The following is a 566642-nucleotide window of genomic DNA, read 5'->3' on the forward strand; positions in this document are numbered from 1 at the left end:
GGCGTGGTGGTGCGTGCCTGTAATCCCAGCTACTCGGGAAGCTGAGGCAGAAGAATCGCTTGAACTCGGGAGACGGTGGGTGCAGTGAGTCGAGGTCGTGCCACTGCACTCCAGCCTGGGAGAAAGACTCGCCTTAGCAGCTTCTCTCTCTTTTCTTTTGCATTTTTAATCTTAGACTTTTGGAGATGTTGAAATGGTCCCTGAAACACTGCAAACACCGGGATGGGGGATGGATCCCAAAGTATGGCAGCTACTCTTGAGTGCCTATTCCCCTCCTGTCCCTCCGCTACTGCTGCCTAAGTGGTCTTCGTAAAACACAAGTTTGCACTTGTCAGAACCACTCCTTAAGATCTCTCATGGCTTGCCCTCGCCTCCAAATAAAGATACTAACCACCGAGCTGGACACGGTGTCTCACGCCTGTAATAGCAGCAGCGCCTGAGGAGGCCAAGGCAGACGTTTCACTTGAAGCCAGGAGTTTGAATGTATATATGTATATTCGAACTTAATATATTATATATATAATATTAAGTTCAAATATATATATATGCCAGGCACGGTGGCTCATGCCTGTAATCCCAACACTTTGGGAGGCCAAGGTGGGCGGATCACCTGAGGTCAGGAGTTCAAGACCAGCCTGGCCAACTGGCGAAACCCTATCTCTACTACAATACTGAAAATACAAAAATTAGTCGGGCATAGTGACAGGAGTCTGTAATCCCAGCTACGTGGGAGGCTGAGGTTGGAGAATCGCTTGAACCCAGGAGGCGGAGGTTGCAGTGGCCAGAGAGTGCATCATTGCACTCCAGCCTGGGTGACGAGTGAAACTCCGTTTCAAAATAAATAAATAAATATGCATAGATATATAATATATAATATATATTATATAATATATATATGGAGAGAGAGAAGGTCTTGCTATGTTGTCCAGGCTGGATTAGAACTCTTGGGCGCAAATGATTCTCCTGCCTCAGCCTCCAAAGTAGCTGGGATTACAGGTGTCAGCTACTGTGCCCAGACTATTTTTACATCTTTATTTTTATTTTATTTATTTATTTTTTTGAGACTGAATCTCACTTTCTTGCCCAGTTTGAAGTGCAGTGGCGTGATCTTGGCTCACTGCAACCTCCGCCTTCAAGTGATTCTCCTCCCTCAGCCACCTGAGTAGCTGGGATCACAGGCACATGCAACCATGCCTGCCTAATTTTTGTATGTTTAGTAGAGACAGGATCTCGCTCTATTAGCCAGGATGGTCTCGAACTTCTTTCGTTTTTTTTTTTTTTTTTTTTTTGGAGACAGAGTCTTACTCTGTCACCCAGGATGGAGTGCAATGGCGTGGTCTTGGCTCACTGCAACCTCCACTTCCTGAGTTCAAGTGATTCTCCTGCCTCAGCCTCCCCAGTAGCTGGGACTATGGGCACGTGCCACTACACCTGGCTAATTTTTGTATTTGTTTTTGTTTTTGTTTTTTTTTGAGGCAGAGTCTCGCTTTGTCGCCCAGGCTGGAGTGCAGTGGCCACATCTCAGCTCACTGCAAGCTCCGCCTCCCGGGTTCCCGCCATTCTCCTGCCTCAGCCTCCCGAGTAGCTGGGACTACAGGCGCCTGCCACCTCGCCCAGCTAGTTTTTTGTATTTTTTTTAGTAGAGACGGGGTTTCACCGTGTTAGCCAGGATGGTCTCGATCTCCTGACCTCGTGATCCGCCCATCTCGGCCTCCCAAAGTGCTGGAATTACAGGCTTGAGCCACCGCGCCCGGCCAATTTTTGTATTTTTTTTTTTTTTTTTTTTTTTTTTTTTTTGAGACGGAGTCTCGCTGTGTCTCCCAGGCTGGAGTGCAGTGGCATGATCTCGGCTCACTGCAAGCTCCGCCTCCCGGGTTCACGCCATTCTCCTGTCTCAGCCTCCCAAGTAGCTGAGACTACAGGCGCGGGCCACCACGCCCGGCTAGTTTTTTGTATTTTTAGTAGAGACGGGGTTTCACCATGTTAGCCAGGATAGTCTCGATCTCCTGACCTCGTGATCCACCCGCCTCGGCCTCCCAAAGTGCTGGGATTACAGGCTTGAGCCACCGTGCCCGGCCCAATTTTTGTATTTTTATTAGAGACGAGGTTTCACTGTGTTGCCCAGGCTGGTCTCGAACTCCTGACCTCGTGACCCACCCGCCTCAGCCTCCTAAAGTGCTGGGATTTCAGGCGTGCACCACCGTGAAACCCTATCTCTACTAAAAATACAAAAATTAGCTGGGTGTGGTGACACTCGCCTGTAGTCCCAGCTACTAGGGAGGCTGAGGCAGGAGAATCGCTTGAATCAAGGAAGCAGAGGTTGCAGTGAGCCAAGATTGCACCATTGCACTCCAGCCTGGGCGACAGAGTGAGACTCCTTCTCAAAAAACAAACAGCCGGGCGCGGTGGCTCAAGCCTGTAATCCCAGCACTTTGGGAGGCCGAGGCGGGCGGATCACAAGGTCAGGAGATCGAGACCACAGTGAAACCCCGTCTCTACTAAAAATACAAAAAATTAGCCGGGCGCGGTGGCGGGCGCCTGTAGTCCTAGCTACTCAGGAGGCTGAGGCAGGAGAATGGCGTGAACCCAGGAGGCGGAGCTTGCAGTGAGCCGAGATCGCGCCACTGCACTCCAGCCTGGGCAACAGCGTGAGACTCTGTCTCAAAAAAAAAAAAAAAAAAAAAAAAAAAAAAAAAAAACAACAACAACAACAACAAAAAGAAGTAAAGAAGTAGGAGGACACATCCTTATTTAGCAAATTGCCTCATTTCCCTGTGATGCTCCAGTGGGTACGAGGGTGAGTATAATGAAATAGATGGTACATCTGTCAACTCCAAAACTTAAAGAAACATTCTTTTAAAGAACTGGCTATCTCAAAGTGTTAATAAGATTCTTGGCAAGATTAAATCAACACTGAAATAAAAATGAGCAAGATCAAAATTATACATTTAAAGAATTTATTTTGAAAGAAAAGCTATACACATATAATATAAACTGTTTATTCTTGTATATGCAAAATCTGAATGAGAAGTACATTCTTGATGTGTGTTTGTCAGCTATTTTTGCAATATTGCTGCATAACAAATCACCCAAATTCAGTAGAGAACAATAGTGAGCATTTATTCTCATGCTCATGGATCTGCAAGTTGACTGAGGTGGGCTGATCTAGACTTGGCTCAGTCTAGTGGCTCTGCTTCAGCTGCAGGTCAACTGGGCATGGCTGTATTTTAGGTCCAGGTCTGCTTAAAAGGTCTCATCCTCCTTGCACCAACTGCTTCCCAGAGCAGGAGATCCAAGCCAAATCACACAAGCACATTTAAGGCCACTCCTCTCTTCACATCCTTATATGATCCATTGACCAAAGCAAGACACATGGCCAAGCTCCACATGAACAAGGAGAGAAAATATTCTACCCGTGGTGGAAGAATTGTAGACCTACATGTCAAATGAGAAGGATATAATACAGCAAGAGCATAGGCCGGGCGCGGTGGCTCATGCCTGTAATCCTAGCACTTTGGGAGGCCGAGGCAGGCGGATCACCAGGTCAAGAGATCAAAACCATCCTGGCTAACACGGAGAAAACCCATCTCTACTAAAAATACAAAAATTAGTGGTGGGCGCCTGTAGTCTCAGCTACTTGGGAGGCTGAGGCAGGAGAATTGCTTGAACCCAGGAGGCGGAGCTTGCAGTGAGCCAAGATCGCGCTACTGCCCTTCCAGCCTGGGCGACAGAGAGAGACTCCATCTCAAAAACAAACGAAACACAGCAAGAGCATGAAGAATTGGGATAAATGAACAATAATTCAATCTACCACAAAGTATAAAGAACATAAAATAGGAATATAAGAAGAAATATTATTCTTATAAGAATGTAAGAGGCCGGGCACGGTGGCTCATGCCTGTAATCCCAGCACTTTGGGATGCCGAGGCGGGTGGACCACCTGAGGTTGAGAGTGCGAGACCAGCCTGACCAACATGGAGAAACCCCGTCTCTACTAAAAATACAAAATTAGCCAGGCATGGTGGCGCATGCCTATAATCCCAGCTACTAGGGAGGCTGAGGCAGGAGAATCACTTGAACCTGGGAGGCGGAGGTTGCGGTGAGCCAAGATCGTGCCATTGCACTCCAGGGCTGAGCAACAGAGTGAAACTCCATCTCAAAAAAAAAAAAGTAAGAAAGAGGCTGGGTGCAGTGGCTTCTGCCTGTCATCCCAGCACTCTGGGAGGCCCAGTTGGGCAGATCACTTGAGGTCAGGAGTTGAGACCAACCTGGGCAACATGGTGAAACCCTCTCTCCACCAAAAAATACAAAAATTAGCACAGGATTTCTTGGAATTTCTTTCAGAGACTTCATGCTGCAAATCACATTGCAAGGTGGCGCACGCCTATAGTCCTTAGCTATTCAGGAGGCCGAGGCAGGAGAATGACTTGAATCTGGGAGGTGGAGATTGCAGTGAGCGGAGACAGCACTACTGCATTCCAGCCTGGGCAATGGAGTGAGTCTGTCTCAAGAAAACAAAACATAAAAAAGAATGTAAGAATGATAGAAGTAGCCAAAAAACTTCATCTACCTAAGATGTAATCTTATGAACAGCATGAGACCTAAGAAATCTGTTGCAAAGGTCGGGCCTTGTGGCTCGTGCCTGTAATCCCAGCACGTTGGGAGGCCAAGGCGGGTGGATCACCTGATGTCAGGAGTTCAAGACCAGCCTGACCAACAAGGTGGAAACCCTGTCTCTACTAAAAATACAAAAAATTAGCCTGGTATGCTGGTAGGCGCCTGTAGTCCCAGCTACTCTGGAGGCTGAGACAGGAGAATTGCTTAAACCCGGGAGGCAGAGGTTGCAGTGAGCTAAGATCACACCACTGCACTCCGGACTGGGTGACAGAGCAGGACTCCGTCTCAAAAAAAAAAAAAGAAAAAGAAAAAAGAAAAAAAGAAATCTGTTGCAAAATCTGCTTTGCAAAACAAGTTATCTTGGCTGGGTGTGGTGGCTTACACCTATAATCTCAGCACTTTGGGAGGCTGAAACAGGCAGATCACTTGAGCCTAGAAGTTGGAGACCAGCCTGGACAACATGGCAAAACCCTGTCTCTACAAAAAATGCAAACAAATTAGCCAGGTGTGGTGGTCCATGCCTGTAGTCTCAGCTACTTGGGAAACTGAGGTGAGAAGATTTCTGGAGCCCAGGAGGTCCAGGCTGCAATGAGCCATGAGTGTGCCACTGCACTCCAGCCTGGGGACAGAGCAAGACCCTGTCTCAAAACAACAACAGCAACAAAAATAATCTGTCTCTAGCAGCATCAGACACACAGAAATTAAAATCTTGCAGAATTTCTTGGAATTTCTCTTAGAGACTTCATGCTGCAAATCACTCAGATGATTAAAGCTCCAGATCACTTTCTTCTTTTTTTTTTTTTTTTTTTTCTTTTGAGATGGAGTCTTGCTCTGTTGCCCAAGCTAGAGTGCAGTGGTGCCATCTTGGCTCACTTCAACCTCCGCCTCCTGGGTTCAAGCGACTCTCCCACCTCAGCCTCCCGAGTAGCTGGGACTACACACACGAACCACCACAGCTGGCTAATTTTTGTATGTTTAGTAGAGATAAGGTTTTGCCATGTTGGCCAGTCTGGTCTCAAACTCCTGACCTCAGGTGATCTACCCACCTCGGCCTCCTATAGTATTGGGATTACAGGTATGAGCCACTGAGCCCCGCAGGGCCAAGATCACTTTCCTGCAACAAATTGTTACAAAACTTTTGTGAGCTGAATGGAGTTATATGACTTTAGCATTCCACAACCTCTCCCCCATAGCTCTGTATTCAGATACCAGCTGCAGAATTCCGTCATTCCACTTCAGTACTCACATTGTCCCAGTACTTTTTGGAAGGCACAGGAGTCATAAAAACTCAGCCTGGAAAACTATGGACACCTTAGGTGAAATGGAGCAACCTGGGAGTCAGGTTGCAGTATCCAGTCCAGCCATTTCACTTGCTGACCCTGTGACCTTCAGAAAGTCATGTGACCTCTCCTTATCTTTAAAATGAAAAACTTGAGGCCAGGCGCGGTAGCTCAGTCTCTACTAAAAATACAAAAATTAGCCAGGTGTGGTGGCGTGCGCCTGTAATCCCAGCTATTCAGGAGGCTGAGGCACAAGAATCATTGAGCCTAAGAGGTGGAGGTTTCAGTGAGCCAAAGTCACACCACTGCACTCCAGCCTGGGCAACAAAGTAAGACTCTGTCTCAAAAACAAAAACAAACAAAAACAGAAATAAATAATACAGAGAGATCCTGGTGTACCCTTTTCCCAATTTTCCCGCAATGGCAACATCTTGCAAAACTATACAATATCATAACCACAATATTGACATCCATATAGTCAAGATACAGTACATTTCTATCACCAGGATCTACAAGGATGCCTTAGTCCTTTTATAGCTGCACACATTTCCCTCCCACTCCTACCCTTTCTTTAATCTCTGGCAACCACTGATCTGTTCTCCATTTCTCAATTCTGCTTGCCATGTAACATAACACATTCACAGGTTCTGAGGATTAGAATGTGGACATCACTGAGGATGGGGGTGTAGAGTGGTATTATTTAGCCTATCACAAGGTCGCACTGCAGACATCCCTTCCTCCAGGAGCCTTCTATACAAATCACTGCCACCAACCCAAATTAATTAAGCCACGCTACTTTTTTTTTTTTTTTTTTTTTTGAGATGGAATCTTGCTCTGTCGCCCAGGCTGGAGTGCAGTGGCACAGTCTCCACTCACTGCAAGCTCCACCTCCCGGGTTCATGCCATTCTCCAACCTCAGCTTCCTGTGTAGCTGGGACTACAGGAGTCCGCCACTGCGCCTGGCTAATTTTCGTATTTTTGGTAGAGATGGGGTTTCACCGTGTTAGCCAGGATGGTCTCCATCTCCTGACCTCGTGATCTGCCCATCTCGGCCTCCCAAAGTGCTGGGATTACAGGCATGAGTCACCGCGCCCAGCCCACGCTACTTTTTTTGAGACGGAAACTCAGTCTGTCAGCAGGCTGGAGTGCAGTGGTGCAATCTTGGCTCACTGCAACCTTTGCCTCCTGAGTTCAAGCAATTCTCCTGCCTCAGCATCCCAAGTAACTGGGACTACAGGGGTGCACCACCATGCCCAGCTAATTTTTGTATTTTTAGTAAAGACGGGTTTTCACCATGTTGTCCAGGATGTTCTATATCTCTTGAGTTTGTGATCCACCCGCCTCAGCCTCCCAAAGTGCCGGGATTACAGGCGTGAGCCACTGCCCCTGGCCAAGCCACAGTACTTTTAAGTGTACTTTCTAATACCTACCATTAACCATAAACCACATGTAAAGTTAATTATGTGACAGTTTCAATGTAAAATTTTGAGAAATAGGGGGTTTTTTTGTTTGTTTTGTTTTGAGTTTTTGTTTGTTTGTTTTGAGACGGAGTTTCGCTCTTGTTGCCCAGGCTGGAGTGCAATGGCGCGATCTCGGCTCATTGCAACCTCCACCTCCCAGGTTCAAGCGATTCTTCTGCCTCAGCCTCCCAGGTAGTTGGAATTACAGGTGTGTGCCATCACGCCCAGCTAATTTTTGTATTTTTAGTAGAAACATGGTTTCACCATGTTGGTCAGGCTGGTCTCGAGCTCCTGACCTTGTGATCTGCCCGCCTGGGCCTCCCAAAGTGCTGGGATTACAGGCGTGAGCCACCATACCCCGCCGTTGTTTTGTTTTGTTTGTTTGTTTGAAACAGGGTCTTACTTCTTCACCTAAGCTGAAGTGCAGTGGCACCATCTCATCTCACTGCAACCTCTGCTTCACAGACTCAAGTGATTCTCTAGCCTCAGCCTCCCAAGTAGCTGGGACTACAGGTGTGAGCCACTAATTCCCAACTAATTTTTGTAGTGTGTAGAGATGAGGTTTTGCCACTTTGCCCAGGCTGGTCTTGAACTCCTGGGCTCAAAGCAATCTGCCTGCATAGGCCTGCCAAAGTGCTAGGACTACAGGTGTGAACCGCCTCACCTGGCTGAGAATTTGTTTTTGTTTTTGTTTTTGAGGTGGAGTCTCGCTCTGTCGCCTGGGCTAAAGTGCAGTGGTGCAATCTCAGCTCACTGCAACCTCCACCTACTGAGTTCAAGTGATTCTCCTGCCTCAGCCTCCACATAGCTGGGATTACAGGTACATGCCACCACTCCTGGCTATTTTTTGTATTTTTAGTAGAGACAGGTTTTCACCATGTTGGCCAGGCTGGTCTTAAACTCTTGACCTCAAGTGATCCACCCATCTTGGCCTCCCAAAGTGCTGGGATTACAGGAGTGAGCCACTGCACCCAGCCAGCTTTTTTGTTTTTGTTTTTGTTTTGAGACAGGGTCTTGCTCTGCTGCTCAGACTAGAGTGCTAGTGGTATGATCGTAGCTCACTGCAGCCTCAAATTCCTGGGCTCAAGTGATCTTCCTGCCTCAGCCTCTCCATGTAGCTAGGACTCCATGTGCGTGCCACCACGCATAGCAATAATTGGCTTTTTTATAACAACACAGTACCTTACAGTTTTCTATAACAATTATCCCGATGTAGCAAACATCATGCAATAGAACAAACGAGATTTTCTTGTTGGGGGACGGGGTGTGGAGCTTGAATTCTAAAAATGCAGATTTCAAAGAAGCACTCCTCCCTGATGTCTGTAGTCACCAGAATATAAGCTTCCTAAAGGCATGGATGCCCACACTCATACCTAGAGCAGACTCCCATAAATACACACTTATTAAATCATTGAATAAATAAATGAATGGATGGATTAAGCAAATGCTTCTGACTAGAGGTGTCAGGGCATGGGCAAGGTTGAGAGGCAGCAGCCCTAAAATTAAAAAGTGATGATGACAAATCTAGCAGCTTCCACTTATCAAGCACTTCCTGTGTGCTGCACACGAATAATGGTGCAAACCCTCATTATAATGCTATCAACTGGGTGTATCACCCAGGCTGGAGGGCAGTGGCATGATCATGGTTCACTGCAGCCTCGACTTCCTGAGCTCAGGTGATCCTCCCACCTCAGCCTCCCAAGTAACTAGGGACTATAGGTATGCACCACCATGCTGGACTAATTTTTCATTTGTTGTAGAAATGGGCTTTCACCATTTTCTCAAACTCCTGGGCTCAAGTGATCCTCCTAAAGTGCTGGGATTACTAGCTTGAGACAGAACAAGGTAAACTGGTTTCCACAGTGGCTGCACCATTTTACATTCTCATCAGCAATATACAAGGATTCCAATTTTTTCCACATGCTCTCCAATGCTTGTCATCTTCCTTTATTTTTTTTGGAGATGGAGTCTTGCTCTGTTTCCCAGGCTAGAGTGCAGTGGTACCATCTCGGCTTACTGCAACCTCCACCTTCTGGCTTCAAGCGATTCTCCTGCTTCAGCCACCTGAGTAACTGGTATTACAGGTACCCGCCACTATGCCTGGCTAATTTTTTTTTTTTGAGATGAAGTCTCACTCTGTCACCCGGGCTGGAGTGCAGTGATATGATCTTGGCTCACTACAACCTCCGCCTCCCACGTTCAAGTGATTCTTTGGCCTCAGCCTCCCAAGTAGCTGGGAGTACAGGAGTGCACCACCACACCCAGCTAATTTTTGTATTTTTAGTAGAGACAGGGTTTCACCATATTGGCCAGGCTGGTCTTGAACTCCTGACCTCGTGATCCGCCCGCCTCGGCCTCTCAAAATACTGGGATTACAGGTATGAGCCACCAAGCCCAGCCCAACCGGTTAATTTTTGTATTTTTAGTAGAGACAGGGTTTCACCATGTTGGCCAGGCTTCTCTTGAACTCCTTACCTCAGGTGATCCACCTGCCTTGACCCTCCAAAGTGTTAGGATTACAGGCGTGAGCCACTGTGCCCAGACTAAAATCAACCATTTTAAAGCGGACAATTCAGTGACATTTAGTACATTCACAATGTGGTGTAATATTCATCTCTGTCTAGTTCAGGACAAATTTTATCATCTCAAAATAAAACCCTGTTGTGCCTATCAAGCAGTTACCAATGTTTCCCAGTTTTAACAGATTAAGAAATGGACTAAGACAATATGAAAAGTGCTGGCTGGGAGCCATGGCTCACACTTGTAATCCCAACTTGTTGGGAGGTCGAGGTGGGAGGATTACTTGAGCCTAAGAGTTGGAGACCAGCCTGGGTAACATAGTGAGGCCCTCATCTCTACAAAAAATACAAAAATAAGCTGAGTGTGGTGGTGTGCACCTGTAGTCCCAGCTACTCGGGAGGCTGAGGTGGGAGGATTGCTTGAGCCAGGGAGGTCCAGGTTGCAGTGAGCCATGATTGTGCCACTGCACTGTAGCTTGGGTGTCAGAGCAATACCCTGTCTCAAAAGAAGAAAGAAAGAAAGAAAGAAAGAGAGAAAGAGAGAGAAGGAAAGAGAAAGAAAGAGAGAAAGAGAAAGAAAGAAGGAAAAGGAAGGAAAGGAAGAAAAGGAAGGAAAGAGAGAAAGAAAAAAGTGCTAAGGGCCCACAACAAAATTTTTAATTTTAAAATTAATTTTAATTTTAAATTTAAAATTTAAAAATGAGGCCGGGCGCGGTGGCTCAAGCCTGTAATCCCAGCACTTTGGGAGGCCGAGACGGGCGGATCACGAGGCCAGGAGATCGAGAGACGATCCCGGCTAACACGGTGAAACCCCGTCTCTACTAAAAAATACAAAAAAACTAGCCGGGCGAGGTGGCGGGCGCCTGTAGTCCCAGCTACTCGGGAGGCTGAGGCAGGAGAACGGCGTAAACCCGGGAGGCGGAGCTTGCAGTGAGCTGAGATCCGGCCACTGCACTCCAGCCTGGGTGACAGAGCAAGACTCCGTCTCAAAAAAAAAAAAAAAAAAATTTAAAAATGAGGCTGGGTGCGGTGGCTCATGCCTGTAATCCCAACACTTCCAGAGGCCGAGGCGGGAGGATCGTTTGAGCCCCAGAATTTGGGATGAGTCTGGCCAACATGGTGAAACCCCGTTTCTCTAAACAAAAATACAAAATTTAGCCAGGCATGGTGGCAAGCGCTTGTAATCGAAGGCGCTCAAGAGGCTGAGGCAAGAGAATCGCTTGAACCCGGAAGGCGGAGATTGCAGTGGGCCGATATCGCGGGCCACTGCACTCTAGCCTAGGCCACAGAGTAAAACTCTGTCTCAAAGGGAAAAAAAGAAAAGAATATAATAATTATGAATTCAGGTTGGATTTATAAATATAAATGTGTTAATATAAAGACAATAGTCTTTATACCAACACAGTTGTAAAATATAATTTTTAATTTTTAATGGAGAAAGGGGTCAGTCCACTGAGGCAAAAGTGCTTAGGGCTCACGAAAGCCTGGAAGCTCCGCCACCACCATCCACACTGCAAAAATCCTTTGAAAACAAAGTTGAGGCAAGCTGGTTCTTAAATTCTAGGCTAATTCTGCCCCCTAGCGGCTACAGAGAAATCTCAGAAATTAATGCCCCCTAGTTGTTGAGTAATTCGCACCTACCAGGTGCCTTGAACTTAGTTAGGCTGCATTTTTTTATCCTTGCAATTCCATGAGGTAAGTGATATCCACATGTATAGATAAGCTGCCGAAGATCCGAGTGCTTAAGTTGGTGGGTCTTACGGAAGTGAATGCTGTTTCTTACTGAAGGAGGCACAGAGAGTGCAAACCTTTGTGGGCAGGAAGCCTGCTCTAAAGTTTGAGACTGTCAGGCCCGGCGCGGTGGCTCACGCCTGTAATCCTGGCACTTTGGGAGGCCGACGCGGGCAGACCACTTGAGGTCAGCAGTTCGAGACCAGTCTGGCTAACATGATGAAAACCCGTTTCTACTAAAAATTCAAAAATTAGCTGGGTGTGTGGCACGCCTAAAATTCAAAAATTAGCTGGGTGTGTGGCACGCCTGTAGTCCCTGCTACTCAGAAGCCTGAGGCAGGAGAATCGCTTGAACCCGGGATGCAGAGGCTGCAGTGACCCGAGATTGCATCACTGCACTCCAACCTGGGCAACGGAGTGAGGATTCATCTTAAAAAATAAAGCTGGAGACTTTTATTCTAAAAGCATTTCAGTGAGCCATCCATTTATTTATTTCCCTATAAGCTTGGAAATATAGGTTCTTCCCTATCTATCTACATGACGGTAATGAGCACATATCCTGATCAGATAATACATGATTTGCAAACATTTTCTCTCATTCTGTGGGTTGTGTTTCCTCTCTCTCTCTCTCTCTCTCTCTCTCTCTCTCTCTCTCTCTCTCTCTCTCCCTCCCTCTTTCTTCAAGACAGAGTTTCTGGCCGGGCTCAGTGGCTCATGCCTGTAATCCCAGCACTTTGGGAGGCCGAGGCGGGCGGATCACGAGGTCAGAAGATCAAGACCATCCTGGCTAACAGGGTGAAACCCAGTATTTACTAAAAATACAAAAAGTTAGCCGGGCGTCGTGGTGGGCGCCTAGAGTCCCAGTTACTGGGGAGGCGGAGCTTGCAGTGAGCCGAGATGGCGCCACTGCACTCCAGCCTGGGTGACACAGACTGTCTCAAAAAAAAAAAAAAAAAAAAAAAGACAAGAGTTTCACTCTTGTTGCCCAGGCTGGAATGCAATGGTACAATCTCGGCTTACTACAACCTCCGCCTCCCATGTTCAAGCGATTCTCCTGCCTCAGCCTCCTGACTAGATGGGATTACAGGCTTGCACCACCGCACCCGGCTAATTTTTGTATTTTTAGTAGAGACAGGGTTTCACCACGTTGGCCAGGCTGGTCTCCAACTCCCAACCTCAGGTGATCTGCCTGCCTTGGCCTCCCAAAGTGCTGGGGTTACAGGCGTAAGCCACGGCACCTGGTGTCTTTTCACTCTCTTGATAGTGTTCTTTGATGCACAAAAGTTTTAATTTTGACGTTTATCTTTGTTTTTGTTGTTATTGCCTGTGCTTTTAATGTCATATACAGGAAATCATTGCCAAATCCAACGTCATGAAGATTTCCCCTATATTTTCTTCTAAGAGTGTTATAGTTTTAGCTCTTCAGTTTACGTCTCTGATCCATTTTGAATGAATTTTTGTATGTGGTGTTAGACTCCACTTTACTTTTTGCATGTGGATATTCAGTTTTCCCAATGCACTTCATTTTGAAATAATTTCCCTGCATTCCCTGCTGGTTTACTACTCTCAATTAGATAGTAAAACCAATTAAACCAATTTTTTTTTTTTTTTGAGATGGAGTCTCACTCTGTCTCCCAGGCTGGAGTGCGATGGCACGATCTCAGCTTACTGCAACCTCCGCCTCCCAGGTTCAAGCAATTCTCGTGCCTCAGCCTCTGGAGTAGCTGGGATTACAGGCAGGCGGCACCACGCCCGGCTAATTTTTGTATTTTTAGTAGAGATGGGGTTTCACCATGTTGGCCAGGCTGGTCTTGAACTCCTGACCTCAGGTGATCTGCCTGCCTTGGCCTCCCAAAGTGCTGGGATTACAGGGTGAGCCACCGTGCCCAGCCTCTTAAAAAAAAAAAAAAAAGAGATGGGGTCTCACTATGTTGTCCAGGCTGGTCTCAAACTCTTGGCTCAAGCTATTCTCCCACCTCAGCCTCCCGATGAGTGGGGAATACAGGCATGAGCCACTGTGCCCCGCCAAAACCAATTCTATACAATTTTTTTTTTTCTTTTCGGACTTTGAAAACCATAATAAAGGGAGGTATCTTCCCCCAAATACCAAACCTGGTGCCTTCTAAGCTCTCTGTAGGAGCTGAGTATGCCCTAGTTGAACTTAAGCCAACTACACAGAAATAACTGCAGGCACCAGGGAGCATATTCCTCCTCCTGTCAAATGCCTGGTGAAGGCAACTGTGATTATCAGCTTAGCAGAGGAAAAAGTAGCGCTGTATTCCTGCAGTTGTTGGACCCAAATTCTGCCAGATTCTAGGCAAAGGGCTTAAAAGGCAGAATGTTTAGGCCCGGCGCGTTGGCTCACTCTTGCAATCCCAGCATTTTGGGAGGCCGAGGCAGGAGGATCACGAGGTCAGGAGATTGAGACCATCCTTGCTAATACAGTGAAACCCCGTTTCTACGAAAAATTAAAAAAAAAAAAATTAGCCAGGTGTGGTGACGGGCGCCTGTAGTCCCAGCTACTCGGGAGGGTGAGGCAGGAGAATGGCGTGAACCTGGGGGGCGGAGCTTGCAGTGAGCTGAGATTGCACCACTGCACTCCAGCCTGGGCGACAGAGCAAGACTCCGTCTCAGGAAAAAAAAAAAAAAAAAAAAATAGGAAGAATGTTTAGGACATGGTTTTTGGAGTCAGAGACGTATGTTCCAATTCTGGCTTCACTATTTTATAGTCTTTGAGCATGTGCCCTTTATGTACCCTTGAAGATGTCGCTTAACCTTTCTGAGCCTCAGGTACCTCATCTTTAAAATGGGGATAATGTTTCGGTCCTAGCCACGAGTCTCTGGTCAGTGCTCAGTAAAAAGTAGCAGACACGATTGAAAACTCGTTTTCCTCTTACAATTGAAGATAGGAACCTTTTTAAGAGCAAGCACCAGGCACCGAATTTAACGACTGGTTGCATTTCTGGGTGATCCAAGACCGTTTGTCCCCGGTCTCCCTGGCAGCACAGCGGTAGGAGTTAAGAATGATGTTACACCATGCATGCAAAGTGCTCACAACACACTCTGGCACTCAGAAAACGAGAGCTGAGTCATGGATGCCCAGTTTCCCCATCTGTAAAATGAGCAAGTTCGATCACTTGAAACGACATTCTTGGACCTTGGATGACTCAGATTTTCCAGGTACATACGGAAAAGCACGCCAGAGGGAAGGAGGAGGAGTGGCAGTGCTGCGACCAAGCCCAGGTTTAGCGAAACCGACAGCTCCACCACCCGCACTAGTTACCCCAGCTCCGGAGATGCCAAGCGGATGGGGTGGGTAGTAGACACAGGGCGGAGCTTAGTCGGCTCCGCCCCCAGCCCGCGCTTTTCTCATTGGCCCAGTGAACTCGAGACTCGTGACGCCTTAGGCGTGCGCCCAGCGTGTGAAGGGGGCTTGGCTCGCTGAGCGGGAGGAGAGAAGATGGCGACATCCGTGGTGCACCGGTTTCTGCGATTACTGCACGGGGTCGCGCCGTGGCGGAGCAGGTATAGCAGCGCGGAGAGACTGCCTTGGGGCGTGGGGCAATCTGGACCAAGCTGGGGTCTGGAGAGAGATGTTTCTCTGTCGCGGGCTCGCTCTGAGGCGAGCTTGGGTGGAGACGGAGCTACCTTCACCTCGAGCTTAGAAGCAGGTGCGACTGCTCCTGTCTAGGGCGGTCCGGATTTAGTTAAGGTGTGGCCTAGAAAGTCTCGCTTTGCCCTTTCCAGCTAGGTGGAAGTTCACGAGGGACAAAACCAGATGAAATAGGCTTCCTGCCCGTCACTCGACTCGAGGCAGGGCTTTCAGATGTTCAGATGCCATTTTCTCATGTGTTCGTTTTTGTAGAAGGAGGGATGTCTTGTGGGAAGGGCACTAGATTGAGTGTCAGGCTACTTTCATTTCTGGATCTTAGTCTTTGAAGCTCGAGGGTTGGATTAAGTAATCTCAAAACAGTCTGTTATGGGGCTAGAGTCTTGGTTACCCTTGTGACCCCCAGCTGTTAGGTTCTTAGAAATTGAAGAGACTTGAGGGGGTCTTCTTAGTCCAGCTGTCTCTCTTTGGAGTTAATGAGATTGGGGCTCCGAGAGAGGGAGGGATTTGCTCGAGTTCACCTAGCCAGTTTGTAGCAGAGCCAGGAATCAAGGTACCTCTCTCTCACGCGACGATCTTTCTCTCAGGCTGCCCACTGTGGGGACAGTTGTTATACAGAAAATAGAGCATTTGGACTGTCAGAAAATGGGTTAAAATGTTGGTATCTGTGACTCAGAGTCGGCTGCCTGGTGTCATTTCAAAGAGCTAAGATTTGAGAGATGCGTCATACTTGTGTGTTTCCTACAGGGTTCATTTTGTCAGCGTTGATCAGAGGATAACTTATTGTAGTTTTGGGAGGAGAAGGACACCGGATTTGGACTGAGGGGGGAACAGTAACCGTCATTGGTCTTGTTATGAAAGTGTGACATTTTCATCATTAACTGTACAGAAATGATTATCTCTTAGGAGAGGGCTCTGCATTATGGTGGTAACTGTTAGAATTTGGGCAGAAGGCTTTGTTTTCAATGTTATTAGCAGGCGCGCTGTTTATGAGTCAACCCTGAATTCATTTAAAGTGTGTCATAGGCCAGGTGCGGTGGCTCACGCCTGTGATCCCAGCACTTTGGGAGGCCAGGGTGGGTGGAGCACTTGAGGTAGGAGTTCGAGACCAGCCTGGCCAACGTGGTGAAACCCCGTCTCTACTAAAAAAATACAACAATCAGCTGGGCGTGGTGGCAGGCACCTGTAATCCCAGCTACTTGGGAGGCTGAGGCAGGAGAATTGCTTGAACCTGGGAGGCAGAGGTTGCAATGAGCCAAGATTGCGCCACCCCACTCCTGCCTGGGCGGCACAGTGAGACTTTGTCTCAAAAAAATTAAAAATAAAGTGTGTCATGAATTGGAAGGACTAAAATATGACATCTTAAAAAAGTTTTTGTTGTTGTTTATTTGTTTTGGGAATCAGAGCCTCACTCTGTTGCCCAAGAGGAAGTGCAGTGGTGTGATGATGGCTCACTGCAGCCTCCACCTCCTCAGCTCAAGCAGTTCTCCCACCTCAGCCTCCTGAGTAGCTAGGACCACAGGTGCACGCCACCACGCCCAGCTGTTTTTTTTTTGTTTTTTTTGAGGGGGGTAGACACAGGGTTTTACCATGTTGCCCAGGCTGGTCTCGAACTCCTGGGCTCAAGTGATCTATCCACTTTTTTTTTTTTTTTTGAGATGGAGTCTCGCTGTCGCCCAGGCTGGAGTGCAGTGGTGTGATCTCGGCTCACCTCAACCTCTGCCTCCTAGGTTCAAGCGATTCTCCTGCCTCAACCTGCCAAGTAGCTGGGACTACAGCCGCGCACCACCATGCCCAGCTAAGTTTTGTATTTTTAGTGGAGATGGGGTTTCACCATGTTTCCCAGGGTGGTCTCCATCTCCTGACCTCGTGATCTGCCTGCCTCGGCCTCCCAAAGTGCTGGGTTTACAGGCGTGAGCCACCGCACCCAGCCATCCACCCACTTTCACCTACGAAAGTGCTGGCATTACAGAGGTGAGCTATCGCACCCCATCTACAATAATTTTTTTAAATGATGAGAGGAAGCTGTACCTCAGTCACCATCATTTTAAAAAGGGGGAGAAAAAAGCTATATATACACATATATATACACACATATATACGTATATATATACACACACGTATATATACGCACACATATATATACACACATATATATATATTTTTTTCCGTGAGGTGGAGTCTCGCACTGTTGCCCAGGCTGAAGTGCAGTGGTGCGATCTTGGCTCACTGCAAGCTCCGCCTCCCGGGTGCACGCCATTCTCCTGCCTCAGCCTCCCGAGTAGCTGGGACTACAGGCGCCCGCCACCACGCCCAGCTAATTTTTTGTATTTTTAGTAGAGACGGGGTTTCACCATTTTAGCCAGGATGGTCTCGATCTCCTGACCTTGTGATTCATCTGCCTCGGCCTCCCAAAGAGCTGGGATTACAGGCATGAGCCACCGTGCCCGGCCAAAAAAGCTGTATTTTAGTACCAGTGTAGATAGATAAGATTAGACTTAGATGCAGAGGGTGAGAGGGATGAAGATTTGGGTACAATAAGAAGTCTTAATTTTCAAAGGTATTCTGTATCAAGATAGAAATGATATTGATACACAAACCAAAAAGATAACATTTCCGTAGGTTTTTAGTAAACCAGTGTCTATTTGTGAGACATGTAAATGAAAACCTTATATTTCAGGTAAGTTTTTCAATAACTGGGTGATGTGTGACAGGTGATAGATAACATCTTGGGTGATAATTTAGGGCCATGTTTCCCAAACTCATTTGATAAAAGAATGGGCTGAATGGGCTGGGATGCTTGTTAGAAATAGAGATTCCTGGCCAGGCACGGTGGCTCACGCCTGTCATCCCAGCACTTTGGGAGGCTGAGGCGGGCGGGTCATGAGGTCAGCAGATCGAGACTATCCTGGCTAACATGGTGAAACCCCATCTCTACTAAAAATATAAAAAATTAGCCGGGCATTTTGGCGGGCGCCTGTAGTCCCAGCTACTTGGGAAGTAGAGCTTGCAGTGAGCCGAGATCGCGCCACTGCACTCCAGCCTGGGCGACAGAGCGAGACTCCGTCTCAAAAAAAAAAAAAAAAAAAGGAAAAAGAAATAGAGATTCCTTGGAAGTCTCTCTGAGCCTGCTGTGACTTGGGAGGCTAGCTGATTTAAAAAAATAAAAATAAAAGCCGGGCGCGGTGGCGCATGCCTGTAATCCCGGCACTTTGGGAGGCCAAGGTGGGTGGATCACGAGGTCAGGAGATAGAGACCAGCCTGGCCAACATGGTGAAACCCCGTCTCTACTGAAAATGCAAAAATTAGCTGGGTGTGGTGGCTTGTGTCTGTAGTCCCAACTACTCAGGAGGCTGAGGCAGGAGAATCTCTTGAACCTGGGAGACGGAAGTTGCAGTGAGCCGAGATTGCGCCACTGGACTCCAGCCTGGGCGACAGAGCGAGACTCTGTCTCAAAAAAAAAAAAAAAAGAAAGAAAGATTCCAGACATGCCCCCATCCTGCTGCCAATTTCAGATTCAGTAGATACAAGTTGGGGCCCTGGCAACTGTAGTTTTTACAGGTGATTCTTAGGTTCAGGCAAATATGGACAATAGTACCTAGGAAGTAGTTTTTCGTGCATGACTTCCGTTCAGAAATATTTATGACATCCTTACCACTGCAAGCCACAGTGTCAAGGGACCATGGAGAAGGGAGAAAAAAGAAGGGGAGGAGGAGAGAATGAAGAATTTAAAAACATTTGAAATAGGCCTTGTCTTCAAGGAACTTTATTATATACTTGTAATACAAGGTGGAATATGGGATAATGCCTTCAAGAGGTCTGTCAGTTCTGTTTTAGGAGAACTTTCACAGCTTTAGAAAACAAGGGAGACATAAGGACTATAGGCAAAATGTTACTACTAGCAGTGATGTTAAAAATGTCTTAGGCCTGGGCGTGGTGTCTCACGCCTGTAATCTCAGCACTTTGGGAGGCTAAGGCAGGTGGATTGCAGGAGCTCAGGAGTTCAAGACCAGCCTGGGCAACATGCCAAAACCCTATCTGTACAAAAAATACAAAAATTAGCTGGTCATGGTGGTGCATACCTGTAGTCCCAGCTACTTGGGAGGCTGAGGTAGGAGGACTGCTTCAGCCCAGGGGGTTGAGGCTGCTGTGAACCAAGATCATGCCAGTGCACTCCAGCCTGGGCAACAGAGTGAGACCCTGTCTTAAAAAAATAAAAAGAAAAAGAAAAAAGTAGTGCAATTGGCCAGGTGTGGTGACTTATGTCTGTAATCTTAACACTTTGGGAGGCTGAGGCGGGAGAATTGCTTGAGCCCAAGAGTTCAAGACCAACGTGAGTAACATAGTGAGACCTCCTCTCTACAAAAAGTAGCTGGGTGCATGTCTGTGGTCCCAGCTACTTGGGAAGCTACGGTGGGAGGTTCACTTGTGCCCAGGAGGTTGAGGCAGCAGTGAGCTGTGATTTCACCACTGCATTCCAGCCTGGGTGACAGAGTGAGACCCTGTCTCAAAAAAAAAAAAAAAAACTTATAACCAGGACACTATGGAGACAGATTAGTGAGAGTGAATGCTGGTCATAGATGATTGATATGGCCATCCCAGTGTATGTCAGCTGAATATCAACTCTTAATAGTAATAACAATGTAATTAGGTGCTAGGCCCTGGGCTCAGGTTTTGCATGATTGTCTTCTAATGAGGTGAGTTTTGTTTTTGCAGGTGGAGAAACTGAGGCTTAAGGTTAGTTAAGAAATTTCCTAAGGTCACACAGCTGCTAAGAAGTGGTAGCGCTGAGATTTGAGTTGCACAGGCAGACTGTAGTGCTTAATTGTGGGCTTTAATTCCCTGCTTGCGGGATGTGATGCAGAATGCATGTAGAAGAGACATCTGCTTTAACCCATCCATTCGTCTTTCTGGGCATACTCTCACTGTTGAGATTGAAGGCCAGTGAGAACACAGATAAACCCCTGTGTTCATCGAGGTATACCTACAGTAAACAAATAACTGAATACATACAGAATCCATTCATTTTGGGTAATGAGAAATGCTATGAAGAAAAAGCAAGATAATTAAGAAGCTAGTGTTCAACAGAAAGACAGACTTTGCATGTTCTCACTTATTTGTGGGAGCTGTAAATTAAAACAGTTGAACTCATGGAGATAGTAGAAGGATAGTTACCAGAAGTTGGAAAGGGTAGTGGGGGGGTGGGGGGATGGGAGGAAATGGGGATGGTTAATGGGTATCAAAAAAATAAAATGGGCCAGGCGCAGTAGCTTACGCCTGTAATCCCAGCACTTTGGAGGCTCAGGCGGGTGGATCACCTGAGGTTAGGAGTTCAAGACTAGCTTGGCCAACAAACCCTGTCACTACTGAAAATACAAAAAATTAGCCAGGCATGGTGGTGTGCTCCTGTAATCCCAGCTACTCAGGAGGCTGAGGTAGGAGAATTGCTTGAACCCGGGAGTCAGAGGTTGCAGTGAGCTGAGATTGCGCCATTGCACTCCAGCCTGGGCAACAGAGCAAGACTCCATCTCAAAAAAATAAAATAAAATGAGTAAGACCTAGTATTTGCTAGCACAACAGGGTTGTGATCAAGATCAGCCTGGCCAAGAGGGTGAAACCCCGTCTCTACTAAAAATACAAAAAATTAGCCAGGCATGGTGGTGGGCGCCTGTAATCCCAGCTACTCGGGAGGCTGAGGCAGAGAAATGCTTGAACCTGGGAGGCAGAGGTTGCACTGAGCCGAGATCACTGCACTCCAGCCTGGGCGACAGAGCAAAACGCCGTCTCAAAAAACAAAACAAAACACTAAAAGAGTGTAACTGGATTATTTGTAACACAGAGCTTGAAAGCTTGAGGGGATAGATATCCCATTTACCTAGTGTGATTATTCCACATTGCATGCCTGTATCAAACTAGCTCATGTAACACGTAAATATATATACCTACTACATACCCAGAAAAATTAAAAAAAAAAAAATTCAGAAGTTAGTGCTCAAGAGGGCCAAGTCTTGGGCATACAGTGCTCAGGAAAAACTGCACTGAGGAGTAACATTTGAGCAGAGAACTAAATGATGAGAGAGTGAGCCACATAGGAGAGGGGTGTACCCAGCAGAGCAAACAGCAAATGGAGGAGTGTGGAAAGGGGCACACATGTGGTGTGGACAAGGAGCGGCAAGAGGAGTGAGTGAGGAGGAAGAGAGGGAAAGTAGCTAGAGATCTGAGAGGTTGAAAAGATGTGGGATTTTGTCTTTCTGTTTTATTTATTTTTTTTCGAGACAGAGTCTTGCTCTGTCACCCAAGCTGGAGTGCAGTGCGCAATCTCGGCTCACTGCAACCTCCGTCTCCCAGGTTCAAGCAATTCTCCTGCCTCAGCCTCCTGAGTAACTAGGATTATAGGCGCCGACCACCACACCTGGCTAATTTTTGTATTTTTAGTAGAGATGGAGTTTCACCATGCTGGCCAGGCTGGTCTCGGACTCCTGACCTTGTGATCCACCCACCTTGGCCTCCCAAAGTGCTGGGAGTTCTCACAGGCATCAGCCACCATGCCCGGCCTTTATTTTTTGCTTTTTTCAGACAAAGTCTCTCTCTGTCATGCCAAGGCTGGAGTTCAGTGGTGTGATCTTGGCTCATTGCAACTTCCACATCACGGGTTCAAGCAGTTCTCTTGCCTCAGTCTCCCAAGTAGCTGGGATTACAGGCCACCACCATCACACCCGTCTAATTTTTTGTATTTTTAGTAGAGATGGGGTTTCACCATATTGGCAGGCTAATTTTTTTGTATTTTTAGTAGAGACGGGGTTTCACTTATTGCCCAGGCTGGTCTCAAACTCCCGACCTCAGGTGATCCACCTGCCTCAGCCTCCCAAAGTGCTGAGATTACAGGCGTGAGCCACCAATCCTGGCCAGTGGTAAAGTTTTCATGCCTTGCCAGTGGATTGAATTTGGATGATGAGAAAGAAAGGACTGAAAAATGAGTCCTGGGCTGGGTGCGGTGGCTCATGCCTGTAATCCCAGCACTTTGGGAGGCCGAGACGGGCGAATCATGAGTCAGGAGATCGAGACCATCCTGGCTAACACGGTGAAACCCCGTCTCTACTAAAAAATACAGAAAACTGGCCGGGCGAAGTGACAGGCGCCTGTAGTCCCAGCTACTCGGGAGACTGAGGCAGGAGAATGGCATGAATCCGGGAGGCGGAGCTTGTAGTGAGTTGAGATCCAGCCACTGCACTCCAGCCTGGGCGACAGAGCGAGACTCCGTCTCAAAAAAAAAAAAAAAAAAAAAAAAAAAGGTTGTACCTGAGGGCTGGATGAACAGTGGTACCTTGTTTTGACCTGGTATGTTAATTATAGTAATGCTGGTACTGTAACAGATAAACACTAGCATTCTCAGTGGCTTAACGCAGTAGAAGTTTATTTCTCACTTTTGTAAAGCCCTATTGGGTGCTCCTGATTGGCAGGGCAGCTGTTCTCCAAGCAATGTTCAGGGACCCAGTCTCCTGCCATCTTTTTTTTTTTTTTGGAGACGGAGTCTTGCTCTGTCACCCAGGGCTGGAGTGCAGTGGCATGATCTCGGCTCACTGCAGCCTCTGCCTCCCAGGTTGAAGCAATTCTCCTGCGTCAGCCTCCTGAGTAGCTGGGATTACAGGTGCACACCACCACACCCATCTAATTTTTTGTGTTTTAGTAGCTACTGGGTTTTACCATATTGCCCAGGCTGGTCTCGAACTCCTGAGCTCAGGCAATCCCCCCACCTCAGCCTCCCAAAGCACTAGGATTACAGGTGTGAGCCACCGTGCCTGGCCTTCCTGCCATCTTTAATACTTCCACAGTTGGCATGTTTGTCTGCATCAAGCTGGCTGGAGGAGGTAAGCTTGGAGGTGAATGCCTGGGAAGCCTGAATGATCCTCAGATTTCATTGGTTCACACTCAGTCTCATGGCCACACCTTGCTGCATGGGAGGCTGGGAAATGTAGTCTAACAGGTGTCCAGAAGAGGAAGTGCATTTGGTAAATATCTGGCTAGTCTCTGCTATCGATAGAGAACTCTGGGGCAGGAGCAGATTGAAGGTGAGTTAGAGAGGGTCAGGAATCCTGTTTTCTACAGACTCAGTTTAAGAGGACTCAAAGTGGGGCCACTGGGTAGCTGGCCCCTGGAGGAGCAATGAAGGAGTCATCAGTGGATGGTTCTTTAAAGCCATGGGACTGGATAAGCATCTCTGGGGAGAGTGCATAGGTAGAGAAGAGATCTGAACCCTGGGCATGGCAAGAATCCACAGTTAGGAAGCAAAGGAGAATTCACAAATAGAGACTGAGAAGAAACAGGAGGAAAAAATCACGGTCCCAAAAGCCCAGTAAAGAGTTTTTCAAGGAGAGAAAGATCAACTGTGTCATGCTGCTGAGACGTCAAGTAAGATGAGACCTCAGATGTGTGTGTGTGTTGGTGTTGGCAACAGGAGGGTTGTTGGTGACCTTGATGAGGTGGTGTGATAGGAACAAAACTTTATTGAGTGGGACTAAGAGGCTGAGAGGTGAGGAAGTGGTGACAGTGAATAGAGAGCTCTTTTTAGGCTTGGAATGAAGAAGAGCAGAAAAGTAGGGGGACCAAAGAATGATAACATGGTAGACAGTGTTTGTGTAGGACTGAAGAAATGACAGCATTCATCTGAAAATCGGGAAGATCCCATAATAAAATTCTCCTGCCTCAGCCTCCTGAGTATCTGGTACTACAGCGTGTGTGCCACCACACCTAATTTTTGTATTTTTAGTAGAAATGGGGTTTCACCACGTTGACCAGGCTGGTCTTGAACTCCTGACCTCAAGTAATCCACCCGCCTTGGCCTTCCAAAGTGCTGGGATTACAGGCATGAGCCACCATGCCTGGCTAGCTGTTTTTAAGTCAAGGAAATTTTATGTGCAAAAAGGAAAGCACCTAAATCTGACGTACCAAACTGATATAATGAATTTCCCAATATTTGTTCCAGCAACTGGGGCTACAGCAGTGGACAAAAAGCTGAGCTCTTTGTTCTTGGGCAGGGTTCCTGAGGGGGAAGGTGGATATGCAAAACAAACCACCTGAGTGCCCTGTGTCCAGTTACGGTGGATATATAAATGATCATCTTCCATTCCTATTTTCTCCTGTCAGACAAAGCCTTGTTAACCAGTCTGCAAACATTCTTTCAGTTAGGGGTTTTTCAGTATTCTGGAAAACACAATGTGGCAGTGTACAGAACACAACAATTCATGCTTTAGTCAGTTTTTGCACTTCCTGTTAAAATTCTGTTTAGAAAGCAGGATTTTAGGCTTTTTGCTGTGGTAGTGAGAGTATCCAGTCTAAGAAATGAACATTGTTCAGAACTGAAAGAACTTTCATATACTGAAATACACCCTTCATTGTGTTAATAGCTGTGTATCTGGCTGGCCTTGGGGGTGGCGCTCGTCATGGTAAGATGCTTTTTCTCCGTACAAACCTTGTTTGCCTATAGGAGGATGGGATTCATCATGTTAGCTACAATAGCGCTATGCTGCAAGGGTGTGGTTTTTGATTTTTTTAAGGCAGGGTCCTACTCTGTCACCCAGGCTTGACTACAGTGGCGTGATTTCGGCTCACTGTAACCTCTGCCTCCTGGGTTCAGGCGATCCTCCCACTTCAGCTTTTTGGTTCGGTAGGACTACAGGCACACACCATCATGCCCGGCTAATTTTTGTATTTTTTGTACAGATGGGGTTTCACCAGGCTGGTCTTGAACTCCTGGGCTCAAGCAATCCTCCCGCCTCAGCCTCCCACAGTGCCAGGATTATAGTTGTGAACTGCAATGCCCAGCCTGGCAAGGTGGGTGTTTGTTTTGTTTTGTTTTTTGAGACGGAGTCTCGCTCTGTTGCCTAGACTGGAGTGCAGTGGCATGATCTCAGCTCACTGCAACCTCCACTTCCCAGGTTGAAGTGATTCTCTTGCCTCAGCTTCCCGAGTAGCTGGTACTACAGTGTGTGTGCCACCATGCCCGGCTAAGTTTTGTATTTTTAGTAGAGACAGGGTTTCACCATGTTGGCCAGGCTGGTCTTGAACTCCTGACCTCAAGTGATCCACCCACCTCGGCCTCCCAAAATGCTGGGATTACAGGCATGAGCCATCGTGCTCAGCCAGGTGTTTGTAAGGCAAGGAAATTTTATGCGAAAAAAGGAAAATACCTAAATCTGATAACGTTTGTAGGATATCTATATAAGACATAACTTGGGCTAAGTGCTGTGGCTCACGCCTGTAATCCCAGCACTTTGGAGGGCCGAGGCAGGTGGATCACTTGAGGTCAGGAGTTTGAGGCCAGCCTGGCCAACGTGGTGAAACCGTGTCTCTACTAAAAATACAAAAAGTAGTCAGGTGTGGTGGCGTGTGCCTGTAATTCCAGGTACTCAGGAGGCTGAGGCATGAGAATCGCTTGAACCCGGGAGGTGGAGGTTGCAGTGAGCCAAGATCCGCTCCAGCCTGCGTAACAGAGTGAGACTCTGTCACACACACACACACAAAAGACATAACTAAATATCCACGGAAGTAAATGTTATAGTATGAAAGTAATAAATGCAATTCTATTTTTCACAAAAATACTAATTTAGACTTTTTTTTTTTTTTTTTTTTTTTTTGAGACGGAGTCTCGCTCTGTCACCCAGGCTGGAGTGCAGTGGCCGGATCTCAGCTCACTGCAAGCTCCGCCTCCCGGGTTCACGCCATTCTCCTGCCTCAGCCTCCCGAGTAGCTGGGACTACAGGCGCCTGCCACCTCGCCCGGCTAAGTTTTTTGTATTTTTAGTAGAGACGGGGTTTCACTGTGTTAGCCAGGATGGTCTCGATCTCCTGACCTCGTGATCCACCCGTCTCGGCCTCCCAAAGTGCTGGGATTACAGGCTTGAGCCACTGCGCCCGGCCTAATTTAGACATTTATAATAGAGTGAATTATTCTATCATAAAGGGTTCCAAGGAAAAAAATGTTTATTGACTTGGATACAGTTTTTTTACTTTAGATTTCAGGTCAGTATTTGGGGAAACTGAAGTGATATCTAAACTGAAAGTGAGATATTTCCTCTTTGATTAAAGGGAAACTCAACCAAAAACTCATTAATGCTTTGCTTGCCGGCATAGTCATTTATTGCCACTGGGAATATGTCTGATTTCTCCAGGCAAAGATGAAACAAAGAAGAGAAACTAACTGAACCAGAATAGTATTTTCTTTTTTTTTTTTTTTTTGAGATGCAGTTTTGCTCTTGTTGCCCCGGCTGGAGTGCGATGGCACGATCTCAGCTCATCTCAACCTCCGTCTCCCAGGTTCAAGTGATTCTCCTGCCTCAGCCTCCCAAGTAGCTGGAATTACAGGCATGTGCCACAATACCCAGCTAATTTTGTATTTTTAGTAGAGGTGGGGTTTCTCCATGTTGGTCAGGCTGGTCTCAAACTCCCAACCTCAGGTGATCTGCCCACCTCAGCCTCCCAAAAAAAACCCAAAAAATCTTTTTATTGGGAAATAGTTTCAGGCTTACAGAAAGTTATAGAAATAGTACATAGAATTCCCAAATACCTTTTACCCAGATTCCTCAAATGTCAGCCCTATTTGCTTTCTCATTTTCCATCTCTATATGTGTATGTGTGTGATACATATACATTTTTTTCCTGAGACACTTGAGAGCAATTTGCCAACTTGATGACCTTTTGCTTTTAAGTCCTTTTCTAGGCCGGGTGCGGTGGCTTATACTTGTAATCCCAGCACTTTGGGAGGCCGGGCGGGTGGATCACATGAGATCAGGAGTTGGAGACCAGCCTGGCCAACATGGTGAAAACTCATCTCTACTAAAAATACGAAAATTAGCCGGGCGTGGTGGCACATGCCTGTAGTACCAGCTACTAGGGAGGCTGAGGCAGGAGAATCTCTTGAGCCTGGGAGGTGGAGGTTGAAGTGAGCTGAGATTGTGCCACTGCACTCCAGCCTGGGTGACAGATCAAGACTCCATCTCAAGAATGAATGAATGAATAAATAAATATTTCAGTCCTTTCCCTACAGGACATTTTCTTACCTACAGTACAGTTGTCAAAACCAAGACATTTACATTGATACAATATTGTTATTGAATATTTAAATTTTGCCGATTAATCCACTAATTTTAATTTTAAGAATAATATTTAATGGTTCATTTTGCTTGGTTATAGCCTCCATCACCGTGAGATCACTGCCCTGAGCCAATCTCTACAGCCCTTGTGGAAGCTGCCTTTTAGAGCCTTTCGCACAGGTAAGGAGCAATTAGAGATGGTGGTGGCCCTCTCTGTGCCTCAGTTTCGTCGTCTGTAAATTGGGATCAACATAGGGTTGTTGGTACAGTTAAATGAATTAGTGTGCGGAAAGTACCTGGCACGCAGTTAATCACTGAAGCATTAGCTTTGCTTTGCTTTTTTTTTTTGAGACAGAGTCTTGCTCTGTCACCCAGGCTGGAATGCAATGGTGCAATCTCAGCTTACTAAACCTCCACCTCATAGGTTTAAGTAATTCTCCTTCTCCAAGTAGCTGGGACACAGACGTGCACCACCACGCCTGGCTAATTTTTATTATTAATTGTTGTTACTGTTTTTATATTTCAAAGACTGCATGCATACCGGCTAATTTTTGTATTTTTAGTAGAGATGGGGTTTTGCGATGGTGCCCAGGCTGGTCTCAAACTCCTGGCCTCAAGTGATCTGCCTACCTTGGCCTCCCAAAACGTTGGCATTACAGGCATGAGCCACCATGCCCGGCCTCATTATGTTTTTTTGATTATAGCCATTCCGATGGGTGTCAGGGGGTCTCATTGTGGTTTTGATTTGCATTTCCCTGATTACTAATAATGCTGTATTAGTTTGCTAGGGCTATGGTAACAAAGTAACACAAACTGAGTTGCTTGAACAGCAGACATTTGTCTTATTATTCGAGGGGCTAAATGTCTGAGATCAAGGTGTCAAGGGTGCTTCCTTTGGAGGGCTGTGAGGGAGAATCTGTTCCATGCCTCTTGCCTAGCTTCCAATGGTTTGCTGGCAATCTCTGGCATTCCTTACATATAGAAGCATCACTCTAGTCTCCTCCTTCAGTTTCACATGGTATTCTCCCTGTGTGTATGTCTGTTTCTAGATTTTCCCTTTTTATAGGGATGCCCATCATATTGGATTTGGACCCACTTGGCCACCTTATTTTATTTTATTTTATTTTATTTTATTTATTTATTTATTGAGAGGGAGTCTTGCTCTGTCATCCAGGCTGGAGTGCAGTGGCATGATCTCGGCTCACTGCAAGCTCTGCCTCCCAGGTTCACGTCATTCTCCTGCCTCAGCCTCCCGAGTAGCTGGGAGTACAGGCGACCGCCACCACGCCTGGCTAATTTGTTGTATTTTTAGTGGAGACGGGATTTCACCGTGTTAGCCAGGATGGTCGCGATCTCCTGACCTTGTGATCCTCCCGCCTTGGCCTCCCAGAGTGCTGGGATTACATGCGTGAGCCACTGCGCCCAGCCTGCAACCTCATTTTAATTTGATAACCTCTGTAAAGACCTTCTCTCCAACCAACTAAGGGCACCGTCTAAGGTACTCAGGGTTAGAACTTCAACATAAGAGTTTTGGGGGAGTTTTCAGCAATTTAACGCATAACACATATTTAACCTGTCTTTTCTTGTGCTTATTGGCCAATGTATGTTTTCTTTGGACAAAGGTGTATTCAAATCCTTTGTACATTTCAGTTGATTGATTGAGAGAGTCTCACTCTGTTGCCCAGGCTGGAGTGCAGTGGCGTGATCATAGCTCACTGTAACCTTGAACTCCTGGGTTCAAGCAATCCTCCCACCTCAGCCTCCCTAGTAGCTGGGACTGTAGGTGCAAGCCGCTGTGCCTGGCTATTTGTCTTTTTTATTGTTGACCTGTAAGAATTTATGAGATTTTGCATTTGAGAGAGAATACCAGTGCCTGCTCAAAATTGGGCCTGTGTTATAAAAGCAAGATCAAAGAGTCCTGGGTGAGAAATGGTGTTTGGCTTCAAGTTCTGGACCTGTTGGTGACCACCTGGGCAACCTTGATTAATTTCTTGACCTCTTTGTGATTCAGTGTTTTCATCTTATTAATACATTTTGTGACTGCGGTGGCAGTTGAGGCCATTGTAATTCTATAGGAAAGATGCCTGTCCTGTACTGACTGACAGAATTTGGAGACAGGAGGGTCTGAGTAGTGACCCAAGGTTTCACCTGCCTGCTAGATACCTTGAGGATCCAGTCACCTCTACTGAGGGCTTCTGAGGTGCACTGACTTTTCCTGACCCTCCCATTGGTGCTGGGTTTGCATGACTCTACCCTATTCCTGTCTCCGAGGCTCAAAATTGTCCTGTTTTTTATTACAGATGCCAGAAAAGTCCACACTGCTCCTGCCCGAACCACGTTCCTGCTGCGTCCCCTGCCCATTCTGTTGGCGACAGGTGGCGGGTATGCAGGGTACCGGCAGTATGAGAAGTACAGGGAGCGAGAGCTGGAAAAGCTGGGATTGGAGATTCCACCCAAACTTGCTGGTCACTGGGAGGTAGGAATGAGGCGGAACTGCCTTGGGTTCTTGTCCAGCAAACTGTCTGTCACTTTTCCAGTTGTTCCAAAGTTGAAATGTTTGAACAAGTCAAATATGTTTTCTTGGAGCTCACGTCTCCGGTCGGTTTTGGCCAGATACAGGACTTATAACTTCGGTGTCATGTCAAGCTTGTCTTATGTCCCCAGACCTAACCCTGGTCTCCCCAAGGGTTCTAAGTAGAAATTTCATGCTGTTGAAGTCTCAGAGCATACATCTTGAATTGGTGCTGACATCCTGGCTGTTCTGCTATTCTTTCCTTGTTAGTTGGAAGAGGGCTGAAACTATTGAGCTTTTGTGATGTGGATTAGTTCTCACCAGGAACCAGACAGAAATAATCAAATTCCTTTGTCATTATTGCTCAGAATGCTTCCTTCCATCATAGTCACACGATAGGGGCAGCCTGCATTGTTGTTGAATGCACAATACATAACGAAACATCTTGTTCCTCTGTGCTTCCTGTGTCCCAGGACGATTCCTGACTCACAGGAGACATTCAGTAAATTGTGAAATTGAATATAAAGGTGTAAGTTTAAAAATTGCCTTTTTTTATAGCCATAATTTAACAAATAAAAAATCTGAAATATCAAAGGACCAGTAATAGGCCTCAATACCCTGGGCAAAAGAAGGGGTGACAGTTGAGGCTTTGTAATATCTGGAATGCAATGGTGATCCACTCCATTTGGCTAATCCAGATAAGCTGAGTTCATTCTAATAGGACATACGGTGACCACAGCATTAGGATGCTGAAGGCAAGTCTCAACCATGCTCTGCAGTAGCTACGTGAAATGGGACATGTCACTTTCTGTCTGGTCTCGTGTCTTTAACAGTAAAACAGCAGGTTGGGTTGGAACATGACTCTGAGAATTCCATCCAACTCTAACACAATTTAGGAGTATTTGCTGCCATTGGCATTACATGCTACATTATAGATTTCCTTCCAAAATCCTTTTTTGGACTTTGATTTTGACCATTTTCTTCCAATAGAATCTAGTATATGGACTTCACTTGATTTCTAACAATCCTGTAAAACCGTGACTTAGTCAACTGACCATACAGATCCAGCTGTGGGAGTTACCCTAAGAGATATGTCTGCCCTTGCCCCCTATGTCCATGTGCCTACCCTTTGGCCTGTTCATATGCCTTGGGCTTTGTAATAACCTACCTTAAACAAACAAAAAAGTTTTCTGGTACTATATCACAAATTCCATTTGGTAAAGGATAATTATGTAGTAGGGGAGTCACACTTTCAAAGTATGCTGCACTCTGTTCCCTATGGCATTGCTGGTTTCCCCTGTAAACATCATTCTCCATTAGATTAGTAGGTTAGTAAAGTACTTGTAAAGTGTAGGTAGCACATGACTGTGACTGCATGACCCCCCTCAAGTGTTAAACCCACGCTGACATCTTTCTGACCTTGGGAATTTGTGAGGCTGACTCACCCTATAGTGAACTTGCATACTTTCAAGAAATTCCCACATACTTCAAAGGTTTCCCAAGAGAATAAAAATTTGGAAGAAGGCCGGGCGTGGTGGCTCAAGCCTGTAATCCCAGCACTTTGGGAGGCCGAGACGGGCGGATCACGAGGTCAGGAGATTGAGACCATCCTGGCTAACCCGGTGAAACCCCGCCTCTACTAAAAAAAATACAAAAAAAAACTAGCCAGGCGAGGTGGCGGGCGCCTGTAGTCCCAGCTATTCGGGAGGCTGAGGCAGGAGAATGGCGTAAACCTGGGAGGCGGAGCTTGCAGTGAGCTGAGATCCGGCCACTGCACTCCAGCCTGGGCGATAGAGCGAGACTCCATCTCAAAAAAAAAAAAAAAAAAAATTGGAAGAAACCTGCCACTTTCAAAATCGTAGAAGACCAGTGCCAGTAGTTTTTTAGTATCTGCTGTTTATGTAATTGGGGTTATTGCCATACATAGTTTCAGACCAGAAGATGGTTCTAAAGAGGACAGGGGTGATTAACTCATAAGTCCCAGGGCCTGGAAAGTGACAGGACACTGGAGTGGAGTGGCTTAATGCAGTGTGAGGTCTCAAAGCACCTGTTGGTAAATAACTGGGCTTAAGTTAGATACTCTTCCAGATTGAATACAATGGTCACAGAACTCCTCCTGGATGTTCTTTTTCTTTGGTTGTAGTTATGAGGTCTTGCACTGTTGCCCAGGCTGGTCTCAAACTCCTGGGCTCAAGCGACCCTCCTGCCTCAGCCTCCCGAAGTGCTGGGATTACAGGTGTGAGCCACTGCACTGGCCACTCCTGGATTTCCAAGTGGGACTCCAACACTTCATTTTATAAAGGGGAAGTGGTCTGGACTTGGAGTTGACATTGGAGTTTGAGTATCCCTTATCCGAAATGCTTGGGACTGAAAGTGTTTTGGATTTTTTTTTTCAGTGTTTGTAGATATAGATTGAGATAACTTGGGGATGTGACCCAAGTCTGAACACAAAATTTATTTTATTTTATTTTAGTTACTTATTTATTTTTTTGAGATGGAGTCTCGCTCTGTTGCCCAGGCTGGAATGCAGTGGCGCGATCTCGGCTCACTGCAACCTCCACCTCCCTGGTTCAAGCGATTCTCCCACCTCAGCCTCGCTAGTAGATGGGATTACAGGCACCTGCCATCATGCCCGGCTAATTTTTATATTTTTGTAGAGACAGGGTTTCACCATGTTGACCAGGCTGGTCTCGAACTCCTCACCTCAGGTGATCTGCCCACCTCAGCCTCCCAAAGTGTGTGGATTACAGGTGTGAGCCACTGCGCCAGGCCAGTTTATTTATTTGAGGCAGAGTCTTGCTCTGTCACCTAGGGCTGGAGTACAGTGGCACGATCATAGCTCACTGCATCCCTGACCTCCTAGGCTCAAGCCATCCCCCCACCTCAGCCTTCCTGAGTAGCTGGGAATATAAGCCTGTGCCACCATGCCTGGCTAATTTGTTTGAATTTTTGTGGAGACAGGGGTCTCATTTATGTTTTAGATATACTTTCTACACATAGCCTGAGAGTAACTTTATACAACACTTTTTTTGTGCGTGAAACAAAGTTTTTTGTTTTGTTTTGTTTTTTTGAGACAGAGTCTCACTCTCACCCAGGCTGGAGTGCGGTGGCATGATCTCGGCTCACTGCAACCTCCACCCCTGGGTTCAAGCAATTCTCCTGCCTCAGCCTCCTGAGTAGCTGGGATTACAGGTGCCTGCTACTGTGCCCAGCTAATTTTTGTATTTTTAGTAGAGACAGGGTTTCACCCTCTTGGCCAGGCTGGTCTTGAACTCATGACCTCGTGATCCACCCGCCTTGGTCTCCCAAAGTGCTAGGATTACAGGCGTGAGCCACCATGCCTGGCCAAAACAAAGTTTTGACTGTGACCTGTCACATGACATCAGATGTGGAATTTTTCACTTGTTGGTGTCATGTTGGCACTCAAAAAGTCTCTGATTTTGGAGCATTTTGGATGTTCAGATTAGGGATACTCAACTGTATAAGTTTTCAGGAATGGCAGCAGGTTGAGAAGGAGAGTCTTGAATGGCTGTCTGGGGCCAGGTCCTAATCCCATCTCTGGTTTCACCTAATCACTGTCATCACAAATGAAAAATGTGAGATCTTCCAAATGTAACTGATACCAGAATTGTCGGGGAGCTTTAAAAATCATGAATTTGATGCCAGGCGCAGTGACTCACACCTGTAATCTCAGCACTTTGGGAGGCCGAGGCAGGCGGATCATGAGGTCAGGAGATTGAGACCATCCTGGCTAACAAGGTGAAACCCCGTCTCTACTAAAAATACAAAAATTAGCCGGGCTGGTGCCGGGTGCCTGTAGCCCTAGCTACTGGGGAGGCTGAGGCAGGAGAATGGTGTGAACCCGCGAGGTGGAGTTGCAGTGAGCCAAGATCACGCCGCTGCACTCTAGCCTGGGTGACAGAGCGAGACTCCGTTTCAAAAAAAAAAAGAATTACGAATTTGAATTCCTTAACTCCTGGAAATCTAGAAAGTTTGGGCTAGGCTCAAGATCTGTATTTCAGGAGCTCTGTAGGTGATTCTGATGATAAGCCAGCTTGAAGAACCAAAGGCAGATGAGCCCTACCTAATGTTCCCATCGGGGCTACAGTTTTTTTGTTTGTTTGTTTGTGTTTTTTGAGACGGAGACTCGCCCTGTCACCCAGGCTGGAGTGCAGCAGAGCAATCTCGGCTCACTGCAACCTCCACCTCTTGGGTTCAAGCGATTCTCCTGCCTCAACCTCCCCAATAGCTGGGATTACAGGCGCCCACCACCAGGCCTGGCTAATTTTTTGCATCTTTTTTTTTTTTTTTTTTTTTTTTTTGAGACGGAGTCTCACGCTGTTGCCCAGGCTGGAGTGCAGTGGCGCGATCTCGGCTCACTGCAAGCTCCGCCTCCCGGGTTCCCGCCATTCTCCTGCCTCAGCCTCCTGAGTAGCTGGGACTACAGGCGCCCGCCACCGCGCCTGGCCAATTTTTTGTATTTTTAGTAGAGACGGGGTTTCACTGTGGTCTCGATCTCCTGACCTTGTGATCCGCCCGCCTCGGCCTCCCAAAGTGCTGGGATTACAGGCTTGAGCCACCACGCCCGGCCTTTGCATCTTTAATAGAGATGAGGTTTCACCGTGTTGGCCAGGCTGGTCTCAAACTCCTGACCTCAAGTGATCTGCCCACCTCGGCCTCCCAAAGTGCTGGGATTACAGGCGTGAGCCACTGTGCCCAGCCAGTTTTAGTTTTTTTTTTCTTTTTCCAGAGACAGGGTCTTACTGTGCTGCTCAGGCTGGAGAGTAGTGGTGTGATGATATCTTGCTACAGCCTTGAACTCCTGGGTTCACATGTTTCTTTCACCTTAGCCTTCCCAGTAGTGGATATAGGTGTGTGCCACTTCGCCAGGGTAGTTTTAATTTAAGTCTTTTTTTTTTTTTTTTTTTTTGAGACGGAGTCTCACGCTGTTGCCCAGGCTAGAGTGCAGTGGCGCGATCTCGGCTCACTGCAAGCTCCGCCTCCCGGGTTCCCGCCATTCTCCTGCCTCAGCCTCCTGAGTAGCTGGGACTACAGGCGCCCGCCACCGCGCCCGGCTAATTTTTTGTATTTTTAGTAGAGACGGGGTTTCACTGTGGTCTCGATCTCCTGACCTTGTGATCCACCCGCCTCGGCCTCCCAAAGTGCTGGGATTACAGGCTTGAGCCACCGCGCCCGGCCTAATTTAAGTCTTTTATCGATTTTTGAATTAATTTTTATTTACAGTATAAGAGAAGAATCCAATGTCCTTCTTTTGCATGTGGGCATCCAGTTTTCCCAGCATCATTTGTTAAAAAGACTATCCTTTCCCTATTGAATGGTCTTGATATGCTTGTGGAAATCAGTCTTATTCCCTGTTAAATGACAGAGATGATACAGTAAACACTATGACAGAATGTTGGAAAACAGAGGACATCATGATTCCCATGCCTTCTCGCCATGTGACTGTGATTGCTTCATCATGAGCTTTATTTTTTATGCATTCACTTCTTGTCTTTGTCTCTAATTTTTTTTTTTTTTTTTGAGACGGAATTTCACTCTTGTTGCCCAGGATGGAGTTGCAGTGGTGCCATCTCGGCTCACCGCAACTTCCGCCTCCTGGGTTCAAGCAATTCTCCTGCCTCGGCCTCCCGAGTAGCTGGGATTACAGGCGTGTGCCACCACACCCGGCTAATGTAGTATTTTTAGTAGAGATGGGAATTCTCCATATTGGTCAGGCTGGTCTCTAACTCCCAGCCTCAGGTGATCTGCCGCCTCAGCTTCCCAAAGTGCTGGGATTACAAGTGTGAGCCACTGCACCCGGCTTTTTTTTTTTTTTTTTTTTTTTTTTTTTGGAGACTGAGTCTCACTCTGTCTCCCAGGCCAGACTGCATGATCTCGGCTCACTGCAACCTCCGCCTCCCAGGTTCAAGTGATTCCCCTGCCTCAGCCTCCCAAGTAGCTGGGACTACAGGTGCGCACCACCACGCCCAGCTAATTTTTGTATTTTTAGTAGAGATGGGGTTCCACCGTGTTGGCCAGGATGGTCTCAATCTCCTGACTTTGTGACCCACCCATCTTGGGCCCCCAAAGTGCTAGGATTACACGCGTGAGCTCCCATGCCTGTCCTTTTTTCTCTATTTTTAAATGGATTCAGCTGTTTTTTTTTTTTTCTTTTTTGAGACAGGTTCTTGCTGTGTTGCCCAGGCTGGAGTGCAGTGGTGCAGTCACAGCTCACTGTAGCCTTAACCTTCCGGGTTTAAGCATTCCTCCCACCTCAGCCTCCCAAGTAGCTGGGACCACAGGCATGCACCTCCACCACACTCAGCTAATTTTTTATTTTTTGTAGAGATGGGATCTCACTATGTTGCCTAGGCTGGTCTCAAGCTATCCTCCCACTTTGGCCTCCCAAAGTGCTGGGATTCCAGGTGTGAGCCACCCTGGAGCCACACTCTTGGCTCTTCCTCAGTGGTGACAGGCGCCCAGGTCCCGAAGTCTCTGGTTGCCACTGAGGCTTTACCACATCAGTTGATTCTGGTATACTGGTGGTCTTTGCCACCATGAATAATGTTGCAGAGCACACCTTTGCACATAAGGCCTTTTCCTCATGATGAATGCCTAGGTGTAGGATTGCTGCCTGAAAGGGTATGGATACCTTTATGATTTGTGGCATGCATTTGACTTCTAAAACAATCAGAGTATTTACCCCTTATCCAAGGTTTCATGTTCCTGCAGTGTGAAAATATTAAATGTAAAATTCCAGAAATAATTCCTACTTTTTTTTTTTTTTTTTTTTTTGAGACAGCGTCTCACTCTGTCGCCCAGGCTGGAGTGCAGTGGCGCGATCTCGGCTCACTGCAACCTCCACCTCCCGGGTTCAAGCAATTCTCCTGCCTCAGCCTCCCCAGTGGCTGGGATTACAGGCTTGTGGCACCATGCCTGGCTACTTTTTTTTTTTGTATTTTTAGTTGAGATGGGGTTTCACCATGTTGGCCAGGCTGTTCTTGAACTCTTGACCTCAGGTGATCCGCCCACCTCAGCCTCCCAAAGCTGGGATAACAGGCGTGAGCCACCATGCCCGGCCTCAATTCCTAAGTTTTAAATGTCTCCCTGTTCTGAGTAGCATAATGAACTCTCACTCTCTCCCACCTAGGATATGAATCCTCCCTCTGTCCATTGTGACCTCAGTGTCTATGCGCCTGCCCATAAGTCACTTAGTAGCCATCTCAGTTATCAGATCAGCTGTTGTGGTATTCCGGTGCTTGTGTTCAGGTCACCCTTATTTGGCGTGATGCTGGCCCCAAAGTGCATAATAGTGATTCTGGCAATTTGGATTGCCGAAGAGAAAGCGGTAAAGTGCTTTCTTTAAGTGAAAAGGTGAAAGTTCTGGACTTCAAAAGGAAAGAAAAAAAATCATATGCTGATTTTGATAAGATCTATGGTAAGACTGAGTCTTTTATCCATTAATTGAGCATGATGTCGAGGCGGGTGGATCACCTGAGGTCAGGAGTTCAAGACCAGACTGACCAACATGGTGGAACCCCTTTTCTAGTAACTACAAAAAATTAGTCAGGAGTGGTGACACATGCCTGTAATCCCAGCTACTCAGGAGGCCGAGGCAGGAGAATCGTTTGAACCCGGCAGGCAGAGGTTGCAGTGAGCCGAGATCGCGCCACTGCACTCCAGCCTGGGCGACAGAGTGAGATTGTGCCATTGCACTCCAGCCTGGGCCGCAAGAGTGAAAGTCCGTCTCAAAAGAATAAAAAAAAAAAAAGGTCGGGCTTGGTGGCTCACACCTGTAATCCCAGCACTTTGGGAGGCCGAGGCGGGTGGATCACCTGAGGTAAGGAGTTTAAGACCAGCCTGGCCCACATGGTGAAACCCCGTCTCTACTAAAAATGCAAAAATTAGCCGGGCGTGGTGGCAGGCACCTGTAATCCCAGCTACTCGGGAGGCTGAGGTGGGAGAATTGCTTGAACCTGGGGGGCAGAGGTTGCAGTGAGCCGAGATCACGCCATTGCACTCCAGCCTGGGAGACAGAGTGAGACTCCGTCTCAAAAGAAAAACAAAAAAAACACCAAACTGAAACAAAAAGGATGTTTTTATGTTAAGTTTTTATTCCACAGAATGATGTTGCTAGAAAGGGTAGCTTGAGGCCCGGAGTGGTGGCTCATGCCTGTAATCCCAGCACTTTGGGAGGCTGAGGTGGGCGGATCACTTGAGCTCACCAGTTTGAGACCAGCCCGGGCAACGTGGTGAAACCTCGTCTCTGCTAAAAATACAAAAATTAGCCGGTGTGGTGGCATGGGCCTGTGTTGCTGGCTCCTTGGGAGGCTGAGGTGGGAGGATTGCTTGAGCCAGGAGGTAGAAGTTGCAGTGAGCTGAGATTGTGCCTCTGCACTCCAGCCTGGGTGACAGAGCAAGACCCTGTCTCCAAAAAAAAAAAAAAAAAAAAAAAGTAGCTTGAGATCATGCTCTGGAAAGCTGCTTGCTGAGCTGCTCAGGTTGAAGATCCAGAGTGTTCCTTTTAGTTCCATTTAGCCCCGTCGCGTGGAGTGAGCACAGCTCGAATAATGCTTTTTGGCTTCCAGAATGCTATTCCCTTGAGTCCCTGATTCAACCTGTGGCCCACCAGTGGGCAGAGGTGATTTTCTGTGGGGCACCGAGGGCACTCTTGAAGGCAGGAGCTCAGGGACTGCTGAGAAGTAGAAGAGCTGCTTCTCTGAGTTTCTTTTCAGGAACTCATGATGTCCTGGGAACGCTCTTGGCTCATGGCCAGAGTGTTCACTTGGGCTCCACAGGTGTGGCTTGTGGCTTTGGCTGTTGACATAGGGCCGTGGTGAGTGAGCAGACAGAGGGTGGATGGCTACCAGGTATAGATCCATAGTTTATGGATCCGTAGTTTATACTGCTGCAGTGGTCATGTGTCCTGCCTTTGTGTGGCAGTTGTGATTTCAGATATGCTGCCTATTTGTCCCCAAAAGTCATAAAAAAATCATTCAGCAATCATGGCATATTGCCCATTGCCTCTTTTCCTGAGATTGACAAATACTGTTTTAGATGATACCTCAAATGTTTGGTTACAAAACATCTAACTGAAAATATACAATTTCAGCTAGGCATGGTGGCTCATGCCTGTGATCCCAACACTCTGGGAGACTGAGGTGGGAGGATTGTGTGAGCCCAGGAGTTCAGGACCAGCCTGGCGAGGCAAGATTCTGTCTCTACAAAAAAATACATTAAAAAATTAGGGCCAGGCGCGGTGGCTCAAGCCTGTAATCCTAGCACTTTGGGAGGCCGAGACGGGCGGATCACGAGGTCAGGAGATCGAGACCATCCTGGCTAACACGGTGAAACCCCGTCTCTATTAACAAATACAGAAAACTAGCCGGGCGAGGTGGTGGGCGCCTGTAGTCCCAGCTAGTCGGGAGGCTGAGGCCGGAGAATGGCGTGAACCCGGGAGGCGGAGCTTGCAGTGAGCTGAGATCCGGCCACTGCACTCCAGCCTGGGTGACAGAGCGAGACTCCGTCTCAAAAAAAAAAAAAAAAAAAAAAAAAAAAATTAGGCAGGGGGCCAGGAGCAGTGGCTCATGCCTATAATCCCAGCACTTTGGGAGGCCAAGGTGGGCAGATAACCTGAGGTCAGGAGTTGGAGACCAGCTGGCCAACATGGTGAAACCCTGTCTCTACTAAAAATGCAAAAAAATTAGCTGGGTGTGGTAGCGGGTGCCTGTAATCCCAGCTAATTGGGAGGTTGAGACAGGAGAATCGCTTGAACCTAGCAGGTGGAGGTTGCAGTGAGCCGAGACTGCGCCATTGCACATTGCACTCCAGCCTGGGCAATGAAACTCTGTCTCAAAAAAAAAAAAAAAAAAAAAAAAGGAAAAGGAAAAGGAAAAGAAAAATTAGCCAGGGTTGGTGGTATGTGCCTGTGGTCTCCGCTACCTGAGAGGCTGAGACAGGAGAATCGCTTGAACCTGGGAGGTGGAGGTTGCAGTGAGCTGAGATCATGCCACTGCACTTCAGCCTAGTGACAGCGAGACTCTGTCTCGAAAAAAAAAAAAAAGACAGGTACTCACTCTGTCGACCAGTCTGGAGTGCAGTGGTGTGAGCAGGGCTCACCACGGCCTCGAACTCCCAGGCTCAGGTGATCTCACGTGATCCTCCCACCTCCGCCAAGACTGCACCATTGCACTCCAGCCTGGTCTGTCTCAAAAAACAAATAAGGGAAAAGAAAAGAAAAACCAGCCAGGGGTGGTGGTGTGTGCCTATGGTCCCAGCTGCCTGAGAGGCTGAGGCAGGAAGATCTCTTGAGCCCAGGAATTTGAGACCAGCCTGGGCAACATAGCAAAACCATGCCTCTACAAAGAAAAAACCATTAGCTAGTAGCTGAGACAGAACTGGTTTTTTTGGCCGAGGCTAGGGAAGGATGGAGGCAGATCTCTGAGGGGAGGGAGTGGCCTGCGGGCGTCCTTACTGCCCGTTTTGCCTCTCTTGGGGTAGCTGTGTCATTTCCTCTCCGCCGGTCTTCTTGGCCAACAAGCGTTTCTCATCTTCCCTTTTCTCCCCACTTCCCCGCTTCATCCCCCTTCATCCCCCTTCATCCCCTCTTCCCTGCCCCTCCACAGACCCGGGGCATTTGGTGGACACTTCTGCTTGCAGTTAGTCAGGGCAAGTGGAGGTGAGTTTCCCATGGGGCGGGGGCTTGACAGCAGGGGTGGCCATCCAGACTCTCCAGAAGGGACGTGGGGCTGCTGTTGTGACCGGATCTGCCCCACATCTTTGGGCCTGCGCTGTGCCCAGTCACAGTGTCCTGAGTTCCTTTGTGTTACCTCTGCCCTATAGATCTAGGTCTTGGGGGAGGGCTGGTTTCTTCCTGGGGCCACCACCACCTGGCAGCAGCCCCACAGCCAAGGGCAGGCACAGCCAAAATACATCTGCCTGGGTGGCCACAGAGCAGGGCCAAGCTCTCCTGTCCCAACCGTTTGGAGGACAGAGGGCCTGGCCCGAGGGGAGGCACTTGCTCAGCCTGCAGCTCCTGTGCCAAAGGCAGGGCAGCCTCTGGCTCTGTCTGGGGCCAAGCCTTATTTCTGGAAGCACATGGATCCTCCTTCCTTGCCACTCGGTCTAAATGTTTAGGTTACAAATATTCTGAGTGAGAAATTTCAGTCAGAGTTTGTAATGTGTAGGACGTGACGTTAGGAAGTGAAGAGCTTTCCTCTTCACTGATTCAAGATGACCAGTGCTGGGTGAGGGGAGCGGGATACTTGCTTCTTCAGAAGAATGGATCTAAAAGTTGACCTCTTCCCCAGACCGAGTCAGCATGGGAAGAGAATTGTGCTTTCACAAAAGCAGAGATGCTTTTCTGTAGCTTTCACTGTTTCTTCTCTGCTCCGGAAAATGGAGGACGAAGGAGTTCTCAGGTCCTCAGTCACTGGAATCAAGTGACATGCACGTCCAGTGAGAGTGCCTGAATGGGGCCCTCAGGTCTGAACAGAACAGCCCTGTGGCTCCCTCGAGCTGGTGCAGGAGGAAGTACAGAGGAGGGTCCGGTTCAGAGTGGTGTGAGACCAGGGTTAGATGACTGTTGCCAGTTTAGGGCTAATGAGAGATTTTTAATGGTAAATATGTAATCTCTCTTTTTTTTTTTAAACTTTTTCTTTTTTGAGACAGGGTCTTGCTCTGTTGCCCAGAGTGGAGTGCAGTGGTGTGATCATGGCTCACTGCAGCCTTGACCTCCCACGTCAGCCTCTTGAGTAGCTGGGATTACTGGCATGCACCACCATGCCCGTCTAATTGTGTGTGTGTGTGTGTGTGTGTGTGTGTGTGTGTCTATATATATATATATATATATATATATTTTTTTTTTTTTTTTTTAATAAGAGTTTTGCCATGTTGCCCAGGCAGGTCAAAACCTCCTGGGCTCAAGTGATATGCCTGCCTTGGCCTCCCAAAGTGTTGAAATTATAGGCATGAGCTACTGCACCCGACAAATATGTAATCTTTTTTTAAAAAGGGAAAAGGTTGGGCGTGGTGGCTCATGCCTGTAATCCCAGCACTTTGGGAGGCTGAGGTGGGCAGATCACGAGGTCAGGAGTTCAAGACCAGCCTGGCCAATATGGTGAAACCCCATCTCTACTAAAAATACAAAAATTAGCTGGGCGTGGTGGCGGGCGCCTGTAATCCCAGCTACTTTGGAGATTGAGGCAGGAGAATTGCTTGAATCCGTAAGGTGGTTTTGTTGTTTTGAGGCATGGCCCTAGGGGCTTGTGGCAAGGGCTGAGGTGTTTGGGGAGCAGCAGTGCAGGAAAGGCCTTACTCAGGAGCAGCCGGGCTTGCAGGGATGCCCACTCCTGCCTGAGTGCTGCTTCCTTGTTTCTAGCCTCTATTTAGAATTAAAAAAAAAAAAAGTATAGTACAGTATTCCAATTCATCAAAAGGAATAAAGACAGATCAGCCTGTCTGATCTGTCACCATTCGGCCTAAGCATAAGGCAGGACCCTGTGAAGTGGCCTGTGTCCTCCTTCTCTCCCTGTCCCCTGCCTGGAGCCCCATGGGCCTGTGCTCAGCACGCATCCCGGCGCCATGGTGTACCTGGTGGTGAGCAGTATCGGACATGTTCTCCATGTTGGTAAGCCACATACATGCTGTAGCTTTATTAGTCTCATCTATAAATAGGGCCATTCACGCCCTCAAAAAGTTGTTAAATGAGAATGATGTGTAGGTAAATACCTGGCCCCATGCTGGCAGGGAGTGGAGCTTTAGTAAGTACTATTTTACTTCTTGCCTAATAGGTGTGAGTGTGGAAATGGGCAAATAGTCAAATTGGCAGGGAAGCAGAGCCTCCCGCCTGCTCCGGTGCTACCTGAACTCCCGTAGTGTTCTTATGCCACTGGAACTGGCTGGCAGGGGCCAGCTCTGACCTCAGAGAATTATAGGCTCATTCTAGGGCAGGAGGATATCACAGAGGGTGGAAGTGTGGCTCACACAGCCATGTCCCCATGGCTTTGAGCGGTCAATGTGTGGAATAGTGGAGGGACCATGTCTCAAGAAGATGTGGAACTCAGTAGGACATGGTGGCTGATGCCCGTAATCCCAGCACTTTGGGAGGCCAAGGTGGGTGGATCACCTGAGGTCAGGAGTTTGAGATGAGCTTCGCCAACATGGTGAAACCCCGTCTCTACTAAAAATACAAAAATTAGCTCGGTGTGGTGGCAGGCGCCTGTAGTCCCAGCTACCTGGGTGGCTGAGGCAGGAGGATCGCTGGAACCCGGGAGGCAGAGGTTGTGGTGAGCCAAGATCATGCCACTGCACTCCAGCCTTGGGGTTAGAGTGAGATTCTGTCTCAAAAAAAAAAAAAAAAAAAAAAAAAAAAAAAAAAAAAATGGAACTTAAACACAAGGCTAAACTTCTGGGTTGGAAGGAATCCAGGGATTGCCAACTCAAGACACCTGTGGCCCTGCGTGAAGCTGTCTGCCAGACGACTCTACCTAAAACCACTGTTTTTTTTTTGTTTTTTTAGGCAGAGTTTCGCTCTTGTTGCCCAGGCTGGAGTGCAGTGGCGCGATCTCAGCTCACTGCAACCTCCACCTCCCAGGTTCAAGCGATTCTCCAGCCTTAGCCTCCCGAGTAGCTGGGATTATAGGCGCATGCCACCACACCCAGCTAATTTTGTATTTTTAGTAGAAATGGTTTCACCATGTTGACCAGGCCGGTCTTGAACTCCTCACCTCAGGTGATCCGCCCACCTTAGCTTCTCAAAGTGCTGGGATTACAGGTGTGAGCCACCATGCCCGGCCTGAAAGCACTTTTTCTTTTTCTTTTTTTGTTTTTTGAGATGGAGTCTTGCTCTGTCACCCAGGCTGGAATGCAGTGGTGCGATCTCAGCTCACTGCAACCTCTGCCTCCTGGGTTCAAGTGATCTCCCACCTCAGCCTCCCGAGTAGCTGGGATTACGGGCACATACCACCACACCTGGCTAATTTTTATATTTTTGTGTTTTTACAAAACTACTGGGCCTCCCAAAGTGCTGGGATTACAGACATTAAGTCACCACATCTGGCCTAAAGCACTTTTCCTTTATTCCACCTCAGTCTGCCCTTCCTCAGTGCCTGGGCAGGACCCTTAGGGAGCTGCTGGTGGGGCTCTGAATGGGTCAGGGGTATCCGGGACATCTCACAGGCTAGTGGGACTGCCAAAAACGATTCTCATCTTAAAGGTGAGTGGGGAGTTGGGCAGGGCTAGGAGAATCTGGTGTGTAGAGAAATAGCCTGAAGGCACTTTGTGCTTGCCCGGCCTCTCTGCCGAGATGTCTAGGAGGCTGATGCCTGCCTGTGGTTTCTTGTACTAGCCGTTAAGACACCAGCCATCTTCCTTGAGGGGCCTCTGCCAGCCCCTAGGGAATGAGAATTGGCCAAGAGCCAGGAAATAAGAATTAGCTGAGGACACCTGCCACCCCTGTTCCGCAGCTACCTTCTGTTCCCTGGCACAGGGCATCCCTCTAGAAGTAGTGCATGAAATTCACACAGCTGAGACCTGGCAGAGAATACAGGTGGGTTGACTGAGGCAGGGAGGCCTCCATCTGCAGGTGGCCTGAGAGCCTGTAGAGCCTCACAGTGGCACTAGGTGGCACTCCCACCCAAGGGAGTCCTAACAGAGTGGGAGGCATGGAAATAAAGGACTCCATGGCCTGAAAGAAATATAATACAAGGCAGGAAAGTAAATTTCCAGGCATTTTTTTTTTTCCCCTAATGGAAATTCACTTGTAAATGATTGTTCAAAATCCAGAGGCATTTCCCCACTGAAAATACATGTGGTGGAGGTCTGGTTGGAAGGTGGGGGAGTGCTAATCTCGGCAGACTTGTGGGCTGGTTTATGGGGTTGTTTTGTTTGTTTGTTTTTTGAGACGGAGTCTTGCTCTGTCGCCCAGGCTGGAGTGCAGTGGCACGATCTCAGCTCACTGCAACCTCCATCTTCTGGGTTCACGCCATTCTCCTGCCTCAGCCTCCTGAGTAGCTGGGACTACAGGCGCCCGCCACCACGCGCGGCTAATTTTTTGTATTTTTAGTAGAGACGGGGTTTCACCGTGTTAGCCAGGATGGTCTCGATCTTCTGACCTCGTGATCCGCCCGCCTCGGCCTGCCAAAGTGCTGTGATTACAGGCATGAGCCACCGCCCCCGGCAGTTTATGGGTTTTTAAACACCCATCTGCCTTAGAGGCTTAGAATGGTTAAAAAGCAATGCGGGTGGATGCAGTGCAGCCGAGCTGGCCATTCCACAGGGAAGGGTGTGAGAGTCCCAGAGATCTCTCAGCACATGGGAGGTAGAATGTGTGCAGAAGCTGGGCTTTCCTCTGCAGACCTTTCTCCCCTGGTCTAACTGGGGCCTGGTTTTGTTCCGTCCCCAGGGACCCGTGTGGGCTGGTCTGTAAGTACTAGAGGCTTTGAGGAGGCCAGGATGGTCTTCAGGGTCTTTCCAGTTCTGGAAGTTGGTGGTGCCAGGATTCTGCGTCAGCATCTTTCTGTGCTTTAATTGCATTTTATCCCATGTCATGTGTTTCCTTGGAGTTCTGAGGTAAGAAGGGGTCTGAAGTTTCTTTGGGGCTCTGAGAATGCTGGGATCAGTTACAGTAAGTTTTCAATCTTGATGATAGGTTCTTGGGATCTTCACCTTTAAGCAAAACATAGAATGAAACCAGTTTTACTATAGGCTAATTGATGGAAGCAAGAGTTAAGTTCCTGTGAATGTTTCTGACCACAAAAACATCACTGAACTTTTAAAGACCCCAAACATTTCTAATATTAACCATTGAAATGTGAGCTATACATGCATTTATGAACAATTAATAAAAAGTTAGATAATTATTTACCTAATTACTCCAGTTCAGGGTTGCAGGTGGTCCCCTATCCGGGAAGCTCAGGGCATAGGGCGGAAACCAGTCCTGGACGGGACACCTTCCCATGGCAGGGTGCACCCACACCCACACTCACTCAGACTGGGACCATTTAGACACACCAGTGAGCCTAAGTGCACAGCTTTGGGATGTGGAGGAATCTAGGGTACTCAGAGAACACCCATGCAGACATGGGGAGAACATGCACACTCCTCACAGACAGTAGCCCTGGCTGGAATAGATTTTTTCTCATCAGTGTTATGATGACACTATTTGAGGACCTCCCGTAGTGATGTCTGGACAGGAGAATATTAGGAGCGGCTGTGTGTAAGGTATCTGCACCCTGTACCACATTCTGAGGCCCTTAGGAATGTACTGTGCCTTGCTCACCCCCGCCTCCCTGTTCCCATGGGTGCATTGTAGGTGTGGAAGAACATGGAAATCCATGGAGGAGGACCCTATCTGTCTTCTTCCCCCTGCTGCATCCCAGGGCTGTGGCTTGTCATGTAGCACTTGCTTGGGCTGGATCCAGGTAAGGACGACAGGTATATGGGGCTGTGACTGCACGCCCTTATGTCCTGTTCCAGGCGTGGCCCACCGCCCCATTTCTCCACAAGCCCTACAGACCCTCTTCTCCTGTTCCAAACCTTAATTCTTTCTTTCTTTTTGGTTTAAAAAAAGAAAGAGGTCTCACTATGTTGTCCAGGCTGGTCTCAAACTCCTGAGCTTAAGTGATCTTCCCACCCTTGGCCTCCCAAACTGCTAGGATTACAGTCATGAGCCACCATGCCTGGCCCCAAACCTTAGTTGTTTCAGAAACAAAGATGTCAGTGATAAGAAGCAGCTGGAATTGTATCCTGTTCAGTGGCTCAGAATGAGACTGAGACTTCCAAGGCCATCTCACCGTTGAATAGGGGATGGGTGTGCTCAGTTGCTCCCACAGATGTGAATGAGGCTACTTAATGCCACACTCTTTCTTTGATTGAGTGGTGATCCCTCTCAGACCTTTCTCCTCCCCTAAAAGAATTAAGCTGATTGGTCCGATCCCATGTGGGCTGAGTGCTTGTTGGGTGTCTGGCACCATGTGGGTATGGGGTGGGCTGCCAACCCGCAGACCTAGGGTCTTCCGATCTAGTGGGGTGGGAAGACAGCATGCATCATCCCATGGGCTGTGGATCCTAGTAGTGAAGCAGGGAGGCCTGTGTGCTCTAGGCTGGGGCGGTCGGACTTTGTTTATGGCTGCCCCTGTTCACTGGTCTACATGAGTTTTGGAGTCAGGGCATTCTCTATGTCAGGGATGTGCAGTGCCTGGAGGGCAGAAGGTCGGGGTGAAGCCTTGTAGCTTCAAGATGGGGTGTGGGAAGGATCAGGGATTTCGCCTTCTCTGGAGCTTCCAGGGCTAGCAGGGGTGCTTTCTGTTCAGTCCAGTGAAGAAGCCAGTCCTCAATGAGGTCAGCAGCGGGTGGGATTCTGAGTCTGCCTAGTGTTGGGTGGGAGTGGTGAGGGGAGGCAGCTGCTTTGGGAGGCCAGCCACAGGCTGCAGACAGGCGGCTCACAGACCAGCGAACAGACTGAGGACAGACAGGAGGCATCCCTTGGGAGCAGCCGGGCCCACCTTGCTAGTTGAGTGGGGTCCTCCCGTGACAATGACCAGGCAGAGCTGGTGCCTGCTGCCCTTCCTCTTCTCCCTGGTCTTGGCCCCTCCTCTTAAAGAGGCCCTCGGGTTGGGCTGGCGACCCAGCAGGACTGGGGCTCAGAGGCAGCGGCGGCTTTAAGGGTGGCTGGGGTCGGTCTCCTGCCCCCGCCCCTGGTAGTCTGAGTGGCTGGAGCCCGAGCCCCGCCCACTCGCCCCAAGGCTTCGCGGCTCCGGGAGCGCCTCTGGGGAGTCGGAGCCCGGAAGCTGGAGCCACCTGCGGGTGAGTGAGCGGAGCCGGCGCCCCGGTCCGGCCGGGAGCCACAGGTGACTTCTTAGGGAGGCGCCCTGCCCCGCCCTCTCAGAGAGCCAGTGCCAGGTGGGGATGCCCTTCTAGCGCCTTCGGTCGCAGGTGGGCTCTCCCAGCTGCGACGACGCGGCCCGGCCTGAGGAGCCCTGCGGACAGGGTCGAGCGAGTCGTGGGCTTTTTTCCGTTCCCACGTGGGCATAGCCCGGGCCCGGGCTGCGTGAGCTCACTTCCTCCACGTCCATCTCCTGCCGAGCGCGGGTACGGGAAGTGAAGGGCGTACGGGAAGTGAGGCGGCTGCGGAAAGTGAGGGGGTATGGGTGGGGGAGGGCGCCGGCAGTGAGGCGGCTGTGGGAAGTGAGGGGGTGCCGGCTGGCATTGGCTGGGCCCGGGCTGGGGCGCCTCTGGCTCTGAGAGCTCCCGTCTCCTCCTCCGCGCTGCCTGAGGGACTGGGGGCAGGGTCCTGGGGAAGAGGGCAGCGCCGGAGGGCCAGGGAGCGGGTGGCAGGCTTGCTGCCTCTGCCCAGAGCCGGTTCCCCTCAGCGCCCAGGGTTGTCTGAGAGGAGGTTCCCTGTTTTTGGGCGGCTAGGACAGACCCCTGCGAGTCCTGCGTGCCATATTCCCAGAGCCTCCTGAGCTGCCTGCCACTGACTGGCTGAAAGGCGCCTCTGGGCCCTTCTCTTTGCTCCCTGGTCCATGTCGCCCAGGGAGTACCATTTTCCCCGTCCCCTAGTTGGAAAGTTTGCCTACTTCTAGCTCAGGAACACAGGGAAGGCAGGGTTGTCGCCCCACTGGACGCATGCCGCTGCCTGGTGGCCCGGCCTCAGCAGAGCTGGGGAGAAAGTCAGCCCCCCTCCTCGCTCCCCGCCTCCCGGGGGGTGTACGGCCCGCAGTCAGGCCACTGGACACAGGATTTGGGGCCCTGGAGGTTTCTGCTGAGGCTTCAAGAGGCGTGGTCCTGGCGCTCCAGGCGCTTCCCATCAGATAGCAGGAGCCAGTTCTCAGGGTTCCTGGCTGAACACACAAGCTGCAAGGCTCCATATCCTCCGGCAGAGCTGACTGGGGGCTGCAGGCGACAGTGCCATATCCCTCATTGCCTGCTCCGCCTTGCTAAGGCTTGAACCAGAATCCAACAGGAGCAGCACTGTAAGTGTATACACGCATACCCCTACACACATCCCCGGACCTACACACACACATATCCTCGCGCACACAACCCCTACCGGCACACACCCCCTCACCTACACACACCCCGTACACACACACCCCGTACACGCACACACCCCCTCACACACACCCCTACAGGCACACACCCCACACCCTCGCGCCTACACACACACACCCCTATATGCACACACCCTCATACCTACACACATGGCTCCTACATGCACACACCTTGCACCCGTGCACACCCCCTCCATGCACGTAACCTCACACGCACACACCACCTATACGCATAACATACCCTCACACCTAACACACCCCCTACACACACCCTCACACCTACACACCCCACACACCCTCGCACCTTCACACCTATACACGCACCCCTCCATGCACATACCCTTGCACCTACACACGTATCATACATGCACACATACTTGTACCTACACGCACCTCCCCTGCATGCACAACATGCTTGCAGGCCCCAACCCAACCTGTAGTAACTGCTGCCTGGCCTGGGTGCATTCATCCACTTCAGTTGGAATGTTCCATTCCACTGGTGGGGGGGCAGGTATTGTGGTCTTTACCCTGGTTGGTGAGGGATGGGTGGGGACATTGTCCTACTGCTCTGGTATGGATCCCCAGAACAGCATGTCCTGACAAAGGGGCTCCCCACCCCCCATAGGGTCCTATCAGCCATTGCTTCCTACTCACAAGGCCAGTCACTGCCCGCAAGTTTGGGTTCCTGTGTTAGAACTGCCACCTAAGCCCCTCTTATTTCATCTTTCCTGTGGTAGAAACCCCTGCCTCCACCGGTGTGAGGTTGAGTTTTTGGAGAGGTGAGGTGTTGGAAGCCAGGTCTGAGGCTGCGTCACGCTCCTGGGTGGAAGTGGGGTTTCTGAGCAGTTATTCTGGGCCATGGTTGCAGCTGTGCTCTGAGCCTCAAGGGAGTGGGTAGCAGGAATTTACTTTCCCATTTTCCAGATGTACAAACCAAGACTTAGAGAGTACCTGTGACTTGCCAAGGCCTTTCCCTGCTCTCAGGGCAGGGGTAGAGGAAGGCAGCCAGAATTGCAGTGACCGGGTTGTCACCAGCCACAAGACCCTCTGAGTTCTCATGTTGCAGGTGACTGGCCCTTAGGCTATGTAATGACATTAAAGTCCTATTGGTCACAACCCTAAACTCATCTCCACAGAATGTCTTTGAGGCTTAGAAGGGAGGGAAGGTGTCAGCGCTTCCTCCATTCTGGGTACCCTTCTTGCAAGTTCCTCATCCAGAGCCTGAGGCTCCCACCTCATGTCACCCTCAAGACAGCCAGAAAGGATGAAATCTTTGGCTTGGGGTTCCAGGGCTGTCATAGGCAGAGGGCAAGCTGGGCTCTGAAATGGGGAGGCCAGAAACACTGCTGGCCAAGGAATTGGCTTTACCCTTGGGAAGCAAGGCGGCAGCGACCTCTAAGTGCCCCTTCCCTCTATCCTGCAGCTCTGAGAGGGACTGGCAGTGCTCAGCCTGTGTCCTGTGGCAAAGCTGGATTCATTTTCCTTCCTGGCGATCTTTTGGGGCCCACAGGTGGTAATTTGGAGGCACTGACACCCTGGTCTTGGTGCCTGTTTTAGAAGAGGCAGAACAGTGACGTCAAGGATCTGAATGAGCAAGGACCCCATGCCCTCACTGGGCTCACCAGCAGGTGCAGTGCCGCAGCCTGGCCTCTCAGGATCGTTCTTAGTCTCTCCAGGGCCCACCTTTCCCTGATGGGCATCTGACTTGGCCCCTGGCCTCATATGCCTCGATTCCTTAGTAGGGCCCCTCTGAGACTGGAGGCCAGACCCAGCCCCTCACAGCACCATGGAGGAATGAAATGCCAAGGCTCACAGGGGAACCTGCTTTGAGAACCCAAGGTTTTTGGCCAAACTGGGTTCATCTGGGTTCATCTTTCTGATACATTCAGGGCTGTGGTGGTCACTGTCCCACATGGTAGATTAGGGAGGAAAACTGGCAGGAGGCTGGGGTTCCCCAAGGCCCCTCCTCTCTGCCTCCCCTCAAGGCCATGCTTGCCTCCCTGTGAATCCTGGCTGTGAGCTCAGCTCCAAGCCTGCACTCTATCCACCAGGGAAAGAGCTTCCCCTTTGGAACCAGGCACCAGGCTCACCCCTGACTGCTGTTACCCCTCTGTTTCCCTGGCAGCTGGCAGGAGGCCAGCATGGAGCCTGCTGGGCCAGGGAGGGTGGGGTGTGTGCTCAGTATGTTGGCGGAGTGATTGGAGTGACACAGCCCTGGAGGCCTGGACCCTGGGGCTGAAGCCGGGGTGTCTGTGGGTCTGGGCCTTGCGATGGGATGGGCCTCTTGTGCCTGTGCCAATTTCCTGGTGCCGGCATCTTCTCGAGGGAGGATGCTGGTGTGTATCTGTTTGCTGGTGGGTAGGTGCCCTCCTGCCTGACCCACCTGCAGTGAGCTGTCCCCATCGCTCATTTAGGAGAGGGGCCTGGGCCAGCCCCAGCCACTACCTGGATCAGTGGAGAAATCCATGCTTGTGTCCAGAGCTTAGTCACCTTATTGTCCTGGCTCCAAGAGGCCACTGAATCCCATACCCGGGGCTTCAGTGACTCTAGCAGGCAGGTGCCCGGGTGGAATCTTCTCCTCTGTGGCTGAGGAGGGTTTGCCAGGGCGTCAGGTGTTCGACCGCGTGCGACCACAGTGATGTCTGAGTTCGGCCTCACAGCAGGCTGGCCATGTCTGGCCTATTCTTTGCTTTAGGCGGCAGCTCTTGGGGCCACATTTCATCATCTAAGGATGGTGACAGGTGCCTGCCCCCTTCCTGGGCAGTGGTTGGGGGTGAAGGACGGGACGGGTGGGCCCCCTGTCAGCCCATATCCTGGAGGGCCTTGATTGCCTGGGCTGAGATAGCAGCAGCTTTGGCATGTTTGCTCTTCCTTCCGCTATCTGTGCAGGCCAACGTGGAGAGGCTTTGTAGGGGCCGGGCCTGTCCTCCCCCGTGGCCAAAATGCTTTTCTGAAGCAAAGATGGAAAAAGGGGAGTGGAACTGGTTTGGGCTGCAGTCCTGGCTTGTTCCCAGCCCCAGGCTGGGTTTCCCCACATGCACAGCTTCTGAGAAAGGTCTGGAGCAGGGAGCTGGGTATTTTGTGTGTGTGTTGCGGGGCGGGGGTCAAGGCCAGGAGGGGTGAGGAGAGAGCCACAGCAGGTAAGATGCCAGGTTCTCACCAGGGCGCCTCTCGTGGCTTCCCGCTCATCTCATTCCTCAGATGCTACTTTGTAACCTGAATTGAAAATGGGTCAGGTCCTGGCAAGGGAAGGGCCACATCGCAGACCGGCTGACGCAGTGCTGGGCCTGGGCCTGGGCCTGGGCCTGGAGCATGGGGCTCAAGTTCCCACCTTGTGTGTTTGGAACTGAGTGGTGCCTGAAAACCCTGGCAGCAGTGGCTGGTCCCCTCCCTGTCATGGCTTACTGGACCCAGCAGCCTGAGGGCCTTGCCCCCTGCTGCCTCCCCAGGCCAGCTAAGGAAGAGGATGAGCAGTGCAGGCTGGCTTAGCCCCGGGTAGCAGGGACAGGGCAGGTGGCCAGGACTGGGGACAGTGGGCTTCAGTGCAGGGGCTTTTGCACTGGGCTGCAAGCCCTGAGCACGTGACCTGAGCAGGTGTGTGACTAGTGCCTGTCTGTCTGCAATAGCCCTGACCCTCTAATCTGCATCCTGTGAGCCACCAAGACTGAACCAAGCCCAGGAAGCGGCGCCACCAACCGGCCTCGCAGAGGCAGAGGCCCTGGAGCAGTGACAGCACAGGAGATCCGCTGGCTCAGGGGAAGGGGAGGAAAGAGGAAAACAAAGGGAGTGATCGAGTGAGCCTCGCCCCGCCCTCCCTGTGCCGGCCCATGATGTGTCAGTCAGAGGCGCGGCGAGGACCAGAGCTCCGTGCAGCGAAATGGTGAGATGCTGCCCACCGCGCCCTAACCCCACGGTTCCCCGCCACAACCTCCGGAAGGTCAGAGTTCACATCCAGCGGCCTCGCAGTAGAGGTGGCGGCAAGGGGACTGGTGGTCAGCCCCCGAGGCTGGAGGGGCCCGGCCTGGGGGGCCTGAGCACCCTGAGTCGGAGAGCCCGCTTCAGGTATCTTTGGTTCCAACCACGAGGAGGGCCCAGCAGGGGGAGGCTGCCAGCGGGCCTCAGACCTCAGGCCTGTGATATTCCCTACCCTGGTGCTCCCAGGCCCCCTCCTCCCAGCCCAGACCCTTGCCTCTGCACCCCACCTGGGAGAGAGGCTTCCCCATCCCCCTTCCTGCCCGCGTGAGGGGTGCAGCTCTTCCCGATTGGTCCCTGCTCTTCTGCAGTGAGTGGGGCAGGTGGCAAAGCCAGAGGGGAGCAGTGATTTGTCTTTGCTTGGCCCCTGCCACCTTCCTGGACCTTTTAAAAATACACCGGGGTGGGATGGGAGAGAAAGCAGGCACCCGGGAGCTGCGGAGATGCGGCCGCCTCTGAGCTTGAGCCTGAGCGGGGTTCGCTGCTGGTTTGCCTTTCCTGCTCTGCTGCTTCTATCAGCTGAGATGCCGCTTTGTTCCTTGGTTTGCTCGGCGACTGGGAGAGAGCACAGTCCCAGATGGCAGCTGTAGATTAGCCAAATCAGTTACTTTGCAGATGAGGAAACTGAGGCCTGGGGACGTTCTGAGTGGATGGCAGTGTGGTCTCCTGCTGGCTACCCTGGGTCTCAGGAGCATTTGCTAGGCCTAGGCACGGACAGGGTGGGGTGGGCCTTGTTTCTGCTCAGGAGGCCAGGGTTGTGGTGGAAAGGCTCGTCCAGCCTCTGCTCTGGCTCTGGTGAAGCTGAGCCCCTGCTGAGTGCCCTGCATTTGTGCTGGGAGGGTGGGGAGAGGCGGGATCACATTTGCAAAAAGGGGGGGGGGGCTTGGGTCGTGTGTGTGTGTGTGTGTGTGTGTGTGTGTGTGTGTGTGTGTGTCCACCTTTGCTGAAAGGAGGGGCTTGGGGGTGTGTGTGTGTGCGCGCGCAGGTGCGCGTGCAGCCCCAGCAGAGCAGACAGGTGCTTGAGAGCTTGTGGTGGGGAGGTTTTGTTCACAAACCTGTGGATGGGTTTTCAGAACCTGGCCTGTTACAGAAAGACCATGCAGATGGATGGCACCGTAGCTATGTGGTGCTGGTAGGTGGGGTGTAAATGCTCCCTTTGAGAGTTTGTCTGGCCTTGGCCCCGTAATTTAGCAGATGAGGAAAGGGGGGCCTGGAACCATGAAAAGAATATCCCAGATCCTGCAAAGGATGGTAGCAGAAGACTGAGCAAATGGTTACCCAGCTGGCTGGGTCATAGCTCCTCAGTGCTATGCGCTGCCATGCCAGTGCCTGTGTGGCAGAGCTGGCCCCTGGGGCTCGCTCTCCTGGGCCATGGAGGCTGAGGAATGTGAGGCAGGCCCTGCACCCTGCTCTCCCCTCCCTGGGCCCAGGTACTTGGGTCTGGAGGCCCTTGCTGGGAGCTGCTGCGGCTGAGAGGTGCCCCGCAGCTGGGCCTGACTCTCCTCTTGCGGCTGCCCCCACATTCCCAGTCCTCCCCAGCTGGCTGGCGGGTGGCAGAGCCTGGGAAATGAGTCTGCTAGCCAGAGGCAGCCAAACCCCTGACTCAGAATGGGGTTGGGACAAGGGGGCACAGCCAGTGTTTGCTGGGCTCCATCACCCCATGGCAAGGTAGCTTGCCAACAAGGGTGGGTAGACAGGAGGAATCCTGCCCTGGGTGTAGGTAGCAGTCTCCTGGGTCCCGCCTAGAGCCTGGCCACTGACCTGGCTGTGCATGGACCTGTGCCCTGCAGGTTGCACTTCCCCCAGCTGGCCCTGAGGCGGAGGCTGGGGCAGCTGAGCTGCATGTCCAGACCCGCCCTGAAACTGCGCTCCTGGCCCTTGACCGTCCTCTACTACCTCCTGCCCTTCGGCGCCCTCAGACCGCTCAGCCGGGTGGGATGGAGGCCCGTAAGCAGGGTAAGTGTGCACAGGGCCCTGTGGCCCGGACCTGCCCTCCGGGCAGGCCCGAGGTTGGGGTGAGGAGAGACTGAGGTGGCGGTGAGCTGTCAGAAGCAGAGGGTCATCTTCAGTGGGTCAGGGTTGGAAGGTTCATTGGTGGGCAAGGCCAGGGCAGCTTTTGAAAAGGCCACTACCTGGGCCGCGGAAGTGACTGTGAGGGCATGCCGTGCCCTGCCTGCTCCCCTAGCCTGCCTCGTTTCTGCCGTTTGGGGCTCCGGTTCTGGAAGGAACCCAGCCTGGGGATTCAGAAAATGGCGTCTGTCTCTGACTTTTCTGTGTTCAGGCAGAAAACAGCTTAGCGGTGATTCTGAGCGGAAGCCAAATTAATTCTGGGATGCCAAAGGGTGGTTCAGGAAGGATGGATCCTGTTTGGGTTCCTTAGGGTGAGGACACCTTTAAGGAGCCCAGAGGCCTGCCCCAGGAATGGTCAAGGGAACTGGCTTGGCCCCTCCCGGCCCCTAGAGGGCTCACTCTTGCCCTTGGCTTCCCAGGCAGGTTGACCCCAAGGAGGAAACCCTGTTCCTGGGCCTTTGTCAGGTTGGTGTCATCAGAGCTCAGGGGCACTGAGGTACCCTGGACATTAGCCCAGGCTCCCACCTGTGCCTGGGAAGGGCCTGGGCTCCCATAGCCCTTCTGTGTGACTGGGAATCAGCTGGGAGGGATAAGAGCAGCTCTCTGGGAGCTGCTAATTCCTTACCTTGCAGAGGTGTTGAAAGTTGGAATGAAACCACTTTTACACCTTGGGGCGTTGGTGTCTTGGTTGTGTTTAGAGAAGCAGCAGCCACCAATTAGAGGCAGTTTCTACAGTGGCAGCAGCACTAACAGGCTGCCACTTCCTGGGTACCTGGCCCTGCTGGAGGGCTCTGGGACCAACCAGTGGGACCCAGTGCCTGTCCTCAGGCCATCGTCTGTCTTCAGGTGCTCCAGGCTTCCCTGAAGGAAGAGAGAACAGAGGGGCCTGAGGGGACGATCTCCCTTTGCCTCCTGGGAGGAACCCCAGGTGCAGACAGCTTTATGGCCTGACTCAGTCACAGTAGAATGTTGAACACAAGTCCTGCTGTGGGGCCGAGGTGGGGCTCAGGGCTTCTCAGACTGCTGCGTCCAGGCCCTCAGTGCGCTGGCTGGACCTGTGGGGGCTGCGGACCCTGTGTCTGCAGCTCAGGCCCAGGTGACAGCGACATCGCAGACCTGCATCTGAAAATCCCTGATGTTGGTGCTCAGGGTGTCCTCCTCACTTCCTGTTAAGACAGAGGGACACATTTTGGGCTGTAGACTTGTTCCACGTACTTGGGAGCCTCCTCCTTTCTCTGGTGGTCTGGGATATGGGCAGTGACCAAGGGCAAGATGCCAACCACCTCTCCACATACTGTGATACTGGGGTCACCGTGGCTAGGGTCACACACTGTGGTTAGGGTCAGATCCGTTTCCGACCCCCACTTTAAGAAGTAAGACTGCTGGCCATCTCCCGTTCTGGGACTGGGGCAGTTGCTATTAGACTTTCGCATGAAATGGCGAAAACCACTGGAGTTGTACGTAAATCCAGCACTGTGTGTGGCAGGAGTTGGCAGGTGCAATCTGGTTCCCAGTGAGAAACAGCCACATCACAAAAGCAGCGTGGGGCACCTGGGCCCTGGTGTCCTCCGTGGGGTGCAGATTCTCTCCTGAAGTGAGATGTGGGCTCATGACAGTACTTGGGCTCTCTGGAGCTGGGGCAGTGTGGTCAACTCAGCCCCTTGCCCTGTGGCCTGCAGGTGGCTTTGTACAAGTCAGTGCCGACACGCTTGCTGTCACGGGCCTGGGGTCGCCTCAACCAGGTGGAGCTGCCACACTGGCTGCGCAGGCCTGTCTATAGCCTGTACATCTGGACCTTCGGGGTGAACATGAAGGAGGCCGCCGTGGAGGACCTGCATCACTACCGCAACCTCAGCGAGTTCTTCCGGCGCAAGCTGAAGCCGCAGGCCCGGCCCGTCTGCGGCCTGCACAGTGTGGTGAGGCCCGATCCTTTCCTCCTGGGGGAAACAGGACTTTTTCCTGCCTCCACAGCTGGGACTCCACTTGCCCAGCACAGCCCCCTGGTCTCCAGCATATCTGGAAGCAGCAGGATGACAAGGGGAGGTGGGGGCTGTCTTCTGGGGGGAGGAGACCCTGCTCTCCCTGGCAGCAAGCCTCTTCTGTCCTTCCAGATCAGCCCATCGGATGGAAAGATCCTCAACTTTGGGCAGGTGAAGAACTGCGAGGTGGAGCAGGTAAAGGGGGTCACCTACTCCCTGGAGTCGTTCCTGGGCCCACGCACCTACACAGAGGACCTGCCCTTCCCGCCAGGTGGGTCACTGCACAGGCGGGGCCAGGCAGCCCTGCTGTTGTGTGGCTGGACCAGGAGGGAGGGGAATGCTGGGGAAGGAGCTGAGGCTGGCATGTGGGGCCTCCCTGAGAATCCATGTGCAGACCGCACTCGGGCTCCGTGCTGGGTGCTCACTGTGTTGGTGGCCCCCATGTCTGCTCCTACCCCACAGCCGCCTCGTGTGACTCCTTCAAGAACCAGCTGGTCACCCGGGAAGGGAATGAGCTCTATCACTGTGTCATCTACCTGGCCCCCGGGGACTACCACTGCTTCCACTCCCCCACGGACTGGACTGTGTCCCACCGGCGCCACTTCCCAGGTCAGCCTGGGGCCAGCGTGTGGGGGGAGCTGCCTCTGTGGGCTTCACATAGAGGCTCTCAGCTTCTTGGTGTCAGGGGACCAGGCTCCAGGTCAGGGCACCAGGCTCCAGGTCAGGGCCATCGAGGCCAGGAGCTGACTGCTTTATGCAGGCTGGTTGTGGGCCGGGGACCATGGGGCCCACTCGGCTCAGCATTTGGAAATGACATCAGGGCAACAGGCCATGAGTCCCTTTGGGTCTTGGCTGCCCTGGAGTGGACACACTGGGCTCTGGACAGGGAGTAGCAGCGTTCCCTGCCTCTGCAGGCTCCCTGATGTCAGTGAACCCTGGCATGGCTCGCTGGATCAAAGAGCTCTTCTGCCACAACGAGCGGGTAGTCCTGACGGGGGACTGGAAACATGGTTTCTTCTCACTGACGGCTGTGGGGGCCACCAACGTGGGCTCCATTCGCATCTACTTTGACCGGGTAAGCAGAGTGTAGGCCCTGCCAAAGCCCAAGGGCTGGACCTCTTGGGTCTACCTGCCTTGTCTGCTGTGCGGCGGATGGGTTGGGACTGAATTCTAGGGCGGCCAAATGTCTGGTCAGGCGTGGCTCTGCTTAACAGCTGTCCTGAGAATGGGCCGCTCCACCTGCCAGCCAGCTGAGGCTTCCCTCCCTTCTTGCACCATTGGCTGGAAGAGATAGAGGGAATTAACCTCCTTGCCTGGCACCTGGTTTCTGCTAGGAACCATGGTCAAAGGTGAGAGTGAGGAGGGAACAGAAAGGGAGCGTTGAGCTCGGGGTGGCTTATGTTGGTTACAGCATGTGAGGGGGTCAGCACTCGCAGGCCTGCTGCCCACCCTGTCCCAAGGGGCTGCCTTTTTGGGTGTCAGTTTGTGATCAGCGGCCTTGGCTCCCACAGGTGCCACTCTCCCAGCACCATGCATGGAAACCACTGGGTCCGATTGTTCCGTCTTTCCTGGGCCTAGTTCACAGCAGGCGTCAATGCCGTGTGTGAGATCTGGCTAGACTGGGCCCACCAGGCCCTGAGATGCCATCCCCACCTCCCTTTTGGAGCTGGGTTGGGTGGTGTTGGGGACAAGCAACAGAGGGAGTGGGTGGGACTCCAAACACATGTGGGGTGACACTGTGCACTTGGTGGCCCCGCTGACTCCCAGCCTATCACCACAGGACCTGCACACAAACAGCCCGAGGCACAGCAAGGGCTCCTACAACGACTTCAGCTTCGTGACGCACACCAATAGAGAGGGCGTCCCCATGCGCAAGGGCGAGCACCTGGGCGAGTTCAACCTGGGCTCCACCATTGTTCTCATCTTTGAGGCCCCCAAGGACTTCAATTTCCAGCTGAAAACAGGACAGAAAATCCGCTTTGGGGAGGCCCTGGGCTCGCTCTAGAGCCTCTTTCCTGATTATGGCTGCTAAGGGATCTTTTCCAGAGTGAGGGTCTTTTAGAGAGGGAGGCCCATGAGGCCATCCAGGTGAGGGCCTGCCTCAGAGTGGGTGAGAGTCTGACCAGGTAGGACTTGAATGACTCGGCTCCCACCTGTTCCGGAGGTGCAGACAAGAGGTGGTGAGAGCCCCTGTCATGCCCTCAACCTATCCTGTTCCTTCTCCCTACAAATAAAAAGTGCAGGCTGGAATGATCTGTCACATTTGGATCTTTTTAAACACTGTATAGACGGGAGATCCTGCATTCCCGACTGAACCTTCAGTTGGTCTCGATTGTCATTTTTTCTTGCTGCTCCTCCCCATCACCTGGGCTGTTTTCTGTTGGCCCCTTTTGTTTTTTGGCCTTAACCCTCCTGCTGCACAGGGTGAGGTGCCTCCTTGGCACAGACTGTGGATGCCTCCTCCCCCAGCAGAGCCACACAGCCTTCATGACAACTGCTTTCTGTTCCCAAATTCACCTCATCCTGCTCTTTAGAAAAAGCAGTCTTTGTGCTTGTGGCTGAATGCATCACCCTGGACTCTGCCAGTGTCTTCTGAGGACACTGATTAATGATACAGACCTCTGTAGGACCTGATGAGTGACCTTCTGGAGCTGGTCAGGTCCTCGTTGCAGCAGGCAAGACTAATCACTGAACCTGCCTCATGGCACCAGAATGAACAGGGCAGGCAGGTGGTAGGCCCAGCTGGGGACAGGGGAGAGTTCCTGTCCTCCCCATATCCCTACATGAAATGTGGGAAAGTTGCTGCTGTTGATTCAGGGTCTGTCTGGGAGGCAGAGGGCCCTTGGTGGATAGTCGGTCAGTGCCTGGAAAACCTGTCCCAGTTATCAGGGATGCGTGCCTGGGGAGCCCCCGATGGCGGGGACAGGGCCAGAGTTCATGTTGACCCTGGGGACGCTGTGAATTTCTCCTGCAGGAGAGCCATCATTGAACTTTTTCAACTGTATCAGTAGCACAGTATTTTTGTATGAGAAGTGGGAGACTTCTGAACAGTAATTCATTTAATGGCAAAACATTTTGAAATAAAAAAATAAAACTTAATAACTTTGTGTTCTGTTCCTGGAGGTGGCCTGAGGCCTCCCCGACAGCCCAGCACCTGCATCCCTGGGGCAAACACGCTAGTGCAGGGCCTGCCGCAGGGCCTGGATGCGAGCAATGCAGGTGCCAATGGGCTGGCGCTGAGCCTGGAGCTCCTCTGCCAGCTGCTGGATCTGCAGTTCCACCTGGGGCCAGAGAGGGACAGCCAGGGCTGAGGGAACACAGCCCGGGGCGTCCCTACGGACACCTGGGGATGGCCTCGGGCCTCACCTCTTGCAGCTCTTTCTGCACCTGCTGCTCTACTTCCTGGTCCTCAGGTCCGGGCTCCTCTCTGCTCAGCTCCAGCCACCTGCGCAGGCTGCTCGCTTGCCGCTGACAGGACCTGAGGGGTGGAGATACCTGCTGCCTGCCAGGCTGGGTCCTTGGCAGAGCCCCATCCGGCTCAGAGAGCGGCACCTCAGCTAATTCTGATGCGGGCATCGGGTGCAGAGAGAAAGACGGTCTGGTAGGGCCCCTGACCTGAGCTGCAGGCCCCTGCTTGGGAGCCGAACACTTCTTTTTCCTCTCCCAGTCTCCTCCGCCCTCCCTAGCAGACAGCAACTCAGGTGGGCCTGGGCGAAAACACACTTCTTGTCTCTCTTCCCCTGTGCAGAGGCAAGGGTGAGGCGCCAGAGTCTGTTGCTGTCAAAGCTCTGAAGCTGCTGCATGATGATGGTCCCCAGACCACTGAGTGTAGTGGGTCTCGGGCCTGTCTCCTCTGCACTTTTTTTTTTTTCTGTGAGATGGAGTGTCACTCTGTCGCCCAGGCTGGAGTGCAATGGCGTGATCTCGGCTCACTGCAACCTCCGCCTCCCAGGTTGAAGCAATTCTTCTGCCTCAGCCTCCCAAGTAGCTGGGACTACATGCGTGCACCACCATGCCCAGCTAATTTTTGTATTTTAGTAGAGACAGGGTTTCTCCATATTGGCCAGGCTGGTCTTGAACTCCTGACCCCGTGATCCGCCCGCCTCAGCCTCTCAGAATGCTGGGAACAGGCGTGAACCACCACACCCAGCCCTTCTCTGCACCTTTAATATCAGTGTTATAATTAGTCACTGGGGACAGCATGGCCTCATCCAGTTTTTAGAGTTTTGCTCAACTTTATCATCCCCCCATAGGAAGCAGAGCCTCTGTCCATAGGTGAGGCTGACTGGGGCCTTCCTAAGCAGCACCAAGCCAGGTCAAGAGTCATGATGGAGATGGGGCCTTTCTGGACAGCACACACTGAGGGCTCCCCACATCCCTCCGTAGCTAGACCAAGACCACCCACAGGACCCTGGCAGCTGGCTCAGGGGAAATGGAACTGCCCGCCCACTTTTCCAAGCAACACCTGCTCCTGTAGCCAGGGCCGCAGGGCATTTCGCAGGGCTCACCAGAGGTTCTGCTTGGTGGTCTGGTAGTGCAGTAGTTGCTGCTGGATCCCCTCAAGTTCAGCCTCAAGGTCCAGGCTGCCTATGGCGACAGAAGTAAGCTTGTTTCAGACCATTTTCCCCTCTGGGACCAGGGTAAATAGCAAGTCCCAGGTCCGGGAGTGGCCTGAGTGCTTTCTGCCCTGACAGGCCCCAGGTACACACCTGTAGTTGAAAGCCCAGGCCCAGCCCTGGTGGCTGAGAAGTCCCCAGGAAGGAGTCGATGGGGGTCAGGGACACTGGCCAGGGATGGGGGGACCTGGGGCTTATCCCTAGGAGTAGCCGGCTGTGCTGACGCCTGCAAAGGAAAGAAGGGTGGATGATCAGCAGGGAAGCCAGGAGGAAGCCGGGGAGGGGGACACCAAGTCCTTGTCACTGCCTGCCCTGCAGGGGTGGGGGAAGACCAGGCCCCCAGCTGCAGGAGCTGGGCTTCCCAAGCACTGGCCGTGCTAGCTCATCCAGTGTCGAGCCTGCCCCTGCACACAGGACCTGGTATTGTAGGAGAAAGTCCCACAAGCCACCAGGGAGCACCACGTGTCACCACAGTCGGCCTCGCACTTCCACCACCTGAGCAGCTGTTCCTAGCCTTACCCAACTCCACCCCGCCTTGCTCTGAGCTCATGACCTTGCTGAGCTTCGACGTCAGTGAGAAGTGGTGAGTGAGAGTCCAGCGCTCTACAGCCTCCTCCATGCCCTCCTCTCCTGGTGAGAGTGGATTTGTCCCTTCCATCACCCGACGGGTCAAAACCCTTCCAACCCCACACACCATTCCAGCCAGGGTAAGTGGCCCCACAAGGCCTAACTCACCACAGGAACTGGTTCCTTCCTGCCCCTTCATCCCCATTCAGGAACCAGCTGCTTTGGTGGCCTGAGAGCAGCTGTCACTCCATTACTGAGCTCTCACACCCCCTGGCCATCCCTGCCCAGGCTCCCCACTTGGAGGCTCATCCCCTCTCTCCTTCCCCTGTACTACTCCTAGAGGCCGCAGCGGCTCTGGGGTTACCTTCGGCCTGTGCCGAGGATTCTTCTCAATCTCTGGCCCTGACCTCTTCCTTGAAGGTCAGACTCAATGTTTGCTTTCTCTCAAGTTTGACATCAAGAACCTGGTTCAAAACACTCTTGACGCTTCAGCCCAAACCAGTCCCCACCCCCAGTTCCTTCTTCCAGTCTAAGAACTCTGTTCCCCAAGTTATTCAAGCCAGCAGCCCAAATCAGCCTGGATTCCTTCTTCCCCCTCACTCCGCAAATCCCTCAGAGCATATCCTGCCTCGTTGGCCGCCAAGAGAGTATCCGTCCCCTCTATGGCAACCGCTGAGCCCAGGCCACCAGTATTGCTTGTCTGGACCACAAGGTCATGGTGACCACAGCCTGCACAGAAACCTGCCATGGTGCTCCCTGCCAAAACCCTTCCCCGATTTCCTCCTCTTCTCAAATCCCAGGCTGCTTCTCACCGTGGCTGCAGGACCCTACGTGATCTGCAGCCACGTCACTGGCCTGCAGGCAGGGGCTTTTCTTTGCTTGTCTCTGACTAGAACATACGCTTCAGGATGGCAGGGCCCTTGGCTGGCTGTTCACTGCTGTGGCCCTTGGACCTGGTGTGTAGTGGCTACCTATGCTTGTCAAATGGATGAGTGGCCTCCCTGTGCCAAGGTTTTCCAGAAATGATGAGTACAGCTATGGTATGAGAAGGAGCACCAGAAGCCAGACCAAAGAGAGAGCCCCAGCGCCCAGGCCTGGTGGTGGAGGACGTACCCTGGCTGGTGCAGCTGCCCCGCAGGGCACGAAGGAGGAAGGAGGCAGCAGCAGCAGCTCCGGGCCTGTGCTTGCCGTCCGGATCTGCTTTGGGCCAGGGGTGCTTGACAGGGCCCCAGGCCCAGGGCTGTGTGGGACTTGTGCTGTCGGGGCCTCTGCCAGGAAGGGCCGCGTCAGGGAGGGGCCTGCTGGCTGAGCCATACCTAGGCCATGTTCCTTGGGCTTCTCAGGCCTGAGCACAGGGAAGGCAAGAGCCTGGTCAGGCCACAGGACCCTCCTCTGGGACCAAGGAACAAGAAGGAAAGGGCCACCCACCCCAGGCCTGCCAAAACACAGGCCCCAGATGGAGGCGCCAGCTGCCTTTGGGGCCCCCTGACCACCTACCCCTGCCTGCCCATGGTGCCACACCCCAGGGACCTCTGGCTCTGCGCAGGCTCCAGCAGGAAGTGTGGGCGTCGCGGCTGCTTCCTCGCTGAGTGGGCAGTGTTGCTGGGAAGAAACATGGGGTCTGTTCCCCTGGGCTGACCAGGGGCTGCAGGGGGGTCTGAGATCTCTGTGGGATGGGGGTCGCTAGTCAGACCCCTCCAATTTTATAGGGAGACCGAAGGTCAGAGAAGGCGAGGCCAAGGTCAGCAAGTAAGCTGGGGTGGCCTGGGCCACAGAGCTCCCAGCAGTTCTGACAAAAGGTACCTGGCGCCGGGGGACTGCTTCACCCACATTGTCTCTTTTGACCTGCAGAGCAACCCTGGTAATGCAGGTGTACAGGTCGCCAGGGCCCATGTCACAGGGGAGCAGCCTCTGAGATGTTCAGGCTCCCATCAAGGTCAGTCAGTGAGGGGCAGAGCAGCGACCGGGACCCAGGCCCCATGCACCCACCTGACAACTCCCCCAGGGCCCAAGGCTCTCGGGTAGTGCTGGCTGCTGTGGGAGCCACCAGCTTCATCAGCATAGGGCAGGGCAGGTTAGGGGTTGAGGAGACCACAGTCGGGGCGGGCAGAGGGATGGGTGCCAGCCCACACAAGAAAGAGGGGCTTCTGACAAAAAACCAGTGTCTTGGCTGTGAGGGAGCAGAAGAGAGGCCAGCAGGCACGGGCAGGGCTGAGCTTGTTCCCTTGTCAGCTATGGGTGTGACTCCGGAAGACTGTCAGCAGCACGGGCGAGAGGGGAGGAAGGGGTTGCAGAGGAAGGGACACCTATTTCCTGAACTTTGGCAGGCAAAGGAGAGAGGGTCTGGAAATCCCACGCCACTCTCTCTTGCCGGGGGAGGGATGGGGTCTGGCCGGAGAAGAGGCGATTCCCAGCAGCTCAGCTATGACAAGGCCGAGGCCAGCCCGTCCTGTCCCCCGTCAGGGCCCAGTTTTCCTCCCTGCTACGCCATCCAACCTTTTGCCCAGGGTGGAAGCGAGGAGGATGAGGTGAGGACGGGCTACTCACAGTTCCTGGGCGTGGGGCTCCTCAGCAGCCAGGCAGCCCAGAGCTCCCTGAAGCAGAGGAGCCTGTGGCCTCTTGGTCCCCACGGTGGCATCCCCAGCCCCAGCGGCAATGCAGTTGAGAAGGGGATCCTCAAACGTCACCTTCCTGCTGGGTGCGACGGCTGCCAGGGGCTGAGGCTTCCCGCCCCGGCCCAGCACTTTCTGTTTCCAGAGCGTGGCACAGCGGCGGACGGCACGATGGAGACTGTGAGCCGCCTGCGACACAGCCTCTGGTCAGCTCATGCCACACCCTGCCTGCTCCCCAGAGGAAGGGGCCCTGGGCCTACCTGGACCTGCTGCTGGGCCTGCAGCTGCTGCCGGGAGGCCTTCATGCTGGCTGCAAAGCGCAGGAGCCGTGTGGCACCCTCCTGGAGGAGCTGCCCCTGGTAGGCCTGGAGCGCGCGCTGCAGCCGCGCCTTCTTCCTCCTCCTTTCCAGTACAAAGGCCAGCCACGTGGCCCACACCTCCAGGGAGGGCGGGAGGTGAGGCCCAGATCTCCCTGTTTAGGGGTCCCCCACAGACCAGGTGCCCTCCCTCCAAGGCAGGGATAAGGCCTGAGGGAGAGGCAGGGATGGTAGGATGCAGAAACACAATTACCTTTGCCTGCAGCGAAAAGGCCCAGAACCACAGGGCCCGCACTGTCGCCTGCTGCTCCTGCCTCCTGGCTGCCAGCTAGGGCCAGAAAGACCAGATCATTTCCCTGCTGCCCCTTCAGGGAGGCTGTGCTGATCAAGGGGCCCTGCCTGGATCGTCCCTCTGGGCTCCCTCTCTAGTTGAGGCTCCCACTTCCTCCACTAGGAAGGGCCAGCCCTGTGCCTGGCCATGAGGTGCTCAGTAGACGCTCCATCTGTGGCCTGAGGAAGGACCTTTAGGAAAGAAGGTGGCAAAGGGCTCCTGCAGGGGGATGTGTGGAGACACTGGCCTGGGGTCTGGGGAACGGTGAGAACACAACAGGACGGGAAGAGGGAGCTGGGGACGTGTGGGTGCTGCTCTGCGTGATCCCTCTTGGCTTTTTAGCAAGATCCCAGCAAGTCTTAAAACATATTTCATTTTAATTTTTAAAAAATTATGTTGATTTATTTTGAGATGGGATCTCACTCTTATCTAGGCTGGAGTGCAGTGGCATGATCACAGCTCACTGCAACCTTGACCTCCTGGGCTCAAGCGATCCTCCCACATCAGCCTCCCGAGTAGCTTGGACCACAGGTGTGCACTAACTACACCCAGCTAATTTTTCTGTTTTGTTTTTGTAGAGATGGGGTCTCACTATGTTGCCCAGGCTGGTCTTGAACTCCTAGGCTCAAGTAATCCTCCTGCCTCAGCCTCCCAAAATCCTGGGATTATAGGTGTAAGCCATCATGCCTGGCCCACTGATGTATTTTTTTTTTTTTTTTTTTGAGGTAGAGTCTCGCTCTGTCGTCCAGGCTGGAGTACAGCGGTGTGATCTTGGCTCACTGCAAGATCTGCCTCCCAGGTTCACGCCATTCTCCTGCCTCGGCCTCCCGAGTAGGCGCCTGCCACCATGGCTGGCTAATTTTTTTGTATTTTTAGTAGAAACAGGGTTTCACCGTGTTAGCCAGGATGGTCTCGATCTCCTGACCTTGTGATCCGCCCGCCTCGGCCTCCCAAAGTGCTGGGATTACAGGCGTGAGCCACCGCGCCCAGCCTCCACTGATGTATTTTTTAATACAACACTGTAGAAAGAGAAACCAGGCCTTGAAGTAACTGGTCTTACGCAGGCTACAGATGGAACAAAGCTGATGTGCTTGGAAATGACAGGAAGGTGGTAAAGGAGGTGGCCCTGGGGAGGGCAATAGTAAAAATACTGAACTAGAGGTGTAAGCCGAAGGTCACTCATTGCCCAGGCCTCACACGCCAGAGGACAGAGAAGGAAGTATGGAGGGCACATCTCCCGGGTTCCCACCTGTTGTCTCCACTGGCGGAAGCAGGTCCGGTTGAGTCTCTGTGCCAGCAGTTGGGTACTCTGCCTGTGCAGGAGCTAGGGGAGAGCAAGTGCACAGAGTGGGGTCCTGACCTAGCCTAGACAGCCTGCGGGGGGTCCTGATCTAACCCAGTCTCTGCCCAGCTGAATGTCCTCCCATTGCTAGGAGTCCTGGATGGTGCCAGGGGTCTCCTGCATAGGCAGGGAGAGGCAGGGGGGAGGCAGGGGGCACCTAGAGGACTCACTCCGTAGGTCCGCCAGCACTGATAAGCCGCGGGTCAGCAGGAACCGGGTTTTTAGGCTGAGCTGTCTTCTCTGGGAGACACTGGATTCTGGGGCTGGCTACCCGCTAGGCTCCACCAAATGCCCAGAAAGGCTCCCGCAGCCTTGTCCTACAGGACCCCAAACCACCCACCACTCACACTGGCTGCATGGAGTGCTGTCAGCAGAGACCCTTCCTGAGATACGGTCTCCTGGCCTGGACACCCCTTGCCAAGCAGGTGGAACTTGGAGAGTTGCCACTGTCGGCCTCACCCTCTTCCTGACACATTCCAGATGGTGCATCTTCCACCGGGCCAGCCCCTCCAGCAGCAGCTGTCGGCGGTGGTGTTGGACTGCCCTCTCCAGCTGCAGTCTCTGCTGGGCTGACCTCCGGCTGCAGTCCCGCCAGCGCTGAAACCAGGTCCGCAGACAGCCTAGATCCAAGTCAGAGTTTGCTGTTTTGTGGGATTTCCACCAGTGACTACATAATGGTGAAGGTGCAGAGAGGAGAGATGGCTGTGCGGGGATAGAGTCCAGGTGTCCAGCCCACACGGTGCAACTACCACGTGTGGACCATGGCCCCTCTCTAGGGACAGCTCTGGCCACCTTTGCCAACAGTGAACCCCCCAGGGACTGGAACCAGATCTGTTTACCACTGTGCTCCCCAAGGGCCCTCCCAGAGCCACAAGCCTGTCCACAGCCTCCACAGGGGTGCCGGGGCCCCCGTAAGAGTCACGTGCAAAATGTGCTAGGCGCGCGGAGGAAGAGCCTCAGTCTGAGGGAGGAGGAGCCCCCACTTGAGCTGCAGCAGCTGGAGGAGAGGGCAGCCTGTTTGGCCAGGGTGGAAACCAAGGCCCAGTCAGAGCAGTCAGAGCAGCCCGAGCCGTGGCTGGGGAGGAGTGCGCTGGTCGCCAGGCCACGTCTTCTGGCCCCCGGGGTTCTGCAGGCACGAGCCACATGCTGCCTTTTGTTTTTGTGTCACAAGATTCTCCCTTGAGTGAATCTTTCTTGGGCCCTGAGAGAACTTTCTTTTTGAGACAACAGAACAGGGTTGAGAGCAGGGCACAGATGCCAAGATGAGGAGCCCTCCAGGCCCACCGGCGCAGACAGAGAAGGCGGCAGATCACAAGCGGGAGGCACCCATGTTAGTGCTGCATGCTGACGTCTGGGCTCTGTTCTAAGTGTCTCTCTCTCTACCTGTCATCTCGGTTGATCTCCACAACAACCCCAAGAGGTAGGCACTATTATCCCCATTTTACAGATGAAGACACTGAGACTCAGAGAGGGGCCCTGCTGGAGGCCACACGCAGAGCCAGGTTATGACCGCCAGCCTGCGCTTCTTCAGCACCCTGCATAATGGGTCTTGTGACATCCTCCCCCCAGTCCCTCCTCCAGCCCCACCCTTGGCCTGCCAAGGTGTGCCTGAGACACTGAGGCCTTAATATAAGCCAGGCAATTGTTCCTCAGGTGTTTACTGTGTACCTACTACATGTATACTCTCTTGCTGCCCAGTCTCCCAAATGTCTCACACCATCTGTAATGGACGTGGCAATCCAAACCTGCCACTGCCTCCTTCTAAGGAAAGTCCTTCAGAGAGCAGCGGCTTCGGGCAAAACTCAAACCCGTAGCCTGTAACTTCCCACCACGGCCAGGAGTGGGCACCTGACCCTTAAGGCAGCCGACCCAAACTGGCCAGAAGCCTCTGGAGCTTGAAGCTGCACGGTCAGGTGCCCAAAGGGTCAGGCGCAGAAGCTCCAGAGCCCAAGGACTGGCTTAAGCCCTCAGCTTCTTTCTTAGTGAACTAGAAACACGGTGCTGGTTTCTGAGCTGAGTTCCAGGACCCAGCAGCACATTCGTGGTGCAGTAATGCAGCCGTGTGGGATGGCTGAGCCCGGGGTTTTGCCGCTAGGACTTGTTGAAACATGCTCATTAACACATGCTACAGTCAGAACCAAACCAAAGCTGGTGCAGTTTTGTCCTGGAGCAAACTCTTGTAAACCAACTCAACAACTTGGTCAATTTCTTTATGGGCCAATTTAAACAATTTCTAATTGTTTTCACTTTTGTATTTTCATTTATTCTAAAAATGAGCTGTCCCCTTCAGCGTGTCAGATTCTCCTGCTATGGGACCGCTGGCTGTGTTAGGAGACAGCTCCCCACGGCTCTGCCGTGTGTCTGTGCAACTTGCAAGCAGGGGCATGGACTCCTGTTCTAGACTCTTTCCAAAGATTTTTTAAAAGAGACTGGGTCTTGGCCAGGCATGGTGGCTCATGTCTGTAATCCCAGCACTTTGGGAGTCTGAGATGGATGGATCACGAGGTCACGAGATCGAGACCATCCCAGCTAACACGATGAAACCCCGTCTCTACTAAGAATACAAAAAATTAGCCCAGTGTGGTGGCACACGCCTGTAGTCCCAGCTACTCAGGAGGCTGAGGCAGGAGAATTGCTTGAACCCCAAGAGGTGGAGGTTGCAGTGAGCCAAGATCGTGCCACTGCACTCCAGCCTGGGCGACAGAGTGAGACTGTCTCAAAAAAAGAGAGAGACTGCGTCTCATTCTGTCACCCAAGCTGGAGTGCAGTGGTGTGATCATAGTTCAGTGCAGCCTCCAGCTCCTGGGCTCAAGTGATCCTCCCATCTCAGGCTCCCGAGTAGCTAGGACTACAGGTGTGTACCACTGTGCCCTGCAATCTTTCCAAAAATGTATATACAGCAGGCAGTGGGACTTCCTGAGATCGAATGAGAATGTCTCTGGCCCCTAAACATTCAAGGGCCCAGCTACACAAGGAAGCAGGACGCTAACACAGTGGAGGCTGACCTGACAAGCGGCAAGGACCTTCCTGTCAAAACAACCCCTGCAACCACCCCAAACTCCTCCATTCCAGCTTCTTTTATTTCTCTGTAGATCTCAAGCGCCAGCCTTTCATTTTAACATAAACTGGTTGGCAATCAGTTGGTAATACATTTCTAAGATATACTGGACTGAACAGTACCCACTCCACACCTGCTGTATTCGTGCCCTTCCTGGAACCTCACAATGTGACTTCATCTGGCACTAGGCTGGCTGCGGATGTAATTGGCAAGGATGGCGTCACACTCAAGTAGGCTGGGTCCTTCATCTGATATGACCAGAGTCCTTCTAAGGGACCCAGACACAGGAAGGGAGAGGCATGTCAAGATGGGGCAAAGACTGGAGCAATGGGTCTGCACGTCCAGGAGAGCCATGACAAGCAAGAAAGAAGCTGGGAGAGGCAAGGAAGGACTAGAGCCTGCAGGGGAGCACGGCCCTGCCACACCTTGATCTCTAACTGCCAGCCTCCAGAACTGAGAGAGTAATTTTGTGTTGTTTGAAGACTCCCAGTCTGTGGTACTTTGTCATGGCAACCACTGGCAACTGGCATGTATGAGGAGGAGACAGACTTATGGGGGCCACAGGGACCTCCACAACAGTGGTGTCATCACATTCCTCAACACGACTTGCTTCTGGGGGCCCCACTTACCCCTGTCCAGCACCTTCCGGGCCTCCCAGATGGCAGAGTCCTCCTGCTGTCGGTAATATATCTGCACTGACACAGCTTCCCGCCACTGGACCAGGACCTATGGGCAGGCAAGGAGCACAGCAAGTCACTACGCCTCCTGGCTTCTGGGGCCACCCCAGGTCTGTGATGGTGGCTCCTGGAGAGGCAAGGCCAAGCTGTTGCCATTTGCTTCTCACACACGCTCCAGGAAGTAACTGCCATGCATGCAGACCGCTGAGCAATAGGACGGGGCCCCAGCCCCTCACAGGAAGCCCAGCATCTCGGCTGCTGGGACTCTTCTACCAGGATTTTCATATCATACCCTGCCATCAAGTAGTGAAGTCATTACATACATGGGTCTTCATTCTATTTTATTTATTTATATAATTTCTTTTTGAGACATAGTCTCACTCTGTCACCTGGGCTGGAGTGCAGTGACGTGATCTTGGTTCACTGCAACCTCCGCCTCCCAGGTTCTAGCGATTCTCCTGCCTCAGCCTTGCCTCAGCCTTCCGAGTAGCTGGGATTACAGGCATGCGCCACCACGCGCGGCTAATTTCTGTATTTTTAGTAGAGACAGGGTTTCTCCATGTTGGCCAGGTTGGTCTCAAACTCCTGACCCCAAGTAATCCACTCGACTCAGTCTCCTCAAGTGCTGGGATTACAGGCGTGTAATTACAGGCGCCCGGCCTCTATTACTGTTTAGTAAATGGAACACACATACATTGTATACATTCTTCTGTATGAGTGATGCCTATAAAATCACAATCACAAAACACTTGCCTTGGGGATGCCTGGTGCCTGCTCCGCAAGCGTCATGAACTCCATTCCCACCAAAAAGGCCTCCTCTTCAAGCTCTGGAGCCAAGCAAAGACTCCTGTGATCCTCTTCCGGGGGAAGGGAGGCACAGGCTAGCTCCGGAGTTTTTCTTCTTCTTTTTTTTTTTTTGAGACAATCTTGCTCTGTTGTCCAGGCTGGAGTGCAGTGGTGCAATCTTGGCTCACTGCACCTCCTGGATTCAAAGTGCCTGTAATCCCAGCGCTTTGGGAGGCTGAGGCAGGTGGATCACCTGAGGTCAGCAGTTCAAGACCAGCCTAGCCAACATGGTGAAACCCCACCTCTATTAAAAACACAAAAATTAGGCGGGCATGGTGGCACACGCCTGTAGTCCCAGCTACTCGGGAGGCTGAGGCAGGAGAAATCTCTTGAACCTGGGGGATTGGAGGTTGCAGTGAGCTGAGATGACACCACTGCACTCTAGCCTGGGTGACAGAGTGAGACTCTGTCTCAAAAGAAAAAAAAAAAGAAAAGAAAATCCTGGTTCTGATAAGAACTAGTTCACTTATGATGTGTTATGTTTCTATTTTAATGCATATTAGTTTGTAATTCAGTAAAAAACTAAACATGTGCCCACATGGGTGTTTGTGTGTGTGCTGGAGGAAAGTTACCCATTTCTAGGTTCCTTATTCAGTTCAAATCTCTGGCACCACCCCCTACATCCCACGCCCTCACCAGAACACAGTCCCCAACTCTCCTGGGTGACCAGCTTGCCTCCTTATACCTCACCTTGAAACATATGGTCCTTCTGTAATGAGCACTTGCTTGAAAGGTTTTTTTGGCTTCATCCACTCGGGCCATGGTGTTCTCTTTCCAGCGACGCAATGCCCCTCTGCAGGTGCATGGGTGCGGGGAGGGCAGATGACACCAGGATGGAGAGAGAAGGGAGGCTTCTGTGAATCATTCCTACTTCTTCCCCTACTCCCGAGTCAGGGACTCTACACCTGAGAATGTCTGTTTCACCAACACCCATGTTTACGTGCACGTCTATGTCCAACAAATGGCTACTGAGCAGCTGCTCTGGACTGGGCACCAAGAATGCATGAGGGACCCAGCACTGCTGGAGACCCAACTCCAGGTGCTACGAGAATAACAGGGCATAACCAGACAGTGGCAACACAGGTGACTCACACTGTGATGAGAGCAGTGTGGGGAGACGGAACCCGGAAGGCTGCCTGTGCCGCAGCCTGCTGCTGAGTTAGCTCAGGGAGTTCTCGCTTATTCCGCCCTGTCTCAAGAGCGGGATGGGCGCTCTATGGGACCCCGTATGAGGGATGGAGGCATTTATTTTATTTACTTTTTAGAGGCAGGGTCTCACTCCATCGCCCAGACTGGAGTGCAGTGGCATGATCACGGCTCACTGCGGCCTTGACCTTCAGGGCTCAAGTGACCCTCCCACCTAAGCCTCCCAAGTCACTGAACCACAGGCATACATGACCATGCCTAGCTAATCTTTTTACATTCAGTAGAGACAAGGTCTCGCTGTGTTGCCCAGGCTGGTCTGGAACTCCTGGTCTCAAACAGCCTCCTAAAGTGCCGGGATTACAGGCATGAGCCACTGTGCCCAGCTAAGGATGGAGGCGTTGAAAGTCCATGAGACCCACTGCCCACAGGCCACCAGGAATATCATGTGCTGAACAAATACAAAGGCAGGAAATGAAAGAAGGGCATGTGGGAGGACTGCTGGGAAGGAGGGAGGTTAGAGTTTGGCTTAGAAAGAGTGGTAGAAGCTGCAGAAGCGCCCTCCACAGGGGTGAGCGGTGCAGATGGTCTGACAGGGCCCAGAGGTGACTCTGGAGAGTCAGTGACAGGCCTGCAGAGCAAGCTGGAAGGGCACTGCCTGGAAACTGACAGGAAAGGGAGCCGCTGCAGCCTCTGGAGTGGAAGAGACGACGAGGTGCCTTGCAAAGCTGCATCTTGCAGTGTGAAGTAGGGAGGAAACAAGTGGCCTTTAAGGCATGCAGGTGACAGGTGCTTTCCAAGGTCCCGCCCCGCACACAGCAGGGGCTTAAGACAAATGAAGGCGAACCCGTGAGTGAAGTGGAAAAGCCAAGACCATATTTTGTGGCGAGTGCCACCCTAGTATTAGCTACTAGGAACCTGGGATCATCCCCCACCTGGCCCTCGGCAGGACTCCCTAAAAGGCTGGGGTTTGGAGTGCGTTCCTCGTTCCCCAGTCAGAGCCTGGGAGGCGCCCGGGAGACTCACCGCAGCAGCTGCCTGTTGTGCTGGCTCTCCCTGGCTGCCACCTCCTGGAGGATGCTCCGTACCCTGCCCTGGTAAGTCTGTAGGGGACAAGGAAGACTGAGGCTGCCCTTGGGCCCACACTTCTCCCTGTTTAGGCAGGTCTCGGAGGTGCATCTACCACAAGGCTGCCATGCCCAGAGCACTCAAAAACGGCAGGGAGAGGCCTACAGCCCCTGGTCCCAGGGCCAGCAGACCCTCCCAGACGACAGGGAGAAAGTGTCTCACAGGCCCTCACCTGCTAAGTCAAACCATGGGCCTCCAGGGCCAGGAGCTGCTCTCACTACAAGGCTGGTACCCTCCGACAGCACCTGGTTCCACTTGGCCAAGCAAGAATCAAAGAACCCTGTGGCCTAAGGCCCGCTGTCTGGGGCACTTGCTTGGTTTGAGGTGTGTCACATTACTCTGTTCTGGGAGGGACAGGAAGAACAAAGAAGGGAAACAAAGTCTCCAGAAACCTCCCCGGGCCCCACAGCACGGAGATGAGGAGGGAAGCAGCAGCTCCTACCACCCACGCCTGCAGCGCCCTGAGCCGCGCTCTCTGCTGCTGGTGCCGATCTGCTCGCGTCAGCTTCCGCCGCTCCGCCCCCCGCACGGCCAGGCACTGCAGACAGAGGAGACAGTGGCCACCGTGGGCTGGGGTCTGAGGTGGGGGTGGCTTCCTGCTTTGCCTCCATTTTATACGTCATCTGTGTGAGTGTAAATGACTTCACCTCTCTGGCCCCATCGATAAATATGCGCTTCGTAGGGGTTCTGTGATGACTGGATGAGGCAAGTGCTTGATTTGCAGTAAATGCTCAATTGTGAGTTTAAACGTTTTTTACACTCACTAGGACTCCTGTAAATGGTTAGATCAGGCATTTTAGATGCAGTAAGTTCAAATAAGAACAGCCTAGTATCTGAAAGAACACAAAATTTTCAGCCAATCATCTCATAAAACTGAGTTAACACTTTATGTGCTGCCTACTCTCTTCCTTCGGCTCAGAGGCAGGTGGTGTGGTCCATACGTCGCCTGAGTCCCGCTGACACACAGCCCACCTGTCCAAAAGTCATACACGGGTGGCACTCGCCACAAAGCCTTACCTCCCTCCACTGGCTCCAGGCCCGGCGCAGGAGCTGGGCCACGTGGAATTCTGCTGCCCGCACCCTGCCCGTCCTCCTGTGGGGAGATGGCAGAGCTCAGTACTGCAGCCCCCACCCAGCAAGGGCACCCTCTACGGGCTCCCCCTCACAGTCCATGGCCCTACCTGGTTAAGTTTTGGGGGGAGCAGAGACCCTCTCTGAAGAGCTGCCAAAGAACTTGCACTCTCAGAAGAAAGCACCTATGATCACATGTTGGCCTACTTCCCAGGGCTTCAAGTGCCACTGAAGCTCACATGTGCAGGTGTGAAGCCCCCGACCGAGAAAGTGGTTAAACATGGTCAGAGTTTGACAGGGAGTGAGATCCTCAGAACACACAGTGGATACTGAAAGGCCCCAAAGCAGGACAGCCTCTGCAGCGGACACATGGGCTACCTACCCTCCTCTCTCTAACTACATGGTGTGGTTAAAAACTGCCACAGCCCACCCACTGGCCACAGCTGCTGGTCCCTATCCCTTATCTGCAGCAGTCAGCTGTCACAGCATGGGCCCATCAGTGTATTCCCTGCTATGGCCACTTTTGTTTGTTTGAGGCAGAGTCTCGCTCTGTTGCCCAGGCTGGAGTGTAGCGGTGCCATCTCGGTTCACTGCCACCTTCGTCTGCTGGGTTCATGCAATTTTCATGCTTCACTCTCCTGAGTAACTGGGATTCCAGGCTTGTGCCACCACGCCTGGCTAATTTTTGTATTTTTAGTAGAGATGGGGTTTTGCCATGTTGGCCAGGCTGGTCTTGAACTCATTAGCTCAAGTGATCCACCTGCCTCGGCCTCCTAACCTGGCTATGGTCACTTCGAATGGGCCCCAAGTGTAAGCAGGATGTGGCCAATGAGCAGGACCTCCCCAATCCACTGAGAACTTCTATGCCCAGCCAAATTCCTGAGGCTGTGAGTTCCATGAGGTACCCCAAGGTCCTGCTGTTACAATCCTTTTTTTTTTTTTTGAGACGGAGTTTCACTCTTGTTGCCCAGGCTAGAGTACAATGGTGCGATCTTGGCTCATCATAACCTCCACCTCCCAGGTTCAAGCGATTCTCCTACCTCAGCTTCCCGAGTAGCTGGGACTACAGGCATGGAGCACCACGCCTGGCTAATTTTGTATTTTTAGTAGAGACAGGGTTTTTCCACGTTGGTCAGGCGGGTCTTGAACTCCTGACCTCTGGTGATCTGCCCACCTCAGCCTCCTGAAGTGCTGGGATTACAGGCGTGAGCCACTGTGCCCGGCCAACCTAGTTTTAGTTTAACTAGTCTAACTAGTTTTAGTTAGACTCTTTTAGGTTGAACTTCCAGAACTTACAACCAGAGTCTGGGGTAAAGCAATCCTCCAGACAGGCACTTGGAGCTGACGGTGCTGCTAGTACAATCAAAGCTGGCCTGGGACAGAAAGGCTTTTAAGGCAGAACTGGCCACTCACTCTGCTCGGAGCCCTTGGGCACTTTCCCTCCAGAGGCAGAAAGCTTTCTTGAGCCGCCCATGGCGGTGGTGAGCACAGGCCACTGTTTGCCACTCCTGCTCCTGGTGACGTGCTGCTGCCTGCTGGTGCCACGTGAACCAAGACCTATGCAGAAGCTGTCGCTCTGCGTGGAGGATGGCCTGAGGCAGGACAGAAAGGAGAGAACAGAATAAGTAGGAGAGAGGCACAGAAGCCAGGAAAGAATTTACAGGCCACAAATAATGACTAAGGCAAAAGGAATGGACGTCAGAATGTGGTACAGCCCAGAAGCTGTCTGTAGGCTCCACTGAGAAAGGACAGATGCCCCAGAGCCTGCCCTGCCTCAAGAGTCACAGGCAGGAGCCCTCCAGTGAGGTCCGAGCAACTTCCTGAGGAGGGGAGGCCATGAGTGCAATGGCTTGAATCAGATCCTGCCCATCCACACATCTCCTCAGGGGCAGCCACTTACCATTCTCTCTGCCAGGCGGTTTTCTTGATGCTGAAACGTCTTCTGCCTCCAGATAGAAAATACTTGCTTCTCTAATGTCTCCCTAAAAAACAAGGAAGAATGTAAAGCACTTAACAAAACCAAAAATTAACCCAAACAGAACTAGAAGTTCCAAATAATTGGATTTTTCCTTTTATACCATGCTATGGTATAAGAGGTGAGTTAAGTGGCTGGGCACAGTGGCCCATGTCTGTAATCCTAATACTTTGGGAGGCCAAGGCAGGAGGATCGCTGGAGGCCAAGACCAGCCTGGGCAACATAGCAAGACTCCATCTCTACAAAAAAATTTAAAAATTGCTGGGTGTGATAGTGTGTGCCTGTAGTCCCAACTACCTGGGAGGCTGAGGTGGGAGGATCGCCTGAGCCCAAGAGTTTGAGGCTGTGGTGAACTATGATCATGCCACTCCACTCCAGCCTGGGCAACAGAGTGAGACCCTGTCTCTGAAAAAAAGAAGAGAGGTGAATAAGCTTAGATGAGGGAGAAAGCAACACAAAGAGAAAGGGAAGGAAAGCAGATAGCCAAAAAACCACAAACTTTTAAAAAGGCCAACATTTTCCAAGTTATTTCTGGTATCAGCTAAGCCTTCACCCCGTACGAAAAAGAGTCCGACCCTGAGACCCAGGTGTTCATTAATTCTATACTGACTTAACAACACTGATAAAGGATTGTTCGTGGAGCCCTTTCCAGTGCACACTGGCCAATCCTTCGGGGACCTGTTGAAAAACAAGGGGCAGACCCCTAAGGCTGACTGAGCAAGTCTGAGGGGGATCCCAGGAAATTGTATTTTAAATAAGCGTTCCAGGTGAATTAGGAAAGTAGAAATGTTTGGGAACAGCCAGGCGCGGTAGCTCAAGCCTCTAATCCCGGCACTTTGGGAGGCCGAGACAGGCGGATCACGAGGTCAGGAGATCGAGACCATCCTGGCTAACACGGTGAAACCCCATCTCTACTAAAATATACAAAAAACTAGCCAGGCGAGGTGGCGGGCGCCTGTAGTCCCAGCTACTCGGGAGGCTGAGGCAGGAGAATGGCGTAAACCTGGGAGGCGGAGCTTGCAGTGAGCTAAGATCCGGCCACTGCACTCCAGCCTGGGCGACAGAGCGAGACTCTGTCTCAAAAAAAAAAAAAAAAAAAAAAAAAAAGAAAGAAAGAAAGGTTTGGGAACCACTGTTTTGTCATCTCTGCCTAGGCCTACCAGATCACCATTAACAACATCAAATCCTGCAACAGCAGTGCTGGGACAACTGATCAACAGCCACTAGGGGCGCCATGCTGGTGGAGCCATCGGATCCGTGTTCAGCACTGCGGGATCTCGCTCCCCTGATATTTAACACACAAGACACATCACTTAAAGCAAAGATTCCACTTCCAGGCAGAACACAGTCACTGGTCTTGGACCTACCCTCTGGCCATATATGACAAAACTAGGCAAAACATACGTGGCAATTGTCTTCAGGCGCTGGACAGTAAGTGTAGATTTTGATGCTGAAAAGACAGGACACAGGCGAGGTGAGCCCCGAGGCCACCCAGACTTTCTGCCTGGGGGCACCTTCTAAACAGTGAGAGGAAGGGAGGCTAAGCAGAGCCTCCCTCAGCCTCAGTGAGCTGAGGAGGCAAAGACTGGAGTTAATGACTGCCAGAGGGGCTGGAATGTGGGGGCAGGGTACTAGAAAGGAGACAGCTGAACAGAGGGAAGTACCCAAAATTCTACTGAGGTTGTCCCAGGTCCTCAGATGAGGGCCACACACGCAGACTCCTGGAGGCCTAGCAGAGAGTGACTGTGCAGGGCCAAGAGGAGAACGGAGACAGGAGAAGCTGGACAGGGTTGTAGGATGGAGCTCTGGCCCAGCCAGACTTGAGAGACCAGACACAGAAGCTGAGATCGTTCGACCCCAGTTGACCTTAGTATAAAAACACTAAAAGATCATCTTTAGGCTGAAGGGAAATGATACAGATGAACATTCAAATGTACAGGAAGACACAAGGAACACTGGAAAGGGAAAATATATGGGTAAATGTAAAAGGCTGCATTTTTTCCTTCTCGATTTATAAAAAGACTACTGATTATTTAAAGCAAAAATAGTAACATTGTAGGCTGTGTGCATGGTGGCTCATGCCTGTAATCCTAACACTTCAGGAGGCTGAGGCAGGAGGACTGCTTGAACTCAGGAGTTCAAAACCAGCCTGGGCAACATAGTGAGACCTCGTCTCTACAATCAATCATTAGACATAAAATATATGACAAAAAGTGCCACTGGTTGGGGGTGGTGGCTCACTTCTGTAATCCCAGCACTTTGAAAGGCTGAGACCATCCTGGCTAATACGGTGAAACCCTGCGTCTACTAAAAATACAAAAAATTAGCCGGGCATGGTGGCTCATGTCTGTAATCCCAGCACCCTGGGAGGCCAAAGAGGGTGGATTACCTGAGGTCAGGAGTTCAACACTAGCCTGGCCAACATGGTGAAACCCCGTCTCTACTAAAAATTAGCCAGGCGTGGTGGCGGGCGCCTGTAGTCCCAGCTACTCAAGAGGCTGGGGCACAAGAACCGCTTGAACCTGGGAGGCAGAGGTTGCAGCGAGCTGAGATCGCGCCATTGCACTCCAGCCTGGGCAACAAGAACGATACTCCATCTGAACACAAAACAAAACAAAACAGAAAAAAACATGCAAAACCAACAGATGATGACTGAAATCAGAACACTGGTTACCTATGCAGGGTAGAGACTGACTGGAGGGATGTGAAAGAACTTTCTGGGGTAACACAAATGTTCTATATCTTGACTGGAGTATTGATTATATAGGTGTATAAATTATGGAAACTCGGCCAGGCATGGTGGCTCATGCCTGTAATCCCATCTCTTTCGGAGGCCAAGGCGGGCGGATCACGAGGTCAGGAGATTGAGACCATCCTGGCTAACACGGTGAAACTCCGTCTCTACTAAAAAAAAAAAAAATACAAAAAATTAGCCCAGGCGTGGTGGTGGGCGCCTATAGTCCCAGCTACTCGGGAGGCTGAGGCTGGAGAATGGCGTGAACCCGGAAGGTGGAGCTTGCAGTGAGCCGAGATCACACCGCTGTACTCCAGCCTGGGTGACAGAGCGAGACTCTGCCTCAAAAAAAAAAAAAAAAAAAAATACATCAGTGGGCCAGGCATGATAGCTCACGCCTATATTCCCAGGATTTTGGGAGGCTGAGGCAGGAGGATTACGCACCACTGCACTCCAGCCTGGGCGACAGAGTGAGAAACTAAAAATAAAAAAATAAAAAAATTATGAAAACTCATCAAATTTTATTTAAAATCTGTGCTTTTCACTGTATATACATTTTATCTCAAAATAAAAGACAAACCAGTTTTGTCTCATTCTCAGTACCTTTCACTGGAGGATTATAAGTTTTATATAGCTTTAAAATATATAGTTTTTAAATTTACATATAAATTTTATAAATAAAAATTATTTTTAGCCATAAGTCATGAGATTCCATCATAAAATCTGCCTATGTTCCGAAAACATTAAAAAATACCCTAAGAATATCAAAGATACATATTTATTTGGAACTTTAATTTGCTAAACTCCAAACCAATCCTCTGAACACGTACTTACCATGAGAGTCACAAATTAAACCAACTCCAGGGGCCAGGGGGATAGTTCATATTTTTGTGCCAGGCCCTTGGCTTGTATTTTACGTGTATTATCCCATTTCATTTTCATGACAACCATATGAGATAGAGACTATGGCCACATCATCTCAATGTTACGTTCGAGGACACTGAAGCTCAGAGACAGACTGGCTTGTCCAGGGTCACAGAGCTGGCAAGTAACAAAGCACAGGTCGGAACTCAGGCTTGCCCAGCTTCTAAGCCAGACTCCCAGTCACTCTGCTCATGAACAAGGAAAACAGGAATCTGAAAAACCAAGTTTCGTAAAAAGGTCCAACCAAGCCAAAACAGGTAAAAATCCAGATCCGGCCTACCCCATTCTGCAAGCCTCCTGGCTATACCCTGTCTCCACGTCACCCTCCACCCTTTTTCTCCAGAGTGATAGCTCTAAAACCACCCAAAACTGCTCCCTAGCAAACATCCCTTAAAAGCTCCTCTTGGCTATTTTGAAGGTACTTTTAATTTTTGGTTCTCACAGCATACAAAATACAAAAAAAGAAGAGAACCAAGCATGGCTACTTGTTAGTAAAAAAAACAAAGGGGTACTGTGTGTGTGTGTTTTAAGTACTGAAGCCATTTTTTTTTTTGAGATGGAATCTTGCTCTGTTGCCCAGGCTGGAGTGCCGTGGTGCGATCTTGGTTCACTGCAACCTCCATCTCCTAGGTTCAAGCGAGTCTCCTGCCTCAGCCTCCCGAGTAGCTGGGATGTGTGCCACCAAGTCTGGCCAATTTTTGTATTTTTAGTAGAGATGGGGTTTTGCCATGTTGGTCAGACTGGTCTCGAACTTCTAACCTCAGGTGATTTGCCTGCCTCAGCTTCCCAAACTACTGGGATTACAGGTGTGAGCCACCACGTCCAGCCTGAAGCCATTTTTTGAAGGAATCTTATACCAGCCCACAATATAGGACCTAGGTAAAGGCAAAGTTGCTCTGTCTGCAGAAGCTGGAAGAGACAAGAGTTGCCTTTCATCAGCCTCTATTCCCCGTGGCCACCACCTAAAACCATCTCCCTGGACTTCATGCTAAGGAACCCAGAGTTTTGGCTAATCTCAAACTAGCATTCAAAACCCTCCAGATGGATAGAGACAGACAGACAGACAGACAGACAAATTTATTTATTTATTTATTTCGAGATGAAGTCTCATTCTGTCATCCAAGGCTGGAGTGCAGTGGTGCCATCTCAACTCACTGTAACCTCTGCCTCCTGTGTCAAAGCAATTCTCGAGCCTCAGCCTCCAGAGTAGCTGGGATTACAAGCATGCGCCACCACGCCCTGCTAATTTTTATATTTTTAGTAGAGACAGGGTTTCACCATGTTGGCCAGGCTGGTCTGAAACTCCTGACCTCCAATGATCCACCCACCTCGGCCTCCCAAAGCGCTGCGATTACAGGCATAAGCCACCGCACCTGGCCTGAAATTCTCCAGATTTAAGATGACTGCAACGTCTCCCAATGCATGCCCCTCCATCTCACCCCTCTGTCCTAAGATAAAGTACACTGAACTTAAGGTAATTTCCAAAACTGTCACTTTACTAGTTCCATGCATCTGCTCAAATATCTGTTGGATAGCTATCTGTAGGGTCAGCCCAATCCCTTCAGTCTGGGCCTCCCCATCTTGCCCACTCCAGCCACCATCCTCACCCTCTCACTCACAGGAAGCCTCTCCCAGACACTGCCATGCTCAGCCTCCCTCGGCACTAGCTCTGAGCGCTGGAGGAACTTGTGGCTGACATGACTGGGGACGCATGTATCTATTCTCTTGAACTGGTTCTCAGTTGTTTCTTGTATGTCAATCTTACCTCCTCACAAAAATTTCACCCTTCTACAAAGTCATCAAAAAGCTCTTCCTCTTGATCAAGAAGAAAGCACCTGGACTTTGGAACTGGAGATTTGAATTTAAACCCTGGCTGCGCCACTTACTAGCTGTGCTACCACTTATCATTTTGAACATGCTCTCTCAGGATGGCTGTGAAAAGGAAATTATTAATGAAGATAATGATGCCATGGGCAGAATGAGTTTATGTATTTGTTTTCTGTCTTCCATCACACAATGCCCAACACAGTGGCAGACATACAGTTAGTAATAATTTCTTCATTACAGACCGGACGTGGTGGCTCATGCCAGTAATCCCAGCACTTTGGGAGGCCAAGGTGGGCGGATCACAAGGTCAGGAGTTCGAGACCAGCCTGGCCAACATGGTGAAACCCCGTTTCTACTAAAGATACAAAAAATTAGCTGGGCATGGTGGCACACACCTGTAATCACAGCTACTTGGGAGGCTGAGGCAGGAGAATTGGTTGAACCCAGGATGTGAAATTTGCCGTGAGTTGAGATCATGCCATTGCACACCAGCCTGGGTGAAAGGACGAGACTCCATCTCAAAAATAAATAAACAAATAAATAATAATTTCTTCATTATGTCCCACCACATACTAAGAACCTGCTGTGGGCAAGTTTGCCCCTTGTGGGAACTAAAAGGATGTAGCTCTGCTCCTTGAGCTTTCTAATTTTTTTTTTTTTTTTAGACGTTTTCTTGCCTGGGCTAGAATTTTTTTTTTTTTTTGAGACGTTTTCTTACCTGGGCTAGAGTGCAATGGCGCAATCTCGACTCACTGCAACCTCTGCCTTCCGGGTTCAAGCAATTCTCCTGCCTCAGCCTCCTAAGTAGCTGAGATTACAGGCATTTGCCACCACTCCGGGCTAATTTTTCTATCTTTAGTAGAGATGGGGTTTCACCATGTTGGCCAGGCTGGTCTTGAACTCCTGACCTTGTGATTGGCCTGCCCTGGCCTTCTGAAGTGCTGGGATTACAGGCGTGAGCCAACGCGCCCGGCCCAACCTTTGTAGTTTTGTTGATGACTATAATTTCAAGACTTCAAAAAGCCAGGTCTAGCAGAACAGGAATGAAGTGTTTCGGGGAAATGACACTCAAGAATGTCTGCCAAGGTGATGCAAGGTCCTACCATGCTCTGATCCAGAAAGCTAATGGGCTGCTTTAATGGAGCTCTCAGTGGCTTATGATGAAACAGGCTGTTTTGAAAGCCCTTGCAATAAAGATGGACAAAAGATTTCCCAGGGGAAATACTGTCTTGTCTTTTCCTGCTAGATGAAATCAATGAGCCCACATTATTGAAAATCCAGGAAGTACTCGGGCCTGGGGTGGTCCGGGAAGCCGAAAAGCACAGCAAATGGGCTGCGTGATTGGCAGAGTTAGATTTGAGACACCTGCCCCAGTGCAGACAGGAGCTGAGCGCTGTACCTGTGGAAACGTGTTGCTCTTGCATTGAGGACATTGTCCTGCTGGCGCCATCGCCAGAGTCTCTTCCATGTGTGGAAGGCAGCAGGCAGGGCTCTCTGCTGGAAATGACCATCCGCTCTGGCCTGTAGCCGCTGAAGCAAAACAAAGAATGACCACTGCACTTAACTTTTTTTTTTTTTTTAAGTATGACCTTTCAGGGTCACACTCTTGTGGGAGGACTGCTTCCTATATAATAAAAATGAGAAAAAGATGAAAATTATTATCTTTGCCAATATGCTAGAAGAAAAATGAAAGAGGTGAAAAAATTTTCACTTAAACATTGGTTAAGCATTTTTACAAATACATACACACACACACACACACACTCTCTCTCTCTCTCTCTCTCTTCCCCATGACTTAGGTGTTCATACCCATTACCTGTTTCACTGTCTGTTAGCATTCGACTCACTGATATGTATGGGGTTTTCAAACCTAAACAATTTATTAGTCCTTTGTCATGTGTTATAAATCTAAATATTTCCCCACTCCATAATATTTATCTTTTCATTTTGTTTATAGTGTTTGTCATACATATTTATGTAATTATAAAAGTCTACTATTTTACTGATACATCAGTAGGTAAGACAGACAATGGACGTAAGAATATACTGTATATGCCTCCATGATCCAAAACTTTGGGGGAAAAAGCATATATGCATGTGTAGAGGTTTTTTTGTTTTTTTGTTTTTTTTTTTTGAGACAGTCTCACTCTGTTGCCAGGCTGGAGTGCAGTGGCACAATCTCAGCTCACTGCAACCTCTGCCTCCCGGGTTCAAGTGATTCTCCTGCCTCAGCCTCCCAAGTACCTGGGACTACAAGGCACGTGCCACCACACCCAGCTATTTTTTGTACTTTTTAGTAGAGACGGGGTTTCAACATGTTGGCCAGGATGGTCCTGATATCTTGACCTCACGATCCGCCTGCCTTGGCCTCCCAAAGTGCTGGGATTACAGGTGTGAGCCACCGTACCCGGCCAACATGTGTAGAGGTTTTAAAAACATGGCTGCAAATTCTTTGATCTTCCTTCACTGAGAAGTGATCTCTGTTCCCTCCCCTTGCATCTGGCTGGGATAGTGACTGCTCTGACCAATAGGGCATGGTAAAAGTGACAGTATGTGAGTTCTGAGGCTATATAAAGAGCCACAGAGCTTCTGACTTGTTCCTGGAACACTCATTTTGAAGCCCTGATGGCTGACTACCCCAAGGCCGCCATGCTGCAAGAAAGCCCAAGCCTCACAAAGAGGTCATATACAGGTTCTTTGGCTAACATTCCCAATTGAGCCCAGTCTTTGAGTCATTCTAGTCCAGGATCTAGACGTGTGAAGAAACTTCTAGATGATTCTAACCCCTTGCTGTTAGAATCTTTTCAGCTGAGGCTGATTTTGGAGCAGAAACCAACCATTCCCATAGTGTTCTGTCTCAATCTTTGAGAATCCATAAAGCATAATAGAATGGTTGTTGTCTTATACCACTGAATTTGGGGTGATTTTTTACACAGCAATAGATAACTGGATCAGTATGCATATGTATATGTATGTGAATAGATGGGTACATACACTCCTACCCCCACAGAGGAATACCAGGTTTACCCATTAAATGTCATGAATGGTTTCATTTTTTCTTCTTTATGTCTTTTTATACTTCCTAAATTTTCTATAATACCTACACATTGCTTTTCTTTTCTTTTTTTTTTTTATGGGCATTTTCAAATGTAAGCAAAAGTAGAAGCCGACAGTATAATGAATACCTATGCCCCATCACCCAGCTTCAACAGTTAGCAAACAATTCGCCATTCTGCAGAGCACCATCCTTTGGTATTCGTGGGGGACTGGTTACAGGGTCCCTCTCAGATACCAAAATCCATGGATACTCAAGTCTCTTACATAAAATGGTAGAGCAGGCCAGGTGCAGTGGCTCACGTCTGTACTCCCAGCACTTTGGGAGACCGAGGCAGGCAGAGCTCAGGAGTTTGAGACCAGCCTGGGTAACATGGCGACACCCCACCTCTACAAAAAAATAAAAAAATTAGCTGGGCATAGTGGCTTGCACCTGTAGTCCCAGCTACTTGGGAGGCTGAGGCAGGAGAATCGCTTGAACCTGGGGAGAGTGAAGCTGCAGTGGGCCAAGATCATGCCACTGTACTCCAGCCTGGGTGACAAAGTGAGACCTGTCTCAAAAACAAAACAAAACAAAAAACTAACAACAACAACAACAACAAATTGATGTGGCATCTGCATATAACCTAGGCGATCCTCCTGTATATATCTCGATTACTCATAATACCTAACACGATGTAAATGCTATGTAAACAGTTGTTATATTCTATTGTTTATATATTGTTTAGGGACTACTGACAAGAAAAAAAGGTCTGTATATGTTGAGTACAGACACAACCATTCTTTTTTTCTCTGCATATTTTTTTCCATGGTTGGTTGAATCCATGGATGTGGAACCCACAGATACAGAGGGCTGACTCTATGTCACTTTTTAAAAAGGAAGAAACCCACAAAAAATAATATTTTTATCTTGTCTAAGAATAGAAAGAACTGACGTGCTCCTGGGATACCTATACCGAGAGGTGATATTCAAATTGTCAGCTGAAGGTTTAGGAATGACGAAGCAGTGCTCTTTCTATTTTTCAGACCTGCTACACCTTTAAAAGCAGGCCATGCTAGATCAGTGTGAGAGATGAAAATGCTGACCCCAGACTGGCTGCCAGTGTTGGGCCCCTGTGTCAAGGGGAGTGCTCGTTTTCCAGGAAGGAAATAAAAGAGACCCTCAGCTTTCCACCTTGAATAAATACAACCTTTCGGCCGGGCGCGGTGGCTCACGCCTGTAATCCCAGCACTTTGGGAGGCCGAGGCAGGCGGATCACGAGGTCAGGAGATCGAGACCATCCTGGCTAACACGGTGAAACCCCGTCTCTACTAAAAATGCAAAAAATTAGCCGGGCGAGGCGGCGGGCGCCTGTAGTCCCAGCTACTGGGGAGGCTGAGGCAGGAGAATGGCGTGAACCCGGGAGGCGGAGCTTGCAGTGAGCCGAGATCGCGCCATTGCACTCCAGCCTGGGCGACTAAGCGAGACTCTGTCTCAAAAAAAAAAAAAATAAAAATAAATAAATAAATAAATAAATAAATAAATACAACCTTTCAACTCTGACACTCAGTCTTTTTCTGAAAGGCTTTCCTACATTCTGGTGAACTTGCATTACTTGAACTTTTCAAAGCCAGTAACATAATCCAAAGGCATGTCAAAGAATGCAGTGACTCTTGCATTTCCTAAGTGTGGAAGGCAAGAGTGACGCAAAAAGAGGCCATGCCCTATAGCATCCAAGCTCTACCAATTGATACCATCCTTGGAAAAAAGCTCTGAAGAAATCAACGGCGGTTCATTTGTTGGTCTGTGCATTCATTCATCCAAATATTAGCACATACCCCATGCCAAGCACGGTGTCGGGCTAAGGAGGAAAAAGGGACAGGCTGTACTCTAAAGGACTTCACTGCCTGTGAGGAAAGAGAAGCCAGTGAACAACCACAAGATGAATATTCTGATAAAGCCATGCCTCAGGGGTAGGGGTGGAGGTGGACTGGCCTGGGGGAGGAGGTGACATCTGAGCTGGAAAGGAGTGTGAAATTGAGAACTGGAGGTACCAAGAGAAGCAGGAGAGATAAGCAGGAGAGCACAGAGGGCCTTTAGGGAACCACTGGCAGTTTAACTGGTCAGAGTGCAGTTGTGAAGGAACAGAGTGGTAACAGGAAAGGGGAGAGAAACAGACAGGGACCGGCTCCCAAAGGAGCTTGTAGGCCTTGCTAAAAATTTGGATTCTATCCCCAAACTATAGGGAACTAGCTAACAGGTGAATTTAAAGATTCGCCTCTTAGACTCCAGCAGAAGATGGAGGTATGGGTAGGGTGGGCAGCATGAAAATAACAGGGAGGAGTTTGGTTTGTGTCTTCCTCTGTTACACTCCAGAGATGACCAAAAAGGGGGCACTTCTCACAATGGCAGACACCATCAACTGAACCCTTTCCCAGTGAGTGTCAACATGGCCTTGAAATCCTTCTCAGTTCAACATTCCAGAAGGTACTCCCAATTGGCAGAATGGGCTTGTAAGGTCACACTTATTTGTCACCCTGGTGCTAAAGTATGAGCCCTGGGAGAGCAGGAATTTTGTTGACTTTATATCACGGTTGTATCCTCAGTGCTTAGTGCAGTGTCTGAGGCACAACAGTTGCTCAGTAAGTGTTTCTTAAATTGAATGAATCTATCTTTCTCAATCTGCCTTTACTTATTTGTGGTCCTGACCTCACATCCTCCACCTCCGGGGGACATATGTCTCACACTGTTTAGTACTGGGATGCAGCACTTACGCTCTGCACCTCTCCGTGTATCTCTTGCAGGTCCCACTGGGTGATGGGCTGGCTAACTCAGAGGCTAAATGAATTTGAGTAAAGGTGTGAATGGCTGATAAGAGCTCAGTACTTTCAGAGAGAACTTACATTTTCATAGCAGATGAGAAATGGAAGTTATGAAGACTTTCTGATATCAGAGGTGGAAACTGGAAGAAATGTCTTTGAGCTTTTTCAACACCCTGTCTTCCAAAGAAGAACGACAAGACCTCTTGGCATAGGTCTTTTCCAAGAATCTTTCCAAAGCAAATGGGTCCAAGAATGTAAGGCAGGAGAGCAATCTGCTAAAAAGTACTCCATACCTGCTTGTACCGCCTCTTCTGAGTATACTGTAGCCACAATTTGATACACTTGCACAGCAGTGCTATCCTGAAACAAAAGGAAGAACGTCGAGTTTTTAAAACTTTGTTTTAAGGCGGGTAAATCGGGGTACAGTTACTTCCTGTGAGTTAAAGGCACCCCATGGGCTTATTAGTTTCATTCTAGGAGAGAGGGCAGTAAGAACCTGGTATCTAATGTAAAATCTGTCAACCTCTGATTCTGGACTGTGGATTGCCTAAAATGTTGACAACTTTCCTGTAAAACCTAATTAGACCACCAAAAGCACAGTAGCTCTGGAGTTTAGGAAATATGTATGAAGTCCCCTAGATAGCCTGAACTTCCTGGTTTCATGGCCGAAGCCTGGGGGTCCATGACATGTTGCCTCTCACACTAGGTTTTGTAAACCAGGGTTTGGAATAATGTGTCTTGAGAACTCTAAATGAGTCAGTTAATTATTGGAATTCTCACTAACTCATTAAAAAATGCTTCAAAATTGGACCTAAACTATGCAAAAGAAGTTGATTATACTGTGCAGGGAGGGAAAGGGGAGAGCAAAGAAAGGGAGGGCATGTTCGACATTTCTGGCAGCAAGAGAGTTCGTACTTCCCTGCTCTGCGGAGTAAGATCTTACTCTTCCTTGTAGGGAGGGGACCAGGCAACTTTTATTTTTCCCTTTATACTTTCCACCCTATACATTCTGAGTTTTCCTCACAGAAATGTAGTGTTATTTATTTTAACTGAACGACTAGCTCTAAAATATTCACAACATTCCCTGCACACTTTAAGACCGAGTCACAAATGTCCCTGACCCTTCTCTTTAACACTAGTAATGCATGAATTCTAACTTGGGAACATATTGATGCCTGTAGGACCAAGGCAGTGAGCGACCAGGCACATACTCCAAACTATGGTGGCCAAGAACTGATGCACATATGCTTATTCTATCTCCCATCTGATCAGCCAAAATCCCAAATTCAGGAACAAACGGTTTATAGCAGGACCTCCACCCCAGCAGGCCCTTCTGAATCTGCCACACTCATGCATAGAAGGGCAAGCGATTACCCCAGGAAAACAGTAAGTCAGAGGCACAAAGTCCCTGAGAGCCAGGGATGAAGCCAGAGTCCCTACCTGTAGTGGTCCCAGGCAGCATGCAGTAAGGGCAGCTGCTCTCTTTCCTTTTTCTCCTCAATCTGAGACTGCCAGAGGTTCCAGAACCTGTGCAGCAGCTGAAGCATGGTAGGAAGAAAATGGAAATTTACTGAGATGAAAGGTAAAACAGTGAATCCTTACTCCAACAGACTGTGAGCTCCCCCAAAGCAGGAATTACCTCAGTTAGGAGCAGCCAACATACATTGGGCATACAAATTAATGATGGCTGAACTATAGAGCTATTCTGGGCCAACATAAAAGGCAAAAAGATGGTTCTTCCAGTCTATGGAAATCTAGATGAAGAAGCTATTCCTAATCTCACAGAAGACAAGGACATTTCAGAAAGCCATTCTGGAAATTAAAACTGATTTTATTGCATATTCCTACCTATGAAGTAGTCTTGCCTAAATGCTTAATTTCAATCTAAACAAGTCCTTAGATGTAATGATTATAGAAACCACGTAGATTAAAGGAAAATTAAATGATATCAAAAGGAAACAATGAGATAAATCAAGAACATAAAACATTGGGCCGGGTGTGGTGGCTCACACCTGTAATCTCAGCACTTTGGGAGGCCAAGGTAGGCAGATCACCTGAGTTCTCAGGAGTTTGAGACCAGCCTGACCAACATGGAGAAACCCTGTCTCTACTAAAAATACAAAATTAGCCAGGCGTGGTGGCACATGCCTGTAATCCCAGCTACTTGGGAGGCTGAGGCAGGAGAATCACTTAAACCCGGGAGGTGGAGGTTGCGGTAAGCCGAGATCGCACCATTGCACTCCAGCCTGGGCAACAAGAGTGAAACTCCACCTCAAAACACTAACCAAAAAAAAAAAAAAAACAAACAAACACAGAAACAAAAACCCCACAATAATATTCTACAAGGCTAGGCATGGTGGTGTGCACCTGTAGTCCTAGCTCCTCAGGAGGCTGAGGCAGGATATTCTCTTGAGCCCAGGAGGATGAGGCTACAATGACCTATGATCGCACCACTGCACTCTAGCCTGGATGACAGAGCAAGACCCTGTCTCTAAAAAGAATTATTATAATAAAAAATAAATTGTATATACAAAATAACTGGCCTGTCCTTTTTTTTAAAAAAAGGTAGTCATTTAAAAAAGTATACATTATGCTAAGTGAAATAAGCCAGTTGCAAAAGGACAAATACTGTATGATTACACCTATGAGGTCTCTAGAATAATCAAGTTTATAGAGACAGAAAGTAGAATGGTGGTTTCCAGGGGCTGAGGAAAGAGGAAATGGGTTCAGAGTTTCAGTTTTGCAAGATGAAAAAGTTCTAGAGATGAATAGTATGATTGCACAATGAGGATATACATGCCACTGAACTGTACACTTAAAAATGGTTAAGGTGACAAAGTTTAAGTGATCCTGTGATCCCAGCTACTTGGGAGGCTGAGACACGAGAACTGCTTGAACTTGGGAGGCAGAGGTTGCAGTGAGTCGAGATCACACCACTGCAGCTGCACTCCAGCCTGGGCGACAGAGCAAGACCCTGTCTCAAAAATAAATAAATAAATAAATAAAGTGTATTTGGGTTGGGTACAGTGGCTCACACCTGTAATCCCAGCACTTTGAGAGGCTAAGGTGGGCAGATCACTTGAGCCCAGGAGTTTGAGACCAGCCTAGGCAACACAGTGGGACCCCGTCTCTACAAAAAATACCAAAATTAGCTGGGTGTGGTGGCTTACAGCTCTAGTCCCAACTACTTGGGAGGCTGAGGCAGGAGGATCACCTGAGCCTGGGAGGTTGAGGCTGCAGTAAGCCACTGCACTACAGCCTGGGTGACAGAACAACACCCTGCCTCTAAATAAGCAGAGAAAGAAAGTGTGTTTGTATCACTACATCCCCTAGGTCAAGGTCAAAATCCACAGTCCCTGAACTTTGAGTCAACTATCCATTTTCTTAGCAAACGGATAAAAAAAATGGGATCAAACAAGGCAAAAACAAGAGTTTTTCTATCAGTAGGCATGGATTACCAAAGAAAATGCAAACTAAAGAGGCCGAGCACAGTGGCTCACGCCTGTAATCCCAGCACTTTGCGAGGCTGAGGCGGGCGGATCATCTGAAGTCAGGAGTTCGAGACCAGCCTGGCCAATGTGGTGAAACCTCGTCTCTACTACAAATACAAAAATTAGCCAGGTGTAGTGGCGCATGCCTGTAATTCCAGCTACTTGGGAGGCTAAGGCAGGAGAGTCGCTTGAACCTCGGAGGCGGAGGTTGCAGTGAGCTTAGACTGTGCCACTGCACTCCAGCTTGGGCAACAGAGAAAGACTCTGTCAAAAAAAAAAAGAAAAATAAAAAGAAGAGAGAGAGAAAGAAAATGCAAACTAAGGTTTTAGAGTTGATAGTCTGGACAAATCTTGAAGCACAAAAGTCTTTTTACAAAGAGTTCTGGCCGGGCGCGGTGGCTCAAGCCTGTAATCCCAGCACTTTGGGAGGCCGAGACGGGCGGATCACGAGGTCAGGAGATCGAGACCATCCTGGCTAATACGGTGAAACCCCGTCTCTACTAAAAAATACAAAAAACTAGCCGGGCGAGGTGGCGGGCGCCTGTAGTCCCAGCTACTCGGGAGGCTGAGACAGGAGAATGCCGTAAACCAGGGAGTCAGAGCTTGCAGTGAGCTGAGATCTGGCCACTGCACTCCAGCCTGGGCGACAGAGCGAGACTCCGTCTCAAAAAAAAAAAAATAAATAAATATAAATAAATAAATAAATAAATAAATAAATAAATAGAGTTCTGCTTAATTTGGCAAGACTGAAAAAAGAGCAAGAGAGAATGGCCATCAGGAGAGGTCCCTTGATACAGACGACAACCCTTACCGTGACACCATGCTGCCGGTGAGCGAGATTCCTTCTTATTTGCTGGAGATGGGCGTGGGTCACGTTGTCTTTTAGGGCTCTAAAGCAAAAATACTGTGCAAAGAAAGGACACAACTGATTACAAGGACTGGAATCAGTAGAGTCTGTAAACCAAGAGCAGGTGAAGGCAGACCGCGCCTCAAATGACGGGAGAGAAGCGTGGTCACAGCTTCTCACAGCTGTTATTTCCCTGAGTGTGGTTCTCTACTTTGAGATTCACCTGGGAGTCTAACACAAGCCAGTCTGCACAGCAGGCACTTAATAAATATTTGCTGAACCTCCCTGCTGTCCATCTATACTGCACAAGAACAAACACGCCCACACCAGGAGAGAACGCCACAATCCACACGACAATTCTACAGACCAAGGTAAACATCAACTGTTGCCTGTCAGAAAAAGACAGACTTTTTGTCTGTGATGGTTTTGTGTTTTTGTTTTTTTCCCATATGGGCTCAGTGCATACATTTATATGACTATAATTGCAGAGCTGCTAAAACGGAAAAAGGAATCTTTAGTGAAAGGAAGGGCTGGGGTTGGGCCAGGATGGACCTGGATCCAGCTCCATCAATAATGCCTAAAAGGCCAGGTGCAGTGGCTCACACCTGTAATCCCAACACTTTAGGATGCTGAGGCAGGAGGACCGCTTGAGCACAGGAGTTCAAGACCAGCCTGGCCAACAGAGGGAGACTCTGTATAAAAAACTAAAAAATTAGGCCTGGCACCTGTAATCCCAGCACTTTGGGAGGCTGAGGTGGGTGGATCACAAGGCCAGGAGATCGAGACCATCTTGGCTAACACGGTGAAACCCCGTCTCCACTGAAAATACAAAAAACTAGCTGGGCATGGTGGCAGGCACCTGTAGTCCCAGCTACTCGGGAGGCTGACGCAGGAGAATGGCATGAACCCAGGAGAATGGTGTGAACCCCAGAGGCAGAGCTTGCGGTGAGCCGAGATCACGCCACTGTACTCCAGCCTGGGAGACAGAGCGAGACTCCGTCTCAAAAAAAAAAAAAAATCTAAAATATTAGTTGGGCATGGTAGCATGTGCCTGTGGTCCCAGCTACTTGGGAGGCTGAGGTGGAAGGATCACTTGAGTCCAGGAGTTCAAGGCTGCAGCAAGCTACGATTGTAACATGGCACTTCAGCCTGGGTGACAGAGGAGATCCTATCTCTAATAATAATAATAATAATGCCTCCACACTGGGCATGGTGGCACATGCCTATAGTCCCAGCTACTCAGGAGGCTGAGGTGGGAGGATTGCTTGAGCCCAGAAGTTTGAATCCAGCCTGGACAACACAGTGAGACTCCATCCCTAAAAAATAATAATGCCTCACAAATTGACTAAGCAAAGCTTATTTGCCCATATTTCCCCAAGCCTTAGGCTTCAATTTTCTGAGACAGAAGTGAAGATATCAGACTGGATTAGGGTTTTTTGTACTGTGCTTTGTGGAGCCCCACAGGCTCCTGAAAACATTCGAAGACCACCTCGTATAGCAAGGGAAGGGAACAGTAGCAGGTAGAACAGGGACTGACTCCCTGACATGCTTCAACCACAGCACGGCTACTTTGATCTATTTTATAAATGAGGCTTCTGCCACTCAAAAGGGGTTTTTCCCATGTAAAAAAAAAGCTCAGGACTAAATCTCTGAGGTTCCTTTACAGCTCCAAAGCCCTCTGACCCTACACCATTAGCACCTGTAATCCAAAATGAAAACAGGGACACCTACAATGAAAGGAGGGTTTCATGACGAAAACTCACCCATAGCTGACTGCATTTAATGAAGGTGATAGGGGTCAGGGTACCCCAAGAGTGGATGCCCAAGCAAGGCTGCCGAGTGGAGCCATGCCAGGATGCAGGGCTCTTACCAGCTGGCTGTGCCTGTGGTGCTCTTCTGCCATCTCACACCGGGCAGCTTCTTCTGCACACAGCAGCATATCTGCCAGGAAGTGAAGGCCTCCAGTCTCAACAAGGTTCTGGCCCCTAAACAGTGCATTCTCAGCAAGCCACCTGAAGGGTCGTGGCTATCGGGGATAACACACGTGCCAGGTGGGCTGAGGTGCACCTCTGTCTACTCCTGATGACCCAGGGAAGCAGTGGGCAAAGGGAAACCCCGTCAGTTACTGATCAAACATCTGGTCTTGCACTCCTCCCCTTGAATGCCCATGAGATGAGAGGCAAAAATTACCTGAGATAAACTGCTACCAATTTCAGTAAACATTTAGAAATCACCACATCTAAAGCAGAATCTGCTCCTTTTTCTGTAATCACTGTTTTGGCATCACAATCCAGTCAGATGTTTGAGCTAAAAACCTTGGAGTTATTTTCAAACCTTTTCTCCTCCCACTCTCATCTAATCGGTCGCCAAGTCCATCTGCTCTCTTCCTAAATCTCTTGGCTCTCTCCAACCCCTCCTGCTCTTCTGTCCCCACTCCCAACACCCTGCAGTTCATCTGACTCATCCCTTACGCAGACTGGTAAGTGAGCCTCCTCCCATAACTGGTCTCCCACTGGTGCTAGCCTCTCTCCGCTAATCCAGAATTATCCTTTCCAATGCACAAATCTGACTGCATTTCTTTTCCTTCTTTTTTTTTTTTTTTTTTTTTTTAAGAGACTAGGTCTCACTCTGTCACCCAGGCTGGAGGGCAAGGGTGCCATCATAGTTCACTGTAGCCTCAAACTCCTGGGTTCAAGTGATCCCCGTAAAGCACTCGGATTACAGGTGTGAGCCACTGCCCCCAGCCTCTTCTCTTCTTAAAAACCTCTGATGCCAGGTGTGATGGTGTGTGCCTGTAGTTCCACCTACTTGGGAGGCTGAGGAGGGAGGATTGCTTAAGCCCAGGAGTTCAAGACTGTAGTAAGCTACCATTGTGCCTGTGAAAGCCACTGCACTCCAGCCTGGGCAACATGTGACCCTGTCTCTAAATTTTAAAAAGTTAAAAAACCTCTAGAGGTTCCTGCTTCTACCTTCCCACCATCCATACCTCTACAGCTCACTAGATTCTTGAATGCTTTTCCTCACCTCTAAACCTGCATAAATGTCATTCATTTTTGCCTTTTCCAACCTTCTGCAGTCTTCCCCTAAGACATCAACCTTCCCAACTTCTCATCTCCTATGACTTAAATTCTGCACAAACATTACCTCCTTGGCTGAATCTCCACAGTCGCTCTCACAGGACTTGATACAAACCTTTATGACAGCAGTTATCATGCCATATTTAAAGACCCATTTTCATGTTTATTTTCCCCACTAGACAATGAACTACCATTAGTCTGAGCTTCCTCGTATCCAAGAATTTAAGCAGGAGTTTACACAAAGCAAGACTTTGATGAACAAATAAAATGTGTGGATGAACATCCTAGGCAGTCCAGATTCTTATACTTGGGCACACAGTATGGTAGGGGTAGTGATTAAGAATATGGCTGGGTGGCCGGGCGAGGTGGCTCACGCCTGTAATCCCAGCCCTTTGGGAGGCTGAGGCAGGTGGATCACCTGAGGTCATCAGGAGTTTGAGACCAGCCTGGCCAACATCTAGAAACCCTGTCTCTACTAAAAATACAAAAAAAAAATTAGCCAGGCATGGTGGTGCATGCCTGTAATCCCAGCTACTCATGGGGCTGAGGCAGAACTGCTTGAACCCAGGAGGCAGAGGTTGTGGTGAGCCAAGATTGGGCCATTGCACTCCAGCCTGGGCAGCAAGAGCGAAAACTCCATCTTAAAAAAAAAAAGCAAAAAAAAAAAACGCATAGGTACACAGGGCTGGACGTGGTGGCTCATCCCTGTGATCCCACTACTTTAAGAGGCTGAGGCAAGTGGATCACTTTGGGTCAGGAGTTTGAGACCAGCCTGGCCAATATGGAGAAACCCCATGTCTACTAAAAGCACAAAAATTAGCCGGGTGTGGTGGTGGGCATCTGTAATCCCAGCTACTCAGGAGGCTGAGACAGGAGAATCGCTTGAACCCGAGAGGTGGAGGTTGCAGTGAGCTGAGATGGTACCACTGCAATTCAGCCTGGGTGATGGAGCAAGACTCTGTCTCAAAAAAAAAAAAAAAAAAAAAAAAGAGGCTGGGTGCGGTGACTCATGCCTGCATGCCTGTAATCCCAGCACTTTGGGAGGCTGAGGCAGGTGGATCACCTGAGGTCATGAGTTCAAGACCAGTCCGGCCAACATGGCGAAACCCCATCTCTACTAAAAATACAAAAATTAGCCAGGCATGGTGGCACATGCCTGTAATCCCGGCTACTCGTGAGGCTGAGGCAGGAGAATCGCTTGAACCCGGGAGGCAGAGATTGCAATGAGCCAAGATTGTGCCACTGCACTCCAGCCTGGGTGACAGAGCAAGACTCCATCTCCAAAAAAAAAAAAAGAATATGTATACAGGAGTTAAAGGCCCAGGTTTTGAAAATCCTGAATCTGCCAATGACTTGTGACTTTAAAATACACTCAACTCCTCTGAATCTGTTTCCCTGTCTGTAGAATGACAATAGTGGCATCTACTCCACAGCACTGCTATGAGGATGAAGCATAGTGTCTGCTACATAGTAAAAGCGCAATAAATGGAAGCTTATGGTCACGGTGATGGTATCACCAAGAAAAAGCCAGTGGTGGCTATTTCCACCACCTAGTGGGCAGAGAAAAGCACTTATATTATAATACCAAAAAATGTTCATCAGGAAAGTGGGATTACACCTGAGGGAAAAGAAAAAGAATGCAATCAGGGAGGAGAAGAGAGGTGTGCTAGCAAGGTTCTATTTTGAAAGTTGGGTAATAAGATACATAGTTGTTCATTTTATTATTTTTAAACTATAAATATATAAGTACTCTTTTTATACACAATCCCAATTAAACAAAAAATTTTAAGACTGCCAACAGAGAAAAGGCTGTTGTAAATCGTTTGGCAGTTGTTTCCCATGTATCTCATGACTTTCATTTCACGTGCTGCTGAGCTCCTGCTGTCCTGGCTGAGGCAATGGACAGCCTGGGTATCTGAAAGGATACAGTGTTTCCAGTGAGTAAAGGTGCGCCGCAGGGCCATCTTCCTGGCCAGTTTCTCCACCTGGGCATGGTAGGCATACAAGCTCTGCCTCTGCTCCCAGGCCTGCTGCCAGTCACAGAAGTGTATCTGGAGCACGGTGACATGATGGAATCGCTCAGCCATCTCTGCAACAGAGAAATAACTGCTGCTCCCTCAAGGTTAGAGGATGAACTGGAAACATCTTTAAGACAAGCTGAACCCCACTACTGGTGACAGCAGGGGTTCAAGGCTACACACACACACACACACACACACACACACACAATGCTAAAAGTTTTTTGTTTTTTTTTTTTTGAGTTGGAGTATCGCTCTGTCGCCCAGGCTGGAGTGCAGTGGCGCGATCTCAGCTTACTGCAACCTGTGCCTCCTGGGTTCAAGTGATTCTCCTGCCTCAGACTCCCGAGTTGCTGGAATTACAGGCATGCACCACCATCCCTCGCTGATTTTTCTGTATTTTTAGTAGAGACGGGGGGTTTCACCATGTTGGCCAGGCTGGTCTCGAACTCCTGACCTCAAGTGATCTGCCCGCCTCAGCCTCCCACAGTGCTGGGATTACAGACGTGAGCCACCACGCCCGGCCAAAATACATGTTTTTTTAAACCTTGAAAGGTCATTAGAAATCCCTGAGTTATATCTCCTCTCTCCAAGGAAAGAGAAAAGCTCTGTGATTTTAGGGAGGAGGGTGCTATAAAATCAGTTACATCAAAGGGCTGAGGCTTCTGGTTAGATACTGATAAACAGGAATGATAACTGTTGCTTTCAAAAGGACTGTTTTACTTTTGCTTCTAAACAAATGACTCCTGGATAGGACTTAGAGATTTAGTTAATGACATAAAATTCAGCTGCCATGCTGGCATAGGCTTTTTTGAGCTTTCAGCCAACCTGATCCTGGCTGCCAGCTTCATCTCCTTTTAATGCTAGTCAGATAATGGTCTGATGAGCTAGGGCCCGGGAAGGGGATGGGAATCAGACCTGGAATTTGAATGCTGTAACTGGAGGCAGGCGTTAGTCTATAGCTTATCATGCTAAACAGCTTAATGCCTTCACATTCCAGGACTGGGCAACTGGACTGCTGGTCTGGGGTCACTATCCTCCAAAGAACACATTCGAACTCTCCCAAGAGACAGTGTTGGCAGCCTAAGAGATTTCTGCAGCGAGGTTTGGCTGAATGCCAGAGACCCCTAACCCAGTGTCTAGCACAGTGCTTGACTCACTTGGGTATAAACTCAATAAACTTAACTTTAAAAGTGTACCAATGTTCACATTTCTGTGTATTATTACTTCTGAATCTAACTGGGAAACAAAACCATATAAGCAATATCCAAAAAACTTGATATCAAAATCATATGCATTTGCATAATTGGAGACAAACAGAAACTATCCAAATATCTATTAATAGGAGAATGGCTAAGTATATTAAGGTAAGCCATCCTATAAAATATGAATAGTTGTTAAAAAAAATAACATTCATAGCTGGGCACGGTGGCTCATGCCTGTAATCTCAGCACTTTGGGAGGCTGAGGCGGGTGGATCACAAGGTCAGGAGATCGAGATCCTCCTGGATAACATGGTGAAACCCCGTCTCTATTAAAAATACAAAAAGTCAGCAGGGCACCATGCGGGTGCCTGTAGTCCCATCTTCTCCTGCTGAGGCAGGAGAATGGCGTGAACCTGGGAGGCGGAGCTTGCAGTGAGTGGAGATCACGCCACTGCACTCTAGCCTGGGCGACAGACCAAGCCTCCATCTCAAAAAACAAAAGAAAAAAAAAATTGTGACAAATACTTAAGATGCAGGAAAATGTTAATTAACTGTGTGGAAAAAAGCAAGACACAAAGCCATAAGTTATCAACATATTAATCAAAATAATTACAATACTTAGAGCATAATGAAAACCCTATTTAGATAAAAAATATACAGAAGAGGCCGGGTGCAGTGGCTCACGCCTGTAATCCCAGCACTTTGGGAGGCCAAGGCAGGGGGATCACCTGAAGTCAGGAGTTCAAAACCAGCCTGGCCAACTTGGCGAAACCCCATCTTTACTAAAAATACAAAAATTAGCTGGGCGAAGCGGTGGGCATCTGTGATCCCAGCTACTTGGGAGGCTGAGGCAGAAGAATCACTTGAACCCAGGAGGCGGAGGTTGCAGTGAGCTGAGATCGCACCACCGCACTCCAGCCTGAGCAACAAGAGCAAAACTCTGTCTCCAAAAAAACTCTATCTATAGATAGATAGATATAGATACATAAATAAAAGAAAAGGCCAAAGGGAAATAAGTTTGACTCAAGGATGATGTATTTTCCTCCTCAATCTCCTTTTACCAACATTTCTGGAGTAACGTCATTATATTACTTCTTAGTACAGTACCAACGGCAGCAGGAGAGTGGAAATTGTGACCAGATCCTCTGTCTTGAGAGCCTGGAGCTTCTTACTCACCATTCTGCTGTCTCTTCACTCTGCGAACTTGCAGGTATTCAAGCCAGGCCTTCAGAAATCTCTGTTTTTGCCAGTGCCGATGGTGTTTCACCGCGGAGACGACCTTCTGTTTCTCCTTCTGGACATACAGGAGCTGTTCCCGCCACTGTGACCAAGCCTGAAAACCAGAGAAGAGACAATAGTCAAAGGAGAGGCAGGAAAACAGGGTGAAGAGCAGGTGGAAAGGGAAAAGAGAAAGACACACACAGTGGAAAGGCTGAAATCAGAAACAAGGAAGTGGCAATCCCCTAGCGGGATCATAAGCTATGGGACTGTGGAGTAAAAGGGTCTTTAAGAGGGACATTCTGCTTTCAAAAGTAATTTTTTTCTGGATTACAAAAAAAAGAAGAAGAAAATCAGCAAGCAGATGCCAGGTGCAGTGGCTCATGCCTGTAATCCCAGCACTTTGGGAGGCCGAGGCAGGCGGATCACCTGAGGTCAGGAGTTTGAGACCAGCCTGCCCAACATGGCGAAACCCCATCTCTACTAAAAATATAAAAACTTAGCTAGGCGTGATGGTGGGTGCCTGTAATCCCAGCTACTCAGGAGGTTGAGGCAGGAGAATTTCTTGAACGCGGGAGGCGGAGGTTGCGGGGAGCTGAGATCACACCACTGCACTCCGACCTGGGCGACAAGAGTGACCAACTCAAAACAAAAACACAAACAAGCAGACAAGGAGCAGAAACGATCCGAGGGGTGACATAATTCATTCAGATTTGGGACAGGGGAGGGTCTGCCTTTTCTTCCAAAGTCAGAGGACGCTTACTGTAAAGTGGTCCTTTTTCAGGCAGATTAGTTCCAGGGATGCCTATCTATAGAAGCTAAGGGTCTATAAATGTACACCCTTAGATCAGTGATAATGCATGTCCTAATCTGAAGATGACTTAGACAAAGACTTCATATCTTTTCTTCAACCTGTCGCACCTCTCCTCTCCCTCCTCACAACTGAATACCATCGCTCCCATTTCACTAAGAAATAAAAGCAATCAAAAGAAAATTTCCTCAAGGTCCACCATGTTTAACCACCCACCTGCCCACGGGCTCTGTCTTCTCTCTCTCCTGCTACTCTGGATAAACCGTCCATCCTCCCACCAAAGTCAGTCCCCTCCCAACCCTGTCCCGCTCTGGCTACATCGAATCTTCCTAAGTTTACCGCCTTGGCAGCTGCCCTCTTATAAATCACGTTTTCACTCTCTATAGATTTCTGAAATCAGCATACCGATGTGCTATTATTTTCCCCATCCTAAAAAAATGTCTTCAGGATATAACAACTAAAAGCAATGGGTGACCTTTGATTAGACTATGGAAATGAAAATAGCAACCATATACAATTTTAATATGAACTGCATGTTACATATTATCATATCAATATTAAATTTCTTGGAATACAATAATGATATTATGGTTATGTGGGAGACTGCCCTTTTTAGGAGATATAAGCTTTAAGATAAACTTTGTGTCTATAATTTTAGAGCAGGTTGAGGCTGCAGTGAGCAGTGATCACACCACTGCACTCTAGTCTGGGCGACAGAGTGAGACCCTGTCTCAAAAAAATCAAACCAAACCAAACCAAACCAAAAAACCACAATGGGTTAAACTGGGTGAAATACATCCAGTATCCACCTTTTCTATGATTTGGTGTTTGTCAAAAATAAAAAGTTATGGGGGGAAGATTGCCATCACAAAAATACTTTCTGAAAGGAATAAACCAGTGATTCTCAAAGAAAGCAACACCCCTCTCTAGACTCTAGACCACACTGTGCCGTCCAGCTAACACTTTGGTTCTTTCTGTTTCAAGCTCCTCAAAAGAGCTATTTTCTAATCTCTCTGTCTCCCAGGCAGGCCTTCTTGAGCCCACTCCCACGGCTTACTGAATGAAACTGCTCTTATCGAATGCATCGGCCATCTCCACGTTGCTCAATCCAAAGGTCAGATTTCAGTCCTCACCTCCCTTGATCTGCCAGGAGTGTCTGACAAAGCCTCCTCCTTCCTTCACCTGGCTTTTGGGATGTGTCCGGGTCCCTGCTTTGTTTCTATTGCTGACTCCCACCTCTGTGCCCCTCGCAGGCTCAGCCCTGGAACCTCTCCTCTAGTTACACTCACTCCCTTTATTTTTTCGCACACCCTAGTAGATTTTTTTAAAAAAAGAGATGGGGTCTATGTTGTTCAGGCTGGTCTTGAACTCCTGGGTTCAAGCAATCCTCCCGCCTCAGCCTCCCAAAGTGCTGGGATTTACAGGCATGAGCCACCGCACCCCGCCCACTCTAGTAACTTCATATACCATCTGCCTACTGAGAACTCCTGAATTTCCCAAATGTACCTCCTATCCTGGCCCCATCCTCAATATTCCACACATATATCCCAATATCCCACTGCTTCCTTAACATATCTTCTTGTGGATATTCAAAAGGCCTATCAGGCTGAAGATACAGAGGCCAGAATTGGGCTCCTCCTAATCTCTTCCCACAAACCTGCTTCTCCTGCAGTCTTTCCTATTTCAGTAAATGGCACTCCGTTGTTACAATTCCCCAGGCCAAAACTTGGAAGTCATCTTGGACTCTAAAACTTCGTATCTCATCCACACATCTTTTAAAGGTGTCGGTTACATCTTTAAAAGATATCCAGAATCCAACTACCGTCTTCTTATCATCTTTGTGCAAAATCTCACCCGGAATTTCGTAATAGCTTCTCACTTGTTCTCCCTGTTTATATCCTTGATCATCTCTGGTTATTTATTTATCTATTTAGAGACAAGGTCTCACTCTGTCACCCAGACTGCCAGACTGAAGTGCAGTGGCAAGAATACTGCTCACTGCAGCCCTAATCTCCTGGGCTTAAGCAATCTTCCTGCCTCAGCCTCCTGAGCAGCCGGGACCACAGGCATGCACCACCATGCCCAGCTATTTTTTTTTTTTTTTTTGAGACAGGGTCTTATTCCATTGCCCAGGCAAGAGGGCAGTGGCGCAATCATAGCTCACTACAGCCTCAACTTCCCGGACTCAGGTGATCGTCCCACTTAGCCTCCTGAGTAGCTGGGACTACAGACACATGCCACCATACCAGGATAATTTTTTGTATTTTTTGTAGAGACAGGGTTTTACCTTGTTGTCCAGGCTGGTCTCAAACGCTGGGGCTCAAGCTGTCCACCCGCTTTGGCTTCCCAAAGTGCTGGGATTACAGACATCTGCCACCATGCCTGGCTCTGATGTATTCCTAACACGACAGCCAGAGTGGTCCTTTTTGGTTTGCTTTAATTCTTAGGTCACTTAAATCTCTCTGTTTTATATGACAATTTTCCTTCCTGCTTTTTTTTCTCTTTCATGCCATCAATCTACTAGAGAAATCAAGTCATCTATCCTATAAAATGTCCTACATTTTGGATGTGACTGACTGTAATCTCGAGGTGTCTTTAACTTGTTACTCTGACCCCTGTATTTCCTATAAACTGAGAGACTTGCATTAGGCTTGGAGTCATGTTCAATTTTTTAGGCAAGAACAGTTCATGAATGTGGCTGGGTACTTCCACTTACATAGTATCATGAGGCACATCAAGTCTGGCTGCCATAGTTGTAGCAATGCCAAGATTGTCTGGTGGATTCAGACGGCAGGTAGCCAGATTTCTCCTGTATTTTCCCACCATCCTCTCACCTAGTGATGGCTGCCTAGATCTGTGTCCTCATTAGAGGTGGCAAAACAGCAATTTTCTCTTCTAGTACTCCTTCTGCATTTATTAACTGGAATTCTATGAAGAAGCCTTCTCTCTCGTTAACCCTCTGGTTTCTTGGAGTTAACAGTTTATACAGGAAAGGTGGGATAAATGCTTCATTTTTTGCCTTCATTAATTTTTAAAGAACTGAGTTACTCCCCTAACAACCCAAAATCATGACCGACGAGTTCCACTTTCTTTTAAAGTTATTTCAAATGCATGAATTTTATGTACTTGATGTTTTCAATCTACTGGGCTCAAGTGATCCTCCTGCCTCAGCTTCCTGAGTAGCTGGGACTGCAGGCACCACCATGCCTAGCTTATTGTTTTTTGATGCTCAAACTTTTCTATCTTAAGCCCCGGGAACCCTTCCAAATTGGTCCCTGAGTCCTTCTGACACAATTCCATTAGCTTTTGTTAAGTTCCTCAGTCTTCACCACACTATGTCCTAGGTGTATCTTGTCTATTTCCTGCCCCAGACCTATAATCAGCCATTTCTCTAAAAAGCCCTGCTTCCTATTAGTGGGAAATAGTTAAGACCACAACTTGGGCACTGGGGATACTAAATGCTATACTACTGGTCACTGCTTCTAAGTCTTTTCAGTAAATAGAGTTAGAAATGCTTTTTTTTTTTGAGACAGGGTCTCACTCTGTCACCCAGGCTGGAGTGCAGTTGGCACAATCTTGGCTCACTGCAACCTCTGCCTCCTGGATTCGAATGATTCTCGTGCCTCAGCCTCCCGAGTAGCTGGGATTACAGGTGCCCACCACCACCACGCCCAGCTAATTTTTTTATATGTTTAGTAGAGATGGGGTATCACCATGTTGGCCAGGCTGTTCTCAAACTCCTGACCTCGGGTGATCCACCTGCCTCTGCCTCCCAAAGTGCTGGGAGCCACCGTGCCAGGCCAGAAATGTATTTATGGTTATATACACACATATATATACACATACACATATATACACATATATATACATACACATATGCACACATATATATACATATATATACACATACATATATAATTGAGTCCATATTGATATTTACAGTTCCAACTGCAGATTTAATTTCTTTAATTTTTATACTTGTAATCTTTTCTATTGAAGATCTTTATTCCTAACAACACTGCCATAATTATTTGCTTTATCTTACAATGTAACTATACTTTCAATACAACAATTTCAAACCTCCTAGTAACAATAACACTTGTTTAATAAGAATGTGGTTTTAGATTTCTTAGCAGTTCATTATGTCCTTTTAACACATTCCACCAGGGTGAACAGTCAAAATATTGTATTTTAAAGTTACTTGAAGTAATTTTTTCTGTGTAGTCATTGCCACAAACTTGATATGTTTATTTCAGTTTGTTTTGAAAATATATCAATTGTTTTTTTACTTACTCTTGCTTTGTAATTATATAAAATATTTGCATAGTTCTGAAGTTAAAACTATGTAACAAAGTAAATTCACAGAAGTACTCTATTCCTATACTCTTCCCTCCCTCCTCCTATAGGTAACCATTTTTTGGTAAGTTTTTCATTTATTTTTCCATTATTCCTTCTTGAAAATATAAGCAAACACAGACATACACACACACACCACAAACACACAGACACACATTCATATATATCCTTCCCTTTCTTACCCCAAAAGCAGTACACTATGAATCAGAGAATCCTGTTAAGAGGTAGGTACAATCATGTTACGCCTCTGCTCAGAGCCAGCAGCTCTTCACCTTCCCAGGAATAAAAGTCAAAGCCTTTTTTCTCAAGTGCTGCCTGCAAGGCCCTACGTTCTGGCTGTTACCTCATGATCTCATCCTTCCTACTCTCCCTTCTCAAGCTCAGCAATATGAGATATATCAAATTCATAGATGAAATGACTCAATTCTAACCTAATAAGCTGTCAGTACATTGCAATACAAATCCTAATAGGCTGAGCCAGGTGCGGTAGCTCACGCCTGTTAATTCCAGCACTTTGGGAGGCCAAGGCAGGCAGATCACGAGGTCAGGAGATCGAGACCCTCCTGACTAACACGGTGAAACCCCATCTCTACTAAAAATACAAAAAAATAGCCGGGTGAGGTGGCGGGCACCTGTAGTCCCATCTACTCGGGAGGCTGAGGCAAGAGAATGGTGTGAACTTGGGAGGCAGAGCTTGCAGCGAGCCAAGATCGCACCACTGTACTCCAGTGGGTGGGTGACAGAGCGAGACTCTGTCTCAAAAAAAAAAAAAAGAAAAAAAAATCCTAATAGGCTTTGTTATAGAACTTGACAAGTTGATCCTAAAATTAATAAGAAAGAGTACAGAAGAACAATTAAGACAAGTTTAAAAACAAAACAAGAATAAAGGGGATTCTCTCTCAAATATAGAGCCTTAAGAGCTGTATGTTAAGTAGGAATAGTAATAAACAGCTAGCATTTATCAAGCATTTCCATATTCCAAGCATTGCTCTGAGTATATTATTAATAACTGGATCGTCCTACTAAAGCCTCAACAATCTCATGAGGTAGGTACTATTATGATCTACTTACAGATAAGAATTCTGAGGTACAAACAAGGTGAAATAACTCATTCAAAGGCACAAAGCTAATAGGTGATAGAGGCAGAATTCCACTGGACAGTCTGACTCAAGAACCTACACTCTTGCTTACCTGCTTCATCAAATCGTAACTAAAAGAGTATGGTATTTGTATGGTATGGATAGACAAATACATGAATGGAAGAGAGCCGAGAAAGAGATCTGTGAATAATTAAAAGAAACTGGGGCCAGGCATGGTGGCTCATGTTTGTAATCCCAGCACTTTGGGAGGCAAAGACAGGTGGATCAGGAGTTCAAGTCCAGCCTGGCCAACATGGTGAAACCCCATCTCTACTAAAAATACAAAGATTAGCTGGATGTGGTGGCACACACCTGTAGTCCCAGCTACTTGGGAGGCTAAGGCAGGAGAATCGCCTGAACCTGGGAGGCGGAGGTTGCAGTGAGCTGAGATCGCACCACTGCGATGGAGTCTCAAAAAAAAAAAAGGATGCTCTCGGTAGTATTGTTCATAATTATAAAAAGCAGAGGTAGTCAACAGTCCATCAGTAAGCAAATAAACTGTGCCTTGTTTATACAATGGCATAATATACACAGTTAATAAATCTCTGTCTATCTACATAGATAGGGCCAAGCAGGGTGGCTCAGGCCTGTAATCCCAGCACTTTAAGAAGCCAAGGTATGAGAATTGCTTGAGGCTGCAAGTTAAAGAACAGCCTGGGCAATGGAGAAAGACCCTGTCTCTATTTTTAAAAAGGAAGAAAGAAATCACATGGCTAAACCTCAAAAATATACCGTTGCACTAAAAAAACAAGTTGCAAAGTACAGTATGACACCATTCATAAATGTCCCAACTACACAAAGCCATGCTATTTACTTATTTATTTATTTATTTATTTTTGAGACAGGGTCTTACTCTACTGTCCAGGCTGGAGTGCAGTGGCATGATCAATGGCTCACCACAGCCTTGACCTCCCAGGTTCAAGTGATCCTCCAACCTAAGCCCCCAAGTAGCTGGGACAACAGGCATGCACCACCACGTCTAACTAATTTTTTTTTTTTTTTTTGTAGAGATGGGGTCTCATTATGTTGCCTAGTCTGGTCTTGAACTCCTAAACTCAAGTGATCCTCTTATTTTGGCCTCCTGAAGTCCCGGTATTCAGGCGTAGGCCACCGTGGCCTCTCCCACCTCTTTTAAAGTGATGGGGTCTAATTATATTGCCCAGGCTAGCCTCAAACACTTGACCTGAAGTGATCGTCCTGCCACAGCCTCCGGAGTAGACAGGACTACAGGAGGACCATGCATTTATTCTTTAAGGATATGTGCACATATTTTTACAAGAAAAAAGAATACAGGAGAACAATCATACCAGAATCAGGAGTGGCTATCTCTGAGGAGGAAAGGTAGTAGAAGGGAGGGAGGGAGGGTAGAGCTTTGGTAGTGTCCATTCCATTAAATTTTGTTACTTTAAAAAATTCTGGGCTAGGCACGGTGGCTCACCATTGTAATCCCAGCACTTTGGGAGGCTGAGGCAGGCAGATTGCCTGAGCTCAGGAGTTAGCGACCAGCCTGGGCAACACAGTGAAACCCCATCTCTACTAAAATACAAAAAATTAGCCGGGCGTGGCAGCATGCGTCTGTAGTCCCAGCTACTTGGTAGGCTGAGGCAAGAGAATTGCTTGAACCCAGGAGGCAGAGGTTGCAATGAGCCGAGATCGTGCCACTGCACTCCAGTCTGGGTGAGACAGCAAGTGATACTCTGTCTCAAAAAAAAAAAAAAGAGATAATGATGCAGCTTTCTGGCTGCTTAGGTTAAAACCTGGTTCTAACATTCACTATACATATGACCCTGGTTCAAGTTATTTAACCTTCCTGGTTTTCTTAACAATAACATGGGACTTTTACAAAGGTTTGTGAAAATTAGATAATGCACGTAAAGCACTTAGTCCAGCACCTAACACAAGTAGACAACGATAAAAGCTACTTCTTCTTCTTTTTTGTTTTTGAGACAAGATCCCATTCTGTCACTCAGGCTGCAGTTGCTGCTGCTTATTGGTACTGTTATTATTATTGGCTGTGTCTCTTATTTCCTTGCTATTGCCTCAGAAGACTTTACAAGTTCAGAGGTCAGCAAACTTTTTCTTAAAGGGTCAGAAAACAAATAGTTTAGTTTTTGCAGGCCATAAGGTCTCTTTTGCAACTACTCTACACTGCCCTTGTAATCGGAAAGCAGCCACAGATGATACGTAAATGAATGGGTGTAACAGCATCCTAATAAAACTTTATTTACAAACACAGAAAGCAGTCCAAAGTGAGCCAGTTTGCTGATCACTGATCTAGATGACTATATATGCTATTTGCATGTGATTTGCACATATTTGCATGGACTATGCAATTTGTTGTTAGAATAAGAAGATACTATTCCTACATTTGGAAACAGGCGCTAATTTTTTTTTTCCTCTTCCCGGTTCTGTTTCCTATAACTTACTTGGCAGCTCTGTAAGTACCCAGCAGGCATAAAAACATGACAAGAATTCAGAGAATATGTCAAAGGATAAGAAAGTTTTAGTACAGGCTTTAGTCCTTTATGATTGACAAAAAAAGCTAGGGGCTTGCCTAAAAGAACACTCTAAGACCATCAAAACTACAAAGCAGCAGCAGCCAGGTTTTCTCTTCAGTCTTAGTTTCTTTTCTGCCCCAATTATTTTCTGATTTGCTGTAGGAAAACAGTAATGAGGAAATCAGAGTATACTGCTGTTTCTCTAAACATGTTTATAACTAATTTATAAATCCCTCTCCAGCTCCACAATTACCAGAAGCACTCTGGAAGCCACTGATCTAGGCTCATCTAGGACAAGCCTCTGCTTTATTCCTAACAGCAGCCTCCCTCTGGAAGAGCCCAGCCTTCCGGATTACCTCTGCCCCCACCCTGGCTCAGGCCCTGAGCTGCAGGGAAGGCCCAGCACTTCCCTCTGTGGGTGAGACACTTGACAACATGGACAGAGGATGCCAAAACCCACGTTTACTGGACTCACCTGCAGCTGGAGGCTCAGGGCCCTGTGCTTCACAGCAGAGGCATGGAGGGCACGGCTCACACGGACCTGTCCTAGTTGCTGCCTCCACATGCTCCACCACACCCTGTGAAAGAGCAAATCAACGATGGAATCCATCAGAAAAAAACCACTCAGAAAAGAGAGGAGCAGTTAGTGTGGGGCCTCAGACCCTCAGCTCTAGCCCTCTCCTTCATAGCACCATCTCTAGATTCACTGCTGGGGAAAAAAAAACAAAACAATCGAGAAAAAGTCCCAAATCTGCCAATTAATGGTTGGAAACTTACGGTTCCTACGGTCAGATCCTGCTTTAGACACCACAGATATGCTGTTTGGCCTACACAATTTGGTTTGTTAAAAAACATAAGTTATGGCCTGGCACACTGGCTTATGTCTGTAATCCCAGCACTTTGAGAGGCTGAGGCGTGTGGATCACCTGAGGTCAGGAGTTTGAGAGCAGCCTGGCCAACATAGTGAAACCCTGTCTCTATTAAAAATTCAAAATTAGGCAGGGCGCGGTGGCTCACGCCTGTAATCCCAGCACTTTGGGAGGCCACGGCGGGTGGATCACCTGTGATCAGGAGTTCGAGACCAGCCTCAACACGGACAAACCCCGTCTCTACTAAAAATACAAAATTAGCCGGGCGTGGTGGTGCATGCTTGTAATCCCATCTACTCAGGAGGCTGAGGCAGGAGAATTGCTTGAACCTGGGAGGTGGAGGTTGCGGTGAGCCGAGACTGCACCATTGCACTCCAGCCTGGGCAACAAGAGTAAAACTCCATCTCGAAAACAAAAACAAAAACAAAAACAAAATTAGCCGGGTGATAGTGGCATGCTCCTGTGATCCCAGCTACTTGGGAGGCTGAGGCAGAAGAACAGCTTGAACCTGGGAAGCGGAGGTTGCAGTGAGCCAAGATCACGTCACTGCACTCCAGCCTGGGCAACAGTGCGAGAATAAATCTCGGGGGAAAAAAAAAATCACTCAGACTCAAGTAAAATTGCATACTAATTAGGCACTTTGAAATACTTGCTGAATACATTTTAAGTAACGATTTTAATTACTTATTAAAAATATTTTTTTGTGTGTAGAGACAGTGTCTTGGCTTTGTTGCCCAGGCTGGTCTCAAACTCCTGGCCTCAAGCAATCCTCCCACCTTAGCCTCCTGAAGTGTTGGGATTACAGGTCTGAGCTACTGCACTCTGCCTATTTTATTTCTACTTAAATAAATAACTTCTTTATGCCCACTGATGTTCTGGACACTGTTAAACACTTTACAGATATTACTTTATTTTTTCCTGATGACAAACCTGTAAGTATGGTGTAACAATTTCAATGATGAAGAAAATAAGAGCTGAAGAGATGAAATGACCCAATAATACAGGCTGGAAGAGGGATTCAAACCCAAGTAAGTGCAGCTGAAAGCCTCTCCTATTATCCATACTTTGTTCAATACCCAACTCTTTCAGGCAGGAAGTGAGCTCTTAATATACTACCATTCAGGACACCAGTGGATCACTACAGACAAGAGAGTGAAATCTGTCCATTATAATGCAGCTCATTGTTACACATCTGGCTACAAAAGTGGACTAATTCATGTTCTTCCAGTATGTCTACAATGCTGATGGGCTTCAATGCAGAACAGCAGTTAAGAGTATGGGTGGGTGAGCCTTAGTTTTGCCAATTACAACCTGTATATGCTAGGCAAGTTACTCGACCTCTCTGAGCCTTATTGTACAACTTAATCTGTACAATAATGGTACTTACAGTTTATGGTAAGAGTTAGATACTTTACATTACAAAATTATCACATGCACACACAAACTTAACAGAGTTTAGAACATAGTAAGCACTCAATTCGTGTTAATTATGATTATGTGAAACTGATCTTATAAACAAGTTATCAATAAATCTTTATTAGGCATCAACTACATTCAAAACATTGTTTCAAGGTGAGAATGGGGCATGGTGGCTCATGCCTATAATCCCAGCACTTAGGGAGGCTGAGGTGGGCAGATCGCTTAAGCCCATGAATTCAAGACCAGCCTGGGAAACATGATAAAACCTCGCCTCTACAAAAAAATGAAAAAAAAAAAAAATTAGCTGGGCATAGTGGTGCATGCCTGTAGTCCCAGCTGCTCGGGGGGCTGAGGTGGAAGGACTGCTTGAGCCTAGGAGGTGGAAGTTACAGTAAACTGATATTGTGCCACTGCACTGCAACCTGGGTGACAGAGTAAGACCCTATCTCGAAAAATAAATAAATAAATAAAAATAAAACCAAACACAAACCATTGTTTTAAGGTGGGGTCTTATGCTGTTTTCCAGCACCATAAAACTGATGAGGTAAAATGATGGCTGATACTTTGTAGGGCAGTTGAGCAGACTCACCTTAAGATACTCCGTTGCCTAAACTCCAGAGCCGTAGTCTGCATCTGAAGTTTGGTCCTACGAACAACCACGTAGATCAACCAGGACTTCCAGGCCTGTCGCATCTTTTGCTTTGCATCTAGATTCACCAAAGAGATTTTTCAAAAAGCATGGGAAGAGATGGATTACTCTGAGTTATGATAAAAGCTCAAGGGCTCTCCTTTGAATACCTAAATCCCTCCAGCTTCCAAGTGCCCCCTGCTGGAAAAGTTGTGAATCACTGCAAAATTAATTAAGAGTGCAAGAACACACGAAGGCTTTGTGCAAGTAACGACATTTACAAAGCATTTAAAGGAAAATCCATGTACTGAACTGCTCAAAAACTCTCTGGTTTTTTTTTTGGTTTTTTTTTTTTTGAGACGGAGTCTCGCTTTGTCGCCCAGGCTGGAGTGCAGTGGCTGGATCTCAGCTCACTGCAAGCCCCGCCTCCCAGGTTAACGCCATTCTCCTGCCTCAGCCTCCCGAGTAGCTGGGACTACAGGCGCCCGCCACCTCACCCGGCTAGTTTTTTTGTATTTTTTAGTAGAGACGGGGTTTCACCGTGTTAGCCAGGATGGTCTCGATCTCCTGACCTCGTGATCCGCCCGTCTCGGCCTCCCAAAGTGCTGGGATTACAGGCTTGAGCCACCGCGCCCGGCCGTTTTTTTGTATTTTTTAGTAGAGACGGGGTTTCACCGTGTTAGCCAGGATGGTCTCGATCTCCTGACCTCGTGATCCACCCGTCTTGGCCTCCCAAAGTGCTGGGATTACAGGCTTGAGCCACCGCGCCCGGCCAACTCTCTGCTTTAAAAGTGTTTATTTTTATAGATATACTCTGCAATTTTTAGATGAAATGATGTGAATAAACAGGCAGCAAAGAAGTGGAGAGACTGATCTTAACAATAATGGCATGAGTGGATAATCAAAGCTGGGTAACGGATACATGGAGGTTCATTACTCTATTAAATATCTTTCAGGCGGGCGCGGTGGCTTACGCCTGTAATCCCAGCACTTTGGAAGGCCAAAACAGGCGGATCACCTGAGGTCAGGAGTTTCAGACCAGCCTGACCAACGTGGTGAAACACCATCTCTACTAGAAGTACAAAAATTAGCCGCGTGTGGTGGCGTGCACCTGTAGTCCCAGGTACTAGGGAGGGTGAGGCAGGAGAACTGCTCAAACCCGGGAGGGAGAAGTTGCAGTGAGCCAAGATCGCACCACTGCACTCCAGCCTGGGCGACAGAGTGAGACCCCATTTCAAAAAAAAAAAATTTTTCAATTATGTAGATATTTGAAGTTTTCCATAATACAAAGTTAAAAAAGAAGAAATCATGAGATAAAACTTGCTGTTTGACTCCAAGCTCACTCTTTTTAGTAAAGAAAAGATAATTTACTAGATATGGAAGACGCAATGGCCCACAGGTCTCCCTTTGTAGTAAACTGTATTTTCTTTTTTTTTTTTTTTTTTTTTTTTTTTTTTGAGACGGAGTCTTGCTCTGTAGCCCGGGCTGGAGTGCAGTGGCCGGATCTCAGCTCACTGCAAGCTCCGCCTCCCGGGTTTAGGCCATTCTCCTGCCTCAGCCTCCCGAGTAGCTGGGACTACAGGCGCCCGCCACCTCGCCCGGCTAGTTTTTTGTATTTTTAGTAGAGACGGGGTTTCACGGTGTTAGCCAGGATGGTCTCGATCTCCTGACCTCGTGATCCGCCCGTCTCGGCCTCCCAAAGTGCTGGGATTACAGGCTTGAGCCACCGCGCCCGGCCGTAAACTGTATTTTCATTATGAAAGTCACCACTAATGAAGTAAATTTCTCTTCTTTTTAGAAGACAAAGGAGAAAATAAAATTATATAAATCATTTTTAGGACAGCCTCCAAGACGTAGTCAATAGGACTGTAACTATGTATTTCACAGTTGTTGACAAGACAAATCAAAATAACAAGGATAATTTAACATGTATCTTCCTTGGTTTCACCGTGGACCTCAGGAATCAGCACACTTCAGGAATGACGACTCGTGTAGTGCTGTGGTTTAGAGTCTGGGATCCTGAGTAAGACAAGCCAGGCTTACTGGCCCTTTTTCATTTATTACAGACGTAATCTCATACAAGTTCCTCATCTATAAAATGGTGCCTCTCTCAGAGGTATGTTTGGAAAGTGTAAATGAGATCATTTATCTATGAAGAGTATCTAAAATAAACACTAACTGCTCTTTCCAGAGTATGGAATGCAGGAATCTCATTAACTGTCTCTGCCATGATTCTGATGCACACGACAATTTGAGAACCATGCTTCCTTAAGGCCTAAAAGTACTTGCAAACTTTTTATTTAACAGTGCAAGAGTGAATGGACACTCCCTGAGGTCTACGGGAATGGCCTGAAATAACTTGTCAAATGTTAGAAATAATTCTTGCCTCTTGAGTAGCTGGGACTATAGGCATGCACCACCACACCTGGCTAATTTTTGTGTTTTTTTGTAGAGATGAGGTTTTGCCATGTTGCCTGGGCTGGTCTCGAACTCCTGCACTCAAGCAATCCGCCCACCTCGGCCTCCCAAAGTGCTGGGATTATAGGCGTGAGCCACAGCACCTGGACAACTCTTTTTATCTTAAACATACAAGTGACTTTTCCTTCTATTCCATAATATCTAGCTAGATTCACTGTAACTATAAATAATATAAGACAGCAGAAGTTGGGCACAGTGGCTCACGCCTTTGGGAGGCTGAGGCAGGCGAATCACAAGGTCAGGAGTTCGAGACCAGCCTGGCCAACATGGTGAAACCCCGTCTCTCCTGAAAATATAAAAAACTAGCCAGACGTAGCAGCGGGCACCTGTAATCTCAGCTACTCGGGAGGCTGAGGCAGGAGAATACTTTGAACCTGCGATGCGGAGGCTGCAGTGAGCAGAGATCACTCCACTGCACTCCAGCCTAGCCTGGGCAACAGAGCAAGACTCCGTCTCAAAAAAAAAAAAAAAAAAAGGACAGCAGAATGTACATTCTTCAAGTAAATATTAGAACCGTTACAAGGTAGAGTATTTGGGGCCACAGAACAAACCTTAACAAAAATAAAGGAACTGAAATCATACTAAGACTTGTTGTCCGACCATAATGGAATAAACTAGAAATCCTTAACAGAAAGATATTGGGAAACTCCCAAATATTAGAAAACTAAACACGCTTCTAAATAATCTGTGGGGCAAAGAGGAGGTCTCAGGGAAAATGAGAAAACAATTTTTAACTGAATGAAAACAGAAATATAACTTATTAAAATTCGTGTAATGTAGTCATAGTCAGTGTTTAAGAGAACTTTATAGCAGTAAATGTCTCTACTAAAAATACGAAAAAAATTAGCCAGGCGTGGTGGCAGGCACCTGTAATCCCAGCTACTCAGTAGGCTGAGGCTGGAAAATCGCTTGAACCCAGGAGGCAGAGGCTGCAATGAGCCGAGATCATGCTACTCTGCACTCCATCCTGGGTGACAAAGCGAGACTCCATCTGGAAAAAAAAAAAAGAGCAGAAATCAAGAAACTTGAAAACAGAAAAAAGAAAAAACAAATACAAAAACAGAGTATTAATGAATGCAAAGTTGATTATTTGTAAAGATCAATAAAAGTGATAAACCTCTAGCCAGATTAACCAAGAATAAAAGATCAAAGACATAAATCACCAACATCAGGAATGAAAGGGGGTGACAGCTACAGATCCTGAAGACATGAAAATTACAGTTATGAAATACTCAGCTGGGCGTGGTGGCTCACGCCTATAATCCCAGTACTTTGGGAGGCCGAGGTGGGTGGATGACCTGAGGCCAGGAGTTCCAGAGCAGCTTGTCCAGCATGGTGAAACCCCGTCTCTATTAAAAATATAAAAATTAGCCAGGCACGGTGGCAGGCACCTGTAATCCCAGCTGCTTGGGAGGCCGAGGCAGAAGAATCACTTGAACTAGGGAGGCGGAGGTTGCAGTGAGCCGAGATTGTGCCATTGCACTCCAGTCTGGGCAACAACAGTGAAACTCTATCTCAGAAAAAAAAAAAAAAAAGCAACACTCTATGCACATAAATTTGACAACATATTTGAAATAAGCCAATTCCCTGAAAGATATAAACTACCAAAACTCACTCAAGAATGAGCGTGGTGGCTCCTGCCTATAATCCCAGCACTTGGGGAGGCCAAGGTGGCAGGATCACTTGAGGTCAGGTGTTTGAAACCAGCCTGGGCAACAAAGCAAGACCCTGGCATGAAACAAAAATTAAAAAATTATCCAAGTGTGGCGGCACACGCCTGTAGTTCCAGCTAATCAGGAAGTTGAGGTAGGAGGATCACCTGAGCCCAGCAGTTAGATGGAGGCTACAGTAAACTATGATTGTACCACTGCACTCCAGCCTAGGCAACAAAGCAAGATCTCATCTTCAAAAAAAAAAAAAAGCGGCAAAAATAAATAACCTAGGCTCACACCTGTAATCCCAGCACTTTGGGAGGCTGAGGTGGGCGGATCATGAGGTCGGGAGATCGAGACTATCCTGGCTAACATGGTAAAACAGAAACATCAGTTTCTCTACTAAAAAAACAAAAAATTAGCCGGGCACGGTGGTGGACGCCCGTAGTTCCAGCTACTGGAGGCTGAGGCAGGAGAATGGCGTGAACCTGGGAGGCGGAGCTTGCAGTGAGCCAAGATCACACCACTGCACTCCAGCCTAGGCGATAGAGCAAGACTCTGTCTCAAATAATTTAAATAAATAAATAAATAAATAAATAAATAACCTAAATAGTTTTCGAGCTATTAAAAACTGGAATTCAAAGTTTAAAATCCTCCAACAAAGAAAATTCTAGGCCTAGACCACTAGGATTACAGCGGAGAATTTTACTGACCACTCAAGGATGAAATAATACCAACTCTACAAATTTCTTTTAGAAAATACTTCCCATTTTGGGAGGCCAAGGCGGGCAGATCACGAGGTCAGGAGATCAAGACCATCCTGGCTAACAGGGTGAAACTCCATCTCTACTAAAAAATACAAAAAATTAGCTGGGTGTGGTGGTGGGGGCCTATAGTCCCAGCTACTCGAGAGGCTGAGGCAGGAGAACAGCATGAACCCAGGAGGCGGAGCTTGCAGTGAGCCAAGATCACGCCACTACACTCCAGCCTGGGCGACAGAGCGAGACTCCGTCTCAAAAAAAATAAAAAATAGAAAATACTTCCCAACTCATTCTACGAGGCTAGTATTACCTGAACCAAAACCAGACAAAGGTATGACAATAAAAGAACACTAAAGACCAATATCCCTCATGAATACAGAAGCAACCCCACCCCCCTCAACAAAATATTAGCAAATTGAACCCAGCAATATATAAAAAGAGTGGCATTAATCTGTGGAACATGGCTGGGTACAGTGGCTCATGTCTGTAATCCCAGCATTTTGGGAGGCTGAGGCAAGTGGACTGCTTGAGCCCAGGAGTTTGAGACCAGCCTGAGCAACAGTGCAAAACCCCATCTCTACAAAAAAATACAAAAGAAAATTAGCTGGCCTTGGTAGCATGCGGTCCCAGCTTCTTAGGAGGATGAAGTGGGAGGATTGCCTAAACCAGGTAGGTCACGGCTACTCTGAGCTGTGACTGCACCACTGCATCCCAGCCTGGGCAACAGAACAAGACCCTATCTTAAAAAAAATAAATAAATAAAAGTAAGACTGTGAAGCTGATTCAAAATCTGAAGAGCAGCTGGGCATGGTGGCAAGTGCCTGTAGTTCCAGCTATTCAGGAGGCTGAGGCAGGAGGACAGTGTGAGTGCAGGAGTTCAAAATCAACCTGGGCCAAACAGTAAGACACCATCTCAAACAAACAAAAAAAAAAGTTGAAAACTAGTCTATATAATTAACCTTAACAAAAGACTAAAAAAGAAGTCACCTCACAATCATCTCAATAGATACAGGAAAAACAGTTCAAAAATAATTCAACATCTACTAACGATTAAAATGCTCAGAAAACTAGGAATAGAATTTCCTTAACCTGATGAAGGACAGGTATAAAAAAACATACCATGAACATCCTATTTAATGATTAAAAGCTGAATGCTTTTCCCTTAAGACCAAGAACAAAGCAAGGATGTGTCCACTGTTACCACTGCTATTCAATATCATACGGAAGCCCTAGCCAGTAAAATAAAAAAATGAAAAGAGGGCGGGGAGTGGTGGCTCACGCCTGTAATCCCAGTACTTTGGGAGGCCGAGGCGGGTGGATGAGAGGTAAGGAGATTGAGACCATCCTGGCTAACATGGTGAAATTCCGTGTCTACTAAAAATACAAAAAAATAGCTTGGAGGGCGCCTGTAGTCCCAGCTTCAGGAGGCTGAGGCAGGAGAAAGGCGTGAACCTGGGAGGCGGAGCTTGCAATGAGCTGAGATTGTGCCACTGCACTCCAGCCTGGGCGACAGGGCGAGAATCCATCTCAAAAAAAAAAGAAGAAAAAAAGAAAAAGAAAAAAGAAAAGAAGAGGAAGGAATAAAACTGTATCTATTCATAGACAATTTGACTGTCTACATAGAAAACTCCATGGAATTTACAAAAAAGCTGTTAGAAATAATAAATGAGCCAGGCACAGTGGCTCATGCCGTTAATCCCAGCACTTTGGGAGGTCGAGGCAGGCAGATAATGAGGTCAAGAGATCGAGACCAACCTGGCTAACACGGTGAAATCCCGTCTCTACTAAAAATATAAAAAATTAGCAAGGAGTGGTGGCAGGCACTTGTAGTCCCAGCTACTCAGGAGGCTGAGGCAGGAGAATGGCATGAACCTGGGAGGCAGAGCTTGCACTGAGCCAAGATCGCGCCACTGAACTCCAGCCTGGGTGACAGAGTGAGACTCTGTCTCAAAAAAAAAAAAAAAAGAAATAATCAATGAACTTAGCAGGGTTGTAGAATATACAAGATCCATATGTAAAACTACAGAATGTTTAGAAGAAAAGGTAAGAGGAAATCTTTGTGACCTTGGGTTAAGGCAAAGTTCTTAGAGATGACAGCTAAAATATGCTATCAAAAAATATAATCCAGCTGGGCACAGTTGCTCCTGACTATAATCCCAGGGCTTTGGGAAGCTGAAGTGGGAGAACCGCTTGAGGCCAGGAGTTTGAGACCAGCCTGGGCAACAAAGCAAGACCCCCATCTCTACAAAAAATAAAAACCTTAGCCAGGCATGGTGGGGCATTGCCTGTAGTCCCAGTTACTTGGGAGGCTGAGGTCGGAGCCCAGGAGTTCCAGGCTGCAACGAGTTATCATCACACCACTGAACTCCAACCCGGGCAACAGCGGGACTCTCGCAAAAAAAAAAAAAAAAAAAAAAAAAAAAATCCATAAAAACAGAATAGCTTGGACTTCATCAAAATTAAAAACTTTTCCTCTGCAAAAGATACTGTTAAGAGAACAAAAAGACTGGGAGAAAACATAAGCAAATCATGCTTTGACAAAATGCTTGTAACAGAATGCATACTTTACAAAACTAGGCTGGGCTTGGTGGCTCACGCCTGTAGTCCCAGCACTTTGGGAGGCCAAGGCAGGTGGATCCCCTGAGGTCAGGAGTTCCAGACCAGCCTGGCCAACATGGTGAAACTCTGTCTCTACTAAAAAAACACAAAAATTAGCTGGGCATGGCAGCACACCATGTAGTCCCAGCTACTCGGGAGGCTAAGGTGGAAGAATTGCTTAAACCCAGGAGGTCGAGGTTGCAGTGAGCCGAGATTGCACCACTGCACTCCAGCCTGGGCAACAGAGCAAGACTCCGTCAAAAAAAAAAAAAAAAAAAAAAAAAAAACTGTCAAAAAAAACCACACCTAACAAATAAAAAACAAATCTCAACAAGAACACAAACAACCCAATTTAAAAGGACAAAAGATCATGAACAGATACTTCACCAAAAAACAGATATAAATAGCAAATAAGCACAGGAAAAGATACTCAACATCACTAATTATCAGAGAAATGCAAATTAAAACCACAATGAGATATCATCTTACACCAGTCAGAACGACTATTATTAAAAAGTTAGGTTGGGTGTGGTGGCTCATGCCTGTAATCCTAGCACTTTAGGAGGCTGAAGAAGGAGAAACACTGGAGCCCAGAGGTCCAAGACCAGCTTGGGCAACATACAAGATCCTGTCTCTACAAAATATAAAAAGTTAGCCAGGCATGGTAGCACATGCCTATGGTCCCAGCTACTCAGGAGTCTGAGGTGGGAGGATCACTTGAGCCCAGGAAGTCAAGGCTGCAATAAACTATGACCAAGCCACTGCACTCCAGCCTGGGTGACACAGCAAGACACCCCCCATCTTAAAAAAAAAAAAAAAAAAGATGTTGGCATGGACACAGAGAAAGGGAACACTTTAACACACTGGTGGTGGGAATATAAATTAGTTGAGCTTCTATGGAAAACAGTATGGAGATTTCTCAAAGAACTAAAAACAGAACTACCATTCAACCCAGCAATCCCACTAGGGGAATATACTCAAAGGAAGAGAAATTATTATATTAAAAAGACACCTGCACTCGTGCAGCACTATTCTCAACAGCAAAGTCATAGAACCAACCTCAGCATCCATCAACGGATACAGAAAATATACACTACAGCCGGGCGTGGTGGCTCATGCCTGTAATCCCAGTACTTTGGGAGGCCGAGGCAGGCAGATCACTTGAGGTCAGGAGTTTGAGACCAGCCTGGCCAATATAGTGAAATCTTGTCTCTACTAAAAATAAAAAATTAGTCAGGCATGGGGGCACATGCCTGTAGTCCCAGGTACTGGATAGGCTGAGGCAGGAACAGAGCTTGAACCCAGGAGGTGGAGGCAGCAGTGAGCTGAGATCACACCACTGCACTCCAGCCTGGGTGACAGAGTGAGAAAGAAAAAGAGAAAGAGAAAGAAAAAGAGAAAGAGAAAGAAAAAGGGAAAGGGAGAAGGAAGGAAGGAAGGAAGGAGGGAGGGAGGGAGGGAGGGAGGGAAGGAAGGAAGGAGGGAGGGAGGGAGGGAGGGAGGGAAGGAAGGAAGGAAAGAAGGAAAAGAAAGAAAAGAAAGGAAAGAAGGAAAGAAAAGAAGGAAAGAAAGAAGGAAAAGAAAGAAGGAAGGAAGGAGAGAAAGAGAGAGAAGGAAGGAAGGAAGGAAGGAAGGAAGGAAGGAAGGAAGGAAGGAAGGAAGGAAGGAAGGAAGGAAGGAAGGAAAGAAAGAGAAGAGAGGGCCGGGCGCGGTGGCTCAAGCCTGTAATCCCAGCACTTTGGGAGGCCGAGACGGGCGGATCACGAGGTCAGGAGATCGAGACCATCCTGGCTAACACAATGAAACCCCGTCTCCACTAAAAATACAAAAAAATTAGCCAGGCGTGGTGGCGGCGCCTGTAGTCCCAGCTACTCGGGAGGCTGAGGCAGGAGAATGGCGGGAACCCGGGAGGCGGAGCTTGCAGTGAGCCGAGATCACGCCACTGCACTCCAGCCTGGGCGACAGAGCGAGACTCCGCCTCAAAAAAAAAAAAAAAAAAAGAAAGAGAAGAGAGAAGAAAAATATATACCATGGAATACCACCCAGCCATAAAAAAGAATGAAGTCATGCCCTTGGCACCAACATGGATGGAACTAGAGGCCATTATCCTAAGTGAACTCAGAAACAGAAAATCAAATATCACATGTTTTCATTTATAGGCGGGAGCTAAACAGCTGGTACTCATGGACATAATAGTGGAGATAATAAACACTGGGGACTCCAAAAGAGGGTAAGGGAGGGTGGAAGAGGGACAAGGGTTGAAAAATTACCTGTCGTGTACAATGTTCACTATTTGGGTAGTGGATACTCAAATCTCCACCGTTATGCAGTATACCCATGTAACAGTAATTTTTTTTTTTTTTTTTTTTTTTTTTTGAGACGGAGTCTCGCTCTGCCGCCCAGGCTGGAGTACAGTGGCCTGATCTCAGCTCACTGCAAGCTTCCGCCTCCTGGGTTTACGCCATTCTCCTGCCTCAGCCTCCCGAGTAGCTGGGACTACAGGCGCCCGCCACCTCGCCCGGCTAGTTTTTTGTGTTTTTAGTAGAGACGGGGTTTCACCGTGTTAGCCAGGATAGTCTCGATCTCCTGACCTCGTGATCCGCCCGTCTCGGCCTCCCAAAGTGCCGGGATTACAGGCTTGAGCCACCGCGCCCGGCCGTAACAGTAATTTTTAAAAACCCACAATTAAATGCCTGTATACACCCACTAGTATCGCCGAAGAAAAAATTTTAATGACAATACAAAGAGGTCAAGAGGATGTAGATAGAGCAAGTAGAACTCTCATGAATTACTGGTGGGAATGCAAAATGGTACAGCCACAATAAAAAAGTTTGCCAGTTACTTAGAGAGTTAAACTTAAGGCCAGGCATGGTGGCTCACACCTGTACTGCCAGAACTTTGGGAGACTGAGGCAGGTGGATTGCTTTAGTCCAGGAGTTTGAAACCAGCTTGGGCAACATGGCGAAAGCCCATCTCTACCAAAATCCAAAAAATTAGCTGTATGTGGTAGTGTGTACCAAAGTCTTAGAACTGAGTATCAAAAAGAATGAATCTTACTGTATGTAATGAAAAAAACAGGCCGGGCGCGGTGACTCAAGCCTGTAATCCCAGCACTTTGGGAGGCCGAGACGGGCGGATCACGAGGTCAGGAGATCAAGACCATCCTGGCTAACACGGTGAAACCCCGTCTCTATTAAGAAATACAAAAAAAAACTAGCCGGGCGAGGTGGCGGGCGCCTGTAGTCCCAGCTACTCGGGAGGCTGAGGCCGGAGAATGGCGTGAACCCGGGAGGCGGAGCTTGCAGTGAGCTGAGATCCGGCCACTGCACTCCAGCCTGGGTGACAGAGCGAGACTCCGTCTCAAAAAAAAAAAAAAAAAAAAAAAAAAAGAAAAAAACAACCAACCACCAAACAGCATAAGTTACTTACCAGTGAAACAGTGCATTTGGTGCAGTAACTGTGAGGCCTGGGTAGGAGCTTCTCATACTTTGGGAATACAGACAGGGGAAAGACCACTGGGCTAGGGGAGATCAAGGAAAGCTACACATTTAAATGGGCCGGAAGGAAGAACTACAGGGACAAAGATAGAAAGATAAGGAAGTGCACATCCAGTGTGTCAAGGGCAGACGGTGTAGAACAGAAGAGATGAAGACCTTGTGTGACATACCAAGCAGGGTTGACCTTACGTAAAGGAGTGACATGATCTTATCTATGTCTTACCACTCTTGTAGCTATGTGTACAATGAGAAGTAGGAAAAAATAAATGAGGGAGATTAATGAAGAGGTACTTATAACACTCTGGGAAAATGATGAGGATGACTCTCAGGAAGGAGCGATGCAAATATGACTGCAAGCGGTGCCTCAGAGGGCCATCTTAAAAGATTAGGTCAGTGATGACATGAGGCATGAGGAACAGACACCGTTCCTAAGTAAGTCTTCGTAGACAGGAAAAGTCAAAGGAACCGCAGGTGTAAGGGGGGGGGGGGAATTGACAGGTTGTACTGGTGACTTGCTGGGTTTGAGGGACCTTTAGGACATGCTGCTGCTAATGCAGTCTGTATTATCATTTTGAAACCCCACGTCTTTTCCCTTAGACTCTCCACATGTTTCACAGAGAAACCAGACTCTGACCAGAGCTAAAGTGGCCACAGTATCACTAAGGGACAACTTGAGCAAAGCAGATCAACAAAGAGCACTGCAGCTCTGCTCCAGAGTCTCTGGGCAACTTGACACAGCAAGATAGACGGCAGCCCCAGGCGCCATAGGAGAGTCCCAGCCAGCACACTGAACTCGTAGGCCAGGAACAGCCAGTCCATACAAATTCTGATTAAACGAGCTTTAAGCGCTCAAACCATGCCATATGGAGAAAACCACAGGGATCCAATCGTACAGGTGCCCACTCAAGAGATCACACTTTCTGAAAAATATGAAAGAGAATCAAACGAATCTTCCTTGGACCTAGAGTTATTTTTCTCTCTGAGACAATGTGCTTGTCCTTCCTATGACGTTCTGCACAGTAAATGTGAGTATCTTCTTCATACATGGACTTCTTTTTCTCACCATGAACCTCGGCTCTAATGTACTTGTTCCTCATCTCCTGCTGCTGACGCACATAGGTCTTCCAGGTCTGGAACATCAGGTTATACAGGTAATACCTAAGGACCCAAAAAAAGCAAACGGCATTTCTTTAAAATAAAACAACAGGCCGGGCGCGGTGGCTCACACTTATAATCCTAGCACTTTCAGAGGCCGAGGCAAGGAGTTCAAGACCAGCCTGGCCAATATGGTGAAACCCCATCTCTACTAAAAATACAAAAATTAGCCGGGTGTGGTGGCACACGCCTGTAATCCCAGCTACTCCGGAGGCTGAGGCAGGAGAATCACTTGAACCCAGGAGGCAGAGGTTGCAGTGAGCCAAGATCACGCCATTGCACTCAGCCTGAACAACAGAGCAAGACTCTGTCTCAAAAAACAAACAACAGCAAAACAACTCCTAATCCAACACACCAAGTCTGTTCTATACTCAGAAGAAATTAACAGTGACGCTTCTGATTTAAAAAACAAAAAACAAAAAAACCCATATCTGCACCAAAGCTAAAATTTCATTTCCTACAATCACAATGAACTCTATTCTCTTTGAAGAAGAGTCATTCTCCATACCTTAAAGTGTCACTGAGGAAGCAAAGGCTTGACTGCTCCAAGAATAAGCTGACTTTCATCATCCACAAATTCATGATGTTTGGGCCAGGCAGAGTAGCTCACACCTGTAATCTCAGCACTCTGGGAGGCCGAGGCAGGCAGATTACCTGAGGTTGGGAGTTTGAGACCAGCCTGGTCAACATGGTGAAACCCCGTCTTTACTAAAAATATAAAAATTAGCCACACGTAGTGGCATGTGCCTATAGTCTCAGCTACTCAGAGGCTGAGGCAGGAGAATCGCTTGAACCCGGGAGGCGGTGGTTGCAGTGAGCTGAGACTGCTCTACTGCACTCCAGCCTGGGTGACACCAAGACTCTGTCACAAATTAAAAAAAAAAAAAATCCATGATGTTTGGAAAGACAATCTTGTCTCTTTTTTTTAACACAGGGTCTCACTCTGTCACCTAGGCTGGAGTGCAGTAAGGTGAACATGGCTCACTGTAGCCTTGAGGCCTCCCTGGGCTCAGGTACTCCTCCCACCTTGGCCTCCAAGAAGCTGAGACTACAGGAACACACCACCACTCCCGGCTAATTTTTGTATTTTTTTGTAGAGGGGGCTTTTGCCATGTTCCCTAGGCTGGTCTCAAACTCCTGGGCTCAAGTGATCTCTTGCCCCGGCCTCCTAAAGTGCTAGGATTATAGGTGTGAGCTACGATGCCTGGCCGACAGTCACATCTTAATTATCTTAACTATCCACACTATAAAAAACATCACTTCTCGTTTGCACTACAACATGGTCATTGACGCCTTTTCCTTCTTCTTGATACATACGCCATACATTTTAAGACTTTTGTCTCTTCATATTTTCCTAGTTTTAAATATTTTATTAACATTCATTTTAAAAAGTTTTTTCTTTTTTTGAGACAGAGTCTCACTCTGTCGCCCAGGCTGGAGTGCAGTGGCATGATCTCAGCTCACTGTAACCTCCGACTCCTGGGTTCAAGCAATTCTTCTGCCTCAGCCTCTGGAGTGGCTGGGGACTACAGGCACATGCCACCATGCCCAGCTAATTTTTTTTTTTTTTTTTTTGAGACGGAGTCTCGCTCTGTCGCCCAGGCTGGAGTGCAGTGGCCGGATCTCAGCTCACTGCAAGCTCCGCCTCCCGGGTTCACGCCATTCTCCTGCCTCAGCCTCCCGAGTAGCTGGGACTACAGGCGCCCGCCACCTCGCCCGGCTAGTTTTTTGTATTTTTTAGTAGAGACGGAGTTTCACCGGGTTAGCCAGGATGGTCTCGATCTCCTGACCTCATGATCCGCCCGTCTCGGCCTCCCAAAGTGCTGGGATTACAGGCTTGAGCCACCGCGCCCGGCCCCAGCTAATTTTTTTATTTTTTTATTTTTATTTTTTGGAGACAGAGTCTTGCTTTGTTGCCCAGGCTGGAGTCCAGTAGTGCGATCTTGACTTACTGCAGTCTCTGCATGCTGAGTTCAATGAATTTTCCGGTCTCAACCTCCCAAATAGCTGGGACTACAGGTGCATGCCGCCACGCCCAGCTAATGTTTTCTGTATTTTCATTGAGATGGGGTTTCACTGTGTTGCCCAGGCTGGAATTTTTATATATATATATTTTTAATAGAGACGAGGTTTCACCAATGTTAGCCAGGCTGGTCTCGAAATCCTAACCTCAAGTGATCCACCCGCCTCAGCCTCCCAAAGTACTGGGATTACCAGAGTGAGCCACCACACTCGGCCTTCCCCATATATTCACTACTGCAATTCCTAGGCCTTGATTTCATATTCTATCTGCTTACTAAAACAACTCAGTGCGTCTATTTTAATCTGAAATATCCACAAATCAGAACTCTTGTTCCAAAGAACCTAGACAAAGAAATGACTACAATAAGAGTTAATACCATTTTAAATATACAATCTATAAGAAATGACATTCAGGTTTTAAAAAAAGGTCTAAAAATGTATATTTGATATAATAATTCTCAACTGTTACTTTCCCCTTCACTTATCCCTGGGAATGTGAATATCAAGGATTAAGAGTTTTTTCTTTTCTTCTTTGTGTGTGTGTGTGTGTGTGACAGGATCTAGCTCTGTTGGCCAGGCTGGAGTGAGTGGCACAATCTCGGCTCACTGAAATCTCTGCCTCCCGGGCTCAAGCAATCCGCCTGCCTCAGCCTCCCAAGTAGTTGAGACCACAAGCGCACATCCCTACACCCTGTTGGTATTCTGTACTTTTTGGTAGAGATGGGGTTACATCATGTTGCTAAGGCTGGTCTCAAACTCTTGCGCTTAAGTGATCCACCTGCCTCGGCATTCCAAAGTGCTGGGATTACAGGCATGAGTCACTGTGCCTGGCCTCTATTTTCTTAATATTCTATGTTGGGCATATATTTTCTCCCACAATCAATGTAAATTAGAACAACTTATTATTTTTAAAACAGGGTGGTTTCATGCCTGTAATCCCAGCACTTTGGGAGGCCAAGGCGGGAGAATCACCTGAGGTCAGGAGATTGAGATCAGACTGACCAACATGGAGAAACCTCATCTCTACTAAAAATACAAAATTAGCTGGGCATGGTGGCGCATGCCTGTAATCCCAGCTACTAGGGAGGCTGAGGCAGGAGAATCACTTGAACACAGGGGGCGGAGGTTGCAGTGCACCACTGCACTCCAGCCTGGGCAACAAGAGTGAGATTCCATCTCAAAAAAAAAAAAAAAAAAATAGGCCAGGTGCAGTGGCTCACGCCTGTAATCCCAGCATTTTGGGAGGCCAAGGCGGGCACATCACCTGAAGTCAGGAGTTCGAGACCAGCCCAGTCAACATGATGTAACCCTGTCTCTACTAAACCTACAAAAATTAGCTGGGCATGGTGGCACATGCCAGTAATCCCAACTATTCGGGATACTGCGGCAGGAGAATTGCTTGAACCTGGGAGGCGGAGGTTGCAGTGAGCCAAGATCGTGCCACTGCACCCCAGCCTGGGCAACAGAGTGAGACTCTGTCTTAAAACAAACAACAAAAAAAAAACCCAGAATACTTTCAGAATTAGAAATTATATAGAAATGAAAATCACTGGGAAAATCCCATTCAAACTATTAGCATAACCAACACATACTGGTTACCTGAATTAGAGGTGTGGGAGGTGTGTGTGTATGTGTGTCTGTGTGCACGTGCCCAGCATGTGCATGCATGCTTGGGTTTAATTTGGAACTTTGATCTTGCTAACTCTAAAAATGATTTGAAGAAAAACAAAAAGTGATCCAAAGTTTGCTTCTTTTGACCATAAACATGCCAACACATAATCATCTGATAATGTGCATCAGTAAAACTGAAGGGGTATAACACGAAACCTGACCTGTAGTGACAGTCAGCTCGAACACAGAGTTTCCACTCATGATGGAAAACCCACCACTCTTCTTTCCATTCTTCGAAGACCTTCCGTAGTAATCGCTGCTCATAGTAAAATCTAGAGCAATACAAAAAAATCATATATATATATGATGATGTTGGAGCTAACATCTCTTCTCAAATCACAGTTTCATATTGTTGCCTTCTCACAAAAAAGTATGGCCAGGCACAGTGGCTAACACCTGTAATCCCAGCACTTTGGGAGGCCGAGGCGGGCATATCACGAGGTCAGGAAATCAAGATCATCCTAACACGGTGAAACCCCATCTCTACTAAAAACAAACAAACAAACAAACAAACAAAAAATGAAAACACCAGCTGGGCGCAGTGCCTCACGCCTGTAATCCCAGTACTTTGGGAGGCCAAGGCGGGTGGATCACAAGGTCAAGAGATCAAGACCATCCTGGCCAACATGGTGAAACCCCATCTCTACTAAAAATGCAAAAATTACCTGGGCACGGTGGCACGCGCCTGTAGTCCCAGCTACTCAGGAGGCTGAGGCAGGAGAACTGCTTGAACCCGGGAGGCAGAGGTTGCAGTGAGCTGAGACTGTGCCACTGCACTCCAGCCTGGTGACAGAGCAAGACTCCGTCTCAAAGAACAAAAAGTAAACACCAAGATAGATTAAAAATAGAGGCCAGGCATGGTGGCTCATGCCTGTAATCCAAACGCTTTGAGAGGTCAAGGTGGGAGGACTGCTTGAGGCCAGGAGTTCAAGACCAACCTCGGCAACATAGCAAGACTCCATCTAGGGCTGAAGTGGTAGCTCATGGCTGTAATCCCAGCACTTTGGGAGGCTGAGGCAGTTGCATTGCTAGAGTTCAGGACCAGGCTGGGTGACATGGTGAAACCCCGTCTCTACAAAAAATAAAAAATTAGCCAGGCACAGTGGGGGCATGCTCTTGTAGTCCCAGCTACCTGGGAGGCTGAGGTGGGAGGATCACTTGAACCCAGGAGGCAGACGTTCCAGTGAACTGAGATTGCACCACTGCACTCCAGCCTGGGCGAAAGAGTAAGAGCCTGTCTCAAATACAAGAAAAAAAAAAAGGCCAGACACGGTGGCTCACACCTGCAATCCCAGCACTTTGGGAGGCCGAAGTGGGCGGATCACAAAGTCAGGAGTTCGAGACCAGATTGGCCGGCATAGTAAAACCCTATCTCTACTAAAAATACAAAAATTAGCTGGGCATGGTGGTATATGCCTGTAGTCCCAGCTACTCGGGAGGCTGAGGCAGGAGAATCGCTTGAACCTGGGAGGCAGAGGTTGTGGTGAGCCGAGATCGAGTCCCTGCACTCCATCCTGGGCAACAGAGTGAGACTTTGTCTCAAAAAAATAAATAAATAAATAAGATAGAATAAAATAAAATAAAACACTCCATCTCTACCCAAAAAATAAAAATAAAAAAATTTGTGACGATGTCTCACTACATTACCCAAGCTGTTCTCAATCTCTTGGGCTCAAGCGATACTCTCACCTGAGCCTCCCAAAGTGCTGGGATTACACACATGAGCCACTGTACCCAGCTCTGAAATTTTTTTTTTTTTTTTTTTGAGACAGAGTTTTGCTCTTGTTGCCCAGGTTGGAGTGCAATGGTGTGATCTCTGCTCACCGCAACCTCTGCCTCCTGGCTTCAAGCGATTCCTCTGCCTCAGCCTCCTGAGTAGCTGGGATTACAGGCATGCGCCACCACGCCCAGCTAATTTTATTTTTTGTAGAGACGGGGTTTCTCCATGCTGATCAGGCTGGTCTCAAACTCCTGACTTCAGGTGATCCGCCTACCTCAGCTTCCCAAAGTGCTGGGATTACAGGCTTGAGTCACCGCGTCCGGCCCCCCCAGAATTTTTTTAGTTAGCCAAGTATGGAGGCATGTACCTGTGGTCCCAGCTACTCCAGAGGCTTAGATGGGAGGACAGCTTGAGCCCCAGAGGTCAAGGCTGCAGTGAGCCATGAATGTGCCACTGCACTCTGGTCTGGGCAACAGAGCGAAACCCTATCTCTTAAACAATCAAAAAAACTTAAAAAGAGGGAAAATAGACATATTTGGCTTTTTCAGGTCAGAATCTCAGAGCTACTTAAACCAGAAATGAGGTTAAAAATTTTCTAATATTGATTTTACTGATTAAAGATGTTAAAGTAAAATAAAAATCTGACTTTTCTTTGGAGACAGGGTCTCGCTCTGTTGCCCTGGCTGGAATGCAGTGGTACAGTCACGGCTCACTGCAGCCTTAACATCCTAGGCTCAAGTGATCCTTTCACCTCAGCCTCCCAAGTAGCTGCGACTACAGACATGCTCCACTACTACACCTGGTTAATTTTTTATTTTTTGTAGAGGCAGGGTTTCACTATGTTACCCAAGCTAGTCTTGAACTCCTGAGCTCAGGTGATCCTCCTCCCTTGGTCTCCCAAAATTTGACTTTTCAAATACCATAAAGTGAATTGAAAATTACTATTTTTAATTTTTTATTCACCAGAATGAAAAATATTTTTATTACTAAAAAGTAGGAATGTCTTATTTACAAACATATGAAATTAAAGTTATAAAATAAGTAAATGCCTAATAATATTCCTAGTACTTAACAGGAACATACGATATGAATTTAGCTGAAATCTGAAGAGGGGAGTTACAAACAACAGCAAAAGATGAGTAAGAGAAATTCGTCAGGAAAAAGGTAATAAGGAACACAGAAGAGCAGTGACAGATGGTGTTGATTTTTAAAAATTTTTTTTGTAACAGTCTTGCTCTGTCACCCAAGCTGGAGGGCAGTGGCATGATCTCTGCTCACTGTAATCTCCACCTGATGGGTTCAAGTTATTCTCGTGCCTTAGTCTCTCAAGTAGCTGTAACTCCAGGTACATGCCACCCAACCGAGATAATTTTTTGTATTTCAGTAGAGACGGGTTTTCACCATGTTGCCCAGCCTGGTCTCACACTCCTGAGCTCAGACAATCTGCCCACCTTGGCCGCCCAAAGTGCTGGGATTACAAGCATGAGCCACCGCACTGGCCTGTCAATCACTTTGAATTTCTTTTCATGGTTCTGCAGGTTACTAACATGTTGCTCCTCCTAATCCACTCATAGTTTTGTTTTAATTTGAGACAGAGTCTCGCTCTGTTGCCCAGGCTGGAGTGCAGTGGCACGATCTCAGCTCACTGCAAGCTCCGTCTCCCAGGTTCTAACGATTCTCCTGCCTCAGCCTCCTGAGTAGCTGGGACTACAGGTGCATGCCACCACGCCCAGCTAATTTTTGTACTTTTAGTAAAGATGGGGTTTTGCCATAATGGCCAGGCTGGTCTCGAACTCCCGAGCTCGGGTGGACCACTGGCCTCAGCCTCCCAAAGTGCTGGGATTACAGGCGTGAACTACTGCGCTCAATTCCACTCACGGTTTTTTTTTTTTTTTTTTTTTTTTGAGACGGAGTCTTGCTGTGTCACCCAGGCTGGAGTGCAATGGCCAGATCTCGGCTCACTGCAAGCTCCGCCTCCCAGGTTCACGCCATTCTCCTGCCTCAGCCTCCCGAGTAGCTGGGACTACAGGCACCCGCCACCTCGCCCGGCTAGTTTTTTTTTTGTATTTCTTATTAGAGACGGGGTTTCACCGTGTTAGCCAGGATGGTCTCGATCTCCTGACCTCGTGATCCGCCCGTCTCGGCCTCCCAAAGTGCTGGGATTACAGGCTTGAGCCACCGCGCCCGGCCCCACTCACGGTTTTTAAAAACTAGCTTACAAAGACATACATAAGGGAATTCACCTCACTATTGCTTATAATAATAACAAGAGAAGAGTGAAACCCCACAAATACCCATCAAAAGAGGACAGGTTAATAATACAATTCAATCAATGCCATGCGCTCATTTTCTATGAATGAGGCAGACCTACGGGTACTGAAGGGACAGATGCCTCAGAAAGTGATTTGGTGAAAAAATAAAATCACTGCACGGTATGTATAATATAGTATGTTTTTTAAAAAATTAGGTCAGGCGCAGTGGCTCACATCTGTAATCGAAGCTCTTTGGGAGGCCAAGGCGGGCAGATCACTTGAGGTCAGGAGTTTGAGACCAGCCTGGCCAACATGGCAAAACCTACCAAAAATACGAAAATTAGCTGGGCATGGTGGTGCATGCCTGTAGTCCCAGCTACTTGGGAGGCTGAGGCACAAGAATTGCTTCAACCCAGGAGGTGGAGGTTGCAGTAAGCTGAGATCAGGCCACTGCACTCCAGCCTGGCTGACAAAGCAAGACTCTGTCTCAAAGAACGAATGAATAAATAAATAATATAATATATATATATATTTTTTGAGACAGAGCTTCCCTCTTGTCGCCCAGTCTAGAGTGCAATGGCACGATCTCAGTTCACTGCAACCTCCACCTCCCGGGTTCAAGTGATTCTCCTTCCTAAGCCTCCCATGTAGCTGGGCTTACAGGCATACATGACCACGCCCAGCTAATTTTTGTATTTTTAGTAGAGACAGGGTTTCACCACGTTGGCCAGGCTGGGCTTGAACTCCTGACCTCAGGTGATCTGCCTGCCTCAGCCTCCCAAAGTGCTGGGATTACAAACATGTGCCACCGCACCCGGCCTAATTTTATGTATTTACAGCACCCATATGTTGGAATACATCAAATATATACACACACACACACACACACACACTTGTGTACATATAAACAAGCATGTGTGTATGTATACATAAATGATTATATCATACATATTAAAAGCCTGAAAAGACTCCAGAATATCAAACTAATGCCAGTGGTTCTCTCTTGGGGAAGGGGGGATTATAGGAGACTGGCTCCTAAACTGTACATTTCTATAATATTTGAAAGATTGTTGAACAGATTCATTCACAATTCTTTTTTTTTTTTTTTTTTTTTTTTTTTTTTGGAGACAGAGTCTTCTCTGTCACCTAGGCTGGAGTACAGTGGCGTCATCTCGGCTCACTGCAACCTCTGCCTCTAGAGTTTAAGCAATTCTCCTGCCTTAGCCTCCTGAATAACTGGGATAACAGGCACACGCCACCACGCCCAGCTAATTTTTGTATTTTTAGTAGAAACGGGGTTTCACCATGTTGGCCAGGCTGGTCTCGAACTCTTGACCTTGTGATCCGCCTGCCTCGGCCTTCCAAAGTGCTGTGATTACAGGTGTGAGCCACTGTGCCCAGCCTACAATTCTAAAAAACTGTAATAAAAAGGAACCATTTGCACATGGTAAAATGAACATATCCATTTACCTCCTTCCATTCCCCATGCCGCATTAAATAACAGCAAATATATTCAAAAAGGTGTCAGCCTATAAAGACCAAGAGAATAGGAGAAAGGGTGACAGCCAAGAGCTGTCAACAAATTTTAGTCAATTTTAGGCAAGAGAGCTGCAGATGAATCACCAGATAAAGGAGATAATTAAGTGTCTTGTTGTGGGGGAAGAAGGGAGACAAGAAGCACCCACCTGGTGGCACAGGCTCCCCAGTAAGGGGTGGAAATGAGAAGTATCAGGAGACGAGGAGCTGTGGACTGAGATGAAAACACAGGATTGTTTACAAGCCTGTGTGTCAGAAGCGGTTAGACCCCTGGATCCCATTATTCACTCAAGCAGAGACTCAGGTATATCTTTGGAGAAGCGAGCCACAGGAGAACTGGACTCCAGAATACTAGGCAAAGCTTGGGAGATGGTCCTAGACCAAAAGTCTACATACTGAACAATGAGACCTACCATCCCTTTTCCTGCTTGCAGCCAAGCTTATAATTAACACCTTCGGCTGGGCGCAGTGTCATGTTCATAATCCCAGCACTTTGGGAGGCCAAGGTGGGTGGATCACTTGAGGGCAGCCCGAGACCAGCCTGGCCAACATGGCAAGACCTCCATCTCTACTAAAAATACAAAAATTAGCCAGGCATGGTGGTGCATGCCCATGGTCTCAGTTACTTGGGAGGATGAAGCAGGAGACTCACATGAACCTGAGAGGTAGAGGTTGTAGTAAGCTGAGATCATACCACTGTACTCCAGCCTGGGTGACAGAGTAAGATTCTGTTTTAAAAAAAAACAGAAAAAAAAAACCAAACTGTAGGCCGGGCACGGTGGCTCAAGCCTGTAATCCCAGCACTTTGGGAGGCCGAGACGGGCGGATCACGAGGTCAGGAGATCGAGACCATCCTGGCTAACACGGTGAAACCCCGTCTCTACTAAAAATACAAAAAAAAAATAAGCCGGGTGAGGTGGCGGGCGCCTGTAGTCCCAGCTGCTCGGGAGGCTGAGGCAGGAGAATTGCGCGAACCCGGGAGGCGGAGCTTGCAGTGAGCGGAGATCTGGCCACTGCACTCCAGCCTGGGCGACAGTGCCAGACTCCGTCTCAAAAAAAAAAAAAAAAAAAAAAAAAAAAAAACACACCAAACTGTAGGCCGGGCATGGTGGCTCACGCCTGTAATCCCAGCACTTTGGGAGGTTGAAGTGGGTGGATCACAAGGTCAGGAGTTCGATACCAGCCTGGCCAAAAGGGTGAAACCCCATCTCTACTAATAATACAAAAATTAGCCAGGCATGGTGGTGGGCACCTGTAATCCCAGCTACTCAAGAGGCTGAGGCAGGAGAATTGCTTGAACCTCGGAGGCGGAGGTTGCAGTGAGTCAATCGCGCCACTGCACTCCAGCCTGGGTGACAGAGCAAGATTCAGTCTCAGGAAAAAAAAAGTTAAATAAATAAATACAAATTTAAAAATTTTAAAAATTACCACCTTCATCTCCATCCCACCCCATACCAGGAGTTGGAGGGTGTCTCTTTTGTCTGGGGAAAACTGATCAACCTAAGGGGAAAGGTCTTCAGAGACACAGACAGCTAGATTCCCTGGTGAAATCTACCCCAAAGCCTATAGTGAAGCCTTCAAGTTGTAAGTCCTCATGCTTACATATAAAAGCTTCTGGCTGGGTGTGGTGGCTCACACCTGTAATCCCAGCACTTTGGGAGGCCGAGGCAAATCACCTGAAGTCAGGAGTTTAAGACCAGCCTGACCAACGTGGTGAAACCCCATCTCTACTAAAAATTCAAAAAGTAGCCAGGCGTGGTGGTGCATGCTTGTAATCCCAGCTACTCGGGAGGCTGAGGCAGGAGAATCACTTGAATGCAGGAGGCGGAGGTTGCAGTGAGCTGAGATTGCGCCGTTGTACTCTAGCCTAGGCAACAGAGTGAGACCTTGTCTCAAAAAAAAAAAAAAAAAGGCTTCTAAAATTAGCTTTTTAGGGCCCTGCTGTTTTTTTTTTTTTTTTTTTTGAGACAGAGTCTTGCTCTGTCACCCAGGCTGGAGTGCAGTGGCCAGATCTCAGCTCACTGCAAGCTCCTCCTCTCGGGTTCACGCCATTCTCCTGCCTCAGCCTCCCGAGTAGCTGGGACTACAGGCACCCGCCACTTCGCCCGGCTAGTTTTTTTTTTGTATTTTTTAGTAGAGACGGGGTTTCACCGTGTTAGCCAGGATGGTCTCGATCTCCTGACCTCGTGATCCGCCCGTCTCGGCCTCCCAAAGTGCTGGGATTACAGGCTTGAGCCACCACGCCCGGCCATCTGCTGTTAAATATAAACAGACAATATAAGAATCTCTTGACATTTGAGGAAAGGCTCCAAAATGGCACAGTGACCAAAAACGCAAAGAAAAAAGGATCTTAGAAGACACACAGTGTAAGCAGATAAAAATCTTAAAAACAAACCACATTATCCTCAAAAAATTTTGAGCCTCCAGGATACTATTAAAAAGAAAGGAAACATGCAGAGAACAAAAGCAGCTTTTAGAAATTAAAAAGGGAACATGCAGAGAACAAAAACAAGCTCTTGGAAATTAACAATATGACAGCAGAAATGAAAAAAAAATCTATAGGTGACACAAAAAGTTGGTTGGTCTTGTAGGCCACGGTAAGGACTATGGGCTTTTACTTTCAGCAGGAAGCCACTGGAAGTCTGACAGAAAGATGTGACTTGATTTACTCAGACTACCTACTGAGAAGATACTGACTAGGGGCAAGACAGGAAGCAGGAGACCAATGAGGAGTCACTGGAGTCACTTGAGGGAGAGATGCTGATGGCTTGCACCAGGTGGTAGCTACTAGACGTCTCAAAAGTGGCTGGATTCTGAATGCATTTTGAAGGTTGAAGCAATATGATTTTGGCACTTCACATTTTAAATTGGGGTGTGAAAGAATAAGAGGTGTGAAGGATGACTTCACCATTTCTGACCTGAGCACTTGGAAGGATGGAGTTTCCCCTGAGAGGGGGAAGATGACGATTTCAGTTTTGGAGATACTATGGTGTGACACCCAGTGGAGCTGTCACGTATGTAAAAGTCCAGAGTTTCAAGGCAGAGGTCTTGGCTGGGCATACACATCTGAGAATTACTGTGAGATCTGATGAGATTTCGGCTGTGGGGCAGCTAGAGAAGCAGTGCAAAGACTAGGTGTTGGGGTATTTAGATGAGGAAGAAAACAAAGGAGAGTTAGAAGGGGCAGTCAAACGGGTAGGAGAAAAAACAAGAGGATGGTAACTAGAAGCTGGGAGAAGAAAGCGATTCTAGAAGAAGGAAATGATGGACTCTCTAATGCTACCTGGTAGGTCAAGTTAAAGAAAGTTTAGGAATTCATCATTGACTGTAGCAAATTTAGTGACTTTAACAAAAACAGGAGAAATTCATCATGTGAAACACAGGAGAGGCTGCAGCAGTCAGTGACATTTCTGAAGTGAGGGTCTTTGATGTCTAGGTGCTACCCAAGCCATATATGAAGCTGCCTTAATATGTGAGTTGTGCCATTCACAGCTAAGTAGTTGGAAATCAATCTCATGAAGCCCACTAAGACTGAATATCCGCACCCCAATTTTGACCTGCGGGCGCTGCCCCGTGACTCCCACTAAAACCCATTAAGAAGCTGTGTCCTTAAGGACTGAAGAAAAATTATACTCTGGAGAAATTGTACTTAAAAAAAAAAAAATGGATGGCCGGGCGCGGTGGCTCAAGCCTGTAATCCCAGCACTTTGGGAGGCCGAGACGGGCAGATCACGAGGTCAGGAGATCGAGACCATCCTGGCTAACACGGTGAAACCCCGTCTCTACTAAAATACAAAAAAAATTAGCCGGGCGAGGTGGGGGGTGCCTGTACTCCCAGCTACTCGGGAGGCTGAGGCAGGGGAATGGCGTGAACCCGGGACGCGGGGCTTGCAGTGAGCTGAGATCCGGCCACTGCACTCCAGCCTGGGCAACAGAGCCAGACTCCGTCTCAAAAAAAAAAAAAAAAAAAAAAAATGGTTAAGGATGGGTGCAGAGGCTCATGCTGTAATCCCAGCACTTTGGGAGGCTGAGGCAGGTGGATCATCTGAGGTTAGGAGTTCAAGACCAACCTGACCAACATGGTAAAACCCCGTATCTACTAAAAATACAAAAAATAGCCAGGCGTGGTGGCGCATGCCTGTAGTCCCAACTATTTGGGAGGCTGAGACAGGAGAATTGCTTGAACCCAGGAGGCGAAAGTTGCAGTGAGCCAAAATCCCACCATTGCACTCCAGCCTAGGCAACAAGAGCGAAACTCTGTCTCAAAAACAACAACAAAAAACAAAGCTAAAACATTAAGCACATAAAGGCATTATTCTGCAGTTTGTGGCATGGTATTATTCCCGCCCAACACACCTAAAATTGAGAAATAAATAACTCAGTATGGAAAAAGACTAAAAACAAAGATCAGGATGCCCAGTGTTCCCCCAAGTAACAAAGAACCCACTTGATTTTAACAGATTGATATTTGATATTGATATATAGATATTGGAAAATAACTATCCCTTCACAAGTTTCTAAGTCAATGGAAACAGTATCAAAATTCTAATTTCGGTAGCTGCTTAGAAAACAAATATTCTCACTCTATCATTTTCTGTAACTTGCAAAATTGAGGCCTACAGGTGTAACTATCCTCAGATCAAATAATTAGGTAGGGCCTGGGTTACAACCAAAGCTCAGGTCTCCTTAATTCTAGTCCAGTATTCTTTCCTCTACACCCAGCCACCACTGAAGAGCGAAGACGTGAAAAACAGCACAATGCAAATGTTTTAAAGCAGTGTAGCAGTGTCAGCTAGCAGTCACTGGTAACCCAACACCCACGGCCAAGCCCTTTTTCTCATCAGTATCCACTACAGAGGACAGGAAGATTTCTTTCCCAACCTCCTCTGTAGCGAAAGGTGGCCGGTGACAAAACTCTGGCCAATGAGGCAGAAGCAGAATGTGGTGGGGAACTTCCAGGGAAGTTTTCCTTCCTGATAAAGAGATCAAATGGACGCCTCCCTTACCCCCACCTTCCTGCGTAAAGTTAGAACAGTCATCTTGCAACTACGAAGTGTCACCTATGAGGACAAAGGGCCAACGTGCTAAGGATGTTGAACTAGAAAGGTACTAGAAGCCTGAGCCTGAAACTACATGACTGAACAGTTGAAGCAATACCAGTAACTGCCAATCTCCAGATGGCTTGTTTAAAAAAAAGAAAGTAAATCCCCTCATGCCTATAATCCTAATACTTTGAGAGGCTGAGGCAGGGAGGATCGCTTAAGCACAGGAGTTCAAAACCAGTCTGGAAAACATAGTGAGACCCCTGTCTCTAAAAGTAAAAAAATTTAACAATTTTTTTTTAAAAAAGGAAAAAGCAAATCTCAATTTGTTTCAGCCATTGTTAGACTTTCTCTTAAAGTCAGTGTACTTCTAACATACAATCAGCATTTCCCAAGGACTTGGAAAGCATTATTTGAAGTGAGGTTCCCAGTCAAATATGGTTCAAATATCGATAAATAAAATTGCGTAAAAAATGGATTTCAGGGCTGGGCATGGTGGCACACGCCTGTAATCCCAGCATTTTGGAAGGCCATGGCAGGTGGATCACCTGAGGTCAGGAGTTCAAGACCACCCTGGCCAAAATGGTGAAACCCCTTCTCTACTGAAAATACAAAAAATAGTAGGGCATGATGGCGTGTACCTTTAATCCCAGCTAACCAGGAGACTAAGGCAGGAAAATTGCTTGAATCCAGAAAGTGGAGGTTGCAGTGAGCCAAGATTGTGCCACTGCACTCCAGCCTGGGCAACAAGAGCAAAACTCCATCTCAAAAAAAAAAAAGACAAAAAACAAAAACCAAAACAACTAGATTTTAGGAAAATAGTGGAGGTAGCAACACAGTTTTCAATCTTTGGATCCCCAAGTCGCATCTGAGAAACCTAACAATAGGAGAACCCCAAAACAGCCAATGAGTAGTCACTGGAAGGTAGAGACGCCCAATTTGAGATGAGCAGCTGAAACTATAAGTTTTATCCTCTCCAGCACCAGGGCTCACACAAGAACTGAAACAGCTAGAGCAGTCCAGCCCCTAGGGAATCTCAAAACTGACCTGCCAGGGTACCCTTCTAGGACAGGGCTTCATATGGAGGAGAAACAGCCACGGGTAGAAAAAAATTTGAGCAGGGGAGGGTCAAAAGAGACAAGGAAAAAGAAGATCCAGACCAAGTGTGGTAAGGGAACAAAACCAGGATACCCCATAAAAAAAGCCACTATATTTCTGAACCCTAAACAAAAACAACAGAAGCAGTTCTATGAAATTAGTAAAAATTAACTGAACCTTGACTCACTCTAAAAGCTCAGGATAATAAGGCAAGTGTGGTGGCTTGTGCCTACAGTCTCAGCTACTTGGGAGGCTGAGGCAGAAGGATTACTTGAGCCCATGAGTTCAAGGCTGCAGTGAGCTATGATCACACCACTGCAGGGCAATATAGCAAGACCTCGTCTCTAAAGAATATATAAAGACATAAATTTAAATATTAAAATTCAGGAAAACTAATTTCACATAAAAATAAGTAATAAAATTAGCCGGGCATGGTGGTGCACATCTGTAATCCTAGCTACTTGGGAGGCTGAGGCAGGAGAATCGCTTGAATCCAGGAGGCAGAGGTTGCAGTGAGCCGAGATCGCGTCACTGCACCCCAGCCTGGGCGACAGAGTGAGACTCTGTCTCAGCAAAAAGAAAAAAAGAAACAAACAGACAAAAAAAGGCCAGGCGCAGTGGCTCACGCCTGTAATTTGAACCCTTTGGGAAGCTAAGGCAGGCGGATCACAAGGTCAGGATTTCGAGACCAGCCTGACCAACATGGTGAAACGCCGTATCTACTAAAAATACAAAAATTAGCTGGGTGTGGTAGCGCGCATCTGTAATCCCAGCTACAAGGGAGGCTGAGGCAGGAAAATCGCTTGAACCCGGGAGGTAGAGGTTGCAGTGAGCCGAGATCACACCACTGCACTCCAGCGTGAGCAACAGAGCAAGACTCTGTCTGAAAAAAAGAATAAAAATAAAAATAAAAAAGTATTTGAGGCTGGGCGCAGTGGCTCATGCCTGTAATCCTGGCACTTTGGGAGGCTGAGTTGGGCAGATCACCTGAGGTCAGGAGTTTGAGACCAGCCTGGCCAACATGGTCTCTACTAAAAATAAAAAAGTTAGCTGGGTATGGTGGTGCGTGCCTGTAGTCCCAGCTATGTGGGAGGCTGAGGCAGGAGAATCGCTTGAACCCATGAGGCGGAGGTTGCACTGAGCTGAGATCATGCCACTGCACTCCAGCCTGGGCGACAGGGTGAGATGCAATCTCAGGAAAGAAAAAAAAAAAAAAAAGCATTTGAAGTTACATGAGGAAAGAAGATAAGGAGCAGAATAACATGCATATAAACACAAGTATGTCAGAAAGATTTGTCCACAAAAAAGAAAAAAAAAAACCTTGTTCATAATCTCAAAACGAGATAAAAGATTATAAGAAAATAAATTCAAAGCTTCTGAAAACTAAGACAAGCAATGTATCTTCAAAAGAGCAAAAATTAGACTGACAGCTTAAAAATGGAAGCCATAAGACAGTGATGGAATATCTTCCAGGTGCTGGGAAAAAACCAGCAGCCCAGACTCCCATACCCAGTGAAAATATCCTTCAAAGGTGAAGATGGAATAAAATATTTTTAGACAGACAAAATCTGAGAGAATTTCTCACCAGCAGACCTACCTGAAAGAAAATACTCTGGGACCTTCTAATGACAGGAGAAGGAAAATTATCACAGACAGAAACCTGGAGATGTGAGAAGAAAAAGGGCAACAGAAAGGGTAAATATTTGTTGTAATGTTGGGGCAAAAAAAGAAAAATAAATGAAAAAGGAAGGGTAAATAGGGTAAATATGTGAATAAATCTAAATAAATATTGGCTATACACAATGAAAATAATAGGCTGGGCACAGTGGCTCACGCCTGTAATCCCAGCACTTTGCAAGGCTGAAGCGGGTAGATCACCTGAGGTCAGGAATTTGAGACCAGCCTGGCCAACATGATAAAACCTTGTCTCTACAAAAATACAAAAATTAGCCGGGTGTGGTGGCTCGCACCTGTAATCCCAACTACTCAGGAGGCCAAGGCTTGAATCCAGGAGGCGGAGGTTGCAGTGAGCTGAGATTGTGCCACTGCACTGCAGCCTGAGCGACAGAGTGAGACTCCATCTCAAAAAAATAAAATGAGGGTAATAATGCTTTATAGATTTAAAAATATACACAAAGAGAGGGAGATGGGCAGAGCTAAAGTATTCTAAGGACCCTGTCTTATCTAGGAAGGGGGTAAAAAAACAATTAACATTAGATTCTGGTAAGTTACAAATATACATTCATATTTGAATGAAAATACACATTCACATTTGTAACTTATCAGGGCAGTCAGTAAAGGAAGAGTAAAAGAGAATATAATTTCTAAGCTAACAGTGGAGAAGTCAATAAATATGCAATGAATTAAACAAAAATGAGAAAATTCTGACAATAGCAATTTAGATCAATTTTCCCAATGAACAACAAAAAAAGCAGAGCAAAAAAAATTTATTTAATGCACTAAAGAGCTACCAAGGCAGTGAAGGACGACATGTCCAAGATCCAGGAGAAGAAGGTAATATAGAGGTGAACGATGGCTAGCACTTGCAGCTGGGATGGGCTACAGCTGAAAACAAGACGTTAACATGATCAGCTCTGCTGCCCTGCTTGCTTTTGGTCACTTGCTTGTTTTTTTTTTGTTTTTTTTTTTGTTTTTCTTTGAAGCTAAAGGCCACACCACTGAACACTACAACTATTTTTTTTTTTTTTTTTTTTTTTGAGACAGATCCTCTTTCTGTTGCTCAGGCTGGAGTGCAGTGGCACAATCTCGGCTCAATGCAACTTCCGCCTCCTGGGTTCAAGCAATTCTCCTGCTCCAGCCTCCCAAGTAGCTGGGATTACAGGCACCCGCCACCATGCCCGGCTGATTTCTTTGTATTTTTAGTAGAGACAAAGTTTCACCACGTTGGCCAGGTTGGTTTCAAACTCCTGACCTCAAGTAATCCGCCTGCCTTGGCCTCCCAAAGTGCTAGGATTACAGGTGGGAGCCACCATGTCCAGCCTGAACACTTAAACTTAACTTTCACTGGCTACTTTGTAGATAACATTCACAGGTCACCATGGCAATGGTCACTTCAGTTATTTCTCAGGAATCTGGGCTAGCTCCTGCCCAGTTCAAACTGATGGAGACCACCAACCCTTCAACTGGGCCTGTGAAGGAGCCCTAGAGGGTCTTTTGATGCTTGAGGGCCAAAAACTCCACCCTCAGATCATGTTAATGCCTCTATTTTCTGTACATGTGTTCTATGACATGCCATGAACCCTGACTACACTTGTACACAATGAATGTTACTTCATTATCCCCACTGCCAATCCACCTCAATCCACCCCACACCTTAAACCACCCCACTTCCCTAGCCCACAAATATCCCTAAGGCTTATCCTTGGGGAGGCCGGTTTGAGACCTGTTCTCCCACCTCCTCGCTCAGTGGCCTTGCAAGTAAGTTTTTTCTCTTTTGCAAAACCTGTGTCACAGTGATTGATTTACCACGCATGGGCAGAATGGACCTAGACCTGGCCGGTAACATAGCCACATCAGGAGCTTCACTGTAAACATACAAAAAGGAACAGATGGAACAGCAGGAATCCTCATAAAGTATACAAAGAAAAGATTTCAGAAAACACACACAGGCCAGGTTTGCTTGAGAGACATTGAATGAAGGAGTCAGACTCAAAAAATGAAACAGGAAAGATTATAGCAAGGGAAAGAAAAGGGGAAGAGGGGAGCAGGAGGGAACCCAAGACATTTCAGTTTTTAAGTGCTTACACTCTCGAAGGCTGCCAATTCTCCTTTTGAAACATACCTTGCACTGGTCCCTTCTCTCCAGCTCCCCTGCCTTCTGTACGGGGACTCCTGTGACTCTCTGTTGCAGTCCATTCTCAGCACTGCAGCTAAAGCAATTATAACCCAAAACCACAGCAATGGGCAGCATTGGTCTATACAAAATCAGGCTATGACAGAGGGATTTGCTGCTAAAATTTCACTTCCTTTGCTAAAGCCAATTTTTTCCCCCAGGTTCTGCACTTGATCAAGCCAATCTGTCAGTCTGACCAGTGCCCTGAAAGAGCTCAATTACTTCTCTTGGGCAAACACTTTTCCCAAAGAGATCTTATCTATCCTGGTTTACTTAAGTATGGTTCTTTTTTATTCTTATTTTTATTTATTTATTTATTTGAGACAGTCTCACTCTGTTGCCCAGGTTAGAGTGCAATGGCACAATCTCGGCTCACCACAATCTCTGCCTCCGGGGTTCAAGTGGTTCTCCTGCCTCAGCCTCCCAATTAGCTGAGATTACAGGCATATGCCACCACGCTCAGCTAATTATCTTTTTTTTTTTTTTTTTGAGACAGAGTCTTGCTCTGTCACCCAGGCCAGAGTACAGTGGTGCAATTGCGGCTCACTGCAGGCTCCGCCTCCTGGGTTTACGCCATTCTCCTGCCTCAGCCTCCTGAGCAGCTGGAACTACAGGCGCCCACCACCACACCTAATTTCTTTTTGTATTTTTAGTAGAGACGGGGTTTCACTGTGTTAGCCAGGATGGTCTCGATCTCCTGACCTCATGATCTGCCCACCTCAGCCTCCCAAAAGTGCTGGGATTACAGGCGTGAGCCACCGCGCCTGGCCTTTTTTTTTTTTTGAGAGGGCCTTTCGCTCTTGTTGCCGAGGCTGGAGTGCAATGGCGTAATCTTGGCTCACTGCAACCTCTGACTCCTGGGTCCAAGCAGTTCTCCTGCCTCAGCCTCGCGAGTAGCTGGGATTACAGGCATGCGCCACCATGCCTGGCTAATTTTGTATTTTTAGTAGAGACAGGGTTTCTCATGTTGGTCAGGCTGGTCTCGAACTCCTGACCTCAGGTGACTCACCCACCTCGGCCTCCCAAAAGTGCTGGGATTACAGGCGTGAGCCACTGCGCCTGGCCTTTTTTTTTTTTTGAGAGGGCCTTTCGTTCTTGTTGCCGAGGCTGGAGTGCAATGGCGTAATCTTGGCTCACTGCAACCTCTGACTCCTGGGTCCAAGCAGTTCCCCTGCCTCAGCCTCGCGAGTAGCTGGGATTACAGGCATGCGCCACCATGCCTGGCTAATTTTGTATTTTTAGTAGAGACAGGGTTTCTCCATGTTGGTCAGGCTGGTCTCGAACTCCTGACCTCAGGTGACTCGCCCACCTCGGCCTCCCAAAGTGGTGGGATTACAGGCATGAGCCACCTGTGCCTCGCTGCGCAGCTAATTTTTGTAGAGACAGGGTTTCACCAGGTTGGCCAGGCTGGTCTCGAACTCCTAGCCTCAGGTGATTCGCCCGCCTCAGCCTCCCAAGGTGCTGGGTTTACAGGCATGAGCCACCGCGCCCTGCCTGATTCTTTCACTTGGTCACTTGCTTGTGATTTTTTTTTCTTTCTTTCTTTTTCTTTGAAGCTGAAGGCCACAGTAGCTAAAGGCCAGGACATTGAACACTAAAACTTAACCTTCACTGGCTACTTTGTAGATAACATTCACAGCTCACCACTAATAAAGCTGCAGTCAACTAACAGGTATGAAGTTACCACTACAGTACATGGTTATATTAGGGACTGTTTCTGCCTACTGGATTCTGGGGAGGAACAAGGGAGGAATGTAACAGCACAAGCCATAATGAAGTTTATATACAGGCTTAAAATAAAAGAAAACCCTAGAATGAACTCAACAGAATTATGGTGTTCTGAGCTAATACTACCTGGCTTTAGAGGGAAATACTCTTCCAAAAGTCATTCGAATCCATAAACATAAGAACTTTCTGGCAACGCATCTGAAAGAAGGAAAAAAAGGATATACATATTTTAAAATTCCATTTGGCTTACATCATCAGTTTTCTGGAAAGGAAAGGAAGCCTTTAAGGTCTCAGAGGGAGGGACGTTAGTATGAGTCAAAAGGTGGTATCATAGCTAATCTTGCATCAAACAGGGCATAGGATGGGGGAGATTTATAAAGCTAAAATCAAGCAGATTATTTTTTAAAAATATTTTCAATATAAATTGTCAACGAAGAGATAAAAACTTCAGAACTGAGGTACAGGAAGTACATCATAATTCTTTTGTTCATATTATTCTTCCTACCTAAAATGCCTGGCAAATGCCCACTAATCCTGAACCTTCTCCAATGTAAACAGAGTGAGTAGCTGTGTACTCTCAGTACTCTGCTCAAACCCCTCCTGTAATGTGACACCATATCACAGTGATCAGCTCACAGGGTGTCTGTCATTCCCTCTGCACTGTGAGCCCCTGAAAGCAAAAATTGGTGTTTTATAGTACCTTCAGTACCTAGCACAGTGCCTGGTATACACACAAAGGTGGCTTGTCTTTTTTTATTTTGAGACAGCGTTTTGCTCTGTCGCCCAGGTTAGAGTGCAGTGGCGCAATCTCTGCTCACCGCAAGCTCCGCCTACCGGGTTCAAGCCATTCTCCTGCCTCAGCCTCCCGAGTAGCTGGGACTACACGTGCACACCGCCACGCCTGGCTAATTGTTTGTATTTTTAGTAGAGATGGGGCTTCACCATGTTAGCCAGGATGGTCTCGATCTCCTGACCTCGTGATCCACCCGCCTCGGCCTCCCAAAGTGCTGGGATTACAGGCATGAGCCACCGTGCCCGGCTGTATTTTTAGTGGAGATGAGGTCCCGAACTCCTGACCTCAGGTGATCCACCTGCCTCGGCCTCCCAAAGTGCTGGGATTATAGGTGTGAGCCACCGCACCAGGCCTGATAAATTTTTGAATTAAAAAATGCATGTCTTTAATATACCTAATCAAGAGTAGCAGAAGGGTTACAGCTCTTCTAGAATTCACCAGAAAATCCAGGGGGAAAAAAAAAAGAGTAGCAAAAAAGAGTAGTTCCTTCTTTCTTGGACCACGTTTACACGTTTAGACTTTTTCTGGAAGAATCTTGATAGCGTCATATTGCGAGGCACAAGTGGAGAAATGAAAACACTCAATGACAGATTTTATGTCTGCAGATTCCTGAATATCCTTTTCATCTGAACATTCTACTATAAAGAACAGGCATCAAGATCTCCAACTAATTGTGATGGGAGAATAACAATCATTCCCTCATTTTAACCAAGAAGGCAGAACAAGAGAAAAGTATCCGTAGACTGGTGGCCACTCAAAAGCTCACCTGACGCGCAGTTCTCTTAACCGGCCCTGTCGGGTACAAGTATGTGTGCCACGATACTGCACTAGGTGACTGGTACTAGGTAACTCCCTCCGGATCCCAAAGGATGCAGAAGACTTCTTGTTGGACAGTGTCTTTGCAGAATAAGGTTTCTTAACTGCACCATCCCTAAAATACCTTAAATGTGAGGAGGAAGGAGGCAAGGAGAGAATAAAGTTATCTCTGCATGTGATGCAAATACTTTTAACATACAAGCAAAATTAAACAGATAAGCTCATCAAGACTGACAATACCTATGCTTCAAAGATAATAAGCAGCCCAATCTGACAGAAATATTGGCCAGCCACTGGAGGTGGGTACTGCTGGGTCAGCTCTAGGCAGGAAATACAGAGCTGAGGGGTACCCCCTGGAGTCATCAGGCCTAACACAGTTTTCTTTTGTTTGAGACAGGTTCTCACTCTGCTGCCCAGGCTGGAATGCTGTGGCATAACCACAGCTCACTGCAGCCTTGACCTCCCAGGCTCAAGTGATCCTCTCATTTCAGCCTCCCAAGCAACTAGGCAACTAGGACCACAGGTGCTCACCAGTGTGTCCTGATAATTTTTTTTTTTTTTTTAAGAGACAAGGTCTCACTGTGTTGCCCAGGCTGGTCTTGAACTCCCGGGCTCAAGGAATCCTCCCACCACATCCTCCTGAGTAGCTGAGACTACAGGCGTGCACCACCATGGTTGGCTAATTTTTTATTTTTATTATTTTTTTTGAGACAAGGTCTTATTCTGTCGCCCAGGTTGGAGTGCAGTGGCGTGATCTCGGCTCACTCAACCTCCACCTCCCGGGTTCAAGCGATTCTCCTGCCTCAGCCTCCCTAGTAGCTGGGATTACAGGCACCCACCACTACATCCGGCTAAGTTTTGTATTTTTAGTGGAGATGGGATTTCACCATGTTGGCCAGGCTGGTCTTGAACTCCTGACCTCAGGTGATCCACCCACCTCGGCCTCCCAAAGTGGTGGGATTACAGGCTTGAGCCACTGTGCTCGGCCAATTTTTAATTTTTTAGAGACAGGGTCTCACTATATTGCCCAGGCTAGTCTCAAACTCCTGGGCTCAAGTAATCCTCCTGCCTCAGCCACCCAAAGTGGTGGTATTACAGACATGCACCACTGTATCTGGCCTGCTGGCCTGATTTCACTCTTGATCTCTTGCTTCAGAGTATCTGCACTGAGGCTAAAGCACACACACACACACACACACACATACACACATATATATACACATACACACACACACACACACACACACATTTTAATATACTTTTAAAATTTTTTATTTAATTTTTAATATTTAAAATTTTAATATTTTAATATTTAATATTTAATATTTTAATATTTAATATTTTTAAAAAAACAAAAAAATTTTGTTTTCTTGAAATAGAGTCTTGCTATGTTGCCTAGACTGGTCTTGAACTCCTGGGCTTAAGCAATCCTCTCAACTAAGCCTCCCAAAATGCTGAGATTACAGGTGTAAGCTACCACACTCAGACTCCTGGATTTTATTTTTTTAGAACAATTTGAAGTTTACTGCAAAATTGTGAAGAACGAACAGACTGTTCCCACATACCCCTTTTTCTTTACACACACACAGCTGTACATGCTAAAAAGAATATGTTTAAAGAAATGAAAGTCAAGCATGAACATATTTGCAGGGCATGGGGTAACTATAAAAAGTAAGGTAGAAGCATTAATCACAACAGCCAAAAGGTAGAAGCAAGCTAATTTTTTTTTTTTTTAAAGACAGGGTCTTGGCTGGGTACAATGGCTCAAGTCTATAATCCCAGCACTTTGGGAGGCTGAGGCAGGAGGATCATCTGGGGTCAGGAGTTTCAGACCAGCCTGGCCAGCACGGCTAAATGCCATCTCTACTAAAAATACAAAAATCAGCCGGGTGTGGTGGCAGGTGCCTGTAATCCCAGCTACTTGGGAGGCTGAGGCAGGAGAATCGCTTGAACCCGGGAGGTGGAGGTTGCAGTGAGTCATGCCATTGCACTCCAGCCCGGGCGACAGGACAGGACAGGAAAGGACAGGAAAGGACAGGACAGGAAAGAAAGAAAAAAATAAAACTCCCCGATAGTTCCAACATAGGTATTGATGGCCAGGTGCGGTGGCTCACACCTGTAATCACAGCACTTTGAGAGGCCAAGGTGGGTGGATCACCTGAGGTTAGGAATTTGAGACCAGCTTGGACAACATGGTGAAACCCTGTCTCTACTAAAAATACAAAAATTAGCCAGGTGTGGTGGCGCACGCCTGTAGTCCCAGCTACTTGGGAGGCTGAGGCACGAGAATCACTTGAACCCAAGGGGCAGAGGTTGCAGTGAGCTGAGATCTCACCATTGCACACCAGCCTGGGCGACAGAGTGACACTCTGTTTCAACAACAATAAGAACAACAAAACATAGGTATTGATACGGTTTAGCTGTGCCCCCACCCAAATTGCATCTTCAATTGTAGGTCCCGTAAGACCCACGTGTTGTGGGAGGGACTTCACGGAAGGTGATGAGATTATGTGGGTAGTTCCCCCATGCTGTTCTCATGATAGTGAGTGAGTTCCCAAGAGATCTCATGGTTTTATGTGGGGCTTTCCCCCACTTCACTCTGCACTTTCTTTCCTGACGCCATGTGAGAAAGCACATGTTTGCTTCCCCTTCCACCATGATTGCAAGTTTCTTGAGGCCTCTCCAGAAATGCAAAACTGTGAGTCAATTAAACCTCCTTCCTTTATAAATTACTTATCTCAGATATTTCTTCATGGCAGCATGAGAACGATCTAATACAGGTATCTATATTTGAGTATGGTACCATTCACTGCTTTGCTTCTATAAAACTATCTTGTACTACTCCCAAAAAATAAAACTTAACTCTGATTAAGTCTCTAAATCCACTTACCAATTTGCAGAAAAAGACTGAGAACAGAGGACAGAAGAACATGCTAAAATGCACACAGGCCCTATCAAAATACCAGTGACATTATTCACATAAATAGGAAAAATATCTTAAAAATTGTATAGGACCACAGAAGACTCCAACTAGCCAAAGCGATGCTGAGCAAAAAGAACAAAGCTGGAGGCATCACATCACCAGACTTCAAAATAAACCACAAAGCTGTAGTAACCAAAACAGCATGGTACTGGCATAAAGACAGACACACAGGCCAATGGAACAGAACAGAGTATCAAGTATTAAGCTACTTTATCTATCTACCTACCTACCTACCTACCTACCTATCTACCTAAGACACAGTCTCATTCTGTTGCCCCACTGGAGTATAGTGATGCAATCACGGCTCACTGCATCCTCAACCTCCCAGATTCAGGTGATCTTCCTTCCCACCTCAGCCTCCTGAGGAGCTGCAACTACAAGGGCATGCTACCACCTGGCTAATTTTTTGTAGAGATGGGGTTTTGCCACATTGCGCAGGATGGTCTTGAACTCCTAGGCTCAAGTGATCCACCTGTCCTGGAGTCCCAAAGTGCTGAGATTACAGGTGTGAGCCATCACACCCAGTGCCAATTTATTTTTGACAAAGGGTCCAAGAACACTGGGGAAAGGACACCCTCTTTAATAAATGGTGCTGGGAAAAGTGAGTATCTACATACAGAAAAATGAAACCAGACCCCTTACCTCTCACCCTATACAATATCAACTCAAAATGGATCAAAGACCTAAATGTAAGACCCAAAACTAGAAAGCTATGAAAATACTTCAAAAGTCTAGGAAAATATTTTACGAATAAAACATCAAAAGCACAGGCAACAAAACCAAAAATAAACAAACAGGATAATCTCAAGCTTAAAAGCTTCTGCTCAGCAAACAATCTACAAGTAAAAAGACAACCTATAGAATGGGATTACAGGCCGGGCATAGTGGCCCATGCCTGTAATCCCAGCAGTTTGGGAGGCCAAGGCAGTCAGATCACTTGAGATCAGGAGTTCAAGACCAGCCTGACCAACATGGTGAAACCCCATCTCTACTAAAAGTACAAAATTAGCTGGGCATGGTGACATACACCTATAATCCCAGTTACTCAGGAGGCTGAGGCAGGAGAATCGCTTGAACCCGCGAGGTGGTGGTTGCAGTGAGCCAAGACTGTACCACTGCACTCCTGACTGGGTGATAGAGTAAGACTCCATGTCAAAAAAAAAAAAAAAAAAAAAGAATGGGATTACAAATATTACAAAAAATATGTGCAAACTATCTGACAGGGGGTTAATACGCAGAATATACATAGAACTCAAACATCTCAACAGCAAAAAACAAACAAAAAATCCAATTAAAAAAGGGGCAACTTTGGGAAGCTGAGGCGGGCAGATGGCTTCAGTCCAGGAATTTAACATCAGCCTGGGCAACATGGTGAAATCCTGTCTCTACACAAAATTAGCCAAGCATGGTGGTGTGTGCCTGGAGTCCCAGCTACTCTGGAGGCTGCACTGAGAGGATGGCTTGAGCCTGGGAGGCAGCGGTTTCAGTGAGCTGAGATCCCACCACTGTACTCCAGCCTGGGTGACAAAGTGAGATCTGTCTCAAAAAAAAAAGTAGGGGGAGCAAATTCTCTGAATAGACATTTCTCAAAAGAAGACATACAAATGGCTAACAAATATATGAAAAAATGCTCAACATCACTATCAGGAAAATGTAAATGAAAATCACAATGAGGTGTCATCTTACTCGTTAGGTAGGTGGCTATTGTCAAAAAGACAAAAAAAATAAATAAATAGGCCGGGCGCGGTGGCTCAAGCCTGTAATCCCAGCACTTTGGGAGGCCGAGACGGGTGGATCACAAGGTCAGGAGATCGAGACCATCCTGGCTAACCCGGTGAAACCCCGTCTCTACTAAAAAATACAAAAAACTAGCCGGGCGAGGTGGCGGGCGCCTGTAGTCCCAGCTACTCCGGAGGCTGAGGCAGGAGAATGGCGTGAACCCGGGAGGCGGAGCTTGCAGTGAGCTGAAAATCTGGCCACTGCACTCCAGCCTGGGTGACAGAGCGAGACTCCGTCTCAAAAAAAAAAATAAATAAATAAATAAATAAACAAACAAACATGCTGGCAAGGAAGCAGAGAAAAAGGAACACTTTTTTATTTTATTTTTATTTTTATTGAGATGGAATCTCACTGTTGCCCAGGCTGGAGTGCAATGGCGCCATCTCGGCTCACTACAACCTGCTGGGTTCAAGCAATTCTTCTGCCTCAGTCTCCCAAGTAGGTGGGACTACAGGTGCGCACCACCAAGCCCGGCTAATTTTTGTATTAGTAGAGACAGGGTTTCACCATATTGGCCAGGCTAGTCTCGAATTCCTGACCTCGTGATCCGCCCACTTCGGCATCCCAAAGTGCTAGGATTACAGGTGTGAGCCACCGCGCCCAGCTGAAAAGGGAACACTTATATACTGTAGGTGAGAATGTAAACTAGTATAGCCACTATGGAGAACAGTATGGAGGTTCCTCAAAAAACTACAAATAGGACTACTGCATGACCCAGCAAACCCACTACTGGGCATTTATCCAAAGGAAAGAAAATCAGTGCATCAAAGAGACAGCAGCACCCTCATGGTTACTGCAGCACTATTCACAATAGCCAATATATGGAACCAATCTAGGTGTCCAACGAGAGATGAATGGATTAAGCAAATGTGGTATATACACACAAATGGAATACTATTCAGTCATAAAAAAGAGTAAAATATTGTCATTTGCAGCAACATGGATGGAAATGGAGGATATTAAGTGAAATAAGCTAGGAACAGAAAGTTAAACACTTCATGTTCTTACTCGTGCAAAAGCTAAAACTTACAGAAACCAAAGTAGAACAGAGGACGCAAGAGGCTAGGAAGGGTAGAGGAAAAAGAGGGACAGGGAGAGATTTGTTAAAAGACACAAAATTAAAACTAGATAGGAGAAATAAATTCTAGCATTCTATACCCCCATAGGATGACTATTGTTAACAATCATGTATAGTTTCAAGTAGCTAGGAGGATACTAAATGTTCCCAAAACAAAGAAATGATAAATGTTTGAGGTGATGGATATGCTAATTACCCTGATCTGATCACTACACATTATATGTATTGATATATCACTACGTACCTGATAAATATGTACAATTATATTAAACATTCATAAATTTTAAAAAAGAATTTTAAAAAATGCACATAGGAATGCAACTGGTAAAATACAAATTGCAGAAAGTGCTACAAAACAACTGATTCCCAAACAATTGATTTCAAGGAGGAAAAAGATAAAGTAGAAATCCATGAATTAGGCTGGGTGCGGTGGCTCATGCCTGTAATCCCAGCACTTTGGGTGGCTAAGGCGGGTGAATCACGAGGTCAGAGTTTGAGATCAGCCTGGACAACACAGTGAAACCCCATCTCTACTAAAAATACAAAAAAATTAGCTGGGCGTGGTGGTGGGCGCTTTAATCCCAGCTACTCAGGGGGCTGAGGCAGGAAAATTGCTTAAACCCGGGAGGCAGAGGTTGCAGTGAGTTGCAATCTCGCCACTGCACTCCAGCCTAGGCAACAGTGTGAGACTCTGTCTCAAAAAAAAAAAAAAAATCCATGAATTAAAAGCAATTGACTCCACTTATCTTCTCTACACACAGCGAATGGTGGGTCTGCCTCTGCCTTCCTACCTCCTCCCTTCTTTAACTATGGTAACTGGTCAGCTCACCCTGGTTGATCAAACATGGCCTGTGCAGTGTTCCAGAAAACTAAATGCTGTTGATCTGAATCTAGTTGTCTCTGCAGGGGCAGCAAAAGCCCTGCCAGTCTGGTCTTCAAAAATAGTAGTCCTGGTCGGGCACGGTGGCTCACGTCTGTAATCCCAGCACTTTGGGAGGCCGAGGTGGGTGGATCACCTCAGGTCAGGAGTTCGAGACGAACATGGTGAAACCCTGTCTCTACTAAATACAAAAAATTAGCCGGGTGTGGTGGCCTATGCCTGTAATCCCAGCTAATCGGGAGGCTGAGGCAGGAGAATTACTTGAACCCGGGAGGCAGAGAATGCAGTGATCCGAGATCGTGCCACAGCACTCCAGCCTGGGCAACACGAGCAAAACTCCCATCTCAAAAAAAAAAAAAAAAAAAAAAGGCCAGGCGCAGTGGCTCACACCTGTAATCCCAGCACTTTGGGAGGCCCAGGTGGGTAGATCACAAGGTCAAAAGATAAAGACCATCCTGGCCAACATGGTGAAACCCTGTCTCTACTAAAAATACAAAAATTAGCTGGGCATGGTGGCACATGCCTGTAGTCCCAGCTACTCGGGAGGCTGAGGCAGGAGAATTGCTTGAACATGGGAGGCGGAGGTTGCAGTGAGCTGACATCACACCACTGCACTCCAGCCTGGTGACAGAGCGAGACTCCATCTCACTCAAAAGAAAATAATAATAATAGTAATAATAAAGGAATAAAATTCTGATACAGAAACCCTGAAAACACTATGCTAAGTGAAATAAGCCAAACGCAAATGGAAAAATATTGTATGACTCCACTTACATGAGGTACCTAGAACAAGCAAATTCTTAGAAACAAAGTACAATAAAGGTTATAAAGGATTAGGGTAGGAGGAATGAGGAGACACCATTTAAAGAATACAGAATTTCCACATGGGATGATGAAAAGTTTTGGGTATGGATAGTGGTGATGGTTACACATTGTTAGTGTACTTAATGGCACTAAATTGTACACTTAAAAATCGTTAAAATAGGCCAGGTGTGGTGGCTCATGCATGTAATCCTAGCACTTTGGGAGGCTGAGGCAGGTGGATCAGTAGTTCGAGACCAGCCTGGCCAACATGGTGAAACACTGTCTCTACCAAAAATACAAAAATTAGCCGGGCGTAGTGGCACGTGCCTGTAATTCCAGCTACCTGGGAGGTTGAGGTGGGAGAATCGCTTGAACCCCTGAGGCGGAGGTTGCAGTGAGCAGAGAATGTGCCACTGCACTCCAGCCTGGGTGACAGAGTGAGACTTCGTCTCAAAAAAAAAAAAAAAAAAAGGTCAGGTGCGGTGGCTGACATTTGTAATCCTAGCACTTTGGGAGGCCAAGGCAGGTAGATCACTTGATGCCAGAAGTTCAAGACCAGCCTGGCCAACATGGTGAAACCCTGCCTCTACTAAAAATATAAAAAATTAGCCGAGCATGGTGGCACATGCCTGCAGTCCCAGTTACTCGAGAGGCTGAAGCACAAGAAGCACTTGAACCTAGCAGGCGGAGGTTACAGTGAGCCAAGATCACAACCACAGCCCTTCAGCCTGGGCTGTGAGAATCTGTCTCAAAAAAAAAAAAAAAAAAAGATTAAAATAAAATAGTAAGTCTTACGTTATATATATTTTACCACACACAAAAAACATAAACTCTCTGGACAGTTAGAAGCACCGTGCCATGAAGCAGTAGGTGGTAGGATCTCACCGTGTGTCTGACTAGCCCTTTCTCTGCCTTGTTTGAGCTTCGGCAGAATTTGCAAGGGTGGCGGTAAGGCTGAGAAGGACACTGGAAAGGCCAGGACAAAGGTGGCTGTTTCCTGCTCACGGAGAGCCTCCTTACAGTTCCCAGTGGGCCGTATTCATAGACAGACATCTGAAATGCAGGACGACCAGTCATGGATGTGTGGGCGTGACTGCCACTGTGAACAGTGCAGCCATCCTTGGATACCTTACTGCAGAGATACTTGAAGTGGCATCAAAGGCACCAAAAGATTTAAGGGTAAAGCTATTACCCCTCATCATTTGCAACCTGCTATTAGTGAAAAAGAATTGGACTGTCTTAGCAAGGCTACAATTGCTGGTGATGGTGTCATTCCACACATTCGCAAGTCTCTGGGAAGAAAGAACAACAGAAGACTATGTAAAGGATGCCCGGATTTCTTATTATCTCAGGTCTCTAATTAATCTAACAGCTCTCTACTGTTCGCGATTCCAGGGGAATACAGTCATGCCCCATGACACCTGGTTAATTTTTAAAAAAATTTTTTAATAAAGATAAGGTCTCACTGTGTTGCCCAGGCTGGTCTTGAACTCTACTTTTTTTTTTTTTTTTTTTTTAAGACAGGGTCTGGCTCTGTTGCCCGGGCTGGAATGCAGTAGAACAATCCACATGATCCTCCCACCTCAGACTCCTGAGTAGCTGGTACTATAGGCATGCGCCACCACACCTGGCTATTTTTATTTTTCTTTTACTTTATATAGAGATGGGGTCTTATTATGTTGCCCAGGCTGGTCTCGAGCTCCTGGACTCAAGGAATCCTCCCACCTCAACCTCCCAAAGTTCTGGGATTACATAAGCCACCATGCCCAGATGGAAGTAGTGGATTTTGATTGAGATGACTATTTTTTAGATACTGCCTGTATTTTAATTATGATGCAGAAGTTATATCAACAAACATTTGGTTTTGCACACATATTACTTCCACTCTGGTAGGTGAGTTCAACAGAGGTCATATCCCAAACTAAAAAAAAAAACCCTCTATGAATATTATAAAAGCCATCAAATTGCACACTTGAAATGAATGACTTGTATAATATGTGAATTATATCTCAATGAATTTTAAAAAAGCAATATAGAACCACTTTAGGAAATCCAAAAAATGTTGGTAACTATAAAGAAAACAATGAAAGTAGCTTATAGGCCAGGCGCAGTGGCTCACGCCTGTAATCCTAGCACTTTGGGAGGCCGAGGCGGGCAGATCACAAGGTCAGGAGATCGAGACCATCCTGGCTAACACGGTGAAACCCTGTCTTTACTAAAAATATAAAAAAATTAGCCGGGTATGGTGGCGGGCACCTGTAGTCCCAAGCTACTCGGGAGGCTGAGGCAGGAGAATGGCATGAACCCGGGAGGCGGAGCTTGCAGTGAGCTGAGATCACGCCACTGCACTCCAGCCTGGGCGACAGAGCCAGACTCCATCTCAAAAAAAAAAAAAAAGAAAGTAGCTTATAATCCTGCTCAAAAAACCCACAAGCAAAGCTAAACTATATAGTTTTTAAGGATACACAAATGGTAATAAAACCATGAAGAAAAGTGAGAAAGTAATTACCATTCAAGTCAAGTTAGTAGTTTACTCTCTGTGGGGCAGTCAGTGGGCTTGGAAGGAAGCTCAGAAATGACTGCCAAGGTCTTACGTTTTTTTTTGTTTGTTTTTTTTTAAACAGGTGGTGGTTACAAAGGTGTCTGCCATATAATAATTCACTAGGGCACCCACTTGTTTGGTGCTGTTTTCTGTATTTGTGTTATATTTATCAGTAAATAATTTTTGGCCAGGCACGGCAGCTCATGCCTGTAATCCCAGCACTTTGGGAGGCTGAGGCAGGTGGAGTTCAAGACCACCCAGGGCAACATGGTGAAACCCCATCTCTACCAAAAATACAAAAAATAGCCAGTGTCATAACTCAGTCTCAAAATTAATTAAAATTTTAAAATAAAAAAATTTTTGGCAGGCAGTGACTCATGCCTATAATCCCAGCACTATGGGAGGCTAAGGTGGGTGGACTGCTTAAGGCTAGGAGTTGAGAGCAGCTGGGCAACACAGAGAGACCCCATCTCTACAAAAAATTTAAAAATTAGACTGCTCACAGTGGCTCACACCTGTAATCCCAGCACTCTGGAAAGCCAAGGTGGGTGGATCACCTGTAGTCAGGAGTTGGAGGCCAGCTTGGCCAACATGGTGAAACCCTGTCTCTACTAAAAATACAAAAAATTAGCTGAGCGTGGTGGCACATGCCTGTTATCCCAGCTACTCGGGAGGCTGAGGCAAGAGAATTGCTTGAACCCAGGAGGCAGATGTTGCAGTGAGCCGAGATCACTCCACTGCACTCCAGCCTGGGCGGGAGAGCAAGACTGTGTCTCAGAAAGAAAAAAAAAAAAGGGCCGGGTGTGGTGGCTCACGCCTGTAATCCCAGCACTTTGGGAGGCCGAGGCGGGCAGATCACAAGGTCAGGAGATCGAGACCATCCTAACAAGGTGAAACCCCGTCTCTATTAAAAATACAAAAAAATTAGCCGGGCGTGGTGGTGGGCACCTGTAGTCCCAGCTACTCAGAAGGCTGAGGCAGGAGAATGGCGTGAACCCGGGAGGCGGAGCTTGCAGTGAGTCGAGATCGCACCACTGCACTCCAGTCTGGGAGATACAGGGAGACTCCGGCTCAAAAAAAAAAAATTAGCCAGATGTGGTGATGCATGCCTATAGTCCCAGCTACATGGGAGACTGACATGGGAAGATCACTTGTTGAACCCAGGAATTCAAGGCTGCAGTGAGCTGTGATCATGCCACTGCACACCAGCCTGAGTGACAGAGCAAGACTCTGTCTCAAAAAAAAAAAAAAAAAGGCCGGGCGCGGTGGCTCAAGCCTGTAATCCCAGCACTTTGGGAGGCCGAGACGGGCGGATCACGAGGTCAGGAGATCGAGACCATCCTGGCTAACACAATGAAACCCCGTCTCCACTAAAAATACAAAAAAATTAGCCGGGCGTGGTGGCAGCGCCTGTAGTCCCAGCTACTCGGGAGGCTGAGGCAGGAGAATGGCGGGAACCCGGGAGGCGGAGCTTGCAGTGAGCCAAGATCGCGCCACTGCACTCCAGCCTGGGCGACAGAGCGAGACTCCGCCTCAAAAAAAAAAAAAGAATAGAAAAGGAAAAAATGATAGATACATAGTTCACTGGCTTTCAGTCTTAATTCTTTATACATGCATTTAATGGTATACATTAAATGCATTAAACCCATTATACATTCCTCTAACCAAGACTGTAGTTGTATTTCATATATTGATACATAGTATTTTTATGAGCATTACAACGTATCTGTTAACTTCCATTATGATTTTTTCTTTGATCTTCGTGCAAAAGGATACAAAACATATCAGCAAAGGGAAGAGGGGCACGGGGCAAAGTCTGGCAGAAACCAAGTGCAAGCTTCCAAGAATCCTCTCCCAGTGGAATCACAAAGGACACTCTTAATTCCTCCAGCACTGAATTGTGATAACACGTGAGAAGTGTTGCATATCAGGGAAGCTTATTAGAGACTCAGTACCCAAGCTTTTACTGAGGGCTGGTCAGACAGGCACCCTCTGCCTAACACATACCAAAATTCCAGCCTCCTAGAGGGAGTGCTAGTACTCAGCATAAACAACACTGTATGAACACACAACAGTGTAGGTCCAGTTAACTATTCATCAGTTAGGGAATGGTGGGAACCCTTCTGAAATCTTAAGTTTCCAGACACCAGCCAAGGGTCAACCTTGTAAGCAGGGTTTTCTAAGAAAAGCAGCCACAAAGAGAAAACAAACAAAGAAGATCAAAGAGAAAAGCTGGTTCCTTAAAAAGACTAATACAGTTGACCGCCAGTGAAACTGATCAGGAAGAGAGAAAAACCAAATAAATGAGGGTCAACTCTATATTTCTATAAACTAGCAATAAAGAAAAAACAATTACATATATTTATATACTATTTTCAAATGGCATCACAAATACAAAACATAGGAGTAAATCTAATAATTTTATAGGCAAAATGGAGAACTCAGTACAATACAGATGTCAATTTTTCCTACTCTGATCTATAGATTCAAAGTAACCTCAGTTAAAACCCCAAGAGAGGGCTGGGCACAGTGGCTTACACCTGTAATCCCAGTACTTTGGAAGGCCAAGGCGGGTGGATCACCCTGAGAACAGGTGTTCGAGACCAGCCTGACCGACATGGTGAAATGCCATATCTACTAAAAATACAAAAAACAGCCAGGCATGGTGGTGGGTGCCTGTAATCCCAGCTACTCCGGGGGCTGAGGCAGGAGAATGGCCCGAACCTGGGAGGTGGAGGTTGCAGTGCGCCAAGATTGTGCCAGTCCTGCTGGGCGACAGAGCAAGACTGTCAAAAAAAAAAAAAAAAAAAAAAAAAAAAAAAAAAAAAAACCAACAACAATAGAGTTTATTTTGGGGAGGAAGAGGACTTTGCAAGTGGATTCTGAAGCTTTCACAGAATTACAAAAGACCAAGAATAGCTTAGACATTCTTAAAAGTGTTAGATAAGCAGTCTTACTCGGATATCAGGCTTATTGCAAGGCTACATATTCAAGACATCACAATTTTGTAGCAGAAACAAATTGACCAAAGGAACAAGGTACATAGGCAAGAAACAGACTTGGCCTTAATGGACACTTGAGTAATGATAAAAATGGCACTATAGAGCTGTTTTTTCAGTAAACTGTGCTGGGTTAATTACATATCCATGTGAAAAAAAATGAAATAGGATTTCTAACTCACATGATCAACAAAAGTCAATTTCAGGAGGTCTGGATAATAAAATGTAAACAGCAAAAATTAATGAGTTCTTAAAGATGATACAGAATATCTTAGGCCAGGCATGGTGGCCCGCACCTGTAATCCCAGCACTTTGGGAGGCCGAGGCAGGCGAATTGCTTGAGTCTGAGAGTTTGACACCAGCTTGGGCAAAGCAATGAAAACCCATCTCTAGAAAAAATACAAAAATTCGCTGGGTGTGGTGGCACACGCCTGTAGTGCCTCTATTTGGGAGGCTGAGATGGAAGGACTGCTTAAGCCTGGGAGGTTGAGGCCGCAGTGACTCTGATCGTGCCACTGTAATCCAGCCTGTGTGACAGTGCGAGACCCTGTCTCAAAAAAACAAAAAACAAAAACCAGAATATCTTCATGACATCAAGGAAGAAATAGATACCTTAACCCTGACAGAACACATATTAATTATAAAGGAAAAGACACAAATTTTACTAAGTTAAAATTTTTTTTCTTTTTTTTGAGACAGATACTTACTCTGTCACCCAGGCTGGAGTACAGTGGCACCATCTCGGCTCACTGCAACCTCTGCCTCCCGGGTTCAAGTGATTCTCCCGTTTCAGCCTCCCAAGTAGCTGGGATTATATGTGACACCACAACTGGCTGATTTTTTTTATTTTTTTATTTTTTTGAGACGGAGTTTCACTCTTGTTGCCCAGGCTGGAGTGCAATGAAGCGATCTCAGCTCACCACAACCTCCGCCCCCCAGGTTCAAGCCATTCTCCCGCCTCAGCCTCCCGAGTAGCTAGGACTACAGGCACGCACCACCACGTCCAGCTAATTTTGTATTTTTATTAGAGATGGGGTCTCTCCATGTTGGTCAGGCTGGTCTCAAACTACCGACCTCAGGTGATCCGCCTGCCTTGGCCTCCCAAAGTGCTGGGATTACAGGCATGAGTCACTGTGCCCGGTCTGATTTTTAAATTTTTAGTAGAGATAGGGTTTCGCCATGTTGGTCAGGCTGGTCTTGAACTCCTGACCTCAAATGATCCGCCTGCCTCGGCCTCCCAAAGTGCTAAGACTATAGGGGTTGAGCCACTGTGCCTGTTTTTTTTTTTTTCTTTCTGTTTTGGAGAGAGTTTATCTCTGTCGCCCAGGCTGGAGTGCAGGGGTGCCATCTCAGCTCACTCTAACCCCTACCTCACAGGTTCAAGCAATTCTCCTGCCTCAGCCTCCCAAGTAGCTGGGACTACGGGCACACACCACCACACCCCGCTAATTTTTGTATTATTAGTAGAGACGGGGTTTTGCCATGTTGGTCAGTCTTGTCTCTAACTCCTGACCTCAAGTGATCCACCCTCCTCGGCCTCTCAAAATGCTGGAATTCCAGGTGTAAGCCACAGCACCCGGCCTAAAATTTAAAACATCTTAATTCATCAAATGATGAAGTGAGCAGAGGGAGGAGATACTTATCACACATAAAACACACAAACGATTCATATTCAAAAACAGAAAACCTCCTATATATTAGTACAAATACTCAATATACAACTCATTAGAAAAACAGAAATAAGACTTGAATACGTACTTCAAGAAGAGAAAATCTAGATACCCAATAAACACATAAAAAGGTACTAAGCACTTTGGGATGCCGAGGTGGGCGGATCATGAGGTCAGGAGTTCGAGATGAGCCTGGCCAACATGGTGAAACCCCACCTCTACTAACAATACAAATATTAGCTGGACGTGGTGGTGCATGCCTGTAGTCCCAGCTACTTGGGAGGCTGAGGCAGGAGAATTGCTTGAACCAGGGAGGCAGAGGTTGCAGTGAGCCGAGATCATACCACTGTACTCCAGCCTGGGTGACAAGAGTGTCATCTCAAAAAACAAACAAAAAGAATAAATAGAAACCTAATAAAACTCTAACAAGTAAAAAAATTAAATGAGTAATTAAAATTTTTCCTACAAAGAGGCCAGGCTTGGTAGCTCACACTTGTAATCCCAGCATTTTGGGAGGCTGAGGCAGCAAGATTGCTTGAGCCCAGGAGTTAGAAACTGCACTGAGCTGTCATCAAGCCACTGTACTCCAGCCCATGCGACAGAGCAAGATCCCGTCTCTAAAATAAATAAATACTTTTTCCTACAAAAAAAAAAAAAAAAAGCACAGACAGTTTCAGGGATGAATTCTATCAAATATTTTAAAAGAAATAATAGGCTGAGCACTATGGCTCAACACCTGTAATCCCAGCACTTTGGGAGGCAGAGGTGGGCCAATAACCTGAGGTCAGGAGTTCGAGACCAGCTTGGCCAACATGACGGAGAATTGCTTGAACTGCAGTGAGCCAAGACTGTACCACTGCACTCCAGCCTGGGCAACAGAGCAAGACTCCATCTCAAAAATAAATAAATATATATCATAATAATGCTCTACAAACTCTTCCAGAAAAGAGCAACACTTCCAAATTCATTGAGACCAGTATCACCATCATACCAAAGACAAAGATATTACCACAAAGAAAAAAAAGGACCAATAGACCTCATGACTATGGACATAAAAATCCCCCAAAAAATAGTAGCAAACCAAATCCAACAACATATAAAAACCACTCTGATGGTTAATATAAGTGTCAACTTGACTAAATTGAGGGATGCAAAGTATTGTTTCTGGCTGTATCTGGGTGCTGCCAAAAGAGATTAACATTTGAGTCAGTGGACTAGAGAGAAAGACCCACCCACAATGTGGGTAGGTACCATCCAATGGCTGCCAGCACCGCTAGGAAAAGCAGGCGGAAAGTAGGATACGCTGACTTGCTAAGTCTTCTGGTCTGCATCTTTCTCCCATGCTGGATGTTTCCTGCCCTCAAACATCAGACTCCAAGTTCTTTGGCTGTTGGGTTCTTGGACTTACCCCAGTGGTCTACCAGGGGCTCACAAGCCTTTGGCCACAGATTGAAGGCTGCACTGTTGGCTTCCCTGCTTTTGAGGTTTTGGGACTCAGACTGAGCCACTACTGGCTTCCTTGCTCCTCAACTTGCAGACTGCCCATCACGGCACTTCACCTTGTGATTGTGTGAGTCAATTCTCCTTAATAAACTCCCTTTCACATATACATATATCCTACTCGTTCTGTCCCTCTAGAGGACCCTGACTAATACAACTATATGCCATATAAACACTATGACCAAGTGGGATTTATCCCAGGAATGCAAGGCTGGTTTAACATTCAAAAATCAATTTATGTAATGCATCCTATTAACAGAAAAAAGAACAAAAACCACATGATTATCTGAATAAATGTACAAAAACCATGTGACAAAATCCAGTAACATTAATGATAAAACCTATGAAAAGTCACAAGAAAATAGATGACATACTAAAAATAGGATAATTTGAAGATGGTATATTCATAAACTTGTGGGTGTAGAGGAACCACAAGGAACAATGCAGGAACCCGAAGCTAGTAAAAGCTAAGGTGGTACTACCTCCAGGCCCAAAGAGATGAGGGGAGGGAACAATTACCAAAACCCAGAAAGGGACAGTTATACAGAGTCTGCCACAATATAAGGTGCCGAGAGCTTCAGTGGAGAGATAGAGCCAACTGAAGGTAAAAGTCTGAAAGCTACCATGATCAAAAGCAGAAGACATGAGAGCCAGCCAACCTTGATGATATAACTTGAAAGCTCAGGAGAGTAATACTTTTGCTCAGAATCAAATTTTATTGATTGATCTTTCCATGCACTCAGAATGTTTTTTGATTGTAACATAATGTACAAAATGTGTATTCTCTTACAGATGAAAAACTTAAAATATCAATGATAAAAAAAACTTACCCATAGTTACTATCTCACTCATAATTTATAATTTTTTCATACACAAAATGTTTACAGTTTTATATGAACCATAATTCGTTATATTTTTTTCTCAAGTCCCATCACTCACCTGGAATCAACCTTCTTCTCCATCCTCTGCTTAATCACTTTTTGATGGAAATTGTGGCTTGATATACACTTCACAGTGAGCAGATTCTTCTTGAATCAAAGTATTTTATCTTCCCCTTCTAACTACAAAAAAAAAGGGAATAAAAGAGAGAGAAAATTATTCGCAGCTTCTCAGGAGCCACACTTCTGAACAGCTACATGCCAGCTCCTAGTCTCCTACCCTCCTTAATTCAACACTAGATGAATATGGGCTAGGTCTCTGACTGAAAATACTATATTTAAATTACATTTTTTTAAACATTTTTTGAGACAAAGTCTTGCTCTATCACCCAGGCTGGAGTGCAGAGGCACGATCTCTGCTCACTGCAACCGCCACCTCCTGGGCTCAAGCAATTCTCCTGCTTCAACCTCTCAAGTAGCTGGGATTACAGGCACCTGCCACCACACCTGGCTGATTTTTGCATTTTCAGTAGAGACAGGATTCCACCATGTTGGCCAGGCTGGTCTCAAAATTCCTGACCTCAAGTGATCCACCCGCCTTGGCCTCCCAAAGTGCTAAAATTACAGTGGTGAGCCACCACACCCAGCCTCACTGTGGCTTTGATTTGCATTTCTCTAATGATGAGTGATATTGAGCTTTTTTTCATGTTTGTTCACCGTATGTATGTCTTCTTTTGAAAAGTGTCTGTTCATGTCCTTTGCCCACTTCTTAATGGGGTTGTTTTTATCTCATAATGTTGTAAATGCTAGATGATAGATCTTTGTCAGATGGATAGAGTGCAAAAATTTTCTCCCATTCTGTAGGTTGTCTGTTTACTCTGATGATAGTTTCTTTTGCTATGCAGAAGTGCTTTAGTTTAATTAGAAATTAAACTAAATTTGTCAATTTTTTATTCTGTTGCAATTGCTTCTGGCATCTTCGTCATGAAATCTTTGCCTGCGCCTATGTCTTGAATGGTATTGCCTAGGTTTTCTTCTAGGGTTTGTATAGTTTTGGGTTTTAAATTTAAGTCTTTAATCCATCTTGCGTTGGTTTTTGTATATGGCGTAAGGAAGGGATCCAGTTTCTGTATTTGCATATGGCTAACCAGTTCTCCCAGCACCTATTACTAAATAGGGACTCCTTTCCCCATTGCTGGTTTTGGTCAGATCTGTCAAAGATCAGATGGTTGTAGGTGTGCGGTCTTATTTCTGGGTTCTCTATTAGGTTCCATAAGTCTATGTTTCTGTTTTTGCACCAGTACCATTCTCTTTTTGTTACTGTAACCCTGTAGTACAGCTTGAAGTTGGATAGTGTGATGCCTGCAGCTTTATTCTTTTTGCTTAGGATTGTCCTGGCTATTCATGCTTTTTTTGTTCCATATGAATTTTAAAGTAGTTTTTTCTAATTCTGTGAAGAATGTCAATGGTAATTAATGGTAATAGCATTGAATCTGTAAATTGCTTTGGGCAGTGTAGCCATTTTCATGATATTGATTTTTGCTATCCATGAGCATGGAATGTTTTTCCATTTGTTTGTGTCACCTCTGATTTCTTTGAGCAGCGGTTTGTAGCTCTACTTGAAGAGGTCTTTCACTTCCCTTGTTAGCTGTATTCCTAGGTATTTTATTATTTTTGTGGCAACTGTGAATAGGAATTCATTCATATTTGGTTCTCTGCTTGCCTGTTGTTGGTGTATAGGAATGTTTGCAATTTTTGCACATTGATCTGTATCCTGAAGCTTTGCTGAGGCTGGTTATCAGCTTAAGAAGCTTTTGGGCTGAGACGATGGGGTTTTCTAGATAAAGAATCATGTCATCTGCAAAATGTTATTTTCTAATTAACGAAACTGAGAGGAGACGAGCCACACTCAAAAGGTGTGCCTGCTTCTTTCCTTGTGTCTAGATGCTTCAGCACCTTCAACTTCCCTTCACAAAAACACCAGTAGAGGCCAAGATTTCTTGTTTTTCTTCAGATTAATTTTTATGGTTATCAGTGTTACCATGTAGAGTTTTCATTTTCTTTCTTTTGTTTTTTTAAAGACAGAATTTCTGGCCAGGCACAGTGGCTCACGCCTGTAATCCCAGCCCTTTGGGAGGCTGAGGCAGGCAGATCACCTGAAGTCAGGAGTTCAAGACCAGCCTGCCCAACATGGGGAAATCCCGTCTTTATTAAAAATACAAAAGTTAGCCAGGCATGGTGGTGGGCACCTGCAAACCCACCTACTCAGGAGGTTGAGGGAGGAGAATCACTTGAACCCCTGAGGCAGAGGTTGCAGTGAACCAAGATTGCGCCACTGCACTGCAGCTTGGGCGACGGAGCAAGACTGTCTCAGAAAAAAAAAAAAAAAAAAAGACAGGATTTCCCTCTGTCGCCCAGGCTGGAGCGCAGCAGTGCAATCACAGCTCACTGCAGCCTCCACCTCCTCAGGCTCAGGTGAGCCTCCCGCCTCAGCTTCCCAAAGGGTTAGGATTGCAGGCATGAGCCACCATGCCTAGCCTTTTTTCTTTCTCACGCTGTCATCCACGGTCTCATGCTATTATCCAGGCTGAAGTACTGTGGCACCATCACGGCTCACTGCAGCCTCAGCCTCCCATGCTCAAGCAGTCCTCCCACCACAGTCTCCCAAGTAGCTGGGACCACAGGTATGTGCCACCATGCTCAGCTTATTTTTTATTATTTGTAGAGACAGGGCCTTGCTATATTGCCCAGGCTGGTCTCAAACTCCTGAGCTCAACTGATCTATCCACCTTAGCCTCCCAAAGTGCCTTTTTTTGTGTGTAGAGATAGGGTCTCACTCTGTCACTCAGGCTGGAGTGCAGTGGTGTGATCACAGCTGACTGTAATCTCAAACTCCTGGGCTCAAGCAATTCTCCTGTCTCAGTCTCCCATAGCTGGCACTACAGACAGGAACCACTGCACCTTGCCTAGTTTTCATTTTTTCTTTTTCTTTTTTTTTTTTTTTTTGAGACAGTCTCGCTCTGTTGCCCAGGCTGGAATGCAGAGGTGCAATCTAGGCTCACTGCAACCTCTACTTCCTGGGTTCAATCGATTCTCCTGCTTCAGCCTCCCATGTAGCTGGGATTACAGGCACGCACCACCACAGCGGGCTACTTTTTGTATTTTTAGTAGAGATGAGGTTTCACCAGGCTGGTCTTAAAACTCCTGACCTTAAGTGATTTGCCTGCCTCAGCCTCCCAAAGTTCTGGGATTACAGGCATGAGCCACTGCGCCTGAGCCCATTTCTCATTTTCAATTAGTGATCATTTCTATCAAAAATATTCATTAGGAACTGAATAAATTACGACATAGTTTTTTTGTTTTGCTCTGTTTTTTAGTGCCAGGAATAGTAGTGTTGTGGGTTGAATTGTGTTCCCCAAAAAAGATTTGCTGAGATCCTAACCCCTGCTACCTGTGAATGTGACCTTATTTGAAAACAGGGTCTTTGCAGAAGTAATTAAGATGTAAGTTACGATGAGGTCACGTGGGAGTAGGGTGGGCCCTTAATCCAAAATGATCTGTCTTTCTTAAAAGAGAAGACACAAGGGACAGATACCCTGGGCCTTCAGGGAGAGGATAAGACCTTGATTTCAGACTTCTAGCCTCCAAAACTGTGAAAGAATCAACTTCTATTAGTTTTAAGCCACCTGGTTTGCGGTACTTTGTTACAGCAGCCCTAGGAAACTAATACAAGTAGTAAGACAGAAGAGTAAGATTTAAGTAATGGTGGAGGCAAGCTAACAGGGTGAACGTGTCCTATGTTGAGTAATTGTGATGCATTTACCAGATGTTTCATTCTACAAGAATGAAGTCACCCTTATAATCAAGGTCACATATTTCAATGACAATCAGACAAGGAATTAGCCAGTTTATCCATACAAAACGAACAATCCTTACTTACATCAAACCAATGTCCTAGATTTTCTGATACCACACTCCAAGTAACAGAGCTCATCATAAGTGACTATTTCTACAAATAAATCAAATAGAAGGAGTATTCAAATAGTGACTTTTGGTGAAATACTGCTATAATCAATGTGTCTCTGCCTTGGGTTTCTGTCATAATGATTCTGTGGAATGTCCTTGGTGGTCAAGGACCCCCTTTTGTTATACACTCATACCAGCATTCTACCTATTTGTACATGTCTGCCTTCTCCACTAAAATATAAATTCCATGAAAATAGGAATCATATCTGATCTTCTGTCCACTGTATCTCCAGCCTCTAAAACAATGTCTGTAACCTCACAGATAAAATACACACATACTATGGCCGGGCGCGGTGGCTCAAGCCTGTAATCCCAGCACTTTGGGAGGCCAAGACGGGCGGATCACGAGGTCAGGAGATCGAGACCATCCTGGCTAACACGGTGAAACCCCGTCTCTACTAAGAAATACAAAAAACTAGCCGGGCGAGGTGGCAGGCGCCTGTAGTCCCAGCTACTCGGGAGGCTGAGGGTGGAGAATGGCGTGAACCCGGGAGGCGGAGCTTGCAGTGAGCTGAGATCCGGCCACTGCACTCCAGCCTGGGCTACAGAGCGAGACTCCGTCTCAAAAAAAAATAAAATAAAAAAATAAAATAAAATACACACATACTGGAAAAACTAGGACACAGGTTTGCTTTCAATAAGGACATGTATGAATATAAACTTGCTTATAAGTTGGAATATACATAATGATAATCAAATACAAAACACGGCCGAGGACGGTGGCACATGCCTATAATCCCAGAACTTTGAGAGGCTGAGGCAGGTGGATCACCCGAGGTCAGGAGTTTGTGACCAGCCTGACTAACAGGTGAAACCCCATCTCTACTTAAAAAAAAAACAAGCATGGTGGCGAATGCCTGTAATCCAAGCTACTTTGGAGGCTGCAACAAGAACGCTCGTACCTGGGAGGTGGAGGTTGCAGTGAGCCAAGATTACACCACTGTACTCCAGCCTGGGCAACAAGAACAAAACTCCATCTCAAAAAAAAAAAAAAAAAAGTCTAAGAAAAACTAAAATTATTAGGTGTTGACTCCCAGTTAAACATGTAGATTGACCTTCTAAGGTGATAGTAAAGAATACAAAGGAACAAACCATAAGGTTAAAGAGATGAGAGAAGAGATTATAGGACACCAGCGATTTCCACAGTTTTACAAGGAAAATGAAGTGGCCTAACAGGTTTGAGGAAATGAAAAACTTTGATTTGAGGATACCAAAGGAAAGCGGGCCACACAGATTTCCAATCCTGTCAGACAGGGTATTCAGGTCCCTTCTGCTGTCCTGCTTCCAACATTCTGGTAGCTAGATGGTACCTTTCAGGCAGGAGACTGGAAAAGTCTTCTCAGAAAACACTAAAAACTAACAGATCTCCAGATTCTGAAACATGTGCTTTACTCTCCATCAATGAAAAAGCAGACTTGTCCCTAGATTACCCTAAAGTGAAGCCCATGAACTCCGCAGTCCTGCTTAGACACTAGGAGCTTCCAGCTAATTTCTCAGTTACACATTTTTTTTTTTTTTTGAGACGGAGTCTCACTTTCTTGCCCAGGCTGGAGTGCGGTGGCTCAATCACGGCTCACTGTAACCTCTGCATCCTGGGTTCAAGCGATTCTTCTGTCTCAGCCTCCTGAGTACCATCACACTTGGCTAATTTTTTTGTATTTTTGGTAGAGGAGGTTTCACCACGTTGGCCAGACTGGTCTTGAACTCCTGACCTCAAGTGATCTGCCCGCCTCAGCCTCCCAAAGTGCTGTGATTACAGGCATGAACCGCTTCCCCTGGCCAGCTTACAACTTTTCTTCTGCAGCTTCCTCATCTCTCCCAGTCCTCACAGAATTGAAGAGAATTAGGGTCTTGCTCAAAATTAGGTTTTGGTTTAAGAAAACATTGTGGCTAGTTTGATCTTCTATCCAGACTACTAAAAGTTTCTCCATATCAGCAATAAGGCTGTTTAGCTTTCTTATCCCTGGTGTGTTCCCTGGAGTAGCACTTTTAATTTGCTTCAACAACTTTTTCTTTATATTCACAACTCGGCTGTTCGGTACAAGAGGCCTAGCTTTCACGTTATTTCAGCTTTTGATGTACCTCCTTCACTAAGCTTAGTCATTTCGAGCTTTTGATATAAAGTGTGACATGAAACCCTTCCTTTCACTTGAACACTTAGGGTTCACTGTGGGGCTATTAATTGGCCTAATTTCAATATTGTTGCCTCTCAGGCTACAAGGAGGACCAAGAGGGAGGAGAGAAACAGGGAACTGGCAGGTAGGTGGGGCAGTCAGACACAACACTTAAGTTTACTGTTTTATACCAGTGAGGTTCATGGCGACCTAAAACAATTGCAATAATAACATCAAAGATCACTGATCACAGATCACTGTAACGGTATACCTGAAATAAAGTTTGAAATATAGCGATAGTTACCAAAGTGTCAGTGATAGGAAGTGGGCACATGCTGCTGAAAAACTAGTTGTTCGGCGCAGGACTACTTGCTACAAACTTTCAATTTGTAAAAAACACAATACCTATTAAGTTCAATAAAGCAAGGTATGGCTGTACTCAAGTCCCTAGCATCATTCATTCAACAAATATTTACAACACATCTACACAGCACTTAGGAAACCTGAACAGCCTCCCATAAAATAAAAACATGCACCCACCTCCCACGCGGGGAAGGCTTCAAGGTTTGTTTACTGCGTTACCCCCTGCGGGCTCGGTGGGGGAAGGTCGCCCATACACCAGCCCTTCCGCTCTCCTGGGCCACTTAGCCGGGAGAAGGAAACCCCTCATTTGGATCCGCGTACGCTAAGAAGCATTGCGTAGACTCGAGCACCGGCCAGGAGCGCACTAGACGCCTGGGAGGATGCGGTGCCCCCGGGGCGCAGGACAAGAAGCCGAGGAGACGCGGTGGGAGAGGATAGCGGGAGAGGATGGCAGGCTCCAGGCCCCGTCCTGCGCCCTCTTGTCGCACTTCCTCCATTCCCGCACCACAGACCCGCAGGTAGGCAACATCACCTGCACTTTTAGGGGAGGAAGCAGAGGCTCGCACAGATTTCACCGGACTCGGAGGGACCCGACTGAGCTCCCTGCCGGAGAGGCCGAGCCCATAAGAGGGTGGGGACGTTAGGATCGGGCCTCGTACCTGGGGAAGCCGAGCCATCGGGCCTGACGCTGGGAGAAAACCCGGCGGGAGAGGGCTGTCCGGGACCTGCTTCGTAACTCCCGCGCGGCCCACGCCAGCCTCAGCGCTTCGCGCGCCTCTAGACGCCAGTCTCGCGCCGGGCCCGCCCTTGTCTCCACGGCGACGCGGCGCGCACTAGGACCACCCCATTCAGACCCCGGGGCTTGCGCAGCCTCAGTCGGGCGGGTGGCGCACGACCGGTCGCTTTTGCAGCAGCCGCAATGAGAGTCGGTTCCGAGGGGCGTGGGAAATGCACCGTCTGGGCATCCCCACTGAGAGTCTTTGGCTCGCTAGCTTAGCTCTGAGCTCAGGTTGCTACTGCTCCTCTTAGACGAGAGAAGTGAGAGGCATTCCGAGGCGGAACCCCGAGTTAACACCGCCCGGGGTCGAGCACTAAGGATGAGGTTCCAGCTGGGAGGTGGCTGCGAACGAAAGTCTTCCTTCCCTCACTTCCGGGCTCGTGCGTGAGCCTCTTTGGCTTTTCGTTCACGGGGAGTGGAAACCGGAACCCGTGGAGTATGACCCGCCCATGCGTGTACCCGGCAGATTGCTACAACTTGCACTTGGAGGGGAGAAGTCCCATGGCCCCCGAATTAGAAATCCCAGGCTTATCTCTTTTTTTAACCCTTCATTTGAAAATGTAATTAATAAGCACTCCTTTTTGTTAAATTTTTTAATTTGGGCCGATCCTAATAAAAACAGGAGTGGGAGGGGTAAGTGGGACTTTTGAAATACTTTTTTACTGTGCTTTGTAAAACGTTTGAAAGCACGTGAGATTCCTGGTGCAGACACTAAAAGCAGTAGTTAAATACTTGAAAGATTTTACGCTAAAAACATGAGGAAAATTAACTTGTTGGGTGTCTCGGGGTTAGAATCACAGATAATTTGTATTTTTGTCCTATTTTCTACATGCTAATTTTTGCAATTAAAACATTTATTATTTATTTATCTATTTATTTTGAGAAGGAGACACCCTCTGTTGTCCAGGCTGCAGTGCAGTGGCACGATCTGGGCTTACTTCCACCTTCACCTCCCGGGTTCAAGCGTTTCTCCTGCCTCAGCCTCCCAGGCGCACGCCACCACGCCCGGCTAATTTTTTTTTTTTTTTTTTTTTAGAGAGACGGGTTTCACCATGTTGGCCAGGTGAGTCTCGAACTCCTGACCTCAAGTGATCCTCCCGCTTCAGCCTCCCAAAGTGCTGGGATTACAGGCGTGAGCTACCGCACCTGGCCCTGAGGCGGATCACTTGAGGTCAGGAGTTCGAGACCAGCTTGGCCAATATGGTGAAACCCCGTCTCTACTAAAAATAAATTTAAAAAAAAAATTAGCCGGCCGTGGTAGTCCCAGCTACTGGGGAGGCTTAGACAGGAGAATCGCTTGAACTCAGGAGGCAGAGGTTGCAGTGGGCTGCGATCGTGCCATTGTACTCCAGCCTGGGCAACAAGAGCAAAACTCTGTCTCAAAAACAAACGGCCGGGCGCGGTGGCTCAAGCCTGTAATCCCAGCACTTTGGGAGGCCGAGACGGGCGAATCACGAGGTCAGGAGATCGAGACCATCCTGGTTAATACGGTGAAACCCCGTCTCTACTGAAAAGTACAAAAAACTAGCCGGGCGAGGTGGCGGGCGCCTGTAGTCCCAGCTACTTGGGAGGCTGAGGCAGGAGAATGGCGTGAACCCGGGAGGCGGAGCTTGCAGTGAGCTGAGATCTGGCCACTGCACTCCGGCCTGGGCGACAGAGCGAGACTCCGTCTCAAAAAATAAAAACAAAAAAACAAAAACAAGGCCGGGCGCGGTGGCTCAAGCCTGTAATCCCAGCACTTTGGGAGGCCGAGACGGGCGGATCACGAGGTCAGGAGATCGAGACCATCCTGGCTAACACAGTGAAACCCCGTCTCTACTAAAAAAAATACAAAAAACTAGCCGGGCGCGGTGGCGGGCGCCTGTAGTCCCAGCTACTCGGGAGGCTGAGGCAGGAGAATGGCGGGAACCCGGGAGGCGGAGCTTGCAGTGAGCTGAGATCCGGCCACTGCACTCCAGCCTGGGCGGCAGAGCGAGACTCCCTCTCAAAAAAAAAAAAAAAAAAAAAAAAAAACAGTATAACTAACCTATTCACTGTAATTTAGCCTAAGTACTTATATAATTATGTAGATTTATATAAATTACATATTTAGGATAAGTCAATAAGCATTCTTTCTAGATGATTTGAGCTAATTTCCTAATGCTTTCTTCCTGTCATAGGCATTTACCATCCTCAGCTTTCACAAATTTAGGAGGGATGAAAGGCATTTCCATTTTGAGTTACAATGAAAATAATTAGTCTTGTCAGGAAAGATTAGAAGATAACAGTATATAATAATAGCTAGGACAAGGACATCTTAGAGGCTGGGCACGGTGGCTCACACCTGTAATCTGAGCATTTTGGAATGCTGAGCCAGGAGAATTGCCTGAGCCCAGTAGTTCAAGACCAGCCTGCGCAACAGAGTGAGACCCCCCCCCCCACAATCTCTACAAAATATAAAAAATTTGACCAGACGCGGTGGCTCACGCCTGTAATCCCAGGACTTTGAGAGGCCAAGGTGGGTGATCACTTGAGGTCAGGAGTTTGAGACCAGCCTGGCCGACGTGGTGAAACCCCATCTCTACTACTAAAAATACAAAAAGTAGCCAGGCGTGGAGGCACGACCCTGTAATCCCAGCTACTCGGGAGGTTGGGGCACAAGAATCGCTTGAACCTGGCGGGGACGGTTGCAGTGAGCCAAGATCCCGCCACTGCACTCCAGCCTGGGTGACAGAACAAGACTCTGTCTCGAAACAAACAGAAAAACTAAGGGTTACCCTTGGAGCAAGAAAAACTGAATGTAGGAAAAAGCCCATTTAGAGAAGTGCAATCCAGCCTGCTGTGATGAGGCTGCTGAAAGGTCATGGCCTGGCATTAAGCTCTCTCACAGGTGCTCTCATGATTTCTGGGTTTCTAGTATTTTCTTCTTTTCTTTTTCTTTTTTTTTTTTTTTTTTTGAGACAAGAGTTTCACTTTTGTCCCTCAGGCTGGAGTGCAGTGGCACGATCTCGGCTCACTGCAACCTCCACCTCCCGGGTTCAATCGATTCTCCTGTTTCAGCCTCCCAAGTAGCTGGGATTACAGGCATGTGCCACCACGCCCAGCTAATTTTGTATTTTTAGTAGAGACGGGGTTTCGTCATGTTGGCCAGGCTGGTATAGAATTCCTGATCTCAAGTGATCCTCCCACCTCAGCCTCCCAAAGTGCTGGGATTATAGGCATGAGCCACCATGCCCGGTCAGTTTCTAGTATTTTCTTTTTTTTTTTTTTTTTTTTTTTTTGAGACAGAGTCTTGCTCTGTCGCCCAGGCTGGGGTGCAGTGGCCGGATCTCAGTTCACTGCAAGCTCCGCCTCCCGGGTTTAGACCATTCTCCTGCCTCAGCCTCCCGAGTAGCTGGGACTACAGGCGCCCGCCACCTCGCCCGGCTAGTTTTTTGTATTTTTTAGTAGAGACGGGGTTTCACCGTGTTAGCCAGGATGGTCTCGATCCCCTGACCTCGTGATCCGCCCGTCTCGGCCTCCCAAAGTGCTGGGATTACAGGCTTGAGCCACCGTGCCCGGCCTCTAGTATTTTCATTTGCTTCTCTGCTGTTCTTGGACTAATTTCCCTGACTGGCTGAACCTTTGAGACCCCTTATGCCAAACTTTGGGCCAACAATTTGGACCTAAACCAAGATCTACACACACTTAGTAAAGAACTAAAATAATTTCCCTCTCAAAGAGCTTTCCCAAGCTGATATTTGAAAATTGGTTATTAGTTGCAGGAGGGGACATTTAGAATTACAAATTATTGGCCTGGCACGATGGCTCACACCTGTAATCCCAGCACTTTGGGAGGCCGAGGTGGGGGAATCACATGAGGTCAGGAGTTAAGACCAGCCTGGCCAACATGGGGAAACCCCATCTCTACTAAAAATACAAAAGTTAGCTGGGTGTGGTGGCACAGGCCTGTGGTCCCAGCTTCTTGGGAGGCTGAGGCATGAGAATTCCTTGAACTCAGGAGGCGGAGGTTGAGTGAGCCGAGATTGTGCCACTGCACTCTAGCCTGGGGGACAGAGCAAAACTCGGTCTCAAAAAATTACAAATTACAGACCGGGTGCGGTGGCTCACGCCTGTAATCACAGCACTTTGGGAGACCGAGGCAGGCAGATCACGAAGTCAGGAAATCGAGACCATCCTGGCTAACGCGGTGAAACCCTGGCTCTACTAAAAATACGAAATAATTAGCCGGGCGTGGTGGCGGGCACCTGTAGTCCCAGCTACTTGGGAGGCTGAGGCAGGAGAATGGCCTGAGCCCCGGACGCAGAGCTTTCTGTGAGCCAAGATTGTGCCACTGCACTCCAGCCTGGATGACAGAGCGAGACTCCCTCTAAAAAAATAAATAAATAAATAAAAATACAAAGTATCAGGCCGGGCATGGTGGCTCATGCCTGTAATCCCAGCACTTTGGGAGGCTGAGGTAGGTGTATCACGAGGTCAGGAGTTTGAGACCAGCCTGACCAACATGGTGAAACTCTGTCTCTACTAAAATACAAAACTTAGCTGGGCGTGGTGGCACGCGCCTGTAATCCCAGTTACTCAGGAGGCTGAGGTAGGAGAATCTCTTGAACCCGGAAGGCAGAGGTTGCAGTGAGCCGAGATCACGCCATTGCACTCCAGCCTGGACAATGCAGCGAGACTCCTTCTCAAATAAATAAATAAATAAATAAATAAATAATCCTGCCAAGGAGAGTAACATTCAAAAGCTACAATAAAACAAGAATTTGCAAGCATCTAGCTTTTGCCAGGCACAGGTGAAAGAAGTTTATGGAAGCCTCCCTTAGATTATTACCTTTTTTCCTAGGTAACAAGTGAGACTTTGAGAGGTAAGAAATGAGTTGAGGGCCGGGCGCGGTGGCTCAAGCCTGTAATCCCAGCACTTTGGGAGGCCGAGACGGGCGGATCACGAGGTCAGGAGATCGAGACCATCCTGGCTAACACAGTGAAACCCCGTCTCTACTAAAAAATACAAAAAACTAGCCGGGCGAGGTGGCGGGCGCCTGTAGTCCCAGCTACTCGGGAGGCTGAGGCAGGAGAATGGCGTAAACCCGGGAGGCGGAGCTTGCAGTGAGCTGAGATCCGGCCACTGCGCTCCAGCCTGGGCGACAGAGCAAGACTCTGTCTCAAAAAAAAAAAAAAAAAAAACAAGAAATGAGTTGAGGCCAAGGTTCTACAAGACATTAAAGGAGCCTAGTGGAAAAAAAGTAGGTCCTAAGTAGGATAGACCAGAGGGCTCAGGATATTAGTTCCAGCTATCAAATCGTGACAGCTGCAATGCCCTGGGCACTGATTTCATGTATGGCTTGTGGTAGTTTAAAACATGCCTACACATTCCTTGACATTCCTCCCATATAGAGGTGGAGTCTAAGTTCCTTTGCCTTGAATATAGGGTAGCCGTGCTGACTCTAAGGAACAGAATGTGGCACGTGGCAGAACTGATTCCAAGGCTAGGTTAGGAAAGGCAATACAGCAACTATCATCTGGCTTTCTTGTTCATTCTCTGAACACTTGCCCTTAGAATCCAGTCGTCATGTTTCAAGGAAGCTCAGGCCACAGGGAGAGGCCATGTCTAAGTGTTCCAGGGACAGCTCTAGTGGTCCCAGGTCTTAGGTGACAGCCACCATCAACCACCAGACATGTAAGCTTTTAGGGGACCCTAGGCCCCATCCTTTGGGCTGCCCCCACTGGTGCTGAATGGATCAGAAACCAGCTGGCCCAGCGGGAACCAGCCCATTTTGCAGATTTGAGAGCAAAATATAAATAATTCGTTTTAAGTCACTGAATTCTGGGGTGGTTTGTTACACAATAGTAGGTAACCAGAAACCCGTAATTTCTGGATTTCTAGTATTTTCTTTTTCAAGAAAGGTCAGGTCCGGTGGCTCATGCCTGTAATCCTAGTGCTTTTGGAGGCTGAGGCAGGAGGATTGCTTGAGACCAGGAATTTGAGACTAGCCTGAGCAACACAGCAAGATCCCGTCTCTGCAAAAAATCGTTAAAAATTAGCTGGGTGTAGTGGCAGGAGCCTGTAGTTCCGGCTACTTGGGAGGCTGAGGCTGGAGCAGTGAGCTATGATTGTGCTATTGCTTTCCAGTCTGGACGACAGAGCAAGACTCCATTTCCCCCTAAAATAAAATAACCAGAGCAGTGGTTTTAATGTTATCTTTAATTCCCTCTACAAGCCTGAAAAGTAGGTATACTGCGATCCCTTTCTGAAAAATGAGGAAAGGGAGATCCAGGTGGTGAAATGCCTGGCTCAGGTTTCACACTAATTGGCAGGGTCAGGATTTAGCAGCTTCAAAGAAAGCGCCTTCTCCACTACTCCAGGGAGTCTCTAAGACACTAAAGGGGATTAGACCTGTTTCCCACAGCTTTAGGAAGAATTTGGATTCCAAAAACAGCTTGATTTTTAAAATCATAAAAACACCTGCTGTATTATCACCTACAACGTATCTCTGTATAGGCTTAAAAAGGCTCAGCAGCTTTATGGGTTATATAAGGCTTTTTACCCACCTTACTCTGTTTAATCTTAACTGCCCCATGAGCAGGTTATATCATCTTCCCAATTTCACAGGTAAAACTAAGGATAGATGGAAAGACTAACTCTCCATAGCCTGTAGGAGGTGGCAGAGATGAGAATGCAAACTCGGGCCTGACTGGCATGTGTTTCCCTCTGCCTCTTGCCTGCAAAAAAATAGTTGGTAAGAAACACACTTTATTCAGTAATACAAACGAAAAGAAAAAGGTTTTCTGTTGCCAAGATTCACAAGGGAGCCGAGTGAGTGGTCACTCACTGCTTAACACTCTAATTTCACAAGTGAAGAAAGTGAAGTTCCAACAACATAGGCCTCTTGGAAGAAATGTAGACGTCGCTGTCCTTTAACAAGGAAAATTGCGTTCTCCTTCGCGCCTATGTATCCCTTCACACCAACGCTGCGAGTACCACAGGGCAGAAATGGGTGCTTGTGGTATTCCTGCACATAGGACCTCCTCCCCAGGACGGCAGTTACCCGCACTGCTCACATATTTGCATTTCTGTGGCCCCCCTGTCAGCCGACTCTGCAATACGTGGTAAGCGCTTGACATTCGCCGTCTCATTTCCCCAACTCCACTCGCACTTCCCCTTTCCGTGCAGGCTAAGGACAGATTCAGATAACGGGAGGGAAAGAACATTTCAATGAATGTCAGTCGCCTTTATCTCTATCAAAGCCAGTCGTGACAAGTTTGTCTATTAATGCAGCAACCAGTACTGTCGCATAAGCCTCATAGATTTACAGAGAGGCCATTTTAGAAACACGACCGAAACTTAGCGAAGTCAGCTTTGCCCAAGATCACGCCAGTCGCACAACAGCTGAGGTTCGAACCCGCACCGGGAAGGCTCGGAGGACCCCAATCTCCTATCTCAAATTCCCCACTGCCGAAGCCCCACGGTTCTCTGCCGATGCGAACCGTGCAAACACACGGGTGGTCGCGCCACACGCCGCGCTAGCCGCCAGCCCAGGCCCATCTCGCCGCCGCCTCCCCGGGAGAGTGTCGTGCCCCGAGTCTCGGGTCCCAAGTGCCACCCGCTTTGCCCCGCAATGCGCGTGGGAATGCGGTGGCGGCGGCCTCGGGGCTGCCCGCGGCGACCGCCTGCGCGCACGGGAGCGGGCTTCTGCTGTCCCCGCCGCAGCCTCCTCCTCGCCACCACCGCCTCCCCACCGCCCGGCCCGCGCAGGGGCTGGCGTCCGGGGGGCGTGCGGCGATGCTTCTTTTCCGCCCGGCACCGCTGCAGCCACCTCACATCCGGGCGCGCGGCGGGGAAGGCGGCGCCGGGGCCCGGGTGCGTGGAGGGAGTTATTAAGGGGGAGGGGGCCGAAGAGGAGGGGCGGAGGGCCGGGCTGCAGTTACGGCGGCTGAAGAGAGACAGCCCGAGCGGGTCGGGGTGGGGGCGCAAGAGCGAAGGCTGCGGGGAGCGGCGCTGGGACCGGCGCGGGCGACTGGGAGGGGAGCGGCGGCCGAAGCAAAGGGCCGCCGAGCGGCGGAGGCACCGAGTAAGGGCCGGCGGCGGTGGCGGCTGGGTCCGGGGCACCGCGCGCCGGTGCTCGCGGGTGTAGAAGGGGCGCGGGCGCATTGCTCCCGGGGTCGCGTGCGTGAGCGCGGGCGCCGGGGCGCCCGCAGAGGGTGAGCAGGAGCGCGAGGCCCGCAAGGCGGCCGGCGGGTAGCCGGCGGGCTGGCTGGGGGGGGGACCGAGCCGCCGGGCCGGGGAGGACGGCTGCGGGCCTGCGCCAGCTCCAGCTCGAAGCGCCCGGGCCGGGAGATTCGGCCTCCCTGCTCCCTGCGGCCGGCCGCCCCTCAGTGAGTACCGTCCCCGCCCTTCCTCCGAAGGAGGCCGCTGGGCCCGGGCCTGCGTGAGGGGCTGCGGGTTGGGGTCGCGGCCCGGGGAAGCCAAGTTTCGGAGCTGAAGCCGGTGCTCGCTCTTTCCTTGCCATCGGCGCCCCTGACATGGCCACAGGTGCGGCTGGCCGGGCGAGGGGCGCTCGGGCCCCGTCCCCAGTCCCTGATCCCCGGATAACAAGGGGCAGCTGGCGCCGTCCATTGGCAAGTGACAGGCACTTTACAACAGACTTCGCGGGTTCCCAGCCCAACCAGTCTTCTGCCTGCCCCCAGTCCGGGAAACTTCCCCACCAGTCTTGAAAGATCCCCCTGGGTGGCAGCTCCTAATCTTGGTTTCTCTTTGTATTAAAGCTGCTTAAAGGTTATATACCTTGAGTTGGGCACCTTCCGCTTTTTACCATGTTGATGCTTAGGATACTAGGAGAGATAACTGAGTACCAACGATTCTATCTCCGAGTTCTAATTTATAGCATAATTTTGGGGTGGGGACTTATTTTTAACACGAACTGTTTTAAGAGGTTAAAACGTTTCAGCCTCTGAAGAAACAGCCAAGATTTTTGAAAACTTACTGTTCTCGGTGACAATTTTGTGCCGATTTATCTTCCAGGTGCAGAGCATTGTAGACCAAGGAGCCATGGATAGGAGAAGTGTGGGTGAAACAGAAAATGGAGATACTTTCCTTGACCTGAAGAAGCCACCTGCCTCCAAATGCCCCCATCGCTATACAAAAGTAGGGTTTGCCACTAATGAAATAGTGTTTCTTTTAGGTGGGGAAGTTAGTAACATTGTATAACCATTTAATTCCTATTAAGTGGTAATCTCACTCTGACTCACTACATGGACTAAATATTAACTAAATTTAGTAGAGCATTACTTTGAACATTTTTCTGCAAGTGCAGATACCCAGAGTTTAAGCTGGAATTTGCTTTAAGAGGTTTTTAGGTGAAGGGAATGTAGGCTTAGATTTTTTTTAAATTGCAGATCCGTATACTTTGTAAGTTCTGTAACAGCTATGTAATTGGTATGTTATTGATTTACATACTGTACTCTGAGGATTAAAGCTCTAGGATGCGCCACAAAATTAGTGTCCTCTGTATTGATGTTTCCTTAAGAAGCAGATTCCTCATAGGAATGCTGTTGAGTGTGCTTGGTGGGGTAACTGGATTTTTCAATCCTATTTTTTTACTTTCTATTACAAATTGGATATGGACTCAAAAAAGTAAGGCTTCAGTCATTTCCCCTAGCTGAAAACTGGAGATGTTTAAACTGCTTGTCCAGATGACTGCTTTTGGGAGAGAGAGGAAGTCATATTTATTAAGGATCTTGCTTCAGTACATGTCTTGTTGGCTACTGAATGTTTCTGAAGAGGTTGACAGGACTCGAATTGTAAATTCATTTCTCGGTCCCTAAAATGTATCAGACTGGTTCCCATAAAACTTGCTTAACAGTGTTGAAGCAGTTGGGACACTGACGACAAGAACGGTTATATCCTAATTGGGCCCACATCCATATATCCTTAGTATGGACTTTTAAAAATTTTTTTTAATTTTATTTATTTATTTATTTATTTTGCACGCGACAGGGCCTCATTCTCTCGCCCAGGCTGGAGTGCAGTGGTGCGATCATGGCTCACTGCAGCCTGGACCTCCTGGGCTCAAGCCATCCTCCCGTCTCAGTCTCCTGAGTAGCTGGGACCACAGGCGTACACCACTACGCTCGGCTAGTTTTTGTATTTTTTATAGAGATGGGAATTCGCCATGTTGCCCAGGCAAACTCCTGGGCTCAAGCAATCCGCCCACCTTGGCCTCCCAAAGTGTTGGGATTACAGGGGTGAGCCACTGTGCCAGGCCTCAGTCATGGCTCTAACATGGCTAATTGTCCCTGGCTTCCTGGAATACTGACTGGTTAATGCTTTAAAGCCAGCCCTTGTTTATGTACTGGTGCACTACTCTTACCTACTTGATAAAGTATCAAATGCTGTCAGCTTAATATTCATTTTCAGCACTGAAGAAAACTGCTGTAAGAGAAATGTTTTCAGGTGTAAAGCGTTCTTGGTTGATTGCTGTCTTAGGATGGTCTGTTTTGGCATGACAGCATGTGAGCTGATAGAAAACTTTTTCCACATTCAGATTTGGTCTTCCCAAATATGTCTTCCCAAATATATTTCTCTCAAACCTGAGAATGTTTAGAGTAGTGTTTCACAACTTAGATTCATTTCCTGAAATGGTGACAGGTGAATTCTGAATGGAGAAAAGCCATCAAATGAAGTGAAATGGAAATCTTCCAGTACTTATTTTTTTATTTTTGTTTTTATTTTTTGAGACGGAGTTTCGCTCTTTTTGCCCAGGCTGGAGTGCAGTGGCACAATCTCGGATCACCACAACCTCCCCCTCCTGGGTTCAAGCGATTCTCCTACCTCACCCTCCCGAGTAGCTGGGACTACAGGCATGCGCCACCATGCCCAGCTAATTTTTGTAGTTTTAGTAGAGACGGGATCTCGCCATGTTGGCCAGGCTCATCTCAAAATCCTGACCTCAAGTGATTCACCTGCACCAGCCTCCCAAAGTGCTGGGATTACAGGTGTGAGCCACTGTGCCCAGCCCCCTTCCAGTACTTTTTGTTTTGTTTTGTTTTGTTTTTTTTGAGCCGTAGTCTTGCTCTGTCGCCCAGACTGGAGTGTAGTGGCGTGATCTTGGCTCACTGCAACCTCTGCCTCCCTGGTTCAAGTGATTCTCCTGCCTCATCCTCCCAAGTAGCTGGGACTATAGGCGCACGCTGCCACACCCAGCTAATTTTGTTTTTGTATTTTTATTTATTTATTTATTTTTGAGACGGAGTTTCATTCTTGTCGCCCAGGCTGGAGTGCAGTTGTGCTATCTCAGCTTACTGCAACCTCCGCCTCTGGGGTTCAAGTGATTCTGCTGCCTCAGCCTCCCAAGTAGCTGGGATTACAGGCATGCGCCACCACGCCCAGCTAATTTTTGTATTTTTAGTGGAGATGGGTTTTTGCCAGGTTGGCTGGGCTGGTCTTGAACTCCTGATCTCAGGTGATCCAACTGCCTCAGCCCCACAAAATGCTGGAATTACAGGTGTGAGCCAGTGTGCCTGGCCTATTTTTTTTATTTTTTATTTTTAGTAGGGACGGTTTCACTGTGTTTCTGGTGTCAAACTCCTGAGCTCAGGTGATCACCCACCTCGGCCTCCCAAAGTGCTGTGATTATAGGTGTGAGCCACCGAGCCCGGCCCCTTCCAGTACATCATCATTATTATTATTATTATTATTATTTTTTTTTTTTGTATTTTAGTAGAGACGGGGTTTCACCGTGTTAGCCAGGATGGTCTCGATCTCCTGAACTCGTGATCCGCCCGTCTCGGCCTCCCAAAGTGCTGGGATTACAGGCTTGAGCCACCGCGCCCGGCCCTATTATTATTATTACTATTGAGATGAAATTTCGCTCCTGCTGCTCAGGCTGGAGTGCAATGGTGCGATCTCGGCTCACTGCAACCTCCGCCTCGCAGGTTCAAGCGATTCTCCTGCCTCAGCCTCCCGAGTGGCTGGGATTACAGGCATGTACCACCATGCCCGGCTAATTTTGCATTTTTAGTAGAGACAAGGTTTCTCCATGTTGGTCAGTCTGGTCTGGAACTCCTGACCTCAGGTGATCCACCTGCCTCAGCCTCCCATGGTGCTGGGATCATAGGTGTGAGCCACCGCACCCAGCCTTTCCAGTACTTTTTGAACTAAAGTTCTAACCGGTTGTCTACTGGTAGAGTCCAGGCAGAGAGGCTTTTGAATCACTTTCACACACTGATCAGAGGTTAACATGTATATTTCGGCCAGGCGCGGTGGCTCATGCCTGTAATCCTAGCACTTTGGGAGGCCGAGGCGGGCGGATCACAAGGTCAGGAGATCGAGACCACAGTGAAACCCCGTATCTGCTAAAAATACAAAAAATTAGCCAGGCGCAGTAGTGGGCGCCTGTAGTCCCAGCTACTCAGGAGGCTGAGGCAGGAGAATGGCGTGAACTTAGGAGGCGAAGCTTGCAGTGAGCTGAGATCCGGCCACTGCACTCCAGCCTGGGCGACAGCGAGACTCCGTCTCAAAAAAAAAAAAAAAAAAAAGTATATTTCATCTTTGTGTATGTTTCTATCTTTATGCTTAAGTCATTTTTAGGAAGATAATTTCTCTTTCTTAGGGTAGGACTTATGTTTCTTTGCAGTAAAGATTAAGAACCTCAGTATTGTCCATTTTTGACAGTCCAACCTCAGAATTCTGTCATACTTAGATAAATGTGCCTTGAAGAACTGGTTAAAAGCATTTTTTAGCTTAATGACAGTGGAGCTTAGATTTAAGTCTTTTCTACCAAATTAATTGGAGATAGGTTTACTTTCTACTCTTAAGAGGATTTAGTTAATGACAATTTTAGGATAGTGTTTAGGCAGTGTTAGGGTAGTACTTTCATGTTTTTCAACACTCTAGTAATTTTATGCGGGACTTGGGGATAACGAAGTCTTCTCCCTTTAAAGAGAGCTTGAAATGATTATATGTTACTAGCACTATAATAAATATGTTAGTTCCACAACTGGAATAATACTCAAACCATCCTTCTTCCTTTTCTATATACTGAGATCAAACTACTGGAATAAATAGACTAATGATGTTTCTGCCACTTCAAGTTCATGGGCTAGATCTGGAAGCAGTAAAGGGAAACTGTTCTCATTGGTGATTTTGAGGTGGAGTTTCGCTCTTGTTGCCCAGGCTGGAGTGCAATGGCGTGATCTTGGCTCACGGCAACCTCCGTCCCCCAGGTTCAACCTATTCTCTTGCCTCACCCTGCTGAGTAGCTGGGATTACAGGCATGTGCCACCACACCCAGCTAATTTTTGTATTTTTAGTAGAGATAGAGTTTCTCCACGTTGGTCAGGTTGGTCTCGAACTCCCGACCTCAGGTGATCTGCCCACCTTGGCTTCCTGAAGTGCTAGGATTACAGGTGTGAGCTGGCCGGTGACTTTTTTTTTTTAATAGGTGGTGTATTCTGTGGAAACTTGTAGGTGTGTATGTTTACTTACAGGGTCAAAAAAAGACATTGGCCCCTTAACCTTTGATCCTTCTTAGTTTAGTGTTCAGTTGCTTTCTGCGATAATGTTAGTAGTTTGTTGTTCAGAACTCAAAGAGTTTTTGTTTCTCCCCCATGAGTAGAAGAAGTACAGATGTTTTGGTCAGGTGCTTTTCAGGATAATGTACCAGAGTTTCCTTTTGTGCTAAGACATCTTTAGTTCAGCTTGTTTCTCAAATGTTAATATGCCTGGGGAATCATGTTTAGGCCTTGGGGAAGGAATTCTGAGTGGTAAGGAGGGGTGGTCCTGAAGATTCTGCTTTTTAACCCACTCCCAAGTGGTGCACATGTTGCTGGTCCACTGACTATACTTTGTTGTTTTTTTTTTTTTTTTTTTTGAGACGGAGTCTCGCTCTGCCGCCCAGGCTGGAGTGCAGTGGCCGGATCTCAGCTCACTGCAAGCTCCGCCTCCCGGGTTCACGCCGTTCTCCTGCCTCAGCCTCCCGAGTAGCTGGGACTACAGGCGCCCGCCACCGCGCTCGGCTAGTTTTTTGTATTTTTTTTAGTAGAGACGGGGTTTCACCGTGTTAGCCAGGATGGTCTCGATCTCCTGAGCTCGTGATCCGTCTGTCTCGGCCTCCCAAAGTGCTGGGATTACAGGCTTGAGCCACCGCGCCCGGCCCACTGACTATACTTTGAGTATCAAGGCTTTAGTCTTCCTTAGAGAACTTGATAAATGGTGTTGGTGGTGTCAAGTAACTCAGAGGATGCGTAGTTGTTATTTGGGGTTCAGATGATGTTCATTGTGATTCCAAGAATATCTTAGGAACTCAAGTTAGAGTCACATTGGGTGCTTTCAGGCCTACTCCTAAACCTCAGTGTGGGATGGTTATAAGTGGGTTTATCATATGCACCTGTTACCCTGAGGGTCTGGAGCCCCTAAGTTGTAAATGCTGGTCTGTTTTTTAGGCCAGATTCCTAAGACCAAAAGCTATATCTTGGTAGTATCTAAGTATGCATTTTTAAAGTGATTGGATCCTGTTGAAGGACTTTTGGAGGTTATAGAGTGGGGTCTCACCTGAAAGTTGTGGTTTAAAAGTGGTTTAGACAATGGTTCTCAAAGTGTGGTCCCTGAACTAGCATTAGCATCATCTGGTAACTTGTTAGAAATACAAATCTCAGGCCTCTTCCCAGTGGTATTAAAGGAGAAACTTGGGGAGTAGAGCTTAACCTTCTGCATTTAACAAGCTCTTCAGGGGATTCTGACTCTGGTTCAAGTTTGAGAACCATTGGCTTAAGAAATGATCGCCTCCTAGGCCGGGCGCGGTGGCTCAAGCCTGTAATCCCAGCACTTTGGGAGGCCGAGACGGGTGGATCACGAGGTCAGGAGATCGAGACCATCCTGGCTAACACGGTGAAACCCTATCTCTACTAAAAAATACAAAAAAACTAGCCGGGCGAGGTGGCGGTCGCCTGTAGTCCCAACTACTCGGGAGGCTGAGGCAAGAGAATGGCGTAAACCCAGGAGGCGGAGCTTGCAGTGAGCCGAGATTGCGCCACTGCACTCCAGCCTGGGCGACAGAGCGAGACTCCGTCTCAAAAAAAAAAAAAAAGAAATGATCGCCTCCTGACTGAGTGTAGTGGCTCACACTTGTAATCCCAGCAGTTAAGGAGACTGAGATGGGAGGATTGCTTGAGCCCAGGAGTTCAAGACCAGCCTGGGCAGGATGACAAGACCCTGTCACTACAAAAAAAATTTAAAAATTAGCTGGGTATGGTGGCATGTTGCCTCTAGTCTCAGCTACTCAGAGGTGAGGGACAGGGGACTGAGGTGAGAGAATCATTTGAGGCTGCTGTGAGCCATCATCGGGTCATTGCACTACAGCCTGGGCAACAAAGAGAGACCCTGTCTCAAAAAAAAAAAAAAAAATCACCTGGCAGTGCTGCTAATTCAACTTTCTCTTCACCAGAGGCACTTGTTCACCAGTTATTAAGGAATATAATACCTGCTATTCTGTTAGCAATGCCGTCTTCTGCTTGAAATACAAAATAGAAATGTTTTAGGCCATTCCGCTATTCAAATCCATGTGGGTTTTTTTTCTGTTTTTTGTTTTGAGATGGAGTCTTGCTCTGTCGCCAGGCTGGAGTGCAGTGGCCCGATGTCGGCTCATTGCAACCTCTGCCTCCCGGGTTCAAGCAATTCCCCTACCTCAGCCTCCTGAGTAGCCGCAGACTACAGGCGTGCGCCACCACGCCCAGCTAATTTTTTTGCATTTTAGTACACATGGGTTTCACCATGTTGGCCAGGATGGTCTCGATCTCCTGACCTCATGAGCCACCCACCTTGGCCTCCTAAAGTGCTGTCATTACAGGCCTCAGCCACCACGCCCAGCCTCAGATCCATGATTTTTTCTTCAAGTGAACAGACTCTTTTTTTTTTTTTTTTTTTGAGACTGAGTCTCACTCTTGTCACCCAGGCTGGAGTGCAGTGTTGTGATCTTGGCTCACTACAACCTCTGCCTCCCAGGTTCAAGCAATTCTCCTGCCTCAGCCTCCTGAGTAGCTGGGATTACAGGCATGTGCCACGATGGCCAGCTAATTTTTGTATTTTTAGTAGAAACGGGGTTTCACCATATTGGTAAGGTTGATCTCAAACTCCTGACCTCAAGTGATCCACCTGCTGCTGCCTACCAAAGTGCTGGGATTACAGGCGTAAGCTACTGCACCCGGCCAAATAGACTAATCTTTTTTTTTTTTTTTTTTTTTTTTTTTTTTTTTTGAGACAGAGTCTCGCTATGTCGCCCAGGGTGGAGTGCAGTGGCCGGATCTCAGCTCACTGCAAGCTCCGCCTCCCGGGTTTTTACGCCATTCTCCTGCCTCAGCCTCCCGAGTAGCCGGGACTACAGGCGCCCACCACCTCGCCCGGCTAGTTTTTTTTTTTTTGTATTTTTTAGTAGAGACGGGGTTTCACCGTGTTAGCCAGGATGGTCTCGAACTCCTGACCTCGTGATCCGCCCGTCTCGGCCTCCCAAAGTGCTGGGATTACAGGCTTGAGCCACCGCGCCCGGCCTAAATAGACTAATCTTATAGAGGATACATACGTTATGCTGTTCTTCTTTTGCTCCTGTATTTTGCCACTGATTCCTTATTAAATGACTGTCACCTGCCAGTTGGACAGGGAATAAAAGCAGAGACACTCAGAACATTCGCTTGATACTGATGAGTGTTAAACATGCGTGTTAAAGGTAAAAGTGAATGTTGAATTATCTTAGTTTAACTTCATGTGGAATTTTTTTTTTTTTTTTTGGAGACAGGCTCTCACTGTGTTATCCAGGCTGGAGTGCAGTGGTACAGTTAACTCACTGCAGCCTTGAACTCTGCATTCAAGTGATCCTTCCACCTCAGCCTCCTGAGTAGCTAGGACTACAGGTGTGTGTCACCACACATGGCTTGTTTTTTCATTTCTTTGTAGAGATAGGATCTCATTACATTGCCCAGGCTGGTCTCCAACTCCTGACCTCAGCAATCCTCCTGCCTCAGCCTCCTAAAGTGCTGGAATCACAGGTGTGAGCCACTGCATCTGGCCCCATGTGGACTCTTCATAACCTTGACTAGTTACAAAATGGCATTATTGTAGTCATTAGTGTCTCCAGGGATCTGTAAAGGAGGCCACCCTAATTCGTGTGGTAGGCCAATTGGTCATAGCAGTCAGGACAGCCATGTTTGTCTTTCCTTTAAAACAATCAGGAAAATGGACAAGCAGTTGATGTGACTGACTTGAGTAATCCTAGCCTTCTTGGATATAATCAGAAGACTTGAAGCCAATCTGCAGAGAAAAGAGTAACTGTGATTTAAATCCTAGGTTGAAACAGGAATCAGGTGGTCAGTTTTTCCTGTATAAAAATCTTGTTTGATAACTTTAAATGTATCTTTCATAAACTGAGTAGTAACTCTAACAGGTGACATTTCTGTGACAAATTTAGTTACAAACTTCTTAAGCTAATATAAGGATACCTATTTATGTTGGAGAAGGTAAAATTGTGGTATGAAAAGTCATTGGGAGGACAAGGTGGGAGGACGAATTGAGCCCAGGAGTTCACTACCAGACTGGACAACATAGTGAGACCCCATCTCTTTAAAAAAAAAAAAAAAAAAAAGCCAGGGGTGGTGGTGTGCACCTGTGGTCCCAGATACTCAAGAGGCTAAGGTGGGAGGATCACTTGAGCTTGGGAAGTTGAGGCTGCAGTGAGCTATGATTGCATCATTGCACTCCAGCGTGGTCAACAGAGTGAGACTCTGTCTCGAAAAAAAAAATATTCAATCTTAGTGTGTCGGCTGTCCAGAAAACCTATCTAACTGGAAGTTCTTAGAACGGGCTGGCTGGTAAGACCGTAGAGAATAGCTTCTGACTGCTTTTTACTACCTGTTCCTTTTTGGTTGTTGTTGAGACAGAGTCTTGCTCTGTCGCCCAGGATGGAGTGCAGTACCAAGATCTTGACTCACTGCAACCTCCACCTCCCAGGTTCAAGTGATTCTCCTGCCTCAGCCTCCTGAGTAGTTGGGATTACAGGCATGTGCCACCATGCCCAGCTAATTTTTTTTTAATTTTAGTAGAGACAGGATTTCGCCATGTTGGCCAGGCTGGTCTCAAACTCCTGACCTCAAGTGATCTGCCCACCTTGGTCTCCCAAAGTGCTGGGATTACAGATGTGAGCCATTGCACCCGGCCTCTGCCTGTTCCATTTGTTTTAGTTTTATTTTGTTTTGTTTTGAGAGGGAGTTTCATTCTTGTTGCCTGGGCTGGAGTGCAATGGTGCAATCTCGGCTCACTGCAGCCTCCGCCTCCCGAGTTCAAGTGATTCTCCTGCCTCAGCCTCCCCAGTAGCTGGGATTACAGGCGCACGTCTCCATACCCAGCTAATTTTTTGTAATTTTAGTATAGATGGGATTTCTCCATGTTAGGCTGGTCTCAAACTCCTGACCTCAAGTGATCCGCCTGCCTCACCCTCCAAAAGTACTGGGATTACAGGTGTGAGCCACCACGCCCGGCCAGGAATATTTCCCTTTTAATCCCCCTTCCATAAATGTGACTTACATGAAATTCTACATAATGTCAGAATGTCCATCAGAATGCATAGTTGCTTCTGCATAGGATTTCTGCAGAAAGAAATGGATAAGGATTTTAACCATTGTTCTTTTGGGCTTTTGTTGAGATTCATTTGCTTTCCACTTTAATACTGATCACCAAAAATGGGTGTTCATAATAGCAATTCCCCAATAGGTTTTGGGAGGCTTGACCCATTTTCTTTAAGGAAGGCTGCTGCAACTAAGAAAATATGTTTATGCTTCCTTGGGTGTGTGATTTTTGGGCAGTTAGCAGCTTGTTCTTGCCTAGTCAGGATTTAGTAACCTGTGCAAAAAGTGAAGTCTCAGGTATTAACTCTTGTATTCTCCGTATGGTAATCTTAATGAATTCATTCGTGATCAGTAGGTTCCTATGGGTTAACACTTTCCAGGCTAGGGACAGTGGCTCACACTTGTAATCCCAGCACTTTGGGAGGCTGAGGCAAGATGATCACTTGAGCCTAAGAGTTCAGACCAGCCTGGGCAACACAGCAAGACCTCATCTCTACAAAAATTTTTTTTTTTTTTTTTTTTTTTTTTTTGAGACGGAGTCTCGCGCTGTCGCCCAGGCTGGAGTGCAGTGGCCGGGTCTCAGCTCACTGCAAGCTCCACCTCCCGGGTTCACGCCATTCTCCTGCCTCAGCCTCCGGAGTAGCTGGGACTACAGGCGCCCGCCACCTCGCCCGGCTAGTTTTTTGTATTTTTAGTAGAGACGGGGTTTCACCATGTTAGCCAGGATGGTCTCGATCTCCTGACCTTGTGATCCGCCCGTCTCGGCCTCCCAAAGTGCTGGGATTACAGGCTTGAGCCACCGCGCCCGGCCACAAAAATTTTTTAAAATTAACTGGTGGCATGCGCCTGTAGTCTTAGCTGCTTGGGAGGCTGAGGCAAGAAAGATCACTTGAGCCCAGGAGTTTGAGGCTGCAGTGAACTATGTTCGTGCCACTGCACTCCAGCCTGAGAGTGAGACCCTGTCTCAAAAAAGAAAAAAAAAAAAAAAATCTCCAAAAGGATAGATTAAAAAAAAAAAGCTCTCCAAAAGGGTAATACCACATCCTTTCTTGAAATACTCATAAGAAGGGAGCACTTCTAGTTAGAGTAGGCACTTTCCAAGTATTCTGTCTTTAGCCACGGTTGAATGCTTTCTTTGAAAATATCCCAAAGGGGTATTTCCACGAATAATGTTAAGGGCTCTTGATGAGATGGCAAGTTTAAGAACTCTTCTCTTGGCCAGGCATGGTGGCTCACGCCCATAATCCTAACACTTTGGGAGGCCAAGGCAAGCAGATTACCTGAGCTCAGGCAGCCTGGCCAACATGATGAAACCGCATCTCTGCTAAAATACAAGAACAAATTAGCTGGGCACAGTGGCTCATGCCTGTAATCCCACCACTTTGGGAGGCCGAGGTGGGCGAGTCACCTGAGGTCAGGAGTTCGAGACCAGCCTGACCAACATGGAGAAACCCTGTCTCTACTAAAAATACAAAATTAGCCAGGCATGGTGGTGCATGCCTGTAATCCCAGCTACTCGGGAGGCTGAGGCAGGAGAATTGCTTGAACCTGGGAGGCAGAGGTTGCAGTGAGCTGAGATCATGCCACTGCACTCCAGCCTGGGTGACAGTGAGACTCCATCTCCAAAAAAAAAACTTGAGAGACTGGAAGACCTAAAGGGGCGGGGACGAGAGTCATCTGCCTATGTGAAGCACTGGACTAGGCACACAGGACATATTATGTGGACAGTTATAAAGAGAGCAAACTGTGTTTTGTTTTGAGACAGAGTCTTGCTCTGTCACCCAGGCTGGAGTGCAGTGGCTCCATCTCGGCTCACTGCAAGCTCCGCCTCCCGGGTTCCCGCTATTCTCCTGCCTCAGCCTCCGGAGTAGTTGGGACTACAGGCGCCCGCCACCACACCTGGCTGATTTTTTGTATTTTTAGTAGAGACGGGGTTTCACCGTGTTAGCCAGGATGGTCTCGATCTCCTGACCTCCTGATCCGCCCGCCTCGGCCTCCCAAAGTGCTGGGGTTACAGGCGTGAACCACCGCGCCCGGCCCACAGTTTCTTATTTTTAAGCTAATACGGTTTTTCTGTTCCAGGATTCCATCCAGGATACCATATTACATTTAGTTGTTCTCTCTCTTTAGGCTCCTATTTTCCTTTTTTTAAGACTGTTACTTCTGGTAAAGTATTTTTTGATTCCCCATCAATAGGACCAAAATTAGGCTTTTCTGGATGTTTTGTGGTTGTGTTAAAGTGTTAACCTTTCCCAGGTGACTCCTAAATAAATAAGTAAAATCATTATAGAGTTCAGCAAACAACTGTAGTAGTAATTGAGAACACCTATTGGGATCCCTGTTACCTTTGGAGGTAAAGGTTTCAAACAAAACACCACTTAGAAACTTCTGTACATTAAGAATTTACACATTTAAGTGTGAAAGATTGTCTTTGAGTTAATACAAGCACATTAGGGTTCTTAGTTTAGTATCTGCATGGGGTAGTAAGGGAATATGTGATAATCTTTAGTTACTTCTAAGAGTAAAAAATTGCTTTGCAGTGGTTTTTCCTGTAGCATTATGTGTAAGTATTTACTATATTGCAAGGTCCTTCCTGTTTCTACTAGAAAAATTTTAAGTCCTTTTGTCCTTAGGATTTCTGTATTGTAGTAATATCTGATACCTTCATAACTACTATTGCTCCATCCTCCCTGCACCCCTCACCCCAGCCCCAAAGTTTTGCTAACCCTATAGATCTGAAACCATGTTTGCTCTGCAGATGTCTCTGGACTCTCCCATAGTGTTTTTTTGTTTTTTTCTTTTTCTGAGACAGGGTCTCTCTCACCCAGGATGGAGAGCAGTGGTGGATCACTATAGCCTTGAGCTCGTGACCCTCCCACCTCAGCCTCCTGAGTAGCAGGGACCACACTTGATGAATTTTTTTTTTTTTTTTTTTTTTTTTTTTTTTGAGATGGAGTCTTGCTCTGTCACCCAGGCTGGAGTGCAGTGGTGCGATCTCAGCTCACTGCAACCTCAGCCTCCCTAAAAGTAGCTGGGATTACAGGCACCCGCTACCACACCTGGCTAAGTTTTATATTTTTAGTAGAGATGGGGTTTCACCATGTTGGCCAGGCTGGTCTCAAACTCCTGGCCTCCAGTGATCCACCTGCCTCAGCCTTCTATAGTGCTGGGATTACAGGTGTGAGCCACCGTGCCCGGCCCACTCAATGAATTTTAAAATTTGTTTTGTAGAGATGGGGTCTCCTTATATTGCCCAGGCTGATCTTGAACTCCTGGACTCAAGCAGTCCTCCCACTTCAGCCTCCCAAAGTTCTGGGAGTACAGGTGTGAGCCACTGCACCCAGCTAACTCCTGTCTTCACTGGTGATTTATAGGTTGTATGTCAGTTCTTCGACAATTTTTTTCAGAATTTTGAACAGCCTCCAGATATTTCCTTATATTTGGAACTCTATCTCAGTCTTCCAAAGTTTTATTCGTATTTCTATCCACTTAAAAGACAGGTAATTCATAAATAAATCCTAAATTAATGCAAATGCCTGATTGATATCCTGGTCTTAAAACTAAAATATCATCTAGTCCTAAGGCATTTTCTTGTCCTGAAGAAAACATTTAGATGCTTCAGTTTTCTGTAAACACTGAGAGAATTCATGGTATGCTATACCCAGTGATTCTTGTGGGCTGAGTGAGCAAATCTGTCCCTCCATCCTCACCCCAAGATGTGGAATCAGTGATCTGAGAAGCAGTCAGTGCACATTCTCCTATTGCAAGGCCTGGGATGGGAGTGTTGTCAAAGTCATGGCATAGTGGTATGTGCTTTTTTACAAGGCAGTTGCAGCATTTTACTGGTGCTGAAAGTTTCGGAATTGCTTTTTTTTTTTTTTTAACTTTATTATAAAAAATATTTCAAAATATGCCAAAAGGAGGCAGTAATTTGCTGTGTATATGGGTATATATGTGTGTTAGTGTGCATGTGTGTATATATGGGTAGATATGTGTGTTAGTGTGCGTGTGTGTATGGGTAGATATGTGTGTTAGTGTGCATGTGTGTATATATATGTGTGTATACGTAAGTGCATATATTTCCTAGCTCTACTGAAAGGGCCTTCAAGCAAATGAGGATACCCGGTTCCAAGACCTTGGTGTTTTATGCAATTCCCCACTTAAAGAAACTAGGATTTCTCAGAAATAGCTGATTCTAGGGCTGGTACAGGATGAATACAAGATAAGCCAGAACGTATGGCAGTCTTTAAAAAAAAAAAAAGATGGCATGTTGAAAAAGACACATGGGCCAGTTTGAAAAGGCACCCACTGGCAAAATCTGGGACAGTTTGAGCACCACCTAATTCAGGATATTAATGAGTTATAGACCAACAGAAAAACCAGGAGTCGGCCGGGCACCGTGGCTCACACCTGTAATCCCAGCACTCTGGGAGGCCGAGACAGGCAGATCATTTGAGGTTAGGAGTTCCAGAGCAGTCTGGCCAACGTGGTGAATTTCTGTCTCTACTAAAAATACAAAAAACATTAGCCAGGCATGGTGGTGAATGTCTGTAGTCTTAGCTACTCAGGAGGCTGAGGTGGAAGAATTTCTTCAACGCAAGAGGCAAGGGTTGCAGTGAGCCAAGATCACGCCAGTGCACTCTAGCCTGGGCGACAGAGCAAGACTCTGTCTCAAAAAAAAAGAAAAAAAAAAAAACTAGGAGTCTGTGAGTCCATACCAATAATACATAGGTATATAAACGGGAGAAAGAAGGACTTGCCTTTACAGTAGGATGCCAAATGCTGGCTGGTAAATATGGAGAGAGGGGCTAGAGTGGCAAAATGAAGAGTGGTTTGGTCAAGAATCATTAATGGATGCTAACTTAAGGGGAAAACTGGAGACCAAGATATTTGGATGATTTTAAATCATCCAAATTGCATGCTAAATGCAAATGGGAAAGTAGTAACTAAATAGTAGAGAAACTAGGGAAAACTTTGACCAAATGATCAAAATTAGCACCACGGATAAAGGACAGATGAACATCATGGGCATCCAGAAGTGATGGTCTAAGAAGGGCACAACACCTCTTCAGTTAGTAATCTGCCCCATGGATATTTAGTCTCAGTCTAATCATGAGAAAACATCAGACCAACTCAAAATGAATAATGTTCTTTCACAGAAAGGGACTATATTCTCTAGAAATGTCAATATCATAAGAGACAAAAGTTGTAGAAATGTTCTAGATTAAGGGAGACCAAAGAGAGATACAACAATCAAATATCTGATTCTAGACTGGATCCTGTGTTGGAGGGGGAAGATCAATATAAAGGATATTATTGGGTCAGTTTACAAAACTGGAATTGGGAAGGTAGATTAGAAAATATTATTATCGATAACTGTAGTTATTTAAAAAACTGGCAGTTCTTCTCAACTTGAGTCTGCAGAAGTAAGTCCTTATGCCCTGAAGCATCTGTTATATGTGAGGGATTAGCCTCTCTCCTGTGCATCGGATACCGGCTAAGTACATCCTTGAGAGGAGAAAATAGTCACTCAGTCATTTTCTGTAGGGCCAAATTCTCTCATGGAGCTGGATAACAGGCTGTAAAAGAATATCGTCATTCTTAGGAAATAGGCACTGAAGTATTTAGGAATAAGGTATCATGACTTAGGCAATTTACTCTCAAGTTAGTAAAAAAAAAAACCAAACTCGCTCATATGTGGAAGCCAAAAAACTTGACTTCATGGAGGTAGAGAATAGAATGATAGATACCAGAGTCTGGGAAAGGTATGTGGGTGGGATGGCAGAATACAAAGAGGTTGATTATATGGGTACAAACATACAGTTGAAGAAGGAATAAGTTCTAATGTTTGATAGAATAGAGTGGCTATGGTTAACAAGTGTATTGTATATTTCAAAATAGCTAGAAGAGAGGACTTTAAATGTCTCCAAAACATAGGAAGGATAAATACTTGAGGTAATGGACACCCCAGATATCCTGACTAGATCATTAAACAGTTTATACATGTAACAGCATTATCACATGTACCCCATAAATATATACAAAGATCTGTATCAATTTTTTTAAATTCTGCAAAAAAAAAAAAAAGTAAATGATAAATAGGGAGAAATGTTAATAGGTAAATCCAGGTACACAGTATATGGATGTTTTTTGTGTTTTTTTAGTCTTGCAACATTACATTTAAAAAAAACTATTGCCTGCCGGGTCTGGTTGCTCACACTTGTAATCCCAGCACTTTGGGAGGCTGAGGCGGGCAGATCACCTGAGGTCAGGGGTTTGAGACCAGCCTGGCTAACATGGTGAAACCCTGTCGCTACTAAAAACACAAAAATTAGCCGGGCATGGTGGAAGGTGCCTGTAATCCCAGCCACTTGGGAGGCTGAGGCGAGAGAATTGCTTGAACCCAGGAGGCGGAGGTTGCAGTGGGCCAAGATTGTGCCACTGCACTTCATCCTGGGCTACAGAGTGAGACTCCATCTCAAAAAAAAAAAAAAAAAAAAAACATTATCCCCTTGTAAATTGGCATCTAATGCATTGAAAATTGGTAAGATTAGGCAGAGGTTTTATCTAAGACTAAAGTTTCCTTGCCTTGCTGAGCATTCAGTGTTATGGACTATAACAATGTTATTGAATAGGAATTATGAGAGAATGTTTTAGCCAGAAACTGATCACTTTTAAGTTACTAGATTATTCTGCTTGAGCTTGTAAGAACCTTGATGTACTCCAGTCCTTTCTGAAATAAGGCAAGATATAAATAAGAATTGTGTGAAGTGTTTAAGATGGACACTTAGAATTATTCAGAACAGAAAGAAGTTTAAAGTGTGTGGCCTAAGAAATGTAATTCAAAATGACTATTTGATTTCTCTTTTTAGGAAGAACTCTTGGATATAAAAGAACTCCCCCATTCTAAACAGAGGCCTTCGTGCCTTTCTGAAAAATATGACAGGTATGTGTGTCATTCTAGTCCTTAACTACTTCTAGTCAATAACTTTTTGTTATACCAAACTTGGTAAATTAAGAATTGTATTGTTTTGAAGTTTTCTGGTAGAATTATGAAAGAGGATTTTCAAGAGGTAATAAGATGGGTTTCAACGACGTAGGCATGAAACTTAAATTAAAAAATGATCTGGTCAGAGTCACATAGTCAGAAAGCAGAATTTAAGACTTGAACCCAACCGGGTGCGGTGGCTCACGCCTGTAATCCCAGCACTTTGGGAGGCCGAGGCGGGCAAAGCACAAGGTCAGGAGATCAAGACCATCCTGGCTAACACAGTGAAACCCTGTTTCTACTAAAAATACAAAAAATTAGCCTGGCGTGGTGGCAGGCGCCTGTAGTCCCAGCTACTTGGGAGGCTGAGGCAGGAGAATGGCATGAACCTGGGAGGCGGAGCTTACAGTGAGCTGAGATCGCACCACTGCACTCCAGCCTGGGTGACAGTGCGAGACTCCGTCTTAAAAAAAATAAAAAGAACAACCAGGAGTCCTCACCAGGGTCTTCTCTCTTTACCAGTGGTTTTTTGCACTGTACTTTGAGGGTACCTGCCTTAGGTATGCTGCTCAAGGGGGCTCTTAGTTTTTTTTTTTTGCATTCCCACAAAAAACTATTTAGCCATTCACATTAGCTTTATTGCATCTTAGTTTCCTTCAGAAGAAGGTGGCTTTGGTTTGGGAAGACGATAGCTAAAAATGATCTGAAAATCTCCTACAATAATCCTATATTGTACTACTTATGGCCACCTTAGTCATTTCTTTTTTTTTTCTTTTTTTTTTTTTTTTTTTTTTGAGACAGAGTCTCACTCTTTTTGCTCAGGCTGGAGTGCACTGGCGCGACCTGGGCTCACTGCAACCTTCACCTCCCAGGTTCAAGCGATTCTTCTGCCTCAGCCTCCCAAGTAGCTGGGATTAAAGGCACCCGCCACCACGCCCAGCTAATGTTTTTGTATTTATAGCACCTATAGTACTATAGTGCCTATAGTCCCAGCTACTCAGGAGGCCAAAGCAGGAGGTTTGCTTGAGCCCAGGAACTTGAGGCTGCAGTGAATTATGATTGCATCACTACACTCCAGCCTGAGCAACAGAGATCCTATCTCAAAAAAAAAAAAAAAGTCCTATTTAACCAGGAAATTGAACATTAATATGATGCTTTATATGTTAAAAAAAATGTAGGCTAATATAAACCATCTACCTTGATATTTAAGAAATGATGGGCCGGGTGCAGTGGCTCACACCTATAATCCCAGCACTTTGGGCAGCCAAGGCAGGCGGATCACAAGGTCAGGGGTTTGAGACCAGCCTGGCCAACATAACGAAACCCCGTCTCTACTAAAAATACAAAAATGAGCTGGGTGTGGTGGCATGTGCCTGTAGTCCCAGCTACTCGGGAGGCTGAGGCAGGAGAATGGCACGAACCCGGGAGGCAGAGCTTGCAGTGAGCCAAGATCATGCCATTGCACTCCAGCCTGGGCCACAGAGCAAGACACCATCTCAAAGAAAAAAAAAAAAACCTTGATGCCTCAACCACATTCCCTGATGAAGGTGATACTTGAATAATGGCTATTCCAATTAGTTAGGATTTTTCTTTCTTTCTTTTTTTTTTTTTTGAGATAGAGTTTCGCTCTTGTTGCCCAGGCTGGAGTGCAATGGCACAATCTCGGCTCACCACAGCCTCCGCCTTCAGGGTTCAAGCGATTATCCTAAGTAGTTGGGATTACAGGCACCCACCACCACACCTAGCTAATTTTTGTATTTTTAGTAGAGACGGGATTTCACCATTTTGGCCAGGCTGGTCTCGATCTGCTGACCTCAGGTGATCCACCCACCTCGGCCTCCCAAAGTGTTGGGATTAGCAGGCATGAGCCACCGCGTCTGGCCTACAAAATGTATTTTAAAAAATTATCCGGGCATGGTGGCACGTGCCTGTAGTCATAACTACTCAGGAGTCTGAGGTGGGAGGATCACCTGAGCCCCGAAGTTTCAGGCTGCCGTGAGGTATAATCATGCCACTTACTGCATTCCAGCCTGGGTGACAGAACTCTGAGACCCTGTCTGAAAAAAATAAAAACAAAGTTATCCTGGGCAGACAAACAACTTTTATTTCTGAAGCAGAGACTGTGCCTGGTGATAAAAATAAGAAAGAGGAGAGAGCTGCTTCATTCTGTTTCACCTCTCTGAGAACTAAAATTTGTTGGGCTCTTAAATGCTAGATAATCCTCACCACTACCCTAGAAGGTAGGTAGTATATATTTTATTGTGAGGAGTTTGAGACTGAAAAGTTAACTCACTTATTCAAGAAATGTTCATTGGTACCTGCTATGTGATAAATACTGTGCCAGGTTCTATAAAATATTCCATGGCTTCATGGAGCATTGGTCTATGGAAGGACACAATCAAATACTTGTAAAAATTTATCATTGCAAACATCACAGGCTGCAAAGGACAAGTGTGGAGTACATTGCTAGTGTATAGCATGACCTGGTCTAATCTGGTGGTTGGGAAGTTCTTTCTGCAGAAGATGCAGCTCAGTAACTTGTCTGGGATGTTCCCAGTAGTGGTGGCAAACTAGAATTAGGGTCCAGATTTTTGGGCTCCAAAGTTTCTGCTCTGTGCACTGCACTACACACCACCCCCTCGTTACACAGAGAATAACAAAATAAAACCTAAACTACACATTTTAGGTCGTAAGAGCTGTCTGCCCTGCTTATGGAAAAACTAAGACTGTGCATAGAAATTCTGGAAAAATACACATCAAATGATCCAGGTACTACTTCTGGTGAGAGAGTTAAGGGATTTTTTTTTTCTCCTTTGTGTTAATCTTCAGTAAACAACAGTTAATATTTATGGAACATCTTCTTTGTATAGTACAGGCATAGTTATTGTAATCCATGTGCACTCCAAGGTATACGGTCTGAATGTTTCAATTGTGTACAGACCATTAGTTTTCAAGAGACTACTGGTGTTGTGTGATCAACAACAAAGTATTACTGAATTAATAGATGTTTTGGTTTTCGTATTAAAAGAGGTAACAATTCTGCAGGCAGTCATGAAGCTTTATATTGGAAATGGGTTTCCGGCTGGGCGTAGTGGCTCACATCTGTAATTCCAGCACTTTGGGAAGCCAAGGCAGGCAGATTACTTGAGGTTAGGAGTTAGAGACCTGGCCTGGCCAACTGGTGAAACCCTGTCTCTACTAAAAATACAAAAATTAGCAAGACGTGGTAGTGGGCACTTGTAATCCCAGCTACTGGTGAGGCTGAGGCAGAAGAATCACTTGAACCTGGGAGGCAGAGGGTGCAGTGTCATGCCACTGCACTCTATCCTGGGTGACAGAGCGAGACCCTGTCTCAGAGAAATGGGTTTCCATAACTTAATAGCTGAGGAGGTTTAGAAATCAGACGGCCTATATGGTTCATGGGCGCAAGTGCTAACATTTGTATTTTCTGACCTGTAGTGATGGCGTCTGGGACCCTGAGAAGTGGCATGCCTCTCTCTACCCAGCTTCAGGGCGAAGCTCGCCAGTGGAAAGTCTGAAGAAAGAGTTGGATACCGACCGGCCTTCCCTGGTGCGCAGGATAGTAGGTGAGCATACAGTCACTCAGAAGTGGGGTTAGTGATTTTGGGGACATGCTTTTGGCTGCTGGTTTCATTCTTAGCTCTGAGAATTTTATGCTTTGAGGGGAAATGTCATTATCAGGAAACTGATTTATCAGTTGGATTTTTCCTAATCAGCAGGGTAAAGTCATAGTCTACTTTGTCACAGCTATTATATAGCTATCTTCTTATAGAAGACTGTTAGGCCGTGTGCTTCCGAATTAAAAGTGCTAATTATCTTTCATTGGCATGGATAACTGAGTTAGATGTGGTAGGTAGCATAAAGCTGTGCTGGAAATCTCATTATGCTTTCTCTCATACGTGAGACCAGTCCTCGGGTATGAATTAGTTCTGGCAATTCTTTTTTTTTTTTTGAGATGGAGTCTTGCTCTGTCACCCAGGCTGCAACCTCTGCCTCCTGGGTTCAAGCAATTCTCTGCCTCAGCCACCCAAGTAGCTGGGATTACAGGCGCCTGCCACCATGCCCGGCTAATTTTTGTATTTTTAGTAGATGTGTTCACCATCATGGCCAGGCTGGTCTTGAACTCCTAACCTCGTGATCCCCCTGCCTCGGCCTCCCAAAGTGTTGGCATTACAGGCATGAGCCACCGCGCTGAGCCTAGTTCTGGCAATTCTTAATTCATAATGGACTGTGATCTGAATACAAGGCTTTGATATGGTTTGAGACTGAAGTTAAGTCTGATCTTCCAACTTTTCTAGTTTAAAGTTTACCCCTTCAAACTAGAAATGTTGTTTAAGGGTGAAATGAAGACCAGGTAATATAAAAGCAGTCAAGGAACTTGTTGCAAGAAATCTTTTTGAGATGAGAGGACGACCTATCATAAAAACTTGGAACTAAATGAAAAAGATAGCCCAGCTCTAGTTTAAGCTGTAAGACCCTTCTACACAGTCTGTCAGTCCACTCAGCACAGTAATGTCTCTCAAATAATTTATTCTAGCAGAATCATTAAAGATATGCAGAGACTTTATTACAGTGATGAAAACTGAGAAGGAACCTAAATATCCAACAGTAGAAATGGGTCATGTAAACTTCGGTATATCCATATATAGGAATATTACATTGCATTGTCCTGTAAAACCATGTTGCAGATGTGTTTATTGGCAAATAATGTTCATGATGTACTGACTCATAGAAAACTGTCCATATTGTATCCTGTGTTTGGAAAAAACTGAGACTGTGCACAGAAATTCTGTAAAGCATGCAACCGAACATTGTAGGAGCTGTTCGTGATAACAGAATTAAAGCAGATTTTTCTCACTTGGACTAATCTTCAGTTTCCTGGTTTTTCTAGGAAGACATTTTTTGTGTGGTGACTTGTTTGTTCTTCCTACATCAATAAATTTATTGAGATAGAATTTACAGATAGCCTGCACAAAAAGTATACCATTTGATGTCTTGACATGTGTATCCATCTGTGAAACCATTACCAAAATCAACATAAGCATTTTTATCACCCCCAGACGTTCCCTAGTATTCCTATGTGTCCTCCATTTAGCCGCGCACCTGCCCCCAACACTTCCCCCTTCCCAAGCAAGCGCTGTAACTTTTTTTTTTTTGAGAGAGAGAGAGTCTCCCTCTGTCGCCCAGGCTGGAGTACAGTGGCATGATCTCTGCTTACTGCAACCTCTGCCTCCCAGGTTAAAGCGACTGTCTTGGCCGGGCGCGGTGGCTCAAGCCTGTAATCCCAGCACTTTGGGAGGCCGAGACGGGCGGATCACGAGGTCAGGAGATCGAGACCATCCTGGCTAACCCGGTGAAACCCCGTCTCTAGTAAAAAAAAAAAAATACAAAAAAAATAGCCGGGCCAGGTGGCGAGAGTCTGTAGTCCCAGCTACTCGGGAGGCTGAGGCAGGAGAATGGCGTAAACCCGGGAGGCGGAGCTTGCAGTGAGCCGAGATCCGGCCACTGCACTCCAGGCTGGGCGAGAGAGTGAGACTCCGTCTCAAAAAAATAAATAAATAAATAAAAAATAAATAAAGCGACTGTCTTGCCTCAGCCTCCTGAGTAGATGAGATTACACATGCACGTTCCACCACGCCCAGCTAACTCCACCCGCCCCCACCAGGATGGAGTCTTCGTCTGTCACCCAGGCTGGAGTGCAGTGGAGCAATCTCGGCTCACTACAACCTCTGCCTCCCGGGTTCAAGTGATTCTCGAGCCTCAGCCTCCCAAGTAGCTGGAATTATAGGCGTGTGCCACCACGCCCGACTAATTTTTGTATTTTTAGTAGAGACAGGATTTCACCATGTTGGCCAGCCTGGTCTTGAACTCCTGACCTCAAGTGATCCACCCACCTTGGCCTCCCAAAGTGCTGGGATCACAGGCATGAGTCACTGTGCCTGGCCCCAATTTTTGTATTTTTAGTAGAGATAAGGTTTACCTTGTTGGCCAGGCTGGTGTCGAACTCCCAACCTCAGGTGATCCACTTGTCTTGACCTCCCAAAGTGTTGGGATTACAGGCATGAGCCATAGTGCCCAGCCTGATCTGCTTTCTATGTCTTCTTTGTTCCTATAGATTAGTTTCCATTTCCTAGAATTTTATATAAATGTAGTTACTATAGTATGTACTCCTTGTGTAGCTTTTTTCACTAAGAATAATTAAGATTCATCCATGTTGTTGAGTGTCTAGTTTATTTTCATTGCTTAATAGTATTCCATTGTATGGATTTAGCAGTTGGTCTGTTTATCTGTTGATGCACATTTGGGTTGTTTCCAGTTTTTGACTGTTATAACCAAAGCTGCAATGAACATTCATGTACAAGTCTCTGGACATACGCTTGCTTTTCTCTTGGGTAAAAAACTAGGATTAAAATGGTTGGGTTGTATAGTAGATGTATGTTTAACCTTCTGGGAAATTGCCAAACTGTTTTCCAAAGTAGTGGTACCATTTTATGTTTCCACCAGTGGTGTATGAGAGTTCCACTTGCTCCACATCCTCGTCAGCACTTGGAATGGTCAGTCTTTTCAATTTTAGCCATTCTAATAGGTGTGTAGTGGTATCACATGGTTTAATTTGCATTTCCCTAATGACTAATTATGTTGAATATCTTTTCATATGCTTATTTGCCTTCCACATAACCTCTTTGGTGAAGGGTCTGTTCAAACCATTTGTCTATTTTTTAATTGGGTTGCGTTTTTTTTTCTTTTTTTTGAGATGTAGTCTGGCTCTTGGTACCCAGGCTACAGTGCAGTGGCGCAATCTCGGCTCACTACAACCTTCACCTCCTGGGTTTAAGTGATTCTCCTGCCTCAGCCTCCCAAGTAGCTGGGATTACAGGTGCCTGCCACCACGCCTGGCTAATTTTGTATTTTTAGTAGAGATGGGGTTTCACCATGTTGTTCAGGCTAGTCTCGAACTCCTAACCTCAGGTGATCCACCCACCTCAGCCTCCCAAAGTGCTGGGATTATAGGCATGAGCCACTGGGTTGGTTTTTTTTAATTAAGAGGTTTTATGTGTTCTGAATTTAAGTCCTTTATCAGAAAAATGCTTTGAAATATTTTGTCCCAATCTGTGGCTTGTCTTTGCATTCTCTAAACAGTGTCTTTCAAAGAGTAGAAATTTTTAAATTTTGATCAAGCCCAGTCTATCAATGTTTTTTAAATGGATCATGCTTTTGGTGTCATGCCTAAGAAAACTTTGCCTAACCCAGTGCCACAAGGATTTCCTCCTATATTTTGTTCTAGGAATTTTTAGTTTTAGGTTTTACATTTAGATCTGTGATCCATTTTGAATTAGTTTTTGTATATATCTGGTACCAAATATAGATTTTTTTTTTTTTTTTTTTTTTTTGGTGGGGGACAGAGTCTCACTCTGTCGCCCAGGCTAGAGTACAGCAGGGTGACCTCTGCTCACTGTAACCTCTGCCTCTGGGTTCAAGCAATTCTCCTGCCTCAGCCTCCCAAGTAGCCGGGATTATAGGCACCTGCCACGATACCCGGCTAATTTTTGTAGTTTTAGTAGAGATGGGGTTTCACCATCTTGGCCAGGCTGGTCTTGAACTCCTGACCTCGTGATCCCCTGCCTTGATCTCCCAAAGTGCTGGATTATAGGCATGAGCCACCATGCCCAGCCCCAAATATAGATTTAAGTTCATTTCTTTGTCTGTAGATATCTAACCGTTCAACACCATTTCGTTGAAGAGGCACTTTTTAATCAGTTATTTTTTCAAATACACCTACTGTAGTTTATTAGTTGATAAAACATTTGCTAATAATTCTTAGGTAAGGATTTGGTCGAAATAAAGGCACTGCAGAGACTAATCATGGAAAATCATTTATTGTGAAGTACTTCTATTGCCGCAAAGAGAAAGGCCAATGTCTCAGCCTTATTTAAATACATAATGCACATGTTACCCTGAATTTGTTGATAGCTCAATTTTAGTGGTGATGTCTTCCAACCATCCCTTTCCTCCCATTAGTCATGGACATACTATCTAAAAAAGAAGAGAACACCCTTGTTGGTTTGTTTAACTTTCTCTTTCCCACATCCTTCCAGATCCACGAGAGCGTGTGAAAGAAGATGACTTAGATGTTGTTCTCAGCCCTCAGAGACGGAGCTTTGGAGGGGGCTGCCACGTGACAGCTGCTGTTAGCTCCCGGCGCTCAGGAAGTCCATTAGAGAAAGATAATGATGGGCTTCGTCTGCTTGGTGGACGTAGGATTGGCAGTGGGAGGATAATCTCTGCCAGGACCTTTGAGAAGGATCACCGTCTTAGCGATAAGGACCTGCGAGACTTGAGAGAAAGAGACCGAGAGAGGGACTTCAAGGACAAGCGTTTCAGGGTTTGTCTCTTCTTTTTTTTTTTTTTTTTTTCCAATTGAGACAGAGTTTCGCTCTTGTTACCCAGGCTGGAGTGCAATGGTGTGATCTCGGTTCGCCGCTGCCTCAGCCCCCCGAGTAGCTGGGATTACTGGCATGCACCACCACACCCGGCTAATTTTTTATATTTTTAGTAGAGACGGAGTTTCTCCATATTGGTCAGGCTGGTCTCAAACTCCCAAACTTAGGTGATCTGCCTGCCTCGGCCTCCCAAAGTGCTGGGATTATAGGCGTGAGCCACCACACCCCACCTGGGTTTGTCTTCTAGATTCTTCGGTAGTTCATGTGCTTGGGGACTTGGCATTCACTTCATTTATACCAGGTTACTTTGAGAACAGGCATGAACACAGCCTGCTCTTAAACCAGTCAGGGAAGAAGAGCTGGGGATGGTGATGGGCCTCAGGTATACAGCATCATATCTTCCTTTCACTATTGAACTTTACAATGAAGAACTTGACTCTTAAGTAGAAATGCCTTGACTAGAAATTTTTTAATCTTGCTTTATGTGCTTTTCCAGAGAGAGTTTGGAGATAGTAAGCGTGTCTTTGGTGAGCGTAGAAGAAATGATTCTTACACAGAAGAAGAACCAGAGTGGTTCTCTGCTGGACCCACAAGTCAGTCTGAAACCATCGAACTGACTGGCTTCGATGATAAGATACTAGAAGAAGATCACAAAGGGAGAAAAAGAACAAGGCGACGGACAGCCTCTGTGAAGGAAGGTCAGTTCAAACTTTGGGAGGGAAGTTCACTGTTTTAAAATGAGATGTAGGCCAGGCATGGTGGCTCACACCTGTAATCCCGACACTTTGGGAGGCCGAGGCGGGCGGATCACCTGAGGTCAGGAGTTTGAGACTAGCCTGGCCAACATGGCGAAACCCCGTCTCCACTAAAAATACAAAAATTAGCGGGATGTGGTTGCGGGCGCCTGTAGTCCAGCTACTCAGGAGACTGAGGCACAAGAATTGCTTGAAACTGGGAGGTGGAGGTTGCAGTGAGCTATCACGCCACTGCACCCCAGCCTGGGTGACAGAGGAAGACTGTCTCAAAAATAAATAAAATAGAGATGTGATTATCACTGGCTAATTGTACACTTAGGAATGGGCACCAGATGTATAGGAAATGGCAAGTTTTTCATGATGCATCCTGATCTTGAAACTTTCTCCTTGATTCAAGCAATTCTCCCCTGCCTCAGCCTCCCGAGTAGCTGGGATTACGGGTGCCCACCATGACGCCCCGGTAATTTTTTCACTTTTTAGTAGACACGGAGTTTCACCGTGTTGGCCAGGCTGGTCTCGAACTCCTGACCTCAGGTGATCCACCCACCTCAGCATCCCAAAGTGCTGGGATTATAGGCATGAGCCACCATGCCCGGCCCCTGAAACTGCTTCTAAAGTGAGAATTTACTAAGTGTAGATTGTACTATTTCCCTAACTTGTTCTGCCTGCCACACTAAACAGAAAAGTCTCAAGTTATCCTGTAAGAGCACTGTGTACATGAAAGAGTTCCCCAGAAATCATGAGAGGTCTCATTTATTGGGCAGTTATGTCCTAAACACAGTGCTGAGTGTGTTTTGTCCACGTAATTCTTTGTGTCTTAATGACCTTGTATAGTGTAGGTACACTTTGTTGTTGTTGTTGTTGTTTTGTTTGAGACGGAGTCTTGCTCTCTCCCCCAGGCTGGAGTGCAGTGGTGCCATCTCGGCTCACTGCTACCTCCGCCTCACGGGTTCACGCCATTCTCCTGCCTCAGCCTCCTGAGTAGCTGGGACTACAGGTGCCCACCACCGCACCTGGCTAATTTTTTGTATTTTTAGTAGAGACGAGGTTTCACCGAGGTCTTGATCTCCTGACCTTGTGATCCACCCGCCTCAGCCTCCCAAAGTGCTGGGATAACAGGCGTGAGCCACTGCGCCCGACCAGTGTAGGTACCTTTTTTTTTTTTTCTTTTTTTTGTAGGTACTTTTTTATGCCCATTTCATAGATGAGCAAATGGAGGCTCAGAGGGCTTAAGTAACTTAAAGACACTTAAGGTAGTCACCATGGAAATAAGTAGTGAAGTTAAGAGTAGAGCAAGATGCTTCGGGCCATCAGAGCTTACCTTCTTCATCATGGTATTAGGCCTTCCCAGATCAGTTGTTTGTGATTTGCCTTCTCTCAAACTTAGTTTCAGGCCAAGCACGGTGGCTCATGCCTATAATCCCAGCACTTTGCGAGGCCAAGGCGGGTGGATCGTTTGAGGTCAGGAGTTTGAGACCAGTCTGGCCAACATGGTGAAACCCTGTCTCTACTTAAAGTACAAAAATTAGCTGGGTGTGGTGGCACCTGCCTGTACTCCCAGCTACTGGAGAGGCTGAGGCAGGAGAATTGCTTGAATCCAGGAGACAGAGGTTGCAGCGAGATTGCGCCACTGCACTCCAGCCTGGGAGACAGAGTTGAGACTGCCTCCAAAAAAAAAAAAACTTAGTTTCCTCAGCTATAAGATGGGGTCAGATATCTCCCTTGGTAAATTGAAGGAGCCAGAGCTAATGTGTGTGAAGTATCTGCTGCAGAGTGGGAGCCCATTGTTCTGCAGACAGTCATTTTTTAGGGCAGTGACCTGGCTCTGAGGTGGCCAGTCCCAGACTGGTGGTCTTGGGAAGGAGGCAGTGAAGAGCCAGGTGGGGACTAACCTGGGTTAAAGTACTGGGGCTGCTGCTTAGAAAAGGATAATTTTAGACAAAATTTTGACAGCTGGGCCTGTTTCTTTGTAAAGTGAAGAACAATGCCTATCATAACTTAAGGGTTACTTTTAGCATTGAAGAACTCATGTACCTATCAGAACTCAGCCTTCAAGAAGGCACTCAGTAAATTCTAGCTGCTTCAAGCTTTCAGGGTTAGTTGAAAGCCTTTTGGCAGATACTAGGCAACCAAAGGGGAAAGCTTTTTTTTTTTGAGACTGAGTTTGCTCTGTCACCCAGGCTGGAGTGCAGTGGCACGATGTCTGCTCACTGCAAGCTCCGCCTCCCGGGTTCACACCATTCTCCTGCCTTAGCCTCCCAAGTAGCTGGGACTACAGGCGCCCGCCACCACGCCCGGCTTTTTTTGTATTTTTAGTAGAGATGGGGTTTCACCGTGTTAGCCAGGATGGTCTCGATCTCCTGACCTTGTGATCTGCCTGCCTTGGCCTCCCAAAGTGCTGGATTACAAGCATGAGCCACTGCGCCTGTCCTCTTTTTTTTTTTTTTTTTTTTGAGACGGAGTCTCGCTCTGTCACCCAGGCTGGAGTGCAGTGGCCGGATCTCAGCTCATTGCAAGCTCCGCCTCCCGGGTTCACGCCATTCTCCTGCCTCAGCCTCCCGAGTAGCTGGGACTACAGGCGCCCGCCACCTCGCCCGGCTAGCTTTTTGTATTTTTTAGTAGAGATGGGGTTTCACCGTGTTAGCCAGGATGGTCTCAATCTCCTGACCTTGTGATCCGCCCGTCTCAGCCTCCCAAAGTGCTGGGATTACAGGCTTGAGCCACCGCACCCGGCTGCTTTTTTTTTTTTGAGATGGAGTCTCACTCTGTTGCCCAGGCTGGAGTGCAGTAGCCTGATCTCTGCTCACTGCAACCTCCACCTCCCGGGTTCAATTGATTCTCCTGCCTCAGCCTCCTGAGTGGCTGGGATTACAGGTGTGTGCCACCATGCCCAGCTAATTTTTTGTATTTTTAGTAGAGATGGGGTTTCACCGTGTTAGCCAGGATGGTCTTGATCTCCTGACCTCATGATCCGCCTGTCTCAGCCTCCCAAAGTGCTGGGATTACAGGCGTGAGCCACTGCGCCTGGCCTGGGAAAGCTATTTTAATAAATAAGGGAAAAGTCAGTGCCACCTAACATTTTGATGAAGACAAATATAAGCAGAAATAAGCTGATGGCATTTATTTAGAAGGAGAAAGAAATGGAGAATCACAATACTCATCTTCTTTTGTAGTCTTGAAAATGTAGTGCATATTACCATTATTTTTGTGCTATCACACATTCTTCCCTAGGATAATGTAAGAAATTGATAGTTAATTTGGAAGACTTTGCTATTAAGTTGGCTTTGAGATATGTCTTTGTCTCATTCTTAATTAAAGCAGCACCCAATAAAGTACCTCTTTAACGATAAAGATCAGGCTTCTGGTAAGAAAAAATTGTTTTTCTTAAGTGAGGTGAAATCTGAATTTCAACCATTCTTGTATCAAGTGCAGGAGCCAGGAGTGAGATAGATTGAGTGGCACCTCCTTATTTTACAGATGCAGAGAGAGATTGAGACCCGGAGAGAAGGGATGGATTTCATGGCAGAGCCTGGAGTAGAATCCAGGGGTCTTGGTTCATCCTATTAGATAACTACAGAATGTCTCTAGGTTGCCCTTGCTATGTATTTAAAATAAATTAAAACAAATAAAAACATTAAAAACTAAGATGTCAGATGCCTTAAATGTTAGCATCTGGCAGTTTCACTTTATCTCCCCATCCTAAAATCAACTGAACATTATAGCGTATACTTGGCACTATAGAGTAAGACAAAGCTGGTTAGACCAGGTTACCTACCCTCAGAGTTTAGCCTCACAGAGAGTTACTGTTATACAGTGTGATAAGTACTCAGAGATGACACAAGGATTATAGAGAAGGTGGCAATTAATTTTACTGGGTAGGGCAAAACTGGGTAGGCGGGGCAGGCTTCCCGGAGAAGGTCACATTTGAATTTCGCCTTGAAGGATGAGCTACAACAACCAACTGTAGGCAAGTGAAAATTACCCTTATGCCAGGTTTCTCATAAATACTTTAGGTTGCTGAGTCCTGACTGTGGTGGTGCTACAGGTGCATGGGCAAAAGCAGAGCTAAATTAATTTGGTTCCATTTTTAAGCAATAAAAGACTTGCAAAGACTATCCTTAAAAAAAAAAAAAAAAAAAAACCATCACTAGAAAAAGAACTGGGTACAGTGCTGGACACAGTGGCTCACTACTATAATCCTAGCACTTTGGGAGGCCAAGGCAGGAGGATCACTTGAGGTCAGGAGTTCAAGTCCAGGCTGTGCAGTTTACCGAGACTCAGTCTCTACAAAGAATTAAAAAATTAGCCAGACATGGTGGTGTGCACCTGTGGTCCCAGCTACTCTGGAGGCTAAGGCAGGGGGATCACCTGAGCCCAGGAGGTAGAGGCTACAGTGAGCTGTGATCGTGCCACTACTCTCCAGCCTGTGCAACAGAGCAAGACCCCATCTCAAAAAAAAACCCAAAAAACCCTCCACTATAGAAAATACGAAGTTCTGAGGAAGGGAACCATAATCCTCCCCCCATCCTGTTGGTGTTCTGGCTTTATTAAGGCTTTTTTCCTCTTCTGCCTCCCATAGAAGGGAGACTGTTTTATTCTTGCAACTGCAGTACCTGCACAAGAAGTCTGCTTTTAAAGTCATCTGTGGCTCTTCTACATGTATATTGATGGGTGAAACCACAGAGGGACACTGGAGTTTACTTATCAGATGGTTTTTGTCCTGGTTTTGCTTTCAGGTATAGTAGAGTGCAATGGAGGAGTGGCCGAAGAAGATGAAGTGGAGGTCATCCTTGCACAGGAGCCTGCAGCTGATCAGGAAGTGCCAAGGGATGCCATCCTGCCTGAGCAGTCCCCAGGAGAATTTGACTTTAATGAGTTCTTTAACCTTGATAAGGTGCCATGCTTGGCTTCGGTGAGTGTAGCAGCACACTTAAAAGCGTGTGGTTAAATTTGACCTGAGTATTTAAGACATCTTTTTGAAAGTGTTGTTTTGCTAGATGCTTTTGGGGTTTTTGGCTTTTATTCTTACATATTTAAATTTTTGTTGGCTTTGTTTTGAGAGGCCTAATGGATAATAAGAGATTTTTTTTTTTTTTTTTTTTTGAGATGGAGTCTCGCTCTGTCACCCAGGCTGGAGTGCAGTGGCCGGATCTCAGCTCACTGCAAGCTCCACCTCCCGGGTTTACGCCACTCTCCTGCCTCAGCCTCCCGAATAGCTGGGACTACAGGCGCCCGCCACCTTGCCCGGCTAGTTTTTTGTATTTTTAGTAGAGACCAGGTTTCACCGTGTTAGCCAGGATGGTCTTGATCTCCTGACCTCGTGATCCGCCCGTCTCGGCCTCCCAAAGTGCTGGGATTACAGACTTGAGCCACTGCGTCCGGCCATAATAAGAGATTTTTGTGCCAGTTAACTCTCTTTTAAGCCGGTGGTGTTAGACTAAAAATTCCTTTTGTTTTTTTTTTTTTTTTTTTTGAGACTGAATCTCTTTCACCCAGGCTGAAGTGCAATGATGCGATCTCGGCTCATTGCTACCTCCATCTCCCGGGTTCAAGTGATTCTCCTGCCTCAGCCTCCCAAGTAGCTGGGATCACAGATGCGTGCCACCATGCCTGTCTAATTTTTGTATTTCTAATAGAGACAAGGGTCCACTATGTTGGCCAGGCGGGTCTTGAACTCCTGACCTTGTGATCCACCTGCTTTTCAGCCTCCCAAAGTGCTGGCATTACAGGTTTGAGCCACCACGTCCGGCATACAAATTCTTTAGATGTTTACATTGTCTCCTTTTGTTTGTTGTAGACTTACTGCGAAGGTGGCTTTTTATAACTGACAATTGTTGTCAAAGTGATCTGCATTCCTTGGAGGAGGCTGCCTGGTTGATACTTTTTGGATGTGATGGTTCCAAAAACCTTTAATGAAAAGGAACTTGTAATACTTTCAGTATTGCTGTTAAACTCTTGAGGTTCAGTCTTTCTGGACTTTAAAAGTAGTAGTAAGTTCTCCCTGAATCTTTTGCTACCCACCCTTGCTCCTGCCCCATCAGCATTTATGGATTAGTACCTACTCCTTAATCATAACTGCTCCTTATTTGATTATTGTATGAGCGGACAAAGCTGGGCACAACAGAGCAGGCAACATTGGTCTGTCTCCGTTGTCACTGCCTGTTCCCCTACACCCAGAAGATTGCCACCAAGAATAAGTGAGCAGGCACTGTGTAGTACTGATAGGTACAGGGCCACAGATGTGTTCTTAGGCAGTCTTCTTAAATTTTTCTATGATGAGGTGCCAGGCTTTATTTCCATTCCATTGAAGAACAATATTTTAGTATAAAGTACAAATGTCATGACAATGCCAAATTGGTATAAAAGTTTCTTTTCTTTTTTTGGAGATGGAGTCTTGCTCTGTCACCTAGGCTGGAGTACAGTGGTGCAATCTTGGCTCACTGCAACCTCTGCCTCACAGGTTCAAGCAATTCTGCCTCAGCCTCCCAAGGAACTGGGACTACAGGCACACACCACCATGCCCAGCTAATTTTTTGTTTTTCAGTAGAGATGGGGTTTCACCGTGTTGCCCAGGCTGGTCTCAAACTCCTGAGTTCAGGCAATCCGCCTGCCCTGGCCTCCCAAAGTGCTAGGATTACAGGCATGAGCACCACACCCGGCTTTTTGTTTTTTTGTTTTTTTGGAGAAAAGGTCTCTGTCGCCCACACCGCAGTGCGGTGGTGCAATCTCAGCTCACTCTGCTTTCTGAGTTCAAGTGATTCTCCTGTCTCAGCCTCCCAAGTAGCTGGGATTACAGGCGCCACCAACACACCCAGCTAATTTTGGTATTTTTAGTAGAGATGAGGTTTCACCATGTTGGCCAGGCTGGTCTCGAACTCCTGAGCTCAAGTAATCTACCCGTCTTGGCCTACCAGAGTGCTGGGATTACAGGTGTGAGCCACCGTGCCCGACCAGTTTCTAAGCATTTATTCTCATTATTATCTCAATACAGATCAGCATGGTCCACACTTGTCTGTAGCACTGCTCTGAAGCGTATGGAATGTGGCTCCAAAGCAATGTTGGCAACTATTTGTGTGGTTTTGTTCCTAAAGTTCCAGCAGCAATTTTAATTGTAAGTCTCCTAGCCAGTCCTTTGGATCATATCCAGATGCAAGTTTAATTTAGTAGATCTAAAACTGAGTGGCCCTTTCAAATTCTTAATTTCTGAGGGTATAGTATTTTTTTTCTTTTAGTGACTTTTTCTTTTTTCATTCTCTTAGAAGACAGATGGAATTTTTTTTTTTTTTTTTTTTTTTTTTTTTGAGACAGAGTCTCATTCCATCACCCAGGCTGGAGTGCAATGATGTGATCTCGGCTCATTACAAGCTCTGCCTCCTAGGTTAAGGCGATTCTTGTGCCTCAGCCTCCTGAGTAGCTGGGATTACAGACACACACCACCACACCCAGCTAGCTTTTGTATTTTTAGTAGAGACAGGGTTTTACCATGTTGCCCAGACTGGTCTTGAACTCTTGACCTCCAGTGATCTGCCTGCCTCGGCCTCCCAAAGTGCTGAGATTACAGGCATGAGCCACTGCTCCTGGCCTAAACCTAAACTTTTAATAACAGGTAACATGCATATAGTGCTGATTGTTGCAGGCTTTATATACAGTAAGTTATCTGATCTTCACAAATCCCTTATAAATTAGATTACTATTTCCATTTACAGATGAGGAAATAGGCATAGAATTTAGATAACTTGCTCAAAGTCACACAGCCAGTAAATGGTGGAAACTGACTTCTAATTTATACAGTTCCAGTAATGAGTTTCTGCTCTTAACTCCCCCAAATATACTACCTCTGAAGCATATAGGTAGGAATAGCAACTGAGCACTGTTTGTCCTCTGGCCATTATCCTGAACCAAAACATGGTTAATGCTAAGCAGTCAGAACAAAGCCATTAACTCTGTCTCCATGCTTTCTGTGGAGGTGTTGTTAAATTATATATTCTGTAATCCACTAAAAAGCAAAACTGAGGTCAGTAAAAACAGATGCTGTGTGTTATATAACCAACTGAACTCTAATACAAAGTACTCAGAAAATTACAAGTCAATTGGGAAAAATAAGAAAGGCTGTAAAGGATATGAATATCAATTGACAAGTATGTAAGTGCTTAAAACAGTATTGGAGGCCAAGCACGGTGGTTCATGCCTATAATCCGAGCACTTTGGGAGGCCAAAGCAGGAGAATGGCTGAAGCAGGAGAATGGTGTGAACCTGGGAGGCGAAGCTTGCAGTGAGCCAAGATCAAACCATTGCACTCCAGCCTGGGTAACAGAGTGAGACTCCGTCTCAAAAAAAAAACAAAAAGCAAAAAAAGTGTTGTATGCTTAGTAAGCTCTACAAATGTTGGGTGTTAATAAATATAAACAGAACTTTATAACAAAAGTGAGAATACACTATCTTTTATATAACTTAACCAAATTATTAGGCTACAAAGGAAATCGCAAATAACGCATTTGTTCATTTTATTTAGAAATATTTATCAAAGGCTGAGGCAGGATCACTTGAGGCCAGGAGTTTAAGACTAGCTTGTGAGACCCTGCTACAAAAATAAATAAATAAAAATAAGCTGGGAGTGGCGGCGTGCTTCTGCAGTCCTAGCTATTCAGGAGGCTGAGCCCAGGAGTTTGACGCTACAGCAAGCAATGATCACACCACTGTACTCCAGCCTAGGCGACAGAAAAAGACCCTGTCTCAAAACAAATTATTGAGTAGTTCTAACCTCTGGACACTGTTCTAGGAACTAAGGCTATGGTAGTAAACAAAATAAAGTTCTCATCCTCATAGAGCTTACTTACAAGCCGAAGAAACACAAGGATCAGAAATATACACGCACCTACACATGTATTTGTGGACTATATTCACTTAGAAATTGACAAATTAAAAGCCAGGAAAATGTATACAAACTGAACATTTGGAATACTTGCAAATTTAAATAAGTAATTAAAAAAAAATTTTTTTTAATATGGTACTCTTACTACAGTGCATGACACATGATAGATGCCTAACTATATTGAATGAAATCAAATTGGAAATACTGAATGTTTTAGAGTGATTAGCAGGAAGATCAGAAAAGTATGTGCAGAAGAAAATGTATAACCTTAAATGAATTCATTAGAAATCCAAACAAAAAGAAACTAGTGAAACAAATACAAAATGTAAAAATTACTATAAAAATGGAAAGCATTGATCAGTACAACCAAGTAACTGTCAAAAAGCGGCCGGGCGCGGTGGCTCAAGCCTGTAATCCCAGCACTTTGGGAGGCCGAGATGGGCGGATCACGAGGTCAGGAGATCGAGACCATCCTGGCTAACACGGTGAAACCCCGTCTCTACTAAGAAATACAAAAAATAGCCGGGCGAGGTGGCAGCGCCTGTAGTCCCAGCTACTCGGGAGGCTGAGGCAGGAGAATGGCGGGAACCCGGGAGGCGGAGCTTGCAGTGAGCTGAGATCCGGCCACTGCACTCCAGCCCGGGCTACAGAGCGAGACTCTGTCTCAAAAAAAAAAAAAAAAAAAAAAAAACAGTCAAAAAGCAAAAATGTTTCATGGAATCTGTTTGATTAGCAGAATGACATTATGAATCCAAGGATGTGATTTGTCTAAATGACCTAGCTTGAAGGACCAGGCTAATAGCCATACAGGTTACCTTAAAAATTGTATTAAAAATCTACTCTAATAAGGGCAGCTGAAACACAAATTGCAGTTCCCAGGCTCCTCTTCTCAATCAGCTGATGGCTGACAATGATGTGGCAGAGGAGATACCCTGACCAAGAAGGCAGAGATATGTGTCCAGGTCTTTACTTCCTCTAGCAAGGTACCTTGTGAGGGAGGCCCTGCTATAGAATGTCCTATTTTGCTATGTGATAAAAATTACTGACTAGATAAACTTTAGGTTTAACCTTTTCATGTTTAAGATGCTTCAGTTTCTTGAAATTAGTATTTCCGCTAAATATGTGTAAAAGCGACTTGTTTCTGCTTGTTATGCTTTAACTATAATAAAAGTTTTGCTTCTCTAACAGAAGCAAAATTGGTTATTAGACAAAATATGGACGTGACTTTCAACACTTACTTTAATATCTTTAGGGAATGTCCAGATACTTTGTATTAATCTCCTTTGCTTTCTCATGTTATTTCTTTGTATCTTTCTTTTTTTCTTTTGCAGTATGATCATAATGGAGGAAATAAAAGTTAAAATGCAAAGCCATTATTTTTGCTATTTGTAAATTTCAAACTCTTTTCAACACTGAAACATTTTTAATTATGTTTTTTAGTTTTTTTGTGGTTTTTTTTTTGTTTTTTGTTTTTGAGATGAATTCTCACTCTGTCTCCTAGGCTGGAGTACAATGGTGCCATCTTGGCTCACTGCAACCTCCGCCTCCCGGGTTCAAGTGATTCTCCTGCCCCAGCCTCCTGAGTAGCTGGAATTACAGTTGCCCACCACCACACCCAGCTAATTTTTGTATTTTTAGTAGAGACGGGGTTTCACCAGGTTGGCCATGCTGGTCTTGAACTCCTGAGCTCAGGTGATCCACCCACCTCGGCCTCCCAAAGTGCTGGGATTACAGGCGTGAGCCAGCGCACTTGGCTTTTTAAAGTTATTTTTAGAATTCCTGTTTATCACTAAGATACTTATATTTTGGATACACTCCCCCAATTTTTCACAGTGATGTATCATGCTTATCTTATATTTTAATTAATACAAAATTAGTGCACTTAAAAGTCAGCATTATTTAAGGTATGAGCATCTACAGGTGGAATGTGATTGAAATTGTCTAGATAATTCCTCTGAAAATAGAAATTATGGAAACAATAATTAGGGTCTTGAATTAAAATCCCTTCAAAAGAAGTATTTTGTGGCTTAGTTTGGGTATGGATTATGAAAACATTCTTCCAGAGAAGAACAAAGCATAAATCTAAGCTTCCCCTGCTTAACTTTGGAAACTGTGGGTTCCAGATTTCAAGTAAAACAGTCACTAATTCTGTCATCCATGTACCAGTTTTTGAAAAAGCATGTTTTCTGTTTATCAGTGGGATTGAAGTGAAAGTATATGATTTATTTTCAAGGATATGTCTGATTTTTGGATAGATGTTTGCTCTATCTTGTCTTTTCTAAATATTGATATGAATACTGCAAAAAATCAGTTTTGGATATTTGACTGAATTTATGGTATGATGTGAATTGAAAAACTTTTTAAATGCTTAAATTTAGTTTTTAAGAAAGATTGGCACTATTTCGTAATTTTTACCAAAGCAATTTATTGTTCATAGTGTGTTATTTAATTGTCCTTATTAAATGAAAACTATGGAGGTTGGATTTGGAAACAGAAAACACCTGAAAACTCTCAATTGATCTCAAACAAATAGAGATCAGTTGTAATTTCATCTTCCACAGTCATACTTTTTCTAAACTTTGACTTGGAATTATGGTCTTTATGAGCTCTATTTTTTTTAGCCTTTGGCTTCTGAAACTCACAGGATTGAATTTCATAATGTTCATTACAACCTTGAAACCACTAAGTTTGAAGCAATGGTTTTCTTTCATCAGTTCCCCATTCTTGATGTTTAGTTGAAGGTCACTCATCAGCTTGTCAGTGAAATGCTGTGGCATTGACACTGTTCTCTGAGAACATTTGGTAGTACATGGATTTACTCCTGAGGCAAAGAATAGAAAACTGAAGAACTTTTTGTAGCATAGAGGCTTTGCTTTATATTCTTAGAAAGTAGGCTGGGCACGGTGGCTCATGCCTGTAATCCCAGCACTTTGGGAGGCAAAGGTCGGTGGATCATTTGAGGTCAGGAGTTCGAGACAAGCCTGGCCAACATGGTGAAACCCCGTCTCTACTAAAAATAAAATTAAAAATAGCCAGGTGTCTGGTGGCATATGCCTGTAGTCTCAGCTACTCGAGAGCCTGAGGCATGAGAATCACTTGAACCTGGGAGGCAGAGGTTGTAGTGAGCCAAGATTGCACCCCTGCACTTCAGCCTGGGCAACAGAGCAAGACTCTGTCTTAAAAAAAAATAGTAATAAAAAAGGAAAGTAGATAGTTGGTTATACTCAGAAATTACCCAGGAAGGAGGAAGAAAAAGGTGTTCAAATTCCTAGGTTCTGAGAATGTTTATCTTCAGGTCACCAGCATCAAAGGAAATTTCAAAGTAAGTGACCCTTTCATAAGATTTAAACCTTCTTGTCCTTTTTCATCTAGAAACTATTAGTTTTTATTGTCTTTTTCTTCAGATGATAGAAGATGTTTTGGGAGAAGGGTCAGTCTCTGCCAGTCGGTTCAGTAGGTGGTTCTCTAACCCGAGCAGATCAGGAAGCCGATCCAGCAGTCTTGGGTCAACACCACATGAAGAGCTAGAGAGACTTGCAGGTAAAATGGCTTCAGATTCTGCCCTTGAAGGTAAACCTGGGTTTTTCCCCGATACGGTTCATTCGTCTTCATTAGTCAGGAGTCGATTAGGGTCAAAGGGTCTCTGGACAACTGAAAAGCCTTCAATTTGTGTCCTTTTAATATTGTTGAAGGGGCCGGGTGCAGTGGCTCATGCCTGTAATCCCCGCACTTTGGGAGGCCAAGGCGGGCGGATCAGCAGGTTAGGAGTTCGAGACCAGCCTGGCCAACACAGTGAAACCCCGTCTCTACTAAAAATACAAAAATTAGCCGGGCGTGGTGGCAGGCATCTGTAATCCCACCTACTCGGGAGGCTGAGGCAGGAGAATCTCTTGAAACCGGTAGACGGGGGTTGCAGTGAGCCAAGATTGCACCACTGCACTCCAGCCTGAATTAAAGTGAAACTCCATCTCAAAAAAAAAAAGAAAGAAAGAAAAATACAGTTGAAGGCATGTTTCTTTACTGGAACAGATTAATTTTGAGTATGTTTATTTGCAATATCAGGTCTGGAGCAAGCCATCCTCTCTCCTGGACAGAACTCGGGGAATTACTTTGCTCCTATACCATTGGAAGACCATACTGAAAATAAAGTGGATATTTTAGAAATGCTACAGAAAGCCAAAGTGGATTTGAAACCTCTTCTTTCTAGCCTTTCTGCAAATAAAGAAAAACTTAAAGAAAGCTGTAAGTGTTTATAAATTTTTAGATATCTGAAAAAGTCTAGATGTTCAGTCTTCAGGCAGTTGGGTCTAACATACCTCTGTTTCCTAAAAAGTCAAATATATATTGGGTTTTTGTTTAATGTTCTTTTTTAAAAACTCATTTCATCAAAGAATACCACCTCTTTGAGAATCTCACAGTAGGTCATGAGCCCTATGAGAACTTTTCCTTTAAGTTCTTACCTAGGGTCTGGTTATAATAATCCAGTGAATGTTGAAAACAAACTCCAGTGAATGTTTTATTCCTCCAGAGCATAACTTACCATTTCCTCACAAATCTGCCCTAGTCTTCCATATTCTTGCTTAGGCTATAAATCCTCAACATAAAAACTTAGTGATATACTGACCACAGTGCAGGTAGGAATCTTGGCAATGTTGGGCTATCTGGGATTCTTGTCCCAGGTAACAAGTCTCCTAGAAGACTCATATCCTTCTGCAGGATGCACAGCAGGATCTTGTCAAGTTTTAAAGCATAGCACCTCATATTTGTGATCCCCCAGTATCTAGCATCTAAACATTTTAGGTTTAGTTTATGCCATCTCTTAGTACACAATTTGATTTTAAGTGTTACTAGTTTGTCTATTTTTGGTGTCAGTCTTTTCTGACAGTCTTATCTCAATTTTGAAATAAATTATTTTCATCTTATCTATCATACTAGCCAAAGAGAATTCCTACCAGATATCTCTTTGCTTGATTTAACCTGGACATTCTCAACTTCTCAGCACATTCAGGGGTTGTGCTTTCCGTGGAGGAGGTAGAAGCAGGTCTGAAGGGCTTGAAGGTGGACCAGCAAGTGAAGAATTCAACTCCCTTCATGGCAGAACACCTAGAAGAGACCTTGAGTGCTGTAACCAACAATCGACAACTCAAGAAAGACGGAGACATGACTGCGTTCAACAAGCTAGTGAGCACAATGAAGGCAAGTGGGACTTTGCCTTCTCAGCCCAAAGTCAGCGTAAGTATCTGGCACAAACCCACCCTTTTCTCTTTTTTTTTTTTTTTTTTTCTTTTTCTCCTTTTTCCCACCACAATAAATGGATTTTTAAAAAGGTATTCTGAGTAAGTTGGAAATTCTTTAGTAGTCATTTGGTCCTTGATGCTTTTGTGTGTTCCTTAATTATTAATACACTATTCATTACTGGAGAAAGCAGGCTTGTGGTTAATTTATATGTATTGTGGGTAACAGTATAAAGATTAAAAGATTCAGTCTTATGTAATGCCTGTATAACTTTTAAGTCACTGCTAAAATGAGGTAAAAAACCATCTTTTTGGATGACCTCCAGAGAAAATTTTGTTATTCAGCTACTTAAGTTCATATACTTTACCATATTTGTATAGTAAAATCTTTATTCACATCTTCTAATTATTGCCAGATACCAGGGATTACCTGCTTTCTTACAGCCATAGAAATCATTTGTAAAGTATCTAAGATGGGGCTGGGCACAGTGGCTCACGCCTGTAATCCTAGCACTTTGGGAGGCTGAGGCAGGCAGATCACCTGAGGTCAGGAGTCTGAGCTGGCCAACATGGTGAAACCCCATCTCTACTGAAAATAACAAAAATTAGCCAGGCGTCAGGGCAGGCACCTGTAATCCCAGCTACTTGGGAGGCCAAGGCAGGAGAATTGCTTGAACCCGGACAATGGAAGTTGCAGTGAGCCGGGGTTGCGCCACTGCACTTCAGGCTGGGCAACAGAGTGAGACTGTCTCAAAAAAAAAGTAAGATGGGTTTGTCAAGATAATTACATTCTGTTAATTTACTAAGGGAAAAAGCTGTGGCTCCAAATTAAAAACAAAAGTTGTAGGCATGAAGTTAGGTTACAGGGTGACACAACTGCATATCACCTTGTAAATGCAAGTGTTTATAATAATCTGGTCTTTGTCCTAACAATTTTGAGAGGGTAGTTCTCACCCATAGCGTATGTGTTAATATCACTCTCTCTTGATACAAACTAATGGGGAGGCAGGGTAGATATGAATAATAAAATCATAAACATGGACTTATTCTAGTTGCTAAGTTCTAGCAAATTTACCAAATTGAGTTTTCCCTCTTTTTTTTCCTGTTCCCTGCTTGCTTGGGAACTTACCAGTTAGCTAAGATGCAAATAGCAATAGCTGTTTGAATCATTATGCCTTACACTGAAAGAAAGCAAGTGACTTTTAGCATTCCTTATCTGACCAATAGTGCTAGAGATGTCAACATCCTCAGACAGAGGTGCCATTATTCCTTAGTGCCAGGACCGACCTTCTACCCTTGAAAGGAGGCACCTCAGATAGGTAGACTGACTTCTTTGTATCTGACCACACCATACCAGTTGCAGGAGAATGTCCCTGTAAACTGCTTTAGAATTATTTTTATACAAAGAATTATTATATACAAATACTTTCAAATGAAGACCAAACTGAAAGACGGTAGACTATCCTATTTTCCTTTCTTGTTACCTTTGTGTCTTGGTAATTGGGTGCTGGCTGCAATGGTGTGGTTCATATCTTGTAATTAGCCTCTTTCTTTTGGTGTGAGCAACTAAAAATATGGAAGGGGGATTCAGCAGTTTACCTGATGTTTTTCCACATTTTATTGTAGATATGATTCTAGGATTTGATATTAACACAATTTTCTCTTGAGTTGTAAGGGCAATTGGTTTGATGTTGGGGTTTTAGTACTCTGAAGTATATCTGGTTTTAGCTGAGCAAATGATCCTCAAACACCTGCCAAAGGGGGGATAGATGACACATATTCAAGTGGCTAGGCAAAGGCTAAGACAAACTCAGCTAACAGGAAAGAACGCAACAAGGAAAGTAATGGAATAAGAATAGCAGGTGTTATCTCAAAATATTGCTCAATTTGCATGTTGTTAAGTCATGGTTTACTTTTTGAATTCAGCGTCTTTAATTACTACTGCTGTGTATGTTTTGTATACTATTTCTGATCTGCCTCCATCCATTTCGGTTGTCATATTGGTTCATCCAAAAGTAATACATGCTGGTTCAATCTAAATTATATTTTAAATTATAGATTCTATCCTCTAAGTATAATAAGCCATGTGGTATAAAGTTGTCTATTTGTTTTCATTAGATGGAAGTAAATGACTCTTAAAGAGATTACTTATAAAATCATCTGCCTTTAGTCCCAATTCCAAAATCAACAATAAAATACTTGGGTATCCTTGGGCTATTTGTCATGCCTAGACACTGCTTTGGACTTTGACAGCTCCATCTAGGGAAAGGGAAACTACACCAGAGAAAGCACTTCACGCAGAGCTAAATGGGCATAGGGATGTCCTGAAGTGCAGGAGGGAACTCCAGGCTGGATGCACAAAATGTAACCACTGGCCAGACCTGGTGGTGTACACCTATAGTTCCAGCTACTTGGGAGGCCAAGGTGGGAGGGTTGCTTGAACCCAGGAGTTCAAGGCCAGCCTGAGAACACAGCCTGAAGAACATAGACCTGTCTCAAAAAAAAAAAAAAAAAGGCCGGGCGCGGTGGCTCAAGCCTGTAATCCCAGCACTTTGGGAGGCCGAGGCGGGCGGAGCACGAGGTCAGGAGATCAAGACCATCCTGGCGAACACGGTGAAACCCCGTCTCTACTAAAAAATACAAAAAAACTAGCCGGGCGAGGTGGCGGGCGCCTGTAGTCCCAGCTACTCGGGAGGCTGAGGCAGGAGAATGGTGTGAACCCGGGAGGCGGAGCTTGCAGTGAGCCAAGATCCGGCCACCGCACTCCAGCCTGGGCGACAGAGCCAGACTCTGTCTCAAAAGAAAAAAAAAAAAAAAAAAGGTAACCACTACTGCTTTAAGAGTGGAGGATTTGAATTTTGCCCTGTATGTGATACCCATTTTGGAACAGCTCGCTTAAAAAATAATAAAGTTGCTGGGCGCAGTGGCTCATGCCTGTAATCCCAGTACTTTGTGAGGCCAAGGCGGGCAGATCACGACGAGGTCAGGAGATCGAGACCATCCTGGCCAACATGGTGAGACCCCATCTCCACTAAAAAGAAAGAAAAAAAAAAAATTAGCCGGGCGTGGTGGCACGTGCCTATAGTCCCAGCTACTCAGGAGGCTGAGGCAGGAGAATTGCTTGAACCCTGGAGGCAGAGGTTGCAGTGAGCCGAGATCGCGCCATTGCACTCTAGCCTGGGTAACAGGGCAAGACTCTGCCTCAAAAAAAATAAAATAATAAAGCTTAAATTTCCTGAAATATGAAACTCTGAAATATAACAATTTTGGCCAAACCTGCATGTTGTTTACTACGATTTTAAAACCGTATGTGTAGGCTGGGTGTGGTGGGTCACATCTATAATCCCAGCACTTTGGGAGGCCAAGGCCAGAGGATTGCTTGAACCCAGGAGTTCAAGACCAGCCTGGGCAACATGGCAAAACCCCCTCTCTACAAAAAATATAAAAATTAGGTGGGTGTGGTGGCATACACCTGTAGTCCCAGCTACTCAGGAGGCTGAGATGAGATGATCGCTTGTGCCTGAGAGGTCAAGGCTGCAGCAAGCCATGATCGCACCACTGCACTCCAGACTGGGCAACAGAACAAGACCATGTCTCAGAATTATATATATGTGTGTGTGTGTGTGTGTATATATATATGTATGTGTGTGTGTCTCCAATAAATTTTGTTAAAGGTAATGGGTAGCAAGAGTTGTCTCAACTAAGTGTTCCCTGGTTTCACCATTTTTCCCCCTTCTTTTGGTCACAGTGTTAGAAACCGGGAAATGGACTTACGGTTAGCATAGTGAGGATCTCTGAGGGGACTTTGCATGTACATGCGAACAGTCTTTCCATCCCCAGATCTTTTTTGGGACCTATGTGATGAGAGCGGAACAAGTTGGTCTAAGTTTTCTGTGACTTGAGCATCATTCTTCTATTAACTCCCTAGGAGTACTTTATGCTTTCATGTGGTCCCCAATCAATCTGTAAGTTAAGTGAGTTAAGAAAGTTAAAACCAGTTTTCTTTTGACTTTTTTAGCGAAACCTTGAAAGCCATTTGATGTCCCCTGCTGAGATTCCAGGCCAGCCTGTCCCTAAGAACATCCTGCAGGTACTTCACAATCTTATACTGAGGCCTTGGAGTCTTGAACAGTAGTCTTCTGAACCAGTTTTGTTTAGTGGTCCAGCTTTGGGTCTTAGAAAATGATCTATGTTGCCTGGCAATCAGAGATGTGATATTGTTGCCTGACATAGTTTGGTGCTGCTGTTAATCTTAATGGGCAGGGGATGCGGGGTGGCTAAAAATGTTGACAAACTAAGCCTTGACTTCTAGTTTACTTTGTAGTTTCTGTGGAACTTAAAAGTATCTAGCCAGGCATGGTGGCTCACACCTGTAATCTCAGCATTTTGGGAGACTGAGGTGGGGGGATCACCTGAGGTCAGGAGTTTGAGACCAGCCTGGCCAACATGGAGAAACCCTGACTTTACTAAAAATACAAAAATTAGCCTGGTGTGGTGGCACATGGCTGTAATCCCAGCTCCTTGGGAGGCTGAGGCATGAGAATCACTTGGACCCGGTAGGCAGAGGTTGCGGTGAGCCAAGATCACATCACTGCACTCCAGCCTGGGCAATAGAGTGAGACTCTCAAAAAAAAAAAAAAAAAAAGGAATCTCTATTTATAGCACTAAGACAGAGCAAATGTTGCTAGCTGAACATTCAGAGAAATGTGTCGCATGTACACATGCCAAGTCCTTCAATTGAGCATGAGGGAGATCCATCTGTGGCTCTCAAAAGTTAATCCATAATTCACAGCCTCTGAGTAGAAGGAAGAACTAAGTTCACAGGGATTTGGCTTTTCTGCCTTTAGGAACTTCTGGGTCAACCAGTTCAGAGACCTGCTTCTTCCAATCTTCTGAGTGGCCTTATGGGGAGCTTGGAGCCTACAACATCTTTACTGGGCCAAAGAGCACCCTCTCCTCCCTTGTCACAGGTGTTTCAAACTCGAGCAGCCTCAGCTGACTACCTTCGCCCAAGAATACCATCACCAATTGGTAAATATACTTATTTGTCAAAAAGAAATACGAATTTATGGCCAGGCACGGTAGCTCATGCCTGTAATTCCAGCACTCTGGCAGGCCGAGGTGGTGGGCAGATCACCTGAGGTCAGAAGTTTGAGACCAGCCTGGCCAACATGGTGAAACCCCATCTCTACTAAAAATACAAAAACAGCCAGGCATGGTGGTGCATGCCTGTAATCCCAGCTACGCAGGAGGCTGAGACAGGAGAATCGCTTGAATCCGAGAGGTGGAGGTTGCAGTAAGCCAAGATCACACCACTGCAATCCAGCCTGGGCGACAGAGCAAGACTCTGTCTCAAAAAAATAAATATTACACTTTTGGGGGATGCGGGAGCAAAGGTGGAAGATACCTTATCAGCTGCTCTTCTAGGTGAATATGTTCATGTTATAGATTTTTTTTTTTAATTGAAATCTAACTGATCCAACTCTTTAGTCTTATTCCTTATTTTGGGAATTCAATCCAAAAAAAGTTAATTTGGCTTCTTAAATTTTTCTTTGATACAGTAGAAGTCAGTGTAGTGGTTCTCTGTGAAGCTATTGAGTTTTGATAGATAATCCACTGTTAAGTCTTATGGCTAATTAGGAAGGTGACTGAAAGAAAAGTTCCAGAAAGTGTCTTAGCAAAGTTTTTACATGGAATGTCGTAGTGTTGTTCCTGCCATCGTAAGCTACTTTAGGCTGCTGGCCACTCTGGTTTCTGCCAAACAAACCTTGAGAGGCATTTTTTGAAATCTTCTGTCCACAGTCAAACAGATAGAATGAAGAGAGTGTGTACTCTCACAGCAATGGTGTCTGCTTTAATACCAGATGGCTTAGTGATAATAGGACAAATTGCTGGCTAGAAAAGCTCTTCTCTCCCAGAGAGAGGTCTTGGCTTTAAAAGGAGCAAAGCTGATGGCTTAGTTGAGAAGCAATTTAGACAGTGCTCTGGTTGAGGTACACATAGCCCACTGTCAGGGCACAGAGGGAGAGGGACATCTGTCAGCCCAAGAAATCAGTGCTTTCCAAGAGATGGCGTTCAGCAAGAAATGGCATGCATTAATGAAAATGCCTCCCTGATGCACACATACCATCTTGGTACTCACTGAGACTGTAACTTTCCTGACAGGTTTCACACCAGGACCACAGCAGCTACTCGGAGATCCATTCCAAGGCATGCGCAAACCCATGAGCCCCATCACGGCCCAGGTCAGGCTGAGCTCTTTCTCAACTCAATCTCTTGCTTGCCCTTCACCCTATTGGTGCATGGGGAGTGGAGAGCTGAATTGTTGTGATTCTTAAAAATGGTTTTGAGGCCAGGCATGGCGGCTCATGCCTGTAATCCCAGCACTTTGGGAGGCAGAGGCAGGAGGATCACTTGAGCCCAAAAGTAAAAATGAGCCAGGTATAGTGGCATGCATCTGTAGTCCCAGCTACAAGGAGGCTGAGGCAGGAGAATCACTTGAGCCCAAGAGTTTTGAGACTGCAGTGAGCTACTGTACTCCAGCCTGGGTGGCAGAGTGAGACCCTGTCTCTAAAACCAATAAATGGTTTTGATCTATATTTCAAGCTCAGTGAAGGTTAGACAATTTGCTGAATAATTCAAGTAATAAAATTGTTAATCTTGATCACTGCGATGGCAGCACAATTTAGTGAGGTTTGCAGTATCTAACTTTTCTCAGCTTCTGTTTAACTTACCTTTCTAAGAGTGAAGAGAGACCTTTGTAGAAAGTATGGTGTCCTCACTCTTCTCCTGACCCTCCCCTCTCCTTTTCAGCAGATGAGCCAGCTGGAGTTGCAACAGGCAGCTTTAGAAGGGCTGGCCTTGCCACATGACCTTGCTGTACAGGCAGCAAACTTCTACCAGCCTGGTTTTGGCAAACCACAGGTGGACAGAACCAGAGATGGATTCAGAAACAGGTAAATTACTAATCCTGTTCATGTGGAGATTTACAGATAAGTTTTCCTGAAACTAACAAATTACTTATCTGCAGTATAATTCTGTTGCACATACTGTGGTATGTTGTTCAGTATGTGGTAGAAATTCCATCCCAATCCAAATCAATAGAACAAATAGATTAAATAGAGAAAATACGATTAAATTCTGCAAGGCATAGGGTTTTCATTCTATATGGTTTTATTTCCGTTCTTGATTTATAAATGACTTTTTTTCTTTGAGTTTGCTAATTAGCTATATGGAAGGGATGCTGCTTGCCTAATTTACCTCACAAGATTGTTATGAGTAAATATATTTTAAAATCTTAGGATGTTTCTACCAGTTAAACAATTCATTTTTACAAATGCAACTAGCATAGCTCCTTATTCCTTTTCCCACAGATCCAATGTTCTTACCAAACTCCCTTGATGCAGGTTTGCTGCATCGACAGTTTCTTGGCCAGAGCTGATGGGTTTGTTGATGAGACTTGTTAACAAGTAGATTGCGGAGTTCACTCTCCTCCTCTTTTTCAATAGTTGCAACAAACGGTAAAATGAAATTATAAGTTGGGGAGAAAACGGAAAGGGGTGGCAATGTTATTTTAGTGTAAAATAAAACAGACAAAACTATATAAAACAAATGTGTAGCTTACTATAAGGCAAACTTCCTTGTTAACTACTCAGAGGGCCTCCATGTGCCCTGTACCAGTAATACCCGTTTTCCTCCTCAGAACTCTCCACTGTCCAGCCTTTAAAAGTAATCACTACCTTAATTAAAAATAAGTAATTTATCACCAAAATACACATCCCTGAACACTATAGTTTAGTCCACCCTTAAAATACTTGGTACTTAATGTTTTGATGTGATTCTTAAAGTTACTACCACAGTGCCTCAGTGTTGTGCTTCACCTGTTAACCCTTTCAGAAGACACTGAGACCAGGAGATACCCTTACACAAGCACATCCTATTTATAGCACCCTTCAACCAAAACAGAGAGCTCCAGACTGGTCTGCTGAACCCCTCTCACATGCTTTCTCTCTATAGCATAATGCTGTTACCTAGCATTCATTGATGTGATTTGCGACTTTCAGAGTACTTTTAACTTTTTTTTTTTTTTTTTTTTTTTGAGACAGTCTCTTGCTCTATTGCCCAGGATGGAGTGCAGTGATGCAGTCTTGGCTCACTGCAACCTCCTCCTCCTGGGTTCAAGCAGTTCTCATGCCTCAGCCTCCTGAGTAAGTAGGATTACAGGAGTGTGCCACCACGCCCGGCTGGTGTTTTGTATTTTTAGTAGAGATGGGGATTCGCTATGTTGGCCAGACTTGAATTCCTGGCCTCAAGTGATTCACCTGCTTCGGTCCCCAAAGTGCTGGGATTACAGGCATGAGCCACCACACCTGGCCCAGAATTTTATATGATCTTCACATCAACCCTGTGAGGTAGATGAGGGGAGGTACATAACTGCATTTTACAGATACAGAAAACAGCTTTTTACAACATGGCTTACTCAAAACTAGCAAGCATATTTGAGTCAATGTCAGTCTAGCCTTCATGTTTTGGATCAGCGTCAGCCTCTTAGGTCCTCCCTGTGTACAGCTGTGTCCCTCCAACAAACATGCCTTTCCCCTTACCTTGCTTTTTAAAATTGTATTCATCACTGTCTAGCATACTATTTATTTATTTATTTTTTTTTTTTTTTTTTTTTTTTTTTTTTTTTTGAGACGGAGTCTCGCTGTGTCTCCCAGGCTGGAGTGCAGTGGCGTGATCTCGGCTCACTGCAAGCTCCGCCTCCCGGGTTCACGCCATTCTCCCGCCTCAGCCTCCCAAGTAGCTGAGACTACAGGTGCCCGCCACCACGCCCGGCTAGATTTTTGTATTTTTAGTAGAGACGGGGTTTCACCGTGTTAGCCAGGATAGTCTCGATCTCCTGACCTCGTGATCCGCCCGTCTCGGCCTCCCAAAGTGCTGGGATTACAGGCTTGAGCCACCGCGCCCGGCCCTATTTATTTTTTGTCTCCCTGCCTGTAGTAACCCCACTCCATCCTGCAGCCCCAAGAATATAACCTCCATGAGGCCAGAGATTCTTTTTCTTTTTTTTTTTTTTTTTTTTTTTTTTGAGACAGAGTCTCGCTCTGTTGCCCAGGCTGGAGTGCAGTGGCGCGATCTCGGCTCACTGCAAGCTCCGCCTCCCGGGTTCACGCCATTCTCCTGCCTCAGCCTCCCGAGTAGCTGGGACTACAGGCGCCCACAACCGCGCCGGCTAATTTTTTGTATTTTTAGTAGAGACGGGGTTTCACCGTGGTCTCGATCTCCTGACCTTGTGATCCGCCCGCCTCGGCCTCCCAAAGCGCTGGGATTACAGGCGTGAGCCACCGCGCCCGGCCTGAGATTCTTATTCTTTTATTCGCTGCTATATTCCAGGAACCTGGAACAGTGTCTGTAGCAGGTGCTCAAATATGTTTACCAGAAGGAATGACAGGTCATGTGGAACTCCCAGTTTGGGGTTCATTTTTTAGTCACTCAGAATAGTACTGATCTGTCTTCCCGTGTTGTCATATACACAGTCACAGCATGGCGGCAATGGGGGTACTAACTAGAAAGAAGCCATGAATTTAGATTTTCCATCTAGGTCAGTGACTACACTTGGGTCTTGACCTTTGAGGCCTGAGATCAATCTTGTGTAGACCAAGAGTGGTCCTAAAATAGCTGAAACTGTTGATTCTGTATTTGATTTGAATGAGTGTCACATAGAGCATCAGTTCTATGCCAGGCACTGCGCTAATTATTGCTGCTCCCTGCCCAGTGAAGCACAGCCAGCCCTAGAATGAAGGCCCATCCTAGCGCACCTCACTGGTGTAGTCTTCAGTAAACTATACACCAGCTCTGGATAACCCTATAATTCCAAGGCCCTCCCAAGTTCCTGTACCTGTTCCATCTACCTGAACTGTTGTTCTCTATCTTCAGCTTCTTGTTGATCACACCCAGTGGAATGCAGCTTCTTCCCCAGGAAGCATCCCTGCAGTGCCTGTTACTCCTTCTCACCCCTCCATTTTCCCATTGTACTTTGTTGGTGCCTACTATCTACATGCCTTGGTTTGCTCTAGGTGATTGTTTTCCCCACTAGACTGAGAGCTCTTACAAGACTGAGATTGTGTTTCATTTTGCTTTTGCCTTCCCTCAGAACTTAGCATGTACTTTTGCATATGTTAGGCCTAAATGCTTGGGAAATTGAATTGGATAAGGGAAAGGGGATGTTAAAATTCCTAGGCTGGTCTTGAGTATTATATGGTTTTAAGACTTGAAGTTAAGGAGATTGGGGTTCATGCTGATAATTGGTTTGTTCACAGGCAACAGCGAGTGACCAAGTCACCAGCACCAGTGCATCGAGGGAATTCCTCTTCCCCTGCCCCTGCTGCCTCCATCACAAGCATGGTCAGTGACCTTTAGTGACTGTGAAGGACTTAAAGGCTTCTCCTTGTTTGGTTGTGCATGTGTTGTACCACTGTGTGCCCTAAATGTCCTTGAGTTCCTTCCACAGGAATAACTGACCTAGTAGTCTTTCATACCTATTAGGTTTTTCCCCTTTAGGACAGTCTAAGTCTTAGGATTTTAATGAAGCCCCTATATTGGGGAAAATATGTTCCAGCAGAGATGATCAGGGGCCAGGGCACACGAGGTGATATAGTATGTTCAAAGAAATGAACCAGGTGTGGGGAGACAGGAGGACAATAGAGAGAGGAGGTAAAGTGGACAGAGGTGACTGGGTCAGACAGTGGCGAGTCTATTGAAACTTGCAGAGGAGTTCACAAATTCGGATTCACCATTTCAGGTCTCAGTGATACAAACTAAGGCTGGAACAGAAGGGTTTGCTTATATGCAGTGACAAGTCTAGTTTTAAAACTTTATATCATTTATATCATTAAAAAATGTTTCATTCCAGCTGGGTGTGGTGGCTCACACCCGTAATCCCAGGACTTTCAGAGGCCAAGACAGGTAGATTGAGTTTAGGAGTTCAAGACCAGACTGGGCAACCTAGTGACACCGTGTCCTCTACCCCTAATACAAAAAATTAGTCGGGCATGGTGGTGCACATCTGTGGTCCCAGCTATACTCCGGAGGCCGAGGTGGGAGGATCACTTGAGTCCAGGAGGCAGGGGTTGCAGTGAGCCAAGATCATGCCACTGCCCTCCCTAGTGAGTCCCCGTCTCAAAAAAAAAAAAAAAAAGTTTCATTCCCCACAGATCTTTATCATCCAATCAAAGCTGATAGAGAAGGAAAAAAAAGCTTTGCTGTGTGCTTCAGAACCCCACATGGGTCTTTGTACCAGTGACCTTGAAGGCAGCAGGGTTTGGAAGGAATTTTTCTGTTTGTAAGTCATGCCCTGTCTCCTGCCATCAAAGATATGGGGTTGTTTGGTGAGAAAAGACAAATGCAAAATAAAATCACCAAAGTAGAACTAGTGAAGAGATAAGAAATGACTCCAAATGATTAATCCTGATGGCTGAGGAGACTATTGAGATAAATTTGACTTTTCTGGTAGCCAAGTTAAGAAGGGAAGTATTAGGAGTATGGAGTAATTCTGGTTAATCCTGATGGCTGAGGAGACTATTGAGATAGTCTAGTAGCCAAGTGAAGAAGGGAAATATTAGGAGTTTGGAGTAACTTTGGTTCTGACATTGTCTTTGAAATGTCTTTTCACAGAAGGAAGGTCTGCTGCTCCAAGTTATATTTCTGGCCATGTTCTTTCTTGCCAGCCTAATCCCAGGCTGGGAAATGGGTAATGCAGAGGCTGCATAGGCATGTCCCCATTATCACAGGTTGTAAGCAAGGGATAATGTACTTGGGACACTGCCTGTTTGCCCCATTCTGTTTTTCCTCCAGCAGCTACAGAACAGAATACTAGAGTTGGCCTTTGCTACCAATGTGGGGACTCTTTGTTGAGTAGATTGGCCAGTTAATCCTGGCTTAGTATTACAGAAAGGCACTTAGAGAATGTGCTAATGCCAATTGTTTTTCTCTGCAGCTTTCTCCTTCCTTTACCCCTACCTCAGTGATTCGTAAGATGTACGAGAGCAAAGAGAAAAGCAAGGAGGAGCCAATATCTGGAAAAGCAGCTCTTGGTGACAGTAAAGAGGATACTCAGAAGGCCAGTGAAGGTACTGCAGAGCTGTTAAGGGCACTGCTCAAGAAAGTATATAATGGAGAAAACATGGGCCTGAGTGCTGTGCTGTCCAGCCTGATATTCTATACAAAACCCTGGGCAAGACCACTAGCTTCTCTGGACTATGGTTCTGTGTCAGTGAGAAGGTTCTGTGTGACAGTGAGAAGAATTGGGCTAGCTCACAGTTGCTCAGTTGCTTGAAATTCTGACTAATCTAAGAGTGCTACTACTAGATGGGTAGAATGAGTGTTAGTTTAGAATCCTTAGTTAGGCTTCAAAGTTGAATAATTAGTATACTTATTTGGCAAATTAGTATAATTCAGCTAGTTTTACTTCTGAAAGATTATATCCAGCCTGTGGAGACTTAAGTGTCCAACATAGGAAACATGTGAGAGGCTTTTAGGAGTTGCACAGTAGGGATTGTGAAGGACATGGTAACGTGCGGATTCTAAATTAGGGTTTACACAGGTGTTACAGTATAGATCTGAGAGATTTTTGCCTGTGTTTGAGAAGGCTTGGGGTGGGTGGTGGGGAGGAAATCTTGTTGGTACTACTAAGACAGTTTGGTTCTTTGGCCACACTCTAATTGCCATTTAGATTTTGTTGTGATGGATTTGCATAATCTAGGCCATAGCCGTTTGTGCAGAGAAGGGTGCCCAACAATTCATCTTCTGGTCCTGTTTATTAAGCAAATGATGTTTCCTACTGTGTAGTTCTCTAAACTTGTTAAGGGTATCAGATAAGAATTGTGACCTTAAGAAATGAGATTTATTAGACCAGTGGGAGACTACAAGTGTTTGGGAGAAGTTTACCAAAATATTTTTTGTTTGGATCCTCACAGAGAACCTCCTGTCCTCCAGCTCTGTACCCAGTGCTGATCGAGACTCTTCTCCCACTACAAATCCAAAACTGTCAGCGTTACAGAGGTCTTCGTGTTCCACCCCACTGTCCCAGACCAGCCGTTACACCAAAGAACAAGATTATCGACCTAAAGCAACTGGGAGAAAAACACCCACCTTGGCATCCCCAGTTCCTACAACACCTTTTCTCCGCCCTGTCCACCAAGTTCCCCTTGTCCCCCATGTCCCTATGGTTAGGCCTGCTCACCAGCTTCACCCAGGGTTGGTACAGAGGATGCTGGCCCAGGGAGTACATCCACAGCATCTTCCAAGTTTGCTCCAAACTGGTGAGTTTCCAGCCTGACTTGGGTGTCATTTTGTGGGCCTAGAGGACAATTATTGGCATTGATGAAGTGCTATAATGTGGGAGATTTCCATCACTTAGAAAGATATTACTAGAGTCTCCCATCTAACTAGCAGGCAGTGGGTCCAATCCAATCTCCTAGTCCTTTAAAACATTAGGAACCTAGCTTGAGGATTTTCTTTTTTTTTGTAGAGACAGAAGTCTCACTCTTGTCTCCCCGGCTGGAGTGCAGTGGTGCGATCTCAGCTTACCGCAACCTCCGCCTCCCGGGTTCAAGCAATTCTCCTGTCTCAGCCTCCCAAGTAGCTGGGACTATAGGTGCACGCCGCCAAGCCCGTATAATTTATTTTCTATTTTAGTAGAGACAGGGTTTCACCATGTTGTCCAGTCCGGTCTCAAACTCAGAATCCTAAGCTCAGGCAATCTATCCACCTCAGCCTCCCAAAGTGTCAGGATTACAGGCATGAGCCAGAGGAATTTTTTTTTTTTTTTGTCAGAGTCTCGGTCTGTCACCCAGGCTGGAGTGCAGTGGTGCAATCTCCACTCACTGCAACCTCCACCTCCCAAGTTCAAGGTCCCTGCCTCAGCCTTCCGAATAGCTGGAATTACAGGCGCCTGCCACTATACCTGGCTAATTTTTGTATTTTTAGTAGAGACGGGGTTTCATCATGTTGGCCACACTGGTCTTGAACTCCTGACCTTGGTGATCTGCCCGCTTTGGCTTCCCAAAGTGCTGGGATTACAGGCGTGAGCCATTGCGCCTAGGCCTTCATTCTTAACAAAATTCCAGATCAGCAAAACTATACAGTGAAGCTGGAAAACTTCCAGGTAGCATTAAGACTACTCAGCTGCTTGCTTTTTCTGCTGAACAGGTGTGCTTCCTCCTGGGATGGACTTGACTCATTTACAGGGAATATCTGGCCCTATCCTGGGTCAGCCCTTTTACCCTTTACCTGCTGCTAGTCACCCTCTCTTAAACCCTCGTCCTGGAACACCTCTGCATCTGGCAATGGTGCAACAGCAGCTACAGCGCTCAGGTAGGTTCAGGAATTTGACAGGTGAGTTTGGGACAGACTTACGGAGTCTTAAAGCTTTTAGGACTAGTTTTCAGTGGACATGAATTAACATTCATTCTTTAACTTGTTCTAAGTTTGGGACAAGAGTGTAACCAGAGAATAAGATGGAGTAAATTGACCTCTATGCAATTTGGGATTACTGTTCCTGCAGAGTCAGTGGGAAAAGTCAAGTGTGCTCTGGCTTTGTCCTTTGCCTGTTAGGAGAGAGGGCTGATAATCCAACAGGTTCAGCATCCGGCCTGCCCAGGGTATATGCCCCCTCACCAGTTAATGTTGCTGCTTCTGTGATGTGGTTACTTGCCATGAGAAGTAGCAGTCATGTCATCCAGGGTAGGTTTTCAATACTGGTAGCTTCTGAATAGCTCAGCTTTCCATGGTACTGTTTCTGGCATTGTTGGTATTTTGCAAAGGAGTTTCTATCTAAAGAAGCCCTAGAAAAAATCCTCTAGTAAAGATTCTTCTTTGGATAGGGTTTAATGAAGCAGGGTCTAACAAACTTCTTTCCTTCTCATGCTGTGAATGATAACCCTTCTTATCTCCACAGTTCTGCATCCTCCAGGCTCTGGTTCCCAGGCAGCAGCTGTCAGCGTTCAGACAACTCCTCAGAACATGCCCAGCCGGTCGGGCCTGCCCCACATGCACTCCCAGCTGGAGCATCGCCCCAGCCAGAGGAGCAGCTCCCCTGTGGGCCTTGCCAAATGGTTTGGCTCAGATGTGCTACAGCAACCCCTGCCTTCGATGCCTGCCAAAGTTATCAGTGTAGATGAATTGGAATACCGACAGTGAGCAGGGCAGGCAGACTCAACTAAGCCCGGACCTGTGGTGGCACCCTGGGCAGGACCCTGCTTCCTCATCTCGGGTTGGTTTATGGGCTTTTACTTTGGAGCACTCTGTGTGAAGCTATTTGGTGGAACCCATGCACCTGGTGTGGTCCGCATTATGATGGAAGGATCTTAACCAGTCGAGTGGAGTGTACATTGAATACAGGATGCACAATGTTGTCAATCCTGGAAATGGTCTTTCTTTTTTGTAAGATATGTGAATGAAGTGTTGGTGTCCTCACCAAGAGGTGGCACCTAAGGGTTCTGAGGAAATAAATGTATAGACCCTTATGTACAGACCTGTGTATAAACAACTTTTGTATATACATATAGGATAGCTTTTTTGAACTTATACAGCTGTACATAAAAGTAGCTGATATTAGTTAGGCCTGTGTCAACAGTTTGGATTTTTTTCACTTGTACATTTGGGATTTTCTTTTGGTTGATTAAAATTGCATATGCTAAGTGTGTGAATGAAGTAACTGGCATTGTTCTGTTTATTTCCTCTCTGAAACCCTTCCTAATTTTGTTTGTTTGGAGACAGGATCTCACTGTGTGTCGCTCAGGCTGGAGTACAGTGGTGCAATCGTGGCTCACTGCAGCTTCAACCTCCTGGGCTCAAGCGATTCTCTCACCTCAGCCTCCCAAGTAGATGAAACTACAGGCACACACCACTATAACTTTTTTCTTATTTTTTGTAGAGGCAGGGTCTTTCTTACCATGTAGCCCAGGCTAGCCTTCCTAATTTCTAACCAGCCAAGCTATGCTCAGTATGTTCCTTTAGGGAAGTGATCTGAAAAAGTTTAAATTTTTCTTTAAAACCCATAGAAATTGGGCACTGTGGCTCACACCTGTAATCCCAGCACCTTGGGAGGCAGAGGTGGGCGGATCATGAGGTCAAGAGATCGAGACCATCCTGGCCAACATGGTGAAACCCCGTCTCTACTGAAAATGCAAAATTAGCTGGGCATGGTGGTGCACACCTGTAGTCCCAGCTACCCAGAAGCCTGAGACAGAAGAATTGCCTGAACCTGGGAGGCAGAGGTTGCAGTGAGCTGAGATCACGCCACTGCAACCCAGCTTGGTGACACAGTGAGACTCCATCTAAAAAAAAAAAAAAAAGGTAATTGGACTCTCTTGATTTAGGAGAAATCAGCTATGGCCTTTTTCCTTGAGCTTTAAAGACCCCAACGGGTCAGTTTACACTGGACTGACCCTATAGATAGCGTAGCCTTGTGGCTAATACCAGGGTATCTATAGTGTAATTTCCAAGATTAAACTGACCTAGTGAAAACAATTTATTAAGGAATCATCTATTACATATGGTAGTTTCTCAAACTAAATCATGTTTACTGGGGCATCCGGTTTCTCTAAGCTCAGAGTTCTGATTCAACCCACTGAAGTGTAAGAATTTCCCTTAAGACTCATGCATTAATTGACTCCTTGTGTTCTGTATCACGTTCCTCACAATTGTTTTATTATTCACCTTAACTATTAGTACATACACAGCACTGACGGATAAAGATTCTACAGAATACAGTACGGTTGTGAGTCCCCTTTCCTAACTGGAAGTTTTTCAGTCCTGCTATGCGGTTATACTTATTTCCCATGCTACTCAAGTTAATTTACCAGAGTTGTAGATATTTGTCCATTTAGGACCATTTTCGGACTCCATGCTAAAGGGTCAGATAATGAAGTGAAGGTCAAGGTGGTTGGATTTTTGACTACAAGGCTAGTACAGTCTTGAGCAGCCTGAGTCTTGAGTGTTAGGGAATAATGACTATAAGCCTGGAACTGCCCACCCTGCCCTGTACTTGCAGGAATACAAGAATGCAGGTCACCTTTCAACAAAACCTGGCTTTGTGGATTATGTATGAAGTCAGTCTCTTCCTGGTACTTTCCTTTCAACCTCATTAGTAATCCCCTTCCCTCATGCTATTCACTCCATGTAATTCCTCAGCTTCAGAAATAGACCCTATGTTTAGAATTTTTGGCAAATGCTTTCTGGTTTCCACAGGTGGAAGCTGGAAAGCAGTCCCAAGTGTCAATGGCAGAACACCGATGCCTGAATCCAGTTCCACCTTTCCTGTGTATCCTCTTCCACTTACCTTACTTCCCCTTCATGTTGAACCAACGTTAATAGGTGCAAGGTAAGGAGGACTGGTTTGAAGCTGCTAGTAAAGGCTTCCTTTTCAGGCTAGAAGCTAGTAGGACAGAAATGGGTACCATGCAAAGAGCAAAGCCATTAGCTGGTGATTGGCAAAATGGAGGCAGAAGGAAATAAGGGAGTGTTGCTAAGAGTATCAGCAGAAACTAGACATACAGGTTTTAGCAAAAGTATTTTGGCAAACGGACTAGAGGAAGCAGGGGTGAGGGATGAAGGCAAAAGACACATGAATGCAGTCTTCAAGGAGCTAAGACCTTGATGTAGGATGAGGGCAGAGAGAAAGGGATGTCTTTGGAGAAACTTTTGATGTCTTGCAGGCATGAGATGAGTTCAGAAGCAATCAGTGCTGGAAGGATATGCAAAATAAAAGTTAAGAGAAGCTAAGGATATAGAAGGCATCCTGAAAGTAAAACAGCTGAGGGCCACAAAGCATATAATGGAAAATCTGTTAAGATGGGGAGGTCAGGTAGGAGAGGAAAGAACAGTCCCTCCAAAGGGAGGTCAGTGGTAAAAGGAAGTGTGAATGAAGTGAACAGAGAATGCAGCTAGGCCTTCCCCTAGGAGATAGCTACTGAGTGTCTTATAAGCCAGACTATTAAGAGGAAAGGGAAGTGTGAGGTCCATTAGCCTTTTGTTGTGAACTATGAGCATAAACACAAACCAAGAATGACAATAACTTACAGGGCTAAATTCTGGTTCTTCAATAATTCTATTCCCTTTACCAACAATTGATTCAAAAATAGACGTGTGGCTGGGCGCAGTGGCTCACACCTGTAATCCCAGCACTTTGGGAAGCCAAGGTGGGCGGATCATGAGGTCAGGAGATCGAGACCCTCCTGGCTAACACGGTGAAACCCCATCTCTACTAAAAATATTAAAAAATTACCCAGGCGTGGTGGCGGGCGCCTATACTCCTGGCTACCTGGGAGGCTGAGGCAGAAGAATGGTGTGAACCTGGGAGGCAGAGCTAGCAGTGAGCTCATGCTACTGCACTCTGGCCTGGGTGACAGAGTGAGACTCCATCTCAAAAAAAAAAAAAGAAAAATCCAGGTGAGAGACCATGGTGGACTGGACATAAAGACCAATGGTCACCCAGGCTGGAGTACAGTGGCCCATCTTAGCTCACTGCAGCCTGGACCCTCCAGGCTCAAGCAATCCTCCCACCTCAGCCTCCCAAACAGCTGGGACTACAGGCACGCACCACCATGCCCAGCTAATTTTTTAAATTTTTTGTAGAGATTGGGCCTCGCTATGTTGTCCAGGCTGGTCTCGAACTCCTGAGCTCAGGTGATCTTCCTGCCTTGGCCTCCCAAGGTGTGAGCTACTGGGCCCAGTCCCCTCTGCCCGTATTGTTACCCACCACACAAAGATTTTTATCAATCAATTTCACATAATCAGAGCAATCCCCTTAAATTCCTATATTCCTAGCTCCAAACATCTGATTATGTCCTTAGTATCCTCTCAAGTAGTCCTGACACCAACCCTCCTAAACCTCCCACCTCCATACATACACATATGTGAACACACAAACCTGCTTTGATCACACCAGTTGCCTCGCTTGCAACGTTCTGCCTTCACACCTTTGCCCAAGTTATTGGCTGAGGCCAGGACTTCCATGGGGATTCAAGCAGAAAGGCTGGGTTATGGAAAAGAAGGCATTTAGTTGGCCAGGCGCGATGGCTCATGCCTGTAATCCCAGCACTCTAGGAGGCCGAGGCGGGCAGATCACATGAGGTCAGGAATTCAAGACCAGCCTCACCAACATGGAGAAACCCCATCTCTACTAAAAAATACAAAATTAGCCGGGCGCGGTGGCTCAAGCCTGTAATCCCAGCACTTTGGGAGGCCAAGACGGGCGGATCACGAGGTCAGGAGATCGAGACCATCCTGGGTAACACAGTGAAACCCCGTCTCTACTAAAAATACAAAAAAACTTAGCCGGGCGAGGTGGCAGGCGCCTGTAGTCCCAGCTACTCGGGAGGCTGAGGCAGGAGAATGGCGTGAACCCGGGAGGCGGAGCTTGCAGTGAGCTGAGATCCGGCCACTGCACTCCAGCCTGGGTGACAGAGCAAGACTCCGTCTCAAAAAAAAAAAAAAAAAAAAAAAAAAAAAAAAAAAATTTCAAAAATACAAAATTAGCAGGGCATGGTGGTACATGCCTGTAATCCCAGCTACTCGGGAGGCTGACACAGGAGAATCGCTTGAGCCCGGGAGGCGGAGGTTGCGGTGAGCAGAGATCACGCCATTGCACTCCAGCCTGGGCAACAAGAGCGAAACTATCTCAAAAAAAAAAAAAAAAAAAAAAAAAAACAAGAAAGCATTTAGTGGCCCAGCTGGCAGCATTTCAGCTCAACATTCAGCCCAACACTGATGATGTACAGCTGTGCTCTGCATAGGGCAGAGAGCCCAGTAAAAGGCTGGATGCAACAAAAGCCAAGAGTCATTGAGTACTTATACGTCAAATACTGTGCTAAGCAATTTATAAGTACCTATCCCTACATTACTGACAATCACGACGGCAGAAAGTGCTATTACTATCCCCATGTTACATGAGGAAACTGAGGCTCATAAAGGTTGGGTAATTTGTTCAGGGCTCCACAGCTAACTAGAGGTGGACCTGCAATTTCAAACCCTGATCTGCCTGGTCTAAGTACTTAAATTACATGATCTCCCAAAACAGATTGGCCTTGCAGGGAGTGATCAGTTAACTTTACATAAAGTCCTTCCTCTCTCCAGTATCATGTGGGAAAGACCACTTGAAAGGATTGAAAGCCACATCTAGTTTGGAAGGGGTTCCCATAAGTAAACATCAAAGAAGATGCTGCATGTCATATTTTTATCCATTTCACACTCAAGATCAAGTTTCCAAGGATCCCTTCTGTAGCTACTTCACCGTATATACCCTTCCTCATTCAGCCCATCCCAAAACAAATTCTGACAATGACACATGAGCTGTATGTAGCTGACCAGCCTACCAGGTCTTTTATGCAGTTCGACATACAAGGTGACACCAAGGTAAGACAAATGAAGTTCCAGTTTGGGTGCCTCCATCTCCCTCCCCTGGATCCTGATCCAGTGACTGCCAAAACCAGAAAGAACTGGGGTAGGGTGCTTGATCATGGGGAAGGCTGTTGTGGTTCGCCCGGCAGATGGGAAAGGGGAAAAGTTTCACTTCTTCACAATTTGAATGACATCCTCGTCCTCCAACGTATGGTCTTTACCCACTTTCTGAGGATTGTGTTTCACAGACAGACCCCAGACCAGAGCACTGTATGGAAGGGAAAAAGAACAGTCAGTGTAAATAATAACCTAGCTTCTGCCCTGTTTGCCTGGATGCCACCCTTCTGCTCAGATTTAGAATCACACACTTAAGAACTACAGACGCACAAAAGTTTTATCTTCCTGAATAGCATGAGACACTGAAGCCTTAACATACAAGGCAACAAAGACTTCTGGAAGTTGTGTGGTTCCTCTTATTGCAGAAAGTCAAAGACAAAAAACATGATTAGTATAAAGAGCCTCGTTTAAAATTAAAAGAAAGCATGAATTTGTTACAGAGAAATACCCTGGGCTGGGCGCAGCAGCTCACGCTGGTAATCCCAGCATTTTGGGAGGCCGAGGCGGCAGATCACCTGAGGTCAGGTGTCTGAGACCAGCCTGGCCAACATGGTGAAACCCCGTCTGCACTAAAAATACAAAAACTAGCCGGGCATGGTGGTGGGTGCCTGTAATCCCAGCTACTCAGGAGGCTGAGGCAGGAGAAAGGATTGAACCCGGGAGGCGGAGGTTGCAGTGAGCCGAGATCACACCATTGCACTCCAGGTTGGGCAACAAGAGCGAAACTCCGTCTCAAAAAAAAAAATCTGTCATTTAATCTTCAGAGAAATACCCTGAAAATTTCAGATTGATTCCTATAGATACGGTATCACTTATAGACTGTTAGATAATACCTGTTTTTGCTGGGTTTCCTGAAACCATCAGTGGGTACTGACAAGAAATTAGGGCCTCCCTCTTCAGCCATGCCAGGAAAATCTTCCTCCCTAACAAGAAACTGTAACTGATATGTCCTCCTGATTTACTGGAATAAGTGAAGGTAATTTATATCTATGGGCCTCCAAACTTAAGAATATGTTGTGCTAATGATGAAAACTGGTGAATAAAACACCAAGACCTGCCTCACAGAGACTAAGAACCATGTACCAAGAGTAAAAAAGGTGGCTATATTGTTATTATATGTTATATATAAAATACATATGTAAATTATGATATATATCACATATATTTATATAATATATATTACATAATATATATTTGTGTTTTTATATCATAATATAATATATATTATATATAAATTATATCAAAATATATATTTTATATATATAAAAATATATAGTCGGCCGGCCGCGGTGGCTCAAGCCTGTAATCCCAGCACTTTGGGAGGCTGAGACGGGCGGATCACGAGGTCAGGAGATCGAGACCATCCTGGCTAACACGGTGAAACCCCGTCTCTACTAAAAAATACAAAAAACTAGCCGGGCGAGGTGGCGGGCGCCTGTAGTCCCAGCTACTCGGGAGGCTGAGGCAGGAGAATGGCGTAAACCCGGGAGGCGGAGCTTGCAGTGAGCTGAGATCTGGCCACTGCACTCCAGCCCAGGCGACAGAGCGAGACTCCGTCTCCCAAAAAAAAAAAAAAAATATATATATATATATAGTCAAAACCTCTTTAAAAAAATCTATATTCCAGGCCCGAAGAAGTGGCTCATGCCTCTAATTCCAGCACTTTGGGAGGCCGAGGTGGGCGGATCACGAGATCAGGCGTTCAAGACCAGCCTGGCCAATATGGTGAAACCCTGTCTCTACTAAAAATACAAAAATCAGGCCGGGCGTGGTGGCTCACGCCTGTAATCCCAGCACTTTGGGAGGCCCAGGTGGGTGGATCATGAGGTCAAGAGATCAAGACCATCCTGGCCAACATGGTGAAACCCTATCTACTAAAAATACAAAAAATTAGCTGGGAGTGGTGGCGCACACCTGTTGTCCCAGCTACTCGGGAGGCTGAGGCAGGAGAATCTCTTGAACCTGGGAGGCGGAGGTTGCAGTGAGCCAAGATCACGCCTCTGCACTCCAGCCTGGGCGACGGAGTCTCACTCACTCTCAAAAAACAACACACACAAAAAAAACACAAAGCACAGATAAGGGATTGATATGGTCAAGGACATGAAGGAAATGGAAAAGGGGTAAGTGTTATAATTAATTAGGCCTGAAGCTGAAAGTTTTCTATTATTAAGAGAGTTGTACCAGCCTGGGCAGCATGGAGAAACCCTAGCTCTACAAAAATAGAAAAAATTAGCCAGGCATGGTGGTTTGCACCTGTAGTCCCAGCTATATGAAAGGCTGAGGTGGGAGGCTTGCTTGAACCCAGGAGTTCAAGGCTGCAGTAAACCACGATTACACCACTGGACTCCAGCCTGGGCGGCAACAGAACAAGGCCCTATCTCAAAAATAATAATAATAAAAATAAAAATAAAGATAGTTGTGCTATAACTAAACAAAAAGAAAAAAACAGTAAAATAAGGAGCAAATAAAATCCTGTTTGCTTCGATATGTTTCTTATCTGAGACATTTTTCTCCCCTTTTTAATTCCCTGGTAAATTTAAAGTTCTGAAGGTTTTGAACAGTGTTTTGCACCATAGAAGGAAAGAGCTGTATCTCTAAATCTACAAAGTCTGAAAAAGGACAGTGTTTAACTTTTTACAAAAGTCATCTTTCCCAGTTAAAGTAACTGCCAAAGCATAATGTTTTCACTGGTGGAAATTAGCACTTACATGTCGAATATAGTTGTTTTATATATAAGGATCTGAAGGTCAATAAAGGACTTCACTCTCTCAGTACTCTTAGGATCAGAAACAAGTTTTGTTTTTTCTTTGTTTGGCTGGTTTTTTGAGGCAAGGGTCTCAGTCTGCTGCCCAGGCTAGAGTACAGGGGCATGATCATTATCATGGCTCGCTGCAACATCAACCTCCTGGACTCAAGCAATCCTCCTACCTCTGCCTCCTGAGTAGCTGGGACCACAGGTGCCTGGTACCGTGTCTGGCTAATTTTTTAATTTTTGATAAAGACGGGGGTCTCACTATATTGCCTAGTCCGATCTCACACTCCTGGACTCAAGTAGTCCTCCTGCCTTGGCCTCCCAAAGTGCTGAGATTACAGGCGTGAGCTACCACACCTAGCCCTATTTTCTTCTTTTGTTTTTAACCCTTTTTCCTATTCAGAAAAAAAAAATGCAGCGGGTACGGTGGCTCACGCCTGTAATCCCAGCACTTTGGGAGGCCAAGGTGGGTGGATCACGAGGTCAGGAGATCGAGACCATCCTGGCTAACACATGGTGAAACCCCGTCCCTACTAAAAATACAAAAATTTAGTCCGGTGTGGTGGCAGGCACCTGTAGTTCCAGCTACTTGGAAGGCTGAGGCAGGAGAATGGCATGAACCCGGGAGGCAGAGATTGCAGTGAGCCCAGATCGCACCACCGCACTCCAGCCCAGGCAACAGAGCAAGACTGTCTCAAAAAAAAAAAAAAAAAAAAAGGAAGTTCAGGTGCAGTGGCTAGTGTCTGTAATCCCAGCACTTTGGGAAGCTGAAGCAGGAGGATCACTTGAGCCCAGGAGTTCGAGACCAGCCAGGGCAACATAGGGAGACCCTGTCTCTACAAATAAAAAAAAAAAATTAGCTGGGCATGGTGGCACACATCTATGGTCTCAGCTACTTAGAAACTGAGGTAGGAGGATTGCTTGAGCCTGGGAAGTCGAGACTGCAGTGAGCTGTAACAGAGCCACTACACTCCAGCCTGAGAGACAGAGACCCTGTCTTAAAAATAATACTAAGTGGGAAGGCTAAAATGAACCCTGTAGTATTGAACTAGAATCAGAGGTAACAGTATAAACTCATGATTTTTAGGAAAGATGGATAAATGGATAGTGAGGAAGGATAAGACAGAGAAATACAGATGTGTATATAAGCATCATCAGTATCCATACATGTATTTCCTAACTTTATTTGCTAAGAGGGCCTACAGGCAATGATAACCTATTTGCTAACAATGAGTACACTTAGCACCCACATCTTGAAAACTGGAGCTCCTTGGAGAAGTGACTAATTTCCAGGGCTAGTGCAGGCAAAATCAATGTCATTTGGGAACATCTAAGTATTAACAGTACCAAAAAGTAAGGAAAGGCTGGGCACAGGTGGCTGATGCCCGTAATCCTGCACTTTGGGAGGCAGAGATGGAAGGATCACTTGAGCCCAGGAGTTTGAGAAGCCTGGGCAACATAGCAAGACCCCATCTCTACAAAAAATAAATGGCTCATGCCTGTAATCCCAGCACTTTGGGAGGCGAAAGTAGGCGGATCACTAGAGCTCAGGCATTGGAGACCAGTCTGGGCAACACAAGTCAGACCCTGTCTCTATAAAAAATAATAGAAAAAACTAGCTGGGCATGGTGGCGCACACTTGGGGTTCCAGCTACTCAGGAGGCTGAGGCAGGCTGAGGCTTGAGCCTGTGAGATCAGGGCTACAGTGAGCTGTGATTGTGCCACTGCACTCCAGCTTGGGCAACAGTGAGACCCTGTCTCAAAAAAAAGCAGCTTATCAAAAGAACACAGGGGCCAACACGAAGGAGTTCCTAATGGCCAAAGCTTTGTAATAACTTGAGCAACAAAATAATAACAGTGTTAGATTACATCCTATAGAATAAAATAATCTAGAGCTCATACCAATAGGAATTATGAGTTAAATAGGGGAAGTGGTAGCTCTAACATACAGAAGTCCAATAAATAAACATAAAATAAAAAAGGAAAATAAAGAATCACCATTAGGCCAGGCGTGGTACCTCATGCCTGTCTGTAATCCCAGCACTTTGGGAGGCCGAGGCAGGCAGATCACCTGAGGTCAGGAGTTTCAGACCAGCCTGACCAACATGGTGAAACCTCATTTCTACTAAAAATACAAAAATTAGCCAGGCATGGTGGCACACGCCTGTAGTACCAGCTACTCAGGAGGCTGAGGCAGAAGAGTCGCTTGAACAAGGGAGCCAGAGGTTGCAGTGAGCTGAGATCACGCCACTGCACTCCAGCCTGGGTGAGAGGGCGAGACTCTGTCTTAAAAAAAAAAAAAAAAAAAAAAAAAAGAATCACCGTTAGGTAAACACCATAGCCATAAATGTCACAGACAAGCCTCACCAGTAGATGCTAATATCAGCAGGCAAAAATTTGAAGATAAACAGGACTTTCACAGTCTCAAAAGTACCCCAAGATACTTATCAAATACGGAGAGAAAAATACTACCTTCACAGCAGAGAAACCCACCCTACACCAACATAACCAAGTAATCAATATGAATATTATCATCAGTAAGGTATATCAACATCATGAATCTCATGTAATGATACACCGAGAAGAACACATCATTATTTTTGTGGTATTCTTACCAAAAATACATAATCTCATTTCAATCATAACAGAACACTGGACAAACTCAAAATAAGGAACATTCAATCAAATAACTAGTGAACACTCTTCAAAAGCATCAAGGTCATCAATGACAGTGAAAGTCTAAGGAAATATTACTGGTAAACTAGAACACAAAGACTACAAACAAGTAACAACTAGATGCCACACAGGTTCCTGGAACACAAAATAGACACTAGTAAAAGAAAAAGTGATAAAATTCAAATAAGGTCTATAGTTAACAACATCATACCAATGCTTATTTCCTGTTTTTGATAATTTTATAGTAACGTGAGCTGTTAACATTAGAAGTGGGGTGAGAGATAAAAGGAAACTCTTTGTGCTGTATCTGCAACTTTGCTTAAGTCTACAGTAAGTTCAAAATAAAAAATTAATATGCTGGGCATAGTGGCTCACACCTATAATCCTAACACTTTGGGAGGCTGAAGCAGGTGACTCTCTCGAGCTCAGGAATTCAAGACCAGCCTGGGAAACAAAACAAGACCTCATCTCTAGTAAAAATTTTTTAAGGCCAGGCACGGTGGCTCATGCCTGTAATCCCAGCACTTTGCAGGGCTGAGGTCAAGAGTTCAAGACCAGCCTGACCAACATGGAGAAACCCTGTCTCTACTGAAAATACAAAATGAGCTGGGTGTGGTGGCACATGCCTGTAATCCCAGCTACTTGGGAGGCAGCTGAGGTGGGAGAATCACTTGAACCCGGGAAGAAGTTGCAGTAAGCCAAGATCACACCATTACACTCCAGCCTGGGCAATAAGAGCGAGACTATCTCAAAAAATAAAAAATAAAAAATTAGCTGGGTATAGTGGTGTGCACCTGTAGTCCCAGCTACTCAGGAGGCTGAGGCAGGAGGACTGCTTGAGCCCAGAAGATTGAGGCTCCAGTGAGCTATGATCGCACCACTCACTTCAGCCAAGGCAACACCAAGACCCTATCTCAGAAATAAAGTAATTCTTTTTTCAGCCTGTGTCATCAGTGAAAAATGAGAGAGATTAGGGAGGTTTTGCCCATGTTTAAGGTTTAGAAGGGGGCTCAGTACCCAGTAGAGGCCAGTGTGACATTGGCAGGAATTAATATTTGTGTTTGCCAAGAGGAAGATGAAATAATGAGGGAAGGTCAGGGCTGTTTGTGTCATCAGGTTTCCTGACCTAAAGAGGTTTCTAGAGCTCTTCCTATTCTAATTAGGCACGGTTTTAAGAAGACACTGCAGAGTTCCAGCCAAGCAAACATTTCAGTAGCCTCCTTCCTGCCTTCTTTTTAAAAATGCCATCCTATGAGTTACTAGTTAGTGAAACTGGTAACTTATAGAAAAAAGGAGGGACCACATGCCCATGATACTTACTATTTAAATTCTTTGATAAGATTTTTGTGAATCTTCATGCAGAAATCCTCCACTGTGGTCCTGGAGTAAGGAAGTACCACTGGGGATGTGTAATCTGGTAATTGGCCTTTGGGTTTGGTGTAACTAGAATAGAGAGGGCATAAAGATTACCACCTTCTTAGAATATCTCATGTGTTGAATGTATAGCAACCCTCCATCACCCCTGACATAAGACCAGGACAACCTCCAACCTGAGGGAAAAAGTGTCCTCAATATGACCTAGTAGATAATAGGAACCAATTTACTTATATTTTCAAAAAGAGCCAGATTTTGTTAATGAGCTCCAGAAAGTCATCTTAGGACGGTCTGGTTTAATTCGTACAGCAACATTACCCTATCCACAAAGACTTACATTCTCACTAGTTTCAGATAGTCCCAGATCTTTTCCAATAGGTCATCAAAATTCCAGCGGTGATGGGCAGAGATGGGTACACAGTGAGGCACCTTATAGATGATATCCAATTCCTCAATGGAGATTTGGTCAATCTTATTTAACACATAGATACAGGGGATATAAACTCTACAGAAGTTGAAGAAAAACAGGTATTAGTCTGGAGTTGTTGACCAAACTGTCAGACTGTTGAACAGCACACCCTCACCCAGACCCAACTGGCGCTCTCAAGAGGAATCATAAGTAGCAGATCAGCCAGAAAAAGAAAAAAGAAAAAGTGAACTATGGGTTGAAAAGTAACAAAAGTCAGGCCCTAGTACCAGACATAAAGATAATTGCTGGGAAAGCATACTGCAGTGGAAAGAACACAAGCTTTGAAGTGCTCAGACTGATTCTAATCCCAGCTGGCCCTCCATATATGCAGGTTTTGCATCCTTGAATTCAACCAACTGCAGATCAAAACCCACAGGCACGGAGGGTCAGCTGTACTATATCATTTTATATAAGGGCCTTGAGCATCTGCAGGTTTCATTATCTGCAAGGGGTCCTGGAAGCAATCCTCTGTGTATATGAAGAGGTGATGTTATGTGTCCCTAGGAAAGTCACTTAACCTCTGAGTCAGTTTCCTACATGGCTGTTTTAAAACATAATTTATATTTAAAGACTAAAAAATGTTTTATTTATTGGTACAATAAATAATATTTATTGGTAAAAATGATATCACATCTACCAATGTCATATTCCTAGTGTCCAATGAATATGACAGCTAAGGTTACTAATAATTAGGCAAGCCACAACTTCTCACGGTTTAACTGCCTCACTTGTAAAATGCCTAACTGAAAACACTGGCTTCTGTTTGTTTTCAAACGAGGAGTAAATACGTTCATCCAACATACAGGAACAAATGACTAGGAGAACTAAAAATATTATATGCAAATGCTACAAGGAATTTTAACAGTGACTTAACTCATTCAAGTCTCAATAATATTAATGGGCTGGGCATAGTGTCTTATGCCTATAATCCCAACACGTTGGGAGGCCAAGGCAGGCAGATTGCTTGAGCCCAGGAGTTCAAGACCAGTCTTGGCAAGGTGAGGAAACAACATCTCTATAAAAAATACAAAAATTAGCTTGGCTTGGTGGTACACGCCCATAGTCCCAGCTACTCAGGAGTTTGAGGTGGGAGGATGGATTGAGCCCGGAGTTCAAGGCTGTGGTGAGCCGTGATCACACCACTGCACTACAGCCTGAGCGACAAGAGCGTGACCCTGTCTCAAAAAAAAAAAAAAAGTAATGTATCATGAAATAGATACTCAGCTACATACTCTTAGGATGGAGAAAACAGACACAGCCTGGCCGGCTCAGACTTCTGTAGGACACAGCCTATAGAACTTCTCAGGTGGATTAATTCTGGAAGAGCAGACTCACCTACTACTCTCTTCAACTATCACATGACAAAGATTAGGGGGCAGCTTAGTTTACAGCAAGTAACTGAAATGGAGAATTTCATAGGAGGAGGCTGTAAAAGAAAAAAACTGAAATGGGGAATATGACCATCACAATTAAATTTAAAAGCAAGGAAGGATGTCAGAAATCAAAACGAATCCCTCAGTTTAGAGCTAAAGAAACCAAAGCCAGCAGGCATGGTGGCTCATGCCTGTAATTCCAGCACTTTGGGAGGCAGAGGCAGGCAGACTGCCTGAGGTTAGAGACCAGCCTGGCTAACATGGAGAAACCCCATCTCTACTAAAAATACAAAAATTAGCCAGGTGTGGTGGCGGACGCCTGTAGTCCCAGCTACTCGGGAGGATGAGGCAGTGGAAGTGCTTGAACCCTGGCGGCAGAGGTTGCAGTGAGCCAAGATCATGCCACTGCACTCCAGCCTGGGCGACCGAGCAAGACTCCAAAAAAAAAAAACACAAAACCAGGGGGCGGGGGCCAGGCACAGCGGCTCATACCTGTAATCCCAGCACTTTGGGAAACTGAGGCAGGTAGATCACCTGAGGTCAGGAGTTCAAGAACAGCCTGGCCAACATGGTGAAACCCCATCTCTACTGAAAATACAAAAGATTAGCCAGACGTGGTGGCAGGCACCTGTAATCCGAGCTACTCAGGAGGCTGAGGCAAAAGAATCGCTTGAACCCAGGAGGTGGAGGTTGCAGTGAGCCAAGATCATGCCACTATACTCCAACCTGGGTGACAGAGTGAGACACTTGTCTCACAAAAAAAAAAAAAAAAAAAAAAAGTCCACTATCATTTAAGATAGTAGCACAGGCTGGACGCAGTGGCTCATGTCTGTAATCCTAACATTTTGGTAGGCCAAGGCAGGCGGATCACTTGAGGTGAGGAGTTCAAGACCAGTCTGGCCAACATAATGAAACCCCATCTCTACTACAAATACAAAATTAGCTGTGCATGGTGGTGCACACCTGTAATCCCCGCTACTCGGGAGGCTGAGGCAGGAGAATCGCTTGAACCTGGGAGGTGGAGGTTACAATGAGCTGAGATCACACCATTGCACTCCAGCCTGGGTGACAGAGTGAGACTCCATCTCAAAAAAACAAACAAAAAAAAGGCCGGGCACAGTGGCTCACACCTGTAATTCCAGCACTTTGGGAGACCAAGGTGGGGTGGATCACCTGAGGTTGGGAGTTCAATACCAGCCTGACCAACATAGAGAAACCCCATCTCTACTAAAAACACAAAATTAGCCAGGCATGGTGGCACATGCCTGTAATCCCAGCTACTCAGAAAGGCTGAGGGAGGAGAATCGCTTGAATCCGGGAAGCAGAGGTTGCAGTGAGCTGAGATTGAGCCATTGCACTCCAGCCTGGGTAACAAGAGCAAAACTCCACCTCAAAAAAAAAAAAAAGAAAGAAAGAAACCAAAGCCCACTATCATTTAAGATAGTAGCACAGGCTGAACACAGTGGCTCACGCCTATAATCCCAACATTTTGGGAGGCCGAGGCAGGTGGATCACTTGAGGTCAGGAGTTCAAGACCAGCCTGGCCAACATGATGAAACCCCACCTCTACTAAAAATACAAAAATTAGCTGGGCATGGTGGTACACACCTGTAATCCCAGCTACTCGGGAGGCTAAGGCAGGAGAATCTCTTGAATCTGGGAGGTGAAGGTTGCAGTGAGCTGAGATCATGCTGCTGCATTCCAGCCTGGGCAACAGAGTGAGACTCCATCTCAAAAAAAAAAAAAAAAATAGTAGGACAACTGGAATTAAGATAAACTTCTGCCAAATTCAAGATCCAATACTGTTTCCATCACAAGGCTTCCAATCCAGTCAGGCACAGACTGCACACTCAGTCAGTACCTGTTTCCTTCCACCACATCAATGAGGTCATCAGCTGTAGCATCACTACGTAGAGTCACATCAGCATTATGAATCTTGTATTCGGCCAGAATGCTCTTCACAGTTTCAGCATCTAGCTCACTCTGGGGGCACTGAAAGGGAATAGCAGATGACTGGTCAGCACAAAATTTAAAAAAAAAAAATACTTGCCAAGTGTACCAATATCCATGTACCTGGAAAATTCTAGCTAAGATGCAAACTCATTACTAAAGACATCCGGGATGAGTGTCACTGACTTTTAGTAGGAAATAAATGTTCAAACTCCAAGGAAGGTGTTACACGCTGAACTGTGTTCCTCCTTCCCCCACAAAATAATTCATATGTTGAAGTCCTAATCTCAGTATCTCAGAATGTGACTGTATTTGGAGATAAGAGTCTTTAAAGCGGTAATCAAATTAAAATAAGGTCATTAGAGTGGGGCCCTAATCCAATACTGGTGGTACTAATGAGAAAAGGAGATTAGGACACAGAAACACAGAGCAAACACCAGATGAAGTCATATCTGTAAACCAAGGACAGAAGCCTCAGAAGAAACCAACCCTGCCATCACCTTGATCTCAGACTTCCAGCCTCTAGAATTATGAAAAATAAATTTGTTATTTAAGCCACCCCATCTGTGGTACCATATTATGGCAGCCCTGGCAAACTAACACAGAAATAATCTTAAATGTTCAAATTCGAACATTAAGACAGGATAATGGGGCCGGGCGCGGTGGCTCAAGCCTGTAATCCCAGCACTTTGGGAGGCCGAGACGGGCGGATCACAAGGTCAGGAGATCGAGACCATCCTGGCTAACACGGCGAAACCCCGTCTCTACTAAAAAAAAAAAACACAAAAAATTAGCCGGGCGAGGTGGCGGCGCCTGTGGTCCCAGCTACTCAGGAGGCTGAGGCAGGAGAATCGCTTGAACCCGGGAGGCGGAGCTTGCAGTGAGCTGAGATCTGGCCACTGCACTCCAGCCTGGGCGACAGAGCGAGACTCCGTCTCAAAAAAAAAAAAAAAAAAAAAAAAAAAAAAAAAGACAGGATAATGGGAAAGATGTTTTGGGCAAGACAGCTTAAACCTATGCCAGTCAAATCATCTGGAGTGTTAAATTTAGTAGGAAAGTCTCAGTCCTCAATTCTGACAGAGAAGCAGCATTTGACAGAACTGGTCACTCTTATCTGAAACACTTTACTTGGCTTCCAGCATTTCAAACTCTTTCAGTTCTCCTTCTCTCTCTTTGTCTAAGAAGTCTTATCTCTTTGAGTCTCTTTTCTTTTTTTCTTTTTTTTTTTTGAGACGGAGTTTCTCTCTTGGTGCCCAGGCTGGAGTGCAATGGCGCAATCTCAGCTCACTGCAACCTCCACCTCCTGGGTTCAAGCGATTCTCCTGCCTCAGTCTCCCAAGTAGCTAGGATTACAGGCGCGTGCCACCATGCCTGACTAATTTTTGTATTTTTAGTAGAGACAGGGTTTTGCCATGTTGGCCAGGCTGGTCTCCAACTCCTGACCTCAGGTAATCTGCCCACTTCAGCCTCAGCATCAGCCACTGTGTCTGGCCGATTCTCTTTTCTTTTTTCTTTTCTTTTTTTTTTTTTTTTGAGATGGAGTCCCACTCTGTTGCCAGGCTGGAGTGCAGTGGTGTGATCTCGGCTCACTGCAACCTCCTCCTCCCAGGTTCAAGCGATTCTCCTGCCTCAACCTCCTGAGCAGCTGAGATTACAGGCGTGTGCCACCATGCTCAGCTAATTTTTGTGTTTTTAATAGAGACAGGGTTTCACCATGTTGGCCAGGATGGTCTCGATTTTTTTTTTTTTTTTTTTTTTTTTGAGACAGAGTCTGGCTCTGTCACCCAGGCTGGAGTGCAGTGGCGCGATCTCGGCTCACTGCAAGCTCCGCCTCCCGGGTTTACGCCATTCTCCGGCCTCAGCCTCCCGAGTAGCTGGGACTACAGGCGCCCGCCACCTCGCCCGGCTAGTTTTTTGTATTTTTTAGTAGAGACGGGGTTTCACCGTGTTAGCCAGGATGGTCTCGATCTCCTGACCTCCTGATCCGCCCGTCTCAGCCTCCCAAAGTGCTGGGATTACAGGCTTGAGCCACCGCGCCCGGCCTCGATCTCTTGACCTTGTGATCTGCCCGCCTTGGCCTCCCAAAGTGCTGGGATTACAGGCATGAGCCACCACGCCTGACTCTCTTTTCTTTTCTATCTATACTCACATCCTTGGTGATCTCAGTTAGGTCCATGACATTAAAGTTGATAATCACCAAATTTATATATCCAGTCTAGGTAATTCCTCATGCAGCCTAAATAATTCCTCATGCCTTTTTTTTTTTTTTTTAGTAGAGATGGGGTCTCGCTTTGTTGTCCAAGCTGGTTTTGAACTCCTGGGCTCAAGTGATCCTCCTGCCTCAACCTCCCAAAGTGCTGGGATTATAGATGTACAGTCATGAGCCACTGTGCCCAACCTACCCCACATGCCTTCTTGACAGAAACACCTAGATGTCTAACTGGCATCTAAAACTTAACATCCTGATCTTCTCCTTCCCTCCAAACCTACTCTACCAAAAGTCCTACCATTTTAGTAAAAAGAGTTCATTTTTTTTTTTTAGCTCAGTACAAAAAAAAAAAAAAAAAAAAGTGGCTGGGTATGGTGGCTCACACCTGTAATCCCAACACTTTGGGAGACCAAAGCAGGAGGATAGTTTGAGGCCAAAAGTTCAAGATCAACCTGGGCAACATGGCAAATCTCCGTTTCTACCAAAAAAAAAAAAAAAAAAAAGCCAAGCCTGGAGGCATGTGACTATAGCCCTAGCTACTTAGAAGGCTGAGGCAGGAGGGTCACTTGAGCCCAGGAGTTTGAGCTAACAGTGATTGTACCACTGTACTCCAGCCTAAGCGACAGAATGAGATCAACCAGGCTGGCCGACATGGTAAAACCCCGTCTCTACTAAAAATACAAGAATTAGCCGGGCACAATGGCAGGCACCTGTAATCCCAGCTACTCAGGAGGCTGAGGCAGAAGAATCTCTTGAACTTGGTCGGCAGAGGTCGCAGTGCGCCAGGATCGCGCCACTGCACTCCAGCCTGGGTGACAGAGCAAGACAGAGTGAGACTCCATCTCTAAATAAGTAAACAAACAAACAAACAAAAAACAAAACAGGCATCTCTGACTCTTTCTTTCACAATGCATACCCAATCCAGATGTAATTACTATCAGCTATTTCAAAATCTTTCCACAACCAACCACTTTTCAACTCCTTCACTGTCACAACCCTGGTCCAGGAAGCTATCACTTCTTGGTTATTGCAATAACCTCTTAAATTATTTCTGTTTCTGCTCTTAACCTACTGCAATCTATTCTCAACATAAGAGTCAGAATTATTCCACTAAAACCTAAGTCAAATCATGTTTGTGGGTCAGAACTCAACCAAGTTACCCATCTCCTGTAAAGTAAAAGCACATATGTCCCTATGTTATGACTTCATCTCTTACTACTCTCTTACTTGCTCATTCTGCTGTTCCTCAAACATGGGAAGACATGCCCTGCCTCAGTACCTTTCCACTTGGACGTTTCCTCTGCATGAAGCAAATGCTCTTCTTCAAGATATCCACTTGGTTCACACCTTCATGTTACCTCAGTGAAGACTTCCCTGACCAACGTTCTTAAAACCGCAACCCTCACACCAACACTCTATCTCCTTTCCCTACTTTGTGTTCTCACATTTATCATTGACTAATACATTATATTTTACTCATTAATATTTGCTATTCTATCCAACTAGAAAATAAAAGCAGGGGGTTTCACTATTCCCTCTTCCATTCCTGCTCAGAGCCTAAAATAATGCTTGGCCCATGGTAGGCACTCTATAAATTTGTGTTAAATGAATGAAAACAGAAGACATTGGCGGCCATGTACTTTATGCAAGCATAATATTGGTTCACACTCCCATATCATCCCTAATAGATAATCCAAAAGAGGAAATAAGCAGCAAAGGTAAGTCTGAGACTGGCTCCTACCCTAATCTTGAAGTCTTTCTTGTCAGTCATTATGAAGTCACTGTGCTATCTCAATTAGTGCAGGGAAAAGCCAAGAAATTTTCCAATGTCAATGTCCATGCACCCTAATCCACTCCCCACTCCTATTCCTGCAGCAGCCTGCCCCATGTCGTCTTCCCCACTTACAGTGGCTGTGAGATTAATGCCTCCCTTGTCTTTCTTCTTAAAGCCAATGTTGGGGGGTTTGCTGTTCAAGCGAATGCCAAAGCCTTCCAGCTCATTTTCAATTATCTTCTTATGTCCCAAAGGTTTCAGGACATCCAGAACAATCAAGATCAAGTTACAGGTTCGGGCCACTGAAGAGTAAGAAAAAAACATACCCAAGAAAGTTCAATAAAGCCTTAACTAACCCAAATACTCAAGTAGAGGTGTTTTTCCCCCTACATTTAAGTGTCAAAGGATTTTTTTGTAATACATACATACATACATACACGAAGTTCTTATAGCTACAAAAGAGTTATACCAGAAGTCAATTTGCCTTGTATGCCATGAAATCAGCACATATTTGCCCAAGAGTTGATACATTTTCTGTCGCCCAGGCTGGAGTGCAGTGGCACAATCTTGGCTTACTGCAACCTCTTCCTCTCGGGTTCAAGCGATTCTCCTGCCTCAGCCACCCGAGTAGCTGGGACTACAGGCACGTGCCACCATGCCCAGCTAATTGTATTTTAGTAGACATGGGATTTCCTCACCATGTTGCCTGGGCTGGTCTTGAACTCCTGAGCTCAGGCAATCCACCCACCTCAGCCTCCCAAAGGGCTAGGATTACAGGCGTGAGCCACTGCGCCCACCCTTGGTTAGCATATTTTAAACCAAATTTAATGAGGTACAACTTTTTTTTAATTATATCCATGTTAAAGCACACAGTTCGATGGCAAATGTATATACCTGTGTAACCACCTAAGCAATCAAGACACGGAATATTTCCATCACCTACAGCATTCCTTTGTAACTAACTCCTTTCAATCTTCCCCACTATTCCCAGCCAACCACTGATCTGCTTTCTGCCACCATAGTTTGCACTTTTTAGAATTTCATATAAATGAAATCATATAAAATATATTATTTTGGCACAGCACAGTGGCTCCTGCCTATAATCCTAGCACTTTGGGAGGTTGCAGCAGAAGGACTGATTGGAGCCAGGAGTTTGAGACCAGCCTGCGCAACAAAGTAAGATTCAATCTGTACAAAAAAAAAAAAAATGTAGTATTTTGTGCCTGAATATCTTATTTTTATTAATACATACTTATATTTATATTGACTGAGACAGAGTATCACTCTATTGCCTAGGCTGCAGTGCAGTGGCATGATCATAGCTCACTGTAGCCTTTAACTCCTGACCTCAAGCAATCCTCCTGCCTTGGTCTCCCAAAGTGCCAAGATTACAGGCATGAGCCACAGTATCTGGCCTATTTCTATATTAAAATTCATTTGTCAAAAATTCTGCTTCCAGGCCGGGCGCGGTGGCTCAAGCCTGTAATCCCAGCACTTTGGGAGGCCGAGACGGGCGGATCACTAGGTCAGGAGATCGAGACCATCCTGGCTAACACGGTGAAACCCCGTCTCTACTAAAAAATACAAAAAACTAGCCGGGCGAGGTGGCGGGCGCCTGTAGTCCCAGCTACTCAGGAGGCTGAGACAGCAGAATGGCCCGAACCCGGGAGGCGGAGCTTGCAGTGAGCTGAGATCCGGCCACTGCACTCCAGCCTGGACGACAGAGCGAGACTCCGTCTCAAAAAAAAAAAAAAAAATTCTGCTTCCAGCTGGGAATGGGAGCTCACGCCTATAATCCCAGCACTTCGGGAGGCTGAAGCGAGAAGATCACCTGACGCCAGGCATTCAAGACCAGCCTGGTCAACATGGTGAAACCGACTCTACTAAAAATACAAAAACTGGCCAGGCACAGTGGCTTACATCTGTAATCCCAGCACTTTGGGAGGCTGAGGCAGGAGAATCGCTTAAACCCGGGAGACAGAGGTTGCAGTGAGCTGAGATTGCGCCACTGCACTCCAGCCTGGACAACAGAGCAAGAATCCATCTCCAAAAATAAGTAAATAAATAAAACATTAGCTGGCCGTGGTAGTGGACACCTGTAATACCAGCTACTCACGAGGCTGAGGCACAACAATCGCTTGAACCGGGGAGGCAGAGGTTGCAGTGAGCCGAGATCATGCCACTGCACTCCAGCCAGCCTGGGTAACAGCTCCATCTCAGGAAAAAAAAAAAAAATTCTGCTTCCATCAACTTTCTAGTTCCTCATTTTTTTAAATTCTCTTTTTTGAAGAGAAAGGCTTTTGCTTTGTCACTCAGGCTGGAGTGCAGTCGCATGATCATAGCTCATTATAACCTCTACCTCCTGGGCTCAACTGATCCTCCTGCCTCAGCCTCTTTGAATATCTTGGACTACACATGTGTGCCATGTCACATGACTATTTTTTCTTTTTTAATTTTTGTAGAGGCAGGGTCTTGCAATGTTGCCCAGGTTGGTCTTGAACTCCTGGCCTCAAACAATCCTCCTGCCTCACTCTCCCAAACTGCCGGGATTACAGATATAAGCCATTGCACCTGACCCTCATTCTTTTTTTTTTTTTTTTTCCTTTGGAGATGGAGTAGAGATGGCGTTTTACCACGTTGTTCAGGCTGGTCTTGAACTCCTGACCTCACGATCTGCCCACCTCGGCCTCCCAAAGTGCTGGGATTACAGGCGTGAGCCACCATGCCCAGCCTCAGTGGTAAGACTTTTTTTTTTTTTTTTTTTGAGACAGAGTTTCACTCTTGTTGCCCAGTCTGGAGTGCAATGGTGAGACCTCGGCTCACTACAACGTCCGCCTCCTGGGTTCAAGCAATTCTCCTGACCCAGCCTCCTAAGTAGCTGGGATTATAGGCATGGGCCACCACTCCCAGCTAATTTTGTATTTTTAGTAGAGACAGGGTTTCTCCAGGTTGGTCAGGCTAGTCTCAAACTTTCAACCTCAGGTGATCTGCCCGCCTCAGCCTCCCAAAGTGCTGGGACTACACGCATGTGCCACCATGTCCAGCCTGATTTTATTTATTATTTTTTAGATGGAGTCTCACTCTGTCATGCAGGCTGGAATGCAATGGCATGATCTCAGCTCACTGCAACCTCCACCTCCCCGGTTCAGGCTATTTTCCTGCCTCAGCCTCCCAAGTAGCTGGGACTACAGGCATGCATCACTATGCCTGGCTACATTTTGTATTTTTAGTACAGACAGGGTTTCACCATGTTGGCCAGGCTGGTCTCAAACTCCTGACCTCAAGTGATCCACCCGCCTCAGCCTCCCAGAGTGCTGCAATTATAGACGTGAGCCACCATGCCTGGCCATGATTTTATTTTTATTATTATTTTTTGACACGGAGCCTTGCTCTGTTGCCAGGCTGGAGTGCAGTGGTGCGATCTCTCGGCTCACTGCAACCTCCGCCTCCCAGGTTTAAGCGATTCTCCTGCCTCAGCCTCCTGAGTAGCTGGGACTACAGGCGTACACCACCACACCCAGCTAATTTTTGTATTTTTAGTAGAGAGACGGGGTTTCATCATGTTGGCCAGGATGGTCTCGATCTCCTGACCTGGTGATCCACCCGCCTCAGCCTCCCGAAGTGCTGGGATTACAGGTGTTTGAGTCACCACGCCTGACCTTATTATTACTATTATTATTTGAGACAGGGTCTCTGTTTGTTGCCCAGGCTGCAGTGCAGTGCCATGATCACGGCTCACTGCAGCTTGACCTCCTGGGCTCAAGAGAGCCTCCCACCTCAGCCTCCCAAACACCTGGGACTACAGGAACACACCACCACATCCAGCTATTTTTTTTTTTTTTTTGAGACAGAGTCTTGCTGTCACCAGGCTGGAGTGCAATGGTGCGATCTCGGCTCACTGCAACCTCTGCCGTCCAGAGTCAAGCAATTCTCCTGCCTCAGCCTCCCAAGTAGCTGGGACTACAGGCACGCGCTACCATGCCCAGCTAATTTTTATATTTTTAATAAAAATGGTGGGGTTTCACCATGTTGGCCAGGATGGTCTCGATCTCTTCACCTCGTGATCCGCCTGCCTCGGCCTCCCAAAGTGCTAGAATTACAGACTGTGGAATTACAGTGCTGCAATTACAGACTGTGAGCCACCGCGCACGGACGGCCAGTGATATCTTAGGCCCAGTGACTGAAGTGATAGAAAAGAGGTCAGAGAGGCAGCCAGGGGTCAGGTCATTTACGGTAAAGACTTTGGGTGTCATCCCAAATAATACGGGAAAACATCAGAAGATACAGCCAAGAAATGACATAATCTGACTTCTTTTTGTTTGCTTTCTTTGAGACAGTCTCACTCTGTCACGCAGCCTGGAGTGCAGTGGCATCTCACCTGACTACAACTTCCGCCTCCCAGGTTCAAGTGATCCTCCCATTTCAGCCTCCCAAGTAGCTAATTTTTGTATTTTTAGTAGAGATGGGGTTTCACCATGTTGGCGAGGATAATGTGGAACTCCTGGCCTCAAGTGATCTGCCTGCCTCAGCCTCCCAAAGTGCTGGGATTACAATTATGAACCATCATGCCTAGACTGATCTGACTTCTTATACACAATCATTCTAGCTGTAGTGAGAAGATACTACAGAGCAGCAGGATAGCAGCAGGAAGGCCAGTGATGGGGCTATAATGCTAGAGACAAGGCATCACGAAGGAAGTGACAATATAGGTGAAGAGTTTGGAGTCACTACAAATCAAAGGAGAAAAAAATAGAAGGTGTTGGGGAAAGTGGCCCATTATACAGAGAAAATTAAAATTGGATACCCTTCTAATATCATAGTAGTCTCCAGGTAAATAAAGGACCCAAAAGTATAGAAAAAACAGGAGACTATATGTAAGACCTAAGGAAAGATAGGGACTTCTTAAATAAAACTTTAAAAGCACAAACCATAAGAAAAAATAAACAGTAGGCCAGGTGCTCACACCTGTAATCTCAGCACTTTGGGAGACTGAGGCAGGCGGATCCCTTGAGGTCAGGAGTTCGAGACAAGCCTGACCAACATGGTGAAACCCTGTTTCTATTAAAAATACAAAAAAATGGCCGGGCGCGGTGGCTCAAGCCTGTAATCCCAGCACTTTGGGAGGCCGAGACGGGCGGATCACGAGGTCAGGAGATCGAGACCATCCTGGCTAATATGGTGAAACCCCGTCTCTACTAAAAAATACAAAAAACTAGCCGGGCGAGGTGGTGGGCGCCTGTAGTCCCAGCTACTCGGGAGGCTGAGGCAGGAGAATGGCGTAAACCCGGGAGGCGGAGCTTGCAGTGAGCTGAGATCCGGCCACAGCACTCCAGCCTGGGCGACAAAGCAAGACTCCGTCTCAAAAAAAAAAAAAAAAAAAAAAAAAAAAAAAAATTAGCCGGGCGTGGTGGCACACACCTGTGATCCCAGCTACAAATAAAGAGTAGATTCTAACAAAATTAAGGGTTTTTATTCAACAAATACCACCTTGGACAAAATTAATGGGAGAAGATATTTGTAATGTCTTTTTTTTTTTTTTTTTTTTTTGAGACAGAGTCTCGCTCTGTCGCCCAGGCTGGAGTGCAGTGGCGCAATCTCGGCTCACTGCAAGCTCCGCCTCCCGGGTTCACGCCATTCTCCTGCCTCAGCCTCCTGAGTAGCTGGGACTACAGGCGCCCGCCACCGCGCCCGACTAATTTTTTGTATTTTTAGTAGAAACGGGGTTTCACCGTGGTCTCGATCTCCTGACCTTGTGATCCGCCCGCCTCGGCCTCCCAAAGTGCTGGGATTACAGGCGTGAGCCACCGCGCCCGGCCGATATTTGTAATGTCTAAAGCAGTTTCTGCAATAATGAAAATATTCTGCATCTGTACTGTCCAATACAGTAGTTACTAGTCATGTGTAGCTAATAAGCACAAAAAATATGGCTTACATAATTGAGGAACTAAATTTTAAATTTTATTTAATTGTAATTAAATTTTAGTCACATGTAACTAGTAAATATCATATTAGACAAAGTATTTAAGAGAAATTCTTGAAAAACAGTAAGACAACAATCACTGCCTGGGCAATATATCGAGATTCTACCTCTAAAAAAGTAAAAATTAATTAGCCTGGCACCGTGGTGCATGCCAGTAGTCCCAGCTACTCAGGAAGCTGAGGAGAAAGAGACCCTCTCGAGCTCAGGGTTTTCGAGACCATCCTGAACAACATAGTGAGACTGTCTCTCAAAAAGTAAAAAATTAGCCAGGCATGATGGTACATGCTGCCTGTAGTCCTAGCTACTCAAAAGGCTGAGGAGGAAGGATCGCCTGATCCCAGAAGATTGAGGCTGCAGTGAGCTGTGATCATGCCACTGTACTCCAGCCTGGTCAAGAGAGCAAGACCCTGTCTCTTAAAAAAAAGAAAAGGAAGAAAAGAAAGGCCGGGCACGGTGGCTCAAGCCTGTAATCCCAGCACTTTGGGAGGCCGAGACGGGCAGATCACGAGGTCAGGAGATCGAGACCATCCTATCCTGTCTATCACAGTGAAATACTGTCCCTACTAAAAATACAAAAAATTAGCCAGACATGGTGGCAGGTGACTGTAGTCCCAGCTACTCAGGAGGCTGAGCAGAATGGTGTGAACCCAGGAGGCGGAGCTTGCAGTGAGCTGAGATCCGGCCACTGCACTCCAGCCTGGGCAACAGAGCGAGACTCTGTCTCAAAAAAAAAAAAAAAGAAAGAAAAAAAAAAAGAAAATGTGCCATGAACTGAGAAGTATGATTAACTCCATCTTTTGATAGAATTTCCTCCTTAGCATAGTAGCCAGGAAGTCAGTCACCTAACTCAATGTTTTTCACTTAAGGATGAAAAAGGGGGAAAAAAAGAGTGGCTAGCCTCTAGATATATTTCAAAGGTAAAACCAACTGGATATAATAACGTAGTAGATGTGGGGGATGAAAGGGAAAAAAAGATTTGACCTAAAAGTTCTGAAGGATAAATTTGCCTTTACAGAGATAGAAAAGACTAAGGGAAGAGCAAGTTGAGAATGAGAGATCAATAATGTCTTTTTGTTTTTTAATTTTTAAATTTACTTTCATTTTTTTTTTTTTTTTTTGAGACGGAGTCTCGCTTTGTCGCCCAGGCTGGAGTGCAGTGGCCAGATCTCAGCTCACTGCAAGCTCCGCCTCCCGGGTTTACGCCATTCTCCTGCCTCAGCCTCCCGAGTAGCTGGGACTACAGGCGCCCGCCACCTCGCCCAGCTAGTTTTTTGTATTTTTAGTAGAGACGGGGTTTCACCATATTAGCCAGGATGGTCTCAATCTCCTGACCTCGTGATCCGCCCGTCTCGGCCTCCCAAAGTGCTGGGATTACAGGCTTGAGCCACCGCGCCCGGCCTACTTTCATTTTTTAATAGAGATTAGGTATCACTATGTTGCCCAGGCTGGTCTCAAACTCTTGAGCTCAAGTGATCCCCCCGCCTGAGCTAAGATCAAAAATGTAATCTTATACATGTTAAGTCTGAGACACCTAATTAGACATCCAAGTGGAGATATGTCGGCAGCTGATCTGCAGTTCATCAGAAGGCAAAATACTGCCACACATTTCATAATCATTAGAATATAGATCCAGACATTTAAAACCGAAGAACTAGATGAAATAACCCTCATTCGGCATAGACAGAGCAGAGACAGAGAAGAAAAGAAACTCCAAGATTAGGCATTGCGGCAATTCACATTTAGAGGGCTTGATGAAGGGGCAGATCAAGCAAAGGAGACCAGGAAGAAGCACTGGTGTCAGAGATCAGGTAAAGCAAATACTTCAAGGAGGGAGTGATCAACTGTGTTACTCTCTTTAGAAAGATGTGGACAATAAACGGGGCATCAGGTTCGACAATGGGGAAGTCATATGTGTCCTTGTTAAGAATAGACAGGAGTCGGGAGGGCCCGGTGGCTCATGCCTGTAATCCCAGCACTTTGGGAGGCCAAGGTGGGTGGATCACCTGAGGTTAGCAGTTTAAGACCAGCCTGGCCAACGTGGTGAAACCCCATCTCTACTAAAAATACAAAAATTAGCCAGGTGTGGTGGCAGGTGCCTATAATTCCAGCTATTCAGAAGGCAGAGGCAGGAGAATCACTTGAACTCAGGAGGCAGAGGTTGCAGTGAGCCAAGATCGTGCCATTGCACTCCAGCCTGGGCAACATAGTGGGACTCCATCTCCAAAAAAAAAAAAAAAAAGCAAACAGAATACACAAGAGTCTAAGAGAAAATAATGCATCCACGAAACAAGAACAAGATGCTAAAAAAAAAAAAAAAAAGGAAAAATCAGAAGACAGAAACAAAGTCTTAGAAATTAAAAACAATACTACAGCAGCAATACACTCAATAGCAGGATTAGAAGATAATGCTGAGAAAATCACTTAAAGAAAAAATTAAGAGACAAAAGATAGTTTTAAAAAATTACAAGGGCCAAGTGCAGTGGGTCACACCTGTAATTCCAACACTTTAGGCCAAGGCAGAAGGATCACTTGAGCCCAGGGGCTCAAGACCAGCCTGGGCAAGAAAGCAAGACCCCTACGAAAAAAGTTTTAAAATTCAGCCCAGCACGGTATTGCATGTCTGTAGTCCTAGCTACTCAGAAAACTGACATGGGAAGATTGCTTGAGCCTAGGAGTTCACAGTTATGGTGAGCTATATATGATCAGGCCGCTGCACTCAAGCCTGGGTGACAGAGTGAGACTCTGTCTTTATAAAACAAGAAAGTTAAGAAAATTATAAACCCAGAAGTCCAGCATTCTATTAGCAGTCCTTCCATAAATAAGGAACTCAGAGGAAATTATCAAAGAACACAGAAAAATTTCCAATAAAATGAAAGATATGAGTAGTGATGCTGAAAGAGTCTACCACACCAGGAAAGGGAGATGGAAATTAAGGAAAAAAAAAAAAAAAAGGCAGCCCAGGCAACATGACAAAACTCTCTCTCTACTAAAAATACAAAAAAATTAGGCCGGGCACGGTGGCTCAAGCCTGTAATCCCAGCACTTTGGGAGGCCGAGGCGGGCGGATCACAAGGTCAGGAGATCGAGACCACGGTGAAACCCCGTCTCTACCAAAAATACAAAAAATTAGCCGGGCGCGGTTGTGGGCGCCTGTGGTCCCAGCTACTCGGGAGGCTGAGGCAGGAGAATGGCGTGAACCCGGGAGGCGGAGCTTGCAGTGAGCCGAGATCGCGCCACTGCACTCCAGCCTGGGCGACAGAGCCAGACTCCGTCTCAAAAAAAAAAAAAAAATTAGCCAGGTATGGTGGCACGCACCTGTAGTCCCTGCTACTCAGGAGGCTGAGGTGGATCACCTGAGTCCAGGGACTCCAGTGAGCCGAGATCCCACCACTGCACTCCAGGATAGGTGATGGGAGTGAGAGTGAGACCCTGTTCCGACAAAAAAAAAAAAAAAGGCTCCACCAAATATCCAGCAAGATAAATTAAAGAAAAGAAAGAGAGGGCCAGGTGCGGTAGGTCACGCCTGTAATCCCAGCACTTTGGGAGGCCGAGGCAGGCAGATCACAGCATCAGGAGATCGAGACCATCCTGGCTAACATGGTGAAACCCCATCTCTACTAAAAATACAAAAAATAGCTGGGCTTGGTGGTAGGCGCCTGTAGTCCCAGCTACTTGGGAGGCTGAGGCAGGAGAATGGCATGAACCTGGGAGGCTGAGCTTGCAGCGTGCCAAGATGGCGCCACTGCACTCTAGCCTGGGTGACAGTGAGACTCCGCCTCAAAACAAAACAAAACAAACAAAGCCCAAACCAAGAATTAATTTCCTGAAGTAGCCTTTTTTTGATACAGAGTCTCGCTCTGTGGCACGATCTCGGCTCACTGCAAGCTCCACCTCCCAGGTTCACACCATTCTCCTGCCTCAGCCTCCCTAGTAGCTGGGACTACAGGTGCCTGCTACCACACTGGCTAATTTTTTTGTATTTTTAGTAGAGAGAGGGTTTCACTGTGTCAGCCAGGATGGTCTCGATCTCCTGACCTCGTGACTTGCCCGCCTCAGCTTCCCAAAGTGCTGGGATTACAGGCATGAGCCACCGCACCCAGCCTGAATTAGCTTTTAAGATCTTCCAGTGAGGGGAAAAAAGTTGGTCATTTATCAAAAAACAAAAAAAAAGTTCTAACTATTGGACTCAACAGCAATAGTAGACGCTATAAGATAGTGTTCTTCAAATTTCTGAGGGAAAATGACTTCTAATTTATAAATCTATAAATAGCAAAACTAATGACCCCAGTACAAGGGTAAAATAAAAATAACCTTCAAACATGAAAGGACAGCACTCTGGGAAACCAAGGCAGGCAGATCACTTGAGCTCAGGAGTTTGAGACCAGCCTGGGCAACATGGTGAAACTTCCATCTCTACAAAAAAAAAAAAAAGAAAAAAAAAGAAAAAAAAATTAGCCAGGCATAGTGGCACACCCCTGTAATCCCTGCTACCTGGGAGGCTGAGGTGGGAGGATTCCTTGAACCCGGGAGGCAGAGGTTGCAGTGAGCCAAGATTGTCCCACTGTACTCCAGCCTGGATGACAGAGTGAGCCACTGTCCCCCCACAAAAAACAAAAAAAAAATGAGAAGACAGAAAAATTTACCTGTATCATTCATCTTCCCTGGGGAAGTTATTAAAGAATGTCTTTCAGCAAAACATCCAAAAAAGTAGACATTGCCTCTAGGAAATAGAAGATCCCACACAAGAAAAGAACAGAAAATCTCAATATGATGGCCATATAAAACGTCTAAAGCTGCATTGTCCAATACAGACTCCACTAGCTCCTTAATTGTATTAGGCACATTTCAAGAGCTCTATACCCATACATGCCTAGGAGCTACAATGTTGGACAGCACAGATTCAGAACACTGCTAACGTTGCAGCTGAGGTCCCTTCAAGTTTCACCTCTAATGAGAAGTCAGGTGAAACTATGCCCTTCACTGTAGTATAACCTCAAGCCTAGTAGTCCCTGACTAAAGGAATAGTACCAGAGAAGGGAATGATATCCCAGGATGGTGGCAAGTGCCACTCACCTGCAATGACTTGACGACCTCTACCTTTCCCATCCTTGGCACCTTCAATGATACCTGGGAGATCCAGGAGCTGCAAGATTAAGAATGGTGGAAGAGGATCAAAGAAAAAACTAGTTACACATTTGAAAATATTAAACAGAATTAATTTATTTCTCAAGTACCTATAATTTATCAGACCCAAATCCAATCTTCTTTATAAGTGAGTGTGGGAATATTACTTTTTTTTTTTTTTTTTTGAGACAGAGTCTCGCTTTGTTGCCCAGGCTGGAGTGCAGTGGCACAATCTCAGCTCACTGCAAGCTCCACCTCCATGCCATTCTCCTGCCTCAGCCTCCCCGAGTAGCTGGGACTACAGGCACCTGCCACCACGCCCGGCTAATTTTTTTGTATTTTTAGTAGAGACGGGGTTTCACTGTGTTAGCCAGGATGGTCTTGATCTCCTGACCTTGTGATCCTCCCGCCTCGGCCTCCCAAAGTGCTAGGATTACAGGCGTGAGCCACTGCGCCTGGCCATGAATATTACTTTTAATAAGCATCTACTAAATGTCAGCTACAGGCATTTTTTTTTTTTTTGGGAGATGGAGTTTCATGCTTTTTGCCCAGGTTGGAGTGCAACAGCACAATTTTGGCTCACTGTAACCTGTGCCTCTCAGGTTCAAGCAATTCTCCTGTCTCAGCCTACCAAGTAGCTGGGATTACAGGCACCTGCCACCATGCCCAACAAACTTTTGTGTATTTGTAGTACGGACGGTTTTACCATGTTGGCCAGGCGGGTGTCAAACTCCTGACCTCAGGTGATCTGCCTGCCTCAGCCTCCCAAAGTGTTGGAATTACAGGTGTGAGCCACCACGCCCAGCCTAGAGGCGTCTTTTGTTTTTTGTTTTGGGAGACACAGTCTCACTCTGTTGCCTAGGCTGGAGTGCAGTGGCACCACCTCCGCTCACTGAAACCTCCACCTCCCGGGTTCAAGCGATTCTTCTGCCTCAAACTCCCGAGTAGCTGAGGACTACAGGTGCACACCACCACGCCTGGTTAATTTTTGTATTTTTAGTAGGGACGGGGTTTCACCATATTGGGCAGGCTGGTCTCAAACTCCTGACCTCGTGATCTGCCCGCCTCGACCTCCCAAAGTTCTGGGATTACAGGCATGAGCCACCGTGCCCAGGCCAGGCTTTTTATGTACTTTACCTAGTTGAAAATGTCTAACAACCCTGTGAGATAAGGATACTAGCTGAAGTTCACAGCGGTTAAGTGACTTCTCCAAAGTCATAGTTCTTTTTTTTTTTTTTTTTTTTTTTTTTTTTTTTTTTTTTTTTGAGACGGAGTCTCGCTCTGTCGCCCAGGCTGGAGTGCAGTGGCGCGATCTCGGCTCACTGCAAGCTCCGCCTCCCGGGTTCACGCCATTCTCCTGCCTCAGCCTCCCGAGTAGCTGGGACTACAGGCGCCCACAACCGCGCCCGGCTAATTTTTTGTATTTTTAGTAGAGACGGGGTTTCACTGTGGTCTCGATCTCCTGACCTTGTGATCCGCCCGCCTCGGCCTCCCAAAGTGCTGGGATTACAGGCGTGAGCCACCGCGCCCGGCCAAAGTCATAGTTCTAATAGGTTATAACCCATGTTTTCTAGACAAAATCCATTATTCTACATTAACTTTTTTAAAAGACAGAGTCTCACTCTGCCACCCCGGCTGGAGTGCAGTGGTACGATCTCTGCTCACTACAACCTCTGCCTCCCAGGTTCTAGCAATTCTCCTGTCTCAGCCTCCAAAGTAGCTGAGACTACAGGGCACACACCACCACACCCGGCTAATTTTTTGTATTTTAGTAGAGACGGGGTTTCAATGTGTTGCCCAGGCTGGTCTCCAACTCCTGAGCTCAGGAAATCCACCCACCTCAGCCTCGCAAAGTACTAGGATTACAGGAGTGAGCCACCATGACCGGCCAATTCTACATTAATACTTTTCAGTGTTCCCCCACTTTTCAGAAGGCTGAGCCTCCATATAAATTCCTTACAGCAGGTATCAGCTCAATCTTGATATTTACATACGATATATATTGAAATTTCTGCAAATCCTCAACTTACAAAAATTTCTATAGCTGTTCTTAAGCAGGAAAGCACAACTGAATCACCTGGAAAAACTTAAAAAATGTAGAGAGCTGAAACCCATCCCTGCAGATTCTGATTTGAAGGGCCAAACTAGGGTTCAGACATGGATCTGTACTTCAAAAGGCTTCACAAGTGACTCTGATGTGTGCCCCAATAAAAAATGACTGCTCAGGCTGGGCCCAGTAACTCACACCTATAATTCTACAACACTTTCCCAGACGCCGAAGCAAGTAGATCGCTTGAGCTCAGGGGTTCGAGACCATCCTGGCCAACATGGTGAAACCTCCTCTGTACAAAAAATACAAAAGTTAGCCAGGTGTGGTGGCACACGCCTGTAATCCCAGCTACTCTGGAGGCTGAGGCACAAGAATGACTTGAACCCGAAAGGCGAAGGTTGCAGTGAGCCGAGATTATGCCACTGCACTCCAGCCTGGGCGACACAGTAAGACTCTGTCTCAAAAAATAATAAAAATAAATAAATTTTAAAAGATTTTAAAAAGATAAAAATGACTGCTCAACTGCCCAGAAAATGCAGTAACGTAAAAATTTCACAGAAGTCAGTGTACCTAATGATGTGACTGGAAAAAACCAACCCCACATCACATGTGATTCAAATTTACATCTCAGCAAAATTATAAACTATTAACTTGACTGCCCTTAAGAATCAGTCAAAACAGTTAAAACAAACATAAAATCTAAAAATACCAAGGTCTACTGTATGGCCAATAGTGAATTATACACACTAATGAACTGAAAACAGAGATGCAGCTTATTAAAACATCATTTAAAATATCTTTTTTTTTTTTTTTTTTTTTTTGAGAATGAATCTCGCTCTACCGCCCAGGCTGGAGTGCAGTGGTGCAATCTTGGCTCACTGCAACCTCCACCTCTTGGGTTCAAGCGATTCTCATGCCTCAGCCTCCTGAGTAGCTGGGATTACAGATGCCTGCCACCACACCCCACTACTTTATTTGTGCATTTTTAGTAGAGACGGGGTTTCACCATGTTAGCCAACCTGGTCTCGAACTTCTGACCTCAGGTGATCCGCTCACCTTGGCCTCCCAAAGTACTGGGATTACAGGCTTGAGCCACCATGCCTGGCCAAAACATAATTTAAATCAGATATGCTTTGCTCTAAGAATATAAGAAATTACAGAAATATACTTTGCATTAAATAAACTACAATGAAAACTGATTTAAGAGGTGCTAGACAGTTCAACTTCTCCATTCAAGGACCTACTCAAAAAAAAAAAAAAAAAAAGAAAAGAAAAAATAAAAATAAAACAAAAGAACATACTCAAGCCCAGCACAGTGGCTCATGCCTATAACCCCAGCACCTCAGGAGGCTGAGGCAGGTGGACTGCTTGTATGTAGGAGTTCGAGACCAGCCTGGGCAACATATTGAGACTCTGTCTCTACAAAAAATAAAAAATTAGTCAGGCATGGTGGCGCATGCCTATAGTCCCAGCTACTTGGAAGGCTAAGATAGAAGGATCGTTTGAGCCTGGGAAGTCGAGGCTGCAGTGAGCCATGATCATGCCCGTGCCACTGCACTCAGCCTGGGTGACAGTGTGAGGGAGAATTACCATGAGGCAAAAAGTACAATAATAACTGTTACAGACAAGACCCACAGATGGATGCTACAATGAGCAGGCAAAAGCTTGAGGAAAAACAGGGTTTGCATCTTCTTGAAGTATCTCCCCTAAAATATATATTAACTGTCCAAAAAAAAGGAACTTTAGAGAAACCCTATAGACAACCATAACCAACTGATAGAGGACAATATCACCAATACAAAAATTAGCCGGGCATGTGGCACATACCTATAGTCCTAGCTACTCAGGAGGCTGAGGCAGGAGAATCACTTGAACCCGGGAGGTGGAGGTTGCAGTGAACCGAGGTTGTGCCACTGCACTCCAGCTTGGGCAACACAGTGAGACTTCATCTCAAAAAAAAAAAAAAGAAAAAGAAAAAGAAAAAGGCCAGGCACGGTTGCTCACACTTATAATCCCAGCACTTTAGGAGGCCGAGGCGAGTGGATCACCTGAGCTCAGAAGTTCGAGACTAGCCTGACCAACATGGTGAAACCCCATCTCTACTAAAAAGACAAAAATTAGCTGGGCATAGTGGTGGGCACCTGTAATCCCAGCTACTTGGGAGGCCGAGACAGGAGAATCGCTTGAACCCGGGGGGCGGAGATTGTAGTGAGCCGAGATCACACCACTGCACTCCAGCCTGGGCAACAGAGTGAGACTCCATCTCAAATAAAAAAATAAATAATGCCCCCCCACAACACACACACACACACACACACACACACACGCCCAACAGTATGAGAACTGATATTAGTGAGAATGCGAATAATCTACACGAATAATCTAAAACTTGTTAAAACTGGAATATGACTATAACCTCAAAAAGATCATCTGAAAGAGAGAATAAACTGAGGGAAAAAGTGCAAGGGCTTTTTAACTGTGGCAGCTGAACACAGGCAGAAAATTTATTAAGGCCCAGACAGGTGCGGTGGCTCAAGTCTATAATCCCAGAACTTTGAGAGGCCGAGGCATGCAGATCACGAGGTCAGGAGTTCAAGACCAGTCTGGCCAACATGGTGAAGTCCCAGCTACTTGGGAGGCTGAGGCACAAAAATCACTTAAATCCTGGAGGCGGAGGTTGCAGTGAGCCGAATCGCGCCACTGCACTCCAGCCTGGGCAACACAGCAAGACTCTGTCTCTTTAAAAAAAAAAGAGGCAGGGCATGGTGGCTCACGCCTGTAATCCCAGCACTTTGTAAGGCCAAGGCGGGCAGATCACGATGTCAGGAGATCGAGACCATCCTGGCTAACATAGTGAAACTCCGTCTCTACTAAAAATACAAAAAAATTAGCCAGGCGTGGTGGCGGGCACCTGTAGTCCCAGCTATCCGGGAGGCTGAGGCAGGAGAATGGCGTGAGCCCAGGAGGCGGAGCTTGCAGCGAGCCAAGATCGCACCACTGCACTCCAGCCTGGGCGACAGAGCGAGACTCCTTCTCAAAAAAAAGAAAATTTATTAAGGCCTTTACAAAAGTAAAGGCAACCTAAATTTAGCTTTTCTTCAGATGAAAATATTTTAAAAGTTAGGTTTAAGAATTTAAATGTAGCAACTAATGATTCAACATTCAATAACAACATTCCATAAAACAGTCAATGCCTAATAAGCAACATTCAGTAAACAGTCAAGGCTTTATATATCTGAATTTCATATTACAACCAACCAAAATCTAAGAAAAACATATTTATTTATATCATGGGGCCGGGTGCAGTGGCTCACGCCTGTAATCAGCATTTTGGGAGGCCGAGGTGGGCAGATCACTTGAGGTCAGGAGTTCAAAACCAGCCTGGCAAACATGGTGAAACTCCATTTCTACTAAAAACACAAAAAAATTAGCTGGGTGTGATGGCGTGTGGCTGAAATCCCAGCTACTCAGCGAATTGCTTGAACCCAGGAGGCGGAGGTTGCAGTGAGCCAAGATCATGCCACTGCACTGGAAGACAGAGTAAGATGCTGTCTCCAAAAAAAAAAAAAAAAAAAAGAATTACAGAATTTTAAGGAATTGAATGTTAAACTACTTCAAACTCCAATGCCTTTAGAAGTTAAAGCAGGTGAGGCCAGGCACGGTGGCTCACGCCTGTAATCCCAGCACTTTGGGAGATTGAGGCGGGCAGATCACAAGGTCAGGAGATCGAGACCATCCTGGCTAACATGGTGAAACCCATCTCTACTAAAAATACAAAAAAATTAACCGGGCGTGGTGGAGGGCACCTGTAGTCCCAGCTACTCGGGAGCCTGAGGCAGGAGAATGGCATGATCCCAGGAGGCGGAGGTTGCAGTGAGCTGAGATCGTGCCACTGCACTCCAGCCTGGGCAACAGAGCGAGACTCTGTCTCAAAAAAAAAAAACAAAAAGAAGTTAAAGCAGGCAACTTAAATACACAAATCAACTGTGTATAGTGCAAAAGGAGTTCTACAGACTTCAGCAAGGTAAAACCTAAGTCCCATAATTTTCAAAGCACTGTACACCCACTCTGTAGACCAATATCTGCCTATGTGATACATCAGTCCTCTTTACAACATCTGTGGTGAGTGGTGGTTCACCCATTACTTGGACTTCTTCACACATAGTAATTCATTAGGCCGGGCGCGGTGGCTCAAGCCTGTAATCCCAGCACTTTGGGAGGCCGAGACGGGCGGATCACGAGGTCAGGAGATCGAGACCATCCTGGCTAACACCGTGAAACCCCGTCTCTACTAAAAATACAAAAAACTAGCCGGGCGCGGTGGCGGGCGCCTGTAGTCCCAGCTACTCCGGAGGCTGAGGCAGGAGAATGGCCTAAACCCGGGAGGCGGAGCTTGCAGTGAGCTGAGATCCGGCCACTGCACTCCAGCCCGGGCTACAGAGCAAGACTCCGTCTCAAAAAAAAAAAAAAAAAAAAAAACATAGTAATTCATTAAATAAGAGGTACCACTCCATTTTTAGGCACCTTTACTGTTAAAGACCTTCCTTACAAAAAAAAAGAAACAAAAATAAAACTCCCTCTTTAAGTGGGTCTAATTCTGTATTCTTCCCCCACCAAGTCAGATAACGAGTCCTATCCCATGAAACAGCTTTTTAGGGAACATTCTGGGCAGTCAACTTAATCCAGTTAAGATTAAGGACACCTGGCTGGGCGTGGTGGCTCAAGCCTGTAATCCCAGCACTTTGGGAGGCGGAGGCAGGAGGATCAGGAGGTCAGGAGCTCGAGACCAGCCTGGCCGTATGGCGAAACCCCATCTCTACAAAAAATAAAAATAAAAAATTAGCCGGGCACGGGGGTGCGTGCCTGTAGTCCCAGCTTACTCGGGAGGCTGAAGCAGGAGAATCGCTGGAACCCAGGAGGTGGAGGGTGCAGTGAGAAAGAGGAGGAGAAACAGAGGCAGAGGACAAAGGGAGGAAAGAGAGCACCATGCAAAAAAAAGCTGGGGGACTCTAAGCTCAGAAGAGACTGAAAGAATGAAGGTTTTCTGGGAAAGAGAAGCAGAGGAGTTAAGCAACTCTATTTTGAAATACTCAAAAGTCCTGAAAGAGGTGTCAATAGCATCCCACAAAAAAAAAAAAGTTATTATCTTGAGCTGCCAAAGCTGTGACTCTCAACAAGACTCTGAAACCAGCTAGAATCAAGCCATGGTCCAGATACGTCCACACTGCTTCATTCTTGTCATACGCATTTAGACATAGGATCCCAAAAAGGGACATGTGTCTCTGCATGGACATCTGACCAGCTGGAAAAAAAGACCATTAAAAATACAACCGGGGGTCAGGCGCAGTGGCTCACACCTGTAAATCCCACACTTTGGGAGGCCAACGTGGGTGGATCACAAGGTCAGGGGTTCGAGACCAGCCTGACCAGCATGGTGAAACCCCATCTCTACTAAAAATATAAAAAATTAGCCAGGCATGGTGGTGCTCACCTGTAGTACCAGCCCCCACCCTCAAGTGAAAAAGTAGTTCAAGTGATTCTCCTGCCTCAGCCTCCTGAGTTGCTGGGATTACAGGCATGTGCCACCACGCCTGGCTAATTTTATATTTTTAGTAGAGACGGGGTTTCTCCATGTTGGCCAGGCTGTTCTCAAACTCCCGACCTCAGGTGATCTGCCCGCCTTGACCTCCCAAAGTGCTGGGATTACAGGCGTGAGCCACTGTGCCCGGCCCTTTCTCTGCATTTTCACATGCACTATCCCATTTTATTACTGTACTGCTCTATTTCCCCTACCAGGTAGTAAGTGCCTGGTAGATCAAAGATCAGGCCTGGCATACAGTGAGCTCCCAATAAAGTTCTTCCTAAATGAAGAATAGATATCTTTCCTTCCTTAGTCTGCAGGCTTGACTCACCTGGATCTTGGCACCTTTGTATCTGATGACACCAGGCACAGTGGTCAGAGTAGTGAATTCATAGGCTGCCACCTCAGAATATACCCCTGCCAGGTTACTAAGCAGTGTCGACTTCCCCACAGATGGAAAACCAACAAATCCAATTCGAGCATCACCTGTCTTGGCCACATCAAAACCTAAAACATCAATGAATACCAAAAAGAGAAGAGTTATCCCCAGGAGTGTTACGATTCATGTAATTTCTTTCATATTTTTACTGCCTATCCCTCTAGGCACTATTTCTCAAACTTTTTATGGTTTACTTTTAAAGGAGAACTCAAGCAGACAAAACTTAAGGGCACAGCAATTCACAAAATTCAATGCAGTGTTTGATATTAAAAAAAACTGTATCCAGGCCGGGCGTGGTGGCTCACGCTTGTAATCCCAGCACTTTGGGAGGCCAAGGTGGGCGGATCACAAGGTCAGGAGATCGAGACCATCCTGGCTAACACGGTGAAACCCCATCTCTACTAAAAAATACAAAAAAGTAGCCGGGCGTGGTGGCGGGCGCCTATAGTCCTAGCTACTCGGGAGGCTGAGGCAGGAGAATGGCGTGAACCCGGGAGGCGGAGCTTGCAGTAAGCGGAGATCACGCCACTACACTCCAGCCTGGGTGACAGAGCAAGACTCCACCTCAAAAAAAAAAAAAAAACTATATTCAAAAAAGTCAGGCACAGTGGCACACATCTATAGTCCTTGCTATTCCAGAGGCTGAGGCAGGAGGATCTCTTGAGCCCAGGAATTCAGGTCAAGCCTGAGCAACATGGCAAAACCTTGTCTCTACAAAAAATACAAAAATTAGCCAGGCATAGTGGTGTACGCCTGTAGGTCTCAGCTACTTGAGAGGCTGAGGTGGGAGGATCACTTGAGCCCAGGAAGTTGAGGCTGCAGTGAGCTGTGATCATATCACTGTACTCCAGCCTGGGCAACAGAGCAATACCCTGTCTCTGGGAAAAAAAAAAAAAAAAAAAAAAAAAAGGTACAGTTCAAACGTATGTATGAAACATGATCCAAAAATAAGGTTGTTAGCTACTCTACCTATGGTGTAGCCCCGCTCTGCCTATGGAGCAGCCACCGTTTTATAACTAAAATAAACAAATTAATTAATTAAGAAGAGTTTTGTTTTTGTTTTTTGTCTTACAAATTCTGTAAATTGCATGACTGACTGGGTTTTCCTTTTTCTTTTTTTTTTTTTTTTTTGAGACGGAGTCTCGCTCTGTAGCCCGGGCTGGAGTGCAGTGGCCGGATCTCAGCTCACTGCAAGCTCCGCCTCCCGGGTTTACGCCATTCTCCTGCCTCAGCCTCCCGAGTAGCTGGGACTACAGGCACCCGCCACCTCGCCCGGCTAGTTTTTTCTATTTTTTAGTAGAGACGGGGTTTCACGGTGTTCGCCAGGATGGTCTCGATCTCCTGACCTCGTGATCCGCCCGTCTCGGCCTCCCAAAGTGCTGGGATTACAGGCTTGAGCCACCGCGCCCGGCCCTTTTTTTTTTTTTTTTTTTTTTTTTTTTTTACAATGGCTGCAAACAAGTTTAGAATCAAATTTGTGACCCTTCTCTACCAGGTGCACAGATCTTACACCATTCCTTTTAGTCCTAAATCTATCTTATCTCTCTTGGCTTCAACTTATTTTTCGTACATTTTCCCTTTGCATCAATTTCCTTACTTATTTTTAATCCTGTTGATGATACTGATTTACATATTTCTGTAAGCCAGTGTAAATCTACTTTGGTTTTCTTTTTTTTTTTGAGACAGAGTCTCGCTCTGTCACCCAGGCTGGAGTACATGATCTCGGCTCACAGCAACCTCCACCTCCCAGGTTCAAGTCATTCTCCTGCCTCAGCCTCCTGAGTAGCTGGGATTACATGTGCATGCTACCACACCCAGCTAATTTTTGTATTTTTAGCAGAAATGGGGTTTCACCATGTTGGTCAGGCTGGTCTCAAACTCCTGACCTGTAATACACCCACCTCGGCCTCCCGAAGCACTGGGATTACAGGAGTGAGCCACCACACCCGGCCCTACTTTGGTTTTCTTAACATGAGATCTCACTCTATCACCCAGGATGGAGTACAGTGGCGCCATCACAACTCACTGCAGCCTCAACCTCCTGGGTTCAAGCAGTCCTCCCAACTCAGCCTCCCAAGTAGCTGAGACCACAGACATGCACCACTATGCTAGGATAATTTTTTATATTTTGTACATCTTCTTTCATATCTATGCCTCATTTGTAAGCCCGTAGAGACAGGGCTTTGCTGGTTCCGAACTCCTGGCCTCACGCAATCCTCCTGCCTCAGCCTCCCAAAGTGCTGGGATTACAAGGGTGAGCCACTGCACCCAGCACATGTAAATCATTTTGTATCAGGGCAGGATATAAATAAAACTACAGTACAATTAGACAATATCCATTTGCCTCTGAAACCAGCAGAATAAAAATAAACACGGTTCAAGAATTCATACTTAGAAAATATAAATCTACTTTAGTAGAACATCTTGTTTTTCTCTTTTTAAAAAACTTTTTTTTTTGGCTGGGCACAGTGGCTCACGCCTGTAATCCCAGCACTTTGGGAGGCCGAGGTGGGTGGATCACCTGAGGTCAGGAGTTCGAGACCAACCTGACCAACATGAAGAAACCCCGTCTCCACTAAAAATACAAAAATTAGCTGGGTATGGTAGCGCATGCCCGTAATCCCAGCTACTCGGGAGGCTGAGGCAGGAGAATCACTTGAAACCAGGAGGCAGAGGTTGGGGTGAGCTGAGATCTCGCCATTGTACTCCAGCCTGGGCAGTAAGAGCGAAACTCCGTCTCAAAAAAAAAAAAAAAGTTTCTGTTTTTTTTTTGTTTGTTTGTTTGTTTTTTGAGATGGGGTGTCTATGTTGATCAGGCTGGTCTTGAACTCCTGGTCTCAAGCAATCCTCCTATCTCAGCCTCCCAGTGTGCTAGGATTGCACTGGGCCATCTTCAGTTATTTTTAAACCACATGTATGTACTATTTTGACAAGAATTATACCTAAAAGTATATATATTGAAGAAAAGCACAAACCTTCTCCTGGACCCCCACCACCACCACCCTTTGGAGTAATGAGTTCTCGACGAAGCTTAGCAAGACGAGCCTTAAGCAGCCCCAGGTGGTGTGCTGTGGCCTTGTTCTTTTGAGTCCGAGCCATCTAAAAGGGAGGAATCACAGCCATAAATTAGAAGCAGTGAACGCTTCCCCCAGCTTTGAGAGAATAATTTTTTTCCCGAAGTACTACTAATGTTAGCATACCCATTTTACAGGCTTTAAAAGAGTAAAAAATCCATTCTCTCCCCCATTCAGCTTATTTCCCTCACTACAAAGCAAAGTAAGGCCCAAAGAGAAGAGACGATTAAGGTCATTCCAATTAGTGCCCCCAGACTAAACTAAAACCCATCTGCGGGTTCCTTTTCTACTGTTTGTAGCTGTTAGGACCCATGTGACACTGGGACACCACTTTCCTAACTGTAAAGCGCTCTGAAGGCCGCAGGCAATGGAATCACACATTATCCAGGTGAAATAAACTGTTCCCACACAGATGTCATTTTACTTCCAGATCAGATTACCGGGAGCAAATACTCTCAATCAGGGGGTCATTAGGGTAGAGACTGGGGAAAAGGGGGAATAAGGGGATGCAGCGAAGGATGCTAACGAAAGATTCTGAAGCATCTGACCAAGTCAGAGATGGAATAAGGGACAGGATTCAGTGCTGCTCAAAGAAAAAAAACGGAAAGAAACAACAGAACAGGGGCCAAATACTGGGAGGGGGTACACACCAAGGGCCTAAGGTGCAGGGGTGGGGAACGCGGGCCCGGACAAAGGGGAGTCCGGGAGCGTGGGCGCGGGACGAGGGGAAAGCGGGCCCTGACTGAGGAGAGTTGGGGACTCCAAGTTGTGGCGGAGGGCAGTCGCAACACGGGCCTCGCTGAGAGAAGTCGCGGAATCTAGGCCCGGTCCTGACGCGGCTCAAGGAAGAACAGGAAGGAGCGACGCCACCGAAGAAGGGATGCTCAGAGTAAGAGTGAAGCGCCAGCTGCGTCCATTACCTCGGCTTCTATCTCCGCGATTTTAGCTAAGGTGCTGCTCATCGTGGCGAGTACCCTGTGGCCTCCACACTGACTCCCTTCACACACCCGCAGCCAAACTGCCACCGCCACCCGGCGCTACTGCAGTACGCAGGCGCGGTACTTTCGAATTCTCGCGAGAGATTTCCGCGTAAGGGTCACCGCGAGTCGTGTAGCGCGAAGTTGTCTCCTCCCCATCAGCCAACCCCGCCCCGTCCCGCGAGCCAGTGCGGTGTCATAGAGCCCGCGGGAGCGGGGGCCAGAGAGGCCACCCCGGTCTGGGCCTCCCCGAGCGCGCCGAGGGTCGCGCGCAGCTCGGCCCCGCCCAGCAGGACCCGCTGCCCGCCGCACTGCATGGTGCTGAAGGCTTCAGTGCTGGAGACCCCAGGGCGTGGTGCAAAGCCGACTCATGCTCCGCACCCCTGTTCCTCGCCAGTATCTGCGGGTCCTGGGTCCCCATTTTCACAGCTGGGGTGACACCTCGACTGCCTCCATGGTCTTGCAAGAGCGTAGAGACCCATCTGCAGCCTGTCTCACCCCCTTTGAAAAAGAAAATGCCCCCTTTCTATCATTCAAAATTATTTTTAGGTTAGTTTTGTTTACTCCGAACCCCGAGTAGAGCACATGGGGAGCCCACAATAAGTGCATTCTTGAATGGATAATTCCCAGAGAACTGCTGCTTGCAACATAGCTTGTAATACCAAAAAATTGAAATCTATATTAACACCCATCAGTAGGAAAATGGACAAATGAATAATGCCTCCATCCGGTTTTCGAAATACGATTACAGCCGTTAAAACGTAGATCTGTGGTCTGACTGGATATCCAGAACATGTTAAACGGGAAAACAACTAGCAGAACGGCACCTATGTAGTGATACCATTTATGTTATTTTAAAAATTAAGTGTACATTTATGTAGGTGTACATGTATGAATGTGCATTGTTTAAAGGCCTAAACAGAAAAATACATCAGAAGCTGTTAACAGTGGGATGGGATGCGAGGAAAGTGCCTTTCACATTTTATTCCACGGAATTTTGAAGTTAAATTTTTACAAGATGAATGTATCCATGTATTACCATTTCAAAAGACTCCTCTTCCCCGTGTCTTATGAGGAGGAAGCCAGGACATCCAGGAACTGTGTGGTGGTTTTGAAAGCGGTTTGCCTCAGGATCAATGGGTTGTTTTGATAGATTGATTATTCCAGTGGGAGTCGACAGGCCAGGCTTAACCCACAGGGCTGGCCTCCACCCAGCACGGGGAGGGAAGTTGAATTTAGTTAAATTTGTAAACAAGAACTATTCTAACCTCCCAGAGACAAAAAAGGGAGGTTTTTTTGGTGCATAAAGGGGGAGAAACAGAAAGGAAAGCTTTTACAGAAGGTCCCCAAAGGGCCGAAGAGAGTTTCTTCTTTCTTTTCTTTAACCTCAGCCTTTTTCATAAATAAATTAAGGGATGATGAGGTAATTAGATCCCACACCATTAGCAATGGAGGAGGGAAGAGGAGGAGGTCCAGCTGGAATGGGACATAATCAAAGATCAATCTTAAAAGACAGATAAAATCAAATCAGCAGGCCTATCCTACCTTGAAGTACTTAAGGAATTAATTGGCTGACAATATCAAGGGCATCACTGCTCTGTGAGTAGGTGCCCCTTAGTAAATCTGTTATATGAGGCCTACAGATAAGCACTTACTGCTCAAAGACACCCTAGGACCCACCTTGGGGCCCTGAACTGTCAATAGGCACCAAAGAGTAATACTCATTTTCCCCAGAGTCCTGGGTGGCCATCCTATTCATGCAATGATTATCTACGGTGCTCCAACTGCTGCCTGGCACTGTGACAACACTGGGGACAGAGCAGAGAGTGAATCAGATATGCTCCTGCACATAAGAAGTATCCAGGCCGGGCGAGGTGGCTCACGCCTGTAATCCCAGCACTTTGGGAGGCCGAGGTGGGTGGATTACCAGACATCAGGAGTTCGAGATCAGCCTGGTCAACATGGTGAAACCCCGTCTCTACAAAAAATACAAAAATTAGCCGGATGGTAGTGGCGTGCACCTATTATCCCAGCTACTCTGGAGGCTGAGGCACGAGGATTGCTCGAACCCAGGAGACGGAGGTTGTAGTGAGCGGGGATGGCGCCACTGCACTCCAGACTGGCAACAAATCAAGACTCTGTCTAAAAAAAAAAATATATACAAAAATTACCCGGGCATGGTGGCAGGTTCCTGTAATCCCAGCTACTCAGGAGGCTGAGACAGGAGAATCGCTTGAACCCGGGAGGCAGAGGTTGTAGTGAGCCGAGATCATGTCATTGCACTACAGGCTGAGCCAGGACGACAAGAGCAAGATTCCATCTCAAGGGAAAAAAAAGAAGTATCCAGGCTGGGAGGCCAAGGCCAGGACCTTAGGTTCAGCTCCTAAGAGCCATAGCTACCCCATGTCTGTTAAGTACCAACTGCAGCAGGGAGGGCCCATTTGGTCATACCAGTAAACCACCAGTACCTTGGTACTAAATGTGTAAAAAATAAATAGGCCGGGGACAGTGGCTCACAGTTTAATCCCAATGCTTTCAGAGGTTGAGGTGGGAGGATCACCTGAGGCCAGGAGTTCAAGACCAGCCTGGGCACTGAAGCCAGGAGTTCAAGACCAGCCTGGGCAACATAGGGAGACCCCCATCTCTATTAAAAAAAAAAAAAAAAAAATTACATTAGCCAGTCTACAAAAAGTTTAAAATTTAGCCAGGCGTGGTAGCGCATACCTGTAGTCCCAGCTATGCGTGAGCTGAGACAGGAGGATCACTTGAACCCAGGAGCTCAAGGCCACAGTAAGCCATGATCAGATCACTGCACTCCAGTTTGGATAACAGCAAGACCCTGTCTCAAAAAAAAAAAAAAAAATTATTCAGGCTTGGTGGCCCGCACCTGTAGTCCTAGCTACTGGGAAGGCTCAGGCAGGAGGTTCACTGGAGCCCAGGACTTTGACATTACAGTGAGCTATGATCCCACCACTGCACTCCAGCCTGAGTGATAGAGTGAGAAACTGCCTCTAAAATAAATAAATAAATAAATAAATAAAACAAAGATTGACAGAAAATCTTCATCTCTTGCTGAGACACTCCCACCATACCAAAACAATTACATGTGGTCAAATATACAGGCTTTCTCTGGCACTGTTTTACTTCTGTGATTCCCATTAAACCATGATTCCTAGCCAGGTTCGGTGACTCATGCCTAGCTCACTCCCAGCACTTTGGGAGGCCAAGGCAGGAGGATCGCTGAAGCCCAGGAGTTTGAGACCAACCTGGGTAACACAGCAATACCTCATCTCTATAAAAATAACAAAATTAGCTGGGTACAGTGGGCAACATGATGAAACCCCATCTCTACAAAACATCAGTGTGGTGGTGTAATCTTAGCTACTCGGGAGGCTGAGGTGGGCCCAAGAAGACAAGGCTGCAGTGAGCTGTGATCATGCCACTGCACTTCAGCCTGGGTGACAGAGTGAGACCCTGTTTCAAAAAAACAAACCAGACAAAAAAAAAAAATGAAAAAAAGAAAACAAAAAAGACATGACCCCATGAGGAAGGAATGATACTGTATCTATCTCCAGCACCAGCAGACGTGCGGCTACAACAATCTCTTGAAAAATATTTACAAAATGGAAATTTTAAGAAAGAGAGAAATTTTTTTTTGCAAGAAGCAGAAAAGATGTTTGAAGCGATGTATATCCCAGTTACTCTGATTTTATGACACATTGTATACATGTATCAAAATATCACATGTAGCCCCAAAATATGTACAACTATTAAATATCAACAAAAATTGTAGAATAAAATAAAATAAAAAGAAAGAAATTATTTAATTTTTTTCTAAGTAGTCTGTATATGTTATTATAGACACCTTAGTAATTGAGTCGGGTTGATGGAAGAAACAGGATGATAAATGAAAAATCCATGTTTTGTTTTTTTTTTTAGACAGGGTCTCACTGTGTCACCCAGACTAGAGTGCAGTGGTGCAATCTAGGCTTACTGCAACCTCCGCCTCCAGGGCTCAGGCCATCCTCCTACCTCAGCCTCCGAAGTAGCTGGGACCACAGGCTTGCACTGCCATGCCCACCTTTTTTTTTTTCTTTTTCTTTTTTTTTTTTTTTGTATTTTTAGTAGAGATGGGGTCTCACCATGTTACCCAGGCTGGTCTTGAACTCGTAACCTCAAGTGATCCACCCACCACGGCCTCCCAAAATGCTGGAATTACAGGCATGAGCCACTACACTCAGCCATTACCATTTTTTTAAGCCTACCTTCTAAACAGATCAAACTTCCCAGTATATTGTAGCAGTAGAGAATGGGAAGCCCTGGATGAAGGATAGTGATTAATGTCACTACTGACTGATAGATGTTTTCCTTCTAGAATGGGGAATCTCAGATGGGTATGGTGGTTCACACCTGTAATCCCAGCACTTTGGGAAGCCAAGGCAGGACTATCGCTCGAGCCTAGGAGTTTGAGTCCAGCCTGGGCAACATGGCAAGACTCCATCTCTGAAAAAATAAAATAAGAAAGGGGAATCTCAGGAATGAGCACATCTAGGGCATGATGAAGACAGTTCTTCCCTACAAATGTGTCTCTTAGATGGAAAAAATGAAAGTGTATAAAAGTCTTCATTAAATCAAAGTCTGCTGCTTTCGCCATCCAACTTGGTGATTCCTTGACCCATGTCTAGTCATTTCAGCTCAGTATGTATTATATGCCAGGGATGGTGACAGACACTGGGAATACAAAGATACTTTTCTTTTTTCCCTAGAAGACAGAAGAGGCCTGAAGGTATGGGAATGACCAAATGTCAGTAGAGGTAGATGTCAGAAGAAATAGTTACAGGGTGCCTTGTGAGATTCAAAGGAAAAAGTGCTCACATCTGGTTTGGGTCAGAAAAAGACTGGTAAAAGATAGGCCTGGAAAGATGCAGATAGGCATGGAGGAAAGAAGACATTCCACACGGATGAGCAAAGCCCGGACATGGGGAAGCACAGCACACATCTGCAGTCTCCACAAGATGACAAGAGCCGCTGGGCTAGAGAGAGAATGTATATAATAAGGAATCCCAAAATGGAATTTTTTTTGAGACAGTGTGTCCGGAGTTGGTTCCTCTCAGTGGGTTCTTGGTCTCACTGACTTCAAAAATGAAGCCGTGGACCTTTGCAGTGAGTGTTACAGCTCTTAAAGGTGGCACAGACCCAAGGACTGAGCAGCAACAAGATTTATTGCTAAGAGCAAAAGAACAAAAGCTTCCACACCATGGCAGTGAAACCAAGTGAGTTGCCACTGCTGGCTGGGGGAGGGGTAGCCAGCTTTTGTTCCCTTATTTGTCACCACCCACGTCCTGTTGATTGGTCCATTTTACAGAGCGCTGATTGGTCCATTTTACAAACCTCTGGCTAGCCACAGAGTGCTGATTGGTGCGTTTTACAATCCTAACTACAGAGTGCTGATTGGTGCATTTTACAATCCTCTTGTAAGAAAGAAAAGTTCTCCAAGTCCCCACTCAACCCAGGAATTTCAGCTGGCTTCACCTCTCAAGAGGATCTCACTCTGTCCCCTGGACTGCAATGGCTGCAATGGTAGCTCACTGCAACATCCAACTTCTAAGCTCAAGTCATCCTTCTGTTTCAGGCTCCCGAGTAGGTGGGACTACAGACTTGTGCTACCACACCCAGGTAATTTTTTAATTTTTTGCAGTAATACAGTCTCACATTGTTGCCCAGGCTGGTCTTGAACTCCTGGCTTCAAGTGATTCTCCTGCCTTGGCTTCGCAAAGCATTGAGATTACAGATGTGAGAGACTGAACTTAGCCCATAAAATTATTCCTTTTTATTTTTTGAGACAGAGTCTAACTGTGTCACCTGGGCTGGAGTGCAGTGGCATGATCTCGGCTCAACGCAACCTCTGCCTTCTCGGTTCAAGTGATTCTCCTGCGTCAGCCTCCTGAGTAGCTGGGACTACATGCACCTGCCACCATGCCTGGCTAATTTTTTTGTATTTTTAATAGAGACGGGGTATCACCACGTTGGCCAGGATGGTCTCGATCTCCTGACCTCGTGATCCACCCACCTCGGCTTCCCAAAGTGCTGGGATTACAGGTGTAAGCCACCGCGCCCGGCCCAGAAAATTATTATTAAATATCAGAACACATCCTGCTCATTCAAGATCATGAATGTGGTTGGCATGGGCAGTCGTTTAGGGGTAAAAATAAAATACTACTCTGCTAAAGGATATAATAAACTTGTATTGACAAAAAGTTACAACAATGTCCAAAACCCCAGAATTATTGTTCTAAGTATCTTAAGAGAAGAAACAGAGGAACTGGACTGAAGAGAAACCCAATGAAAACCCTAGCGTAGAACTATCAATCTACTTTAGCAAAATGGAGGTGTTGGGACTGGGGGGAATAGAAAAATAATTTTGATCTAAATGTTTAGTCTTTCTTTCTTTGTGATATGTCAACAGATAAATATACCTTTGATTATGATGTTAGCAATAGGAAGGTAGCTATGCTAGAATTGAGAAAGCATAGCAGAGTTTCTAAAATAATAGAGGGATAGGCCAGGCGCAGTGGCTCACGCCTGTCATTCCAGCACTTTGGGAGGCTGAGGTGGGAGGATCACTTGAGGTCAAGAGTTCAAGACCAGCCTCATCAACATGATGAAACCTGTCTCTACTAAAAATAAAAAAAGTATCTGGGCATAGTGGCATGCACCTATAATCCCAGCCACCCAGGAGGCTGAGGCAGGAGACTCGCTTGACCTGGGAGGCAGAGGTTGCAGTGAGCCGAGATGGTGCCACTGCACTCCACCCTTGGCAACACGGCGAGATTTTGTCTCTAAAAAAACAAAATTAAATTAAATAAATAAATAAATAAAATAAAATAAAAGGGGGATAAAGAATTTGATCAAGGCACCAAAAATAAGGAAAAGAGAAAGAGGAAATAATACAGTAGAATAAAATAGTAAGCCTAAAACTGAATGAAAGAAATAATATCCAATATACCTGTTATCACACAATAAACAGGCTGAATTCCCCTTTCAAAACCAGAGATTGTCAAATTGGACTTTTAAAAAATCTAGCTGGATTTTATTTTTTAAAATATTTTTAAAAAGAAGAAACAGGGTATCCCTGTTGCTCAGGCTGGTTTCTGAGCTCAAGTGATCCTCCTGCTTCTGCCTCCCAAAGTGCTGGGATTACAGGCATAAGCCACTGTGCCCAGCCTCTAGCTGGATTTGAAAAAAACAAAAAAACAAACAAACGAAAAACACCTAAACAATGTGACAAAGAAAGGATAAAACAAAAGAATGAAACTATTATTATTATTATTATTATTATTATTATTATTATTATTTTAAGACAGAGTGTCACTCTTTCGTCCAGGCTGGAGTGCAATGGCGCAATTTCGACTCACTGCAACCTCTGTCTCCCAGGTTCAAGCGATTCTCCTGCCTCAGTCTTCCCAGTAGCTAGGATTACAGGTGCCCACCACTACACCCAGTTAACTGTTTTTGGTTTTTTTAGTAGAGACAAGGGTTTCACCATGCCGGCCAGGCTGGTTTCAAACTCCTGACCTCAAGTGATTAACCCACCTCAGCCTCCCAAAGTGCTAGGATTACAGGCGTGAGCTACTGCGCCCGGTCAAAAGAATGAAATTAGATGATGATCAAAGATATACCAGATATGTGCAACAAAAAGAAAGCAGTATTATTCATAATAGGTAAAAAGTGGAAACAACCCAAATGGCTGTTAACTGATGAATGAATAAATAAAATGTGGTATACTCATATAGTGGAATAATATTCAGCCATAAAAAACACAATACTAACACTGCATACAACATATATGAACCTTGAACACTTTTTTTTTTCTAGATGGAGCCTTGCTCGTTGCCCAGGATGGAGTGCTGTGGCACGATCTCGGCTCACTGCAACCTCCACCTCCCAGGTTCAGGCGATTCTGGTGCCTCAGCCTCCTGAGTAGCTAACTTTACAAAAAAATTTAACAAATTAGCCAGGCAGGGTGGTGCTTATCTACAGTTCTAGCTACATGGGAGACTAAGATGGGAGGATCGCTTGAGCCCAGGAGTTCAAGGCTGCAGTGAGGTACAATCATGCCACTGCACTCCAGCATGGGGTGACAGGGCAGGAGGCAGGGAGGAGAAAAACCAAAGAAAAAAAAAAAGAGAGCGAAACAAAAGAAAGGTGGGCACAGTGACTCATGCCTGTAATCCCAGCACTTTGGAGGCCGAGGTGGTGGGCAGATCATGAGGTCAGGAGTTCGAGACCAGCCTCACCAGCATGGTGAAACCCCGTATCTACTAAAAATACAAAAAATTAGCTGGGCGTGGTGGTCCGCACCTGTAATCCCAGCTTCTTAGGAGGCTAAGGCATGAGAATCACTTGAACTCAGGAGATAGAGGTTGCAGCGAGCCAAGATCATGCTGCTGCGCTCCAGCTGATAGAGTGAGACTCTGTCTCAAAAAAAAAAAAAAAAAAGAAAGTAGATTAGTGGTTGCCTAGGATTTGGGGTGGGATAGAAGATAGATGAGGAAGCTGGGGGTGACTGCCAAAAGGTACAGGATTTCTTTTTGAGATGATTAAAATGCTATAAAATTGCCAGGTGCAGTGGCTCATGCCTGTAATCCCAGCTCTCAGCAAGGCAGAGGTGGGAGGATAGCTTGAGCCCAGGAGTTCGAGACCTGCCTGGACTATATAGCGAGACCCCATATTCTCCACAAAAAGGAAAAGAAAAAAAAGTGTAAAATGCTATAAAATTGTGGTGATAGCTGTACAAACTTGGGAATATGTATCCTAAAACCACTGAATTGTAATTTTTTTTTTTTTTTTTTTTTTTTTTTTTTTTGAGACGGAGTCTCGCTCTGTCGCCCAGGCTGGAGTGCAGTGGCCGGATCTCAGCTCACTGCAAGCTCCGCCTCCCGGGTTCACGCCATTCTCCGGCCTCAGCCTCCCGAGTAGCTGGGACTACAGGCGCCCGCCACCTCGCCCGGCTAGTTTTTTGTATTTCTTAATAGAGACGGGGTTTCACCGTGTTAGCCAGGATGATTTCGATCTCCTGACCTCGTGATCCGCCCGTCTCGGCCTCCCAAAGTGCTGGGATTACAGGCTTGAGCCACCGCGCCCGGCCTGAATTGTAATTTTTAAAAGAATATAAGAGCCAGGTGCAGTGGCTGGTGCCTGAAGTCCCAGCTACTAGGGAGACTGAGGCAAGAAGATGGCTCTTCAGCCCAGGAGTTTGAACTATGATTCTGCCACTGCACTCCAGCCTAGGTGACAGAGTGGGACCCTGTCCCTAAAAACAAACAAAAAACAGAATGCAAGAATACTTCTTCTTCTTTTTTTTTTTTTTTGAAACAGAGTCTTGCTCTGTCACCGAGGCTGGAGTGCAGTGGTGCAATCTCGGCTCACTGCAACGTCCACCTCCTGGGTTCTAAGGGATTCTCCTGACTCAGCCTCCGGAGTAGCTGGGATTACAGGTGCACAACTCCACGCCCAGCTAATTTTGTATTTTTAGTAGAGAGACGGGGTTTCACCATGCTGTCCAGGCTGGTCTCTATCTCCTGATCTCAGGTGATCCACCAGCCTCAGCCTTCCAAAGTACTGGGATTACAGGCCTGAGCCACTGTGCCCGGCTGCAAGAATGCTTTTTTTAAAAAAAATTCCATCTGGCAGGACACGCAGTAGTCTCTCTCTCAGTTTAGGAGGGCCGTCTTAAGAATAGGACTCACTCTTGGCCGGGCGCGGTGGCTCAAGCCTGTAATCCCAGCACTTTGGGAGGCCGAGACGGGCGGATCACGAGGTCAGGAGATCGAGACCATCCTGGCTAATACGGTGAAACCCCATCTCTACTAAAAAATACAAAAAACTAGCCGGATGAGGTGGCGGGCGCCTGTAGTCCCAGCTACTCGGGAGGCTGAGGCAGGAGAATGGCATAAACCCGGGAGTCAGAGCTTGCAGCGAGCTGAGATCCGGCCACTGCACTCCAGCCTGGGCGACAGAGCGAGACTCCGTCTCAAAAAAAAAAAAAAAAAAAAAGAATAGGACTCACTCTTAAAGGCACAAGAGGGACCAGGCGTGGTGGCTCATGCCTGTAATGCCAGAACTTTGGGAGGCTAAGATGGACAGATCACGAGGTCAGGAATTCAAGACCAGTCTGGTCAACATGGTGAAACCCCATTTCTACTAAAAGTACAAAAATTAACCGGGTGTGGTGGCGCACGCCTGTAGTCCCAGCTACTCGGGAGGCTGAGGCACAAGAATTGCTTCAACCCAGGAGGCGGAGGCTGCAGTGAGCCAACATCAAGTCACTGCACTCCAGCCTGGACAACAGAGCAAGATCTTGTCTCGGAAAAAAAAAAAAAAAAAAAAGAATTACAAAAGGTTATTATGTGTAACTCTGTGTCAAATACTTAGAAAATCTAGGGAAACCTGTAATCCCAGCACTTTGGGAGGCTGAGGCAGAGGGGGATTGCTTGAGGCCAGGAGTTTGAGACCAGCCTGGGCAATATGGCAAAACCCTGTCTGTACTAAAAATACAAAAGTTAGCCTGGCATGGTGGCTCGGACCTGTAGTCCCAGCTACTTGGGAGGTTGAGGCATGAGAATCACTTGAACCTGGGAGGCGGAGGTTGCAATGAGCCAAGATCGTGCCATCACACTCTAGCCTGGGCGAGAGTGAGACTGTGTCTCAAAAAAAGAAAAGAGGCCGGGCGCGGTGGCTCAAGCCTGTAATCCCAGCACTTTGGGAGGCCGAGACGGGCGGATCACGAGGTCAGGAGATCGAGACCATCCTGGCTAACACGGTGAAACCCCGTCTCTACTAAAAAATACAAAAAACTAGCTGGGCGAAGTGGCGGGCGCCTGTAGTCCCAGCTACTCGGGAGGCTGAGGCAGGAGAATGGCGTGAACCCAGAAGGCGGAGCTTGCAGTGAGCTGAGATCCGGCCACTGCACTCCAGCCTGGGCGACAGAGCATGACTCCGTCTCAAAAAAAAAAAAAAAAAAAAAAAGAAAAGAAAAAAGAAAAGGAAGGTGAAGGGGAAGGGGAAGGGAAGGAAAAAGGAAAGAAAAGAAAAGAAAAGAGAAAAGAAAAGAAAAGATAGGGCCGGGAGTGGTGAATCACGCAGGGAGATCGCCAAGATCACACCACTGCACTCCAGCCTGGGTGACAAAGCAAGACTCCGTCTCAAAAAAAAAAAAAAAAAGAGAGAAAGAAAGAAAGAGAGAGAGAGAGAGCAAGAGAAAGAAAGAAAGAGAGAGAGAGAGAGCAAGAGAAAGAAAGAAAGAAAGAGAAAGAGAGAAAGAAAGAAAGAAAGAAAGAAAGAAAGAAAGAAAGAAAGAAAGAAAGAAAGAAAGAAAAGAAAGAAAGAAAAATATAGGAGAAATAATGACTTCCTTATTTTTAAAAAAATAAAATGTTATAATTTTCCTAAGAAGAGAGAGAAGATGCAAATACACTAATAACTACAAAAGAAATTAGAAGCTAGACACGGTGTCTCACACTTCTAATCCTAGTACTGTGGGAGGCTGAGGCGGGTAGATCACCTGAGGTCAGGAATTCAAGACCAGACTGGCCAACATGACAAAACCCTGTCTCTATCAAAAAGACAAAAATTAGCCAGGTCTTGTGGCTTGCACCTGTAGTCCCAACTACTCGGGAGGCTGAGGCACAGGAATCACTTGAATTGGGGAGGTGGAGGTTGCAGTGAGCCAAGATGGCACCACTGCACTCCAGCCTGGGTGACAGAGCTAGACTCCATCTCAAAAATAGATAGATAAATAAATAAAATAAAATAAAATAGAAATAAAATAAATTAGAAAAGTAAGTATTCATTTTAAAAGGCATCAGGCTTAGATGGTTTTATAGCTGAGTCTTATTTTTTGTTGTTGTTGTTGTTTGTTTGTTTGAAGATGGAGTCTCACTCTGTTGCCCAGGCTGGAGTGCAATGGCACCATCTCAACTCACTGCAACCTCTACCTCCCGGATTCAAGCAATTCTCCTGCCTCAGCCTCCTGAGTAGCTGGGATTACAGGTGCCCGCCACCACACCCAGCTAATTTTATATATATATATATATATATATTTTTTTTTTTTTAGTAGAGACAGGGTTTCACCATGTTGGCCAGGCTGGCCTCAAACTCCTGACCTCAAGTGGTCCACCTGGCTTGGCCTCCCAAAGTGTGGGATTACAGGTGGGAGCCACCATGCACAGTCAGTTGTCTCCAATTTTAAAGAACAGGAGGAGCCTTATCTTCATTTCTTCATTATGCTAATAGTTCCATGGGTATACACATAAGTCAAAACTCATCAAATTGTACACTGTAAGTATGAACAATTTATTACATGTCAACTATATTTCTAAAAAGATGTTTACATAATGAAAGTGAAAGTAGGACTTCCACTCTCAGTGATGATGAACTCATCCAACAACCTTTTTTTTTTTTTTTGAGACACAGTCTTGCTGTGTCGTCCAGGCTGCAGTGCAGTGGCATGACCTCGGCTCACTGCAACCTCTGTCTCCCAGGTTCAAGAGATTCTCCTCCCTCAGCCACTTGAGTAGCTGGAATTACAGTTGTGCGCCACCATGCCCAGCTAATTTTTTGTATTTTAGTAGATATGGGGTTTCACCATGTAGCCAGGCTGGTCTCAAACTCCTGACCTCAAGTGATCCACTCACCTCAGCCTCCCAAAGTGCTGGGATAACGGGTGTCAGCCACCGCGCCTGGCCCAACAATCTTAAACAACTAGAAAACTGGAGAAAATCAGAGGCAGATGTTTTCAGTTATTGAAAAAAAGGCAAAATAGACTATGATCTTTGAGAAAAAGGGAAATAGAAAAGATGAACCCCATGTTTGTCCTGGCTTTCTGCCTGGGGACAATTTCCCAATTACAGTGGAGGAAAGTGGGTTCCAAGCAAAGAAGTATTCTTCCTGAGCTACAGAGGCAGAAATCAGTGTTTGGGGCTGCTGAAGTAGCTGGAATGTGCAGGACAGGGTACAGAAAAGAAGGGAGCAGTACCACAGGGAGTGGGAAGAGACAGAAGTTTACATGCAGTCTGTAATCTCAGCACTTTGGAAGGCTGATCACTTGAGGTCAAGAGTTGGACACCATGCTGGCCAACATGGTGAAACCCCGTCTCTACTAAAAATACAAAAATTAGCTGGGCATGGTGGCACGTGCCTGTAATCCCAACTACTTGGGAGGCTGAGGCAGGAGAATCACCTGAACCTGGGAGGTGAAGGTTGCAGTGAGCTGAGATGGTGCCATTGCATATAATAAATTGTTCTGCAACAGAGTAAGACTCTGGACGGGAGGGGAGGGGAGGGAGAAGGGGAGGGGAGAGGAGGGAGGGGGGAGGGGAGAGGAGCGAGGTGGGGAGAGGGGGCAGGGGGAGGGGGAGGTTAGGTTTACATGGGAATTCCTCTTGCGTCTGTGGCCAAAAAAGGCTGGGCTGTAGGCTATGCATGTACAGAGTGAGACTCTGCGAGGCCCAGCAGAGAACAACTGTTGCAGGATTGACAGCTGAAAAGAGATACCAGAGTTTGCTCAGTGGTGGGACATGCGGGAGTTCAAATCCAGCCAGAGTGAAAAGAACATGCCGAACATCTTGGGCATTCAGTTGAGATCCTCAAAAGACTGTGCGTCAGGAGTAAGGACTAAGAGCTAGAATAAAGTCCATGCCTTAGCACCAAAGACAAAAACAAAATAAATCTGCCTAAACAGAACTTAAAACCAAACCTGACAGGAACAAGAGGATTTGCCAGTAATTTACCTACCAGAACAAAACTTAAAGCCCCTCAGCCGGGTGTGGTGGCTCACACATGTAATTGCAGCATTTTGGGAGGCCAAGGCAGGCAGATCACCTGAGGTCAGGAGTTCCAGACCAGCCTGGCCAACATGGAGAAATCCCATCTCTACTAAAAATACAAAAATTAGCCAGGCGTGGTGGCATGTGCCTGTACTCCCAGCCACGCAGGAGGCTGAGGCAAGAGAATCACTTGAACTGGGGAGGCGGAGGTTGCAGTGAACCAAGATCACACCACTGCACTCCAGCCTGGGCGACAGAGGGAGACTCCGTCTCAAAAAAAAAAAAAAAAAGCGGGGGGAATCTCCTCTTTCAGCTTTGGAGCCCCACTCCTTCTGTCTCTGTATGAGGGAGCCTCTTCCTTCTGCCTTCTTTCTTGCCTATTAAAGTCTCCGCTCCTTAAAACCAAAAAAAAAAGCAAAAATTAACCAGAGCCAGATGCGGTGGCACGCACCTGTAATCTCAGCTACTTAGGAGGCTGAGTCAGGAGAATCACTTGAACCCAGGAGGTGGAGGTTGCAGTGAGCTGAGATTGTGCCACTGCACTCCAGCCTGGGCAACAGAGCAAAACCCTGTTTCAAAACAAAACAAAGGCCGGGCGCGGTGGCTCACGCCTGTAATCCCAGCACTTTGGGAGGCCGAGGCGGGCGGATCACAAGGTCAGGAGATCGAGACCACGGTGAAACCCCGTCTCTACTAAAAATACAAAAAAAATTAGCCGGGCGCGGTTGTGGGCGCCTGTAGTCCCAGCTACTCGGGAGGCTGAGGCAGGAGAATGGCGTGAACCCAGGAGGCGGAGCTTGCAGTGAGCCGAGATCGCGCCACTGCACTCCAGCCTGGGCGACAGAGCAAGACTCCGTCTCAAAAAAAAAAAAAAAAAAAATCAAAACAAAACAAAAAAACTGAAAGCCCTTGAAAGGAAGGCAACAAAATCCAGACTGCATATAATAATCTGTAACATTCATAATGTCTAGCATACAATAAAGAAGTACTAGACTTGCAAAGGTGGATGAAAATGAGACAGGATCTACAGAAAAGGGCCAAGTAAAGTGGCTCACACCTATAATCCCAGAGCTTTGGGAGACCAAGGCAGGAGGATCATTCGAGGCCAGGAGTTTGAGGTTGCAGTGAGCTACAGTTGTGTCACTGCACTCCAGCCAGGGCGACAGAGCAAGACCCTGACTCTAAAAATAATAATTTTTGAAATCTAGAAAAAAGGTCAGAAGAAAAAGGGACCTAGATGTTGGAATTAACAGAAAAGGACTTAATACAACTATCATAAACACATTCAAGAATTAAAAGGAGGCCAGGAATGGTGGTTCACACCTGTAATCCTAGCACTTTTAGAGGCCCAGATGGGTGGATCACCTGAGGTCAGGAGTTCAAGATCAGCCTGGCCAACATGGTGAAACCCCATCTCTACTAAAAATACAAAAAGTAGCCGGGCCTGGTCGTGGGCACCTGTAATCCCAGCTACTTGGGAGGCTGAGGCAGGAGAATCACTTGCAGTGGAGGTGGAGTGGAGGTTGCAGTGAGCCGAGATCGCACCATTCCACTTCAGCCTGGGTGACGAAGTGAGACTCTGTCTCAAAAAAAAAAAAAAATAATTCTTTTCAAAAGAATTAAAAGGAAGAGCTGGCCATGGTGGCTCATGCCTGTAGTCCCAGCACTTTGGGAGGCTGAGGTGGGCAGATCATGAGGTCAGGAGATCGAGACAATCTTGGCTAACACGGTGAAACCCCATCTCCACTTAAAATACAAAAATTAGCCGGGTGTGGTGGCAGGCGCCTGTAGTCCCAGCTACTAGGGGATTGAGGCAGGAGAATCGCTTAAACCCAGAAGGCGGAGGTTGCAGTGAGTGGAGATCGCACCACTGCACTCCAGCCTGGGCGATAGAGCGAGACTCTGTCTCAAAAAAAAAAAAAAAAAAAAAAGAATTAAAAGGAAAACATAGACTGGTCATGGTGGCTCATGCATGTAATCTCAGCAATTTGGGAGGCCGAGGCAGGCAGATCACTTAAGGTCAGGAGTTCCAAGACCAGACTGGTCAACATGGTGAAACCCTGTCTCTACCAAAAATATAAAAAATTAGCTGGGTATGGTGGTGCAAGCTTGTAATCCAATCCCAGCTACTTGGGACGCTGAGAACCTGGGAGGTGGGTGTTGTAGTAAGACAAGATCACACCACTGCACTCCAGCCTGGGCAACAGAGTGAGCCTCCATTTAAAAAAAAAAAAAAAAAAAAAAAAAAAAGCCTATAATGAGATAACATGTAAGCAGAAAAATGAAAAATATAAAAAATGGGATTAATGGAAAAGTACAATATCAGAAATGAAAAATTCACCATAGAGAGTTAACAAAAGATTAAAAAGTACAGAGTAAAGCTAAAATAAACTTGAAAGACCAATAAAAATTATCAAGGTTGGAAAAACAGAAAGGACAAAATGAACAGAGTCTTAGTGTCTCCTGGGCCAATATCAAACTATAACACCTGTAATAGGAGTCCACAAGGAGAGGAGAGATAATGGAGTGGAAAAACTTGTGAAAAGAGAAAGGCCAAAATTTCCTCTTTTTTTCTTTAGAGAAGGGTCTCTCACTGTGTGGCACAACCATAGCTCACAGCAGCCTTGAAGTCCTGGGCTAAAACCATCCTCCCACTTCAGCCTTCTAAGTAGCTGGGTTTATAGACATGCACCACCACACCCAGCTAATTTCTAAATTTTTTTTAGAGGTGATATATTGCTGAGGCTGGTCTCAAACTCCTGGCCTCAAGCAATCCTCTAACTTCAGCTTCCCAAAGTGCTGGGATTACAGCATGATCCACTGTACCCAGCCTAAAATTGTCTTTTATATTTTTAAAATTTCTTTAAAGGAAAACTGTTTAAAGCAAAAACAAAAATATTGTATTGTGAGATTTTACAACACTCATAAAATGTAAGACTATCATAGCACAGAAGACAATATTGGGGATGTAAATGGAATTATACTGTTGTGAGAATCTTACATTTTTCATAAAATGATACAATATTAAGGCCGGGTGCAGTGGCTCATGCCTGTAATCCCAAGGCTTTGGGATTACAAATGAGGTCAGGAGATCAAGAACATCCTAGCCAACATGATGAAATCCCATCTCTACTAAAAATACAAAAATTAGCCGGGTGCAGTGGCACACACCTGTAGTTCCAGCTACTCAGGAGGCTGAAGGCGGAGAACTGCTTGAACTTGGGAGGCAGAAGCTGCAGTGAGCCGAGGTTGCGCCACTGCACTCCAGTCTGGTGACAGAGCCAGACTCTGTCTCAAAAAAAAATGGCCACACCGGGCGCAGTGGCTCAAGCCTGTAATCCCAGCACTTTGGGAGGCCAAGGCGGGCGGATCACAAGGTCAGGAGATCGAGACCATCCTGGCTAACACGGTGAAACCCCGTCTCTACTAAAAAATACAAAAAAACTAGCCGGGCGAGGTGGTGGGCGCCTGTAGTCCCAGCTACTTGGGAGGCTGAGGCAGGAGAATGGCGTGAACCCGGGAGGCGGAGCTTGCAGTGAGCTGAGATCCAGCCACTGCACTCCAGCCTGGGCGACAGAGCGAGACTCCATCTCAAAAAAAAAAAAAAAAGATATATACTTGAAAATGGCTGAGGAAGTAGTTTTTAAGTGTTCTCACCACAAAAAAAAAAAAAAGTATGAGAGGTAAGGCATTTGTTAATTAGTTTGATTTAACAATTTCACATATTCTACATATTTCAAAACATCATGTTGTACACCATAAATGTATATAATTTTGCCAATTAAAACAATAAATTTAGGCTGGGCACAGTGGCGCACGCCTATAATCCCAGGACTTTGGGAGGCCGAGGTGGGCAGATCACCCACAGTCAGGAGTTCAAAACAAGCTTGGGCAACATGGTGAAATCCCGTCTCTACTAAAAATACAAAAATTAGCCGGGCGTGGTGGCGGGTGCCTGTAGTTCCAGCGACTTGGGAGGTTGAGGCAGGAGAATCACTTGAACCTTGGAAGCAGAAGTTGCAGTGAGCCAAGATCACGCCACCGCACTCCAACCTGGGCAATAGAGTGAGACGCTGTCTCAAAAAAAAAAAAAAAAAAAAGTGAGCCAGGCATGGTGGTACACACCTGTAATCCCAGCTACTCGGGAGGCTGAGACACAAGAATCACTTGAACCTCGGAGGTGGAGCCGAGACTGTGCCACTGCACTCCAGCCTGGGCGACAGAGCGAGACTGTCTCAAAAGGAAAACAACAATAAGAAAACACACCATGGGCGAGACCCTGTCTCATATAAATAAATAAATACACAATGATCCCAACTGTTTGGGAGGCTGAGGCAGGAGGACCACTTGAGGCTAGGAGTTCCACTTTCTCCTGGGCAACATAGTAAAACTCTGTCTCTAATAAATAAATAAATAAATAAATAAATAGGCCATGACAAGTCCAAAAAGGTCTTGAAAGAAAGGAAAAAGCTTTATATGTTATTACTTTGTGTTTTTGGTTTTTTTTTTTTTTTTTTTTTGAGACGGAGTCTTGCTCTGTCCCCCAGGCTGGAGTGCAGTGGCCCAATCTCGGCTCACTGAAACCTCCACCTCCCGGGTTCAAGCCATTCTCCTCCTCAGCCTCCCGAGTAGCTGCGACTACAGGCGCCCACCACCACTACTGGCTCATTTTTTGTATTTTCAGTAGAGACAGGGTTTCACCGTTTTAGCCAGGATGGTCTCAGTCTCCTGACCTCGTGATCCGCTGCCCGCCTCGGCTTCCCAAAGTGCTGGGATTATAGGCGTGAGACACTGCACCCAGCCTATGTTATTACTTTCAACAGCACATATTTTTCCGAGCGCAGTGGCTCATGCCTGTAATCCCAGCACTTTGGGAGGGCGAAGTGGGTGGATCATGAGGTCAGGAGTTTGAGACCAGCCTGGCCAGCATCGTGAAACCCTATCTCTACTAAAAATACAAAAAAATTAGCCAGGCATGGTGGCACGCATCTGTAGTCCCAGCTACTCTGGAGGCTGATGCAGGAGAATTGCTTGAACCCGGGAGGCAGAGGTTGCAGTGAGTGAAGATCATGGCACTGCACTCCAGCCTGGGTGACAGGGCGAGACTCCATCTCAAAAAAAAACCCAAAAACCCAGCACATTTTTCTCCCTGGCTTTTGTATAAGGTCCCTGCATTTTCATTTTGCACTGAGTCTCAAAAATTACACAGCCAGGCTAGGCGTGGTGGCTCATGCCTATAATCTCAGCACCTTGGGAGGCTGAGGCGGACGGATCATCAGAGGTCAGGAGTTCGAGACCAGCCTGGCCAACATAGGGAAATCCCGTCTTTATTAAAAATACAAAAAGTAGCCAGCCATGGTGATGCACACCTGCAGTTCCAGCTACTTGGGAGGCTGAGGCAGAAGAATAGCTTGAACCTGGGAGGCAGAGGTTGTAGTGAGCAGAGATCACACCACTGCACTCCAGCCTGGGTGACAGAGTGAGCTGTCTCAAAAAAAAAAAAATTACACAGCCAGCCAAAACAAAGAAAAACCCTGGGATCTCTGCTTCTGAGTGAAGTAAAAGAAAAAAAAAAAACACCTAGGTGAGACAGCAGTACTATTTATCTAGCTTTAGTACAAGATGACATTAACAGCAGCATGTACCTGGTCATGCCAAAAACCAGTGTTCAAGTTTTTTTAAAAATTTGCTTTAGTCCATTCTAGTCTTTTTTTTTTTTTTTTTTTTTTTTTTTTTTTTTTTTTGAGACGGAGTCTTGCTCTGTGCCCCAGGCTGGAGTGCAGTGGCGCAATCTCGGCTCACTGCAAGCTCCGCCCCCCCGGGTTCACGCCATTCTTCTGCCTCAGCCTCCCGAGTAGGTGGGACTACAGGCGCCTGCCACCTCGCCCGGCTAATTTTCTTGTATTTTTAGTAGAGACGGGGTTTCACCGTGTTAGCCAGGATGGTCTCGATCTCCTGACCTCGTGATCCGCCCGTCTCGGCCTCCCAAAGTGCTAGGATTACAGGCTTGAGCCACCGCGCCCGGCCGTCTTTTTTTTTTTTTTTTTTTTTTTTTTAGACGGAGTTTCACTCTTGTTGCCCAGGCTGGAGTACAATGGCACGATTTCCGCTCACTACAACCTCTGCCTCCTGGGTTCAAGCGATTCTCTTGCCTCAGCCTCCTGAGTAGCTGGGATTACAGGTGCCCGCCACCGTACCCGTCTTAATTTTTGTATTTTTAGTAGAGATGGGGTTTTACCATGTTGGCCAAGCTGGTCTCGAACTCCTGACCTCAGGTGATCTGCCTGCTTCGGCCTCCCAAAGTGCTGGAATTACAGGCATCAGCCACCGTGCCCAGCCTAGTCTGAGTTTTTATTTTTATTATTTTTATGTATGTATGTATGTATGTATGTATGTATTTATTTTTATTTTTGAGACAGAGTTTCGCTGTTGTTGCCCAGGCTGGAGTGCAACGCACAATCTCGGCTCACTGCAACCTCCGGCTCTCGGATTCCAGCAATTCTCCTACCTCAGCCTCCCTAGTAGTTGAGATTATAGGCATGCACCAACACGCCCTGGTAATTTTGTATTTTTAGTACAGGCAGGGTTTCACCATGTCAGTCAGGCTGATCTTGAACTCCTGACCTCAGGTGATCCACCCGCCTTAGCCTCCCAAAATGCTGGGATTATAGGCGTGAGCAACCGCATCCAGCCTATTTTTTATTTTTTGAGATGGAGTCTCATTCTGTCCCCGCAGACTGGAGTGCAGTCTCAGCTCACTGCAACCTCCGCCTCCCGGTGCAAGTGATTATCCTGCCTCAGCCTCTTGAGTAGCTAGGATTACAGGTGTGTGCCACCATGCCCAGCTAATTTTTATATTTTTAGTAGAGACGGGGTTTCTCCATGTTGACCAGGCTGGTCTCGAACTCCTGACATCAAACGATCCACCTGCCTCGGTCTCCCAAAGTGTGGGAATTTCAGGCGTGAGCCACTGCGCCCAGTCTATTTTTATTTTTTGAAACAGTCTTGCTCACCCAGACTGGAGTGCAGCAACATGGTCATAGCTCACTGCAGCCTAGACCTCCTAGGCGTAAGCAATCCTCCCTTTTCCGCCTTCTGAGTAGCTGAGACTACAGACACACGTCACCACGCCCAGCTAATTAAAACAATTTTTTTTTCTTTTTGGTAGAGATGGGAGTGTCACTGTGTTACTCAGGCTGGTCTGGAGCTCCTGGCCTCATGAAATCCTTGTTCCTCGAACTCTCAAAGCATTAGGATTATGGGCCTGAGCCACTGTGCCCGATCTTAGTCTGAGTTTTAAAAACTTATTTTAGGCCAGGCATGGTGGCTCACGCCTGTAATCCCAACACTTTGAGAGGCCAAGGTGGGCGGATCATGAGGTCAGGAGTTCGAGACCATCCTATCTAACATGGTGAAACCCCGTCTCTACTAAAAAATACAAAAAAATTAGCTGGGCTTGGTGGTGGGCTCCTGTAGTCCCAGCTACTTGGGAGGCTGAGGCAGGAGAATGGTGTGAACCCGGGAACCAGAGCTTGCAGTGAGCCGAGATCACGCCACTGCACTCCAGCCTGGGCGACAGAGCAAGACTTCATCTCAAAAAGAAAAAAAAAAAAACTTATTTTAAAACTCATACGAGAGGCCAGGCGCAGTGGCTCAGGCCCGTAATCCCAGTATTTTGGGATGCTGAGGTGGGCAGATCACCTGAGGTCAAAAGTTCGAGACCAGCCTGGCCAACATAGTGAAACCTCATTTCTACTGAAAATACAAAAATTAGCCAGGTGTGGTGACACACACCTGTAGTCCCAGCTACTCGGGAGGCTGAGGCAGGAGAATTGCTTGAACCTGGGAGGTGGAGGTTGCAGTGACCCAAGATCATGCCACTGTACTCCAGCCTGGGCGACAGAGCAAGACTCCGTCTTAAAATAAATAAATAAATATCACAAGAGAAACACAGGCTCTCTGTAGTTAATTCAAACAATTCCTAATGAAGTGCTAAGTGAAAATTTCCTTTTGCTATTCAGTGAAATTCCTCACCCCTACCAGAAGTCACAGCAGCCAGTCCGTGGTTCTGTGCCCTTGTCTAGGGAGGTGATAACTGAGGCTTGGCAAGGGGAAGTGAGCCGTCTGCAGTCACCCAGGTAGCAGATGGAAGAAATGGAACTTGCACCTGGTTAGGATAAGTCTACCCTTGCAAGGTGCGTGTTTCCTCCATGCATTCAGCAGAACCATTAACAACACAACACGTATAATGAGTGTGTCTGGCCCAGATTCAGCTCCTTAATGACAGGCCTCCGAGGCTGTGTGGGAAATCCCAACCGGATATTAATTTCACCACCATCAATGGCCTTCATAATATTTTTGTTTTAAAAAATGATGACTGTGAGCAAAGAGATCAAGTACATTATTAGTTCCTGTGATCTCAACTCTCAGATGAATTCATGCAATTTAGTGCCTCCTAATGCAGTCAAATGGAAATTCCAAAGCCACCTGTGTCAGAAATAATAGATTTCTAAATGAATTTGACTGACACAAGCACAATACTAGGGCAGAATATCCTCGGAAAAGATGATATCTGATCATCTTTGGACTTTCCAGGCCTGGCAGTGGCTCGATCAAGGTAGGCGCTCAATATATTGACTGGACTGAATTAGTGTGCACAAAGGCATCTAGTCCTGATGCCCTTAAAAAGAAAGGCAGGCCAGGCGCGGTGGCTCACGCCTGTAATCCCAGCACTTTGGGAGGCCGAGGCGGGCAGATCACGAGGTCAGGAGATGGAGACCATCCTGGCTAACACGGTGAGACCCCGTCTCTACTAAAAATACAAAAAATTAGCTGGACGTGGTGGCAAACGCCTGTAGTCCCAGCTATTAGGGAGGGAGGCTAAGGCAGGAGAATCCCTTGAACCTGGAAGGCAGAGGTTGCAGTGAGCCTAGATCGCACCATTGCACTCCAACATGGGCAGCAATAGCAAAACTCCATCTCAAAAAAACAAAACGAAACAAAACAAAAAAATAGAAAGGAAGAAAAAGAAAAGACAGGCCAGTTTTTCTGGGGCTTCAGTGGAAGACAGTGAAGCTCATCCTTCATTTATGAAGATGCTTTTCAGGTTAGAGCCATGAAACAAAATAATCATATCAGCAAGAGCCCTCATGTTGTGAAGTATCTGCCCAGTTCATAACGACGAACATTTTCTTCTATGAAATAAAAAAAAAAAATTGGTCTGGGCAGGGTGGCTCATAACTGTAATCCCAGCACCTTGGTAGGCCGAGGCAGGCAGATCACCTGAGGTCAGGAGTTCAAGACCAGCCTGGCCAACATGGTGAAACCCGGTCTCTACACAAATATAAAAATTAGCGGCCGGGCGCGGTGGCTCAAGCCTGTAATCCCAGCACTTTGGGAGGCCGAGATGGGCGGATCACGAGGTCAGGAGATCGAGACCATCCTGGCCGACACGGTGAAACCCCGTCTCTACTAAAAAAAAAATACAAAAAACTAGCCGGGCGAGGTGGCGGGCGCCTGTAGTCCCAGCTACTCGGGAGGCTGAGGCAGGAGAATGGCGTGAACCCGGGAGGCGGAGCTTGCAGTGAGCTGAGATCCGGCCACTGCACTCCAGCCTGGGCGACAGAGCGAGACTCCGTCTCAAAAAAAAAAAAAAAAAAAAAAAAAATTAGCTAGGCATGAGGGCGAGAGCCTGTAATCCCAGCTACTCAGGAGGCTGAGGTGGGAGAATTGCTTGAATCCGGGAGGTGGAGGTTGCAGTGAGCCAAGATTGCACCATTGCACTCTAGCCTGGGCGACAGAGCGAGACTCTGTCTCAAAAATAAAATAAAAAATAAAAATAATTGTTTTTCCGCCAGGCACGGTGGCTCATGCCTGTAATCCCAGCACTTTGGTAGGCCGATGTGGGTGGATCACCTGAGGTCGGGAATTCAAGACCAGTGTGACCAACATGGAGAAACCCCGTCTCTACTAAAAATACAAAATTAGCCAGGTGTGGTGGCACATGCCTGTAATTCCAGCTACTCAGGAGGCTGAGGCAGGAGAATCACTTGAAGCCAGGAGACAGAGGTTGCAATGAGCTGAGATCTCACCAGCCTGGGCAACAAGAGTGAAACTCTGTCTCAAAAAAAAAAAAAAAAAAGAAAGAAAATAAAAGAAACTGGCGAGCTGGAGAGCAGGCATATTCTGGCCCCCCTGCATCTGTACCAGAGAAACAGAGCAGCTGATCATTACACCCTGAGAAAAGCATGTCAGAGGCTGGATGCGGTGGCTCATGCCTGTAATCCCAGCATTTTGGGAGGCTGAGGTGGGTGGATTACTTGAGGCCAAGAGTTCAAGACCAGCCTGGCCAACATGGTGAAACCCTATCTCTACCAGAAATACAAAAATTAACCAGGCATGGTGGTGCACACCTGTAATCCCAGCTACTTGGGAGGCTGAGACAGGAGAATCACTTGAACCCTGGAGGTGGAGGTTGCAATGAACTGAGATAGTGCCACTGTGCTCCAGCCTGGGCAACAGAGCAAGACTCTGTCTCAAAAAAAAAAAAAAAAAAGAAAAGAAAGAAAGAAAAGCAGAGACAAATGATGGAGAGAAAGGACTTCCTTGGGTTTCAAAGTGCTCATCTCCCTCCTTGCAGGCTTGCTGCCATTCCTGCTTATGGGTTCCAGGAGACACCTTTGTGTCTTTCAAACAAAGTTCTTTTTTACTTATGGAGGCGCTTGAGTTGACTTTGTTACATGAAACCAAAAGAGTTTAACTGCTTCCCAGGGCTCCTGACTCCTTCCCATGTATCCTTCCAGGCCCCGCTGAGGCTCTATTACTTTTGGATCCTGTAGATATGACAGTGTCCTTCCGGTAAATTCATTTTCTGTTCACTTAAGCTAATTTGAATAGGTCCTTGCTGTTTGTTTCCAAAAGAGCTTTGACTAAAACAACACATCTGTACCCGCGAAGGCATGAACATATGCCTGTGTATATGTGGAATTCAACATTGTCACCAAGAATGCCAGCCTCATTCAAGATGCTGCTCTGTGTCTTTATTTCCACTGGCCTCACTGGCCTCTCTGTCCCCTTGCACAATATTTAGATACCACATGTTCATGGCTAGGAGAACGAAGGGAGCGACTGGGGGATTTCCCCTAAGGAAGTAGAGGAAAGTATTTGGGGAGATATGGGTTTCAGAGTCATGACTCTACACCTGAGCTTCAGACTTTGGACAAATCCTACACCTTCCTTTTTTTTTTTTTTTTTTTTTTTGAGACGGAGTCTTGCTCTGTCGCCCAGGCTGGAGTGCAGTGGCGCGATCTCGGCTCACTGCAAGCTCCGCCTCCCGGGTTCACACCATTCTCCTGCCTCAGCCTCCCGAGTAGCTGGGACTACAGGCGCCCACAACCGCGCCCGGCTAATTTTTTGTATTTTTAGTAGAGACGGGGTTTCACCGTGGTCTCGATCTCCTGACCTTGTGATCCGCCCGCCTCGGCTTCCCAAAGTGCTGGGATTACAGGCGTGAGCCACCGCGCCCGGCCTACACCTTCCTTTAACCTCAGTCTGCACATCTCTAAAGTGGAAATAATAGGGCCGGGCTTAGTGGCTCACGCCTGTAATCCCAGCAACTCCGGAGGGTGAGGCAGGAGGATCGCTTCGGTCCGGGTGTTCATGACCAGTCTGGGCAACATAGTGAAACCCCGTCTCTACTAAAAATACAAAAAATTAGCTGGTTGTGGTGGTGTACGCCTGTGGTCCCAGCTACTTAGGAGACTAAGGTGGGACAATCACTTGAGTGCAAGGTTGGGGGCAGAAGTTGCAGTGAGCCGAGATCACGCCACTACACTCCAGGCTAGGCAAAAGAGCGAGATCGTCTCTTTCAAAAAAAAAAAAAGTAAAGAACTATCATTTTTATTTATTAAAACTTTTTTTTTTTTTGAATTTTTTTTTTTTTTTTGAGACGGAGTCTCGCTCTGTCACCCAGGCTGGAGTGCAGTGGCCGGATCTCAGCTCACTGCAAGCTCCGTCTCCCGGGTTTACGCCATTCTCCTACCTCAGCCTCCCGAGCAGCTGGGACTACAGGTGCCTGCCACCTCGCCCAGCTAGTTTTTTGTATTTTTTAGTAGAGATGGGGTTTCACCGGGTTAGCCAGGATGGTCTCGATCTCCTGACCTCGTGATCCGCCCACCTTGGCCTCCCAAAGTGCTGGGATTACAGACTTGAGCCACCGCGCCCGGCCAAAACTTTTTTTTTTAAACTAGACGGAGTCTCACTTTGTCACCCAGGCTGGACTGCAGTGGTGTGATCTCAGCTCACTGAAGTCTCCACCTCCCGGATTCAAGACATTCTCCTGCCTCAGTCTCCCAAGTAGCTGGGATTACAGGTATGCACCACCACTCCCAGCTAATTTTTGTATTTTTAGTAGCGATGAGGTTTCACCATGTTGGCCAGGCTGGTCTCAAACTTCTGACCTCAAGGGATCCACCCAGCTCGGCCTCCCAAAACGCTGGAATTAAAGACATGAGCCACCGCCCTCAGTCAAGAATTGTCATTTTTAAAGACTACAAGGTAAATCCATGGTTAGGTAGAAAAACCTGGAACTAGGCCAGGTGTGGCTCACGCCTGTAATTCCAGCACTTTGGGAGTCCAAGACTGGAGGTCAGGAGTTAAAGACCAGCCTGGCCAACCTGGTGAAACCCTGACTCTACTAAAAATACAAAAATTAGCCGGGCGTGGTGGTGGGCTCCTGTAATCCCAGCGACTTGGGAGCCCAAGGCAGGAGAATCACCTGAACCCGGGAGGTGGAGGTTGCAGTGAGCCAAGATCGTGCCATTGCACTCCAGACTGGGCGAGAGAGTGAACTCCATTTCAAAAAAAAGAACAAAGAAAAAAAGAAAGAAAAAAAAAAGAAAAAAATCTGGAAATAAAGAAAAATATAGGCCCGGCATGGTGGCTCATGCCTGTAATCCCAGCACTCTGGGAGGTCAAGGGAGACAGATTGCCTGAGCTCAGGAGTTTCAGACCAGCCTGGGCAACATGGTGAAACCTGTCTCTGTCTAAAATATAAAAAATTAGCCGGGCTTGATTGTGAGTGCCTGTAGTCCCGGCTACTCAGGATGCTGAGGCAGGAGAATAGCTTGAATCTGGGAGGTGGGGGTTGCAGTGAGCCAAGACTGCTCCACTACTTTCCAGCCTGGGCAACAGAGCGAGACTCTATCTCAAAAAAATAAAAAATAAAATAAATAATAAATAAATAAGGAAAAAAATTAACCTGTGATTCTGCCCCGCAACTGAGCAACTGATATAAGATTTTGTTACATATCTTCAAATATTTTTTCTATGCCTGTCTTCTTCTACCGAGGCAAAACTGAGATCCTATTATTTGTATGGAGTGGTAGCTCACTCTTTTATTTATTTGTTTTATTTTTTGAGATGGAGTTTCGCTCTTGTTGCCCAGGCTGGAGTGCAATGGCACGATCTCGGCTCACCACAACCTCTGCCTCCTAGGTTCCAGTGATTCTTCTGCCTCAGCCTCCTGAGTAGCTGGGATTACAGGCGTGTGCCATCACACCTGGCTAATTTTTTGTATTTTTAGTAGAATCAGGATTTCTCCATGTTGGTCAGGCTGGTCTCGAACCCCCGACCTCAGGTGATCCACCTGCCTCGGCCTCCCAAAGTTCTGGGATTACAGGCGTGAGCCACTGCACCTGGCCTGGTAGCTCACTCTTTTAATTCGACAATTTGTGAATCTCCTTTCTTCCTTCCTTTCTCTCTCTCACTTTCTGTCTTCCTCCCTCCACCTCCCTCCCTTCCCTCCCGTTCTCCGCCTCCCTCCCTCCCTTCCTTCTTTCCGTCCTTCCTTCCCCCTTCCTTCCTTCCTTCCTCTTTCCTTCTTCTTTTTTTTTTTTTTTTTTTTTGACAGGGTCTCACTCTCTTGCCCAGGCTGCAATGCAGTGGCATGATCCTGGGCTCAAGGGATCCTTCCAACTGAGCCTTCCAAGTACCTGCTCCTACAGACAAGAATCAAGGGAGGATTGCTCTGAGCACGGGAGGTGGAGGCTGCAGCAAGCCATGATCATGCCACTGAACTCCAACCTGGGTGACAGAGTGAGACCCTGTCACAAGAAAAAAAGAAAAAGAAAATAATACTTCATACCATTTGAATTTTGAATGTGTGAAGTTATTATCTAGTCAAAGGAATAGATGAATGAAAGGCTTCAGAGAGGAGTTGAAATCTGAAACCACTGTTGAAAAAATAAGCAGAACTTTTTTTTTTTTTTTTTGTAGAGTGAAAAAAGCCTTGTTATATTGCCCAGCCTGATCAGGAACTCCTGGCCTCAAAGGATCCTCCCTGATCAGCCTCCCAAAGCACTGGGATTACAGACATGAACCACCACACCCAGCCAAGACTTTTTTTTTTTTTTTTGGAAGAAAAATATGAAAGGAAAGGGAATTGCCCCAGGTGTAGCAGCAAGAATTACATAATAGATTTATTTATCTTGAAAAAGGCCCAAAGTCAGGAGCTGGCAATTGACAAAGCTAGGATTTGAACCCAGGCCTGTCTAGCTCCTAGGGGCTCATGTAACCACTGGCCCTTTTTCAGGAATCTAGGTTCTCTAGGACTTGGGGCAGGCCACATTCTCCTCTGGGTCTGTAAAATGGAGAAATTGAACTAGATGATACCTAAGCCTCTGTCCATGATTACTTGCTATGAAGCCAAGTTCTGACTCACTGCAATTTATTTGTCAGCCACCCTGGGTCTACTGGATCGGATGAGCCTGCCAAGGGTGGGGGACTCTGCTGAGGTTTCTAGGAATTGCTAAGAGAACTCTAAGTTTCTGGAGGCTATGGGCAACTTCTGTTGAGGCCCAGGCCCCATCTCAGAGCACTCCTCTCGTGGGGGTATGGCCTGCAGCCTCAAACCATTTGACCCTGCTGCCCAAGGTCATACATTACATCCCATTGGCAGAGAAGGGCCCACTCGGGAACACTGGGAGCAATTTTCAGGCACACAAAATGGCAAACGGTGAGTCAGAGGACTCCTTCAAGTACAGCCATTCCAGGGGTGATAAACTGGGGGCTGGCAGTCCGTCCACTCTGGCCCACTGGCCTGCTCCACTTGACCAGCATAATGTTTATGAGAAATTTGAGACTAGTTGCCAAACATTTAAAAATGGATTTCCAGATTCTTATGAAACACCAGAAAACCTGATGGCACTAGGCCCACATTCCCATGACTGGCTTGTCAAAGGAACATACAAATCTTGGGACCCCAAAATCACTAGGCCAAAAGGAAAGTCAAGCTGGGGCCAGGCACAGTGGCTCACACCTGTAATCCCAGCACTTTGGGAGGCCGAGTTCAAAAACAACCTGACCAACACGGAGAAACCCCGTCTCTACTAAAAATACAAAAATTAGCCGGGCGTGGTGGCGGGTGCCTGTAATCCCAGCTATTTGGGAGGCTGAGGCAGGAGAATCGCTTGAACCCAGGAGGTGGTGGTTGCAGTGAGCCGAGATCGCACCATTGCACTCCAGCCTGGGCGACAAGAGCAAAACTCGGTCTCAAAAAAAAAAAAAAAACAAGGCCGGGCGCGGTGGCTCAAGCCTGTAATCCCAGCGCTTTGGGAGGCCGAGACGGGCGGATCACAAGGTCAGGAGATCGAGACCAGCCTGGCTAATACGGTGAAACCCCGTCTCTACTAAAAAATACAAAAAACTAGCCGGGTGAGGTGGCGGGCGCCTGTAGTCCCAGCTACTCGGGAGGCTGAGGCAGGAGAATGGCGTAGACCCGGGAGGCGGAGCTTGCAGTGAGCTGAGATCCGGCCACTGCACTCCAGCCTGGGCGACAGAGCGAGACTCCGTCTCAAAAAAAAACAAAAAAACAAAAAAAATAAAAGTCAAGCTGGGTACTATGTCAGGCAAATCTACTTCCAACTTGATTCCTAACTAAGATAGCTACAAAGATACAAAAAAGCTACATACCTCCTGCACAATTTGCCCATAAGGAAATTTCTTGTGATTCCTAAATAAGATAGCTACAAAGATACAAAAAAGCTACATACCTCCTGCACAATTTGTCCATAAGGAAATTTCTTGTGAGCCTCAAGATCTTTACCTCCTGACTTTGGGCCTTTTTCAAGATAAATAAATCTGTTCTGTAATTCTTGCTGCTACACCTGGGGCAATTCCCTTTCCCTACATCTTTTTTTTTTTTTTTTTGAGACGGAGTCTCGCTCTGTTGCCCAGGCTGGAGTGTAGTGGCCGGATCTCAGCTCACTGCCAGCTCTGCCTCCCGCGTTCACGCCATTCTCCTGCCTCAGCCTTCCGAGCAGCTGGGACTACAGGCGCCCGCCACCATGCCTGGCTAATTTTCTTTTTCTTTTTTTTTTTTTTTGAGACGGAGTCTTGCTCTGTCGCCCAGGCTGGAGTGCAGTGGCCAGATCTCAGCTCACTGCAAGCTCCGCCTCCCGGGTTCCCGCCATTCTCCTGCCTCAGCCTCCCGAGTAGCTGGGACCACAGGCGCCGCCACCTCGCCCGGCTAATTTTTTGTGTTTTTAGTAGAGACGGGGTTTCGCCGTGTTAGCCAGGATGGTCTCGATCTCCTGACCTTGTGATCCGCCCGCCTCGGCCTCCCAAAGTGCTGGGATTACAGGCTTGAGCCACCGCGCCCGGCCTTTTTTTTTTTTTTTTGAGACGGAGTCTTGCTCTGTCACCCAGGCTGGAGTGCAGTGGCCGGATCTCAGCTCACTGCAAGCTCCACCTCCCAGGTTTACGCCATTCTCCTGCCTCAGCCTCCCAAGTAGCTGGGACTACAGGCGCCCGCCATGTCGCCCGGCTAGTTTTTTGTATTTTTTAGTAGAGACGGGGTTTCACCGTGTTAGCCAGGATGGTCTCGATCTCCTGACCTCGTGATCCACCTGTCTCGGCCTCCCAAAGTGCAGGGATTACAGGCTTGAGCCACCGCGCCCGGCCATGCCTGGCTAATTTTCTGTATTTTTAGTAGAGACGGGGTGTCACCGTGTTAGCCAGGATGGTCTCAATCTCCTGACCTCGTGACCCGCCCACCTCGGCCTCCCAAAGTGCTGGGATTACAGGCGTGAGCCACAGCACCCGGCCCCTTTCCCTACATCTTTAGTTCAACAGAACTAAATCAGTTCTGTTGAATTTCACCTGGCAATGTAAAGAGATTGCTTATCTTCACAGGTGCCAGACAGAAAGTCATCTATCCCTTTGCTCACCTGAGACAAATGCATATCTGATTGCTTCCTCTGCCCTATTGTTTATGTAAAAATGCAGATTCACTGAGCCAAACTAAATTGTGGATTCAGGGAAAAGCTGATCAAGGACTCAAAATAATGCAACCCTTTGGAGCCGGGCATGGTGGCTCACACCTGTAATCCCAGCACTTTGGGAGGCCAGTACAGGCAAATCACCTGAGGTCGGGAGTTCAAGACCATCCTGACCAACATGGAGAAACCGTGTCTCTACTAAAAATACAAAAAATTAGCCGGGCATGGTGGCACGTGCCTGTAGTCCCAGCTACTTGGGAGGCTGAGGCAGGGGGATCGCTTGAACCCAGGAGGCAGAGGTGGTAGTGAGCAGAGATCGAGGCACTGCACTCTAGCCTAGGTGACAGAGTGAGACTCCGTCTCAAAAAAAAAGGAATGCAACCCTTTGTCTCTCTTATCTACCTATGACCTGGAAGCCCCTCCTTCCAGTTGTCCTGCCTTTCCAGAATGAACCAATGTACATATACACATATTGATTGATGTCTCATGTCTCCCTAAAATGTATAAAAGCAAACTGTGCCCCGACCACCTTGGGCACATGTCTTCAGGACCTCCTGAGGCTGTGTCATGGGCACGTCCTTAACCTTGGCAAAATGAACTTTCTAAATTGATTGAGATCTAAATCAGACACTTCTGAGTTCACAGGCTGGACTCTGGCTTCCCCCCTTTTTTTGTAGCGATGAGGGGCTCACTATGTTGCCCAGGTTGGTCTCAAACTCCTGGGCTCCCTCCTGGGCCTCCTACAGTGCTGGGACTGAGCTGCTGTGTCCAGCCTGGTTGCCCCTTTGCTGCGGTGCCTTCTTCAGCCCTGTAGTTCCCACTTGTGCCACACATCTCACCAAGTTACCCCGGCCCTTTGAAACACCTGAGTTTGAGAGCCCTGATTTAGATCAATTCCCTTGTTTTACAGATGAGGAAACTGAATCCTGGAGAAAGGAGGGGACTTAACTAGGGTCACAAAGACTGGAGACTTTCTGGGCATGGTGGTTCACGCCTGTAATTCCCACATTTTGGGAGGATGAGGCAAGGAGGATTGTTTGAGACCAGGAGTTCAAGACCAATCTGGGCAATATGGTGAGACCCTTTCTCTACAAAAAATAGAAATAAAAAATAAAAAATACAGTCAGGCATGGTGGCTCATGCCTATAACCCCAGCACTTTGGGAGGCTGAGGCAAGTAGATCACTTGAGACCAGGAGTTTCAGATCAACCTGGCCAACATGGCGAAACCCCGTCTCCACTAAAAATACAAAAATTACCTGGGCATGGTGGTGGTGTATGCCCATAGTCCCAGCTACTCGGGAGGCTGAGGCATGGGACTCATTTGAGCCCAGGAGGCTGAGGCTCCAGCAAGCTGAGATTGCGCCATTGCACTCCAGCCTGGGCAACAGAGCGAGACTCCGTCTCAAAAATTAAAAAAAAAAAAAAAAAAAATCAATGGTTAAAAGGTACAAAAAAGGCCGGGCGCGGTGGCTCAAGCCTGTAATCCCAGCACTTTGGGAGGCCGAGGCGGGTGGATCACGAGGTCAGGAGATCGAGACTATCCTGGCTAACATGGTGAAACCCCGTCTCTACTAAAAATACAAAAAGAAATTAGCCGGGCGTGGTGGCGGGCGCCTGTAGTCCCAGCTACTCCGGAGGCTGAGGCAGGAGAATGGCGTGAACCCGAGAGGCGGAGCTTGCAGTGAGCCGAGATCGTGCCACTGCACTCCAGTCTGGGCGACAGAGCGAGACTCCGTCTCAAAAAAAAAAAAAAAAACAAAAACTTAAAGAGTATAACTGGATTGTTTGTATCTCAAAGGATAAATGCTTGAGGGCATGAATACCCCATTCTTCATGATGTGCTTATTTCACATTGGATGCCTGTATCAAAACATCTTGTGTACCTGTAAATATATATACCTACTACGTACTACAATAATTAAAAAATAATAATAAATAAAAAACTATTTGAGCTGATAAGATGGTAAGAGCATAACAAAACAAAAACTGAAGACTCCAGCTGTGTCCCAAGTCCCAGTCCTGCAGTTCTGTTTTGTTTTCTTTTTTTTTTTTTTTCTGAGACAGAGTCTTACTCCCAAGCTGGAGTGCAGTGGCTCCATCTCGGCTCACTGCAACTTTTACCTCCCAGGTTCAAGCAATTCTCCTGCCTCAGCCTCCTAAGTAGCTGGGATTATAGGCACATGCCACCACGCCCAGCTAACTTTTGTAGTTTTAGTAGAGACGGGGTTTCACCATGTTGGCTAGAATGGTCTCGAACTCCTGGCCTCAAGTGATCCACTCTCCTCGGCCTCCCAAAGTGCTAGGATTACACACATGAGCCACCGTACCTGGACAGCCCTGCATTTCTTTTAGAGCGCATGCCAGGAACCAGAAAACTAGGAATCCTTGTTCCTGATATGAAGGTTGAGAGCCTACTGTATGCAAAGTGCCTCCTATAGCACTTCAGATTGGGCTGGTGCCTCTAGAATCTTTTGTAACCCATCACTTCCTCCCCACCCTCACCCCAAGGGATTGTAACACACACACAGGTTTGGGAATCACCTGGCATTGAATATGTTACATTCTCACCCAGAAAGATCCAGCTGTCAGAAAAGAAATACCCCAGGGCCTTTCTTCTTCACCAGTCAGAATTTTGTTGTGGCATCCTGTAGGAAACCTGCCCCCAAGCCCCAGGCTAGGTCCTATCATATTTAAAATGACTTCTATAATTCCTGTGCTTCCTTCATCACAGCATTTAACACTGAATCGCAAACAACAATAACAAATAGCTGTCACTGATTAAGCATTTACGATGTGCATAATAATATTCTCATTCATTTCTGTAAGAACCCCTTAGGCACCAGGCTTGGTGGAGGGCTCATGCCTGTAATCCTAACATTTTGAGAAGCCTAGGCAGGAGGATCAGTTGAGCCTAGGAATTTGAAACCAGCCTGGACAACATAGTGAAATTCCATCTCTACAAAAAAAAAAAAAAAATTAGCTGGGTGTAGAGGCACATGCCTATGGTCCCAGTTACTTGGGAGGCTCAGGCGGAGGATTGCTTGAGCCAAGGAGGATGAGGCTGCAGTGAGCTGTGATCATGCCATTGCACTCCAGCCTGGGTGACACAGCGAGACCCTCCCTCAAATAAAGAACCTCTTAGGTTCTGGGCTGTTAAGTAAATTTGCCCCAAATTACAAAGCTGAAAGTGGGTTCAGACCCAAGCTCCACCTCACTTGATAGAATGTGGTTTTCAGGCCAGACTCGGTGGCTCATGCCTGTAATTTCCCACACTTTGGGAGGCTGAGCTGTGCAGATCACTTGAGGTCAGGAGTTCAAGGCCAGCCTGGACAACATGGCAAAACCACGTCTCTACTAAAAATGAAAACTCAGCCAGGAATGATGGTGTATGCCTGAAATCTCAGCAACTTAGGAGGCTGAAGCACAAGAATTGCTTGAACCCGGGAGGCAGAGGTTGCAGTGAGACAAGATCGCTCCATAGCACTCCAGCCTGGGCGACAGAGCGAGACTCTGCCTCAAAAAAAGAAAAAAAAAAAAAGAAAGAAAGAAAAGAAAAGCAAAAAATAAAAATAAAAGAAAGAAAAAGAAAAGAAATTGATTTTCAGAGACTAGTGAGGCCCCAAACCCTGAGGATGCAGGCTGACTCTGTCACCTTGACTCTCCAGGTTCTTCGAATTAATTTTGCAAAGTCAGGTCCGCGCAGGAAGGAGCTGGGGAGTCAACCTAGGAGGGAATCTCAAGGGGCTTGGAAGTGTTTTTGTGAATGTGGACTGTGGATTGTAACCTTCTGCTTGTGTCTCCACCTACCCCTCACCCTAGCCTGGACCTGAGACAGATGATAATAAAACACTCCAAATTCCTGAGCTGGAATGGACCTGAGGCTCATTTAGCTTATAATTCTTTTTTTTTTTTTTTCCACTCTGTCACCCAGGCTGGAATGCAGTGCAGTGGTTCAAACACAGCGCACTGCAGCCTCAACCTCTTGGGCTGAAGCCGTTCTCCTGGCTCAGCCTTTTGAGTAGCTGGCACCACAAGCTTATGCCTCCCTGCCTGGCTAATTAACAAAAACATTTTTTTGTAGACACATGGTCTTGCCATATTGCCCAGGCTGATCTTGAACCACATCCGGCTAATTTTTTGTGTTTTTAGTAGAGACAGGGTTTCACCGGGTTAGCCAGGATGGTCTCTATCTTCTGACCTTGTGATCCGCCCGCCTTGGCCTCCCAAAGTGCTGGGATTACAGGCGTGAGCCACCATGCCCGGCCCCAATTCTTCCTTTTATTCATTTATTTGAAACAGTCTTTGTCTGTCGCCCAGGCTGGAATGCAGTGGCGCAATCTCAGCTCACTGCAACCTCTGCCTCCTGGGTTCAAGCAATTCTCGTGCCTCAGCCTCCCGAGTAGCTGGGACTACAGGCGTGCACCATCACACCCAGCTAATTTTTTTTTTCAGTAGAGGCTGGGTTTTGTCATGTTGACCAGGCTGGTCTCGATCTCCTAGCCTCAAGTGATTTGCCCGCCTCGGCCTCCCAAAGTGTTGGGATTACAGGCGTGAGCCTCCATGGCTGGCTCATAATTCTTGTTTGAAATCTAAATTTTGAATTTCGGAATACTGTTGTTTTAAGTTCGTTTCCCCCACCAATCTACTTACCTCTCACGTCCAGTAGAAAACTCCTCCCAAAAGTACCACTCATCCCACAAGCTGTCTTTCTCCATTTCTAGTCCAGCATATGAAATCAGATTATCATATTAAAGCTTCTGGTATGTATGATGTGCAAAGACGTTCTTCTCAGTGCTGACTATAATAGCAAAGAAAATGAAAAAGGACACAACCTAAATGTTCCACAGGAGAAACTGGTTAGAGAATCAAGATCAAGATACAACCAATCATCCAGTTTGGAAGCTTTGCAGCCCATGAAAATAATATTTCTTTAATATTTACTTGTTTTATTTATTTATTTATTTATTTTTTATTTATTTATTTTTTTTTTTTGAGACGGAGTCTCACGCTGTTGCCCAGGCTGGAGTGCAGTGGCGCGATCTCGGCTCACTGCAAGCTCCGCCTCCCGGGTTCCCGCCATTCTCCTGCCTCAGCCTCCTGAGTAGCTGGGACTACAGGCGCCCGCCACCGCGCCCGGCTAATTTTTTGTATTTTTAGTAGAGACGGGGTTTCACTGTGGTCTCGATCTCCTGACCTTGTGATCCGCCCGCCTCGGCCTCCCAAAGTGCTGGGATTACAGGCTTGAGCCACCGCGCCCGGCCTTATTTTTAATTTTTATTAAAATTTTTTCTGAGACGGAGTTTTGCTCTTGTTGCCTAGGCTGGTGTGCAATGGCGTGATCTTGGCTTCTTGGCTCACCGCAACCTCCGCCTCCAGGGTTCAAATGATTCTCCTGCCTCAGCCCCCTGAGTATCTGGGATTACAGGCATGCACCACCACGCCCGGCTAATTTGTATATTTTATATATATATATTTTTTGATACGGAGTCTTGTCACTCTGTCGCCCAGGCTGGAGCACAATAGTGCACTCTCAGCTCACCGCAACCTCTGCTTCCCGGGTTCAAGTGATTCTCCTCCCTCAGCCTTCCCAATAGGCTGGGATTACAGGTCTGCGCCACCACGCCTGGCTAATTTTGTATTTTTAGTAGAGACGGGGTTTCTCCATGTTGATCAGGCTGGTCTCGAACTCCTGACCTCAGGTGATCTGCCCACCTCAGCCTCCCAAAGTGCTGGGATTACAGGTGTGAGCCACTGCGCCCAGCGAGAGCTACCATTTTTGAACCAGCTTATTGATAAGGACACTGAGACTCAGAGAAGGGTAATTCTCTGGAAAGTCTGAGATAGAGACCCAGCATGGACATCCATGGGAGGTCATTGATATAGTTTGGATATTTGTTCTCACCCATATCTCAGGTTGAATTGTAATCCCCAGTGTTGGAGGTGGGGCCTGGTGGGAGGTGTTTTGATCATGGGGGCAGATCCCTCATGAATGGCTTGGACCATCTCCTTGGTGATAAGCGAAATCTGAATTCTTGAGAGAGAGAGATCTGGTCGTTTCAGTGGGTGCAGCCGGGTGTGGTGGCTCACACCTGTAGTTCCAGCACTTTGGGAGGCCGATTCGGGCAGATCGCTTCAGCCTACGAGTTTGAGACCAGCCTGGACAACATGGTAAAACCCCTCTACAAAAAGTAGAAAAGTTAGCCAGGTATGGTGGCTGACGCCTCTGGTCCCAGTCACTCTGGAGGCTGAGGAGGGAGGATTGCTTGAACCAAGGAGGTAGAAGCTATAGCGAGACGTGATGGCACCACTGCACTCCAGCCTGGGTGACAGAGCAAGACCCTGTCTTTAAAAAAAAAGTGGGCCAGGCGCGGTGGCTCAAGCCTGTAATCCCAGCACTTTGGGAGGCCGAGATGGACGGATCATGAGGTCAGGAGATCGAGACCATCCTGGCTAACTCGGTGAAACCCCATCTCTACTAAAAAATACAAAAAAAAAAAAAAAAAAACTAGCCAGGCGAGGTGGCAGGCACCTGTAGTCCCAGCTACTCGGGAGGCTGAGGCAGGAGAATGGCGTGAATTCGGGAGGCGGAGGTTGCAGTGAGCCAAGATCCAGCCACTGCACTCCAGCCTGGGCGACAGAGCGAGACTCCATCTCAAAAATAAATAAATAAATAAATAAAAGTGAAAATAGACTGGGCTTGTGCTCATGCTCACGCCTGTAATCCCAGCGCTTTGGGAGGTGGAGGCAGGTAGATCACCTGAGCTTAGGAGTTGGAGACCAGCCTGGCCAACATGGTGAAACCCTGTGTCTATTAAAAATACAAAAATTAACCAGGCGTGGTAGTGCACACCTGTAGTCCCAGCTACTCAGGAGGCTGAGGAGGGAGGATCGCTTGAATCCCAGAGGCAGAGAATGCTGTGAGCTGAGATTGCGCCACGACATTCCAGCCTGGTTGGCACAGCAAGACCCTGTCTCAAAAAATAATAAAAATAAAAATAGCTGGGCATAGTGGTTCACGCCTGTAATCCCAGCACTTTGGCAGGCTGAGGTGGGTGGATCACCTGAGGAGTTCGAGACCAGCCTGTCCAACCAGTGAAATCCCATCTCTACTAAAAATACAAAAATTAACTGGGGGTGGTGGCAGGCACCTGTAATCCCAGCTACTTGGGAGGCTGAGACAGGAGAATCACTTGAACCTGGGAGGCGGAGGATGAAGTGAGCCGAGATAGCATCACTGCACTGCAGCCTGGGCAACAGAGTGAGACTCCATCTCGAAAAAGAAAAACAAATTAGCTGGAAATGGTGGCATGCGCCTGTAGTCCCAGTTACTCAGGAGGCTGAGGCAGGAGAATTGCTTGAACCCGGGAAGCAGAGGTTACAGGGAGCTGAGATCGTGCCACTGCACTCCAGCCTGGGTGAAAGAGCGAGACTCTGTCTCAAAAAATAAAAAATAAAATATAAAAATGTTAAATAAAATAAAAAATAAATAATAAAAGTGTGTGGCACCTACTCTCACTCTCACTTGCTTCTGTTCTCACCATGTGACTTGCCTGATCCCCCTTTGCCTTATTCTTCACCAGAAACTGGGCAGATGCTAGCACCATGCTTCTAGAGGGCCTGCATAACTATGAGTCAATTAAACCTCTTTTCTTTTTCTTATTTTTTTCTTTGAGATGGAGTCTCAATCTGTCACCCAGCCTGGAGTACAATGATGTGATCTTGGCTCACTGCAGCCTCCACCTCCCAGGTTCAAGTGATTCTCCTGCCTCAACCTCCCGAGTAGCTGGGACTACAGGTGCTCACCACCATGCCCAGTTAATTTTTTGTATTTTTAGTAGAGAAGGGGTTTCACCATGTTGGCCAGGCTGGTCTTGAACTCCTGACCTCAGGTGATCCACCCACTTCGGCCTCTCAAAATGCTGGGATTACAGGCATGAGCCACTGTGCCCAGCCTCTTTTTTTCTTTTTTTGAGACAGAGTTTTGCTTTTGTCACCCTGGCTGGAGTATAATTTTGGCTCACTTCAACCTCCGACTCCTGGATTCAAGCAATTTTCCTGCCTCAGCCTCCCGAGTAGCTGGTATTGCAGGCACGCGTCACCTCGCCCAGCTAATTTTTGTAATTTTAGTAGAGATTCACCATTTTGGCCAGGCTGGTCTTGAACTCCTGACCTCAGGTGATCCTCCAGCCTCAGCCTCCCAAAGTGCTGGGATTACAGATGTGAGCCACCAAGTCTGGCCTAAACCTTTTTTCTTTATAAATTACCCAGTGCCTGGTATTTCTTTGTAGCAATGCATGAACAACCTAATGTAGTCATCCTTGCCTACATCTTGTAGTCTCTCTATTTAGGTCACTTCAGTTCAACAAACATGAAATATATTGAGTACCTACAGGCTCTGTGTCCTGTGTTGAGCGCTGGAGAACAGAAGTGACCTAGGGGCCACTCTGGCTTCTCACAGTCCGATTATGCTGACACAACGTGCTCAAAGGAAACTGGTTGTTGAATCAAACGTCACTCAGGAATCTCATCTAAAAGCTTAACTCACGCAAGCACTATAACCTTTCTTTTTCCTTTTCTTTTTCTTTTTCTTTTTTTTTTTTTGAGACTGAGTCTCACTTTGTCACCCAGGCTGGAGTGCAGTGGTGTGATCTTGGCTCACTGCAAGCTCCGCCTCCTGGGTTCACACCATTCTCCTGCCTCAGCCTCCCGAGTAGCTAGAATTACAGGTGCTCGGCACCACGCCCGGCTAATTTTTGTATTTTTAGTAGAGACAGGGTTTCACCATGTTGGCCAGACTGGTTTCAAACTCCTGACCTCAAGTGATCCACCCACTTCGGCCTCCTAAAGTGCTGGGATTACAGGTGTGAGTCACCATGCCCAGCTAAGCACCATAACCTTTCTTCATGCAAGCAACCCTTACAATTGAACATTTAGATGGTTTCCAGTTTTCATTATTAAAAACACTGCTCTGGCAAATCTACATCTTGGAGCACAGCTGTACTTACCAGATTCCTACAAATGAAATTACTGTGTCAAAGGGTAAGTGTATTTCCAAGGCTTTTTTTTTTTTTGAGATGAAGTCTCGCTCTGTTGCCCAGGTTGGAGTGCAGTGGCGCGATCTCGGCTCACTGCAAGCTCCGCCTCCCGGGTTCATGCCATTCTCCCACCTCAGCCTCCCGAGCAGCTGGGATTACAGGTGCCCACCACGCCCGGCTAATTTTTTGTATTTTCGGTAGAGATGGGGTTTCACCGTGTTAGCCAGGATGGTCTCAATCTCCTGACTTCGTGATCCACCCGCCTCAGCCTCCCAAAGTGCTAGGATTACAGGCGTGAGCCACCGCGCCTGGCCCCAAGTCTCTTAAAACATATATTCAAATCACTTTCTAGAAAATTGTACTAATTGGCCGGGCGCGGTGGCTCAAGCCTGTAATCCCAGCACTTTGGGAGGCCGAGACGGGCGGATCATGAGGTCAGGAGATCGAGACCATCCTGGCTAATACGGTGAAACCCCGTCTCTACTAAAAAATACAAAAAACTAGCCGGGCGAAGTGGCGGGTGCCTGTAGTCCCAGCTACTCGGGAGGCTAAGGCAGGAGAATGGCGTGAACCCGAGAGGAGGAGCTTGCAGTGAGCTGAGATCTGGCCACTGCACTCCAGCCTGGGTGACAGAGCAAGACTCCGTCTCAAAAAAAAAAAAAAAAAAGAAAATTGTACTAATTCAGCCTCCCAGCAGCAGTGTATGAAAACACTAGGTCCTTCCCATGTTAGGTTAACTCTAAAGGTGGTTAGTGAAACATCTGACAATTTGAGAGCTAAAAATGATTTTTTCATTTATTCATTCAAGAAGTATTTATGAGTGTCTTCTTTGTGCCATGCACTGTGCTGGGCAATGGAAATGCTATGGGGACAAGATATTTGGGGTTCCTGTCATCAGAGCCTCTGTCTAATGAAAAAGAAGGCAATTTAAGACGTAACTATTGGCCAGGCATGGTGGCTCACACCTGTAATCCCAGCACTTTGAGAGGCTGAGACAGGCAGATCACTTGAGGTAAGTAGTTCGAGACCAACATGATGAAACCCCGTCTCTACTAAAAATACAAAATTAGCCAGGCATGGTAGCACGGGCCTGTAGTCCCAGCTCCTTGGGAGGCTGAGGCATGAGATTCGCTTGAACCCCTCTGTGAGGTGGAGGTTACAATGAACCGAGATTGCACTACTGCACTCCAACCTGGGTAACAGAGTGAGACTCCATCTCCAAAAAAAAGAAAAAAAAAAAAAAAAGAGGTAACTATTACTTTGAGGAATATAACAATGTAAGAACGGACTAATACAGTCATCCTTGCTCAGCTCTTGGAGTCTCTCCATTCAGGTCACATCAGTTAAACAAAGATGAAATGTACTAAGTACCTACAGTGTGGGGCTCTGTGTCCTATGCCAAGGGCTGGAGAGCAGGAGTGACCTAGGGATCACTTGTGAAGGGCAAAAGGTAATAGGGTACTATTGGAAAAGTGACAAAAGGACTTAGCTACTTAGGGTATCTGGGACAGCATCTCTCTGGAAGAGCATTTAAGCAGGGATTAGGCAGGACGAAGTGGCTCACGCCTGTAATCCCAACACTTGAGGCCAAGGCGGGTGGATCACTTGAGATCAGGAGTTTGAGACCAGCATGGCCAATATGGTGAAACCTCGTCTCTACTAAATGTACAAAAATCAGCGGGATGTGGTGGTGGATGCCTGTAGTCCCAGCTACTTTGAGACTCTGTCTCAAAAAATAATAATAATAAAAAAAAGGAATCAATTAGCAAATTATAGGCCACTTGTGTTTCCTCTTTTGTGCGTTGCCCTCATGTGTCCTTTGCTCATTTTTTTCTTATTTTTGTTTTTGAGGTGGAGTCTTGCTCTGTCGCCCAGGCTGGAGTGCAGTGGCACCATCTTGACTCACTGCAAGCTCCGCCTCCCGGGTTCATGCCATTCTCCTGCCTCAGTCTCCCGAGTAGCTGGGACTACAGGTGCCCGCCACCACGCCTGGCTAATTTTGTTTTTGTATTTTTAGTAGAGACGGGATTTCACTGTGTTAACCAGGATGGTTTTGATCTTCTGACCTTGTAATCCGTCCGCTTCCGCCTCCCAAAGTGCTGTGATTACAGGCGTGAGCCACCGTGCCTGGCCTCATTTTTTCTTTTAAAGTGTTCTTTTTCTTTTTTTTTTTTTTTTTTTTTTTTTGAGGCGGAGTCTCGCTCTGTCGCCCAGGCTGGAGTGCAGTGGCACGATCTCGGCTCACTGCAAGCTCCGCCTCCCGGGTTCCCGCCATTCTCCTGCCTCAGCCTCCCGAGTAGCTGGGACTACAGGCGCCGCCACCACGCCCGGCTAATTTTTTTGTATTTTTAGTGGAGACGGGGTTTCATTGTGTTAGCCAGGATGGTCTCGATCTCCTGACGTCGTGATCCGCCCGTCTCGGCCTCCCAAAGTGCTGGGATTACAGGCTTGAGCCACCGCGCCCGGCCAAGTGTTCTTTTTCTTAATTGAGGTAAAATTCACATAATGACAACATCACTCTTTTAAAGCATACAGTTCAGTGGCATGTAGTGTATTTACAGTGTTGTGCAGTGAGGCGTTCCTTTATCAGATTGACTACATTGTTTTGAAAAATTTCAAATTCATAAAATGCTTAAAAATGTTTAATTAGGCCGGACGTGGTGGCTCATACCTGTAATCTCAACACTTTGGGAAGCCAAGGCGGGCAGATCACGAGGTCAAGAGATCGAGACCATCCAGGCCAACATGGTGAAACCCCGTCTCTACTAAAAATACAAAAATTAGCAGGACGTGGTGGCACATGCCTGTAGTCCCAGATACTCGGGAGGCTGAGGCAGGAGAATCACTTGAATCCAGGAGGCAGAGGTTGCAGTGAGCTGAGATCGCTATGATCTCAAGTCTCACTAAGTCGCCCAGGCTAGAGTGCAGTGGTGCAACCTCAGCTCACTGCAACCTCCACCTCCTGGGTTCAAGAGATTCTCCTGCCTCAGCCTCCCGAGTACCTGAGATTACTGGTGCCTGGCACCATTCTCAGCTATTTTTTGTATTTTTAGTACAGATGGGGTTTCACCATGTTGGCCAGGCTGGTCTCAAACTCGACCTCAGGTGATCCACCTGCCTCGGCCTCCCAAAGTGCTGGGATTACAGACGTGACCCACCACACCTGGCCTTGGCCAGTCTTTCCTTTTCTCTCTCTCCCTCTCTTTCTCACTCTTTCTTTCTTAGCTGTACATTGCAGAACAGGGCTAACTCCTAGGCAATAGTCAGTCCGAATCTTTCTGTTTCTTTTTCTTATTGCTTTGTAATATCTTTTTGTATTTCTCTATTTCATCAATCATTTCTTCCTAGACTATAAATTGTCTTTCGACCTTGCCTAACATTTGCCATAAAGAAGCTTTATCAATTTTTAGTCATTCTTTGAGGATTTTAAACGTCGACTACTAAATAAACCAGGAATAGAACAAACATGGGTGAGCTACAAAGCATAACAAAGTCTTACACAGTCTTTATCATTATGGTCCCTGGTCTCTTGCAAATGTGCTTCAAATCCCAGTTTGGGGCCTGGCGCGGTGGCTCAAGCCTGTAATCCCAGCACTTTGGGAGGCCGAGACGGGCAGGATCACGAGGTCAGGAGATCGAGACCATCCTGGCTAACACGGTGAAACCCCGTCTCTACTAAAAAATACAAAAAACTAGCCGGGCGAAGTGGCGGGTGCCTGTAGTCCCAGCTACTCGGGAGGCTGAGGCAGGAGAATGGCGTGAACCCGAGAGGAGGAGCTTGCAGTGAGCTGAGATCCGGCCACTGCACTCCAGCCTAGGTGACAGAGCAAGACTCCGTCTCAAAAAAAAAAAAAATTCCCAGCTTGGGCTCTTTCTGTCTGATCATATGCATTTTTTTTTTTTTTTTTAAAGAGATGGGGATCTAGCTCTGTTGCCCAGGCTGGCACAATCATAGCTCACTGCAATGTTAAAATCCTACTCTCATTTTTTTTTTTTTTTTTTTTTTGAGACGGAGTCTCATGCTGTCGCCCAGGTTGGAGTGCAGTGGGGCGATCTCGGCTCACTGCAAGCTCTGCTTCCTGGGTTCACGCCATTCTCCTGCCTCAGCCTCCTGAGTAGCTGGGACTACAGGCGCCTGCCACCGCGCCCGGCTAATTTTTTGTATTTTTAGTAGAGACGGGGTTTCACTGTGGTCTCCATCTTCTGACCTTGTGATCCGCCCGCCTCGGCCTCCCAAAGTGCTGGGATTACAGGTGTGAACCACCGCGCCCGGCCAAAATCCTACTCTCAAGTGATCCTCCTGCCTCAGCCTCCCGAGTAGCTGGGATTATAGGTCAAGTTGCTGTGCCTGACTGTAGGGAAATTTCTTCATCTCACCAGGCTCCAGTCTTTCAGTCTATAAAGTGGGGATAACAGGGCTAGATGCAATGGCTGACACCTGTAATCCCAGCACTTTGGGAGGCTGAGGCAGGCAGATCACCTAAGATCGGGAGTTCGAGACCAGTCTGACCAACATGGAGAAACCCCATCTCTACCAGAAATACAAAATTAGCCAGGCGTGGTGGCGCATGCCTGTAATCCCAGCCACTCATGAGGCTGAGTCAGGAGAATTGCTTGAACCTGGAAGACAGAGGTTGCAGTGAGCCAAGATTGTGCCATGGCCAGCCTGGGCAACAAGAGCAAAACTCTGTCTCCAAAAAAAAAAAAAAAAAGTGAGAATAACAGAATTTGCTTACAGGAATTTGGGGAAATGTGTAGTTCTGGCCTTGACTGAAGACCTCTACCTTTCTCTGCAGTAGGTTCATAAATCAAATCAGAGCAGACAATTGGTGTCTTTAAAAAACTGTATTTATCAAGGTCTCTTCTAACTAAGGGTTCAAGGCAGAAATGAAGATTTATTGGGTATTGGCCAGGCGCAGTGGCTCATGCTTGTAATCCCAACATTTTGGGAGGCCGAGGCGGGTGGATGACTTGAGGTCAGGAGCTCAAGACTGGCCTCGTTAACATGGCGAAACCTTGTCTCTAGCTAAAAATTAAAAAAAAAAAAAAAAAAAAAAAAATTAGCCAGACGGGGTAGCATGCACCTGTAATCCCAGCTACTCGGGAGGCTGGGACACCAGAATTGCTTCAACCCAGGAGGCAGAGGTTGCAGTGAGCCAAGATGGCACCACTGCACTCCAGCCTGAGCAACACAGCAAGACTCTATCTCAACAAACAAACAAACAAAAAGATTTATTGGAGTATTTAGGTGCCAAGTAAGGCACACTGGATCATGTCCATAGTTAACTTGTGGAAACAGTTCGGCTTGCGCATTATCTCAATTTTGTGCGTAGTAATTGTGCTAAAGGAATAGTTTTGTGGTCTCTAAACCGAAATGCCTGACCGCCAAGTGTCCACAGCGCACCTCCATCAGGAAGACCTTCAGGCACTTCTGGACATTACCTCTTTCTCTGTAACATGTAGCTGATTTTCTTCAGTTAGACAGTCGGCTTTCACGTGTGTGTGTGTGTGTGACCATGTTTCCTGCCCCCATGTCACCAGCAATACCTTGACTCTCTCTCCTTCAGGTAATCAGGCACAAAAAAGAAAATCCTGGGGGGTGGGTGTGGTGGTTCATGCCTGTAATCCTAGCACTTTGGAAGGCTGAGGCAGGGGGATCACTTGAGGTCAAGAGTTCCAGACCAGCCTGGCCAACATGGTGAAATATACTCTACTAAATATACAAAAATTAGCCGGGCATGGTAGCCCACGCCTGTAATCCCAGCTACTCTGGAGGCTGAGGCAGGAGAATTGCTTGAACATGGGAGGCAGAGGTTGCAGTGAGCTGAGATCGCACCACTGCACTCCAGCCTGGGCAACGAGAACTAAACTCTGTTTCAAAAAAAAAACAAAAACAAAAAAAATCCTCCCAGGTTAAAGTATAGAAATACAAACAATTACATATGAGGACTTTTTTTTTCCTTTTTGTGCCTGATTAATGAAAACAGTGTTAAGTCTCTGCTACTGACGCAGAGGCAGGAAACATGGCCGATTATAAACCGTGGCCCACTGGGTCCCTGTCGGGCCCTGAAGACCACGGCACAGAGGGGCTGAGATAACTTGGATGGAGCGGGGAGGCAGGAACTGCTGAGCCTTTGCCTCCTGCAAGATCCTTGTGTAGCTGAAGGAGCTAGGCCTCCGTGTCAGGTGGAGGATTTGCCCACTTTTCCCAGTCATGAAGGAAACCCAATTGCTGAGAAAGAAAAGAGGTCCAAGGTGCTGGGGAAAGAACCTGGCTGTTGGAATCAGGGAGACCTGCGCTCAGTTTGGACCACACCCTTCACGAGTGCAGGCTTGGATGAACCCCCTAACTTTCCAGTTGGCTCACCTACAAACAGGGGGCAATGGCTGGGTATAGTGGCTCACATCTGTAATTCCAGCCCTGTGGGAGGCTGAGGCATGAGGATTGCTTGAGGCCAGGAGTTTGAAACCAGCCTGGGCAACACAGTGAGACTCTATCTCTACAAACATTTGTTTTTGTTTTTTGTTTTTTTTTTTTGAGACAGAGTCTCGCTCTGTCGCCCGGGCTGGAGTGCAGTGGCCGGATCTCAGCTCACTGCAAGCTCCGCCTCCCGGGTTCCCGCCATTCTCCTGCCTCAGCCTCCCGAGTAGCTGGGACCACAGGCGCCCGCCACCTCGCCCGGCTAGTTTTTTTGTATTTTTAGTAGAGACGGGGTTTCACCGTGTTAGCCAGGATGGTCTCGATCTCCTGACCTCGTGATCCGCCCGTCTCGGCCTCCCAAAGTGCTGGGATTACAGGCTTGAGCCACCGCGCCCGGCCTCTACAAACATTTGTAAAAATGTTCTGGGCATGGTGGCATACCGCAGAGTCCCGGCTACTCCAGAGGTGGAGGCAGGAGGATTACTTGAGTCCAAGGCATTCCAGACTGCAGTGAGCTATGGTGACAGTACATGCCAACCCTAGTGACAGAGACCCTGTCTCTGAAAAAACAAAAGACAGGGGCAATGATCCTACCCTCAGAGAAAGGCTGTGGGGGTTAAATGAACCTCTGGCACTGTTCTCCCAAAGCCAAACTATCAGCAAGGGCAGACCTTGAACTTGAATTTGTGTCTGTCTGGCTCCAAACCAACTCTGTTCATGCTTGAAGTAACATGATTGTTCAAGGAATGGTCTTGTTGCTTTTGTTATTAAGAAGCCCAACAGCCCAACATTGAAGAGAGCAAAGGAAGTGTGTTGGCTTCACATGCATTCTAAGCAAGACTGATAAAGGCTAAAGGCAAGTGGGGCAGAAACTGGGGTGCCTCATTCCTGTGTTTCCCTCCATCGCCTCCTCCCATCAGGTCCTCAATAAAGCCTGGCAGCCTGGATTTGTGCTGAAAGCCCTTGGAGCACGCAGAGGTACCCACATAGCCCTGCTATTCAGCATGCTTTGGGCCTTCCTCTCCCTTCCCTATCTGTTCTTTCTTCAGTTTCCACAGCAGGAAAATGAGAATCATCAGAGTAAGTGCCTCATAGTGTTGTTGTGAGGATTCCAGAGGGTAAACCAAGGAGTGGTCTCAGCACCATGGCTGGCACAGTTAGTGCTTAACAAATTTGTTATTGTTATTATTATTATTTTGAGACAGAGTCTCACTCTGTTGCCCGGGCTGGAGTGCAGTGGCGTGATCTCCTCTCACTGCAACCTCTGCCTCCTGGGTTCAAGAGATTCTCCTGCCTCAGTCTCCTGAGTAGCTGGGATTACAGGTGTGTGCCACCACGCCTGGCTAATTTTTGTATTTTTAGTAAACACAGGGTTTCACCATGTTGGTCAGACTGGTCTCGAACTCCTGACCTTGTGATCCACCCACCTCAGCCTTCCAAAGTGCCAGGATTACAGGCGTGAGCCACTGCGCCCTATTATTATTATTTTTTGTTGTTGTTTTTGAGATGGAGTCTTGCTCTTGTTGCCCAGGCTGGAGTACAGTAGCATGATCTCAGGTCACTGCAACGTCTGCCTCCAGGGTTCAAGCGATTCTCCTGCCTCAGCCTCCTGAGTAGCTGGGATTATAGGCACGTGCTACCACGCCCAGCTAATTTTTTGTATTTTTAGTGGAGACGGAGTTTCGTCATATTGGCCAGGATGGTCTCTGACCTCAGGTGATCCACCCGCCTCAGCTCCCAAAGTGCAGGGATTACAGGTGTGAGCCACCTGGCCAAATTTGTTATTATTATTAATGCCCTGTCCCTGCCCTTGGGGAACTGCGAAACGTGTTGGGAAAAAGAATACTTTTTTGCCAGATGTGGTGGCTCAAGCACTTTGGGAGGCCGAGGTGGGTGGATCACTTGAGGTCAGGAGTTTGAGGCCAGCCTGACTAACATAGTGAAACCCTGTCTCTACTAAAATATACAAAATTAGCTGGGCTTGGTGGTGTATGCCTGTAATACCAGCTACTTGGGAGGCTGAGGCAGGAGAATCGCTTGAATCTGGGAGGCAGAGGTTGCAGTGAGCCGAGATCGTGCCACTGCACTCCAGCCTGGGCAACAAGAGCAAAACTCCGTATCAAAAAACAAAAAAACAAACAAACAAAATTTTTTTAATGACACAATTTTATAAAGCAGTGTGTAAAATAAGACCCAATAATTAAAAAACAAAAAAACGGCCGGGCGCGGTGGCTCAAGCCTGTAATCCCAGCACTTTGGGAGGCCGAGACGGGCAGGATCACGAGGTCAGGAGATCGAGACCATCCTGGCTAACACGATGAAACCCCGTCTCTACTAAAAGATACAAAAAACTAGCCGGGCGAGGTGGCGGGCGCCTGTAGTCCCAGCTACTCCGGAGGCTGAGGCAGGAGAATGGCGTGAACCCAGGAGGCGGAGCTTGCAGTGAGCCGAGATCCGGCCACTGCACTCCAGCCTGGGCGACAGAGCGAGACTCCGTCTCAAAAAAAAAAAAAAAACAAAACAAAAAAACAAAAAAACAACAAAAAAACCCCAGAAATACACATATGTAGAAAAAGACCAGAAGGAAATGTTGGCAGCACTTGACTCTTGGTGGTGAAATTACAGATCTTTATTTAATTTCTCTTCTTTGTGCTTTTGTGTATTTTCTACATTTTCCACAATGCACATAGCACTTTTACAATCAGGGAAAAACAATAACAACAAAAAAAATGCAATGTAAATCCTGAGAGGAGCTATCACCTGCATTTGGGCTCTTGGGGGGATGGTCCAGGGGAAGTGGATTTAGCACAGCCTGGAAGATTGGGAGAATGTGAACTAGGGAGGGGAGCCAGGTGAAGCCTTTTTGTTCCTTGGTTTTTGTCTGTCTCCTCTGGACTACGGGTTCCTTGAGGGCAGGATCTGTGGTCTGGCTTGTTCACTGCTGTATCCCTAGCATCTTACAAAACAAAAGCCTGGTGCTTAGTAGGTAATCAATAAATACAAATCTAGTGAATGAATACATGACCTTGACAGCTCTGCTTAGCCTAGGAGACAAGGATGTTCTCAGTTCGCTGTCCAGCTGGTCTGCTGCCAAAACTGAGGTGCACGGTTTCCATGGCAACAGAAGAGGGCCCGACAGGCCAGCAGCAGGAGGCAGATGCAGGGATTGTGAGCTCTGCATGTTTTCAAGGTGTGGCCTAGAAATCGGGAACATGGCAGTAGGTTCTTTCAACAGATGTTGAGAGAAAAAAAGCTTCATAAATACGGCTCAGTTGTTCACCAGGCAGGTTTGTCAAGTCAATCAATGAAAAACTCGGGCAAGTAGTCGAGGTCTTTAAAGGTGACATGGGAGGCTCTTAGTGTTTGAAAGGCTAGGAACTCAGGAAAGTTTGGTTTTAGTCTAAACTCTGACTAAGGGTGTGACCTTGGGCAAATTACTTAACCTCTCTGGGCCTCATTCATAAAATGAGGTTTGACCAGCACTAAAATTATTTATAAAAAGACATGTGTGGTAGGAATGTAAAATGGTGGAGTCACTGTGGAAGAGTCTGGTGGTTCCTCAGTAAGTTATACATAGGATTACCCAGCAATTCCACTCCTAGGTATACACCCAAGAGAACTGAAGATAGGCACTCAAATAAATACTTGTGCACAAATGTTCATAGTTGCACTATCCATAATAACTAAAAGGCATCAATGGATGAATGGATAAAGGCAGTTTATCCATACAATGGCGTATCATTCAGCCAGTCATAAAAAGGAATGAAGTATTTATACATAATACAACATGAATGAACCTTGAAAACATTACGTTAACTGAAAGAAGCCAGACCCAAAAGGTCACATACAGTATTGTATAATTCCATCTAAATAAAATATCCAGGCGGGGCATGGTGGCTTATGTGTATAATCCCAGCACTTTGGGAGGCTGAGGTGGGCAAATCACCTGAGGTCAGGAGTTCAAGACTAGTCTGGCCAACATGGCAAAACCCCATCGCTACTGAAAATACAAAAATTAGCTGGGCATGGTGGCGTGAGTCTGTAATCCCAGCTACCTGGGAGACTGAGGCAGGAGAATCGCTGGAACCCAGGAGGCAGAGGTTGTAGCGAGCCGAGATTGCACCACTGCACTCCAGCCTGGGTGACCGAGTGAGACTTTGTCTCAAAAAGATAAAAAATAAATAAATAAAATATCCAGAATAGGTAAATCCATAGAGACAGAATGCAGATTGGTGGTTGCCAGGGGATGGAGGGAGAAGGGAATGGAAAGTGACTTATTAATGTGTATGGAGTTTTCTTTTGGGATGATAAAAATGTTTTGCAACTCGACACAGGTGCTGGTTGCACAACATTGTAAATCTACTAGGTGCTAGTCAATTATACACTTTAAAATTGTTAATTTTATGTCATGTAAATGTTACATAAAAAAAAAAAGACATGTTCTGCAAGCATGCCTTTTCGCCTGAAGTTACATAATGGATTCCTGGGAGCCTGAGAGATGGGCAAGACTGAGAGTAATGGATGAAGTGGAGAGGTTACTCCCACCCCCACAATCACACTGCCAAGGTGACATTTGGATAAAAGCTCCCAGGTGGGATCAGAACGGCATCTGGACTGTCTCTGGCCACTTCCCCAAGGTAGGATCCCGGGCCACCCTGGCTCCTTGACCCTCAAGCTGCCTATCTGCAAAACAGGGCTGATGCATGTTCCCTGTTTTCCTTAGAGGACCATGGATGAGGGTCCTGAGAGCACCCTATGAACCCACCTTCACAGGGTGAACCCGTTGGATGGGGCCAGTCATGGCACCCTGTTTTCTAAGTATAGCAGGCAGAGAGTCAGTTCCTGGTTCAAGTGGAGCCATGGAAGGGTGACAGGTTTCAGAAGCCACTGGTGAGAAAGGGGTAGTTTTAGCAGTTTGAATCCTGGCTCCATCACTATCTGTGTGGCCTTGGGCAGGTTACTCCTTACCCAGTTCCAATGGTAGAATGGGAATATCTACACCTACTATGGAGAGACGATGTGTGTATACACTGGACACTCAGAGCAAATCCTTCTTTATCTCTTTTTTTTTTTTTTTTTTAAGACAGTTTCACTCTTGTTGCCCAGGCTGGAGTGCAATGGCGCGATCTCGGCTCGCCGCAACCTCCGTCTCCCGGGTTCAAGTGATTCTCCTGACTCAACCTTCCGAGTAACTAGGATTATAGGCATGTGCCACCACGCCCGGCTGATTTTTTGTTTTTAGTAGAGACGGGGTTTCTCCATCTTGGTCAGACTGGTCTCGAACTCCCGACCTCAGGTGCTCCGCCCACCTCAGCCTCCCAAAGTGCTGGGATTACAGGCGTGAGCCGCCGCGCCCGGACCCTTTCCCAGCAGCTCTCTCAAAAATAAAACGTGCCAGTTCCCAAAATCCGCCCAAGAAAGCTGTGGCTCAGAGCAGGAGTCACTAGCCCAAGGTGACAGTGAGTCTGGGCTTAGGACACAGAACTCCTGGCTTCATGTCCAGGGAACTTTCTTCAAGCCTCTAAGGCTCATTCATTCTCTCCAACAGAGTTTGGCATATACTATGCCCTAGAGCGGAGGTGTGCAAGACAGGTGCTGCTGTCCCCGTGTACAGGTTAAGTAACAGTCAGTTTAACTGAATCTCAGGGAGGCCAAGTGACTAAGCACTGGGACACAAAACCAGAAGGTAGATGTCTCGATTTTGAACTCGGATCAAACGCCAGGGCAACGCCCGGAAGCCTCAGGGCGCGCGTGGCTGGGCGCGAGCTCGGCGCGTATCGGTGGGAATCCCGAGCGGAGTTGGAAGCCGGGCCCGTTCATTTGCATGCTAATACCCAGAATGCTTTTCCCCCGCACACCGCTTCTCTTAATGGAAGCGCTCAGTTTGGAACCGTGGAAAGTTTGGAACACATACTTCGCTCCCTCTTTGCAACTGTGGGAACTTCCCGCCCGCACACGCGGCGCCTGCTGCCTGGGGCTCTGCGCCAGGCGGCCGCCAGCGCTTCCTGGGAAGGCAAACCTTGGTGTACAACTCTAGCGCGGTAGCATCCCCGGGCGGGCCGGGGACAAAGCGCCGAGGCCTGGCGGCAGGGCCCATAACCAGAACACCCGGCGTCTCACAGGGCTGCGGGCGCTGGGGATGCTCCCGGCTTGGAGAGGCCCGAGAGTGTCCCCGACTCCTCCGGCACCCCCACTTCCCCGAGAACTGCTGGGGCTTCCGGGGGTCCCTGCCCCGTCCATCGCCCTCATATTGTCGCCTCCCGGAGCTGGTGACTTCACGCTCCCCGGGGACAAAGCTCGGCGTGCTGGGTTTGGGGGAGAAGCTGGACGCTGGCCTCATCTCCCCAGCTCTTCCGGGCGCGTAGCCCATCAGTTCGGTCCATGTACCGGGTGCAGAAGGAGCTCCGGAGGTTCGGCCTGTCTCCGGCCAGGACCCCGGGCCCTCTCTGGTGTTTGAAGCAGGGAGGCGGTCGCAGGCGACTTCTGGGGATTTCGCGCATGAAAGCGGGGCTCCGAAGGGTGGACGACGCCCGCTCGACCTGCGAGTGCGCATCGCAGGCTGGGGGGCCCGGATCCGCACCCCTCAGTTCCTGCCCCCCCAACCCTGCTAGCCGCCACTCTCAGCGGGCAGGGGAGGGGCAGTGGGAGCTGGTTTGCTGGCTCGGCGCTTCGTTTGCATTGGTCCGGGGGGGCTGAGACTGCAGCCCCCGGCCCCGCGGGCGGGGTGGGGAGGCGGGGGCCGGACGGGGGCTCAGGCTGCTCTAGCATTGGCGGATCTGGGGAATGGGGAGGGGGGGCAGGAAGCGGGGGGAGCAGAGCTGCGGGGGGGGTGTATAAATAGGGAAGGGGGGATGTGCATCCTCGGCTTGGTGAGGGGGGGGGGCGCTCGGCACAAAGAAAGTGGAAAGTTTGCAGCGCGAGGCGGCCCGGACTAGACATCCGGGCGCGCACGTGCAAGGCCGGGGGCGCCAGGGGCCCCCCACTCTGAGCTCGCCGTTTTTTTTTCTGCAAGCGAGGGGGGGGTGTTGTTGGTATCGCCCCCTCCTTCTCCTCCCCCCAGGGGTGAAAGTGCAAGAGGAAGTGCAGCCGCTGCCATCTTTCCTCCGCTCCGAACACACGGAGCCCGGGGCCGCAACGCCGCCGCTCCGCCGCCGCCTTCTCCCGGCCCGGGGAAGGGCCTACTCTGCCGCCGCCGCCGCCGCCCGCCCGCTCCAGCCGCCGCCGCCGCCACCGCCCTCCAGGCTCCGGGACCCGGCCCGCGCCACCGCCCCCGTGCGCGCCCCGCCGCCGCCTTCGCCTTTTGTTTCCTCCGCTCCGGCGCCCCCGCCCCGGCTCGCGCTTTGCAGGGGACGCAGCGCGCGCCCCCAGCGGGCCCGGGAAAAGCCGCGGCGCGCGCGCGCGCCTGCGCGGCGGACCCCCTCCTTCTCCTCCCCGCGTGCGCGTGCCCCTCTTGGCTGCGCGCCGGCGCCGCCTGGCGGGCGGGAGGGGAGGTGGCAGGCGCGTTTGCAGGAGGGGCGCACCTCTTCGCTCGCGCACCCCCCCGGAAGGTAGACCGGGAAGGGGAGGCGGGCGGGCGGAGAGGAGAGAGCGGCGCGCAGTCCAGCGAGGGCGGGGGTTGGCTATGTGGGGGATGGTGGTGCACCCCGCAGTCTAGACAGTCCGATCCGGGCTGGGGGCGTGTACGCTTGGCGCACCTGCGAGACTACAGAGCCCCGGGCCGGCACGTGTGGGGAGTGTGGACACGTCTGCTGTGCCCCGCTTCTCGCTGCCTAGGGGAAGGGAGGGGGCGGGCAGGTGCGGCGGCCGGGCTAGTGGGAGGGGGCGGCGGCCATGGAGCGGGTGAACGACGCTTCCTGCGGCCCGTCTGGCTGCTACACGTACCAGGTGAGCAGACACAGCACGGAGATGCTGCACAACCTGAACCAGCAGCGCAAGAACGGCGGGCGCTTCTGCGACGTGCTGCTGCGGGTAGGCGACGAGAGCTTCCCAGCGCACCGCGCCGTGCTGGCCGCCTGCAGCGAGTACTTTGAATCGGTGTTCAGCGCCCAGTTGGGCGACAGCGGAGCTGCGGACGGGGATCCGGCTGATGTAGGGGGCGCGACGGCAGCCCCAGGCGGCGGGGCCGGGGGCAGCCGGGAGCTGGAGATGCACACTATCAGCTCCAAGGTATTTGGGGACATTCTGGACTTCGCCTACACTTCCCGCATCGTGGTGCGACTGGAGAGCTTTCCCGAACTCATGACGGCCGCCAAGTTCCTGCTGATGAGGTCGGTTATCGAGATCTGCCAGGAAGTCATCAAACAGTCCAACGTACAGATCCTGGTACCCCCTGCCCGCGCCGATATAATGCTCTTTCGCCCCCCTGGGACCTCGGACTTGGGCTTCCCTTTGGACATGACCAACGGGGCAGCCTTGGCAGCCAACAGCAATGGCATCGCGGGCAGCATGCAGCCAGAGGAGGAGGCAGCTCGGGCGGCTGGTGCAGCCATTGCAGGCCAAGCCTCCTTGCCTGTGTTACCTGGGGTGGACCGCTTGCCCATGGTGGCTGGACCCCTATCCCCACAACTGCTGACTTCCCCATTCCCCAATGTGGCATCCAGTGCCCCTCCCCTGACTGGCAAGCGAGGCCGGGGCCGCCCAAGGAAGGCCAACCTGCTGGACTCAATGTTTGGGTCCCCAGGGGGCCTGAGGGAGGCCGGCATCCTTCCATGCGGTCTGTGTGGGAAGGTGTTCACTGATGCCAACCGGCTCCGGCAGCATGAGGCCCAGCACGGTGTCACCAGCCTCCAGCTGGGCTACATCGACCTTCCTCCTCCGAGGCTGGGTGAGAATGGGCTACCCATCTCTGAAGACCCCGACGGCCCCCGAAAGAGGAGCCGGACCAGGAAGCAGGTGGCTTGTGAGATCTGCGGCAAGATCTTCCGTGATGTGTATCATCTCAACCGGCACAAGCTGTCCCACTCTGGGGAGAAGCCCTATTCCTGCCCTGTGTGTGGGCTGCGGTTCAAGAGAAAAGACCGCATGTCCTACCATGTGCGGTCCCATGATGGGTCCGTGGGCAAGCCTTACATCTGCCAGAGCTGTGGGAAAGGCTTCTCCAGGTGAGGAAAGGCCCCCTCTTCCTCCCCTGCTCCGCTGCCACACGTATCTTAGTCCTGAAAAGGCCCCTGCCAAGATCCGGGGCGGTGGCATTTGTGGGGGTCACTTGACCTTATAGAGTCATGCCAGGTTTGGGAGAGTGTTTTAAGGGCCCTTATTTTGAGATGGTATGCCTGAGACCTGCTTTCTGTTCCCTCAGGGAAGTTCTTTGACGCTAAGTGTGCCCTACTGTCTCTCCTCCTGGGGCGGGATTCCTCAGGCCAGAGCCACCGGACCTCACCATTCTTCTCCCTGGGCTCCCTTTGTGTTTCTGGCACCAGGCGTGGGGCCCCCTCTGGGGGCGGGAGACTGGGCTCCTCCAGCGACTTCCCCGCTTGAATGGCTGCCGAGGGAGGGACTGGAACAAGTGCATCTGGGACTCCCCACACTCCTGAGGCACCAGATTCCCCAACACAGAACACTGGCCTTGCTGATCAGTAGACTCCAGCTATGCTCTCAGACCACCCTGGGATCATGGGACACAGAGCTGGGCACCCAGAGCTGCTGCTTAACACCAAAAGCTTTGATCTGCTCTGACTTGGTAGCTCTAGAGCCTAACCCACAGAGCCCCTTTATGTTCTCAGGACAGAAAGGAATGGGGCAGGATCTTTATGTAGGTTTACTTTCTAGTTAGCCTGTTGGGGAACTGAGGACTTGTCTGGGAGCAGAGGGTGGTTTTGTTTTTCTCCTAAAAGGCTGGTTTTAACCTGGATTGGAGGACCTTGTGTGTGTGAACACAGGGATGGAGAACTCCCTCAGAGGGCCCCAACCGGGAACCAGTCTTACCGGTCAGGCAGCCCCTGCCCACCTGCTCAGGCGGGCATCTGGCTTACCAGCCCAGCTGGGGACTTAAGGCTCCACTGTTGGCCTCTGGGGACTGAATTCCATCCGGGTGGCATTCATTGGCTGCCCGTGGCGGGAGAGGCTGGGGGAGGGGGGATTGCTGAGTTTCTAAGGGGCTTTAGTCTGGACAATGAATCACACATACCCCCTCCTCTGGGCAGTGAGGCAGCTCTGTTTCATTCTACTGCCACCGCCTCTGGTCCTAGAAAACATTGAGTTTCTGGTGGGGGGGAATTGAGGGGGTGGGGAGGGAAGATCAGAGACAAATGCCCACTTCCCTTCCCCCTCCAGAGAAAACCAGGGCAGAGAGGCCTGGGCCTGTGGAGCCAGAGCTGGGTGGTGACTTTGTCTTTGTCATGCTGGGGTGGAGGAGAGGGAGTCCTCTCCAGCAGTGTGTGTGTGTGTGTGTGTGTGTGTGTGTGTGTGTGTGTACACACGTATGTATGTGTGCCTGTGTGGTGGGGTTTGGCCAAGTTTCTAAAGTCCCTCTTGGTTCTCTCTTTTCCAGGCCTGATCACTTGAATGGACATATCAAGCAGGTGCACACTTCTGAACGGCCTCACAAGTGTCAGGTAGGGGCTGGGCCAGGGCAGAGATGGGCTGAAGGAGATGTTGCTGTTCTCACGGTCGCAGCCATGAACCAGCTGCTGCGTGTGCCGGGGGCCCGGCTGACTGCCCACCGCTTTGCACACCTCCCCTCTGTTCCTCCACCCTCCCTCTGCTCTCCTCCTTTGTTCTTCCCCCAGGCCCCCTTCCCCCACAGCTGATGTTCCTCCTTCCTGGTTGCTTGGTCCTGGTTCCCACCCCATCTTTGCCTTCACTCTGTTGCTTGGCTTTCCTCTCCTGGTGTTTGCCGGCTCCTTGGATAGTGGAACTATCGCACAGATGTTGTGTTGGGAGACCCAGCCCTGTGCTGGGCCTGGCTGTTGGTTTCCAGCAGTTTGTAGGGACTGCAGGTTTTTTAAAAAGGGCTCCTGGTGGTCCAGCCAACCACTCTTCCCCTTTTCTGACCTCAGTTAGAGCTCCTCCCGGGTCCCCTCAGCTTAGGGCACAAGGCAGTGGGGGAGGTAGGAGGTAGGGAGTGGGTGGTCCTCTCCCCCACACTGGCTCCTGTTTAACCCACCCTGAGCCAGGGTTTCTGGAGGACTGGAGAGCAAAGTGGGCTCCTCTTCTTTGAGCTCTTTGCAAAGTAGCAAGTAGGGAAAGCTAAACCAGATAGATTCTCACCCTTGGTTTACCTGCTTGAACAATATCTGGGGTCCCTGCTGGTGCCCAGAAGATTGAGTTTCCTCTCCTGGACACTGAGCATTCTTGTCTGGATAGCGAACACATCTCTGTCTTTTCCTTGGTTATCTCCCCTCTCCCATGCCAAGTTCCCACCAAGTGGGGGTGAGCCATGATTGTGGGGTGTGCATTGCAGCCTCTGAGAGGATAACCTGCTTCTCCTTATCCTGTTGGTGGCAAGGGGAGAGGGTTCAGGGAGACCAGCAGGGAGGGATGAATGCTGTAAGTAGGGCAGAGCCCCTGGGGGCCAGGCGTGGACGATGTTCACAGGTGCTGGGCTAGGCAGTTTCCTGGAGGATGGCCCAGGGCGGGCCTGTGGGGATCTGTCTTTGCCTTGCTGCCTTCTCTCTCTCTGTTTCTCTCATCACAGAGCACATTCTGAGTCAGGTAGTGTGCTGAGTAGCCCGGGCAGAGTAGGAGGAGCCCAGAGGGCAGTGGGGGCAAGCCCGGTGGCCTGGGGGGGTAACCTGCACTCTCTGCCCTTTTTCCAGGTGTGGGTTGGGAGCAGCAGCGGCCTGCCGCCCCTGGAACCTCTTCCTAGCGACCTGCCATCATGGGACTTTGCCCAGCCTGCTTTGTGGAGGTCGTCCCATTCGGTTCCTGACACCGCCTTTTCCCTTTCTCTAAAAAAATCATTCCCAGCCCTTGAAAACCTGGGCCCAGCACACTCCAGCAACGCTCTCTTCTGCCCAGCCCCGCCGGGATATCTGAGGCAGGGCTGGACCACCCCAGAGGGCAGCAGGGCCTTTACCCAGTGGCCTGTTGGCTAGCCTGGGCCTCCCTGGAGAGGGTTGACAGTGGAGGGGAACAGGAGTGGCAGTTGGCCTGAGACCCCTGCTTTTGGGAGAGACTAGCAGGGTGGTTCCTGCCCACCATGCCCAGCTCCTCCCTGGGTGACTTGTCCCATCTCAGAGCCCCTAAATGGGGGTAGTAAGGAGCACCTTTCTGGAACCCCCTATAGCATCCAAGTTTCTTTCTGGGCTCTCTTGCCTTTTCCCCCCTTTCACAGATGGCACCCCTGGGCATCTGTCCTTGCCTAGGTGATTTTGGAGGTTGGTGCCTTCCTGGGAACTAGCCACCAGCTTATCTGCTTCCCCTCCCCTGGCATCACTTCCCGTAGGCCTGGGGTTTCTAGACTGGGGTCCGGCCACCCCTTTCCCCAATCCGGGAGTGAGTCGGCCTCCAGAGAAGACTGGCACAGTTCCAACTAGAGTCAACCCATGCTGCCTTCTGCCCTTCCCACTCAGATCTAGATCCTGCTTTCATTTCTGGCTAGTGAAGTAGACTTTTGTGTTTTTGAGGTTTATTAGCAGGTCTGCTCAGGAACCAAACCAATGAGTAGTTTTCTATTGGGCTATCCCAGTATATGGCTTTGTGGGCTGAAAAAGCAGATGTAGACCCCCTCCCTTGGATCCCATTGGTGTGCCCTTTAGCACCCCGCAGACTCTGTGGGGTGAACAGGAGTGATGATAAAATTTTTCATTCTAACATTTGAGGCTTTGTGTGTTTTGTCCTTGGTCTGTGTCATAACACTGACATCACTGTCCCTTGGTGTACAAATGTGCTCCTGCCCTGCCCCTCCAACATACACTCTCACAGACCTGCTGGCCCCTCCTCCAGCCCCATAGCCACAACTCCCCTAACAGGGACCCAGCAGGTGAAGACATGCTGGCTCTCGTGCTCTGGGCTGGCCAGCGAGGTGTGCTTGGGCTTGGTTAAACAGCAGGGGCATCTGTTGGCATGGTGTGGGGATGCTGAAAACATCAGAGGTGAAGAGACAGCTCTCTGGGAGTTCGTTCCTTGGGTCCCCCACTGGCTAGGCACAGTCCCTATTGCTCATCCCCTCCTGATGCCAGAGAGAATGAAGGAGGCCAATTACAAGAGACTAGTGCCATAGCTTAAGTAGAAAGGCCATCTGAATGTAGGGACAGGAAGCTTCAGGCTTGACAGTGGCATGTCTCCTTGGGGCTTGGCCTGAGTGTTCTTAACTGGCCCAGATGCCCCAAGTATTGCTGGATTTATGAGCTTAGTGGGCTGGGACATTTCCCCCACGTGGAGTTCAACCTGAAGCTGAGAGGCTGGAGCAGCTCAGACCTCCCTAGCTTCCACAGGCTCCACTTCTTGGGGGCTGGTTAGAGAAGGAATGCGTTGAGATGGGCATATGCTTGAGAAGAAGGGGGCCAAAGAGCCCAGGGAGCTGAACTTTCACGCATTGCCCTTAAGGGTTTTCCAGTGCTGTGGGAGAAGGCTGCTCGAGACTACCCCTGAGGCTGCCTGAGTTCAAGGGCCACCAAGGGTAGGGGTGTGCACTAGTGCCCTTGGTACCATTTGGGCCCCATTCCCAAGCTGCTCAATCCTTAGGAGGAAAAGCTTCAGGAAGTCTGGGAAGGGATCAGGACTGGGGCTCAGCGTTGAGTGGTGATGACCAACACTCAGGGTGCCTGGGCCAGCACCTGGCAGGCATGGCCCTTAACTACAGCAGGCTATCTAAGCACAGGGCTGTGGGCCAGGCAGCTCTTCTGAGTGCCGCAGGCAGTCACAGCATTCTGCCTCTGGCTCGCTCTCTTCCCATCAGTGTCCCTCTGTCTTCTCCCTGTCTCTAGGACAAAGAATGCTCTTCTCCTGACACCCCAGCATGGAAGTTCTGGATGTTCCCTTTGAGATCTGTCTCCCTCCGCCCCTTCTCTCCTGGGTTGTGTGACCAGGCTCTTTCATGTTCTGTGTTGTCTGAACTTCTGCTGTGCCTAGACTCTGGAGTTTCACAGGCTCCCCAGAAAACCTGGGGACTGCAGCCACAGAGGGTCAATCCTGGCACAGAGAAGCCAACAATCTCTTCAGCTTGGCTTTGAACACAGGGAAAGCTTTTGTCATGTTTTTGTTTCTTCCCCCAGCAGATTTACATTCCTAATTCTGTTTGCTCAGGCGAAAGTTAGCTTTCATTCCTTGAGAGATAATCAATGGAGGACAGGGTGGGGGAAGCCAGCCCAGTCTGGGATTTTAATTTTGCTTAGCTAATCCCCAAATGGATAAGCGACTTGTGGATAATTGAAGTTTGGCTGTCCATCATCTTTAGGTAGCAAAGCATGACAGGCAAAGCCTTTAGAGGACAGATCTTAAAAAAAGGTTGGTAAGAGAAACAAGGCATCTCTTGCCTATCCATGTTGTGGCTCCCTCTCCTAGGGACTGTGGAAGACAAAATCCTGAATGTGCTTTCGAGTAGCTGGGACTACAGGCACCCACCACCACGCCCGGCTAATTTTTTTGTATTTTTAGTAGAGATAGGGTTTCACCATATTGGCCAGGCTGGTCTCAACCTTCTGACCTTGTGATCCACCCGCCTCAGCCTCCCAAAGTGTTAGGATTACAGGCGTGAGCCACTGCGCACGGCCTCAGCCCTGTTTTCTTATACCTGATCCATGTTGGTTCCTTTGAGCTCTGAGGCTTAGAACACACCTTCTCTCACTGTTGGAGGGGGTGGTCTTTGGGTCGCTGCCTGGCAAAGCTGGGTCTTGTCCCCAAATAAACCAACAGGTGCACCTCTCTTTTCTGGGGGTGTTTATGCAGCCCCTGCCCCAGTTTAGAGACTGCTGGGCTGTGTAGAGGTTTGGAGTTTTTTTTCTCCTACTGTGGCCTGTCACTGCGTCATGAGGTCCGTGGCTGAGGTGGGGCCCACCTGTAGCCATGAGAGCAAGCATCCATGGTGCTTTCTGACTTACCTACATGCTGGAATTTCCTTGCACAAATCTCTTCACCTTTCCCTTTTGGGGGTCCTGGCTGCCAAGTACTGTACACTGTGTTATAAAGTATGAGCACCTTTCACTCAGCAGAAGCTTCCTCTCCTGAATCTGGAGATGATAAGAGCACAGGCTGTGGGACTGGTTCTTAGTCCAGCTGTCTCATCCTCTCAGGGCCTCCACTGGCCCAGCTGTAAACTGGGAGAGATCAGAATCCCCTGGGGTGGCCAGGAGGATTGGTAAAGTACTGGCCTGGGTGTGGTGGGGGTGGGTGTGCTAGACTTTAATAGCTGAGTCTAGTGTTTTAAGCAAGTTCATCTTCTAAAGTTAGTTTCCTCATTTATGATATGAATACACTGAATATATAAAACAGATAAAAGCAGTATTTCATTGCTACAAATTCAGTTCAAATGTATAATATTTACTTAAAAAGATAATGACATAAGAGCTAGGTAGGCTGTGCTAACATACACAGATATTTGGAACTGGGATAGTAAACAGTGGTGTCTTCTACCTTGACGGCATTGCATGCGTTTGTTTCTTGCTATGGTTGTACAGTAAAGAGATAGTTAGATGTCTGTATGTGGTGACAGTGTTCACTTACCTTGAGCTCTCAGGTTCTCAGGATGTGCTTCTGTTAAAGAGAGATGGTAGAGGCAGTTCCGTTCTAGCACAAGGTAATGGGGTGGTCTTCAGTGGGTTACCATTTGATCCGTAACACATTTAAAGGTGAATGTTGCTTTCTCTTACAGTTCTAAAACAGTAAACACACATACAGAAAAAAGAAATGAGTCAAAATTGACTAGAACCCATTAAACACCTCCCTGGAACCAAAATACCTTGAAAGCCAACGGATTCAGCTCTTCTCAGGGCTTTCCCAATATTCTGTGACCCCCACAGCTGGAATGCCTTTGCAAGCTCCAGCTGAGGAAGGGATGTTGTGAGGAGACTGATCACTGGTACTCAAGTCAGGTCCTCAGGTACAGGAAATTACAAGAAATGCCTGCCAACCTGGTCCTCCTTCCAGGGTACTGGTTCTGACCTTTAGCTCCTGACTCATCCGACCCGGGGGCCTGGCTGTGAGTTGGTGCTCAGCTCACACCACAGCTTTCCAAAGCCATGCTCTCTTGGAGGGTAATCACACAGCTTGCCTCAGAGGGCTGCTATCAGGATGGGTTGCATGAGATAAGTGCCTCTAAAAGGGTGAGCACCGTGCCTGCCTGGCTCACAATCAATACAGGGTAGTATCATCATCCTTGCTATCACCAGCACTTCCCCAGCCTAATGTTTCACAAATGCTTTTTTTTTTTTTTTTTAGACGGAGTCTCGCTCTGTCGCCCAGGGTAGAGTGCAGTGGTGCAATCTCGGCTCACTGCAAGCTCTGCCTCCCGGGTTTATGCCATTCTCCTGCCTCAGCCTCCCGAGTAGCTGGGACTACAGGCACCCACCACCTCGCCCGGCTAAGTTTTTTGTATTTTTAGTAGAGATGGGGTTTCAGTGTGTTAGCCAGGATGATCTTGATCTCCTGACTTCCTGATCCGTCTGCCTCAGCCTCCCAAAGTGCTGGGATTACAGGTGTGAGCCACCGTGCCCAGCTTTTTTTTTTTTGAGATGGAGTCTTGCTCTGTCGCCCAGGCTGGAGTGCAGTGGCGCGATCTCGGCTCACTGCAAGCTCCGCCTCCCGGGTTTACGCAATTCTCCTGCCTCAGCCTCCTGAGTAGCTGGGACTACAGGCGCCCGCCACCTCGCCCGGTTAGTTTTTCGTATTTTTTAGTAGAGACGGGGTTTCACCGCGTTAGCCAGCATGGTATCGATCTCCTGACCTCGTGATCCGCCCGTCTCGGCCTCCCAAAGTGCCGGGATTACAGGCTTGAGCTACTGCGCCTGGCCTTTTTTTTTTTTTTTTTTTTTTTTTAAAGGGAGTCTTGCTTTGTTCCCCCTGCTGGAGTGCAGTGGCAGGATCTCTGCTCACTGCAACCTCCCCTCCCAGGTTCAAGTGATTCTCCTGCCTCAGCCTCCCAAGTAGCTGGGATTACAGGAGTCTGCCACCACGCTGGGCTAATTTGTTGTATTTTTAGTAGAGATGGGGTTTCACCATGTTGGTCAGGCTGGTCTTGAAGTCCTGACCTCAGGTGATCCGCCCACCTCGGCCTCTCAAAGTGCTGGGATTACAAGCAAGAGCCATTGCGCCTGGCCCACAGATACTTTTGAAGACTCCGGCCCTTGTTCTGTCTGCTAATTCTCACGTGGTCAGAATTGCCACTATCATTTTATGGGCTGCTTTTTCTTTTCTTTTGTTTTTTTTTTGAGGCGGAGTCTTGCTCTCTCCCCCAGGCTGGAGTGCAGTGGCCGGATCTCAGCTCACTGCAAGCTCCGCCTCCTGGGTTTACGCCATTCTCCTGCCTCAGCCTCCCGAGTAGCTGGGACTACAGGCACCTGTCACCTCACCCGGCTAGTTTTTTGTATTTTTCAGTAGAGACGGGGTTTCACCGTGTTAGCCAGGATGGTCTCGATCTCCTGACCTCGTGACCCACCCGCCTCAGCCTCCCAAAGTGCTGGGATTACAGGCTTGAGCCACCGCGCCCGGCCTGGGCTGCTTTTTCAATTCAAACTCATGAAAATTTACGAAGATTTATCTGTGCGCTTTGTCCTGCCTTTCCTTTCCATTTCCCTGGCCAAGACTAATGTCACTTTTGAATAAAATGAATAAATAGAATTCTTTGTATAAAACAACTAGGGGAAACCCAGGGATAGAGAACAGTAAGGCTGGTTTATATGCCAGTAACTCATCTGTAAATTCATGTAAATGTAATTCTGTGCATTATAGCTAATGCACCTAAAGTCAGTTCTTTTTTTTTTTTTTTTTTTTTTTTTGAGACGGAGTCTCGCTCTGTCGCCCAGGCTGGAGTGCAGTGGCGCGATCTCGGCTCACTGCAAGCTCCGCCTCCCGGGTTCACGCCATTCTCCTGCCTCAGCCTCCCGAGTAGCTGGGACTACAGGCGCCCACAACCGCGCCCGGCTAATTTTTTGTATTTTTAGTAGAGACGGGGTTTCACCGTGGTCTCGATCTCCTGACCTTGTGATCCGCCCGCCTCGGCCTCCCAAAGTGCTGGGATTACAGGCGTGAGCCACCGTGCCCGGCAGTTCTTAATGTCTAAGGAGCAAAATGTGTAACTCTTCATTGTGTAGAGGGGTATAGAGCTTAGCTTGCCATGTCCTGGGCACATTTCCAGTAGTCATTTAGTTAGTACCAGTGATTCCCACTCAACTGTCCCGTAAGGAGGCACTATGGGAAATAAGAACAGCCTCTTGGCATTCTGGGTAGAGAGCCTGAGCCAAACTCTAAAGCTCTCTTTATAAAGGGAGGTCACGTGATGGCCAGAAATTGCCTTTGCTTCATGGTGCACTTGGTGGGGAGTCAGGTCTGGCGTGCTGGGTTTCACCTCATCCCATTTTCTTTTCTGCCTTCAGACCTGCAATGCTTCTTTTGCCACCCGAGACCGTCTGCGCTCCCACCTGGCCTGTCATGAAGACAAGGTGCCCTGCCAGGTGTGTGGGAAGTACTTGCGGGCAGCATACATGGCAGACCACCTGAAGAAGCACAGCGAGGGGCCCAGCAACTTCTGCAGTATCTGTAACCGAGGTAATGTGCCCACTGTTTCCTCACTTCCAGAGGATGGGTCTGAGCGTGTATGGGAGGCCTAGGGGTGTCTCAATCACCCTGCCTCAGACTCCACTCTTTGCACAGCCTGCCCCCCCACTTCCCACTGAATGATAAACACCTTCATCACCCAGCTAGCTATTTGCTACCCCTTCCTTCCCAAGAAGCTTGTGGTGCTTAGAATGGGAAGTTCCAGGAGACCAGCAGGTCAGAACAGAAGGAGAGAGGTTCTTCCCAAGCTTGGGCCCATAACTCTCACCTGCTACTCAGGTGGCAGGATGGATGCATTTTGCAGACACCACTGAACCACTGAGGTTGGTGGGGGAGTTAGTAGGTCCCAAAGTGGGAGAAAAAGAGGTTGGTCCGGCTTGAGAGCTTTTGCTGATTGATTCACTGGCATATGAAATTCAGCAGCTAGGGAAGAGGTTGAGTCTGGAGATAAACAAGGAGCAGACACTTTGTAGCACAAGTGGTCAGAAGAGAGGCCAAATTCAGGTTTGTGGCCTTGATGAGAGAGGAAAGTGGAAGGTGCTCTGAGCAGGGTAGCATGCTTGAGGACAAGGTGGGCCTAGGTAGTGTCTAACTCTGTGGCAGTGGTGTTGTGTTGGGTGAAGTCAAGCCTGTCTCCAAGGTTCTGCCGGGTCTAGTTGGCTGTTGGAAGTGCTAGATATTTGTGTTTTGCAAGCACAGCATCAGTGGAGGCTTGCGCTGTGTCTGTGCTAAAGGAGGTCGGAGCAGCTATCTGTGAACGTGAGGATGCTTCTGCATGGTGTGCTTTGCTTTGGCCAGTGGGGAGCACTGGGATGTCCTTATCTCCTGGGGCATTCTTTCTTGTCCCAATGCTTCTGAAAGGCTGCTTAGTGGGTTGAGCACTGAACCAGGAGTCAAGAGACCCAGGGTTTAGTCCCAGCCTCTCACTAGGTGGCCTCAAGTTCTCCCATTCCCTCTCTAAGCTTGAGTTTCTTCATCTCTCAAATGGGGTTAAGAATAGCCCCCTTTCCCACCTCTCAGGGTTATCATGAGGATCCCAAGAGACAAGGTAGGTGAAAGGAGCTGCACACTTGGGAGACTCTATCCTTGCACTTTGTAACAATGTTGGGAAAGACATGCTTGTTGACACTCTGGGTTGGACCAGGCACAACACTCCTGCAGGCCTTGGCGGAATTGTTGGGTGCCTGTGCTGTGTTCACGTGCCCTGAGGTTCACAGTGGAAGGAGATTGCTGAGTAGCTGGGTGTTCTTGGTGTCCTGGAACTGGATCCCTCCTTGCAGCTTCACACCTGGGGTTTGTACTACCAGGACACCTGCTGTGAAAGCAGGGAAGTAGTAGTGAAGATCTCTTAAGCTGTCTGTTCTGTTTTCTGACATGTCAGTAGAGCCCATTTCTGACAGAAGCTTCCTCCAGGTTGCAAGTGTTGGGCTTAACCTTCCTCTAGGTTGCAGGGAGAATTATCGGGCTGTGGCTGACCGTCTTGACTGGGGCTGCCCCAGCCCCAGAAATAATATTGTTTCTTGTCTTGCTTCATCCTAACCTGGCTTCTTGACAGCTCCCCCAGATAACTCAAAACCTGCTATAACATGCTATAGGCAGGCATTTTGTCAGGTTTTCAATGTGGAAGTTCCCAGTGCAAGAACTGGGGTCAGAGGCCAGAGGCTGAAAACTGCTGAGTGGAGAAGGGTGCTCATGATAAAACTCAGAAAGCCCAGACCAGATGGTGGAGTAGGGCAGGAACTGGACAGGAGACCCAGGGCCACAGCCCTTGGGAGCCCAGCTCAGGAGGAAAGAAAAACTGAGAGCAACAGGGACAGTGGGAAAGTTGGCCTAGTTAGGAGGCAGCTGATGTGGCAAAGCCAACAACTATTGTACATCAGGATTTCTTTTCCAAGGGCTGGTAAAGAGAACTTGGGCAACAGCCATAAGCTACATGACTGGAATGGAGAATCCAGAAGAGTAAGCCAGAGTCTACTTTTTCTCAGAAAAGCCAAGACTGGGTCTGGATCCCAGAGCCAGAGTGGGAAGTCCGTTTCCTGCAACAAGACTAAAGAAGGTGCTGGTCCAACCCATGCTGGGTACTCAGAAGGAAGAGAAAACAATTGCAGTGTTTATCAGAAGAGAAGGAGCAGGATTCTACTCCTGGACTCATTCCTTGGCAGAAATAGGAAGAGACCAAAAAAAAAAAAAAAAAAAAAAGGAAGAGGATAAAGTTGTTTCTGAGCACCAAAAACATTGAGACATTGGAATCAAAATGTAGAGAGCTCTGTGTCCTCCTTTGCCCTCCTGCCACCAAGCCTATACCTACAGAGAGGTTGCACAAATAAATGAATGTTCTTATCTCTGCATGCGTTCAAACAAAGGCTGAATGTCAGAACAGTTAAGATTGAATCAGGTGAACTTCCAGGTGCCCTCAGATCCTTCAGTCCCAACACTTCTTAAACAGTTGACTTAAGTATCTACCTATAGATCTGTCTTTTTTAGTTTTTGCCACAAAAACGACTCCTGGCTGTGAAGAATGGCAAAGAGGAAAGGCAGCCTGACTCCTGCAGCCTCACACGTGAGTCAGATGGAAGTTGATGAGACAGATGACTCTGGCTTTGTCATAGAGACATATCAGGATGTGTATGATACTATTTGTAGAGGAAGATCATTTGCAGTGGAGGGAGTATTATGGCTAGAAAAGCTTGTTCCCACATTTTTGAGTTGAGGAAATCAGTTGAGTTGAACAGTGGAAAAGGGAGAAGGCCCTGGCTGATGACCGTGATTTTCTTCCTTTAAAGTTTCTGTAGCAGGATCTTTGTATATATGCCTATGTGCTGGTATGGGGAAGAGGAATAGATTATCAGGAATCTGCCTTTGACAGAGACATTTGAATGCAAACATCATTGCTTGAAACGTAGAGGAAGCCTTCTCCCCAGTCAGAGGTAAGCACACAAGTGGATGGATGCAGAGAACCTGCCGTTTCCCTGGACTCACATCAAGCTACGTGGGCCCACTCCAACACAATGCAGTTGGGAATGGCCCCTTCAGGGTTTGGACAAGGAGAAAGCAGTCCCCAACCCCTGCATGGATGTGGAAACTGCCAAAGGATCATTTGCTTCTGGAGTGCCAAGTGCAGGCACACCAGGCAAGAAAACGCAACTGAGGAGCAGTGGCCTTTTGCTAGTAAGACCATCATCTCTGGAGTAAAAGGGCCAGTGGCTTGCTGGTTATAGTGACAGTCACATGTGTGCTCAGCATCTCCATTGCGTGGATGGCTGGATCAAGCTGCCTCTTTGGCTCTTGGTTAATCAGTGGTGAATGGGTGGGTAAGTTTAGAATTCCAGCTAAATATGTCTGGTTTCAAAGACGTATTCTGCTCAGAAGCTTAGCTTCTGTTTCATCCTAACACTTGGCTGCTGAGTTGCTCTGTGTTTAAATTCTAGGCTTTAAGTGGCAGCTGTGGATCCACTCCTACCACCTCGCCATGTGGTTTTGCTATAGATAGTACAGTCTGCAGCTGGGGTAAAGTCAAGAGGACTCAGCCATGTGTTTCTCAGACTGTTTTTCAGGAAAACTCAGCAAGACAGAGTTTCACTCTTGTTGCCCAGACTGGAGTGCAATGGCGTGATCTTGGCTCACCACAACCTCTGCCTCCCGGGTTCAAGCAGTTCTCCTTCCTCAGCCTCCCTAGTAGCTTTGATGACAGACATGTACCACCACGTCCGGCTAATTTTGTATTTTAGTAGAGACGGGGTTTGTCTCTATGTTGGTCAGGCTGGTCTGGAACTCCCGACCTCAGGTGATCTGCTCGCCTTGGCCTCCCAAAGTGCTGGGATTACAGGCATGAGCCACTGTGCCCAGCCAAACTCAGCAAGATTTGATTGAGCATCTGCTGTGTTCTCTTGGTATAGTTCTCCCAGTAAGGAGTAAACGTAATTCCTGGTGCTCTCCTGCTCCTTTCTGTCCCCTTTTGATTGCAGCAGACATGCTCTGCTTCATCACGGGGAGAGAGCTTCATGCTATTTTAAAGACCCCACAAGGGATTAAAAACCAAAGGAAAAAATTACCTTCTAAAGTTATCAGAAAGTTCTGATATCTTGTACTGATTGGTGGGAGCCAATATCTCCTGGTTCTGCTTTGTTTTGGGGGACTCTACAGTACCACCCCCAGGGGCAGGGCTAACAGCCTCTTTCCCATTCGCCTTGTCTCCTCACACCTGACTACAGCCTCCCTCTTAGGGATGTCTACATGGGACCCTTTTACACCAGTCTATACGCATGATCAGCCTCAGGCAGACACTTGGGTCACAGCACAGGACAACTTGCTCTACCAGGCAGGGCAGGACACCAGCATCTGGTCTAGACAGATCTTTGAAGTAGCTGTATTGGGAAAGGAAGGAAAATTGGCCCAATCCCACGTTTCAGAACCACTAACTGCTGCTGTCAGAGAAAAACTTGTTACATGAAGTTTCCACAGGCCAGCCCAGTTTTTCCAGCAGCTTCCATTCTAACATACCATTATGGCAGAAAAATACCTGAGTATAAATGGTGATAATGAAACCTATTGTAAAAGTCCACTGGATATTTCTAGGGCTCAGGGCTAAGACAGAGGAACCAATTAACCCATTTATGCTAGAGGTTACAAACTTTTTTGTGAAAAATCAGACTTTAGTGATGATCTTGAGCAGTAGGATATAAATAACTCCTGGGTTAGCGTTCCAATAATGGAACATGAGGCATAAGTGGGTTAAAGCATCTGCCCAGTAGCTAAGGGCCAAGTTCTGGTGGCACATGATCCTGGGGTTGGAGTCCAGGCTCTGCCACTTAGTAGCTGTATGTGTGACCAGGTTACTTAACCTCACCAAGCCTCTTTTTTTTTTTGAGACAGAGTCTCGCCCACCACCATGCCCGGCTAATTTTTTGTATTTTTAGTAGAGATGGGGTTTCACCGTGTTAGCCAGGATGGTCTCAATCTCCTGACCTGGTGATCCACCCGCCTTGGCCTCCCAAAGTGCTGAGATTACAGGTGTGAACCACCGCACCTGGCGATTTTTTTTTTTTTTTTTTTTTGAGATGGAGTCTCGCTCTATTGCCCAGGCTGGAGTACAGTAGCATGATCTCATCTGCCTTCTGGGTTCACGCCATTCTCCTGCCTCAGCCTCCCAAGTAGCTGGGGACTACAGGCGCCCGCCACCACACCAGCTAATTTTTTATATTTTTAGTAGAGACGGGGTTTCACCGTGTTAGCCAGGATGGTCTCGATCTCCTGACCTCGTGATCCGCCCGCCTCGGCCTCCCTAACCTCACGAAGCCTCTTAATTTCTTTTATCTGTAAAATGGGTATAATAGTAATCTGTAGCACAAAAGGTGTTGGGCAAATTCTATAGAATAGTGCATATGGCATGCTGGGCCCTGGTGTGCCATCAGCACTTACTAAAGGTGAATCTTTATTACAGTTCCAGCAGCATTCAAAATGCCATGCCAATTCAGACTTTTTTTTAAAACAAATCTCGTGCAGACATTCCACAGTACTCTTCAGCCTCTGACCCTTCAGCAGTGGATCTCACTGTTATCCTGTGACTGTGTAATTTTGAAAGTGAATCGAAAAATAATGAGTCAACCAGATCTGAAGTGGATTAAAGCGACACTGTCAGGGTGCTGGCACCCTAAGTGGGCCTTATACTAAAAAGCTTCAGTTCCTGCTAAAAGCACCTTCTGATCCTTGACTACAGTGGGGTTCGATGGCATACCTCCTTCCTGTGAAACTCAAGTCAAAATCCTTTTATCGGCCTGCCTCATTCTGTATCCTTGCACACATGGCTGCTGTGGAAGTTGGCCCAAGATCTACTCTTCCCAGCCTGAGATATCTTGTGGCTCAGACTGACCGAAGCATCTGGAAGGTGGGCAGGAACAGTTCCAAGATGGCTGGATTGTCCTCCCCCAAAATAAAGACAGAGATCATCCCTGTTTCTTCTCCTGTATGTGAACCTGGTGGATGCTCCAGAATCGAACCAAAACACTACCATGAATAAGAGATGACTGCACTCCTCTGACACAACTTCCTATTTTTGTCTTTGTTCTTCAAAAGATCTAAACAGTTACTAAATCCTGTTATGCTGAAGGTGGGGAAGTTAGAAAAATAGAACATCTCCTGACAGGTAGAAGACGGGATCCTTGGAGGCATTCCTTTGGGATTTCATTTTACCTCCATCTCGTTTGTTGTCCAGTTTCCTTTTATAAGGATTAAGCAGGCATCCTGCTGGCTAGAATCCTGTGACTTCCCTGGAGCCCCAAATTCTTGTCTAACCACATTTCTAGTCATGGTTCCTGCAGGAGACATCCACTCAAACCACCTGTTACTGAGGCACCAAGCAACCCTAGAGGCAGTTGGCCTCTGGCCCTAGCAGGAGCAAGATCTCAGGCCATCCCACCAGGCGGCCAGCCTCGGCCCCTCACCGCAGCCTTGCAGAGTGGGCTCTGCAGAGAAGCCGATTTGTGGACAGTGCCACCCTCCATCCTGAGCCATGTGGCTCATATGGTTGCAGCCATTTTTGAGCCAAGGAGAGGGCCCCTTCTAGGTGCAGCTGACCTGGGAATGCTAGCCAGAGCGGCCAGAGGAGAGGAGTGGGGGAAGGAGAGAGGTATCTCTTGCTGGCCGTGGGATCTCATCTCCTTTTGTCTTGTTTAGGTTTCTCCTCTGCCTCCTACTTAAAGGTCCATGTTAAAACCCACCACGGTGTTCCCCTTCCCCAGGTCTCCAGGCACCAGGAGCCCATCCTGAATGGGGGAGCAGCGTTCCACTGCGCCAGGACCTATGGCAACAAAGGCAAGCGACCCCTTGCTCTGCACTTTGCTTCTCTGCGCAGACTGTGTTGTGGGGGCGCTGGGCTGGGCGTGGGGAGGCGGGAAGGCTGCCGACTTTCTGGCTGCCTTGAGGAGACTCAGAGATCTGAGTGGCAGTGGCCTCCAGGACAAAAGTCACAGTGGGTATCTCACTCCAGGGCAGTGAGTGAGGCTTTAGGGCACTGCCGAGATCCAGCCTCCGCCTCCTCTTCCCCAGCCCTTCTCCCTTCCTCCTGGCCAGCCCCCACTGTCTGGAGCCCTGCAGGGATGCCCCGGGCCCTGGGCAGAAGAAGAGCCCCGCATGATGAGCCACTATGGGCCTGTCACTGCCTGCTGCCCTTTAGGATGGTGTGGAGCTGCGGCTGAATGCTTTCTCCTCTTTTGACCCAGTGGGCCGATGGGAGCCAATGTCTGGCTTGTCTCACAATAGGGGTGGTTGATTACTGTGAGTGGCCCTTTCTGGAGAGCCTCTGGCTATGGTTGTGAGATGCATGGCAATAATGAGCTATCTGACTCCTGTGACTTGGGAGTTGGTTTGCAGAGAGCTCCCCCAGGCCCACCTTCACTTGTTGATTCAGGTTGTTTTGTTGTATGTCACGTTGTTGTTGCCTTGGGGATGAGGCCAGGGGCTTGGCAGATGGTAGAAATAGCAGAGATGGCATGCTCCATGCTCCCATCACAGACCTCCCTTCCCGGCACGTTGCTCTGGACCCAGGCAGGAAGCTGCTGATTGGTGGAGGACTCAGTGTGGGCCCGGCAAGGCAGAGCAGCCAGGGTTGTCTCTTGGCCCAGCTTGTCTGGGGCCTAGGGTGGGGACACCCAGCCGACTGAGAAGTACAGAGTTGCTTTCAATCTCTGTCCTTTGGCTGCTTGGCCCTGGAAGGGTTTTGGCAGAAGGAAGGCGGTAAGAACAGGGCTCATGTTTGCAGCATTAGGAAAAGGATTGGCTTCTGTCTGAGCCATTGATGGGGTCTACCCAGGTTAAGGACCTGATGGCTCTGGTTCTGCCTGGCTTGCTACAGTGCAGCTAGTCTGGTGCAGGAGGCGAAGCCACTGTCACACTGGCTCGGCATCATCAGAATACCAATTTTACCCCCAGAGGCACCCAAAAGAGTGCCTAGGAGTTGGGGGTCTTTGAGTTGTTCTGGGCAGCAGTAGCAGAGTTGCCCTCTCTGTATCCCTTCCTTGAAGCAGGCTGAGATGACGGTGAGCAGTACACGTGCAGCTGCATGAAGAGTCCACAGCAAGGGAGGCTGGCAGCCCTAGGGCCCTGCCATTTCACCCCTGTAGGCACTCCAGTCTCCCAGACTGACCAGCTGACCCTTCGCGGGTTCTGCCAGGACAGTGGCTGGCCAACAGCTGCCCTCCACAGGTCTGTGAGCTGGCCCCTCATGACCCCTCCAGAGGGGGCATCTCCAGAGCCTGGCCTCATCTCTCTCCTGTATTTTGTTTTTTTGTAGAAGGCCAGAAATGCTCACATCAGGATCCGATTGAGAGCTCTGACTCCTATGGTGACCTCTCAGATGCCAGCGACCTGAAGACGCCGGAGAAGCAGAGTGCCAATGGCTCTTTCTCCTGCGACATGGCAGTTCCCAAAAACAAAATGGAGTCTGATGGGGAGAAGAAGTACCCATGCCCCGAATGTGGGAGCTTCTTCCGCTCTAAGTCCTACTTGAACAAACACATCCAGAAGGTGCATGTCCGGGCTCTTGGGGGCCCCCTGGGGGACCTGGGCCCTGCCCTTGGCTCACCTTTCTCTCCTCAGCAGAACATGTCTCTCCTCGAGTCCTTTGGGTTTCAGATTGTTCAGTCGGCATTTGCGTCATCTTTAGTAGATCCTGAGGTTGACCAGCAGCCCATGGGGCCTGAAGGGAAATGAGGCAGCTGCTCTGTCCCCACGGCAACAGCCATTTGGGGACTGCTGGGAAATGCTGTGAATGCGGAGGGAAGTGATGTTTGGGTTCTGTAGCTGAGAGATTTTTATTCATTTTTAACTGCCCCCCAACCCCACCCAACTCCTTCTCTACCACCCATTCTCCCAATGGTCTTTAGAAATAGATTTTCATCTGATATTCTACAGAAATATCAATGAGACTTGGTATGGGACAGGGGCAGAAAACACTACATAGGCCTCCAAGGCAAAACCAGTCCCAGTTTCTCTAATGGGAAGAAGCTGGAATTCCTGGTGCTCAATTCTTAGTGACCCCAATCCTATACCCAAATCTATGGTATTCTGGGACCTCAGTGATTTTGGTCCCCTCCCACTTCTGTAGTTCCTCATCCTCCCTTCCCATATCCTTCAAAAGAACCACACTAGGGTCTCCACCCACTTATACAATGCGGATGCCCAACTGTTTTTAAGGAAGCCAGAAGCATCCCATGGACCATGGGGTGAGTGTCCTCCAAGAGCCCCCCTGAGCTCCGCCCTCTGTCTGGAGGGCTCCAGACTCCTGAGCCCTGCTTGGAGGCGAGCATTTTCATTGCTAGGACAAGCTCAGCTATTGAGGACACCCCCACCCCAAATTTCAGTTCTTATGTGATTTTAACCATTCAACATGCTGTTGGGTTTTTAATTCTCTAATTATTATTATTATTGTTATTATTTTTTAGGACCAGTTGTAGTGAATTGCTACTGAAAGCTATCCCAGGTGATACAGAGCTCTTTGTAAACCGCAGTCACACATTAGGGTTAGTATTAAACTTTGTTTAGATGTACCATAATTAACTTGGCTAGTTGATTGTTTGAAGTCTATGGAAGAAATAGTTTTATGCAAAATTTTAAAAAATGCCAGTCTGGTCAGGGAAGTAGGGGGTTTCAATGCAGTTGGGAGCCAGGAAGGTGGGACAGCCAGCAGGTAGGGACATTGTGTACCTCAGTTGTGTCACATGTGAGCAAGCCCAGGTTGACCTTGTGATGTGAATTGATCTGATCAGACTGTATTAAAAATGTTAGTACATTACTCTATCTGCTCCCTTGAGTCCAGTTTTTCAGCTGTGGGGGTCTTTGGGACCCAGAGGTGGGCAGCACCTGGGGTGGGAGTGGGATCCCAGGAGACCCCTTTTCTACTTCATTGTACCAGTTCCACTGGGATTGACAGGTGGATGGTCCCACTGAAGACTTAGAATGCCAGAATTCACTCATTTGTTCAACAAATATCCATTGCTTGTCTTTACTACTTGTGTGCCAGGCCTGGTTTCATGCTCTTGGGGTATGGTGGTGAACAAGACACCACTGTGAGGTTTAATGGGAGAGACAGACAACTTAAATATGAGTTCAGATAATGAGAAATACCAGGAGAAAAACTGGGCAAGGTGAGGGGACAGTGACAGCAGGAGGGTAAGTAGGGTGGACCAGGGAGGTATGAAGTGGGGTTGGGGCTCTGGGAGGGAAGACTTATAGAGGGGATCTGACATGGCCTACCCAGCTAGCACCTGAGGAGGCATGTGGCAGGGACTCCTCATGGCCAAGGGGCTCTAAGAAGCTCAGCAACTTGTCTTCCCCACCATGTTATCTACCTGATGTTAAGTAAAAGGTTGGTGCACCGTTAATGGTGAATGTATGAAGAAAAGAGGGAAAAAACAACAAACAGGAGGCAAGAAGTAAGCACAATGGAGAATTAATGGGAATAAGAATGAGGAACAAGAGGGGCAGGCAGACTTAAGGCACCCTGGGCATCTTGAGAAACCTCAGGGAAGAGGAAAACCCCTAAAAGGATAGAGACAGCATTTAACCTCCAAGCAAGAAGAAAAACAATGGTAAAGGACAGAAAAACAGACCTAAGGGAACAAACAGTACAAAAATTTTTAGACTCACATTGGTATCAGAATTACTTTGTTCTTTTTTTTTTTCCGAGACGGAGTCTCGCTCTGTCGCCCAGACTGGAGTGCAGTGGCCAGATCTCAGCTCACTGCAAGCTCCGCCTCCCGGGTTTACGCCATTCTCCTGCCTCAGCCTCCTGAGTAGCTGGGACTACAGGCGCCCGCCACCTCGCCCGGCTAATTTTTTTGTATTTTTAGTAGAGACGGGGTTTCACCATGTTAGCCAGGATGGTCTCGATCTCCTGACCTCGTGATTCGCCCGTCTCGGCCTCCCAAAGTGCTGGGATTACAGGCTTGAGCCACCGCACCCGGCCTTTTTTTTTTTTTTTTTTTTTGAGACGGAGATTTGCTCTTGTGGCCCAGGCTGGAGTGCAGTGGCGTGATCTCGGCTCACCGCAACCTCTGCCTCCCAGGTCCAAGCAATTCGCCTGCCTCAGCCTCCTGAGTAACTGGAATAACTGGGATTAAAGGCATACACCACAATGCCCGGCTAATTTTTGTATTTTTAGTAGAGACGGGGTTTCACCACATTGGCCAGGCTGGTCTCGAACTCCTGACCTCAGGTGATCTGCCTGCATCGGCCTCCCAAAGTGTTGGGATTACAGGTGTGAGCCACCGCACCCCGCCTATAATTACATTATTCTGGTGTAAAGGTAAAGACTCTCAGCTGAATTTTTTAAAAAACAGTTCTAAGCCATTTACACAAAATCCTTGGTAAGCTGCTGGGCTTTGTGGACTGTGTGGAATAGAGGCTTAGGCCATTAGATGTGAGTATCAAAGGAAAGGGTGACCCTAGAATGTGGAGGCCCTGTGGACACATAGCTTTGTGACCACCACAGAATCTGGTCACACCCACCGAGTGTTAGAAAACCTGGCCTTGAACCAAGGACTTGACTGGGCCAGCCTGAGTTCCTGAACTCATTTTAGTTCTGCTCCCTGGAGACCTGTGAGCATGTCCATGGACAGGTAGGGACCATAGGTGTTAGAAAGGAGTATCTGTCATGTGGCAGGAGGGGAACAACAGAGCAAGCAGGCTGTTCCATCTTCCAAAGCACTGCTCACTTGGCAGCCTGAGCTTTGGGAGGCCAAGGCGGGAGGATCACTTGAGGCCAGGGGTGTGAGACCAGCCTGGGCCACTTAGTGAGACCCCATCTCTACACAAAATGAAGAACAGCTGGACATGGTGGTGTACGCTTGTAGTCCTAGCTACTCAGGAGGCTGAGGCAAGAGAATCGCTTGAGCCCAGGTGTTCAAGGTCACAGTGAGCTATGGTCATTATGATCACGCCACTGCATTCGAGCCTGGGTAATAGAGTGGGACCCTAACTCTTAAAAAAAAAAGAAGAAGAAGAAGAACCTGAGCTTTGGCTGTTCAGCTCCACCATCTGCTTTCTGCCAACCTTGGGGAAATCCGTAAATCTCTGAGCCTGTTTCCTCATCAGGTCTTTGTGAAGACCAAAAGAGACGATCATCATGAGCTAATTAATCCTCTGCACAACCTATAAGGTTGGTTTCATTATTCTATTATCATCCCCCTCTTGCAGATAAGGAAACAGGCTCAGAGAGATGGAGGAACTCCCCTGGGTCACATAGTAAGTGGAAGAGTAAGGATTCAAACTCAGGTCTGCCTTGTTGTCAGACTTTACTCCTAAGCTCCCAGTGATAGTTTCTCTGTTTTTTTTTTTTTTCAGACAGAGTCTCACTCTGTCACCTAGGCTGCAGTGATGCTATCTCGGCTCACCTCCACCTCCTGGGTTCAAGGGATTCTCCTGCCCCAGCCTCCCAAGTAGCTGCGATTACAGGCACACGCCATCACACCTGGCTAATTTTTTTTTTTTTTGTATTTTTTGTAGAGATGGGGTTTCACCATGTTGGTCAGGCTGTTCTCCAACTCCTGACCTCACGTGGTCTGCCTGCCTAGGCCTCCCAAAGTGCTGGGATTATAGGCGTAAGCCACGGTGCCTGGCTCACAAGTGCCTCTTGAAGGAGGAAATTCCACAGCCATGCCCTCTCCTACCTTGAGTGACAATGGTCAGCACTCACTCTAAAGGTACCTAAAACTTACCCAGAAGTATCACTCCTGTCTGTTGGAGGAGGCAGGCTGGCAGGATTCCCTCCAGTTTACATAATTGTGCCTGGCTGCTGAGCACCTGGCAGCAGTGTCTCCAGAATTCTACTTCTTACAAACCCCACCTCTCGGTCTCTCTCCCAAGGCTGCCTACCCTCCTCTGCACCTCTCCAAGAGTGGAGGGTGACTGGTAGATGGTGTGAAATGATTTTCACTCAGGGAAGGCAGGAGGAGGGCAGAATGATTAATGTCTGAATCTGCATCTCTTGCTAAACTGCTGTGAAAGGAAATACCAAATATTTATCTAAGAGACTAATCTATCCTAACAAAACAAGTTTCCTTTAAGGACAGGGCAGTGCAGAAGTAGGAGCCTCTGAAATAAAGCTTCTTTGTATCGCTGTGAATGGGCACACCAGCAAAATCACTTATTTTTCCTTCAGGGAAGAGTCTTCTGCCCTCCAAAATCTGGCATCCTATCCCATGCCCAGTCCATACCAGGCAGAGGTCAGAGCCTGTGGCAGCAATAAAGAGGGACTTCGAGATTATTAACATCTCCCTCCGTCCTTCCAAGTCAAAAATCTGTGCCCTGAAGCTGCTGCATGTTTTGGAGTCCATGTTAAAGAGCACAGACTCCATGAGCTGTGGGGCTTGTGTTTCATTTTTCAAAGCTTTTTTTTGGATGATGATAAACTATTGTTTATTCATGAAGTTTCCTCTGCCTCTAAAATACTTATCTCTTGTCTATCTAAGGAACTTTTTTTCAGAAGCTCAGTTCAGATTGCCCCTTGCCTGCAAAGCTTTTCCTGCCCGTTCCACAAGACAGCCTATGTGTATTACATCACTACCATGTGCCAGGCACCATGACAGGGGTCTTACATACATCAACAACCCTATGCAGTAGGTACTATTTTGTTCTCATGGAGTCCCAGAGAAGCAACTGCCAATGTCACATAGCTGTGAAACAGCAGAGCCAGGACTTGAATTCGGAACTGTCTGACCAGGGAGCCCAGGACTCCATCATGATGGATGTGATACTCTGTGCCACCTCCCTGTTCTGCATGTATTTCCACTTTTGCATCATCTTTTTAGGGATCTATCTCCTCTTATGAGACCAGATTTCTTTGGTAATGGGGATCAGGCAAAGATAATTCATCTCTGTATTCCCATTGCCTAGAATAGTTCCTGGCACTTGGCAGCCACTAAATCATTCAACAGATATTCTGAGTGGCTACTGTGTGCTAAGAGAGACTTAATTCCTGTCCTCAAGGAGCTTTAGCATACAGTAAAGTAGCACAGGACATGGGACATACACATAAATAAATGTCCATAACACAAGAAAGAATGAGACATGGGAAGTGACGGAAAATAAATGCTCTGGTGCTGTGGAGAAAGATGAGATGGTGGCCCGGTCTAAGATGCTGGCCAGGTGGCATTAGAGTAGGACCCTGGAGCATACTAGGAATGGGACATGTAGGGAGTGGGGCAGGGTGCTCACAGACGGACATGGGCAAACTTGCCCTTAAAGTCCAAATAACAGCTGACATTTGAAGTGACAAACCTCTTCATGTCACTGAGGGAGACAAAGGGCCCTTTCAGACTGTGTAGAAGCTGCTGGAAAATGCTGGCCAGCCATCGGACTGTAAAGAGCCCCAGGGGCAAGATAGACCATGTTCTAACGTGGAGGCCAGTTTGGTGGGAAGCATACTGAGGCTGGACACCAGGATGAACACAGGATAAAATGATGTTACCTGCCCTCACTCAAGGCTGCCTTTTCCAATAACACAGCCCCATACCTCACAACCCTCTTGCAAGCCCAGGGCCAGAGCTCAGGAGGAAAGGCCAAGCCAGATCATTGGGTTGAAACTCAGGAGAGGTGGACATCCCCATTACATGGGGCCCCTTCCCAGGGCTCGCCCCACTCCAGGTCCTGAGAATATTTTAAAATGCTTTCAACTGTCTAAACAAACAAGAGGCACCTGAGAACCCCAAATAGGCCATGCCTATGGAAGCCACATTCACATTTCCTCGGATTGTTGTTTAATGTCAGCCTGAGCATCTGCCCTCCACACCTCCTGCTATATGGGATCATCCTTCTCATTAATACTGAAGTTAGAATGGCCCATTCCATAAAGGGTGGGAGGCATCTCCTCCAACATCTCCAAACATGGTGAAACCCTGTCTTTACTAAAAATACAAAATTAGCCAGGTGTGGTGTGGTGGCACACGCCTGTAATCCCAGCTACTCGGGAGGCTGAGGCAGGGGAATCACTTGAACCTGGGAGGTGGAGGTTACAGTGAGCTGGGATCGTGCTATTGCACTCCATTCTGGGCGACAGAGTGAGACTCTGTCTCAAAAAAAAAAAAAAAAAAAAAAAAAAGTCCCTTCTTAAGCCAGGTGCTGTGGCACATGACTGTAGTCCCAGCTACTCAGGAGGCTGAGGCAGGAGGATGGCTTAAGCCCAGTCCAGCCTGGGCGACATACCAAGTCCCTGTTTCTAAAAAGATTTTTTTTTTAAATGGTCCCTCTCTCCACTGGCATCAGCCCAGACATGGAACCTAGGGCTTTTCCTTTTCTTTCAAAGTCAGTAGGTGCTCTGATGTTCACCCTGATTTGGGGACAAGAGAGGTTAAGTCATAGCCAGCACATAAGACACATTGACAGTCCAGTCCCTTCATGTACCTGCCACAGGGAATATCTCCCTGGTGAGGCTGTTCCTCAGTGCCCTCAGCTGCCCTCAGGTGGCTGGTTATTCTCAGTTTCCCCACCTACTTGGCCCCCTCAATTCCTTCATCCTGGGCTTATCCCCATCCCCTCCAGAGACACACAATTCTCACTGTATTTTGCAGAGTACTTTTTCTTTTTTCTTTTTTCTTTTTTTTTTTTTGAGACAGGATCTCACTCTGTTACCCATGCTGGAGCTGCGTGGTGTGATCTCGTCACTGCAGCCTCAACATCCTGGGCTCAAGTGATCCTCCCGCTTCAGCCCCCCAAATAGCTGGGACGACCACGGGTGTGCACTGTCACACCTGGCCAATTTCTAATTTCTTTCATTTTTGGTAGAGACAGGGTTTCGCCATGTTGCCCAGGCTGGTCTTGAACTGCTGAGCTCAAGTGACCTGCCCACCTTGGCTTCCCAAAGTGCTGGGATTACAGGTGTGGGTCACTGCACCCAGTCAAGATCTGTCTTTTTCTAATTATGAACTATGTGGAGTCGGGACAAGGAGGAACAGGAATTCACCTTTCTTTCCATGTCCAAACAGATTATCAGGGTATTTCCTGAAAAAAGACCATTTCCTAAGAGGAATACTGCAGCCAGCTCTTTAGATAGCAATCTTTGTCTTCTTATGATATTAATAACTACCATTTATTGAGCACACTTCTAATACTTAATGACCATGAAAGGTAGAGTCATCTCCACTTCATAGATAAGAAATGAGGCTCAGCCTGGGCAACATAGTGAGACCTCATCTCTACAAAAAATAAACAAAAAACTAGCCAGGTGTGGTGGCATGCACTTGTAGTCCCAGCTACTTGGAAGGCTGAGGTGGGAGGATTGCTTGAGCCCAGGAGATTAAAGCTGCAGTGAGCTGTGATCATGCCACTGCACTACAGCCTGGGCGACAGAGTGAGATCTTGCCTCAATAAAAAAAAGTGGTTATGAGAAAACAGCAGATTTTAAAAGAACAAAATTGCTTAGGTGGTAAGACCTGAACAATGTTTAAAAAAATGCATGGAAGGCCAGGCGCGGTGGCTCACACCTGTAATCCCAGCACTTTGGGAGGCCAAGGTGGGCGGATCACTTGAGTCCAGGAGTTCAAGACCAGCCTGGGCAACATGGCAAAACCCCATCTCTACAAAAATACAAAAATTAGCCTGGCATGGTGGTGCGCACCTGTAGTCCCAGCTACTCAGGAGCCTGGGAGGTGGAGATTGCAGTGAGCCAAGATTGTGCCTCTGCACTCCAGCCTGGGTAAGAGAGTGAGAACCCGTCTCAATCAATCAATAAATCAATCAAATAAAAAGACTCATGGAAAAAAGACTGGAAGGAAATGCAGTTGCAACAGGTTTATTGAGGTGTCTCAACCTACATAAATGTAAGCATTTTTAGTGATTTTCACTAGCCATCCTCAGTGACACTATGTCAAGTTCCTCTTTCCCAGTGGGTAGCTTAATGATGGGTGCTAAAGACTCAGCTGCTTTCAGGAATTAGAACAGTCTCCATCTGGTATTTAAGATTCATTTAAAATGTTTACACATAAAAATATTCAGTTAATCCGGCCACTGCACTCCAGCCCGGGCTACAGAGCAAGACTCCGTCTCAAAAAAAAAAAAAAAAAAAAAAAAAAAAAAAAAAAATTCAGTTAAAAATGTCCATCTCGGCTAGGTACAGTGGCTCACGCCTGTAACCCCAGCACTTTGGGAGGCTGAGGCGGGTGTATCACTTGAGATCAGGAGTTGAGACCAGCCTGGCCAACATGGTGAAACCTCGTCTCTACTAAAAATACAAAAAAAAAAAAAAAAATTAGCCAGGCGTGATAGCATGCACCTGTAATCCCAGCTACTCAGTAGGCTGAGGCAGGAGAATCGCTTGGAACCCAGGAGGTGGAGGTTGCAGTTAGCCAAGATCACACCACTGGACTCCAGCCTGGGCAGCAGAGTGAGACTATGTGTCAAAAAAAAAAAAAAAAAGAAAGAAAAAAAAATTGTCAATCTCAAGGTTCCCTTCAAAGCTCATTGCAGCCTTAACCTCCCAGGCTCAACCGATCCTCCCGTCTCCGCCTCCTAAGTAGCTGGAACCACAGGCACACAACCACACCTGGCTACTTTTTGTATTTTTATTTTTATTTTTTTTGTAGAGATAAGGTCTCACTATGTTGCCCAGGCTGGTCTCAAACTCCTGCAGGCTCAAGAGATCCTCCCACCTCAGCTTCCCAAAGTATTAGGATTATAGGCATGGGCCACCACGCCTAGCCTGATAGCTCATTTCCTTTTGGCAGTGCATAATATTCCATTGTTCGGATGTACCACAGTATATTCATTTATTTACCTACTGAAGGACATCTTGATTGCCTCCAAGTTTTGGCAATTATGAATAAAGCTGCTGTAAACCTGTGTGTGCAGGTTGTTGTGTGGACTTAAGTTTTCAACTCGTTTGTGAAAATACCAAGGACTGTGATTGCTGAATCACATGGTAAGAGTATGTTTAGTTTTGTAGGAAAATGCCAAACTGTTCTCCAAAGTGGCTGTACCATCAATTTTGCATTCCTATCAGCAATGAATGAAAGTTCCTGTTGCTCCACCTCCTTGTCAGCATTTGTTGTCTGGATTTTGCCAGTCTGACAGATGTGTAGTAGTATCTAATCATTGTTTAAATTTGCATTTCTCTGATGACATATGATGTGCAGCGTCTTTTCATATGCTTATATGCCATCTGTGTATTTTCTTTGGTGAGGTGTCTGTTAAGGTCTTTGGTCCATTTTAAAAATGCATTGTTTTTGGCCGGGCGTGGTGGCTCAAGCCTGTAATCCCAGCACTTTGGGAGGCCGAGACGGGCGGATCACGAGGTCAGGGGATCGAGACCATCCTGGCTAACACGGTGAAACCCCGTCTCTACTAAAAAATACAAAAAACTAGCCGGGCAAGGTGGCGGGCGCCTGTAGTCCCAGCTACTCGGGAGGCTGAGAAAGGAGAATGGCGTAAACCCGGGAGGCAGAGCTTGCAGTGAGCTGAGATCCGGCCACTGCACTCCAGCCTGGGCGACAGAGCGAGACTCCGTCTCAAAAAAAAAAAAAAAAAAAAAAAAGCATTGTTTTATTTTATTGTATATTTATTTACCTATTTATTTATTTAGAGACAGAGTCTCACTCTGTCGCCAGGCTGGAGTGCAGTGGCGTGATCTTGGCTCACTGCAACCTCTGCCTCCCGGGTTCAAGTGATTCTCCTGCCTCAGCCTCCTGAGTAGCTGGGACTACAGGCGTGCACCACCTGTGCTAATTTTTGTATTTTTAGTAGAGATGGGGTTTCACCATGTTGGCCAGGATGGTCTCATTCTCTTGACCTCATGATCCCCCCACCTCGGCCTCCCAAAGTGCTGGGATTACAGGTGTAAGCCACTATGCCTGGCCTATTGTTGAGTTTTAAGAGTTCTTATGCATATTTTGGATAACAGTCCTTTATCACATGTGTCTTTTTTTTTTTTTTTTTGAGACGGAGTCTTGCTCTGTAGCCCGGGCTGGAGTGCAGTGGCCAGATCTCAGCTCACTGCAAGCTCCGCCTCCCGGGTTTACGCCATTCTCCTGCCTCAGCCTCCGGAGTAGCTGGGACTACAGGCGCCCGCCACCTCGCCCGGCTAGTTTTTTGTATTTTTAGTAGAGACGGGGTTTCACGGTGTTAGCCAGGATGGTCTCGATCTCCTGACCTCGTGATCCGCCCGTCTCGGCCTCCCAAAGTGCTGGGATTACAGGCTTGAGCCACCGCGCCCGGCCTATCACATGTCTTTTGCAAATATTTTCTCCAGTCTATGCTCATGCTTATCTTCTCACTCTTCTGACATGGTCTTTCACAGAACAGAAATTTCTAATTTTAATGAAGTCTAGATTGTCAGTTATTTATTTCATGGATCATGCCTTTGAGTGTTGTACCGAAAAAGTAATAACCATATCCAAGGTTTTCTTCTGTTATCCTCTCAGAGTTTATATTTATCTTGTGTTTTACATTTAGGTCTATGATCCATTTTGAGTTCGTTTTTGTGAAGAGTGTAAGGTATGCGTCTAGATTAATTTTTTGCATGTGGATGTCCAGTTGTTCCAGCACCATTTGTTGAAAAAATTTTCTTTGCTCCATTGTATTGCCTTTGCTTCCTTCCACTATATTTATTCCTTCCACTATATTTATGTGGGTCTATTTCTGGCCTCTCCATTCTGTTCTATTGATCTATTTGTCTATCCTTTCACAAATATCACACTGCCTTCATTCCTATAGCTTTTATAAGTCTCAAAGTCAGGTAGTTTCAGTCTTCTAACTTTATTCTTCTCTTTCAATATTATGTTGGTTATTCTGGGACTTTTGCCTCTCTATATAAACTTCAGAATCAATTTGTTGATATCCACAAAATAACTTCTGGGATTTTGATTGGGATTGCTTTGATCTATTGATCAAGTTGGGAAGAACGGACATCTTGACAATATTGAATCTTCCTATCCATGTGCTGTGGAATATATCTCCATTTAGTTCTTTTTTTATTTTGTTCATCAGAGTTTTGTAGTTTTTTTTCATACAGATCTTATACATATTTTGTTAGGTTTATACAAATTTTGGGGAGTGATAATATAAATGCATTTTTTATTTCAAATTCCACTAATCCATTGCTGGTATATAGGAAAACAATTAAGTTTTGTATATTGACCTTATAACCTGCAACGCTGATGTAATCACTTATTAGTTCCAGGAGTTTTTCTGTCAATTCTTTCAGATCTTTCCTTTCCCTTCCTTCCCCTTCCCCTCCCCCCTTCCCTTTCCTTTTTCCTTTCCTGTCCTGTCCTTCTTTCTTTTTTTCTTTTTTAACATCTCTCAAGGCTTCGTCATTCATCTTTCAGATTTTCTACAGAGATGGTCATGTCATCTGTGAACAAAGACAGCTTGATTTCCTCCTCCCCAATCTGTGTATCTTTTATTTCCTTTTCTTGTCTTATTACATTAGCTAGGACTTCCAGTATGATGTTGAAAAGAAGTGATGAGAGGGCACACCATTGCCTTGTTCCTGATCTTAGTGAGAAAGCTTCTGGTTTCTCAAGCTGACGAAGTTCCTTTCTATTTCTAGTTTACTGAGAGTTTTATCATGTGTGGGCATTGGGCATTGGACCTTTTTTTTTTTGGAGACAGGGTCTTGCCCTGTTACCCAGGCTGGAGTGTAGTGGTGTGATCATGGCTCACTGTCATCTCGACCTCCCAGGCTCACGTGATCTTCCCACCTCAGCTTCCCAAGTAGCTGGGACTATAGGCATGTGCCACCATACTTGACTAATTAAAAAAAAAAAAAGCTTCTGTAGAGATGAGGTCTCACTACGTTGCCTAGGCTGGTCTTGAACTCCTGGGCTCAAGCAATCCTCCTGCCGTGGCCTCCCACAGTGCCGGGATTACAGGCATGAGCTGCTGTGCCTAGCCCAAACATGTCTTTATAATGACCACTTCACAGCTATACTTATCTAAGCCTAATGGTAATATTCATGCCCTGGGGTTCTTCTGGATTCATTTCCCTTCCTTGTGTATTGGGGAAAGTCACGTGCTTACCCCTTCGTCCTGAAGTAAAACAAATGCCTATTTTCCACGTTCAACTTTAAGTGGAATTATGCTGGTGCCTGGGCTTGGGATTGGAGAAAAGAGGAGGGGATCTGCCCTTAGTGTCTTGACATCATTAACCCTCTTCCTGACGCCTACAGCTGGCTGGAGTCTGGAGAGATTAATTTGGCCACAGTCCACTTTATCTGGGAAGTTGTGTTGTGGAAAAGACAAATAAATATAAACAACTGAGAAATGTGATCTAGAGGGTGGGTAGGTGTGAGGAATTTATTTTTTCTTTCTTTCTTTTTTTTTTTTTTTTGAGATGGAGTCTTGCTCAGTTGCCCAGTCTGGAGTGCAGTGGTGTGATCTCGGCTCACTGCAAGCTCTGCCTCCCAGGTTCATGCCATTCCCCTGCCTCAGCCTCCCAAGTAGCTGGGACTACAGGTGCCTGTCACCACGCCAGGCTGATTATTTTTTGTATTTTTAGTAGAGACGGGGTTTCACTATGTTAGTCAGTATGGTCTCGATCTTCTGACCTCATGATCCACCCACCTCAGCCTCCCAAAGCGCTGGGATTACAGGTGTGAGCCACCACGCCTGGACTTTTTTTCCAACTTTTAAGTTCAGGGGTACATGTGCAGGATGTGCAGGTTCGTTACTTAGAAAAACATGTGCCATGATGGTTTGCTGCACAGATCATCCCATCACCTAGGTATTAAACCCAGCATCCATTAGCTATTCTTCCTGATACTATCCTTCCTCCCCCGCCACACTGTCCAACAGGCCCCAGAGTGTGTTGTTCCCCTCCATGTGTCCATGTGTTCTCATCATTCAGCTGCCACTTATAAGTGAGAATATGTAGTGTTTGTTTTTCTGTTCTTGCATTAATTTGCTGAGGATAATGGTTTCCAGCTCCATCAATGACCCTGCAAAGGACATGATCTTATTCCTTTTTATGACTGCATAGTATTCCATGATGTATATGTACCACATTTTCTTTATCAAGTCTATCATTGATGGGAATTTAGGTTGGTTCCATGTCTTTGCTACGGTGAGTAGTGCTGCAATGAACATATGCGTGCATGTATCTTTGTAATAGAATGATTTCTATTCTTTTGGGTAATGACATTGCTCAGTCAATGCCATTGCTGGGTCAAATGGTATTTCTGCTTCTAGGTCTTTGAGGAATTGTCACACTGTCTTCCACAATGGTTGAACTAATTTACACTCCCACCAACAGTGTAAAAGTTGTCTTTTTTTGTCTACAATCTCACCAGCATCTATTGTTTTTTGACTTTTTAATAATAGCCATTATGACTGGTATGAGAGGTATGGGGAATTTATTGTTTTTACAGACGGTGGAGGAAGAAGGCCCTGGCAGAAGCTCCACCCAGAGCTCCACAGAGTTGTTAATGGTCTTAAGAACTGGGAGATAGTAGGGTCATGTAGCCAAAGCAGGACTGTGAACTCTGGGGATGATCCCATCTACATTCACCACCATTCTTACCAAAATAAAACAAACACTGTAGGTACTATGCCTGCGTGGTGACTATGTCTGACCCCAGCCTGCTTTGTCTTAGAAAAGGAACCCATCTCCATTCTCAAGATAGGGTCTGATCCTCACATAATGACCAGCTCACTTATGGGCTCATGTGGTCAACGATTCTCATGGGCTACAGTGCTGCAGACCAGGAAGCTGTAGCCCCCATCCCTGCTCTCCTGATTTTGGCTGGCAGTGGGCCACCTTCCTTGCCCTTTACACAGAAAGCTGCACTTCCCAGAACTGTTTTCAACAAGCTGCTTTCCTCCTCCTCAAACCTGCCTGGACTGGTCAGGGCACTCTACCAACAATGCTTTGTATTCCCTTCCCAAACTTGGCTCTGGCTCCAATCCTATGCGAGCACTTGGACGCAACTGCCCAGGAGCGACCAGCAGGGGGAGCCAGAAAAATTTAGATTTTTCAGCAAGACAAAAGAGGTCCAGGATAAAAGCTGTTTCTCAAAGCCCAGGTAATTTTCTCCTCATTTAAGTTATAGCGAACCGGCTGGGTGTGGTGGCTCACACTTGTAATCTCAGCACTTTGGGAGGCCAAGGTGTGCAGATCACTTGAGGCCAGGAGTTTGAGACCAGCCTGGGCAACACAGCGAAACCCTGTCTCTACAAAAAATACAAAAATTAGCCGAGCATGGTGGTATGTCCCTGTAGTCCCAGCTACTCGAGAGGCTGAGACACAAGAACCGCCTGAACCCTGGAGGTGGAGGTTGCAGTGAGCCAAGGTCACACTGCTGCACTCCAGCCTGGGCGACAGAGCAAGACCTTGTCTCAAAAAAAATCTGTATATGTATGTATATATGTATGTATGTATGTATGTATGTATGTATGTATGTATCTATCTATCTATCTATCTATCTATCTATCTATCTATCTATCTACCTACCTACCTACCTACCTATCTAGAGAGAACCAAGTGTGTTGTTAAAACTGCTGACTGTGAGGTTCAGATGAGTGGAAAGTCAAATGGAGTTCATTCATTCAGTCATCAACTTTTTTTTTTTTTTTTTTTTGTGAGACAGAGTCTTGCTGTGTCACCCAGGCTGGAGTGCATTGGTGCGATCTTGGCTCACTGCAACCTCCGCCTCCCAGGTTCAAGCAGTTCTCTGCCTCAGCCTCCCGAGTAGCTGGGATTACAGGAGCCGACCACCATGCCTGGCTAATTTCTGTATTTTTACTAGAGAGGGGGTTTCACCATCTTGGCCAGGCTGGTCTTGAACTCCTGACCTCGTGATGCACCTGCCTTGGCATCAACAACTATTTATTAAGTATCTTCTATGCACCAGGCTAGAAACTGTATATAGAATAATTAAGAAGACTGCCAAAGTCCCTAACTTCATACATTATAGAGATGAACTACGAGAGCTGGTGAGTGGAGGTCCAAGTCACTTTGACTTGGGTAAAGTGAAAATGTGGGCCAGGCGCGGTGGCTCAAGCCTGTAATCCCAGCACTTTGGGAGGCTGGGACGGGCAGATCACGAGGTCAGGAGATCGAGACCATCTTGGCTAACACGGTGAAACCCTGTCTCTACTAAAAAATACAAAAAACTAGCCGGGCAAGGTGGCGGGCGCCTGCAGTCCCAGCTACTCGGGAGGCTGAGGCAGGAGAATGGCGTAAACCCGGGAGGCGGAGCTTGCAGTGAGCTGAGATCCGGCCACTGCACTCCAGCCTGGGTGACAGAGCGAGACTCCGTCTCAAAAAAAAAAAAAAGAAAATGCGTACCAGGTTCATGGGACTCTGAAGTGGGAGAGACAAAACAAGAGAGTTTTGAGGCCAGGAAACACTGTGATTCTATCAATACAAAACAAAACAAAACTCTCTCTCAGAGAAAGAATATTGTACACAGTAAGACTGCTAAAAGAAGTCAAAATTGGCCAGGCGCGGTGGCTCAAGCCTGTAATCCCAGCACTTTGGGAGGCCGAGACGGGCGGATCACGAGGTCAGGAGATTGAGACCATCCTGGATAACACGGTGAAACCCCGTCTCTACTAAAAAATACAGAAAACTAGCCGGGCGCGGTGGCGGGCGCCTGTAGTCCCAACTACTTGGGAGGCTGAGGCAAGAGAATGGCGTGAACCCGGGAGGCGGAGCTTGCAGTGAGCTGAGATCTGGCCACTGCACTCCAGCCTGGGCGGCAGAGCGAGACTCCGTCTCAAAAAAAAAAAAAAAAAAAAAGAAGTCAAAATTAGAGCACACACCCCAGTATCTAAGGGAAACAGCATCAAGAACAAGTAGAAAATGAAAACTTGAATAATATACTGACTTTGTTTCAAAATCATCTAGTGGTTAAGAGGTAGTGAGTGGGGGTGAGGATGAAATAAGACTGGGTATGTGTTGATGATTCCACAAACTGGGTGACAGGTATTTGGTGATTCATTATATTACTTTCTTTACTTTTGTGCATGTTTTTAAATTCCCATAGGGAAAGCTAATATATATCTCTTTCTCAACAACTTAGTGAATAACCACTGTACCGAACTTTCATACAGAACACCCTATTTGTTATGGGAGAAAACTGAGCAGATCTGCCCATGCAAAATTCCTAAAGAGTTCAGAACATACTGAACCTGTGGATGTTTTCTCTCCCATCCCCTTCTCTCAGATCTGTTGCTAGAGCTTATGGTTCTGATCCTTTAGATAGGGGTACAATGGTTATAAGTTATTTTATAGGGGCTCCTTATCTGTGTTATTCATGAGGGCAAGGACTGTGCCTATTTCATATTTGAATCCTGGAATGTAGCCAGGATTCAATAAAAGTTTATTGAATGCACATCAAATATGTTACAATTATTTAAAAGATCTGTACAAAATACGATATGAGTTGGGTTATGACGTTATGACTCAAGGTTCTTTTTTTTTTTTTTTTTTTTTGAGACGGAGTCTCGCTCTGTCGCCTGGGCTGGAGTGCAGTGGCCAGATCTCAGCTCACTGCAAGCTCCGCCTCCCAGGTTCACGCCATTCTCCTGCCTCAGCCTCCTGAGTAGCTGGGACTACAGGAGCCCGCCAGCTCGCCCGGCTAGTTTTTTTTTTGTATTTTTTAGTAGAGACGGGGTTTCACCGTGTTAGCCAGGATGGTCTTGATCTCCTGACCTCGTGATCCGCCCATCTCGGCCTCCCAAAGTGCTGGGATTACAGGCTTGAGCCACCGCGCCCGGCCAGGGTTCTTTAAAATATATATTCACTGCACTTCTACACACCCATTAGGATGGCTATTATCAAAACATAGAGTTGGTGAGGATATGGAGAAATTGGAACCCTTATGCACTGTTGGTGGCAAGGTAAAATAGTACCACCACTGGAAAATGGTATGGTGGTTTCTAAAACAATTAAAATTCAAATTACCATATATTCCAGACATTCTACCTCTGGTATATCCCCAAAGGAATTGAAAACAGGGTCTCAAAGAGGTATTTGTACACACACATTCACAGCAACATTATTCACAATAGCCAAAGGTAAAAACAACCCAAGTGTCCATCAATGTGGGTGAATGGATAAACAAAAGGTGGTATACAACGAAATATTATTAGCTTTAAAAGGAAGGAAATGGCCGGGAGCGGTGGCTCACGCCCGTAATCCCAGCACTTTGGGAGGCCGAGGCAGGTGGATCATGAGGTCAGGAGATGGAGACCATCCTGGCTAACACAGTGAAACCCCGTCTCTACTAAAAAAAAAAAAAAAAAAAATTAGCCAGGTGTGGTGGCGGGCACCTGTAGTCCCTGGAACTCAGGAGGCTGAGGCATGAGAATCGCTTGAACGCCCCTGGGAGGCGGAGTTTGCAGTGAGCTGAGATCCAGCCACTGCACTCCAGCCTGGGTGACAGAGCGAGACTCCGTCTCAAAAAAAAAAAAAAAAAAAAAAAATTAAGGAAGGGCTGAATGCAGTGGCTCAAGCCTGTAATCCCAGCACTTTGAGATGCAGAGGTGACCAGATTGCTTGAGCTCAGGAGTTCGAGACCAGCCTGGGCAACATGGCAAGACCCCATCTCTACTAAAAATACAAACAAAGAGCCGGACATGGGCTGGGCGCAGTGGCTCACGCCTGTAATCCCAGCACTTTGAGAGGCTGAGGCAGGCGGATCACGAGGTCAGGAGTTCCAGACCAGCCTGGCTAACAAGATGAAACCCCATCTCTACCAAAAATATAAAAAATTAGCCGGGTATGGTGGCACACCCCTATAATCCCAGCTACTTGGGAGGCTGAGGCAGAACTGCTTGGACCCGGAAGGCAGAGGTTGCAGTGAGCCGAGATCACACCATTGCACTCCAGCCTGGGTGACAGAGTGAGACTCCATCTCAAAAAAAAAAAAAAAAAGAAAAAATAGCCGGACATGGTGGTGCACATCTGTAGTCTTAGCTCCTCGGGAGGCTGAGGTGGGAGGATCGCTGAGGCGGAGGTTGCAATGAGCTAAGATTGTGCCACTGCACTCCAGCCTGGGTGACAGAGCGAGACCATGTCTCAAATAAAAAAATAAATACAAATAAAAAGGAAGGATATTCTGACACGTGCTACAACATGGATAAACCTTGAGGGCATTATCATAAGTAAAATTAACTACTCACAAAAAACAAATACTGTATGATCCCACTTATATGCCATACCTCAAGTAGTCAAATTCATACTATAGAGTCAGAGAGTACAATGGTGGTTGCCAGGGGCTGGGGGAATGGGGAATGGAGAGTTGGAAATTGGGATCTTAAATGTGGGTTAATGGCCAGATGTGGTCACTCACGCCTTTAATCCCAGCACTTTGGGAGGCCAAGGCCAGTGGATTGCTTGAGCCTAGAGTTTGAGACCAGTTTGGGCAAAATGGCAAAACCTTGTCTCTACAAAAATTACAAAAAATTTACCCGGGCATGGTGGCACTCACCTGTAGTCTGAGCTACTCGGGAGGGTGAGGTGGGAGGATTGCTTGAGCACAGGAGGTTGAGGCGGCAGTGAGCCGTTGAGTGTGCCATTGCACTACAGCCTGGGTGACAGAGGAGTGAGACTCTGTCTCCAAAAAAAAAAAAAAAACCCCGAAAAAAGTGGGTTAATGAAATCAACCTGAAACCATCTACTTTCATCACTGAAACGAAATTCTACCTTGTGAAAATTTAAACTCATTTAGTCCATAACAATTTTCAGTAGGCACAAAGACTAGAGAGTTTTGTTATAAAACATTAAATCAGCTGGGCGCAGTGGCTTACACCTGTAATCCTAACACTTTGGGAGGTCGAGGCGGGCAGATCACAAGGTCAGGACATCAAAACCATCCTGGCTAACACGGTGAAACCCCATCTCTACTAAAAATACAAAAAATTAGCCAGGCGTGTTGGCGGGCGCCTGTAGTCCCAGCTATTTGTGAGGCTGAGGTAGGAGAATGGCAGTGAACCCTGGAGGCGGAGCTTGCAGTGAGCCGATACCGTGCCACTGCACTCCAGCCTGGGTTACAGAGCAAGACTCCGTCTCAAAACAAAACAAACAAAACGAACAAACAAAAAACATTAAATCAGTCCCGGTGCACTGGCTCACACCTGTAATCCCAGCACTTAGGTAGGCTGAGGTGGGTGGATCGCCTGAGGTCAGGAGTTCAAGACCAGACTGGCCAACATGGCAAAACCTCGTCTCTACCAAAAATACAAAAATTAGCCAGGTGTGTGGTGCACACCTATAATCCCAGCTACTTGGGAGGCTGAGGCACGAGAATCACTTGAACCCAGGAGGCAGAGGTTGCACTGAGCTGAGATTGAGCCACTGCACTCCAGCCTTGGTGACAGAGTGAGACCCTGTCTCAAAAAAAAAAAAAAAAAAAAAAAAATTAAATCTACCAAGGACTTTAATGAAATGGGTACAGAATCCAACTGGGGAAGAGGAAAATCATCTTGATTTCCCAAAAGGGAATAATAAACTCAAAACCTCCCTTGGAGAAAATACTGAGATGTGTTTTCTGTTGACCAACAGGGAAGGAGTGTTTGGTAATGATAACAAGAAAGGAATCCATGGGAGTAGGGGATGAATTCTGTTCCTAGCAGCACTCTGACATCACTGGATGACCTTGAACAAGACCCATAATTTCTGATGGCTCTTCCTTTCTAAAGACGAGGGTATGGCACATATGGAAATAGTGCTTATAAATGCTTGTTCTGGCAGCATGAAAGAGGTTTAAAAGACAGGTTCTTTCCCATGTGTCTCCTCATCAGTATGACATCTCAGGAATTGTAATTTACAACAAAGCATATCATAGATCATAAGGCCAGTGCCACTCTTGACCTCTGGAAAGCTCTAGTTCAAGGAAGAGGTTTTCTTAACAGGCTTTCTGCATCAGAAGTTCAGTCCACAACTGGCAGGAAGTATCAGCACTGAGCTGAAGCAGATGGGTGTAGCCTGAGTTCCTGTGAGGATGAACTAAAAACAGCAGCCAGTATTCTTTGACATCAAGGGAGTTGGCCTCAGTAGTGGATGAGTCTGGGTCCAGAAGAAATAGTGCAAACAAGGCTTTCTAAAACAGTAGAAAACAACTCAGAAAACAAGAGCCAGGAAAATCTAACCACAGGACAGTAAGGCAATAAAACAAACACTTCTTAATCACCTCAAATGACAAGTGTGCTGATTATGCAAATGATCCACACAGAAGTACTTGCATCAAAAAAAGGAGAGTATGAAATAATGATCATGATATACTAAAAGGTACTAAAAATCAGAAGCACATTTGGAGTAATAAAAGTAGAGCATTCAAAAAGCTAAATAAAACAATATATGATACTGGTAGGGAATAGACATATATATATATAGAACAGAATTGAGAGTCCAGAAATAAATTCACACATCTGTGGTCAACTGACTTTCCATGAGAGTATTAAGACTACTTGGCCAGCTGGGCCAGGCACGGTGGCTCACGCCTGTAATCCCAGCACTTTGGGAGGCCGAGGCGGGAGGATCACGAGGTCAGGAGATCGAGATCCTGGTGAAACCCCATCTCTACTAAAAACACAAAAAATTAGCCGGGTGTGGTGGCAGGCGCCTGTAGTCCCAGCTACTGGGGAGGCTGAGGCAGGAGAATGGTGTGAACCCGGGAGGCGGAGCTTGCAGTGAGCCGAGATCGTGCCACTGCACTCCAGCCTGGGCGATAGAGCGAGACTCCATCTCAAAAAGAAAAAAAAAAAAAAGAGACTACTCAATGGAGAAAGGTTAATCTATCAACAAATAGTGCTGTATATCACATGCAAAATAGGATATCAGAAGCATAAAACACTAAAGGAAAAAACAGATACAATTGAGTTCATCAAAATTTAAAACTTTATGCATCAAAGGACTATCAAGAAAGTGAGAAGATAACCCACGGATTGGGAGAAAATATTTCCAAGTCATATATCTGATAAGGTTCTAGTATCCAGAGTATATAAAAAACTCTTGGTTGGGTGCGGTGGCTTATGCCTGTAATCCCAGCACTTTGGGAGGTTGAAGCAGGTGGATTACCTGAGCTCAGGAGTTCCAGACCAGCTTGGGCAGCATGGTGAAACCCCATCTCTACTAAAAACACAAAAAATTAGCTGGGCACTGTAGTGTGCACCTGTAGTCCCAGCTACTCGGGAGGCTGAGACAGGAGAATCACTTCAGCTTGGGAGGTGGAGGTTGCAGTGAGCCGAGATTGTGCCACTACACTCCAGCCTGGGCAACAGAGTGAGACCTTGTCAAAAAAAACAAAAACAAAACAAAACAAAACAAAACAAAAAACCACGAAAAACAACCCTTACAACTCAACAACAAAAAGACAACCCGATTTTTAAAACGGGGGAAAGGATTTCAAGAAACATTTCTTCAAAGAATTAAACAAACAGCCAACAAGCACATTAGTCATTAGGAAAATGGAAATCAAAACCACAATGAGATCCTACTTCACACTCATAAAGATGGTAATCATAAAAAAGGAAAAAAAACCCAACAACATCCTTGTTGGCAAGGATGTGGAAAAATTAGAATCCTCATACATTGCTGGTGGGATGTAAACTGGTACAGCCACTAGTACTTAACTATAGTCATACCACCCTGAACATGTCCAATTTTGTCTAATCTTAATGTGGAAAAACTGATATGGAAAATAGTTTGATCAGCCGGGCATGGTGGCTCAAGCCTGTAATCCCAGAACTTTGGGGAGCTGAGAGGGGTGGATCACCTGAGGTTGGGAGATGGAGACCAGCCTGGCCAACATAGTGAAACCTGTCTCTACTAAAAATACAAAAATTAGCCAGGTGTGGTGGCACACACCTGTAATCACAGCTGCTCAGGAGGCTGAGGCAGGAGAGTCATCTGAACCCAGGAAGTGGAGATTGCAGTGAACCAAGATCGCATCACTGCACTTCAGCCTGGGTGACAGAGCAAGACTCCATCCAAAACAAAGAAAAGAAAATAGTTTGATGGTTCCTCGAAAAGTTGAACATAGAATAACCAGCAATACCACTCCTAGGTATATGCTCAAAAGAAATGAAAATAGGTATCAAACAAAAGCCTGCACATGAATATTCATAGTAGCATTATTCATAATAGCCAAAAGGTGGAAACAACTCAAATGTCCACCAGTTGATGACTGGATAAACAAAATATGGTACATCCATACACAGGAATATTATTCGGCCATAAAAAGAAATGCTGATACATGCTACAACTTAGATGAACCTTGAAAACATCATGCCTAATAGAAGAAGCCAGACACAAAAGGTTACATATAGTATGATTCCAATTACATAAAATGTCCAGAATAGGCAAATCCATAGAAATAGAGAGATCAGTATTTACTTGGAACACTTGGGACAATAAAAAATAATAAATAAAATTTTTAAAAAAGAAAGAAATCAGAAGTTGCCAGAGGATGAGGAGAAAGGAAAATGATGAGTGGCTGCCAACAGGTACCAGGTTTCTCCCATCCAAGTACTAACCAGACCCAACCGTGCTTAGCTTCTGAGATCAGACAAGATTGGACATGTTCAGGGTGGTATGGTTATAGACAGGTACCAGAGTTTCTTTTTTTTTTTTTTTTTTTTTTGAGACGGAGTCTCGCGCTGTGTCACCCAGGCTGGAGTGCAGTGGCGCGATCTCGGCTCACTGCAAGCTCCGCCTCCCAGGTTCACGCCATTCTCCTGCCTCAGCCTCCGAGTAGCTGGGACTACAGGCGCCCGCCACCACGCCCGGCTAGTTTTTTGTATTTTTAGTAGAGACGGGGTTTCACCATGTTAGCCAGGATGGTCTTGATCTCCTGACCTCGTGATCCACCCGCCTCGGCCTCCCAAAGTGCTGGGATTACAGGCTTGAGCCACCGCGCCCGGCCCAGAGTTTCTTTTTGGGGTGACGAAATGTTCTGGAATTAGATAGCGGTGATGGTTACACAACCTTGTGAATATACAGACATAAGCCACATAATGATGTTTCAGTCAACAACAGACTGCATACATGACAGTGGTCCTGTAACACAGTGGTCCTCAACCTTTTTGGCACCAGGGACTGGTTTTATGGAAGACAATTTTTTCATGGACTGGGGGGGAGGGGGGATGGATTCAGGATGAAACTGTTCCACCTCAGATCATCAGGCATTAGTTAGATTCTCGGAAGGAGTGCGCAACCTAGATCCCTAGCATGTGCAGTTCACAATAGGGTTCACGCTCCTATTTGAATCTAATGCCGCCACTGCTCTGACAAAAGGCAGAGCTCAGATGGTAATGCTTGCTCATACGCTGCTCATCTCCTGCTGTGTTACTGGATTCCTCACAGGTCACGGCCCTGGGGGTTGGGGACTCCTGCTATAATATTATAATACCATATTTTTACTGTACATTTTCTATGCTTAGATACACTAATACTTATCATTGTGTTACAGCTGCTTACAGTATTTAGTACAGTTAGATGTTGTACAGGTTTGTAGCCTGAGAGCAATAGGTTATACCATATAACCTAGATATGTAGTAGGCTGTCCCGTCCAGGTATGTGTAATTATACTCTATGATGTTTGCATGACGCATTTCTCAGAACCTACCCTTGTTGTTAAGTGATGCACAGGTACTAACAACTGCTGAACTGTATGTTGTAAAATGATGAGTTTCATGGTATGTGAATTATATCTCAATAGAAAAGAGCATTTATAAAGTTCTTGTTGCTAAATTTATTTACTTTCAGTAAATTTTATTTTAAAAGATGTCTATGGGCCGGGTGCAGTGGTTCATGCCTGTAATCCTAGCACTTTAGGAGGCTGAGGTGGGCGGATCACCTGAGGTCAGGAGTTTGAGACCAGCCTGGCCAACACAGTGAAACCCTGTCTCCACCAAAAATACAAAAATTAGCCAGGCGTGGTGGCGGGCACCTGTAATCCCAGCTACTCAGGAGGCTGAGGCAGGAGAATCACTTGACCCCAAGAGGCAGAGGCTGCAGTGAGCCAAGATCACGCCACTGCACTCCAACCTGGACAACAGAACAGAGCAGGACTCTGTCTCAAAAAAAAAAAAAAAAAAAGTCTATGTCTTAATGTCTTCATGGTGCTGGGACATAACTGACATTTGAAGCCTTGAATGCCTCTCTCTTTGCAAAGTCATTTGTTACTACTCAGTTACCATCTTACCTCCAATATCCAACTGCATACCAAACCTCTAGCCAGTACTAGAACGCATACTACCGTGCTCTTCCATACTTTAGCACCCGCACACATGCTGTTCCTTCTGCCCAAAAACTTTTGTGCCTTCTGTCCATCTCATCCAAGCCTGTTTTTCAATGCCCAACACAAATGTCACTGGTACCCTGAAACTTCAACTCCTCCTTGCCCCATCTCAGAAAATGTAACTTTCTGTATTCTTCTCTCTGTATATTCCTCTACAGAGGTATTTCTTATACTATAACATAACCACCTTGTCCCATGTTTGTTCTCTTCTTCCGTCTTCATCCCAGACTGGGACTCCAGGGAGGTACAATTTTTTTTTTTTGTGACGGAGTCTCGCTCTGTTGCCAGGCTGGAGTGCAATGGCGTGATCTTGCCTCATTGCAACTTCTACCCCTCAGGTTCAAGTGGTTCTCCTACCTCAGCCTCCCCAGTAGCTGGGATTACAGGTGCACGTCACCATGCCCAGCTAATTTTTGTATTTTTAGTAGAGATGGGATTTCACTGTGCTAACCAGGATGGTCTCGATCTCTTGACCTCATGATCCGCCGGCCTCAGCCTCCCAAAGTGTTGGGATTAGAGGCGTGAGCCACCGCACCCGGCCAGAGGTACAACTTTCTTAGTCAATCTTGAGCACCAGTGTAGTGCTTAGAAGAGGGTAGTGAGAGAAGAGCTGACATTTACTGAATGCCTAAGAAGTTCCGGGCACATAACAATCTTCACAACCATCCTGTGAAGTACATATTACCTTATCCATTTTACAGATAAAGAAACTTGAGTTTTAAGAAAGGTACAGCAATTTTCCTAAGGTCATTCAACCTGTTAAATGATGGAATGGAGGAGTCGAGACCAGATTGGACTTCCGCCTCTTTTTTTTTTCGGAGACGGAGTCTGGCTCTGTCGCCCAGGCTGGAGTGCTGTGGCGAGATTTCCACTCACTGCAAGCTCCGCCTCCCGGGTTCACGCCATTCTCCTGCCTCAGCCTCCCCAGTAGCTGGGACTACAGGCGCCCCCATCATGCCCGGCTAATTTTTCGTATTTTTAGTAGAGACCGGGTTTCACCCTGTTAGCCAGGATGCTCTTGATCTCCTGACCTCGTGATCCACATGCCTCGGCCTCCCAAAGTGCTGGGATTACAGGCCTGAGACACCGCGCCCAGCCCTGTCTTTTTTTTCTTTTTCTTATTTTTGAGATCGCCCAGGCTGGAGTGCGGTGGCGCCATCTCGGCTCACTGCAAGCTCCGCCTCCCGGGTTCACGCCATTCTCCTGCCTCAGCCTCCCCAGTAGCTGAGACTAGGGGCGCCTGCCACCACGCCCGGCTAATTTTTTATATTCGCAGTAGAGAGGGGGTTTCACAGTGGTCTGGATCTCCTGACCTCGTGATCTGCCCGCCTTGGCCTCCCAAAGTGCTGGGATTACAGGTGTCAGCCACCGCGCCCGGCCTTTTTTTTTTTTTTTTTGAGAAGGCATCTCTCTCTGTCGCCCAGGCGGGAGTGCAGTGGCACTATCTTGGCTCACTGCAATCTCCACCTCCCAGGTTCGTGCCATTCTCCTGCCTTAGCCTCCGGAGTAGCTGGGACTACAGGCACCCACCACCACGCCCGGCTAATTGTATTTTTAGTAGAGATGGGGTTTCACCCTGTTAGCCAGGATGGTCTCGATCTCCTGACCTCATGATCTGCCTGCCTCCGCCTCCCAAAGTGCTGGGATTATAGGCATGAGCCACCGCGCCAGGCCGGACTTCTGCCTCTTAAATCCAGGGTTCTCCTGTCACTACAGTGAGGTATTGACTAACATAAGCTATGAGATATCACTGCCTGGGTACATATCCCAGCTCTTCCACTTATCTTTGTGGCTTTACACAAATTAACCTCTTTATGATTGTTTCTTCATTTGTAAAAGGAAGATAATAACAGTGCCTATATATAGGGTTTTATGAAGAGTAAATGAGATAGTATATATAAAGCACTTAGAACAGTATCTGGCACATACTAGGTGCTCAATAAATGTTAGCTATGACATTTATTACTGTCCCACATTGAGCTGGTGTTTGTTAAACACTAGATGACTGGATAAAATGTACATCTTTCATGCAGAGATTGCTGGATTATCCATTTCACTGATTCAGGACCAGAGTCTCTGAGGAATCCAGAGAGGGGATGTTAAAGCCCTAAGAAGTAAAAACACTAAAATGATAACATTTTGACCTTTTGAAGACTCTTTGAGGTGGCAATGGCCACAAAATTGAGTGGAAACAAAATATTTTTGCCCCATTTCCAGATAAATTGGATTTGCTAAACCGCCCAGAATAACAAGAGCAAGAATTAGATGTTCAGCTAAGCTCTAGCTTCTGATCCTAGATGGCAATAACAACAATAGTATTAATGATAATTGCAGAAACTCTTGATATATGTGAGGCTTCTTCTAAATGCTTTATATACATTAACAATTTAATGTTCATCGGAGCAGATTCTCCTACTGTATCCAAGACAGCAGAAATTCAGAGCAAAAAGGAGATTGCTGCCTGATAGCAGAGCCACTCTAGGAATGGGGAGATTTTCTCATAAATCCAATGACTGGTAAAAGTGACAAGAGGTTAGTCCACTTAGTGTTGGAAAGGACAAGATCCTAGAAAGTGGAAATGCTCCACTATTGCTTTAGGGGCAACAGCCTGGCTGCAACTGGGAAGACTTTCTATTTCTAATGTCAGGATAATAGGGAAGCTCCTGCCAATGCTGCATAGAACTAAGGACACTTAGCAGTGATGGCTGACTTCCAACTGAGCCATTAAGGTAAATGTAGAAGAAAGCTCCAGGTAGAAATATCTTTGGGAACTCGGAGAACACACTGAGTGTCTGAAGCTGGTACTTAATCTATTATTGAACTCAGAGTTTGCCATTCTGGGGCCAATTTGAGTCCACTTATGACACCTCCCGCAACACTGCTCATTTCTGTTAACTGGACTTCACAGAGGGTGAGAAGGGCAGCAATCAGATCATATAATTGGGCCTCATTGTAATAAAATGTTGATTTCTCTTGTCCTTGGACTTCCTTCCAGCCACAATCACTCTATGATCTTGTCTGGGATTCTTTTTCCTTTCTCTCTCCATTTTGCTGACTGTAATGGAATAATAGCAGAAGCTCTCAATCTGTATGAGGCAAATATATGAAGAATGTGTAACATTGACTGTGTTTCCTAATAGACAAATTATCTAAAGGACATCTCTTAAGAAGAGATGAGATGGAGCCAACTGTGAGAAAAAAAAAATGGGTGAAGAAAGTTTCAAGGAGAAGACTCCATAGAGCAGAATGGGAAAGATGGCCAGGAGAAAAGTGAGATAATAAAAGGAAAAGCAGTTCCTAACACAGAAGGTACTCAACAGCTATTTGCTGACTGAAAGAACAAACACTAATAAGAGAATGAAATACCAGGATTATAAAGAGGGAACAAATATATTTTCCCGTCTACCTTGTTGTTACCCCACCCAGGATATATTTAGATTGGTGCAAAAGTAATTGTGGTTTTTGAATAGTTAATAGATTAACATCTAATTTATGTATTGTTTACATACATATACAAACTACAACCATGTATGATACATTTAAAGTAATACGCTAGGCACAGTGGTGCATACCTATAGTCCCAGCTATTCAGGAGGCTAAGGTGGGAAGACTGCTTGAGCATAGGAACTCAAGTCAGCTTGGGCAACATAGCAAGACCCTGTCTCTAAACAAAGAAAACAAAAAAAGTGAAGTAATTAATGCCAAACATTGCAATCAGGGTTTGGTGTACTTGAAATACACAAATGAGTATTTTTACATGCTGAAGACACAGCAACCAACAACTAGGGCTAAAGTACTGCATTCCTAAAGTTAACCCACAGAGCCTATCATGCCATACCAAAGTTCATTTCTCCGGCTCCAAACCTGGAACTTTCCTTTCCTATTTCCTCTCCCTAACAGCTTAGAGCTACTGGACTCCATCCTTGGACTCCTCTGTTCACTGCAAATGTTCTTTATAAGCTATGAAATCCGGATTTGAGGTCTGGTTTCTTACTTCAACTTTGAAACTCATTTCCCACCCCAAGTTAACACAATTTCAAAATATTCATGAATTTTATGGCTAGACCTAAAGCTTCTTTGTGCCTCCCTGCCAGCCTGCCTTTGTTTTAGTACCTTCTAGCCTGTCCTCACTTGAGTTTTTACTCTAATTTTCCGTTCAGTCATCCCATCACTAGTCCCCTATCAAACTGCTTGTTGGACATTTCTGTATACATACCTTGCTTGTCCTTACGTCAAATTCAAAACCACCAAGACCAAATCCAATTAAGGAAGGAGACCACTACTACTCCTGCTGCCCTCCTCCCCACACCTTGCCTAGTTCACAAGACAGGAGGAAAGAGAGAAAGAAACAAAAGTAAGATAAATAGCCAGACAACCTTGGCACCACCACCCAGTCCTAGGAGTTAAAAAAAGTAATAATAATAACATCAACCCCAGACCTAAACTACTTGTGTTATCTGTAAATCCGACACTGTATGAAAAAAAAAAGCATTGTAAAACTTTTTGTTCTGTTAGCTGATGGATGTAGGCCCGTCACGTTTCTTCCCACGCTTGCTCAATTTATCACGACCCTTTCACGTGGACCCCTTAAAGTTGTAAGCCTTTAAAAAGGCCAAGTATTTCTTTTTCGGGGAGCTCAGCTCTTAAGACGCGAGTCTGCCAACGCTCCTGGCCGAATAAAAAACCTCTTCCTTCTTTAATCCGGTGTCTGAGGAGTTTTGTCTGCGGCTCATCCTGCTACACAATGTGTGTTCCCAAATCAACTCTCCTTCCTCACCTCCCTGGTATGGTTACTGACCAATTAGAATTAATGTTCAACCACTCAGAATGCCATAGGAGGTAGGCCAAATCAGTGTACTGAGTCCAATGTCAGCCCTATCCATAATCCTTCCACCCAGCTAAACTTGGAGGAATTGTCTGTTCTCATAGTCTCCCTTCATCATTGATTTATTCCTTCCATAATCCACACATTTTTAGCCCTCCTTCCTTACCATCAAAATTCCTCCTGACAAGGTCACCAATAGCCTTCTTCTTGCTAAAACCAACGAATTCTTTTTAGTTTTTATTTCACTTGATCATCCTTGGTAACATTTAACAATGCTGACCATTCCCTCCTCCCTGAAACACTCTCCTCAGCTTCTCTGACATTATACTCTTCGGGTTGCAATCCAATCACCTCTGGTGATGCCTTCTCAGTCTTCCCCAAACCTGCTTTTCCTCAGGTTTCTTTTTTTTTTTTTTTGAGATGGAGTCTCTCGCTCTGTCGCCCAGGCTGGAGTGCAGTGGCGCGATCTCGGCTCACTGCAAGCTCCGCCTCCCAGGTTCACGCCATTCTCCTGCCTCAGCCTCCCGAGTAGCTGGGACTACAGGCACCTGCCACCACGCTCGGCTAATTTTTTTGTATTTTTAGTAGAGACAGGGTTTCACCGTGTTCGCCAGGGTGGTCTCGATCTCCTGACCTCGTAATCCGCCCCCCTCAGCCTCCCAAAGTGCTGGGATTACAGGCGTGAGCCACCGCACCTGACCACCTCAGGTTTCTTATCTCAGTGAATGATACCACTATCCCCTAAGCTCCTAAACCAGAAACCAAATTCCTTATTCTTATTTGCTCCTAACATTCCTTCAGTCATTGAATCCTGCTTATTCTTAGTTTGCTTCTCTTCACTGCCTACATTTTTCTTTTTTTCTTTTTTCTTTTTTTTTTAAATGAGATGGAGTCTTGCTCTGTTGCCCAGACTGGAGTGCAGTGGTGCGATCTCAGCTCACGGCAACCTCCACCTCCCTGGTTCAAGCGATTCATCCATTTCAGCCTCCCGAGTAGCTGGGACTACAGGCGCGTGCCACCAGGCCCGGCTAATTTTTGTATTTTTAGTAGAGACAGGGTTTCACCATATCGGCCAGGCTGGTCTCAAACTCCTGACCTTGTGATCCGCCCACCTTGGCCTCCCAAAGTGCTGGGATGACAGACGTGAGCCACCATGCCCGGCCTTCACTGCCTACATTTTTAAAGCACTTAACCATGTGCTAGGCAGGCGTGTTCTAAGTTATTTAATCCTCGCAACAAGACTGTAAGGTAAATTTTATCATCTCTAGTTTTCAGATTAGGTAACAGAGGCAAAGAGTGGTTAAATAACTTGCATAAGGTCACATAACTACTAAGTGGCAGAGCAGGATTCAAACCCAGGTGGCCTGACTCAATTCTGGGTCCAGGTCACTATTCTATCTCACTGAAATCTCTGCAACAGCCTCCCTGGTTTCCAGCTTTGCATCATGGCTTCCCCGTAGCCACAGTGATCTTTGTTAAAACATAAATCTGACTCTTGCTACTCTTTTGCATGAAATTCTTTACTGGCTCTTTATTACCTTCAGAATAAAGTCTACATTCAATATGACATTCAGGGACCTCCATAACCTAGCCAGAAAGTGTTTACTTCTTTGGCTTCATGTTTTTGGGTTTTGGCCCCATTTTAACCACGACCCTAAAAGCTCCACTAGCACAATGATAGCCTATACTTCCAGGTTTCTGCATTGTTTGATGTGCCAAGAACACTCTTTCCCACCTTCACATTTGACTTCTTCTGATGAGCCTTTTCTGACCTCCTAAGACTAGGGTGTATGCCTCTCCTGTGAGCTCCCACAGCCCCCAGTTCTAATTCTCACTGTAGCATTTATTTCACTGTGTTATTGCCCATCTACTAATATTAATATCTGCTTTATCACAAGATTGTGAGCTTCCTGAGAATGGGAACTGTGTAGGATTCACTGTTGTATCCTCAGTACTCACTGCTGCCTACCTGTGCACGGTACGCAATATTCATTTAATGAATAAAACTTTATTGTCTATATCACACTCTTTAACACTTACTTATATAATGCCCTATATTGATTTTATTTTCATGTGTGTTAGCCTGATCTTTAAAACCAGAATGTCGGTTTCTTGAAAGATAGCAAATATACCCAGTACTTCTTTTATATATTTATTTACTCTTAGGCTGGGCGCAGTGGCTCACGCCTATAATCCCCACATTTTGGGAGGCTGAGGCAGGAGGATCACTTGAGTCCAGGAGTTTGAGGTCGTCCTGTGTATAGTGAGACCGCATTTCTATAAAAAATAAGCAAAATTAGCTGGCATGGTGGCATGTACTTGTGGTCCCAGCTACTCAGGAGAGCTGAGATGGGACGATTGCTTGAGCTCCAGAGGTTGAGGCTGCAGTAAGCCATGATCATGCCACTCCGGCCTGGTGACAGAGCAAGATCCTGTCTCATAAAAGAAAAAAACTATCTTTAGAGATGGGGTATCACTCTGGTACCCAGGATGGAGTACAGTGTCATGATCATAGCTCACTGCAGCCTCGAACTCTTGGACTCAAGAGATCCTCCCACCTTAGCCTCCCAAGTAGCTGGGACTACAGGTCTGTGCTGTCATGCCCAGCTAATATTTTTATTTGTAGAGATGGGGAGGGGTCTCATTATGTTGCCTAGGCTGGTCTTGAACTTCTGGCCTTAAGCAATACTCCTGCCTCAGCCTCCCAAAATGTTGGAATTATAGGCAAGACCCACCATGCCTGGCCTATACCTAGTACAAGTTAGGGGGTACTCACAAAACTTCCTGATAACAATTTATTCAGGCATCAATGAATGTCAACAATCCAATGATTCTGGTAATATTTCTCTCTCTCCCTCCCTCCCTCCATATGAGGAAACTGAGTCATAGTTTAGTAGCTTGCCTAAGATGACATAGCTAGGAAGCAAGAGAGCTGGGATTTGAATCCTGATGTTGGTGCCTGTATTCTTAACCACTATGATAACAGGCTAAGAAAACTAAAATTACAGATGCTAAGTAACTTACCTAAGATCTTTTTAAACATTTAGAAAGTCTTTTTTTTTTTTCCTTTGATAGTACGCAAGGAACTAAGATCATAGTGCAGTGCTAAGACTAGAACCCAAGTATTTCCAAAGGCTACGCTCGGCCAGGCATGGTGGCTCACACCTGTAATCCCAGCACTTAGGGAGCCTGAGGCAGGAGGATCATGAGGTCAGGAGTTCAAGATCAGCCTGACCAACATGGTGAAACCCCATCTCTACTAAAAATACAAAAAATAGCTAGGTGTGGTGGCGGGCACCTGTAATCCCAGCTACTCGGGAGGCTGAGGCAGAAGAATCTTGCTTGAACCCGGGAGGCAGAGGTTGCAGTAAGCCGAGATCACGCCACTGCACTCCAGTCTGGGTGACAGAGTGAGACTCTGTCTTAAAAACAAAAACAAAAACAAAACCGAAAGCCTATACTCGTACATTATTTGGTATACCGCTTCTCCTACTTTAAAAGTCAGTACTAAGCTCATACTGGGTGTTAATACATTTTAAAACTGCAAATCCAGTTTACTGAAATTGGAGAATATTGGCCGGGCGCGGTGGCTCAAGCCTGTAATCCCAGCACTTTGGGAGGCCGAGACGGGCGGATCACGAGGTCAGGAGATCGAGACCACCCTGGCTGACACGGTGAAACCCCGTCTCTACTAAAAAATACAAAAAACTAGCCGGGCGAGGTGGCGGGCGCCTGTAGTCCCAGCTACTCGGGAGGCTGAGGCAGGAGAATGGCGTGAACCCGGGAGGCGGAGCTTGCAGTGAGCTGAGATCCGGCCACTGCACTCCAGCCTGGGCGGCAGAGCAAGACTCCGTCTCAAAAAAAAAAAAAAAAAAAAAGAAATTGGAGAATATCAGATTCCCTTCCAAGAGAGACAGAGTTGTAGCTTAGTGGGTGAATTCACCTTTTATATTGACAGTCTAGTCTTACGAACCAATTAAGTTTGTAGTTTCTGCATTCCTCCTGTGACACCGAAGACTGTGTTTTCATCAATGTGAAAACCATGCTATCTCAGCTAAATCAAAATCCACTCTCATTCAAGAATTTATTCTTCCTTTTATTTCTCAACACCAGTGACATGTTCCCAAGTTCTCTGCCTTTATGGATCCTTAGTTCCCAGTGTGGAATGTCTTATTTCTGAAAGCAACCTGTGATTGACAAGCCTTCTTGGCTATTCTGTAGTTTACCCTAAAAAAAAAAATCCGTTCTCTCTGTCGGCTCTAGACTGCTTTTCCTTACATGGTACTCTGCTTTTCATTTCAAGCATTTATTAAAACTAAACTATGTACCAAGCATACACAAAATGGATGTAACCTAACTCACTGAAGGCACTTTCAAAGAAACAGCCTTGGTGTTTAAATATTTTGACTAGAATATTATTTCCCTAACAAGCTGCATAAAACCATCCCTGTTCAGTTTGTAATTATACACCAAAATATTGAGCACAATCTCAGTAGCTACTTCTATAGCACATCATATAAAGTGAATTGCTGGAGCCAACTCATTAGATCTTACTCCAAAGATTTTTACCAACACCTTGGCCCTCTTTTGCTGACAAAAAGGATTCTTAAGCCTTTTAACAGCTTTATGACTTCCTTATTAGAGCTCACCCACTAACATATACTATTAACAAAATGAACTGCCCATCCTTCTTGGGAAACACTCTGGAGAATATTTCCTGATTTCATAGCACAGCTTTGTCTCTGGATTAGTACGAAACTGAGAATCAAACATCCCTGGAATATTCTGTAAAACATGAGTATTATGTTTCACAATGTTGTCTTCAAGGATATGAACAATTCAAAATTTAAGTATTTGAGTAGTACTGTATCATATTATTATTGCTGTGATATTTTCAGAAGAAATCTGAAGTCTGGAGTAAGTCTGGAGTAACTATGGGCCATAAAATATGGCCATCTTGCCCCAATAAATGGAGCCAAGTTCAAATCTGGATCATCAGAAAAAGACAACAGGCACATTTCTAAACCAAATCTGATTGTCTTGAGGAAGGAAGATACTGAACCTGTTAGAGTACATCTCTGAAGGACTGAGAATCAAGTCCTTCATTCCCCCGCCCCCCAAAAAATCCAATCAATCATGCTGATAAATGTCTTAGTTACAGCGGAGAAAAAATAGAGATGACTAAGCCGAAAAACATCTCCTTCTGGCTTTGTATCTTTTCTGGGCAGTGCTGTTCCTGATAAGACACATGACACAAAATATGGTTTTGCTGAATATCAAGGTAAGTTAGGGAAAACGGTAGTTTTTTGAATAGGAAAAATTAGATGACAACAGCAACAGGTAAAGAAGCCTTGGGCTTCTGAGGTAGAAATACTGGCATCCCTACGTAGGCATGGTAGATAATCTGAAAATAGCACAAGTACTGGCCTGTTATAGCCTGTGTCTACCATAAACAGAGGGAAAAGTATTACAATCTAGCAAAAGTAGCCCTTCAAAATCTAAGGAGGAGTATTTCATCAGATATCAATAAATGAACCCTTGCTGCATACAAAGGCAATACATTAGGTGCCGAGTGATCAACTTCAAAGAACCTCCTGCTATTCTGAAATTTAAAACTGTACTCTCATTTCCTCAAGCCTGTATTTTATGTAATGAAACAAAATGCACATCATATATCTCTTGCAGCAGTGTGAGAGTAAACATAGGACCCCTCCCACCAAAAATTGTGCAGAGCCCTTCCCCTTCAGCCTTTTGCTACAGAAATATCCTACTGCTTCCCTAAAAATAGTATATGCTTTATTTAGCAAGTGGAATATCACCCTGTTACTCTCTCCCTTACTCTGCTTCACTTTTTTTTTGCATAATGCTTATGATTACCTGATATTTTACATATTTATCATGTCTCTCCCAATTAGAATATAAGCTTCATGAGGGCAGAAATTTCAAATATTTTGTTCACAGATGTATTTCCAGTATCTAGAACTGTATTTAGCATGTAGCAGATTCTCAAAAATATTTGTAAAATTAATAAAATTTAAAAATCCCTATTATATTGGAATTGTTAAATTAAAAAAAAATTTAAGACAGGGTCTCTCTTTGTTGCCCAAGCTGGAGTGCAGCGGCATGATCACAGCTCACTGCAGCCTCCAACTCCTGAGCTCAAATAATCCTCCCACCTCAGCCTCCTGAGTAGGTGGGACTACAGGTGAGTGCCACCACACCTGGCTTTTTTTTTTTTTTTTTAGTGATGAGGGTCTCGCTATGTTGCCCAGGCTGGTCTCAAAAACTCCTGGGCTCAAGGGATCCTCCCACCTTGGTCTCCCAAGTGCTGGGATTTACAGGTGTGAGCCATTATGTCTGGCCAAATTTTAAAATTTTGCCATATCTGTGTATGTATATGTGTGAATAAATTTACAGACTCTAGGGTGTAATTCACAGTGTAGAACAAGTCAAGAGGCAGAGGATCCGAAACTTGGGTGGGGAGATAGGAGAGTGATTGCCAAAACAAAGCAATGCATCTTATTACATGGACGAAAGGGATCAAACATTATCAGCAAACTATTTTAAAGAGTGAATTAAATTTATCTCTCTATCCTTTCTTTGATTGTAGTGAATTCAAATTCACCTCAGATTACTTGAATTGACATTAGCTTTCTTCTCTGATAAAGCTTTTAAAATTTAGTAAAGTGGCCAGGCACAGTGGCTCACAACTGTTATCCCAGCACTTTGACAAGCCGAGGTGGGTGGATCACCTGACGTCAGGAGTTTGAGACCAGCCTGGCCAACATGGTGAAACCCCATCTCTACTAAAAAAAAATTCAAAAAAAAAAATTAGCCAGGTGTGGTGGCGCACACCTTTAATCCCAGCTACTTGGGAGGCTGAGGCAGGATAATTGCTTGAACCTGGGATGTGGAGGTTGCAGTAAGCGGAAATGGTGCCACTGCACTCCAGCCTGAGAGACAGAGATTCCGCCTCAAAAAAAAAAAAAAAAAAAAAAAAAAAAATTGGAAAGTTGTTTTCCTCCTTATATTACTGCCTGCAAGATCGAAACAGTGTTTCCCATTTCTATTTTGGGATCTGACTGAGTCACAAGGTAGTCTTGGCAAATCACTCTGCTCTCTCTCAGTTTCTTAAGGCTGCCTGGGAACTTGAACTGTCAGCCAAACAGGAAGAAGGGTCCTTCCGCCTAACTCCAAAAGGCCTAAGTCAAATGGATATGCTGAGATTTAATGATGGATATAAATTACAGCAAATGGATTCCCTATAGGGTGAGGGGGAAAAAAAGCAAACATTTTACTTAACTTCCTCTATACAATTCAGGGCTGGCAGAAAGGGCAGACTATTACAATGTAGCTGAGCAAATTTTTCCATGTTTGCATAACATGTGTTTTCAACTAAAGATACTCCTTCTATATTACTGCTATATACAACACCCCAAAAAACCTCAAATGTAAGTAAAGCAATGTGACAGATTTGACGCTGGCCAAGTTACACTGTTTTTGTTTTGTTTTGTTTTTTTGTTTTTTTTTAGTGTCAGTGTTCATAAAGGCCCTTTTTCTTTTTCAAGGATGGGGATAAAGTGTTACTTGGCCGGGCACGGTGGCTCACACCTGTAATCCCAACACTTTGGGAGGCCGAGACGGGCGGATCACGAGGTCAGGAGTTCAAGACCAGTCTGGCCAATAAAATGAAACTCCGACTCTACTAAAAATACAAAAAATTAGCTGGGTGTGGTGGTGTGTACCTGTAATCCCAGCTATTCGGGAGGCTGAGGCAGGAGAATTGCAAGAACCCGGCAGTTGGAGGTTGCAGTGAGCCGAGATTGCACTATTGCACTCCAACCCTGGGCGACAGTGTAAGACTCTGTCTCAAAAAGAAAAAAACAAAAACAAAAAAAGTGTTACTCCACTCCCCACCAGATACTCTTATTTTTGCCCCCTATGAGATCATGAATTCCTCCTGGGTGCACAACTCCCTAAAGTGCTCTGTGTTTTATTGCTTATAATTTCCCACATCCCATGATGCCCCTTGATAGAATTATTTTTTCTGTACTCACACAAATGGAAACAGAAGAGATGAAAAACCCTGGGGATGCAGCCTCGCAGGTCTCAAACTGCTAAGCACAACCTGCATATCTCTTGGCTGAGTTCCTTTCTTGGCTCAGAGTCAGATTTTGCATGACCTAGGAGGCTTAGGACCCAGGGGGCGCCTTTCAGCTGAAAAACAGCTCGCGCTGCAGCAAGCTAGCTGGGAAGCTCCCAGTTCTAAAGAGAGGCTGTTTACCAGAAGAGCATAACAAGGGCAGGTCTGACTGCAAGGCTGGGACCGGGAGGCAGAGCCGCCGCAAAGGGGGCCCCAGTTAAACACTGGTCGTTCAATCACCTGCAAGATGAAGGAGGCAAGGATGCTGTTGGCCTGGGTACAAGCATTCCTCGTCAGCAACATGCTCCTAGCAGAAGCCTACGGATCTGGAGGTGAGATTACAATCTTTCCTTTCCGCAGCAACTTCATGAAACAGAAGGGGTAAAGTCCCCCATACAGGGCCAGGATGACAGGAAGCGAAGCGTTTAGCTGGTTTCTGTTGTCCTGTGAAAGCTTTTCCACCCCTCCTTTCCTTGTCAGGGGCTTGCAGCTCCATCTTTGCCATTAAGAACAAAGGCAAGAAGCCACTTTCTCTTTGCCTTTCCTTGCTCATGAGTGGATGGAGCTTGGGGGTTCATCTCCCCTACTCCCCAAGCCCTGTTCTTTCTAAGACCTTTGCATGGTGTGGTCCTCCTTCCCCAGCCTCCTCCTGTGGTTCTCCTGCAGAGGGGAGTGGGAGCTTGGAGTCTCATCCAGTCAGCGATGAGGCCGGTTTCCTCTGTTTGAGGCTCTCTTGAATCTTTTGCCTGACGGAGTCAAGGCTCCTGGAGAATTCTCCTGGGAGAGAGTATTGCCTGTTAAACGGGCAGTAGGTGGCCGTATCCGTGGACGAAGAAACACCGGAGTTTATGTAACTGACCATTACAACACAGGGATAAATGTCACGTCTGGCCGCCCACCGTCCCAAAACTCCCATCTCCTCAAAGGGACCCTAAGCCAGGCCTCCTTCTCTCCATCTCCTCCTCCAAAGTGGTCACAAGTTCAAGAGTAACAACCCTTTACACTTCTGCAGCGCTTTCCGGGTTTCAAAAATAAATAAATAAAACCTAACAGTCTCTGAACGTTGACTAAGGGCCAGGCACAGGCTAGGGGCTTCACAGGCGCTTTCTTTTCCGTCTCTTTCGGGCCGCACAGCAACCCTCTGAGGTGTGTGTAGGGTTGTGGGGAGGGGGCGGAGGGCGTGGGGTGTTGCCAGGAGAGGAGAGGGAGGCCCAGCAGGGCCCAGGGTCCCCTAGCCAGGCTGGGGCTCGGCCCCGGTGGTCCCAGCTCCCCTGCCCGCCACGCTGGGCGTCTTCCCTTCGCTGCCCGCTACTCTGTGTCCGGGGGCTTCTCTTCCCACAGGTTGTTTCTGGGACAACGGCCACCTGTACAGGGAGGACCAGACCTCCCCCGCGCCGGGCCTCCTCTGCCTCAACTGGCTGGACGCGCAGAGCGGGCTGGCCTCGGCCCCCGTGTCGGGTAAGTGTCCTCCGGAGGATGGCGCCGGGGCTGGCGGGCGGCAGCCGCGGTCCAGGTCCCAGCCCCAGCACACATTTCCTTCTCTTCCCTCTTAGGCGCCGGGAATCACAGTTACTGCCGAAACCCGGACGAGGACCCGCGCGGGCCCTGGTGCTACGTCAGTGGCGAGGCCGGCGTCCCTGAGAAACGGCCTTGCGAGGACCTGAGATGTCCAGGTACCTACCCGGGACCCCGGGAATCCCCGCTCCTGGGGCTGACAGGGAGCGGCGGACAACCGCCGCGCACGTGCAGCCGCGCGATGCCGGCCGGCCCCGCTCCGCCTTCGCGCCGTCCGATTGGCCAGGGCTGTCTCCAGGCCACGGGGCTCAAAGCCCATTGGCCACCGCCGCCACTCGTATGAGCTCATCCGCGGCGAGCGCTTGTAAACAACTGCGCGGGGCGAGGCTAGGTTTTTCCGCCGTGCGCCCGGAGGAGTGGCTTTTGGACCTTCAGCGTTTGTTGACCGTTTGCTGAGGGTCTGCAGTGCGCTAGACCCACACTGCTCACAACCCCCGCTCCCCCACCTCCCCCGACACACATCGCGGGAAGAAGCCGTTTGGGAAGAAGCCGTTTGGGGGATTTGAGCTTCAGAGAAGTTAAGCGATTGACCGAAGGCAGTGGCAGGGGACAGATTTGAATTCACATTTCTTAGATTCTAGAGCGCAGGCTTTTTGCTCCCAAAGCAGCAAGACAGTTTTCTAGGATTAAATGGGATAATCAAAGTAAAGCTTTTTTTTTTTTTTTTTTTTTTTTTGAGTCGGAGTCTCGTTCTGTCACCCAGGCTGGAGTGCAATGGCGCGATTTCGGCTCACTGCAACTTTCGCCTCCGGCGTTGCAGTGATTCTCCTGCCTCAGCCTCCTGAGTAGCTGGGATAACAAGCGTGCACCACGACGTCCAGCTAATTTTTATATTTTTAGTAGAGACGGGGTTTCACCATGTTGGCCTGGCTGCTCTCAAAGTCCTGACCTCAGGTGATCCGCCCGCCGCCCGCCTGGCCTCCCAAAGTGTTGGGATTACAGGCGTGAGCCACTGCTCCCTGCACAAAGTGAAGCATCTCACCTAAGGATTGGCACAGAGCATACGCTTAGATGTGAGCTGCTCAGAGGAAGCATGGGTTGTTTCCTGGAGTGGAGATGGGGGGAATCCCCTGCAGAAGACGGCAACCGAGAGGGGCCTTGAGAAATAGCAAGGATTTGTACAGATAAAGACGTGGGATGCAGGAGAGAGGCCCTTCCCTACGGCCTTCCCCTTTCATTTGTCTTGTCCCCGAGATGGTTCAGTCCTCTCAGGCTTGATCTTGCTTCTAGGGCAGAGTTTGACTTTGGGTTGTGTGTGGGGGGACGTTCTTAGGTGACCCACCTACATGTCCCCTAACACTCGGACCAGGTTCAGCTGTGGAATTCACTCAGGGCAGTCCCTGATGAGAGCTGTTTCCCACCTCATCTCCAGAGACCACCTCCCAGGCCCTGCCAACCTCCACGACAGAAATCGAGGAAGCGTCTGAAGGGCCAGGTGTAGATGAGATGCAGGTGTTCGCTCCTGCCAACACCCTGCCCTCCCGGAGTGAGGCGGCCGCTGTGCAGCCAGTGATTGGGATCAGCCAGCGGGTGCGGATGAACTCCAAGGAGAAAAAGGACCTGGGAACTCTGGGTATGACGGTCCCCCACCCCTGCCCTTGTTGGGATTCATCAAGAGATGTCATTTGCTGATTGGGGTGTGGCTAATGGGACCTTGTGTCCTGTCCTTGGCAGGCTACGTGCTGGGCATTACCATGATGGTGATCATCATTGCCATCGGAGCTGGCATCATCTTGGGCTACTCCTACAAGAGGTCAGTAGCTTCTCTTCTGGGCCCTCTTGAGAGGAGGAGGGGAGGAAGGTACACAAAGTCAAATCAAACTTTGTGGCTTTCTTTCCCAAAAGGAAGCAAGATGTTGAAAATCAGCTCAAGATGTAGAGACTTGGTCCTAGTCTTTATCCGCTGACCTTGGACAAACCCTTTCCTTTGGTGCCTTTACACCTCACTTAAAAGCCTTGTGAGGTATCTTCTTGTTCCCCATTTTACAAACGAAGAAGCCTCTGTCAGAGACTTGCTCAAAGTCACACTGCCTGGGAGTGGCAGAACCTGGATTCAGACCCAGCTGTTTTGATAGCAAATTCCCTGCTGTCTGATCCAACATGCCTGGCATTGAAGCGAGTGGCACTGCAGAAATCAGGCTGGACACTGATTGCAGGGACCTTAAGACCGAATTCTTTCTGTGAGTTATAAAATTCTGCTACTAGAAAAGGTTTCCAGCCACTGTTTTTGCAGTTGGGGCTTAAATTTCCTGAGCTATAAGCAGTGGGATCTCCTCTGCTAGGGAAGAAAAAAGTGAGATGGAGAACAGAAAGTCTGTTTGCCACTCTTCACCACATGTGAGAAAGCCAAAGAGGTGACCTATGAAACTCAAGGACATGACCTGTGGCTGGGGCAGCAGAAGAATGCTTATTTGAAAGGTCCCACGAGATGCCCATCAGTGACTGGTGAATGATGGTAAGCCAGACTGGCATTTGTCTTTACATCACTGGCTGATTCTGGAAAATTAGTTGCTATTCTTGGGCAAAATCAGGGGATTTGACCTCTAGCCTTGGGTGTCTGTAATATTCTCCTCTATGGTCTGAGAAATCTTCCTATGAGGAAAGTGACACAGTAGCCTGCATTTATTTATTTATTTAATTTCCTTCCTTCCTTCCTTCCTTCCTTCCTTCCGTCCTTCCGTCCTTCCGTCCTTCCTTCCTTCCTTCCTTCTGTCCATCCGTCTCCTTTCCTTCATTTCTTTGATTTTTTTTTTTCAGGGTCTCGCCCTATTGCCTAGGCTTGAGTGCAGTGGTGCGATCACGGCTCACTGCAGCCTCAACCTCCCAGGGCTCAAGTGATTAACCCCACCCACCCCCACCGAGTAGCTGGGACTACAGGCATGTCTCACCATGCCTGGCTGATTTTTAAATTTTTTGTAGAGACAGGGTCTCACTATGTTGCGCAGGCTAGTCTCAAACTCCTGGGCTCAAGTGATCCTCCTACCTCAGCCTCCCAAAGTGTGTAGGCATGAACCACCATACCTGGCATGCAGCCTGCATTTTCCAGTGGTGAGGGCCATGTCTGAGCCCACAGCCTCAGTGGATCACCCAGCAGGGCATCTTTAGAGGCCTTGTAGTCAACCTCTTCATTACAGATGAAAAAGGGGAAGTTTGGGTATAATAATAACAGCAGTAGCAAACATGTACCATATGCCAGACACTGCTTCAAGCACATGCTTTAACTCAATTCTCATAATCACCTTTATGAGGTAAATGTTATTATCTCCAGTTTACAGATGAGGAAACTGAGGCAAGAGGGGATTATATACTTTACCTGAGGTTACACACCTAGCATTTGGTGGAGAGAAGTCCTCTAACTAGCTATCTCTGTGACCCTGGGCAAATTGCTTCAATTTCCTACTCCACATCATTGTGTGAAGCTAAGGCTTGTGACTACTTAGCTCAGGGTGTGGCACATAGTAAGTGGTCAGTAAATGATAGCTATTTTTCTTTTCTATGAAATGTGTGGCTGGGCGTGGTGGCTCATGCCTGTAATCCCAGCACTCTGGGAGGCTGAGGCAGGCGGATCGTGAGGTCAGGAGTTCGAGACCAGCCTGGCCAACATAGTGAAACCCTATCTCTACTAAAAATACAAAAAACTAGCCAGGCGTGGTGGCGGGCACCTGTAATCCCAGCTACTTGGGAGGCTGAGGCAGAAGAATTGCTTGAACCTGGGAGGCGGAGGTTGCAGTGAGCTGAGATTGTGCCACTGCACTCCAGCCTGGGCGACAGAGCGAGACTCCATCTCAAAATAAATAAATAAATAAAAAATGTGGGTAATGGGCCAGGCGCAGTGGCTCATACCTGTAATCCTAGCACTTTGGGAGGCTGAGGCAGGTGGATCGCTTGAGCCCAAGAGTTCGAGAACAGCATGGGCAACATGGCAAAATCGTGTCTCTACAAAAAAATACAAAAATTAGCCAGGCATGGTGGTGGGCGCCTGTAGCCCTAGTTACTAAGGAGGCTGAGGTGGGAGGATCACCTGAGCCTGGGAGGTCAAGGCTGCGGTGAGCCATGATTGTGCCACTGTACTCCAGCCTGGGTGACAGAGTGAGATCCTGTCTCAAAAAAAAAAAAAAAAAAAAAAAGTGGGTAATGGACTAGTGCTGTCTGATTTCTTGTGATGCAGGAAGCAGAGGTCCAGAGAGGGAAAGCATTGACTTGAGAGGACATCCTGACTCCCAGTCTGAGGTTGTTTCCCACAATGGGATGGTTGACATGGCAGGTCCAGGGACACCTGCTTATTCATTTCAGAGTTAGTGATGTTGTGGCTCTAGCCTTACAATTCATAAGCAGACCTAAGCCACACTGGCTGAGTTTAGTCCTTGAAAGATTTCCTTTTTCCCCAGCCACTTGACAGCATTCGGCTGTCCTGCAATCCTGTGACAGTTTCCAGGCCTTCCAGGTGCTTGAACTGACTAAACATTCTTAATTCTTTTTTTTTTTTTTTTTTTTTTTTTGAGACAGAGTCTTGCTCTGTCGCCCAGGCTGGGGTGCAGTGGCCGGATCTCAGCTCACTGCAAGCTCCGCCTCCCGGGTTTAGACCATTCTCCTGCCTCAGCCTTCCGAGTAGCTGGGACTACAGGCGCCCGCCACCTTGCCCGGCTAGTTTTTTTTTTTTGTATTTTTTAGTAGAGACGGGGTTTCACCGTGTTAGCCAGGATGGTCTCGATCTCCTGACCTCGTGATCCGCCCGTCTCGGCCTCCCAAAGTGCTGGGATTACAGGCTTGAGCCACCGCGCCCGGCCAACATTCTTAATTCTGAGCTCAGTTCTGGTGCCCAGTGGAAGTCTTTTTCTTCTAGATTTGTTCCTCTAGGCTGTCATGAGACTGCCCTAAGGCCTAAAATTTATTTTCCTATAAACTCAGGGCAGGGCACCCAGTCACCAGACTCCCTGTCACTAACGACCAGATCACTCCTTTCCTCAGCAGAACTGCTCTCAGAACAGACTGTACCACAGGAAACCGCATGTGGGCTAAAAACAAGCTTGCAGCCTCCATTTCTTCCTAAAGTCAGAGAGCAGAGTGTCCTGAAAAGAGCTGTAGGGTTCAGGTGTCCTCTGAGCCTTGATATCTTGTCTGTTAAATGGGGATATATCCCCCCTTCACACCCACCCATCTAAGATTATTATAAGTATTAAATGTAAACAGAAACAATAGCACACCAATCAGGTAATAATCACAATAGCAGCCAACATTTATTTCATGCTTTCTTAATAAGTAAGGCCCTACTGTATTATCTTTTTTTCTTCCCTGATTATCTTTTTTTTTTTTTTTTTTTTTTTTTGAGACAGAGTCTCGCTCTGTCGGCTCACTGCAACCTCCGCCTCCTGGGTTCAAATGATTTTCCTGGCTCAGCCTACCGACTAGCTGGGATTAGAGGCACCTGCCACCATGCCCTGCTAATTTTTGTATTTGTAGTGGAGATGGGTTTCACCATGTTGGCCAGGCTGGTCTCGAACTTGTAACCTCAGGCAATCCACTCGCCTCGGCCTCCCAAAGTGCTGGGATTACAGGCATGAGCCACTGCAGCCAGCCTCCTGATTATCTTGACTAAGCCTCACAACCACACTAGGAGCACTGTTACATCATTTTACAGTGAGGAGCTGAGACCTAACAGAGTTAAGTACAATGGCCAGGCTACGCAGCTAGTAACGTATGTCTGAGGATTATCAGTATCTCCAACAAGTCCAGCAAGGCCCAGTAGCCTCATGTAAATTTGCTTTGAATCACAAAGGACAGTAGGAAAAATAGAAACTTTAAAAAATAAGGCTGGGTTTAAAGTCAGAAGAAACAAGATCTAGTTCTGGAACTTTCACATATTCTGGATGTTACACTGGACAAGTTATTTACCTTCTCTGGACTTCAATTTCTTCATCTGTACTGTAAGGGGGTTAGATATGATGATCCTCCCAACTCTGTTTCCTAAAAAGACAGTATTGCTGGTGGTAAGACTGGGTTCAAATTCCAGCTCTGCCATTTGCTTAAAGAGTGTAACTTCTCTGCATCTGCCTTCCTATCTATGAAACAGGTCAAAATAGATACCACATAGGTTGTGAGGATGAAATTGGACAGTATAGTTTAGGCATACAATTGGTGTTCCATAACCTGGGAGAGGAAGTTCGAGGCAGCATACAGTAGGGCCTTACTTATTAAAGCAGGAAATAAATGTTGGCTGCTCTTATGATTATTACCTGTAGCTGCCTTGGGAGCTTTTCCTGAGCAGCAGTGTGGCACAGCACTGCTTCTGACAGGGAAAATAGCAGCTCAGAGTAATAATTGAAGAAGACCCATGTAGTCTGAACGAGGTCTGTGGTGCTTCCATACTCTGGGAGAGGAAGTTGGAGGCAGGCAGCAGCTTCATCTACACCTGCTCTCTCTGGCCAGCTGAGCTCCCAGTCCCACCCTGGCCTTGGAGCAAGCAGTCAGGGTAGGTACTGTTAAGCTTTGAGCTCTGCCAAAGGCCATGAGGCTTGCCTAATGGGACGGAGCTTTTCCCTGGCTGGGAAGGGTGGGCAGGCACCAGGCTTCGTCTTAGGGGAGGAAGGGCTGTAAATGGGGGTGGGTGGGAGCTCAGCCTGGCTGGTTCTTTGTCCTGGTAGTCTAGGCCACGAGGTTCAAACAGCCAGTCTGTGACTGAGGAGCTAAGTGTAGTGTCTGCACTAGCTTCAGGGGGAGGTCTTATTTAAAAAGGGGAGGGAAAAACTGTAGGTCAACACCACTCCACCCTCTTAGGAGAGGAGCTAAGTCAGTGAATAAGCCTTTTGTTCTTTCTTGGCTGCCACACAACACCCCGGCTAACCAGCCCCTACCCCAAGCAGTGAGAAGAGGCTAGGCTGCCTGATGGTCAGTGTAGCGGGCCTAGTGGCCTCTCAAAGGTCTCCCGAAGGAGCTGGGAGCAGTCACTGCACCTCCAGGACTCAAAGGTACCATTAACAGCAGGCACATAGGATTGAGTGTGCTTCCGGGCTTGTAAATGGTAAGACTAATCCAGACTAGTCCCAGCATCTGCTTCCTTTACCCTTGACTGCTCTTCCAGCCCTGCTCTGCCCCATTAATACAAATTGATTTTTTTTCCCTGAAGACTTGTATATGATGCAGCCTGGCCATTATCAGCAGCTCAGCTGGCCACAGGTAAAGGAGGTTGCTGAGGAAAGCAGGGTGCCAAAGTTAAACTCAAAAGCCTCAGTTTCTTCATCTATAAAAGGGGGATTAGGCTGGGTGCGGTGGGTCACGCCTATAATCCCAGCACTTTGGGAGGCGGAGGCGGGTGAATCACCTGAGATCAGGAGTTGGAGATCAGTCTGACCAACATGGAGAAGCCCCATCTCTACTAAAAATACAAAATAAGCTGGGCGTGGTGGTGCATGCCTGTATTCCCAGCTACTCGGGAGGCTGAGGCAGGAGAATCGCTTGAACCCGGGAGGCGGAGGTTGCGGTGAGCCGAGATCACGCCATTGCACTCCAGCCTGGGCAACAAGAGGGAAACTGTACCTCAAAAAGAAAAAAAAGGGGGATTATAGCTGGGCATGGTGGTTCATGCCTCAAGAGGCGGGAGGATCCCTTAAGGCCAGGAGTTTGAGATCAGTCCTGGCAACATGGCAGGACTGATCTACAAAAAAAAAAAAAAAAAAAAAGACATCCAGCATGTGCATAGGTAGCTCTTTTCATCCTGGATGATGGGAAGGCCATTAGGCCATTTCCTGGCACCTTAGTACATACTTAGGAAATGTGAATTCCTGCTTTCCCTCTTACTCCAGCCCCTTAGATTTTGAAATTCAAACCTCGGCAAAAGATACTTGTATATTCCATTTTTTTTGTAAATTGCCTTTTGGTCTTCCACAGGCTTAAGGACTCCCTTAATAAAATTAAACCCAGACCTTCCAGATTTCTCCCTACATGAGCAGCCTTGAAGAAACTGGCTTTTATTATGGAGGTGTTTCCTTCTACATGGTAGCAGCTGTGCTGATGAACAGTGCTCAAGGCTAGTGAATCTCAGGATGTGAGTCAAGGAGGTTTTGATACAGACCACCCACCCACGAACACTGTCCCTTCATTTTCCCTCTGGGTGCTCTGCGAGTTTTTCTGCTGTGGCAATTGATGGTGTCCAGTACAGAAGCTAATGAGAAGGATAGGGCAGGAGCCTCAGGTTTGCATGTTCAGAAACCATCACCCAGGGTGATTCAGGAGGATGAGCTCACAGATTTGCCTCCTCTGACCTTACAGGGAGAAATAGAGAATCAGCATATGTCATGTGAAGAATTTTACAGTGTCAGGGGCCCTGGAGATTATCAAGTCCAACTCCTTTTTTCACAGATGATGAAATTAAGGCCCAGGGAAGAAGGGATTACTGGTGTCACATAAACAATACTTGATTTGGCTGGTCAGTAAGAGAATTTCCTCGGAAAATCAAATTAAGATAATGTTGCTTGATGGGTCACGTCATAATTCAGGGCAAATCATAATAACCTCTTAGGATTTTTTCTTTTTTTTTCTTTTTGAGACAGCGTCTCACTCTTGATGCTCAGGCTGGAGTGCAGTGGCGCCATCACAGCTCACTGCGTCCTCGATTTCCCAGGCTCAGGTGATTCTCCTACCTCAGCCTCCCGACTAGCTGGGACTACAGGTGTGCGCCACCACAACTGGTTAATTTTTTATTTTTTGTAGAGCTGGAGTTTTGCCATTTTGCTCAGGTTGGTCTAGAACTCCTGGGCTCAAGCAATCCTCCCTCCTCAGCTTCCCAAAGTGTTGGGATTGCAGGTGTGAGCCACCATGCCTAGTCCCTTTATGAATTTTTATAGCAGTTTCACTATTTTCAAAGTGCTTTCACCTTCATTATCATATTTTGAGGCATATATTGTCTCCATTTCACACATGAAGAAACCAGAGGTTGTTTTGCCAAGTATCACACAGCTAAGGCTGAGCTGGTACTAGAATACAAGGAAGGAGAACTGGACGGTTTAAAAACAGGTCTGAGATACCTTCCTCCTCTATCCTCTTCCCTCCCCCACTCCTTTTCCCCAATATTCTTCCCCAGTCTCTAGAAGTCATTCTATTGAACATCCTGATGGATGTGTAATCCATTTGATCTTAGCCATGCCCCTGAGATGTGAAGCAGGCCCCTGTGTTGTTTCAGTCATCCATCAACTGCTCCTGGGAAGAAGCTCTTTCCTCCAACAGCTGGACCCATGTCTAGTTGCTGGCTTTGGAGGATGCTCTCTTGGGTTCTGAGTGCTGGTTCTGGTGTGCAGTGTGCCAGGCACTCATCAAGCCCTCTAGTCAGCACTAGCGGTGGCCTGGTCCAGTGGGAAGGACCCTACCTGTGCAGACAGAAGACTGGGTTTGAGTCCCTGCTCCACCATTTTTTGTGGGGTGAATTTGGTCAGGTCAGAACTTCTCTGAGCATCAGCCAGAGACATGGATTTGAGCCCACCACATCCTTGGAGAGTGTTCTTAACATCTCTAGGCCATTTCTTTCTCTATAAAATGAATAAGCCCTAATTCTTAGGGTTGAGCTGAGAATGATGTGGGATTAGGTGTATTAAGTCCCTAGCATGGAATGAGCACTCCGTGAGTAAAATGGAGTTATACCGTGGTTTGACCGGGTCAGTGAGCACCATGAAAATTCAGAGGTATGTGAAAACTCTGAGAGGTCTGATGACATTGTTTCATTGTTTCCCATTGACCCAAGCAGCCCTCAGTCCTTTTTGCCCCCTGCATGGGTTAGGGATGGTCCATTTCCAGCCTGGGCTCACACCTTCTGAGACTTAAGGATAAGAAGGCTGTCTCACAGCAGGATGATCAGGCCAGTTTTCTGGACAACTTTATAGGTTAGGTCCAAAGTTCAGATAGTTCTCAGGGTCTCTGGGAGCCCTGGGCTGAAAGAACAAAACTGTGTCTTGCTTTAAGAGTCTCTGTCTGGCCAGGTGCAGTGACTTATGCCTGTAATCCCAATACTTTGGGAGGCAGGAGGCTGGCTTGACCCCAGTAGTTTGAGACCAGCCTGTGCAACATGTTGAGACCCTGTCTCAATAAAAAAAAAAAAAAAAAGTCTCTGTCCTCTACTTTATTTTCACTGAGTCCTGGTGAAGCTGTAGGAAGTCCATACTGCTGTCACCCTGTTTTACAGATGAAGAACCTAAGACCAGAGGTGCAGGAGCTTCTTACTGAGTTAAACGCAGTCTTGCAGAATGGATATCTTAGTATCCTGGACCTGAGTTTGAGTCCTGGCTCAGCCACTGATTTGTTGTGATGATGGCAAGCTGCTGCTACTGCTGAACCTCAGGGATGCCATCTAATGAGCAAAACTATGCAGGAGGCATAGCCTGAATTTTTTTTTTTTTCCTGCCAGGGGGAAGGATTTGAAAGAACAGCATGATCAGAAAATGTGTGAGAGGGAGATGCAGCGAATCACTCTGCCCTTGTCTGCCTTCACCAACCCTACCTGTGAGATTGTGGATGAGAAGACTGTCGTGGTCCACACCAGCCAGACTCCAGTTGACCCTCAGGAGGGCAGCACTCCTCTTATGGGCCAGGCCGGGACTCCTGGGGCCTGAGTCCCCTCAGTGGGCAGGAGCCCATGCAGACACTGGTGCAGGACAGCCCACCCTCCTACAGCTGGGAGGATCTACCACTTTGTGTTCTGGTTAAAACCCTACCATTCCCCCTCCTTTTTTGGTGAATCCTAATAAGTGACAGAAGCAGATGGCACTGTGGGCTGAGGGTAAGGCTGGGCAGGGTCCTAACAGTGCTCCTTCTCCATCCCTTGGAGCAGATTTTGTCTGTGGATGGAGACACTGGCAGCTCCCACAGTGATGCTGCTGCTAAGGGCTTCCAAACATTGCCTGCACCCCTGGAGCTGAACCAGGGATAGATGGGGAGCTCCCCCAGGCTCCTCTGTGCTTTACTAAGATGGCCTCAGTCTCCATCATGGGCTTGAGTGGCATACACTGTTATTCATGGTTAAGGTAAAGCAGGTCAAGGGATGGGATCGAAAAAATATGTTTAGTTTTTAAAATATTTGGGATGGAACTCCCTACTGACCTCTGAGAACCAGAAGTGAGTCTGTACAGAAGTCAGAAATTTTGGGTTGAGAATGAGATCTAGGTTGTGCTGGTATGCTCCAGCTTGCTAGCAATGATGTGCCTTGACAACTATGGGCCAGGCCTGGGCCCAGGGACTCTTCCTGTTTCACAAGGAAAGGAAGGGAAGAATTGCACTGAGCATTCCACTTAGGAAGAGGATAGGGAAGGATCTGCTCCGCCTTTGGCCACAGGAGCAGCTTTGGCCACAGGAGCAGAGGCAGACCTGGGATGCCTGTTCCTCTTCAGGGATGGATAGTGACCTGTCTTCATTTTGCACAGGTAAGAGAGTGGTTAGCTAACCTATGGGAATTATACTATGGGGCCTTATGAGCTGCTTCTAAGAGGTTAACCTGGAAACTAAGCTCAGAGGCAAGATAATAAAGCACTTTAGGGCTTGCTCCTGAGTTGGGCTTGATTTAGCAGGTGGTCCTGTGGGCCTCCAGGCCAGCACCTTCCTGTAGGGCAGTGGGGCTAGGGTCACAGCCCCTAACTTACAAAACAATCAAAGAATCATTAGAAAGGGTTCATTAAACCTTTTGGACACAGGGCCTCAGAGAGGAAAAAGTGACTTGCCCAAGGTCATAAGCAAGCTACTGGCATGGCGAGAGCCCAGCCTCCTGACTGAGTGCAACATTTCTCCACTGCACTGTGGTAGCAGCTCAGCAGGGCCTCTAAGCCTTGATGTCACACTCGAAGGCCTGGCAGCCCCTGGCCATAGAGCTTCCTTTTCAGAGCCCTTCCACTGCCCAATGTGGAGATGGGGGTTAGTGGGGCTTTCTATGGAGCCATCTGCTTTGGGGACCTAGACCTCAGGGGGTCTCTTGGTGTTAGTGATGCTGGAGAAGAGAATATTACTGGTTTCTACTTTTCTATAAAGGCATTTCTCTATATACATGTTTTATATACCTCATTCTGACACCTGCATTTAGTGTGGGAAATTGCTCTGCATTTGACTTAATAAAAAAAAAAAAGACTCCACATTGCCAGATTTTTGAGAGGTAATAGGAACATTCCCTATAAGTTGAGAAGCTTTGTGTTACCTTGTTAACACCTGTGTGGCAAGCTCTGGGCCTTTTCTTCATTCATCCTGGCCCTGTTACTAGAAGGTGACAACTGCAGCCTGTGTCCAGATTTTTTTTTTTTTGAGATGGAGTTTGGCCCTTGTTGCTCAGGCTGGAGTGCAATGGCGCGATCTCGGCTCACTGCAACCTCCGCCTCCTGGGTTCAAGCGACTGTCCTGCCTCAGCCTCTGGAGTAGCTGGGATTACAGGTATGTGCTACCATACCCAGCTAATTTTTGTATTTTTAGTAGAGACGGGATTTCACCATGTTGGTCAGGCTGTTCTTATTTGATCTCAGGTGATCCACCAGCTGAGGCCTCCCAAAGTGCTGAGATTACAGGCTTGAGCCACCGTGTCCAGCTTCTGTGTCCAGATTATTATCATCAGGAGTCTTTCAGGTTAAAGCTGCAGGAAGGACAGGTGTGCAGGCCTCCCAATAAGGTGGCTGGTGGATCCCCTTCAGCATTGTTTCCAAGGTGGAGGTAGCTAAAATGAGTATCTAGACAGCCTTTGTCAAAGTCTGGAACACAGCAGGGGTTGAGGGGTGGGTGACGGGGATGGTGTTGCAGCAGCCAAAGGGGGAATAACCGCAGAGGAGGAAGGGTCACTGGGCTGCCTGCAGCAGCCCTGGGCTGAGGAAGTTCCCTGCAAGGTGACTACTATGGCTACAGAAGGAAAGATACCAACAGGTGTGTCTCCTGGACTTTTACCAAGGGATTTCAGCCACAGGTTCTCAGCCTCAGGAATACCCAGATGAACTCTGTCCATGCCCAGCCATTGCTCTGTGGTTCTGCCAGCAATGCGTACTCCAGATCATTAGTTTTTTTTTTTTTTGGGAACCAGATTCTGTCCTTAAGTTGGATTCTTCAAACTTTGAGAGTGCCTGGGAGAAATCACCTTTGGGTTTACAGATTTATATTGTGCCCAAGGCCCCACTAACCAGATAGCATTGTCCTTCCCAGTGGTTACTCCACAACATCCCCCATATGCGGAAGCAACAAGAAACAGGTCTCCTCTCAAGCACTTGTAGGGAAACACAAGGGGTGGGGTGACTTGCATTCATTTCTTCCCATGACAAAGGTGGCACCTAGCACTGAGGAAAGCAAGCCAGGATACCCAGGCTATAGAAGTATTCATATAAAGAGGATGAAAGGGTAGGGCCCCTAAGGAATGACTCAGCTGGCATGTGAGACCCAAGCCAGAAGGTCATAGTCACACTTGCTGCAAGGAAGGGGCTGCCTCAGGTGGGATGTACATATTCTCTAGAGCAGATGGGTGTCTACTTGAGGGTTTTAGACTTGGGTGCATGAAAACTCTCTATGGGGAGTTTGTGTGGGCTAGGCCAGAAGGTGGCTAGCAGACCCTCTACATTTACGTCCCTGAGCCAGACATGTTTTTACTTTCCATATTGCCAGGTATGTTAACTGCTTTAACTGCTTAATTTATTTAGTTTGATCAATGGCCCCGTTCAGGCCCACCACTCCTACACTTGCTGGGGACAGCTGGGAAACAACCAGCCACACAATGCTGAACTGTGCTGCTGCTGGGAGTTCAGGGCTCAGTCCTACAGCAAGCTTGCAAACTTCACACAGAAGTACAGTCTATATATCAAGTAAACTCTGACCAGAGATGACATCTGGTCCCACAACTCATCAGGTCTATGTACAATATTTCACATACCACCCAATAGATATAACAAGAAGATAATATTAACAGCAACCACTCCTTTATCAATTCCCCCTGCTCCAATACAACCACCACACATTGCATTAATACACCAAACCCTTTCCCAATTTATTAAATATGGTGCAACCTCACATACACTTAGAAGAGGCAAATCTAGTTGTGATGAAGAGTTCCTAGAGCTCTGGGAGCCAAGATGGAGGTTTTCTAGTACCTGCAGATGTGGCTCAGGAGGATGCTGCCCAGGAGCTCATGAGCTGGGAGAGCAAACATGGGAGGTAGAAGTCAGATGGCCCAGCTCAGGGAGCTGTCTCTCTCAGCATCTTAGCTTTGGGACTCTGCCACCACCTCTTCCCAGCCCAAGCTGCTGCCTAAACCAGGCATGCTGAAGGGTGAGCAATGGTTGCCATGAGGCCAAGACCAAGAGATTGCTGAGATTCCCACTCCCCTCCCTCAGACTCTAGGCCTGTGACAAGCTACTATCCTCCAGAACCCATCTAGCTTTAGGCAAAATGTCTTAGGCATCTGACTAAGGAGCCCACCAGAGTATGAGTAACAGAAGCCAAGATCTGAGCTTTCTATTCTTTTTTTTTTTTTTTTTTTTTTTTTTGAGACGGAGTCTCGCTCTGTCGCCCAGGCTGGAGTGCAGTGGCGCAATCTCGGCTCACTGCAAGCTCCGACTCCTGGGTTCACGCCATTCTCCTGCCTCAGCCTCCCGAGTAGCTGGGACTACAGGCGCCCGCCACTGCGCCCGGCTAATTTTTTCTATTTTTAGTAGAGACGGGGTTTCACCATGGTCTCGATCTCCTGACCTTGTGATCCGCCCGCCTCGGCCTCCCAAAGTGCTGGGATTACAGGCGTGAGCCACCGCACCCGGCCTGATCTGAGCTTTCTAGAGTGCAGGGCCTCTTTCTAGTCCCCTAGCCTCTTCCTGTGCTTGTGACTGTTGCAGACAGAAAGGATGTTGCCTGTTAAGTTCTCAGCCAGTTTCCAGTAGTAAGTTGAAAACATGAGGTGGAGGCTTCCCCTCACATTGATGTGGGCCCTGGGCTGGTTAGAGCCAGTGAGCAGGTAAACAGAAGTCAGCCCTTTCTCTAACTCCTGGCCTGTTCTACCACATATTAAGGGACTCTTCAAGACCTACTCCCTCAACCTTGCTCCAGGAAGGGCAGGATCTGGAGTGGAAAGGGGGAGCATCACTGTCTTTTTCACACCCTTTGAGTGCCTTCTGGCCACCAGTCTTTCTTTCGTCCACACGCTTGAAGTCCTCCTGCACCCAGCTGGACTAGTGACTTCAGAGTTCACAGGCAGGTTCACCCTGGGATCCTGCCCAGCAGGTCCAGGTCACGCTGATTAGTGTAAGCGACAGCCTCCCACAATCCACTGCCAGGGAGTTCCTGGGTGGATCTGAGTAACAGATTCCTCCTGGCCCAAAGGCCAGGCTTTTTTTTTTCCTCTTCACAGCTTTCAGGCAAGTATTGGATTTACAGACAGTAACTAGGCCCCAGAACCTGTGGAGATACATTTCCCTGGTGCTGCGCTCACTTGCCTCCTGGGGAGGTAGTAGGAATGGCTTGTTCTGCTTCTAAACAGGCCGCCAATCCACAGGAAGCCCGGACGGCCCTGCTCACAGCAGGGATGGGGCGCAGAGGGGCAATGCTGGCTGTAGAACACCCCCCTGCAGGGGGCTGGGCCAGGGCTAGGGAGGTGAGTCCCGGGTCAGGCCGTACTGCATGCTCACAGTGTGGTCCAACTCCTCCAGCTCTGCAGGCAGTGGGATGCCCAGCTCCCCCAGGTATAGGGAGAGGGCCTCAAAGGAGTCCTCCAGTTTTGAGAATGCTGGTCTAGAAGGAAAAGAGGTAAATTAGAGGCAGGTAGAATATGAGCAGGGCCATGGGGTGGGTGGCAGGAATCTAGGCTCAGCTACTTCCTGGTTGTATGACCTCAGGTAAACTCCTTCATCTAGTAGTGCCTCTGTGAGAAATGGACATAATGTTACTGCTACCTCATATATCTGCTATAAAGTTTAGATAACACTATGAGAAGGCTGGCCTAGCTGGAGTTAGTACTTAAAAACAATAGGAGAAAAGGTCCCTCCCATGTCTTAGAGAAAATGCAGTCATCAAAGGTGGAACTGGAAACATCAGGCTCCTAGTGCCATGGAAATGGCTTGGCTGCCCCGAAAGCCTAAGACAGCTCAGGCTTACTCTTCCTCCATGTTTATGCTTAAATGTCATGTCACCTCAGTGAGGCCTGCTCTGACTACCATATTGAAAATTGCAACTTGTACCCTAAACAATCCTCTTTACTTGGCTTGACTCTTTTTCCATAGCATTTGCCACATTCTAATATTCAATATAGTTTATTGTATCTACTGTATGATACAGTAGATACCATGCTACAATCTATGTTCTATGAGGATAGGCACCTTTATTTTGTTCACTGCTGTAACCCACGTGCTTAGAACAGTCCCTAGCACACAGTAGGCATTCAATACTATAAATATATATTTTTTAAATAAATTAAAGATATTTAGAATGACTGACAAGAGGTATTAGAAAACAAATACTGTGTAGCTTCACAGTTTCTCCTCAAGCTCTTACACTGGTGTTACTGAAGGATTGCGGTCCTTGGCCTATAAAGGAACAAGGTATAGATTCTCCCACCAGAAAATTTCAACTCTAATGTGGACTGCTGAAAATAATTTTTAAATAGATTATGTGCCAACTGGTTATCCTGGGAGGGTGGAGTTGGGGGTGAGGAGAATGTTGAGAGGTATATTGGTTAAGGGAGATTATAGAAGACATATTTCCTACGCTATAAACTTCGGTAATGTTTGAACTTGTTTTTAAAAGAAACATGATTTTTGATGGCAGGAAAAAAACCCCACAAAAGATTCTTTTTTTTTTTTTTTTTGAGACAGAGTTTCACTCTTGTTGCCCAGGCTGGAATGCTATGGCATGATATTGGCTCATTGCAACTTCCACCCCTGGGTTCGAGCAATTCTTCTGCCTCAGCTTCCTCAGCAGGCTGGGATTACAGGCACCTGCCACCATGCCCGGCTGATTTTTGTATTTCTAGTAGAGATGGGGTTTCACCATGTTGGCCAGGCTGGTCTCAAACTCCAGACGTAGGTGATCCATCAGCCTCGGCCTCCCAAAGTGCTGGGATTACAGGCATGAGCCACCGCTCTCAGCCAGATTCTAGTTTTTTAACCACAAACTTGAAATAACCTAGGGTAACTTTGGTAATAATGAAATGATCACCTGAGAAGAATAAAGGTAATTTTGAAAATACTTCTTTAAAGGAGAAATTAGCAAAATGCATAAAACTGCTCACTGTAGTTAATACCTATTGTAAAGAGAAACTGGAAAAACCTGAACATCTACATTACAATATGTTCAGACAGTCTCTCACTAGAATTTCATGTTGTCGACGAAAATGATAAACAGGAAGACTGCATAGTAACAAGGGAAATGCAGGACAAAATACAGAACTATTTACTATAGAAAAAAGTATATGTGTAGATATGGACAGGGGAATATCGAAAGATGAATACACTTACCGTATTCAGTGGGTTTGGGTGAATTTCCTTCTTTTAAACTTTCTTTTCTTTTCTTTTTTTTTTTTTCTTTTTTTTTTTGAGACGGAGTCTCGCTCTGTCGCCCAGGCTGGAGTGCAGTGGCAGGATCTCGGCTCACTGCAAGCTCCGCCTCCCGGGTTCACGCCATTCTCCTGCCTCAGCCTCCCGAGTAGCTGGGACTACAGGCGCCTGCCACCTCGCCCGGCTAGTTTTTGTATTTTTTTTTTTTTAGTAGAGACGGGGTTTCACCGTGTTAGCCAGGATGGTCTCGATCTCCAGACCTCGTGATCCGCCCGTCTCGGCCTCCCAAAGTGCTGGGATTACAGGCTTGAGCCACCACGCCCAGCCTTTTTTTTTTTTTAAAAAGACAGAGTCTCGTTCTGTCGCCCAGGCTGGAGTGCAGTGGCGGGATCTCGGTTCACTGCAACCTCCACCTCCCGGGTTCATGCCATTCTCCTGCCTCAGCCTCCTGAGTAGCTGGGACTACAGGCACCCGCCACCACGCCTGGCTAATTTTTTTTTTGTATTTTTAGTAGAGACGAGGTTTCACCATGTTAGCCAGGATGGTCTCGATCTCCTGACCTCATGATCTGCCCGCCTCAGCCTCCCAAAGTGCTGGGATTACAGGCGTGAGCCACCGCACCCGGCCATAAACTTTCTTTTTTTTTGAGACGGAGTCTTGCTCTGTCGCCCAGGCTGGAGTGCAGTGGCCAGATCTCAGCTCACTGCAAGCCCCGCCTCCCGGGTTCACGCCATTCTCCTGCCTCAGTCTCCCAAGTAGCTGGGAGTACAGGCGCCCGCCACCTCGCCTGGCTAATTTTTTTTTGTATTTTAGTAGAGACGGGGTTTCACCATGTTAGCCAGGATGGTCTCGATCTCCTGACCTCGTGATCCGCCCGTCTCGGCCTCCCAAAGTGCTGGGATTACAGGCTTGAGCCACCGCGCCCAGCCCATAAACTTTCTTTTAATGGCTGTGTGTCTGTGTCCTATTCAGCTTACTTGCTGCTATGACTTTACCTCTCTCTTCTCCAACCTGTACATATGAGTTGTCAGATGGCTAACGGGTTGACAGCCACATTCTTTTTTTTTTTTTTTTTTTTGAGACAGAGTCTCGCTTAGTCGCCCAGGCTGGAGTGCAATGGCGCAATCTCGGCTCACTGCAAGCTCCGCCTCCCGGGTTCATGCCATTCTCCTGCCTCAGCCTCCCGAGTAGCTGGGACTACAGGCGCCCGCCGCCTCGCCCGGCTAGTTTTTTGTATTTTTAGTAGAGACGGGGTTTCACCGTGTTAGCCAGGATGGTCTCGATCTCCTGACCTCGTGATCCGCCCGTCTCGGCCTCCCAAAGTGCTGGGATTACAGGCGTGAGCCACCGCGCCCGGCCGACAGCCACATTCTTGACCTGAAGGCTTCTCTCACCCCTGTGCTTACGAAGCACTCAGGGGTGGTCTTAGACTGAGGCAAACATCCCAGGACCCTGCGATCTGGGAGAAAGAGGCAGGATACCAACCTGCTCTCAGGCTCCAGTCTGCAGCAGATGGCGGCCAGGGGGAAGAAGGCTGGGGGACAATCTGTGGGAACAAACTTCTCCCAGAAAAGCTTCACGTTAAGGCCAAAGTCCAGTGTTCGGGGAAGGCAGTCAGGATCTGCATACACCTGCCCAATGATCTGTAGGGTAAGAAGACAGCTGTTTACGAAGGACTACAGAGGTCACAGATACATGGCAAGGGAAAGGGATGCTGGATGTGGACAGTAAGGATGGGCAGAAGAGGAGGTGGTAAAACAGGTTAGAGAGCTCTCCTCAATCCCCAATCATCTCTCCAAATCTTATAATCCAGATCTGGATCCACTGAGAGTTGAGTTACTGAAGAGGACTGAGAAGGGGCTTCACTGCAGAAGCCAAGTGTTCCAAATCAGCATCTGGAAGCTAGCAACTTCCACTCATCCCACGCTGCCTTGTCTGTGTCTCCTTGTGGCTGTGTGTCTGCCAGAGTGAAGGCTCTCTGAGGTGCTGGATCTGATTCATGTCTGAAACCCTTTAGCACCAACCTAGTGCTCTGTACACAGGTGCTCAATTAATATTAAAGAAAACAATTTTAAAAAAAAATCTTCCTTCACGGCCAGGTGCAGTGGCTCATGCCTGTAATCCCAGCACTTTGGGAGGCTGAGGTGGGTGGATCACCTAAGGTCAGGCGTTTGAGACCAGCCTGGCCAACATGGCGAAACCCTGTCTCTACTAAAAATACAAAAATTAGCCGGGCACGGTGGCGCACACCTGTAGTCCCAGCTACTTGGGAGGCTGAGGCAGGAGAATCACTTGAACCTGGGAGGCGGAGGTTGCAGTGAGCCAAGATCGCACCTCTGCACTCCAGTCTGGGCGACAGAGTGAGATTCTGTCTCAAAAACAAAAAACAAAGAAATTTTCCTTCATTATCCTAACCATTCTTGTCTCTCCTCTCCTCTACCCATCACAACTTTCTAGGAATTACAGTAAGGCTTTGAATGTGTGTGTGTTTGAGTCTTTGAGATATGCTGAGATAAGCTGTCACCTGACTAAACTCCTAAAGGTAGGAATCTTTCCACGATTCCTCACTCTTTCCACGTGGTACCTAGCACAGGGCTGGCACTTCCTAGAGTGGCTACTTCTACTTGAAGGGAACTGAGAAGGGCTACATTTGGCCCAAGAGTTAGCTAGACAGCCACACGAACAGTCTCTTGCCCTTCCTTCTGGAATTCTGAGTCTCACCTACCCCTTATTGACCATGTGTAAGCCACTGCCCTCTTCTGAGCCTCAGTTTCCTCAACTAAAAAAAAAAAAAAAACACAACACCTGGCCGGGCGCAGTAGCTCACGCCTGTAATTCTAGCCCTTTGAGAGGCCAAGGCGGGTGGATCACCTGAGGTCTGGAGTTAAGACCAGCCTGGCCAACATGGTGAAACCCTGTCTCTACTAAGAATACAAAAATTAGCCAGGCATGGTGGTGTGTGCCTGTAGTCCCAGCTACTTGGGAGGCTGAGGCAGGAGAATCACTTGAACCCAGAAGGCGGAGTTTGCAGTGAGCCCAGATTGTGCCACTGCACTCCAGCCTGGGCAACAAAGCGAGACTCCATCTAAAACAAAAAAACCCTGCCAGTCCTCCTCTTAGGACCAATGAAACACGAATGTGGCAAAGATGTGCAGATGCGTTATAAACCATAAAACCCTACACCCATGTTGATTTTAGTCAAGCTAGTCATCCCTAGAAGGAGAAGCCCCAGTTCTGAGGGAAGGCAGAGCTGCTAGGCCTGCTGCCTCAGGCATGGCCTTGGTGCCAGAGCTCACCTCACAGAGAACGATCCCAAAGGAGAAGATATCCACCGTCTCATCATAGCTCTTTCCTTGGGGAACACAGGAGAGCACGCTGTTAAGTTTACATCCCTTACCTGCTCTGCACTGGGTCTAGGGTCAATCTAAGCCACAGCTAAGAACCAGGGCTAGAACAGGTTCTGCAGGGACACCCCACAAGCTGTCCTGCACAGACATCACCTGAAAATAGTCCTTCCTCAGCCCTAGGTGACCTGCCTTGAAGAGCCCTTATAACATAACACTGCCTAGGATGAAACTGCATGTTAAAGTGGAAAAGAACCAGACTAGGATTCATCCAGGCTCTGCCATTAGCCAGCTGTGTGCTCCTAGGCAATTCACCGAATTTCTCTGGGCCTCAGACTCCAAAATGGATTATATTCAGACCATTTCTGAGGTCTCACAACCCTAATTTCAAGAATGCCAACCAGCATCTCTGGTTGGTTTGAGCATTATCCACCAGAGGGCACCACACTTCAGTTCTCACCACGGAGAGAGACTGCTAAAGCTGGGACAGTAGCCTGAGCTCTCAGCAATCCCTGAGGCACAAATGCCACAGTCAGACCTCACCTTATCCCCGAGGATGGGACACTGATTAGTTCCCAGCCCCCTAAGCTCAGGGAGCTAATTCGTGAGGCCCCTCCTGGCAAGGGAAAAATATCCTCAGCTCTGGGTATCTGGTCCTACACTTCACAGGCCTCCCCTGGAGTTCCTAGGGCTCTGATGCAAGGGCGGCATCTGTCCTCCCTCTGCAGGTGTCCCCTCCAGGGCTTCAGGACTCACCATTCAGCATCTCAGGGGCCATCCAGTAGGGGTTTCCCACCACCGTGTAGCGCTTCTTGCGGTCGTTCTTGCGCAAGGTGCGTTTCTTGGTGGTGGCCTTCTCCATGGGGGGCCTTTTCCTCTCTTCCACTATGAGCCGTGACAGCCCAAAGTCTGCCACCACCACAGTCTTGTCCTGGTAGAATAAAAGCAAGGTGGGGACTTCGTGGGGATGTTCTCAAACCTGGCCCTGGGGAGGAGGTATAGGCAAGAGAAGCCACTGAGAAGGGGAGAAAAGGTGTACAGCAAGGGAGAATCAGAGCAGAAAGCTCTATCAAATAGACACACTCAGGCCGGGTGCGGTGGCTTACGCCTGTAATCCCAGAACTTTGGGAGGCCAAGGCGGGTGAATCACCTGAGGTCAGTTGTTCAAGACCAGCCTGGCCAACTGGTGAAACCCCGTCTCTAGTAAAAATACAAAAAAAAAAAAAAAAAAAAAAAGGCCGGGCGCGGTGGCTCAAGTCTGTAATCCCAGCACTTTGGGAGGCCGAGACGGGCGGATCACGAGGTCAGGAGATTGAGACCATCCTGGCTAACACGGTGAAACCCCGTCTCTACTAAAAAATACAAAAAACTAGCTGGGCGAGGTAGCGGGCGCCTGTAGTCCCAGCTACACGGGAGGCTGAGGCAGGAGAATGGCGTAAACCTGGGAGGCAGAGCTTGCAGTGAGCTGAGATCCGGCCACTGCACTCCAGCCTGGGCGACAGAGCAAGACTCCGTCTCAAAAAAAAAAAAAAAAAAAAAAAAAAAAAAAAATTAGCTGGGCATGGTGGCACACGCCTGTAGCTCTAGCTGCTTGGGAGGCCAAAGCAGAAGAATCACTAGAACCCAGGAGGTGGAGGTTACAGTAAGCCAAGATCGCGCCACTGAACTCCAGCCTGGGAAACAGAATGAGACTCCATCTAAAAAACAAAACAAAACAGAAAACGCATTTGTTTCTGAGGGTCTGGTATCTGAGCACAGCAGATTCCTAGCCCACAGTGGGGTTCATGGCAGAGCCACTAGAGCCCTGGAGGTGAGGTTCAGGGACTTGGAGAGTGGAACTCAGAGGTGGGACAGGGGGTTGCTTTTGTTTTTCCCCGTCCAGCCTTATTCCTAAAAGGATTTCAGGCAGTGGCTAGAACCAGGATAAGACAGAAAAAGGCAAGGAGGAGGCAGTAGGTGGGGAGACTTGGGGGAGACAAGCTCTTTGAATGGCTACAGGGCAGTCATGTGGGAAAGGAATGAAGATTGCGTGGTGTGGGTCTAGAGGGCAGAGCCAGGGCCAGCTGGTAGACACCCAGGAAGTCAGATAGCAAGTCAATAAGACAAATAACATTGTAACCACCACAGCTGAGGCGCAGTGGGAGGAATGCTCGTCTCAAACTGGTCCCTGAAAATTTACTAGCTCAGTGGCCTCAGGCTGAGGCTTCAAGTGCCACCACTGTAAAACGGGGTCAGCAATAAGCTGCTTTACAAGACTATTATGGGGCAAAAGCAGGTAAAACGACAGGGCTCTACATATAGTCAACAAACTTCTGAATGATTTCAAAGGTTGCTAATGAGAGAAGGTAAAATTATGTCTGTGTGTCTCTGGGAGCTCCCAGAAGACAGAGAAGGGCATTGGAAGAAGCAGGATAGGAGCTTCTAGGCAACACCTCTGCCCTCTAGCCAGAGGGGACAAGTCAGCCTCCTTTGTGACAAGGAAGCCAGGAAGGATAGGACCCTGGAGGCCAGGCCCAGAGCAGTGGGACATACCAACTTGATGAGGCAGTTGTGAGAGTTCAGATCCCGGTGGATGATACACATTGAGTGCAAATAGGCCTGGAACAGAAGCATGAGCTGAGGCTAAAGGACTGGCAAATCAACTAGACCCTGATTCTGGAATTGGGGGCCACAGATGCTCTCCTACCAGGCCATGCCCACCCAGCTTCAGAACCCAACCTGGACAACAGGGCCAGGGCCTCCTGTGGTCACTCCCTTGTTCCAACACTAACAGGAAGCCTGGGCTTCCTCTGCTTCTCTGCTGCCATCTCCTGTCCATCCTTTGGTTCACCAATCACTAGCACAGTGACTGGCCAAAGCCCTCACTGCTCTCTCCTTGTCCACAACTTCACAGAACCCTTGACGTTGCAGCAGTCCCTCCACCTCTACCCACTTTACCCTGATCCAGGCTGCTCCCTCCTCCCCACTCTCCCGATCCCTGGCTTGAGCCACTTTGAATCCTTCCTGCGTGCAACAGAGAAGTGACTTCTTGCTCCAGCTAGCTGTCTTTCAGACATTGACTTCCCCTACGACTCCACTTTCCCCAACTGTCTAAACTTTAAGCTCTCCCCCTTCCTACCAAAATGTTTGTAAACAAATTTGTTTGTTATGTCCCCTCTCCAGGCCTCCACCACTGGTTCTTGTCACTCTCAGGAGCAACTTCCTTTCTCCTTCCCTTCCCTTGCAAATATAGAAGGAGCCACTCCCTGCTCTCCAGCCCCATGCAATACTGCTTTCATCCCTTAGGCTCCTGGAGCTGCTCACACACCCAGGGAGCTCTTCCTGAATCACTACAGCTCATGACCTGCCTGCTTGCCTGTCTGAGGAAGTGCTCCTCAAAGACTGTCTACACCTTTCTTATGCTACCTGCTCCTGAGACTCTTGTGTGTCTGTTTTTTTCTTCCAGCCTTTTCAATGTCAGCCCTGCTCAAAGCCATCTCCTTTTCACAAGCTGAGACACCCCTACCAGCCACATGGATGCCTCTTCTGTCCCACAGCTCCAACTGCCCCTTCTCTGCAGATTAGGTGACTAGCAGCCTCTCCCTAAGCTCTAGTCTCATGGAGCCAGTTTCCTGCCCAGATGATGCTGATAGGTTCTGCTAGCACAGAACAGCAGGCATCAATGTAGCTCTTCCCAAACCGGTTCCTCAACCATCAGTACCATCCCCCATGCCCCAAAACGTCTGATAAGTGACACCTCAAGCCACTCATAACTCCTCCTCCTCCTCCTGTTCCCTCACTGCCAACTAGTCTCTCCATTCTGACTCCACCCTGCCTCCCAGGCTCCTGTCCCCACAGCCACTACCTTAATTCAGAAATCTGAAATGTGTCATTAGCCCCCTTTGCAGGTCTCCATTCTCTGGACCCTCCGCATTCCACCTCAACCTACTAACCACATCAGACTCTCTTTTTTTTTTTTTTTGAGATGAAGTCTCGCTCTGTCACCCAGGCTGGAATGCAGTGGTGTGATCTTGGCTCACTGCAACTTCCGCCTCCCAGGTTCAAGCTATTCTCCTGCCTCGGCCTCCTGAGTAGCTGGGACTATAGGCGTGCACCACCGCGTCCAGCTAATTTTTGTATTTTTTTCTTTAGTAGAAACAGGGTTTCATCATGTTGGCCAGGCTGGTCTCAAACTCCTGACCTCAAGTGATCCACTCACCTTGGCCTCCCAAAAAAGTGCTGGGATTACAGGCATGAGCCACTGTGCCAGCCCAGACTCATTTTGGAAAAACCACAACTCTTAAGCTTTCTTGCTTAAAAATCTTTTCCTGCCAGGCACGGTGGCTCACAACTGTAATCCCAACACTTTGGGAGGCTGAGGCAGGAGGAATGCTTGAGCCCAGGAGTTTGAGATTAGCCTGGGTGACAAAGTGAGAACCTATCTCTACAAAAAAAAAAAAAATTCAAAAAATTAGGTGTGGTGGTATACACCTCTAGTCCCAGCTACTTGGGAGGCTAAGGCAGGAGGATTGCTTGAGCCCAGGAGGTCGAGGTTGTAGTGAGCCATGATCATGCCACTGCACTCCAACCTGGGCAACAGAGCAAGATTCTGTCTCAAAACAACAACAAAAAAACACCCTTCCTGATTCAAGCCCCAGAAACAGGAAAAAAAAACAAAAAAACAAAAACAAAAAAACCAAAAAGCCAGTCAACCAAAAAACTCTTTTACATCTGTCTCCTAAATATAGTCCACAACTCCTTAGCTTAAAACACAGCGACCCTAACGTACCCCCAAACTGTTCCAGACTACTACTATCTTTGTGGACCCCCATGTGAAGGGCAGTGGCTAAAGTCTCAGGTTTGGTAACCAGACTGATGAGCCCAGGATCCCAGCTCTGTCCCTTTCCAGTCCAGCTTATCTGGAAACTAAGGTGGTTATGAGGAATAAACATGCGCATGCACATTAATCCCTCAGTTCAGTGCCTAGCATATAGAGGGCACTCAGTACTTGTCAGCTGTTATATTTCTATGCTTGGAATCATTTGTTTCCAGGTAAAATAGATGATTTTCTCCTCTTTCCTCCCAGGTCTTTGCTCCTGTCACTTCAATCTTGGAGCCTCTCCGCCAATAGAACTTTATCCAATTCTGATCCTTCAGGGCTCCGCTAGAACTCATTTCCCCTTCATTGATTTCCTAGGCAGTGAGGTGCTCTACTTGGTCCAAGGGGCCCTCAGCACCTGAACACCTGTGACGGCAAGCCAGGGCCATCTCAGGCTACAGTTGCCTCTCTAGTTTGCCTTGTCTGTGCCCTGTTTGCTCTTAGAGATGTGTAATTCTTTGAGAATAGGGCTGTGAGCTGAGAACAGTTAGCTGGGGCCAGTTTCAGTGGCAGAGACAAATTCAATGAATAGCTGCTGACCCAGCCCACACAAGTGGCACAGGAAGGGGTCTCTACATTCCAATGAAGCCCACAATTCTCACATCTCTCCCTACTCTCGCCCTGCTGGCAGGTTTGTTGGTGGGACTCACCATTCCGGAGGCAATTCCTTTGGCAAACCTGACCTTCTGCTGCCAGGGGAACGGATCCTGCAGAATGGGGGAAATGATTATCAGAGGTTGTTGAGCCCTATCCCACTCATGGTCCAGGCCCTATGGGTCAATGTGGTCTCCTAGTGAAGCCTCCCTGTCTATGCTCAGTCCCACCCAGCATGGTCCTTTGGGGGCAAAGCAGGGCCCCTCTGGCCTTTGACCATGACAACATACCAAGGCTCCTGGAGACTATGGGGTGGTGTACTCACCATGTTGCGCAGGAAGTCCTTCAGTGTGCCCCCCTCAATGTACTCTGTCAGCAGGTTCAGCTTCTTATCCTTGTACAGCACACCAATGAACTTGAGCACATTGGGGTGGTCCAGGCTGCGCATCACTTTCACCTGGGGGTCAGGGAAGCCAAGGAAAGCTGGCTGTTAACTTCTATGTCTTCCTTACCCCTTCCCTCCAGGGAATCAGCCTGACAAGTGTTACCACCTGTATCTCCTACTGCCTCTCTTGTGATATGACAGGGCACTAAGATCAGGATGAGGGAAGACCACCACCATATAGATGGAGATGGCTTCACGGACCTTACCCTTGGGATCCTGCCTTTCTAGGAACTGCACTGGGGGAACTGGGGTGGGAGTGGCCAAGTAGCTTGGAGGGCAGTACCCGGACCACAGGTGTCCCCAACTGACGTTGCTCCATGAAGTAACTTGGGAGGGATGGTGAAAACTGTAAATGCCCAAGGAGTGTGAGTGCTCAGGGAGCTCCCCCTCCAGGTTCCCTTAGCAGGGCATTCAGGTAAGGATTATAACATCGAGTTGTACTAAACTGGCGTGTTTTCATGTCCATCATCCTCATAACCTGAGAGCTTCTCTGAACCATGTATCTTTTGTTACTGCATCCCTTGTATCCTCTTTGTGTTGCTTTTAGTAAGTGTTCATTGAACAAATAATTATGCTGTAATTTAGAGGGAGTGGGATATTCCTCTAGGGCTCTTTTCTGCTTAGTCTTTAAGACAGTGATTCCAAACTGTATTTCCTCTTGAAGCCATTATTTGTAAGGTCTTCTCTCTTCCAATGGTGACACCAACCTCCCGGGCCCCCTCCATCTTCTTACCTCAGTCAGAAAAGTTTTCTGGGTCTCCTCATCACATCGAATTAACTCTTTCATGACCATCACTTTGCCCGTGGCTTTGTGTGTCACCTACAGGGAGGGTGACTGTTAACGGTGCTGAGACCAGAAGTTCTGGAGAACTGTTTGAGAAAATCTATGCAGCTGGCCATCCCATCCCTTGGAGGGCACACTGAGCCGGGTCAGACTGACAGAGTTCATGTGTGGAAGATGCAGCGTGGAGCAACGTGGGACTCAGATGGAACCATACCCTCTTTTCTGGAGAGGTGGGCATGCACGGAGGAGAGGCAAGAACCGAGAAAAGGGAAGTGGGGAAGGAGGCAGGAGGGGACGCTGCCAAGCCAAGCAGGGGCTCTGGTCATCTGGCATAGGAGTGAGTCTCTTGAGTGAACAGAAATCTGGGGGCAGGAAGGTCAGTGCCAGAGACATGCACCAGGGAGCTGGGTGGGTCAGGGGTGAGCTCTCCAGCCCTGCTGCCCCTGCAAGCTGAGACACATGGCTTACCTGACCCCCCCTCCCAGTTCTCAGCAGAGGAGGAGGAGGAGGAGAGAAAGAGAGAGGTTAGTCCCTGAGACTGTTCACCAGGGAGGCAGGAGCCATTCCCGTGTGCTCCTTGTAGCATGCCCGGTACTGAGGTCTGTAGGCACCTAACAAACACCCACTGACTGGAGGCAGGAGAGCCACAGGCACAGCTCAACCCAACCTGGATCTCTAGGTCCACAAGCTCACTGTAACAGTAACACTGACCTTAGGTGGCCTGGGTAGGGGTGAAGCCTCTCACACCATCACCCAAAGCCAGGAAGGAGGCCTGGCGTCCTGCAGGGTGTGGGGTGGGGCCAAGTGATGAGAAATCCCCGAAAGACATTGAGAGAGGGACTGGGGGCAGAAGAGCAAAGTATTTGCTACCTGCGCTCACCTTGATAGCCTGCCCAAAGAAGCCCTTCCCCAGGACCTCCCCGTGGATTAGGTCACAGGGCCGGAAGATCTGCTGTGAATAGCTGCTGGAACAACGAAGGGATTCTGAGCGGCTGATGTCACGGCTGAACAGCAGGGGCTCCTTTGGGGAGCTGGGGCCAGGGGACCTGGAGATGCTGTTACTGCGCCTAAAGATGAGGAAAGATGGGGGTAGGGATGCGTAGTCCTCAGAGACTGGCCAAGAAACCCTGGAGGAAGGAATCTTAGGGGCACCTGTTCATTCCAGTGTCTATAGTTTAGATGTTATTATTGGGGAACAGGGGCTCTTACATCAGATGTATCATTTTGGGGTTGCTAACATCAGTCATTTATTTAAGCATAGTAAAAACACATTCAAAATGGGAACTCTACGTACATCACACATAGAACAATTAACTAGATTCTACTAGCTTATAATGCTCAGTATATGACATATATGACAAGACTGCAGATGGTAATTCACCATCTCCCATATTTGCTTGATTTAAGGTACTAACTGGTTTAGAGTGATAGTTATACTAGTATCCAAAAAATGAGCAAATGGGATTTTTTTTTTTTTTTTTTGAGACAGAGTCTCACTCTGTCAACCAGGCTGGAGTGCAGTGGTGTGATCTTGGCTCACTGCAACCTCTGTCTCCCTGGTTCACATGAGTCTTGTGCCCCAGCCTCCTGAGTAACTGGGACTACAGGCATGTGCCACCAGGCCCGGCTAGTTATTACTATTATTTTTGAGACAGAGTCTTGCTCTGTCGCCCAGGCTGGAGTGCAATGGCACGATCTCGGCTCACTGCAACCTTCATCTCCCAGGTTCAAGCAATTCTCCTGCCTCAGCCTCCCAAGTAGCTGAGACTACAGGTGCACACCACCACGCCTGGCTAATTTTTTTTTTTTGACAGAGTCTCGCTCTGTCACCCAGGCTGAAGTGCAATGGTGGGATCTCCACTCACTGCAACCTCTGCCCCCCGGGTTCAAGCGATTCTCCTGCCTCAGCCTCCCAAGTAGCTGGGATTACAGGCACGTGCCACCACGCCCAAATAATTTTTGTGTTTTTTTTAAGTAGAGATGGGGTTTCACCATGTTGGCCAGGTTGGTCTTGAACTCCTGACCTCACAATCCACCTGTCCTGGCCTCCCTAAGTGCTGGGATTACAGGCGTAAGCCACAGCACCTGGCTCTAATTTTTGTATTTTTAGTAGAGATGGGGTTTCACCATATTGGCCAGACTAGCCTCAAACTCCTGACCTTGTGATCCACCCGCCTCGGCCTCCCAAAGTGCTGGGATTACAGGCGTGAGCCACCATGCCTGGCCAGCAAATGGGATTTTGGATGATATTTTGCACATCTTTGTACCTGTCCATGTTTCCTGAATTTTAAGATGATAAGCATATATGATTTTTATAGCAATAAAGTTACTATGTTTACATTTTCAAAAGCGGTAGATAATAGTCATGGTCAATGACTATAGTTTCACTTACTGAAGGAGGGACAAGAAGGTTGAAGTCCACAGCACTGCAGGTGAACAGCCCTGTGAACTTTCTCTCCGGGGTATGCTCCTGCTTTACTTGGGCTACCCAGAGAGGACTGACGCTGGATGCCTCTTGGCTTGTCCTGCCCTACAGGTTTTCTTACCCTTGTTCTTTTGCTCTGCCTCCTGCTGACCATGCCCACCAGAGCACACAAAGTTAGCTGCCCCCCTCCTCTGCATGGTGGCTCTACAGGTATCTGGCCACTCCCAAATCTTCCCTTTTCCAGGCCATGAATTTCTAGTTCTTCTCTGCCCTATGTTGCCCTGCCTCCCACTAATTTCATCATACTGATCAAGGCCAAGAGGCAGTGGGAGTGAGGGGAGCAATTTGAGGGGAGGGCACTGTTTCCAACACATGCCAGCTGAGAGGGCCCTAACTTTGTTTGGTGAGGAGAGTGGATTAAAACAAACAAACAAACAAAAAACTACCTTTTTTGGGGGGGACAATGTCTCACTCTGTTGCCCAAGCTGTAGTAGTGCAGTGGTGTGATCAAGGCTCACTGCAGCCTTGAACTCCTGGGCTCAGGCAATCCTCCTCCTAAGCCTCTCGAATAGCTGGGATTACAGGCATGCGCCAACATGCCCAGTTAACTTTTTTCTTCTTTGTAGAGACAGGAATATTGCCCAGGCTGCGTTTGAACTCCTGGCCTCAAGCAATCCTCTGGCCTTGGCCTCCCAAAGTGCTGGGATTACAAGTGTGAGCCACAATGCCCTGCCCATCTAATTAAAAACAATTTTTTTGGTAGAGACAGTGTCTCATTATGTTGCCCAGGCTGGTCTCAAACTCCTGTGCTGAAGCAATCCTCCTACCTAGGCCTCCCAGAGTGTTGGGATTACAGGCACGAGCCGCCATGCCTGGCCAAGAACCTGATTCTTAGTGATACTAAGAATGCGTCACATTTACTGAACGCTGTCCCTATGGCAGCACCATACAACTTTATGTCCTTTTCCACATTTAAGTCTTACATAATTGGTGAGACAGCCACCTTTATCTTACCATCTTACGTCACAGATGCAGAAACAGGCTCAGAGAAATGAAGTGATATGTGAAGGGAGGAGCTCAGCCTGAAACCCTAGTAGGGTATCAGTATTTCTGCCTGGGAGCCAGTGCTCTTGACTTCTTTTCTGTAAGTCTCCCTACTTGGGCCTTCCACTCAAGGTAACTGCTCCTTCTCCATGGACCTGGCAGAATCTGGGGTTTGGGGGTTGTTGGTCCCTCAAGTCTAAAAAACTTTCATTCATCTTTTACTTTATTGTTTTCAAAGTCTTTCTACACAATTTATTCAATCCCATCTGTGCCCCTACTCCAGGCTCTGAGCTCCATGCTTTCTCCACAGGCCATGCTGTTCTTCAGGGTATAGCATCACCACCTCCTGTCCAGCTTAGGAGTTTAGTGCAGAGCCTGACCCTCCGGTTTCTAAGGAAACCTGGCAGACAGCTGGTCCACAAAGGCTCTAGCTATAAACTGTGATCCCCACAGGGGCAGCTGGGTCAGCACAATCCTCATAGTTTGTCCCTGGCCAGCTGGTTCCTCTCCTAACTCTGCAGGCTTCTGAAAGCCAGCTCAGCTTCATCTGAGAGACAGACATGGGACAGGACAGAGCCAGGGTGGGAGGTGGCACCTCAGGGAACGTCTCCTCAGTGTCCCCTCCAGATTCTCCTTGGTGTCCAGGGTGCTGAGGGTGTGGGGGTGTCCGGCATTCTGCATGTGAGGAGCGAGCTGGGCCTCCAGCCGCAGCTGGTCCAGGCGTTGGGAGACGGGGTCATGTTCAATCAACAGCTGAAGTGTCTGGCTCGTCTGGCTAATTGCATCCTCCACCTGCGGCCAAGAGCAGTATAAAGCTCCCACAGGCTGCCCCATCCCAGGCCACCCATGGCCAACCCAGATGACTCAGGCACAGTGTGGCCAGTGCTCAACTTGGCTAATGGTGGCCTCTAGCTGTCAGTGGCCTCACAGTGCCCTCTGCCTGGCATCCTGTCAGCTCTCCCATCCGTCAACCATCCCTGCTACCCTGGCAACCTGTTAAGCTGTAATAAGTCATCAGTGGTCACAGGCTCAATGCTAAGACAAAGAGATGGGCTGGCGGTAGGAAAAGGTAAAGGCTATAGCCTGATTTCCCAGAGGATCTATTCCATGTCCCACCCTCACAAGACAGATTAGACACACACTCTACCTCCTCCACTCGAAGTGTGCAGACCGGGGTCCCATTGATCTCCAGGATGCGGTCCCCAGGGTGGATGGCATTGCGATTGTTGGGACTGATGTGCATCCGGTTGACCCTGGGCCAGACAAAAGTTGAGGCAGGGTAAAGATGTCCTAAAAACCTGCTTGACCAATTCTGCTTGTGCAGGGAAGGTCCCAGGCCACCAGTTGCCCCTAAAGGGCCCAGGATATCCACATGGAAAGGCAACACCTTTTCTAGGATGCCCCATCTCAGTGAAGGGAATTGCCACCCACCCTGTGGCCTAAGCCAGAAACTTGGACATCATCTTCCCCATTTGGAGTTCCCTCATCCCTCTCCTACTCCCATCTCTAAGAACTCTGCCTTCTTTCCATCATTGTAGTTATTCACATCTCTTACCTGGATCACTGTAATAGCTTCTTTTTTTTTTTTTTAACTTTAATTTTTTTTTGAGATGGTGTCTTACTCTGTCATCCAGGCTGGAGTGCAATGGCATGATCTGGGCTCACTGCAACCTCCGCCTCCCAGGCTCAGGCAATTCTCATGCCTCAGCCTCTTGAGTAGCTGGGACTACAGGCGCCCGCCACCGCGCCCGGCTAATTTTTTTTGTACTTTTAGTAGAGATGGGGTTTCACCGTGGTCTCGATCTCCTGACCTTGTGATCCGCCCGCCTTAGCCTCCCAAAGTGCTGGGATTACAGGCGTGAGCCACCGCACCCGGCCTTATATCTGGACTTTTAATTTTAAAAAATAGAGATGGGGTCTTGCTATATTGGCCAGGTTGGTCTTGAACTCCTGGCCTCAAGCAATCCTCCCACCTCAGCCTCCCAAAGTCCTGAGATTACAGGCATGAGCCACCATGCCCAGCCTACAACAGCTTCCTAACTGGTCTGTATACCTCTAGGCTTTCCCCTCTCCAATCCAACCTCCGTACCAGTGATCCTTCTAAAATGTTAACTTGGTCACAACAGCTTGCTGCTTAAACTCTCAATGGATCTGCTGGATCTTCATAATCCAGGCCCTCTGTATGCTTAACAGCCCCTTTTTTGGCCACACCCAACCTACATCAGACATGATTAAGACTCCCACTTTTGGAGAATGTTTCTCCCTCTGCCCTGAACACAATTCCCTCTCCTCTTCATCTAATGAGGTGGTAGAACAGACTTTAGCTGCTCCTGCCTTCCCAAACTCTAGTATCTTTCACCTACTGTGCAAGCACTAGCCTAGTGTCCAACACATGGTAGATGCAAAATCAACATTTACATGGTAAGCAGCCAGAGGTACGACATTACTGGTATGAGATAGACACAGACTCTTTCTCCATCTGGTCTCTGGCCTCAATCTAGGATAGGGTCTTAAATTCTTTTGGGCCATAGACCACATTTTCTCCGTTCACTCTCTCAACTGACAAAATAATAATCAACCAACTCCTACTATATGCCAGGTACTGTTCCAAGCCCTGGGCATGCAGCACTGAACAAGACAGCAAGTTCCTTCTGGAATTTACATTCTAGTGGAGGGGAAAGAAGATAAACAACTAATACACATAATCAAGCCAGATAATTTCAAAGAGCAAACATGATCTGAAACCTGACACCTGAAAGATGAGTGATTCTGGCCTTAAGTATCTGGTAGGAAGTAGCCTGGACAGAGAGAACAATAAGTGCCAAGGCCCAGGTGTGGTTACAGCATAGTGGGGTCCAGGAGAAAGATATGAGATGAGAATAAAGGGAGTTCTGCATGAGACTTTGGAGATCTAAGCCCTCTGAGGCCCATTTACAGACTCTGCTCAAGAACCCCTGCTGAAGGGTTCTCAAAATACTTACTCTTTCACTTGCACAGTGGTGGCGTAGTTGGAGCAGGCACTCTCCACGGACACAGAGAAGCCCCGCCTGCCTTCAGTGGTCGCTGGCATGGAGATGAGCGTGACAGAGTAGGGCAGCTGGTCCTGAACAGACTCTGTGGAGAGTCTCTCAAACATAGGTGCCAGCACCACCTCATTGTGGCACTTCCCACTGGGGAGAGGGCACAGGGGGGAGTATGATGCTAGAGTCCCATGCAGAAGCCCCCCAGCAACCACTGCACCATGTGGCTTTAAGCAACAGTACCTATAGTCTCACTACCACCCTCTTTGTCATGATTCTAGCTGGCTGCTCAGAATGAGGAGCCTGGGTTCTCAGGGTGGGCTGGGACTGGGGGTGCTGAGCTGGATCTGCAGCAAGTGGTATATTTGGAAGAACATTGGCCTGGGTTGGGGTGAGATGGCCTGGGTTCTCTTCACTCTGCCTTTGACTCACAATGAGAACCTTGCCCTTGTACTATTCTATTCCATGAGCTCCAGGCTGACTTCTTTCATCAACCAAGGTGGTTGGACAGGGTGAGCTCTAAGGGGTCTTTGACTTTAATGTTCTGGGATCCTCCTTGAAGGTGCCTCCCACTGGGAGGACTGCAGGGCAGAGTGAAGACATTTTCAAGGTAGGTAAGAAAAAAGGGTAGAGACATGTGTAAATCATTCTGCTTACAAGTTAAAGAGCTGGTTAAGAGCACTGCTGTGATAGGAATCCAATGCTCTGACTACACTAACACTCTGCCCAACTCACCCTGCCACCGTCCCTCCCCCAGGCCACTCTTATATGGGAGAGGATAGACAAAGGACTACCATCTTACCAGTAGAGGGTGGCGTGCTGCACCAGTGCATATGCATCCCCATCCTCGATGATCACCTTGCAGCTCATACAGGCAAAGCACTCTGGGTGGTACTTGAACTCCCCAGCCACCTGTGAGCAGGTGGGGAGAAGGGTGCACAAAGGGAGGAAGGAAGTGAGTTATCACTGTTGCTGGAGTGAGGACAGGGGTAGGTGAATGACCTCCAATCAAGGCCCCAGTCAAAATCCACTCTTTCACTCTCTGCCCTAGAGCTTCCAAAGAAAGTGTCAGATTGGTACCTCCTGTCATTTCTGAGACTGCACAAAACTGTTTTCGTTTCAGTTATGAGAACAAGTCCCCAGAAGTAATCATCCCCACTAAAAAAGATCACAGTTCCTCCAATACAGGGTTAGCAAGTCTGTGACTATGCTTAAAGTCCTGTGTCCAGAGTGGGTATAAGAGGTAGCACCTCTCTCTGCCAGCCCATTCCAGAGTCTCCTTTTCTTATTCCCTGAACACAACCTAGGTATATCCTCCTTTCAGCCTATAACAGTCTCCTTTGAGGTCCTTATCCAACTATACTGTGTCTCCTCTCTGCCTGCCTCTCCTCCCACTCCCAACATTAAACTTTTTTTTTTTTGAGACGGAGTCTCGCTCTGTCGCCCAGGCTGGAGTGCAGTGGCCGGATCTCAGCTCACTGCAAGCTCCGCCTCCCAGGTTTATGCCATTCTCCTGCCTCAGCCTCCCGAGTAGCTGGGACTACAGGCGCCGCCACCTCGCCCGGCTAGTTTTTTTTTTGTATTTTTTAGTAGAGATGGGGTTTCACCGTGCTAGCCAGGATGGTCTCGATCTCCTGACCTCGTGATCCGCCCGTCTCGGCCTCCCAAAGTGCTGGGATTACAGGCGTGAGCCACCGCGCCCGGCCTAAACTATTAAGTCTTTGAGGGAAGGATCTTACCTTTCACTTAATAGGTGCTCAGCTGATACCTGCTGGTTGAATGAATGAATGAATAAAGGGAGATGCCCTGGCTGATGGAAAGACCAAAAGATGAACAGCCACGGGGAACTGGAAGCACTGTCAATGGACTGAACTGGAAGCACTGTCAATGGACTCTGAAGACCAAGAGGGGCAGATATGAAGGGACTCACTCACCATAAAAGGCCCTGTCATCAGCAGGGAGCACCCATGACAGAACTCCCCAAACTTCCCCCAGTAGTCCTTGGGGCAGTAGAGCTTCCCATCTTTCTCGTAGTACCAGTTGGTGAGGGAATCCTGGCATTCTGAACACCTGAAAGGCAAGACAAGAACTGAAATTCTCCTGGATCCCTGGAACCGGGCCACATAGGCTGTCCCTGGCTCCTAGGTCTGACAACAAAATAGACAGTCCTCTTTGATCCAAAGCCAAGATGGGGGAAAGCTACAGCCTTGTGCTATCTCCCCAAGGGAAGCTGGTTCAGAGTGAATAAGGCCCCAGAAACCAGCTCTGTGTTGCCTGCCTCAGTGGACAGACTAGTGTTTCACAACCTCTTTGGGTCTTGGAGCCCTCTGAGAATTTGATAAAAGCCAAGAAGCCTCCCTTAGAAAAATGCACATATAAGGAAGATGTGTATATAATTTAGGTGGGGGTGTGTGTGTGTATATAAAGGATTCTCTGAAACCTATTTATGGCACCAGTTAAGGACCTCTGGTCTTGACAGATATTTCAATGAACAAAAGCAGTTTGATCATCTCCACTCTTCAAAACTGACCCATCACCAACAGCATTACCAATGTAATGTTCTTGCCAAAAATATGTTAAGTATAAAAAAACTAATCAGGCAAATCTAGAATGTGGGTTATTCTATAAGATAACTGGTCTTGACTCTTCTAAAAAGTCATGGGGAGAAGAAAAGGCACAGATTTAAAAAAGCCTAGAGACACAGCAACCAAATATGATGCCTACACCTTGGATTCAAATTTAGATTAAAAAAGGCAACAGCCATGAACATTTTTTGGAACTGAGGAAATCTGGATTTGGACTATAATATTATATTGTAAAATTACTGTGAATTTTCTTAGATGTGATGATATTTGACTTATATAGGAGAATTCTTAGGAGAAACATATTGAACTATTTAAGGGTAAAAGTCAAGATGCATTTAAGTTACTCTGAAATAGTTCAGCAAAAATAAATAAATGAAAGTATATAGACAGAGGGAGAGAGAGACACAAAGTGGCATAACATTAACAAATGATGAATCTATGTGAAAGGTATGTAGGTGTTATTTGAACTACATTTTCAACTTTTTTACATATTTGAAATTTTTTTCAAAATAAAATATTGGGGAAGAAACCCAACATTCTATTAGCAACGTGTAAGATGTATATGTTTGGCCGGGCGCGGTGGCTCAAGCCTGTAATCCCAGCACTTAGGGAGGCCGAGACGGGCGGATCACGAGGTCAGGAGATCGAGACCGTCCTGGATAACACGGTGAAACCCCGTCTCTACTAAAAAATACAAAAAAAAAACTAGCCGGGCGAGGTGGCGGCGCCTGTAGTCCCAGCTACTCGGGAGGCTGAGGCAGGAGAATGGCGTGAACCCGGGAGGCGGAGCTTGCAGTGAGCTGAGATCCGGCCACTGCACTCCAGCCTGGGCTACAGAGCGAGACTCCGTCTCAAAAAAAAAAAAAAAAAAAAGATGTATATGTTAGATCCACAGCTTGCTGGGCGGGGTGGCTGATGCCTGTAATCCCAGCACTTTGGGAAGCTAAGATGGGAGGATCACTTGAGCCCAGGAGTTCGAGACCAGCCTGAGCAACATAGTAAGACCCCGTCTCTTAAAAAAAAAAAAAAAAAAAAATCCATAGCTCCCTTCTCCCCTAATCACCTGGCTATGAATCCCACCTCTCAAAAGTCAGGTGTGTTGTCAGGACTTACCTGCACAACCTCCTCCTTCCTTCTGAGCTTCCCAACACACACAGCTAAGAGCTCATTGGCCTGCTGAGCCCATGCCATTTCTTTCCTTCTAGTTCCTTCTTTTCCCTATTCTCGTTGTCAAGGCCTTCCACCTTCCACAGTGGCCATATCGTTGTTTCCAAGAGGTTTCAACATTGCTTGGGTTGAATCTTGATCCTGCCACTTACTAGTTACGTCAACTTGGGCAAGATATTTTACTTACTTCTCTGGCCTAGTTTCCTCATCGATAAAATGAACTGCTGTGAAAATTAAAGGAAATAATATGTATTAAAAATATAGAGAGCAGCTGGGCACAGTGGCTCATGCTTGTAATCCCAGCACTTTGGGAGGCCGAGGCAGGTGGATCACTTGAAGTCAGGAGTTTGAGACCAGCCTGGCCAATATGGTGAAACCCGGTCTCTACTAAAAATACAAAAAATTAGCTGGGCGTGGTGGCACGAACCTGTAATCCCAGCTTCTCGGGAGGCTGAGGCAGGAGAATCGCTGGAACCCAGGAGGTGGAGGTTGTAGTGAGCCAAGATCATGCTACTGCACTCCAGCCTGGGTGACAGAGCCAGACTCCGTCTCAAAAAAAATTATGGATAGACAGAGATAGCTTATATAAAAGACCTAATATAGGCTGGGCATGGTGGCTCACACCTGTAATCCCAGCACTTTGGGAGGCTGAGGCAGGCAGATCACAAGGTCAGGAGTTTTGAGACTAGCCTGGCCAACATAGTGAAATCCTATCTCTACTAAAAATACAAAAATTAGCCAGTCATGGTGGCTTGCGCTTGTAGTCCCAGCTACTCAGAAGGCTGAGGCAGGAGAATTGCTTGAACCTGGGAGGCAGAGGTTGTGGTGATCCGAGACTGCACCACTGCACTCCAGCCTGGACAACAAAGCGAGACTCCATCTCAAAAAAAAAAAAAAAAAAAAAAAAAAAAGACCAAATATAGTAGAAACTCAGTATGTGTTAACTTTTATTAAACATGATAATGACAATGTAATGGCAGTTCACATTATCAGCCACTTCCTGTCACTAGCTGGACAACTTCTCTTAGTAGCTTTCTCTCATTGAAAACAACTAATAGCATCCCATTATTACAAAGAGCCAATGTGAAGAGGAAATAAGCTAATGTATGAGAGAAAGTCTTTTGCCAGGCAAGTGCATTATTATAACTTGCTAAGCACTGCAGATATAAAAGATAAATACACAGGGCACCCTGCTTCACTTTTCGTGAGCTTATGAAGAGTTGAGGAAGAGAAAGTCTAAATAAAATTCAACAATGCAAGGTGAGAGGACACAATGAGTTCTACTACTTCTGAGCAATGCAGGAGGTAGAGAAGAGGGGCAGGAATGAGTTGAAGCAGCTGAGCTAGGAAGTCTAGAGAAGCAAGTCCCTGAGAATTCCTTTATCTTTCTGGAGTGGCCAATTCCCCCCTGGGTGCTCAACAAACACTGATGGCTATTTTTACCCTATAGCTTTTCCTACTTGTCTTATGGAAGGGGAACTTCAGGGTCTAGAGGGCTGGGTATGGCATGAAGAGTATGGCTGTGAAGTGTCTAAAAACTGCGCAGTGAGGATGTAGGCAGAGGGGAAGACTGTTCTTGGTATGTGGCTCACACTCCTCTCAATGTAAGATACATGTGGGATGAGCTCTAAATGAGGAGGAGAGAGATATGGGTTCAAGTTCTTGGGTGCTAACATAGCCTTGGACAAGCCCCTTTCCCTCTCTGGGTTGTTTCCCCACCTGTGAAACAAGGGGACACATAATACCCTGGGTCCCCTTAACCCTGTGCATATCTGTGTTTTTCCCTAGATGATCTGAGGTTCCACTCTTAGTACCACCATTTACCACCTAAGTGATCTTGGGCTAGCCCCTTCACTTCTCATTTGTGAAATGGCAATGTCATCACCTACTTTCAAGGTAGCAGTGAGGATTTTTTCTTTTTTTTTTTGAGATGGAGTTTTGCTGTTATCACCCAGGCTGGAGTGCAGTGGCTCGATCTCGGCTCACTGCAACCTCTGCCTCCCGAGTTCAAGTGATTTTCCTGCCTCAGCCTCCTGAGTAGCTGGGATTACTGGCGCAGGCCACCACACCCAGCTAATTTTTCTATTTTTAGTAGAGATGGGGTTTCCCTGTGTTGGAGAGGCTGGTCTCGAACTCCTGACCTCAAGTGATCCGCCCCCGCCCGCCTTGGCCTCCCAAAGTGTTGGGATTACAGGCGTGAGCCACTGTGCCTGGCCTGCAGCGAGGATTAAATGTGGTTCTGAAGAACTATGGGGTGCCCAACAGAGGGCTGGCAGTAGGAGCAGGGGCTTCCTTCTTGCCTCCCGTCTTCTGACTTAGAAGTTCCGGGGCAACCAGCTTTCTTCTTCACTAGATTGTTAGTTCCCTGAGGATAAAAACAGCATCCCACTTACTCTTGTTGGACTCAGCACCAAGCAAAGGACCTGGAAGAGCAAAGCTTTAACAAATGTTTCCAAACCAAAAATGGCAGGAGTGGCAAGAACCAGTAGCCCAGGTGGGGGAGCACAAGGGTTCCATGGCTCATGGCCACCAGGTCCTTTTTTTCTTCTGTGTGCAGACATATTTGCACCCAAATGCAGGCCTGGGCTTTGTTACGCCCTTGCAATGGTATGTACGCCGCAGGGCATGGGAGCACCAGAACACACCCTCCTTTCCATTGCCAATATCCTGCTTTTGTTTGCTGCAAGTAGCTCTGGCCAGGCCCAGGAGAGGGAGCAGGGAGAGAAACAAGTGCAGGCATGCAGGAGACAGCCAGGCCAGCCTGCTGGGAAGAACACCTGGCTAGAGAGCAATATCACCAGTCCACACATCTGTGTCAAGAAATGCCTTTAAAGGGCACAGCCAGCTACGTGGCCAAAACTGCCACAGATGTCTCTGAAGAACTGGAACGTGAACAGCTGATAGGACTGGGTATGGGTCCCTAAGCTGTGTTTTGCCACAGAACACAACTGGGTTCTTGGACCACTTAAGAAGTTGCCATGGTAGAGTTCAGAGTTCTAGCTTAGCTATCAATTAACAGCTACTATTTATTGAATGCCAACCATAATCCAGGTCCTATATGAGGTACCTTATTTATATTATCTCTAATCCTGACAACCCTACAAGGTAGTAGGATTATCCCTATTTTATAGAAGACTGAAAAGCAGAGTTAAAGTCAAATAATTCTGCAAAGTTGCCCAATACATAATTGATGAAGCTGGAATGTGAAGCTATGTGTGCTTGGCTACAAAGCCACATCCACTGTACTATGTCACTGGACTGAGACAGCACATCTCTCAACAGCTGAGCCTCAGGATTCTCACCTGTGAAAATAAGGAGGCTGGAGGCCTGACAGTTCAAGACCCTTTGAGTGTTAACACTTCATGATGCTTCTCCTTTACTCCAAGTACTGAATGTTAAATGGCACAATTCTCCTCCTTCATATACTTCACAGTGTTCAATTCCCCAGCAGTCTCTGTTCTTTTAAGCAAAGAATCCAGAACACACTCTGGAACTGTAAGGTGCTACTCAAACATGTTCCACCTTAGATTCTTAGAGGCCATGGACCCCATACGTTCTTCCGAAAGCCAAGGCTGTTTTTCTACCTTTCAGCTTTTGAAAGTTTCAAGTGAAAGTCAAAATCTGCCCTGGCTGTAGGTAAAAGAGTACCCAGCTGGGAGGTGGTGAAGCTGAGGTCTGAACCAGTCATTCCACTGTCCTGAGGAGCCAGAGTGAATTGAGCTGAAATCCTCAGGTCAGGGGAGATCACCTAGAAGCCTACATACGCTGAGGGTACGCCTAAGGACAACCTCCAAAACTCATCTTCCAAAACTATTAGAGGGGTTCCAAGGGCTTGGGCAGATACAAAGTGCACAGAACCCTGGTGGTCAGTTCAGTGGGCCAACCCAGATCCACACAGAGACCTTTTGAGTCAGCAGAGAACACGAGTTTTTTTAAAAAAGATAATCAGTTGAGATTTTATCTTTCAAGACCTGGATCCATATTCCTTCTCTGCCATTTACTATCTGTGTCACCTAAGGCCAGTTACTTCATTACTCTGAGCCTCAGTTTCCTCACTTGTACACTGCTGGTAGTATCTTATGGGGTTATGAGAATTAAATTATGTACAGATGTCCTGCATGATGCCTGGCTCACAGCAGGTAGCCAGTAAGTATTCATTTATTTCCCTCCCCAATTTGAGAATGCCAAGGGCAAATGCAGACAGACCCCTTTTTCTCCTATGCCTAGCAATATGGACCTGCTTCTCAGCCCAGAATGAGACAGATTTCTGTAAGTAAGGTCCTAAAATGAATTATTTCTCTATTCAATTAGAAATCAACATTTTTTTAAGAGACAAGAGTCTTACTGTGTCACCCAGACTGGAGTGCAGTGGCACAATCATTGCTCACTATAGTCTGACACCCCAGGCTCAAGAGATCCTCCTGCCTCAGCCTCCTGAGTAGCTGGGACTACAGGTGCACACCACCATGCCTGGCTAATTTTTTATTTTTTGTGGAGACAGGGTCTCCCTATGTTGCCCAGGCTGGTCTTAAACTCCTGGACTCAAGTGATCCTCCAGCCTTGGCCTCCCAAAGTGCTGGGATTACAGGAAGGAGCCACCACACCCAGCTGAAATCAACTGGTTTTAATAGATTCCTAACAATTAGGAAATAGTTACTGTGCATCTACGATGTGTAAGAACAAGCAGGCAAGGTGCTGTGCTGAGAGAAGCCAAGTGAGATAAGACAGAGACCCAGCCCTCACTCACATCCAGATTCTTCAGACAAAAATGTTTACAGGTAAATTCTCAACCTTATGGGGTAAGAGAACCAGTCATTACTGCAGTGGATTTACACATGTTAAAGCATAAGCCCTCCCATGTCCTGATGAAGACCTGGCTGGATGGTCATCCCTTAACCTCCCGGTGAGCAGCCAGTTGTAGAGAAGCTTCTTTCAGCCCCCAGCCTCTGAATTGACTGGGCTGGAAGGAGAGAAAAGGAAGCTCCCTCCACCATAGCCTGAGGGCACCTGGAGAGCATCACAACTTGGGGATGCCAACTTTTCCCCAGGGCCTAGAAGGGCAGATATGACAGGGGCCTAGAGAGACTCTGTTCCGTAAGAGCTCAGTCAAAAATCCCTTTATTACTCCTCCTTCCTGCAGATCCTGTAGACTGAAACAGTCTGACAATTAAGCTGTAAGTATTATGGAGTATGTTATTATTGTTTTAAAAAATTAACCAAACACATAATGAAGCCTATGAACAGCAAGAAATAAGTGTTGCTAGAGTGCACTGATTCAGTTCCAACCAAAAACCAGGAAGACTGTAGTTTCAAGTAATTTGTGTAGTTGTACTGCAGTTAAAGACAGGGCCTCCATTATTTGGCAAATAATGGAAAAGAGCTTGTGTGCCTTTGAGGAGCCACATAGAAGTTGCAGAGTTGGGAACCACTCACCTGATCTAAGTCCTTCATTTTTCAGATAAGGAGAAAAAGAGTCCCGGAGGACCTAAGGCACCTGCCAAATGTTACTGTGAAGCTGGGCAGAGCTATGCATAATTATTTCCCTTTAAACATGGGTTGCTTTGGAACACAAAGATTAATTTGTTTTCTTCAAGAGATAATGTGTAAACCCAAGCTCATTAAATCAGTATTGGATATTAAGTGCAATTCTATAAAAAGAAAAATGCTTTAAAGATGTCCGACAAAAACCACTCCCTAATTTACCTCTTTTGTAAATTCCAATTTGAGGTATTTTCTTACTTGGAAGTACAGTGGTAATTGCATCTCACTCCTCACGTTAGTGTGGGTAGGAAAGACAGTGCATTCTCCACTGAGTATGTTTGGCCTATCAGGCAGAGGTGTATGGGACACAGAAGTTGTATTCTTCATTCCCTTGCTCCCTCTTTCTCCTTCACATGTCACGCCTGATCATGTCCCCGTGGAATCTGGTTGCGTCACTTTCCTTGCAACCACAGCCCCACAACTCCTATAGATTTTGTACTCCCCCAGAGGCCAAGGATCAAGGACTTAATTTGTTTCACAGAATCCAGCAAGGACCCTGTTCAGGAGCCCAAGAAGTCTGGCTTCTACTTTCTGCCAGGGACGAAACTGAGGCCCAAAGAGGAGCCCTTGAAGATACCCTATAATAAAAGACGGAGGGGCTAATGGCAGAAACAGTTTTCTCACCAGGTAGTGATGTGGCAATGGATTGACACCTGGGAGAGCAGAGGGTCTGGGTGGTCCCTCCCTGGGGGGAAAGAGCCCTGTGTGCCACCTATCTCTTCAGAAGTGACTTCAGGAAAGTGGCCTCTTATATGGGGGAGGGGAGAGTGTCTACAGAAAGTCAGTCAGAACCCCCCAGACTCTAGCTGGGCAAACGGAGCTTGGGGGGTGGGGGCAAGGTGATCAGGTTCTCCAGAAAGGCTGGGGCAGAACAAGACAAAGGGCAGGTGGACTTGGGTGGCATTGGTGGCCTGGCCCTTAAAAGTTCAGGTGGAGAGTTCATTATCTGCTCTAGTTCCACCTCCTGAGAAGTTGTGTCCTCCCTGGGTTCCCTGCCTCTCCAAGGGTAAAAGGGGTATAGTTTCTGGCTCCTAAAGGAACAACCCTTCCCCTAAGCGGCCTTCCCAGGATTAAAAGTAAGAGAAATTAATGAGGACCTGAAATGTGACTACTTCAACACTTGGCATCTTAATTCTGCATGGTAAAAGCTTTCTCCTAAAGTCAAGATCAATTTCCATTGGCTCTTTAGAAAACAATATCAGCCATACCTTCAACAAGTCAGGCAAACTATCCCTTTTTCTACTCTCTGCTAGGAAAGGAAAACAAACCTGATAATTTCCTCTCCACTAGGAGAAGAAAACAAACCTGCAGCCCCCGAAGAATGAGAGAAAGTCAGGAAGACAGAAAAAGCTGCCCAGTGAGGCTCCATATGTTAACTTTGTTGAAACTGGTTGCCTCATCTGTAAAATGGGGATATATAATCTCTTTAGGCTGTTGAGAGATTAAAGGATAAAGTGTCCAGCAGGGCGCTTGGTAGAGTCAGCATTGAGGACCAGTTCCCTTCCCCCTTCCCCCAGTCCAGACACCTCCCACCACTCTACCAGGGTCCAGTCATTCCACGAAACCACATGGTACACTGCTTTTCTGCCCAGGGCCTGGCCACCTGACTAGTATCCCGGCAGCAAGATCTGGGCACTGGACCTAGTTTAGGGAAGCCAGAAGGGAAAAGTCGACAAGGACCACTGGTGAGGGGGAGGCAGCCTTTTTGGAACAACAGGCTGCTCCCAAAGAATGAAAACAAGCCCCACCCTAGTCTGGAATGGCTCCATTCAGAAGGGACCTAGAGGGCCAGAAACCCCCTGGGGAGTTTCTATGGGAGGTGGAGTGGGGCAATGAGCAAAGAAAGCCAGGTTGGAGGTAGAGTTTCCACATCTCCCTTTGAGAAGCCCCAGAGAGAGGCTCGTGGAGGTACTCAGGCCTAGGGACTGAGGAGGTGTGGGGGCTGGCCCAGCAGCTCAGAAACACTCCAAAGTCCATTGCTCCAGTCTCAGAAGCACTGGCCCAGGTCTTTCCCCAGCAACTACATTCACCTGGGAGCTCAGAAGCCCCTCAAGGTCAGAGGCTAATGTGCCTGCCGTTAAGAGAACAAATGTTTATAAGGTACCTATTGTGTACCAGGCTACCCACACCCAGGACTTGCCAGTTTCCACAGTTTGGCAAAACCTGCCCATCCTGCTTGTTGGGACAAATTTCTGGGCAGGCAGCATGGCCCGCAGGTAAGACATGTGAGAGCTAGAAACAGCACTCTATCTGTGCTATTCCCCCTGGAAGCAGTAACACCTAGAAGGGGCAGGTCAGTGGCATCTTTTGGAGGCTCTTTCAGGTTTGCCTGGGATGGAAGAGGAGCTGGAGCTCCCTAAGAAGTTCCTTCTGGGTATATCCCTCCCCTCACCACTTCCAGGACATAATGGGGGTACCTCACAAGGCCGATTCTGCTTGGGTATAACCTCTCCTGGCTTCTGCCTGGCAGAACTGATGGTAAAGGACTAAGTGAGAAGGAGATTTTGGGAGACCACCCTCTTCTCAGGACCAGGGGCCAGGAGAGAGAGAGAGGGGAACTCGGAGACCAACTCACCGAAATGGGTCTCTGGAGGTGAAGTAAGCCGGGACTGACAAGTAACTCCCCATCTTCTTCCCACACCAGATAAACAGGCTCAGCTGCAAATCCGTCTATGAGTGCCTCGGGCAGGCTGTAGATGGCCACCATGACAGGCCCAGGGCTCCCAACACCTCTGGCTGCAGGCAGGCTGCCCTGAGTTCACCTCTCCCTCCGGAGCAGCTGGAGGAGCCTGAGGACTCCAGGCCACTTGCCCCCCAGCAGATTCCCACAGGGGCTCATGGCTGGGATGGCTCCTCCCTAGTTCTTAGAAGCTCAGGCGGCCCCTCTGGACTCGGAGAAAACGACCTCTTTGAGGAGGCTACATACACAGTGGCATTCTTGAGCAAGGGCCGGTGACTAGCTAAGAAAGAAGCGCTGCTGTCAAGTTAGCCTTCTTCTTCAGTCCCACCCCTGAATGAGGGAGGGAGGGAGGAAGAGGAGGAGCTCCCGCAGAACCGAGGTGTGTGGTTGGAGCAGCTGTTAGGAAACAGACCTTGCAGGCAAGGGGTGGAGCTGGGCTGGATCGAGGCTGCAGGCAGGCGCTGCAGACAATAACTGGGACCGACTGAGCGTCCATCCTGAGCTCAGGGAAGGGCAAGGCAGGATACAGGGTGAACATATCTGGCCCCAGATGTCCTCAAGCAGAGGAGCTGCCTACAGGACAGTAATTCTGCTTGGAGGTGGAAAAAAAAAAAAAAAAAAAGCAGAGGATGCCAGGTCCAGGAAGAGCTACACCAGACAGAGGGACCTCTGGTAGGAGAGGCAGGTCCAGAGAGCCATCCTAGCTCCGAGCTGACATCTGTTCTGTCCTGGCACTAGGGCTCCCATTCATTCCCTCCCTCTGCCTCGCCTGGGGACAGCCTCAAGAGCTGACCAATGGGAGGTGACACTTCCACTCCAGGGCAGGGCTGTGTTGCAAATAAGGAAACGAGTCCCAGGGTATTAACCTACACCTGATGTGTCTCCATGTGGTAAACACTATATGTACTCTTATTTCTCTGAGACAGGAATTATTCCCACTCTACAGACAAGGAAAGTGAGGTACAGAGAGATTACGTAACTCACTCAAGGTCAAAAAGGGAGTCAGTGGCAGGCCTGGGATTTAAATGTAGGCCCATGTGAGTTGGAGTAGGCCCCTAGAGCTGGAGTTCTCCCACTACCAGGCTTCATTCTGGCTCTTCAAGGAGAAAAATCTTTTCCAAAGCCCTCTGCAAATAGGATGGAGCCCAGGTTACTCTCATTCACTCACTATTCACTGGCTGTTCACACACAGAACACCATCCACTGGCCTCTGTGGACAGTAGAACTTCTTCTACTTGTCCAATGATAACCATGCTTTTCAAACTGAAAAATGGGGCGTGAGGGAGAAGGCGGCCTGGGGTGCCAAAAGGGATTGATAAGCCTAAGTATCTGGAATGGGAGCCCGCCTGAAGGGCCCCAGTTGTGATGATGACCAAACCAGAGCTTACCATGGAGAAAGCCCTTGTCTCCCTGCCTGCAGGATTGTAAAGGAAAAAGCAAGGCTGCTGGAGAAAATCAGAATACTAGGACCTCACTATTGGATTTGGGGCAGTGACATCAGCTTTCCCTCACTAGGCACACACCTCTCACCATTGTAAAGGGCCAGAAGTCACCCTGCAGCTTCTATGTCTTACTGTGAACCATGGCAGCAAAGTCTGATAAAGATGGTAGATGGGGTTACAAAGGAGCCTTTTCCCATTCCACCAACGGGGCACAGGGACAACAATGCATGAGATAAGAGCACATGGGTTTGAATACTGATAATAAGCTACCATTTATTGAGCAGTTAATATGTTCTAGGCCCTGTGTTAAGTGCTTAGCATCTATTATCCATCATATTTAAATTGCCAGTACATGGAGTAAATGTCATCAGCCTCATTCAACAGATTAGGAAATAGGTTCTGAGGGGTTATGTCACTATCCTCAAGACAAATAGCTGGTAAGTGGTGAGGGTGGGTTTTTTTTTTTTTTTTTGAGTCAGGGTCTCTCTCTGTCACTCAGGCTGGAGTGCAGTGGTGCCATCATGGCTCACTACAATCTCAACCTTGACCTTCTGGACTCAAGTGATCCTCTCACCTCAGCCTCCAGAGTAGCTGGGACGACAGATGCATGCCATCACGCCCAGCTGCAAGGCTGGGTTTCAAACCTGGTACATATGTATGGCTCTAGAGCACAGGTCAAGGCACTTTTCCTGTAAAGAGCCAGAGAACAAATATCTTAGGCTCTGCAGGCCATACAGATTCTGTTGTGACTACTCAATTGTGTCATTACAGAGCAAAAGCAGCCATATATAAAACATAAACTAAGGGACATGGTTGTGTTCCAATAGATATTTACTTATGGAAAGATTTTTTTTTGAGATTCAGTCTCACACTGTTGTCCTGGCTAAAGTGCAGTGGTACAAACATGGTTCACTGTAGCCTCAACCACCTGGGCTCAAGTGATCCTCCTGCCTAAGCCTCCCATGCATCTGGGACCACAGGTGCAGGCCACCATACCTGGCTATTTTTTTTTTTTGGTGACAGAGTCTCGCTCTGTTGCCCAGGCTGGAGTACAGTGTCATGATCTTGGCTCACTGCAACCTCCACCTCCCAGGTTCAAGCAATTCTCTTGTCTCAGCCTCCCAAGTAGCTGGGACTACAGGCACATGCCACCATGCTCGGCTAATTTTTGTATTTTTAATAGAGACGGGGTTTCACCATATTGGTCAGGCTAGTCTTGAACTCCTGACCTCAGGTGATCCACCTGCCTTGGCCTCCCAAAGTGCTGGGATTATAGGCGTGAGCCACTGTGCCTGGCCCTGGCTAATTTTTTTTTTTTTTTTGTAGAGATAGGGTCTCACTTTGTTGCCCAGGCTGGGACACTGGTATTTGAGTTTCACGTAATTTCCACATGTTACAAAACATTCTTGTGCTTTTTTCCCCCTAACCATTAAAAATCACAGGTCATGGCCGGGCGCGGTGGCTCAAGCCTGTAATCCCAGCACTTTGGGAGGCCGAGACGGGCGGATCACGAGGTCAGGAGATCGAGAGACGATCCCGGCTAACACGGTGAAACCCCGTCTCTACTAAAAAAAAAATACAAAAAAAAATAGCCGGGCGAGGTGGCGGGCGCCTGTAGTCCCAGCTACTCGGGAGGCTGAGGCAGGAGAATGGCGTAAACCCGGGAGGCGGAGCTTGCAGTGAGCCGAGATCCGGCCACTGCACTCCAGCCTGGGTGACAGAGCAAGACTCCGTCTCAAAAAAAAAAAAAAAAAAAAAAAAAAAATCACAGGTCATATAGGCCAGGCATAGTGGCTCATGCCTATAATCCCAGCAGTCGAGAGGCCAAGGAGGGCAGACTGCTTAAAGCCAGAAGTTTGAGACCAGCCTGGGTAACAAACCAAGACCCTATCTCTACCAGAAAAATCAATCAATCAGGCCGGGCATGGTGGCTCACACCTGTAATCCCAGCAATTTGGGAGGCCAAGGCAGGTAGATCACCTGAGGTAGGGAGTTCGAGACCAGCCTAACCAACATGGAGAAACCGTGTCTCTACTAAAAATACAAAAATTAGCTGGGCATGGTGGCACATGCCTGTAATCCCAGCTACTCGAGAGGCTGAGGCAGGAGAATCGCTTGAACCCAGGAGGCGGAGGTTGCGGTGAGCTGAGTTCGTGCCATTGCATTCCAGCCTGGGCAACAAGAGCGAAACTCCATCTCAAAAAGAAAAAAAAAAAACAATCAATCACAGGCCATATTAAAATAGGCAATGGGCCATAGCTTGCCGGCCTCTGTTCTAGAGCTACAGAGCTCAACTACTCTATTTACTACCTCTAATAGTGAAGAACAGCTCTTGGTGTTTGTGCAGAGCTCAGCCATATCTATCTACCACCACAAAGACACCACACTCTAGCCCCAGAGGCAGCCAGAAGAAGTAAGGACTGAACAGGTGCTCACCCTGCATTAAGCATTGCTTGCAGCACTACTTGTATGAATGAATTTTAACCCACACTATTCCACAGTTCTGTGATTTCTCTGTTTACAGATAAAGCAACTGAGGTACAGGGAGGTTAAATCACTTGCCTGAGGTCACTCAGCTGTAAATGTGAGAAGTGAAGCCAGGATTTGAACCCAGACTAGACATTATAGACTACACTCTACCATGCTATATCGAAGCTCAGCCTGGGCCCAGAGCCAGACTGTCTGGGTTTGAATGCGACAATGCACTGTATGTAAGCCCTTGGCACAAAGTCTGGAACACATTAAAGGTTGATAAATGTTACCCATTAATATCATTAAGACTATTGTTACAACTACTGTGGGCTAGCTATGTGGCCTTTAGCAAGTCACTGTCTCTGTCTGGGTCTGGGTTAGGTCTCTAAATAGCTCCCAGGATCAACATTTTTCACCCCTGTGAGGTTGCAGAGGGCTCTCTGTTTTCCTTGGGTCTCAAGTTGAGTTTAAACTCTTGAGCAGGAGGTCAGGATCCTGGCCTAGGGGCCACACAAGAGCCACAGAGGAGTTGAGGTGGGCTGGAAGTGGGGAAACAACATACAGGATACTGAAAGGGCTGCCCAGCTGGAGAGCTGGGAGCAATCTTTCTCCCAGCCACAGAATCAACTATTTCTCACCAAAACTCTATTATGTTCCCCTGTAATTCAATCAGGCAAGAAGGGGGCCCCAAATTAAGTCTGGAACTAGCAAATTATCTTTTAATTGTACCCTCTGATTTCCATGTGATGAACACAGCACTGATGGAAGAATATGCAAGCCACAAAGAGACCGAGGCCAGGGAGCCCATGAGCATAACTCCTCTTGACATTTCACACAGCTCTGCTGTTCCAGCGGCGGCGGCGGGCTCAGTGAGTCGGTGTCTAGGAATGTGAGCAGGAGGCTGCAGGCGTTCTCCTCTCCCCCTACTCCTCTTACAAAGGACTTGGTGGGTGGGTGAGGAATAAGGGAGAGGACATCTCAATGCCATGAAAACTGCCTTCCCCTGGAAGAGGAACAGCCTTCTCCCCATGTCCTGAGTTGAAGCAGAAGCCCCTCCCAGGTGGAATCCATTTGACCTCCATAAATCCAGACTTCAGGAGGAACCTTTGAAGGATTGATCACCAGATGTGATAAGCTGCTGGCTGCTCAGACGCAAGCGTGTGGTTCCTCAGAGCCAACTTCAAAGGGCCCAAGCTACCCAGCATTGGGAGATGAAATGTCACATTGGAGGATATATTTTACCCTCCTACCCTTGGAAACTGGTCCTGGATAGAAAACTGCTCTTCTAGGTCCTCAGAGCAGCTGGCAGAAGATTCAGCAGTTATGGCTGCCAGAGGCAACTGCAGGAATCCTTTGACTGGCAGTTATAGTAGGGATAAAATAGCAGGAGAGGTGTTAATCTCCAGCACATTTCATAAGTTGGAAACCTGGCAGGGAGCCGAACAAACTGACTCCTTAGAACCAGCTGAGGCGCAGGTCTTCAAGGAGTCTGTGACAGGCTGGAGAACAATAGCCTTCAAAACCGGCAGCCCCAAGTGAATGTTCAGGCAAGGTGTGGTAAGTGAATGAATCACCCCAGCCTCTTGTCGGAAGAAAACTCTTGCCAAATAATTCAAAACCCAAGGAACTGTGTTTGTGTGAAGCCCTCTATTGGCTGGGAGGACTCCAATCAAGGAAGATAATTTTTGAGGACTCTGAAACCTCCAAATCCTGAAAGGTAAGCATTACCACCCCCATATACTAACCATCTTTCCTGCCCCCCTCCTCCCCTCTTCCAAATCACTTTCTACATTATAGTAGCAGTCATCCTTCTAAAACAAGGGTCCCGGGCGAGCGCGGTGGCTCATGCTTGTAATCCCAGCACTTTGGGAGGCAGAGTCGGGCGGATCACCTAAGGTCAAGTGTTCGTGACCAACCTGGCCAACATGGAGAAACCCTGTCTCTACTAAAAACACAAAATTAGCTGGGTGTGGTGGTATGTGCCTGTAATGCCAGCTACTGGGGAGGCTGAGGCAAGAGAATTGCTTGAACACAGGAGGCAGACACTGCGGTGAGCCAAGATCATGTCATTTGCACTCCAGCCTAGGTGACAGAGCAAGACTCTGTCTCAATAAATAAATAAATAAAACGTCACAGCAATTCCCAGCTTCACAGGGTTATGAGCATTAAATGAGAACATATGTGAACAAGCCCACTTCAGTATCCGGCTCATGGAACTCAGTCAGTGTTTTATCTGCTTCTCCTGTAATGTGATGTCATGTTCACAAACACCAGGTAAAAGACAGTATTTGGCATCTTAGGTATCACGGAAAGAGAAAAGAATTTGCCATCTGGATAGAACTTTAGAGATTTAGTCTAATCCCTTGCTTTATAGTTCATGAACTTGAAACCAGGAACGGAGAATTGGAAGCCCAAGACATATGAGGATACCAAGTCACATGAAATGTGTTCAGATTTTCAGACTGGGAGAATTATTTCCCAATATATTGAAAAAAGAAAATATGTTGGCACAGTGATGGAACCATTCTTAGTAACTTCGGAGAAACTATGGAGAATGGGGGCAATATTTCCAAAGTATAATGTTCCATATCTACTATATACCAGGTGCTGGGGATGTATTCATGAAATAAAAACGGAGATAGCTAACTGGCCCAGTTTTCAAAAAGGAGGAAAAAGATACTGGAAAAAGTAACCTTATGATCCTTTTGCTTTGATTCCTTCACAAAATTCTGGGCAGATAATGGAGTAAGTGGACAGTAAGAACTTAAAAAAGGAGCTGATCATTAGGAGTCAGCAGTAGTGAAACGGTAGTGACTAGTTAGACTTGACTTCATGTTTTCACTGGGTTACTCATCATGAGACCTTCTCTTGGATTTCCACAGGCATTTGATAAACTCTTTCCTGATATCCAGACAGTAAGAATGTGGGCAGGAAATCTAGAAAAATCACATACAAGAACTCAACATACCCAGCAATTTGAGGCTCTGAACTGTACAGGCAGGATTCCTGAATACCCTGCTAGAGCTCATAAGGAAAGGGCATGGGATTTGAGCTCAGAAAAATTTTCTTTTAATTTCAGTGCTGCCCTCCCCAGCAGCATAAACTTGGATAAATTATTTAACATCTCTGGGCTTCCCTTGCCCTGCTTGTGCTGTATTCCTCAAGAGGTTGTTGCAGGAACTAAACTAGATGATGAGTATAAAAGGCCTTTGTAAACTGAAGATGCTTTATGAACATTAGTTATTATCACTGTTCTAGTGCTGTAGTTGCTCATCATGGGGGTCCTGAATTATAGGTTACCTTACTAGGCATCTGTGGACACCTGGTATGGGTCAGGCCTATGCTGGGCACTGAGAGTACCTAGTGCCTGCCTTCACGTAGTTTGATCTGGTGATAGACAGATATGGCCACAGGGTCCTTCCTGGGTGTGATGTGCTTGAGGACACATTGAAGGAACCCTTCCCAGAAGAGAATGAATGCTCTGTCAGAGCAGGGCCTGGAAAAAGGAGAAGACAGCACCTGAAGGAGATGTAGGAGGCTACAGAAGGAGTTAAGAGAGCAGAGGTTTGGGGAACTCCCAGGGAGCCTTATGTGGTGAGTCATCAATGGAGTAGGGCAGAAGGTGACCAGAGACGTTCCTGAGGGAACTAAGGTTCACAGAGAAGGTTGCTGTTTAAGGTCACAGATCTAGGAACTGACAAAGCTGGAGTTTGACCCAAGTCTTTGGACTCCAGGTCCAACATACTAAAACTGCCTCAAATAACTATTTTATTCTTGCCATGTGATTTACAGTAATATTTCTGAAAGTGTAACTAAAGGAATAGCAGCATTGGACCCTCTGGTCAGTCTGTTGAAAATGAAGATTCCTGGGCCCCACTTCAGGTATACAGAATCAGAATTGCTGAGATTGGGGCTAAGAATCTGCATTTTAAACAAGTCCCAGTGGTTCTGATCCACACTAACAATTGAAAACCAATACTTTTCTTTTTCCTAAGTGCTTTTCCACTTGATTTCATTTTACTCTCATAATAACCCTCAGAGGCAGGCAGGATAGATCACTATCGTTACCTTGTTACAAACGAGAAAATGAATTTACAGATAGCTTGTTCATCTTCTTATCCTGAACGTAGCTTAATAAATAAATGTTTGATGATTGACATTTTGTTAAGCCTTGGCTCAGCAGAGACTTTCACCCTCCTGGTGCCACTCTTACCCATCTGTAACCCCACAGTAGCTGCCTCTCTCTTTCCTCAGTGACACGGCAGCAGTGCTCATGTTATGGTATAAAAAGGTGATTCTAGGTCAGGCGCGGTGGCTCACACCTGTAATCCCAGCACTTTGAGGGGCTGAGGCGGGCAGATCATGAGGTCAGGAGATTGAGACCATCCTGGCCAACACGGTGAAACCCTGTCTCTACTAAAACACATAAAATTAGCCAGGAGTTGGGGTGCGTGCCTGTAGTCACAGCTCCTCGGGAGGCTGAGGCAGGGGAATCACTTGAACCCAGGAGGTGGAGATTGCAGTTTGCGTCACTGCACTCCAATCTGGCGACATAGCGAGACTCCATCTCAAAAAAAAAAAGGTGATTCTAGAAGATAGCGTCATTCCATGAAAGCGCTATCTCTGGAGCTAAAACAAATTTCAAACAAACAAACATGAGGGATGACATTAGCCAACTTCAGAAATGGTGCTTCTGCAAAAGTCAGTGCTACTGATGAGAGTGGAGCACCCTCTGATCTCAGCAAAATCTCTATAGGGCATCATCGGGAAGTCATGACCAGAATACAGCTGACACACAGAAGAAAACAACCTTAACTCAAGTCTGGCATGAGGTACTGAGGGTTTTTTTTGTAATCGTAAGGAGGATGGAGAAAGAATTTGTTAGCACCCTTCCAGCACTGCCCATGGGAGAAGGGACTCTAGCCTTTGGGGGGAAAATGAAAAACAAGGCAAAATAAGCACAGCAGGTTGCTACAGTTGCAGAAGGCATGCCATTCCTTGAGGCCCTGGTTTTGATGGCTTAAGACTTAGGGATGACATTTACAGACTGAGGTCTTAGTCTATATAAGTTTGAGCTTATCTTATCACCTCAAAAGATAAGCTCTTGCCTAAAAGAATATTGTAGAGCAAAGAGATGGTAATGGTGCATACTGGATGGGCTTTATTCAAGTGTCCAAAGAGTCGTTCAACAAATAACATCACTCACCCAGCAAACACTCTGAGTGCCCACTACATTCTAGGCACTTTGCTAAACTCTGGGATACAAAGACAAACTAGATACGGCTCCGCACTTGGAGAATTTCATACTCTAAGAGTGATGCTAGATGTGTAAACAAATATTGACATGGATATAACTGAGGTATGAAGAGAATAACAAAGAGAGAAAAAGTCTCTGATTGGTGGGAGAGGTATGGGTGGATTTGGCGGGGACTCCTCCACAGAAGACGGGATGGTATTGGCAGTCTCTAATAGGCTGATTGCCAGGCAGATAAGAGGCATTCTGGCCTGAAGGAAAAATATGTGCAAATGCGCTGAGGTATAAAGAGTGTGGTACGCTCACATACTGCTGAGCAGGTCGTCTGTAAGCTCTTGTGCAGGGCACCTGTGGGCAGCAATTAGAGCAAAGGCCGGGATGGTGGAAGAGAGTAGGGGCAGAGCACTAAAGACCAAGTCTGCTAGGCTAAAGAGTTGCCTACAGGGAGTGAAGAGCTATCAGAGGTATTTAAGCAAGCAGTGATTCCTAACAGAACACAAAGCCTGAAACGCCAAAGAAAACTCTGATCTTTAGTTGCCAGTTTGGCTCTTTGATTGGGTATAAATGCCTAAAGTCTACAGCTGGCCGTGTATATGCCCACGTGAAATTTGCTGGCCAACTAGTGTTCACTAACAGCAGAGCATGCCTTTGTCCTAGGGCCACATCTCTACTGCCGTTGTCATTTTAACATCTGAGATTTGTCTATATGGGCTGTAAGCAGATAAGTATAGAATTGCAACCCCTTATAGATAATCATTCACTGTTGCTCCATGATACTAATTAGAAAACTGAATGTCTAACATTGAGTATCAAATGCTGTGTTAACATGGACATCCTTCTCCAGGCTGCATTGGGAAAAATGCTTTGGATATCTCAACAAATCTCTAGGCAATTCAAGGAAAAAAGCCCTTGTCTGGCAGGGAAGACCTGAAAAATCGCCCTGGTTAACAGAAAATCTGCTGTGTGGTCTTAGGCAAGCCATTAAATCTCTCTGGGTTTCAATTTCTTCCTCTGTAAAAGGAAGGAGGTAGGTGAGCAAAAAATTCCATACCCATTATAGGTCAATGCTTAAAGAAGCAATGAGGGCCGGGCGGGGTGGCTCAAGCCTGTAATCCCAGCACTTTGGGAGGCGGAGATGGGCAGATCACGAGGTCAGGAGATCGAGACCATCCTGGCTAACACGGTGAAACCCCGTCTCTACTAAAAAATACAAAAAAAACTAGCCGGGCGAGGTGGCGGGCGCCTGTAGTCCCAGCTACTCGGGAGGCTGAGGCAGGAGAATGGCGTAAACCCGGGAGGCGGAGCTTGCAGTGAGCTGAGATCCGGCCACTGCACTCCAGCCTGGGTGACAGAGAGACTCTGTCTCAAAAAAGAAAAAAAAAAAAAAGAAGCAATGAGGAAGGGGGTGTGTCGGCTGGTCGGCTGGTCGACCACGCAGAGAACTCTTCAAGGCTGATGTTATCTTGGTGAATGACCCTAATCTAGGCCTAGCTTTTGGCCTTTCAGGTTTTTGACCTTCCTAATGTCCAGAGAGGTGTAGACATTCTGCGATGGTTCTGACCTAACCATTTATCAACCTCTCTGTATACACTTATGAATTGACTATTAAAATCAGAACACCCATATCCGCTATACAGGTACTACTTCCAGACCCTTCCTGTTATTAAGAATCCCAGGAAGCTGAATTAGGCATCAGAAGGTTATTCGGTGAGCATGGACTTAAAATAAAGGGAAATGAGCAGCCACTGAGAGAAATTTCATCCCGGCAGTGGTGAGTCAGCCAAACTAACCCTGCTTGCCACAAAGGACCCTATTCTGGTGACCAAATCTAGATTCAGCATCTTTATCTGAATACAGTACTAGTTTTGCTTCACTAACTTTTCACTTTCCATTTCACTGCTGGCCACTTATTTATTATATTGGTGTTTTTTTTTTTTTTGGAGACAGAGTCTCACTCTGTTGCCCAGGCTGGAGTGCAGTGGCGCAAACTTGGTTCACTACAACCTCCGCCTCCTGGGTTCAAGCGATTCTCCTGCCTCAGCCTCCCAAGTAGCTAGGATTACAGGCACCTGCCACCACGCCCGGCTAATTTTTGTACTTTTTTTTTTTTTTTTTTTAGTAGAGACAAGGTTTCACCATGTTGGCCAGGCTAGTCTCCTGACCTCAAATGATCTGCCCACCTTGGCCTCCCAAAGTGCTGGGATTACAGATGTGAGCCACTGCACTCGGCCTTATACTGGTTTTCAAACTAAGTTTTAATTGAAAAAATAACTACTTCTTTAGATATGTGCAACAATCACCAATTCACATATTATTCAGCCCTGGCAGACATCTGTCTCTCTAGTAACTAATAACAAAGAGCAAATATTCATGAGTGCTCTGTGAATTGTGTTCCCAGTGCTACACACACTTTTATTCACAGTAATACTGTCAGGGTAGGTTGTAAGGAGGTAGGTAGTAACTTTGTATCTCCATTTATTTCCTTCCTTCCTTCCTTCTTTTCTTCCTTCCTTCCTTCCTTCCTCCCTCCCTTCCCCCCTCCCTCCCTCCCTCATTCCTTCCTTGTTTCTTTCTTTTTTTTTTGAGACGGAATCTCGCTCTACTGGAGTGCAGTGGCGCGATCTCAGCACACTGCAGCCTCCACCTCCCAGGTTCAAGCTATTCTCCTGCCTTAGTCTCCCAAGTAGCTGGGATTACAAATGCCTGCCACCGTGCCTGGCTAATTTTTGTAATTTTAGTAGAGACAGGCTTTCACCATGTTGGCCAGGCTGGTCTCAAACTCCTGACATCAGGTGATCCACCCACCTCGGCCTCCCAAAGTGCTGGTGGGAGCCACCGCGCCCAGCCTCCATATATATATATTTTTGAGATGGAGTCTCACTCTGTCTCCCAGGCTGGAGCGCAGTGGCGTGATCTCAGCTCACTACAAGCTCCGCCTCCCGGGTTCACGCCATTCTCCTGCCTCAGCCTCCCTAGTAGCTGGGACTACAGGCACCCGCCACCATGCCCGGCTAATTTTTTTTGTATTTTTAGTAGAGACGGGGTTTCACTGTGTTAGCCAGGATGGTGTCGATCTTCTGACCTCATGATCCGCCTGCCTCAGCCTCCCAAAGTGCTGGGATTACAGGCGTGAGCCACTGCGCCTGCCGGCCTCCATAATTTTTTATTTTGTTTTATTTTATATTACGTTCATTTATTTATTGAGACAGAGTCTCGCTCTGTCTCCCAGGCTGAAGACTGAGTTCAGCTACTCTAGCTACCAAGTTCTCCAGGAAACTGCCAACCTATCCACCCCATTCCCCATCACAAATCACCTATAAGTAAAAGATACTATGCAAGTATTCCATTTTTTCCACTCTATACTGAATGTATATCTTTGGTTAATGCCATCTTTCAAATATAAAATTTAAGAAAACAAAATGAAACAAAACAAACTTATGATTGGAATTGAAATTTTTCAGATTTCAGGGCAATTCATAATCAGTTTGGTAGCTAGAGTAGCTGAACTCATTCTTCCTCTCTTGCCCCACTCTCCGGAGGTATCTAGGGCTTGTTCCTGCCTGGATTGTAGCTACAGAGAAGTGCAGCTCAAGACCTACTGCAGGAAAGAGGGACTCCTGGGGTCAGCTTCTCTGGCTTCTACTCACTATGGGATAGCTCCTCTGAGGGCAAAAGATAAAGCTTTAACTTATCACCCTGACATTTGCAGGCAATTTTCTAAAACAACCCAATGTCCGGAACTGATTCCTTCTTGCCATTTACAGTAACTACAGCCACGGTGGCTGCTATAGGAAGGATGTGGGGAAGGGGAAGGGGAAGGGCAGGGAAAAGCCTGACTTACATCATATCTCTCGGCCACCTCTAGCAATTCATTCAACAAATATCCCTTCTATGCCAACGATATGCTCAGTGATGACACAATGAGGGGCAAAAGCCCCATAGTCCATGATCAAATTGTTCTATTAGAGGTCTTAAGATATCATTAAGGAGATGATCACATGAATAAATGTGAGATTAAAACTATTTTTTTAAAAAAGCCTCAAAGGAAAGGTCTATGAAAACATAAAACAGGTACCTAACCTATTTTTCAGGGTGAGGAATTACTTCTGTATTTCTCTGAGCCATCCAAGTAAAGATCTAAATGATAAGCAAGAGTTAAGTGAAAAGAGAGTAAGGGGGCATTCCAGGCAGAGGGAGAAAAATGAACAAAGCCCTTGTCAGAAGAGAAGAGAGGCTGAAATGCAGGGAGCAGGAGGTTGTGGAGATGTGGAGAGAGGCCAGATTATGGAGGGCTCTACTGTAGGCCAAATTAAGGATTTTTTTCTTTTTTTTTGAGATGGAACCCTCTGTCACAAGGCTGGAGTGCAGTGGTGTGATCTAGGCTCACTGCAACCTCTGCCTCCCAGGTTCAAGTGATTCTCCTGCCTCAGCCTGCCAAGTAGCTGGGATTACAGGCACACTCCACCATGCCCAGTTAATTTTTGTATTTTTAGTAGAGACGGGGTTTTACCATGTTGGCCAGGATGGTCTTGATCTCTTGACCTTATGATCTGCCTGCCTCAGTCTTCCAAAGTGCTGGGATGATAGGTGTGAGCTACCGTGCCGGCTCAGTTAAGGTGGCAGGTGCCTGTAATCCCAGCTACTTGGGAGGCTGAGGCAGGAGAATTGCTTGAACCTGGGAGGCAGAAGTTGCAGTGAGCCGAAATTGTGCCATTGCACTCCAACCTGGGGAACAGAGTAAGACTCTATCTAAAACAAAACAAACAAAAAAATCACTCCTTCCAACTGTTCTACAGATAATAGATTGGGGGGTGCAGAGTGACTGTGGGAGATGAGGCTATTACAGACATCCAGGTGAGATTATGGTAGCTTGGAACAGGGTGGAGGTGGGAGAAATGGAAAGAAGTAAACCTACCAAAACATAATTCAGAGATAAAACTGATAGGCTTGGATATGCAGGATGAGAGAGAAGAGGTATCAAGGACTCCTAGGTTTCTGGCTTAGGCACTGGGTGGATGGTGGTGCCTCTCAATGACACACATGTTTCAATAGAAGAGGAGCCAGTTTCAGGGGGGAGAGAGTGAAAGTCCAGCAAAGTCTAGAGAAGAGAGTCTGAAGTGCCTGGAAGACATTCAAATGGACAAGCCAGGTTGATAGTACAATATATGGGTCTAGAGTTCAGTGGAAAGGTTTAGGCTGGAGACACTGATTTTAGGGTCATCAGTGTGTGGAGGACAATGGAAGCCATGAGTGTGTGTAAGACTGCCTAGGGAGAAAACAGCACGCCTGAAGGAATGGTATCATCTCAGAGCTGGACAAAGAAGGATAAGCAAACAGGTACTACCAGAGAGGTAAGAGAAAACCAGGACAGTACGGAATGTCACGAAAGCCAAGGGAAGAGAACATTTCAAGATTGACAGATACTAATAATAAATGCTAACATCTGTTAAGTCCCAGTCATGGCCAGGCATTATGCTCAGGACTTTGAATACATGATTGAATTTAATGTGCTTAACAACTTTTTGAGGTGAGAGCCATTTCCCTTTTCACAGACAAGGAAACTCTGGCAAAGAGTGGTTTAAGCAGCTGACTCATGGTCAGGTGGCTGGTAAGTGAAGCTGGCATTTAAGCCCAAGCAGCCTGACTCCAAACTCGATCCACTTTTCTCTAATACAACCCTTAGTGCAGTTTGGGAGGTCATATAAGATGAAGCCTGAAGAGTGGTCAGTGGACAGGCTGATGAGGCTGTTATTTGGAACATTACTAAAGGAATGTTGTTTCAGGGCAGAAACAGAATGGAAGCCAGGCTGGAGCCCATGGTTAGGAATGCTCCATGACATTCTCTATTTCCAGCTGTCTTAGGGAACCAGTTAAGAGACCAGGCCAGGCGCTGTGGCTCATACCTATAATCCCAACACTTTGGAGTTTGAGACCAGCCTGGGCAACAGAGCAAGACCCTGTCTCTACAAAAAAAAAAAAAAAAAAAAAAAAATTAGCTGGGCATGGTAGTGTGTACCTGTAGTCCGCTACTCAAGAGGATTGTTTAAGCCTGGGAGATTGAGGCTGTAGTAAGCTATCATCACGCCACTGCATTCCAGCCTGGGCAATAGAGCAAGATCTGTCTTAAAAATAAATAAACTAATTAGGCTGGGTGCAGTGGCTCATGCCTGTAATCCCAGCACTTTGGGAGGCTGAGGCAGGTGGATCACGAGGTCAGGAGATTGAGACCATCCTGGCTAACACGGTGAAACCCCGTCTCTACTAAAAATACAAAAAATTAGCCGAGCGTGGTGGCGGACACCTGTAGTCCCAGCTACTCGGGAGGCTGAGGCAGGAAAATGGTGTGAACCTGGGAGGCGGAGCTTGCAGTGAGCTGAGATCATGCCACTGCACTCCAGCCTGGGGACAGAGCAAGACTCCGTCTCAATAAATAAATAAATAAATAAATAAGCTAATTAATGAGTTAATTAAGAGGCCAGGCTAGTATGCCAACCACATCCCCCACAGTGCCTTATTTGATGGCTTTTATATATAGCAAATGACACTTGATATATTTGGATAGTTAATATAAGATGCACAATGCTGCTATATGCTGCTGCTAATCCTTCATGTTAAACCATTCTAACGTTTTCAGAGTCCTTGATCATCACAACTACTCCATGAGATGGATTACTTTTATGACATTTTACAGATAAGAAACTGAGGCTCACGGGGGCTAAGGAACTTGCCCACAGTTACACAGTTAGCCTAGCTCAACTAAGACTCAAATCAGATTTTCTGTCTCCAAGTCTACTGTTTTTTTTTTTTTCCTGGGAGTCCTAGTGGAAAGCGGACTCTCTTGGGAGCCAGGGAGACCTGAGTTCAAGTATCAGCTGTGTGACCCTGGACAAGTTAATCCACCTTTCTGGGTCTTCCTGTTTTAGTATAAAATGGGGGTTGCAGTGGCCAGGCACAGTGGCTTACTCCCATAATCCCAGCACTTTGGGAGGCTGAGGCAGGAGGATCACTTGAGCTCAGGAGTTCAAGATCAGCCTAGGCAACATAGTGTTAATAAGACCTTGTCTCTACTTAAAATAAAAAAAATTGGCAAGGTGTGGTAGCACGCCTGTAGTCCGAGCTGCTTGCAAGGCTGAGGTGGGAGGATTGCTTGAGCTCAGGAGGTTGAGGCTGCAGTGAACTATGATTATACCAGTGCACTGTAGCCTGGACAACAGAGCAAGACCCTATCTCAAAAAAAGGTGGGGGTTGCAGGGTTATTTTGAGGACTGAATCAGATAATCTAAGTGTGGTTCTTAATACAACGTTTAATTAATATCAGTTATCTATCTCTGGCCTCACCTCTCTCCATTTTTCTACCCCTGCCTTCTATTGCAGCTTGAAGTGTCTATGAGTCCTTAGTTCTCTCTTCCCAAAGTAAAGAGCAGGATTAAGGCACATTCAAGGTCATATGCTGCTGCTACATCCTAGGAGTACCACTCTGTGGTCAGGCTGGAGTCTCTTGTGGGGGCAGAGGAAGACCCAGATGTCTGCCCTTCCTTCCTCTGTCACGCAGGCCCCAGCCCCCTGTCCAATAGCCAGCCTTAATGATCTACTGGCTGCCTATTTCCTAAAACATAAACTGGACAAATGAGTAAACACCTTCCGGAGAAGGCCACAGCCAGAATCAAAGGTTTAGGCTAGTAAGTGTGGCAGCAACATCAACAGCACAACAGCAGATGGCAGGGTTGCTCCACTGACTCTACATCAGGAGCCTGAGACCCAGAAGAAAGTTAATAGCACTTTTGTTGACATTTTAGAGTCTATGAAGCCTTTGAACTAATACCCTTCAGTGTTATCTGACACTACCAGTGTGTAGCAGGCAGGGTGAGGGCTTTTTACCTCATATTATAGAAGAGGTAACTGAGCTTCAGTGAGGTTAAGAAATATGCTTGTATTCAAGAATGCCAAGACTCTTGTAGGCAAGGAGTAAGAATGCCTGAGTTCAAATCCCAGCTATGCTACCTGTTAGCTCTGTGACTTTAAGCAAGTAACCTCCATTTCCCTATTCTTGAAGTAGGTAAGACTAGTACATTTTATTGAGTCATTGTAAGGATTAAATGTGCTATGCATGTCATATGCTTAGGAGGGTGTCTGGCACAGAGTACTCAATAAATGGTACCTATTACTGTAATTATGACTCTACCAGGCTTGCTTGTCTGGCACAGAGTACTCAATAAATGGTACCTATTACTGTAATTATGACTCTACCAGGCTTGCTTAGATGGGGATGAGGGAGAGTAAATGAATGTGGCTTTCAGCATCACAGAAAGTACCCTGCTGTCAGCCAGCACATTACAACACAGTCTCTGGTTGCTACGTATGTTATTTCTTCACTGGCCTTCCTGGAGTCACTAAATTTAGCGGAAACAGTCTATTGCCTGATGCAGTGACCACAGTCTTCTATCTGCATTAGCCCTTTTCCAGGGTACAGGTATTAGTAAACACTTCTCAAAAGTGAAAGCTCAAATAGTCTTGTGTTTGCGATCCTGAGAAAGGAGGTCCTGAAAGTTCCCAGGAGCCTTAAGAGCAGTGGATTTTCCTTCTGATAATGCTGTTAGGAACCAGGTCAAGCAATACAGACCGAGGCTGGGACCACCAAGACTAATAGGGGTAGCTTTTCTTCCCTCCTCCTAAGCCAAACACCTTTGATCAGGGTGAAGGGACAATCATCAGAAAAGCTGTCAAGGTCCTTTGGTTTGCTAACATGCCAAGAGGCTAGGTCACCATTCACAGCTCCACACTTTAACCTCAGCTACAAATGACATGCTCTCTGGCTACTCTCCTGGCCTCCCCTAAGGAGAGAGAGCCAGGTCCAGAGAACGTCAGAAAGGATTGCCCCACATATAGCATTAATGGCACTGCTCAAGGAAAGGAAAGAGAGGTACTCAGAGTTTTAAAAAAGGCCTGTTGGGTTGGTCTGAGTACAATGGTGTTTACAAGTAATTGATCACTACCAGTTACAGATTTCTTTGTTCCTCTTCCACTCCCACAATTTCACTTCGCTAGCCTAAAAAAAAAAAAAAAAGAAACAAAAGAAAAAAAGGAAAAAAATAAAGAGGCCTGTTGGGAAGGCTTGGGAGGACTGGTCAGCCATGTGTCCAGGAGATCCACAGATCCTGGCCAGCCACCTAATCACACCAGCACAATTACTGACAGAGCTACTTTCAGTTTTGTCACTGGCCTCCATTGTACAATCCCAGGTTCCAGCTTTAAGCAGCTTCCTGTTGTCCTGGGCACCTGAGGGTCTGTCAGAAGGTTAACAGAGATAGGATTATGGATGTGGCTGCAGACAGGAGAATGGGATAATGTAAGGGGGAGATGAAGGGAGGAGTTTAGGGTGGACCCCAGCAATTTCTCCATTCAATATCCAGCCCCACCCCGTGACAAGGAAAACAAAGGTATTGGGGGAAGGGGAGAAGAAAAGTCACTTCCTTTATTGTAACTGTAGCCCAGTTGGGTAAGAGCAAGGCTGGAAGGGGGCCATGAAGAATGAATTTCTCTGAGTAGCACAGAGGGAGAGTCCTGCTCCCAGCAGGCCTGCACTACTCAGGTACTCTAAATTCATCAGAGAAACACTGGTAAGCTGGTGTGTAAGAGATCTTACAAGACCATTCAGGTTGATGCCCCTTGTTCCTCAAAACCCAGGTTATCTCTGGGGTCAGACAAATACAATCCTTCCTAGACCTGAAGATTTTCCTCCAACTGGGGCAAAAGTCAAATTAGATCCAAAAGACAGTCACTCTTCTCAGGGCAAATTACCAGGCTCTATCTGAGGGTGCCATGCCATCCAGTGTGAATTTACCAGGGGAAAGCTCAGAAGTCAGGAGATGTGCTCCTTCAGTACAGCTAGATTAGAGTCTCTGTCCTCAAGGTAAACCTGCAACTAGGAGACAGAACCTAGATACTCTGTTTCCTCCACGGGAATGATATTTGGCTTGATTGTGTCAGGGCAGTTCAAAGTTGCCCTTAATCCCTGGGGCTCCACATCAGATAACCAATGAACGTGTAATAAGAGAAATGGATACATGTAGGTGTATATAGACACATACTCACAGCATAATATAAAGCGACAGTTAATGATTATTAAGGGTTTTTTTTTTTTTCCATTTGTTTTGAGACGGGGGTCTCACTTTGTCCCCCAGGCTGGAGTACAGTGGCATGATCACGGCTCATTACAGCCTTGATATCCTGGGCTCAGGTAATCATCCCTCCTCAGCCTCCCAAGTAGCTGGGACTAAAGGTACGTGCCATCACGCCTGGCTAATATTTTTGTGTTTTTTGTAGAGGTGGAGTTTTGCCATGTTGGCCAGGCTGGTCTCAAACTCCTGGGCTTAAGCGATCCTTCTGCCTTGGCCTCCCAAAGTGTTAGGATTACAGGCATAAGCCACCATGTCTGGCCCTATTAAGGGTTTTCTATATGTCAGATACTATGCTAGTCACTTTGTATAGGTTATCACATTTAATCCTCACTAACAACCACGTGGCATGAGTAATATTCTTATCCTCATTTTACAGATTGGTGCCTGAAGCTCAGGGAAGTCACTTAAGGCTAGTTAATAAATTGCAAAGTCAGGATTTAAAACCATAGTCTCATTCCATAGCCTGTACTCTTGGTTGCTTTTTTTTTTTTTTTGAGACGGAGTTTCCCTCTTGTTGCCCAGGCTAGAGTGTAATGGCACAATCTCGGCTCACCGCAACCTCCGCTTCCTGAATTCAAGCGATTCTCCTGCCTCGGCTTCCCAAGTAGCTGGGATTACCACCATGCCAAGCTGATTTTTTCTGTATTTAGTAGAGATGGGGTTTCACATGTTGGTCAGGCTGGTCTCGAACTCCTGACCTCAGGTGCTCCACCTGCCTTGGCCTCCCAAAGTGCTGGGATTACAGGCATGAGCCACCACGCCTGGCCTGCCTGTACTCTTATTTACCATGCTAACATATCTTACTTCCTCTTTATGTGTCTGTGTACATGTTTATCTTTCTTTCTGTCTCTTGTCTCTCTCTCTCTCTCACACACACACACACACACACACACACACACACACGCATGCACAGAGCTAACAAGCTAGCATCCGACTAGACCTACAAATAACCCAAGACTTCAGTTCTAAGACCAGCTCTTGTCATCCATGGCCTAGGCAACCCTGAGCAAGTCTTTTTGGTTTCAGACCTGTCGTCTATGATATAAATGGGTTACACCATATAGTAGGTGGTTTCTTCTAGTTCTGAAGTTTTTTTAGCTCTAGAAGAATCCAGAAATTCCAAAGATTAACTTGCTCTACCCTGTCCTACTTATTTGGGATAGAAAATATTCATATACATAGGAAAACAGCAAAAACATATATGAACATATGGGTTACATGCCAAGGCAAGACCCAATCTGTGAATTCATTGGGCTTTGATGTTACTTATTAGTCTCAGCTATAAAATGAAAGGGCCAGTCAAAGGCTTTAACTATAAGGTCCCTTACAGCTCTGACACTCTCTGCTCCTATCATACTAAATGGAACAGAAAAGACAGAACCAACTTCCCTGGGAGTAAAAGGGGCAAGAACCAAGGCAATAAGATCCACAGAAAAGACTTGAGAGCTCTGAGTCATAGCTGAAAGGAAAGGATAATAATGCTGGTTCCTCTCCAACTCTTCCAGAGGCCAGATGTCTCCAGGCCAATCCCGTACATGGTTCCCAGGGAAAAGGCAAGTGTTGAAAGGTCAACTCAATTACTTGGTATAAGCACAGGGATGCTTTACAACAAGAGCTATGTGCGGGAGTTGGAATCTACAACACAAGGTGCCTGTCTAGTCTATCTCACTCTGTGCTCTTATATCTCAGATATAAGTCTATCTTATATCTGTGCTCATGTGATATAAGCACAGCCCCACCACTTCAGACCTTGGGGGCCAGGCATGCCCATTCAGCCTCTGGAGTGGACCGCTCTTCTTTCCACCAACAAATTGCAACTATTTTACGTTGTGAACAATACAAAGACAGGTTCCCACTCTTGAGGATTCCAATTTGATGGGAGGAAAGAATAACCATTCACTGGGTATCTACCATGTACTGGGTACACTGCATGTATTATTTCATTCAATCTCAACAAGATTATTACCATTCATTTTCCAGATGAGGAAACTGAGCCTCAGACAGCAGGAACAAATCTGATTTGAAGTCTGTATAATTTTAAAGAAACTGAGCTGCCTACAAAAATAATGTAGCTATAGGCAGGGCACGGTGGCTCATGCCTGTAATCCCAGCACTTTGGGAGGCCGAGGTAGGTGGTTCACCTGAGGCCAGGAGTTCAAGACCAGCCTGGCCAACAAGGTGAAACCCTGTCTCTACTAAAAATACAAAACTTTGCTGGGTGTGGTGGCAGGTGCCTATAGTCTCACCCACACAGGGGGCTGAGGCAGGAGAATTGCTTGAACTCAGGAGGCAGAGGTTGCAATGAGCCGAGATCGCACCACTGCACTCCAGCCTGGGCGACAGAGCAAGATTCTGTCTCAATAATGATAATAATAACAATAATGTAGCTATAATAAAGCTAGTAACAAAAAGTAGGAACCTAGGGAGGCATTCTGTGGTGAGGAAGAGCTGGCTCAGCCAACCACATTAAAAACAACTCTTGGCTGGGCGCAGTGGTTCACGCCTGTAATTCCAGCACTTTGGGAGGCCGAGGTGGGTGGACCATTTTGAGGTCAGGAGTTCAAGACCAGGCTGACCAACATGTTGAAACCTCATCTCTACTAAAATACAAAAATTAGCTGGGCATGGTGGCAGGCGCCTGTAATCTCAGCTACTTGGGAAGCTGAGGCAGAAGAATCACTTGAACCCAGGAGGCGGAGGCTGCAGTGAGCCAAGATCGCACCACTGCACTCCAGCCTGGGCAACAGTGAGACTCCCTCTAATAAAATAAAATGAAATAAAATAAAATAAGAATAAAAACAACTCTTGAAGTACCTGCATAATCTGTAGTGCAGCCACAGGAAAGTTACTCTTCCTGGGCCTCAGTTTCCTCACCCATAAAGTGAAGGATATGGGACAACCCTGGAAAGGGCTGCTCTCATCCCCCCACCCTGCCTCCAGCTGGCCCATTTGTGGCTCTTCCAATTTAACCTGGGTTCAGGGGGGCCACACTTGAGGTTTGGTCATGAGCTCTTCCTTGGTACATTCCTTTCCCCACCCTAAGATTGAGATTCTCAACTCAGAAGCTTGCTTCTCTGTTTTCCACCAGAACACGAAATAGTGGTTGGCCCATAGTACACTGGTAAAGACAGGAAGATACGCCCACCTACCGGAAGCAAGAGCCGTGCCAGGTTTCGTTGACAGTCCTGTACCATATCTGGCTTGGAGCAATGTGGTCCCCACAGCCTGGACACCTCCAGACATCTTCACCTGCACACAAAACCAAGAGGTTGAGAGGCCCAAAGCAGCAGGAGGCAAAGGGACAGGGTTCCTACCATGTAGAATAAGAGCATCTCATTTGAATTAATAGCATCTAATTTGAAAGGGTTAGGCCAATGCTCTGCTAGATGCACAGTTTCTGCCTCCACAAGATCTCTGGTAAGCACTTGTCCAACCTCTGCTCATCTCTCCAGGGACAAGGAACTCATGACCTCAAAAGTAGTCTCATTCCATTTTCTAAAAATGGTTCTGATTATCCTTTTTTCTACAGAAACAAAACTTGCCTTTTTCTAGAACTTTCAGCCTTTGCTTATAGCTCTGAGAAGAAACAAACACAATCTCCTTCTTTTCAGTGTCAGCCCTTCCTATGACTATTCCCAGCCAACAGCCAGAAACTTCTCCTCTCTGGGTTAAACACGTTATTGCCTTTTCCTATACCTCAAAAGCCCTGTTTTTTCAGATTTTTCCATCACCTAGTCCCAGGGCTCATTTATTCAACCAACATCATTGGTCCTCTAGATCAGCAGTCCCCAGCCTTTTTGGCACCAGGCGCCAGTCTCATGGAAGACAATTTTTTCACGGACCCGAGGCTGGGGGTTGGGGGACACGGGAGATGATTTTGGTATCAAATTGTTCCAACTCAGATCATCAGCCATTAGTGAGATTCTCATACAGAGCATGCAACCCAGATCCCTTGCATGTTCAGTTCACAATAGGGTTCACACTCCTATGAGAATCTAATGCCACCACTGATCTGACAGGAGGCGGAGCTCAGGCAGCAATGCTCACTGGCCCGCCGCTCACCTCCTGCTGTGCAGCCTGGTTCCCAACAGGCCACAAACCAGTACCAGTTGGCGGTCCAGGGGCTGGAGACCCCTGTTCTCTTAGATACAAAGCTCTTTGTACGTTGGAGGCTGTTAGATTACATAATCTCTGCTCCTTAAGAAGGAAATCCCCTGGAAAAGAACTGCTCTTTCATACTGTTCATTTTTCACTTGGATGTTATTTCAGAGATAGAATCAAAATACTATTTTAGTTCAGAAAAAGAAAAGTAATGGGTATAAAAGGGAAAGAACATTTAATGAATGCTTCATATATGTCAAGAACTCTGCTAGGTGCTTTCATAGACCTAACCTCATTTAATTCTCAAAATAATCCTGTGAGACAGGTATTATTATATTCACTTAATGGATATGAAAATTAAAACTTGTGGCGGAGGGCAGGGTTGACTGGCTAAGTGGTAGATCTAGCATTCAAACTCAGGTCTGGCTCATTCTAAAGCTTCTGTTCTTTCCATTCTACCGTGTCAACTCTTGTTCACTCCAATGAGGGGAACCAGGAAAGTCTTTGTAGAGGAAGCTGACACTTGAGCTGAGCCTTGCAAGCTAGGGAAGACTTACCTACCACTGGCTGAGAAAGGAGGGTGAAGGGTTGTGCGAGTTGAGAGACCAGCATAGACAAAAGCACAGTCGGTCCATGTACCTTCAAAAAAGAGAGGCCCCAAACAAAATACAAAACTCCTGGTATGGCTCAGATGACAACTTCTTGAAATAAAGAGGACAGCTGAGATCAAGCTGTGGTACCTGACTCAGCCCTAGAAAGCAGGACAAGGTTGTTACAAGACTCCCTTGTGTGCTCTGTGTATGCAGCTTTGTTCTCTCTGGGTAACTCCAGACTGCCACAGGCACAGTGACAGTCACCGAACCCTGTTTCACAGGCACAGGGGCCATGAATAGACAAAGCACAGCTCCCGGCACTTCAAGACTGCTCAACATCATTCTGGAGCGGCCAATGTATACAGTTGTCCTCCTTGTTCCCCAGAGAAGAGTTAAACAAGCTGGCAAGAGGCCTTAAAATACCACCTCAACCTACCCATTCCTCTCTTTTCATGCCTCAGTAATGGGATAAATATATGCCCATCACTCATTCTTCCTGGGTCTAAAATCCTCAGACTCCTTGTCAAGAGGGGCCTTTTTGGTTTTTGGGTGGCAGTGGTCAGAAAGTATGCCATCACTCTCACAAACTCCAAGGTAGAAAGTCTGAGAGACTCATTCAAACCAATCCCAGGTTGGGTTACAGACAGCAGGCAAGAAATGAATTAGTGAGAGATTTTAATGAACACAAACATCCAAACGAATCTTCCAAGTTTTAGAAATATTTTTGGAACTCTTACATGTAAGAGCTTTCAGGGTCAGTTTATGAGCTGCATGCCCCACCTCCAGCAAATCCCATTATTTTAGAGCCGCACCTTGTTTCTTGTTTTTACTTTTTAACCCAAAAGCAATAGCCTCTAACCTGACCACCCACTTACTCAACAATTCAATCTCTTGGCTCTAAATGACTTCTATTTCCAAAATTCAAACAAGATCAGGACTTTCCACTATGAGGATATTCAAGATAACTTGTTATTGCCACACCCTCCAGAGCTTGCCCTGCTTTCTCCAGTCTTGGGAAACTCAAAGACATTCAGTTAACACTTACTTTAGTACCTGCTCTGGGTTAAGCATGAAAGACCCAAAAATCAAGACCCTCTACTCTCTCCTCTCATATCCACCTGGTTTCACTTTCCAAATGTCTCTCTAGTCCTTCCCCCCTGTCCTTCACCCCAGCCCTACTTCAGATCTTTGGCTTCTTTTCCCTATCTACTGTACTCGTAGCTGGCTCATCCACACTGCAAGCTATCTCAGCTCCAGGTTAGACTCCCCAGTGTCCACTGAACACAGGCTGGGCTACTCAGTATGACACGCCTGTTCTGGATCCCATTCCATCTTACTTCTTAGAAGAAGTGCACTTTTAGTTATCTTTACAGCACCCCTCTCCCTCACTGGTTCCTCATTATCATTTAAGTAAGTTCAAGTCACTGCCATCAAAAAAACCTCTGGTACTCTTGCTTCAGCAGCACATACATTAAAATTGGACTGAGACAGGAAGGTTAGCATGGCCCCTGCGCAAGGATGACATGCAAACTCCTGAAGTGTTCTACATGTTAAATCTAATTTTAAAAAAACCAAACCTCTGGATCCCATTTTCTCCTCTAGCTACCACACTTGTTTCTCCCCTTCACAGCCACACGTATGAAAAAGTTGTCTTGGGAGGCCGAGGTGGGTGGATCATTTGAGGTCAGGAGTTTGAGACCAGCCTGGCCAACATGGTAAAACCCCACCTCTACTAAAACTACAAAAATTAGCCAGGTAAGGTGGTGCGCGCCTGTAGTCCCAGCTACTCAGGAAGCTGAGATTGCAGAAAGAATCACTTGAACCCAGGAGGTGGAGGTTGCAGTAATCTCGCCACTGCACTCCAGCCTGGGCGACAGAGCGAGACTCTGTCTCAAAAATAAATAAATAAATAAAAGAGGCCGGGCGTGGTGGCTCACACCTGTAATCCCAGTACTTTGGGGGGCCAAGGTGGGCGGATCACCTGAGGTCGGGAGTTTGAGACCAGCCATGACCAACATGGAGAAACCCCATCTCTACTAAAAATACAAAATTAGCCAGGCATGGTGGTGCATGCCTGTAATCCCGGCTACTGGGGAGGCTGAGGCAGGAGAATGGCTTGAACCTGGGAGGCAGAGGTTGCAGTGAGCTGAGATCTTGCTATTGCACTCCAGCCTGGGCAATAAGAGCAAAACTCCGACTCAAAAAAAAAAAAAAAAGAAAAAAGTTGTCTACACATCACTGCCCTCATTTCCTCACTTCCCACTTTCTGCATAATGCACTGCAATCTGGCTTCCACCCCCACCATTTCTCTGAAACTGTCGCACCGAGGTCAACAGCAACAGTAACTGCTTATTGCTAAATTCAATGGACCCGCTTCAGTCATTCTTTCAGCAAATATTTATTGCATGCCAACTATGCATCTGACACTGTTTTGGGGAAAGAGGAGCAAACAAGAGGGAGATTTAACACAAAGCAAATATTAAACAATAATATAATTATTTATTGAGGGCCGGGCACAGTAGCTCATGCCCGTAATCCTAGCACTTTGGGAGGCCGAGGCAGGTGGATCACAAGGTCAGGAGTTCGAGACCAGCCTGGCCAATATGGTGAAACCCTGTCTCTACTACAAATACAAAAATTAGCCAGGCATGGTGGTGGCCGCCTGTAGTCCCAGCTACTCGGAAGGCTGAGGCAAGATAATTGCTTGAACCCGGGAGGCAGAGGTTGCAGTGAGCCAAGATCATGCCACTGCACTCAAGCCTGGGCGACAGAGCAAGATGCTGTCTCAAAAAAAATTAATAATTATTATTATTATTTATTTATAATTGGGGCAAGTGGTACAAAGATATCAAGTTCATAACTAGGAAAACAAGGGCAGGCAAAGTATTCCTTGAGGAAGTAATTTCCAAGCTGAGCTCTAAAGGATAAATACAAATTAACTAGGCAAAAAAGGGGGAAGGGACATGTGTGAATGGGGGACATGTGTGAATGCCCTGGAGCAGGAACAAAAACTTCTCACACATCATTAAAGTTGGCTATTGCTACCTCCAAAAGACTAGCAAACCATGTCTGGCCCCTGGTCTGCTACAATCCTTAAATAAACAATTACTGAAAGAGCAAATGGTCCTTACAATGTGGTCCCAAAGGACCCTTCTCTCTCACCATTCCTCACAAAAGAAGGCTCTAGTTACATGTTGACCTATTTTCTATTCCTGCCACCTTTATTCATGTACTTGCATCCTGACATTCACATCTCAAGTTATTCTTTATGTATAAGACAGCTTCTCTATCTTTTCCCTTAATCAAATTTCTTTTTTTTTTTTTTTTTTTGAGATGGAGTTTTGCTTTTGTTGCCCAGGCTGGAGTGCCATGGTGCGATCTCAGCTCATCACAACCTCCGCGTCCCGGCTTCAAGTGATTCTCCTGCGTCAGCCTCCTGAGTATAGCTGGGATTACAGGCATGCACCACCACACCCAGCTAATTTTGTATTTTTAGTAGAGATGGAGTTTCTCCATGTTGGTCAGGCTGGTCTCAAACTCCCAACCTCAGGTGGTCTGCCCGCCTCGGCCTCCCAAAGTGCTGGGATTATAGGCATGAGCCACCGCTCCCGGTCCCTGAATCAAATTTCTATCCTTTCTTTAAAGTTCCCTAAAATCAGGCATGTTTGTTTCATTTTGTCTTTACCTATTTTACATAATTTGTTATTTAATTACAGTTCATTGCATATGTTTCTGTCTCCTTCAGTCCCTCTATCTCCACTCTCCTCCCCCATACCCCATTCAGAGAACTAAGGTGCAGGAATTGTATCTTTATTATGTTCTTATCTCCAGGGCCTAACCTTGGGCCTGGTACAAAACAGACATTCCTTTGTGTGGTGAACCCAACTGAAAATTTGGATTCAACTGCCAGCTATAAAAGCAATTTCCAAAGATAAGCTCCAAAGGTCAGCACAGATGATTCCACTGGAATAACTGTCCTGGCTCCCAGATTACCTATGAGTAGTCTCATGTGGATAAACCTGGCCTCAGTTTGCCTACTATGCATTCACACTGCTTTTCTGTTAGAAAGTACCTGAGCAAAGATATTCACCCAAAGCACACAGCCTCCTAAGCCCAGACCCTCTTTAAGAGAACACTTTTGGACTCTTTAGCTCTCTTACAGTCTTAAAATTCATTGATCTAATTATCTTACCACCTTTATTCTAGGAAATGTAAAAGAAATGTAATACTGCAGTGCAAAGTCTTAGGGATTTCTGTGAAGCCTAGTGGAGGACCAATCCAAAGTCCAGTCAGCTTGGGAAGTTCTTCCTTAGAAAAATATCTCATTGTACCAGGCTGTTCATTCTCTCCCTCTAGTGTTTACCTCTCATATTTGCAGACTTATCAACAGTGGCTACTGATTATTAAGAGTTCAGAAAAGGAGTTTGATTAAGTAAATGTTCACAGCACCCTCAAACAATAAAGGACCTTATTAGGTGCTTAATAAACAGAAAACTGTTTTCAGTTATTACTGGAATTTGTTGCTTTTAGTAAGTGTAACTGTGCAACATAAGGTGAGCATTGCAACAAATGGCTCATTATAGAGGTTCTCACCTTTAAGACCTTTTCAGTCTTGGTATAAAATACATTCACTTTACATTCACTTTATGTATGCTTCTCTCTCTCAACTTAATTAGCAATGTGGCCCTCAAACAATCTGTGAATCCACTGGGGCAGGCACAAAAAAAAAAGAAGAAAAATAGAGTTGCCTAACCATCACAAAGCTATTGAAAGATGGCCCAGCAGGGACTCAAACCCATGCTCAGAGACTACCACGCCAGTCATATCTTTAATACCCTATGCAGCCTCAGACAAGTCGAAGCTTGCTCAAGAACACACAGCTATTCAGTGGAAGGGCTTGGCCTGGTATCCCCGCACAGAGCCAATGCAGTCCCCACAATGTTCACCTTAAACTTGGTCTAAAAGCTTGGTTTCTGCAAATGAGTCCTTTTTAGGCTTTAAAATGGTGAGAAATCCTCAAGTACTGAGAGCTCATGAGACTCTGATGCCTAGCTTAAATCAACATCCTATCCTTTCATTTAAAAAATCTTTGAAGCTTCTCATGTTCCACCAGACAATGAGAACCAGGAACAAAACTCAGCCAGTTCAGTGCAGCATAAAACAAGTATGGTAACCACTGGGCCCCTTGGGAACTGGCGGGTCAGGTGTATAAATCCCACTTGTTCTGGGACAAAGCAGAAAGCAGAAGGGCAGGGCAGCAGCTGCTGGGGAATAGCCAAGAGAAAAAGATCACATTTTAATGAAGTGACTATCAAAAGGACTAACAGTAATGATTAACATTCCTCTAGATACTCTCCCTGTAACCCAAAGGGTTTTCTTCCTCACGAGCTTACCAAATTTTACCAAAAGGAGTGTCTCAGGAAAAAAAAAAGATTAGATGATTTTTAAAAGAGCTTGCGAGCTTCTCTAAACCTTATTGTTCTTTTACAAAAGGAGGGATAAAGTGATTTCTTCCAGCTCTGAGAGACTGACACCAAACCAAGGGCCTCTCCTTTTTCAGGTTAAGGCACAGACACAGGTATCTCAGAAAGTTTCCTTCTTGCTGTTGTTCTCTTCTTCCCTTCTTTAGTTTATTTGGAAAAATTTGTGAGGGGTAATATATGTGTGTTTGAAACCTGGATCTGTCACTGTTTGCCTCGGTGTCCTTGGGCAAATTATTTGACCTCTCTGAGCTTGTCTCCTAATCTTTAAAAAGAGGGTAATACCACCTACTTTACAGGATTACCAAGTGGATTAATAGAAATAATGTAATAGATGTGAAAATATCTCCCATGGTGCCAGGCACTTAGTTGGACCGATTTGTGAGTAACTTCTCTTCCTTCCTGCATGTGTATCTAGGAAGTTGGCGGGGGAAAAGATTAAGCTGAATATAGAAAATTCTAAAATCTGAAGGGAAGGTTTTCAAAACAAACTCAGCAAATTTTTTTCTATGTGCCCATGTGCAAGGCACAGACTAGGACAGGAATTACTGGGGCCCTTGGTGAGTACTCATGGGGTGTGAAGGACATGGATATATACAGAAATAACATGTCAGAGAGGGACAAACCAGGTACTACAGGCAAGGCAAGCTCAGTACAGTAACAGAATACACTGCAGAGTGACAAATGAAACAGATGGTTCTTATGGCTTTCAGGCCACCCAGGCTGTAACTTCCAACCAGAAGTTCACTTAACTGTGAATGAGTAGGCATTTTCTTATCTACGGAGGGCCTATAAAAAAATCTTTATCAGAGAACTGGTTAACTAATTGATATATTCTCATATAGCAGTTCTCTCCCAGTTGTCAATGATAGGGGAAAAAAAATACTCTGTGCCAGGCAATGTCCTAAGCACTTTGCAAGTATGAACTAACTGAATACAAAGATCCCATGAGACCAGGACTAGTCTTGAAGAACTATTACTGTTCTCATTTTACGGAAGAGGAAACTGAAATACTCAGCTAGTAAGTGTTTGAGCTGGGATTAGACCATAGGTCTAGTCTCCAAAGCCTGTCATTTTTTTTGAAACGGAGTCTCGCTGTCACTCAGGCTGGAGTGCAGTGGTGCTCACTGCAACCTCCACCTCCCGGGTTCAAGCAATTCTCTGCCTCAGCCTCCCAAGTAGCTGGGATTACAGGTACCTGCCACCATGCCTGGCTGATTTTTGTATTTTTAGTAGATACTGGGTTTCACCATCTTGGCCAGACTGCTCTTGAACTCCTGACCTCGTGATCCATCCGCCTCAGCCTCCCAAAGTGTTGGGATTACAGGCATGAGCCACTACATCCAGATCAAAGCCTGTCTTTAACTACATTTTAGACTTTCTTTCCTGGACAAAACAAATTACAGGCAGAAAGACATGATAAAAAAGAATTCCAGGGTGAATGTTCAATGAACACTTTAATGAAACCAGGCATTGGTTTCATGTTCTAGTTAATATTCAATGTAAACTAATAGGTAAAATAGTCTAATTCTTTCTACTACATAAAGATAGATCAAGGATGAGAAAGAAGGTAGACTTGTAAGAGACTGCTACAGTTTTAGGTCCTCTCACTGAAATAAGATGTGTGACGGTGGGCCCTATTAGCCCCACTCAAAGTTACAGTAACAAGAAGCCAGCCCTGTGCTGGGAATCAGCTCAGCCTCCAGAAGATGCAGAAAATCCACCATGAATGTGGAAAACCTAATACAGCCCCTTGATCATGATAGATTTTTATTTAGTTTTGAAATCTTGCAGTCATTTTGGACCCTATCCTGGTCTATCACATATCCAGGCCCATCCAAGTCACCCTGGCCTGCCTATGTCAGGAGGCATCTTTTATTGGTTGGTGCCTTCTTCATTCCTGCCCTAGGACCTCGTCTCAGGGCCCACTGTACCCACCTCCAGATTGGTGGCCCTGTGCCCACATCATGACTGTTCCTTTCTCTAAACCTATGGTGTCTACTGTAGACTAGAAACTTCCAAAATCCTCAACCTGGCACTAAACCCTCTAGTCTGGTTGCACCCACCTTCTCAGCTGTACCTTCCATTTCCTATGAATCTTCCACCTCCCAATCCTTGCCTCTACCACATGTATTTGCCACCCTTTATGAAGACCTGAAACTTGCCTTCTTTTGTCTCCTACTCCCAAAGTTTCTTCCCTACTAAGATATCATCTTCCCCACCTTCTTTAAGTCTATTTAAGATTTCTAAAATCTTAAACCACTTCAAGAAGTATTCCCTAACCAAAACTGATGGCCACCCTGGATGCCCTGCTATTCTTTAAACATGCCAAATGCATTCCCTGACAACTCACTTCTCCTATCCCCTTATCCTACTTCACTTATCTTCAATGGATTTATCCCTGAATATGATGTTCATATATTTACTTGCTGTCTATCTCTTCCCACCAGAACATACACTACATGATGGAAGGGATTTGGTCTATCTTGTTCCTTGCTGTATCCCTAGGGGCCAAAAGTGTTTGGCACATAGCAGGAACTCAGTTGTGGAATAAATATATGAAGAGAATTCTCCCTCACCTTTGAAATTCTATGATGTTATCATATGCAGGCCTTATAACAGCTTGTCTTATCAATTTTTTTCTTTTTTTTTTAAGAGACGAGACCTTGCTATGTAGCCCAGGCTGGAGTGTGGTGGCTTTTCACAGGTACAATCCCACTACTGATCAGCATGGGACTTTTGTTTTTTGCCTTAATTACCTTAACCAGACAGTAAGTTTCTCAAAGGCACAAACTATATATAACTCATTTCCACAAATACTTATTAAGGTTTTACCATGTGCCAGACCCCATATGTCTTAAGCAGCCTGGAAAAATTGGAAAGAACACTGAAGAACTCCTACCTTGGTTCTGGCTCTACCACTAGTTGAGTGACCCTGGACAACTCCATTTTCTTCCCTGAGCCTCAGTTTCTTCATATGTAAAACAAGGAGACTACATTATCTCAAAACCTCTCCTGGCTCTAACACCTGTTAAAATTTATAAGAGGTAAAACTTGGTCCTGCCCAGTGCCACAGACATCACAGGCACTCAGTAAATATTTGATTTCTTTGTTGTTGATTCTCCGGTTACACAAGGAATCTGAGGTGTCTCAGAACATGGTTTGGATGGAGTAACAAGTGAAAGTTTAAGTCCCACTTCCTTCTCAGACTCCGTAGTCAATTTCATTCTGCTATTTGTGCTACAGAGAGGAGGAAGCACTAAACTTGAAGTTGGAAAATATGAACTCTGACTACCACCACTTATTTAGCTATGGAACCTTGCCATTTCTGGGCCTTAGTCTCCTCATCTATAAAAAAGCCACACTTGGCCGGGTGCAGTGGCTCACACCTGTAATCCTAGCACTTTGAGAGGCCGAGAGGGGCGGATCACAAGGTCAGGAGATCGAGACCATCCTGGCTAACACGGTGAAACCCTGTCTCTACTAAAAATACAGAAAACTAGCCGGGCGCGGTAGTGGGCGCCTGTAGTCCCAGCTACTCGGGAGGCTGAGGCAGGAGAATGGCGTGAACCCGGGAGGCGGAGCTTGCAGTGAGCCGAGATCGTGCTACTGCACTCCAGCCTGGGTGACAGAGCAAGACTCCGTCTCAAAAAAAAAAATAAATAAATAAATAAAAAGCCATACTTGGCTGGGCGCAGTGGCTCACGCCGGTAATCCTAGCACTTTGGGAGGCCAAGGTGGGTGGACTGCCTGAGCTCAGGAGTTTGAGACCAGCCTGGGCAACATGGTGAGAACCAGTCTCTACTAAAAATACAAAAAATTAGCTGGGCGAGGTAGCGCTTCCCTGTAGTCCCAGATACTCAGGAGGCTGAGGCAGAAGAATCACTTAAAGCCGGGAGGTGGAGGGTACAGTGAGTCTGGATCACGCCACTGTACTCCAGCATGGGCAACAACAGAGTGAGACTCTGCCTCCCCACCCCCCACAAAAAAAGCAAAAAACCATATTGACCTCCCAGCTCGAAGGCTCAAAGGCACTACATGCCTTCCTACCCTAGGGCCTTTTTATGCTGTTTCCTCTGCCTGGAATGTTCTGTGAGCTTTTTTTGCCAGACTAACTTTTACTTATCTCCAGGGGTCAGCATAAACTTGCAGTTTTAAGAAAAGTATTCCCTTCAAAAAAAAAAAAAAAGTAGAAGATGGGCATGGTGGTTTATGCCTGTAATCCCAGCACTTTGGGAGGCTGAGACAGGAGGATGGCTTGAAACTAGGAATTCAAGACCACCATGGGCAACATAGTGAGACCCTGTCTCTACCAAAACAGAAAAATAGAGAATACCCCTCACCCCTGGTGCACTCTTACAGCACTTATCTCAGTTGTTTACCTCAACTATTATGTATTGCAATTGTTAACATTTATTGCAATTGTTATAATTATTTATTGTCCATTTTTAGGATTATAAGCACCACAAAGCCAAGAACTATGTCACCATTGTACTCTTCAGCATTTAGCTAAGAAGAATCCAACAAATATTCTTTGAATGAAAGAATGCATAAATTAGTGCATCTAGAGGCTTTATGCCTCTAGACTACTGTACTGTGAAACCTTTCACAAATTTCTAAGAAACAGGGTTCAAGACAGGCAACCTATATTACACAGCTGTTAGAAAAAGTTACTGGAAATCGGCCGGGCACGGTGGCTCACACCTGTAATCCCAGCACTTTGGGAGGCGGAAGTGGGCAGATCACAAGGTCATCAGGAGTTCAAGACCGGCCTGGTCAATATGGTGAAACCCCATCTCTACTAAAAATACGAAAACAATTAGCCGGGCGTGGTGGCAGGCCCCTGTTGTCCCAGCTACTCGGGAGGCTGAGGTAGGAGAATCGCTTGAACCCGGAAGGCAGAGGTTGCAGTGAGCCGAGATCGTGCCACTGCACCCCAGCCTGGGCGACAGAGCAAGACTTCGACTCAAAAAAAAAAAAAAAAAAAAAGTTACTGGAGATCATTTGAGTTGAGGAATTTTGTAAGCTTAAAAAAAAATCTTTTTTAAGAGACAAGGCTTTGTTTTTAAAAGATGAGGTCTCGCTATATAGCCCAAGCCGGTCTCGAACTCCTGGACTCAAGCGATCCTCCTGCCCTGCCCTCCCAAAGTGCTGGGATTACAGGAAAATTTTTTTAGGCATTTCCACCCCCAGCCCTCTCCAGAAGTCTATTATCACCAATGAGGAGAAAATCCCATGCTCCCTTGGTGAGGAAGTGACCCACTGGTAGCCCAGTCCTTGTATTCAGGATGAAGGAAGTGACCGTCCACAGACGGAAAGCCAGGAAGCAGGGGGCAGATAGCCAGCCCCCCTCCACCTCAATGGCCTCTTGCCGCCTCTCCAAAGCTTCTGGACGCTGACCCTGGTGGACCCAGAGGCTGGGCCACCCACACAGGTGGCTGGGAAACATAGGAGACAGAAGGTTCCTGCTGCTGGGGGAACAGATGGGAAAGGCAGGAAGCTGCAGGGTGGTGTGTGAGGTGACGGGGAGGAGACGGCAGGAGCAGCTAACCCAACTCTGAAGTTACCCTTCACCTTTAAGATAACTCTTCCTTCCAGGAGGTGTTTGGCCGCATCCCTCTAGTCTTTAAGTCTAGAGAGGCCAAGGGAGCTTCCGCGGGAGGACTCAGAACCCCAGGCGGTCTACTTTCCTCACCTGTAGCAGAGATCTTTGAGCCCCAAAAAGAATGGTCCGATCTCTCCTTACCCTTAGTCCTATCCTAAACCTCAAGGGGCTCCATACTCCCCTATATTCTGCAAAGAGCTCCCAGCCCCGGGGAAATCCCAGGCACCAAGATGCCCGCGAGAAGCCTTGGGTCCTGGCAGGGAAGTCACATCCTCCTTCATTTCCCTCAGAAAACCCAGAACCCCGGGTAACTCTCCTAATTGTCCTGAACCCTAGAGAATCCTGTACTCCTCAAATTCCACAGAGCTTCCACTCTAAGTGAACCCCATGCTTTACAACTTCCTTAAAAAGGCTTTAATTTGGGAGTCTGCGGCCGCCAGGTTCCTCCAAAAAGCTGGATTCCTGGCAAAGCCAGAATCTCTTCCTCCCGGGGACTTCAACTCGCGGGAAGCCGCCCAACCCGTCTGCCCCTCCGAGCCCTCTGTCTCCAGGATGCCCTACCTCCCCATTCCCAGAGTCCCACCCTCCAAATGCCTGGGGAGCGCTGTGCCCACCCCGCCTCCCAGCTCTTCTGAGGAGCTGGAACCCACGAGGATCCAACCAGCCCGAAACACCCGAGACCGCCAGTTTCCCTCAGGCGCCATGGACCTGGGCTTCGGAGATAACAGCGGGACAGGGCGGAGCAGCCCTTCCTTACCCGCCAGCGCGGACATGGTCCCGGGAGCGCGGAAATGGGGAGGAGGAGGCGGGGGACACAGCAACTCCCCTCAGCTCTGTACAGCTCCCTTCTGCTCCTGCCGCCGCCGCCTCAGGCGCGGGAGGACCACAGCCCCAGGCGCGAACGGGATGCACTGCCTACGGCGCCCCGGGAGGACCAAACCACACCTGGCACCGGGGACTGCCCGCCGAGGCCCCGCCCCGCCGCTCTCAGGACCCGCCCCCAGGCTCTGGCTCTGGCTCTGTAGCGGCCCTGGCGCCCCCTAGTGCGAGCGGTGTACCCTCGAGGTGCTCCGGCTGGTAAGGTTGATTCTGCGTGGGCCAGAAGGCTCAACACGGATCTAGTCCGCACCCATCTAGTCGCCTTCATTTTACAGATAGGGAAAGTTAAGGATCAGAGGCCAAGTTCAACTACCTCGAAATGGCTTCGCTCATTAGGAGGAGAGCTGGGATGGGAGCCCAGGCCTACTGACTGCCAGTCCAGAGCTCTTTCCAGTAGTGTTTGAAATCAGGAATATTACAGTGGAGGAGCCAGGTCTATCCCACAAACAGCTTTGAGGATGGACTTTTCTTAGAAGCTTCTAGCTCAGAGAAACCACTTCTCTGCGCCACTATGAGTAAGCGGACAGTAAATAATCGCTAAGTCAAAGATGGCTGCAGGCGACCAACCAGCTTTCGAGGAGCAGATCCTCAGCCAGGCCAATTAGGTACAGAAATGAGCGCAGGACGCTGGAGCTTGTGCGCCCCATTGGAAGACGAGCACTCCTCTGCAGGAACATGGGCCTACCATTCCCAGGTCTTCCAACTTTTCAAAACATGCCAAAAATCCAGATGTTTAGGTGAAATTTGCCACTTTTAAAAATGTTGATAGCATCAAAAAGGTTTTAAAATGCCATGTAGACCAAATGAAACACACTTGGCCACTAGATTTGCCCTGTGGGCTGCCAGTTTAGAATCTTCTATGAGGAGGAGGGATCACAGGACTGAGTTAGGACAGCTGACTGGGTTATGGCAGCTGCTAGCTGGCTGAGTAGCTTTGAGAACCACTTCCGCTCATTAGGTTTGGAAGGAGATTGGGGTCCTCTGTGTGATTAAGGTATTAACACATCATCAGCCAGGTCAGCTGGTCCCTGATGACCCACCCTCCCATCGGATTCTCTCACCCTGGGTCTTTCACAATTGTCATTTCCTTAGATCAGATTTAGATCACGGGAAAAGTGTCCAAATGACCAGAAAGAGGATGGGGCCCAGGGAAATGGATTCTGTCCCCCGCGCCCCCCACCCCTAACCAAAGACAAAGTTCAACCCAACTGCCTCTGGTCCCAGCAGTTGGTTAAGTAAAGGCAAAGGCAAAGGCGAGCACAATTCTCTTTCTTCCTGCTCTAATTCAAACCGGATGCCAGATTTTTCTCCTCTGGGTGTGGCAGGTGGCTCACGATGTCCTGAGTGTGCACAAAGTGCTGGGGAGGCTCTGTTCCACTTCCGTTAATTCCTGGGAACTCTTTTCAGTACTCAGTTTTATAGTTTCTAAGGAAATCAGTATAGTAAACACAAGATTGTGTACTGAATTAAAGTGACAGGAATCCAGGGACTCTCCTGACAAGCTGCCTCATGGCTAGCAAACAGGGGACAGGGACTTTCCCCATCCTTCCTACAGAAAGATGTAACACTGTATTTTCCCAGGCAACAAAGCACTGGCATCCTGGGAACCAAAACCTCCTGGGTGTCTTCCCTCTCCCTCTGCTCCACACCAAGGCACCCAGGTCTATCTCTTCTCCCTCCTCATTCCCTCTCACATTCCACTTCCTCCTACCTCCAGCATCATGGTCTTCACCAGCAGGGAATTGGGGACTAGCCAAGTCCCCCAAGTTTCTCCTAGGGAAGTTCAGGCGACTCTGAGAAATGCAAGTTGAAAATGTAACGGAAGGGAATAGCTTTCTGTAGAAATGTTATAGCCAAGAGGTATATTGTTAATGTGGACCCAAAGAACATTCCGGAAATCACCTGTGAACTCAAGGGGGACTTCTGGAGGGTAGAGAAAGCCTGGGCAGGCCGGGCGCGGTGGCTCAAGCCTGTAATCCCAGCACTTTGGGAGGCCGAGACGGGCGGATCACGAGGTCAGGAGATCGAGACCATCCTGGCTAACCCGGTGAAACCCCGTCTCTACTAAAAAATACAAAAAACTAGCCAGGCGACGTGGCGGGCGCCTGTAGTCCCAGTTACTTGGGAGGCTGAGGCAGGAGAATGGCGTAAACCCGGGAGGCGGAGCTTGCAGTGAGCTGAGATCCGGCCACTGCACTCCAGCCCGGGCGACAGAGCGAGACTCCGTCTCAAAAAAAAAAAAGAGAAAGCCTGGGCAGGGAGTAGGCCAACTGAGTTTCAATAGCACCCAAGTTACCTGTCCACAGTTTGTTTCACTGGCCATGGCTTGATCAGTCCCTAGGGCCAGATCCTGCCAGCCGCCTCACAGTCAACTCTCTGAGCCTAGGATCCTGAAAACCTAGATCTTGAAAAACAACTCAAGGTTCTGCCCTCTTGAAGGTACTGGTCCACTGGTACCCAACCAGACTTGCCCAGTGTCACCTCCACTTGCTTCCAACTGAGCCAGTCTTGGCCCTCCCTGAATCATCCTACCCAAAATGGACTGGTTAATCTTCCAAAAGTATGTTTCTGGACCTGTCATCTCTCTGTTCAAAACTCTTCAACGGCACCCCATGGCCTACAAAATAAAAGCCAAACCAGCCCTCATGAGCTGACTACATCTCCCACTGTGGACTTGTCTCTCTCTATTCCCTTCACTCCAGGACTCTGCTTTTTCCTGACCGTATCCTGCCTTGCACCACTTGCCATTCCTACAACAACAAGATCTCCATGTTCTCTGTAATTTTGTGCCCGACTCTGCCCAGAGTGCAGTCTTGTTTCTCAACTCTAGATGATCAGTAGTGGCTTCTATAACATCACAAAGTAGGACTATGAGACATTAGGTGCCTCCAGATGAGACACACCAAGTATATACTATCACCCATGACATAGTCTTTTTTTTTTTTTTTTTTTTTTTTTTTGAGACAGAGTCTTGCTCTGTCGCCCAGGCTGGAGTGCAGTGGCCGGATCTCAGCTCACTGCAAGCTCCGCCTCCCGGGTTTAGGCCATTTTCCTGCCTCAGCCTCCCAAGTAGCTGGGACTACAGGCATCCGCCACCGCGCCCGGCTAGTTTTTTGTATTTTTTAGTAGAGACGGGGTTTCACTGTGTTAGCCAGGACGGTCTCGATCTCCTGACCTCGTGATCCGCCCGTCTCGGCCTCCCAAAGTGCTGGGATTACAGGCTTGAGCCACCGCACCCGGCCGACATAGTCTTACAAAACAAAAATAATAAGCTTGAATCTGGTCAAGCTTCTAGATCTAACAACCAACTTATAGGAAATACATGGGGAAGAGGAACTTAGTAACATTCCCATGACGCAAACAGCAAAACTGACACTGTGGGAAATGCAACAGGACAAATAACCTAGTTTCTTTAACAGATAAACTGCACAGTAGAAAAAATTTCATAGACAGGCCAGGCAAGGTGGTTTACGCCTGTAATTCCAGCATTTTGGGAGGCCAAGGTGGGTGGATCACGAGGTCAGGAGATCAAGACCATTCTGGCTAACACAGTGCAACCCCGTCTCTACTAAAAATGCAAAAAAAGTTAGCCAGGCGTGGTGGCAGGTGCCTGTAGTCTCAGCTACTTGGGAAGCTGAGGCAGGAGAATGGCGCAAACCCAGGAGACGGAGCTTGCAGTGAGCCGAGATCACGCCACTGCACTTCAGCCTGGGTGACAGAGCGAGACTCTGTCACACACACACACACACACAAACACAAAAAATTAGCTGGGCATGATGGCAGGCGCCTGTAGTCCCAGCTACTAGGGAGGCTGAGGCATAAGAATCGCTTGAACCTGGGAGACAGGGGCTGTAGTGAGCTGGGATCACACCACTGCACTCCAGTCTGGGCGGCAAGTGAAACTCTGTCTCAAAACAAAAAAAAAAAAAAAAAAAAAAGATTTCAGAGACAAATAATAGCAATGTATGAAAATGATTTGGATCTCAATTGAAACAACACAAGTTATGAGACAACTAGGGAAATCTGAACAATTGGATATATGATGATTTTAAGACATTTTTAAAAGGTATTTTGCTTTTTTTTTTTTTTGAGATGGAGTCTTGCTCTGTTGCTCAGACTGGAGTGCACTGGTGCAATCTTGGCTCACTGCAATCTCTGCCTCCCAGGTTCAAGCGATTCTCCTGCCTCCGTCTCTCCAGTAGCTGAGACTACAGGTGCATGCCACTATTCCTGGCTAATTTTTTGTATTTTAGTAGAGACAGGGTTTCACCATGTTGCCCAAGCTGGTCTCGAACTCCTGAGCTCAGGCAATTCGCCTGCCTCAGCCTCCCAAAGTGCTAGGATCACAGATGTGTGCCATCGCACCCAGCCTATTTTGCTTGTTTTTAAAATACTTGAGATGCATATTGAAATACTTAATAGATCACATATGACTGGGGTTTGTTTCAGAATAGTTCAGACAGTGGGAGAGGAACAGTGTGCAGGAGGTATAGATGCAACAAGACTGATCTGAGTTGATAGTTACTGGAGTTCGGTGATGGATACATGGAGGCTTTATTGTCCTGTTCTACTACTGTGTGTTTTTTTTCCCATCAAAAACAAAAACCTAAGGCTGGGCATGGTGGCTTACACCTGTAATTCCAACACTTTGGGAGGCTGAGGTGGGAGAACCTATTGAGACCAGGAGTTCAGGCTGCAGTGAGCTGTGATCACACCACTGCACTCTGCCAGGGCACCCGAGTAAGACCTTGTTTCTAAAAGGGTCTGTTGCCCTGGCTGGAATGCACTAGCATGATCACAACTCACTGCAGCCTTGATCTCCCAGGCTCAGGTAATCCTCTCGCCTCAGCCTCCCTCCCGGATAGCTGGGACCACAGGCATGCACCACTGTGCCTGGCTAATATTTTTTATTTTTGTAGAGACGGAGTCTCCCTGTGTTGCCCAAGCTGGTCTCAAACTCTTGGCCTCAAGCGATCCTCCCACCTCAGCCTCACAAAGTGCTGGGGTTTGTAGGTGTGAGCCACCACACCTGGCCTAAACATCTTTCAAAAAAGAAAAAAAAAAAAACCCTCATTTTTTCTCATTGGGCTTATGAGCTCCTGAAGTTCCCTTACCTTTGCATTCCCCACTGTATCTTGGTACTATTCAATTTGATAACTGTGAGATCAAAATCCAAGAGGAAGAAAAAAAGCTCTTTTCAGAGGAAGTACCTGTAGCTCTGGCATGTTGGGGAGCCTGAGGCTGGGCCAGACTTGTAACCTCAGCAACGTCATCCATCTCACACTACACCCTGCTACTAAGGAACCTTAGGGAGGGACACACCTTCTCGAGAGAGGACTTGGCTGACAGCCCACCTGCCCTGTTACTAAACAGATGGAGAGATGCTGACAGTGAGTAACCTATGATTGTCCTAAAGGCTCTGATAAGCAACAAGCTAAGCTCCACTGTGGCAGCTTGTCACTTATCAAGCTCAGGAATGCCACGTACTTGTCAGGACTGGGGCTGCCTGTCAGACAGGTTTTATCTTGGGCAAGTCTGTGTATGAAGCCAGGCCTCCAGCCTACATTTATCATCTCTAATTATCAATAGCTGTTTAAAGACTTTCTTTCCTTTTTTTTTTTTTTTTTTTTTTTTTGAGACGGAGTCTTGCTCTGCCGCCCAGGCTGGAGTGCAGTGGCCGGATCTCAGCTCACTGCAAGCTCCGCCTCCCGGGTTCACGCCATTCTCCTGCCTCAGCCTCCCGAGTAGCTGGGACTACAGGCGCCCGCCACGTCGCCCGGCTAGTTTTTTGTATTTTTTAGTAGAGACGGGGTTTCACCGTGTTAGCCAGGATGGTCTCGATCTCCTGACCTCGTGATCCGCCCGTCTCGGCCTCCCAAAGTGCTGGGATTACAGGCTTGAGCCACCGCGCCCGGCCTTTTTTTTTTTTTTTTTTTTTTGAGACTGAGTCTGGCTCTGTCGCCCAGGCTGGAGTGCAGTGGCCGGATCTCAGCTCACTGCAAGCTCCGCCTCCCGGGTTTACGCCATTCTCCTGCTTCAGCCTCCCGAGTAGCTGGGACCACAGGCGCCCGCCACTTCGCCTGGCTAGTTTTTTGTATTTTTTAGTAGAGATGGGGTTTCACCGTGTTAGCCAGGATGGTCTTGATCTCCTGACCTCGTGATCCGCCCGTCTCAGCCTCCCAAAGTGCTGGGATTACAGGCTTGAGCCACCGCGCCCGGCCTGTTTTTGTTTTTTTAAGAGACAGTCTCGCTCTGTCGCCCAGGCTAGAGTTCAGTGGCATGATCATAGCTCAATGCAGACTTCAAACTCTGGGCTCAAGCAATCCTCTTGCCTCAGCCTCCAGAGTAACTAGGACTACAGGCATAACCATGCCCAGCTTCTTTGAAGACTTTCATCCTCAGTGTGAAATTACCGAGGATGCACAGGAGCCTCCATGAGGGCATACCAGTGTGACTACTCCCCACCCATTCACCCTCCATGGCATAGATAAGAAGTCCAAGCTCATAGTAATGTAAAACCATTTGTTTAATTCTAAATCAAATCACTTTCACAACAGTGAAAATTAGTGACTGGCTAAAGTGTGCCACTGTACGTATCATTTTCTGACTGGGGTCAGGACCTGGTCCTAGTCCACAAGGGTGGCAGGAGGGTGGAGGCTAAGAACACAGAAAACACAGAAAAAAAAGGAAAGCTGCCTTGGCAGAAGGATGAGGTGGTGAGCTTGCCGAGGGGTGGTGGGAAGGGGGCTCCCTGTTGGGGCCGAGCCAGCAGTCCCACGTCAGCTCTCCTGCCTTAGCTCCTGGCAGACGGTGAGTGGGGACCTACAAGGTTCAAAATCAAACGGCATTTGGCCAACCTGGCTTTACTAACAGGTTCCCAGAGTGCCTCTGTTGGTTGAGCTCTCCTGGGCTCACTCCATGTCATTGAGTCCAACTGATTCATTTTGCTACCCACAACTTTTCATTATTCTTCTGGAAACCCGTTTTTGTTGAGTCCATCTGACTGAAGTCCTCTCTCCCTCCACTAGTTGGGGCCACTGCACTGAGGGGGGGTCCCACCAATTCTCTCTAGAGCAGAGACACTCCAGAGGTCCCTTCAACTTTGGAGATTTCCAGAAGGTGATAAAAAGAGCACTCTTGAGTGGGTGCCCAGGAATGTGTAAAATCTATCAGGCACACTATAAAGCTGGTGGCTTCTTCCTACCAAGTGGATGTGGCAAATGAACCACCTACTCAATACTTTATATTTTGTCTGTTTAAACACTGAACTCTGGTGTTGCCAAGTACAAAGGAGAAGGGGTGAGGGCTATGAAGAGGGCAGGGCTTCCCTCATCTTCCTCAAGATCTTTGTTTCCACAAACTATGCAGTCGTAATTGGGAAAAAGCACTAGGTGGGGCTTCCTACCATTTGTTGGTTATTGCTGGGGTTAGCCAGTAGCAGTGTGGATGGCAAAGTAAGAGAGAGGCCCAGAGGAAGCCCATCTCCCCCCAGCTTTGAGATCTTCAGAAAGAAGCTGGATTTCTGGGGTGAAGCCTAGAAGGCAGAGCAAAAACTTCCACCAGGTGAACGGTCCCACCTGCTTGGTACTATACTTCCTCAATAAGATTCAGAGGAAGAAGCTTGTGAAACTGAAAATCAAATCAAGGTATCGGGAAGACTGATTTCCCCTCGATTCCACAGGAGGGAAGACCACACAGTATCATTGTGCTGGGGCTCCCCAGGCCCTGCCACCTGGCTTTACAAATCATCAGCGGTTGTCTGCTTGGAAGTCACATGCTTCCCTGGTCTTAGCACACATAACAGGAGTTTTCAGGGAACTCTATCAAGCCATACCAAAATCAGGGTCACATGTGGGTTTCCCCTTCCCTTGCCTCTTCATGAAGGACAACTTGGCTTCTGAGAATGGTGGTCTTCTGCATGCAGTTGGGCTGACCTAACAAAGCCCCCAGTTTCCTGTGGCAGGTTCTGGGAGAGGATGCATTCAAGCCTCTGCAGCCTAGGGGACAGGGCTGCTTGTTCGGTTATTCCTGCATCGGAGCTCCAAATCCCACCAAAGTCCTGACTCCAGGTCTTTCCTAATGCACAGTAGTCAGTCTCAGCTTCAGCAGTATTCTTGGCTGTATGTTCTCTGGCAGACAGAGGCAGATGCACATAGTTTTAGGGAGAAAGCTGATGGGAAATCTTTGAGTGAAGCCACATGTCCCACCAGGAATAATTTATGCCAGGAAACCAAGAAGTCATTCAAGTTGTTCTCTGAGGTCAAAGACGCTGAGCACAGCCCAGAGCCAATAAAAGATTTGAGTCTCTGGTGAATTCATGAAGTGACCCCAGCTTTAGCTGCTGCAATTATGATTTTTATGGGACAGCAATTTCTTGCATCTCTACAGAGGAAGAGGAGGGGGAAGGGGAGGAAAGAGAACAGAGCGGCACTGGAATTTGAAAGGGGAACCTCTCTATCTGAGGAGCCCCCACTGGCTTCAGAGGCAACTTACCAAGGGGTATTTAAAGAGATGAAAATTTCCAGAAATACCATTTGGTGCATCCTTTTGTTTTTGTAATATTAAACTCAGTTGAAATTATACTCTGACAGTTTCTCTTTTTCTGCCTCTTCCCTCTACAGAGTCAGGACCTGCTGAACTGGTTGAAACAAGATTTCATGGTGTCACCCATGAGAGAGGACTCAATGCCAAGGCCTGAGGTTATAGGGTGTTTACAGCAGTGGCAATACTCAGGGGTCATCGCCAACTGGTCTTGAGTTCCAAAGCTCTGATGGAGAAACAAGACTCCTTGATGTGTTACTGATCCCACTGATTCCAGGAGTCAAGATTAGCCAGGAAGCCAAATACCAGAAGTTGGGGTGGCACATCACCAGTCCAGAGCCCTGCCACGGATGTAGGCAGGAGCCCAGAATTAGGCGATCAGGAGCCAGAACATGATCACCAGGGCCACAAATAGGAAGAGGCGTGACAGGAACTGCTCATCCACATACTGGGGTGTGCCAGGGACAGCTGGAGAGACAGGAGGGAGAAAACAGGCTGTCAGAACACTGCAGCTATGCACACTACCCACTCAGGCCAGAAGTTGACAGCATTAATCTTTTATGTCTTTACAACATCAGAATCCTACACAGAAAAGATTTCTTTTTTTTTTTTTGAAACGGAGTCTCGACCTGTCATCCAGGCTGGAGTGCAGTGGCACGATGTCAGCTCACTGCAACCTCCACTTCCCAGGTTCAAGCGATTTTCCTGCCTCAGTCTCCTAAGTAGCTCGGATTACAGGCATGCGCTACCATGCCTGGCTCATTTTCGTATTTTTAGTAGAGACGGGGTTTCACCATGTTGGTCAGGCTGGTCTTGAACTCTTGACCTTGTGATCCGCCCGCCTCTGCCACCAAAAGTGCTGGGATTACAGGCATGAGCCATTGTGCCCAGCCTTTTTTTTTCTTTTTGAGATGGAGTTTTGCTCTTGTTGCCCAACCTGGAGTGCAATGGCGCAATCTCGGCTCACTGTAACCTCTGCCTCCTGGGTTCAAGCCATTCTCTTGCCTCAGCCTCCTGAGTAGCTGGGATTACAGGTGCATGCCACCACACCCAGCTAATTTTTTTTTTTTTTTTTTAATTTTTAGTAGAAACAGGGTTTCACCATGTTAGCCAGGCCGGTCTTGAACTCCTGACCTCAGGTGATCCGCCTGCCTCAGCCTCCCAAAGTGTTGGGATTACAGGTGTGAGCCACTGTGCCCAGCCAAAAAAAATTTCTAAACCCCAAATAATATCAGGCAAAATGAAACTATGTGCAACAATAACAATAAGGACAAGACATGGTTCAATTTATCATAAAAGGTTTGGCCTGCACATGCAAATAAACCAGCTGATTAACAGAAAACTCTTGCAGGAAATAATGAAAGCAAGCCTACTGTTTGTTAAGTATATTCTATCTGCTAAGTGTTTTGTACATGTTATTATTTGGTGGATATTATTATTTCCATTTTGAATAGGAAGCAGCTGAAACATAGGTTTGAGGTGACCTGTTCAACATCGAAAGGCTCAGAAGTCAGTGGCAGAGCTCTGCAGTCTCTCCACACACTGCCTCTCAAGGGCCCCACAGGGATTGCTTTCCTTTTCCAGAAGAGAACTAGTATCCGGACAGGCAAAATGACTTGTCTTTCAAGTTAGTGGCAGACGAACTGGGGTGAGAACCTAAGTCTCCACTCCTCTCTGCTTTGAGAAAAGCTACCATTTAGAGCTCCCTGTCCTGACTTTGGGGGAAGGAGGATAAAATAATCTGTATCCAGGATGGTCAAATTGTACCAAGCATGACAAGGGAAAACTGTGACTGTGGCAGGAGAAAAAAGTGATCCAGAGTCTAGCCTGGCTGTGGAACTCTACTTAGCTGGGGAATCCAAGGTTAGCCTTGGACCAGGTTAGAAGCATGCAAGCTATCAGGCAGGTTCTTGTTGGCTTCACAGGGATATGCCCTTTCTTCAGGGCAGAGTACTCCCTATCTTTTGGGGTATCCTTCCTCTGAAAAAAAAATGTGAACAGAGGATAAACCTTCAGGGCAGATAAGGTAAGAAAGGGCATTCCCTAGATATCTTGGTGCTGAGATTCCTCAGTTGGATGCTCTAATGGATTCACGAAGACAGGCAGGCAGACAGTCAAGAAAGACTTACAGATCACCTGCTGTGTACCAAGGACCAGGGTGGGGATGAGAATAACTGGGATGACCCAATTACCGTCTTTAGGGCATAAGCTCTTGGCGTGAACCACACAATGGTCACTTCTGTACCATATGCTGTGTCCAGTGTACATGAAGCTCCGAGTGCAGGCAGAGCTCAACCGATCATGGCATCTCTGCAGGCTCCACAGTAAGGATTTTGGCTCGGGTGTCAGACTGTGATAGAGTTCAGGGCACCCACCTCATTGCCTTGCTCTATACTGAATGCAGATGGCACTTTCAAGCAGTAGGAGGGAGAAATGCAGCAGCAGTTGGTGGACCTAGGCATGGTTCCCACAGGGCTGAGGCTGCTTGTGACCAGCCTCATGTTGTGTCCTGAAGGAAGCTGGACAGAGATGCCAGAGAATGGATATGCCCTCACTCCTGATGAGTCATCGCACATTTCCATGTCCCCAGATGGTCAAAGTGGGGAGTAAATGTGCAGAACTAGGCTTTTCCTTAGCTGAGTACCACTTGTAGTTTTTCATTTTATAGACATGGGGTATGTCTTGGTAACATTACTGAGCATTTTCTGACCTGTTAAACAGAGCTAATCACACACTTGTTCCATAGGGTGGTTGTGATGATCCCCTGAGCTTGGAATGGAAAGTGCTATATATATGCCTAATAGTTGGTAAGGGCTCAACATTGTTACCGTGTCTATAAGTGATCTGAAAACAGCTTAAGACATTTTGAAAAGGCTGATTATCCATGTAGTGACAATTATCTGTAACTTATATACTGCTGAATTCCAAGGAGCTTTCAAGCAATATTACTAAGATATCTTCCTAATTTCTCAAGGAAATAGGCTCTTACCTGGAGGAGGCCGCCCATCGTTTATATTAAATGCTGTGGCAAATATCCCAAAGGGAAATGCCCCAATTCCAAAAGACATCTGGAAGCCACCATCTCCAAATCCAAATCCTTGAAATCCCTGTGTGGAAGAAAGGCAATTAAGGGCAGGAGAATCGGGCAGGTTTCTCCTGTGCCTGTTAAAACTCAACATACCTCATGACCTCATGTTGTCTTGCATGTGGCACCTGCCTCTTCTCCCTACCTTGTGCCACATGTTTCCAAGATGGGGGACAGCTTTTCCTCCCATATATACCCTGAAGTAGAGGAACTCTTGCAAGCCTTAGCTTTTAGCTTAACCCTTTTAGCCTTAGCTTCCAGCTAAGAATCTATGAATGGGCCAAAAAGGACTGGCTCTGACCCAGTGTGGAACAGTCTGCTGACATAAGTCAGCACTCTGAGGGCTTGAGGATATTTTCCAGAGTCCCACATTAGCTAGTAACATCTTCCACATGCTTTATAGCAGCAATATTGACAGTCACCCCTGTGCCCAAGGGAACATCAAAGAAGCTACACATTATCTTTAATAGCAAAAATGTTGAAACCTAATTAGCCAACAATGGAAGTCATGATCAAAATCTTGATACATGCATTCAAAGAACCATTATCCTGACTTAAGCGGTTAACACTGAAAAACTCTTGTGAACAAGTTTTCAGACAAAACTGCTTGAACACTGTGGTCACAAGTACATGATAATATGTACGTATATGGAGAAGTTATGGATTAAAATTTCTTCTAATATTGTTATATAGAATTTTTACATTTTAAAACACTTCAATGTTTTCTGATTATAAAAGTAATATATGCTTGCTATAAGAAACTCACACATTACAGAAATAATTGACAAAGAAAGTCAGAGATATTCTATTCACCTTCCCACTTCACAGCCACTCCACTTTACTTCTGAAATAACCACTGTCAGCAGTTTGGTGTATCACCTTCAGTTTTTTTTCCCTGTGCATGTTCTACACCACATCATCTTTCACATGAAAAGATTCAGTAGGAACAATATTGTGAATAAATAACTCCCTTTTTTAAAGCGTGACCTCTGTGGTAGACACCTGTTAAGCACTAGGACACATAAACCATGTTTAATTTTTACATTAGCTTCATCTGCATTTCACAGATGACCAAACTGAGGCTTGGAGAGGTGAAATAACTTGACCAGGAGTACAGTTTAGATCTAAAACTAGGTCAGTTTGATCTGAAAACACATGCTTTTCTTTTTCTTTTCTTTTCTTTTTTTTTTTTTTTGAGACAGGGTCTCGCTCTGTCACCCAGGAGTGCAATGGTGCAATCATGGCTCACTGTAGCCTCAACCTCCCAGGCTCAAGCAATTCTCCCATCTCAGCTTCTTGAGTAGCTGGGACCACAGGTGTACCCCTCCATGCCTGGCTAATTTTTAAACTTTTTGTACAGATAGGGTCTCACTTTGTTGCTCAGGCTGGTCTCAAACTCCTGGGCTCAAGTGATCCTCCCACCTCGGCCTCCCAAAGTGCTGGGATTAGAGGCCAGAGCCACTGTGCCCAGCCTTCATGCTCTTAATTACTGTGCGCATCTTTCAAACATTTTTGTCTCTTCCCCTGCATCCCTGCTGAGAAGTTTAGAACAAATGATTTAAAAAATAATAAAAAGAAGACAGACTATTGGGCCAAATGCTCTTCACAAAGAGCTCAATGGCCTTCATTTATGAGTCTTCTGCAAGTCACAAAAGTAGCTGCTCTCTGTCACACACTGAGCAGCCTGGCATCTAGTTCCAAGCTTCTTGCCAGATGGTATCACCTATAAAGCCTAACAGCTGACTTAACGAGAGGGCAAACCTAAAGGGAAACAAAACAAGGAGTTTCCATTTCCTCAATACAAAATGCCTCCTACTCAGTTCAAGGTTGAATCCAAGGGCTCCTGGGACTGAGGTTGCCTTACTTGGGAAGGTGAAATTGTTTCATCAGGAACCACAGATTCATTCAGTGCAATCCTGAGGACTAACCATTCTGCTTCCCTTCTAGCAACATCCATATGATCTCACCAGTCCACACATTTGGTGGGATTATGTTCCTGGGCCAGAGTATGCAAAAAAAAAAAAAAAAAAAAGTCACTAGCAGCTGCAAGTGCTTATAAATGCTAGCAGTATGCACTTCGGTCATTAAGACCAGGGCCTCTGGCTTCCAGGGGCCTCTGATTCCTGCATTAGTTGCTAATGCTCTGTAGTAAACCAAAACCTGGGAATGTTAAAGTGGTGTCACCTGGTGGTCAAGAGCAGCGACTTCAATACCAGCCACATCTGGGTTTCAGCACTGTATGTGTGGCCCTGGACAGATCACTTTACCTATTTAGGCCTCAGTTTCCTCCTCCATTAAATGAGTTGATGTGAGGCTTAAATGAGATCATGCATTTATAAAGCTCTTAACATATAGTTATTTCCATATAGTAACAGTTCAACAAGTGTTCACTGCTAGTATTATTATTAAGTGTAATCTGGAGAAAAGAACCTTAAGAACCTTAATTTCTTTCTTTTTTTTTCTTTTTTGAGACGGAGTCTCGCTGCATTGGTGCAATCTCAGCTCACTGCAACCTCTGCCTCCCGAGTTCAAGCGATTCTCCTGTCTCAGCCTCTCGAGTAGCTGGGACTACAGGCACATGCCACCATGCCCAGCTAATTTTTGTGTTTTTAGTAGAGACAGGGTTTCACCATATTGGTCAAGCTGGTCTCGAACTCCTGACCTCAGGTGATCCACCTGCCTCGGCCTCCCAAAGTGCTGGGATTACAGGCATAAGTCACCGTGCCCAGCCAAGAACCTTAATTTCTATCAAGATCCCTGACTCAATAATCCTACTCCTGGAAATCCTAATAAAATGCCATTATTCAAACTCAAAAAAGAAAAAAAGAAAAAAGTGGCAGTGCGCGGTGGCTCACACTTGTAATCCCAGCACTTTGGTAGGCCGAGGAGGGCAGATCATCTGAGCTTGGGAGACCAGCCTGACCAACATAGAGAAACCCTGTTTCTACTAAAAATACAAAAATTAGCCAGGTGTGGTGGCACATGCCTGTAATCCCAGCTACTCTGGAGGCTGAGGAGAACTGTTTGAACCCGGGAGGCAGAGGTTTTGGTGAGCCGAGATCGCACCAATGAAACTCCAGCCTGGGCAACAAGAGTGAAACTCCATCTCAAAAAAAAAGGTGTACAAAGATAGTCACTGTAGCATTATTATTTAAACAGCAAAATGGGGAAACAACTAAAAGGTCCTTCGATGAGGAAAACCCAAATTATAATGAACCAAAACTCAATGAGTTCCCAGTAATAGCATGGAAAAATAAAAAAAAATAAAAAACTCAATGGGATAAATGGCAGCCTAAATAATAAAGAGGACACTTCAGAGCATCATGGAAAACCTGCCAAAATTAAATTTTAAAGCAAACAGAATGGTGATGGCTACATAAAAATACATATGCACAGCATACAGATAAAGAGAACATGAGGAAATGAGAATATACTTGTTCTGGGCTCTTGGCAATGCGGGTAAATATTTTGCTTTTAAAATTTCTTTAACATTTTAACAGAATTTTTTTTTTCTTTTTGAGATGGAGTCTCGCTCTGTCGCCCAGGTTGGAGTGCAGTGGCCGGATCTCAGCTCACTGCAAGCTCTGCCTCCTGGGTTCACGCCATTCTCCTGTCTCAGCCTCCCGAGTAGCTGGGACTATAGGTTCCCACCACCTCACCCGGCTAGTTTTTTGTATTTTTTAGTAGAGATGGGGTTTCACCGTGTTAGCCAGGATGGTCTCGATCTCCTGACCTCGTGATCCGCCCGTCTCGGCCTCCCAAAGTGCTGGGATTACAGGCTTGAGCCACCGCGCCCGGCCCAGAATTTTTTTTAAGAGTAACATTTGATGTAAATATGCAAAAAAGTTTAAAATGTTTTTGTTCCTAGCCACTAGACCACTAGAGATAAATGTGCAATTTTTTTTTAGCCAGTAATTTTACTTCTAAGAATTTATCCTAAGCTAGGCACAGTGGTTCACGCCTGTAATCCTAACACTTTGGGAGGCTGAGATGGGAGGATTGCTTGAGCCCAGGAGTTAGAGACCAGCCTGGGCAACATAGTGAGACCTTGTTTCTACCAAACAAACAAACAAACAAACAAACAAAAAACTAGCTGGGCATGGTGCCGTGCACCTGTGGTCCCAGCTACATGGGAGGTTGAGGTAGACTGTTTGAGCCCAGGATGTCGAGGCTACAGTGAACCGTGATCACGCCACTGCACTCCAGCCTGGGCTACAGAGTGAGACCCTGTCTTATTCTAATAAAATAACAGTGAATACGCTCACAAATTTATCTGTAAGTTCATCAGGATATTTTTTAAATTGGAAAAAGAAAGCTGCTAAATGTCTAACAAAGGATTGAATTATGTTAAATCCACACAACTAAATGCTAAACAGCTAGTTAGTAAAATATTGCTGGTAATGTAAAATCTCAAGATAATACTAAGACTCCCACTCACACAAAGAAGGCACTAAATATCTGCAGAACAAATGAAATTTTAAGAGAGGGTTACAAAACAGGAGCCACGTATTGTAAAAAACAAAAAAATTGTAAAACGTATACACACATCTATAAAATACACGCATAGATTTATAAAATTTGTGTGTATATATAATTATAGAAAAATGGAAAAGAAAATAGAACCAAAATGTTTCCAGTGGTTACCTCTGGATTGGTGTGGTTATAAGTGATTTTTCCCCCTCTTTTCCTTTCTGTATTTTACAAGTTTTCCTGTACTTTTATAATCAAGGAGAAATATTGTAAGGCTAAGAAGGAAACTTCTAAAGCCATCAGCTCATTTGTAGAAGCTTCTCCTAGAATGTTCCTCACCCCTCTATTCTCCGGCTCTGGCCTCTGTCCTTGAGGACGAGGAGGGGTCTTCTCTCTGAAACAGAAATGGTGTAAAATAAGTCTATTACAAATTGCTTTGAGTTGCTCCCCGTGAGGACCTGGAGCTCTTCACCAACAGGGTCAGGGCCATAGCCTCTTTCTTGCCCAGGACATGAACTTATGTCAAATTAATTCTCCAAATACTAACTCTTCATTTTACCTGCAACTGTTCTTCCCACCTGTATAGAGGACCAGGGAGAAAATCAGCTTGTTACGAGATATTCACCAGATTGCACTACAGCCTTCTCTTACAGAGATCCTGACTCGGACTGGTTAGGAATCATGGCCAGATGCCTTCCCTGGGCCTGTCAGATACCAGAAATTCCAAATCCATACTGGAACAGAGGGTGGGTTGTCAGCAGTTAAGGACTGAGGTTCATGGTTTCTCTGACCTTCCCCTACTAACTTCAGTTCTATCTCACACTATTCTTGGGCAAATACCCGATGCTATTATTTTTGAGCCTCACCCCCTCTGATCACTCAACCCATGAATACTCAATTGAGGGCTGAGTTACACAATAAGCATTATGCAGGATGCTATAATACTGAGACTGATGACAGACGCAAGAGGTGTTCATGGTTTCAACGGGGATAGAGCCAATCACATGACAGTGCGGTGGGAACTGGGTGAGAGCAACTAATGTGGAGAAGACAGACCGCTTCAAGGAAGAGGGGACTTTAGGGCTGCTCATAAGAGATGAGTAGAAGTTAGAGGAGAAGGTGGGGGTAGAGGGGTAGCTCGAGCAGGACTGGGGAGGGAAGAAGGCAGAAGAGAGAGCAAATACACAGGCTGATAAATGTGAAAGAGCAAGTCCCTTTAAGAGAAGTCTAATATGTTGGGTACACAGCATATGCTAGGGTAGGCAGGAGAAGGTAAGAGATTCTTCGGGAAAGCTTGGGGATGCCAGACCATGAAAGGTTCTCGTACTTGTGTTTGTGGAACGCTGGACCCATGCACATCTCCATTTCTAGAAATCCCAAACTCCACAAAGTCACCCAGATCCTGTTTCCTCTCCCCCGATGCTTCATACGTCTCTGATGCAGCAACCCTACTCCCTGGAGCCTCTCCTGCTACATAGCCTGCTTCCCAGGCTGCAGAAGTGCTCTTTCACAGTGCTCTGTACACTTGTGATTGTGATGTCTGTCCACTGCTGGGTCCCAGCAAGCGGCAACTTGGATCCCCTCTCTTCCCTCCCCTCCTAGCTGACTCTCATCTGGATGAGACTGTTTCAAAACCAAGGGATCATCTAGTACTAAGTAAAGGGTGGGGTTAGGGGATGCTGAATGGGAATGAATTCACGTCCAAGGGGAAAAGTGGGTGGGAGAGGCATCCTAAGTCCTCACCTGGGGTCCTGTTGCCCAGTGCTGCCCCTTCCATAGAGGGGGATGACTTTGTCTCGGCTGATGCCAGCTTTGCAAACGGGACACACCTGTCTGTTAGGTCGGGTCTCCAACCACTGCAAATAGGAGAGAAAAATGCATGAATGGCCCAAGACCCACCAGAGTGATCAGCCAGAGCCGCCATAACAACATAGGCCAGAGGCCTCAAACTGGGAAACACCAGCATGAGCAGGGAACACCTCAAGGAATCCGACTCCCGTTCCTTCTCCTAGCATTCAACAAATACTTACCAGTGATAAAATCAAAATTGCCTTTAAATATCATCATAACTGGCTGGGTGCGGTGGCTCATGCCTGTAATCCCAGCACTTTGGGAGGCGGAGGTGGGTGGACCACCTGAGGTCAGGAGTTCAAGAGCAGCCTGGCCAACATAGTGAAGCCCCATCTCTACTAAAAATACAAAAATTAGTCAGGCGTGGTGGTGCATGCCTGTAGTTCCAGCTACTCGGGAGGCTGAGGCAGGAGAATCACTTGAACCCGGGAGGTGAAGGTTGCAGTGAGCCGAGATTGCACCACTGCATTCCAGCCTGGGTGACAAGACTCTGTCTCAAAAAAAAAAAAAAAAAAAAAAAAAAAATCACAAAGCTTCTTCATACTGTGTTTCTCTCTAGGGCCTCCTAGCAACACGGGGGAGGGAAACTGCAAGCCTGGGGCTGTCAAGTCTGACATACCCAGCATCAATTTAGGCTGCTGGTATAAGTATAGCAAACTTTAAATCCCCACCTTCCCAGTAGGAGCAACTGTATTTTCCTGTCAAAAAGACAAAAAAAACTAGCTGGGTGTGGTGGCATGCACCTGTAATCCCAGCTACCCAGGAGGCTGAGGCACAAAGAATCGCTTGAACCCAGGAGGCAGAGGTTCCCGCCAAGATCTCACCATTGCACTCCAGCCTGGGCAACAGAGCAAGACTCCGTCTCAAAAACAAAAAACAAAAAAAAATTAATTTTCTTAAAAAAACAAGTGATAAAAATGTTTTTTTTTTTTCGAAACAGTCTCACTCTGTCACCCAGGCTGGAGTGCAGTGGCGCAATCTCAGCTCATTGCAACCTCCGCCTCCCAGATTCAAGCAATTCTCATGCCTCAGCCTCCCTAGTAGCTGGGACTATAGGCGTGCACCACCATGCCCGGCTAATTTTTGTATTTTTTGTAGAGACGGGATTTTGCCATGTTTGCCAGACTATTCTCAAACTCCTTGCCTCAAGTGATCCACCTGCCTTGGCCTCCCTAAGTGCTGGAATTACAGGCGTGAGCCACCACACCTCACCAAAATGTGTTTTTATAGACATTCTATAAACATGAATTACTTCAGGGCTGAGGAGATAGCAGCATTGAATGATTTTATTTCATACTCTTGCTGTTCATAGCTCCAAAACTAATGTGTTATGTGTTCTTCATAAACTCACAGTCAATATGTTCTACCAGGTCCTGCTGGGGACAGAATGTGCAGCCCTGTTCCCACCTTCTTTCTCCCATCCAGATTCTGAAGCTTTAGCAGTCTGGAACTTCTGTCCTCCCCTACATTCCTAGGCCACCTACAAGTGTGGTACTCTACTGCTGACAACCAGGGAGACATTTAGCTGGCTGTGATTATTCACAGCCACTTGTGAATGCCAGGCTTTAGCAGGTGCTAAAGCTGGGAAAATAGACTTTTCTCTCCTCACAAAAGCTCTTTGTTGACACCAAAAAAGTTTTCCCCTTCCTAATATTTTCATAAATTTTAAGGGCTGGGGGACTGTTGATATGATAGGAGGTACTGTTTTAATAGAAGCAGAATCTCAAAAATAAAAAGGACCTAACTAACATACTATCAATCCAATCCAATTTATAAACGAGTAACTGAGACCCACAAAGGCCATCTGTGGCAGAATTAGGACCATCCCGATTTCATCAAGTGCCTGTCAGTGGGCAGGTATGTAAAGAAGGCTTTGGGGGTAAGTAAGCAAATGAGCCCACAAGCAGGGCAGATTGCAGCTTCTGACAGTAGTCTCCTGAGACTAGGGCTGTCTTGTGCAACCATAGCTGATGAAAGACAAAGTAAAATGAAATGCATCTTACCTGATGTAAACACGGCCAACTGCCGGAGTCCCCAGGGCAACCAGTCATCAAGGAGAAGGAGAAAAGGGGAAAGGAAGAAAAATGCTTTCATTAGCAGAAACACTTGATGGGTGGAGTGGTAGTAGCAGAATGAGAAAACAGGAGTAAACTATGGAACACTGCATGCCCACCGAGGTTCTGTAGGGATTACTGGTATTGGAAATTAGAAAAAACTGGGCTAAAAATCACAGAAAAAAAAATAACACAATGGAGATAAGACCCCAGTCTCTGCCCCTGAGATCTCAGCATATGTGAAATCCCCAGGGCTCAGACCACATAGACCCAGCTTCTCTACAAATCAACCTGTGAGAGGTTATAACATCTGAAGGAATCCAATAAAAGCTAGGGACGCCCTGTGCAAAAAAATTGACGGGAGCATTCACATACACATGTACCACATACTATTTTACACTCAATTTCAGTGGGTTCATAGTCTCCTCGGGTTCACAAGGGATGTGTGGATTCTCAGGTAGTCCAGATCCAGTTTAACAAAATCTTCAGGCTATCCTCATCTTTGAGAACTCTCCTAGCAGGAAGCAGCTTAAAAGGTCAGGTCTACTCTAAAAGCATCTTTAAGTAACAGGAAGGATGGGGATGCAATTGACAGAAAGGGCTACCTTCAGCTTAGAGAGCTGCTGTCCAATCTCTCCATTTTCAAATGAGGAAACCAAAGCTCAGAAACATAAAATGAACTGCATCAGGATTAAAAAAAACAAAAAAGTCTCCTGACTTCTAGTTCATCACCCTTTCTATAATCTAACACTGCATACAAAAAAAAATGACATTTACAGAATTGAAAGAAAAGTAATCAACTCCATTTTTTTTTTTTTTTGAGATGGAGTTTCGCTCTTGTTGCTCAAGCTGGAGTGCAGTTCACTCAGCTCACTGCAACCTCTGCCTCCCAGGTTCAAGGGATTCTCCTGTCTCAGCCGCCTGAGTAGCTGGGATTACAGGCATGCGCCACCATGCCCAGCTAATTTTTTGTATTTTTAGTAGAAACAGGGTTTCACCATGTTAGCCAGGCTGGTCTCGAACTCCTGACCTCAGGTGATCCACCCGCCTCGGCCTCCCAAAGTGCTAGGATTAAAGGCGTAAGACACTGCATCCGGCCCACATTTTAAATTTCTTTCTCTCATTTATTTAGTCAACACATATCTACTGTGTACCTACTACGTGCCAGGACAGTGGAAAATGCAGGCATAGCTTCTGTACCTCAGATACCAAGTATCTTTAGCTGAGTACACTTTGAACTCAACGGAGAGTTCCTTTTGCAATTCCTGAACCACAGTTTAGCTTTGCAAACCAAATACACAATCTTCCTGGACATAACATCTAACTCCAACATTAATATTGCAATGTCATTCTAAACTGAGTGGAGAACACTCCAAATCATGGCAGATTTCCAGTGGCAAGTTCCCTTAAAGGCTTTAGGGGGGAAGTGGAGGTGAATGAATGACCCTCAGGGGAGAGTTCAGGCTTTATAATAAGAACCATTCCTCCCATTTATTAAGCAAAGATAGTCATGTATCACTGAAAGACAGGGATAGTTCTGAGATATGTGTCATTAGGCAATTTCACCATTGTGTGAGCAGCATCAGAGAGTGTACTTACACAAACCTAGATGAAATAGCATACTACACACCTAGGCTACATAGTATAGCCTATTGCTAATAAGCTACAAACCTGAATAGCATGTGAATGTCATAGGCAACTGTAACAGAGTGGTAAATATTTGTGTATTTAAACATACCTAACATAGAGCCAAGGTGTGGTGGCTCACGCCTGTAATCCCAGCACTTTGAGAGCTAAGGTGGGCAGACTATTTGAAGTCAGGAGTTCGAGACCAGCCTGGCCAACATGGTGAAACCCCATCTCTATTAAAAATACAAAAACTAGCCATGTGTGGTGGCACATGCCTGTAATCCCAGGTACATGGGAGGCTGAAGCATGAGAATCAACTTGAACCTGAGAGGTGGAGGTTGCAGTGAGCTGAGATCATGCTACTTAATCTGGAGTGCCACTGCACTTTGGGAGGCTGAGGCGGGTGGATCACCTGAGGTCAGGAGTTCGAGACCAGCCTGGCCAACGTGGTAAAACCCTGTCTCTACTACAAACACAAAAATTAGTCAGGTGTGGTGGCACATACGTATAATCCCAGCTTCTCGGGGGGCTGAAGCAGAAGAATCGTTTGAACCTGGGAGGCAGAGGTTGCAGTGAGCCAAGATCATGCCACTGTACTCTAGCCTTGGGCAACAGAGTGAGACTCCATCTTAAAAAAACAACAAACAAACAAAAAGTCCAACATACCTAACATAGAAAAGGCAATGCACTAGTCTATAACATTATGAAATCACTAGATTATAGAAATTTTTCAGGTCCATCATAAATCTTGTGGGACCACTGTTGTATATATAGTCCATCGTTGACCAAAATGTCGTTATGTGCTGCATGACTGTACTGTGTGCCACGCTGTGGCTGAATAGCTTTTCATTTCTTAATGTCACTGGATGGTCACATTAACCAATGAGACAGTGCCATTATCCCCATCTTACAGATGACGAAACCAAAGTACAGGGAAGCAAGCAGATTTGCTCAGGGACACACCATCCAGACTGGAAGCATCTGTTCATTTTAGAGTCTGTGTTCTTTCCAATGGTATTCTGCCTTAAAAAAAAAAAAAATGATAGTGGGCGTGGTGGCTCACACCTGTAATCCCAGCACTTTGGGAGGCTGAGGTGGGCAGATCACGAGGTCAGGAGATCGAGACCATCCTGGCCAACATGGTGAAACCCTGTCTCTACTAAAAATGCAAAAATTAGCTGGGTGTGGTGGTGTGCACCTGTAATCCCAGCTACTTGGGAGGTTGAGGCAGGAGAATTGCTTGAATTTGGGAGGCGGAGATGGCAGTGAGCTGAGATTGTGCCACTGCACTCCAGCCTGTCGACAGAGCAAGACTCTGTCTCAAAAAACAAAAATTGACACAGGGCCAGGCATGGTGGCTCACACCTGTAATCCTAGCACTTTGGGAGGTCCACGTGGATGGATCACTTGAGGTGAGGAGTTTGAGACCAGCCTGGTCAGCATGGCGAAGCTCCATCTCTACTAAAAATACAAAAAGAAAATTAGCCGGGAGTGGTGGTGCACTCCTGTAGTCCCAGCTTCTCAGGAGGCTGAAGCAGGAGAACCACTTGAGCCCGGGAGGCAGAGGTTGCAAGTGAGCCGAGACTGCACCACTGCACTCCAGCCTGGGCAACAGAGCAAGGCTGTCTCCACGCACACACACACAAAGATATACAATAGCTGTACATTTAAATATAAATATAGTTATATATAGTTAATATATATAATACATTATACAATTTAAATTTATAATCTTAACATTTATACTTATAAAATTTAATAAATACACACACACACATTTTTTTTTAGACGGAGTCTTACCCTGTCTCCCAGTCTGGAGTGCAGTGGGGTGATTTCAGCTCCCTGCAACCTCCATTTCCTAGGTTCAAGATATTCTCCTGCCTCAGCCTCCTGAGTAGCTGGGATTATAGGTATATGCCACCACATCCAGCTAATTTTTGTATTTTTAGTAGAGATGAGGTTTCACCATGTTGGCCAGGCTGGTCTCAAACTCTTGACCTCAAGTGATCTGCCCACCTCAGCCTCCCAAAGTGCTGGGATTATAAGCATGAGCCACTGCACACAGCCAGAATATATATATATATATATATTTTTTTTTTTTTTTTGAGATGGAGTCTTGCTCTGTCACCCACGCTGGAGTGCAGTGGCGCAATCTCGGCTCACTGCATGCTCCACTTCCCGAGTTCACGCCATCCTCCTGCCTCAGCCTCCCCAGCAGCTGGGACTACAGGCACACATCGCCACGCCCAGCTAATTTTTTTTTTTTTTGTATTTTTAGTAGAGACGGGGTTTCACCGTGTTAGCCAGGATGGTCTTGATCTCCTGACCTCGTGATCTGCCCGCCTTGGCCTCCCAAAGTGCTGGGATTACAGGCGTGAGCCACCGTGCCCAGCCCAGAATATATATATATTTCTAAGAGACAGGGTCTCTCTCTATCACCTAGACTGGGGTGCAGTGATACAACCATAGCTCACTGTAGCGTCGAATTCCTGGGCTCAAGCCTTCCTCCCACTTTAGTCTCCTGAGTAGCTAGGACTACAGGCACCGCCACCATGCCTGGCCAGTTTTTAAATTTTTTTGTAGAGATGGGGCCTTACTATGTAATCAAATCAGGGGTATCCTGTCTTTTAATTCTTACTTTTGTCAATCATTTCAAGTCCTGGTTTTATGATACCCTGAAGTATCCTGAATTTCTAGGAGAATGCGGATCACAACAGCTTTTACACAAAACAGTAATTAGGGCAAGAGCCTCAAGAACAAAAATCTCTGCTCCATTCTATTTGTTCACCAATAAATTGATGTTTTATGCTGTTGCCAACTTAAAATTCCTTAAATATTGTTTAAATTGCCTTTTCTTCACATGATTTCTCTGCTCAAAAATATTCATTACCTCTACGTCCCTTTGGTCGAATCTGGGTTTGATAATCTGGCCCAATACTCCTGTAACCATTATTTTTCCTAACACTCCCAGACCCTCATCCAGAGTGCTGTGAGAGGTATACAGTAGCCTCAAGGGTCTCAGATGAGTCCAACAGTGCATGCGCCTGTCCCTAGAAACTCCCTGCCTTGGGGGGACACACACACCCTTCACCTTACCTAGCATTTTTCGATCGACCTTCCAAGGTTCAGCTCAAAATCTCAAGACAAAAAGAAGAAGAAAAAAAAAAAAAAACCAAGAAAACAAAATTCAACCTTCACCTAGGTTCTCAGAGCCAGAAAGGGCTCCTGTAACCATCAAGGCTGGAACAGACACCGACCTTGACACTTCATTTTGATGTGTGTATATATCTATACATAAACATAAAATATAGTAACAATTACAGTCATAGCTAACACATACTATTTACCGCAAGTTATGTGCTCTTCTAAGCCTTTTACATTAATACTTGCATTTAATACTTGCAAAGAACCCTGTAAAATGAGGCGAAATGTGTGTAAGCACCTTGCCCAAGGTCAAACAGGAAGGTGGCAGAGTCAAGCTTCAGAAAGAGGAAGCCCAGTTCCACAGTCCTTGTTTATAACCATTATGCTATACTACCTCTAGGCTCAGCACAGCAAGTAGCAGGTAGTAAGTGCTCACTAAATGGTAAGTATTATTACTTTACAGATGGGGAGAAGGAGCTCAGAGCGGAGACAGGATTTGCCCAAGGTCACCCAGCTCATTGGTAGCAGAGCTGGGATGGGAACTCAGGTCTCCTGTCTGTTGAGCCTGAGTGTATTCCCAACGTGAGCAGGAAGCATTCTGCTTCAAACCGTCCAGGGTCACGGGCTTTCCAAACATGGCAATGTGCTCTCTGGCAGAGGAGCAGGGATACTGACCAGAAGAGGTGGCCACACAGGCTGATGACGGCATCCTTGGCTGTGTCCAAGCAGATGTTGCACTCGAAAGTGCTGTCCTGACCTCCACTCTCGCCAGCGCCATTGCTGCTCCCACTGGGGCCCCCTGCAGTGGAGTTCTCAGGAGATGCAGAGGCCGAGGGCCCCTTGCTTGCCATCCTTGGCTGTCAGCGAAGCTCTGAGTGAAGACTCTCCCCAGGGAAATCCTAAAAGGCAGAGAACTCTTGACTGCCCATTTCTGCAGCCCTCTCCCCCCAGATTCCATGCCAACATTCCTGTCTTCTCTCAGCTCCAGAGCTGATTATGACTGAATCCCTGAGCAGACTTCCCAAAGCGCTGCAGAAGATAAGAGTTGTAGGGCACAACCCAGAGGACAGTGACCCAGAAACTTCTCATGAACATGGTCCAGAATGTATCACAGATACACAAACTCCACAAATACAGAGCAGCCTCAAGATAGTTCTCCACAGGAACCAGGACCTTGTCTCACTCATCTTTAGATTCTCCCACGATAATCAACCCAGGTGACAAATATATGCTAAATTAAATGGAATATTCAGGCTGTCCAGCCCCTATATTGGCAGGTGAATCTGTTAAGCCAGGAAGGCTGTGATTGGCATATGCCAGAATTTTTTTTTTTGAGAGACGGAGTTTCACTCTGTTGCCCAGGCTGGACTGCAGTGGCACAATCTTGGCTCACTGCAACCTCTGCCTCCCGGGTTCAAGTGATTCTCCTGCCTCAGCCTCCCAAGTAGCTGGGATTACAGGTGCCTGCCACTACACCTGGCTAATTTTTTTTTTTTTTTTTTTTTTTTTTTTTTTTTGAGACGGAGTCTTGCTCTGTCACCCAGGCTGGAGTGCAGTGGCCGGATCTCAGCTCACTGCAAGCTCCGCCTCCCGGGTTTACGCCATTCTCCTGCCTCAGCCTCCCGAGTAGCTGGGACTACAGGCGCCCGCCACCTCGCCCGGCTATTTTTTTGTATTTTTTTAGTAGAGACGGGGTTTCACCGTGTTAGCCGGGATCGTCTCTCGATCTCCTGACCTCGTGATCCGCCCGTCTCGGCCTCCCAAAGTGCTGGGATTACAGGCTTGAGCCACCGCGCCCGGCCCACCTGGCTAATTTTTGTATTTTTAGTAGAGATGGGGTTTCACCATGTTGGCCAGGCTGGTCTTGAACTCCTGACCTCAGGTGATCCACCTGCCTCAGCTTCCCAAAGTGCTGGGATTACAGGTGTGAGCCACCACGCCCAGCCCACATGCCAGAATATTAAGAAACTCCTGTTAACTATGAAAGGTTAGGAAGCTAAAAAGGACCAGAAAGATCATCTGGTCCAAGGTCTTCCATATTGCAATCTTTTTCAATCCTCCTCCTGCCACATTGGAATACTATTCCCTTTATTTTATCTAAATACATCAACTTTTTAGCCTCAGTACATTTAAAGAAGAGGTTTATATCACCGCTATAAATGGAAAACCAGTAATATTTAACCATAAGTAAAACGGTTAATATAAAAGTAACAAATGAAAAGTTTACCCTCATATACCTGACATCATCTGGCACACTCATACTATGTTTTGGACAATCTTGATCTGGTCCAATTTCTTTAGGAAACTGCAGTTACCTCAGCTAGCTGACTAACATGGGGCTGAGACTGGGACTCATGGACACCCTGTTTGCACCGTACCACTACATACTAAACTGGCCACTAAATGCTGGTATAAACAGACCACTGTTGACTACCACCTCCAAGTCAAAGAACCCAGCCAGGAGTTGAACAAGAAAGAGGATAAAACCAACACCAAGCAATACCCAGAAATTCTTGATGCACATTAAGAATCTGTCAGGAGCCTTATCTGGCCACCCTCATCATCTCAGAAATTCCAAGTAGGAAATGTTGGCTGGCTACTACAGTCAGAGAAATGGAGGCCTGGATACTGGGCTCAGCCTCTAGCTTGCTAGGTGGTTTTGGGAACCTCCCTTCCCCTCTACTGATCATAATTTTCTCATCTGTAAAATGAGGCACTGGACTCCCTGGTATCCTAGGTGGCCCCCTCCAGCTCTCAGACTGTGCCTCTCCAGGTCATCTTAACCTACTATTATCTCCAAAACAAGCGGCCCCTTCACAAGTTTAGGACTTACCACTGGAACACCAGAAGGTCGCCCTGAGGTCAGCTTCCAGAGTATGACAAGACAAGGACCAAAAAGTTACAGCCTTCTCAGACCCAGAAAGCTTCCTTCCTTCACACTCAGAGCTCTGGCCTCATGAGCATCCCTTACCACAATACCAGCTCAGTGACTTGAGCAGGGAGAGGAGGCCGGCTCACCACCACTTTTTCACTCAGTTACATCATTTTACATAATGTCCCAGAAGGGTAGCTGGCTGCTGGCAGCACCACTGCCATGCACTGGCCTCAGCTCCAAGACCTTCTCCCTGACCTTCCTCCTCTCCATATTACATGTGCTCTCTTCATCTTAGGATAAAACCCAGTTTTGAGGGCCGCATTATTGTCTTTCCTCATTATTCCAGCTCAACAATCCTAAGTACCCAACCTATGTGTGTTTCTTTAAAAAAAAAAAAAATCTTAAAACATTAAAAATTATGCATATAGATTTTGGAAAGACAACCATAAAGTCAGATCAATCACATCAGCCTCCTGATGTGATGCAACAGAAGTACACAGCACCACCAATGCAGCATGTTTGCTTTAAAACTCAGACACTAATCAAGCATCTAAAATGAATTACCAAGGCCGGGCGCGGTGGCTCAAGCCTGTAATCCCAGCACTTTGGGAGGCCGAGGCGGGTGGATCACGAGGTCAGGAGATCGAGACCATCCCTGGCTAACATGGTGAAACCCCGTCTCTACTAAAAATACAAAAAACTAGCCGGGCGTGGTGGCGGGCGCCTGTAGTCCCAGCTACTCGGAGGCTGAGGCAGGAGAATGGCGTGAACCCAGGAGGCGGAGCTTGCAGTGAGCCAAGATCGCGCCACTGCACCCCAGCCTGGGCGACACAGCGAGACTCCGTCTCAAAAAAAAAAAAAAATAAATAAAAATAAAAAAATAAAAAATAAAATAAAATAAAATGAATTACCAGCCGGGCACGGTGGCTCACGCCTGTAATGCCAGCACTTTGGGAGGCCGAGGCAGGTGGATCACCTGAGGTCAGGAGTTCAAGACAAGCCTGGCCAACATGGTGAAACCCTGTCTCTACTAAAAATACAAAAATTAGCTGGGCATGGTGGCGCACACCTGTAATCCCAGTTACTTGAGAAGCTGAGGCATGAGAACCACTTGAACCTGGGAGGCAGAGGTTGCAGTGAACTGAGACTGTGCCATTGCACTCCAACCTGGGTGACAGAGACTCCATCTCAATAATAATAATAATAAATAAATAAAATGAATTACCCATTTTCAGAAAATATGGAGGATAGGTGCAAGTATTAAATGACTCAGAATGTGGGACTTTCTACAGGACAAATAAAAAGTTCCACAAAAAATAAATAGCATGGACGGGATTGGGGTTATAGATTGAGATATGAGATATTCTAACCACTTGTAGTATGTGGGTCTTACTGGAACAAGATTCAAGCAAACCAACTGTACAAAGACTCTGGTGACATGACTGACAAAAACTGTTTAGCCTAGGTATTACTCGATATGAAGGAATTATTGTTGGCTGGGCATGGTGGCTCATGTCTATAATTCCAGTACCTTGGGAGGCCAAGGTGGGTGGATCGCTTGAGCTCAGCAGTTTGAGACCAGCCTGGGCAACACGGTGAAACCCTATCTCTACAAAAAAAAAAAAGTTAACTGGGTGTGGTGATGCACGTCTATGGTCCCAGCTACTCCAGAGGCTGAGGCAGAATTGCTTAAGCTTGCGAGGCAGAAGTTGTAGTGAGCCAAGATTGTACCACTGCACTCCAGCCCAAGTGACATAGTGACTGTCTCAAAAACAAAAAACAAACAAACAAACAAAAAATAGCTGGGTGTGGTGGCACACAACTGTAGTCCCAGATAGTCAAGAGGCTGAGGTGGGAGGATCACTTGGGCCTGGGGGGTGGAGGCTGCAGTGAGCCGACTGTGCTGCTGCACTCCAGCCTGGGTGACAGAGTAAGAGAAACCCTGTCTCAAAAAATATATATATATACATAAAAAAGGGAATTACTGTTAATTTTGTTGGGTATGATAATGATATCTTTTTTTTTTTTTAAACAAAACCTGACCTGATAGAGACACATATTTTTGAAGGAATAAAGTATTTGGGATTTGCTTTAAAATACTCCAGGGGGGAAAAATAAAAATGGAGAGAAAAGATGAAACAAGAACAAGGAAGTTGGCTGTTGAAGCTGGGTGATGAATGGAGGTTCACTGTAATAGTCTGTGTGTGTGTTTGAAAATTACAATAAAAGGTATTTTTTTCTTTTTTTGAGATGGTCTCGCTCTGTTGCCCAGGCTGGAGTGCAGTGGTGCAATCACACCTTACTGCAGCCTCAACCTCCTGGGCTCAAGCAATCCCCTGCCTCAGCCTCCTAAGTAGCAAGGACTACAGGTGCACACCACCATGCTCAGCTAATTTTTAAATTATTTTGTAGAGACGAGGTCTGTGTTGCCCAGGGTAGTCAAACTCCTGGGCTCAAGTAATTCTCCTGCCTCAGCCTCCCAAAGTGCTGAGAAAACAAGCATGAGCCACTGCGGCTAGCTCTAATAAAAGGTATTTTTTAAAAAGATTAAGCTGTAGAAGAGTATGTATATAAACTTATTTGGGTAAAAACTAAGTATGTATATGAGTATGTATGTATGTGGATCCATACACAGACAGGCAGACACACACACACTCACACACACACACACACACACACACACACACAGAAAATGCCTAGAAAATACACATTAAACCATCAACAGTTATTTCTGGGACTATAAGGGCTAGGAGACATTGAATTATTATATTCTTATCCTGTTTCAATGTTTTATAACAAACAAGTATTACTTTCTTTTTTTCTTTTTGAGATGGAGTCTTGCTCTGTGGCCCAGGCTGGAGTGCAGTGGCCGGATCTCAACTCACTGCAAGCTCCGTCTCCCGGGTTCCCGCCATTCTCCTGCCTCAGCCTCCCGAGTAGCTGGGACTACAAGCGCCCGCCACCTCGCCCGGCTAATTTTTTGTATTTTTAGTAGAGATGGGGTTTCACCGTGTTAGCCAGGATGGTCTCGATCTCCTGACCTCATGATCCGCCCGCCTCGGCCTCCCAAAGTGCTGGGATTACAGGCTTGAGCCACCGCGCCTGGCCACAAGTATTACTTTCACAAGAACATTTTTAAAAAGGAAATCATAAAATGTGAAGTATATTACATATGTTACAATAATGAATACAGGTATTAGAAAATGGCTTTAGGCCAGGCATGGTGGCTCATGCCTATAACCTTAGTACTTTGGGAGGCCAAGGCAGGAGGATCACTTATGCCCAGGAGTTTGAGGATGCAGAGAGCTATGAATGTACAATGTAGAAGAACATACTCAACTGTTAATAGCGATTATCTCGATATCAGTAAGGATATAGAGGTCATTTTTACATGTATTTTTTTTACATGTATTATTATTTTTACATGTATTACTGACATTTTTACATGTATTATTTTTTTTGCTTCTCTTTTTTTGAGACGAGTCTCACTCTGTCGCCCAAGCTGGAGTGCAGTGATGTGATCTCGGCTCACTGCAACCTCTACCTCCCAAGTTCAAGCAATTCTCCCTGCCTCAGCTTCCTGAGTAGCTGGGCTTATGGGTGATCATGACCACACCCAGCTAATTTTTGTATTTTTTAGTAGAGACAGGGTTTTGCCATGTTGGCCAGGCTGGTCTTGAACTCCTGACCTCAGGTGATCCACCCACCTCAGCCTCCCAAAGTGTTGGGATTATAGGTGTGAGCCACTGTACCTGGCCTTTACATGTATTACTTTTGAAATCAGTCAAAAGAATAATAATACATAAAATTTCTCCCCCCCCCCCCATGTTCCAGTTTTCCCCAATCCTGAATGTTCTGAGTTCAAGTCCTGGTTCCATCACTGCCTGTCCATATGGCCATGGTAGATCCCTTGATGATTTGAATCTCTTTTCTCACCTGAAAAGCGAGAGTATCATGCCTCCTACAGGGCTACTGAGGTGGCCCTATGAAATAACACAGTGACCTGGAGGGCCCACCAAGGCAGGACAGGGCTGTTGCTGTTGGGGAGGCACACATTTCATACCATGTAACCTGGTCCACTGCCAACCCACTTCCTGGACCTAACAAAGCTGTGCATGGCCCATACTCCTACACAGGCATAAGGGGACAACCAGGATCAAGGTAGGTGTTGGAGTAGGAATGGTTAAGGGACAGTAACAGGTCAGTTCAGAGTTTGCAGGGAGTGGCAGCCTTGTGCCAGGCCAGGCACTGAGACAGGCCTGCATGTCCCAACTGTAGGCAGGCCGTATCACTCTCCTTGTAATTCTTAGTAGACACCATGTGGTCCCCACCCAGGCTCTAGAGCCTCATCCTAGCAGGCACTCAAATATTTGCTGAGTGAGGATGGGCACACATGACTGACTTTGGTCAACTCCTAGCTGGCTGGTCACCAACTTTTCTTTGTAACATATTTGGGCCCCACAGCTGTTCTCCTGGGGATTGTTTACTGAGCACCTACAGAACCATATGGGCCTGCCAGGACTGGGACAGTGATCTAAAACATAGAGGTTCCTGATTGGCTCAGGAACTAGGCAGAAAAAGAATCAGGTCCTGAGCATACCTATATGGCCGTCTTGCTAAAATTTCTCATGGTCCCTGTAGAAGCTACAGACTTTGACCTGACCACAAAGCAACCTGGCTGTGGCTAGTTCTATGCCCCTGTCCCTACCCTGACCATTCTTTTCTCCTGACCAGAATCCACTCTCTAGTTTTCAAAGCATTTCACATCTATCACTGCATTTTATACTCATGCCATTTTACAGATGAGGACACTGGGCCAGGGACATTAGAGGACTGCCTAAGGCCAGGATACCATGCAGTACCAAATTCAGACTTCCTAACAGAACATCAGCACTCTCTTCATTCCTATGTTACTCTATTACTGCTTTACAAAATTAAATACCTGGTCTTTGTCTTCCCTCAAATTTATTGTGTAATGTTGTAACTTTTGTGCCCTTTGAAATGAGTGCAGAGTAAATTAATCATTCATCCATTTATTCATTCAACCAACCAACAGTTTTCCAATGCCAACTACATTTGAGGTCTGGTGCTACCAACTGTGGAGGAGTTACAAAGAAGAACAAGACCAAGTTGAGGTCTTGGAGTCTAGTACAGGAGCTAAAGGCACATAGGTTAATTTTAAGAACTCTAAACAAGAGGTTCCATCAAACTCACCTGTTTTTTCTTTTGTTGTTGTTGTTTTTGCCTGTTTTTCTTAAACAAAGCATCCTCTCACCCTCCCCCCAAAAGATCTGGTTCCCAGATCCCTTCAGAGATTTAAACAGGATCTGGACCTAGATCAGGCCTAAGAATCTGTATGTTTTTAATGTAGCCCTCACTTTCTACCCTAGACGATTCTCTAATTAACAGAGTTTTGGAAACCCAGCTCTAGAAGAGGGTACAGCTCTATCAATAGCACAAAGCAATACCAACAAAATACACTATTCTAGAGGGACAGAAACCTCAGGGCCTACCCAGCTACAAGCCACAGGGACTACAGAGAGGTCAGATAAACTTGGGGGGTAAGGGACAAATCTGCTAAATTCAGATCAATCAGCATTTGGTCCAACTGGAACACAGCTGATCATTTTAAGAAATAAGTTCACACCTAGTTTTGAAAAACAGCCCTAACTTTGAGATGTCCAGGGCGATACATGTGGTGCTGGGACTAAGGCAGATTTGCAGTACTTAATGATCCTCTAGGAACACAGAGCCTGGCGGCTGAAGTTGACTGACCCAGTATCTTCAATATATTACCTTCCCAGAGCTGGCCTTTGGTCCACTTGGCCTGGCTCACCTCACAGGAACTGAGCAAGAAAGAGAACACAAGAGTTGAATATCCCTGCAGGAACCACCAGGGAACTTGATCTCATGAGGAAATCTCTCTGTAGCATTCTTTTTTTTTTTTTTTTTTTTTGAGACGGAGTCTCGCTCTGTCACCCGGGCTGGAGTGCAGTGGCCGGATCTCAGCTCACTGCAAGCTCCGCCTCCCGGGTTCACGCCATTCTCCTGCCTCAGCCTCCCGAGTAGCTGGGACTACAGGCGCCCGCCACCTCGCCCGGCTAGCTTTTTGTATTTTTTAGTAGAGACGGGGTTTCACCGTGTTAGCCAGGACGGTCTCGATCTCCTGACCTTGTGATCCGCCCGTCTCAGCCTCCCAAAGTGCTGGGATTACACTCTGTAGCATTCTTAAATTCAATTATCAAGTTCTAGAGAACTGTAGGAATTCATAATCTGCCTTATCTGCCCCTTTAACTCCAAGAATTTCTAGACCAGGGTATAGCGAGACACCTAGAAACGTTAATCTTCGGTATGAAGATTACGAATTTGGGTGATAAATAACTTGCACGATCCCAGCAGAGGTCTCATTTCTGTGGGCACATGCTTATTCACATGGAAGCTTTCTGCCAGGAACCCTGGCGTGCCTGAGCCTGTCTGCACCACTCATTAGACTGCTGCTGGACCACACGTAGGCAGAAATGGGACCTGCATTCCAAGAATGTCTACATCACACTCACAGAAGGCTGGAATGGGAAGAACTCTGAATAAGTTTATTGGAACTTAGAACACACAGAAACCAGCTTTGAAATTTTAAAGTCTAAGTGGTGTTTAGGTCCCGAGGCTAGCCCACGGAGATCTGGCCCTCAAATATAGGATCAGAAGCACAGAGAAGACTGAAAGGACTGGCTTCTTTTCACTGGGGCTGCACTGGTCCTTTTCTCTGGTTCCCTCTAATCTTCCTATCTACTTAGTAGATAAGAATGAATCTTCAAAGATTCATTGAAGATCCTATTATTTGCCAGGCATTCAAGATACAGAAATAAAACATTTTTTTTCAGTCTAAAGGGAGACACAAACAAGTAAACCAACAAAGGCAACCCAGTATACTGGGAACTGACAGTGTGTACATGGTACCTGAAGACAGAGAATGCTGGGAAAGATGTAGACACAGCACAAGAAACAAGTGCATAATTCATTGTGCTGAGTTCAGTGTACCCGAAGCCCAGGGCATATATAAGGATGGTAAGGCAGCAAGGGTTGGGACTAAGGCAAGAAGAAAAGCCTTTGATTCTTAGTGCCCTTCAGCCCTGGCCTGCCGGGCCCACATACCCTATCTGGTACCTAACCCAGATCTGCCTAACCTTCCAAAGGGCTCCATGATTTTAACGTCTCTTTTTCTCCCCATCTAGCTCCCATTAAATAAACTGGTACATCCACGTAACAGATTACATAGCCACTAAAAATAATGCTTCCACAGAGATTTTGCTGACATAGGAATTTCAATTACATGACATAATGTTAAGTGAAAAAAGCAGGATGGGCCGGGCGCGGTGGCTCACGCCTGTAATCCCAGCACTTTGGGAGGCCGAGGCGGGCAGATCACGAGGTCAGGAGAGATCGAGACCATCCTGGCTAACATGGTGAAACCCCATCTCTACTAAAAAATACAAAAAATTAGCCGGGCGTAGTGGCGGGCACCTGTAGTCCCAGCAACTCGGGAGGCTGAGGCAGGAGAATGGCGTGAACCCAGGAGGCGGAGCTTGCAGTGAGCCAAGATCGCGCCACTGCACTCCAGCCTGGGTGACAGAGCAAGACTCCATCTCGAAAGAAAAAAAAGAAAAGAAAAGAAGAGAGAGAGAGAGAGAGAGAAAGAAAAGAAAAAAAGGAAGGAAGGAAGGAAGGAGGGTGGGAAGGAAGGAAGGGAAAAGAAGGAAGCAGGATGTAAAATTGTATACAAAATTGAATATATATGTGGCCAGGTGCGGTGGCTCATGCCTACATTCACAGCACTTTGGGAGGCTGAGGCAGGCAGATTGCTTGAACCCAGGATTTCGAGCAGCTGGGAGGCTGAGGCAGGAGAATAGCTTGAACCCAGGAGTCAGAGATTGCAGTGAGCTAAGATTGCGCCACTGCACTCCACCCTGGGCGACAGAGTCAAATTCCGTCTCAAAAAATTTTAAAAAACTGAATTTATTTGTTATCAGCAGGTTAAAAAGATACCAAAAAAAGAGGTCAAAAATATTAATGGTAGTAGTCTCTGGACAGTGGACTTATGGACAAATTTCTTAAGCTTTAAAAAATACGGCCGGGCGCGGTGGCTCACGCCTGTAATCCCAGCACTTTGGGAGGCCGAGGCGGGCGGATCACGAGGTCAGGAGATCGAGACCATCCTGGCTGACACGGTGAAACCCCGTCTCTACTAAAAAATACAAAAAACTAGCCGGGCGAGGTGGCGGGCGCCTGTAGTCCCAGCTACTGGGGAGGCTGAGGCAGGAGAATTGCGTGAACCCGGGAGGCGGAGCCTGCAGTGAGCTGAGATCCGGCCACTGCACTCCAGCCTGGGTGGCAGAGCGAGACTCCGTCTCAAAAAAAAAAAAAAAAACTTACATGTACTTGCCACCTTTTCCATAGTGAGTACTGTGTTAATACTCAGGAAAAAATAGGCCAAGCATGGTAGCTCACGCCTGTAATCCTACCACTTTGGGAGGCCAAGATGGGAAGATTGCGTGAGGCCAGGAGTTCGAGACCAGCCTGGTCAACACAGAGAGATCTCATCTCAAATTACAAAATAAAAGATGTGAAAGGTCCAATATATTCAGATCTCAGTAGAGGACAAAAAGGAAAGCAATCTGAATTAAGTACATTCACAACTGAGGTGTGAATGGTCCTTAGAATATTAATTATCTCAGAAATTTTAACAATTTTATTTTTTTTAATAAGTAACATGTATACAGGTACAACAAAAGGATATAGGCTGAAAAGTCTCTCCTTATTCCTGAAACCCAACATACCTGTTCTCTACCTTCGAGACTGCTTGACTATATCATTAGTATAAATCCCAGAAGTAGAACTGCAGGGTCAAAGTATTTATATTTGTAACTTTGAGATAGTGCCGAATACCCCCAGGGAAGATGTGCCAATTTATATTCCTATGAGAAATACGTAAGACATTTGTTTCCCTATGTCCCTGACAATAACATGTATGTTTTCCAAAAGATAATATATGTTTGTTTTGTTTTGTTTTGTTTTTGAGACAGAGCTTCACTCTTGTTGCCCAGGATGGAGTGCAATGGCATGATCTAGGCTCACTGCAACCTCCACCTCCCGGGTTCAAGCAATTCTCCTGTCTCAGCCTCCTGAGTAGCTGGGATTACACGCACCCACCACCATGCCCGGCTAATTTTTGTATTTTTAGTAGAGACAGGGTTTCACGATGTTGGCCAGGCTGGTCTTGAACTTCTGACCTCAGGTGATCCACCCACCTCGGCCTCCCAAAGTGCTGGGATTACAGGTGTAAGCCACTGTGCCTGGGCCGGAGAATATAAGTTAAGTGAAACGAGAAATATAATTTTGGCAGCCTGGGAAGATAGTTTAAATTCACTAACTTGCTAGTAAGATTCATTACGTTCCACACACTGTGCCAGGCCTTAGAGATAGGACAATTTCTAAACATACACACACACAAATACACACATAAATATATTTTGAGACAGAGTCTCGCTCAGGCACTCAGGCTGGAGTGCAATGGTGTAATCTCAGTTCACTGCAGCCTCCACCTCCCAAGCTCAAATGATCCTTCCACCTTAGCCTCCCAAGTAGCTGAGATTACAGGTGTGTGCCACCACACCCAGCTAGTTTTTTTTGTTTGTTTGCAGAGATGGGGTTTCACCATGCTGCCCAGGCTGGTCTTGAACTCCTGGGCTCAAGCAATCCACCTGCCTCAGCCTTGGCCTCCCAAATTGCTGGGATTACAGGCATTAACCACCATGCCCAGCGATAACACATATTTGAATGGGGATTCTAGACTCAGTTGTTCCTACTTTTTCACATTTTCGTCCACTACTTTTTTTTTTTTTGAGACAGAGTCTCGTTCTGTTGCCCAGCTGGAGTGCAATGGTGTGATGTTGGCTCACCGCAACCTCCGCCTCCTGGGTTCAAGCGATCCTCCTGCCTCAGCCCCCCAAGTAGCTAGGATTACAGGTACCCGCCACCACATCCAACTAATTTTTTTTGGTATTTTTCGTAGAGACAGAGTTTCACCATGTTGGTCAGGCTGGTCTCGAACTCCTGACCTCAGGTGATCCGCCCACCTCGGCCTCCCAAAGTGCTGGGATTACAGGCATGAGCCACCGCGCCCGGCCTCTTCCATTATTTTCAAATACAGAGAATGTTTTGATCATTTGTTGGGTTTTTTTTTTTTTTTTTTTGAGACAGAGTCTCGCTCTGTCACCCAGGCTGGAGTGCAGTGGCCGGATCTCAGCTCACTGCAAGCTCCGCCTCCCAGGTTCACGCCATTCTCCTGCCTCAGCCTCCCGAGTAGCTGGGACTATAGGCGCCCGCCACCTCGCCCGGCTAGTTTTTTGTATTTCTTAATAGAGACGGGATTTCACCGTGTTAGCCAGGATGGTCTCGATCTCCTGACCTCGTGATCCGCCCGCCTCGGCCTCCCAAAGTGCTGGGATTACAGGCTTGAGCCACCGCGCCCAGCCTCATTTGTTGGGTTTTAAGCTTCAGTTATTTTTGAAAAATTACCAGGTTTCATTTTTTAAAAAGGACAAAATGGAGGCCAAGAATGGTGGCTCACTCCTGTAATCCTAGCACTTTGGGAGGCCGAGGCAGGAGGATCAGTTAAGGCCAAGAGTTCAAAACTAGTCTGAACAATATAGTGAGACCCCATCACCAAAAAATTTTAAAAATTAGCCAGGTATGGTGGTGTGTGCCTGTAGTTCTAGCTCCTTGGGAGGCTGAGGCAAGATGATCACTTGAGCCCAGGAGCTCAAGGCTGCAGTGAGCTATGATGATGCCACTGCACTCCAACCTAGGAGGCAGAAGGAGACTGTTTCTTAAATTAAAAAAAAAATTTTTTTTTAAAGAGTGAAATGGGATTTGTACTACCACTGGCACAAACTTTTAAGTGTCATCCAAGAAGTTGCCTTGTCATAAAATGTTCCTTAACTTTTTTCCTTAAAAACTAGCACAACACAGAGGAATGTGATGGCTGAGTTCAAATCTCAGCTCTGCAACTTATTCTGTGACTTCAGACAAGTTATTTTCTCTCTGAGCCTTTGTTTTTCTCATTTGCTAAAATGAGGCTAATACGTTCCTCAGAAGACAGTTCTAAAAAAGAGAGATAGCCGGGCGTGGTGGCTCACGCCTATAATCCCAGCACTTTGGAAGGCCGAGATGGGCAGATCATGAGGTCAGGAGATCAAGACCATCCTGGCTAACACGGTGAAACCCCGTCTCTACTAAAAATACAAAAAATTAGCCAGGCGTGGTGGCGGGCGCCTGTAGTCCCAGCTACTCGGGAGGCTGAGGCAGGAGAATAGCGTGAACCCGGGAAGCGGAGCTTGCAGTGAGCCAAGATCACACCACTGCACTCCAGCCTGGGTGACAAAGCGAGACTGCATCTAAAAAAAAAAAAACAAAACAGAGATTAAACAGTACGGGACTAGCATACTGCCGGGCACATAGGTTAAGTACTCATGAAATGTTAATCCCCCTCCTTTTTAAGGTCTCTCTGAGTTCACTGAAGGTAAACTGTTTTTGTATATTCCTCATAGAGACATGCAACCAGCAGGTACTCGGTTAATTTGCTGAGTAAATGAGTCACAACTTTCCTTTCTCAATGAGCATCGTTCCTTGACTGTAGAATAAATGAGACATCAGAACTGTGTATGTTTATGAGCTGAGAGGAAATCTAAAATTAGACACAATTTGACCCAGAGAAAATCAGATTTTCCCCAAGTGTTAAAATTAGGGGACACTTGTTATATATCTTATCACTATAAGTAACATCAGCTAACACTCTGCTCAGCCCTCTACATGAATTATCTCATTTAATCTTTATGGCCTTTAGGTAAACACCACTGTATCATCATTAGTATCGCTTGGGATGTTAAATAAAGGCTCAGAGTAGTTAGGTCACTTGTCCATGGTCAAAGACTTAGTCAGAGGCAAAGCTTCCCAACCCAAGCCAATGTCCTTAACAAATGGTAACTCAATGATCTGTTCTTGGGCGTCTCCTCAAGCGGATACCCAGCTTCCAGGTTCCTTACTCAGCACAGGGCTAGGTGCCTCAGGAGCACCTGATATCCGTGTGTGTGTGTGTGTGTGTGTGTGTGTGTGTGGACAGACCTGATGCCCAGGAGCAACTACAACTGTATAACTCAATATAGCCAACTAGAGTTGTGGAAAATCAGTATCCTACAAGAGCAAAACACGCTGTTCAGAACTGGAAATGTTACATAAGAGTCATTTTTTTTTTAAAGTATTACCCAAAACTCTTACACAAATGAAAAAAAAATTCAGGGATCTGCAACTAGAAGTTTCAAGTTTTCTCAAATTGGTACCCCCCCGCCGCCATTAAAGATAACATACACAGAGTTTTGGTTATCCACTGAACTATTACCCGCTCTAGTGAGATACCTCCTAGGGCCAACAGCACAGTGCCTGACAGGAAGTAGATGTTTGATTAAGGTATGTGAATGAATGAAGGGGATTTAATTTCAATCAAACCAATACAGCTGAGGAAAACAGTGTTTTAAAGAAAAGCTCTTCAGACTGCACAGACAACAATTAAGGGCTGTGAATTTCTAGTGTAACACCGTGAAAGGAATAATCTGGAGCCAGAGGACTTAGCCTAAGGCTCAGGTCTGTCACTCACTATGCCAGTGTCCTTACCTGCAAATGGGGAACAATTGTTCCTGCCATCCCTTTGTCATGAGAAAAATCTACAAAATAAGGGTTCTGCTTTTTTTTTTTTTTTGAGATGGGGTCTTACTCTGTTGCTCAGGCTGGAGTATAGTGGCAAGATCTTGGCTCACTGCAACCTCCGCTTCCTGGGTTCAAGCGATTCTCCTGCCTCAGTCTCCCGAGTAGCTGGGACCACAGGTGTGCACCATCACAACCGGCCAATTTTTGTATTTTTAGTAGAGACAGGGTTTCACCTTGTTGGCCAGGCCGGTCTCAAACTCCTGACCTCAGGTGATTCGCCTGCCTCAGCCTCCCAAAGTGCTGGGATTACAGGCATGAGCCACCGCGCCCAGCCTTGTTATTATTTTAAATAAGTATGAAACAGTGCCTACCCCCATTAGACAAAGAAACTAAGGAGGAAGCAGTAAGATTAATATTCTGAATTCATGATTGCAGGTGTGCACCACAACGCCTGGCTAATTTATTTGTATTTTTAGTAGAGACAGAGTTTCCCCATGTTGACCAGGCTGGTCTTGAACTCCTGACCTGAAGTGATCCGCCCACCTCAGCCTCCCAAAATGCTGGGATTACAGGCATTAGCCACCACACCTGGACAGGTTTAACTTTTATTTTCACACTGTCAGTGAAACCTCATTAATTCAGATTCTATAAAATGTCATTAATTAATATTTTACCTGAGGTTGAGCTAAAGACCTCTAAAATATTCTGAAGGTAGAGTATAAAAACAATAAGGCTAACAAGATCCAACCAATTAAGTAGAAAACTTTAGATTTTAATACCCTGTATATACTTGACAAAACAATGATCTCACTTCTCCTTTCTTTTTTTTGAGATGGAGTTTCGTTCTTGTTGCCCAGGCTGGAGTGCAATGACGCAATCTCGGCTCCCCGCAACCTCTGCCTCCCAGGTTCAAGAGATTCTCCTTCCTCAGCCTCCTGAGTAGCTGGGATTACAGGCATGCACCACCACACCTGACTAATTTTGTATTTTTAGTAGAGACGGGGTTTCTCCATGTTGGTCAGGCTGGTCTCAAACTCCTGACCTCAGGTGATCCGCCTGCCTCGGCCTCCCAAAGTGCCGGGATTACAGGCATAAGCCACTGCGCCCAGCCTCTCTCTTCTTTCAACAGGAGGTCCTGACTAGGACCAACTGTGATAAAGAGAAAACCAAAATGATACCATTTTGAAAAGTCTATAATATTGACTTTTACAAATTGGTCTTGTGCCTTGAGCCACCTCCATTATATTTGTTACCAGTGCTGTTTGGCAAACACTCAGAGAATGCCAACTACTAGGCCCATGATAAAAATAAATCAGAGGGCCAGGTGCCGTGGCTCACGCCTGTAATCCCAGCACTTTGGGAGGCCGAGGCAGGTGGATCACCTGAGGTCAGGAGTTCAAGACTAGCCTGGCTAACATAGTGAAACCCCATCTCTACTAAAAATACAAAAAAAAAAAAAAAATTAGCTGGTCTTGGTGGTGGGCGCCTGTAATCCCAGCTACTAGGGAGGCTGAGGCAGAAGAATCGCTTGAGCCCAGGAAGCGGAGGTTGCAGTGAGCTAAGATCGTGCCACTACACTCCAGCCTGGGCGACAGAGTGAGACCCCGTTTCATAAACAAATGAATAAATAAATCAGAGAAGGTCCTGGTTCCTGTGCTCAAGGAGTTTATAACCAAGTCAGAATGTAACTATTAAAAAACAAAAAGCTTATCACACTAAGAAGTACCTTGGCAGAGATGATAGCGTTAAGAAAAACACAAGAAACTTCCTTGGGCTTTGCCCAGGATCCACTCCTGTATTCAGAGACCTGATCATCTTTAAAAACCCCCACCATGCCAGGCACAGTGGAACATGCCAGCTACTCAGGAGGTTGAGGCAGAAGGATTGCTTGAGGCCAAGAGTTTCAGACCAGCCTGGGCAGCATACAAAGACCTTGTCTCAAAAATAAATAAATAAATATTAAAAAATAAAAACCTGGCCAAGCGTGGTAGCTCACACCTGTGATCCCAGCACTTTAGGAGTACAAGGTGGGTGGATCATCTGAGGTCAGGAGTTCGAGACCACCTTAGCCAACATGGTGAAACCCTGTCTCTACCAAAAAATACAAATTAGCTGGGCGTGGTGGCACATGTCTGTAATCCCAGCTACTTGGGAGGCTGAGACATGGGAATCACTTGAATCCAGGAGGTGGACGCTGCAGTGAGCCAAGATCGTGCTACTGCACTCCACCCTGGGTGACAGAGTGAGACTCTGTCTCAATAAATAAATTAAATAAACAAAAAATAAAGACCACATCTGGCCAGATGTGCTGGCTCACGCCTGTAATCCCAGCACTTTGGGAGGCCGAGGCAGGCGGATCAGTAGATCAGGAGATCAAGACCATCCTGGCTAACATGGTGAAACTTCGTCTCTACTAAAAATACAAAAAAAACTTAGCCGGGAGTGGTGGCAGCCGCCTGTAGTCCCAGCTACTTGGGAGGCTGAGGCAGGAGCACAGCTACTTGGGAGGCGGAGCTTGCAGTGAGCCGAGATTGCGCCACTGCACTCCAGCCTGGGCAACTGAGCTAGACTCTGTCTCAAAAAAAAAAAAAAACCACATCATTGTTACATCACAAGGCACTTCTGAGGAGCAACTGGGAGAGTGAGTATCAGAGTCAGGTGCTATAGAAACTATCATAGGAATTAACCTGGCAACTGGACCCAGGACAGAATGGCCAGTCAGTCCCCTAGGCCATTTCCATAGAAGCAGACACAATCTGGCTCAATGAACATAGAATTGCTGCTTTTAATCTTTGCATGTCCTTAGGCCAGCTGGAAGACAGGATGCTTTGTTCCCAATGACCAGTGAAATGAAGAGATGGACTCATGTCATCTACAGCAGAGTAGAGAAGTAGGGTTTGAAGGCCGGGCGTGGTGGCTCAGCTGGTAATCCCAGCACTTTGGAAGGTGGAGGCAGACAGATCACTTGAGCCCACAAGTTTGAGACCAGTCTGGGTAACATGGCAAAACCCCATCTCTACAAAAAATACAAAAATTAGCCAAGAGCAGTGGTGCATGCCTGTGGTCCCAACTACTCAAGAGGCAAAGATGGAGGACTGCTTGAGTCCGGGAGGCAGAGGTTACAGTGAGCTGAGATTACGCCACTGCACTCCAGCCTGGGCGACAGAGAGACCCTGTCTTTAAAAAAATAAAAATTAAAAAAAGAGAAGTAGGGTATGATAACCAGGCAGCAATTAGGGCCACCTCTGAGAATTTTAAACCAGCAGCCACTTGGTCATGACTTTAAAAACTGTATTTCTGGCAATGATTTCTTGGAATGACACCAAAAGCACAGGTAACAAAAGAAAAAGTAGACAAATGAGATTTCATAAAAATTTAAAATTTTTAGGCCGGGCGCGGTGGCTCAAGCCTGTAATCCCAGTACTTTGGGAGGCCGAGGCGGGTGGATCACGAAGTCAGGAGATCGAAACCATCCTGGCTAACATGGTGAAACCCCGTCTCTACTAAAAATACAAAAAACTAGCCGGGCGCGGTTGTGGGCGCCTGTAGTCCCAGCTACTCGGAGGCTGAGGCAGGAGAATGGCGTAAACCCGGGAGGCGGAGCTTGCAGTGAGCCGAGATCGTGCCACTGCACTCCAGCCTGGGTGACACAGCGAGACTCCGTCTCAAAAAAAAAAAAAAAAAAAAAAAAAAATTTAAAATTTTTGTGCATAAAAAGACACTACCAATAGAGTAAATGGCAATTCACAGAATGGGAGAAAATATTTGCAAATCGTATATCTGAAAAGGAATTAATATTTAGAATATACGGAGAACTCCTAAAACTTAACAACAAAACAACCTAATTCAAAAGTGGGGCCAGGTATGGTGGCTCAGGCCTGTAATTCCAGCACTTTGGGAGGCTGAGGCAGGCGGATCACTTGAGGTCAGAAGTTCGAGACCAGCTTGGGCAGCACAGCAAAACTTTGTCTCTACTAAAAATACAAAAAAATTAGCCAGGTGTGGTGGCACACACCTGTACTTCCAGCTACTTGGGAGGCTGAGGCAAGAGAATTGCTTGAACCCAGGAGGCAAGAGGTTGTAGTGAGCCCAGATTCCACTACTGCACTCGAGCCTGGGCAAGAGAGAGACAGACTCTGTCTCAAAAAAAAATTTTAAAAGGGTGGAGGGGGCCAAGGACTTGAATAGAGACATTTCTTCAAAGAAGATACACAAATGTCCCAAAAGCACACAGAAGTGTGCTCAACATCACTAATCATTAGGGAAATGCAAATCAAAAGCACAATGAGATACCATTAGAATGACTACTATTTTTATAAAACCGGGAAATAACAAGTTTTGGCAAGGATGTAGAGAAATGGAACCCTTGTGCTCTGTTGGTGGGAATGTAAAGGTACAGCTGCTGTGGAAAACAGCACGGAGGTTCCTCAAAAAACTTAAAAACTGAACTACCATATGATCCAGCAATTCTACCTCTAGGTATGTACCCAAATAATTGAAAGCAAGGTCGCAAAGAGTAGCAGTATTCACAATAGCTGAAACATGGAAGCAATCCAAGTGTGCATCAACAGATGAATGGATAAGCAAAATACATACAATGGAATATCATTTTATCTTCAAAAGGAAGAAAAATTCTGACATATGCTGCAACATAAATGAACCTCAAGAACATCATGTTAAGTGAAATAAGTCAGTCAAAGGAAGACAAATACTAAGCTGGGTGCAGTGGTGCCCACATGTAACCCCAGCTACTTGGGAGGCTGAGGCAGAAAGATCGCTTAAACCCAAGAGTCTGACACCAGCCACACGGTTAGACCTCATCTTCAAAAAAAAAAAAAGGACAAATACTGTATGATTCTACTTGTATGATTCTACTTATATGATGTACTTAAAATCATAGATAGTGGAATAGTGGTTGGTAGTGGCTAGGGTGAAAAAGAAATAGGGAGTTATTGTTTAACGGACACAGAGTTTTACTTTTGCAAGACGAAAACAGTTCTGGAGGTAGATGGTGGTGATGCTTCCAGAATATGAACATACTTAATACCACTGAGCTGTATACTTAAAAAATGGTTAAGATGGTAAATTTTATATGAATTTCACTACAATTAAAAAAACTAGGTCCAGGTACAGTGGCTCATGCCTGTAATCTCAGCACTTTGGGAGGCCAAGGCGGGCAGATCACTTGAGGTCAGGAGTTCGAGACCAGCCTGGGCAAGTGGCAAAACCCCATCTCTACTAAAAACACAAAAATAAGACAGGTGTAGTGGTAAGCGCCTGTAATTCCAGCTATTTGGGACGCTGAGGCACAAGAATTGCTTGAACCCAGGATGCGGAGGTTGAAGTGAGCTGAGATGATACCACTACACTCAGCCTGGGTGACAACGGAGTGAGACTCTGTCTCAAAAAAAAAAAAAAAAAAGAAAAAGAAAAAAAAGGAAAAAAAAAACCCTACATTTCCATAAAAGGTCATATATTGTATGATTTTCTTATTAGAATCTTATTGGAAATATCTAGAATAGGCAAATTCATAGAGATAGAAAGTAGATCAGAGGTTACCAGGAGCTGGGGGGAGGAGAGAATAAGGAGTTATTGCTTCATGGGTAGAGTTTCTGTTTGGTAAGCTGAAAAAGTTTTGGAAATAGTGGTGATGGTTATATGACATTGTGAATTTACTTAATGCCACTGAATTGTACATTTAAAAATAGTTAAAAATGGCCAGGCACAATGGCTCACTGCTGTAATCCCAGCACTTTAGGAGGCTGAGGCAAGAGGACTGCGTGAGCCCCAAAGGTTGAAGCTACAGTGAGCTGCCACTACACTTCAGCCTAGGCCACAGAGTGAAACCCTATCTCAAAAAAATTTAAATAAATAAAATTAGTTAAAACGGTAAATATTATGCTATGTACATCTTACCACAATAAAAAAAAATATAAGAAAATCTATGCTCCTTATTTAAAAAAATCAAAACTACATTTCTATCCCACTAAGAACATACCAAGTGCTTATTATACATATTATGTCTACATAATAAGACTTATTGAATAAATGAACAGTTAAGGAAATGGAAATCTATGCAGGCCATCAGAAGTAATGCTTATAGGCTGGGCGCGGTGGCTCACGCCTGTAATCCCAACACTTTGGGAGGCTGAGGTGGGTGGATCGCCTGGGATCAGGAGTTCGAGACTAGCCTGGCCAGCATCGTGAAATCCCGTTTCTACCAAAAACACAAAAATTAGCTGGGTGTGGTGGCAGGTGCCTATAATACCAGCTACTCGGGAGGCTGGGGCAGGAGAATCATTTGAACCCGGGAGGCAGAGGTTGCAGTGAGCCGAGATCGCACCATTGCACTCCAGCCTGGGCAACAGAGCCAGACTCTGTCCCCCCCCCCGCCAAAAAAAAAAAAAGAAGTAATGCTTATGAGATGGCTGGCAAAAACATGGAGACATTAACATTAAAATGTGTTTTTTCTTCAGTTTTAGATTTTAATAAGAAAAAGCAAGATATGGAACTGTGTACAGTGAGTGATTCCAACTATTACAAATGTGCCCCGTGGGCCGGGCACGGTGGCTCACGCCTGTAATCCCAGCACTTTGGGAGGCCAAGGCAGGCGGATCACGAGGTCAGGAGATCGAGACCATTCTGGCCAACACAGTGAAACCCCGTCTCTACTAAAAATACAAAACATTAGCCGGGCGTGGTGGCGGGCGCCTGTAGTCCCAGCTACTCGGGAGGCTGAGGCAGGAGAATGGCGTGAACCCAGGAGGCGGAGCTTGCAGTGAGCTGAGATCCGGCCACTGCACTCCAGCCTGGGCAACAGAGCGAGACTCCATCTCAAAAAAAAAAAAAAAAAAAAAAAAACCACACAAAAAAACAAATGTGCCCCGTGGCAGGAAACAAGAAGGAAATATAGCAATTGTAACAAAGGTTCTCTAGATACTAGAGCTAGGGATGATTAGGGTGGGGAGACGAAGATTTTTCTGCATTTTCCAAAATGTCTAAAATGAGCACATTGGCGGGGCATGGTGGCTCATGCCTGTAATCCCAGCACTTTGGGAGGCTGAGGCAGGTGGATCACTCTCATGAGGTCTGGAGTTCCAGACCAGCCTGGCCAAGATCATGAAACCCCCCTCTACTAAAAATGCAAAAATTAGTCGGGCATGGTGGCACGTGCCTGTAATTCTAGCTACTCGGGAACTGAGGCACAAGAATTGCTTCAATCTAGGAGATGGAGGCTGCAGTGAGTCGGCATTGTGCCACTGCACTCCAGCCTGGGCAACAGAGCAAGACTCCATCTCTAAAAATTAATAATAATAAAATAAGCATATATTACTTTCACAATTTACATTACTGAAGTTTTTGTTTGTTTCAAGGTACATGTCCAAGATGGTCTGGTTACAGATGAATGCTGTAGGATCAAGATAGGCCTAGGTGCACTGTAGTTATGTAGCTATGAGCAGCTAGTCCTGAGCATTCAAAACACCACTGACTCCTCGACTCCCTGCCTATAACCAGACATACACCAGAGTAGCACCCAAAATGAAGGCTCCCCAACTGGTCTTATCATATCTTGGTTGACAACCTCATTTCTGGACACAAACAGTACCCTTTCTTTCACTTGACCATGGCCACTCCAACTCCACATGGCCAGAAGTGGCTGGGTTTGAGTCAAGCTCTGCGTGGTCAGTAGCCTCAAATGGAAATTTACTTTGTGCTTCAGTATGTCCAGATCCAACTACATTCAGATCAGGGAGATACTGGCATTGCCTCAGAATTTGCAGGTCAGATCATTGAGTTGTTTCAAGGGATCTGCAAACTCTTTGAATACCTACATTCAAAGTTGTACATGATAACAAATAAAATAACTCAATTACAAAATGAGCAAAAGAGCTAAACAGACATTTCTCCAAATAAGATATGCAGATGATCAATAAGAACATCATCATCATCGTCAGCCATTAAGGAAATGCAAATCAAAACCACAATGAGATATCACTTTACACCCACTAGGAGAGAGATAATTTTTTTAGTGGGCAATAACAAGTGTTGTTGTGGATGCGGAGAAACTGGAACCCTCATAAATTTGAGTGCAAATGGCCAGGCGCGGTGGCTCACGCCTGTAATCTCAGCACTTTGGGAGACTGAGGCAGATGGATCACCTGAGGTCGGGAGTTCAAGACCAGCTTGACCAATATGGAGCAACCCTGTCTCTACTAAAAAAAAAAAAAATACAAAATTAGCCGGGCGTGGTGGTGCATGCCTGTAATCCCAGCTACCCGGGAGGTTGAGGCAGGAGAATCGCTTGAACCCAGGAGGCAGATGTTGCGGTGAGCCAAGATCGCACCACTGCACTCCAGCCTGGGCAATAAGAGTGAAATTCTGTCTCAAAAACAAACAGACAAAAAATTTAAAGAAAATAAATTTTAGTGCAAATGCAGGCCGGGTGTGGTGGCAATACCTGCAATCCCAGAACTCTGGGAGGCCTGAGGCAGGTGGATCACCTGAGGTTGGGAGTTCAAGACCAGCCTGCCCAACATGGTGAAACCCCATCTCTACTAAAAATACAAAAAACAGCTGGGCATGGCGGCACACACCTGTAATCGCAGCTATTCCAGAGGCTGAGGCAGGAGAATCGCTTGAACCCGGCAGTGGGGGGTTGCAGTGAGCTGAGATCGTGCCACTGTACTCCAGCCTGGGTGACAGAGTGAGACTCCGTTTCAAAAAAAAAAAAAAAAGACAATGAGGAACTGTCTCAGATATCTGATGACACCAGGGAGACTTGATAACTAAATGTGATGTAGGATCCAGGATCGGGTCCTGAAACAGAAAAAGGATATAGTAGGACAAATGGCAAAATTTGAATAAAGTCTCTAGATTAGCTAGTAATATTGTATTAATGTTAAATTTCTTGTTTGGATAATTTTGATATAATTATGTACAGTTTTGACATTAGGTGAAGTTAGATGACAAACACACAGAAAGTTTGTGGATTATTTTTGCAAGTTTAGTATAAGGTTAAAATTATTTCAAAATAAAAGGGCCGGGCGCAGTGGCTCACGGCTGTAATCCCAGCACTTTGGGATGCCAAGGCGGGTGGATCTCCTGAGGTCAGCAGTTCAGGACCAGCCTGGCCAACATGGTGAAACCCATCTCTACTAAAAATATAAAAATTGGCCGGGTGTGATGGCACATGCCTGTAATCCCAGCTACTTGAGAGGCTGGGGCAGGAGAATTGCTTGAACCTGGGAGACAGAGGTTGCAGTGAGCGGAGATTGTGCCATCGCACTCCAGCCTGGGCAACAAGAGTGAAACTCCATCTAAAAAATAATAATAAGGGGCCAAGCACGGTGGCTAAAGCCTGTAATCCCAGCACTTTGGGAGGCTGAAGCAGGTGGATCACGAGGTCGGGAGATCGAGACCATCCTGGCCAACATGGGAAACCCTGTCTCCACTAAAAATACAAAAATTAGCCAGGCGAGGTGGTGTGCGCCTGTAGTTCCAGCTACTCAGGAGGCTGAGGCAGGAGAATAGCTTGAACCCGGAAGGTGGAGGTTACAGTGAGCCGAGATCGCGCCACTGCATTCAAGCCTGGAAGACAGAGGAAGACTCCGTTTCAAAAATAAATAAATAAACAAATAAAATAAAAAGTTGAAAAACAATATATGGCTGGGAGTGGTGGCTCATACCTGTAATCCCAGCACTTTGAGAGGCTGAGGCAGGAGAATCGTTTGAGCTCAGGGGTTTGAGACCAGCCTGGGCAACATAGTGAGACCTCGTCTCTACAAAAAATTTGAAAGTTAGCTGGGTGTGGTGGTATGTGCCCGTAGTCCCAACTACTCAGGTGGCTGAGGTGGGAAGATGGCTTGAGCCCAGGAGGTCAAGGTTGTAGTAGGCTACGTTTGTGCCACTGCACTCCACCTTGGGCAACAGAGCGAGTCACTGTCTCAAAAAAAAAAAAAAAAAAAGTACATGATGCAGGTCAGGAATTGGCAATTTTTTTCCGTAAAGGGCCACAGAGTAAATACTTTAGACTCTGTCGACCATATGGTTTTTATGGCAACTAATCAACTCCACTGAGTAGCATTAAAGTACCCAAAGAAAATATGTAAATATATATGTATAAATATAAATAAATGGGTGTGGCTGAAATGAACACTGAAATTTTATTTTCCTGTAATTGTCACCTATGTAATATTATTATTCTTTTATTTCCCATCATTTAAAAATGTAAAAAGCAGGCCAGACATGGTGGCTCATGCCTGTAATCCTAGCACTTTGGGAGGCCGAGGCAGGCAGATCACGAGGTCAGGAGATGGACCACCCTGGCTAACACAGTGCAAACCCAGGAGGTGGAGCTTGCAGTGAGCTGAGATCACGCCTCTGCACTCTAGCCTGGGCAACACGGCCAGACGCCATCTCAAAACAAAAAAGAAAAATGTCGGTGGCTCAAGCCTGTAACTCCAGCACTTTGGGAAGCTGAGGCGGGTGGATCACGAGGTCAGGAAATCGATAGCATCCTGGCTACCACGGTGAAACCCCGTCTCTACTAAAAATACAAAAAATTAGCCAGGCGTGGTGGCGGGCGCCTGTAGTCCCAGCTACTCAGGAGGCTGAGGCAGGAGAATGGTGTGAACCCGGAAGGCGGAGCTTGCAGTGAGCCAAGATGACACTACTGCACTCCAGCCTGGTCGACAGAGAGAGACTCCGTCCAAAAAAAAAAAGAAAAATGTAAAAAGCATTCTTAGCTCACAGACCATATAAACAAGCAGTAGGTCCAAGTTTGGTTCACAGGCTATATACAGTAAGAGGATCCCCACTCTAGGTCAGAATTTGCTAATGTGTGCTTCAATTAAAAAAAAAAAAAAAGATTCTACATCAAGTAGATTAAACAAATGAAACAAGTTATTATCTTGGCTTATAAAGCACATTTCCTTATTGCAGGACCTCTCAGTGCTTTTAATGTGGTATTACATATTGAGAAGCTTCAAGAAAGAATAATGGTATGTGGCTTTCTCAAACTTATTGTTAGCATCAAATCCTTTTTTCAGAGCCATTTCTTCAGACCAGTGGCCTGAAGAACACACTTATGAGAATGTTAATTCAGATGCTTCTTTAAAAGGAAACTTTTAGATCAAGAAGTTCTAAAAACTCCAACAAATTAAGATCATTTTACCCAGTACCTGGATAAGATCTGAATAAGCATTTCACAACTTTTTTATTTTTTAATCTTGGGAAATACAAGTCGATAAACACTGGCAGGAAGTTTTGGCTCAACCCTAACCTTTTTTTTGTGGGGGCAGGGGAGCAAGTCAGCAGAACTGGGTCATAATATGGAGCCTCTGCTCCCTAAGATAACATAAACATTCCTAAGCATTCTAGCAGGTGTTGAAAAAGTGACTTAGGCGAGCTCTGTAATGCACAAAATAAGGACATAATAATGTTTGATTAGAAAACTAAAGGTATGCTAGAGGCCAGGCACAGTGGCTCACACCTGTAATCCCAGCACTTTGGGAGGCTGAGGCAGGCGGATCACTTGAGGTCAGGAGTTCGAGACCAGCCTGGTCAACATGGTGAAACCCCATCTCTACTAAATACACACACACGGCCGGGCGCGGTGGCTCAAGCCTGTAATCCCAGCACTTTGGGAGGCCGAGGCGGGCGGATCACGAGGTCAGGAGATCGAGACCATCCTGGCTGACACAGTGAAACCCCGTCTCTACTAAGAAATACAAAAAAAAAAAAACTAGCTGGGCGAGGTGGCGGGCGCCTGTAGTCCCAGCTACTGGGGAGGCTGAGGCAGGAGAATGGCGTGAACCCGGGAGGCGGAGCTTGCAGTGAGCTGAGATCCGGCCACTGCACTCCAGCCTGGGCGGCAGAGCGAGACTCCGTCTCAAAAAAAAAAAAAAAAAAAATACACACACACACACACACACAAAATTAGCTGGAACTGGTGGTGTGTGCGAACTGGCAAGTCAAGTCTATAAGAGGACTGTTTTTATATGATGCACGGAAAGCTAGCCAACAGACTGCAAAAACTCTCTCACATGTATACACATATTGCTGAAGAGAGGATTCAAGCAGGGATTATGTTTCAGGGAGGAGAAGGCTGGTCTGAACAACCTCAAGGGGTCCTCCCAACTGGGAGTCCTCAATTTTGTGACTGAGAGTTCACTGGCTTCTCCTGGTCAAACATAAAATCTTCAGAGGCATTTCCAAGTTGTTCTTAGAAAAAAGCTACTAACCCATGGGGTGGGACCCAGTTTACTTATTCATTCAACAAACATTTAAGGTGCGTCTATCAAATCAAAGTCCTTGAAAAGAAGGATGGGGCCCAGGACAACCAGGAAGAGATTACGTAAGGTCAGAGGCATTGGCCTTATTTACAGGAGATGTAGGCTAAAGTGATGGAAGTGTCAAGAAAAGAGAGAAGAAAAAAGTCACATTTGCCCTAAGGGCAGAGTCAGCACCAGATAGATGCAGAACAACTCCTTAGAATCACAGACTTTCAAATTGGAAAGGACCTTCATCTAATACCTATATACCTCTCTCGAAAGGAGGCACGGAGGCAATCCATTCACTCCATCGCTGGTCAACTCTGATGATTCTTCCATTTAAGTTCTTCTATTAAGCAAAAATCTTGTCTTCTTGTAGAATTCACCTGTTAGTCCTAGTTCTGCCTCTTTTAGCCTAAAGATGAAGTGGAAGTCCCCTTTGCCATTAACAATATTTTCAATTTTTTTTTTTGTTTGAGACGGAGTCTCGCTCTGTCGCCCAGGCTGGAGTGCAGTGGCGTGATCTCGGCTCACTGCAAGCTCCGCCTCCCGGGTTCCCGCCATTCTCCTGCCTCAGCCTCCCCAGTAGCTGGGACTACAGGCGCCCGCCACCTCGCCCGGCTAGTTTTTTCTATTTTTTAGTAGAGACGGGGTTTCACCGTGTTAGCCAGGATGGTCTCGATCTCCTGACCTCGTGATCCGCCCGTCTAGGCCTCCCAAAGTGCTGGGATTACAGGCTTGAGCCACCGCGCCCGGCCTATTTTCAATTTTTAAAAAGTTAATTCCCTTCCAGTGCTGTCTTTACTGAGCTAACCATTCCAGTTCTTTCAAAGTTCCTGACCTGGCACCAGCTGCCTCAAAGCGAAGAATGGATATCTAGTGCTCACAGCAGGAAAGCACTTAAAATCAATGAGATTCAAACATCAGTATATACAGGACCCTCCTAGGCATAAGTTCAGATTCTAAACCAGAAGTCTGAAGTGAGTCCCGCACTGTAAAGCCGGCACTTCAAAGCAGATGGTGTAAGAACCATATTTTGAGAAACACTGCCCCGTTTTAGACACGAGGAAACTGAGGCCCAGCACAGGAAAGAGATTTGGCCCAGAACGCAAAATTGTCGGTGGAGAAGTCTCGAATCCAGGTCTCTTACTCTCAGCCCAACTCTGTTCACCGCGCTCCCCGGCCTCTGCTTCTCCACTCAGGGCAAACTCGTGAAATGCACTCCCAGATGATACAGGCGGCCTCGCACGGGGGACAGAATGGGAATCAGTGCCCATGCCTCGAAAGGAGAGCTTGTGGGAGCTCTTCTCTTTCTCAAGGCCTCAGTTTCCCCAATCTGTAATCACGGGACGCAGAACCACAACGCCAGCCCGTCCTCTTTTCGGGGACCAGAGGCACCACCGGTCTTGCTGTCTCTGGGCCCCTGGGCTCAGATGTTGAAGCCCGTGTGTCCCGGGAAGGCGGACCCGGGTCTCCCGCCCCCGTCCCTAAACCTTGGCGGTCCCCGCCCCAACCCCAGCCCCTCACATACCTGCCTCTGCGCAGTTAACGCCGTGGGAGGCCGCCCAGTCAATCAGTTTTTCGGCTACACGGCCAATACTATCGCCGCGTCAATCTGTTGGGTAGGACCTCTGACCCCTCCTACGCGGACTCCAGTCACATGACGCGAAGCCGCCTCTCTCGGAGGGACTTCCGGCCCCAACCGGAAGAGGTTTATCTCCATGTCCTAAACTCTAAGGTTCCGCCTGCGGGCAGGAAGCGGAGGAACCCTGGAGCTCTTTGGCAGCTTTTCAAAGAACTTGGGTTCGGGGCTCCTGAAAGAAAAAAACTGATTTCCGACCGGGCGCAGTGACTCCCACCTGTAATCCCAGCACTTTGGGAGGCCGAGGCAGGATGGATCACATGAGGTCAGGAGTTCGAGACCAGCCTGGCCAACATGGTGAAACCCCTCTGTACTAAAAATACAAAAATTAGCCGGTCGTGGTGGCGCACATCTGTAATCCCAGCTACTTGGGAGGCTGAGGCAGGAGAACCACTTGAACCCGGGAGGCGGAGATTGCAGTGAGCTGAGATCGCACCACTGCACTCTAGCCTGGGCGACAGAGCGAGACTCCGTCTCAAAAAGAAAAAAAGAAAGAGAAAGGAAGAAAACATTCCGGAAAGTACCAGATAAACTTGGAACATCTTGTTACACCAGAATATAAGGATGATGGTAATAAGAATCATGGGAATATGTCAAAGAACACAGGAGCTGTCTTTAAAGAGATCCCACTGGCCAAGTCAGGGCAATTTCAGAATCAAAATATGGAGTAATAGTAATACAGTATAACTAATTGAATAAAATAGTAATCCATGAGTCTTTACAGACATAAAGAAGTGAGTATATTAATGGGTGAAGGGAAAGTCTTCCTTTTAGTAGAATGCCAACTAATAAACTGTTGTAACCGAGTGAGTTAGAGAGAAATGCCACACTTTGAGACGAATTCAGAAGTCCTTTATTAGCCGGCGACCGAGAGACAGCTAAATTCAGGAGTCCTTTATTAGCCGGTGACCGAGAGACGGCTAACGCTCGAAATTCTCTCGGCCCCGAGGAAGGGGCTAGTTTTGTTTTTATACCGTGGTCTAAATAGGGGAGGGGGGAGTTTAGCTGAAGCAATTTTTACCCTGTCTCTACTAAAAATTTTACAGAAGCAGAACTGGCAAAAAGTTAAAAAATTAATTGGTTACAAAAGCAGTTACAAAAAAATAAACAGTTCGAGGTGCAGGGGCTTAAACTATCACAAAGAGAGAAATGCAGGGGCTTTGGGTGCCATCCAGGGAGCGCATCCCCAGGAGCTGCTGGTGCAGCTTGCCTCAGTATCTTATCAGTAAGTGCATTTCTGGACATGCTTTGAGTCAGTTTACTCTAGTTATGCCCTTAAGGGAGGGAGGTAAAGGGGCTGTAAGTGAAGGAACTAAAATGGAGTCTGTCTGGCTCTCTCAGCTAAGAGAGACCATCAGGTTAAAACAAGGTAGGGTATGACAAAACATGGTGGAATTAGAAAATCAATAATGTGTGGTAGAACTATAGAAATGGGATGTTTAAAACAGTAAAAGTGTCTCCCACAAATTACCTATTGATTTACAAAGGGAAAACGGTGATGTTACAGAGGTGTAACCTAGCAGAACAAACGGATCAAAGTGATCAAAGTTAACACCACTAGTTAGTGGGTCAGATCAAGGGCCTCCTAATAAAATGCACTGAGGATACATCTCTTCTGTGGTATTTCTGTCAGAAGTGCACCGTGCACATCTCATGAGGAAGCGCTAGAGAACCCCAAATGAAGGACACTCTCTACAAAATAATTCATTGTCATGAAAAACAGAAAAGCTGAGGAACTGTTCCAGTTTAAAGAAGTTAAAGAAGACTAAAGAGGCATGACAACAAAACATGGTGTGTGATTCTAAATAGGACCCTGGACTGGGGTGGTGGTGGTGGTGGTGGAATAGTTGTAATGGACAATATTGGGACAAGTAACGAAATTTGAATATGGATTGTGGATTAGCTGTTAATACATATTGTATCAAATCACATACTGATAGGTGATGGAGCTTGTGACTTGCACTCAAGCAATAATTGGAGTTCTTGACAGCCATTTCATTCATTCAACAAATATTATGAAATGCCTACAGTTACCCAGGAACTGTTAGGGATTGGACTTGAGTAGGAGGTGAACATAGTAGATAAAGGCCGGGCTCAGTGGCTCACGCCTGTAATACCAGCACTTTGGGAGGCTGAGGCAGGCAGATCAGCTGAGGTCAGGAGTTCAAGACCAGCCTGGCCAACATGGTGAAACCCCGTCTTTACTAAAAATACAAAAATTAGCTGGACATGGTGGCGGGTGCCTGTAATCCCAGCTACTTGGGAAGCTGAGGCTGGAGAATTGCTTGAACCCAGGAGACAGAGGTTGCAGTGAGCCAGGATTGCGCCATTGTATTCCAGCCTGGGTGACAAGAGCAAAACTCCGTCACACACACAAAAAAGTAGATGAAATAAGCTCATAGATGAAATTCCTAGTCTGCCAGCCACCTTCTCAAGTTCCTGTGATCAAGAAGTAATACAGGGGACGTTTCCAGTCACACAAACCTGGATTCGAAACCAGGCTCTAAAAGAAAAACAGCCCCTGATATTCAGGAGATGGTCTGGAACTCACAAATAGACCTTAGTGTGTTCTCTTATTGAACATAAAAACTTCACAGAACAGCATCAAACAAGACCACTATGTGACCATGATGGATCAAGACAATAACAAAACCACTCGAATCATGTCTGAACCCAGAAAAAACATGAGCATTGTTCAAACTACAAAAATGGCCAAACATTTCTTTTCTTTTTTTTTTTTTTTTTGAGACGGAGTCTCGCTCTGTTGCCCAGGCTGGAGTGCAGTACCGCAATCTCGGCTCACTGCAACGTCTGCCTCCTGGGCTCATGCCATTCTCCCGCCTCAGCCTCCCGAGCAGCTGGGACTACAGGCGCCCGCCACCACACCCGGCTAATATTTTGTATTTTTAGTAGAGACGGGGTTTCACTGTGTTTGCCAGGATGGTCTCAATCTCCTAACCTCGTGATCCGCCCACCTTGGCCTCCCAAAGTGCTGGGATTACAGGCATGAGCCACTGCACCCAGCCCCCTCCTTCTAAATAACGTTTGTCAGGGTATTCGCTCATAGACAGCATCCAATCCAGAAAACCTCATTTTCTTAAACCCTACTCCAAATCACCTAATGCAAGCCCAAATCCTATGTGTCTTTTGTAACACTTTGTTACTGAGATGTCCCCTTGTTTTGTTTGTTTGTTTGTTTTTGAGACAGAGTATCACTGTGTCACTCAGACTGGAGTGCAGTGGTGCAATCTCGGCTCACTGCAGCCTCTACCTCCTGGATTCAAGTGATTCTTCTGCCTCAGCTTCCCGCGTAGCTGGGATTACAGGTGCCCACCATCACACCCGGATAATTTTTGCATTTTTAGTAGGGACGGGGCTTCACCTTGTTGACCAGACTGGTCTCGAACTGCTGACCTCAAGTGATCCTCCCATGTTGGGCTTCTACAGTGCCGGGATTACAGATGTGAGCCACCAAGCCCAGCTGCCCTATTGTTTTTCATGATTCTTGTCCTCACACCCTTACCCCATAACAAGTGATAAACTCAATTTGTTTAACCACAGGTGTGTTCCAATTTCTTCCTACCTCAAAAGGTTGTTATGAGGATACTTGGAACAAGTTCAGCACAGAGTGAGCTTTCTCTATCAGTCAATCCATTATCTATTTTTTATTTTAAAAAAAAACATGGTCTCGGCCGGGCGTGGTGGCTCAAGCCTGTAATCCCAGCACTTTGGGAGGCCGAGACCGGCGGATCACGAGGTCAGGAGATCGAGACCATCCTGGCTAACCCGGTGAAACCCCGTCTCTACTAAAAAATAGAAAAAACTAGCCGGGCGAGGTGGCGGGCGCCTGTAGTCCCAGCTACTCAGGAGGCTGAGGCAGGAGAATGGCGTGAACCCAGGAGGCGGAGCTTGCAGTGAGCCGAGATCATGCCACTGCACTCCAGCCTGGGCGACAGAGCGAGACTCCGTCTCAAAAAAAAACAAAAAACAAAAAACAAAACAAAACAAAAACATGTTCTCAGCCTGTGGCCCAGACTGGAGTGCAGTGGTACACCATCCTGACTCACTGCAGCCTTCAACTCCCAGGCTCAAATGGTCCTCCCACCTCAGTCTCCTGAATAACTGTGACTACAAGCACGCTCCACACCAGCTAATATTTTTAAATTTTTTGTAGAGACAGGGTCTCGCTGTTGCCCAGGCTGGTCTCGAACTCCTGACCTCAAGGGATCCTCCCAGTTTGGTCTCCCAAACTGTTGGGATTACAGGCATGAGCCACCTCACCCAATGCTTTCAATGTACTTTTTAAAAATTCTTTCTTTTTTTTTTTTTTTGAGATAGCACCTCACTCTTGTCACTCAGACTGGAGTACAGTGATGCCATCTCGCCTCACCTCAACCTCCACCTCCCTGGCTCAAGCGATTCTCCTGGCTCAGCCTCCTGAGTAGCTGGGATTACAGGTACATGCCACTATCACCCAGCTAATTTTTGTATTTTTAGTAGAGATGGGATTTCACCATGTTGGCCAGGTTGGTCTCGAACTCCTGACTTCAGGTGATCTGCCCTCCTCAGCCTCCCAAAGTGTTGGGATTACAGGCATGTGCCACCACATTGCCTCCTCAGCTTGCATTGTTTCTAGAAGAACCTGCACCATACCTTTATCTGTAGCCTTCACCCAGGTCTTAAGAAGCACGAAGTTTTAACTGTGGACATGGGATTTGGTGGAGCAGCAGTCACGACTGTGGGCATGAGTAGCAAGACTGCAGCAGCACATTGACTATAGAATGAAATGCATCCTACAGGAAGGCAGAATCTTCTTTGGCGCCTTTAAGGCGTTTGACAAGCATGTGAATTTGATCCTTTGCGATTGTGATGAGTTGAGAAAGATCAAGCCAAAGAATGTGAAGCAACCAGAGCTCAAAGAAAAGCACTTTTGGGGTCTGGTGTTGCTGCATGGGGAGAACTTGGTGTCCGTGACTGTGGAGGGGCTACCCCACCAAGATACTGGCATTGCTCGGGTACCACTTGCTGGAGCTGCAGGAGGCCCTGGCGTTATTAGGGCAGCTGGTAGAGGAGTATCAGCTGGTGTATCAATTTCCCAGGCTCCTGCTAGATTAGCAGGCCCTGTCCCAGAAGTTGAGGAACCATCCCAGCAGGTAATGACTCCACAGAGAACAGCATTACTGGAGCCCCAACACAGTACCCACCAGGACTGGGGACTCCACCCCCACCTGTTGGCAGAGCAGCCCCACCTCCAGGCATTATGTTTCCTCCACCTGGTATGAAATCACCCATGGGCCTACCAATTGGGCCTCCCCTTGCTGGAGGGATGCCAATAGGCATGCCCCCTCCAGGAATGAGACCCCCTCCACCAGGAACGCATCCACCAAGACCCTAGGATACTGTTGGTCCATCTCAGTCACTTTTCCCCCTACAATGCATCTTGTGAAACTGTGTCCTGTTTGTGAGCTTTTTGTCCCTTTTTTCTGCATTAATCATAGCTAATAATAAATGCCTAAAACAATTAAACTGTGGGAAAAAAGATATTGAAGCCATCAGCTTTCATTAAGATAAATTCATTGATTATATTCCTCTTTGCTCTTTTTGTTGGGTTCATAAGGTGGAAAAAATGGAAAAGAGTTCAACTTTTCCTTAGTCGGAATGAGGTCATTCTCATGGTCTTTTCTGGAAAGCAATAACCACATTCCTGAAACTTTAACATCAGGGAACCAACACTGTTTATTTCTTCATGTTCTTGTTATTTAAAACGTTCCCAAGAAGTAACAGAATTGAAACTACAAAACTTGGAAGCACTTCAGCTTCAAAAATATATCAAGTAGTATCTTCTCTGCTTTAGCACACTAAGGCACTTATAGTCCCTGGAAGCCCTGTTGGTGATGTTGGCATTTATCCTGCCAGAACCCAGCATAGATTTAATATTATTTGACGCCCACAACACGTTGTGCTGAATAAAAAAATATTCATTCTGGTGGGGAATAATTTTAAAAATATACATTTTCTGATTTCTTCCTCTGCTTGCTCATGAGTCCCACTGCCTCCTCCCCTTCTTTGCCTTTACTCCTCTAATAATAACAGTAGCTAATATTTATTGAATGTTTATAATGTGCTGCATACTGTGCCAAGGGCTTTATACAATTTAACCCTCACTCCAGGATTGTGAAGGAAGTCTTATTACAGATGAGACGCTAGAGGACCAGAGAAGTTAAGCAACATGCCCAAGGCCACACAGCTGGTAAGAATCAGGCCCCAAATTGGAATCTGCTCTCAAAACCTGCTCCTGTTGAAATGTTGCTTCACCACCCTGGCACAAAGAGTAGGGTCTGTGAAGGGATGGAGGGAGGGATACGCTGGCAGGGAAGGAAGGGCTTGGGGTAGTGGGTGGGCCTGGTGGGAATGGAAGACCATTCAGAGACATTTAGACCCTCTCCAGAGGGCAGAGGGAAGGGGTGGAGATTAGGAACACAACCCAAATAGAAGGCCCCTGTAGAACCTCAGGGGGAGCCACAAGTTTGGGGGACCAGGAAGGTTGAAGAGTGGGTGAATTAGGCCAGGCGCAGTGGCTCATGCCTGTAATCCTAGCACTTTGGGAGGCTGAGGCAGGCCAATCACCTGAGGTCAGGAATTCGAGACCAGCCTGGCTAACATAGTGAAACGCTGTCTCTACTAAAAGTACAAAAATTAGCTGGGCATGGTGGCGGGTGCCTGTAATACCAGCTACTTGGGAGGCTGAGGTAGGACAATCGCTTGAGCTGGGGAGGTAGAGGTTGCAGTGAGCCGAGATCACGCCATTGCACTCCAGCCTGGGCGACAAGAGTGAAACTCTGTCTCAGAAAAAACCAAACCAAAACAAAACAAAACAAAACAAAACAAAAACAACCAGGGCCGGGTGTGGTGGCTCACGCCTGTAATCCCAGCACTTTGGGAGGCTGAGATGGGCGGATCACAAGGTCAGGAGATCGAGACCATCCTGGCTAACACAGTGAAACCCCGTCTCTACTAAAAATACAAAAAATTAGCCAGGTGTGGTGGCGGGCGCCTGTAGTCCCAGCTACACAGGAGGCTGAGGCAGGAGAATGGCATGAACCCGGGAGGTGGAGCTTGCAGTGAGCCGAGATTGCACCACTGCACTCCAGCCTGGGCGACAGAGTGAGACTCTGTCTCAAAAAAAAAAAAAAAAACCAACCAAAGAGTGGGTAAATTATAAGGTGGGAGAAGGGCATGATTAAGGACAGCGCCACAGGTATTTACTTGCCAAGTGAAGAGAGGCAAGAAGTCTGGGAGACCTTCTGGCCCATGCGATCTTTTTTTTTTTTTTTTTTTTTTTTTTTAACAAAGTCTGCCTCTGTCACCCAGGCTGGAGTACAGTGGCACGATCTTGGCTCATTGCAACCTCTGCCTCCTGGGTTCAAGCGATTCTCGTGCCTCGGCCTCCCGAGTAGCTGGAACTAGGCAGACACTCACCACTACACCCAGCTAATTTTGTGTATTTTTAGTAGAGATGGGTTTTCACCATGTTGCCCAGGTGGTCTCGAACTCCTGAGCTCAGGCAATCTGCCTGCCTCGGCCTCCCAAAGTGCTAGAATTATAGGCATGAGCCAGCCCTATTTGATCTTTTAGGACTCACAGGTCCCTGCCCTTCTTGGGGACCAATTTTATCATCTGTTCAATGCAAGGAGAGAGAGAGGATTCCAGTATCCCAGGGAGCACCAGCTCTGGTAGGTGGTGAGGAGGTAGCATCATTTTCTCCTCGAGTCTCCTCGCCTGACATGGGGGAGAAGGTTCCCTGGACCTGGCCAGTTTACTGCCCCTACCCCACATTAGTCTCTCCTCATAGGTACAGGAGGCTGAGAGAGGAAGACCATGTCTGCAGACAGAAGTGAGAATAAGCCAGAGAAAGTACTCCCTGATTCTCCTAAATCCCAGTGCTTCCACAGAGGAGTGGCCAGGTTAGGAGCATGGCCTCATTAGTCCCCAGATCTGGAGCAAATAGACAAATCTTTGCTGTGTGCCCTCAGACAGGCCACCCACCCCTGGGCCTCAGGTTCCTCTCATTCTCTGTGTATGGGTGCTAGGGTCACGTTGAAGCCCACTGCACCCCTGCCATCAAGCTCCCTGCCCCAGGACAGCTCAGGGTCCATTTATTCTGTCTCCTACTGGGGCTTGGCCCAGGGCTCTGCCCTCACGGTGGCCCTGATGTTCAGGAGCAGAGTGAACCAGCTTGACCTTTCAGATTCAGGTCTGATAGTGATAGTATTTTTTGTTTAGATACATGGCCACCAGGTAGTATCTGAGCCGTATTCTGGGATCTTCTGAGACCTAGGTCAGCAGAACTCTATTCTTGGGAATTAGGCTCTTTCCAGAGGATTCTAGGATATTCCTAGCAAAGATGAGGCATGGCCAAAAGTTCGGGAAGCTGGCCAGGAACAGCAGTTCACATCTGTAATATAAACATTTTGGGAGACCAACAAGGGACAATTACTTAAGGCTAAGAGTTCAAACCAGGCCAGGCAATGTAGCAAGACCCTGTCTCTACAAATAAAACTTTAGCTGGGCATGGTGGCATTCACCTGTAGTCCCAGCTACTGAGAAGGCTGAGGTGGGAAGATGACTTGAGCCCACGAGCTTCAGGCTGCAATGAGCTATGATCATGCCGTTCCATTTCAGCCTGTGTGACAGAGTCAGACCTTTACTCTGAAAAAAAAAAAAAAAAAAAAAAAAAAAACCACCACCACCAACAAAAAACTCTGGAAACCAGGAAAAGAAATACTAGTGAAGAGAAGGAGAATATGAAAAGGCACTGAGAAATTATGGAATTATGGGATCCTGGGTAGTGTGGAGAGGGAGGGAGGTGGGGTACTCATTGGACAGTGGAGCTGCCTTACACATCTGGGAGACTGAAGGAAGGGCAGATGTTTGCTCTGGGCCTAGTATGTGCCAGGTATTATGGGCAGGTCCTTCCCTTTTTTTTTTTTTTTTTTTTTTCTGAGACAGGGTCTTACTCTGTCACCCAGGCTGGAGGAGGGCAGTGGTGCGATTTCGGCTCACTGCAGTCTCAACCTCCCTAGGCTCAGGTGCTCCTCCAACCTCAGCCTCCTGGGTAGTTGGAACTACAGGCATGTGCCACCATGCCCAGCTAATTTTTATATTTTTTGTAAAGACAGCATCTTGCCATGTTGTCCAGGCTGGTCTTGAACTTCTGGGCTCAAGCAACCTGCCTGCCTTGGCCTGCCAGAGTGCTGAGGTTATAGCTGTGAGCCACTGTGCCTGACCGGGAGGTCCTTTTCTTGTTTTCTTTGTTTTTGAGATGAAATCTCACTCTGTTGCCCAGGCTGGAGTGCAGTGGTACAATCTCCGCTCACTACAACCTCTGCCTCCCGGGTTCAAGTGATTCTCCTGTCTCAGCCTCCTGAGCAGCTGGGATTACAGGCGCGCCACACCACGCCCAGCTAATTCTTTTGTATTTTTAGTAGACACAGGGTTTCACCATGTCGGTCAGGCTGGTCTCAAACTCCTAGAGGTCCTTTTCTCATACTTTTCTCAGTGAGTCTTTTTTAACAGTTCACTGAGGAAATAATTATTTGTGGCCACTTTACAGAGGAGGAAGCTGAAGTTCAGAGAGGTGAGGAAATGTGGCCAAGGTCACACAACAAGGAAACAGAGCCAAATTCAGTGCCTCTAAGTCCAGAAGGATGAACTAGAAGTAGAGTTGCCAGATAAAATACAGGATTGCCCAATTAAATTTGAAGTTCACATAAACATCAAATTTTTAAAAATATAAATATGTCCCAAATATCACCCGGGACATACTTCCATTTAAAAATTATTACGCTGGGTGTGGTGGCTCATGCCTGTAATCTCAACACTTTGGGAAGCCAAGGCAGGAGGATCGCTCGAAGCCAGGAGTTTGAAACTAGCTTGGGCCACATAGTGAGACCCCATCTCTACTAAAAGTTTTAAAAATTAGCCAGGCATGGTGGTGCATGCCTATCGTCCCAGTTACTCAGGAGGCTGAAGTGGGAGGATCACTTGAGCCCAGGAATTCAAGGCTGCAGTGAGCCATGATTGTGCCACTGCGCTCCAGTCTGGGCAACAAAGCAAGATCTTGTCTCAAAAAAAAAAAAAAAAAAAATTATATGTTGTTTATCTAAAATTCAGAATTACCTTGATGACTTTTCTTTTTTGCTAAATCTTTGGTAGAGGGAATGCCTACACCTTGACAGCATAAAAGGGCAGAGCCTAGGACTGTGGGGTCTGGGAGAGATGTGAGAGCGACATCGCGACCCCTTCTCAGGCCTTAAGGAGGAGGCCCAGGCACTAGCACCAGGTCACCAGGGTCTACACAAACCAAGGTCTACACAGCTCCCAGACAGGTGTCTAGAAACTTTCCCAGGGCCTAGGGCAATGAAGACTTAAAGGGACAATGGCCCTCAGACTCTCCCCAACCCTGTACCACATTTATTCACCCTCCCCCCATACCAAGAAATTGCCCTATCCTTTGTCCATCCATGTTCAGGCCAAAAACCTGGGAATCATTCTTGTTTCCCCAATACTACATGTAGAGCTGTGCTATCCAAAACAGTGGTCTTTAGCCTCAAGTGGCTGAGTGCTTGAAGTGGAATCCAAATTGAAATGCACAGTAAGTGTAAATAAAATACACACAGGATATCAAAAACTTGGTACCAAAAAAGGGAGTAAAATGGCTTGTTAATAATTTTTAAAAATAGTGATTACATATTGAAATATTTTACACATTGGATCACATAAAGTGTATTATTAATCTTTTTTTTTGAGACCAAGTCTCACTCTGTCATCCAGACTGGAGTGCAGTGGCAGGATGGATCAAAGCTCACCTCAGCCTGAACTCCTGGGCTCATAGTGATCCTCCCACCTCAGCCACCAGGGGCGTGCCACCAGGGCCAGCTCATAAAATGTCTTATTAAAATTACTTTCACCTGTTTCTCTTATGTTCTTGATGGCTAGAAAATTTCAGATTACATTTGTGGCTAGCATTGGAATTCTGTTGACCAGTGTGGGTGTAGACATGGTCTGATTTGTTCATCTGTAAAATAGGCTTGGAGAGGTGGAGTCATTGGCTAATAGTCATACCGTGGCAGAGTGGGATGGGAAATCAGGTTATTTTGAACCCTGAGCCCATGGCTCCCCGTCAGTCCCCTGGGCTGACATTTGACCTCTTCCAGAATCATATACCCTCTTGAAACCACAACCAACCCTCAGTGGAGACCTAAGGTATGCTTGCCCATCCTAGTGTGGGGACTTAGGGGTGGGGGTGGGGGTGGGGACGGGGGCTTCCTGGATGAGATTGTAACCCCCCAACAAATTCACCTTGCCTGCTGCCTAGACAGAGCCAATTTATCAAGACAGGGGAATTGGAACGGGGAAAGAGTGATTCACACAGAGCCGGCTGTGGGGGAGATCCGAGTTTTATTGTCAGTCAAATCAGTCTCCCAGAGCATTTGGGGATCAGAGTTTTTGAAGATAATTTGTAGAGGCTTGGGAAGTGGGGAATGCTGACTGGTCAGGTTGGAGATGGAATCACAGGGGGCCGAAGGGAGTTTTTCTTGCTGTCTTCTGTTCCTGGGTGGGATGGCAGAACTGGGTGAGCCACATTACCAGTCTGGGTGGTGTCAGCTGATCCATCCACTTCAGGGTCTGCAAAATACCTTAAGCACTGCTCTTAGGTTTTACAATAGTGATGTTATCCCCAGGAGCAATTTGGGGAGGTTCAGACTCTTGGAGCCAGAGGCTGCATGACCCTAAACTGTAATTTCTAATCTTGTAGCTCATCTGTTAGTTTTGCAAAAACAGACTGGTCCCCACCAGGCAAGAAAGGGGTCTTTTTGGAAAAGTGCTATTACCAATTTTGTTTCAGAGTCAAACGATTAACTGAATTCCTTCCCAAAATTAGTTTGGCTTGTGTCCAGGAATGAACAAGGACAGCTTAAAGGTTAGAAGCAAGATGGAGTCAGTTAGGTCTGATTTCTTTCACTGTCATGATTTCCTCATTTACAGTTTTTGCAAAGGTGGTTTCAGGATGGCTAAGCCAACATCTCGAGGATGAGTAAGAACAAGCCAGGTAAAGGAGGGGGAAAAGTGTTTTGAGCAAAGGGAACAGCATGTGCAAAGGCTCTTAGAGAGCATGTTAATTGAGGATATTAATGTAGTTCTGTGTGGTTAGAACAGAGATGTGGGGAGTAGGTGAGGTCAGCTGGGCTCAGATCCTGCAGCGCCCAACAGGCTTCAACATGAGGGCCAGAGAGGTCAGAAGACAGATATAGACAGTGGAGAGACCTGGCTATGTTTGTGTTTTAGAAAGATTGGGCCTGCTACCGTTTGGAGAACCCCTGTTCCAAGATATAAAATGGAGAACCAGAGAAGAAAAGGGTTTGTTCAGGGTCATAGAGCGAATCAGAGGGGGTAGGGCCTGGCCAAGAAGGACTTGGCGGGCAGGCACAATGGACCAGGAAAGGGGCAAAGGCAGCCTTGTTCAGGAGTGTCAAGGAGGCACGGGCACAGGGTGTCCACTAGGTGACAGCAGAGGCTGGTCCAAACTCCAGGGGCTTCCAGCAGTACCCACCCTGCTTTTCCACAAGCCTTCCTCTTTCCATTTCCCTGGTCTGGGCATCAGAGTGCCTCTCTCCTAACCCTCTTCTCCAGACCCCAGAGCAGCAAGGAGAGCCCTGGGTGTCAGGAGGCTCAGAGACTAGCCCTAGCTCCATTTCCCCTCTGCCATTGACATTGGGCAAATTCACAGATAAAAAATTGCTTGAGAACTTGAGTCTTTGGCTGTAGAAATGGAAGTGGCATTATTAGTCTACCAGGAGCCACATTCTATAGTTAGATCTCCTGCTGAGCCTCTTGATCCTCCTTTAATGCTGCCTGTCCACCCACCCTCTTCATTCTATCTTGTGAGTTAGACTCCCAGAGACTCTCCAGGGCCCCAAGGCCCAGGCCAGCCCCAAGAGGGAAGGAAGGGATATAAGCTAAGTTCTCTGAGTTAGAGCCAACACAAACAGCCCATGTTTAAACCTCAGCCAAGGGACCTTGCGTAGAACAAAAGAGTGGATGGATGTGTCGCAAGAGCTTTGGGCAAATGTGATCTCCTCCTGGGGCCTCCATTGTGAAATGAGGTGAAGAGTTCCTGGGTGTTTTCACTTCACTCCTGCTGGGCAGGGTTACCAGGTATAGTAAACAAAAACACAGGATGTGCAGTTAAATTAGAATTTCAGGTAACTAAAAAAATAATTGCAGCTAGGCGCAGTGGCTCATGCCTGTAATCCCAGCACTTTGGGAGGCCAAGGCAGGCAGATCACTTGAGGTCAGGAGTTCAAGACCAGCCTGGCCAACATGGTGAAACCCCATCTCTACTAAAAATACAAAAATTAGGTGGGCGTGGTGGCGGGAGCCTGTAATCCAAGCTACTTGGGAGGCTGAGGCAAGAGAATTGCTTAAACCCAGGAGGTGGAGGTTGCAGTGAGCTGAGATTGTGCCACTGCACTCCAGTCTAGGCAACAGAGCAAACTCCATCTCCACTAAAAATACAAAAATTAGTCGGGTATGGTGGCACACGCCTGTAATCCCAACTACTCGGGAGGCTGAAGCAGGAGAATTGCTTGAACTTGGGAGGTGGAGGTTGCAGTGAGCCGAGATCATGCCACTGCACTCCAGCCTGGGTGACAGAGCGAGACTCCATCTCAAAAAAACAAAAAAAAATTAAAATCATATGTCCAAAAACTTGTACATGAATGTTCATAGTAGCATTATTCATAATAGCCAAAGAGTGGAAACAACCCAAATGTCCACCAGCTGATGAATGGATAAACAAAATGTGGTATATCCATACAATGGAAAATTATCCAGTCATAAAAAGGAATGAAGTACAAATAGATGCTACAACCACAGATGAACCTTGGAAACATGCTAAATGAAAAGTGGCAATCACAAAAGACCACACATTGTACACTTCTTTAGATATGAAATGTATAGAATATGCAACTCTATAGAGACATAAAGTAGATTAGTGGTTTATAGGGGATGGGGGGAGAGAGGAAGGCAGAGTGACTTACAGGATTTCCTTTTGGGATGATGAAAATGTTCTGAAATTAGATAGTGGTGATGGTTGCACAACTATGGATATACTAAAAAACATTGAACTGTATACTTTAAATGGATGCATTGTATGGTATGTGAATTGCGTCTCAAAAGTTCTGTTACCAAAAAAAAAGTCAGATGGGGCTGTACTTATCTGAAGGCTTGACTGGGGCTTAAGGGTCTGCTTCCAAGTAGCTTACTCACAAGGATGTTAACAGCTTCAATTCCTCCCTCACCACATGGGCATCTTCATAGGGCTGCTTGAATGTCCTTTTTGTTTTTTGTTTTGTTTTTCTTTTGCCTTGCTTTTGAGGCAGTGAGATCCTGCAACTCTGTTGCAGTTGGAGTGCAGTGGTACAATCATGGTTCCCTGGAGCTTTAACCTCCAGGGCACAAGCAATCCTCCCATCTCAGCCTCCCAAATAGCTGGACCACAGGTGTGTGCCACTATGCCCAGCTAATTGTTTTCTTTCGTTGTTTTTTTGTTTTTGTTTTTTTTGTTTGTTTGTTTTTTTGAGACGGGGTCTTGCCATGTTAGTCAGGCTGGTTTCAAACTCCTGGTCTCAAGCAACCCTCCTGCCTCAGCCTCCCAAAGTGTCGGGATTACAGGTGTAAGCCACCACACCTGGTCCTGCTTGAATGTCTTTGTGACATGTCAGCTGGCTTCCACAGAGTCATCCAGGAAGAAGAGCAAGAAGTCAGGCACAATGCCTGTTATGACTTAGTCTCAGAAGTTACCTCACTTCCACCACATTTTATTTGTTAGAAGCAAGTCACTAAATATAGCTCATACTCAAGGTAGGGGAATTAGGCTCCACCGTTTGAAAGGGGGAGTATCAAAGAATTTCTGCACATCTTTTTAAACCACCACAGCTTCTAATGTTGCTCTGTGACCTAGAATGATTTCTGTATTGTCCATGACTCCCCATCTCTCTCTGTCTCTCTTTCATTCTAGTTTAATATGCTATTGAATTGAATAATGTGTTTCTTCCCATCTACTGAGATGTTTAGTTTTAGACACAATTTGCGTCTCATTCTTTGTTCCCTCAACTTAGGGCTGGGCTTCGTTGATGGCAGGTATGCTAGAGGCTGAACTACCTGGAAATCTTACAGGCATGGTCCTATAGCCATAGATTTGTACTCTATAACCCTAGGATCTCCTGGAAGAAGACCGCCTTCTGGGCTTCCTCCCCAGAGGCCTGACTCTGTCTGTCTTACTGGGTTTCCTCTCCTGGTCTGCAGTGGAGACTGCCCCAGCAAATGGGTGGGTACTTTCCCAGATGTGGCAGCAGTCTTCTAACAACCTCCAGTCGCAGCACCATCAGGATCTGCAGAGCAGAAGCCACTGTCTTCCTGGGAAGCCCCCCAGCCAAAGTCTGGTCACAGCTGGGACACTAGGGCTTGGCCATTTCTGCCCAACTGTGACTCTTCTACAGGCAGTCTTTGCACCAGAGCTCCCTGTTGGCGGGCTGAGACTTTTTCAGAATGGCACTGCAACATGAGGCTCTTCTCAACCAACCCTCCTTCCCCTCTCTTCCCATAGATGTCAGATCTGAAACATGGTCGGAAGGCTTTCCCTGCCCAGTCCTGCTTCTTCCCCCTTTATCTTTCATAGACATTTCCTCCGATAAATCTCTTGCACCTCTAACTCTAGCTTGGCAGCAGTTTCCTAGAGGACCCAGCTGACATCCAGGCCCTGGCCCCTCTCTGTGGCTGCCAGATCCCAGTTCCCCGGGGACATGAATTCCCTCTCCACCCCTTCTGACTGCTCTATTCCCTCTCCCTTCCTCTCTCTTTCACAGGCTGTGTCCAGAGTCTCAACCTGTGCCTGGTACATAGTAGACTCAGTAACTACTTGTTTTTGAATGAACACAGAATACTCTGGAGCTAGGCACAGCCCGCCCCATTCTCCTGGCATAGAGAGCCACAGAGAGGCCCCTGGGTAAGGCTGGGAGTGCCAGCTCTATGGGGCAGAGGGAAGGCACCCTTCAGGCCACTGGGGAAGGAAGGCCTGAAGCTGGGAGGCTGTGGGAGATCCAAGAGTCTCCCAGGCCCCAGAGAGGCCCTCCCCACACGCCAGGGGAAGTTGAAGCTGGCTTCTCTCTGGATCTGCTGGGTGAGCCACTCCTCTTCTTGGGCCTTACTCCACACCTCTCAACTATGGGATGAGAAGCCCCACCCTGCCTGTCTCCCCAGGGAGGGGCAGGGGTAGTGAGCTTCAGGTGAAGTCATGTCTGGGAAAACATGAATGGGAAAGGGCAGGGCACATGGGGTTAGGGGGTTTGCCCTCTGTGTTCCTGGGCCTGGGGTCACGGTGTGGAGGGGACAGAGCAGAGAAAGGAAGAAGAGAGAAGAATTAGGAGAGAGGGAGAGGTGGAAACACAGAAGGAGAGAGGGAGAGAGACCCAGACACAGACACACGGACACACAGAGAGGGAAACAAAAGACAGAGGAAAAAATGAGAGACAGAGAGGAAGGAAATGAGAGCTAGAGGAGGCGGTGAGGGGAAAAAAGGAGAGAAACCAAAAGACAATGAAACAGAAAGAGGAAAACTGAGAGATGGGGGAGGAAATGAGGGAGGGAAAGAGAGAAATTAAGAAAGCAATGTGAAAGACTGGGTGCGGTGGCTCATTCCTGTAATCCCAGCACTTTGGGAGGCCGAGGCGGGCGGATCACAAAGTCAGGAGTTCAAGACCAGCCTGACCAACATGGTGAAACTCCATCTCTACTAAAAATACAAAAATTATCCAGGTGTGGTGGCAGGCGCCTGTAATCCCAGCTACTTGGGAGGCTGAGGCAGGAGAATCGCTTGAACCCAGGAGGCAGAGGTTGCAGTAAGCCAAGATTGAGCCCTTACACCCCAGCCTGGGTGACAGAGCATGACTCTGTCTCAGAAGAAAAAAAAAAAAAAAAAGCAATGGGTAAAAGAGGTAAAGAGAGAGAGAAGCACAGAGAGATACTCATAGAGATGGAAGGGCAGAAACATGAGAAAGAGAAATAGGGAGGTAAGAAGGCACAGAGAGAGAGAGAGGCGAGGGAGAATGAAGCAGAATGGGACAATGAAAAACTGTAAAGAGAGAAAGAGGAGAGAGAGACAGAAAAAAATGGAGAGAAAATCAGATGGAGAGTTAGAGAGGGAGACAGAAACATGGAGAGAACAGACTTGGAGGAGGTAGAAAAAAATGAGAATCAAAGCCAGAGAGAGAAAGAGACCAAGAGACAGAGGGATAGGAGAGAAGCCAAAAAGGAGACAATGCATGCTGGGGACGGATGGCGAGAGACAGGGATAGACGATCACACTGGGAGGAAGCTGGGAGGCTTCCTGGAAGGCAGGACCCCTCCTTCTCTCATGAACCCCCACCCCTACTCCCCATTGGCTCCTACTGCACCCTGCCCTACCCAGACAGGTGGAGAGCCAGAGAAAAGCCTCAGACCCCCTTCCATCTGCAGGACCCAGGCCTTCCTGTCTTGCTGGTTTGGGCCCTCTGCTCCGGGGCCTCTGAGGGACACCCAGGTGGCAGGCAGGATTCTGAGCCTGTCCTGTGGCTGACTGACATGTCTCTGGGTGGAGTCTGGACAGAAAGCTCAGTGACACCTTCCCTTAAGGCCTGGGCAAGCTCCAGCCTGCTGCTCTTTGGGACCCAGACTGGAAAAGACCTCAAAGGTCAACTCCATTGTACTTCTCACTGTACAGAGGGGGAAACTGAGTCCCAGAAAGGGACAGGGACAAGCCTGGAGTGACCCAGGCAGGTAGAGTCCTGGCCACTCTTCCCACAGTTGCCATCTAGCCCGAGCTCTCAGATATCACAGATGCTGTGGCTCCAAAATCTTGGGACTTGCTTTCTCCTGAGTAAATGGCTTCCTGACCAGGGGTATCCTGAGGCTTTAGTGATGGTGTTTTGGGCGCCAGGAACTGTGCTGGGAATCTAACCCAACATCCTGTGAAGTGACTACTGTGATTATGCCCATGATACAGATGAGGAAACTAAGACTCAGAGAAATGAAGATTTCCAAGCCTAGGGTCAGTGCGGAAACCCAAGCTGGAACTGTATGACCTCGAAAGCTGGGCTCCTGGTGTCACACCTCCCAGCTTCCCCAGGTGATGGGCAGGGAAGCGCTCGGCAATGTGGAAAAGGAGGCAGAGGTGGGTGGCAGTTCCTATGATGGGAGGAAGTCTCAGCATGATGGGTTTTCAAACATCAGAACTCTTTGCAGAGGGACTCACTTTTGTTCAGCTACATCCTTGCCCTCGGGGATCCCAAGTCTACCTTCTCTGCCACCAGTCGCTGTGCTCCACACCCCCTTTCTCAGCCTCTGGGGAGAAGGGGCTTGGCCCCTGGACTACCCCTAACTTCTTTCCCTTCTCTTCATTGTTCCTAGCTAGACCCTTTGAGCCACAGGCCCAGGCTGGTTCTGAAACTACAGAGATGGACCTGCCAATCCTGCAGCCCCCTTCCACCTCTGCCACACAGTGAGCTCCCCTTCCCCAGCTCTGCCTCTGGCTTTACCTCACTGGGGTCATCCCCTGGAAGAGACTCAGATGGAACCTGGGGCAGGGGGAGGTTGGGGAAGCAGCAGGCTAATGGGCAGATAGATGACAGACAAGTCACTGTCCTGGCCAGCCCTGACTCCCAGCCAGACCCCCAAGAACTACACTCCCATCCTCTAAGCCCTCCTCAGCTGAAGCCTGTCACCTGAGGTTTTCCCACCTTCACTGCGCCTCAGTTTCTTCATCTGCACTATGGGTGTAAGCACCCTGGCCTTACTAGATGGTTGGAAGCTGGGCTTTGGGACCCAGGAACAAGCCCTGGGTATAGCCCCTTCCTGATGGAGAGACTCCTGTCTCATGAGGCACACACGATGCCTGCTGTGTCCCCCAGGTGGCCGGCAATGGAGGTGGCCACAGACATATACCGTGGGCCACTCTCTGCCACTCTGGGGACCATAGTTCCTTCAAATCCAGAGCATCAGCCCTGCTCTATGCGGCTCTCAAGGCCTGTTCCCGCTGTGTCTCCCCCAGTTATCAGACCAGGAGGGTTGCTGCAAGGCTAGACCCATGCTTGGAGTCCTAGGAAGTGGGGAGCCCTGGGGCCCTGTCCCCTGAGTATGCCTTTCTAATAACCAGGACTTGGCAGGGGAGCACCTCAGGTGGCACTCCCTTTCCCAGAAGCCTTGGGAGCTCCCAGAGTGGTAGCTTCAGAGCCCCAGCCCTGCCCTCACCTCCTTCACCCAGCTCTGGCAGAGGCCCATGGCCCCCTGCCAACCTGATGGAGGTGGGTGTGGCAGCCACGACAGTGGTAAGGGTGACAAGGGTGGGTTCTAGGGGACTCCCCCAAGCTCCTGAACCCTTTTCCTTCCCTTCAAGGAGATGCGAAAGCCCCCACCTGGTCCCCATCCCACAGCTTAAGGCTTTGGCTCCCACAGTCCCCATCCAGGCAGGGCTGGCAGCAGGTGACTGGATGGCGCTGGGAAGGGCAGGCAGAATGGGGGCGTGGGCCCTGGCAAGTGCACTCCTCAGCCAATCAGCATCCTGCCCGGCCGGTAGATTCGGTTACAAGCCCAAGATCACCCCATACTCCAGCCTCTTTCCTCCTCCTCCAGCAGCTCCATTCATTGGTCCCGCTGCACCGGGCCTGCTGGGTTCCGCTTCCGTTCCACTGCTCAGCTGCCGCCTCGTGGGGCCACCAAGGGCAGGCATCCCAGGGGCTTTGTCTGACTGGACTGGGCCAGTGCAGAATGGGGGTTCTGGAAGGGCTGTTCGGGATGCTGGGCTTCCTGGGGGTGGCCCTGGGGGGCTCCCCTGCCCTCCACTGGTACAGGACCTCCTGCCACTTGACCGAGCCCGTCCCTGGCAACCCACTGGGGTCCCTGAGCTTCCTGGCCAAGGATGCTCAGGGACTGACCCTGATCCATGCCCGCTGGGATGCGCATAGGAGGCTGCAGGCATGTAGCTGGGAAGATGAGCCGGAGCTCACTGCAGCCTACGGTGCCCTCTGTTCTCATGACACTGCCCGGAGCTCCTTCATCCACGCCCCTGGACCTGAGCTGCAGAGAGCACTGGCCACTCTTCCGAGTCAGTGGGAGGCATGCCGAGGGCCTGAGGAGAGTCCAGCAGGGGCTAGGAAGAAGCGAGCAGCAGGGCAGAGTGGAGTCCCTGGTGGAGGGCACCAGCGAGAGAAGAGAGGATGGACCATGCCTGGCACACTGTGGTGTGGAGTTGGAGACTCTGCTGGGAACTCCTCAGAGCTGGGTGAGCCATAAGGGGTGTGTGGGCTGGGGGTTCTGATCAGGGAGGCAAGGTTTCTTTAGCCCCAGCCCTTACTCTCCTAGGCTGTGTGTCCGTGGGAGAGTGACTTGACCATGGTGAACCCCAATTTCCTTATCTATAAAGTGAGGGTAATCACAAATCTCCTCATGGGGTGCTTAAATGAGGTCATGGTTGGGGAAGGTCTTATTCAAACCTGGGAGTCCTCATTAAATACCATCCAAGGGACTGGGCAGACTGGGGGAGCATCCAGGCTCAACTGAGCCAAAAAGTCATTACCCTGGAGGAGGCTTCGTGGGCACGGGGTTCCCAGTGGAATGGATGCTGAGACCAAAGGCTGGCTTCAAATCCCAACTCAGCACATACAAGCTGAGCAAGTCACTTCCCCTCTCTGAGCCTGTTTCCTCACCTGTAAAGGTGATACCTCCTTTTCAGGGCTGGCTGTGAGCCTGGATATGGGAAGTGCCAGGCATGTGGAAAATGCTTAGTAAAGAGTGCTATTGCTTAGATGGTAATAAACATAGACGAATTTCTTACACTTTCAGTACAGATGTCTGTGCATTTGTGTGCAGGGTTGGGGGAGGACGTGGCACCTGAGTCAGAGCAGGTTGGCATCCTGGCAACACCTCCTTATGCCAATGAGAAAGGTTGCACCCTGCCTGTTTGCCATTTCGTCATACACACATTCATAATTTTGGATTTTATTTGGGGCGCGGGCTTGGGAACTCTGGAGGCAGACTCCAGTTCCCCCGAGGAAGACCTTTCCATGTATTTATGGGTGGCCTGCCTGGCATTTAGAGTTGCCCAACAGGGGCTGCAGCTTGGGTTCTCTTTTCCAACTTTGAAACTCTGAGAGTCCCACAGAAGGGAGAGTGACTGGTCTGAGGACCCCCATGGCATTTGTGTCAGGGCTGGGATGAGAACCAGGTCTCTACCCTCTTGCTACCAGGGGAGCATAGCTGGTGCGTGATGCTTAGGACCCTGCTGAGCTGGTGCCCCCTCCCCTCCCTGCAGGGGTCTTCCAGGGACCTGATCTCTGTTGCCGGGAACATGACCGCTGCCCACAGAACATCTCACCCTTGCAGTACAACTATGGCATCCGAAACTACCGATTCCACACCATCTCCCACTGTGACTGTGACACCAGGTTGGTGGCAGGCAGCGAGGGCACAGAGCTCAGGGACAGGGCAGAGTTACCCAGTCCCTGGGTAACTAGACATTGGGATTGCAGAGGATCTTAAAGGTCAGCCAGCTTGGACCCCACAGTGCAGGTAGGAAAGCTGAGGCCAGAGAGAAGGGACGCTTGGACCCCAAACCACCCAGCTGGTAGTGGCAGGGTGGGCTGGGGGAGGAGTCAGACAGCCCTCCATGCCCCACGGTCCTGAGTATCTGCTCTGGGCAGGTTCCAGCAATGCCTGCAGAACCAGCGCGACTCCATCTCCGACATCGTGGGCGTGGCCTTCTTCAACGTGCTGGAGATCCCCTGCTTTGTGCTGGAGGAGCAGGAGGCGTGTGTGGCGTGGTACTGGTGGGGCGGGTATGTGGCCACCCCCTTGAGTCCCTTTCCAGACAGAGAGGGATCCCAGGCTCCAAACCTGGTGAGGGAGATCTATCTGTCTGTCTGTCTTCCAGGGAATGATGTCCCATTCTGTATGTCCTCTCCTGAGGGCCCGGGATGCAGACCCTTCTTGGGTGTCCCCCACAACCCAGTGGGATGGGGAATGGGACCGGCAGGGGATTGGTCTCCGTGGAGATGACCCTGGGGGCTTCTGGGAGGAGGGATTTCTAGTCACCAATTGCCACCAACTGCCATCCCCCAGGTGTAGGACATATGGCACAGTGCCCCTCGCTCGCCTTCAGCCCAGGACCTTCTACAATGCCTCCTGGAGTTCCTGGGCCACCTCCCCAACTCCCAGCTCCCAGAGCCCAGCCCCTCCCAAGCCTCGACAGAAGCAGCACCTTCAGAAGTGGCCACCACAGCAGAAAGGGTCCAAGCGCCCCAGCAAAGCCAACACCACAGTCCTCCAGGACCCTATGGTCTCTCCCAGGCTTGATGTGGCCCCCACAGGCCTCCAGGGCCCACAGGGTGGCCTAAAACCTCAGGGTGAGCTCAGAACCTAAGCTTGGGGGTTCCTGACTTGAGGGGGTATCCCTGCCTCTGTTCGGGGGTAGCCATGTGTTGCCTCTTTTCCTGCCCCAGTTTCCTCCTGGGATCTCCCAACCTCTCCCATCAAATCGCACTGCAGCACTGGATTTTCATAATCCACAAATGTGACCACATCACGCCCCACTGTGCACCCACCACCACTCCTCATCTCGGCCAATGATGTCCCGACACCCGGAGGCCCTCAAGCCTTGGCCCCGCAGACCCTACCCCCAGTCAAAACTCTAGTTTCATGAACTTCACTTGGTTCCTCAAAAGCACGAGGCTCTCCTACCACGAGGCCTTTGCACATGCTGTTCCTCCTCTCCTCCTCTTCTCTCCCAGCCTCAGTTTAGCAGCCTCTGCCTCCTGGAAGCCTTTCTTGACTAACATCAGTATTCTGGGCGTCCCCCATGGCAGTACTACTGTTTGGGGACTTGGCGTTAGGGAGGCACTCCCACAAGGGCAGCACACTGAGGGCACAGAGTCTCTCAGAAGGCATGAAATGGAAGGAGGCTGTGTGTGTGACTGAGCACATGTGCTGGCGTTTCTCCTGGATGGCGCAGGCATTGGTGGGGCCTCCCTGGTGGACTGGGCTCCCATCAACACCACACCCACCCCTCAGGTGCCCGCCGGGTCTGCCGCAGCTTCCGCCGCCACCTGGACCAGTGTGAGCACCAGATTGGACCCCAGGAAATCAAGTTCCAGCTGCTCAACAGCGCCCAAGAGCCCCTCTTCCACTGCAACTGCACGCGCCGGTGAGGCCCCTTTGAACCCCTGTGGGGTGGGCTGCCTGCTGCCAGGCATGGGAAGGGGCCCCTGGCTGGCAAGGCCCTACCCCGGCCTGAGCCTGCCTCTGTTCTCAGTCTGGCACGCTTCCTGAGGCTCCACAGCCCATCCGAGGTTACCAACATGCTTTGGGAGCTGCTGGGCACAACCTGCTTCAAGCTGGCCCCTCCACTGGACTGTGTGGAAGGCAAAGAGTAAGTGATGTCAGAGCCAGGAGGGATGGGGGGCTTTTCTCAAGGGATAGGTTGCCTGTACCCACTTTGGGTGTTTGGGCCAAGGGGGTAAGGGAAGGGATCGGGAGACCTCTGAGCTCCCATCCATAGCCTCATCCCTCTACCCCCTGCTGCCCCAGGTCCAGCGCTGCAGTTGGCCTCTGTGGGTTGCATCTTGGCTATGTCATTTGATTCCCACGTGACCTTGGCAATTGGTTCACCTTTCCAAGTTTTCACGTCTTTGTCTGTAAAATGGTCGTAGGAACCAAGGAAATGGCAGGATGCACGTAGGTCAATCCCTGCCTGGCACACAGCAAAATGTGTACTTAACTCACTCCTAATCCACAATCTCATTTGGTCTTGAACTCCTGGACTCAAGCGATCCTCCCACCTCAGCCTCCTAAAGTGCCGGGGTTACAGGCGTGAGCCACGGTGCCCTGCTTTCATTTGGATTCTGATTCTCAAAGCCAGTTCCTTCTTAACTTTCCTATTTCATAGATGAGGAAACTGAGGCTTCTGGCTCAGGTTTCCACAGCCAGCTAGTGGCAGATCCCAGGCCTCCAGGTACCAGCGTGGTTTATTATACCCTTTCTCCGTGAAACTCACCCCTCTCTGCCTTGCTGGTGACTCTGGCTCCAGCCCTCTCTCTCTCTGGGCCTCAGCCCCCCTGTCTGCAGAGTAGGGTGGGATCCTTGTCAGCCCTGATCATCTGCCCCACTTTTCTCTCCTTACAGCTGTTCCAGAGACCCTAGGGCCATCAAGGTGTCAGCCCGGCACTTGCGGAGGCTTCAGCAGAGGCTACGCCAGCTCCAGCATAAAGGCACAGACGAGAGGCAGGCATGGCCTTCCGGGCCCCTGAGAGGCCCCGTGTCATTCTACAACCAGTGCCTGCAGCTAACCCAGGCAGCCAGGAGACCCAACGGGCAGCAGAAATCCTGGAGCCAGTGACCTCAGTTTCAGCTTTCCTGGGTACCAGCCTGGACCTTGCCCGTGGCTTTGCCAGGCGCTAGGAATCTCAGCCTTCCTTCCATAGGTTAGACTGAAGCATGGCAGAGGCTGTTGTGGACAATCAAGAGGCTGAATGAGGGGATCTCAAGGCCCAAATGCTGGAGCACATTATGACACAACTCTTCTCTGCCTGGATGTGGTGTTCAGGAAGCTCATTCAGATGCCCTAGGCTTTGGTGACTGCTGCAATGTGAAGTTCCCATACAGATGGGAATGGGGAAAGGGTAACTTATTGCAGCAGACCCAGGCACTACCAGGAGGAGGTACATGTATGTCCATGTTGCAAAAATAATACATGCCTCAAAAACCTGCCTAGGGGAGCCCCAGTGCCTGGGTGCTGTGGCCTGGGGTAGCAGATGGGAAGTTAGGATGTCACAGAAATGTCTGTGTCTGAATCCAGAATCGGGGTGGGTGTTGGAGAGGGCTTTCAGCTCCCTCCTTCCAGGGGGGCCCCTTCTTTTAACAGCTGCTGCGCCCTTCCTGGCGCAGCCCTAAACCTAAATTCAAATCTCCTCCATGCCCTTGAGCAAAGGACCTCCCTCTTGTACTCTAAGCCTTAGTTTCCTCCCCTGAAAAAAGGGGGTGTCTAAACAGGATCTACCTCATAGGGTTGTTGAGGACTAAGTGAACCAATACATATACAGTGCTTAGCACTTAGTAAGTATTCCCTCCCCGCGACACCTGGCTGAACTATGGTTTGTTGTCTGATCTTGAGAGGTTGATATAACCTCTTAAAAGCCTCAGTTTGCTTACCTGTGAAATAGGTCTAAGAACAGCACTGATCCCACAGGGTTGCAGTGCAAACTAAAGGAGATGGCATGTGTAATATATACAACTGGTGCCTGGTAAATATCGATTCTGTCATTCCCTCACCTCTTTAGTCCCTGCCTCTGTCTACCCCCATCCCAAGACTACTAACAAGTAGGAAAGAGCCGAGAGTGAGGCTGGAGAATTTAATTCCTAACGGATGACCTCCAGGATTGGGAAATCTGCCAGAGCTCCCCCATTATCCCAGATGGGGGCCTGGGCGGGGCTTTGCTGATTGTCACAGTTGAGGTGCCAGGACTGAGCTTTGGGGGACCCCAGTTGTCCACCCCTGGCCAGGATAGAGAGGCAGGTGCAGATACAGCTAGAGGAGCAGCAGGAGAGAGGCAGGTGGGCTTGCAAAAGATTGAGGCAGAACGGTGGTCACCTTGGCCCATCTGCCTGCCCCACCCTCAGGGCCCCAGGCCCCCTTCCTCCAGCCCCAGATGACCCTGAGGACTGGGAGACAGGCTGTTGGGGGCCAAGACCTCCCGATCAGGTCCCCAGGAGCCACCACCACCAGGGTCTACAGTCTCTAGGCGCAAAGCGGGCAGCAGGCCCAGGCTTCGAGGCACAGCTGGTGGGAAGGCCCAGGGGCCAGGCAACCCAGAGGGCCCCTCTTCACTACTGCCCCGGCTGCTGCCATGACTGCTCCTGTCAGGAGCCACCCGGGATAGGCGGCGGCTCTGGGGTGAGGGGCTACGGCTGGCACCACGGCGTTCACGGGATGAGGGCCGTAGGGCAAGACCAGGGAACCTGGTCAGTCCCGGGCTGCGGCTGCGGTGTCGCTTGGACTTGCCAGGACTGGGGCTGCGGGATTTGGGTGCAAGGAGCTCCAGCGTGCTGTCATCCTCTCCCTCTGAGCTGGTGCCTGAGCTGTCTGTGCTGCTGCTGGCCAACTCCGAGGAAGGCAGCGAGATCTGGGGGAAATGCTGGTCACTGGGGCACCCTGCTCCCCAACCCAGCCACTGAGGCCTGACCTCCCGAGATCTACCTCTCTTGTTGGCAGATCTTGGGAGGTCAGTTTATTTGTCTGAGCTCAAGGAGCAGAAGGTAAGGGCTGTGGCATTTGACAAAAGTCTTTAGGCACCCCCAGCCCAGCAGTCTGGCCTACTTACCTGGAAGGGTTCAGTGACGCCGATGAGGATGCTGTGGTTGTGGCTGTAGTAGCCCAGGATGAAGTCTCCGTGGCCCTTGGGCAGTGATTCCTCACTGAATGTTACCTGGTGGGCCCAGGGGTATAAGCCTAAGTTGGGGGTCAGGGAGGCCACCTGAGAGACCCCAAGGCGAGTCCTGAGGTCCCAAAGGCAACAGGGACTTCCCCTGACTCTTGCTCCTTTTAAGTACCTGGTAGGTATTCCCGTCCACATCTTCATGTTTGGCCCAGACATAAGCCACATAGTCCTTGCAATGGCGGAAACCCACCTGGGGGATCAGTGTTGTGGAATCAGTGTTGTGACCCTATAATGTCTGATCCCAGCAGTCTCCCAGTGTGGCATCAAGATTTGGACAAGCCAGTGACCCCACCATGCTGTTCAGCCGCTCCTCCAGGCCCCTTGCTTCCCTGAGTCGCTGATCGCCACTGCCCCTCTCACCCGGTACAAGCCGATCCAGTCCCAGGAGCTGCGGGCGAACACTGTTTCCATGCGGTACCTCACCACCGCCTGCTCGGGCCGCACCCACTCATCTGCCACCTCCAGCCGCACCAGTGGCATGTCGTCCCTGAAGGCAAACTGTCCAGGCAAGGCAGGGGCAGGGGCCACATCAGGGGAGACCCTCTAGTATCCCACACACTGAGGGCTGTTGGGTCTTAGCACAAATTGCCTGAGACAAAGGGCCACTTTACAGACTGGGAAACTGAGGCAGAACAGGTCTAGTATAAATACCAAGCCCTGTGCTGCCTCCCAGCCCAGGGCTCCTTCTGCCCACAGCCTCCTTAGGGAGTGAGTGAGAACACAGCTTTGAAGCTGGTAGATCCTGGATTTGGCTCTGGCTCTGCGTTGACAGGCTGGGTGAGTTCCTCAGCCTCTCTGAATGCTAGGGCCCTCATCTGTAAACTCAGAGACTCTTTTTTTTTTTTCTTTTTCTGAGACGGAGTCTGGCTCTGTCACCCAGGCTGGAGTGCAGTGGTGTGATCTCGGCTCACTGCAATCCCTTCAAGTGATTCTCCTGTCTCAGCCTCCCTAGTAGCTTGGACTACAGGCACCGCCACCATGCCTGGTTAATTTTCATATTTTTAGTAGAGGTGGGGTTTCACTGTGTTGGCCAGGCTGTTCTTGAACTCCTGACCTCAAATGATCCACCCACCTCAGCCTCCCGAAGTGCTGGGATTATAGGCATGGGCCACCGTGCCCGGCCAAACTCAGAGACTCTTATTTTACTCTTGGAGTTGTTCAGCAGATTCAGTGAGATACCATTTGCAAAGCATCCCATAAATTTCCCAGTATACCAGTAAGTGTTCAATAAATGATTTATCTCTATACTAGCAAGGAAGACCAGTAAAATCCTATGATGCACTAGGTATTTGGGGTAAGCTGAATATTCCTGAGCAGGCAAGAAGAGCTCTGAGTGGGAGGACGGAGACCTCAGTCCACTTCCAGGCTCTACCACTAACTCGCTATGTGACCTCAGGGCAGGCTCTAACCATCCCAAGGTTCAGTTTCTCCAACTGAGTCTAAGTACTAAGTGGCTACTATTACCTTGTCGTCAGTCCATGAAGGAAAGTTATAACCATGAATATCCTTTCCCCAAGGTCAACCCAGACCCACCAGGGGTACCACCTGAATGGGTGGAGCTGCTGAGGTGGCAGGCTGCCAGGATATTGGCCCCACCTCTGTCCCTCAGGGAAGGGCTCAGTTGGTGCCAATTCCAGATCTTTGTCTGATCCCCTGTTTACCTAGTTTCAGGTTTCCCTCCCTCAGCTTCCGAGCCAAGCTGTTCCAGAAGTAACTGGCACATTCTTTCCCTGTTCCTGTGTTCCTAACAGCAGGGGCAGGCAAGGGTAGACCTTTGAAAAAGCCCTCCAAGGACTTGCAGCGTCAAAACCCCTACTGAGCCCTATTCTGACTGCATTGCCTTGGGTAAAAGATTTAAGTTCTCTGAGCCTCAGTTTCCCTCATCAGTAAAACAGAGAGGAGAACTGGGACATCTCAGGGCCTACTGAGGCATTCAAAGGGATGACATATGTAAAGTACACGACATAGGCCTGGCATGTAGTAGGTACTCATTCAATGGTAATTTTTTTTTTTTTTTTTTTTGAGATGGAGTCTTGCTTTGTCACCCAGGCTGGAGTGCAGTGGCACAGTCTCAGCTCACTGCAACCTCCGCCTCCCGGGTCCTCGCCATTTTCCTGCCCAGCCTCCCAAGTAACTGAGACTATAGGTGTCCGCCACCATGCCCAGCTAATTTTTTTTGTATTTTTAGTAGAGACAGGGTTTCACTATGTTGGCCAGGCTGGTCTGGAACTCCTGACCTAGTGATCCATCTGCCTTAGCCTCCCAAAGTGCTGGGATTACAGGCGTGAGCCACTGCACCTGGCTGGGAAATGTTTTTAAAGGGACACAGTCCTGGAGGAGGTGGGAAGGACACGGTGGGGTTCAAAAGAAGTGATTTTCCAGGCGAGGTCCCTGATTGTGGGTTAAATCTTCATGCCCGACCCTTTTGCCAGAGGTCATGGCAGGCCAAGCGTGGGGATATTTCCATTCCTAGCTAAAGATATCGGCCAATGTCCCACTGACTGGCCATGTGACAAAGTTACCAGGAAAAACATTTTCTGGCCTACCGGGCTCCCTCTTATCAGATCAAGAGACTCGAAGAGCCCAGAGTTGGGTTTCAGGGCTGAAAAGATGGGATCTACCCTGCCCTGCCACTGCAGAGCCTGTATATGGTTTGGGGCATGTGCCTACCCCACGAAGAGCCTCAGATCCCACCAGAGAAAAAAAGAGAGTTGGACTACATGGTCTCACAGGTCTGGTTCTGAGATTCTAGAATTTCCCCTTTTGATGTCAGCAACCAGGAACCTCAATCCTAAATACAATACTAAATTATAGTAACTACTTAGAGTTTAGCTTTGTATTTTTTTATATCTTTGCTCTCCCTCCCCATCACTACACATTCTCATAATGCTTGGCATATGGTAAGACAGTAAGTACTCAGTAAATAATGAATGAATGAATATGAATGAATGTTACATGGAGTTTGATTTTGCTGGTCTTATTATATATGCGAATTTTTATATCTTATTTGTTATTTTTAAGACACTAGTAGTGAAAACTACGATGTATATGTGATTTTTTTTTTTCTTTTTTTTTTTTTTTTTTGAGACGGAGTCTCGCTCTGTCGCCCAGGCTGGAGTGCAGTGGCCGGATCTCAGCTCACTGCAAGCTCCGCCTCCCGGGTTCACGCCATTCTCCTGTCTCAGCCTCCTGAGTAGCTGGGACAACAGGTGCCTGCCACCGCACCTGGCTAATTTTGCCTAGGTTGAAGTGTAGTGGTATGATCACAGCTCACAGCAGCCTAGATATTCCAAGCTCCAGTGATCTTCCCACCTCAGCCTCATAAATAGCTGGGAATACAGGTGTGCACCACCTAGCTAAATTTTATTTTTTCCCTGAGACACAGTCTTGCTCATGTCACCCAGGTTGGATTGCACTGGCACGATACTGGCTCACTGCAACCTCTGCCTCCCAGGTTCAAGTGATTCTTGTGCCTCAGCCTCCCAAGCAACCGGGATTACAGGCATGCACCACCACGCCCGGCTAATTTTTGTATTTTTAGTAGAGATGGGTTTCACCATGTTGGCCAGGCTGTTCGCAAACTCCTGGCCTCATGTGATCAGCTCACATCGGCCTTCCAAAGTGCTGGGATTACAGGCGTGAGCCACCATGCCCGGCCTTTTTTTGATTTTTTTTTTTTAGAGATGTCTCATTGTCTTGCCCAGGCCAGTCTTGAACTCCTGAGCTCAAGCAATCCTTCTATCTCAGCCTCCCAAAGTGTTGAGATTACAGGTGTGAGCCACTGTGCCAGCCTGTAAGTGAATTTTAAGATAAATTGCTCTAAACCTTTCTCAGAAGACAGGAGTTAGAGATTAGTAGAAAAGGCATGGGCTCTAAGGCTGGGTGTGGTGGCTCACACCTTGTAATCTCAGCTCTTTGGGAGCCAAGGTGGGCGGATCACCTGAGGTCAGGAGTTCGAGACCAGCCTGGCCAACATGGCAAAAACCCATCTTTACTAAATACAAAAATTAGCCAGGCGTGGTGGCAGGCACCTGTAATCCCAGTTACTCAGGAGGCTGAGGCAGGAGAATCACTTGAACCCAGGAGGTAGAGGTTGCAGTGAGCCAAGACCACACCACTGTACTCCAGCCTGGGCGACAGAGTGAGACTCCATTTAAAAAAAAAAAAAAAAAAAAATAAGGCGCCGGGCGCAGTGGCTCATGTCTGTAATCATAACACTTTGGGAGGCTGAGGTGGATCACCTGAGGTCAGGAGTTCAAGACCAGCCTGGCCAATTTGGTGAAACCTTGTCTCTATTACAATACAAAAATCAGCTGGGCATGACGGCAGGTGCCTGTAATCCCAGCTACTTGGGAGGCTGAGACGGCAGAATCGCTTAGACCCAGGAGATGGTGGTTGCAGTGTGCTGAGATTGTGCCACTGCACTCCAACCTGGGGTGGCTGAGCAAGACTCCATCTCAAAAAAAAAAAAAGTTGGCTGGGCACGGTAGCTCACGCCTGTAATCCCAGCACTTTGGGAGGCCGAGGTGGGTGGATCACGAGATCAGGAGTTCAAGACCAGCCTGGCCAACATGGCGAAACCCTGTCTCTACTAAAAATACAAAAATTGGCTGGGCATGGTGGCGGGTGATGTAATCCCAGCTACTCGGGAGGCTGAGGCAGGAGAATCACTTGAACCCGGGAGGTGGAGCTTGCAGTGAGCCAAGATTGTGCCACTGTACTCCAGCCTGGGTGACAGAGCGAGACTCTGTCTCAAAAAAAAAAAAGTAAAGAAAAGAAAAGGCATGGACTCTGAAACCACACTCACTTGGATTCAAATCCTAACTGTTTCTCTTACTAGCTGTGTGACCCTGGGCAAGTGATGCCATGTGTCTGAGCCTCAGCTTCCTCATCTGAAAATGGAGATCGCAACCCCATTCCCACTCTGTTACAACAAATGGATGCTGCTGAGGGCAGGTACAAGGGGTTATACAAAGGGTAATGGTGAGGGGCAGTGGTGTGCCAAGTTGGGTCTGGGGATATTATGCAGGGAAGATGAGGCCAGAACTCACCTGCAGGAGGAACTGGGCAGCCACAGGCTTATGGTCGCTGACTGTGTATTCCATGTGGCTGCGGTAGCTGTGCTGCGTCACCTGGAGTCGGTGGCTCTTCCGTCCTGAGGGGCTGGGACCCCCACCTGGAGCCTTGACCTTCCACAGGATACGGTCTGTCCAAGCTGGCTTCCGTTTCTTGGCACTGCAGTGAGCAGGGGTACCCCAAGTTTCAGGGGCTGGGGATCAAGGCACAACCCTCCACCTTGCCTCCTGCCCCTCTTCCCAAAGTCTCCCTTTTTGAGAAGACCTCAGCTCACTTCCCCATCCCTCCTCGGACTGAGCTCACCTGGTGTCGTATTTGTTGGTACCCACATCAAACTTGAAGGTGGGAGCGAAGTTGAGGGGCCCCTCCTGAAAGCCCTTCAGAATGGGCCAGGTGTTCTTGGCCATGTTGAGCTGTGGGGGGTCCAGGAGAGCAGATTGGACAACAGCTTGGGCTCTGCTGTGCCGAGGAGGGGTGGGGTAGGTGAGGACAGGGACCATAGCCTAAGGTACAGGCATGTCCTGGGACATGCTCTGGCAACCCGAAGGCTGCCAGGTGCATGGTCACGCCACCCTTGTTACCCTAGGGAGGCAGGGTCGGGTGGCTCATGGGCGGGGCTTAGCTCTGTGTGCTTCTGGGGACAAGGACCCCACCTGGTCCTTCTCCCAGAGCTGATGGAGCTGGTCACTGTCGATGGCAAACTTGACAAAGTGCAGGTCGTAGCTCTCAATGCGGAAGTTCAGGTCCCCAAACCAGAATACGAGGCTGTTTGGGGTGGGGGATGGTGGAGAAGTGGGGGGCAGTGGGGGGTGTCAACGGGTCCATGGGGGATAAGGGCTCAGCCCAGATCTTTCCAGGCCCCATCCAACCCGAGGGGATGTAGTGAGTGGGTGATTAGTGCCAGAGCCTCCAGCCTGCTAAAGAGCAGAGGAAGATCGGGGCACCCGTCTACAGGAAATTAGGTTCTGACCTTCAGCAAGGCCCTGCCCCTCAGCAAAGCTCCACCCCATAGGCTCCGCCCCTCCCCAGCCAACTGTTCTCTGCTTTCATGTTCCTACAAGTAGTCTGGGTGGGCACTCACCCCCATAGGCCCCGCCTCTCTCCATAAGCCCCACCTAAGCTGGTACAAAAACCCCCATCACTAGCCCCACCCAAGCTCCATTTGGCCCCACCCCAGCCCATACTCATGATCCAGGATGCCCTGTGCGCCTGGCCCTTGGAACTGCTGGAGGCTGAGGATGGTCTGGAAGTTGTCCTTGCGCTGCTCCGCCTTGTCCATATGTGCGGGCAAGTGGCAGTTCAGGAAGCAGAGCATGTGCCCGAAGGCTGCCAGGCGCACGCTCACGCCACCCTTGTTACCCTAGGGAGGCAGGGTAGGGTGGCTCATGGGCGGGGCTTAGGCCAGGAGGTGAGGTGGGGGGAGGTTGGGGGGGGTGTCGAGAGGAGATGTGGGTGGAAGGTGGGTGGGTCCTAGGGAAATGAGGGACAACACTGGGATACTAGAGGAATAGGATGAGGTATTGGGCGGTTCATGGGGAGGGGTGGGCCGCAGGGTAAAGGGTGGAGGATGGGAAGGGGACCTTTCTGGTGTATGGGGCCAGGGGACTAATCTAAGGCCCCCGTCATGTCCCATCCCCTTCTGGGACAGCTCGAAGGCTCACCCAGTAGCCGCCCAGGCCAGTGCGCGTGCAGTCGGTCTGCACGTCTCGCAGGAAAGGCAGGTGGTAGTACTTGGCGAACAGCAGCAGGATGACACCCTGCATCCTCACCGAACTCACCTGCAGTGGGAGGCCACGCGGCTGGGGGACAGAACACGACTCCCCCGCCCTCGCGCCCACCTTCAGGTCTGCTCCTCCACCCACCCATGTCACGGACCCGGCCACAGAGGCCCAGCGGGCCCCACAGTGAGCCAGGGTACAGCTGGAGCCAGGAATTCAGCAGGGTCTCTGCCGTCCAGGGGGTGAGGGGTGCGTTACCAGCACGAAGTTGAAGGGCGCCAGCGCATCCATGAACAGCTCACTCCACTGGTCCGTGAAGAGGGCGTCCTTGAGTCGCTTGTTGAGCATGGAGTTCACTTCCTGCAACCTGGAGGGATGGGGGCGGGGTGGCCATGGGATTAGAGAGGCACCCTGGAAGCCCCTGCCATGGGTGGAGAGCCTGGAAGGCCCGAGGGGCTCAGGAGGGGGTCCACATGCCCTGCCACCTCACCCTATGGCGATCATGTCTGCGCCACCGCTGTCGTCGCCACCGCCCAGGTGGAGGAGGGATGTGACATCGTCTGGGGGCATGGCGGTGCCCACGTTCCATGTGACCACAGTGATCCTGCAGGCAGGGGCATATGAGGGTGTAGTCCTGGCACCACTCCCTCACCCTCAAGCTTCCTTTCACAGGACTCCCTGGGGAACTAAATGGAGGCAGGTGTGGGCCAAAGCCCTAAGAAGGACCCACAGGAGACCCCGCATCTTGTCCCCCTGCCACATTCTCCCTGGGGAGGTCAACTGAGAGGTGGCAAGTTCCTTAGGAGGGGATGCTGTCTTCTGAGAGTTTCAGAGACAGGGAGCCCAGCAAGCCCCTCCCCAAAGACTCTTCCTCAGAGAGGGAAGCTGAAGTAGAGCAGGCCATCCCCCCTGGAAGAATGGCTAACCTCAGAGCTAAGCCCAGCCACCTTTCTTGGGAGAGGGCTCTCTCACCGGAAGCCGGGGTCGCTCCTGCAGGTGGGCTGAGCTGACCAAGGGGAGGATGACAGGGCGGACGTAGAAGAGGAGGTGGTGACTGGGACTGGGGCTTCTTGGGCCTGAAGGTTGGGGCTCAGGCACCTGCCAGGCCCTGTACTCTGGGTGCCAAGCCTTGGGAGGGCCATGTCAGGGGCTGGGGGAACACAGGGAGAGCGGTTGGGGGAGCGGCTTGGGGAACGGCTGGGTGATCGGGGTGGCTTGGGCAGAGGTGGGGGCACAGTCTGGCCTGAGGGGGCCCCAGGCCGGAAGGTGGGGGACAGAAGTCCAGGGGAGCGGTTGCCAGGCTCTGGAGGACCCTGGCCCTCATCCAAGGGCAAGGTCTGGGGTGGCCGTGGCAAAACAGGATCCTCAGGGCTGCTGTGGAGGGCCTCAGGCCGGGCTCGGAAGGAGGGGGAGAGCCGAGGGTCTGGGGAGGTTTGGATGGAGGGTGGGGAGCCTGTAGGACCAGATGTCTGAGGTGGAGGCTGGAGATGCCCCTCAGAAGCAGGGAGAGGTCTAGGGGCTGGGGCATCCCTCTTTCTAGCTGGTGTCTGTCCCACAGAGGCTGGGCCTGATGCCGTGGATGCTGGAGCCAGGGCCTGTTCCTGAGATGGAGACAGAACTGGACTGGGCACTGGGGAAGGGGTGGAGGGGAGTTCTGGGGGCTGCTCCTCAGAAGCCAGGGCTAGGCTCAGGCCAGAGGCTGCCAGTGTTGGCTTGGGTCCCACGGAGGCAGGTGGCTCCTGCTTCTGGTCTCTGGAGGTTGGGGCCAGACTGGGCCCCAGGGTGGCTGGGGGAGATCTTGGCCCCGCTGAGGGAGACATCACCAGCTGCCCCAGGGACGTCGGAGCCAGAACTGAGCCTGTGGTCGCTGGGGGAGGCTTTGGTCCAGCTGAGGCAGACATCACCAGCTGGCCCACAGATGTTGGGTGGGCAGGAGCTGTTTTCTGCCCTCCAGGGGTACACAGTGGAGCCAGGATTGGTCGGGGAGATGCCAGAGCCAGCCCCGGTCCTTCTGAGGAAGCTGACATAGCTGCCCGTGGCCCTACAGGTGCCAGAGCCAACCTTGGTTCCGAGGGTCCTAGGGCTGCGTTCTTCTTTGCTGGGAGCTGAAAACTTGAGTCCACCTTGTGGAGGACAAGTCAAAGATTCAGAGTGACCCTAACAAGGGCATTGGGCCCCAACTTCCATATAGACCCTGGCAGATTTCATCTAACTAAGAAAGGCACATCTTTCCAAGGAAGTTCTTCCTACTATCTCACCTCAATCTATTCTGCTGCGGGTCAACTTCTGTCTTGGAGGAGATAGGACACAAAACCCTAACCCCTCCTTTAAGTCTGAAACCTCTTTCACAGACGGGGAAACTAAGACCCTGACTCAAATGAGGCAGAGTGTGAACCTGAACCTGATGACTTGCCTTGCCTTCCTGGCTGGTACCCACATCCTGCCCATTCTGGGCAGCTTTCCTGGGCAACCCTCCCACTGCGGTCCCTGAAGCTCTCCCAGCCACGGCTACTGACCTGACATTCCAGGTCTGGGCACACTGGGGGCAGCCTGTTTCTTTTCTTTTTCTATTGCCAAAATATAGACCTATGGGTGCGGCCTGTTAAATACCCCCCCCTTCCTTCATGATGCCCAGAAACCCTCAGTTCTCCACCAGCCCCTAAACATCCAAATCCCTTGGTTACAGCCCTCTCTGTTCTCTTACTCATTCCCAGAGCTCCACTCAGGAGCAAGAGCTGGGAGCTGAGACTGGCTGTGTAGATTCAAAGCCCAGCTCTGGGTGACCTTACGCAAGTATCTCTCTGCCCAGGGCCTCAGTTTCTCTGTTGTAAAATGAAGGGATGGGGTCTAGGGACCCTGGCCACATTATATTCTGGGGAATTTTCGTCTCACATTGTCTGCATTTATGAACCCAACATTTGCTAGAATTCCATCCAGCCCCGTGGAAGAGTCCATCTTCACCAAGTGTGAATCTAGCATTCAGAGCAAGTCCAGGATTCTAAGTTGATCCTGGTGTCACATCTCTCTGTGCCCAGGTTGTGCCCTCTTACATCCTCCACTTTCTCCCTGACCTGAAAGGACAGGCAAGCAGGTATCCTTTTTGTGTCCGGCAGGTGGGAGGGGCGGGGAGTCACGGAGTCCCATAGCGACCTCTCCTCCTTCTCCATCTATTCTCTCTATGTCCCCTGTCTCCAGAAGACAGGATAAAGTGTCCTTTGCCAAGGAGGGCAGAAGAAGGTCTATACTTGCCCCAGGGTGGCCCTGGGTAGGGTAACAGGGCCCAGGGAAGCCTTGCCTCTGGAGACGCAGTTCTGTCTCTGTCCCGTATCCTCCTCAGTTCAGAGTACCTAAAACTCCATCTCCGCCTCCCTTCTCAAACTCAGCTCTTTGAGGCTGCATTTTAGGCACCCTCCTTGGCTCCAAGTGTCACACTGTGTGCCGGCTTCCCCCCAACTATCACACCGCCTCCAGCACTAACAACTTAGCCATCCCAGATGTCACAGTTTCAGTCTCCAGTGACAAGCCCCCTCATTTTGCATCGGCTCAGAGAGGAAAAGCAACTTGCCCAAGGTCACACAGCAAAGCTGGAGCTCAGCTGGGTCCTCTGATACCCAGTCCAGGACTCTCCCAAGGGGTTCTGGTGATGGCTAACTTCATCTGTCTCCGGGCATCCTGTCACTGCCCCTCAGCCCCCAGGGTGCTCTCTTTACCTAGCCCCTGCTCACCGAGCACAGGAAAGTATCAGCCCCTCAGTCAGCACCAGGGTGCCTGCAGTGTATGTTGGGGGGGGTGTGGAACCAGGGATCAGGAAAGTGGGGGGGACTGGGTCTCAGGGGTCTTACCTTGGAGGGTGCCCCAGTTTGGGCAACACCCTGGGGCATGGGCAGGGGACCCAGGCCTGCCCGGGTCCCTGGCCTCCTGCTGCCCCTGCTGCTCTGGCCCTCCATGTCTGCAGCCCCCAGCAGCCTGGGCTCCCTCGGGCTCCGGCTCCAGCTCTACCGCTCCCGGGAACCAGTGATGTCATCAGCCATTTCAACCTGCTGAGAATTTAAAGGCACAGGCTCCCACTTCCAGCCTGGAAGAGGCCAGAGCAAGGTGGCTACCCCCTGGAAATCCTTCAAACTGGTTGCTGAGGCTGGAACAGCCATGGGGTGGGGAGGGGAGAGTGTACCCATCTGCCTGGCCCAGGTCCCAACTGGTAGCATGAAGGAGGCTGTCTGTCTACCCCCACCTTTCTGCTGTAGGCCTCGCCAGCCCTTTGCTCCAGGGACGGGCATTAACACACCTGCGTTAAGGTAGGACAGGTGGTTCAGAGGTCAGCATCCTCTCCAGGGCCTCAGAGACAATTGAGTTCTTGCCCTGATCCTGTGACTTTCCTGAATCCCTGCCAGCTCAGAGCTTGCCCCGGCCCCCACCCTTGCCCCATTTTCAGGTCTTGGTGCCACCACCCCCCACCACTCCTACTGTCAGTCCCAGGCTCTAGCCTTCCCAACCCAGAACCAGACACTCAGGCTCCAGCCACTGCAGCCCTTTCCCACCTCAGGCCTCAGCACTAGCTCCTCCTCTTCTGCAGACACCTAGCTGCCCTCAGATGTCCCCACAGCCAGGCCTGACCCAGCTCGGGTTCTGTCAGTTTTCCTCTCTCCAGTATTCACTGGGTGTGGTTTGGGAGGGGAACTTGCTCAAGGTCACCTGTGGACTGAGAAGGTCTCCTGTGTTTCAGTGAGAAAACTTAGTGACCCTAAGACTAGCACCAGCCCTTTGGGGTATCTGGGGGAAGGGAACTTGGGTGGAGAAGGGCCCCGCAGTGGGGTAAGAGACTGGCAAGAGAGTTAAAAACAGGCCTGAGAACTGCTACAGCCAGGACCCAGCCCAAGGCATAGTCCCCAACAGGCCCACGGGAGTGTTTGTTAACCAACATGGAGCATCTGCATGGGCCTGTGCAGTCTCCTACACAAAGGCAGATGCCTCTCTTTCCTCTCCTGAAGGCACTTCCTACCTCTGCTTGACTGTCTGTAGGTCTAGTCTGTATTTTCAGGCCAGCATCTCTGCTGGAATTTGCAGGGGCAGAGACTCAGGCCATATTAGGGTGTTGGGGTAGAAAGGTCTTTGGACAGTGACGGTGGAGATAGTGACAGTGGTGACGGGGAAGGCGATTGTCGTGGTGGATGTGATGATGTATTTAATTATGATGATGGAAGTAGGGGGCTGGCAGTGGTGGTGGTGAAGGTGGTGGAGGTGATGGTGATGGCAAAGGTAGAGGTGATGATGGTACCAATACTGATAATGGTGTCGTGTTAATGAAAGACATAGTGTTGGAGTTGGAGGTGGCAGTCAGGGAGGATGTGAGAGTAGACCTGGTGGTGATGCTAAGGTTACCAGAAAAAGGAAGATTTGAACTCATCCTGTCTCATCCTCTGACTCCTATTTTACAAATAAGAAAATGGGAGCCCCTGAGCCGGGCCCGGTGGCTCATGCCGGTAATCCCAGCACTTTCGGAGGCTGAAGTGGGCAGACTACCTGAGGTCAGGAGTTCGAGACCAGCCTGGTCAACATGGCGAAACCCCATCTCCACTAAAAATACAAAAATGAGCTGGGTGTGGTGGTGTATGCCTGTAGTCCCAGTTACTTGGGAGGCTGAGACAGGAGAATTATTTGAACCTGGGAGGTGGAGGTTGCAATGAGCCGAGATCGCACCACTGCATTCCAGCCTGTGCGACAGAGTGAGGCCTATCTCAAAACAAGAACGAAAGAAAGAAAAAAGAAAAGAAAAAAGAAAAAGAAAATGGGAGCCCCCAAGACTACCCAGCTTCTGATGTAATCCTGGATGAAATGATGGGCAGATCCAGGCCTCTGGGACCAGTGCTAGGGCTCAGCCATCTAGGGCTGAGACAGGGGCATCGGTGCCCTTTGGAAGCCAGGCAAATGTCATGCAAATGTGTCTGCAGAGGGCTCCTCTGCCTCAGGAGGGCACCCCAGGATTTCCCACCACCCGCTCCCTGAGCTCAGACCTTGCAGGGCACTTTGTTTCTGGCCCTACCACTGACTTACTTGAGGAGGTCACTCTGATTCCCAATTTGTGTAAGGGAGATTAAAACAGCAGACACCTCCTAGGAGTGCTGGTGAAGATTCAACAGGATAATATATATGAAATGTTTAGCATAGAGCCTGGCACAGCAAGCTGTCCATAAAGGTGGCTGCTCTGTATTTATCATCATCATCATCATCACCAT

The 566642-nt window shown here is 47.3% G+C and overlaps 10 protein-coding genes, 16 long non-coding RNA genes, 1 other non-coding gene and 3 pseudogenes across 178 annotated transcripts in view; 16 read left to right on the top strand and 14 right to left on the bottom strand.

The window, feature by feature from the left end:
• Window positions 1-15050: 15050 nt before the first annotated feature.
• LOC144331802 (uncharacterized) lies at window positions 15051-19744 on the bottom strand. The gene is made up of 2 exons (XR_013399304.1): window positions 19300-19744; window positions 15051-16264 (listed from the first exon to the last, which is right to left on the bottom strand). It is a non-coding gene; the product is annotated as an uncharacterized LOC144331802 (long non-coding RNA).
• On the top strand, window positions 15058-59986 carry PISD (phosphatidylserine decarboxylase). Of its 34 annotated transcripts, XM_077950011.1 has the most exons (12): window positions 15058-15132; window positions 27406-27485; window positions 29606-29781; window positions 45221-45387; window positions 46130-46238; window positions 52496-52749; window positions 54632-54797; window positions 56591-56827; window positions 57023-57161; window positions 57353-57499; window positions 57805-57965; window positions 58671-59986. In XM_077950011.1, exons 6-12 carry the CDS (start codon window positions 52697-52699, stop codon window positions 58893-58895), a joined length of 1128 nt encoding a protein of 375 aa, XP_077806137.1. In that variant the 5' UTR covers window positions 15058-15132; window positions 27406-27485; window positions 29606-29781; window positions 45221-45387; window positions 46130-46238; window positions 52496-52696; the 3' UTR covers window positions 58896-59986. The 34 variants fall into 34 exon arrangements, with proteins under 34 accessions (XP_077806137.1, XP_077806135.1, XP_077806138.1 ...); XM_077950009.1 differs by lacking the exons at window positions 45221-45387; window positions 46130-46238 and adding an exon at window positions 24938-25048; XM_077950012.1 differs by lacking the exon at window positions 45221-45387.
• LOC144331788 (uncharacterized) lies at window positions 34525-39062 on the top strand. Its single transcript, XR_013399287.1, has 3 exons — window positions 34525-34723; window positions 35026-35095; window positions 38020-39062. It is a non-coding gene; the product is annotated as an uncharacterized LOC144331788 (long non-coding RNA).
• LOC144331811 (uncharacterized) lies at window positions 37858-39702 on the bottom strand. Its single transcript, XR_013399315.1, has 2 exons — window positions 39409-39702; window positions 37858-39087 (listed from the first exon to the last, which is right to left on the bottom strand). It is a non-coding gene; the product is annotated as an uncharacterized LOC144331811 (long non-coding RNA).
• SFI1 (SFI1 centrin binding protein) lies at window positions 55587-170952 on the bottom strand. 33 transcript variants are annotated; one of them, XM_077949904.1, is made up of 34 exons: window positions 170437-170951; window positions 163336-163457; window positions 146112-146285; window positions 144679-144750; window positions 140569-140631; window positions 127485-127595; window positions 123539-123633; window positions 111451-111568; window positions 109049-109151; window positions 99728-99884; window positions 97257-97418; window positions 94123-94193; window positions 92217-92309; window positions 89355-89452; window positions 88208-88274; window positions 83458-83588; window positions 76499-76580; window positions 76012-76190; window positions 74545-74620; window positions 73970-74065; window positions 73426-73502; window positions 71947-72049; window positions 70363-70459; window positions 67135-67295; window positions 66583-66657; window positions 65256-65330; window positions 64946-65122; window positions 64621-64874; window positions 63571-63675; window positions 63187-63418; window positions 61600-61732; window positions 61399-61477; window positions 60257-60368; window positions 55587-55772 (listed from the first exon to the last, which is right to left on the bottom strand). In XM_077949904.1, exons 2-34 carry the CDS (start codon window positions 163356-163358, stop codon window positions 55641-55643), a joined length of 3783 nt encoding a protein of 1260 aa, XP_077806030.1. In that variant the 5' UTR covers window positions 163359-163457; window positions 170437-170951; the 3' UTR covers window positions 55587-55640. The 33 variants fall into 33 exon arrangements, 23 of the variants coding, with proteins under 23 accessions (XP_077806030.1, XP_028683619.2, XP_028683620.2 ...); XR_013399237.1 differs by lacking the exon at window positions 55587-55772 and adding an exon at window positions 59935-60171 and having other exon boundaries at window positions 61399-61473; XR_013399238.1 differs by lacking the exon at window positions 55587-55772 and adding an exon at window positions 59935-60171 and having other exon boundaries at window positions 60257-60453.
• On the top strand, window positions 97567-118773 carry LOC144331807 (uncharacterized). The gene is made up of 2 exons (XR_013399310.1): window positions 97567-97625; window positions 117254-118773. It is a non-coding gene; the product is annotated as an uncharacterized LOC144331807 (long non-coding RNA).
• Window positions 154544-155187, top strand: LOC107000626 (histone H2A.Z pseudogene; annotated as a pseudogene).
• A 475-nt stretch (window positions 170953-171427) lies between the features above and the next one.
• On the bottom strand, window positions 171428-176419 carry LOC144331796 (uncharacterized). Its single transcript, XR_013399295.1, has 2 exons — window positions 175590-176419; window positions 171428-171825 (listed from the first exon to the last, which is right to left on the bottom strand). It is a non-coding gene; the product is annotated as an uncharacterized LOC144331796 (long non-coding RNA).
• A 303-nt stretch (window positions 176420-176722) lies between these two features.
• On the top strand, window positions 176723-241550 carry EIF4ENIF1 (eukaryotic translation initiation factor 4E nuclear import factor 1). 26 transcript variants are annotated; one of them, XR_013399257.1, is made up of 19 exons: window positions 176723-178392; window positions 179554-179676; window positions 196013-196086; window positions 199588-199715; window positions 204246-204532; window positions 205087-205288; window positions 210082-210257; window positions 217622-217757; window positions 218280-218459; window positions 219217-219449; window positions 223470-223541; window positions 224299-224482; window positions 225617-225696; window positions 226268-226407; window positions 229771-229855; window positions 231447-231579; window positions 232426-232802; window positions 233636-233824; window positions 234408-235162. XR_013399257.1 is itself a non-coding variant. In XM_028827798.2 (19 exons), exons 1-19 carry the CDS (start codon window positions 178315-178317, stop codon window positions 234647-234649), a joined length of 3066 nt encoding a protein of 1021 aa, XP_028683631.1. In that variant the 5' UTR covers window positions 176723-178314; the 3' UTR covers window positions 234650-235162. The 26 variants fall into 26 exon arrangements, 19 of the variants coding, with proteins under 19 accessions (XP_028683631.1, XP_028683632.1, XP_028683636.1 ...); XM_028827798.2 differs by having other exon boundaries at window positions 226265-226407; window positions 232426-232770; window positions 233660-233824; XM_028827799.2 differs by having other exon boundaries at window positions 232426-232770; window positions 233660-233824.
• Window positions 190890-195232, bottom strand: LOC144331801 (uncharacterized). Of its 2 annotated transcripts, none has more exons than XR_013399301.1 (3): window positions 194120-195232; window positions 193714-194014; window positions 190890-191943 (listed from the first exon to the last, which is right to left on the bottom strand). It is a non-coding gene; the product is annotated as an uncharacterized LOC144331801 (long non-coding RNA). The 2 variants fall into 2 exon arrangements; XR_013399303.1 differs by having other exon boundaries at window positions 194104-195232.
• Window positions 210453-214591, bottom strand: LOC144331816 (uncharacterized). Its single transcript, XR_013399320.1, has 2 exons — window positions 214048-214591; window positions 210453-211374 (listed from the first exon to the last, which is right to left on the bottom strand). It is a non-coding gene; the product is annotated as an uncharacterized LOC144331816 (long non-coding RNA).
• Window positions 239803-277848, bottom strand: DRG1 (developmentally regulated GTP binding protein 1). 2 transcript variants are annotated; one of them, NM_001266937.1, is made up of 9 exons: window positions 277714-277784; window positions 276695-276818; window positions 273612-273787; window positions 265599-265668; window positions 254678-254847; window positions 250474-250604; window positions 247108-247275; window positions 246717-246839; window positions 239803-240119 (listed from the first exon to the last, which is right to left on the bottom strand). In NM_001266937.1, the coding sequence occupies exons 1-9, from the start codon at window positions 277753-277755 to the stop codon at window positions 240020-240022; spliced, it is 1104 nt and encodes a 367-aa protein (NP_001253866.1). In that variant the 5' UTR covers window positions 277756-277784; the 3' UTR covers window positions 239803-240019. The 2 variants fall into 2 exon arrangements, with proteins under 2 accessions (NP_001253866.1, XP_077805010.1); XM_077948884.1 differs by having other exon boundaries at window positions 239805-240160; window positions 246670-246839; window positions 277714-277848.
• On the top strand, window positions 252061-254906 carry LOC144331806 (uncharacterized). Its single transcript, XR_013399309.1, has 2 exons — window positions 252061-252127; window positions 253591-254906. It is a non-coding gene; the product is annotated as an uncharacterized LOC144331806 (long non-coding RNA).
• LOC144331800 (uncharacterized) lies at window positions 275133-277837 on the top strand. Its single transcript, XR_013399300.1, has 2 exons — window positions 275133-275381; window positions 276476-277837. It is a non-coding gene; the product is annotated as an uncharacterized LOC144331800 (long non-coding RNA).
• Window positions 277849-329907: 52059 nt separating the features above from the next.
• LOC718409 (uncharacterized) lies at window positions 329908-331490 on the bottom strand (annotated as a pseudogene). Its single transcript, XR_003719912.2, has one exon. The product of XR_003719912.2 is annotated as an uncharacterized LOC718409 (transcript).
• PATZ1 (POZ/BTB and AT hook containing zinc finger 1) lies at window positions 331415-352773 on the top strand. 5 transcript variants are annotated; one of them, XM_077949972.1, is made up of 5 exons: window positions 331415-331468; window positions 332153-333431; window positions 334820-334883; window positions 342801-342972; window positions 351269-352773. In XM_077949972.1, the coding sequence occupies exons 2-5, from the start codon at window positions 332161-332163 to the stop codon at window positions 351685-351687; spliced, it is 1926 nt and encodes a 641-aa protein (XP_077806098.1). In that variant the 5' UTR covers window positions 331415-331468; window positions 332153-332160; the 3' UTR covers window positions 351688-352773. The 5 variants fall into 5 exon arrangements, with proteins under 5 accessions (XP_077806098.1, XP_002798384.4, XP_028683660.2 ...); XM_002798338.4 differs by lacking the exon at window positions 331415-331468 and adding an exon at window positions 349654-349791 and having other exon boundaries at window positions 331804-333431; XM_028827827.2 differs by lacking the exon at window positions 331415-331468 and adding an exon at window positions 349719-349791 and having other exon boundaries at window positions 332013-333431.
• LOC114670373 (uncharacterized) lies at window positions 339730-390960 on the bottom strand. The gene is made up of 4 exons (XR_013399282.1): window positions 389091-390960; window positions 351560-351739; window positions 350369-350684; window positions 339730-340083 (listed from the first exon to the last, which is right to left on the bottom strand). It is a non-coding gene; the product is annotated as an uncharacterized LOC114670373 (long non-coding RNA).
• LOC144331803 (uncharacterized) lies at window positions 363239-388039 on the bottom strand. The gene is made up of 4 exons (XR_013399305.1): window positions 387914-388039; window positions 384592-384789; window positions 371556-372957; window positions 363239-363737 (listed from the first exon to the last, which is right to left on the bottom strand). It is a non-coding gene; the product is annotated as an uncharacterized LOC144331803 (long non-coding RNA).
• On the top strand, window positions 366024-369361 carry LOC144331798 (uncharacterized). The gene is made up of 3 exons (XR_013399298.1): window positions 366024-366568; window positions 367253-367410; window positions 369131-369361. It is a non-coding gene; the product is annotated as an uncharacterized LOC144331798 (long non-coding RNA).
• Window positions 381878-388006, top strand: LOC144331795 (uncharacterized). The gene is made up of 2 exons (XR_013399294.1): window positions 381878-382159; window positions 387360-388006. It is a non-coding gene; the product is annotated as an uncharacterized LOC144331795 (long non-coding RNA).
• On the top strand, window positions 389295-402381 carry PIK3IP1 (phosphoinositide-3-kinase interacting protein 1). 3 transcript variants are annotated; one of them, XR_001447743.3, is made up of 7 exons: window positions 389295-389508; window positions 390518-390634; window positions 390730-390849; window positions 392124-392324; window positions 392426-392504; window positions 392597-393206; window positions 401142-402381. XR_001447743.3 is itself a non-coding variant. In XM_015150060.2 (6 exons), exons 1-6 carry the CDS (start codon window positions 389424-389426, stop codon window positions 401344-401346), a joined length of 807 nt encoding a protein of 268 aa, XP_015005546.1. In that variant the 5' UTR covers window positions 389295-389423; the 3' UTR covers window positions 401347-402381. The 3 variants fall into 3 exon arrangements, 2 of the variants coding, with proteins under 2 accessions (XP_015005546.1, XP_015005548.1); XM_015150060.2 differs by lacking the exon at window positions 392597-393206; XM_015150062.2 differs by lacking the exons at window positions 392426-392504; window positions 392597-393206.
• Window positions 402382-404704: 2323 nt separating this feature from the next.
• LIMK2 (LIM domain kinase 2) lies at window positions 404705-472748 on the bottom strand. Of its 9 annotated transcripts, none has more exons than XR_013399270.1 (16): window positions 472593-472748; window positions 459206-459305; window positions 426672-426807; window positions 425540-425649; window positions 424699-424887; window positions 422865-422970; window positions 422313-422509; window positions 419129-419315; window positions 418198-418284; window positions 417345-417476; window positions 417076-417132; window positions 414067-414165; window positions 412324-412539; window positions 411520-411575; window positions 409709-409866; window positions 404705-406462 (listed from the first exon to the last, which is right to left on the bottom strand). XR_013399270.1 is itself a non-coding variant. In XM_015150057.3 (16 exons), the coding sequence occupies exons 1-16, from the start codon at window positions 472606-472608 to the stop codon at window positions 406318-406320; spliced, it is 1917 nt and encodes a 638-aa protein (XP_015005543.2). In that variant the 5' UTR covers window positions 472609-472748; the 3' UTR covers window positions 404705-406317. The 9 variants fall into 9 exon arrangements, 6 of the variants coding, with proteins under 6 accessions (XP_015005543.2, XP_077806099.1, XP_015005545.2 ...); XM_015150057.3 differs by having other exon boundaries at window positions 412324-412498; window positions 414100-414165; XM_077949973.1 differs by having other exon boundaries at window positions 412324-412498; window positions 414100-414165; window positions 417076-417172; window positions 417310-417476.
• Window positions 418284-427343, top strand: LOC144331794 (uncharacterized). Its single transcript, XR_013399293.1, has 2 exons — window positions 418284-418478; window positions 426491-427343. It is a non-coding gene; the product is annotated as an uncharacterized LOC144331794 (long non-coding RNA).
• On the top strand, window positions 462196-462303 carry LOC114670632 (U6 spliceosomal RNA). Its single transcript, XR_003720334.1, has one exon. It is a non-coding gene; the product is annotated as a U6 spliceosomal RNA (small nuclear RNA).
• LOC144331813 (uncharacterized) lies at window positions 464056-472748 on the top strand. The gene is made up of 2 exons (XR_013399317.1): window positions 464056-464256; window positions 471525-472748. It is a non-coding gene; the product is annotated as an uncharacterized LOC144331813 (long non-coding RNA).
• A 6474-nt stretch (window positions 472749-479222) lies between these two features.
• Window positions 479223-527024, bottom strand: RNF185 (ring finger protein 185). Of its 26 annotated transcripts, none has more exons than XM_077950027.1 (9): window positions 526923-527024; window positions 522314-522707; window positions 506160-506209; window positions 498164-498387; window positions 492665-492683; window positions 490554-490666; window positions 489150-489204; window positions 484245-484362; window positions 479223-481723 (listed from the first exon to the last, which is right to left on the bottom strand). In XM_077950027.1, the coding sequence occupies exons 4-9, from the start codon at window positions 498337-498339 to the stop codon at window positions 481626-481628; spliced, it is 579 nt and encodes a 192-aa protein (XP_077806153.1). In that variant the 5' UTR covers window positions 498340-498387; window positions 506160-506209; window positions 522314-522707; window positions 526923-527024; the 3' UTR covers window positions 479223-481625. The 26 variants fall into 26 exon arrangements, 23 of the variants coding, with proteins under 23 accessions (XP_077806153.1, XP_077806158.1, XP_077806155.1 ...); XM_077950032.1 differs by lacking the exons at window positions 506160-506209; window positions 522314-522707 and adding exons at window positions 521714-521936; window positions 525662-525806; XM_077950029.1 differs by lacking the exon at window positions 522314-522707 and adding an exon at window positions 525654-525806.
• LOC144331787 (uncharacterized) lies at window positions 503806-522707 on the bottom strand. The gene is made up of 4 exons (XR_013399286.1): window positions 522233-522707; window positions 511809-513408; window positions 509666-509917; window positions 503806-506029 (listed from the first exon to the last, which is right to left on the bottom strand). It is a non-coding gene; the product is annotated as an uncharacterized LOC144331787 (long non-coding RNA).
• Window positions 527025-528885: 1861 nt separating the features above from the next.
• LOC100428923 (small nuclear ribonucleoprotein-associated protein B pseudogene) lies at window positions 528886-532521 on the top strand (annotated as a pseudogene).
• Window positions 532522-546709: 14188 nt separating this feature from the next.
• The window catches only part of PLA2G3 (phospholipase A2 group III), a 20741-nt gene continuing 808 nt past the window's right edge, over window positions 546710-566642 (top strand). The window contains exons 1-9 of one of the 5 annotated variants that reach the window (XR_013399273.1): window positions 546710-547410; window positions 548440-548572; window positions 548828-548962; window positions 549246-549529; window positions 550194-550326; window positions 550435-550551; window positions 551304-551839; window positions 553861-554121; window positions 558456-558571. Coding sequence is in view for 2 of the 5 variants with exons in the window: in XM_001110828.5 (XP_001110828.5) it covers window positions 546897-547410; window positions 548440-548572; window positions 548828-548962; window positions 549246-549529; window positions 550194-550326; window positions 550435-550551; window positions 551304-551517 (1530 nt within the window). In the remaining 3 variants the exon portion in view is untranslated. Of the gene's footprint in view, window positions 547411-548439; window positions 548573-548827; window positions 548963-549245; window positions 549530-550193; window positions 550327-550434; window positions 550552-551303; window positions 552427-553860; window positions 554122-558455; window positions 559435-566642 lie in introns of those variants that run through there. The other 4 variants (XR_013399274.1, XR_013399275.1, XM_001110828.5 and 1 more) reach the window with 4 other exon arrangements.
• INPP5J (inositol polyphosphate-5-phosphatase J) lies at window positions 552516-564406 on the bottom strand. Of its 16 annotated transcripts, none has more exons than XM_015150178.3 (14): window positions 564252-564406; window positions 562471-562532; window positions 561382-561559; window positions 560900-561013; window positions 560668-560776; window positions 560353-560469; window positions 559876-560051; window positions 559345-559456; window positions 558995-559104; window positions 558667-558850; window positions 553976-554113; window positions 553728-553805; window positions 553499-553603; window positions 552516-553300 (listed from the first exon to the last, which is right to left on the bottom strand). In XM_015150178.3, the coding sequence occupies exons 3-14, from the start codon at window positions 561549-561551 to the stop codon at window positions 552794-552796; spliced, it is 1920 nt and encodes a 639-aa protein (XP_015005664.1). In that variant the 5' UTR covers window positions 561552-561559; window positions 562471-562532; window positions 564252-564406; the 3' UTR covers window positions 552516-552793. The 16 variants fall into 16 exon arrangements, with proteins under 16 accessions (XP_015005664.1, XP_077806081.1, XP_077806084.1 ...); XM_077949955.1 differs by adding an exon at window positions 563469-563471 and having other exon boundaries at window positions 561382-562532; XM_077949958.1 differs by lacking the exon at window positions 562471-562532.

This window comes from Macaca mulatta, chromosome 10, assembly GCF_049350105.2.
Source record: "Macaca mulatta isolate MMU2019108-1 chromosome 10, T2T-MMU8v2.0, whole genome shotgun sequence".
NCBI lineage: Eukaryota > Metazoa > Chordata > Mammalia > Primates > Cercopithecidae > Macaca > Macaca mulatta.

Excerpts from the sequence above, each read along its gene's own strand:
- PISD (XM_028827821.2), top strand. The coding sequence starts at position 52,747 with ATGGTGAGATGCTGCCCACCGCGCCCTAACCCCACGGTTCCCCGCCAC. Across the intron at positions 52,932-54,631 it reads AGTCGGAGAGCCCGCTTCAG|GTTGCACTTCCCCCAGCTGG; the intron begins GTATCTTTGGTT and ends TGTGCCCTGCAG. Across the intron at positions 57,162-57,352 it reads GGACCTGCCCTTCCCGCCAG|CCGCCTCGTGTGACTCCTTC; the intron begins GTGGGTCACTGC and ends CCTACCCCACAG.
- SFI1 (XM_077949904.1), bottom strand. The coding sequence starts at position 163,358 with ATGGAGAAGAAGGTTGATTCCAG. Across the intron at positions 111,569-123,538 it reads CATTAGAGCCGAGGTTCATG|ATGCAAAGCAAAAGATGCGA; the intron begins GTGAGAAAAAGA and ends TGGTGAATCTAG. Across the intron at positions 61,733-63,186 it reads GGGCAGCTGCACCAGCCAGG|GCGTCAGCACAGCCGGCTAC; the intron begins GTACGTCCTCCA and ends TTTCCTTTGCAG.
- EIF4ENIF1 (XM_028827798.2), top strand. The coding sequence starts at position 178,315 with ATGCTTCTTTTCCGCCCGGCACCGCTGCAGCCACCTCACATCCGGGCG. Across the intron at positions 178,393-179,553 it reads AAGGCGGCGCCGGGGCCCGG|GTGCAGAGCATTGTAGACCA; the intron begins GTGCGTGGAGGG and ends TTTATCTTCCAG. Across the intron at positions 223,542-224,298 it reads TCCCTAAGAACATCCTGCAG|GAACTTCTGGGTCAACCAGT; the intron begins GTACTTCACAAT and ends TTCTGCCTTTAG.
- DRG1 (NM_001266937.1), bottom strand. The coding sequence starts at position 277,755 with ATGAGCAGCACCTTAGCTAAAATCGCGGAGATAGAAGCCGAG. Across the intron at positions 265,669-273,611 it reads ACAAAGGTGCCAAGATCCAG|CTCCTGGATCTCCCAGGTAT; the intron begins GTGAGTCAAGCC and ends TTAATCTTGCAG. Across the intron at positions 240,120-246,716 it reads CTTATCAAAGAATTTAAATA|TGCTCTGGTCTGGGGTCTGT; the intron begins GTAAGTATCATG and ends CCTTCCATACAG.
- PATZ1 (XM_002798338.4), top strand. The coding sequence starts at position 332,161 with ATGGAGCGGGTGAACGACGCTTCCTGCGGCCCGTCTGGCTGCTACACG. Across the intron at positions 342,973-349,653 it reads CTGCAGTATCTGTAACCGAG|GTTTCTCCTCTGCCTCCTAC; the intron begins GTAATGTGCCCA and ends TGTCTTGTTTAG. Across the intron at positions 349,792-351,268 it reads CAGGACCTATGGCAACAAAG|AAGGCCAGAAATGCTCACAT; the intron begins GCAAGCGACCCC and ends GTTTTTTTGTAG.
- PIK3IP1 (XM_015150060.2), top strand. The coding sequence starts at position 389,424 with ATGAAGGAGGCAAGGATGCTGTTGGCCTGGGTACAAGCATTCCTCGTC. Across the intron at positions 390,635-390,729 it reads GGCCTCGGCCCCCGTGTCGG|GCGCCGGGAATCACAGTTAC; the intron begins GTAAGTGTCCTC and ends CTTCCCTCTTAG. Across the intron at positions 392,325-392,425 it reads AAAGGACCTGGGAACTCTGG|GCTACGTGCTGGGCATTACC; the intron begins GTATGACGGTCC and ends TGTCCTTGGCAG.
- LIMK2 (XM_077949973.1), bottom strand. Across the intron at positions 422,510-422,864 it reads GCACACTTCGAGTGGAGGAG|GTGGAGGATGCAATTAGCCA; the intron begins GTAGAGTGTGTG and ends TCTTGGCCGCAG. Across the intron at positions 409,867-411,519 it reads TTGGGATCGTTCTCTGTGAG|ATCATTGGGCAGGTGTATGC; the intron begins GTGAGCTCTGGC and ends CTTACCCTACAG.
- RNF185 (XM_077950024.1), bottom strand. The coding sequence starts at position 525,693 with ATGGATTGCCTCCGTGCCTCCTTTCGAGAGAG. Across the intron at positions 490,667-498,143 it reads GTCAGTATCCCTGCTCCTCT|TGGTTGGAGACCCGACCTAA; the intron begins GCCAGAGAGCAC and ends TCCTATTTGCAG. Across the intron at positions 484,363-489,149 it reads CAGAGCCGGAGAATAGAGGG|GGATTTCAAGGATTTGGATT; the intron begins GTGAGGAACATT and ends TCTTCCACACAG.
- INPP5J (XM_077949955.1), bottom strand. The coding sequence starts at position 564,356 with ATGGAGGGCCAGAGCAGCAGGGGCAGCAGGAGGCCAGGGACCCGGGCA. Across the intron at positions 559,105-559,344 it reads AGCTCTGGGAGAAGGACCAG|CTCAACATGGCCAAGAACAC; the intron begins GTGGGGTCCTTG and ends GACCCCCCACAG. Across the intron at positions 553,604-553,727 it reads TGGACGGGAATACCTACCAG|GTAACATTCAGTGAGGAATC; the intron begins GTACTTAAAAGG and ends TGGGCCCACCAG.